This window comes from Harpia harpyja, chromosome Z (assembly GCF_026419915.1).
Source record: "Harpia harpyja isolate bHarHar1 chromosome Z, bHarHar1 primary haplotype, whole genome shotgun sequence".
NCBI lineage: Eukaryota > Metazoa > Chordata > Aves > Accipitriformes > Accipitridae > Harpia > Harpia harpyja.
This window is the reverse complement of record NC_068969.1, coordinates 3,838,489-4,307,552: the sequence shown is the minus strand read 5'-3', so window position 1 is coordinate 4,307,552 and position 469,064 is coordinate 3,838,489. Positions and strand designations below refer to the sequence as shown.

General features: G+C 37.3%; 1 protein-coding gene across 20 annotated transcripts; it reads left to right on the top strand.

The window, feature by feature from the left end:
• The first annotated feature begins 15,124 nt into the window (after nucleotides 1-15,124).
• ATP2B2 (ATPase plasma membrane Ca2+ transporting 2) lies at nucleotides 15,125-457,995 on the top strand. 20 transcript variants are annotated; one of them, XR_008233449.1, is made up of 27 exons: nucleotides 15,126-15,324; nucleotides 127,748-127,799; nucleotides 165,734-165,838; nucleotides 264,079-264,563; nucleotides 320,083-320,280; nucleotides 346,592-346,849; nucleotides 347,851-347,976; nucleotides 356,333-356,458; nucleotides 358,262-358,294; nucleotides 359,781-359,876; nucleotides 366,164-366,205; nucleotides 367,962-368,126; nucleotides 370,364-370,578; nucleotides 372,144-372,386; nucleotides 397,841-398,082; nucleotides 398,669-398,903; nucleotides 405,536-405,715; nucleotides 406,787-406,874; nucleotides 414,116-414,222; nucleotides 414,977-415,168; nucleotides 425,546-425,759; nucleotides 429,625-429,836; nucleotides 432,964-433,071; nucleotides 436,903-437,085; nucleotides 443,555-443,726; nucleotides 449,939-450,067; nucleotides 454,445-454,543. XR_008233449.1 is itself a non-coding variant. In XM_052776606.1 (27 exons), exons 4-26 carry the CDS (start codon nucleotides 264,365-264,367, stop codon nucleotides 449,944-449,946), a joined length of 3,642 nt encoding a protein of 1,213 aa, XP_052632566.1. In that variant the 5' UTR covers nucleotides 15,127-15,324; nucleotides 127,748-127,799; nucleotides 165,734-165,838; nucleotides 264,079-264,364; the 3' UTR covers nucleotides 449,947-449,994; nucleotides 454,445-454,606. The 20 variants fall into 20 exon arrangements, 19 of the variants coding, with proteins under 19 accessions (XP_052632564.1, XP_052632566.1, XP_052632567.1 ...); XM_052776606.1 differs by having other exon boundaries at nucleotides 15,127-15,324; nucleotides 449,939-449,994; nucleotides 454,445-454,606; XM_052776604.1 differs by lacking the exon at nucleotides 449,939-450,067 and having other exon boundaries at nucleotides 15,125-15,324; nucleotides 454,445-454,704.
• Nucleotides 457,996-469,064: the final 11,069 nt, after the last annotated feature.

The window sequence follows — 469,064 nt, the reverse complement described above, 5'->3', positions numbered from 1 at the left end:
GAATTGGCACGTTTAGTCTACAACAGAGAAGACTGAGGGTGAGATGTGATAAAGTCTTCCAATAAATAAATAGTAATTGCGAAGAGAATAGTAATGAACTAGCTTTCAAGAGGCTTGCAGTTAAATTGGATTGAAATTTAGGCCACATATCAGGAAAAGCCGCCTGATTATAAGAATAATCTGCCCCTAGAATGGGTGGCCTAGGAAGGTGACAGGATTTTCATCAAGGGTGGGTTTAAGAAGGTGTTGTGACAGGATCTCCAAGGAATAGCTTGGATACAGATTGCTCTTCCTGGAGCTGGGTGTAGGCTGGAAAACCTCTCAAAGCCTTTTGTGACCCATTTTTTAAATTTATTTTCTCACCTAAGGAAAAGATGAGTTCTCAAAAATTTCTTGATAAATTTCAGCCTGTCATTTGCTAATCTATGAAAATTACTGTGGAAAGAAGAAAATAAACTGTTTATTAGTTCTAAGGTATGTTTTCTATTCAGATGTCTGTAATAATGTGTCCATCATTCTGATGTCTGAATGCCTCAATGGCACCTTGAATGCTTTTACTGCACTCGATTTGATTTTATATTTAACTATATTCTAATGTCATCTGAAAGACACATGCCAGCACAAATGCTGCTTAGGTGGGTCAGACCTGCATTTGAATATACATAGTAGGTTATTCTGTATGTGGTTTATCAGCTATTGTATGTACAAGCCAGATGCACTAGCAGATTTTGCTGGCAGTATTCGGGTACCTTCAAGAATCTGTCATTCACCTGATGTTAAACAACTAGCATCTAACTTAAAAGATCAGCTCTGATGGAGGAATGACAGTGACTGTATTAAAGGCACAGAAAGGGGATTAAAAAAACCCAACACAGGTTATATTTATCTGTGTGTGTGATGGCTACTTGTCCCAAAGGGCAGTGAAGAGGACAAACTCAAACTGGAACATTTAGCTTATACCGCAGATCACTGGATGATACTATTAGTCTTGTGGACTTGGGAGGAGCTTACTCCTGATCTTAACTCTACAAATGAATTAGCACAGAAAAGTGTCTTGAGTTCCCCTTTACCCTTTTTTTTTTTTTAATAGTCTTTTTTTTTTTTCTTAATGTCTTTTTCAGCTGCTTTGCTCTTCTCTCAGTGGCACAACCTTAGAGTTCAAAAGTAACAAAGCAGATTAACTGGTGAACAGCCACAGGAGTTTCTGTTTTCCCCACCCTAAAATTAAATTAAGGAAAAATTGAGTATCTATTTGAAGAAAAAAGTCAAAAAGCAGCCATGTAACGTCTCTTCCACAGTGATTATGTGAAGAGGTAATCACTGATGATGACGTTATCAGAACATCTATATTTGTGATGTTTCAAGTGTATCGATGATCAACATTGCAGGATTAGTATTCTTTTCTAATCTATGTCTGGTGCTAGACTTTCTGCATTCTATAATACGGAGTTCTGAATCTCAGTTTTACAGAAGGCCTTCAATCTCTTCCACTCTGTGGCTGAGTACAGCCACTGCCCCCTGAACCTGTGCTTTCACTTTTATCGCTTTTGTACATTAGCCAAAAACCACTGGCTTTTTCAGGCTATACATAATCCAAATAGATGTCTTCCTTCCCCCGAGGAAAATAGCAAAGAACCAGTAACGTTCATCATTTAAAACATGGAAAAATCTACAAAAAAGTACTACAAATGTAGACTTAATGGTCTGTGTCCAAATGACATTTTTCTGATGGTATCATCAAATACAAAATGCAAACAAAAAAAGCCTATCATGAATAACGATGGCAATCTTATCAAAACTGAGTTTGAAAAAATTGTCACATATTTAGCACTAAGGATCCCAAAGCATTGTTTCCCTTTTCCATTATTTCTCTGCGATGGTACATTGCACAGTGCAACACTGTTCTTTGACTGTGATCTTGTTTTGGCAACTGGCTGCCCAGTGGTTTTTCACTCCTGCCCTTCTAGTCTCTTATGTATGGACTCAAGGGATTATGAGACCCAAAACTACGTTTCTTAAGCAGGATTTGTCTCATTGCTGAACCTGAAAGGCACGAACATGGTGACTGCCACCAGGGGGTCCAGTCTTAACATCTTCCCCCCCCCCATCACTGACACACTTTGAACTTCTTAAGAATGGTAGTCATGTTACTTTGCTGTTTTCCAGAAAGGCATTTTGCAGCTGACAGTTCAATAATGTCTATTTATATTTTTAAACGTTAAGGGTCTCTTTGAAGACTTGGCTCTTGGTCTGTCCTGAGTTAATTCCTACTTTCAGATTTCTTCTGTGATGTACATGAGTTGCTAAATGAAACTGTGACTTTACTCATTAATTACATCATGTATATATGACATGAACAGTGAAGTCATTGAGGGGAAAAAAAAACAAACCCAAAACCATTATTTCTTTTAAGGCAAAGAAATATGCTGATTATTTTGTAGGTTTGCATTTTTAGAAGCTAATACATTAACTTGAAGCCTGTGAGTCTTGTCCTGCTTTCTACCTAGCTCAGTAGCAAAGTATCGGCTCTGTCTGCGATATTCCTCCCAAAGCTGCCATTCAGAGCCTGAATCCAAATTAATCTTTGTTATATGATGACAAAACAAAAATAGAGAAACTGACCCAGGAGTCACTAGCAGCACGTTAATTCTTAAATAGTTTCCATTATAATAGGAGGGGGGAAGAGAAAAGGAATGAAGTTGGAACAAAATGAAAGGTTTTCATGCAATTGTATATAATGAAGAGAAAAAGAAGACAAGGCGACAGAAACACAGAGTATGCGTAGTCTTTATTGCAAGGTTGTCTTCCTTAAGCAGATGGTTTTAAGGTGTTGAGTTGCAAGAGGCCAAAGTAATTCACATGGGGCAATAATATCAAACAGTTTTTATACACCTTTGTAATAATATGCCTAAAATATTTCCAATTTAAAACTATTTTTTACATGGAATAAGAATAACTTTGAAAAAATATATCATTCCCTTCAAAACAGTTATTAAAATATTTTATAATTGTAGCTAGCAGTTTGTGTTACGGGTCTCAGCATTTTCCTGTATTACACTGGATATTATCAGTAGAATACAGTTACAGTAGGGCTTCTTTTTGGGGGGGTCATGGAGGTTGGTAATATGATAATCTTAATCTTATGGTCATCTTAACAAAAGAAAGCAAATGAATTCCATTTGGGGCTCGAAACAAAATGCAGGGCTGTAAGGTTAACAGAATTTTCTACCTGCTCATGTCTCTTATTACAATACTCCAGGACTGGTTCAGAAATTTTTCCAGCCTTGTTGAATATATCCCCTAACCTGGAAAGACTTTCTTAGAGCAGTACCTTATCTCTGTTCACATAAACATGTTAGTGTCACTTATGAAATGCATGTTTAGCACATATGTCAGCAATGAAAGGCTATCTATGACACTGGTGGTTTCAGAAAGGAATTGCTCCCCAGTGCCAGAATTTAGGGTGCAATGAAATCACAGTGTGAAAATGGTGGTACCAGTTAGTGTCAGTAATAGCTGAAGTAGTAATCTGAGCACAATTTTATTGCATTAAGTATAGTTGTTCTTATTTAATTTTGATTTCAGCATCATAAAACTTGCAACCAAGACTCAGACTTCCCCGCTGACCATTAAAGGTATGATCTGTAACGATGAAACTAGAGGGAGACTGAATGTAAGAGATCATTTCAAACTAGAACGCAGCCATTTTCTGCTTCTAAAATAAAGATCCTAGCTCCCGTCTTTCAAAAATAAAGCTATACCAATGTTCTCTGAAGACCACCTTGTTTTAACAACCATTGCATTTAACTCAAGGGATGTTACATAGAAGAGCTTCTTGCAGGATGCACTGTCGGAGCACTGGTGAGTGATCACAACACCTCAGTATCATGCTGAGGAAGAAGAGGCAGTTTCTGAAGCAGACAAATCTTCATCTGTTGGTGGTTTTCCAAAGATTTAAAAGTGGCACTTTGGGTTTTTTTAAGCTTAGTAGAAAGCCCATGTACATCTGGCAGAACTGCTGTCTGCTTTCAGTAAGATGCTCCACTTAATCAGCAGACTGTTGAATTTTGTGTTAAATCCAGCTTTCAGATAGACTTAATGTCATGATTAAATGGCTAATACTAAAACCATAGAAAAGCTGCAATGTGTTATATTAATTCAGAGGTGGCAAAAATAGAGAACATGAAACAAAGGGATGTATTTGGGAGAATAAATTTTTATAGGTGTTGGTCAGACACACATAACTTTACCAGGAGTTTGTACTTTGGAAATCAGGAGTTCCATAATAATGCAATACAGTGCAATAATGAGTACAAACAAAAAGGGTGTACAGGTGGAGATACAGATTTAATCAAGGAAAGTGAATATTTACACCAAAATAAAAATATTTTTGAGTTTAATTAGTGAAGCTCTTAGGGATTTAAGATCAATAGCAAGTTAGTAAGTATTTGAGATGAGATCTGTGGCTGTTGGTATGTGTGCACTTCTCTGAGTGTCATTTATGGTTTTCTGTTGGATAGTCTATTTTTCCTAATATAACAATGATATTAAAAATCACTTCCCACTGCTCATCTATATTTACAGTTTTGAGAGACAACAGTGTAATATCCTTCATCCTCCCATTCTTTGGATAAAGCTTGTTAATGAAGAAAACCTAGACCTGATACGCCTCTAACAGCTGAGGCTGAAACTTAGTCCAGGAGTTCTCAGCAGAGCAGAGTTGAATTAATGAAGTAAGTTTTACGTCCTGAGTACAATATATAAATTGCTGACCTCGAAACTTCTTAGAAATATCGAACTAAAGATGATTTTTTTCAATTCCTTAAACTATTGTCTCTATTTCACAAATGGATAAACAGAATCAACTCTTTCCATTGTCGTCTTTGTAGGGATGGTGAATTGGTACAGTGTGGTACATAAGATCTTGAACTGCTATGTTCTCTGCTGCTACGCAAGAACAGGAAATAAAGCACAGAATAAAACATAATCTATTTTTGTGTTGCTTATGTATTGCTGGAAGTATGGGAATTTGTTCTACCCTTAGTATTTCTCTTCATTTTCATGTAATTTGCTTTCCCCTGTGGCTAATAAGAGGATCAAGGCCTAACATTAAAATGAGATGTAACAAATGGAAAGGTGGGAGTGAGCTGGAGGATGAAAGTGTCATCATGGGCTTATCTGGGGCTCTCAAGCTTGTATGCAAACCCTGAAACTGAAAGGGGTGGAAGGGCTGGGTTTTTCTTTCCCCTTCTTCACCTCTTTCTGTCTCCTCCCTCCCATTTGCTCAACTGTAAAATGCTGCAATGTTTCACAATCACTTTGACAAAAATTGCTACATGGAAACATTTGCGTGGTCTTTGTTCATTCCTATGCAAAACATGATTTATTGAAGGTTGTAGCTTGACGAGGTAGCATCTGAATATATGAGCACCACTTTTCCACAAGAAAGGAGGGTTTACTCGTCTTTACCCACTTAAAAGTTGAATCATTTCCTATAAATACACTGAACATAATGAGGATTTAGGCATGAAACAGTCTGTACTAGCATTTTTAAGAACCAGTTTTGTATTTTTTTTTTGTACACTTGAAATACATGCCAGGCTAATCTTAGAATGCCTTTTAAAGCTTAGCAAGGTCAAATAAGTGCTTTGTGCAATCACACACGTAAGTTGTATTTAACTTTTCATTAACTTTTCAGTGTGCTAAAAAATATGCATAATTCATTTCCCTGCTGTTTTTATGTAACCATATGATAAATGAATAGGAGAGGGGGAAAAAAGATGAGATATTGGTGAAGCTTTGTCATGTATGCCTACCACTGAGAAACCACTATGACTGCCAACTCAAAGGGCATGCCACTGTATAGCCTCATTTTTATTCATATCTCAGTAAGTTATATAATTAAAAGAATATTAATCTGTACTAAGTATGTCTACTCGAACAACCCCTTATAATTGTAGAACTTTGCAATAATTACTGCTTTAGTATAGACTTTCTGATTAATATATGCCATCACAGTTCACTAAAAGTAAGAAATGTATGTACATAGTCTGTGAGAAGTTTTAAGGAATGGACGAAGATTTGCTGATATCTTTTTGCTGTGCTATGAAAGACAGTTGCTTTTCCTTTATGGGTTTACTCTTGTATAATAAAACAATTTTTTTTTTTTTAAATATTGTATCTTCATACCTAGGTTTGCTTTCTTTGGTCTTACATAACTGAACATACACTTAAGACTGTCCTCTGTGCTTATATGCAGATTACAAGACGATCCTAATATCTGGGCAGATACTACTTTGCACTGTATTCAGTGCCTCATCTAAACCTTTAACATTTGCCTTAGTGCAGAAATTCCTGGATTTTCCTTACTGAAGCTCTCATAACGTTGAATCAAATGTGTATTTTCAATTTTGCCAACTGTTGTAGACTAAATGCAGAAACAGCTAATAAACATTTGTTTAACCAAGAAATAAACTAGAGACAGTAGAAAACTTAGAGGGAACAGTAATAACTTAATTTACAAGACCTAGCCCTGCCTGCCTCCTTCCACTGTTAACAGAACAGTCCACCTTTGGTACCTCCGTTCTGTGCAAATACCTTGTTCCTTTCTTCATCAGCAGAGAAAGTAAGGAAACAGTTTGGAGTAACCAGAGGTACTGGGGAGAAAGTCTTGATGGTCATCCCAACCTGTTCGTTCCTGGAGAAAAGTCATTGAATTGCAAACAGGACATTTCTGAAAGACTCAGGGACTTTTTAGTCTTACTACTTTAGTCTTTAGACTAGCCAGTCATTCCAGAACTGTTTTAGCAAGCCATCATGGAAGGACTGGCAGACCATCACCCACGATCTTTTCCAATGTTATTCTAGCTTTTGTTTTCTGACATACCCCAGTTCATTCCTGCTGCTGAGGTCCATGCTTTCTAGGCATAATTAGGACAGCTAGCTGGGTGTAGTAACCTTTTTAGTTGCCATGCTCAGGAAATGTGGTACATTAGATTTTTTTCTTCTGCTATTCAGTCAGAAAATTGTTTATTTTGGTGAGATACATAAATTGTAATGTAATATATAAAAGTAATATTTGCCTCATTAGGTAGTGTTTGTAAATGAGGGTAGACTATGCATCAGCCCAGAAGCAATAGCAGACTAGTAGCAAAATACCATTTGCACAGGCATTGCAGAGAAACCTAAACCATGCAAATTCCATCTTAAGAGAATAATAATTCTGCCCATGACTTGTTTGTGTTAGGATATCACATACATATAAGAAAAAGTTTAAACCACCTCTAAGAGGTAATCAAATTTTAAAACTTCAGGGGGTGGGTGTCTGGGTGGGATGTTTTTGTGCAACATATCTGTATTCTGTGTCAAACGCTATCCCCAAAGTAGTTTTGATCCAATTATCACCAGAAAATGCTAGAGATAAGGTAGTATTTCCAGGATCAGTAAAACTGGAGAAACTCAGGTTGCTCCAGAAAAGCATTTTAAAATAAGATTCATCCCTATATTGATCTATGATTAATTAAAAGTTGTGTAGAAAGTTAGATTGAGAGATACTGTGGTTTGGATGCTCTTTGTCAGTAAATTGTCATTGCTGATAAAGATCAGGTTTAAAACTTTAAATGACAATTTTCATAGCGATAGGAAAAAGAAAGAAGTTTCAACAAATCTGTTTGATGAGGATGGTGGAGGAGAGGCTAATTTCATTCATCTGTATGGGATATAGAGTAGTTGAGGCTGGAAGGCACTTCCAGCTTCCCTGCTCAAAGCATGTTCAACTACAGCAGGTTACCCAGGACTGTGTCCAGTTGGGTTCTGAGTATCTCTGAGGATGGAGAGTCCACAACCTCTCTGGGCAATTTCTGTCACTGTTTGACTACCCTCACAGTAAAAAAAGGTAGGGTTTTGGTTTGGGGTTTTTATGCCATTCAGATGGAATTTCCTGGGATTCAGTTTGCGCCCATTGCCTCTTGTCCTGTCACTGGGCACCACTGAGAAGACCCTGGGTCCATCGTCTGTATTCCCTGCCACTGGGCATTTAACCACATGAATAAAATCCCCCTGAGCCTTCTCTTCTCCAGGCTGAACAGTCCCAGCCCTCTCAGCATCTCCTCATATGATAGATGTTCCGGCCCCCTAAACCTCTCCCTGGCCCTTTACTGAACTCATTCCAGTAAGTCCATGCCTGGACTTAACAGTCCCTGTTCTGGGAGCCCACCAGCACTGGACTGTGCACTCTAGATGTGTCTCACCACTGCTGAGCGGGGGAGATGGACCATGTCCCTTGACCTGCTGGCAATGCTCTGCCTAATGCAGCCCAGGAGGCTGTTTGTCTTTTTTGCCATTAATACAGAGCCTTTTTAGATTTTTTTCCTCTCTTATCTGGGGCAATCAGATGACACTATAAATTTATGCTGATGCAAATAAAATCAGAATTTATTGTCCAAGAAAAAACTACAAGTAGTTTTAAACTGGGAGTAATTTTTTACCTAAAAGTTCCAGATCAATATAAATCAGTATGTTGCTGAAATGCTACAAGAAAACAAAAAGCTGAATGAAAAATAAGAAAAAAGGCTTGTACTTTTTCAATCCATAATGTATTCCATGTCCACGTTTTTTCCTTCCTGCTCTTTACACTCATCACTAGAATACATGTCCAAGATCATTAGACAAATATATGGATTTAATTATAAAACAATATAAGAGATTAATCCTATTAAAGTGCTTAATTTAGGTGCGTAGTCACCTTAAATTCCTTTCCAGATAATGGAAAGATGCAAATGGTGATACTGAAGAGGTCTTAGGAGACCTGGAATGCCATCTGGATGCACTTACTTCTCTTTTCGTTGTTTTATATATGTGTGTATACATATATATGTATGTATGTATGTGAGTACACACACACTGGAGTCTAAGAAGAATGCTCCAAACTTCAGCATCGTGGTTCAGTACACTGAATATAAGCCTATGTAATCATGGTGATATATTAAATGTACAGGTAAGAGCCTAGTAAGAACTCCCTCTTCTAAGAATTAAAGCCTGTAGGTGAGATCAGACATGAATCTTAGGGCCATACATGCTAAGAATATGAACTGTCTCGCTGCTGCCATTTCCATATGCAGTTAACCACATAAACTACTGAGACAGCACATCGTATCAGGCATGCTGGTAATTGTGGGATTAATTTGCAAGTACTTTGCTTGGAGGTACCTGAGCCTATCCATGTCTGACAGGAATGCTTATGTTCATCTCACCTCAGAGCTCATTTGTAGTAATTGCTAAGAGATTCAAAGTGACTATTTATAGAGTGCATTGGAGAAATAAGTACTATATTCATTAGCAGAAGTTTTGGCCAGAAGCTGAAAAAGTGAAAAAGCAGACTTCAACGTTGATAAATTGCAGAGCGGTCTAACAGCATTGTTAGCTTCCTTTTGCAGTGACAGGGGTCTCCTGAGCGGATCCAAGGGCTTCCTGATTGTTTTTCCTGGCATCTATGACTTAAAGCAATCACTTGCTTAAAATGCACATTGGCAGATTTACCTTGCCCTTGTGCTGTTTTTTATTAAGAGTTTAAGTATGAAAGGTAAGCGGGCTTCCCAACAAAATAGCATAAATGTAATTTACAACCTTCAATCCAAAGAAGATATTTTAAAATGTTATTATTCTCAAAGCAAATGAATTATTCTTAGCCAAACAGCAGCAAACTAAATCTGGTATTTATAAGATGACCACTGGGACCATGTCTAGATTCTGTATGCCTTGCTAAATCCACTTTATTTGCAACATGAATTTTGTGTTATTGAGAAATATTTTCTTTTAGGAATTTCGTGTAGTATTTTTTCCAGCAATTTCTACTGAAACCATTGATGACAACTAGTATTTAAATCAATTATTCTGTTTCCCCTTGGGAAACTGCTGTAGAAAGCAAGGACTGACTTTTAAATTTATAGGAATGTCGAGAAAAGTTTGCCAATACTGAGTTTGTTTTCCAGTACTGACCTTTAGATGCCGCTTTGTTTTCACTGCTTTTTTGGATTTTACTCTTGCTTCTGAAATGACCCACATCCCATGTCCAAGGACTTAATTATCTTCCACATTCAAAATCTCTGTTACTAGCACTAAGGATTATGCAAACTGGTGCCTATTTCACTCTATCAGTATTTTTTCTCGGAAAACAAAGTCAAACAAGCAGTTGAAAAATGAGAAGAAAAGAACCATATTTGAGGAGATTATTTGTGATTATGACTACTGTCCTCAAAATACAGCTAAAAGTTGTCTGTTTTTCTGAACTGTAAAATAACTGTGCTGCAATTTAACATTCAGTAGTTTACCGTCTTTTGTTCCTCACATCTACAGTGTTTTCAGGGTTTTCAATTCAGCACTGCATCCACTTGAGCATTTTCCTTTGTGTACTTTCCTGCGAATAAATAAATATAACAAAATATGTAAGTGGTTCTTAAAGTGATGCCATTCTTACTAAAACTTTTAATTTTGCCAACTGATTTCTCACAGTAATCTGTGGAATGGGTGTTATATAGGATTTTGGATTTTCTTTAAAGCAGACCTGCTGCATAATTTAAGAGGATTGTCTCAATGTGTTGCAAAAAGGTCTGAATATTGCAAAAAGCTCTTTCTCACAATTTACTCAATGCATATAAAGGAATTTTGTGACTGCTAATGAGTTCAGGGGTAAAAAAAGTTATTCTGGCCCCACTTATATATCTGTATTCAGTAGATTATGACAAAGCAGGTAAGATTATGCATCTGATAAGCTAACTTGTGGTCCTTTCAGAAAATATACAATCATAATATTACGTTGGCTCCATTTGCCATATTCTTCTGATTCGTTTCTGTTGTGGTGGGTTTTGTAACCTCTTTTTGTAGGCTTCTTGTTGTTTGGTAGGTTTTTTGCTTGTTTTTTGGAATAAAGGTGTTATGGACACCTCCGTCAAAGTTCTAAATGGCGGAGAAAATGGCTTTTTATGTTGTTTCTGACTAAGTGTTTTTGGGTGCAAGATCATCAACTTTATGCCAGGTTTAACAAATTACTTCCAGTTTGAGAATTCTTTTTGCCAGGGAAGCACCAGATTTATTTTATAGGGAAATCAATTAGTAACTTTTAGTAAATCTTATTTCTAGCCAGGGTCACTAGTGCCAACAGGGTCAGCATAAGAACTTTGTTCAGGCCCTGTGTCTGGCCTATACCATTGCTTCTAACATCAGATGGATGTTGAAGTCTGTCTACTTTTCGCACAGCTGAAGCTAGGCCCTATCAAGGTCATTTCATGTAAGTGCAAATATAATGTGCGCTTTGCACTTGACTGTTTTTGCTTTGATGCTGAATTAGAACTGTGAAATGATGGTTGCAGAATATCCCAATATATCTAATAATCCTCTGGTCAACTTTTTTTTTTTTTTAAAAGAACAAAGCAGAGAGCAGATTTTTGTTATCTTCTCCTAGTCTTCTCCTGTAGTGCATACGACATTCAAATGTTAAATGCAAAAAGCACCTTCCTCGTGCTGACTGCTATAAAACTTCATGGCAATGTCATAGAATGTGTTACTGTCGCAGCCTTTGTCATTACTTTTGCTTTTAAAAACAATAGAGATTTAGGACTGGTTGGCTTTTCACTGGGAGACTGTTATGTGAGGGTGTGAGATTACTGCAGGAGATCACACTGGCGATTCACAGGGATATGCTTTCTACTGTAATCAGATGCTGGACTTATGCCATAGTTTGGTGGCATATGATACCATGGGAATTTTTTCTTAATAGCAACTAAGGCTAGGTCTGAACATTCTGGTAATTAAATGTCCGAATTCGTTATAAAAGAGTAGGACTTCACGGCTGTGAGTCAAATATGGGTACTCCAAATATCCTTCCTGGTCCTCATATTTCACAAAGCTCTGTACTGTTGTATAACAACTCTTCGTACAATGTTTCTGCCTGCTTCGTAAAGAATGATGACAGGTTTTACAGTTGCACTTTGCTCTGTTAATCTACGTACTACTACATTTTTGGCAGATCCAGTATTCTTCACTTTCATTTTTAGTGTTGCCATTTGGCACCAACAACACTTCAAAGGTAAACTCTGTAAGTGCATAAGGATTCCTTGGGATGGAAGAGGTTATGTATATATGATATGAAAACATTGTAGTTATATGCTTTAATACATACATCTTTTTTTAGAAGTTTCTTAAAGGATACTGAAATATGAACAGCTATTTCATCCTAACAAAAAACAGCCAAACTATAAGTTGTTGAATTGGCTTCCATTGTCACCTCCTTTTTGAAATTTCCTTGAAATTCCTCCTCCATTTTGTTAGTGTGGAAATTAAGCTCTAGGTTGTGAAAATTACGTGAAGCTGAAACCTGAGAACAACTATCTGACAAGTATAATTCACTATTAGATTATTCAAAATTAAGGCAAGCATACTGCCAAAGTGTTTGGTGATTACATGATCTCTGCTCTTTCACATTCTTTTGACAAGTAGATTACCTGCACTATGCATATATTCCCCCATTAACCAGGAAAACGAGGAAGAATTTAAAGGAATATCTAAACCTCACCTTAGGTGAGAGAATGTGCAGTGGATTTAGGGAAAAACGTAATGCAAATGGTCCTAATCTCCAAAACATATTGAGAAGTGTTTAAAGTAGATTAATCGACGCTGTTATTGTTAATGTCACATTTTATCTTGTAGCATTATTAAAACCTGTACATAAAAGGTTGAGTTCCTGGAAATAATGTAGTAAAAGAAAGATCTCCAAAGGCAAAAAGAGATGCTGAGACCTCTGTCATGTATGCTCTATAAAAATACGAGGCTAGCTTCTGAAGCTGACAAATTTAAGCAATTCTACATGACTGTTTGCATGGGAAAAGATTTTCATAGGCAGAAGATATTAAAATGAAGAAAGCTGCCCTGTCATTCATTGTTTATCACAATTGATGAACAGCCATGCACTTCTGCTATTTCACTGTGATTTAAAAAAATCAGTCATAGGGGCTAAATATCTTAAGATGGAGAGGAAGCAAGGAGAGTAATAATTTGTTTGTACTGCTCTGGTGTTATCAGTCCAGTTGCAGCAGCTGACCAGCTGTGGATGTTATGATGTGAGGAATCATATGCTTGGAACTGTCCTTCTGTGTAATATTTAAATCCTGAGCTCTGCTCTGTGATCTTCAGGGTTTAACAGGTGTGGTTGTGTGTGGAATTTAGTATTTTTGTGAAAACAGTCTGTAGGATGTAATGTTTTTATTCAGCGCAGAATTATCAGCCAAATGTATTTGCATGCAGCTAGTAAGAATGCACATCTAATGCTTTTCAAATGGTACTCCAATCATCTGCTTTAAATGATTAATAAGCACAAGCTGAAAATAGCACCACATTTACCTAATGTTTGCATGATTATTGTTGTAAACATTTCATTCGGGCTTTCTCTGCCATCTTTCTAAGCATTGTCAAAACAGAAATGTTGCTATTCTTGATTAGTATTTCTCAGTTTGTTTGATCTTCATCATGACCCAGAGAGACATAGCAGGGGAAAGCACCAGAAATGTTGATTCTCAGTTGACAGTAAGCATGTGGTTTAAGATCAAATGAGAAAATGAATCTGGATACTTGCAGAATAGTTACAGGTTTCTAACTTTTTCCAGAGCTAGTAACTGAACTTGGTGAGAACTACAAGTCTGTATTTTGCTAACGAGCTTGTCTGGAGGCACTACAAAAATACGGTCATAGCCCCTCCTGGTTTCAAGTAAGTTAGAAATAGTTTTAAAAGATGTGGAGGGATTTGTACTTTTGTTATGTTGGCTGTCCTACTTTTTCGTTAAGTCCTTGCTGAGATAAGGTTAAGACTGGAATTTAAATGGTGTTAAGGAAGAAGCCAAGATAGTAATCAGAATATAATTAACAGTGTATCATCTCTCAAACAAGAAGGGCTGGCCAGCGCTGCCCTTCACCAGTAAAAAGTGGTGGAAGATTTCCAGTTTTCCAAGTAAAACGCTAGTGTTGTTCGCTGTAGCAGTCTACAGGTGTTGTGTACGAATCCTTTACACCAAACAAAAATCCATCCCATCTACCAAGTTTTTTTTTCTGCTCTTCAAAATTTGCTCTATTTTAGTTCAGCTTTGGAGACATTCAGTAACTGGTTTTAACTGTCATGGTGAAAAGATTATATGGCACAGCAGAACTGCTATAAAATCTAATGTAAGCCCATGTATAAAACCAGGAAGATTTGGTTACCCAACATTAACTACTCTGGCAACGTTTCAAAGATGCCATCCTCTTTTTGGCAATGTTGCGAGGAAAAGGAGTATCTTCGAAACTACGTTGTGGGGTTTTTTTGGGGGGTGGGTGGGTGTTGACTTAATTTTCTAATACTGGAGTGTTAGTTCCTCAGTCTGTGTAATGTACATCATCTGTCCATCGTACTTCCTTCATGAAGTGAAAATATACATACATTTTTCCACAGGTCCTGTGTCCCAGGGCGGGACTCTCCATCTCTCAGAATCAGGGTCAGGCCTTCCCCTTGCGGTTTTTGGAGAATTCTGACTGAGAACTGAGAGTATTAAGGAAAATAAAAAAGAAAAAAAAAAAAAAAGAAGAGGCGGCGGTGGTGAACCTTTGCTATTGACAGACGGCATTGAATCCCCTCTCGCTGAGGCGAGGTCAGAGCCGCCCTCACCTGCACGGCGTCTCCGCGCTGTTCCCGCCAGCGCCCCGACATCTTGCGAGCGCCAGAGGCAAATTTTAACCTCATAACTCGAGCAGACTCAAACCGGGGGGGGGGGGGGTGTCCCCACGCCGCCTCAGGACGCCCCTTCTCCGGCCCTCTAACCCCTGCCGCGGCGCGGCCCGGCCCTCCCCCGCGGGGCCCTCGGCCCTGAGGGGTGCCCCGGGCGGGAAGCCAGGGCCGAGGTGCGGAGGGGCCCCCCCCCCGCCTCCGCGCCGCTGCGCGCTCCTGGAGCCCCGGCGGAGCTGGGCGCGGCGCCGGCCTCTCCCCGCTGAGGGGAGCCCCAGCCCTGCCGGGGGAGGCTCGGCTCGGCTCCGCTGGGGCCGGGACCTCGGGCGGGGAGGGGAGAGGCGCTGCCCGCCTCCCCCCCCCCCCGCCCCCCGCAACCACCAGGGCTTCCCCGCTACGCCGCGGCCCCGCTAAGTCTGAGGGAGCGCCGCCGCCGCCCACCGCAGCGCAGCGGCCCGGCGCAGGAGGGAGGCGCCGTGCGCGGCCCGACTCCCCGGGCGCCGCCGCTGAGGGGACAGCGGCCCGCCTCCGCGCTCCCGGCGGCTCCGCTCCGCTCCGCTCGGCTCCGCACGCCGGCTCAGGTAGGAGCGGGAGCCCGGCGCGGCCCGGCTCCGCCGGCGCGGAGGGGGGAAGGAGCCGGGGGGGGGGGGTGCGTGGGGAGCGGCGACCCCCGGGTCTGCCCCGCGCTGAGGTGACCTTGAGGCGCGGGGGGCGGCAGGGGAGTGCTGCCCCTGGGGCGGCGGCGGTGGCGGGAGCCCTCCGGGGTCAAGCCCGCTCCGGAGGGGTGCCGGGGGCAGCGGGGATGCGGCCGAAGGGATGTTTTCTGGGCGGTGGATGGAGACGGCTCCGCCGGAGAGGGCTCGCTCTGCGGGACGGGAGGGCTGTGGGGCAGCCGGCTGCGCTGCCGCGGGGGAAAAGCGCCTCGGTCTCGGTCCGCTTCGAGCGCGGCGGTTTCTCTAGTGACGGGAATAGGGGCGGGCAGAGGTGACCGCGCTCTCCCGTGCCCTCCTCGGGAAGCCCGAAGGCTGGGAGCTGGCTGGCGGCAGCGAAGCCCCGCGCTGGCCCGCCCGAGGCGCAGCGGGTCCCCGGGCGAGCACCACCACCACCACCGCCGCCGCCGCCGCCGCGCCCGGCGGGAGCCTGAGCAACCCCGGGGTCGGGCTCCGGGCGCCAAGTTTCAGAAGGGGACGCTCTTAGAAATGTTTATTTGGGAGAGTTAGAAGGGGGTTTATGCCCCTCGGTCCTGCGCCCTCGGCTGCGTTGTGTGAGACGGTGAGCTGATGGAAGGAGAAGCCCCTCGGGAGCGCCGTGGCCGCGGGCGGGGGAACTCGCCCAGCTCCTGCGCCTTCAACCGAGCTCTGGTACGGCGGGGCTGGGTCTTTTTTCGTTCTTTTTTTTTCTTTTTATTTTTGTTCCCCCCCCCCCCCCCCCGACTGGGGGATTTAAGTATCTTTTACAAGCTGTAGTTTTCAAAGCCTCGCAGTACTCCAGTGAAGTGCTAAGAGCACCTCAGAGCCCGAGAAAAACTGCGGCGGGAGGTAACTTTCCCTAGGTCACCCAGTCAACCACCCGCCGACGTGCCCCTGGATGCCGGCTGAGGTGTCTGCTGGAGTCCTCGTCGCCGCCACCTTTGCACGGATGTCGTCAAGATGTGCTTTCCTATCGTCACTGAACATAATGGATTCTTTTTCTGAAATTTTGACTTCGAGACTGTACTAGAAACGTGAAAGAAAGAACACTGCCTTCCGTTATGTATCTTTGAAAAGCCTGTTGTATTGTAGGTGGAGGAAACCTTTCTTAATTAAACTGTCAAAAAGTTTACTTCTTTCTGTGTATCTCTTGCTGATCATTTTTGCTTGTATTTTTTTTGTTCTTATTGTTGTGCTGCTTTATCACATTGCACCATCACAACCTAGTCCTGTGCTAGTACTTTCTTTACTTTCTTTTTATTTAAAGCATACTTTGTAGTAAAGGGATATTTGAGAAGCATGGATTCCAAGATAAGGTCCTGGGAAGATAGGCAATCTGAAAGCAATGGCGTGGAGTAGGACTTCACTGCTGCTGAAATAAACTAAAATGTAAGTTTATAAACAGTGTGAAAGTTGACGCTGCTGTAACTCGACTCCCAAACAGTAAAAAGAAATTTTTTAAGGAATACTGATATATTGCTGGTAGGTACTGCAAGCCCTTAGTTACATAAGCAGTTCTTTGAAACTGAGTGGGACTGCATGCATATGGTCTTGTTTGCAAGTAGCACTTCGTTTCTGCTCCTGTCCACTCATCTACACGTGACTAATTTTCACATGGTGATTCAAATAGAATTCAGCATTTTTATGACTTTTATGTGAAGAAGCGGTTGCTTGTCTATGTCTTTGTATCTTGCTAATAAACTAGTTCAGTATTCTTTTTAATGACTTCATGATCTAATGTTGATCTCCATTTTCAAAGTGAACATTGCTCTAAGTTCTTCCTAAAGCAGAAGAATATGTATTAAATGTTCAGTTTAGTGTCAATGTTAACATTTTCATTTTAACATTTAATGGAATGAATGCAGGTTATTATGTTAACTTTAATTTGTATTTGATATCATTACCAGTATTGTCCTTCGCTGACGTGCTATAAATCCAGGACCACAACCTCTTGATTATCTAGGCTATTGAATGTGATACTAATCCAAATTTCTGGCACACGTCTCTATCCAAATCATATCTTTTAGCCATTCAATTGCCTATTTCCTGATTATGCTAAATAATCAGGAATATGTAAACTTTTAATGTAAACTTACTTATAAGTAAAATAAATAAGTAAACTTTTTTTTTTTTAACGAGTTCCATGGGGAGATAATGCGTATACTCATATGGTTTCCTGTAATGCTGTCACTTCAATAGGATTAATTTTGGAGGATTGCAAAGGGGAGAGCGAATGGACCATTATAATAGCCAGTGGATTTGGTTTGGTTTTCCTCAAATCGGTACTTGGTGTCATTTGAGATGCCTCAGGGTACCCCTCCTGGCCTTTCGCACTGCTTCAGAGGGCTGTGAGTCTCCACTATGTCCCATGTCACGTATCAGACACAATAGGGCACCTCGGATAGCATTAGCTACCTCTTTGTAGATAGCTGAGTCAAACCTGGTACATTTGTCTGGTTCCTTATCCTTTGTTAGCTAAGAATAAAGCCCTGCAGATCACTTGCCACAGTAGCTTTAGTGATGTGACTAGAAAGTAGGACTAGTTGTCTGAATATACATAATCCTTTAGGTGTTAGTTTAGAGTTAATCTACATCAACAAAACCTGCATATTCTGGTTATTTGTCCAAAACTTGTAGTAGGCAGTTTAAAGTATAGCAAGTGAGGTAAAAAGAAAATTCTGATACTCAAAATACCCTAAAATTTGCATTGTTACTTCAGAATAGGTGCAGGATGATGAATATGGCTGGGGAAAAATAATCTGTTTTGACCATGAGGAGAGAACAGAGTAATTATACAAGATTTAAGTGATTTACTGACAGTCTGATGGGAGATGATAGTGGAGGAGATAACTGGGAACGGGATGAATGTTTACATTTAAACAACATTGTGTGGCTGCTGAAATCTTTTAAAATAAACATTTGAACAAAGTTCAAACTTCTGATGAAGCTTACCATTGGAATGCGTGTGTCAGATGTACTTAAGAATTCTGTTTAAAAACAAAGCTTTACATGTAAAGTATACTGTGCAGTAAATGTTTGCAATTTGCAAAGTTCAAAGTGGAGCTTAAGTTGTCCTTAGAAAGAAAAAGTATGTAAAAACTAAGTAAGTAAAGGTGAGTATAAATGCAGACTATTTATGTTAAGAATAGAACTGGCAAATGCAGAAGGATGAAATATTTTTAATTATCTGAAAAGGAAAAAATCTAAAATCTTTAAGAAAGGAAAAGTGAGCATGGACAAATAATATTTACATGTAATAGGATAATAGACATAACAGTAATGCATGCCATAGTGGCTGAGATACATGTTGGTCTCAGTATACTCATGCTACAAAGTTATCAGTTAAATCAGAAAGGCTTATTTTTTGCCAAAGCCTACTCTGAAAAAAGTTTCATCTTCCATAAATGGAGTTATTTAGTAGCAAAATATTTCAGACTTACATTTTATAGGTGTGACCAACTCTTTCACATTTATTTGATCTAATATAGCATATCCTATGTGATGTGTTAAGTGGCATTTTCCTGGGTGACCCCATACGCGTCAGCATGGGCTGGTATCTAAAGGTCATTATGTGAAAGGCCTTGTTTTCACGTATTCTGAACCTTACGTTCAGAATTCTTAAATATTTTGTAACATATAAATAAAATAGCTGGTGTGCTGCAGGGACTCCCTCCATACACTGGAATGTAAACCAAAAAGGCTTAAATGTTTCTTGGAGGCAGAAGTTGCTGCATATGTAACATGTACAATAGGAAGTGTATTTTGAAGGGTTCATTGCATACCTTTAAGTGTGTGGAAAAAGACATCATTTCTGAAGAGCCTGAGTTTCTTCAGTTTGAATGCTCAGGTCAATGACCTCATAGCCTCGATAGGAATTATCTTGTGGAAGCTTATTTAGCTGCTTTCAGCTGTTTCTCTCCTCTGATCTAAAGGCCTCACATTGCTGGCAGATTTTAGTCTTCCCATCACTCCTATTTCAAGGCCATACGTCCCAAGAACTGCTCAGCTTCCAGAAATTGCCATAGTTGGAGTGCCAAATACCTGTGAAGGCAACATTGTGGTGCAATTTCTGAACATCTGTGAAAGAGCAGCAACGGTGATATTATGTACTAGGTAGTACAGTTGTCATATTACAAGAATCTTTGTTGGCACAATGAATTTATTAATTGTGTAGTGGAACCCCTTTAAAAAGTAGTGACACTGGGTTTTTCAGAACCAAAACTGCTTTCTTTCATTGGTGCTTCTTGTGAAGGAGGTACTTGTCCTGCCTGCATGTAGCAGTCTGATTATGTATGCATTGTATGTATATATGGAAATCATCACATGGGTTTGCAAATTCATCAAGGAAGAATTGATTTTAATTGTTGAAGGGACAGGATTTGGAGCTACAAGACTGAATCATGTTTCCCTCTCACACCTACCAAGCTTCACAGCCGTTTGACCTTGAATGTGCATTTCAAGTTTTGAAAAACTTTGTGCGGTATGAAGCCCAGAAGCTGTCTCTGTTCAGCATTTATATTTCTAAGATTAATAAGTCATTAATTCCATACTGTTTGGGGAATTATCTTTAGCCTAATTTATTTATTAACATGCCTAAAATAACTTATATTGAACTTCATGAAAAGTACGTCTAATATAAAATCATCCAGCAGGGATGAAGATTGCTTAAAAATATTGCAGCTGCTCATGTCCACTCCATATTACATGCATCTCTTTTTAAAATGCCTTAGGATTCAGCAGTTTTCTGATGAAGAAGAGCTTTTTCTTGGTGGTTAACAGTGAGTCTAACACCTAACGTATTCCTTTTGATACCTCATTATAAGCAGGAGATACTTTCCAAACCTCTGGATAGCTTTACTGTGCAAAAGTCACAGTGTCACCTTGAATATATTTGGTGATCATATATATTCTATCCTGCTTATTGAATAGCGGTTCTTCATCAGTGGAAGTTATTCCCACTAATGGGAAATCTTCCATCATGGAAAGTGTGATTGCATTCAGCAGAACATACAAAATAGGCCCATATATTAGACTATCTGGCATTTCAGTTTTTGTGATGCAAGTATTTTCTTGGTATTTTAAACCTTTTTTGTAACATTGTTATTATTTAAACAGGCTAATAATGTTTAATAGGATTGAAATAATAGGAATTTTTTTTCAGGGAATGTTAGCTGTAACCAAAACTGGAAACTCCCAAATAGGTTGTTGGGTCCCTAGAAAGTATTCTAATAGGTGTCTCGAAATGTTTTTAAGCAGCCGTATTAAATGAGGAGATTTTTGATAATCAAGAGCAGAAAAACATTCTTTGCTAACATCAGATTTCTTTGCAATTCTGTTGATAGCAATTGCTGAAGCTTAAGGTAGATTCAGTTTATTAAAAAAAAATAAGATTTTGATTCTTTGTCACCTCAGGAGATTTATCTGTGCATTTTTAGGTGCTGGCCTACAATCACAGTAAAAGCAAAATTGTAGTTTTGAAAATAAACTTACATAAGAAAAACTAATTGGTGGCAATATTAGGTGCATATACAAATGCTTTGCTGCATTGAACTTGTAGTCTTAAGTTCAAGTGCAGTTTTAATGCATTGATTTGTTCTACAAAATCTACATGTTCACCAGCATTTTTCTAATGTGTGAAGTATTTTACTAGCTTTAAATCAGTTTTTGTGGACTAAAAGTAGAAGACTGGCATAAGTTTTGGCCTATAAATAGTAGAAAGTAATTACACAAAGACAAAATGTCAAAACTTTATCTGGAAAAGATCTATTACATGTTATTGGGTTTTTCTTAATTACGGTAAGTACCAAGTGTCCAAAAGCCCTGACAAAAACTAGGCCCATTTTTGGTTAAACATGCAAATGACACAAGAATCATTCTGGGAGAGTTAGAATGATTCTTCTTGAAAGGTTAAATACTCTGAAAAATTAATGTTATACACTGTAGCCCTGCTGATTCTGTGTCAACTGCTAAAGAATTTGAGAGCAGTAGAAACAAGAAAATGCCATTGTGGTCTGTGAGGGTTGGTGTTAATAGGTTTGTTTCCTCCAGAAGATACAGTATTATGTTGCTTTTTGTCTGACCCAACAGTGTTCCTGTCATATTTTTTGTTGGCACTGCTAACATTTATTGCTCCCTAGCTAAATAAGATGGCAAGACAGAGTTGCATTTACTGTGAATTTTCTTGCGATTTTTTTTTTTTCCTTCCTTTTTTTATCTCAGGTTTTGCAAGTTTCTGGACAGTAGAGAAAAATGGAAAGGTTACTTTATGTGCAGCACTCATGTTATACATCCTGGCATGACATATGCCTTTTTTTAAAATACCATTGTACTTTTTGTTACTTATAGTCTACAATGGCTTCCAGATCCCTTCCAGTAGAACTCAGCTTATCTCTATTTTGTATTTTTACTTGATTTCTAGATTTGCACTTGCTCTGCTTACAGTTTACTTTTCAACAAGTTCTTCAGTATATCAAGTTTTATTTTGAATTTTGATCTTGTTGGCTTGTGGACTGAAAGTGGTATGAACCCTACCTGCTTACTTCTCAAACATTTGTCTCTCTCTAATGAAATTTGTTAATGTATACAGTCAGCTGTGATATATATTCTTGCAGTGTGCTACGTGAAATTGCATTCCATTGACAGCGAATTTTAGTAATCACTTTTAATTTGTGTGGCAGTTTGTTTTTTAAGAAACTGTGCACCCACTAAGCTGCAATTTCATATCAATCCCCTGCTAAGCTGTGATTTCATATTAGTCCTACTGTCCCATGAAAATATCATGTTGGACAGTTACTGAAAGCCTTACTGTAGCCAGTATAAATTGCCTGTTACTGGGTTTTCCTTCTTTAGTAGGCCGGTTACCATATGAAAAAGGAAATCTCATTGGTTTGACGATTTGATTATTTTCAGGCACTTAATAATGATGATTTAACTTGTTTCAGCATCTTCCTTGGTATAAAAGGGAGGTGGATTGGTTTGCAGTTTCTAGACTCTGACTTGCTTCTCCTTTTGAAGTTGCATACTATTTTTGCCTTTCCACAGTCCTTTGGGAACTTTACCCTTCCTTCGTGCATTATTGAATATAATAGCTAATGTTTGGGGATGGCTTTAGGTAATTCCTTAAGTACTCTGCAGTGAACTTCATCATTCTCTATCAAACTGAGTATGAGCTTCTTTCGATATTTTTTAGCCTATTCTTTTTTCTTCAGGCCTGTAGTCCTGTCTTCTTGGTAAAAATCACTTCAGAAATTTTTTTGCTTTTCATTATCCTTTTAGATGGAGACATTAAAAGAGTATGAAGAGGGTACTGAGTACTTCATCTTTCTCTTAACCATATGTTATTTTCTGTCCTTTCCCATTAAATTCTAGAAGCTCTGCTTATCTCTATCTCCCACTTTCTTCTGCTGTATTTGTAGATCGTTTTCCTATTGCCTTTTAATGTCCCTTATTAGTTGTTGATCCTTTTGTGGGTTGGCTCATCTGGATCATACCTGAGATGTTTGTGCCATTCTTTTCTACTTGTTCTTTGTTAAATGCTCTTGTTTCACCTTTTGTACAATCTCTTCTGATAGTCAAAGCCTTTAAAGACTCTGGGTGTAACAGTAATAGTCTCTTACAATGCTTCCTACATTCCCTCTGCACTGAGATAATCTGTTGCGCTATTTTATACAGGCTTTGTTGATAACTATCAGTTTTCCTGAACTCCTTGATCATCTCTTCAAGTGATGTTACAAACCATTTGGCTGAGTTTGCTGAAGTTGCTGCCCTGGATTCCACTTCTTTTTTTGTGCTGCTTTCACATCTTTCTTTCAATATGCTAGTGAATTCTCTTGACTTGTGATAATGCTTACTTGAAATGTATTGCTGCCCTTAAAATCTCAGCCAGTGCTTTCCTATTAAATCAGAATAAAATACAACTGCCGTGTTAGTAACCTCTTCCATGTTCATACCTTTATCTTGTTAGCACAGCTCCACCTTAATAATATACCATGTTTCCTCCTCAAGGGAGCATCGTGAAAAGATTAAAAAAATGCACGTATGTGATGGCTAGGGCATGGCATGGGGGAACTAAGACTCTGTGTGTTTTTACTTGCTTTGTTAGGGGACATTTTCTGCCTTCATGCAAGTTGCTTGCCTTTGCTGGGCTGTTGTTTCAGATTAATAATTAAACTGCTATGGTATGCACCTAACCTGCATGTTTCAAGGGTTAATTCATCACTACTTGTAAAGCTACTAAGAATTTTGGATAGAAAATGCTGTTGTAAGTGCAAAGCACTGTTTATATCAGCAAGATATTTCTAATGTTATTTGAAAAGAGTATTAAAGTCACTTGCTTAAAGAGAAGTGAAGTGTGGTAGGTTCTACATATACACAAACAACCAAGTCTCTTCTCTATGTGAAAACATCAGTTTTTTTGGTGTTCTTCTTGCAGGCACCATTCTGAGAACCAGTGCCTTTCAAGTAGAAGAACCTGCCTAGAACAGAATACCCTTTCAGTTAAAATTTCATCCTGCGCTAGGGAGGGAATATCACATTTGTAAACTTGGCACTAAGTGTTGTGTTCTTGTCAGGAGACCACTTCCAAGTAACATTTATGGCCTGATTGTCAAATAAGTTATAGATAACGCAATAGAAATATTTAATGTATTAAGGGCAGGATTTTTAAAAAGGCGAGGAATGGCAGCCAAATGGAATTTTAAGTCCTGTTGGCTTGTCAATGGGATTTGTGCATCTATAAGTTGGATGTTTTTGAAAATTGCACTCTAGATTGGTGACTAACAGAGATCTTCCCATCATAATGGCTTACCAGTTACAATTAATAATTCAACTGAAGATTATTGGAGTCTGATTCAGTACCTCCTGAAAATGATGAGAAGTTTCTCTCATTGATTTTAGTGGCTTTGGGTTACGTTGTTAGAGTGCTCTGATGAAATAATGTGCTTTTGGGGGATAATTTTCCCCCTTCCAATGCATCTAGGTAGCCACAGTTGAAAGTCATGAGTTACAGGAGAAATGGATGATGGATTCTTCTTTGATGCTGTTTATGTACCAGTATTTACAAGGATGAATAAGACCCCATTCCCCTGAGCGCAGGAAGAATCAGGCAAAGTGAGTTTCTCTTTGCCAGCTTTCCATAGCAAAAGCTCAGTGGTGGATTTCCTTGGGAAGGGAAGTGGGAGGTGGGCTATGGAGTAGCTATTACTGCTGTGCAGCATGGGCTCTGCATCAAACGAAACAGCAGCAGTGCCCAGCCTTCCCTCCCAGCTTCCCTCCATCAGTGCACAGGGATGTCCGATGCCGCAGCCTTTGCTGTTACGCACCACTGAGGAGCTGGCTGTTTTCATCATTCCTTCTCTTTCTTTGTCTTTTACTGCCTGCCTCTCCTCTTTCATTTTAGCTCTCTCTTTCCATCCTCAAAAAATATCTAGATGAATCCTTTCCCCTTAAATCATTTGAATTCCTAAGCAGTCTTATATTTGATATTGATTTGGATGGAAACATGCCTTTTACAGCTGTTTGAACAGAGCGATGTCAATTAAACCTACCAGTTTTATCCAACCAGATTTTCAAGCATCCCAGAAGCACAGCACTGTCTTTGGATAATCTGTGTATAAATATAAAAAATAGAAGCCCCATGTATATGTTTGTGAGGGACATAAAATCTGTAAAAGAACAGCAGTGCATCACTGGTATTGTTAATAAAACAGATATAATATTTAGAGATTTTTAGGGAGATGTGGAATTTTTGTTATCATATCGATATCTGTGAAAAGAGATTGGTTAATCAAAACAAAGATTTGTGAAAATATGTTTATTATCACTGAAAGATGAGCTGATAGGTCCAGATCCCTCTGCAATGGAGAGAGATATTTTTCTAAATGAAAATACAGAGGTACTGCTGTTGAACTGGGAGTCATTTGGAAGTATTTTTGTCTTCTCACGACACCATGCAGTCCTGTTAGCAGTCTGCCTCTCTGCAGCAGCAATGGGTGTAAAGCACTGATGTCTTTTCAAGTTGAATAAAATTCTGCTTCAGATATCACCCTGCTTGAATTTCTTCCTCTGTGGAACAGAGTATTGCATACTGAAGGACACTTGCAGAAGTTGAAATGAACACTTAAGGGTGCATATGTTAGTGTTTAGTTCCTATGTGAATGCTTTTTTCAGTGCGGGGGGGGGGGAGGCTTTTTCAACCCATTATTATATATGACTTCTGGCTTCATAACTTTCCTATGATTCAGCCTAATTTTTTTTTTTGCATATTTCTGTGTAAATATGGTGAAAGAAATATGAGATTGGAGGAGCTTATGATATCCATTCTGGTTTTAAACCTATGACTTCTGGAAGAAAATTGTAGCCCTAAAAGCTTTGCTGTGTGAGGGGAAGGTATACAGAAGGAAAAGCCATAGGATGACTCTAAGTGTTGAACAATAAAACCGGAACAAAAAGCTTTCTATAAATAGTAGCATGGTCCCAGTTCAGTGAAGTACTTAAGCATATGCCTAAATCCCTCCTTGTTCAACAAAGCACTTACATGTGCATTTGAATTCTGCTGAAATAAAGCATTAAACATCAGGCCTAAGTGCTTTGTTGAATTAGGGGCTGTATCTACACAGACAGACCTGGAGAGAAGGATGGTTTTCTTCACAGGAAAATGGTATGCTGTAAGCCTTTGTGGCATAATATTTTCAATAAAGTTTCTGACATTGTGCACTGACCAATTAACTTAGAGAACTATTGGACATTAAAGTATTAGAGAGTAATTGTGTTCCGATATTCCAAAAATTGTGTTCTTTTGGTGTTTGCAAATTGGTCAGACTTAATGATAACTGCTGCCTTTGTAACAGTAGGACCTGCATTATCTACTAAAGTGAATTTCCAATTTCTCAGTAAAACTAGTACAACGAGGATTTTCCTCATGACCTTAGTGAAGCAGTCTGTACTCAGGAATTCAAAGCTGGGCTTCTCGATCCAGGTACCCCAGTTAGCACTCTGTCCAGTAGTTTTCAAATACATGTAAAGACCATTTTGGTTCTCAATTTTTGAGTTACCTACATAAGACCTCTTACAAAGGCTTATTTTCTCAGAAAATATTTAGAACTTATTTTCTTAAAATGAAATCTGGTTAACCATTTCAATTTTTCAAAGCATTAGTCACTTTTGAAACTATTCTACAGGTATCCTATTTATTGACAGCTATTTTTAGTCATCTTGTCTCTGAAAAGGCTCCACATAATGTTACCAGTTGTTGTGACGGCTGGCTGGATTGATCAGAAGGCGATACTTAAAAAGTGTCTCTCGATCAGGCTAAAATAATGAAAGTACAATGCATCCTGCTTTTTTATAACATGGACATATACAACTAACCAGACAGGTTTTTTCATTTGTAGGAGTGTGGAGGTTATAAAACTTACATTTCCATTGGGATGGAAACTTCAATGTGTCACTCCCTTGTCAGGGATTCTGAGGTACAGACTTGGCTTTTGAGAAACCTGCCCCAAGTTCCTGCTCTGATTGACAGCACAACTTTCACATCTCAGATCACTCAAAATTAATCAGACCCAGGATTCCCCAAATGCATTTCAGTATATTAGTTATGAGAGTCACCTTCACAGCTAGGATACTTTTTTTTATTTTTCTTTCCAATGGAAATCTAGGTGAAGTAGGTAGGTAAGTAGTGAGTAGTTGGACTTTTGATAAAGCGAAGTTTTGACCAAACAATGTTCTGATGTTTTAATGAAACAGAATTACCATTGTGATTTGGCGGACATATATATGTGGCAAGTGGATATATATGTGGCAAGTGAAAGACCACTTTCAAAAATAAGTCTTTGAAGTACTGGGACTCTTTAAAAAGAAGTCTGTACAGCCCAAGTCATACCTAGTGCTAATTGCCTATCAGTCACAGTGCTAGAACACACTGCCTTTGCTTTGTTTATTTCACTGTTTTTCTGTTGAGCAAATCTGTGTACCTATTTCGTGTGTGTGCATTATGTCCCTATCAGGAAAAGCACACTGTAAGAATGGTTAATTCAAGTGTTACACCTTTGAGCTGATTAAAGAAATTCTAATCTGGATCTTTACATAGGAAGTTATAAAGGAGTTTCATAATTTAAACCAGCTCAAGTCTATAAAGTCATAATAAGCTCATGTAAATCTCCCCAGTGTAATAAAGTTGAAATATTTCAATTGTATAATTAAAAACACGCCTCTGTAAATATTTGAGTGAAAGTCCCTTGTTGCTTTACATTATATTTGATTAGAGCAGATATAGCTTTGAAGAAGTACCATTTTGATCTGATTCAAAGGCCAACTGTTACGAGTCATGGTTAATGTCATAATGTTCTCTTACTTCGTGTGCTGCATTTGGCACTTTAAGATATACAAAATGAGCTTTATCTTTTTGAACTTCATACTGTGTGGATGGCAGTTTCTGTAGCAAGGATCAAAATATCTATTAGAAACAGGATCAAAATAGGAAAATCAGTCTATAGAATGACATAAAAATTCTGTTGAAATTAATGAAATTATACTGTGTGATGTAATTAAGCAGGTTGGTAGATAAGAAACTAATGAGCTGGTCTTCGTCAAATATGCAGACTGAGTAACTTCCAATAGGATATTGCTGTGGAAATGACAGATTAAATTGGAAGTAAACTGATGAAGTGTTTGATGATCTAATGTTGAAATGTACAAGTAATGAAGCAAACCAGTTTTGCAAAATATAAGTCTCAGTCAAGCTTCCTCTTCAAAACACTGAAAATAAGTTCAGTGTTTTGAATGAAACGTTCAAGAGCTGTTTTGTTAAGGTAGCGTGGCAAAAAAATTCTTTGATTATTTAGTCCAGTGATGGTGCCAGAGGCATTTAAATCTTGCCTGCAGGAGAAGGAAAAATATTTTTTAAGCTATATATCAAGTACCACTACTAATTTTAATTACCAAAATGTTACAATTTTTGATCAAGAAAAAAAATCCAAGAAACTGAATCACATTCTATTCCTATTAGAAAAAAATAATTTTTTCTAAGATAGGATTTTGGTATGCGTTAGATGATATTGTGAGTAAAGTTTAACAAAATTATAATGATCATTAAATATTTTTGTTAACTAAATAAAGGAAAATGTAGTGGGGAAACATGAACAGTCATTATTTCCTCTACAATCCCTTCTGCGCATTTCTCTGCAGAGAGCTTTCAACAGATTTTAACCTAAGCGGGGCTTCATCAGCTGGATACATTCTCCTCTCTCCCTTCCTCCACCTCCTTGGGAAATTGAAATCAAATTGCATTGTGCAGCAGATTAGTAGGGAGTTGAGTAATCAACTTGCAGAGGCAGTGATGACCTGGAAGCTTGGTTTTAAGTTCTCCCCGCCTCCAATCCAGTACTGTGGCTTTTTCCTAGATGCTTCCTTTCTGTTTGAGATAACTGACAAGTGAATATGGAAGTGCATATAGAAGTGTATGCATAGGAATATGAGAGTAAGATTGATAAGGGAGGAAAAAATGTATCTGCCAACTCAGAGCAATTTATATTCTCATTTCAAGTTCTTCCTGAAGGTGGAAGGCAGGTTTTCCTCAGCTACGTTCATGTATCAGCTACTGTGTGTCTATGACAGTCTCATGGGACTGATGGCGTCTTTTCATATTCACTTTTCTCATTCTTACACAGCAGGATCGTAGAGGTTCAAAGATACCGTAACAGTGGTCAAAATATCTTTGTTCTGAGAAACTCAGAATATTTTAAAGTTGTGGGGTTTTTTCCTCTTTTTTTTCAGTCTGTTATCCAAGATGCTTTTAGCACCACGAGGGTTGGTAGGAATTGAAGTTCTTCGCAAATTAGTCCGGCTGTGGTAATCTTTGCTGTATTCATAGAAATAACAAAATATTATTTGTTGTTTATGTGAATAGCTGTTTGAGATCATTATAAGGTAAAGGCTTATTTTTAAATACAACATACATTAAAAATATATTTCAGAAGATACTTATTAATACACATAATAATATCTCAGCTTTCTGAAGGACAAATAACTTTTCACGTAGGTAGAACTAGGAATTACAAGGAACTTCTGTGAAGTGCTTCCTATCTATAAATATTTGTGAAACCCTGTCCAACTGTAAATAGTAAGGAAGGCTGCAGGCTGAAGATTTGATCTTAGAAGACACCAGTTTCAGTGAGGATGGTGCTAGAACTCTGTAGCAAGTGGGGCACCAAAAGGGTATGCTTTTTACAGATGAGTATTTGGCTGTGATGATACAGACAGATTATTAAATTAATTAATTAATTTTCTGTTTCTGGCACAAGTTTTTCTGTGCATCATCTCCATGATATTTGATCATTTCCTTACAAGTTGTCATTCCTGGAGTCAGATAATACTGCAAAATGAGCTTTTGTTTTGTTTTTGAGTCTCCTTTTAAAAAAAGTAAAATCCTTCATAATTGTATGGAAAAAAAAAAAACGCCAAATGTTACTTTAAAAAGAAACAAACCCCCAATTTTTCTTTTGCCTACTTCCTCATTTTTGGAAGGAGTAACCTGATTGATTAGGATTTTTTCAGTTTCTTGATAATAATGTCTACAAGATTATTCTGGGGCTGCTTTGGAAGCCAGTTCTCTGCTAGAGTAGCCAGCATTAATACAGCTGCATGAAATTCCTAGTGAGTAACATTGCCCTTTTAATGTTCAATTGAGAGTGCAAAATAGCATTTAAACTCACTGGGGCAGGAAGTGCGTATAAAGTGGAGTATCCAGTTGCCAGCAAGTTTACAGACACAGAATCGTTTAATGAACTTGAGAAAAGTGGCTGAATATGAAGAAAGTACATATTAAGTTTAAGTCTTGATATGCTCTGTGGTGTCCTTTTACTAGAACAGATTACAGAAATCAAGTAGTAGTATTCAGCATTTTTCTGGGTTTTTTGATTGTTTTTGGGGGTTGGTTTTTTTTTGTTTTGGTTTTTTTTTGTTTGTTTTGAAAGAGATCTTTCCTCTAGGAATTAAATCCACGTTCTGTTAGATAAGCTCAAACTTAATATCAAAGCACCATGAATAAGGTATTCTTATCAGCTATGTTATACTGAATTCCAGTGTAGTTATGGTGAGTAGAAACTGGGGTTAGAATAAACCCTCCAAACAATAATTCTAATTGTAGACTTAAAAAGATTCACCTTTGCTGGTAGGCTAATTTTAAAAAATACTTGATATACATGAAAGACTTTTTAAGGAACAGCAAGGTTATAAAATTAGGTAGTCCCAGATTAGGGTATTCTATAATCTCTATTCTCTGGGCAGCGAAGGGAATGCCGTCTGAACTAGTTAGTTATGACAATGTGGCTGACTTTCGTGTAATGCTACAAATATGAGATGTATCTCTACAGACAGCAGAGTTTAGTGTATGGTATGTGTTTTCACTGTGAAAAGTTTCAGGTCTAATGACTGTGTGAAGTGGATGAAGGCATAGGAAATGAATTATATTCCCAAGGCTCTTTCAAAAGAGAATGCAGGGAGATCCTTGACTGATTATGAACTTGGACTCTCAAGTGCAAAAGAGTGTGTTTAGTGACTGCATTTCTCAGAATCCAGCTTTATTTCCCCTGTCGTGCAATATTGGAAACTGGAAGAAAATTAGCATTTAGAAAGTTAGGATTGAATAGACCACAGGAGCTGACAGTATTGTTACCTAAGGCAACCGGGCCAGGGCAAGCAAAGGAAATGCCTTGACCGAGAGAAAGTTTGTGGTATGAGTGAAAAAGTTGGTTTTTTTAATCTCAACTTGGACAGAAGTTAGCCCAATTACTCCAAGCATTGGATAAAAACAAAAATAAGGCCATGGATGTTGAAAACTTCTGAAAATATTTGTATTGAATCGTTAATGTAAGTTCTGAGGAGAATAAGAGGAAGAGGCAGCTGATGAGGCAAAACCTTCACTGGCCGTCATGCCTCAAACTCCCCACTCCCCCCGCCCCCGAAGCAGAGGAGGGTGGTAGTGGTTTTTCTACAGGTTTTGTGTGTTGGTTTGTTCCCCTGTGGAACTCAAGGTGGGCATCTGCATAAGAGTCCTCTGTGGGGAAAATGGCAAACAGACCTGAAATCTGTGTATTGCACCCACTATCCTGTCTGCATGTCTAGACTTACTTCAGGTATGGTTTTCCATTTCTGTAGTGTTCTGTAGACTGTAGGCAGAATGCAGATAAAGGCAAATTCATAACTGCATTTGAATCGAGTGGGCATGCTCACACTCAGAATATTTCCTTGCTGCTTATTGGCTTTTGCATTTCTGATAATTCAGTGGTTTATTTCAGTAGAAATGTTTTGCTAATCTGATAGTTTATGAACTTTCTCGCATAGCCATCAATGGACCAACAGAAGGTGAATATGCAGCATAAATTAAAAATCTACTGCCATGCTACTACATTAGAGTAATTAAAAGTAATATGAATAAATGTTATCTTCTACAGATAATTAGTGCATAAAATATACAATAGGCAAAATACTCACCTGAAAATAAGCACTGTTATCAAGGGCAGTAATACTGCTAAGCAGAGACATTAGTAGTGTGTGTCAAAACCACATTTTAATTTCAAATGTCCTTTAGGAAACATCAGTTTGTTATTCTTTTACCTTCCCTACTGATGATGTGACCTTCTGCAGTTCCTATACAGAAGCAGAGAATAAAACAGTTATTCAAGAATAGTAGGGTAGAAACATAGCAATTAAGGCTGAATATGTTTCTAAGCTATTGAATATAAAAACTAAAAATTGTCCATACACCTTCATTCTAATGGTAATCTAATCTCTAAGTCCATTCAGATGGACAGCCTGTTTCTCCTTCCTTAACAACTCTTATAACAAATAAACAGTCCTTTCAATTTCTGCTTTTCAGTGTGCATTAAGTACCTTTAATTTTCAGTTAAATTCCTCTTTATTTAGCTGTTTTGAAAGATGAGCTATAAACATTTATAAAATGTAATTATAGAGACATTTCATTGCTGCATAAATAAATGCTTTTGAACATAGACACAAGAATTCTCCATGGAGTCACTTGGTTGTGTGCGTTAACTATAAAATGAATTTTCTGCTGAGTAAGTGTAACTGGCTCTGAAGTGCAACCAGTATAAACTTAGCATAGCTTTAGAGATTGTTACAAATCTGTGAATGACTTTTATCAAAGATTGTAACCTTAGTTTTGTTTAGTACTGCTCTAGATACATTGTTAACCCCATGTGGATGATTCAAAATGTTTCACAGTATCATGGTAAAATTTAGAAATGTCAAGTTTTAAAGTAAATGGTGTGAATGAGAAGAATAATTACTTGTATGAGCAGAGAAGATAAACCTTTATAAATGTATTCAAACAAGTCAAAAGCCTTATGAATTGCAGTTGCCAGGTCAGGGCTGTGCTTTTTGAAGAGTTACCATGTATTAATTACTAACATTTCATACATGAAAGATTTAGGAAAGCTTAAAACCTGATGCATTCTGTTTCTCTCTTAGCTGATTTTTCTGTACTGTTTGATCTGTTTTTCTGTTCTCTTTGATTTGGCAAAGATAAGTGTGTGTGCATACAAACACAACATCATTTAATTACAACTCAGAGTAAATGGTGAATGTGTGCATGTACATAAACACACACATGCACATGCTGTCCTCAGTATCATTTAATTACCACCCAGTGCAAACAATCTTTCTGTTTTCTGTATCCTGGGGCACAAAAGGAATGTTTTCTTCTTTCTGTTTGTTTTAGGGGCAGTAGACGAAGTATTTCTCTGAAAGATGTAATTTCTTATCTGACTACTGAATAGAACACAGAAACATAGTAGAAATTACTGTGAAAATTAGAAATACATGACACTTTCTTGACATGTAAATGTTTTGTATTGTATGAGATTGGGTGTCATCTTTGCATCTTGCTAATATGCTTAACATTTACATATACAGCATGATAATTAAAAACTTGATCTAGCCTAGATGCTATAGAAATACAGTGCATATTTATTCTTTGCACGTGGATACATACATTCATATATGTGTATGTAGATTTCTGTTTTTCTTATTTGTTTTGGCTTTTTGTATTTTACAAAGGTATTAACAGTAAGAATAAATATCATCTAGCTCTTGTGAGTTGAAATTAGCAGAGTGCCTTGGCTGCATAAAATAATGTTTAAAGTTTTTGAAAACTTATTATTCCCTAATGGCTTTCTTTTGTTTTCAGTATGCTTATACTGACTGCCTTTAAGAATTAATATAAATTAAGCTGGTATAAAGTGGTACAAAGACTGAATTTCACACTATTTCATAAAAGAAGTTTATAGCAGGCCTGTTTCCCAATTCCTAAGGTGTTACTTTTATAAATGGTTTAAGTTATTTATCTCAATTAATACTTATCTTAAGCTTATTTGGACAATATATCTTTACAACTGGTTGTAGGAAATGAGGCTTGAACATATTTGATAAAATATTCTATCAGAAAAGTTATAATTGACCTCAGAATTGAATATTTGTCTATCTTTGATATCATCTCCCCAGGAAGGAAAAAAACACAAGCTAACAGCTTACTAACAAGGCACCATTATTTTATTTGTATCTATCTGTTTATCAATTCACAATCAGGCTGCTGATTCAGCTTCAGCTGAATGTTGTTTGGACAATTCAAGTAGGTAAAGAGACTTTGGTCAGTTTACCAGTAAATAGATGTTTAAAGTTGAGAACTAAAAATAAGATTAGAAAGTGATCACTAATTGGCATCCTGTTGGTTTGCTCAGCAAGAGACTACTGAGACAGAAATAATATTTATGCAGTGCCTGGGTACCACTGTAATAAAAATGAATAATGACTGAGCTGCTTTCTCATCCTTGGAAGTGGTCCTTCCACTTCTGGGTTGGAGGCATGTTTGTTTAACAACTGCCCTCTGGGATATACCTCTTCTGTAAGTAAGTAATAGACTTCAAGCTGCATAACCTTTTATCCTTGCTAAAATATTAATTATTTTCAACATTCCAAACTATGCACAAAGGAATCAAAGTACAAATGCTAATTGTTGAGGAGGGGAGGAGACCATAAGCGAAGACCTCAGAAGTCACTATACAAAGCAAACAATGCAATTTTGGTTATTTTTCTGTCTCTTTCTTAACTTGCCAATGTGACTCCCATTTATAAGAAGGGTCGGAGGGAGGATCCGGGGAACTACAGGCCTGTCAGCCTGACCTCGGTACCGGGAAAGATTATGGAACGGTTTGTTTTGAAAGCACTCACATGGCATTGGAATGGGCTGCCCAGGGAAGTGGTTGATTCACCATCCCTGGAGGTATTCAAAAAGCGAGTGGACAGGGTACTCCAGGGCATGGTTTAGCGGGCATGGTTAATAGTTGGACTCGATGATCTTGAAGGTCTTTTCCAACCGAAATGATTCTATGATTCTATGATTCTATTTCCTTGGCCCATGCTTTTTCCATATGCCTAGGTAAGAGCTTAGAGGCAGTTTCCTGTTGATGGCATCAAAGACAGGGAATCAATTGCCCAGATTTTCCTAGAGGAAACTGCTGAGTCTTACTCTTTGCCCTTTCAGTACTACCAGCATTTAGGAACAGCAGTACTTAAAAATGAAAGTCCTTTGCCTTATTTGTCCCTGCTGAAGTTTTGTTTTCAGTTTAGAGAAAGTGAACACACCTGAGTCCTGAAAGATACCTCTTAGCTATGCCTGCCAGTGTAGGTACCAACTAATGGCGGTGTTATGTTAATCATATAAGCAGCTATACTGTAAGAATCTTAACTGATGATTTTACCCAGCTATGAGGAGGACACTTGCATTCCACATTGGACTAAAATCATTGTGAATTATTGCTGACCTAAAGTTGGTAAATTTTGTTTGCTTTCATATTCTCAGTGGCTGAACCAAATATTTTGGAAGAAACAAAACCAGAATTGAACTGAAGCAGCAATTATAGAATTGTTGGCAAAACAATCTATAAGGCTTTGCTTTTCAGCCTAAAATATTTGCTGGCTCAATTAAAACTAAATGTTTTCCAGATTTTCTTAAAATCAGGTGAATTCTGAAATGAAAAGGTAACATTATAAAAATATTTTAACATGAAACATTAAATTGTTCAGAAAGAAATCTTTCACTTTGATCTCAAAATGAGATGTTTTATATTCTGAAACTTCTGCTCTCACATTTTTCCCAGCTTAGCCTCTTGGTCAAATATAACTTCAAATAATAATTAGTTTTAGTTATGACCTCTTTCTCCTGCTCCTGCACTCCCCAGCTATCCCCAAGACACACTTAATTTTTCCTGCAGCTTGCTGGCTCTATTATTACCGATCCCATTGACTTCTGCAAAATGTTCCTCTGCTAACTGGATGTCGTTTGGAGGAATGACATGCTCTTTACTGAGGTTTTCATTTGACTGCAGTTTGACTGACTTCTCAAGAAAACGCAGTCCATTTACTTCAAAAATGACTGCATGATAAGTGATACGGACAACCCCTTCCGTAAGTACTGAAAGTAGGAAAATCTAAGATGTCTATATTCGTTTGTTCATATTCTAATTCTCAAAATGGATTAAAATCTAAAGCATGTATTATTTTTAGGCTCATCAAGAAATGCACACATACATAATTCAGAATAGAGTAGAACCATGCTCTATGCCAGTGGCTTTCATCTAAAATAAATGCATCTATTTCTTCATCCAGGGCATTTCCCACCATCTGATTATTACAGTAGCTCTGTGTGCTATTATATGATGTGTGTAGCAAAAGCAACATATATGCTTTTATCTGATAAGTACTCTAAAAGATTTTTTTGTTTGTTTTGCTATAGTTGTTAGAAATTCTGCCGTTGCAGACTCGGATTGAAATTGTTTAACTTTGGAAGAAATACTTAATGAAGAGTTGCTGAAATTAAATTTCAGGCAGGGAGATATCAGTGTAGAGGATGAGAAAAGGTGCAATATAAAGCTGTTAGTCATACCTCATGTACAGCATTGACTATGTTGCTCAGTGGCATTTCCTGTAATTTGCTCTGAAGACTTCTATATATCTGTTAATCATCATTCCTGGTTTTAAATACAAAGCCTCTCTCCTTTGATCTCCTAGCTCTCCCACAGCCCTGCCTAATGTAGCTGTTAGGCAGGCTTTTCACAGGCCAAATATTATTTGTCAAAAAATCCAGAGAAAATGTCTGCCCACAAATTTCTTATTTGCATATTCATCTGGGCATATTCCTGGCTCAGACTTGGCTTTTCTTTCTTTTCCTTCCATTAAAATCTTCTGCTGAGCAATGAGCTCATCGCAGCACTTTTCCTCTCTCCATTTCTTCTGGAGAAGAATTGCCTGTGTAAATCACTGAAATGGCATTGCTGATTGCCACAGTCTTGTAATGTAGCTGAACTCTAGCAATGATTCATCTTTGGATCTGCTCAAGGTCTCCAAATATGAAAGCAAGGAGAAATAGTTTGAATTATACAGAGAAAGTTTTGCTGTGAATTCTCAACACTACTTGAAGGCCACTGACTAACTATTGTAGATGATCAATATTGTCTATCATGTTTTTTTTCATCCAGCTATCCAATTAACTTTGTCTCCCAGTGATGCATGGGAAAAATAAGACCAGAGTTTTGCTGGTACATTCAGACCCTGCAGGTATGTTTTACCAATATCCAGAATAAAAATGATTTTTTTTTTTTTCCCAGATTTGAACTCTCACAAGAACAGCAAGGGATAAATGACTTTTACCTAGAAAATCAAATTAGAATTTTCTCCAGTAAATGTTTTCCAAACACCTCTAAGCCTAACAGAGAGGAGGAATGAACACCATTTCTCTCTATCAGATAATCCACAAAATGTTATGGTAAAATGTCTGTATGATTACCTCTATGTTGGAAAGCAATAACAAACTAAGAGAATGGGGCAACTGCATTGCCATGAGGGCAGTGTAGCAAGAACTGTGTAATTTTCACAAACCTTATAGTGAAAACAGTAGCTATCAGAAAAAATTACTGACACAACTGTGTGGTGGGTAGTGTCTGCTGAAACGACAGTCATGTTAGCTCTAGTAAATGCTTCTAGTTTTATATACTTCTAGATTTATAAGCATTTTAAATAATCCTCTAATGTGCCACATGTTTGGAAGTAAGTCATCTCCAAAACAGAACACCTACGAGACAGATTTAAAGACCTAAAATTCTCATAAGAGCTATAACCAATGTCCTTTACTTATTCTCCAAAAGTTTTTAAAAAATGTAAATGTATTCTCCCATATTCCTCTGCTTGCTAACTGAAAAGAATCCAAACTTCCACTGCCAATAAAGGAGGGGGGGGAATTGGATCTGAGGCAAACAAAAATGTTTTGGTGAAATAGGATTAGTTCTTAAATCTCAAAAAAGCTTGTGGAGTCATGCAAAACAGAAAAGAGAGGTTTAGCCTGCATAGAAACAGAATCACATGAGTGCAATATCATTCAGACTTTCACTCATGTGACGTTTGGTTGTTGTTGGAGACAAATCTTTGAGAAAAGAAGTACAGTAGTTTTTATAGATAAGGAGCTCAGTTTCCTTAGCTTTTTGTGGTACATGAAATACAATTATTGCAAGGGGGATGAAGTGGGAATATGGCAAATACTCTTCTAATTTGGCTGCATGTGTGTTTTCTTTAAACAGTGAGTTGTTTTTTTTTTTATTTACGGTAATGTGTTTTGATTTGTGGGCTGTAACACCAGGTGCAGCATGTGTTGCTGCTGGAGTTTCACAAGTAGTTATAAGAGAATGACAAGGCATGGGGAAAATTGTTAAGACCTGCCATAGTGAAGATGCAGTTAAAAAAGTCAGATCCTGGGGATAATGGCTAGAGAGAATGAGATTTGTTTGTTTGTATATAGGAACTGCACGGTCCCTTCCTTCATTTTCTTGCAGACCTCTTTGAATAATTGTGCACATCCACAGTGTGTGTTGAAGGTTAGAGTCTTCATGGCCATCAGCACCTGCAGAGTGCTTTGTGTTTATTATGCTCTGCACAAGAAGGCGTGAAGGATATAGTATACTTCCTGGGGCTCAGTTCCTCTCAATTGCTTCGTTCTCTGAATGAGTGCTGTTTGCATTTGGATTGCAGGAATGTTTTGCGTTAGCAGGTTGCTTGTTAGTTTTCTTAGTGTTTCTAAAAACCTGGGCCTTGCCTGGAATAAAGTTTACTGCTTCAGCTCATTCAAAGGAGGCATAAAAAATTAACATTCTGTTTCCTGGGGTAATGCTGCATCTCCAGACTCCTCAACACAAGACAGAGATTGTCAGTTGTGTTGGAACTGGACTAGAAAATGCATTCAAAGTCTGAGGGAGTTCGAGTGGCAAATCGCCCACAAAAAGACTCCTTTAGAAAGAAAATTCTCCTGGTGCTGCATACGCTGCCTCTTTGCTGAGGCTTGTGGCAGTTCTTGAAGGCACTGACATTATGTACAGGGACAAAAATCAGATAAAATATGGGGTCAGTGTTACAGGTGTCACAACAAGCATTTCGTTCCCTTAGCTTTTCTTTGCGTTTGAACTTTTTCCAGCATAACCTGGCCATCTAGACTGCATGTGTAGGATTTGTGTGCTGTGACTCATTCACCTCTTCAGCACCATTCTGAAAAGATCCCTTTACATTAATTGATCGCAGTACTTGGAGATCTTTCAGATGTGGTAGTTCTAAGTATGTTCTGCAGTGCACACTCATCTCTTCCTTCGTCTCTTCTTTGGTCTCTTGTCTCTGTAATTTAGAGAGAGCTGAGATATGGCTGGTGTATTTTGCTCTTTTTATGATTCTAGGAGTGACTAAAGAGCATTCTGGTCAAAACATGTCTCGGATTGGGTTCATAAGACACAGGAAAAATGTGGGACCTGAAAAAATGAAGTAAGGAGCATTTGAAACTCATTTCAAATTCCCACATCAACATCACCATTGAGAAAAGGTTGTTTATAAGTTGCTGTGCGTGTTTTTTGTAATTAAAATTTGGTTTCTTGGTATTAGTATATAGGAAACCATCATTGTCGGCAACCCTTCTTCAATCCAGGAAAAAAGTAAACCTCCCTAAATCACGCTGTCCCATAAGCCAAATTATGTATTAACCCCGAGATGAAAAATGGTAATACTTACCAGCGTCGAATGCTTCCTAGGTACTCTTCCATAAGAGTCTGTCATCCTTCTGGCAAGTGGGGAGGTGAGTCATAATGATTCTTTTCCTTTGCCTAATAGGTTGTACTTGGCTTTTCAGTACACTTCCAATTTGACAAAAGTCCACATTACAAAACATACTCCCTGTGTACCTTCTCCTGCACCCAGATAAAATTTTCACTTGCACTGCCAAGGATTCAACATGGATACTTTTTATCCACACTCATTAATGTGAAGGAGATAGTATTCTGATGGGAACGTGATTTATTTTTTTCCTAGTGCATTGTACTGTGTTCTGCTAAACTATGCGAAACTCCTATGCACAGCTTCTTGTAGTTTTCTAGTTATTCTTAATAATCTCTGTTGCCTTGCCTTTGTCTTTGATGCTAAGGTAACACCTGGCCCATAGTGGATGGAACGTAATGTCTTCTGAAACATACTCTCAGCAGGTTTTCTCCAGAGGCAGTGAAAGTTAATGGTCTTCTCTTCTGAAACCCAAAGTAGCTTCTGGGTGATTTTGAACGCAGTCCAGGGAATGGACTTATCATTACCTGATAGCTTGTATTTCACTGATAAAAATTTTGTCAAATCTACTTTTTAGGAGAGAGATTTTTGTTTCTCTTTTTCAGTAGAAACAAAATCCAAATACAAAATAGATTGAATACAAAGTGAATTGAGGCAGTGTGGTTGAAGGGGAAAAAACTGTTTTCTCTGGTTAATAATTCTTACAGAAAAGTAAGTCAGCTTAAAGGAAATCAGTGTTGCGTTGTTAAATGAATGTTTTATTTAAATGAAGTAATGCCACCAGCTATAAATCACTTGGTGACTCTGCCTTGAACGTTTTTCTCTCTGGGTAGACATGACTGACTTCTGAAGGCAGGAAAGGTTTATTTGCATTGATCCCATAGTACTGACTTCAGGCTAAGTGCCATCAGCTTTGAGTTTAAAAACATTTATTTAGATGGATTTCACATGACTGATGTGAAACTTCTTTATACCTTACAAATATTGAAGCTTTTCCTACTCTTCCTAGAAAGAACAAATGGGACTGTAATCTTCTTTATAAGAGTGGCAGCCAGAAGTTCCAGTCAAAATGTCCTTTTTTTTTTTCTTCCTTTTTTTTTTGTAGTGAAGAAGTAGCCTCTTATTTCAAGCATGAGTTACCAAATCTTGCCAACTCTGGAGACCAGCTCTGTCTCAGACATCTTCCCTCCAACACAGCCTGTGGGGTGGCGTACAGGGCAGTGGTACCAGTATTTTCAGCTCCTCTTGGGCCACGCATGTATGCTGAAGGAGAAAGCGCTCTAGGACATGTCTGTCCCTTTCCCTGGTCTTTTTCCTTCCCTCTCTGCCTCCCCTGCCTGCACCAGCAGCCGCAGGTGGATGCTGAACTTCACAGAGACACAGGTGGAGGTGTTTGGCTGTGCAACAGAGTTCAAGCCTGAACAGTCACTTCCTCACTGCTCTGGAGGGAGGGCATGAATCAAAATACATTTAATCTGGCTCTCAGACTGACAGCAGGACCATGCTGTGCACTCAACTGATGCTATTATTTGAAAATGGAGAATGCTAAAAAAAAAAAAAAGGAATAGTAATTAAGACATTGTAAATTAACAGGTTTTCTACTCAGCAAATTAAAAATGAAGCATGGCGTGCAGTATGAGCAGAGTGGAAGAAAGCTGCAGGCAGAGATGCAACAATGAAGTTGCATGTACATCTCTGAAATTGCTGCCATAGTGACCTGGAACCAGGGGGTGCTCTGTGGTACAGCCTTTCAGAGAGGAAACAGGATATGGTTAGAGAGCAACAAACATTTTCAGCCCCACACAGATGTCAGCCAGGGCTCTGAGAGCCTGGAGGAGCCAGATGCTAAAGCAGAGAGTATCCGTACCTGTTGAAGATTTGCCTATAGTTCCCCAGAATAGTAGTTCTAGTCATTTTAGCCTAGTGAGGAGAAACTAACCTGGTGAGCTGTTGAGGCTTATCAGATGAATAATTGGTCAGAACACAGAAAAATAACTTTTTAAAAAACAGCACAAAAACATTGACATAGCATTTGTTAGGATGTGTATTTAATGGCTAGAGCTCATTTCACTAATACAAGCAGTTGTTACTAGTTGTTTGTAGCTGGCTTCTGAGGCAAGGAAGTGTCATGAAAAATCAAGAGAGTCCAAAATTATTCAAATCAAAATGGTAAAAGAAGATTTTATTTCACTGAATGATCTAGACCAGGAAATGAGGCTTGTTGTTTTTTGCTCATTAGTGATGTAAATCAATAACAGCTGACTTGAATTGGGTCAGAATTTCACCCCACCCAGACTGCTTTTCCCTTTCCCATTTGTTCCCTTGTTTCTCCAGTTTCCAGTGGTTCGCAGCAAGTGCTGGCATTAAAAAGGTACTGACACCCAGGAAGGACATAACCTGATCTGTTGTAAACCCCAGTGTTGTGGCTGCAGGAGCCTGTGTGCTGAGCTTAGCAGAGTATCATTTACCATGAAAAGAAACTAGACTTTGTAGGCAATAGTGGACATTTTAAAAGAACTTGCAAAAGCCATTTGAATATTCTGATTCCAAGCTGTAAAGAGGATGAAGGAGGGATGTGCAGAAGGTGCCATCTTCTATTTCCCAAGGGAACGGTAAGACCACCAGTGAGGCAGTAGGCCCAGTGGAAGTGTTACAAATCTTGAGACTTATCTTCTTTCGTTCTTGTTTTGGTCTAGTCTCTGCTGTTCATGTCTAGCTCTCCCCTCTTCTCTCTGCTTCCAGAATGTTTTATGGGACTTTCATTGTCTTTCTCTGGCAGTTTATGTTGTAATTTCAAACTGTTCACACAGTATATTCAATTTTTCCAGACAGTGGATTTCAGCTAAGGAGATTAGTTGCTCTTATAGAATGCTAGTGGACAACATTAATACTTGGGAATTATTGCGTAAAATAAGGTTTAGGGTCCTGGGGTCGAGGGTGGTAAGCTGTAAATTTTTTTTTTTTTCTCAAGTGTTTAATTTTCTCTTTTGCTCCAGATTGATGATTTCAATTGATTTGAGGCAAAGGTATTTCTACTGGGCATACATAATGCAGAAGCTTCGGCTCGCTTTAAAAAAAAAAAACCAACTTTTTTTTATTTTGGGTGGTTATGGATTTCTCAAAAACCTTTAATCTAGGACCCTTGAAGGTATTCTCTGGCACTTTTATTTATGTAAAAATTATGATTTAAATGGATACTGTAGGTGACAGAAGTGACATGTTATTTTACAGTGTCTTTCAGTGCATTGTTGTAAACCAGTTTAACCAAATATTTGCTTGAAAACTGTAAAATAGCACATTATATTTTACTTTTGGTGTAAACAGGTATAATTTCATTCAAGTTAATAGCATGTCATTCTTCCTAAAATTAGCCCACATTTCATGATGATAACTCAAAATTGCCTGTTGGCGTCATTTCTGGAAAGCAGGATTAATACTTCAGGACTCTTGTTCCTGAAGAAGCAAGAACATAGACAGAAATACAAATAAAAGCCTTTGTCCCCTCTCTCCTCCTTCCCTCTCCTCTTACATACTTTTTTTCCACTTATCTCACTGCAGCATGTAGGACATGGGATTTCAGCGTATGCTTGCACTGTGTGCAAGCTGCCTTACAGTCCTTTGAGAAAAGTTGATCTCACTGGGGGGGAATATTACTGTACTAGAAAAGGCTGGTTTTGAATTGCTTTTATACTGAAAAGTGATCTTAATGAATATATTATTTTAATGCCTCAGCTTACTGTACAATACTCTTAAAAACTTTGTCAAAAGCACACAATTTTCTGACTGAACATCTGTGTGCTAGTTACAGCAGCCTTTTCTGGGACATACTGGTATTTCTAGCTGCAAAAGCTGATGGTTCTAAAATGTCTTGGCAAGTCTTGAAATCTATTTCATGGAACTGTGACTAGACATGTGCATGGGCAAAGCTTCCCTTTAGAGGGGTTACATCACCTCCTGCTTTTTGTTTTGCTGATTATATGCTTTAAATGAACTTTTCTATCCACGCTGGTGGACTTCAATGTGTGTGTGAAACCTGATAGTAATAGCTTTATGGTAACTGCAATGGCTGAAGGTTAGAGAAGCAAGATTTGTTGGGAGAGGGAATAAATTTTATCAAAGCAGTTGATATCACTGTAACTTGTAAATTTTAAAGTGTTGTGCGTGAGTGGGAAGGCAGAACTAAATAGAGCATACGGTTGGCCTTAAAAAAAAAAAAAGGCAGAACAAAATTTAACTCTCAGAGGAGTGTAGTCTGTGAAACGCTTCTTGCTTAGAATATTTTTTCTTATAGGAGTGGGATAGAGGAAGAAAGAAGATTCAAAACTCATTTGCGTAGCTTTGAAATCTCCTTCAGTACTTCTTGTTCTTTTTAACTTTTAGCTATAATCTATCTTTTTAAGTTTCTGTTTTGGACAAAAAAATTCTAGTTATGTTGCAGTTCTGCTTCTCCTAGAATTCAAGACAAAAAATTAGAAAGTGGCAGCTAAACGTTAAAGTGGCTGTTAAAAAGGATCAAAGTATCTTTTATATGAGCTTCCAGTCCTTTGCTACTAGACTTATACACATGACTAGTCAGATTTTTTGTTGACATTTGTGAATTTTGCTGGCTAGTGATGAAGTACCAATTTTGCAGACTTAATGTGTAATTAGAGACTTTTTTCCCCAGTGTTCTTGCCAACATGGGAAATTCTAATGCTAATGCTGCTATGTATCAAGACACTGAATTTGCTAGTTTTTCAGTATATCTTTAGGGCGCTCATAGAAGGTATAGGGTGAGCAGGAAAGAGTGAACAAGCGTGTTTACATATATACTAAGCACTTCCTAGGATATAAATGGTATTTAGCTCTTCCTGTGAATAGTTAATGTGCTATTATTGTTATATTTGCACACTAGTACTTTTATCAACCATCACTGCCTGTCTCTCGGTGGACATAAACCAAAATGTATTTGAAGAGCTAAAACATTGTCTTGATCTCTAACCCTTCAGCACCACTGATTGTTTATACAGTAACCAAACCAGCTGTAAATTGAGTTCATTGCCAATGTGGGAGGTTGATTTCCATGCTGTTGTTAGTACAAAATACTCATCGGTGGTAGTTATGCCCAGAGAGTGAGATAACAGCAGAATAAGTTGATATTATGGCATATATCAAAGAAGTTTTTTACGCTCACATGCACAGAACTATGTCACCAAACTTGTTGATTGACACATACCCTGGACATTCATCTTCTAACTAGAGATGCTATGTGTTCAGCTGTCACTCTTCCTCGTGTCTAGGAATTGGCATTGTTGCTTGTAATGCTGCCGCTTGCTCTCTGGTGGGAGTACTGGGCTAGCTCTGCTCTTTTGCTGTTAGCCTCTCCTGCCTGAGCTAGCACCCAAAAATACGTCGATGCATGTCCAGGCAGATGTAAGGTTATTCAGCTCGTCCTGAAGCAGGATGGAAAGCAGTGTGGCACCAAGAGCGAGATGAGATTATTAGATCTGTACTGAACTATGGAGTTGTGCAGGTTTAATTTATGTTGTAGCACAGGCAGTATAAACACTCATTCAATTATGAATTGTTATTTAGAGATGCTCAAAGTTGTTTGAAAAATTCTTTCTTTACAACAACAGCAAAAAAAAAAACCCCTAAGTGAGAGACTGGTGCCACCCAACCAAGTGCTTACATTGGCTCCGCCACTTAATAGCACCATGCTATCACACTCTTGACTATGTATGGTTGTTGAGTGTGTGCTTTTCATCCCTTTAACCTATCGATAGAAAATATGGGCTTCAGGTGCTTAACAGGTTTGTCCCCGCGCTTAGTAGCTAGATTTTTCTGAGTTGTTAAGCTCTTCTTTTCTTCAGCCAAGTATCCTCTTTTTATATGTATGTATGTCTATGTGTGAGTACATATATATATGTATATATCCATATCTCACTCCCCCTTCTCCGCTTAATGGCATTTTCTCAAGTGCATGCTATGGAAAGCCCTTAGGTTGTGACAGGGCACTCGTGAGGGGAGGGGGTGAACACTTCCCTCATCCTTTGCCTTATCTTTAGTTCTGAATTATCTTCTGTTGAAGATTGTATTCAAGCTTCAAATATTGAGTTGACATCTAGTTAAGATAGAAAGAGTATGGTTTTTGAGCTATTATTGTTAAAAAGGGTTTTAAAGATCCAGGACAAAAGACTGGATGTTAAACCTCCCTCTCTGCAGAGAATTCATTCAGTAGCTGATAATGCGATCCGCTCAGGATAAACGAAGATAAGATGTCCAGGCTCTGTCAGCAGCCTCCGATACTGTTGACTGGGGAGATTTTTTTTTTCTTTTTTTTTAAATGCTGCCTGCGCTCGCAGCGCTTATCAGATGCGGCTCCGCTCAGGTTTGCAGCAGAGGCAGCCTTACTGCTCACATCTGGATGGCTGCGTTTGACTCGACAGCGTTCGATTTATTGAACGCGGACCAAATGCCCAATGCGGTCGGTCCTGAAGCGCCGCTGGGTTTGGTGGAATCTCAGGGGGAAGGGGGAACCCAGGTGTGCTCAGCCCCAGCGGCTGGCCCGTTGGTTGCTGCTCACGGTCCGACGGGAGAGCTCCAAATGGCGGCGGTCGGTCTCGGTGAGGGGCTCTCCCCGTTGCCTCCTGTGGGCGCGCTAGGACCCCCACGAGGGTTCGCGGCCGGAGCCCTGACCCCCGCCTGAAGGCGGCGGCGGGGACGCTCCTTGTGGGTGACGCGAGGCCGACACCGGGCACGACTCGCCCGCGGGATGCCGTCCGCCGCCTTCTCGGTGCCGCGCAGGCAGCGGCCGGCCGGCCGCGGTGTCGCTACCGCAGCTCTTGATGCTTCGGTAACGTTCGCGGGGCGCTCCCGGCGGGGGGGGGGGGGGGGGGGGGGGCGGCCGTGCGGGGGTGCCCGCCGGGGGCGGCGGCTGCCTCTCCCCGCCGCGGTCGCCTGGGGGCGCCTGAACGCCGTCAGCGGCGGCGGGGCAGGAGCGGCGGGGGGCCCGGGGCGGCCCGGGGAAGGGGGCCCGGGGGGGGGGGGCCCGGCCTCCCGTGGGGCGGGGGGGGGGGGGGGGAGAGGGAGCTCCCGCCGCCTCCGGCAGCCCGCCCTGGACACCGCGGCGGGGCGGGCGCGTCTCCCTCCCCGCCTCCCCGTGGTGTGGGGACGTTACAGAGCCACCGAAAGGATCAATAAACCCGCCAAGGCGGGACCGCGGCTTTAAGGGCTTTAGCGTACGTACGTGGACGCGTAATATCCACGATGGGGGTTTTGGCCGCTGCAGCGCGCTTGCGGGTGCTTTCGCGTAGGACGGCTGCGTGTTGAGTGCGGCGGGTTTTGTTTAAGACCCTTTGCAGACCGGGGTGCCCTCCTCGACACCAGCGGAATCCTGAGCGAGGTGGCCGGGATGGGTTTGCTGCTGATCCAACGGTGCTAGCACAGGTTTGGGTGGCTGGAGAAAGGAAAGCTTTCGAAGGAAGCAAGAATCAAAGTAGAAATTTCAAGGTCCCTCCTGCCCTGTTTATAAATCTCTTTGGCACCATCTTAATAGTGTTTTGTGTTGGTAATCTCCAGGTTCCCAGATACGCTGTTTTCACGGTGTGTAGTAAAGCACTTAGTGCTGAGCAAAGAGCTTATTCTTTTTTTAGAATGCAAAACCCAGAATGCTGTACCCATTTAAAAACAAAATTTGCACTGCTCCGTGTTGCCATTTATTTAACACCCTATGGAAGGAAGAAACTTGACCTTTCTGATTGTTATGTGGTCTCCTTGAAGCGATTCAAGTAACTGAGTAAACACAAGGTTTCTCTTCTGTAATCTGTTTTCTAGCAGAAAACTGCAAGTGAAAGCAGCTGATTATATTAAATCCAATTACAACTTAATAGCTTTATGGAATCTTCTTTGCATTTCTTAAAATATTACGCATTCAGGACATGTACTGAGAGGAGGTGATGGCAGCGCAACACTTGTACCCTTTGAGTTATTATTCCTGTCGTCAAGCTTAAAGCCAGTATTTTAAACATATTTTTGTTTCTGGATGTTGCTGATAAGAATACATCACTGTATTATTGATTCTTAACTAAAATGGGGGAAAAATAACCACAACTAATGTTTTAATTTTTTAAATCTAAAATAACTATTATTCTTAAGAAGACTGTAGTGCTGAAACTAATCATCCTGCTGAGATAAAGTAGCGAAAGTTTCTTATGGGGAGGGAGATTAGAATATATTAACACTCAGCTTGGTCTGTTTCCGTAACCGCTGCTGCTGTACTGCCTAGAAACATCAGGCTCACTGCTACACATAATTTTTGCCATCCACTGCTGGTGACCTGATTGTATATTGATGAGCATAAACATTTTTTATAATCTAGGCATCTTCCTGTTATAGCCAGCATTATAATTTCTGTAATGGGTTTACTCTGTGTAAACAAACAGGTGGGTGGCCAGAGAAAGGTGGAAATTTAAAAAAAAAAATTTTTTTTTTTTTTTAAAGTCGTAGACAGAGCTAAAGAAACAGCATTTAGCTTTTGGACAGATACCGTGGTCCAAAATTTGAAAAGTTCATCTGAGGTTTTTGTGAGCTCTGTTCAGAACACTTTTTAGAGGAGGCTATTCAGAATCTCTCTGGCTCTGGGAAGCATCTAAAACTGGGCATCCAAAGCACATACACGTATCCTGGTGTGTTTCAGAATTAGAATATGACTGTTCTTTCCAGTTTAGCTGCGATACATCTGCTTGGCACACTTAAATTGCTCCCTCACTCCTTCATTATGTGACAATAGTTTTGTTGATGTTTATATACATATGTTAATATTTTCCTCAATATTGTCAGCCCCATACGCATATTGATGAAATGAAATTTCATACCATTTAGCATTTTTAATGTAGCATAAATATAGCTGTTTGTTTAAGTTTAGGCACGCTCTTCTTTCGCTTGCATCAGTACAGCTTCTGGTTTCACTGAAGGCTCTATCAGTAAAAATGAGATGGGAAGCTGCCCCCGAAAATGTGAGTTACATAACAGGTAGAAATCCTCTTTGGCTATAAAATATTTATTCAGTATTATGTAAGAGAATGGAAAAGCTTGGAGGTGGAGAAAGAAAAAGAAGAAAAAAAAAATCTAATATAAGATTTGAGTGGGAAACTGAAGCAGATAAAATCTGAGAAAGTAAGTCTGGTGATGGTGGAAACAGTCTATTTAAGGTTTCCTTCATGACTTCATCATTAATTCCCAAAGTTTTCAGGCTGAGGAGAGAAAACAAGTGTACAGGTTCTGAGCTTTCCGATGCACGGCTCTCACGTATTCTCAGACTTCAGGTACAGTAAGAAATGTCTTTTATTTCTACCATAAAGCTTTTGTCACATCATGTGAAGATCTAGTGACATTTTTTTCCAGGGAATCGTGACTGAGAGCTCCCTGCCCTCCGTGTCACCATCTACCTGCCTGGCCTTGAGACTGTCAGAGGCATGTAGTGATGTTTGAATACCTGAAGAAGAGTGCCTTCTCCCATGCCAATTAACAATTCCAAAAAAGCACGATGTGTGCTGTAAAGTAGGCATCTTTAAATTTGGGGTTACAAAGTGAAAGTTTTTCAGCCTGTGACTGAAGTCACACTGCTGTCAGCTTTCTGTGACTGGGCCAAGGCTTTCCTGATGGATGTAATGTTTTCTGGATGTCTCAGAGGAGGAAGTAACTCTTAAGTTTGCTTTCTCACAACGTGAAAGACTTTGTACATAGGTCTCTCTCTCAGTGAACGTATCTAATGTATCTAGGTTTCTCTGTGTTGTGTAAATAGCTGAAGAATATTGGCTTCAGTATTTGCAAAGCAGACGTTGCAAGTTTTGTGGGGTTTTTTTGTTGGTTTTTTTTTTTTTTTTTTTTTAAATGAGAGATTCATGCTATTTTTCTCCAATTTTGAAGCTCTGATGGTTTTATGGACTCTTTAATTTAAATCTACAGCGTAGGGGGAAGAAAAGCCTGTAGTGGTTTTATTATTATTTTTCCTTAATAGTTGCATTTACTTCTGTGAGAATTACAGTGGAAAGCATGGGTAATATACGTACTACCTGTTAGCTTTGTAAATGATTGCTTTCAAATATTTGGCCGGGAAGGTAGGGATGAACTCAACTGGATGGTATTCCTTTGTTTGAATTAATATATGAGCAAAGGATTCTCACCGGGGAAAAGCTATGATTCTCTTATCTTGCTGTCAAAGCACATGATGATGAAAATGAAATGAACTTGTTACAAGCGAAGTTTGGTGAGAACTCATCCGCGTGCAGAATAATTCCTGTAAGCATGACATCTTCATTTAAAGTGTTTCTGACACGGCACAGAGAATTTGTCATGCAAATGAGATCCTCATTAGGAAGTAATATTTTTAGACTACTTTAAGCAAAAGGAAGCGTGTTCTTCTAAAGCCTTTCTATACACATATAGAACAATTTTATAAAAAGGAAGATCAGGCTGGACATGGTTGTATTAATGCGAGACGAATGTTTTCCCAGATCACCTCATTAGGAAATCTAAATTTGGAGTTCCTACATGATCCACCTTTCACAAAATGTTATTCTTTAAAGGCCTAGGTTTTAATGTCTAAAACTTAACCTACCTATGCAAGATAACAAGGGGCTGTTGCTTTGCTGCAGTGCACCACTGGATGTCCTTCCTAATAATTTTGTCAAAGAAGAAATGTGGGTGTTTTACCTGCTTTTGAGTGGGGTGAAATACAGGAACTCAGTTACAGTATGACACTTATATAGGTGGGACGACAGCAATATTTCTTGGAGGGAGAAGTGACAACACTGACACTGTGTAATATTTAAGCCTCTGGTCTTAAAAGCATGTGATGAAGTTACGCATCTGTGCAGCTGAAATGGGTATGCGTGTCTTGCTAGGTAAGACTGGGAATGTATGTTGCTGAAGAGGCCTGGGTGGAAAAAATGCCTGCTTCTGAGCCGTGGCGAATGAGGGCAGTTTTCCGCAGCCCTGATTTTGCGGTCTTGCAGTGCAATGTGACAGCTCTGTACAAGGCAACTCCAGCCTCCTACCCCTCTGCTGTATTCACATGGGAGGGTGTGGAGCTCCACACAGCCCAAACACCCTGTCTTGGTTCTCCGAAGAGGGGCTGTTGGGCTGGTGGGAATTGGCCACAGATTCTTAGCTGGGTTTATGCTTGCCTAAAAGGTTGGCTAGGTTGAAGGGGGCTTTGCATTCATCTTAATTATTTCTGTTTGTCTTGTTTTGCAGGTACTTCTGTAGGTAATTTCTAGTCAATTCTGGAAGTTGAGGAAGTTTTCTATGTGTCAGCAGGAGGAGTTTTGACTTTGCTGATGACAGAAAATACACGCAGTCCCCTGTGGCGTGAGAGGCAGAAGAGCAGGAGGTGATAAGAGGTTGCTCAGTGAACTATCCTACTCTACGGCAAGAACTAGAGAAGTCCTTTGCTTTGTATAGTGCTTGGGCAGTGCTAAGGACAGAAATGATCAAGGTAGATAGGAAAGGTGGTGACGGAAATTAGGAATTCAGGTCACTGGATAGTAGGAGTGACGAAGAGCGAATTGATTGGTACTCGCATTGCAACATTTGCTACTCTGCCTCCCTTGCCAATAAGACCAAATAGGTATTGTTGAGGAGAAGCAGTTTGTGTGAAATTCTAAAGCTGTGAAGAGGAGCAACTGATTAACATTAATGTTTAGGGTTGGTGTCAGTCTCCTGTGAAACGGATAGTTTCGGGAACTGAGATGATCTCTGGTATCTGTCAGCCTGCCTATTGAAGCAACGAACTGTGTGAGCCCTTCTGCTCTGTGTGCTTAGAAAATGTATAGTTGATTAATGTGGGTATTTCTCCTGAAGTGATCAGAACTTTTGTCACCTTAGGTGGGCTTAGGTTCTATTGTTCAGATACTCGCGGAGTTACCAGGAAGGCTTTTGAGGCAAAACTTGGAAAGTACTGTTCCTGGCCAGAATGACAGGTGAACATGTATTGTACCAATTCCACTGTTTATCCATAACCATGTTGAGATGCAGTAAATTTTTTTTCTTTTAATATAGATTCTGAAATTATTGAAGATTCACAAGTCCTTGGTTTTTATTGCAGTCATCTAAAAAAGCCAGCTGTGAAACTTCTAGCATAAATAATGTAATAGTTTCTTAATAATTCTATATTCAGTATTGTAAGGTTTTAGGTTTGCTATAATGTATATTAAAAAGATAAGGTCTGGTTTTGAGTGCGTGCTTTTACTAAGCAAAGCAACGCTTCTTACAGCTGCTTAGATGGCAAGGAAACAAATGCAGTTACTGTTCAAGAGCGTGACATCTGCTTTGAAATATCCTGTGGAATCCGTGGTCCTTTTATAAATTGCACTCCTTCCATTCATCTCAGGAGACTGCTAACGTTAAAGGCTGAATATTGCACTTCGGTGGACCTCTGCATGCAGGAAGAGAAACATCGAGTGGAATGGAGAATCTGGTGACCCAGAGAAATAGGCAATAGAAATGGGTGGAGAATGACATGAAGTAGGCTTTGTGCTGTACGCAGAATAGTTTTCACCTGTTTTTTGTTTTGTTCAGGGAAATGGAACTTACCCACATGCTTTAAGTAACCACATTTTTTCAAGGAAATACCAGATTCCATCATTAAATCCCTCCTTCAACTAAAAAAATACTCCAAACAAAACCCAACCAAATAAAACTAAAACAAAGCCAACCCTCCCCCAACCCCAAATACACCCCCCCCGCCCCCCCCCCCCCCCCCCCCCCAATAAAAAACCCAGTGCCACACCCCTGGATCTGGCTAACTCCAGGCAAAGTGAAGTAATAGTGATTGTAGTTGGTGGCAAATAGAAATGGAAATTTTATCATCATGCTAACTCCTTTCCAGTGGAGGAAAATACTGGATAGCACTTCTTATAGGTCCAATTTATCATTGTTGAATTAAGTATACGTATAATGTATTTGAGAATCTACAGGTAAATACTATATACGTGAACTGAGTAGCAATGTACATTCAGTCAAATGAAGGCATTAACACAAAGCTGTATTCTTGACGAAGGTAGGAAAATGGGAGGTGGGAACAGACATGGGATATAAAGGGTAGAGAGAAACCTTAGGAATGAAGGAAATAAGGTATGCAGGCAGGTATTTGTGTATGTCTATGAGAAAAAATACATCTCAGTGTGGTGCTATAAGACCATGTGCTACCTGAGTGCTGCTGTAGATTCTCATAATGGTTAATGAACGTATTTTACTAAAAAAGTTATTTCGCTGTGGCTAAGCTTGTGTCTTTGAGAATGTGATGGAAGAGATACAGAACAGTTGGGACCATTGGTGCTGCATTCCAGGCTACGTTCCAGCTGGCAGGCACCTGACACCAACATTTTACCTACCTGCAGTGTTGACAAAGATAATTGCAGCATTTCTGAAGAGAAAAAAACAGTCCTGTGGTAGTCAGCACAAAGGGGATTCCTTCCCGAGGCACCTCAGTGCCGGTGGGCACCTGTTCTGTGTGACAGTGAGCTTGTCTTGTATATCTTGGTGTTGTCACCTAGGGTCTATTCAGTTCCTGCAGGGACCAGCAAGAACGGAGTGGATTATTGAATATGCTGCAGAGAATATAACGATTCTGCTTTACAGAATTATATAGGTATCCTTATTCCTCTTGCTTGTGGTCTAGGACATGAGGGCCTGCTAGAACATGTGCTGATGTTGCCACTGTTATTTTAAATTAATATCTTATGTTCAAGGCTGTGGTCACAGTCTGCCAGATTGTGCAAGGGTTAGCAGAAAGCTGCCTCCAGAAATGGTAAGTTTGTAGCTTGGATGCCTTGGAGAATATGCCACTATGTGGATTTACTGTTAAGATTCAGCTTCTGTGATTGATTTTCCTGAAAGGATAAAACCAAAAGCATACCTTTATCAAAGGAAAATTAAGAATGAAAATGATTCTTCAGTAAGGTGCTGTTTCTGTGAGGATACTCAAATGTTCTGAGACATATATGACTCAAGTCTGGTAGTATTTCTGTGAAGATTGTCTGAAGTCACGAACTATGGCTGTCCTGATAGAAGTGTATTAATAACAAAGATCTTATCGTTCCAGTTATGATACCATAGGGGACAGAACTGCTTCACTTACACAAGTGTAGCAGCAGGGTGAATGACTGGGCATGGAAGAATATAAACTGATCTGAGACAGAATAATTTCTTCAAGGTCAATGACTGTCTTGGGGTTCAGGCTTAGTTCAACACTGCTTTGTTTGTGGTGATGTACTTTGTTGATGCAGTACTCAGAATAAACAGGTTTTTAAACTGTGAAGCAGAAGTGACAGAAGATGAATTTTGTTACGGAAGCACCTAACAGCAATAAGTACACAAGGCAGGCATCCTCTTGCCATCAACATTTTTTTTAGGGATAAGAAGTGCTGCTGGATACAACCAATTCAATAGCATGTGCAGCAGACTTCTACATATAGGATATTTAATAAAAGGTTAGTGATTGCTTTTTATTAATCCATTTAATAAAGTTATTTTATTGATTCCTCCCCCAATCTAATTATTCAAATAATATCTTAATCATGCCATAATTAACCATGATCACAAACTCTAGTCTGTAAACACTACAGATGCATGTACTCTTAGTAAACACCAAGTTACCACAAAAATTTGTCCTGGGTACACTAGCATTTCAAATTGCCTTTGTACTTGCTGCTTAATGAGTGACAAAGTTTTGAACAAGGACACTCAGGTGTATTTGATGAGAATTTAAACTTTCCCATAGCTGTTCGTTCTTTGAATTCTATTACCAAAACTAATCTGGGAAGCTGTATTTTTTTATATATCAGGACAGATTTCCCATGACCCTGACTATAAATAAAACAAGATTATTATTTCTGCAGGCTGATTCTTTTAATACTCTGAGTAGTTTTCGTGGATGCTTTCTTAAAATTAAAACAAACAAACAAAAAAGATTAATTCAGCCAGGTTTTTTTCTCTGTTTTCACCCATTCGTTGTCTTTCTGTTAAATAAATCTTAGCCCTCCAACTGAGGTTGCGCTGACACAGCATAACATTTTGGTTTTGATTGTTTGCTCTTTGGAAAAATTGAGGGTAAATAAGGGGAAGGTTGAGAACTTACAAAGTCATAAACGAAGATGTATGCAACTACTTTGCATTTTGCATTCAAAGTACAAGGTTGGATACATGCTATATGTAAGTTCTCAATTCCTATTTCTGAGAAAGAGGAAAAAGCTGAACTGTGGTCCATGTATTAATGGCTGGACACTCTGCTAAGTTGGCCACAGTTAAATTTGGACAAGGTTAAATGCAGGTAAAATACAGTCTTGGGGAGATATGCTTTATATCATTTATCTTTGATGTATTTTCAGTGAAAAGGTTAGATTCTTATTTCCAGCAAGATGCTGGAAAAAGAAAGAACTTCCTGGACTTGCTCAGAAATGATTTGTATTTATGATCTGTTAGTCTGTAGATATAAACCTACAAGATAGACCTGTATGAGATGTCTCTGTCCCTGCAGGCCTTCGGGACAAGCAAAAAGATCTTGTTCTCTGAACGTACTGATTCCTTAACAGAAAAAGGTAACACAGTGTGATTAGAGTATTGCGTAGACTCATAAGTAATACAAATTCTTTAAAGAAAAAGTAAAACTGGAGAATACTAACAGCAATATTATTTATGGATGCTGTGATCCCGTTGACCAAAGGACTTGGCTATGTTTTTTTTCATCTTCAAAGGTAAATAAGGCAGCCAAGTGAGGGGATTTGATGACAATTTGCAAAATCTGGTGACCTTGCTTGAAAGCTTTGAGCTGAAGACATTAAAGGCAAAAGTTTTAGACCCTCTAAGTAAGATTCATTGTTATGGATCAAGATAGACAAGACCTGAAGCATGTTGGAAGAGAAAGTAAGTGGCATATGCATTTGGAAAAAGAGTTCCAAACCAGTACAGAATTATCTAAAGTAGTTTGAGAGTGGGGTTCATGCTGTCTAAACAGTTGTTATTTCTGTAAGCAAAGCAAAACATAGCTGTAACATGAGGTAAAGCTGAGACCTATGTGTTGGTGTGAATTGGGATGTGGGACTGGAAGATATTACTTTTGCATGCAAGGCCAACCTCTTTGGTTGCAGGTAACCGTATAACACTTTTCTGGCCGTAGAAATGTTTACATAATGTCTGTTCCGTACCTTGCAGTGTACAAACACTTTTTGGGACCTGGTCTGAACCTTGAGATCTATAGCAGAAAACCAAAAAGCTATAGCTGCTGTGGTTTACTGGAAGAAAGCGGGAAGGACTGAAGGCTTTGTTCATGTCCTTGGTGCCTTCCAAGCTAGGATGTGTAATTACAATTCCACTCCGTTAACGATGGAGATTGTGCACGCTGCTATGGAATAGGGCAGATGAAATGACCACGTAGTCCTTGACCGTCTGCCCTGGTGTGATGGGTTGGCCCCAGCTAGGAGCAAAGCACTTGCATAGCTTCTCACTCGCTCTTTCCCCACAGTGGGACGGGGCACAAAACAGGATGAACAGGAGTCAGAAATCTTGTGGATCAAAATAAAGACAGGGAGATCACTCATCAATTACGGTTGTGGGCAAAATGAACTGAACTCAGGGAATCTGTCTTAATTTTAATTGTTTGATTACTGATTGGGAAACACAGATGACAAGCACTGAAACACTTAAAGAAAACCCCTTTCCTCCCCTTTGCCTGGCTCACCTTCACCACAGACACCTCTCCCTTCCCTCGTTGTTGCTGCGGGTTACACCTCCTCCCTTGGGTGAGGTGAGGGGTGGCACAAGAGGCTGGGGTCAGGGCGCGGCAGTTTCTTTCTCCTGCTCCTTGTTCCTCACTCGTCCACTGCTCCTTCCTCCGTAATCATTTCCTCAGCTCTGGTGACCGTCCAGGCGTGTCACCAGCTCCTCCATGGCGTCATCGTTCCTTTCTCTGGCATTTACCGCCTTTTAGGCGTGTTCTCCCAGAGGCGCCACAAGCTCCTCTGATTGGTTGAGGGGCACCACAGACTCCCCCTATTGGCTCAGCTTTGGCCGGGGGCGGGTCTGCTGTGGAACCTGCTGGAACCTGCTGTGACTGGCGCAGGGCAGCCCCAGCCCCCTCCCACAGAGGCAGCCTCGCAGTCCTCTTGCTACCAAAATGTGGGAGTTTACACCCAGTACACCTGGAAAAAGAAAACTTCCTGACTGCAGACTCATTGCTGGGTTATCCCTGTGAGCAGGGCTGCTAAGCATGGATGACGTGCGAAGCCAGGGCACTCTTTTTGGGGCACTGCTAGGGTGTCCTTTGGCAAGTAAGCAAATGGCGTCTTGGATTGATTGCAGCTTCTGGTGATACCTTTTGCTCGGCACCAATGATATAATTCATTCAGTCTGAAGGCTAAGTGTATATTCTAGCAAGGTCAGTAAGTCATAGCTATTACTTGAGGAAGGCACCTTATTTGCGTTGTATTGCTCTGCTGGAGAAATTAATTTTGAAACTGCTGGCAGTTCCCGTTGCAAATACTTCTTTGCAGAGGTTGGGTGTATGGAAGGAATAGAATTAATGTAACTAGGTCCTTGGTTCCTTCTTGGCAACATCTGCAACAAGATGCTGCAGGAGGATGAGGAAGCAACTATATGGTTGGGATCTGCTTATTTACAGCAGTAAACCCTGGGGATGGGAAGCCAGCCAGCCTAGAGCAAACGAGAACAGTGCTGGTGCTTGTTTTGCCTTTAGCAATTAACACAAGAACCAGCAAAGCAGCTTCCTTTCTCTCCTCCTTGCTATCATGTTGATGCCCAAGTAGCTGCGAAGGGGAAGAGCTAAAGGATTCCCTCCTCTCCTTCAGCTCCCTGCAGTGTGGCAAGTGGGATACAACCGGAGCAGCCAGAGCTGCTGGCTGTCTTTCTTGCGATGTGCAGAGATGCCAGCAGGGCAAGGAGAGCTGCTGGAGACACTGTGGCTTACCTTAGCCTGTTCCTGGAGCTGCCAAAAGTACCACAAGTAGCTGTGAGGCAGGTGTTGCACAGCCTGTGGAGCAATGTTCGCATTTCAAAATTTGGTAAGAAAAGTTTCGGTGTAAGAACCACAAGTTTTCTACAGACTACAGTTTGGACATCCTTGTCACGCACTAATGAGCTGTTTGGGGGTTGTTACGTTTGCTAGGAAAGCATTTTTCTTGTTGGTTTCCTAGTCTGTAATCTGCCTAGTTTGTGTTTGATTGCACTAATTGCTTTCAACTTGCATAATGTGTCAGTCATTCTGTGGCAGGTGCATAGTCACTCAGATCTAGGAGGTAAGAACATGTGGGAAAGTGACACTCCTCTGTTTGCCTTTGCCATGTCTTTTTAGCTCTTCTTGTTAAAATTAGAGGGAGGAAATTATTTTGAAATTAGTTTCTCTTCATAGGTTTTGTGTTGCTAGGTGGTTGCCAGAAATATTTTCAACTCCACATTTGAAGGAATAATTGTAACTATTTGCTTTATTAAACTGATTTCTCCCAGTAGTATTTCAAAGCTTTTATTTGCTACTTATTTAAGGTACTATAAATATTCCTATGTTTTCCATTTGGACTTAAAGCTAGAACTGCTCTGCTAATGAAAACTGTGGGATAAAAACCTCACTGTTTTGGATGCATTTGGTTATAAAGACCATGGCAATTATACTTTATCTCCAGTGCCTTAATCCATAGAAAGTGCCGTTTCCTTTATGACACTAAAATTCTGAGGCTTGGAGGGGAAGTCCAGTGTGAAGGGAGAGGTATCAGTGGCACAAAGCCATTTTCTTCTCTTCTACTTTCCTGAGAACCTTGAAGCTTGTGTAGAAAGACCTCACCAGAGGGAAGGGATGTTCTCCATTGTCCCACAGATACTAAAAGAGATGGTTCTCCTCAGACCCAGTGGGTGTGTTAATGTGGTGAATCCAGCTTTGCACCTCTGCCTTGTATCGGAGCTCTACCTACTGAGAACAGCAGATTCATTAGTGATGGCTGGCAGTGTTTCTGACACTGTGAATCCAAACACAATACTGCAGTAGGAATTGTAAGAGAGATTAAAGTTTTTCTCTTGTAAAAGAAAGTAAGGCCTATAAAAAAAGAAGCGGGGGGTGGGGGGGAAAAGCAAACTTTGGAGTAGTCAGGGGATTTAAAACAGAGCAAAATGAAAAGTTTGATTTGTTACCTGGGAACAGAGACAGTATGATTACTCTATGTAGATAAAGCACAAAAGGAAAGAATTTAGAAAGTTCTATTTATTTAAATTTCTGTAGTTTGACTAGATATCTTACTCAAGTGGGTGCCAGAAGATTTTCTGTGTTTGAACGTAGATATTTGTATTTCAAGGTCAGAAAGTTTGAGGTGCTACAGCCTTATAGGTTCTAAAGGAAAATAACTTGCAGCAAAACTGTACATGACCTCAGATGTAAACACAAAATAAAATAATCCCCAGGATCATAGAATCGTAGAATGGTTTGGATTGAAAGGAACCTTCAAGATCATCTAGTTCCAACCCCCTTGCCATAGGCAGGGACAGCTTCCACTAGGCCAGGCTGCTCAAAGTCCCATCCAACCTGGCCTTCAACACTTCCCGGGACTGGGCATCCACAACCTCTCTGGGCAACCTGTTCCAGTGCCTCACCACCCTCACAGTGAAGAACTTCTTCCTTACATCTAATCTAAATCCACTCTCTTTCAGTTCAAAGCCACTACCCTTTGTCCTATCACTACATGCCCTTGTAAAAAGTCCCTCTCCAGCTTTCCTGTAGGCCCCGTTTAGGTACTGGCAGGCTGCTATAAGGTCTCCCTGGAGCCTTCTCTTCTCCAGGCTGAACAACCCCAAGTCTCTCAGCCTGTCTTCCTAGGAGAGGTGCTCCAGCTGTCTGATCATCTTCATGGCCCTCCTCTGGGCTCACCCCAACAGGTCCATCTCATCCTTCTTATGTTGGGGGCCCCCAGAGCTGAATACAGTACTCTGGGTGGGGTCTCACAAGAGCGGAGCAGAGGGGAGAATTGCCTCCCTCGACCTGCTGGTCATGCTTCTTTTAATGCAGTCCAGGGTATGGTTGACTTTCTGGGCTGCAAGCGCACATTGCTGGGTCACGTTGAGCTTCTTGTCAACCAGCACCCCCAAGTCCTTCCCTTCAGGGCTGCTCTCAATCCATTCTCCTCCCACCCTGTACTTGTGCTTGGGATTGCCCTGACCAATGTGCAGGACCTTGCACTTGGCCTCATTGAACTTCACGCGGTTTGCACATGCCTACCTCTCAAGCCTGTCATCTGGATGGCATCCCTTCCCTCCAGCATGTCAGCCACACCACACAGCTTGGTGTCATTGGCAAACTTGCTGAGGTTGCACTCAATCCCACTGTCCGTGTTGCTGACAAAGAGGTTAAACAGCGCCGGTGCCAATACTGACCCCTGAGGAGCGCCACTCGTCACTGTTCTCCACTCGGACATTGAGCCACTGACTGCAACTCTTTGAGTGTGACCATCCAGCCAATTCCCTACCCAGCGAGCGCTCCATCTGTCAAATCCATGTATCTCCAATTTAGACACAAGGATGTCAGGTGGGACAGTGTCAAATGCTTTGCACAAGTCCAGGTAGATTATATCAGTTGCTCTTCCCTTATCCACCAACACTGTAACCCCATCGTAGAAGGCCACCAGATTTGTTAGGCATGATTTGCCTTTAGTGATGCCATGTTGGCTGTCACCAGTCACCTCCTTATTTTCCATGTGCTGTAGCATAGTTTCCAGGAGAATCTGCTCCATGATCTTGTTGGCACAGCAGTGAGATTGACTGGCCTGTAGTTCGCTGGGTCTTCCTTTTTTCTCTTTTTAAAAATGGGGGTTATGTTTCCCCTTTTCCAGTCAGTGGGAACTTCTCCGGACTGCCACGACTTCTCAAATATGATGGATAGTGGCTTAGCAACTTCATCTACCAGTTCAATCAGGACCTGCAGATGCAGGTCTAAATTAAGTCCATAGACTTAATGTAGAATGCATAAGATTTCCCAAGGAGTATTTTACTGTTTTGCTGAAATGATAGAGCATATTGTTTGTCTTTTAATTTTTAAGAGGATTTAGAGATTTATTTTTGTAACAATTATTCTGCTTTGTTATTCTGAGATTTCGTTGAGTTCCAGTTTTACGACTGTCAATATGTTTTTTAATTTGTTAAAGGGTCACAGGTACATGATGGACATCTCACTAGGTTTGTTTTTGATTCACCTGGTTATTTTAAAATAGTATTTTCTGTGATACTCATTTGCAACAAAGATAATAAGTAACTAGTTAATGGGAATAAAATGTTTTGTGTTTCAGTAATGTTACCTCTTTTCTATCATGTTGATGGCTTTGTTTTCTGTTCATTAAGTTAGCTTTTCTCCAAAAAAACCCAAAGTGTAATTATAAAACACATTTTCCTCATGAAAATACACAGCTTGTTAAATATTAGTATATAGGATCTTATGCAAACTCTGTAAACAATGTTGTGTAGCAAATTTTTTTTTTCTTTTCCGAAGAGATTTTTCCATTAGTAAAAATTTGAAGTATTTTCTCACTTTATTTTTCTGCTTGCCATGTTCATTTTCATCTATTACAAATATGTTCATTTGGAAAAAATAGTAATTATTAAAACATTTTAGCAGAAGCTGATTTTGGCAGTTAACTTGCTTTTTTTAGAGATCTGTTTTCTAATGTAGTTTGTTTGCCTTAGGCTAGAGAATTAATTTTGTCATGATGGGGTGAGGAGTCATTTGCTTAGGCTGTCGTTCTGTTGAAAGAGGTTATGAAGCAATGGAAGACAGTCAATTTAGAGCGAGAGGAAAATAAAAAATTGTGCTGTATCTCGGAGCTTCTTCCTTGTAAAGCTCTGTAATGTATGGTATCTATAACAGGGTATTAAAAACTGGGAGTTTGAGATGAGTCCCTGGCTTTAATGGAAGAACCACCATGCTTTGGTGAAGGGAGTGGAGAGACTCATGGTCTCTTGTCATTATTCAATACTGTTGACACGTGGCCACATGATTGGGGATAATAAAATGTCTTTCTCTGAAAGGCAGAGGTTTTTATAGGTAAAATATGCAGTGACATGCATGATGCTTTCTTCTTCATCTTATGTTTCTGTTCAAGTGCTTGTGTCTTACCATTGTGTTCTGCTTTGCACCATGAAGTCCTTTATTTCATTTTTAGTGCTGAGAGTGACTGATTAAAAAAAATTTCTTTCAGTGAAGCCTGTCCTCATGGACAAATAGTACTTCTGATCTTCTGCAATAGGAACTAACACCAATACTCTGTGCATGCAGTAGTACTTTTGCTACGTTATAGTAGATGTGATTTTTGGTTTTGTTGTAAATCTGTATTTGTGACTTACAATATCAGTTTGCAGTTCTTTTGTAATGCTCACTTTTCATTAAGGCTCTTGATTTTATCCACCATTTTCTGAATGAGCCTTTTTCCAAATAATTTCCTTATGCTTTTTTCTTTTTCCATTTAATCTCAGTGTTTAAAAATAGAGAATTTTCAGACATCATTAAAGCCTCTGTCTCCATGAAATTTTAACAGATGTGATACTTGAGAGTCTCTGTAGTGGGCAGTGATCATTTATCAGGCAATACTTTTTAAGACCTGCATTATTATTCAGTAATTAAAAATTCACAGGAGTGAAAAGATACCTTTGTAAATATTTTATTCTCTCTCTTGCTTTTTTTTGGGGGGGGGGGGGGGAGTAGGGTGGGGGGGGGGGGTGGTGTTTGGTTTTTTTTTTTTTCCCCCTACAAGAATTTTTAAGACAGTACTACATTTTATGTAAGACTGCTAGCAACTATGGGATAGTTTTCTGTGGACAATACTTGTGGCAAGGTAGGCAGTTGGAGACAAGAGTATTTAAGGAAATGGCTTAGCATACCAGATTGTTTCACAGAGCACACATGGTCATTCTTTTGAGAATGAGGAAAGAAAGGAATACTTGTAGTAATGTGCATATTTTTCTCGTGGTATTTTGTTGAGATACTGGGAAAGCTTTAGCACTGAGTGGAGTTAGGAACTGCTGGAAGAAAATGCATAACATTAACATAAAATATAATTGATCAACATATTGCCAACTCTTTTTTGAGATGTAAATGGATGAAGTCCTGTGCATTGTTTGCCTAATTTCCACTTCTTCATTACTTCTATTTCTACCACAGAATATTGAACATTCCTGGGTTTTGGACATTTGAATAAAAATCTTCATCTTTTCCTTACGTTCCACTGCTAAGTTTTTCATATTTTGTGTGTATTGTTAAAAAGCTATTTTAACGTAGATTCTTTGGGGTATCTAAAGCTAGTGTATGTACTTTTGTGTTCAGTAAGTATTTAGCCATAGTGTCGTCAATGGAAAGAAAATGCCAAAGTCAGCTGTGGTTTGAACACCTAGCATACCAAATCATAAGACAGTAAATTTCCAGCTGGTTTACACTTAGTGTGTTGTGTCACTGGAGAAGTTGGATCATCTTTCTTGTTTAGAGTTTTGCTAGTGCTAGCTTTTAGCATCATCATTGTGTTCCTTGTTCCTTCATTGATTCTGATAGTGGGTTAAGTCTGTTGAGGACAGTACCAAATTCTGAACTGAATTCTCCTCTACTTGCGCTTGTGAGATAAAAAAATTTTAAACAAGTATTATTTTTTAATATATATCACTGGGAAATACTACTAAATAAAAACCTCTTACCCATGCAACTGAATATAATACCATATGCAACTGAATGTAACACCATATGCAAATGTAAGACTTGCCCTATATGTATGTATCTATATTGAAATAAACTTGCTTTTAAATTGGCAGAGAACATCTATCTACAGAACTCCAAGTGATGTTTCCCCTTGCTTTGAAAAGATTATGTCAATTCTCTTGTTTCATCCATGAAAGTTGGCTGTATCTTGATGACTAATTTCAGGGGAAGATTAAAGCTGGCTGGACCAAATATTGGGGGTCTGAAAAAAAGGTTTGTTTGTTTTTTTTTTTCCTCTTAGTTTGTGCTGTTTAATAAGCTCTTTCCTTCTGCTTACAGCCTTCTAGTTCAGTTTTGCCTTCTGCTGTTGTCTTTCTACTATTCAAGAGTCTTCAGATTTCTTCCCAGGTGATGATTTCTAAGTTACAGCTATGATAGTTTTTGACTGACTCACAGTAATCACTCTTGTAGTACATAACTCTAAATTTTTTACTTTCTGACCTCATGTCTTAGATTTTGACAAAGTCATCTGCTTTTACTATTTCATGTAGAAAAAAATTTTCTTCAAAATCTCCTGTAGAAAGCAACATGTGTGTAGAAACTTTCTAAAAGTATACATGAAGTATAGCAAGTATGGCAAGACAATGACTTAAAAGCTTTCTTCATAAGGCTCATTTGTAAAAACACTGAGAATAGAAAAGACTTCTTATGAATGGAAAAGACTGAAGAGGAGTGGACGTTAATGTTATACCAATGGATACGCCATCTCATCCCGTCTGAAAATCTACTTATTCTTTTTATAAAGCATAGTATAGGTTAAAAAATGAATGTGGGTGAATAATGCTCTACCAGATGTGAATAACAAATGGCATATTCAACAGTGTATTAGAGTCAGAAGTAGTAAGACAGGGCAGAGTTTATAGTAATGGAATTATATACAAAAATTCTAGTAAAATTTTAAGGATGATCTTCTAGGTTATTTCTCTCCTATTCCCCTAGAAAAAAATAATCTCTTGCAGCAGTGGAGCAGCATATGAAAGAATTGATTTGGTATCTTCTCAAAGAAGAGAGCTGCTTGTATTGACAGGGTATATATTTAAGCTGAATGGTTTATTTAAGCCATTTTCTTCCTGGAAATGTCAAGTTTTAGTAGTAGTACATTTTAACTGAAACTTAAGGTAATTGTGCTATATGGATGCTTATTTCTCTGTTTCTAAATGTGCATGGATAAACACTTCAAGGAGACTTGGAGAAAGACATCTTTGATTAATGCATGCTTTAGCTAGGATCCTGTGTTTTAGTGAATGTTGCGTTTCTAGTTGTCTCTCTGGCCTGCGTGAACTGTGAAAATTGTAGATGAACCTGAGGAAAATTGTTACGTTAGGGATCCTGTTTTTATTTTGGAAAGTAGCATTCTAGTTTGGAGAGCAGCTGTGAGAGAAGCACTGTAAATGACAGGTTTGTGAAACTTTGTCTTCCCTATGTTCCGCTTATGCTCTGGTTTCATTATTTCACCATATACTTAGTGGTTAAAGTGGCATGTACATGTTAGCTGTCCATTTCTGAAAATGAATGTTAAAACAGTAAATGTTTTTTAAAATGTACTTGCTTTGTCCGCCTAAAGATTCCAGGTGGCAAGAGATTTTCTGAATCTCCTTCTTGATGTTCAAAGCAGCTTTCCTTTTCCCAAGTGTTTGTTTTTCCCTTACAGTTTAGGTCTGTGGAGATTGGATCTTTGATACTGAATTTTCTCCTCAGATGGAATAGCAAGGCACTATTTCAAGGGTACTGAGGGGAATGTGTGATACTCATAGAGCTATTATTGAGTAAGGAGGAAAATTTATTTTGGAAAGCTGATGGGGCAAACTGGTAGAAGTTAAGTTAGCACACGCCATATAGAGAAAAGCTCATCAATTGAGAGAGAATAGCTGGTCAATCAAGAGAGAAAATTGAGAAAGTACCTTTAAAAAAAATTAAGAAAATAAATTTATTTGTTTAGATGTAATATCTGTGTTGTCAAATACTAAATGTTTTTTTTCCAGGAGCTCTTGCATCCTTGAGCTAACGAGTGGCAGAAGAATGCAAAATAAAATTGAAATGTTTATAATACTCTTGTGAATTTTGGCCTGGTATTTCTTTCCTTGTTAATCCCTCAAAGACTTCTAATAAAAGAATTTAATGGTACCAGTACTGTATGGTTTTTAAATTGAGAGGATTTTTTTACTGCTTTTGTTGGACCTACCTCAGCCAGAACAGCTAATGCTAGCTGTTTTATGGGATTGTTTTTTGAAACTGTATATGCTGATAGTATAAATATTCAGGAGGCAATGTAATTTTATACATATAGGCAAATTATTCAGATGTATGAACTTGAAGACTTTTCTTGAGTTGATTTCTTCTTGGTAAAATAATTCTGGTTACTGCTGTGGGATGTGGATATGCTCTATAGTAAGGACTTCCTATTAGACCTTTGCATTGGTGAATGTAGAAAGCACTGACAATGGATTCGTGTCTGTATGAAAGATATACTGAATTGTCCTCATTGTGCTTCTGTTCCTCTGAACCTATTCATGTTTCAAATAATAAAAAAGGCATTGTGAGAGCCAAACACTTTCATGCCAACATAACAATATTTGAAGAAGATAATCAAAGCTGTTTGTTCTGCTTTACTGCTTTCACTTTGTCTGCAATTCAGGTCTTCATTATGAAGCAAGATGGTGTCTGAAACATTGTGTGCAATAGAGGTAAAAAAAAATATGCCAGAATAGATCTGGGACTGAAGCACCAACAGAATTGATTTTGACTAGCTGGAATATTCTTGGATGTGCAGTGTATTCTCTCTGTGTTCATGGACTGTTGCATGGCATTGCTAGTCTCCTACAGGCTATGGCTGTCATCTTTAGAAAAGAAACATACCGAAACCTTGATGTGTGAATATGTCTTTGTATATATAAAAATATATATATAAATTTTGTTTTACTTGGACATACACTTCATAGAAAAACAGATTTTTCTTTCTTATTGTAGTACTTTCATGTAAAATAATGATAATTCTGATTTGTCTGTAGACCCAGAATAGTTACTTAAACAGTACAATAATAATGATGGGGGAAACCTTCTGCAGAGCAGAACCGGAAAGATTGTTTATATGGCAAAAAGAGTAGAAGTGACAGTGAAGTACTAAGAGACAGCCTTTGCTAACAATATAAATGTTTCTGGCATGTTCTTGGGGTTTGGGGTTTTTTTGTTGTTGGTCCTTCAGCCTTTTGTTTAGCCCTTAGAATAGTGGGTCATATGATAATTAAATATATTAACAAAAAATGGCCAGAGCATTTGCATGAACAAGAAAGCAAATAAAGCATGCTTATAGGACACCCTTCTCTATCCTAACTTGAAATTTGTCTTTAATTCTGATGGGCTATGGAAAGATACATGTAGAGAGGTGGATTGTTTTGTTTTGGGGTCTTTTTGGCAGGCTTAAGATGCTAATTTTTCCATGAAATTTAATGCAGTATGAGAGCTTTCATAATAAGAAGTACTTGTAGCCACTGACACTTTGAATACAATTGTATTGAAATTGATTTGGCTTTTTACGCTTGAGTTGAAAGAGGGCCTCTTGCTAGCTGTACATAAGTAGGGATTATTTTGTGGTGAGGTAAAAAAAAAATACAAACCAATAAAAAACCCCAGACCAAACAACCTAATACCCAACTGTAACCTGACTTTGGAGCACATAGCTTTGCAATTCCTGAAGCTCTGTTTGGAAGGTATAATTTTGATAATAATAATAGTATCAAATTACTGATTGATTTTTTTTTTTTTTTTTAAAGTCAACTGCTTAATTATTCTTGGAAATTAGAAATATTTTTTTTTTAGTGCTGACTTTTTACGTGAGTGCCCTGCATGATTCAATGTGTTAACTATAGCCTGAAAAAGCAGCTAAAGGCATGCTTAGCATTAGCTTGTCTCATATAATTAAATGCTTTGTTGGATTATAGCCAAACTGTTCACCATGGTGTAGAACTGACCTTTTGCATGGCACAAATATAGGAGTATTTTGTATATTTTTATGCTAACAGTCTTCTAATGCTCATGTCTTTTGGGGATTTTGTGGAAAATTATATTACGTCTCTGGAAAGCTAGACAAACAATTTATGATGTCTTAGTAAATGCCAGTTAATATTTGTGCTGTTAACACCTGTTACTTTCATTTTAATTTCTAATAGCCAACTATCTTGGAAAGGAAAGGTATCAATAATTGTAGCTGAAATTTGACTCTTAAATTTCACATTGGATGAGGTTGATGTTCACATGTAAATAAATGGCTAAAGGCCATAAAATAGTCCGGCTTTATAGACTAAGAGTATTGGACACTTATACAAGAAAAAAAACCCTAGTCTCTTGCAGGAACATTTTAAAACTTCTTATCATAATTACTTTGGTCCAAACTGTAATAGTGCTTTAGTGAAATAAAAGGGGAGACTAGGGATAAGGAGGGATTTCTTTATTTGCTGCAAATGCTCCCTAAAATAGTAAAAATCGTTGTAGTATCAAGGTGAGGCATTAGGCAGCGTAAAAGCATTGGAGACTCAAAGAGGGGTTTTGATGGTACTGGAGCATCTGCTGGACATTAATCAAAGGCCATATACAGTTATTCCAGAACACGGTAACAAATTCTAATATAGTAGTTTCTTTTCAATATTTAACAATTAATTGTTTCAGATTTCACAAAACTAAATGGCAGTTTAAATATAATGTGTAAGGCATGCTACATAATGTCTATGGAAAAGCCTGAGCTGGCAGGTGAAAAAGGGAAAATAAATAAAAATTAAAGGGGGTGGTAATGATTTTGTTACTGTGAAAATGACTGTGCATTTTGCCACTAATTTTCCTGAATTCAGCACTTAAGTTCTTTAAATACAGTATCAAATACTTCAATTTTTGTGTTTTCATTACAATCATAATGTAGCAAAAAACTTTAATTTGATGTAGAATTTTTATCTGGGGAGAGTTGCATATCAATTGTTTAGTGTCTTGAGAGAGTTTAGCTTTTTCATAGCATGTATATTAAAAACTTACTACAAAAAGCCAAAAGGGCATGCTGTGAAGTGCCTGCAGCCCTCCGCTTCTCCTGCTTGGGGGAGTGCTTGCCACAGCAACTGAACTCCAGCGTTTTTTGTGTCCTGTTGTGTTCTTGTTTTTTGTGTGTGTGTGTGTGTGTGTATAGTTCCTGGGACATTACGATGGATATGGAAAAGTAGAATGGACTCTAAAATCTGTAACTTGTAGTTAGTTGGCGTTTTAGTTCTTAGTGAATTCAGTAACTGGGATTTTAACATAGTTGTTTGAATGGAATATTTACTCAGTTTTTTAGGAGATGAATGATTATTTGAATGACTTTATTTAGACTGCTTTCAGCTGAGAAGGTATAATGTTGCTCAATATGTAACTCGCGGTATATCCTTTTTTCAGATTTTAAGATTACAGTTAATACATCTTCATTTTTATTCTGTGATCAGTATTTGATTAGTGTTCTCGAAATAACAGGTTTGCTAACTAGTAGATCAGTTGCAGTGATAGGCACTTGATAAGTCCTTTGGTTTTAGAGTGCAGATGTGTTGACCTTTGAGCCTTTTACAGTATGTAGCAGTGCAGATGCCTCGAGTGTTTAATTTGTATATTGAGTCCAGCCAATTTTTTTAACCTTGACTCTGTGTAATATTGGAGCGCACTGCAGCTGTACCACAGCAGTTGTGTTGCAGTGGTGTAAATCATGCACTGAAGCCTGGATTGTGAGAGAACTATTTTTAGGAAAGGGAAGGAAGGACCAGAGATGTGAGATAAAACCATGTGTGTTTGTGTATCATGAGGATGAAGTGGGGAATAAAAATTGCATGCAATATTGCATACTGCTTGATCTAATCACACTGCAAACAGGAGGAACTATATGAGGACGGTTTGAAATTCCTTTCCAGAACTCATTCTTATATAGGTCAGAAAGAAATTTTCTCCCTAGCCCCAAATTAACCAATTTATTAGTGTCAAGATCTAGACTTAAAATTATATTTTACTTAGGATTTTTCCCTGATTCTAATTACTTCTAAAAAGAAAGAAAAAGTAGATGTAATTTGGAATTTAATTTGCTGAAACATTCACTGGAAGAACACTAAGATTTGAACATGTAGTTATGACGTACTGCAAGAATAAATGTTAGACAAAACTTTGATTTTTAGTTGTGCGATGCTAAATTATTTATCCGCTACTGAAAGATATTAGAAACAATAGGTTTAATGAAACTATCAACTACATCTTAAGAAAATGAAGAAGTTTTCTCACATGCTTCTGAAATAAGGCTGAGAAACAAAATGTATAGTCCAAAAGTTTAGTATACAATAGGAGGTCAGAGATGATAAGGTAAATTAAAAGGATTACTTTTGTATGTTTGGAATGAGCAATAATGTATTGCTGTTCACTTCTTTTCTGCTTGCTCTCTGTTTGTTTTCTTCCAGAATTTAACCTGTAATATGGATTAAGTACTGAAGAACACTCCCTCCCCCCATTATGTTTTCTTTCAAAATTTTTGTACTTTCAGCCATTGCTGGTTCTCAAAATTGTGTAAACTGAGGACTTGACCTTTCCTAAGTAAACACTTGTTTACATCAGTTAGATCATGTGTCTGTTTTCTTTTCCATGTTAGTCTCTAACTCGCCATATTTCTGACAAACCAGTAGGACTAGATTTTTCTTAAGAGCTTTTTGTTGTTTGTGCTAATTCGAAATAATGAGTTTATCAACACCATGTGATTGACAACGGTAATACAGATAATTTTTTGGTGATAGATGAAATGCTGTCACACTCTTGTCTTCCGCTGTCATCCTCCCCCCACCCCCTTTAAAGGAAAACTATGTGGTGATTTGGAAAAGAGATCAACACTGTTTAACTTCCTGTGAAAATCTAGGCTACTTGTATTGGTGTTTATTAAGCTAATTGCTACTCTGCTGATTGGGTTCCAGGCCACCTGTATGGTGACTTTAATAAACTGAATTATGTCCTCCTCCAAGGAAGGAAGTCTCTAGTCTGCCAGAGAAACTGATTCCTTTCAAGGTGTTTTAATTTTTCTTAAAATGGTTTTGGGAAACCTGTGAGTTCCTGTGTGTTCTCAAAGGTTCTTAATTCACATGCTATTTTGAGCAATGCCATGTGATTTTGTTTTTTTTTATACATTATTAGATAATACCTTCTTCTATCTTCATCTCTTTCTGTCAGAGAATCAGACGTGAAGTGTGAGTTTAGAGCATTTATAAATAGTCAGTGTTAGTTTGTTCCAGAAAATGTTATTAATTTCATGTGGAAACTATTTATTTGTAGAACTATTGAGAATTAGGTTTCTTAAATGACCACTCATAGAGGTGCTTGTATAGACTTTGGGGCTATAGAAGATGTGGAAAGGTTAGAGGTTTTAATCACACTACTAGCTGTCTGCAGTAATGAATTAACTTACATCTACTGTACATTGAAAACGAGGTTTATGTTTCAAGAACTACTCAACTGTGGAGTAGATAATGAAGTGAGCAGTTGTAAAATAACTAACTACAAACCCCCCTTTCATTCTGATAAACCTGTAGTTCATGTGTTTTCAGGCCAATGATTATACACTTATTGTACACTATATAATATGTGAACAAAAAAAATGTCCTTGGTTTAAACAGCTGCACTTGCCAGAAAGGAACAAGTAGTCCATTTACTGCTTCTGGATGGATTCTGAGGTTTTGCTTATTGTAATAACAATAGGGGACCCTCCCCTCCCTGCCACCTTCATACTAGTTCATAAAAGAAAGAATATTATCATTGGCAACCTTACCAGCATTTCAAATACCTAGAGTTGAGTTAGTTTGAGCGGTAGGAGCTGATAAGCAGCTCTGGAGGTATGCCAGCAAAAGATCTTCCCCCCTCCCCTTCTCCCTTCTTTTTTTTTTTTTTTTTTTCCTCCCCCATCTGCTCCACAGTGCTATCTGTGCTAGATAAAGGCCTTCCCCAACAGATCAATTTTCTTCATCCCTGGAGAGAAGCAGCCAAATCCATTAATTATTCCCATTTCCTTTGCCAGGGAAGCAAGTGCAGTAGTCAGAAAAGCAATCTATTTTAAAATTTACTTTTAATAAATTCATCCATCATATTATTTTAAGAGGTTATTTACTTAATGTTCCATTTATTTCTGACTGACCTCTTAAATGTTAGCTTCTTTTAAAACATTCATCAAAATATACCTAGTGTTATTAAAGTGGATTTCATTCTTTCCTTACCATGCACTTAGAACCATTTTTGTGCTCATAGACCTGTGTTTGACATTACAGAACATTGGCATTAGTAGGTAAGTCTTTTTACAGGAAAGTCAGGCAATCTTTTTTTTTTTTTTTTTTTTTTCTGAAACAGGAATTATTCATCAAGGTGAAGCATTACATAGAGAGAAATGTGGTTGGTTACTTTGTTTTAGTGTTTTAAATATGGCAAAAATAAAACTAAGATCCATTTTCTTTAAGGCTTTATAGACATCTTACGATATTTTCCTTAGAAAAACCTGTTCATTTACTACTACATTTTGGTATAGTCAGTTTTCCTGATGTGCCTTTGCACTTGGTGGTTGAAAATATAAAATGCACTACGTTATAACTTGCCATGGCTAAATGGCTGAAATGTTCACCAGTGAAGCAAGGTTTATGTTTATTTCTGTCGAGAGGGGAAAAATGTGGCTAGAGTTGTTGTAATATGGTAATGTTGACCTTTTACTGACCGTTGTATCAAACTTCTTTTCATGATCAAAATCAAAGCAAGCTTTGCAGCAACAGAATCTGCTACTTATGCTGAGAACCTTTAGCCTGCTGCCAGCACTGCAGTCTGGGTTGAGGAGGTTGCAGAGCTATGCAGTTTATATATCTATCCATCTATTTATAATATATATTTATATACATGAGTGTCATTCTTTCAGTAGGAAAAAATAACTTTCTGATATAATTTTTTTCCTCTAACAGATAGGTTTGACTTATTCTGTCCTAATTAAGCTTATCTTTTGGTGGACCATGTTAAGCCAAGATTGTGCTCTGAGACTTGACAGATGGCTGTGTGCAAAATGGCTGTATACTGTAATAAGAAAGTAGAGGCAGAGGAATTAATCCCTTGTATTTCATTTTGTTTTACTTATTTAATTTAATAGTGCATTTAATATTTAGTTCTAAATAAGACTGAAACATAAAATCAGTTTGGGCAACAAAAATTGCCTAGTGAGATTCTCTGCTTCTTGTTAAATTTTAAGAGTTTGTCAGCTCATCCCCCTGCAACATAATACATTTCTCTCCCTTCTACAAAAGATATTTTAGAGATCTCTGAGAGTAGCAGGTGGTTGCCCTCCACAAAATACAGTGAAAGCTGAATGTTAAATCCAGAATGGCAGTATGGAGCGCCCAGAAACAAGGTTAGTGACTAGTAATAACGCTGCCACTTTCCATCTTATCTGTGAGGATGAGTGTTCTGACCCATCCCTAGAGCTTGCGACAAAGCTACCAAGAAGTTAGGGCTTGAGCAGAAGTAGATGTAGAACATTACCTTGGCTGTAGATGGTGTCCTGCAGCACTTTTGATTGACTTCTAATCATTGAGTTTTAGGGAGATGATGATGTTCCTAAAATACATGAGAAACTGGACTATGTCAACACTGGAACAGCTGCCAAGGTGTGGAAGTGTTTTTCTCCTAACTAGAGGTTGCATAGATTTTATAATTTGCATTAATTCTGCATCCTTCTTTTAGAAAGTTGCCATTATATAGCAGTTTCCACGCTTTGCTGTGCAAACTACAGTCAGAAATTATTCAAGGCCATGCTTATTCCTGTTGCAGAGAAAGCTGTACTGGAATTAAGATCTTCAACTTCACAATGTTCAAGTTTGCTGAGGTGTTATTATGTAGTATTATGGCTTCATACCATTCTGGTAAATTTTTGTGGAAGTAGATGCCAAGAGAGGCATCCATGTAATGTGTATGTTCTTCTTCTGATGCTTACTAAAGAGTGGTTTACAATATCATATAGAGATTATGTAGTCCAACAGAACTGAGCAGGAACTTGAACGTAGTGCTGTGTGGTATTCAGTGAGTATTTTCTGAAGGTTGAATACAACTAAAGATTGTTTTTCTTGCTACTGTCTTTCTTGAGGGAATATTTTGAACATGTTTCTGCTTCTTTTGTTTAAATGGATGGTACATACTGTACTGCCTTCTGTGTTCAGCAAAACAGGTGACAAGGAATGGCTCAGTTCATCCTGCCTACACAGCCATTCGTTTTAATTAAAATTCAGCCGACACTCTCTGCTGTCTGTATGATTTGTATAAATGACTGACTTTAATTTGACCTCCTGGAGTGTGAAGGGATTTCAGACTTCAGTTAAATGTTGTAAGTTGCAGCCTTTCCTGGAGTGTATGGGGAGTGGGAACTGATGAACCATTTCTATTGGAGAAGCACCTGTTTGAGATCAAACATAGAGCTGGGTGTGACAGGTCTCAGCTTCTTCTCCGTTAAGTGTAAAATGAAAATAATGGTAGATTTATAATAGTTATAAGGAGCTTTCTGGCATGAAGACACCCATTTATTATACCTATTATAATCATAAGCCAGAACTTTGATATAATTTTAGCTAAATAGTCTCCTACTTAGATCCTCTGGATGTGTTCTCTGGAGACTTGAAGCATGTAATTTCTTAACACTTTTTCAGCTACTGCTTCCGGTGTGCAGCCCTCACGAAGACATTTTACTGACTGATCCCATGTAGATTGTGGTGACCTTGATGATAGGAGAAAAGGGCAGAAGTGCAATTCCAGCTCTGCAAAGGCCGAGGGAGGGACTTCAGTTTAACTGAGACATTGCAGAGACTGAGTGAGTGACAGGAGGGGAATGCCTAAGCAATTGTCAAAGTTAGGATAAGTAGGATAACTTTGTTTATTAAGGACTTTACAGATGTAATTCAGTGAGCCAGGTCAGCTGAGTATTTTCAAGTGAAGGGGCAGAGGTCAGAAGGAGTTCTAGCTCCAGACTGTGAAGCCTATGGCTTAAAAATGGACATGCTCGGGAAGACATGGAAGTGGAGAGAAGACTGTCGCTGATGGTTGTTGAAAGGAGAAGGACGCTAAGATAAAAACATCATTCCCTTCTGGTAAAATACTGAATAGCTCATAATGCTCATAAAATGAGAGTTAAAGGATGCATCCCTATGCAAAAAGGCAGTGTCCCCTGTTTGTTAATGATTTCGTTTGCATGTTGAGATGGTCCTGCCTTTGTCAGAGGGAAGACTAAAATTACAAGCTGATTTCCATTTTAAAGGGAGAGATAGAGGGCATAGAAACGAAGTGAAACTCTTGGGAGCTTACTGAAGGCAAAGAATTGAAAAGTTGATTCCATAAAGTGTAAGAAGTTGTGACCTTAGTCACCTAGAAACCAACCTGGTAGAAAAATACCAAATCCGGAAGGAATTTTTTTACCAGAAGAGGTACTTTTAAAAAAACATAACAAATGCCTTTTGGTTTTTTACTAGCTATAAAAGGTGTAATTTTTTTTTTTAAAATTTACCTCTTTTTTTTGACTATGTATTTCCTATCCAAGTTTGATGATGAAGGGAAAAAAGGGAGAAGTTTTCCAGGTGGCTGTCTTTAGAAATAAGCAAGTAGACCTGAGTGTCTCTAATCACAGAACAATAGGACCCATGGATTGCTGTCAACATGTAGCATGCATTATAATAAAGGTGAAAAGTACAGGAAAGAGGCATGTGCTGCAGTTCGATTCCCTATATAGAGTCAGCTTAACAGAGTTAAATTCAGCAGTGAAACATGTTGAAGTTTATCTAGGTGAAATTTTGAGAAATCTTTCTCATACTGAAAGGAAACACATAAAATTGTTGGGTACCAATGTAAAGATGTGTGAATACCATAGAAACAAAAGAGTTCTAGGACACCACATACATGTTTGGGCACTTCAATACTAAGAAAACCAATCTGTAGGAAAAGAACATGGGTCCAAATATGCCCAACTGTGTAATGTAACGATTCATAAAAGCTTGATGTGGTCAGAGGTGAAAGTAGGGTAGGCCTTGTTAAGATGACAGCAGTGAACCATAGACTAAATGGATGTAATGGCAGCTAGGAGAGAACACAGCATGTAATGTTGCCTAACAGGAATGGTTATTTAGGCAGATGAGGTCTCCTAAATTAATTGGCAGATATATCCTTGAATTAGCTCTTTAAAATGAGAAAGATCGAAACGTACAAGATCTGAAAATTTTCTCCCCCCCACCTTTTCTGGCACTTGCTTACAAGAAATTTGCTGTGAGACATGCTAAATCTGAGCCAATGCGAGAAAACAGATTATATAGGTGAAATGTGTGGTGCTAGAGAACAGAGAACTTCTGGGACTGCCTCAGCAAAATAATGAGCCGTGATTAGTGAAATTCATCAGGTGACATCAGTCTTCTGCCATCTTTGAATTCTCTCTAACATTATCAACAAATCTGTAAACATATGTATGAGCATAAATTGTGAGAGTGATAAGGGTTGCCTTGAGATAGCTCTGTAACCTGTTGACCACAAGAAGTTAAACTCACTGTGCTTGATCTGACTTCTAGTTCCTGATGGTCTGTGATGACATCGTATATACAGTTGCTTTGGAGAGAACTGCAGTTATGAAAGGAGGTTCCGGGTTTCTCAGTATGTGAAACAGTGGCTGCTTGTTATCATCAAGGAAACGGGGAAAGCTTTTGAGAGCAACTGGTTTAAACAGATTGCACTTGTTTGCCCATGTGTACTACTGCCATGTGCTGGAAAGAAGTTTAATTGTGTAGTAAACGCTGCTTTTTCAGTTAGATATGTTTGGTTTATACTTTTGTGTTCAAATAATTTACTTAAAGCTTACCAGACACTTAGAAAAACTGTTTGATAAATAGTTACTCTTACTGCTTTCTGGACTATACAAAGTATGGGAACATGTACCCCTGTTAAGTGTTAAATACAGCACCTGTGCCATCACTACTAATTTCTAAGTGGCCAAAAGACAGAGTATGTTGACAAACATGAAGTCACCTAAGGTTTTTAATTTGTTTAAATGTTACAAAATGTTCTTACCTGACTTCCTATTAGACTGTGAATAATGGTGAATTGAAAAGGAACCCGTGGCTGTTGTACAACAGTGCCTGTGGTACAGTTGGCAATATTTATTTTTAGTATTCACTGTGGTAGATTTACATGGAGACTATTTTGTTGAAATATTGTAAGGAGGTATTTGGAATCTGAAAGCATTTTTCAAATATAGTTTCAGTCTCTAATTTCAAAGCAGTCAGAAATAGATGTAGCATATTTTTCTACATCCCTCTAATATTTATTCTTTGGTTTAATCAGGTAGAACTTTTCATATCCTAGGGATATCCAATGTGATGGATTGCTTTGTTTTGACTTTCTTAGCTGTAACTCCTCTCTGAGAGTGCTTCAGATTCAATGAGATGTAAATAATGTTTAGAACAGTATAGAGGAATGTCACTTTTGTGAACATTTTGTTTTTCCTCTGGGTTTGTCCTTTGCACCTGGAATCTGATTGACCACCTCCAGTCTGCAGAATTTGCCTTGTTGAGGGTTCGACCTAATTGCATTAATAATTCTATGTTAATTTAGAGTATCTAGAACAAATAGCTGCAAAACACACTGTCAGGTAAACTTATTTTCACCAATCTTTTTTTTTTTTTAAAGGATGTAAAATAGTATTTTTTAAAATGATTTTTCTGTCTGTTTTTCTCCCACATTCTTACATAGCGAGATATTTTAAAGACCTGGCAAATTTCCCAGACATTTTATTTAAAAATCAAGAAAAGAGGTTTAAATTCCTTTCTATAGAATGTTTAACTTCTGTGCTATAATTCAGATGGGTTTTCTTTGGATACGGAGAATGCTGAAACCTCCTATTCATCAATATGAAAGAAAGTTTTCCCCTTTTACAGATAAAAATGTATTTTGTGTACTGGCTTTACTTAGATATGAACTATTGATTGGAGGTTATAATTTGATGTTTGTATCTGTGATAGGCATTTAGATGCAGTGGTGATGAACGCTAAATAATAAGCACACACATAGATGCTCATGTGAAGGGTTTCGACACTGTTCTGTTACATTTCCTTTCCATTGTTTTTTGAAATAATTTTTTTTCTGTAGAGCATCAGTGAAGGCTGACTTGCCATTACTGTGTATTAGTTGGAAAAAGTTAGGTGTTACTGGAATACTATGGGAAGTATTACCTGACATCTTGGATTTGACAGAATGAGCAATGACAGGGTTACAGATGTTGGTGGTGATTTTTCTTCTGTGAACAATACAGAATGATGCATCTGACTAGAGAGATGCTGACAAGCACATAATTTGTATATCTTTTTTTATATTTCCAGTTACACTGAAGAAAAAAAGTCTTTTCACCCAGAGTTAGCTGTAGGGATTAATTTGTTTGTGCTTAGTTCAGTAGTACTAAAAAACTCATCTTGTGATGTGAAAGATTCCCACCATTTTAGTCCTCTAAATTGAGATGGTGCTGAAAATAATACATATGGAATTCCTTTACTGCGGTTCATTAAAGTAACCTATTTTGGGAGGTTTTTTTCCCTGGGTTCATGAAAAATCTTCTATCATTTAACTAACTTCAATGCTTGGCACTGTGTCTTGCTAAGATTTCTTTAGTACTGTCTTCTCTTTTTGTCCATTAACAAATTCTCTTAAAATGTGAGAAAACTGCCTGTAATCTTCCTTACCCTTTCCAAATATATGTTCTAATACTTATACCATTTGGGATTTTATAACTGAAGCTGAACCACTGGTGTCATCGTTAATGAATGTTACAGACAGTCTTACCCAAACAAACAAGAGATAATAGGAACTTTTGTACTTTGAGATTCACTTGTTCAACATTTATTTTCAAGTAATGAATTCACGTAAAGTCACCATGTGCACCTTTGAGGAAGTAAATGCAAAATCCTTAATTTGGATAGGATTATCCAAAAACTGTCTACTGAAAAGATAACTAACTTGGAGGTTAATTGCAATTATGACTCTCTTTTAAAAAATGAAATACATTTCAGCTGTCAAGCATTGTAATAAAACAATCACAGTAAGGATTATGGGTAACAGGTTCACTTAAATATGTGCTCTGTTGCTGTCTTGACCAGCTGTAGCGATTTAATCTGTTGGGTTAAATCAGAAGCTGCCAGATGCAGTTACAGATTTACCAGCACTGGTGGAAAACTGGGTTAAAGTGCAATAATTTCTATAGGTTTGTCCAACAAGTTACATTTATGTGCATGATATCATGCCATGGGCCTATCCATACTTATAAACTTTTTTGTATGTTTTTGTAAAGCATCAAGTTACCTGCAGATGCACAATAGAGGCATAGTTTCTATTAAGTTTAACAGACTGTGAGGGTTCCTACCCTCTCGTGTATGGAGTGTCTATAAATTTATTTGTTTATTTTACATGAGATTGTGAGCCTTTGTTATTTTAAGGCATCACTATCTCTGTCTACTCTGTTACACACTTTGATAGTATTACTCTTCTCACTTTTATTCTAAGATCTTTTTCTTCCTGGACAAAGACTGTAGAGGCCAGCAAAAGATGCTCACCAGGAAGAAGAAGCTATAAGAATATTTTCATATGCGTGTTATTACTACAGCTACTAAAAGTTTAATATCCAGAGCTAGCATAAAATTAAAGAAGTTATGATTAAATAGGCTACTATGCATTTTTTATCATCTCTTATTGCTTGGTATGGCTTCCACAAAGTTCATTCTGTATATTAACGCAGTCAGTCATTTGTACGACAAGTCTTATCAAAAAGCAGAAAGACTTGTCTAGATAGTCTTTTGACTCTTTTTTTGTTTTATAAAGCTGATAAATTATGCATTTAAAACTAGATTATTTTTGGAAGTTAGAACTTTGCTTGTCTTTCATATGTTTTAGGAAACCAGTGCTTGATCCCTAAACATTTTCCTACTTAAATTTCATAACAAGTTTTGTGTTTTTCTTTAATGTTATGTACTGATTTCCTAAGATGATTTAGACATTACTATAACTACTGTAGTTGATTAAGCTATTTGTCATCTCAAACTTACTTTTAAAAATGCAGGGATTGTGTCTACCCTCCTGGATACCACAGCGCTCGAAAGAGATTGGTCCTTTTTGTGGTATGCACAAAGCATCACTCAGTCCTTCCCCAGTTGGAACTGATTTAGTTGTAGGCTTATCCCTTCACTGAGTCTAAACATGCTGGCTCCAAAACCTGTGTGAAGGAATGTGTTTGTATGCTTTTTTTCTTCTGGATGTAGAAAGGGGAAAACTTTCTTGTCTTTTCTTGATACTGTCTTGTCAGATTCACCTTTCCCCTCTTGCTTTTACTGGAATCCATTTCCCTTCACCAGCTCAAGTCACATCTAGTGCATGCTGAGACATTCAGGCTGTGGTTTTTGACGAAAATTTTTGGAATTAGATGGTGTTTGAACTGAAATATTTCAGGGTGAAAGGCCAGCAATATTTTATCAGGAAAGTGATGAATGTAGAGGTTTTTTCCAGACTTCTGACAAAGATTACAGTTACAGGGTTTAAATTGTGACAACCTTTTTTTGCCTACATTAATTTTAATTGTACTTTTCCTTCCTTCATTATCAATGAAATTGAAGGGCTTTGCTGCATTTAGTTTAGATACTTATTTCTGTTTCACAGCTTGTAATTTTAAAGTGTCAAATATTTACTTCTGTCATGTTTGACTGTAGTGCCAGGCTTTGTGTGTAATTTGTATTTGTGTATAATTTACACCTGATTCTTTGATGCTGTCAGAATGTATATAATCTTGATCTGTTGCTTTCCCCTCACTCTTGCTTTACCCTTTAGACTGCAGATCATTTGCTGTCATTCACTTTGCTTCACTGGGATGTGAAGAAACGTGCGGAATTAATACTGAAGACTATGGGCTGTTTGTGCTCTATGTATGCAGTACCTTAAACAAGAAAATTGCAATGTAGCCTGAACTAGTCCAGTTCATGAGAAGAAAATGTTTACGTTGTAAAAAAAGAAGAATTTTTAGCTTTATAGTCATCAGGTTTTTAAGACTTTACCTGTTAACAATTGCCATTTTTTATCTCTGATTTTTGCAATGTTATGGTGAAGTGAGAGGTGGCCTGTGAAGTCAGTTTTCACCTTGCATTGACTACAGGAGTAAGTTTAAACATCTGAACTATTAATGCAACTTGGACTGCATAACTTGGTTTCTCCTAGACATCTGTCTGTATTTTTGGAGGCGGATTTGGGAAAGTTTCGAGTGCTTATATATGTCAAAATTAGGTTTTGAGCCTTCCATTTTTCTCCACCTGTAGGTTCAAATCTCTCACTGACACTCAGCTTTCATTTACTTATTAAATGAGTAAAAGTGTAAATATTTGGATGCCTATCCTTGGGCATCAAATTGTGCAGGCACCAAAGGGGTAGCCCATTTCTCTGAAGTTTTCTGCATCAGATTTGATCTGTTCATTTGGATATAATGGTGAAAATTGTAGCTTGCAATGACTGTGTATTCATAAGTATTTGAGCAACAATAAAATATAGATGGAGGTTTTAAAGGAACTTATGACGAGTCCTAAAAAAACTTGATGATTCAGTATTCTGGTTTTCTTTGGAGACAGTTATATATCTGCAAGTTTCTTTTTGTTGTGAATTTTGAATGACTTCCAATCATCATCAGAAGGTTTATTAATGCTTTTTTGGGGGGTGGGGATGCCTTCTGTGCTTATTTCAGTACAATGACAGTACATGACAGTACTCTTAAATTTTGAAAGTGTTCTGAGTATGTTGGGGTTATATTCAAGTTAATTTAAGCGTGCTAGAGTGTGTTTCCACATCCCGAGTCCACCTGGCATGGTTGTATGCGAACTGCTTATAGGGAACAGTCCAGGATCTCTCACTAAATCTCCGCCCCTCCTTGCTCCCCACCTCTCTCTTGTGTGTGACTTTTTTTTTTAATGTCCAGATTAGATTTGGTAACCATATAATTTATGGTTATGTATATGTATAAATATTTTCATGAATTAGATACCAAGAACTCTTGATTTGCTCCATACCAGCTTCTTTACCAGTATGCTGCATTTTAAACTCCATATTCCAGAATATGAAGCTTAAGCAAACTGATTTTTCTCTGTAACAGACTCCTGCCAGGTATTGGCTTGAAACCAGCTCCTGTGTGCACCCAGAAGGAACCAGAAAAGGCATATCTTCCTAGAGGTTTTTTTTAGTAGCTGCCATGATGATATAGAACATGAATTAATCCACAGGTTTTTTAAATATATATTCTAAAGAAATACTACATCTTTTTAAACCTTTTTACATCAGGAGGAATTTAGTTTAATTCTCATTATTTATATTATAAACTCATTGTTGATAATAAATAACAACTTTCCTTCTCCATAGAAATCCAACTGCATAGACTGAAATGCTCTAACAGATTCATAATGCTTTTGAGAAGAGATTTTCTTTTCTTACTAAACGCTGAATGATGCTTTGATTCCAAATTTGCAGTTGTCCTCTTCAAGTCTGAAGCTGGCCAACACTTTTTACTGTGCAAGGAATGCATTATTACTGCACAAAAGTTTGAATGCATTCCAGTAAATTCAACTTTTAAACAAAACACTAGCAAGGTATGATTTTTATTTATTTATTTTTAAATCGCACATTGTGAGAAGCTCTGCATTTGTGGTGATGTGTTATATTCACTGTATGTAAACTGAAAATAGTTAATGTGTAGCTAATTTTCATTCCTTATGAAAGAAGCCAGCAAAAAATAGCTAGGTGGATATTCAAAACCTCTAAAGACAGTTAAGGTCCAAAACTTGACATAAATCATAAATACTATTTCTTTTAATAAATTTTCAAAAATTGAGGGGACCCTGGTATTTTAACTGTCACACAGCATGAAAAATCCACTTAGACACTGGAACTGTGTTCCAGTCCTTTGGAACCAAATTAATGTCTAAGTAGAGATTGCTGTCTGAGATAGGTGGTGGTTTGTATGTAATTGCACCACCATTGATAGAAATGTTTGCCTTAAGATTAACTGGTAATTTAAAAACAATGGTTTTAACTCTCTGTTTTTTGTGAATACAGATGGAATTCCAGCTTCATTCATAGCAACAGTTATGCTGGTTGTTTTTTTTTCCTGAGAATGAGACTACAGTCTTTCTTACATTGGGGAGGATCTGAGAGAGTTAAGAAATCTATCATAATTTAAAAATATTCCATAGTATGTAGTAAACGATTTGTAATGATGTACAAGTGATAGAGGGCTCTAGGCTGTAAATTCAGAAGTCAGATGCATGTGTGCAAAATGTGGGCAGGAAACAGATAGCTCTGATTTTTGTCTCTGATAAAAGATTGTTTGAAGTGCCAAACATTGCTTAAATAGCTATAGCTATATCCCATTGCTGGGAAAGTTTAGATGGTGGATCTATAGCATCTTGACAGATCCACTTATAGATGCTTTTATAAATTAATTAACTGTGTTGCAGTGGTGCTCTTTCCTGAAATTTCTTTCTATTGGGCAGTTTATCTCAGCAAAGAATAAGGTCTGTGGTGTTAAAAGGTCTGTAAATACCATCTGTGCTATTTTAAGTTTGGGGTTTTGTTTGGTTTTAATAGAGAATAGTGATATGAGCAGGTGAAGAGAGACTATGAATTGTTCTGACCCATCACTCTAAATAATTACCAACCTTCCTGAACTTTGACAGTACTAACTTTATTAATTCGAATACTTAGATCCTTGTATTTTCAGCTTGTAGGTCAGGAAAAATCTCTGTTGCTGTTGGCCATTGATAGCTTGTGTTAATCATGAAATTTCTGTCTTGGTTTTATAAATTCAAGATACTTCTAGAAAAAACAAAGTAAATGTGTGTTTTTCACCTAGGTTGCTGGGGACCTTTTGCTGTAGAGCCTAATGGGGAATTACTGCAGTATAGTATCTTCAACAAAAGAAATTGTGTGTGTGTGTGTGTGCTTGCCGAAAGAAGAAACTGAAATTTCATACAATCGATGTAATGTAAATAGCTGTAGACTTCTTAATGTTTGCCAAAAGGCAAAGCTAACATATTAGAGACACTTAATTGACAGTGTGTTGTTCTGAGTTAAATAGTGATTTGCTTCAAAATAAGGTTCAAGAGTTTTGGTTCTCTACAAGCTGTTAATTGACTTCAGAAAACTTTTCTCCAGTTAAAATGGATGGAGATGGTAATTGGGACTTTTCTCCATGACCACTATCTGGTCAAACCAGAATGATTGCTATCTTTAGGCCTATAAAGAAGGAGGTGTCTCTTTCTCCTAGTGAGTGAGAGAAAAGAACAGATGATTTGGAGAAGGCTGTAGCATGTAATATCTTTTTTTTTTTTCCTTAGCCTATCCGGAAGAGATTATCTGTGATCAGATGCTTTATGTAATTTCAAAATAGTAGTGCATGCCTGAAGATGAGAATGTGCTAGAAAATATTTAGGTAATTTAGATGAATTCAACTTGGTTAGGCTCAATGAAAATACTTTCTTTGCTATTTAAGGAATTCTTTGAAGTAATGTATGATTTACTGCCATTTGACATAGCAAATTTGTTAGAAGGAAAAATTCCAAGAGAATTGGATGATGTGTGTGGGTGGGAAGCAATATTGCTTTTCTTTGTAGGAGGGTAAAGAGTGCCTAACTGGATATTTGGAAAGATGTCAGAATGGATTTTTAAAAAATGAGCTTGACAGTACATAGAGGACAGATTTTGTTAAATAGTTGACAGGTTTTACTGAGAACCCACCTACTTTATGGCTTTGAAAGGCTAGCTGGAATACCAGAAGAGGGGAAACACACAAACGTGGCTTCAGTAGGGTATTTGACATGGTCTAATATGACATTGTCATAAGAAAAATCTGATGTAGGTGAAATGACTGCAAAACAATTAAGCCTTTTCAGGGGAACAGCCAGTTTAGAAGACTATTCAGAGTTATCAGTTATTCACTATCTAATTGGAATGGATCACTCAAGAATATGTTCTGGGCCTGATTCTTCTGTGTAATTTTTTTATTAACAGGTTGATGCTAGAATAGAAAAACACATAAAACTTTTAGTGTTTCCAGGATAGATGGGGATGCAAGCATTTTGCAGGACAGTACTGCAATTACAATTGATGTTTACAAATAGGTGAAATTAATCAAAAACATTGAAGAACAAATCAAAAAGGGAAAGCATGCATTACTAATAAATATTAAAATCAAAAGTACAAACCTAAAATAAGAGATCATTTCATTAGTAGGCAGAGAGAGAATTAAGGTTAGGGTAGGGTGTAGAATTATAGTGGACTACAAACATGACAGCATGATGTTCTATGAATTTTTTAATCTGGGATTTGGAGTTGCCCTTTGTAATATAAACCAGCTCTGCGTTCACCCTCAGAGCTCATGAAGGCCCACTTAGCTAGCCTCTAATTTTTGGTACTGCCCTTTAAAAAAGTGGAAGGGATAGCAAAGGACAAATTGTGGAGAGGACAGTGGATAAGGGAAGAATAAAATGTTTGTGGAAGGTGGTCTGGGGGGGGGAAAAGCCCTGAAGGAATTGGAAGAGAAAACTATTAGCTGGCAACATGATTCTTTAAATACAATATTTCTGAAAAGAGGATGGTAATCAGTTTTTCTGTGTGATCCAAGAAGCATAGAACAAAAAGTCATCATCAGATAAGTTTGCGACAAAGATTTAAATGGGGTAGTGGTGGGGGGAGAGTTGAACTACACTCGAAGAGTTGAAGCACTGGAGTGGGCGGTCTGTGGAGGCTGTGTGAAGGCTTGTAAATGGGACTGGAGGCACATCGTCAGGCACACTTTTTAGGTCTGCTATATTCTGCCCAAGCTGTGGGAAAGGACTCTGAAGTTCCTTCCAGCCTGTTGTCTTTTTCAGGTAAGCAAACCTCACTTCACACTTGTGTGTGGCCCCTTCAGCTCACATGGTCTTAGTGGAGGCATTTAAGTGAAATGGAAGGTAATATTCCCTGATGAAGAGCATCCATCTGTTTCCCCCGTGTGAAAAGACTGGTCTCACCAAATATGGTTATCATGTTCCTTCTTGTAATGTCTTTGCATGGGCATAATAGGAAAATCTTAAGCATACTCTGAATTTTACCCATTGGTATCTAGAATGTTCCTTGCAGCTTTGTGAAGTGCTATTGCATCCAATAATTACTTTCATTGTTTTATTTTCAAAACTCAAAATGAGCTAACATAATGAGACAGCATATGCACGTGGAGTTTTTTTGAGTAAGTTCATAATGCTGAGTCTCTGCTGTTGTTGTCCCTTTGTTGTGTGCATTGAAAGGTCAGAAGATTGAGTGCTGATATAATCTTAGATTTAAATGGATTGTTTCCAGATATTAGAATGACCAAAGGTGGCTCTGCCACTTTCCTCAGATCTTCAGAGCTTGGGGTTTAAGCACTAAACAACACTCAGACCCCTTCTGTCATCTAAAAGCTTAACAACTTCATATAACTTTTAACCTATAAGCCTCAACTGCATATTTTTGAAGTCTAATTGTTTGAAGCTGTCAAAAAATGAAGAATTTATGATATCTGTTGGAGGAAGTAGAAGAGTTTAATTATGTACCACTTAGAATCAAGAAGCATTACACAGCATCAAAGCAAACTGCAATGCATTTTTGGTTATGAAAATTAGTCTAAGTAATAAAAAAGGTTATACTTTTTCAAAGAAAAGCAAGCTGTGGAATTATTTTTAATGTAAGTCTTTTAAAATGAGGTCTGTTAACAGCATATAACAACTTCAAAATCTTTGTTGGACTCACCACATTTCCTCTGATGCTCTCCCTCACACAAACTAGCAAAGCAAGTTTTTTTTTCTGCCGCTTGTTTCAGAAAGCTGCACAGTTCTGCTTGTAATCTGAGCATTTTCTATTTAATATATTCAGGAATGTTTAAATAAATATGCCATTCTTTCCATTAGCCTATGCTCATGTATTTGTATGATCTGAGTTTAAGCAGCTGCTTAAATCACTGCTTGCTGCAATATACTAATAATGTCAAACAATAATTGATTAGACAGCCTAACAACCCAAAGTAAATTATTTATTTCAAGTTACCCTTATGTTTACTACGTTCACATTTAAAATCTCTCACATGACTTTTACCTGGCCTTTTGCCTTTGCATGTTGTGCTTTAGGACAAAGTGAAAAATCTGTTTTCAGAGATCTTGTTAAATTAAGCATAATTCTACTTAGTCTAAAGCAAAGGAACTTATGAAGAAAAAATAGCAAAGGAAGAAAGAGGTAGCAAATGTGTCACCAATACTTTGAGTTATTCTTAAGGATTTTGGTTTGGAGTTGTTGACAAGAGCAATGATTGGTAAAATGTTAACAAATAGCAAATTCTTATTTTGTGCTCAGCAAATTATATTAAAGACACATTTACAAATTTGAAGAAAATACAGTAACTCTTTGGAAATATTCCCTTAATGTTAACAGGATTGACAGGTATTTCATCTGAGATTTATTATAATTCTATCAATATCTTTGCATTCCTCACAACTTCTAAGACGTAGCAGCAATGTGAGAACAGCCTACTGGCCTTTTGCTTCTGATGCTTTTGTTATACCTGAAATAGTTCACAAAAGATTCTTATGGCAAATCTTGGCAGACAATGATTTCTCAGGTTGTTTGCTTGACGTTAACCCATGAAGAAAATTCAAGAGTGAGAAGACAAATGCTTGAAACATGGAAGATTGAATTTCAACTATATTTAAATTTTTTAGATGGTTCAATGCTAAGAGTTCAACCTACATAAATAAAATGTGCTACTTTTCTTTTTCAGTAACTAAAAATGTAAAAAAAAAAATAATATTACATTTCTGTTTGTGGATTCCTCTTGTCCTTTGGAATTCTCTGAAGCAGTAATCCTGAAATACTTTATATTTATAGGTCTTTTTTTCTCTAATTGGAATTTCAGTGCTTTCCAAAGGAGGGAGCTAAGAGAGACCTTCGATGTTTGGCTAGGGTGGAAGGTAACAGTTTAAAAAAGCCCCAGTGAACAAAACAAAACCAACCAAACAAAAAACCACCCCCCCCCAAAAAAAACCCAAACCCCACAAACCAACAAAACCAACCCAACAAAAACCCCAAACCAAAGAAAGAAATCAGTGTTCTAGTTTTGCTGTGGACGCAAATGGGAATTGCAGACAATCTCAGAGCTATTTTAAATGTATATAATGTCAACCTGTGTTGGATTCAGAACAGAAAAGAAACAGGCAAAGGCAACAATTATTAACTCAGGAAGCAGGGTTGTAGAATGCAGCTGGGTGCTGTCTCCATCTCTAGCCTCTCCTTTCTGGTAGACTTCTTCAGTGAAGCATATGTTGCAGCTTCATGGGATTGTGCACTCAACAAAATACTATGAAGTGCTGTAAAATCATATGTACATCATCGCATATTTTTAGTAGACTTTGTTTTGTATGTTTGGGTGCTTTTCTTCAGTCTTAGCAGTGGTAGCTTAAAATGTATGGTGAGTTCAATGAATAAATACCTTCCATATATTTGATGTACATCACTCCTGTTAGGCAAAAATATTTTCATGTGTCCATATAACTTTGGAGTCTGACAGAGTATATCTTCCTTAGTAATAATAAAGGTTGCATATGGGATCTTTCAGGCTATATTAGGTGTTGTGATACGTTCACCATATAGGTTAACACCTGTTTCTGTTAGTGTCACATTCTTCCTAAAAAGATTGTCAGAAATAAATTGCCAAGAATCTTGAGGGAGGAGGGAAATAAAAAAAATTAATAAACAGTGCTAGGTCATGTATCTAGTAAGTGAATTTATAGCTGTTTTTAAGTTATTATCTATAATTATAATTTTATATAAATAAAAAAAAGTGGTCTTTGTCATCTACATTCTTCTGAGGGAAGAAGGAAGCTTTTATAAGGTACTTTTGATACAAGTCAGACTTGGGCACTGTGTCTTTGCTTTACATAATCTTTCATTCCTTTCTGTGAAAGGAATGCTCAACTAAAGGGGGTTTGAATTTTATGGTTCCTTTGGTTTTCACCTCACTGGAATGTCACTTAGAGAATGGTAAAAATTATCTATTCTGTCAAAATCTTTCTCAAGTGTGTGTGGGTTGTATTTACTCCTGGTTAAAAATGTTACTATTTCTTAACTATAATATTTATTGGGAACAGTATGTATTGAAAAAAAATACATAGGGCTGGATGTCTATGGTCAGCATTATTCAAAATTAATGTTCCGTAGTGTTCACTGTCCTGCAACATTTGCCATTTTAACTTGCCTAATTGGTCTACAAATCACATAATCTTAAAAACTCCCTGTTTCAATGAAAACAAATAGCAGAAACAGCTATTCTTGGTATTCCTCCTCAAAATTTTCTGATCTTTTTAGGAATAATGAAAAACTTTTGCTTTTCTCCCTAGTAGTTATCTGAAAGCAATTGCAGTTGTTATCTTAGTGCTGTATTGAGTTTTCTTTCATTCAGCAGAGGCCTATCTTACATGTGACTTCCCAGATAGAATAGGAAGCTAAGAAAAGTTTTTTGGAAATGGTTTCATAAAATACACAGATGAATGGCTATTGGGGGTGGGGGCACCTTATATTTTGATTTATTTTTAAACTTCTCCTTTCTGAGAAGGTGCCAGATTGTGTGCAAGAAATCTCTTTCCGAATTGGGAAAAAGCAAAATATTTCCTTTGTTAATAATTTCTGTTAGAAGGTTAAAGGAAGTCTGATTTGATTATTGAGGCTTTTGGTGCTAGGGAACTTTACAGTTGAGGAATGCCTTTGTGAACTTTTTCTTCAACAAGTGGGAGGCCATACCCAAATACAGTTCCCGTACCGAAAAGCCAATGATTTCTTCTTACTTGGACAGAAGAACAGACTGTGTGCCAACATGCCCAGTAGTCTTAGCCAGGGAGACTTTTGGATAGGCAATTCTGTCCAGTCTGGATATAGTTACTGGGAGGTGAATTTTCCAGTGAGAGAAAGATGCTGTCTTTTTTTTATGTGATGTTTCGTAAGTCTGTGGAGATGCAGGAGTGCAATGAAATGCTGAAGCTTTTACTTTCTTTTCTGAAGTTTTGGTTAGTGGTATATGTGTTTGTGAGTGCATGTGTATATATGGTCTAAACATTTTGTATGTGCACGTGCGCATGCACTTTTTTCTTTTACTCATAGTGAAATCTTTATGGCTGTTCTTAAACTCTCTTTATCTGGAGTGGCTCCTCTTTTCCACAGCACGATTCCTAAAATCACTTTTGCAAAGAAGCCAATATTGGCCTCAAAAAATTGCTCATACTTCCACTATTCAAGTGACTGAGACTTACAAATATTTTTTTGAACCAGAGACCAAAAAATGTTAAAATAAAGGTGGCTTCTTATCTGTGGATAAAATTTTACCTACAAATAAAATGAAGAGTTGAAAGTAAATTTCCTAATAGGGCTATTCTAATTATTGGGGTTTTAGTGACTTTGCAATATATTTTTGTTATAATAAGTAAAAATTCATCTCAACTTTCAGGTTATACACTTTGTGTTTAAGAGAAAGTGTACCCCATGTTACATTCGAAATAAAGATTTTGCAGTTACCTGAATTTAAAAAAATAGCTTAGTCTGAGGTACAGTTGATATTTCCTCAAGACTTGCATAATTTTTTTTCATTGTTTCATTGTAATTTCCTACTTGGACATTTTTTGTTTTCCTTACTAGAACAGAAAAGACAAAAATCTAGTCATCTAATTTGTTGGATTATGGGTGTTTCTGTGAAAATGTATTTTTACTTTACAACTATGCTTTGACGAATCTGTTGGCTCACATCTAAAATTTTTAATTGGCATTACTGGTAGGAATGGGCCTGCTGATCACTTGCAGGTAACTAATGTGGGCTTGTGTCTCATAGAGACAGTATTTGATTGTGGTGGTTTTCCATAAAGTGTACATTTTGAGAATAAGACTGAACACTGAACTTGCACAGTGTTCATTTAGAAGTTGGTAATAAGACATTGTTAATTTTCTTCTGTTTAAATTATTGTATGAGCAACAGATGAAGTAGAAAGCATGGTTGCTGCTTCTGCATTATCTGTTTTCCCCACTCTTCTGGTATGTTTTGCATGTTAACGCAGTTCCTCATCTCAGTGCTTCAGGACTCAGAGTGGTTTGAACCAGGGTGGAGGGAGAGGTAATCATAGTCTGGCCCAACTAAAATAATTCTGTAATTCTACAGGGCATTTATATGAAGTAAGAAAAAACTGGACTGACTGGAATTTTGAAGTACCCTATTCAGAAGTCATTACTGAAATATTTTCTCTTCTAGTGAATGTGTGAAAGAAAATGGGAGGGGGAAAGCATTTTTGGGGAGGGGGAGGGGTTTATGGATAAAATGTGAAATTGCATTGGCTTGCTTTGACAGACTGAGAGATTGGGTCGAGTCTGGAAACTGGAATGTGCCCTTGTGCTTCTTTTTACTTTTTCTGGTCTCTAGACATTTTCAGCTATGACGTGTAGTATTGTACCTATGTATGGGACATAGCAGAATTATTTTACTATTTGCGCTGAGTTTAAAACCAAAAGAAACGCACTCTTCTAGCTTGGACAGTAGTAGGAAAGAAATTTCACGTCTGCTGTATAGCATTAAATACTGTCCTTTGATATAGTACTAATAGTGATGGTTTTTTTCTGAACATAGATTTACAGGTATAGGATAGAAGTATTGCATCATGAGGTGTTCTTTTCCTGTTTTAGCTGCTGCTCTGCAAGTAGGATGGGAAATGCTGAAGGACCTTCATTGCTGTATATGTTTTCATTGCTTACTACTTGCATGTTTTTATTCTCTTTAGAGCAGAAGTATCTTCATTATAAGCAATGTTTTGAAGCACCAGTAAGGATTATGGTCTCATCTTCTCAAATGCTATTTTCATGCATGATGCCATTTAAGTGTATTATGTTGAGTATTGCTTAAAATAATTCTTGATTAAATATACTTTCTATTCTGCATTTGCTATAGAATTCCTCAAATCTAGCCAGCAGGACTTGACAATGTAAGGAAGAGTTCCTGCTACTTTTGATTTGTTGTCACACCCCTCCCCCCCCGCCTTATTTTCTTGCAAAAACATGATTGCATAAATATAATAAGGCTATTCGTTCAGTGATGATGGTGGGAATATTAATCTGAAATTATTGCTTATGTTTTGAGTAATTCTTAAAGTCACTTTTGTTTTAAATTGATTTGTTACTTATCATTATGACTTTATATTTTAGCCAAGTTCAACCCCCAGTGTCCATTGAAGAGGGATTTTTTTGGAGGAATTGTACTTACTGCATTTAGTTCTGTCAGCATTTCCACTGGAGGGTAATGCTTGCTGCACTGACTTAGTGAGACAGTTGTAGCCATATTGAGAAACAGCAACTGAAGGGTTTCTACAAGGTGAAACTTTTGCTTTATTTCATTAACACAGGGGATGTGTATCTGAAATCACACATCATTCAAAGAGGTAAGGATGTATAAAAGTCAAAGAGAGGAGGAATTAGTTTTCATTTTATTCTAGTAATAGCTAATGTTAATTAATGCAATTGGAATATTTTGCAGAGAGAATTCAAGTTTCATATTTAAAAAAAGATGATTAACAACATCCTGGAAAAGAGAGTGTAGGGTGGAAAGGAGTAATTATGGGGAAAAGAACTTGGTGTCCTCGGAAGGAAGAAAATAAATATTAATAGTAAATACTAATTCTATCTATTCTGTGATAGAATAGAGAACTTGTTATCCCAAATGAGAAGTAGAATTGCAGCAGAAATCATTCCCCACAGATAGGGTTTTTGTGTGTGTGCTTATGCTTTTTCTCAGCCACAGCTAAGATAACAGGCATATTTTCTCTGATAGTTACTGATTTTCAACATAGTGGGAAAGTTATGAGGAAGGGGGAGTGAGTAGAAAGTTTGCTTTCTTGGTTTTTGAGAATGTTGTTTCAAGACTTTCAATCACAAATGGATTCTTTCTCCATACGATACAACATTCCTCCGAAATTTTACAGAGAATATAGGTTAATTAGAGCAAGATAACTTAGTGAAGTGTGTGCCCTCAGGAAGAAAAGGGGAAGTGGTACTTGCATACGTTGTGAAAAACATATGCAACTAAATTTAGCTCATGCTAGCAGATTCTACTTATTTTGAAGATTGTTTGTGGGATACTTCCAACCTTGTATGAAAAAGGGCATGGGAAGATTTTTTTTATTTCTATTTGGGCCCTCATATCTCCTTTCTCCTTTCTCCCTCCCCCAAGGAAAAAAAGCCTCTGAACAGAAGACAAATTATTTCTCTGCCTACACTTGTATCTTAGTAGTCTGATTTTAGCACCATGTTGTCATGCTGCAAGATTAATTGGCATATGCTTGTTTTTGGTTTTAGCCTTCTCCAGTTTTATACAGTAGCTAATGCTTCTCCCATAAATCTTAGATTTAACTGTGAAAGCTTAGCTGGTTATCCAAAACAATTTCTTTCCTGTTCTTTTGAAATGCAGCAACATTAGAAACTGCTGTTTATTGTGTGCAATATATATTTTGTGTATTGGATACTAATACTGCTGCATAAAAAAAAAAGGACTGGATGGCTTAATATTTATCTGCTAGCACTTTAGAGTCTTTCTTAACCCTTTTTAGTGGGTATGCTGAGCTGCAAGTGCTCTGATTGTAGTTCACAGAAACACAGTGTCAAATTGAACTCTTCAGCTATTATTTTCAGAAATGATTTTTCCCCCCCCCTCTATTACTGGGGAAGTTGAACACTAATGTAGGATGCATCGTAAACCTTGCTTTGATTTAGTTGGAAAAGTATTGATTGCTTTCCCTTTCGAGAAGAAAAAACCCACTGATGTTATAATTACATGTCACATCTGTAGCTGAAAAGCAAAAATACTTGTACCCTAATGCTCTTCTAGATTTCAAAGTATATAATTTATTCTCATAAAAGATACTTTCTCTCCCTGCAGATTTTGCTGTGCATGTGCTGCCTTTCTATCTCAAGCTAAACAAATACTAGTTAGTTGAAATAGATTTTAAGGATTCTAATTGTTTATAATCTTCTTATGGAGTCAGTGACCATAATATATTCAAATTCAGGGATTGTACTTTGGATTTCCAAGCAGTAAAATAAGGTTGTTTACTCACTGTTTTGAAGCTTTTCATGATACTCAGAGAATTACTTTTTAACACTGCACTTCATAAAGCTGTTGGTATTTCTTGCTTGACAGCATGTACCCTTAGGTGTTGAATGCAAAGATTTTTGGCACATAGATAGTAAAAGGATTTATAAACCACTTTTTTTAAGAAGGTCACTAATGAATGCTGAGTTGCCATTTTTAGAGGTGACTATCCCAGCTGCTTTTAAAGCTTGTCCTTTGTCTTTGGTGTACCTTATTTTACAACAGAACCACTGAAGGTTGAGTCAAGTTTGTTCAGAGCTGTATCCCCTGGAAACGTATTGGCAAGCATGATTCAGCGCTGCTTGTCTTAATCCTGTACATTCCTGACCATGGCAAGGCTACACATTCAGTAAGCTTTATTCCATGCTGTACTTTCAGCATTTAAAGTTTGTGAAGCCAAAGGCATTAAAAAGACAATATGAGAAATGAGCTTTTTTCTTTTTCTGTTTTGTAGATATAAACTTTAAAAGTCTCAAAAAGAGACTATTACATAATATGAAACTATAGTTTCTGAAGTATATTAAGAATCAATCTGAAATGTGAAAAATATATGAAGTGACACAACTATTTTCAGCACCATTGGATTCTAGAAGTATTTGGGGCAGTTCATGCCAACAGCACACATACATAAAACTGGTGTGCAGATAAGCTTGTTTTAACTTGTTCCAATGACTGCTTTATTTAGGCAAAGGACCTCTTTAAGACCAACCTTTCCTCGTCAGGGCAAGCTTCTAGGACAAATGAAAAAGCTTCCGAAATAATGGTAAGTTATTCAGTGGATCTGTAGAGATGAAGAGGACACGTACGTTTTAAAACCCATACAAAGAGTAAAGGCTTCAGGCAGTCCTGCTGGTAGGAGGCACTCAAGTAATTATAATGACTGCTGTCAATGTAAAATGGGTAGAATATGTTTCATAAGGGTCTAATTATTGCTTTTAAAATGAGCAATGTGGCTGGACTCTGTCTTACTAGAAGACCTAGATTTCATTTAAGTTAGGCCTGTCTCACACTGGGACATGATTATGTCACCAGCTAAAACCTTGCTTTTTTTTTCAGGAAGGTGGACAATGTATTTCAGTAATTTAGATATAATTTCCTGCAGTAGAGCTCTGCAGAAAACGAATTCCAACCCTTAGGGAATTCTCCAACACAGAGCTGGATGCTTTTGGGAGATACTTGAGTGTAAGTGAGTGTTATCACTTTGTTGTACTTTATGGTGCTTACACTAGTATTTATGATGGTACTACCATAATATTATGACATGTTGTCTTAATAGCTCTGAGAAGTAAGGGAATCGCTCCTGTCTACAAAGAGAAAATGAGTCATGCAATAACTTGAGAAATTGCTTGTGATCTATGGTAGATCTTGTGGAGCAGCATAGATAGTCATTACTTAGTGTCTGAGGGTTGTGGGCCAGGACTACCGCAGCACTGAGGATATATACAACAACATAAGCAACACTTTATATGACTATGAATGCAGCTCTCCTGTTTCTTATGTGTCTTAACCCATAAGCTAGTTTTCTTTTCCATCAAATAAAAAATAATCAGATCAATAAAATGATTATTTTATTGTTTAAAATTCTGAGTTGGTGAAAGGAAATATTCTGAACAGTAGTCTTTTCCTGAGACAGAATCTGTGCTTTTACAATTGGGATGAAGTGAGCAGAGAAAGAATGTCTGTTCCTAACTCATCTAATAAGTTATTTAAGGTGGTTGGTTGTGTGGGGGTTTTTTTGTTGTTGGTTTGTGGGGTTTTTTTGTTTTTAAATTACCAAAGTTTTATTAAATGACTAAAGTAAAAATAGTTCTATTGTTACTCCTTTCATGGAAAAACATTCTAATTGTTTGAGTACCACCACCCTTCTTCATTTCTTCCTTATGGCAGTACTGGGCACTGGTAGGCTTTGAGAAAGCAGGGCCAGGGAGGAAGAAAGCAGGGAGCCCAATTTTCTGGGGAATAAGCACTTACAATAGAATCTGTGTAAAAAGCCAGTTCATAACATTACTAAGTGTTCCCCCCTAGATCTTGCAGTCCATCCCATCACATCTTCACTGTTTGCAGCTGTTGCTCGAATGCCAAAACATTCTCTAAAGGATGTTTTGTTGCAAGAAATATGGGTTTCTGCGCATGAACAATTGATTTCTCAGAGTTTCAGTAAGTATACTATTCCGAGAGAAATTTCCATTTTTATAACTGTTTTCCATGGTATTTCAAGCCACCTTAGTTTTGGAAGAAGGAAAAGTTGAGAGGTCTTTTAAGGATAGGAATCCCTTTGTTGCAAAATTGCTGTGATGGTGCATCAGGGAGGAGCTTCTGGTTTGTGAATAGAATCTAAACCAGGTTTTGCAGCAGGTTACTGATCTCCTTAGCACAATCCATTGCACTTGCTATGGTCTTTAAGTCTTGGCCATTTCAAAAGAACTGCATTTCTATCAAAATGCACTACGTTGTTTTAAGGGAGGAATCAAATACTATTTTCAGTATCCCTAGTCAGATTTGGAACCTAGAGGTTCTAGACATTGCATTAATGCATTTCAAATTATTACTGTTATATGTCAGTTTGTTCTCTATTGTCCCACCATCATAATTGTATGTAAATTAGAGGGAAATTAGGCTGAGTAACTGCAAATCTCTGTAAAATCCAGTTTTCTATATAGGAAGATTTTCCTGAAAGGAAGCATTACTAGAACCTTTAAATTAATGTAATACACTAACAAATTACCTTATAGAATTTCAGGGATGGCATACATCAGTTTTCTTCTTTCTTAGCACAAATAACTGAATGCAATTGTATTTCTGTTTTTTATTGTTGTCTTATTGGAATGTCAATATTATGTATAAGATAAAAGTATAGAGGCTAGTCTAACTCATGCTTTAATAAATTATATTTCCTTGAAGTGGGAGATCCATTTAATCTCTACAGATAGAGTAAGCATCTTTGTTTTGAATTGCATTACAGTTTTGTGTATCAACAGTAGCTTCCAGTTAAGGTTAGCAATTGCACTGATACTAACTTCATGCTAGCCAGAATCAAGCCTAATCTTTCAAAATCCTTGTCGCACCAAACTGTTATGTGTCACAATGGTTTATATCCCACTTGACATCCCCTGGCTAATGGAAAAGCTGTTAGAAATTAAAGTAAATAGTTTGGGATAGGGTGGGTTATGTTTTTCTTCAAATAATTATTCACTTTCTTTCCCTATGATCCTGGTTGGGTGATACATTAGAGGAGGCCGAGGAGAAGCGGTGAGAACATGTTTATTCTCTGTTTGGAAGTCATTCCATGAAGCGTGATTTATATAAAATGCACAATAAGGAAACACCCTGCTACCCTGATCTTAGAAAATAAATGGTCTTTGGAGAGTGAATCAGTAGCTGAGCTATTTCCATGGCTGCAAGTCTGTTAAGTGATTGGTCACCAGTGGCAGCTTGACAGCAATACCTGCATTGATTGCTCTTGCAAAAATGTTATCAGTAGTATTAATGAAGGTAATTATTTTGTTTCTGAAAGTACTTAATTACTTGCAGCAGCAAGGGGTAATTATTGGAAGTAATTTCTTTGCAGTAACACTTTCTCCAGCAGGATCTGGGGTGGGGAAACCTGAGCTTGTAATTTTTGTTTTAGAAATAATGTATTTTGACATGGCTCTGTTCTGTGGGTGTTGTGCATTATCAAAGCAAGAGAATCAGTGCTTCTGTGCTGAGATGTCAGTAGGTCAGTGATAGTACATTTCTCTTAATCTTTTAATCATGAGGTAGCTAAAAAAGAGAATCTGATGTTTTTATGACTCAGAATACTGAATAGTGTCACCTTGTCAAAAGCATTAACTTGCAATACTGTCAGTCCTTTTAAAACTTTTTATGTATTAACGTAACTTTTTCTGTTCTGGGCTCGAGCACCCATTAACTTGTTGTAGCTGTGAGGGTTCAGCATATCTGGCAGTTTCAGGTTGGATACAGAAAATGCACAGCACATGATCAGCGAGCATGGGTGAAAAATTTTCTTGGCTCTGGGTGATGTAAGAATTCTGCAATAGCTTCAGAGAAAGAATCCAGCTGGCCAGAATTGCATAACAAATTCTTTCTTTTTATGGTTTTTAATTTGGTGGCAGGAACGGTGGAGACTTGTGACAAAACGATTTTTGGCTGAAAAATTTAAATTCATTGTAACCCAAAGTGTTTGTGTAAATGTATCCCTTTGAAATTCTAATGAAACAGACCATTGGAAACAGCTTGTTTCCTGCTAGCTCAGCTTTGGCTTGGCAGTTGTAGACAGAGCTTCTATGATGATTGCTGTGATCCGCAGACCCAGGAGGCCTGTGGTCCTTAGTTTTCAGATTTTAGAGCAGGGCCAGGGCTCCTTGTTTCACAATAGGACCTCACAAAGTCTGGGCTCTTGGCTTCTCTGGTTTTGCCCTGGCATGCTCAGTGCTTGCAGAAAGCCAGGTGTGTCCAGAAGTGCTGCGAATGACTGCTGACTCTTAGAAATCAAGCCTTGATTGTCCTATTTTTCATAAGTTATTTTGATTTCTTCTCCTGTGGGAAGTTTTACAGTATCTATCTTCTGTTTTTCAGAATTTCTTGCTAAATAAAATTCTCTATTCCTACTTTTACAAATGCCGTCACAAATGAGGCAGGAAGCCCACAGGTGCTACACATCACTCTAGTTCTCAGAGCTGACCTAGCTGAGTTTTAAGTAGAGCAAAAAATTAAAATAACATATTATTCACTCACATGCATGGATTTGTTTTGGGTGGAAGGATTGGTGGAGAAAGAGTAAGGCTACCTGTGCAGGCCACTCAGGTGAGTGACATGAAATGCACATGTGTTAAACAGGGCAGTGTCAGCAGGTAGGTGACTACTGTTCTTGGCAGTCAATCACAATGACGCTACCTTAATATTTGCAGATTGCATGACTTAAGTTTATCAAAGTAGCATTAATCCCAGTTATTCTAAATTAATTACTTTGCAAGTCATTTAACTTAATGAATAGGTTCTAAAGCCATAGTTTAGTATAATCTTATGGACTAGAGTTATGTGCCCAGCAAATGAGATTTTACCATATATAAATTTGGTTCAGAGAAAGGAAAACCGTTAGTTTTTGTGAAAAGATACTCTTTTGACCTAGAGTGACAGGTTTCTGTAATTTTTTGTATGTATAAGCTGTCCAAACACTCACCTGCTCAGGACATCCAGCACCTTCTGCTATTTTAACTTTATTTTGCATCAGGCTCAATGTAGCGGAGTAAGCTTCACTGCTCTGAATGTTTTATGTTGTCACTGCAAAAGTCCCAGCTGGAAAGTGCTTATTTAATGGTTTTCATTTGGCCTATTTTAATAGAGGCAGACAAGGGTGAGAGTGACCTGCTTTGACTGAAGCAAGCAGCCGACAAAAATGATAGGTTTTATGAAAAGTTTTATGGTTATATAAACATTTTTAAGTTTCTAGATTTTCACTACTTTAGATATTAAGAGTTTGGGGGTTTTTTTAGCATGTGAAGTGATATTTTTACCTAGTGTGTAGCTTCATTTACATGAAAATATTGTATAGTCTTGTTTCATTCAGGTTTTTACACATGGAAACAGGCATACAGATGCACAAATGCAGAACAGCGCAGGAAGAAAATACATGCCTGACTGTAGAATTTGTAGAATTCAGGTAGTGAAACTTTATCTCAAATGCAATTATTGTTGATTTGAGTAGAAGCTGCAAAGCATCCCTAGATATGTAGAGGTAAAGAGAGTTTAATAAAGGCTTTAATTGCTTTTTAAAATTATGCAGTGTTGTCAGTATGTTACTTTACTTCATTGTTACTTGTTCCAGAGGTTATAATTCTGTTTGTGATTGTGTTTTCTTTCAATGTTTTACTAGAATTTTTTTCTTTATTTTGGCAAATTAGAGTTTACCAGTTTCTCCAAAGTGATCATAGAAATGCTTGAATATTAGACCTAGTTAAGCATTTTGAAAAAGAGCAAAGAGTCTGATGAAAGTAATGTGAGTGTCTTGAATGTACTTCACTGATGCTTAGTTTGGAAATACCTTTCCTGGTGAATCAGTCTTTTTGTTGCTTTTGTTTGGGTTGGGGGTTTTGTTGTTTAAAAGCCTTGCTGACTTCAGTTAAGTCAGTTTGAGAAGAGTTTTAAAAATTAATTAATCTATTTTGTAAAGAAAGGAATATGTTTTTTCTTTAAATGACTATGGATCTATTTTGTACATCTAGCAATTCCACATGAGTTTTCATTTCCACCTGTAAAATTGAAAGTGTTACACATCTGTACGACAGATGTAACATAGAGGTTTTAACCCAGGAAAAAAAAATAAAATCTGAGATTAAAAATCTATGAAGAGAGGTCATAAAACAAGTAGTTTCTCTAGGAACTTTTGGTATATAGTCTCTTAGAACTGCTTTTACCTCTAGAGCATACAGTGTCTCTATACTTAGCAGGTAGATCTGCAATTTCACAGATATGTGTAGCTTCCAAATGTTTTATAAGAAAAGCAATAATTATATAATAAGTGGAAACATTAAGGGCTTTTTCCACATCAGTGGAACAGTTATGCTTATTTAGAAAAATGGCTTTTTGTTGAGCTAGCTTTTTAGACTTTAATAAGATTTCAAGGTATATCTGATTGCTAAAGTCAACCTCAACCCTTATGCCCTATTATTTTAAGTATATCTCAAGGAACCTTGAGATGAAGCAAAAGTGTTGAATGCTATTGGCTTTTTAAAAATAGTATAATAAAGCCTTCCCTTTTCTTTAGAACTGCTTAACTTTTCTGCTTTACTATTTGCATAGCATATTGACTTAAAATAACCCCCAAACCAACAAAGCAAACCCACTGCTTTTTATGGCAAAATAACCTTCAGCAGAAGTCCAAACAGGAATTTGTTATTATTGCTGAGGAGGGTGGGTGCAGCTCTGTTCTGAAGGAGGTTTCTGTCAGACCCTTAAGGATGAAAGCAAAAAAAATCAATTTTGTTTCCACAGTACTTTTGTACTGTCCTATACCACTTTTTCTGTGGCATTACTGAACATTTACAGCCATGGAATAGGAACAGACATCATAGTATTTCTAATATAGAAGCACAGAATCTTCTACCCTTTGACAGTTTCTGTGTCTAAAACACTGGGGACGTGTTTTTGTGGACACATGACATTTTTGTGTTTTCAGTCTCTGTATTTCTTTGCTTGTCAGTGGCTACAGACACTTCATAACTTGGGCTTGAACTTCTTAACTCAGTCTGGTGATGTTTTAGATGTTTAACTTTTGCAATAGTATTTATTACAAATGCACACAGATTGCCAAAAGCATCAGAATCAGAAATTCTCTGAAGGATCTAGCAGTATTTTCCACTGTCATTTAACTGAAGGGGCGTACAGCCCTTGTAATTTTCTCCTTGTGAAGATGCCCCAGAAAAATACATAATTTCCATTATGCAGGACCAAGGAATTTCAAATTGCACTGTAGATTTTTTTTTTTAAAGGCAAAAATCTGTAGAGCTTACTACACAGATTACACAGCTTGTTAATTATTGAACCCATTTATTTTTTTCTAAGTTAGTTTATTGAAAGGGGGTAACTTTTTCTTACTTACTGTCTTCCTCTGTTTTGCAGAAAGAAATCTGTTTCTATATATTAAAAGCTTAAAAAAAGATTGTAGTGCTATTATACTGTTTGTGCAACAGACTATGGTTATCTTTTACTTGGTGCTGGATTACCATGCAGTTACATTGCTACGATTACTGTACTCGGCCCCCTGTACTGGGCACTGGTGAGGCCGCACCTCGAGTCCTGTGTTCAGTTTTGGGCCCCTCACTACAGGAAAGACATTGAGGTGCTGGAGCGTGTCCAGAGAAGGGCAACCAAGCTGGTGAGGGGCCTGGAGCACATGTCTTCTGAGGAGCGGCTGAGGGAGCTGGGGCTGTTTAGTCTGGAGAAGAGGAGGCTGAGGGGAGACCTTATCGCTCTCTACAACTACCTGAAAGGGGGTTGTGGTAAGGTGGGTGCTGGTCTCTTCTATCAAGTAACTTGTGATAGGACAAGAGGAAACTGCCTCAAGTTGCACCAGGGGAGGTTTAGACTGGGCATTAGGAAAAATTTCTTTACTGAAAGGGTTGCCAAAGCATTGGAACAGGCTGCCCAGGGAAGTGGTTGAATCACCATCCCTGAAGGTATTCAAAAGATGTGTAGATGTGGTGCTTTAGGGACACGGGTTCGCGGTGGACTTGGCAGTGTTAGGTTAACGGTTGGATTCGATGATCTTAAGGGTCTTTTCCAACCTAAACAATTCTATGATTCCGTGATTACCCTGGTATTGTCTGGTGTTGCTTCCTTGTACGTATAAATGACACAAGCAAGTAAAGGAGAATTCAGTTATGCACAATGCTGAAGCTTTTACATGTTAATATTTTATATGGTTTGTAAGTAAAAGACCTTAATTTACATTTACTGCCTGTACAGTATAAGCTATATTAGGTATGTTGCTTTTTTGGGAGTGGGATCTTTTAAGTAAATTTGTCTTTCTATATAACAAGAATTCCTGGAATGTGAGGTCCTGCGCTTTGTCACAAAATTTCATAATTGTTTTTCACCCTTTTCTATCCAATTTAGTATGGGGCAGGTTTCCATTAAAGAAGGCAGGTGTTCAGTTTGCGTAGTCCACGTGACAGATACGTATTTTGTAATTTACTGCTAAAGTGTGAATTAGAACCAATCTGCAGGTTACTTTTCCCTGGGAACCGGGCTCAGACTGTTAGATTTGCTTCATGTAATCTGTCAAATATCCTAGTGGGCAATCATATAATTTATTTAGCATGCGTTTTAACTAGCTACCTAGATATGAAAAGCTTTATATGCCATCATCCTCTTGAGCCATGTGGCTCTTTTTGAAGGATTATCTTTAGTAAGCCTACCCAGATGAATTCTAGCCAGGTAAGTTGATATGTACTGTCAGCTAGATCTAAACAATGGAAATTATTAAAATCACACTAACAGGATAAAGTATCATTAGCAATGTCTCTTCCCTTTTGGTGTCAGGTCAATTCTATGCTAACAGCAAATGAAAGACTGATTTAAAAAAAAAAACAAAACTGAGTTGTTATTTCAGCACTGCTAGAGGTTTGCTTGGCTTTCTGTGTGTTAGTGAAGTCAGCCTGCCTTCTAGCAGATAGGCATTAGAGCAGTTTTGGTTAGTGATGCCTCTGTGCTTTGGGGAGATACAGAAAATAGGTAATGGAAAAAGGTAAAAATAAAAATATTTGATTTTAGTAAGTCTGCACTACTACTATTAGAATAGAATGAAAGTAGTTTGAATGCAAATTGTTCCCTTACAAACTAGCTATCTGTCTCGGACTGGAATCTTACAGGAGGAAAGCCTAGCTGATCTGTAAGCAAATCTGAACCAAAGAGTGAAATCCACAAAAATACTCTCCTCTGACAGTGTTTCTTCACTCCCGCTGTTATATCAATGCACTATTTCCTCAAAATACTTCAATTTTTGTTTAGCTTAGAACTAAGTTTAATATTTTCCCTCAAACAGTAGGGGTTAGTTGTTCTGTGCTAGTAATCCCCATAGCATTTCCATTTAATTTTCCTAGCAGTTGTGTAACATGGCAGCCAAGGTATTCTTGTGACATTTATAATCAACAGGAATTCAGATATGCTTTAGGGCACTGGGTTTTCCCCCACCTCGAGTAAAGTGAGGTATTTTTTCTTCAGTACATTTTCCATGGTTTTTGGAAGAGAAGAAACATCAGTGTTTCAGAAACAGCACTATACTGGGTTTCTCAGTGGGAGGCACTGTTTGAAAAAAATGAAATAGGTTACAGCAATGACAGTTATCTTCTTATTCATGGATGAGAAGCCGTTCTTCCACCGATCACTCCTATCTATGTAGAAAATCATGTAAGGCCTTTGTAATGTTCAGCATAGCATATCTTCATCCAACAAGTGAGGTATTTCTTCCTGCTGTCAAATTATTTTGGCTTGAGTGTAGCTGATCGAACTTCACTGGGACTACAGCTGCGTGACAGTTGCTGTAGTTAGATGTATCTTGCTCACAGAAAGGAAGCTTCTGTAAAACTTGGAAAGGATTCTGGCAGTAATAGTACCATACAGTTCAGGAAGGATGGTGCTGGAGTAACAGAAAGGTAATTTTCAAAAATTTCATTTTGGCCTTTATCACCAGGAAGAGTGTGAAGGAAAAAATTTTCTTTCCACCCACCAAGTGTTGCATTATGTTAGCATGGAGTTTGTCAGCACAGCAATAAAATGTTCACGTAATCCTACTGGAACTATTGTTGTTGTCATGTCAAGAAATACCAATAACATGACACTTGCCACATAGCCTTATGAAGACATTACAGGATGGTAGTAATGAAGTCATCCAAAGCAGATGTTTCTGGTTTTTTTTTTTTCTGCATTTTTGTTTTAGTTAACCTGTTCATTAAAGTTGGAGATAAATAATAGTAGTCATCCCATTGGTATTTTAAAAATAAACTTTTAAACTGGGGGTTTTTTGGTGTTCCCATTACAATTTTTTATTGGCAGTATGGTGGATTATAGTATGAATTCATGTGTTCTAGAAGGCACAGTTTCTAATTAGAGTCACTAAAAGTTGTGGGGTTTTTTGTTTGTGGGTTTTTTTTAAATTTGCTTTAGCTGATAGTAACTCTTTCAGGGCCATTAATGGGTTTAAGGCAAAGCCCCGGATTATTTCCTCAACCACATATTTCATGAGATCAGTCATCATGTCTCTGTTCTCTCATCATAGATTTTGTTCTGCCCAGGTCTGGTTAAAGACTGGATAATACCAGTCATTGGATAATAAAGCTACTTCTACTGCCTTTAGCTAAATTCTCAACAGTATAGGTGTTTATGATTTGAATCTCCTATTTCTCTTCCTTTTGAGTGTGCAACTTTTCAATCCTTTCCTTTCCCCCTTCTGCTGCCCCCTTTCTTCTTTTCTCTTCTTCTTAGTAGGATTTTGCCAGAGCCTTGTCAGAGCTCCAGAAGATTGAGCTTGCTGGGACTGAGGTTACAGGTCAAATGTATGAATCAGACACTTAAAAGCAGGCATGATATGCTCCAGGGTGATGCCTAGGCTATCCCAGGAAGGGGTGACAAGTCTGAGAGAGGTATTTTGCAAGTGGAAGATCATTAGCTGTTGTTCTCTAGCCATTGGACTGTTTTCTTGCTGGCTGTCTTCTACCCTGTAGTGCAGGTTTGTCTTTTTTTCTCACCAGGAACACCAGCAGGGATACGGTCTTATCTCAGGAAATCGTTTCAGACATCATTTCATCTAACCCCAACTTCCTCTCTGTGCCCCAAGATGGTGCTATGATGACTATTAACTGGAGGAAGGTGGAAAGGGGAAAAACTCTCCAGAACAGATCTTGCACAACTAGGGAGAAAAAGAATCTGATAGATGTGTTCTTAATTCCCAATGTTTCATATGCTTTAATATTTGTTTCTTCCTTTGTATGCCTTTTAAAGAAGAAGAGAGCTAAGTTAGTGGTGGTTGCTAAAACTAGAGGAAAAACAAGCAGTAGCTTGATGAAAAACTCCCAAACCACAGTTAACTATTGATTATGACAGAAGCAATTTAAGTGAAGATTTAATCTGTTGTTTGGAGTGAATACGTATTGTTGTCACCAACAAAGAACCCAAAAGAGTAAACAGCTAAAAAGAAGGAATGCAAACACTGAATAGATTCCAATATTTTAAATCCACCTGTCTATAGCACAGCTACTCATGCAAGTATTGATCAATAATGTACAGATTTCAGCTTGTTTTATCTCAGGTTTGATGCCAAACCAGCAAAGAACTATCTGGAAAAATGTTGTTCTTGCTCCTCTTCTCTTTTTTTCTCTTCTCACTTCATTGAAAATTTTGACCAAAATGAAGATGTTACTTACCCAACAGGCTGTACCTGCAGCATGTTGCTCTACAGCAACAACATGTCTCGGGTAGAAGGCTGGAAGCAGTTTTGGAAACAAATGACACTAATACCCCCCCCAAATTAATCCTACAGTGAAATAAACTAAACTTTGGTACTTCGACAATAATTCTAATGAAGTTAGAATTTTGGGTCATTTCCATAAGTTAATTATATTTAAAAGCATATACTTATTTAATTTGCATAATTAATACTTCTATGAAATTCTTTTTTTTGAGCTCAGGACTGTTGAATGTTAATGGAGTTGCATTTACAGTGTGCTAAGTGAGATTAGAACTGGGTCCTGCATGTTTGCTTTGATACGTTGTGGAGCAAAATTCTCTAGCAAAAGCCTTTGACTTCCATGTGTGTTAGTGTTGAAACCTTGCAGTAGAAAAGCTCTTTTTGTATGCTAGCAAAAGCTTTATCTCTAGAGCTTGTACTTTTGGCATGTTTGTGAAGTCAGACAATAGGAGCTAGGCGCTACATATCACTAAGCGTTCTGGAAGAAAGTTTAATTGATACTGTATTAAAATCTTAGCTGCTAAAACCCTTCAAGAAATGATGCTGGTCTAAAACATTTCCTGACTTATCTAAAGGCTTTGAGAAGTGCTCAAAGTTCCCTTGTCTATTGTAAGACCTAAGGTGTGAAACTGGCTGTTAGCTTTTTGTCATTTTATAGCGTACTCCTAATGAGGCAGGGAACTGTTTTATATTTTTGTAAGATGATGTCTTGTGATTTAAAAAAAATAATAATTTTTTTAAAAATAGAAATATATTTTTTCTTCATTAGATGTCAAAAAGTGTCTCCCACCAAGGACATTTTTGGTATAATCTCTTAAGTAATTCATGTGTCCTTCTGCTAGTGCATTAAATAACACAGCCAACCAATTACAATGCCAGCAGAATTTTAAAATTATGTTAAACAGCTATCTTAGCATTAGACCAAAATGTTCACCCCTTTTTGCTCTGGAATATTTTATAAAATAAATAATAAAAATTATAAGTACTAAATATATGTCACTGGTGGGCAAAGCAGTAAGTTTTACTTTGCCTATAAAATGTTGCTTCGTGATCTGCTAGTGTCCTTCAGTGATCTCTTTGGTAAAAAAGTTACTTAGTGAGACATGAAAGAGTGTAAAATGGATGAAACTAGAAGAAACAGTTATGCCTTCTATTTGTAAAATATAGGTACATCAGATATACCCTCCATCAGGTGGATGGCATGTAAACATCATTGCAACAGTTCTCTGCATTGCCTTTTTATGTATTAGCCTTGCTTCAATAAGAAGAATATAATTTATCTTCCAGAGTGGCACTATGCAAAGCTGTGGTGGCTATAATAGGAGGGGCCAAAAGCAATAATGATGCCATGCTCCTTTTATATGGTAAATTAATCTCAGGAACATTCCCTCAGATGTGGGAGATTTTACAAATCCCTAGTAAAAAGAAGTACCTCCTAACAGGAAGGTCGTAAGATCTGAGAAGGAACTCCAGACACACGCTTGTGTGTTTTCTTGGTGGATCCTGTTTCTAGATGTATCCTGATTCATGCCAACAGGGAGTCTGTGTCCCTAAAACAGGACTGCCTATTGCTCTGGGGGCCAGAGACCTATAAATGAAAGAAGACATTGCTCAGGTTGTATGCTTAGCACAGGGGGGCTTTAGTTCCTTTTTGGATCCAGCCTCCAGCTCTTTCTTTCTATAGTTTTAGTGGCTTTCTCTTGGATGGATAAAGATGTTGAGGGTTAGAAGGAGAAGGGTTAACTTTCTGAGGAAGTATTACAGACACATGCCCTAATTGTAGGTGCTATTATGAGAGTAAGGCTGAACTGTGATGAATTAGGTAATTCCCTCTCACACAAGAAGAGGAATGAATTCTTAATAGCTGAGAATTGGAAGGCAACCTTATTTAACAGGCAGAGGGAAAACGGTCTCCTGAGAAGGCCCTGTCATAGACCCCCCTGGCTTGTCAAACTGTGTTTTCTGGAGATGGGAAGCAGGTTTGAGTCTGATTAAGAAGCCTTTTATGAACTTAACTGTATCTGAGAAAGTTGAACCATGGCAGTTCATCTTACTTATGACTCTAGTTCTCTGACCTTTACTTACTTTTAAAGACAAATCATTATTGATCCATCAGAATGCTTCTTAGAAATTATTTTATGTGCTTCTAATAAAGAACTTCTCACAGGTAGATATTTTGCATTGATTTATAAACAGTTTTAGAGAATGTGAACCTGCACACATCTAACCTACTCAATTAGCAATGGAGAAGACTGTTGAAAGTGTGCTTGCAGGTGCTGGATGTAGGGAGAAATACTTACTGCCATGTTTCTCCTCAGGAAAGTGGTCTGCAAAGAAAAGTTACCACCTTTGTAAGTGTTTTGATATATATTAGTATTGGAACAGGCTATCATCTTTGCCCTGGGAGGTAATACAGATGTGGTACAAAAGCTGGAGGGGAAAGGACAGAAAAAGCTTTTAAAAGCTGATTGTGAGCCTTGTTTTTGTATTATGGAGTGACAAGCAAGCCTTTTCTTTGTCATCATTTTTAAGGGAGAAATGAATCTAGGGAGAATGGCAAGTAAGGGTAAGAGTTGGGAAAAATCTTTTGCCTCTATGGGCTTTTGCAGTTCTCTTTTGCTTTACGGCACTCTGTCCTAGCCCTTCAAAAATTTGTGTTTATTTTTATCCCTATCTGGGACTCCCTATGCAAAGCTATGCAAAGTAAAGCTGGTGTCTTCTGCCTAACGGGGCCTTGCTCTTGTATTCCTTCTTTTGAAAACTCTATACGCTCTGTAGGAAATGCATCTTCTTTGTCTTGTGCATGGTTTGTACGTTTTTAGGTGCTGACACAGTATAATTAAAATTGAAGAAAGTAGGGAAGGCATTTAGAAACAGTAATTACTGGTATGTCAGTAACAAAATTAGTGGGAAGTGAGTATGAAAAGAGAAATCGTCCTTCTGTGAACAGCTTTAGTAGATCTGTCCCTGCCTATGGGCTTAAAATGTTATATTTGAGTTGCAGGACCACAGATGTACCTGTAGCTGCCACTAATGATAAAAATTCTCTTACTCTCAGTGAGGCAATTAGCTGTCCTTTCCTTTTGCATATTAAATACTTATTAATTAATTGATTACACATTGATGTGCTGGTGCTTATCGTACAAGTCCATAGTGTGGTGGTTGCATCGCAAGAGGTGCGGGCCATGAAAGCATCTGTGGAAGGTTTGCTTCTAGGCTACCAGAGAAATAGCCCTTTAGCTCTGGTGAATATCTATGAGCCTCACTTGCTTTTTAGTCTTAAGCCTGCAGGGCTGTTTGTTTGAACATTTTGGCAGAACTTGATTTTCCAGGATCAAAGAAATGTGAGCCAGAGCTTAGCTCTGCTCTAGATGCTGGTCCTGCAGGGTTGCAAAGGAAAACAAATAATACTCAGTTAGCTTTCAGGGTCTATAAACCTGTTTGTAGTAGACTAATTTCAAAACCAGTTTATAGTCAAGTAATATAGGAGAAAAAGTGAAGGGAGGTGTGTTTTTGGGTAATTTTGTTGGGTTTTTTTGTTTTGGTTTTGTGGTTTAGTTTGGTTTGGTTTGTTTTTTAATGGAAGATGTGTATTGTCTGCTTGGTTTTCTTTCTTACATTTTTTTTGTTTATGTTGAGCTGGTTTGATCTCTGCCAAGTGTGCTAAGATAAGCATCTGAAGCTAGTTAGTGTGCTCAATAGTTTACCAAAGCTAGTACATAATAAATACCTTGAAACAAGTATTTGCTTTTAATAGAGATGAGCGTGAGTTGCAGAAGGATCTCATAATGCCAGCTGCATATGGAGCACATATTTTGGTTTGATCTAATGCAAAGACTAGAATCTGCTGTAAACTTTTTGGGTCCTGGTCCAGGCTTTGATCCCATTCTTCTAAGGTCAGGGTAATTTACCTACTTTTTCCCTTGCCCCAGTCCTTGGCCCTGATCATTCAGTTCTTAATGGTATCCCTTTGGACAATCAAATCTTCATAACGTAAAAATTACTCTTCTGATTTCAAAAAAACTTTGAGACTACAGTCCTATCATTGAAGGTTGTTAGGAGCAGTCCCACACAAGTGCAGTTCAGACTTTTAAAGAGGTCTCACTCGTTGAGTCATTCGCTGCGTCATGAAGAGTTTACTTAAGATAGATACAGAATTGCTGCTTTATGAGCTCTCATCCCTGCCTGAGACTAGCTTCTTTTTTTCTATCATACCATAGAATAATGTAAGATTACTTTTGACCTACTGATTCAAATTTTGTCTTGCAGCTATTAACTTTCTTCCTTGTTATTTTACACATCTATTTATTTCTTAATAAGGTTTTGCCTAGGGATGTGCTTTTCTTTTCAGTGTTTTGGTGGTTTTACTATTTTGAAGGCATGTAAATGTTGAAAATTGTTTCTTGTGATGATGGCAAACCTAAGTGGATAGTAGCAATGATCATATCCATAATCAGTGTTTTCTTTTCTGAGAATAGTAATAAAAAATTGTTTTACTATTTTCACACTGAGCTTCTACCTCCAGTAGAAGGGAGATGATACTGGAGGCAGTCTGATGTGTGGGTTGTTTCTTTGGTGCCAGTAGACTGGTGTGTTTTGAAGGAGCCCAGCTTTCCAACTAGCATTAGGGGCTAATGTTTAAATGTATGTTTAGGTTTGAAAAAGCTTTATAAAGACAGAAGATAAAATGTTCTACAAAAACTGTGTGCTTTGAGTTTTGAAGTCTACACAGGCCCTGACTGCCACAAGTCTCACACTGCGGAGTGAGACAAATGCGTGTATCTTGGGAGCAGCTCACCAAATAGGTTAGCAGCACTCTGAAAAACAAGTGTCGCTATGTACAAATAAATTCCAATTCAAATTCTGAATGTGTGAAATTGATTCGAAGTGAACACTGAAAATGTTTCAAAACCTGAGAAATATCTGATTGGCGTAATAAAATCTTGGGAGCTGTAGTTCATCTTGCCTGTTTCTGCTGTTGGAACCTGAGTTGACAGAACTTTTTTTGCACTGAATGATCCAAAGGGAAATAATTGGGTTCTGACCCTGCAATGAGTTTTGCATGGGCTCATTACCACTTAGACAGGTGGGATATATTAGAGTTGCCATTTCTTGTTTCATTGTAGTAATAAATGGCAGCTTTTTTAATAGTATATGTTCATGAAACACTATAATTTTTATTATGCTTCGGTGAGATTTGCAAGCTGCCATTGAAATGAACAAAACCACACAAATGATTGTAAAGCTGAAAGAAGATTTTAACAATATTCACTTTGGATTATTTAAGATAGTGTTCAATTTTGCTATTTTCCTTTCAACTGTTCAGCTACATTTCCCATAAGCTTACACTGCTACTTTTTCTTCTTGGTGCGTGCAAACCACATAGGCTTTGCCTGTGTTTCTCTGTGTGTGAGGGCAGGGAGTACCTAAGCATTAGGGAACTAATAGGGTGTTTTTTTTGGTTTTATTGCTGTTGCTTTGTTTTGCTTTTTTTAAAAGCTGGCTATCCAGTGATAAGTGTAAATGTTAGTATTCCATTAGGAATTCTACCCTCAGACATGGCTCTGAGATTTCCAGTGGTCTCTTCTTCCCTTAGCCTTCTCCTCCACTACCTAGTAAATTTCTCTTACAGAGTTATTGCATTTAGTGGCAAGGTTGTAAATATGCTGATTATCTGGCAACTCCTGTTGATGACAATGGGACCTGAAAATTTGATTGCTTCATTGTGGTGCTGGCTGAGAACTTCTGAGTATCTGGCTCGCAGGGATTGCAAGGCACCCAGGAGAACTTGCATCTGATCTGGACCTCCCCACTGGCACATCATCTCTTCTTTGTTCTGTGGTTTTGATTTAAACCTCTTTTCTGTGAAGTAAAGGCGTGGCAGGAACAATAACTTGAGTGAAACAATTCAGAAAGCTGAAGGGTATTGATCTGTGTCCTATAGAATAGTAAGTTACTGGCTTTGAGAACAGTTTGCTGCTCTGTCAATCACTTGCTCTGTCTTCACATACAGTGTTAAAGTTCTGATGCCTTAACATGATAAATGCCGGTATTTCTGTTCATTTCTTATCCCAAACCTATATGTCTAGGAAAGTCAGACTATTCATTTCTATACTCTCTGCTAGTGGAACAGTTCCTGTCATAAATTCCAGGTGTTGAGGAAAATGCTTCACACAGATGTGATGTACTGCTATTTGACTGAAAGACTTTCACATTCTGTTCACCTGTCATATCTCATATGTTAAGCTGGGGGTAAAAACCTGTTTTGTTTGGGTTTGCTATCTTATGTTTACATTGATGTAAAAATGCAACATATAGTAATGAAAGATAAAATGCACCTTCAGATACTACAGAAAAGCTCTCTGAGAAGGAAACCTTTATTATTAAATTGCACAAATTAGATACATGAAGCATAATGGAGCAATTTTCATTTAAAAAAAGGGAAGGAATCCTTTTTTTCACTTACAAGGGAAAATGTCAGTTTCATACAGAGTATTCCTTTGCAACAGGATCCTGATTATAGGATATTACAACAAAATATGTATTTTCCATTTGGCATTCATGGGTATGGGTCACTTTGAAAATCCCTGAAAGCTTTTTATTTTGTTAGTTTATGGGGAATAAAAGCAAGTAAATGAAAAGATGAAGACCAACGCTACTGTAAAGCTTGTTACTGAGTTGAGATGATCAGTCTGAGACAGTTGAAAATGGACTTAATTAAAAAAACAAAACAACCCCCTTCTCCCTTGCTTCTCCAAAAATTTGCCTTTTTGTGCTGACTGAAGTGGACAGCTGGAGTCTCAAGTAGTGAGAGTAGTAAGTGAAAGTAAAGAGTGTAATAAGAGAAAATGTCCAATATTTGGTTAAATATACAAGTACGTAAAATGGGAGTAGAGAAATTTTAAGTAAAATTAATGCATCCTTGCTTTGAAATGTGGAATATTTTGTTACATATGTGTCGTGGTTTAACCCCAGCCAGCAACTAAAGACCACGCAGCCGCTCACTCACTCCCCCCCCCCCCCCCCCCAGTGGGATGGGGGAGAAAATCGGGAAAAGAAGCAAAACCCGTGGGTTGAGATAAGAACGGTTTAATAGAACAGAAAAGAAGAAACTAATAATGATAATGATAACACTAATAAAATGACAACAGTAATAATGAAAGGATCGGAATGTACAAATGATGCGCAGTGCAATTGCTCACCACCCGCCGACCGACACCCAGCCAGTCCCCTGAGCAGCGATTCCCCGCCCCCACTTCCCCGTTCCCATACTGGATGGGACGTCCCATGGTATGGAATACACCGTTGGCCAGTTTGGGTCAGGTGCCCTGGCTGTGTCCTGTGCCAACTTCTTGTGCCCCTCCAGCTTTCTCGCTGGCTGGGCATGAGAAGCTGAAAAATCCTTGACTTTAGTCTAAACACTACTGAGCAACAACTGAAAACATCAGTGTGTTATCAACATTCTTTGCATACTGAACTCAAAACATAGCACTGTACCAGCTACTAGGAAGACAGTTAACTCTATCCCAGCTGAAACCAGGACAATATGGCTCTGGTGGGAAATTTTGTACGCTCTCTTGCCCTGTGGAAATAAGACTCTTGAAAAAATATGCCTTTTTATGTCAGAATACCTGGGTCCTTGTTAACCGTTTGACTTCATAAACTCCTCTTGGAGATTTATCTCGATACAAAAGCCATCTGTCCTCAGTAGGAAACTAACCGAACTGTCTTAAATTAATGTTTTGAGTACGATGGTTGAATGGACCATGATTAGCTTGGTCCCCTATGGATGGAAAGTTTTATGGCTTTTTATATGCTGGAAATAAATCCAGCCTTTTTCATAACTACATATTTTAGTGTGGCACTGGTAGCACTATAAATGTATCAAATAGTAAATATAAGGTGCTATTCATAAGAGAAATATTCAGGGGACTGTATTTCTTTGAGTCTTTGGCACTTAACACAATATAGGGGGTACTGTTTGGAGGTAAGCTTTTACTGTTGAGAGAAAATGTAATTTTAAACGTCTGCTAAGATTGAAAATATTATAAATTTTGTTGCTTTTTGCCATGGCAATTTGTAGTTATGGCTTTCTTTTAAACAACTTGAGCAGTTTTCGCTTTTCTGGTTTTGTTTGGGTTTTTTTTGTTTTTGGTTTGGTTTTTTTTTGTTGTTGTTTTTTTAAAGTTATACCTCAAAACCAAACACAGTTAAATCAAGCTATTTATTTTAACTTATTCTTTCCTTTTTGTTTGAAAATGCTTTTTATTTTCTAAGGCAAGCTTTTGCCTAAGCTCAACTGTTGAAGTCAAAGTCTATTCCATTCCTAAGAAGAGTGGACAGCAATGGGAGGGAAGTGGAAAAAATAAAAACCAGAACAGGCAAAAGCTTTTTCTGTGGTGCCTGCAGCTCAGCTGCTAAAGGGCAAAGCACATGGCACACGACCTAACTGCTGAGCCTTGATTTCTGCCCCTCCGACACCTCTCTTTTGGCTGAGGACAAATCATGTTCTTGAATGTTGTCTTTGTCTGGCCGGTCTGTGCAAGCAAAATTCACCAGCAGCATGCTGCTCTTGGGCAGGTCTTATTCTGTGAAACTGGTCATAGCTAAGTGTCGTGAATAGAGATGTTTCCCAGTTACTATACATAAATTATAATGGAGTTATAGAAAAGTAAGTGACTTTTGGTGGAAGTAAAGAAAGGCTTTGCATTGCTTTTCAGCTGTAGTTTTTAGTGGTGTTAGAGCTATTTGCTGCTTGAAAAAGCAGCTATTCAGATTTTTTTTTTTTTTTGTAACCCTATTAGAAGCTGGAGAAATGGCTTTTGTGGTACTGTTGTAGATGTCTGAAGAGTCTTCTTCAGTTCAAGCAGTAAATAAAGCCAGATTGCAAAACAAAACATTGCTTATGTTGCACATTGTATGTACTGGAAGTACCTGTGAGTAGAGACTTTTTCATGGCTCATTAAGCGAAGAAATGGTGACAGCAGTAGGTAAAGGCTTTGAATTGTTATCTGGAGGGATCCATATGGGGAAACCTGGAATAATAATGATGCCAGTAGCTATAAGTGATAGGTAATACCTAGTAATACCAACATAAGCAGTGTTTGTACGTGTTCTAGTCTGTTTTGTGCACAGCTATTGGTTACATGGGTTTTTTTACTTGCTGAAAGCCCGATACATTTCTACCTTTGCAAACAGTTACTGAAAAGTAGTGCTAATGCTTTGCCAACTTTTATTTGTTGGCTCACTCTTCCTTGTTGCAAGGAAGGTAATCATGATTTATATTGCTTTCCAGCTTCATTAGTTTGCCATGTGGGTGCTCATTGTGTAAAGTTAAATATTTGGCATCAATTGGAATTTACATAATCTTGATGCATTGTCATCATATAATCATCACTGATGTGGTAAACTTTTCTGAGCATTCTGTGCAAGACTTTGTAAGATTCTCATGCACTTGGCTTGGACATATTGAAGCCACTGGGGATCTAGATGCTGATGAACTCAAATGAGGGTCAAAAATCTCACAAAAATTTAATATATCACTTACAATTAACTACATCACATCTCACACAATTTAATACATCCGCAATTGTTCTGTGAATTACACATTTTACAAAAGAGTTGTTTAAGACCTCCAAAACACTTTAAGAATAGTATTTTTGCATGTATTTCCACTTAATATGTCTAATCTCTGGTAGAACTGAAATCGTGTTACATTTCCTTTAGTTGATGGCAGTGCTTTTATTCCCTTGGATCTCCATTGCATTTTCTCTTGTCAAAAGGCACGCTTTATCAGAAAAGGAAGATAAATATAGTACAGTGTTATAACCTTTAAAACAGTCTTATTTTATGTCTGTATTTCCTCAAGTATTTGTTCACATGCTTAGAAATGATCTCGAACAATCAATTATTCTAACTATGTACTCTAAACCAGTGTTGTTTCCCCTGTGCAGAAACACAGTCAGTAAAAACAAAAATGTCTAATCCATAATAAGGAATCTTTTTTTTAAACCTAGAAAATTTACAGAGGTTAGCAAAACCCCTTGTCACAGAAAATTTCGGCTGAAATGTATTCTAATAGTGGTGAAAATACTGGTGACTAATGGGTATCTTCAGGTAGGTAATTATCATGAAACTAAGCTAGCGTGATCATCCTTTATGCTACTACCCTGAGGAATAAACTTGATTTTGCCTCTGTTTGGCTGTCCTTTTGCAATATAGTAACTCCTATCAGGCTGCATTTTCTATTTGCACGTGCTCCTCGATCCTGCCCATAAAACGTGCTACTGCTGAGGGGAAGCAGTACAGTTGGCCTAGTTTTGGCCTCTTGGGACATGTGGGGGACGCACCTCCTGAAACCATAATGTGTTCTGAGGGCAGGGTAGACAGGAGATGGAATGGGAAACTTCATAAAAGGCACAGTAGCCTGCTCTGCTCCCGGATCCTATAGATAAGTGGGCTGGCAGCAACACCGTTGGTTGCAAAGTGCTTTCTGTGGCAGATGATGAGTCCCCAGAGGGAGATCCTGCCAGCGCCGTGTTGCTGTAGGAAGAGGTGCGACGTCACGTCGAGGCTTGGCCAGGAGAAGCCGGTTTATCAAGGCAGAATTTTTCTGGATCTGTGTGTGGGTGGCTTCCTGCTGGAGCCTGAAGAGCTGTCACCATTGCCTTTTTGTGACAATAGTGTGGGGGAAAGCTGTACAGGAGAAGCCTTGAAGAGCCGAGAAATGTTTTAAAATACTTACTACTTTTCCTTCATGCTTCGCTGAAAGACCAGTGTTTTGCCTTTAATAGAAGAGAGATTATAATCACTTGGTTTTTAAAAAGAGTATTCGGTGTTGTGCTCTAATGAATTCTTTTATGAAGAGCTTGCAGGGAATAGTCCTAGGCACATTAAAGTACTGGTAATGAAACAATATTCCTCCAGTGCAGGGAATAGTCCTAGGCACCTTAAAATACTGGTAGCAAAACAATATTCTTCCAAACAGCTCTTGTAAGCATTCTTTCAAAAGTCCAGCCACAGACGGTAAAAGGAATAGTTTAGGCATAGAGTTAACTGTCAATCACAAGAAAAATTTTCACTGGCATCTCATCGTTACCTTTTAATTGATAAAATGGCCTGTTGTCTGCTCTGTAATCAAAAGAATTCATCTTGAACCACTTCTATATGTGCCATGAAAATTATTTCTGTATTTTAGTTAATCAAAGAAAATTTAATTGATTGCTGCTTTTGAGTCATAGGCATTAATAAACAGGCAAAGCATAACATGTCTTGCATAAAAAGCCAACAGTTTAATTTACAGAGAAATCTGTGTCAGATGCTTCTTGCCATACGTAATGTGTTTAGTACAAGGACGTACAAAACTTTTGTAAATTGTTGTTACAGTCCCATCATTATTCATGTACTCTGAAACTACCTTGTTTATTATTGTGGCTGTAAAGAAACTATAAAAGTTGCAAGATCCGAGGAAGGATTCAGAAATATCTAATCTGCAAATTTTTGTATCTTTGTACAATAGCAGATACCACCTTATCAGGATTATAATCCTGTTCCTTGTAAGAATTGTTGCTTTAAATTAGACCAGAAATAATCTGAGAATAATTCTACCTATTCTACTTTGGAACTTTATTAGGCAGTTTTCAGTCTGCCTGACCAAAATTTTTTGTTGGTGACATCAAGGCAGAAAAAAGAAAGGAAGGAAAGGAAAAAGAAAAGGAAAGACAATGACATATAAGCATTATACAAGACATGATTCATCAGGTTTATTTCCTTTTATCTGCACTGTTTTTCTGATCTGTATCAAGAATACTCTGGAACTCTTTCTTGAGAAATTGAGAAAACAACAAGACTAAACAACAAATGTTAAGGGAGGTGGTTAAATTCTAACAACTCCAGGAACTCTGATTGAGACTGTTGTTAAAGACAGTCAGTTACAGACAGCCTTTTTCAGGCTTTACCTGTAATATTTGTTTACTTTCCTGATAGTCTGCTTATAAGCAGATATATCTGCTTATAAACTGCATGCCAGACTTCTTGTTAATAATTGACTGAACGTACTGCAGAAGCAATGCTTGTTCCCTTTGAAAAGGGGAAATTCTTTTTTCTCCTTGAACTATAGGGGTAAAAATCAGGCAACACACAGTTGAAAGCTATATTGGAGCTGCATTTGTGTATGACAGTTACTATACTTCTAACATGGAATAGAACAGTAATACTCCTTTGGCCAGCAGAATACATTATCTACAGATCACTGTGATGAAATTGAGATATATCTGTGTGTTTCATTTCTCCATCCTTTCATTTCTGAAAGAGTTCTAATATATCAGCAATCTTCAATGTTCAGTGTTTCATGATGCCACTGGACAGCAATTTAGTTGGTGCAAATCCTCTGGTAGCCTGTATTTCTTTTTACTTTTTTTTTTTTTTTAAAACTTCTGTAAGAGTGGTATGTGGTGTGGGACTACAGTGGCAAGATAGATACCTTGCAATAGTTCAAGTTGTAACACGTGTAGTTAATTACAATTTGCAATGAATAATTATGTGTACGGTTACTATAAGTGATGGAAAAACCAGCTACAACAACTACATTGAACTTAGTTTAAGAAAATGCTGGAAGGCATCTTTGCATAAATAATCTTGCTTGGAAATGTTGTCACCATACTTTTCTGGTGCTTTGGAAGACCTTAACAGAGAAAATAAATTAATTTGCAGGTAAAACTTTGTCAGAAAAAGAGTTCAACAGTTCTGTGAACAGGGAGGTGTAAATCCTTTCTCAAATCCAGAATGTTTGGATGCAACTTATGGATGCTCAGATTACTTTCTAGGAACTCTTTTAATCACTCCTTCAGTGATCCTAAACTTTTGGTCCAGGCATGCATCTTAATTTGATGAATTAACCTACTGTGAAAATCTCCCGTTACGTCTACAATGCAAGTGGGATGCTGAGGTAGCTGAGCTACCTCCAGAACCAGCAATAATACAGTTTTGTTATAGAGTATAAATTACTCTGAAACAGCACTATACAAGCATGCCTGTGCTTTTACTGGGACTCAAGCTCAGATCTCCCCATAGCGCTGCGCTGTGCCCAGCAGACTGGCACTTGCACCCTATCCCTCAATGTGTATGAATCAAATAAAAAGAAGGTGTGTTAAAGCATTGTGTGAAATGGTGGGAATGCTTCTAGTTTTCTAAATTCACAGTAAGATGCTTATGGTTAGGATCTGCCTGCCTGGCAAACTGTTGTAATTTCAGTGTTTTACAGCTCTTTCCTGTGAGAAGATCTTTAGCTAAGCTGCAGGTTATCCCTTGGCAGGCCTTGACTATGGATATGACCTTTATGCAGCAGGATTCACACTCCACTAGCCAGCAAAACTGAATGAGAACAGAATTATAGCCCTTTTTCTTTTGAGGGTTGACTTAAAGTGTATGCACAGTTTTCTCTAGTGGTTGAGAGAGATTCTCTCAAATGGAATGAAGTTATTTTCCCATGCACATCAGCTGAGAATCCTCCCAGTGATATTCAGGTAAAAAAGAAGCAGAAGGAAGCACAAAAAAGAAAATTCTTGTTATCCTTTAATATTTGAAAAAGTAGCAGTGGGATAAAAATTCACTAGCAGCATAGCCCATCCTATGATGCAGTCAGAATCACAGATGTCCTTGCGAACATCTGATATAACAGCAAGCAGAGCAGTAGATTAAACCTATTTCCTTTGCATTACTTAAAAGGTTAACAGGCTTTCTAGACAGTTTGGTGGGTTTAATATTAAGGTTGATTCATCTTTCTTAAATGAAGGCTTGCAGTACTATGAGCTTTTGCGATACCTCCAAGTTCAGCATTTAAGCATACACTGAACCACTGTGTTAAACTTACTGCAGTCCTTTATACTAAAAGCAGGTTGCAGAAATTAGTCCTTTCTGTATACGTGGAGCAGGCTGGCAGCATTCCTTTGTTGCAGTCATAAATGTATTTACAATAAATGCAGCTAGCTTAAATTCTAAATGCATATTTTTTTCCTTGGGAGGGGACAAGGGAGTGATGTATTGCTAAGCAAATCTTTGAAGCTCTCGAAGAAACATACTTTAATCAGCATCATTTGGGGAGGGTAGCTTCTTTCCCCCTTGTACGAATGAATTCTCTCTTAAATGTGGATTTTAATGAAAAACCTTGAAAAATGCCTTTGACTAGGTTATTATGAAAATACGTCATAATTCTCCCCCCCCTGCTTTGGTCAGTCATTTATATCCTGCACAGACTAGAATAGCACTGTGGGGGGAGCACTTAAATAGGAAGAAGATATTTGTCATCTGTCATACTCTGAAATTAAACTTTTGATATTGGGTTATTGCCTTAGAAATAACTTCAAAAAAATTTACATGCAGAGAAAAGTACATCGTGGGGGAAGCTGTTGAACTAGTTATTACATAACTGTGTTAAATCCTCTGTCACTGAACAGTCTTTAAAAATATTTCTTCATGAATAAATTAAAAACATACATCATACAATAAAAATTTCATTGATTCCTTGACCACTTACATGGATTTTTTTTCTTTTAACACAATCACAGAGGGGATGCTGAGGTTCCCAGAGCTGCTGCAGAGATTTCTAATGAGAGACTGATAGCCAGTTTTGTCAGATGCTTTGAAAATTCTTGTTGTACATTTACATATATTAATGAAATAGAAAGGAGAGAAAGGGGCCACGTCTAAGGAGAACCGTCTATTATACAGTTAGGGAAGTAAAGCTCAAAAGTACCAGGGGCAAGCTGTACAAAAAGGAAGTTGGGAGGAATATATACTATTTAATAATGGCTATGGCGGAAGGAGTATTTGGACTTTGGCACGATACTTCCATTTTGTGGAAAGACGTTGAAAAATTATAAATGAGATGAAATGAAGGAGTGGCTTATCCCCAGGGCTGGGACAATAGAACCATTCCTGGCTGGTGAGTTTAAGACTACTGAGGGAGAATGATGGACTCCTCTTTCCCACAACCGGTTTTGTTTCAAAATGCTTGCTAAAAGAAAATATCTGTTTTGTGGCTGTGTTCATTAAACCTGTCATTTGTTGAGATAAGTGAGCAACTTGTATTTTTTTTTTTTTTGCTAAATCAGGTTGTTTGCTTTGTGGTTTTGCTTATCCCCCACTGACAGCTTCTGCTGTCGTGCAGAAGGCTTGGAGGCATTGCCGTTACGTAACACAGTGCTCGGCAAACGTATTTTCTTGTACTCCGTGTGGATTTTTTTATTTTTTGTCTGCTGCAAGTACGTCTGTTTTATTTGTAGCCATTGTAGCCTATGGTCATATCATTTCTTCCCCCCAAATGTTTACAGATTTTTTTTTTTTTTTTTTTTTTTCTCCTTTTGGCACATCGTTGATAGCAAGTTTGATTTGGCACAACGAGACATGTGGTGTGAATGCGTCGGTGCTGTCACAGCGTAAGGAGGCCTTGCAGCAGAGGTAGATGGCAGTAGCTAGCAACATGCGGCTCTTCCATCTGATTCCCTTTTTGCGTGCAGTTAGCCATGCGGGAGCTGGCTACAGTGCTGTTTGCTGGCTGAACGCCAGCTCGACACACGGGCAGCACTGTAAGTAGCCAAGCAGCCTTACGTGCCGAAGAAATGTGTGATTTGTAGCTGGGAATGCCTGAAAAGCAGCGTTTTGTTAGTCCTCGGCTTGTGCTTTCAGAAATAAGAAAATATGGGTTTTTTTCTTCTAATAAAAAAAGCTATTTTTCAAACACGAATTACATTTTTTGAGACTGTAGAAGAGATGAATCTCATTCCTTTTTGAACTAGTTTTTATAGGGTGTTTATCATACAGCCTTAAACTGTCTAGAAATGTTACCGGGTCACTAAACAGATCTCTGAGAGAAAACAATCTAGTATCTATGTTGAATACAGCTGTAAAGCTCTATAATATCATATAGTTGCTATTATCCGAGGATTCTTCTAGCCCAGATAATCTTCTAGAATCAGAGCGACAAATTATTAAAGGAATTGGTAATAACTCCCATTTATGAAGTGCTGGTAAATACAAACAGTGAGAGTGTTTGCACATAAGCTGGGTCATAGTTGTTTTATTTCCTTTGAAATTGTTCAAGTTCTGCTACAAATCCACACCCATTCGTTAGTAATAAAATGGAATATTTAGAAAATATGTATCATATGTCTGTGGTAAAGATGGTACTATGCCTTTTGAGCTACTAAATGTTCTTATAACCAAAACCATTTCAGAAGAACAAAAGTTCAACCTCTTGGCATATGAATAACGTTGAGGCAAATGAAGGTTGGACATCACCTTGAGTCTTTTGAAATACATGGCTTTGATTCCAGCACTTAAAATCTTGAATACCAGTTTTATTATTTATTTTAAAACTGAATACTTCTGGGGTACAAAGAAGCATACTGCTTAAGACCCTTACGTGATTTTTTTTTCCTGTTTTAGATCTACAATAGATGGCCTTTGAATAAAATAGATAATACAGATTAATATCTTAAACCACTAACCATACCACGTACAATATAGGTCAACAACTAAATGCACAACTGTACCTGATGAAACTTAAACATCAAATTCATCTGGATCCATTGTATGTTCCAGGTTAAGTTGTCCATTCATATTTATTGCCTTAAATTAAGATATGGTCGTTGTATGAAATACTTGGTATATAAATATATTGTGGATTGAAGTCAGTATTTGTTTCTTAGGTGTTGAATGCCTTTTTTATCATCCTAACTCTGCATCTTTAAAATAAAGGCAAGGAAAAGAAATAAAGAAAAAAAGCCCAAAACCAAACCAAAACCACAACCCAGCCCCAAACCCTTTTTTCTCCTTTGCTCCACCAGAGTAACATTTCCATTGACAAAACATCCACAAAGAAGTACTCAATGTATCGTGAAGTCTCAGCCAAGACTCTTTGGTGACACTGAGGCATAGTCGCTTCCAGAAGTGTTTTTGACATTGTACAGTAACACTTTTATATTCAGCTCTTCTGTCTTCTCATTCCTAACAGCTTAGGTCACCAATGAAATAAAGCATCTGTGAGGGCATCCGTGATCTCAGATCTTGAAGTAAAATGAATGGGATTATTTTAATTAAAGCATCTATAACTTTCATGACCAGGAAGAGAAGCAGTGTTGTCTGTTTGGTGCCTGCAACTCTTTTCTAGCTTCAAGAGCGACTCAAGGCACCTGGAATTTCACCTTCATTTGAATGTCAGTCACTTTGATAAAGGAAGCACCAGGTTTGCACATTTGAAAAGATACGACTGCTATGGGGCAATGTTCCCAGCTCACATTTCTAGCTAGGTCTTGTCTGAGAGACAGAAGAACCTCTCTAGAAGAACGCCCTTGACTCATATAATAGAACAAGGAAACCCGTCACTTGCTGCTTTTTCAGTTCGTCATTTGATGAGAGATGACAGTAGATGTACCACAGCCACTGAGAGGCTTTACTGCCTGTCTTTTTGACATATTGAGCTAACACATAGGCTGTCAGTTTTGTTTTGTAATGCTATAATTACTTATACTGATATCCTGGGGAATTATGAGAAGGGTGAGATGCATTTCACATTGTAAGCTAAACTTGGAATACTACTACATTTATGGAAGGTGGAAGCAATTGAAGGTGCAGTGGAGGTCTCTACCACTATTGCAGTGGGGTTGTGGTGGAAGACAAAGCGCCTCACAATAACCATTTAATTAAAAAATGAAGTAATTTCTGCTCTTTCCGCGGGAATGTATTTTCCAAGTATCACTGTAGTTTGTCTTTCCTGTTGTCTTTCTTTCCTGTTGTCTTCCCTGACTTGCAAATGTTGCGATTTCATTTCTTTACCAGCTTGAATTGCAGATGACCAGTTCATTACGGATTTTTTGCTAATGCTACAGCCCTTCTACTGTATATACTATATGCTAGAGTGTCCACTTTAGAAAAATGGCATGTTGCTTTACCTGGTGTAGAGTTTCATTCATGCATTGTTCAAACATTGGTAAACTTTGACCTGGGATGCAAGAGCCAAATGGAGTGGGGTTTTGAGGTCTCTTCCACTGCACAAGATGAAAACACTGGCCAGCAAGATGCCTTTCCTCCCAGAGGCAGTCCAGAGCTGACTGTTGTATTTATCCCTGCTTCACCCATAGCTGTACCTTCTTTTATATTAACAAAAGCATTATGCTTGATTCAGAATCTACATCCATGATAACTTTAACATTCAATTTATTTTGTTTATCTTAAGAGATGTTACTGTATAGCAGCAGCATTATAGGACATTTAGAGATAAAGTAGAAAGAAATTCAGTGATGCTGCAGTGAACATATCTGTCTGGAATTTGTTGTAAATTGAAAAATACAAAGCCACTTCGATCTGTCTAAGCTACAGTATAAATTTTGGGTTTGTTCAGTATCATGCCAAATACCTCTGTCATCTTTCTAATTTTGTTACAGTTTCTGTCTTTACAAAGATCATTCTCTATATTTATATACATATGTAATGATGGGCAACATTTTTCGGCCTGATCCTCATGGATTTGTGCATCAAAATAAGAATCTTTCATTATATAGACTTTGCAAACTACATTTAAGCTATCTTTTGTGAACTATGTGTACATGCTTTGTCCATTGGCTGTAAAGGAGTAAATCAAATAAAGGAAATAATGGAAAATCTTAACTATCAGATGTCAAGGGTGCACATATTGAGTAGTGGAAAATACTGCAAATGGAAAAGCTCTTTTTGGGTGTTGGAATAATTGTATGTTGCTTGAAGCACACAACTAGAACAGTTTAAACAGTTATTAAAGAATGTTGCCAGATCTTATCACTGCAGTCACGCATATAGATTGGTGATCCTCATGCAGCACTACAAAATGTGTGAATGAGGTACACTTGCTAAAAATAAACCTATTGAGTGCTATTCCTAAATTGCCATAGAATACTGGATAAATGATACAATTTTAGCACTGCAAAATCATCGCCAAGACTGTTAAAAAAATATGTTTAACTGCAACATTACAAGTGAGTTTAAGAGATGATAAAATAGTTGCAGGCCTTCTTTGTTTGCCTGAGCATTCATCAATGGTTAAAAAACAAAACCAACAAGACACAACCAAACAAAACCCCCCATATAAGCAGTACAGTAAGATGAAAATACTGCTTTGAGATGAGGTTAGGACTGGGTGTGGTACAGTGGATGAACAAGCATGCATAGCACATGCGCTGAGTCTTACAAGAAGGCACCATGCAATATGTTACAGGTTTCACTTGGCGTCAGTGAGTCTGCAACCGATATATCTCTGCGTATCTACAACCACTCTTTAATCATCCTCAGATTAGTTCATTGAACTTGGAGCCATTGTAGTTCTGCTCTTGCATCATTTGCAAGAAGTATTGATGCATTCTGTTTGTGTGGAAACACCTGGTAGGGGTACAGTTCTTGGAGTAGGCTGGAGTAGATTGTAACTGCTATGATTTACATTGTAAAGCCACTTAAGCAACCCAAAATATAGAGAGAAGTATTTGTGTGTTTTGGGTTTTTTTAAATAAAATATTAAAAAATTAGTTCTCAAGACATTTGGCAACAGATGAGCATCCCAGAGCTGATTGAAAGAGGGACAAAAGAACCTTTTCTTTCCCTCCCCTCCCCTTTTAGAAGAATCCTTTAATACTTAATCAAATTTCTCTTGTGCCCTTGTTCCCCAAACAGAATCGATTTTCTTTCTCATAATAAACTGGTTTGTTGATGAAGAGTCTGCTGTTGCCACCTCTGTGACTCTTCCAAATTTTTAGGATATTGAAGAAATGGGAACTCACATCAGTTTCTTTATAGTTCAGTCTTCAGTTTGACTTGGGAAGATGAAACCTTTCCCTCATCAACAACAGTTTTAAAAATCAATAAAGTACTTTTCTCTCTAGCAAATTTTTCGATTATCAATTTCTGTATGGTTATTCATATATTCAGCCAACTGTAGCAAATGAATGATTGCAGGCATACTGAATTTCTGCTCCAGCAAGTGTTTAAACTATTTAGGGAAACAAATGAAGCACAAAGGTTTTTATTTAACAATAAATTTTGTGTGAATCTATTTTTTTTCATGAGTGACTGGCTTTCTCAGATCAAACTCCTTTACAGGGAATTTTACAGCAATATACAGTATCTTTAACAACTGTAATTTTCTAAAACTCTGGGAATGCCAGGTGAAAGCATAAAGAAATATTGATCTGATGGAGCCGTAAGTAATCCCTGATCAAAGCAACAATGCACTTTAAAGCTAGCATTGATTACTCTGGGACTTACGGTTTTATAATCCTGGTCTATGGTTTTATCTTTCCCACTCTGAAAACGTTGAGTCTTTATACAGTCAGAGAAATAATATGGAGAACACTGATTAGACGCTTATTTGAATTTATCACCCTAGTATTTGAGCACTTTTATTTTATCTTATGAATTTATACTCAAAACCAGCCTCATGGAAGTAGAAGTACTTTACTGATTTGGCAAATGGAGGCAGGAGGATTAATGACATACCTGTACTGTTAGACAGAAAGACACTTTTTGCAACCTAAGCCTCAAATAGTAAGCATTGGGAACTGTGGTGTAGACAAAACAGAGCTAAGTATTGCCATCACGATGACTCTACCTGTGCTGCTTTGAGTCCTGAGCTGGGAGTCCCCCTTCTTACTCATTTAATTTACTTTGCATCAGTATAATCTCTGCTGTTAAAGTTGTTTTGACTTGCTGTACTTTAAAGCTATTGCATTCAGATATTTTCCCCTAATATGTCATCCTGTTTGCAGTTAGTTTGATTCGTGGAGTTACCTGCAAATTGCCTGGAATGGTATCTGATGCACAGATTGCATTGCTAGTTTATGGAGAAGATGGACTGCTTTTGCTTAGGTCCGGTATTGTGCACGCAATTCACAATGATAGAGCTCTAGTTTTCAGCCATTTTCCTGTATTTCCATGATGGGAAATCTGCAGAATAAAAGTGGAAAATGGTGTTGGTAGCCTGGGTGGTGGAGCAAGGTGTTTGACTTGGAACTACTGCAAGTAATTCTGTTGGCATAGGATGAAAGAAAGATATCTTGATCACTTGTAGTAATTGGATCCCATGGCACTTCTGTCAAGTGGGTTAGCCTTTTTCTTGGCCAGATTTCAATTTCGTTTATGATGTGTCACCTACCTAACTTAGCCTTGACTCTGGAATAAGTTGTATCATCCTTTTAATTTCTGACCTGAACAGGTGTGCAGCGTTCACAGTGAAACTCATAGATTCAAAGAATTGCTTTTTGGCTGTTAACAGCATAACTCACATTCAGTTGGTGTGTCATGTTATGTTCCAGTAGTGCTTTGAAGACTTGAAAGAGAAATTGATATGGAATATATCTATTCTGAAACCCTTAGAAAGCTGTCATTGCTATGTAACTGTATAAATCTCACAGCTTAGTGCAACAATTATGTGACTAGTGGTAAGATGGTATGTTTAACAAGACTGTATGCTTATCAAGTTGTGTCTTGGCAAAAACAATACACCATATTATGTCTCTGCTTACTTAAAATCATCTCCAGAAGGTTTTTAAATAGGTTCTTTGTTGAAAATTTAGTAATCCTCTAGTTAGATTTGTGAACCAAAGAGATACCTAGATGTTTGTCTTGATGTAATTCTTGGAAGAGATGCTTGTTTTCATCTCCTCCAAAAGTAAGTGAGTAAAACTTTCATATACCCTGATTCATGCTTATAATTATTTACTAGACCTTTTTCCCTTCAAAATATTTGATTCTAGGAAAAGTTAAGGTTATCAGTTCTATTTAAGACTTACAGACCTCAGTGCTACTACAGAATAATTATAAATTGCAACAAGTGTGATAGCTTTTACATTTATTATTATTTTGATTTTTTTTTTTAAGTAGACGATTTTTAATGCTTCAGTTACATTGGAAGGTGTGTTAGGTTTTTTTTTTAAAGACTCACTTTTAAGTTTGCAATTAGGGAGTAATACAGAAGAGATGAGGTTAATTTTATTAATTCTGCAATAAAACCATTTGGAGCTAAATGAAACCAAATGCTTTTACATAGTTGGACTGCTTTATGCTCTGATTTTACATTCATTGTATCTAGTCACAATTTATATTCCCAAAGTTGAAACTATTTATTCTTTATTTTTATTAGGGCTTGCATGCTGTGGCACAAAGATTGCATCACGCTGTGTGCTATGTTCATGGTAAGCATTATTTCATCTTGTTAAGTTACACACATTATCATTCTGGGGGATATTATGTTATTTTGTCAGTCTGTCGTTTGAATTGATCATAAACACACTGATATAACTTTAGTCTTTATCTTTTGTACTGAATTAGTGACAAATCTCCAGTTTTGTAAAACTCCAGTGCAAAATTATTTTTAAAAAACTGTGAAGAATCTGATAATGGTCTCAAAGTTTCAGTGGTTATGTTAGAAATTGTAGACAGTGCAGGACAGGGACATTTTTGTAGTTTAAGTAATGCAGTGGCATCCTAGTTCATGACTGGTCCCCAAATAACAAGAAGATGCAAACAGTAACACAAAAGGCCCAGCTTGGGGTCTAGCGAATCCCATTTTGTCCAGGCTCCATGTCTTCAGGCTCTTTATCTATGCTAAGTAATTCTCCATGGCTGCCAACTCTTTGGCACTTCTTAAAATAACTCAGTTAAAAATATTTCATAAACTCATTTTGTATAGGCAAAATAAGCCCCTGTGCTCCTCCAAAGCAGCACACATTTTTCTGTTCCCCTTCTCCTCCAAATATTAGCAAATTACCACTTTTATTATGGATATGACATGAAAATAAACCAGCTTTTGGAATTAAGCCTCACATTTATCAAATGGTTTCCAACCATGTTCTGTTCTTTTTTGAGCTGTTAAGTAGAAAACACCTTCTGTATTTCTGGGTTTACTGATACATACTTTTAATTATTTTTCCTCTCGCTTTTTACTGGAGGTAGCTTGAATCCTCATATGGTTCCACCCCTCTTTTATTTTTTTTATTATTTTTTTTTCTCCTACCTTGTAAGTTCTCCCTTACCTGCCAAAGGATGTCTGTGCTACTCATTGACCTCTGCCTCTGAGACCAGAAGTTAATAAACTGCTTTCCCTAGCTGATGGGATTAGAGATGTCAGAGGAGTGGCCAAGGCTTTAAGGGACACAGTCTTTTAATCTTCTTCCCTAGTTCACTTAAGTTCAGTCAGCCATTGAAAATCTGCCTTATTAAGCTGTCATGGTAATCAATAGACATGTTCAGTTAAGCTGCTTCTTAGTATTTCTGAGAGTCCGGTCACATTCATAAATGTACTGCTGCTTCCTGAATAAAAATGTTTAATCCTAGCATATTCAGCGGCTTCTTAATAAGCACACTTACCCATGGGAATAGTTTGGCTTGCAGGGTCTTAAACAGCCAACGGTAAAGGTTTATGTGCATCTTTGCAGATCGTGACCAAGGACAAGCCCTTGCTCAATTGCATATTACATTTAATTACTCATCACTCCGCACTAAGACTTAATGCAAGAACAAAAGCTTAACATCTGTCAGGTCTTTTAATGCCAGAGTGTCTATATTTCCAGTTTTTGTTTTGTTTTATACGCTTTTTCCTCATTCTAGCAACCTTTCCATGTAATGAATGAGCTTTTTCCATAGTCTCCTGTGCAACATAGTGATATATGGAGCAGTTCTTCTATTTTGCTGGTGCTTGCTGGAGGTTTGGAAAGGCTGTGAGGATCTTAGCACTGACTCTGCCAATTTAATTAATCTGGAAGCCCCAGACAGTTAATGGCTCTATTAATAATTTCACTTTCTTATATTTTCAGTTTTAAAATATTGGACAAATATTTTGTGGTCTGAGGTATGATAAAAGTGTCTTTCATTTTAGAGTCCATCTAGTAGTAATGTACTGCAAGCTTTGTAGATGTTCTCTAAAGCAGGGGTTCATAATTTTTTGTTACATAATTACTGCATAAGGCCCAGAGCTTGGCATTGCTTAGCAAAAATATATTTTACAACAAATACAAGAAACCATTGTAATCTCAAGGGCTTATAGTTAAATTTTACTAATGCAAATCATTTTTGAGTTAAGCAAGTCTGACAGTATTATTGTCAGTCTAATTTTTTTTAAACACATTTTATCAAGGCTAGCAGAAAACCCCAGATAAACTGAACTATAACTTTTCTGACTTTGATGGAAAAATTTATTTTACGTTGTCCAATCTTTCTTTAATGGTTTTGAGAGGGAGAAAACGATGATTAAAACAAAGTATTGAAAATTCTGCACAGAAAATACTTTATGAAAATGACTTACAAGTCAAGTCAAAATATCCGCATTGTCAGATAAAATTGTTCGGTGCTTCCTTTTGTTTCTAATTTATATTCATAAGAAAAAGTTAGGATAAAATAGCAATCAGATCAATTAAAGCTATCAGCACAACTAGTTTTAAAAAAGAAAATCAGTTTACAGTTCATACTTTCAAAATTGCCGCAGTGCAACTTTTGTATTTGTACTATGTTTGCAAACAATTCTGTCCTGTATGAAGAACTGGTGCAAATATAAATGGATTGCTTATCAGTTGTGAATCAAGGGTGAGTCATACATCTAGACTCGTAAATACACAGTTAATCTTTTATTATCTAAAATATGTCCACTATAGGTGATGCTGAACTTCTTTTTTTAATAGTTTTATCAGTTTATATGCTTCTAATGTGGTATAAAAATACTGAGCTTTCTCTGTAAAGTCCCCAGTTTATTTTCAGATCCCCATGGTACTCTAAATTGAACCTGGCATTATTATTCACCTTCTGATGTATGGCTTATCTGATTAATATGGTTTGGGGTTTGCAATTACTTTGAATCATTTGTCATCTTTTGTCTGCTGTAATGTAATTTTTATTAGAATTCTCTTGAAGAATGCAGTCTATATTACTGAATAGAGTGGGAATGAAACATTGGAGAGCGCAGGGAGTGGTTCCTATATTTACTGAATATGACCCTTAAGGTATGTCTGCCTTGTATCCCAGAAACACTTCTTGTGGCAAGATGATTTTTTTTAACTGACCTTTTAAAAATTGCTATGTATAAATAAGAGTCGTATAGCTTCTGCAGAGATGGGGCTTTTGATTGCAGGTGCTCATAATTAGGTTAATTTACAAAGTAGATCAAGCCAATGAAGGAGGCATGGCAAACTGACTGAGAGCTTATCAAATTAGCTAAGTAGAGCAATTAATCAGGCAGACCTTAACTGTTTGGTTTCTTTTTTAAATTATCATCTTGAACAGTGTGCGGTGTTTTTCAGCTTCCGTTAAAGAAGGCATTTAATGCGAAGCTGCATTTGGTGAGACAGTTGCCTTGTTGTCTCCTTGTGACGTGTGTCTTGCAGAGTGTCAGCAATGGTAATGAGCAGTACCACAAACGTTGTACTACTTTCAGAAATCCACTGACATCCCCAATGCACAGAGCAGTGTCCTGTAAATTAAAAAAAAACAAACCAGCAAAACTGTACAGCATTGTCTTTGAAAATAGCTGGGATCTGCCCTAAATTTCTGTAGCCAGATAATGCAGTCCTGCCTAATGGCATATTTGCTCACTTCTGTTAGCACCAGTGTAGTTACACCAGTAGTTCTAAATGGCATAAATTCTTATCAAAGATAGTACTATACACTCAGTAATATGTATAGTATTGGTATAAGCCAGGAAAAAAAAGTAATTTTTGGTTTTCATTATTCAAAAGTTTTTCCACACTGAACTCTAACAATTGACTGATTTAACTCCCACATAATTTTTAAATTATTATTATGGACTGAGAATAGTATCTTTTCAGTGTACTATCCTCTCCAGTACAGATGTTGTACAGGGTGGACATGATATTTCATCTAAACAATAAGTTGTCAGTGAAAGTGTTCAATAGGCAGCTCTTCAGAAACTTCTGGTTGCAATGTGGTAACAATTAGCCATTCAGGTGTCCTTAAAATGATGCTTTTAACAAGTTCTTTTCATTTCTAAGTAAGTTCATTCAATTTTGGGAGTGTTACGCATATTGATACAAATTTCCTTCTTTCTTAATCCATTTGCAAATGATCTTGTATTTTTAGATGGGCTTTTTCTGCCTTTCACTGCAGAAAAAAGGAAGGTTTCGTAAGATTGTACAAAGCATACTTTTTCCTTTTGTCATTTCACAATAAACCGCACTGGTAGTTGTCAGGTTTGTCCCTGACAAATTGGACCAAGGCCCTATAACAGTGACATTGAATACGGAGAAGTCATCTCTCTCCAGACACGACCTTCACAGTTACCTTTTCCTTCTCTTCAAGAAGTCAAATAATTTCCTTTCCCACATTCACACTGAATCTTAAAGCATGTCAGAAAATGAGGAAGGATGGGAGTTAACACTTCTTACTCCAAAGCTGGGAAAAAAGATGACAGCCAAATTTGGCAATGTGTGTCTACTTTCAAAATTTAGAGAAGTGCTATGATACATTGATCTTTAAAGTGAATTTCATTCTTCTTTTTCTCCTATATAGCAGCTTTCTCCCCATGAGATAAAAGCTAATTACAAAGTTGGGGGTTTTTTAATATGAATCCCCTGCCCTTGTGTACTCACTCAGGTCCACTCCTTGAAGTATTCTAGTCTGCTTTGACTGTACCCTAGCACAATGCCAGAGGACTGTTAGTTGCACTAGGTAAAGTATTTTCTTGGCTGTTAATACCCAAAACACAGGGGTGAATAGGTTAATACAGAAGCACAGCTGACAGATTCAAATGCGAGAATTATGAATCCTTCCTTCAGCATCAGCACTGATGAGAATGAGACCTTCCTTAGGATACTTCTGAATACTAAACTGCCTCTTCTGTAGAGCTTAAATATAGATTTCATGTAAATTTTGAACTGATAATCATTCCTTGCGCCATCAGCTCAATTCTAATATTATAGTTGATTTGCACACTATGGGCCTTCCTTTAAAAAATACACAGTGAACGCCCTGGAACATGAACTCGGGGCATTTATATTTGATAATTTTATCACAACTTAAAATAGTATCCTTCTCCCTGCTGTAAAACTGGTTTCTCCTCTTCATAAGTCCCCAGCCATTTTATATCTTAAATATCCAGAAATGAAAATCTTAACCAAGGTTATCAGCTTGGGTCAAGTTTTTGAAATCCCTCTTTAAAATTTGGAGTGATATTTTTGTGACATTAACACTGAGTACTTAAAAATCCAAAATGTCCTGTGTTTAAGAGTTCTGTGAAAACTATAGAATCCTTGAACAGCTGAAGATAAAGAGGAGGTATTTACGTAATTATTTCAGGATTTTTGTAGATTGATCGTCATGTTTGCCTTCAGAAGATAAAGAATAGCTCTAAAAGATGATGCCTGAGACGTGTAAGCTGCATTTTCTTTTATATCTCTGGAAAGGTAGTCTCTCATTTATTTGATGAATTTCTGTCACTTGCCTTGATTTTTGAATCACTGAAAATAAGATACAACTTCAATTTCAACTGATACGGAAAACTGCTAAAAGAAACCTGTAAATAGGAGTAATTAACAGCCCCCCCCCCCCCCAATGTTTCTTTTTTGTGCTTGTTTAAATACAGAATTGTTAGGTCTAAAAGCACTGTGAAAATATTTTAGACATGTATGTGCTTTCAGGATGCTTGAATCTGATCAGTTATCCAAACGCTTCTTTTCCTTGGGAAGGCTGGAGGGCTGTACTAAACATGACCTAAATTACTTTGGTAGTAACATGAATCCTAGAACTTTTTCGTGTTTTCATTTGGTCTCTCTGAACAAGTGTAAGATACCTGGATGTGACTGACAAATGAATCAGTACAGAGGAAGGAATGATGGATGACTTGTAAAGCTAAACATTGCCTCTGAATAGCTTGTACCTGTACAAAACCCTGAAGTATAGATCTTGAGGAGGATATTTTGCTTTGTATAGGTTTGAATTAGTTGATTCTTTTATCACTCTGTCAAATATAAGCTGAATGTGTGTACTATATTTCAGTGGTAAAATACAGTGTTTGTAGCAAAATGTGTATTTCTTGTGGTGTTGGTGTCAAGGTCTAAAACCACTGGCATGACATTATCTAAGTTCATAAACTGTAAGTATTACTGCTGATTAATTGGAAGTACTGGTTCCGGATTCACAGTCTTGGGGGTTTTCAGTTTATCGCACCGCTTTTTGAAAAATAAGTGGCATTTCTAAAGTATGATGATACAGCAGCTTCCACGTCTCTGTAAGTCTATACACACTGGGAATCCAGACAGCACAGTTGAAGTATGTGGTGGAAGATGTCACTGAAATTAAGATGTGAGAAATTAAGATGCAAGATCAAAAATATCTGTCTAATAATGTGTTCATGATCATTTTACTGCTGGTAATGTCAGTGTGTACTTAGAAGTAGTTCAAGACAGTACCAAAACTCTGAGTTTTGCCGGACCAGGAGCAGATCAGAGTCGGTATTAGCTTCCAGCCAGCTTTTGGGAGGGGAGGTAAGAAGTGCCCTGTGTTGGATGAAGCTGAGTTGTGTTGATGCGGGCTCAGCTGCACTGGCTGGTACAGCTTGCAGGTGGCAGCGTGGCTCTGTCAGCTCTTCTCTGTGCGAGTGCCTCAACTGTGACTTCTTCCCGCTTCTGTGCCTCCAGTGAAAATACCAATATCGTGCAGGTATCGTAGGCTGTCTCCTAGCTGTGAACTGACCTGTGTGCAGAAGACTTATTTGGAGAACAGGTAGCACTCTTCCACATGGTTAAGATTTCTCCAAGTCTTTCCCCATGGATGTCTAAAGTAGCTCACTGACTGCTATTCCGTAGGGCACTGTAGCTTTCTTTTTGATGCAGAATAAGCCTGGTCATGAATGTGAAACTACTTGCCTTTTAAATTTTTTTCCCAGTGATGTAATAAAATGTTAAAAATATCACCTTGAAAAAACACTTGAGAGCCATAATGATCATATTTATGCCATTCTTTTCATTTCATTGACTCTCTGTCTATATTCTGCGGGTGGCAATGCTTTTCTACCATTATAAGTGGTAAAGCTGGAAAAGAGGTGATACATTAATGGCAGTCAGGAGTTATCCTTCTCAGTCTCATTTCTTACAGGGCATGTACCATTATTTGCAATTTTGTTTAATACTTATAATATTAAGTTTAAGATAACTACTTATTATCCTGTGGTTGAGTATTCCTAAACTTGCTTTCACGATAGCTTATGTGTCACATAAAAGATGTATTTTGTCCAGGACCCTTAATCAAGGTCATTGTTATTTTTGGTTTAGTAGTTGGGTTTTTTTTCTTCCTCCATGATGTGTATTATTTTTCTTTGAGAACCTTTATGTCATGGATGAAAAGCTGTATTCAGTAAAAAGAAAGCAGAATAAAATACCTTTTTTAATGGTCTGAGGTTTATGGCATGAATACCTCTTTTTTTTTTTTTAAACTTACTGTTTTCTATCAAGTAAGAATATTTTTACATTTGCTTAAACACTGCATCAATATTTCCAGCAAAATACTTCTTTTCCTCAAATTTCCTTTTTAATAAAATACAGCCTCTTTGAACTCCACAGACCTCACCATCTGTTACTCAATTTTCACTCCATAAAATTTTGCTGACATCTGTTTAATCAAAAATATTTTTATAGTCATGGAGAAATTTAGTTCAAACTTGGTATTATACTGTTCCTATATGCCAAATAGAAAATAGGAAAATAATGAACAGGAACTTATGGGAGAGGAGAGGAAAACATTAAAATCAAGTCTGTTACCACTTAGGGCACTACTTGAATCTGGAAGCGCTAGTCCTGTCTTGCAGGCTGTGGAGCTCTATGTTTCCACAGCTTGCTGCTGTGCAGAGGCTTCCTGGGACAACTTTCCCCAACTTTGCCAAAGCTGGCTGTTCCCCCATGGCTGGAGTTCTGGAGCAGCTGCTAGGCTTGGGTTTGAAAAGCCAGAACCAACTTCATCAGTTTTTAAAAGCCTGTCTTCATTCATTGCCCTGCTGTCACCATCTTTGTACTTTCTTCCTTTATTCACTTTATCCGGGTGAGGTAACTCACCCCCGCAAGCTTATTTACGCTGTTGAAACTCTCCTCTCCAGCACAGTCAGGACCCCTGTAAGACATTACTGAAGTAATAAAGGTAGGGGAGATAGATGGTCTTATGTGATTCATCTCCCTTTGGTTTTCCCATGCCCTCTAGGGTGATACGCTCTCCGGTTTCATTGTTTTTCTGTCAAATGCACGTCGTGTTGAAGTTTGTGGGTGCTATAATAGTCACTATAATAGATGTAGTGATAATTATCAGTAAGACCTTATTTTTAGTCTGTTTTTTTAATAGGAAATGAGGCATATGCAATTTCTGTCTATCTGTCAATCTGTTTATTTGGTTATCTGTCAAGCTTAATTAGGAAATTTTCACCAGTATTGTGGTTTGACAGACCCTTCCCATCTCCCATATGGCATAAAAAATTTACATAATTTTAAAGCAACAATTTACAACATTTGATAACCAAATAACTATATTTTTTTTTCATTGTACCTCTTGGTTATCATAAACTTTTATCAGTTAAATTGGTCTGTAAAGGCATGATATTTTTTACCACATATTCTTGATTTTAGAGAAGTATCAAAGTGTTGTGGCTTTTCTGTTGTTTATTTTCTCTGTTGCTATTGGGGTTGGTGTATAGGTGAAATTTCTCTTCCAGAATGATTTAGCTGTTTACTGCAGATTTATATTGTTTTGTATGCAAACTGAATTGATATTTACAACTGAGTAATAAATTTAGAATATTGCTTTCTAATTGAATCTTCAGCAGAATATGCTGATTATCTTGAATTTAATGATGATGAGCAATGCTTTTTAAATTTTTCATACAGATCCCATTATCTGCACATTTAGTATTTACGTATGTATTATTAAACTGAAATTGTTATATCATGCTTTAAAATAATATTTTGTTCTCTTTCCTGAAGGAGAAAGTCAAGCTTTTTTTTTTTTTTTTTTTTGCTAAATGATTGGGTAGACAAAATCAATTGAAATGAAACATGAGTATAATTTTGTAATGCTTAGAGCCCTTCCCTAATTCTTCATCCTCAAAGACGCTATTTATCTACCTTTAAGTTTTCTTTATTCAGAGAGATTAACTAAGGTATGCTTGAAAGAAAAATATCTGGAAGCATTCTTTGGTTTGTTTAAAATATTTAGTTTATTTGGAAGGAATACTTTTCATCTGGTCTTTCAAAATCCTTGAAAGCAATGTAAAAGAAAAGCTGAAATGACTATGTTTATTTCTTTGGGGTTTTATAATGGTACATTACAAGGGGGGAGTTTTGTTTTCTGGACGTTTTGCAGATTGTTTATGGTAATGATCATGCTGTATAAGTTTAAACTCAAATTATAACCAGAAAAGTTTTGGCTAGATGTTGAAAACTGAATATGCTGTTTGTTTTGTGGCAGACAAAATGAGGTTGCCATCATATTTGCTTATAATGAGATCAGTAAACTAAAGAACAACAGCATGTCTTTTAGCATGAACAGTGTGTACTGCTTCTTCAAAAAATATGAACTGAAAAAATTGCAATTGATTTCTTTTACTTGCATTGATGTGAAGGTTTGGTGCAATTGAAAATGCTAACACTGCAGTGAAACAATGCTTTTTAACCTCTGTGTGTCAGAAGGAAAATCTGAGCGTTATATCACCTGTCAGTCCCATCCAGGCAGGGCTATATGTCACAGAGAAAAATTCTTGTAATTTTTTCTTGCTTAACTCTATCTTTTGCTGACATTTAGAACAAAACAAATTAAACTGAAACATGACAGGAAAATCTACTGGGCATGAGGCATAAACTCAGTCTTCCATTTGCTGAAGAACCAAAAGAATAACATTTCACAATGTTTTACTCTTTTCCCAGCATAGGCAATAGGGAGGATCCTGAAACATTTCTCCAGCGACAACGTGGTTCAGTGCAGGAGTAAGTTTCCCAAGGTGTAGCTGATCACTGCTTGGCAGATTGCTGCTGCTGCCAGAATCACAGAGGGAGAGCTAGGAGTGTGCTGCATTGCAGGTGGAGGTGCACTGATGAGGAATTCTGTTCTACTCCAATTCTGTTCTGTTCCAACTCCAATTTCACCTTAATTCTTCCCTTAATGTATTCTCCTCCAGTTCTTGTTCTACCCTAATTCTAGTTCTTGTTCTACCCTAATTCTAGTTCTTATTCTATTGTGTTTAAGATCACAAGAGATCTTGGAGATAGATGGCTAGTAACCTTACACCTGATGCAGTAGAAAATTGAATAAGAATCATAATGAAAAAGCAGCAGGTTTCTGTGGGGTTTTTTTGGTTGTGGGGTTTTTTTGGTTGTAGGGGTTTTTTTGTTGTTTTTTTCTTTGTTTTTTTTAGTTTGACAATAGAAGAAGCTGTCCTGTAGAAAGACAGTCAAGTACTGCAGCAATCCATAGCTAGGAGAAGTCAAATAAGGACAATGAGCTCCTGTTAACTGTACCTTCTCTGTTTAGTGACATGCAGCGGAATGAGGAGTTTGTTCAGTATTGTTCCATGTTGAAACTCTTAAAGACTGTTTTAGGACAAGGTTCCTGGTGTAGAGGATCTTTTGATGTGGCTTGAGATAGTAATTCATGGAACATTACCAACTCTTGCTGTAGAGATGAAACATTTCCAAAAATCAAGCCATTGCCAGCTGAAAAGAATAAGCAGATATGGACAAACCAGAATGTTTCAATAATAAATACTTTGATTTATTTTAGAATAGTTTCAGGGAGATGGTAAACAAGCAGAAAGAACACCATAATCCAGTAATCTTGACTGTAAAAACTTTTAGTTTAGGAAGATAAAATCCTATTTCCTTAAGAATACAGGCCATCAGAATGAAAGGTTATGTTATATCATGAATTAAAACCTAATTAGAAATCAACTGGGGGGGATTAAATGGCCTATTATCAATGCTGCAAAAGTGCCTCTAAGATGCCCAGGGGATCAAGATTTCAATGATGCCTTGTTTGTGAATTGCTGAAGTTAAGAAAAAACTTCAAGTTTCATTGGGAGTATCTTCCTGGCACTACAGAATTTTCCTTGAATCAGTACATTTTGAAGGTTTTAGTTTTCAGATATGCAAACCAGACACATTAATAATTGTTTTCCTAATTTAACTCATTATTCCTGCTTGTAATCTTGGCCAATTTTTAAATATCCCCTCTGCGTTTTGTATTCATGTAACCCATTTGTTTATTAAAGTGTATTTTCCCCTACATTTTCTTAATTAACAGCCTGTTTTTAGACTTAGTGAGTTTTGGGTAAAACAACGTGTAATGGTCTGCTTCGCATGGTGATCCATTCAATGAAGGAATATATTCGGTGCCATACAGTGATGCAAAGAAGTAAATTGCTGTGAGAAAAGTAGTTTACTGTGTGCTACTGTATCACTACAGTATTTTTTTTTTAATTATTATTACTGCTTTGCCATGGCATAAATTATCTCATTCTGGTCTTTGGTAGTAATTTGGTTTGAATTTCATTAGGTAGAGGTAAATGCTGTCTCACTGACAGATTCCACGTTGCTGAAATAGTGAAACTTTTGACTGCATGCTGCACAGATCTTTCTTCAATACATCTATGCCCAAAGGCGGCTGTTTGTGGCCTTCTTCAGCAGGCTCTTTGAACTGGTTTCTTTGAAGAAACCAATGGTAATATGCCATCAAAATTGTTAACTAACAGAAATCTACTTTCTTCCCTCACCCAAAGTTTACAAAAAAAAAAAAGGCATCTCAGCTTCCACACTCCATGGCTTTGTCAAATCCTAGAAGTATCTTCAAATAGGAAAAGGAGCTGTGTGTATGGCTGTTTCCTGGTCTGTCTCCTGATTTCCAGAATGAGCTCCTTGATAGGAGCTTTCCAAAAAGTTTCCAAGCTTTTAGCCTGTAGCCGTATGTGACATTTTGTGCATTGGTTGTTTTTTAAGGCTATTTTTCTAATCAAACTCACTTTCACAACCCAATTCTTTTTACTACAATTGTTTTCCTGATTTCCACCACTCCTCCAGGGCACTGCTATAGTCTCTCTTCGTAAGCAGGTGAGGGGGAAAAAAACCCAAACCCCACATTAAAACCGAAAGTAACCTCTTTACTCTTGTGACCACTCCTACGCAGTTTAGCTGTGAACACTGGTGGTTGAGGGATTCACAGTTAAGTTTACACCCACCTGCAGTTGATGTTTCTGCATTCCGCTCCCCCCCGCGCCGATTCTCTGTTTATTGTTAGACATATATGCTCAAGTGTTAGTGGGGTGAGCTACATAGGGTGGCTGAACCATATGTTAATGCAATCTCCTTGTGAAATAAATCAAGCATAACTCTCTCTTGTGATAGACTGTAACTTTTGAGTATTAAAGAATTTGGAGAATAAAATGTCTTATCTGCATGAAGAAAAAGTCTTAGAAGTAGAATTTAGCAATGACTACTTTTCAGTTAGCAAATTTCGCCTGAAAATGGCACACTGACTCTATATTGCATTTGCTTTATTGGTCTGTTGGTATTTGAAGAACCACATGAGAAAGTAGGTAGTAAAAATGTGGAGAGAGGATAAGGAAGATAAATGAAGAGAACAAATTAAGGAAATTACCTTTTTTGGCCTTATGTTGATCTATTTATAAAATACAGATGTTTCCAGAGTGTTCTGCATTTTTTGTTTAATTCTCCACGCCAACTTTGGCCACGTCTTTTTGTCAGATTTGACACAAATCAACGAATAGTTTTAAATGCAAAAATTATTTTCAGAGGAGTTAACTTTCATTGAAAAATATTTCCAATTTTTATGTTTCTTGGCTGATATGAAAACTTTGTTAAAAGTGAAGTTTAAAATATATGCGAAAATATTAAGTGTCCTTTTTCTTTATAAAGTTAATAAAAGGTAAAATTAATGGAAGGTATTCACTTTACACTTAGGTATGGAAGAGAATGGGAACAGTTTTATTTTTTTCTATAAGTAGTAACTTCATGGGATTATAATGTCATATTTCTTGATAATACATAAGTGCTTTTACTCCTACATGTACTTTCACAAAATGTAAATTTAGTGAGTCACATTCAAAGTACAAAGGCACTGGGAGTTTGAAAGATTATTTTGCTTTATGCAGCAGAAACCATTATTTGGTATCAAGTCCCAAAACTTTTAAAACATCAAAGTTACAAAAGTATTGCAATAATTATAGTAAATACTGTGAATAAGCTACTCAGTTGATATCTAAATTTAGTTTATGCAGAGAATTAATAGACACTTTTGTTTTACATTTGTAGAATAACTTTAATTAGAAGCAATTAAATAAAATTACATTACTCCAAAGTAAATTGCTGCTTTCCAAATTTTTTTTTTAATCTACATATATTCCATTTGTATGCGAAAGCCTACTGTAATTAAAGTTTGACTTCTTTATATTCTATAGGAAGAGCTAGAAATCAGTTCAAGGAACCCTTCCATGGAGATGGGTTTTACCAGATTGCAGATTTCTCAGACTTCTCTTACTTGCAGCATTTTTTCTCCAAAGCATTTGGTACTGCCACTGTTCAAGGCAGGGTGCAGAACTAAATGGACCACTGATTAAGCTCTGTTTCTAAATCTATAATAATGTGTATGCTGTTGGTATTGTCTTGATGTTTTATGTATCTAATATTTCAGTTCAAGGAAATATCTGGCCAAAAAATGCCCCTATAAATGTATGTACAGGAAAGGTTTCTGCTGAAATTTTTAAAGCATAGTTGTAACAGTGACTATGTTAATGTCCCACATTAAATTTCTTCCTTTTACACTAACATGATAGCAGCGTTGTTTTGGCATAAACTACTTGGTGGAAAAGATGGTCTAAGGACAAAGTAGTCCTTCTAAAGCTTCTTTCTTTAAGTGCCTTATGACTTAGCCATAGATCCTTCACAAAACCTCAGTATTTTGTTCTGGAACAACATCCATGCATATGAACAGTGAACATAAAATACAATGTGGGATACTTGGAATTCAGTTTTATGGTCTGAATGTTTTGAAAAAAATGAATTGGTTATCCAAAAGGCAGTGAACAGAAGGAGTTAGCTTTCTGCTGCCAGTAGTAATTATAGATAGAAAAGATCCTTGCCAGTCAAAAATGGAAGTAAGCTGGTCCAAGTGTATTGGCCACCACTCTTAGGAGTGTAAGAAAATGTTGTGTTTTGTCGCTTCCATCTTGAATTGCATTTCCACCTCCCTGAATGGGGATTGACAAATGAGCATGTATATAGCAGGCTTTGATATGAGCAACAGCATTTAATGGATGTTTCTGCTCTTTTTTTTTTTTTTTAAGTATTTAAATTATTTAAAGAACAAGAATAGGTTTTCACATGGAGAAGTTTGATTCTTCTAATGGAATTGTCACTGCTATCTTGTCTTCTCACTTCTTAGGCAACAGACAAAATCAAGTATATGTTCTTCTGAAAATACTCTATGCAGGTGCCTGTGTGTACCAGTAGTATTATTAAGGTCCAAGTGCTGGTGGCTCTAATATGGAAAATGCATATTGCAAGTATAATTACAAATATCATTAAACTGGCTTTAAAATGATATTTTAAAAATAATGAGTATGATTTTCTTCTTTTTGTTTCATTTTTTCTTTTTTCTTTTCTTCTTTGTGATTCTTGAATATCCAAAGCCAAGAAAGAAAAGAAGAAAAAAAATTTGCAGCTTTTTTTGTTCAGTAGAGTAAGGAACTTTTAATTTTCTTGAAATGAAGCTGAGACTTTTTGTTTGTTCCCCTTTGCATTCTCATAGCAGGTTATAGTACCTTTGTCCTCTTGGATCCTATCCGTATGATGTTTGTAAAATTAGGATCAGTAAATTCTCAACTGTCAAGTACTGTTTAGTTTATAACAGCTTTGAAAGTGTGGACCTGAGTCCACTTTATATTTAAGATAGGATAACCTGCTTCACCTAGAAGGAAAGTGTATATAATGATGGTAGATTAACGCATATCTGGGTCTTGACTTAAAGTTTTCTTGTCCTTGTATGCCTTCATGAATTTGCCTTAGCCACTTTATGCTGGATGTAACACGTATATTTACACTCATCCCCACCTGCTTTGCAATGTAATTTACTATTAAGTACAAGTTGACTTGAATTTAGAATATTTGAGTGGAAAAAAATTGCATAAATGATGCTTAGCAATGCTTTTACTAAATATTATGATTTCTGTGCCTCAAGTCTAATATGCTGATTTTGCATCTTTTATTAAATGCTGTGTGAGTTTTTGTGCTTTGACTAGATCATCACGAAAGTACAAATGCAAAATAGTGATGGAAGAAATGATGGTTTGGAATTAAATTTTTATTCACTGTATTTTATATTGTGTTACAGAGTAGCTTTGATCCTAAGAATATGTATCTGATAGAGCATGTAACATATGAACATAAATGTATAACATTCAGTTTAAGCACATTAGTCTAACAAGATATTGCTTAAGGTAAAACCTGCTCTCCATTTTAAATAAATCGTGACTACTTCTACTCAGGCTATCTAGACCCTGGAAATTATCTCCTTCATTTATGTGCTGCAACTGATCTAAAGGAATTTTGAATTGTGAAAGCTGCTGATGTCTTCTGGTATAATCATCATCTGGCTATAAATAAAGAAATTTACTGACTGGCTGAAAACATGACATTTAATTAGTTAGTGTTATATTTAGGCTACGACAGGTTAAACAGCTATTGCATTATAGTTTGGTTTTGAAGTTGATAATTAAAATAAGTAAAATCCAGGTATGTTAGTTGGCAGTAAATCTATTAAAGTGACTTTAAGTGAGTAGACAGACATATATTTAAGTGCTATGAACAATGCAGATATTTATCCAAGGTAGTGATGGCTAGGAATGGGCAAAAAATGGCTGTTTACATCATGTCCTAATTAACATCACTTTTTCCATGACAAGCCATTACTCAAGAAGATACAAGCGTGGATGATATTGCTACAGAAATACCAGTGTGGAAGCTTGCTGTGATTTTTTTTTAGTATGTCATTGCCAGGTGAAATACTTATCCACCTTCCTGTCAGAAAAGCAAATTTCAAAGGCTAGGGAAAGCAGCCAAATCTGATGGATATTTTTATGGTTTATACTATGATCTCCCTAACTGGACATAAAAGGTCAAGAATGGAAAGAGTGTTGTTACTGTACTACAGTATTGATTATTCTCATTTATTTAAGAGAAGGAAGTTGTTATGAATTTGTATCTGCCTCCTGCTCTGATGATGAAGGATCACTACATTAAAGATGAAAAAGCTTCTTAGAAGAACTATAAACATCGCTTCCTAATACCCTCTTTTACTCTATTTTTCTCACTCTTGGGAAGGGCTTGTGCCAAGCTGCATAAGAGAAAAGTAGCTCCATATATCTAACTTCTGTATAAAGTACATGAAAAGGAAATTTTATTACTGTGAATATAAATTGAAATGTCTTTCTAATGTGATTGTGGATGTCCTTTGTGTCATGTATTTCATGTACCTGGGTGCATTTTGATATTGTAGTGAAATTTACTATATTTCAGACTATTACAAAATTTAATGCTTATTTTAGTCACTTGACAGCAATATTTTTTCATCTACTAGTAGCTGAAAAGTCTATTGCATGGGATATTATTTATTTCCTTTTTAAAATTATTTTTCTGCTCTTTGTTAATAGAACATTTTCCATGGAAACTTAGACTTCCTTTCACATCTTCAAGGATTAGGACCAAAAAATACAATTCTAAATTGCTGACTGATTCTTCTTATTTTTATTCTTGTCAAATTAAATTTGTGTTATGTATGAAATATGAAGTAAAATTGAAAATTTCTAGATATGTTTTATTCCATATTACTTTCTGTTGCATTTGGTACATATTACATAATAGGAAATTAAGCAGACTTTCTGTGTTCACTTTCAAAGTGTAAAGATTAGCTGCTGAGAAAATGATGGTTCAACATCTATGCAAATGAAAATTTCAGCAGCTTTTATGTACTGTAATTTAATGCCAACCTAATTACCTCTATTTTGATAACATTTAAAATAAGCACTGTAACATAGGGGATAGCAGACTAGTTAATAAGAGTTGTTTTCCTTATTTAAATTTTCCTTTCATATTTTTTGATACAATTTCCTCAAGCTTTATGTGAAGTCACCTTATGTTGGTGTATACTGTGCTGGTAACTCAGGTCAACTTTAACTTCCAACTCCCACCTTGAGTTCTTAATGGTATTCGGTTTTCATTTAATCATAAATGAAACAAAATCTGCATATCAAGCATCCTTTTTGGATCAAATGAAAATACTTCAGGCTTTTCTCGTTTCTTGGTATGAAATAATTATGTAAATTTAATCATGTTGCTGCTAGAACTTAATCATTGGTAGCTATCGCAGTACTGCAACCCAAACAGCTCAAAGTTATCATGAATTGAGGGCGTTTTTGAAAGAGGAGAAATACATACACATGACCATTCTTCTGTTTTAACAATTGAGCATGGAATACCTTCAGTTCTAGGACTTGTTTTTAATGGCCAACAATGAGCGAATCTACTTAAAAATTCCCTTTAAGTAAAAAGGGAAGTCATAAGTCTTTGCTGTGAAGTTGTTTAGCTTTTGTAGTGAAGGTCAGAAGTGTTTAGCCTTCCTCCCAACTGAACGGAGTGTAGAGTTTATGACTGTGCTGTTACTGACACTTACCAGCCCCTACCATCTTGCTGGACTGACCTGGGCACAGAAGGTTACAGAAACAGAGAGGTGAAGCAGTTTTTGTGTTTGCAGAAGTTTCTCCTGATAATTCAGCTAAGGACTCCACCAGTTCTCCCCATTAATAGTCTCTTTTGTAATCAGCTTATTGTGTGCCAAGTGAACTTGACTGTATTTGGAAACATTTCTGGGAAAACTCCAGCCACTCACAAAATCATTGTAATCAACTTGTGTGATAGTTGCAATTAGAAATCAGAGATTTTTGAAGGAATTGTAGGAAATCTGTGATGAGAGGACAGTCTTCACTTTGAAGAGTGCTCATTCTGAGTCTCATCTTTTATCATTTTGAGACCAGTCCACATTTTTTTACTGTTTTCATCACTCTGCCACATGTAGCAGTTTCTGAATGAGGATCCTCTGAACTAAAGGTTCCCTTAATCTCTTTCATAGTCAAGGTTACCCTTGGAAGTTCTCTTTGTATAACTTTCTTGTAGACTTCAGCCAGGAAATGAGCGTTCAAGGAAAATTAATTTCAGAAGGATGGAGGACAAATCTCTAAATAACCACATACTTTACACATCTAGGCATATATAGGGCTATTTAAAAAAATTAGGGATATTTAGAAATAAACTGGTTTATATTTTCTTTATGATGATACTGCAGATCAGTTCATAAGGACGGTACCAAATTTAACTCTCAACAAAATAGATGGTCACAAAACCACATTATAGACTAGTCTTTGCTTAATTTTATATCTGTAATTATTGGCAATTTAATCTGTTACACTGTTTGTAGATAAATGTATCTTGATTTTTTCAGTCAGTGCTTGTCTCAATTGATGGTCTAATGCAAATGGTGCTTGATGCCCATGTCAGAGGTCTCGCTGTAGTGCAGTTTCTTTTATGTTCACATTACAGGGCAAAAAAGAAATCAAATATCCTCCTATGATCACTTGTCACTTCAGGAGGCAGCTCATCTTCTATTTTCCATATTTCATCCAGATCCATGTAGATTTCTCAAGTCTATAACGATTGAAGTTATCTTCCTGAAAGGAAGAAGATGCACTTAATTATTTGGCAATATTCTGACTTCTATAATATACAAACAGTTATGGTGTACTTCTGGTTTTTATTTTGCATAACTCTGGGTATATGTGAGTGTGTATATTTGCATTCTATTTTTCTGTTGACCACCTAGTATTTGTCCAGAAATAATATATAGAAACATTAATATTTTCATTAAACCTTTATCTTTGATTATTTCAGGTTTTTATATACACATGTGTGTATATACGTCCTGAGAATTCTTAGCCTAAAGAACTTGATTATCTTCACACTTCTGTTTAAGAATCAGTCTTTCAATTCTATGCTTACTCTGTGAAAGGCAAACCTCCTTAGAAATGTTCTCACCCTGATTCCCATCCTACCCACCCTGTTGATGATGACGACCTCTTTTCTTTTAGAGCAAGAGAAATGGAGGGTTTTTACTTGAAGCTATATGCATACTATTATTTTTTAATCTCTGCATTTTCTCAGCTGGCACCTGAAATTTGAACTAAAGGGAAATAAATTATTCCATCCTGTTCCATCCCTTGCGATACAACTCCAATGTAATCTCTTTTGCACGAGTTAGAAGTGTGGATGTCCATAACGTTATCATCAGGTCTCAAGCTTTATTAATGTTAGATTCTTGATGAAGAAGCAGAGTCTAATATTTATATTAAAAAATGCCTATGATATTTCTCTGTATTGCAATCTTTCCAGTCTGGTTGTAACTGGGAAGGTGATAACCACATGAAGAATCCAAGAATATGTGTCTATTAAGGCTAAGGACCACAAGGCATTTTTTTACTAAACAAACAAAAAAAAGGTGAATTATTTCATTTGTAGATGCCACGTATCTGCTATAGGATCAGTGGAACTGCTCAGTCTAGAGAATCTAAAAATCAGTATTGTGCAAATACCATTACTTCTTCCTGAGGTGCTAATAGTTTGGGCAGGACTTGCAGTGTTAACCACTGTATGGACGTTAGCACTGAGGGAGCAAACCAGCCCATTCCTACTTACTTAATTTATTCAATAAATCACTGACAGTAAAACCAAAGAATCACTCCCAAATTTCTTGGTTTCCATTTCAATCTGAATTTAAAGTTGGCTGTAGATAAAGTGGTGTGAATGCTTTCAATGTTTTAGTGACGGTATTTCCAAAATCTTTATACATTTATTCGTAACCACATAAAAAAAGGCACACATGCATACACAAACACATGCAAATATAAATGTAGTGTGCTTTGTCATCTAGAAAATGATGACAAATGGTGCTAAAAAAAATTTTAGCATGTTGTCCTTTCTGGCACTAGGTAAACTTGTTGAATTTGTTCAGGTTTGGGTTTGTTTCTTTGTTTGTTCCCCCTCCACTTAATGCTTTTCAATAATAATGAAAAAATATACTTGATATTGCAAGTATCACAGTTTAAAGATGTTTAGTTAAACTTGGTTTGTTGGGGGGGGTGGGGAGGGGTGGTGGTGTTGGGTTTTTGTTGGTTTTAGTACCACTGCTGATAAATATTCTCATGTGCCAGTAGCACTCATGGTTTGTTTTGTGGTAGAAAGAAAAAAAGAAAAGTTACATGACTTAAGGCTAGTGATATTTTTACTGTATCATCACAACTTCAGGAAAACTATGGCTCTCAATGGCAAAATATAAACTGCTATCTGCATCAGAGAGCCTACTTTAGTATGCATCACAGGGCTACATTTGCTTTGCTGCTGCATAATTATATACTATTTTGCCATCGGTGCCTCTCTGAGTTAGTGAAATCCTGACGACTTGGTGAAGAAACTAATCCAGATAGGAATTTAGGATTAAGGATTAGTCTAAATGTTTTGGGTCTTACAGAAGAAAAATATTTTTCAATTTTTAGAGTACGAGGAAGCTTTTCGGATGATAGAACTCTTTATGTTAGACTTCTGAAGAACCTTATTTCTTACTACTACTTTTCTGTGAGAACTGTTAGGCAATTAGGAAAATGAGCAAGTAGGAGCAAGTATAGCAGAAGAGCACAGGACAGAAGAGGCTGGTAGAGCTTAGCTCAGGCATTTAGAACATGGGCAGCACCAGGAAAAGTCTTTGATCCTTTGTCTTCAGCACTTCCCCCCCCACTTTCTGAGGAGAAGGACAGTTGCTGATTCTTTTTTTTTTTTTTTTTTTTAAAGAATCTCCTGCTGAGATTTTTTTTTGCCTCCCCTTGGTGCTAGGCATAAACTATCCTTCTTTCTATCTTCAGCTTCCCATCTGTTAGCAGAAAGTGATGAGTCTGAAGAAAACTGCTTTGAAAAGTAGGGTAGCTTCCCTCACGATGAGGTACTGTGAAGGCTTGACAAGTTCATTGTGACCATTTGCCTTCTTTGTCCTCATTGTTAATAATCAGAAAATGGCGTGTTTTTAACTTGTGCAAAATATTTGTCTAGCTAGAAAGAATAAATTATTTTAATTCCCTTTTCTGGGCTTACAATAAATTTAGTTTGTTGAGATTTCTGTTGCATATGCATGATTTCTTGCTGAGTTTCCAAAGAGAAAAGAATCTCATAAAGAGAAATGTTGAGAGGTGACTCATTCCCAAAACCTAGATTCCTTTCCCAACTTAGTCTGTGCTTATGAGTGGGGGTAGGAGAGGGGAAAATGCAAAGGGAGAAGATGAAATGATTGAGGAGGAGCTGCAAGGATTTGGCAGTTGTTACCCTCAGAAACAAATCAGATCAAATCTGTTGGTGTGTCTTTGCATTCATCCTCTCTTTCCCCACACTTCAATAATTCTTGAATCCTTGGGCCAGTTTTAGTCTATTTGGCAGGCAGGTAGAGACAGAAAGACATTGAGTTCCTGCCAGCAGTGAAAACAGATGACCGGGTTGAGGGAAAAAAAGCCCTAAGAAAAAGGCTGATGATCCTTGTTGAATACCAAAAAGCTGCTTGGGAATAAGATCTTATGAAATGTCACTAATTTGTGAAGAAAGCTCCATTTTAATCTTGTGTATTATTAGACAGCAGAGAAGCAAGCAAGGCTTCATTAGCTCAGCGAGTCACAGAGGTTTTTTCTTGATTTCTTCTTGCTCTTAGTTGTAGAACCATTCTACCTTCATAATTTGTATTTTCTTAGGAATAGTTTCTTCTCAATTGCTTGTCATTACTGGCATTCTTCTCTGGCTGAACTATTACCTTATTTTTACTTAATTTATTTGAACTATTGTTGCTGTTGCAGTAGTATGGAGTACTTTGTATCCTAAGGAGCAAGAGCCGTGAAAGGTCTATAGCTTCCCTAACCATTATATGATAATCTTGACAATATTGGAAATCAGAATTGTACTTATTTTTGCACTGGAAGTTTGGATCTTGTCTTGCAATCTCATATATCTTTTCTTATTCCAGATTTCCTGTTTTCTTGTACATGGTTTCTAGAGTACACACTGGCCTTTAATTGCAAAAGCCACCAATTTTGTTTTCTTTAATAATCCTAGCATTACTTTTGTCTATCGGGGAGCAATGTTTCCTACTTCTGTAGTGTCCACTTAATGCTTTTCAATAATAATGAAAAAAATGTGAAGCCTTGTTATTTTTCATTCCTTTAACACAGATATTTAATAATTCTCTTAACAAACCTGATTTGATTTCTTTGTGTAGTTAAAATTGTTTAACACCATTACATGGCTTAATGAAAAAAAGCTTAGGCTTTTATTTATGGATTAATTATTTTTTATTTACTTTAAGAAACAGAAAGCTATGTTTTTGTATTCATATTCCTGATGCACTGGCAATAGCTGTGTATTGTCCATGGTTCAAATCATTCTTATATAGTTGGTGTGTGCTTTTCTTTTTCTTGGTTTACACCATTATTTTACTAGTGACAGAATGCTATTGCCTGCATTTCTCTTATATCCATTAAACAAACCCCTAATTTTCTACATGTTGGTATCTTTTGACATCCCATACATTTTCCAAATTGCACGATGTAATGGATTTTGTAAGTTAGCTATTGTATTCAGATGTGTCATATGTCTATTGCTTGACAAGCTGATGTTTGTCTTTCATGTTGTTACGTCTTCACTTTCTTAAACTGTCCTGATACTTTGTTTTCCCTATTCCAGTTTATTTTTTTGTCATGGTGTTTCATTAAACATGTAAAGGGTTGCCAAAAATATTTCTGAGTTTTTCTGTTCAGCCTTTTTAGTGGATATACTCCTTTTTGGAATCTGATCTTGCTTGAATTTTAATTCTATTTAGCAGTTCATTTGTAACAACTGCTAAGGTATTGTGGTAATTTCAAAGAAGATTTAGACATTTTGTAAGTACCTCTCTTGATTAACTTCCATGTATGCTTAAGCATTTGTAAAATATATCAGGGTTTAGGGGTTTTGTGCAGTAGTGGAGACCCTGCAATGTGACAAGGAGAGTAATGTAGTTCAGCGGAGATGTTAAACCTCTTTGCTGATACCTGGTGGTTAGAATGAGAAATCCAGGAATTCTTTGAAATTGTAATCAGTGCTTATTTGGGCCTGAATACCTTCAGGTAGCCAGCAATTAGGTTCCTAAGTCCTACTGAAAGCCAGTGGTGTTTAAATTCCTAAGTGAAAAGGTGACTATGATTCACTTGAGTGCTTTTAAAAGTATGTCCTTAGCCTCTGATTCAATTTCACCTCTACAGCAACCCTTTCCTTGTTATCTTTTTAGGTAATTTAAAACACTGATGTACTTGGTCTTTCAGTTCTATGAACGTTGATACCACCATCAGTCTACTAACCAGAAGACCTTCTTAGCAGTATATCAGCCATTTTGACAGGAGCTACTCAAGGCTTTACCCTTTCTTTAATGGATGTCCATGCCACTGTGTGTTTGGGTTACAGCAAGTAAGGTAAAAGGAGTGGGCCATTTCTGAGACTCCTGGCATCATTTAAATTCATGCCTTAAAATACAATCCCTGGGAAAATCCTCGAGTCATGCTAAAATTGAATTGAGTACTCTGGAAACGCATACCTGTTTCTGATTGTCAGCTTAGCCATGGGTTTCTTTGTAATTGCATATTGTTCGCACATTCCTTTCAGGTGATGACTCTATATACAAAACCTACTTTAGATCAATTCTGCACTTGTTTTACATTTTCTTACTTTGTGTTTTCTTTCTTATATTCAGCCCAGTGCAATAGACTACAAATTATTTGTTTTTAGCAGGCATCAGGACATAAGAAACAATCCAATTTCAAGTCTTTAAGATATATAGAATCATAGAATCGTTTAGGTTGGAAAAGACCTTTTAAGATCATCAAGTCCAACAGTCAAATATATTTTGAAACACTGTTTAAAATAGTCCTCTTCTGAAAGTGATATATTCACCTAACATACAGGCTTAGGGTCATGTGAGGTTCTTATTGTCCTTTATTAGGTCTTTCATAATTTAGTTGCAACTTCATCACCAGTGTCCCAAAGCCAACTCACAGCAACCCTGTGTTCCACTTACATAAATTTTATTTTTATATTTAATGAAACTAGACTTCCTGCCCAGAGATAAATCTTTGATGCACTCTGACCTGCCTGCATTTCTATTGTCTGTGTCTGTATAATCATTGTCTAATAGTAGTAAATAAAAAAGAAAATCATTGTTGAGAATATCTGCTCAGTGAGCAGGGAAATCACTTTTGACAGCTAGAATATGCATTGAACCTTAAGGCAAACAAACAAAAAAAATTATGAATATATATAGAAGGGCTTTTCCTTTCTTCCCAGTACTGTCAGGGAGGTTGATGGGGGAAAGTACAGATGAAGAATACAATTAGATGGCAAGACGCTTTATGTTGCCTAAAGCACATGTAAGATTTACTCATAAAAAAATAGGCAATTTAATTATGTTTATAGAAAGCCAGGCATGGGAGAGATAATTAATCCATACAGTGGCCAAAAGGAATTTCTGTGAGTGGTAATTGTTTTCCTAAATGATCATAGGGAGCTACTATTTTGTTTTGTAACTTTCTCTTACTTACAAGGTTCTGATTTAGGAGGCCTGCAGGCTAAAAATCCCATTTTCAGGGATTTTTTTTTCCTTTGTTCCTTTCCTTTGTTCCTTTCCTTTTTCCTGCCCCCTTCTGCTTACCTAACTGCGGCTCCTGTCCTAGCCAGGTAGTCTGGCCAAAATAGCTCCTGCCATCTGGAACAGTCACTATGAACCTCTCGGTGACTTCCTCTCATTTGAAATGTCAGCTTGAATCTTTTCTCCTTTGCTTACTGCTCCTTAATTTTCTTTTCATTTTGTTATTCATTATTCAACAAGGTGACTGTGGTGTTTGATTGTGCTGATGTACAGTGTGCATGAAAAATGCTATGCAGAAGAGAGCTCTATGTTCTTCCTCTGTCTTCCCATTATCCTAATCCACATCAGGGTCTGGTTGCTACTGATATGTCGTCTCTCCTATGAGAATTATTTAGCATGATGTATTGCAATTATATTTAGATTCAATGTGAGTGCAGAGCTGTCTAAATTTTCTTTTAAATATGGAAAGAAAATAAAATTTAGAGAAGTCATTATTTTTCAATTAAGATCAGTTTTTTCGTATCATTCCCAACACGTTTGCATTTTCAGATGTTTGATGAATTGCTGAATTTCCTGATAAGCAAACTAAATATTTCTTTTTTCCCATAAAGGTTATTCCTGTCATTGTGCAGTTAGATGGGAATGTCAATTTTGTTCTGCTTTTAAATAAGCTACACTTATATTTGTAGGGTGCTTTGAAATCATGCTCTAGGACATTGATGATGAAAAATTAGGAGCATATTAAGAAATAATTCTTGTATTAAATTAGCTCAACAATGATTTTAAGACACTCTTCTGAATAGTAACATTAATGTTTTAAGATGTTACTCTAGTGAGTATTAGGGTTAGGACAGAAGCTGACTCATGGTTATAGATGGTCAGAATTGACAATGCAAGGCTATTAGCAATGCATTTGGCTATGCAGAATACAAGCAGTGAAGTCTGTAAGCTTTTCCACACAGATCTGCCAACAAAACTTAGTCCTTGGTTGTTTGTGGACAGCAGTGACGTAGAGTACTGGAATGCTTAATTGCTTTAATTGACTGAACAGCAAAGTGTTTTTACTAGACCTGTTTTCTTGAAGCATTTGTGTAATCTTTAAGTTAGAAATTAATAATACATAATATGTGCTTTAGAAATTCTAATTTTGTTGAAAACTGGGGAGGAGCATGTGATTGTCTAATTTTCCTTTTAGATATTTGTCCTATCTTTCTGAGTTACCTACACTTTGGTGGTGTTGACACAATACATACAATGCCTTGAACTACAGCTATAGCTGTCTATCATTTCCAAAGAAGGATTTTTAGAGCGTAATGCATATCTATCATTTACAAAGAGCTATTTCTATTGCTAGCTTTCACTCTTACGTGAAATCAATCTTTTCTGGGTCAAAACTCTGATATCAGTATGGAATTAGGGGCAATAAAAAATGATGGGTGGAGGTTGCTAGTGAACAGAAAATTTGTTTCCAGGGCCGCTTTTGGTGTTGAGATGTTCTTGCTCAGGAAGGGAGTTTCCCAGAGATGGCTTCATTTCAGTTTTGCCTGGTATCCAAATGCCTGCTTTGTGTCTGTGTGCCTTCACCAGAGAAGACTTTATTTGTGGCCTTCCTATGTTTTCTTCCCGGGTATAGATCTTTTCCAGGGAAATGTAGGTCTGACAACTCACAGTCAAAACTTACTCTGTAAAGAAATGGGGTTGCTTGAAGAATTAGGAGCGAGACCTTGAACTGATTTTGGAATTGCCTGTGAGAGACTTGATATACACCTGCTGTGTCACAGCGATGTAAACCTTGAAGAAAGCAGGTAGTCACAGTTTGTACCATCTTGAGCCAGTGTATCATCTTCACGCTGTACTTCAGCTATTCTGAAATGATAAACAAAGTAATCGCAGTGCCCAGAAAGCTGGCCAAGTAGCTGCAATTTCCCAGGAAGCTGGAAGTGAAAAGGGGACGGGGAAATTGCAAACTGTTTGTGACTGGTGTCGCTGCAGCAAGTGGATGTTTCGTGTGCCAGCTGAAATAAACTTCATCTGATAGTTAGGTTTGGGTATCTTCCTGTCTACTCCCCGCAAATACAGATACTGGTGTGCACAGCACTTGTCTGTGTCTTGCATTAGGGAGTTGAGAAACCTCAAATTGATGCTTTTACTGGCTTAGTGTGGGGGGCCAGTAGCTGGGTGGAGCTGGGTTATGGGTTTCCAGGCTTTGTAAAGTGCTTGCCGACATCACAATCTTTCACACTATCGTTGCAAAAACAGTAAGGGCTGTGAGATATGCTTTGCCTAATTCTGCACTGAGTGGGTGCATTTGGGGTATCAGAGCTATGAGCCACAGTGGTCACCAAACAGAACTTTTTGTTTTATGGGCAGTGTTTGGACGTTTCTTTTTTTAATCTTTTCTTCCTGGAACAAGGTCAAGAGGGTTATTTTTTCATTTGCTGCAGTATTAGATTTCTTTGCCCCATTTATAGAAAACCCTTGAGGAGTTAAGCAGATAAGGAAATCCTTCAGGATATGGAAGCTGCTTTTTTAATTTTAGGTGCTAATTTTAAAGGAAGAGACATTTGGGCAAGTATTATTACTTGTATAGTGACTCTTTCCAGTACTAGAAATCTGGAACAGTCTTTGTGTTTCAGAGGCAAACAAAATTTGCCTTTTTTTCCTGTGAGCCAGGTTGAATTAATTGGAAAGAAATAAACCTGTTATTTCTGACTGATTCATTTTGGCTTAGGAAGGCTATTTTGAAGATTGATAATTCTGAGTGAGAAATAGGACGGCATTTTGCATGAAATATCTAAATTATTATTGGTGATTGCAATATCCAAGTCAAGGCGATGAACTTTGTGTAAGGCCATCATTTAGCAATCTGCAGCAGCTTACTGAGTAGTTTTAGTTTTATTGGTGTCTTTGGGTAGCAGTCTGAGGGAAAAAAAGATTGCAAAGTTGCCTCTTGCAGAGCAGATGGTAATGGCTGTAAAGAAGCAGGAGACTAAGAAAGCTGTCTTGGTCAGAATGAACCTTTGCAGAGTACCTTTTAAAAAACTTACGTATCACATTTATTCACAGACTGCTTCCTCTGTGGTGTCCAGAATGTGCCGCTTTAAATGTTCACGGTAACATAAAGTCTGTAGAAGGCACCGCAACTGTGACTACTCTATTGACTAACTTTGTGAGAATGAGTGAGTGGCTGACTTGGCCGTTTGGGAGCGTACTCCTCAGGGCTGCTGCAATGCTGTGAAAGTGCCATGGTTTTCCGGTGAAACAGTATGAAATGCTTCCTGCAATCCACAGAACAAATCAAGTCAAGGGGGACTCCCTCCTGCAAGTGTCCTTTTCAATTAACTTCACTGAAATTGGAGGAAGACTAGCAGTTTTGAACTTGGTGCCTGTTCGTTCTTATACATATATATATATACAGGGAGAGCATATCATCTTTCTTTGGCTGCTCTGGTGCTATCGAGGGGTAGATAAGAAGCAGAAACTGTTGCATTTGTTATTTTCAAATCAGAAAGCAAAGAGTGAACATTTAATGTTACAAATAAGTATAAATACTGAAAAGAATATTTTGGGGGTTTTCTTACTATTGTAGGACTGTGATTAGCAACACACCTTTATCTTGGAACACTGCGGTAGTGATGATGCTGCAGAAAAGTGCTGCCTCTCCCCAACATAGTGTTACATATTTTAATGGGTCGTGGTATTTTTTGAAATGATTATATATATATAGCTTCAGACTAACTTGACCCATTTGTTTCCCAGTGTAACAAGCTGTTACATTAGTTTCAGATTTTTGCTTTTCATCTCTGAAAATAAGGAAAAATACTTTTGCAATCATATTTACCTGTGGTAGAAGACACTGCTGAAAGTACTTGTCTGTCTTCTACCATGCAACACTTGCTGTGAGGGTTCATGCATCTGCTTTTCCTCCTCAAGTGTTTTTTCTCTCTCTCTTTTCTTTAAATATGCAGGATCCTTACTTGACAAAGAGTAGTGTCACTCTAACCTGAAGAGCGTAGGTGTGCCATTGTGCTTTCTCTGATTCCCAGCTGCAAGAACATACTTGAGCCATTGTCTTATTTTCCCACCTGCTCTTTCCGTGATTGCCATAAATTCCAGACTTGCAATGGTACAAGGTAGGGTTAGCAACCCAGGGCAGGTCATTAAACAGCAGCATATGCATAGTTTCGATGTTTACCTGTCTATGCAAGGAAGTGCCTTTTAAGTCCTGTGGGCTTCTAAGATGTCTTCCCCCAAGTGACTACAGCTTTGAAGTGCCATACTCGGGGTAGCTGAGGATTCAGCAGTCATAAGCTGCTGCCACTCTCAGAGGCAAGGTCTTGTATGGTATTCCTGGTTTTGTTCCTCCATGGGAAGTAGCTCCCAGCTTTCGCTAGATCAGGAGGTTAGAGACTTGTTACAGGCTTCTATTTGGCAATGAGAAGTGTGTTTTGATATCATTTCTCTCTCTATCTGTCCTTGGGGTGCAGTGCGTAATGTTAACCTCGCATAGTTTGGGTCATTTGTTTGTGTATGTATTTCCTATTAATGTTCTTGCATATAGAAACTCTGCAGTATTTATGGCATTATCACATACAGTTCCACCTCAGTCACACCAGCATGAAGGCTAATCCAGGTTCCAAAAGCAAGTAAATGCCAAGAAAAAAATTGCCATTTACAACAGAATTCTCTATTCAAAATGTTTATTTCATCCAAGCATGAAGTTAGGTTAAAAATTGCTTAAAAATACTGTTGCAGCTGGCTACTCAAGTAGTGCTTTGGTAATATTGACAGCAACATAGCTGATCAAACAATGCCTTTTGGACATGTGGACAGAGTCAATTCTCTTTCTAGTAACTGGTATAGTGCTGTGGTTTGGGTTCAGTAGGAGAAGAATGTTGATAACACACCGATGTTTTCAGTTGTTGCTGAGTTGCATTTAGACCAAGTCAAGGATTTTTCAGCTTCTCATGCCCAGCCAGCAAGAAGGCTGGAGGGGCACAAGAAGTTGGGAGGGGACACAGCCAGGGCAGCTGACCCAAACTGGCCAAAGGGGTATTCCATACCATGTGATGTCATGCCCAGTATATAAACTGGGGGGAGTTGGTCTGGGGTGCGGATCGCTGCTCAGGAATTAACTGGGCATTGGTCAGCGAGTGGTGAGCAGTTGCATTGTGCATCACTTGTTTCATATATTCCAATTATTATTATTATTATTATTGCCATTTTATTATTGTTATTATTATTATTTTCTTCCTTTCTGTCCTATTAAACTGTTCTTATCTCAACCCATGAGTTTTTTTTCTGATTCTCTCCCCCATCCCACTGGGTGGGGGGGAAGTGAGTGAGTGGCTGTGTGGTGCTTAGTTGCTGGCTGGGGTTAAACCACGACAGGGGTGTAACTTATTTTACTGTCATAATGCAGATACTTCTGACAAGAAGGTACTGGCGAATAGCAATCCTGCCCAGTGACCAATACTACTAAGTGATTAACAGTTTATGCACCTGTAAACTGGTGAAGTTCTGATTCTTACCTCTAATAGCAGTTGGAATTTTTGGTGTGTGTGTTTTTGTTTTTCTTTTTTAAATCCTGTGTTAAGTTTGTCATGCAAGTGCAGGTGGTTACATTTGTACGTAATGGACTAGGAAAAAGGCCAAGGTACTCCCTTGTAAATGCATGTCATACATTAAGTGAAGGCCAACAAGTGACCCTTCTATTCAACACAGAAGATTTAGTAACCTTGTACAATGCAGCAAATTATGAATTTGTCTTATACATCTTTGTATGAGGTGGAGGCTGGATCCCAGTCTCCCTGCTTTTTCCTTGGGCTTTTGGCATTTGTTAGGAGCTCAGAAACAAGGATTTGCTTTTTTTATCTTTACTTTTTTTTCCCTTAAATATATTAAGGAAGTTTTGCTCCAGGATTGTACTTCCGTTATTTCCATATATATTTGAATTTTGTTCCTTCCAGCTTAAATTTTTACAGTGCCTAAATCAAAATGGCCCCACTATAAACTTACAGTCAGTCTGGTAATATAACAACATAATAGTATTATATAAACATGTTTCTTGCAAGAAAATCCATTTTGAGTTAAACCATATGCATATGTTAATGGGAAATACTTGCTACACTTCTGCTTTTCTGCCATTTTTTTGTATTTGTTTCAATACTTATTAATAGCATCCTTCTGAAACCTCTCTGATGAGAGAATATACAGCAGATTTTTTTAATGCCATAACTGGAGTACAATTTTAAATGTCTTGGATGTGATTCCAAACAGAGCTGAGCGAGAGTGAAATAATATGTAGTCCCTGATTGAGTATATAGCTGTAATTACACTTAGGGACTTTGCTGATGTTATATAAACCACTAGAGCAAAACTCCATCAATAGATAAATTATCATTCTCTATTCCTATAAATCAATCCATAGGGATTCTTCCCTGTGGAGCTTCTTCTGAGGAACTTGATATATACCAATCTTTTTTTGAGTTCACATCTTGTTCATGGGAGAGCTTGCAATACTCATTTGGACTGCTTCCCACCTTTTTCCTACAGTAAAACAGTTGCATTAGAAGGGCAGTACTTTTGGGGGGGCTAAAATTGTGCATTCTGACAGGTTTGAAGTAATCTCCATGACCTTCCAACATGACACTGCATTTTTTTTACCCTGTAAATCATCTCTCCATAGCAGATCTGCTTAGTGAGCAATGCTTGCTGGTGCTTGGTGTCTCACACTTCAATCTTCTTGGAAATTTAGTGTGGTTAATTGTTTAGGTGTCAGCATTGGCTGTCCACTTGATTTAAAAAAATACTGCTTCACCATCAAGGGATTTCCATCTATTTAACAGGCAATGGTGATTGCTGTGTAAGGGTACGCATGTGAGTGTTTTCTGCTATGTGTTGTTGTGTCCTAAGGTTTTGCATGTGAAAATGTAGGGGATGTTGTCCCCGGTAAGGTCAACTATCTACAGTCATCCCAAAACCTCGCTTCTGTATGGAAATTATTAGCTCAGAGATTATCCATTTGAGCAATAATGTTAGGATTGTTTTTCATCTGTGCATTGTGTCAGGGGTACCTGTGTTGAAATTCATCTGACACTTTAATGTCCAGTTACGCAGCCTTAAAAGGTCTTTTCACACTTCTTCAGGGTTAGCCCTCATCATTTTAGCATGAATAACTTTGTATCTTGCTTTGGCTTTGCCATGTTGCTGCCCGCTCCCTTTTCTGGCTAATCTGCGAATACGCAGAGCCTCCAGGTCACGGCACAGCTCCCTGAAGAGCTCTGCTGATGACCTGCTGTGGGTCGGAGAACTGAGCACTTACTCCCGCTCTGGTTCCCATCTTTTATCCAGATTTTTCCTAAAAGCAAAGGCCTTGTGTATTATCTTGTACTGGCTTAATTTTCATATAACTCTCTTCACGGAAGGTGTTTTCGAAAGCCTATGGATATCTATTGGATTTTAATACATCCAAATATATAGATCCAACTGATTTCCTCATGCACGTGCATGCAGCAGATTTGTGAAGTGTAACTTCCCTTTACAAAAAACCCAAAGACTGACTTTCCTCCTTAATAAAAGGTGTTTATCTATGTGTTTATTTCTAGATTTAATAACTTCTTCTCATTTTCATGCTAAAGGTGTCAAGATTACTAGTCTGTATTACTTGGATATCCACTATAATCTTAAGAAAATGAAAATGAACCACACCACCACCACCCCCGCTCTGCTGCTCCAGTCTGTCTGCACTGGAAGAATCTTTCCTTTTGCCTATTAATTGGCAGTTGCTGCTTGTGTATAGCAGATTGTTTTAGACCAAGTTTGCTAGTTGCATGTTACACACAAATCTATTTTTATAAAACCATTACTGAAGCCCAAAATGTGGCTGCAAGCTTTAAAATATCTTTAGTTTTGGTGGGTTTTAATCTTTTGGATTTTATGCTCTTGATACCTAACAGATTTCCGCCCCACCCCCACCCCCAATCTTCCTCCTCTATTTCTTTTTCATCCTGCTTTTACATGCTTTCTCTCCTTTCTATTTTATTTTTTAACCAAGTTTCTGCCCAGATCGAGAGGTTTATATGTTCTTAACTGTCAGGTTTTATTGTAAAGGATTTTAACAGCAAGGTCAGTCCTTGGGAAGTTCTGTTATTCATAATGAAGGATAGGTGGCACTCTTGTTATTTTTGTTTGGTTTCCTGAAATAAATCAGGTGTATGTACTCTCTCAGTAAGATTTCTTTTTACAGAGTAAGTGCTTTAGAGAGTGTTCTTGAACATTGAAGAGGATTTTAAGTTGTTTTTTTTTAAATATGAACACATACTTAAATTGTCTGAGTCTGGGTCTGGTTCACAGAACTCTCTAGGAAGAGGAAATATGTTATTTTTATGAAGACCTCAAGAATAAGTGCTCAGCTATATGGCATTGGCTCATTTTACATATATAATTTTTGGGTTTATATATTTCTTACTATTTCATTAGGCAAAGAAGAAAGCCAACAAATCCTTTAATGTAATTTTAACTCCAGTTATTAATACCTTTATACTTAGTACTTTCTTGTTAGTTTTGTATTCAAAGTATAGATTTAGGTTGGCATGGTAATCATAGCACTGTTGAATGAAAGGAAATGGCATGTTAGCAAGTGCTAAACCATCAACAGAGCCTTTATTTCTTAATCCAGGGTAGTAAATACTTGTTGCCCTAATTCTATAAATTGATTGTAGAATTGTATAGGGTTCTGTATAGGTTTTTGAGAGTTTTTAAAAATCCTGAAATACAGAAAAATATATGCCAGTAGAGGTATGGCATGTTAGATGTTTTCTGTAACTTTAAAGGAAAACTCGTTTCAACTCTACTGAATTTTTTTCCTTCTCTTACTCAGTGCACAGCTAGGACATGATTATGTGGAGGTATTTTAACCTTGATGCTTGATTACATCAAATGAAATCAATTTCCTTATTACTACTGGCTGACAGTTTCATACGGCTGAGGCAAAGTGATATGGTGACCTCAGTCCAATTTCTCTTGATCCATTTGTCAATCAATTGATTCTGTTATTGCTCTTCCCAGAAGAGTGCCCCATGGTTGAAAGGAAAGGGGATAAGTAGAGTTGGAATGAGCAGAGATGAGAAGAGTTTCCATTCTGCCTCTGTCCAAGAGTATGAACCTCTTCCACATGAGTATCTAAATACCTCAATATTTTGTGACGTATTCTTGCCATGTAAACCTCTCTGTGATGGGGTCATGGCTTGTCCAATGCCACAGACTCTTCAGGGAATTTCTCAGTTGAAACCTTCTAAGTAGAGCCTTTCCTAAGTACTGAATGTCCTGTAAGGCTACTTTTGTCATGCAGTTCAAATAAAAAATTAAATAGGTAATGTAGAAGGAAACGTGAATAATAAAGGAGAAGCTCATTATAGACAAAAAATATATATTTGAGTGATTTTCATCAAACATCTAGTAATAGGTGTTACTACCTAATCATAGCATAATGTGCATTGTGTTCTTTTATATATTTCTTCAATGCTTTACTTTTAGTTAACCACAGTTTCAGACTATGCTTTGCTAGTATGGTATGAACTTAGTTGAAAGAAAATCCCTTCTTGAAAGAGTTTCCAATCTAATTTAGATTTTAGATATCTTCACTTTAAAATATTTAGTTAGTATATGTTCTCTGGGGAAAGAGTGCTTGATTTTAATTTTGATGGTGATTGAATTCTGAAATTAAAAATTGATTGAACAAGCTATTTTGTTTTAATGGGTGAAGAAACATTTTATAACTTGGCAGTTTATTTTACAGGTTATACTTTTGGTGCCTTTCCATGTAATACAGGCCCATGTATTACTCATCCCTCCCTTTTTCTCCTGCAAAGTGTTTGGGGTTTGGTTTTTATATATATATATATATATATATATATATAGTTTGTTTGTTTGTTTGTTTCCAATACCCTGAAGTGTTTGAATTGAAGAGTCTTTAAAAATCTGTTTTGGGGCAGGAAGTTTTCTTGATGATTTGGATAACGTTTACTTTTACTTTCTAATGCCAAATCAGATTTCAAACTATTAGATGCCATTAAGGCAAAAAATTTTATGTGTTTTGTACAATAATACAAGTCCCAAATGGTGGTAGTTACTGACGTTAACACTTTTTGCCCAACTGTGGGAGTACTAGCATGTTTGAGAGATTCCAATTTTGGTTCTTATTTATGCTTGACATTTAATGTGCTTGACATTCTGATTATTTTACACCTACCTAATTTCTTCTAGCTCAAGGGATAACGACAATATTTTAAACAGTTGTGAAGTGTAGCTGTATGTTATTAAGCAGGTGCCTTACTACAAATGGAAGGAAAAAGTCTCTATTTCTAGAATCATTGTTTTTGTGTTGTGTATCTCAGGGTCAGCTAGAGTTGTTCATCAGCTTGTTAAGCTGTGCAACTTGGTTATCTGTTTCATTGCCAGGAAGATGAAGCCTTACTAATATTTTATGTGCTTTTATTTACCTATATATGTATCTCTGTGTATATAGATGTATATAAAATACATAATGCTGGACTGTGTGCTTACATTGTGTCTTTTGTGATCTAGAGGTGAGGTGCTATAGTGAGAGAATTCTGAGCAGTTACTGAGGGCTTACATTTTTCCTAAAGTTTGAATTAAAATGACACTGTAAAAGAACATATTCTGTATAAAATTTAGTCCGTTAAACCGAGCTCATATGTCCATAGCACACATTTACTGCTGGTATGGTATATCTTAGAAGCAGCTGTCCTGTGTCTTGCTTTATAGATAATTGGGGTATAACATGAGAAATTAAAATATATTGGAAAAAAATTACCTGATTGATTGTAAGTATACTTTATTGAAAGTCTTTCCTGTCCCTTTGCAAAATAATTTTATTAGCCATCTTTGTTTAGTTGTATTCCCATGTAAATACCTGGTTCCCTGCAGTCTTCCAAGGTTTTAGGCTCTTTCAAAAAGGGTAAAACAGGTATCAGAGAAAGAGGAAGCAGAAGGAAAATGGTAGGAAGACCAAGGTGGTGGTCACAATTTCTGTTTGTTTCATCTACTAGAAATTTTGTGTTGCATTTAACTGTTGTAATTGTGTGTGAATTGACTACATGAAGAGTGATGAAGAAATGTTAAAATACTTTATTTCACAGACCCATGTGGTGACATTTTAAGTACTTACCCAAGTCCTCACAAAACAGTCGTCATGTCCCAGCAAGGGGTCCTTGAAAAAGCACTGACTGAATGCGTTATAACAATGATTTTTTTTTTTTCTAATATATATATCTATCTATCTTTATTTTGCAATCTTGCCACCTGGTGGTATACTCTGGCAGTAAAAGTTTGGTTAGAAACCTGTTCCAAGAGTCATATTTACTTTTGTAGGCAAGATCTTAAGAGCAGAATTTAAGACTGGATTATAAGTAGGTTCTTGGCTTTTAGTGTACAAGTTCAGCGTGTTATTCCTTCATTGTGTCAGCGTCCCATGTTAGGTGCAGTTTAAGGTTGTATGTGTCTTTGCATTAAATATATATGTTTTCCTCCCCACTCCGATTTCTACAGACATGAGAGAAGTGAAAGTCTAGAAATATTTTGTGGTCCTGGAACACTGAGTAATGGCACATTAATCTTCAAAATAAATTTGAGATATAGTTTAAAAAGGAATGGTGTCCATGTCCTGAAATTCCCAGATAAAATTATGCAAACTGAATTTACCTAAATTATGGTAAGAACATTTAAGGGATGTCGATATCCATAAAACAAGTACTACAAATCCAAGCAATATGGAACTTAAATGTATTTGGATAGTTTAAATTTTCATTTGGGCATAAGGTGGAGACTGAATTCAATGATGTGCCAGACCTGGCATCTTTAAAATCCTAGTGGCTGGACCATCGGGGGAGCTCGCTCCTTTATGTTGATCCAAGATGAAGCAGATGTGGTCTTACTGGTGTCAGTGTGGGGAAACCCTCATTTATAATAAAAGATGTTTTCACATAGTGTTCAAAGGGCATTAAACAATCCCGTTTTTGCAAGCTGAATCCAAACCTGATTTACTGAGGGGTAGGATGAACTGATCATTAACTGGAACTTTTAAGTCAGAAGTGGATGTTTTCTCTACCAAGATCGCCTCCGGCTGTACCATATGCTGTTGTTTGACAAAAGAGTAACTGAGTAAAATTCTGTGACTTAGGTCAAAAATGTCATCATACTGGAGCACAGTGGTTCCCTTTTAATATAAAAATGTGAAATTTTATTTCTTTTTGTCTGTCTTTATGGTATAGTGTTGATGTGTTTGCACGTGGAACACTTGCATCCAGCAGGACCTCTCTTGCTTACAGAACTGCTGCCTGTTATATCAGTATGCCTTCTTGAGTATCTCTGACTTCTTTCATAATAATGTCATTTATTCATGATGACATCATTATGTTGACCTTAAGACCTCTCAGTTATTCACTTGCAGGTTCTAATGTCACGCAAGGAAAACCAAGGGAATCTCTCTCCCCTCTGCCACCCTCCCTCTCTGGCTGTCTTTCCCTCTCACACACAGACACGCACAACCCCCCCACCAGCTGTACATTGCCCCCCCAGCTCTAGCAGCCTGCAGACAGCCTGTCATCCTCTGCAGCGGCTCTCCCGTACGATCCCATACAGCACAAACAAAACATTGTTCTGCGTTTTCTCTCCTCCTGCCCTCTCTGATAGGAGGCAGAGCGGCAGATACCAAAGCCAACACGATGAGCACTGTCCATTTTGTTTGCTGTCTGCCTTCTCGTTCTCATCTGTGTCTTGGCCTCAGCCTTCCCCTTCCCACTTTCAGCCCTTCGCCCTCCCCCTCCTGGTTAACATTCTGTATTTGTCCTGTTAGTACTGAATATTAATAATGTTGAGTAGCTGTTCTGGAGCAGCTTGAAGTGCTGAAGGTTTAGACTTACCTTCTTCAGGGTGCTAGCTATTTTTAAAGACGATGGGATTTGCAACCAGTTGAAAGTCTCCAAAGGACTGTGTGCATTAAAAATACCATTTATTTACATATATGAGGGGCCAGAGGGCTAGAGCGCTGATAAATGGACAAGCGTGAGAGACTGTTGAGACTGAGACTCATAATTCCAAGCTATTAATATAGATCTTTGGCCACAGAGTTAGAACTTTTAAATCACATTATTGTACTGCGAAATGCCTCTAACTATTTATGACACTGGGTGTTTGCTCTTGGATCTGTTTCTCCTGTGGGGTATCCTTTAGATCAATCCTTGTTTGTTCTATTAATTTGCTTAATTCTCTGGGGTTTGTCAAATCTAATTATCTCTTTTCTTTCTTCCAGTTTTGAAATCAAGATTGATTAACCAACACAAAAAGACCCAGCTGGTTATGTGACTTGGAACCCTGTTTATGAAGCACTCATTTGTTTTTACAAGACGACAGCACTGTATGTTGTTTTTTCTTTTTCTCCCCAAAATTAAAAATCAGTTGTTGTAACTTAATAGAAATCCTAGAAAATATAAAATTCCTGAGGAATTCAACTCTTATTGATAAACAAGATCTTGATTTTTGGCTTAGTGACACCAGCCAAGGAAATAGAAGTGCTCTGTTCGCTTTAGCATACTACTAATCAGAGGTTTCTTCCACATAACAATGCTACTTGTGGTTTCACGTCACTTAAGGAGAGCTTCCCTTAGTTTGAAAGATCAATCTGCTTTCTCTTTACATTGTGTTGTATTAAGTGTGGGATTAGTGAGTGTGACAAATGTGTGTTTTAGACTGCATTGATAACGGATTATGTAAGGGCCAGTGCTGAAACCCAGGGCAGAGACTGTAAAGTAAATGCAGGAGGAGATTGCAGTGCCACTTAATGATACCTATACAAACAGGTAGCTCTAGCAGAACTCTAGATTCTCTCCCACCCCCCGGGACTGCAAGATTTTGGACTAAATAATGCTTCCTCTGTACTTGATTTAGACAGGATTTTTCCACAATTATACATTTTTTCTTTGTGAGATATACCCTCAATTTTAATTGCAAAATAAAATTGCACAGATAAAGTATCAGCCTTATAGTCTGTAACCCAAGTGTGGGAATGCATAAATGAAAGTTCCAACAGTAACATTAAGTGGCTTAACTTTTTTTTTAATATCATAAGCTATGTTGTATAAGCTAAAACCTAATAAAATTAAACTATTAGGTACAGGTGAAGTGCTGATATGTACATCATCATGCTATATGTTGTATGAATCTTTTCCTTTTCCAGTTCTGTGAAAATGTTCTGCCTTAACAGTGATGAGACTTTTTCATTTCTGTAATTAGGTGGTGGGGTTTTTTCAATTGTTAAATATTGGAGGCAATAAATTTAAATTATGTTCCACTTAGACTAGCAGGAATCCAAGCAACGCTATCAGGTACAGGGCAGCACCAGATTATTTCAAGCATTTCTTTAGTCATAATTGCACTAGAAGTCAGGCAGCTTGGGTTGGCTGAACTTTGTAACCATGTTAAAATGAAGTTGCTCTACTTGCTCTGAATGTATGAAGATTCCGTTATCTTTTTAAGTGAAAGGAAAAAGCTGATATTTATTCTGGATTTTCTGTTGAAAAGTAAGTGGTTCTAGTGACTTGTAAGTGGTGATACAATAAATGTACAATCTGTATTTTCATATATTACATCTCTTGTTACTGAAGGGAAAATTAGGTATAATATTCAAACTGTTATAGAAAAAGGGGAAATAGAACTCACTACCTACTAAATTAAGTGTTGGGCTTTCAAAGTAGTAGAACCAATAAAGAAAAATTAATAAGTATTTACTCTTAAATAGAGTTTTGTACAGCAAAGTATAAGATTACTTTTGATTTTTATGATTACAAGAAGATGTCTGAGCAAATTTGCTTTATGACAGCAATAAATATATTCCCAGTATGGTAATAAGATCTGTTAGCATGTTACTAGGAAAGAAAAAGGATCACACTTGCTCTTTTTTTAACAAGTAAACATAGGAAACAGAAACTTTACAAGAGTACCCTATCATATTGGGTGTCTTTTTCTGTTCACTTCCTCTCCTATGACACGTGCAGAAGAAAGAAGACAAAACTTGATGTGAAAAACACAAAAAAATTAATAACAACTGCACAGATAAAACAGCTTTGCAAGTTTTCTATGAGTAATTAAGGAAGCTTTCCATAGCATATAGCTCTAAGTTCTGTATAGCTGCTGTGAAGAAGACTGTATGAACTTGTTTTAGATTATTCATTTGCTTTTATACTGTATGTTAAGAAGCTGAAAGTAACTGTTGTATTATGAAATTTATAAAAAGTATTATATTATACAAAATGGCACTTGCACAACTTTAATGTATTCAAAATATCATGTAATGTAATGTGGATAGAAATTATTCAAGGATTTGCTCTCTTTTGTCACTAATAATTTCCAGATGAATTTCCACTAGGGTGATAAGTGTTCCTGTAGTTCTCACCTACACGTAAATGTTTGATAGGCTCTTTTAACTAAAACTAATCTAACTTATATTAAAATGTTCTACTTAGTTCCTATATTTTTTCAATATAGAGCAGAATGAAAACATGGTCATAATGACCATGTGGGCAACTGTAACATCAGGTTACTGCAGTGTGTTAAGCATTACTTCTTACTGGTATCAGTTTTTGACTGCAGTAGTTTGGCACTGTTGCTTTAATGAAGGTTTTAATAGGTGCTATAAGCTGTGCAGACCAAATATTGCTCTTGTCTTTCAAAATACTAGAGATTCAAGCTTCATTTTTTTCAAAAACTCTTAAAACAAGTAGTCTATAATCTATTTGTCAGACATTGAAATGTCTGTAAGAGACTGAAAAGCTGACAGACTTACTAGAGAGGGAACTTTCTTAGTCATTCAGCTATTAAAAAAAAAAAAAAGCCTCCCCAAGGTTTTTGTACTTCTTTTGCAAAGAAATACGAAGAGTTTTAAATACCATCATTTTCTCTATTTCTTAATATAATACACAATAATTTTAATTTCTGTTGTGGAAGGCAAGCTGCCAGGCACAATCACATAATTTAGTATGCTTGTAAAAATAAAAAAATGCAAAACCTCTAAACAAACCTTCCTAAAGAACGCTCTGCCTTTAGCCTCTCACATACTGTTCTAGAAAGGTATAATGGACTAAGAGTCTAACTATAAGGTATATCTAACTATCCCTGGATTTCATTGTTGTTTAACTTGCCTTCGAACCAAAACCGAGATTGCATTTACATAAGATGTTGCTTGTTTCCACCGATGAACACAAGGCATCTGTTCTGGTTAGGTCTTAACACAAGCTTTAGATAACTGTCGTGGTTTAACCCCAGCCAGCAGCTAAGCACCACGCAGCTGCTCGCTCACTTTCTCTCCCCCGTCCCACTGGGTGGGGGGGATTGGGAAGAAAAAGTAAAACTTGTGGGTTGAGATAAGAACAGTTTAATAGGACAGAAAGGAAGAAAATAATAATTATTATAATAATAAAAATTGGAATATACGAAACAAGTGATGCACAATGCAATTGCTCACCACTCGCTGACCGATGCCCAGTTAATTCCCGAGCAGCCATCAGCACGCCCAGACCAACTCCCCCCAGTTTATATACTGGGCATGACATCACATGGTATGGAATACCCCTTTGGCCAGTTTGGGTCAGCTGCCCTGGCTGTGTCCCCTCCCAGCTTCTAGTGCCCCTCCAGCCTTCTTGCTGGCTGGGCACGAGAAGCTGAAAAATCCTTGACTTGGTCTAAACGCTACTGAGCAACAACTGAAAACATCGGTGTGTTATCAACATTTTTCTCATACTGAATCCAAAACACAGCACTGTACCAGCTACTAGAAAGAAAATTAACTCTATCCCAGCCGAAACCAGGTCAATACATTGAACAGGGGGTAACACTACTTTGACTGTGGGATTTTGTCTGGTGAGGCCAGGAGCACGTAAGGATTATTTCTTCACAAAGGTAACTGCAACTATTGTCCTCTCCTAAAGATATTCCCATATTAAATCCTTCAGAGTTTTGTTTTATCATTCTTGTGGTTTATCTAAGTTATTAAGGAAGATACTTTGGGCTGCTATGTTATTTCTGTACTACTCAAAAATTAAGTATCAGTTGTAACTGAGAATGAAGAAGCTGAAGAAATGGCTTCATCTTCAGCACCAGATGCAGCCACTGTCTTGCCTGTAAATGCAGGGCACTAGTGAAGCCACTGAAACTTTTGGCTTTTCAGATAGTTACGATGACCTTTGGCAAACTATGCTCTTGTAACTTCTTCCATCTACATTGGAGGAAAATAGCTGTAACAGCAAAGCGTGGGATTACTAGTCTCACTTCATGACAACTCTCAGCACAGCTATGCTGCGCACGAATTATACATCAGGTCATCCCAAACGATTGCCTATATGTCAACAAAATTTGGTTTATAGGTTTGATGTCAGACACAGTCCCATCTATCTATTTCTCTGTTACTTTTCCTGGGTTTGTCCCCTATGTTTTGAAGGGGAAGAAGAGTAGGTTCCATTTTCTTTCACTTGTTAGATGTGAATAAGTTATTCATTCAGAAGAGTTGTGCAGAAATAGAGTACGTCTGTATCTACAATTACCTGTACAGTAATCTTTTTTTGCACAACTGAATTAAAAATATAGGTATCTGTGAATATGTCTGAACTCTTTGAAAATCAAACTTCCTTTAATTAAATAATCTTTTTTACTATCTGATGTTACTGAAATTTTCTAATCATACAATTGCTACTTAATTTCAATTTTATGTTATTTTAAGAGGTCAGTAATGGTAATATTACAACATAACTATATTCAGTGAGAGGGTAATGGTAGACAATATCTAGCTCTTGCATAGGACTTCTCATCAGTAAACCTTGAAGTGCATTAGAAAAAGTATGCATTGTTATCTCTATTTGATAGGTGATGGAAACCATGGCCCTGAGAAGTTATCTAGCATGTCTGTGCAAACCTGTTTCCATGTATTCTGTTGACTAAACATCACGGTATAATGACTCTCCTGGGCAACATATTAAAATACAATATGGAAACAAAAAAAGCCAAAAAAGTTTATGGTATTTTAATGGAATAAAATTAAGGAATTTTTTTTTTTTAACAGAAAAAACTGAATGTATGCCTGCTGAATTCTATGTGTTGTGTGTGCTGTCCAAGTCATTCATTAGATTCAAATGTATTAAACAGGAAGTTAATATATAAATTATTGACTGTTACCCTGTGGTTTAAATATTTCTCATCTGTCTTGGTGTGAACTAGCTGCTGAAGAATCACAAACCCCATCAGTTCAAGTAGCTGATTTTCCTTTCTATACAGTATGTATGCCATTTTTATCTTTTGATAAAGAGTACAGTGGGTGTTTGTGCTCCAGATGGTTTTAAGAAATGGAGTAAGGTTAGGAAGAGTGAATAATCAGGTGAGACTTCAGTAAATGCTCAAGTGACTGGAGAAAAGGGGACTAATTACTCAGTAGCTGTCATTACTGACTTTGAATATAAATGACAGCCTGGCCCTAATCTAATGATTTGACTTCTGTATAGCTGTGTGAGCTAGGCAGCGTAGTTCCTGGCATGTCAGGGAAATTAAGTTTCCATGGAATTTTTTATAGATTAGGACACAAATGAAAGATTTTAATTTTTTTTTAAATCATATTTTAATACCGTATTACTGATGTAATTATTTTTTTCTTCCTTATTACTTTTCATATACTTTTCTGATTTAAAATTATTTTGGAAATATTGAATATTATTAAAAAAGGTAAAAACTGTATAGCAATAATTGAAATTATTTTTTTAATATTTATTTTATAATTGTTTTGTAAATAATATATTGTAGTTTTACGTGTTGGGGATAATTTTAATTTTGTCTTTCCTCCTTATATACTGGATTTGCTTCGCTATCACTAAAGTAGCTGCTTTGAGGTTTGGCATTTGACCAAAATCAAATGGTTAGTTGTACGTTCTGAGAGGCCTTTGTATAGTGCATTGCTCAGTAATGTCACTGAGAAAAAACATTTGTTCAGAAATTTGTTCACTGGCTATCTCTGTATGGCATAACAGGAGCTTCTTACAGGTGCTGTTTAGCACATTTTCCTTCTCTGAGTAAAGATAACATGCTCCGGAGAGCAGCTGCAAATGACAAATTTCTGTTCGCTTTGAAACAATCCTTGATAATACCCAGAAATTGCTTGCAATCAATTAACAGATGCCCTCCATGAATGTGAAATTCACGTCTGCTATTTGTTGCTTTAGGTACAGATTTTGTAGGTACGCTACTGGATTTTTACTGGCTTGTCTCTCTTCCTAGACTTCTCAGAGCCCAGATTAATGCTTTTCTGCTGGTTTCTCCTAATACAAAGCATACAAATGTGTATTTTCTTAATGTGACACCACAGAGTGCTGAGTACAATTCAAATGCTAATACGTAGAAACTAAATCTCACAAAGGAGATGTGTTAACATTTGTCTTTATTCACTGTATTTCAAAGGCTATGTGCCAAATCTTGCTTGACACTTATAGCATACTACATTATACAAATTTATCCCTTAAAGGGAAAGAGAAGCATTTCCTTTTTGCATAGTTTAAGTCTTTTGATCCCATGGAAAAGTGAAGGTTTCCTTTCATGACCCCACCTGAGCCTTCTTTGCTGATTCCTCCACTTTCTCCCCGATTCCTGTGTTAAATTTCCCTATTTCAGGGAGAAACTGTGAACTGAATATATCCAACAGAGCCTGGATTGTTTTTTTTTTTTCCCAGCTGATTTTGTTTTACTGCTTTCCTGGGTGCTGGAAAATCTCCTCAGTTACTTTGGTGCTCTTCTCCCCTCTTTTTCAATTTCCCCTGCAAGTGTAGCTCCTTGCTGAGATCAGGCTTAGCTCTTTTTAGACAAAATACTAGTTCCCTTTTTTCCTTATTATTATGAGAATGTATATTTTGCTCATGGACCTTGTTTAGTTGCTTTAAATTTTAAGTGTTTTGCCTGCTGTTACCTGTGGCTGTTAGAGTTCCATTGACTTCACTGAATTGTGTACTCTTACATCAACAAAGTAGGTAAATTCTCTGTTTGCTTTCAGTTGATGATCCAATCATCTTCTATTGCAATCCTATCCATTTTTCCCCTAGAGAGTTCATCTAAGCCAGTAATATTAATGCCTTTCTTGAATGGGTATTTGGTACTTTCCAGCTGTTGCAGAGTTGTGTCATCTTCCTACATCTCTCCCCAAGCTGGAGAGTCTTTCAGAAAAGCAAATGAAACTGGAGAAGAGTTTGTGACTGATCCAAGATGAGACCTCTCTTGCTACTTTCCCCCAGTCATCTTGGCCACACTGTGCCTCGGGCTGGGCCCTGACTTCGGGCTCCTCACGTCTTTGTTCCTTACTTGTCTCTGTAGTATTCTGAGACACAGGGTTTGAATTTTTTGGATTCTCAATCATTGACACTGTCTGTTTGGATGGACTGAGTGACTTATTCTTAGGGCTCATTTCAGATTTCTCAGTAATCTCTCTCTGCAGATGTCGGTGCTTCAGCACTGAGTGAAGTGATGCTTTGTTTTTTATGTATGCAAGCAACACATGGTCTGCAGCCAGCTACTTAAACTCACAAAATATTTAAGAATGTGTTTAAATGCAAGGTCTTACAGAAAATGCAAATTTATTACTTACTACTTTTCATTTGATTCTCATGATAGATTTCTGGAGAGTGCTCTGAGGCTTTTTTTCTTTGGTGCTATCACTACTTTGCCTTCATGCTCATGCTGATTTTCTTTCTTTGCCTGAGCCCCATAACACTTGTTATCAGTAGCTACAATTTCCTGCCACCTGTGGTGGAATATATTTCTTCATTATGAGCTTTTTGCTGCTTCCTCAAGTTTTGTTTTTGATTAGCTGCTATGGAATTTTTACTTATCATTTGCTTGTCCTGCAAAACTTAATCATCTGATAGATACGAAAATTGCCGCTTCTAGTTTATATTGGCCCAAATCACTTGGTGCCTGTTCCTGGTACCAGTACTGAAGTGGTACTAAATTTAGCACAAGGGAGTGTGGTGGAAGACTGGATTTTTTAGGGTTTGTTTTGTTTTGGGTTTGCGGTGGGTTTTTTTCCCCTTCCCTTCCCTGAAAGAGCACTGAAAATGCCAAGGCTCGGTTCAGAGTGACTTACCTGAATTGGGTTAGAATATAGAATAGATCACAAGTTTTTATTCTGAATCTGGTGAACATTTTCTTAATGTCATTTGCAGCAACTTTAAATCTCTACTTTAGAAGCTATTATATTTTTAAGGACCTCTTTAAAAATGAGAATGTAAGCAGAGGTTTACCGCTCCCTATTAAATCTTCATGGAACTGACGTACTGTGAATCCTCCTGCTCAGATTAGAACAGAAGAGAACTATAAATTACACCAACTATCGGCTTTATAAATGCAAATATGTATCTTGCTGTTGTCCATTAAATGGACTTTTCCATACTCAATTTGAAAAAAACCCCAACTTTTAATCACAGGAACAGCTGTCCAACACCTCATCTGTAGTGGGTAGTTTCTTCTCTCCATCAACATCATCTGGAACAAGGATAAAAACCGTGGAAATGTTAGAGTGTGATAAAAAGAAGCATGCGTGTATATGAAAGCAAATGTAAATTGCACTGGATTTCCAGCATCAAAAAAGGGACTTGGCAACTGCAGATGTATAGCTTAAAAACTGTAGGAGGAAAGAGAAGAAATGGTTTTGTTTCTCTGTGCTGAATTCTGTTGGAGCAGCTGGTGTGAGCTATGTACCAGAGATGAAGTGGTATCGTAGGTAAAACTGCTGCTGTCTGGCACGCAGTAATTCATCTGATGTTTGCCAGTGAGGCTGCTGGAAAAAGGACTGCTGAGGAATAATGCCTAATAAAAAAAAAGAGCAAAGAATAATTTTCTATATTCTTTATTGATACTTTTGTCTTTACTCTTCCTAACCAAACCTAGCCCCTGGGATATAAATGACAATTTGAACGGAGGTGCGTCCATATTAGTCTTTATAAACTGCTTGTATTAGGCAGCAGAAACCTATTTATGAAACAGTCCATGGCACTACTGGAAAAAGTTGTAAGGATGACCTCGATGGGTCCTCCCTGCCCCCACTTCTCCCAGTTACTTTTGTTCTGAGATGCTGGCCCTACTCTCATGAGCTGGGGCTCATTTTCGGTTTTTTGGTGGTTGGTTTGGGGTTTTTTTGGTGGTGTGTCCCCGCCCCCACCCCCGAGCTCACCACTGAGCAATTCTTCCTCTTTCCACCATCCCACAGTTCCCCAGAGAAATGGCACACAGTCTTTCTGGAGTAGCACGATTCACCACTGTAAACGTCTCTGTCAGTCTTGCTTGAGAAACTTCACAGAAATGGAAATGAAATCTGTGCCCAAAGGGCATAGACATAACTTACAACAACTAAACTCTTTTATTTTTCTTCCCTTTTCTTTTAAGAGTGCATACATTTCTACTTTCTCATTTATGGATGAGATGAAATGAAAATAAAGCGCATACATTGCAAGGTGGTGAGATTAAGGGTGGTGCTGAATCTTAGTTTTCTCATAAGCTTTTTTTTTTTCAAATCCCATGAAGTAGCTTTCCTGAAAATTAGGAAAGGCAAATGGTTATATATAGTTTCTGACAAGGGCTAGGAGCAGATCCTTTCTTTATGGAAAGAGTTTTAGCAAGAAGGTAACTTCTCTTTTCTGTAACCAGTTCACGAGAGACTGAGTGAGTCCGAAGTCGCATCTGAACCAGAGTTTATAATGATCAGAAATGGATCATTTGTAGTCATCAGAGAACCACTGAATTTTGAAGAGAGATTTGATAGAGCTTGGTTGGTGGACTTTGCAGGTTAGTGGGATTGCCTTTTATGAAGAGATAAGACTAGCTCATGGTTGTTGAAAAATCTGGTAATTGGGCAGTCAAGGAGATCACTGCAGAACAAAGGCATGTATAGCTCCAGATTAACAGCTCATGCAAGACCGTAACAGTCAGGGGTCGTTTGATGTGATTGTGAAAGAAAGAAAAGAAAATAAAAGAAGGAAAAAAATCCACCTGATGTAATCAAAGTAAAGAGCCAGCACAATTGTTTTAGCATTTTAGGACAGAATTAAAGGTTAGCAAATTGGCATTTGCAAAGGCTAAAGTAGAGGAGATTGCAGTAGTTAAGACACGAGATTATTAAGGATCAGAGAATTTTCTATCTTGTCTTCATGGATTCTGAATTAATTTTGATACAATATGCACTGCTAAAAAGAAAAGAAAAAGAGAAAGGAGGAGGAAAGGACACCCTGCAAACCTGAAAAAATAATTTTATTGCAATCTGTATGTGAAAGAAAAATGCAGAAACAGAAAATCCCCCCCCAATCATCATAAGCATTTTGAATATTAATGAACTTTAAAACACCGGGCTTTTTTTTGCACATGCATGCATATAAATACACACGGGTGTTCGTGTGCCTGTTCATACATACACTATTACAGTTAATCACCAGCTAAGGTATAGTAAGATTTAAAACTTGGGAAAAGCTTCAGTTGTTTTCTATCTGGAGTCTCCTTTTAATCCTTTGATTTTGCTGTAGAAGTCTTGACCCTTGTGAGTGAGTTTCATTTTTTTTCATAAACTTTGTGTGTAACAAGGCTTTTGTTACTTCTGTAGTCAAATTTTAGTAAACCGTAGATTATTTTCATACTATAAATTAAAAATGCATAATTTAGATTTTTTTTCTTACCTTGCATTCCCACATTGCATTGTGCTTACAAAATGCTCTCTCTTATTATAAGACATTCTCAAAGTTTTTGCAGTGGTGGTTCAATCCTTATCTGTTACAAGAATTTGGAAGCTGGTATGAATGATTCATTTTGAACAGCTATTTTGGTGGTACATGCATCATCTTAGATACGACTTTACATCAAATGAATGGAGAAATGCTAGTTTATATACCTCCTCCACCTGCCTATTTACATGAAAATCCATAAAACTTGAACAGGAGACTGTCATCTGGATTTATTTAGAAAGAACATACTTTAAAAATACAGTAGGGAAAAACAAGGAAGGAGCTTGGGAGTGGTGAATGGTGATCAGCTAACTGTGAAATGGAGGAAATTCTGTGGGCAGTATCAAAACTCACCCTTGGCTTTAAGCCACAGATGTTTGCAGTGCCTGAAGATAAAATGATCCAAACCAGCTAAAATAAAATTAAAACTGCAGCAAGGCAAAAGATAAGATCTGCATATGTTCTCACACATTGAAGCAGAAGCAACTGCTCTCAAAAGTGATTTGGGTTGTTGTTTGGTTTTTATTTTTTTTACTGGTTTGGAAGGATGAAGAAAGGGAGAGGACAGGTCTTTCATTAGTGTTCTTGGAGGAGGGCTGTATGGAGTGAGGTTTTTGGGAAAAAGATAATCAGAGAAGTTAACCTTCCAATGAGAGAAGTTAGGCTTTTTATGAAATGTGATTTTTTAAAAAATGTAAATCTTTTGCATTGATTAACAGTGGTGTTATTTTTATTGCTGTGGGTACTGGCTTGAAGTTGCTGCTAGTCTGTTATGTGGTGTGTAAAATTCAACGTTATGAGGAAGAGAAAATACTATGATAATAACATGACAGCTATTTTTAAAGTACAGACACAAAATCCTAAAACTACAATGCACTTTTCCTCATATATAATCAAAATAAAGTAGTATACTGAAAAAAGTTTACTACAGCTTTGAATGAACAGTGAATGAATTTAATGAAACTTGCGTTACACCGGATTTAGTTCCTCGTTGATTACTGAGAAATAATTCAAATTTCTCAATGCAGGAAGAAGTAATGTATAAAAATACAATTTTAATAATCAGTTTATCTTTTTCACTCAACTGTGAATAATATAGTTTTAAGGGTTTAGTTTAATCGCTCTACAGCCCTATTTTTCTTGTTTCTTTATAGGCTGCAGATATAACTCAAGCCAAGCAAAAGTCCTGCTGAGGCAAATGAGATGGTACGCTTGCACAGTTTGACCAGTCAGTTATGAATATTCACTTTTTTTGTGAGCAGATGGTAGTTCCAAGTCTGTGCAGAAATATTGTCATAAGTATTTTCCTTTAGTACTTCTTATGTTCTGGTTCTTTTCACAGCTCTCCTTCCATTCGGGACATGTTTGTTGTAGGTAATATGTGTCCTGACAAAATGCTTAAAGGTGAGCAAAGAGAAAGCGTGCTCAGAGAAAGGAATAACTTTGTCTTCTTCATACGAGGAAAATGACTGTGACACTTGGTGTGCTCCTGCTTTTTGAATGATGATATATACATGCAGCATAAATGGGTGAAAGAAAGTTTGGATTTAGAGAAAATAAGTTCCCATGTCTTTCCTGCACTTTTTCTTCTTACAATATTGGTATATTTGATTTCTTAATTTAATGTACCACTTAAAAAAATGCCTGATCGATTATCTTAAAAAAATTAAATCCTCTGTTTGCCAGTGGAGCAGTATGTAAAAGGAAACTACAAAGTCATCTTAACCAAATATGAAGTCACGTATCGTGACTTCTTATGGTGCAGGTAGAATTGGAGACGCTCTGATGAATGGTGAGAAAGAGTAGCCTGATTTGCAAAGGTTGGTCTTTCAGTCGGTCTTTAAAATTTAGAGTGGACAAGTATTCAGGTTTGCTGTATGGAAAGTAGGAACTGGTCTCAAGGAGGATCAATTTTGTCCTTATGCATTATAGCACAGCTGCAGTTTGTGGTTATCACCTGCAATAAAATGAGTTGCTCATATGTAAGTAATGTATTGCTGTAAGAGAGAGATTTTTCTTCTAATAATGCCTTCATGAATTGAAGGAAATCTTACCAGTAAGTTTACAATGCCAGTCCCATGAAGTTCTAAGTCAATGTTGTAATTCACAGTATTTATAGAATTTTGTTAAACACCACACCTGTTAATTCCCCATCAAACGGAGGATAGCTAACCAAAGCAACTTAGAATCATAGAATCATTTAGGTTGGAAAAGACCTTCAAGATCATTGAGTCCAACCATCAACCATGCCCACTCAACCATGTCCTGAAGTGCCTTGTCTACGTGCTTTTTGAATACCTCCAGCGATGGTGACTCAACCGCTTCCCTGGGCAGCCTGTTCCAATGTCTGACAACCCTCTCAGTAAAGAAATGTTTCCTAATATTCAACCTAAATCTCCTCTGCCCCAACTTGAGGCCATTTCCTCTCGTCCTATCTCCAGCCACCTGACAGAAGAAGCCAGCACCCACAAACTTAATTTGAAGAAAAAGAACTGTGCCTTGAGATCTCAATGATTCTTTCCATGTCTTAAGTATATTCACAGGGATTATTCTGCTATTTTCTACCTCTAATTGTTTGTTAAATGAACGTATAAGGGTCTGTTGTAAATTAGACTGTAAATCATTTGGTGCAGGAGTTGTGTTGTGTGAATTTTGATAGATGAGACATTATTGACCACAATACCATTTGTAGATTTTGAGTAATTCTGCAATCCAGGATTTAATAGCTCTTTCTAATAGAGCTTTAAAATTTCATTTTTGTGTTTTTTATCTTTTTCTAAAGTAGTGCTTTAACTCTTATTCAGGAATAAAAGGAAATTCTCCTAGAAGAAATTCTTAATGCTTTATGCGAACTCTCTTACGGGGAGAACTCCTATTGCAAGATGACCTATGTCTTTACTGCAACTGATTTGAAAGAGCAAAAGGTCAAAAATCTCCTAATGTGTTTTTGACATCTGTGTGTCAGCACAGCGGATTTCAGAAGGGCTGTTGGGACTCTCTTGAAATTGCATTTCTCTTCTGATTTTAATTTTATACCTGGAAAGGATTAGGGGATATTCATTTCAGCTGATGGCTAAAGGGAGAAACAGAAAATATTTTTAGAATGGAACATGCATATCAGAAAAGATATGCGCTTAGAGGAATGTTATATGAGGAAGTGTTTATATAGTTTCATTGTTTTATGTGAGTGATACAGAAAAAAAATTAGCAAATTTCTTTCTATCCACTATGCTAAATTTCTGTATTTTATTTGCTATTAGTTGGGTAGTGCAATATTATTCATGACCTTGTTCCCTACTGAAAAGATATCTCACATAGCAGAATATAATCTAAACAAAAATATAATCTCCTAGAAAGCAATATTTAGCTGTTGATTTATTTACTCATTCTGTCTTTCCATCACCTATTATTTTTCCAGAGCTGCTCTCTATCACTATCTCTGGTGTTGATAGTGACCTTGCAAGGTGATGGATTAATTTCGGTGTTTAGGAATTTGTACAGGCTGCTACTCGGTCTTGTATTTTACAATATCTGTATACAATACATAGTATTCTTTAATTCAATTTAAAGCAGTTTAACTATGAACAACCCAAACTCAAATGCAGGAGAAGCTTTAAAAGCTCATCCATCTTTTTGCTGTTCTGTGCTTAGAGTGGCTCTTACGTTCCTCCTGTCATCAGAGAATACTTTGCCTCTAATCTCTTCAGTGGCAGGGCAAAGCGGAATTCACAGAAAGATTATGGTGCCTGGCTGCGAGATACACCCCAAATCTGTCAAAAATCTTAGTAGTCACAATGAGTGAGTCACAACACTAGACTACAATGTACAAATGTTAACTTCTTGCTTTAACCTGACAGGAGGACCTGCCCAGTCCAAAGACCCTCATGACAGGGCAGTGAAATTTGGCTCTGTGCAGGCACCTCTGTAACAGAGAGAGTCTGCTGCGTAGAGTTAATTTAGCAGCTACTCTTAGAAAAGCAGCCACATCACCTCCAGTACTCCTGGCTTCTCCTCCCAAAAAATGTGTGTAATAGCTTAACTGCTTCTTAACTGTTTGGATTTTTAAACACCAGTGTGACATTTCTTTGGCTTTTGGGAAACTGTTTCGCTATCACTGATATTAGTGTAGCAATTTTAAAATAGGATTTAAAAAATAGGATTTAGGGAACCTTTTTAACAGTTTTGCAGCCCCGTTGAGAACTATTATAGATTTTGCAATTGACTTTTTTTTTTTTTTTCTGATCCAAGTGGTGCTTATAAATACATGGTATAAAAGGTGCTGAGAGGAACATATTAACAGCTGGGAGCACATAACTTCATTAACAGTTGAGACTATCCCAATATATTTTTTATTTGCTGTTGTTGGAAAAATTAGTAAAAAAGTGTGACAGCTAACTAGAAAAAGAGGCTATAACTTCTGAGAGATATGGAAATTCACTTTTTGGCACCTGTGCAAACCATATAGTTTCCTGAGCAAAAGTGATTTATGTTTGATTTGCACAGCAAACATGCACTACATATAGATGTGCTCCACTGGGACATTACAACTGAGTTTAATAGCTTGAAATTGGAGAAACTCTGCGGTCAGAGAGGAATCATTATTGATGGAATAATTACTTTTTTGTGGAAGGTAATTATTTACCTTGAGCAATGTCATGTTTGTAAGGTCTGGTGGGCTTGACATGGGCTGCTGTTCCATCACAGCTTCGACTGATAAAAAACCCTGGATATTGGCCTTTCTGGTTTCAACTTCTCCTGCAGTTATGGTCCCAGTCCTGCCTTGCACTGGCTCTTGCACTCGCTCATCTTTGAGCTGATCTGAGTCCAACCTGGGCTGCAAGGAAGCCACAGCTCTAGGGTGGAAGAAGCCAATGAACCACATAAAGCTGATGCTAAGGTTGAAGGAGAAACACTTAGATTAGTGGGAGTGCTTGAAGTTGCATTCCTCACTAGCTGCCTATCTGAACTTTAAAAAATGGGATCAGTAGCTGATTTTGTTAAAAGAACTACTTATATAGTAGATGTGCTCCATTCTTTCCAGGGACAGCAAACATAGCATAAGATTGCATGTAATTTTAGCATGTGGTTTTAATACCCTATGAATGTTCTGTGGTTAATGCACTGTCAACTACATTTGCATGAAAAGGTGTGCTGGTTTTGACTGTCATAGAGGGGGGGAGTGAGCAAGTGGCAGTGTGGTACTCTGGTTGCTGGCTGGGGTTAAACCATGACAAAAGGAAAAGCTTCAGTTCTTCGTAATTCCCCTAACCTGTGGGGTTTTGTTTGTTTGTTTGTTTGTTTGTTTTAAGAGAAGTCATTATTGCAGAAAGCAAAATCAAAAGTTCTGTGTCTTTGTGATCTTAAATTTGCAAATCTGAGATTTGCATCAGTTAGCTTCCATTCAAGATTTTCTTATTTCCTGTAGCTGATTGGCTGTCAGCATGCTTTCAGTTGGGCAGTGGTAATGTCCTGTAGTTGAAATTAAGATCCATGAAGGAATATTTGTTGATAAAAGCAGAAAAAGAATCCCATTTCCTTCTCCCTGACAATCACTTCTTTCTTGCATTTAGTCCTGCAGTGAGCTGGCTATGGAAGGAAAAAAGAGCAGAAGCTTTTTTTTCAAATGGAGCTTAGGGAAGACTGAAATAAATTTTCCATAGATAACTGCTTTCTGAAATGTCTTTTCCTGAGGTCAAAACAAGCTCCATTGGTCACACATGGGCAGCAGGGGGAGCCTGCATCTGAGGAGGAGGATGTGGCACTGCTCTCTCTGGCAGTTGTTAGAACTGCTCCATTCTCTGGTACGTTTGCTGGCTAAAAGAGCTACTTAGCTTCAAAATTAAAATACTTGATGGTTTGCATTGTAAAACAGCATTGCAAGGAACCTGTAGAACCTGTATCCAAGCAGAAAAATTAAATGAAGCAGATTCACACAGTTTGTCTGTCATGAGATTGTTCTTGGATAACGGAGCAGTGTGACTCTCACAAAGACATTAATGTGGATGACAAGGCTTATTTGTCACTTACGAATGAGGAACCTGAGTGTATGGAAACTTCACGAGCTTGAGCAAATATACAGCTCTACGTGCAATAGTTGTGCAGAGGTTAACTTTGTGATTCTTACCATGCCTCATCTAATATGATAATTACTTTTGGCACCTTTGTGCCTAGGCCTAATTCATCTTGCAAAGATAAGGTAATAATTTACCACTTAACCTCATTCTTCATGTGCCAAATAACACAATAGTGCAATAAAAACTTAGAGATGCAAGTTGGGAGTAAAGAATGGAGGCCAATATCTTGGGCAAAAGCAATATCTGAACAGTAAAATAGGAAGGATCAGAGGGAAATTCTGCCTTGAAACAAGTCATGCTTTAGCAAAGAGTCTTGCATTAGTATTTTCACTTGGTTTTACTTGGAGATTTGCTGTGGTGAAACGTGTACAATTCTCCAGCAAACATCTGTAGATTTCAAAAGAGGACATGGTTCAGGCAGTACTGCTGTACCATTAGTGGCATTTTATGGTAGGCTGTACAAAGTTGCATGTTCCTAGTTAATTTTTAGTTTTGTACTATTGCTCAGGCACACTTTGTGCAAATATGCCTTGGTCCAGGCTAAAAAAAACCAAATCCAAAACCTGAGACAGTTTTTAGTGTATTGGAAATAGGAATGACACAAGTTAGTCCAAATAAAGAGGGGAATATTTAAGAATTCCCAAGGTGAAAGAGACTGTAATTGCTACTTGGCATCTGAAGAGCAGATCTAAAGTGTAGTCGATAGCTATAGCTGTGTTGATGCTTTCTCCAATAACTCGTATGTGTGTGAGTTATGTTTACAGTTGAATAATTGTTTATATGTAAATAAAGCTATTGCAGCTTTCTTTCCCTCTGTAAGGACAGTTTTAGCTTAATTATGTAGGAGAGACACGTGTGGGGAGCAGGGGAATGTTCATCTTGTGATTAATTTTAAATTTGCTTCCTGTGTATTTGCTACTTGCCACACTTGAGGTTTTTTTCTTTCTGCACAGAAGAATGTGCGTACTTCCTTTCTGTTTTTTTAATTTAATAGCTGACATTTTCAGTCTTTCTGGAGAATTGAAGAAAGGTGAACTGTACCTTCTCTTCTGGTCACCCAAGTGGGCTGATACACCACTGTCATTTCTCACTATGGATGTTTGAACAACTGTAGAATCAGTTTAGAGTTAATCATACTGTGGCTTTCTTATGGTGTGATAGAATAAAAATCATGAATTAGTCGCTTCAGTGGACCTCCGCTCCTCTTACAGCAAAGTTTCACTATACTGTAAATGCTTGGTATTATGTCAGTTCCCTAGAAGTAGTCATTATCACCTACACACTTGGTGTCAAGTGCTGCTTTCTAAAGAGATTAGTACCTTTTCCTCCTCCTCCTCCTCCTCCTCCTCCCCCACACTTGCTCAGCTAAGTAGAAGAAAATCCAAGTTACCGCAACCATACAGGATGGAAGACTGAAAATAATGCCCCTGATTTGGTTGCTGTTTCAAGGAGAGAAATGAGAGACAGGATTTTATTCCCCTTCACTAGCACTTTTATGCTGACCTAATTTCACCTGACGTCAGTAGGTTTAGCATGGTAGGTCAGAGCAGAACAGGGCCTTAAGTCTTTCAAACCCTCTCTGCACACTATGGAGTGGTTAATTAAGGAGACGGGTGTTGCAAGCTAGACGCTGTGGAAGAAAACATAGGTATTTGCTTTCTCTGCAATAGGGAAGGAAAGCAAAACTGCAATCAAAGTAACAATAAAAGCAAATCCAAATCAAAGGGGACCTTGAACCAGAAAACAATTTTTTATTCTTCTTTCTTTGTTACTTCCATAATATAGCTATGCTTATGAGAAGATTTGGCTAATTGGACGCTTTATCAGTTATATGCCAGTCACCTGGCAACAACTACTCATACCTCTTTTATAAGAGCATGAATTTGTTGTCTTACCAGGAAGGACTGACAAAAAAAAAAGAACAGTGCAGAAATTAACTAGGAAAAAAAAAAGGAACAAAAATGCCATTTACTTTTTTCCACAGTTGATATCTCATTCACTTGGACGCTACCTGTGCACCCAATGAAGAAACCCAGAACAAGAAAAAAGAGTGGTATCTCGAAGGAAAAAGTTAATAAGAGCATCCCAAGCAACACACACTTGTATCAGTAATGCCTGCTTTTGTAGAACAGAAAGAATAGCAGCATTCTTTGATTTAAATTCTGTTTACAAAGGTGAGAGAGAGACAGTAGAACAAGCTGTTAGGAAATAGGAAATGCTGCCACATTGGAAAGATGGGTGAGGGAGCAGTTTCTTCCCCATCTCTTAATTTTTAATTTCCAGTCATGCTAGCTAAGCACTCGATCTGGATGTTTCTGCTGAAATCTGCACTGAAACAATTCTAAAAGCTTTTAAATTTTGTTTTGCTTCCTGTTTAGCATTCCTTTGAAAAAAATGACTGAGATTAAAATTCCTTGCTTTTATGTTTTTCTGCCTTTAAGCAGACTTGTGCAGCCAGAAGCATAAGATTTTATGTTTTGATAGTCATCTTAATAAGTAAAAGGCTATGTACCTTAGACTGCAAGATTTAAATTCTGTAGAGAAATACAATGACACCAGCAGTCTGGGCAATGGCGTTTCGGTGTCTTCTACGGAGTTTTCATTTCAGAATGTTTAATAGGTCTGTTCTGCTCATCTTTTCTGGAGGAGTTTTATGTTTTTGGAGCAGAGGTTTCTAAACTGTGGTACTAACGTCACTAGTGGTACACTTCAAAGTAGTGTGCAGAAATGGCAGCTCCCAATTCAGTCTGCACAAATTAAATGCCTTTATGCAGGCTGTTCCTCTGCTCGGTGGATTGGCCTGATTTGCTGCTGTTACATGGGAGCCGCTTTCTCTGCAACCTGATCACTGCGTTCCACGCTATCATCCTGTGCAGGACCTTGTTGGTAAGAAGGCCAACAGTTGTTGGTCATGGGCGGCTCCTCCATGCAGGCAAGCGAGCCCGTGCAATAAGACAGTGGGTAGAGATAAGGGCATTGCACTGGGATTTGGGTTTTGTGGAGCAGGATTGGAAACAGTTCTGGTAGTGCAACGGGTGAGGTCCTACTGCCAGCGTTCGTGCGTGAGTAAAGTAAGTTTGGAACTCCTTCCCTACAGAAAGCAGGGCTGTTAGCGTCACTGATGTTTTTCATATTTAAATAGTGGGCATATAGATAAAACAAACTCTTCAGTTCAGTGCTTGTTATTAGGAGCTCATAGAAGACAGAAACAGAATTGTGAAAAGGTGTTTGTAGAAAAAAAGCCCCTAATACTGGAGGTTTTTTATGGCGTTCTGGAAACACTGATCTTGAAGGTCTGTTCCAACCTAAATGATTCTACAATTCTGTGTGTGGGGATTTGAGGAGATGCTCTAGGTGTTGCTCAATGCATACAGAAACTTTACATTCACTTAACACAAAAATTGTGTGTGTTCTGAAGAGTGTGGGGTTGGTTTTTTGTTTGTTTGTTTTTTTAAGAGACCCTAGTTGAAATCTAACTAAGCAGTTACAATTCAGTTTTATATCTGAAAAGATCTGGAAATGGAATTAAATTAATAGGGGTCATCTTGACACAAGGAGCCAAGAATATGGGATGTGGAAGGTAAGCAAGAAAAGTAGGAGTTGTTTCACGAGGTCGGACAGAAGAGTGAGGCTAGCTGGGGCTGGAGTTCCTTCAGACCTCAGTCATGTATTTACTTTCATGCTTGACAAGTCTATGTTCTGAAAATTGACCAGAATGTATGTAGGTTAAAAATTGGGATAAAGGCCCCTTGAACAGTTTTGAGTTTTTTCTCATCCATGAAAATAAGAGAAAGTGTTCAGTGTTTTTAAGAACTCACTGAAAAAAGTCTGTAGTCCTCCTCAGCTCTGTGTGGTTATGTTCAGTAAAGCATGGAAGATGAGTTTACACCTCTGAATTTTTGCTGCAATGCAATAGAGTGCAATAAAATTCCTCAGTGGTTTGGCTACTTAATATTTAATTTATATTTAGGCAGTATGTTGTAACTGTCTATGAAAGACCTTTAATACTGAAAGATTATCTGAGTATTTAGCAGTCTTCCATTTGTCCTCACCGTACATTTGGAGATGATCTATCATGTATGTATATAGGAAATGGACACTGTGAAACTAAATCACTTGGTCAAGGGTACAGGGAGAATCTGTGATGGATGTTGAAATGAAATCTAGATCTTCTTTGCCCTGAGTTAATACTGTTGCAGCATGGTCATCCTCCTATCTAGAAATCTCTTCTTTTGTCATAGGTTTGTTTATGGCTTTGGCTAAGTTTACTGCAGATACAAACTGTCTGTGATACCCAACTTGGGAAACTTTCACTGAAAAGCTATTAAACGAGCAGCCCCTCTCCCCCCACCCCAAACTAGCAAGCAGTATGAACCCCTACTTCTTTAAGTGCTGTGAAGAATTGAGAGTTGTTATGCAAGTGTGAGTTCGGACATCAAAATAGCCTCAATTAATGTTTTAGTTGGAATCAGAGGAAGGACTTTATTTGAGGTAGTATTTTGAAAAAGTATCTTGGAGGTAGTGTCAGTATGAGGAGTAGAACTGAGCTCAGAGTTGAAGGTGTTGTCCTGGCCATCGGCCTCGGTGGCAGGCAGTTGCTAATGAAGGCGCAAACAGAGAGTCATTGGATAGATAAGGACATGCCGCCTGCATTGCTTTTGGGTATAACTATCAAACCTAGTTTTAAGTATCTATCTGGCTTGAATACTGATAACATAATTGGGACAGCATGCAGTTCAGCACAAACTAATTGCTCCGTTCTTCACTCAAGTATTTTTCAGGATGATATAACTGAACATAAGCTGTGCTAACTTTCATTCTTTTACAGCTAAATATACATCTCTGTAGTCTTGTTGAGCTTGAGCTGATTGTGTGGTGATGAGGAGAGGCAACATTTTATGTAAGGCATGTGTAGGAGATCTGAGAGAGATCTCCACAGGGATCATATTAGAGCTTATAAATAATGTGGAAACGGTTATTTACAGATGAAGTGCAGAGTGAGAGAGGAAGGGAGTAAAGGATCTGAATCTCACTGTTAGGATATTCAGCACTTCTCTGGAGATAATATACTATTTGCTCAGTATAAACCAAAATTGATGCTTGATTTCATTAGGTGCCAAATTTATAAAAGATTGGCTATTGGTTTGAAAATCAAGACTTCTGACTAATCTCACTCATGATGCTTTATCTTCTTAACAACTTTATCATTAAAGTTGTCACTAAATCTTCGTAAAACTGTATTACTTAAACTTGATGCTGGTTTTTGTATGTCCAGTGGCAAATTTTTTAGTTCCTCTTGCTGAATGCTGAGTGGACAAGTACTGTGCAAGTCACCAGTTGTGTTTTAATATAATTACTTGGATTGGTTCTGTAAGGGATAGAAAAACTTAAGTGCAGGCCTCTCTTTCCTTGTACTAGTTACGCGTTTCTTTCATTAAGATTGAAATCACTACCTTACTCTTCTCATGCTGATTCTGCAAACACACATAGCATATTTTACTGATGTAACTCCATTGCACTCACTTTCTCTATTCATATTGCCCAAATAAATAATGTGTTTAAGTTTTCTCATGAAACAGGAGAAAAGAAACCAGGTTTTCTTACAAATGAGGTAATTTTGCTCTTTACAGACTGTGATTTCAGGATGTCTGTCCTTCGTTTGTGGTGACTATTATTTTTACCTTCAAGAAAACATAGGATCCAAAACTTGTATAAATTAAATATCCTGCTGTAGATTCTAACTTTATTGATGTTGTATCTCTGATTTGTATGATTCATGTTTTTTCACTAGATTCCTTAAATACCATATTGAAGGATTTCAGGTGGTTTCCAACACTGTCCTCCATAACCATGGTCATCATTTTATGGCTCTTTTTCTGTAAGAGGTAGGTAGATACACAGCTTCAACTTGCAAATGGGCAGAGCAGAATCATCAGTACTTTCTGTGTAAACAGTAGAAAAAGGCAATAACAGTTTTTGTGCCTTAGTATCTGGCTATTTGGAAATGAAAGATAAATATTGATATTATTGATGGAATGGAGGTGACTTCACAGTAACACTGTGGGTTTGTATGTTTGGAGTGGGGTTTTTTGCCCCCTTTTTTTTTTTTAACACTGTAATTTATTTTAAACTGTTGGAATGTATTGTTATAAAATTTGGAAAATTTCCTTATCCACACAGTTTAAGTCTGGTCTCTAGTTTTATTACTCAGCTCTGTAACACTAACTAGAAATTATATTTGACAAAAGGATTCCACAAGTGTTAAACTTAAATGCAAGCAGGTACTCTTCCTTCCAGTGCATTGAGTTTCTTTCATCAGTTGGTTTACAAATACATCCTTTCACACCCATTCAAATACCATACGTAAAAGAAATTAACTTATTCTGATTCTTAATAATGTGATAGACTTAGTTTATTACTGTGTAATTATATTTAATTTATTTTTAGTTTAGACTGTGAGAAAGTAAATGTTGTAAAATGAAGTTCTGTTTTCAGAAGTGTCAGAATTTTTTTGTAATCTTGTAGGGAGGAAGAAGAGGCATCACAAAGACGCTTTCCCAACTATTTTAGAGGATAGACACAGGAAACAGTTCTTTTTAATTTCCTTAATAACAAATGATCACTCTCATATCCGTACATTTTCTCTGAAAACTATTCTGGATTACATGGAGTGTTTTGCTTTCTGCTAGCATCAGTGGCAAGACTTCAGATGACATTATTGAGAGTACAGCTACAAATCTGATGTGGGATGGGTGTTTCATCCTTTCGCATATGCACAGGACACTTATTTAGCTATAAAATGGTCTTTCTGACAACCAAGGGATAGCATTGCCTCTTAGGACAAATGCCTTTGGACAGCTACAAGATTCTGTACGTTTATTAGTTTAAATAATAGGTGGAACTGTGGTCTTGTGCAGTATCGTGTAAAGTTGCTATGAATTTTTTTCCAGTTAAGCCTGTGAATGCACAGTCTGTTTTCTTCATAGCAAATTAAATTGCTTTTGGGAACTGAAGGTGTTGTTACTCGCTTTAGTGAGTACGCTGAATGGAAGACGGATCAGGTTGCTGGAGAGTGACCTCTTGGGCAGCTCTAAAACAATTTAGAGCTCTTGAAGGCAGGTTCAGTGGAGTCAGCTAAAACACGACAACCAAATACCTTAGCAAATGAATGCAAACACTTGAGGTGGCACCGTGGACTGCTGCCAGCATTGAGTAGATGAAGTGTCATGTGTGATCATTAATTAAGGGGGACCCCAGGATTTTCATAAACCAGGAAAAATCAAAGGCTAACAGCTAGTGTAAAATGTGTCTTTGAGAAATCATTTCCTTTTTTTAAAGAATATTTCAGCTTAGCATTTAGGTGTTTCTTTAGAGAATTAATTATTTGAAAGTCAGTGTTAGTATATATCTCAGCGGTTTTGGGAAGCTCGTATTTGAGCCTTCTCTCCCCATTCACAGCAGTTGTATTTACAAAAATTCCATTATTTTAGAAGTAGAAAACATAGAATTCTGAATTATGTTTCATTATATATTTTATTATTTTATCTCTTACATATATTATGATCTTCTGTTGTTGTTCCTGAGTTAGAAATAATGAAATGGCAAGAGGAAAAAAACCTCAGCAGGATTTAATTTTACAAATAATATGCTGAGGGTTCTCATCACTGCTTTATCTAAACATAATGCTGTAAGCATCTCTGTTGCTTGTGAATAAGATGATGTTTGGAAGCTACAGCAGCTCTCAGGAAACCTAATTTTCCTCTCCACAAATCAAAGTTAGGAGTATTAAATATAATTAATATGGGATATCTGTGTTTAACTGTTTTATGGTAGGTAAGCACAGAACATTTAGATGTCTTTAGTGAACTAAGTTGAGGACACAATGCAGGACTGCAAAATTTATTCTTGTCCTCAAGGTCAACTAACATCTTTGAAGACTGACATCAGTGTTCAAGAAATATATGTCTTAATCCTAACCTTGAATGTAATTGTGTAGTTTCACTGTATACAAGTTTATATATATGAAAATATATTATTTACTTATTATCTTCTTTTCCTTGAACTTTTGAAAATAACTCTATAAGCTGTATACTTTTAGAGACTGGAGTGTCTGACTCGGACAACAGAACGACGAGATGTATAACAAAGGTATGCAGTTTATCTTTGTAGGACGACGCTGTGTAAAAAAAAAAAAAGACTATTTGTATATAGAAATTATTAAGGAATCCTTCCAAATATATGAATTTCTAAGAAGTAATGCTATTTCAAGTAGAATTTGAGTGGCAGCTGCTTATCTGATGGTGCTGGACTCTTTCAAAATTATTAAGCTGAAATGGCAGATAAATGCTTAATAGTCTTAAATTATCAGACCCTTAACAGCCCATGCATAAACCACCTTGTAACAGTTTAAAGAGGAGAGAGAAAAGAATGATGCTTTTCTGTCTTTGACTGGTTTACAAGTGCTTCAGATTTTTTTCCCCTCTAGTTCCTCTTTTTGGAGTGATTGAAATAAACTTTGCCTATTACTAGTAATTTACTTTTTAAAAAAAAAAAATTATTTTTGCCCATTCGTTATATGTTTATGGAGATTCGGATGTTAGCATCATCTTCACATATTCAGCAGGTAAGGGCATACGCCAGAGAACGAGTAGTATGGTAGTTTATGCCAGCCTCAGATAGGCAGAGGCGGTTGGGATTTTATCACTATGATCTGCAGTTTTATTACTGGACATTAAGCCATCCAACAGATTTATTTGGAGCAAAAACCATGCTAAGAGATCATGTCTATGAATCAGCCCTGGAAAAAGGTGATGGTGATGTTAGTTATCCAGATGGACAAGTTCTAGATGAGGCCTTGAATTGTGGCCTCCCAAATTTCCCTGCTGGTCCTAGAACACTTTCCTGTGGTCTCTGTAGCCCTGTGAAGGGCAGTTTGCCTGTGTTTGTGATGTGAGCTTACAAGTGACCCACAGTGAAATATATCATTATAATTCCCCCCCACGCCCCGCAAAATAATGTGCCCTGTTCTTTGTGCTTAAAACTAGTTGTCACTTTCTTCCTCCATTGCAAACTTATTCCTAGTTTGTGAGCATTGTTAGGTCTTTTGAGTGAAGAGCGACAATTCTTCCTCTGAGAAAAGGTAGTTAAAAATCTAGTCAACAAATCATTCAAACTTCATAGCGTGTGCTCATCGGTAGGTTAAACCTGGGTGTGATCCGCCATGATTTACCATAAGTAATAAAAGTGTTTAGGGTTCGTTCTTAGTCTTTCGGTTCTTGTATTGCCTGGCTACTTTACAGCATCCTTGGGGGGCAGAGGAGATACTACCATGTGTTGTTTGCCCTTAAATCCTTTCTTGGCCCATTTCTGACCAAACCCAAGGATATTTTTTTTTTTTTAACTCTTTCTGACGGAATAGAACTTTCCTGTTAGTGAGGAATGTAGTTATCTGCAGCACATGAATGTTTCGGGTGAAAGATTATTATAATAATGCATAGTTTGAAGGATTAGTTCACTTTGGGAAATACTAGAAAATATTTCCATCTAGTTACGTTGCTGGTTTGACAGACATTTAAATCCTCACTCAAGTCCCTATTCAGTTCTGCTTCCTGTTGCTACCTTGTCAATAACATCTTTCACAAAATGTTGAAGAAAACATTTATACAATGCAGTGTAGGTATTTGTCAGGTCAGCAAGATCAAAAAGTGATGTGTCTAGGGCTTGTTCATACATGCATATATTCTGGAGTAAATTAACGTGAGGATGTGTTTATTCTGGAATGCTCCATGTCTTTGAAAGTGAATTAAAGAAAAACAAGAAGAGGCACGCACAAGAGTTGTGTTTGGATGTGGGGTTATGCTAGACTAGATATTGTGGGCTTTTCTTCTCCAATAACATTTTTGTTTACGTGTAAAATTCTTCTGCACTAGACAGTCTCCTTTATTCTAGAATAACTTTTGTGTTTTGGCAAGCCCCTAAACTCTGTTTCTTAAAGTCCTGAAATTCTGGCAAAATTGTCACAATTATTTTGTCATAGTCTTGAATCTGGAATTAAGAAACAGCTAATGGATCTTCATGGCATGGTTTAGTCCGGAAGCCAAGCCTGATGCCCAACTAATCTTCACTTGCAGTGTATTTTTATTTCATATACTGAGTACATCTTTTTACAATAAGATTTGGGTCTGCTATTTAGTTTAATATTTAATAATGTGAAAAAATATTTTTGTATATATTATATGTTATATTTGTAAGTAAATATTCATGATTACAGTATCTGTACTGATAATTCTTTAAGCTTTCATATTGTAAAGCGCAGAAATGAAATCCCTTTGCTAAAGAATTTGAACATTTATTTCAAATCTACATATAAATGCAAATAGAAATTCTGAGTTCTCAGAGTAGTGTATTTATATATAAAAGCCACAAACAGCCGTCGAGGTAATTTCAGATCAGGTTTGACTCTATAGTTTGAACTCCTGGAATGGCTTTTGTGAGAAGTATTCCCAGAAGTTCTAGTGGAACTGAAAGGAACGATGAGTTGAAGTTAACACCTTTTTTTTGTTGTTGTTGTTGTTTTGGCTGAAGTGCAGCCATTCTGTCAAATCCCGTCATGAAAGGGAAGGACAGGACCGGTATAAAACGTTTCGGAGCGTACCAACATGTTCCAGCCAATACCAGTGAAACCCTTCAAAGCGCCGGAGCCAGCCTGCGAGTTACCGCAGAAAGCGAGGTGGTGGCTGCCAGCCCCAGTCGGGGCTGCCCGTGCTGCTTGGGGAGCCCCGGTGATGTCAGCCGACCCAAACTGACCGCTTTTCCCAAGGTAGGAGGTTGTGGTACGGGGAAGGACGTTGGAGGTTAATAGTGATTTATGTGACAGGCAGGCTCCAGTTTCTTCTTTCCGCGCAGAGGAATGATGTTCCAAAAGAGCTGCGCGTCTTTTGACCGGGCGTTGTGGCCCTGCAGCGAGGAGGGGCTGGTGGTGGTGGGGCGTGGGGACAGTCGCCCGACGAGGCGAGGGGTGGCTGTGTGGTCCCCTGGGATGGGGCTCCCGGATGCCCTGGGGTCTGCCCAGGTGTGCACGTCACCGTGCAGGATGATTACTGCCACTCGCAGTACAGGACGCAGAGACCCGCGGCTTAACAAAGCTTAACAGGTCAGATTGCTTTGCCCAATAAGCTATACAGAGACTTTTATCTTATTATATTGGAAAAAAACCCTCGACACAACAGAAGTAATTCCCTCAAGGTGATTAATTTCTAGGAAATATGTATCCTAGTTGCATTATTTGCTGAGCTATCAAAAGTCCTTATTTAATAGTTCGTTAAAATTTTGTTATCCCTTTTTAATTGTTGAGAGTGATTGAACCTTGTCCCACTGTTATTTCCCTTTATGTTAATCATTTGCTTTTACTAGAGTAATATATTAAATAATGCTGATACAGGCTTCAATTCTTAGCCATTTGATATAGTCTTAAAAAAGACTACAATGGTAACTACTGTGTCAGTCTAATGAGATTTACAGTAAGGATATCGAGGTATGTATGAAAAATCCATATACTGAAGAACGAAAGCTTAAAGAATGTCTTAAAAGGAGGATGCATTTTCTTACTAATATTATTAACAGGCCATAGTTGTACTTTAATTCTCTGCTATTATTTATTACTTTCTAATCTGTCTGAAATATGACTGTAACAGTTGAGCAATTTAAATAGAATAAAGCTGGGTTTCTTTTTTCAGGTGCAATCCAAGGCCATAGCATGACCTAGCTATGTAAAGGTGGTACTTAACTTGAGATTCATATCCATATCGTAGTCATATGCAGTTTCACAGTAAAGGATGCTCCTTCAAATGCATCCTGGCTTTGAATAGACATTTCAAATTGAAAATAAGTGATTTCCTCTACGCAGCATTAGCCAGTAAGAAGGAAAAACAACCTCTGTAACACTGTGGCAGTGTTTTGCATCAGTGTTATCAGGAGAAGGTACCAAACCAAAATTCTTATTCTAAAATTCTGGTTTTTTCTGGGAGGATAGTTTTGGTGAGGTAGAGAGCTGAGTCCATGTAACCCATCTCTATATACAAAGTTTCAACCCTATTTCCAAACATCCCTGAAAGATTGTTTGAAATCTGTAATCTGATGCGAACTAATGTGATCCTTTTTAATTGTAGAATCCTATAATTTGCATTTAAATGTCAGTAGCCTACCAGTGCCTCTAAGGGTCTACAATCTCCATTAGGACCAAAAAAGCAGGGATATGAGATGGAAGAGGAAGTCTAACAGTCCCTTCCAGAACACAGAGAAGGGAACTCCTATGGTGGAAAGCCACAAATTACTTCTGACTCCCCTTACTAGTACCGATATATTCTGTTAAGTAAACAGATTAATGCTAGAAGACAAGTTGGCACAAGTCCTGTTTCAAAGACTGGCCCATTTATGGTGTTTAAATGCGTACTAAATGAAAGAGTGATTCCTCAGCATATTGACTGTCTCATTCTTCAGTTCCTAAAAGTTGTGGCACCCTCAGAAGATTATTCTTTAAACCTCTTGTTAGGCCAGTTTATTGGTTAAGATTTGTTCTAAGTGTCAAAAAAAAAATTTCTCTCATCTGCATGTGATATGGAAGATTCTGTCTTTAAACTTAAAAAGAAGGTGGAATGCTTGTATAATACTGTTTTCATATTCTTAGGAACATCTTAGACTGTTGAATCATGAAGAAGCTGATTTCAGCTGTGGCTTTAGGTTTGGCTGGATCAGATGTTGCAGATACTTACTCTGGCAAATACAGATCACTTTGGAGGAGACCGTGAAGATGCTTCTCTGTCATTGGTCTGGTTAGACAGTGGCAGTGAGGCAGGTTTACTTAAACTTTATTGGGAAGCTCAGGCTTATTAATGCTTCTTCCAGTCGGCTCTGCTTTTCTCAGGTTTTGTTCTTCTCGAAAGGGCCTAATGACCTGCTTGGGTGATCCTGAGAGTCTGGTTTTGTTTTCTGAACACTAATACTGTGGCAGGGAGGGTGACAGCAATGCCAGCCCAACCTTGTAGACATCTGCTCTTTTTGGGCATGGCTGTTAGGGAATGGAAGAAGAAAAATTATTGTATTCATAGATATCAGACAGTAGAGACTGAAGAATGGGAGGTAACTGCAGTGTTGGCTGTCTGGCAGGTTTCCTTTCGGATACTGAGGAAGCAGGGATTCTGATCTAGGAAGTGAGCTGATCAGGACTGTGATAATTTATCAGTCAGAACAAGTAGTAATTTGCACAGTAAAATAAATGTGGTAGATATAATAGAACAGGTCAAGGCGACTATGAGCTTACGTGTTTTAAATGCATGCTTCTTCTCTCCTAACCTTCAGTACTTCACCAAGTAGACTCAGGTATGTCAAATACCCTTCCCTCAAAGGCAGGAAAGAGTTAACCAATCAAGCAACTTATAACCACTCTAATTTAAACCAGTGAATATACTTATTTTATAGTTAGGGAAATTGAAGCACAGTGGGATCAAGTGACCTACTAACATCTCACAGTCAAGAAACACCAGGGCAAGTCCTTGAATTTGAGTGTTCTGAGGTCCCTCTCCTCTACTACTTTTATTAGGTCATGTTGCTTCCTAGGATAACAACATGTTTGCGCAGTTTGGAAATGCAAGCTGTTTCTTTGCAGAAATATTACAGCAGAATGTTACAAAACTGGAGAAACAGCAAGTCTGAAAACAGATTTAATTCTTGTTTTTAAAATGTAGCAAATGAGATTTAAAAATACGAAAGGCTGCCAGTCTGCTGTTCTAGTTTAACTATCTGGGTTGTGATTAGAAAAATATTAGAAATCTGCTGCTGATTTCCAGTGCTATTCCTCTGATTGGACAGCCTCACTGAAAAGGAGGTCTTGGTCCCCAAGATCCTGAAAGAGGAATTAAAATTATGTTCCTGCGTTTCCTGTCATTAATTATCTCGTGAAGACCTTGAAATGTGCTTATGATATCTATCACCAGCACATATGGAATTAAATTTTTCTCCAAAGAAATTAGGTAGACTCTTTCTTTTGCCTCTGAATATCTTCTGAATTGTCAGTTGAAGTTTTACCAGAGAAACAGTTTTTCAATTCGTGTTTCAAGCTCAACAGCTAGTCTCATTCCTTTCACATCCCGTAAGCATTGTTGTGTTTTTTAAACTTAGTTCCAAGAAGCATCTTTCTATTTTCCTTTCCATTTTTCTGCTCCTTTTCTGCTCCATTTCCATTCCTTGCCCCCAAGTTAAGGTGTTAAATTGTACTTCTGTCAGAGCTAAGTAATATGCCACTGGATGCTTTAATAGGCATGAAGATGCGCTGACAAATCTTCACTTCAGGAGAGGCACTGTTCACACGTTACGTTGTTTTGCAATGCTTTGCTATTAAATTTTATGATGAAATATCTAGAAAAAGCACCAGCTAATACCGTAGCCGTTTTGAGTTGCACACACTGAAAGCCAAATGAATTGGAAAATTTTACTTTTTTCACAGTTGTGTTTAAAAAAAGTAAAAAAACCCCTCCCTTAAACTCTGAGGTCAGAATATTACTGTTGGTACTATTTACTAGATGGCCCATTTCTGGGGGTGGAATTGCTGCTTTTAGCTTTGGTTGTAAGATAGCAGAGTATCTACCTGCTATGTGTAGCAGGTATTCCCCGCGTTAAGTGGTTTAGTGACTTTGAGGGTAGCGAGCACATCCTAAGCCCTGCAGCTGGAACCTCGTTCTTACTGCAGGAACCAGATGACTTCCTGGCATTGACTTGCAGTAGCACTGGTGTTTAGCAGTTGGAGAAAGGATTTGTAGCATTTCTGAAGAATTTGCACTTGGTAGCTTTAAGTAAGGACAAATATAATGTGACTCTTCATTCATAGCTTCTTGATTGAAAACCATGGCAAGCTCCAGTGGCGTGCATGGTGCCATGACATAGGAGTTCAATTCTTACTCCAGAAAGCGCATCTTCTGGGATTGAGCTCAGCACTAGTGGTTGGCCTCCTGTTGCCCAGGTGGCAGCAGGATGACAGCGTCGTGATGAAGGTAGCACCGACACTAGCAGTAAAATACACGCAGCGCTGTGAACAGGCTCCAAACTGATGAGCCTAGCAAAAAGGTTAATAGCTTGTTCATCTTCTTTTGTGGTATGGTACTACAACAGCCCTACATTAAATGAGCACTGGGGATATTCATGTGAAAAGTTGTTCGGTTGGATTGGGTATATAAATATATGTTCAAACTAGGATTCTTTTTTTCTTTTGAACTTTTTTTTTTTCATTATTTTCCTCCTCTTCTTAGTCCCTTGCCTATTCTGTTAATCTAAAATGAGAGTTAGAGTATTTCCTGATTAAGTATAATGTAGGCATTATGGGTCTCTACCTGAGCTGAAGTTTCTGTAGTACGACACACTATCTTTTGAGAACAGCAGTCCTCAAACTAGCAATAGCCAAATGTATGGAACAAGTTTTTATACTGTGTTTAATTTCTTTAAACTATTCCTCTCTTCATCCAGAAAAGACAGTTTAAAGAAAATCTTCTTTAATGTATTTTGGTACTGTGTCAATCAACCTTTTGTTGCTTTTCAAATTATCTTTAAAATTTGTACCAGAAAAATGAATTTCAGTAGCCGAATAATTGCATAATATCTTAGCATCTTCCTGCTTTTCTGACAGAGCAGTAGAGGTCACCAACATTTATGGGTCTGGGACCTAAGCACAACACATCTTAAATATAACACTTTTTTGTTCTGTTACTGTTTTGTTCAATGCTCAAATTCAGTTTTGAGCCTGCACTCCACACTCCTTAAAGCTGCAGTTTGTACTAAAGACTTGCTAAGAAAACGAGGACATGTCTCTCTGCTTAATATAACACAAAGTCACTGCATAGAGTGTCCTGCCATGCATGCAATTGCCTGTAGCTTTCTAATGATAAAGACAGTTTCACATGAGAAAAATCTGCATTGATCCTAGTCCCGATTTCCATTTTACTTCATTAAAAAAAAAATTGATCAGCATAGATAAAACTCCTGATCAATGATCCTAGCCTTTTTTTTTTTTTTTTTTTTTTTAAATAGCTTCCATTTTGGTGCAGTGCAGTGCAGACTTTTGGTTTAACTGGCTGAATTGATATTCTGAGCAGCAAGTAAGGCAGGATGACAGAGCATCAGCACAGCTACTCCTATTAGTGCTCAGGGAGGTACGCTTACTTGCAATTGCCCACTGTCCAAGACAGAGTGAAGTCACGAACTACTGCTGTCCTAGGATACTACAGAAAAGATTCCAACTTTTATGTATGCTGTTTTATACATACTTCAAGAAAAACATGATATTTTTCTGTGTTTAGTCACTCTCAGGATTGAATGGTTTGAGGTACAGAATCGGAAGTTGCAGTTTGAACACGGTACATGTACTGATTGCAGTTCACTTTGGAAAAAATAAAGTATTACGCAGAAAATGTTATGCTTTTTGAAGGACCGATGTCTCCATCTTATTTTTAGTACTTGGATTTTTTAAAAGAAGTAACACAGAATAGATGGTAAGAAGCTCTAAGTAAAACGCACTGCTTCCTCAAAGTGTAAGGCTGTCGTTACCCTGAGGCAGAGTGCTTTATTTTATATGGTTTCAAAGAAAAGAAAAAGGGGCAGAAAGCTACACTGGCGTGCATATACGGTTTTACAGCGTATGCTAATGTGACCGGCTCAGATTAAAGAGGAGGCTATTTTGCGTGCTTCTCCCGTATGGGCTTTAGATTTCGGGAAGGCACGACAGAAACACAAACACAACAGAACCCTCACAGCCCTGCAATAATTGCGGGTTTTTTTGTATTTTCATTATAACCGACGCTGTTCTTAAACAGAAAGAGAGCAAGACAGGGAGAGCGAGCTGCAGCTTTGCAAAAGGGGGGTTCTGAAGTCATCCGGAGGAGAGGCTTGCTTCGGCGTTTGCTGTCCAACGTGCGATTAGCGAACAAAGCCGGAGGACCCTTTGGTACCCCGAGGCTCCGGCCCCCGCCGCGGCAGCCTGGGCTGCAGGGGGGGGTCTTGCTTCCCCCGGCCCCCTTCGTGCCCCCCCCCCGGCCCCCTGCCTTCTCGAATGATGGCGATGGGACTTGACAGCCCTCGTCCTTGAAGGTTTCTCCCGTTCCTAAGTGGCGTCTTCCTGGTAGTTTGCCATCTTCCGCTTCTGTCGTTATCCCAAGGGAAGTATTAAAATCGCAAACAACACCACGGTGGTTCGGTCCATTTTTTTTTTTTTTTTTTTTTTTCTGTCGGAGGAACGTTTTCCCTCCTCAACGACGCCCGCCGTTGCCTTTCCCTCTTTAGCGATGCCACACGGCGGGCCATAAACGGCCTCTCGCCCTCTGCCAGCCAGATGCCGGGGCAGAGCCCCCGGCTGCCCCCCCCCGGCCCCCCCCGCCGCCGGCCGGGGTGGTACGCTCTGCAGAGGGGCTCCGCTCATGGAGCGCGGCTCAGCCAGCCCGCCCAGCTGCCGGCCGGGGATTACTCCGCTCCGTAATTGAAAGCCGCTTGGATTTGGGATGCTAGCGCGGCCAAGTAAGTAGCGCCGGCCCCAGCGCGGGAACAACCGTAACGATAATAATAATAAAAAAAAGATCTTTCCCTTTTCCCTTCTGAGCTCGTTTATTTGGCGATTTGCTTCTCGCGAAGGGGCTGGGGGGGGGGGGGGGCGGAATGGTGCGGAGACGGGCGCTGGGTGATGCCGAGGGTTTTGGTTCGTGCCCTGGGAAGCTCGGGAAAGGTAATGCTGCCACTTCTGTAGCTTATTCTGTAAGGTCAACCAGCAACCGCACAGCTAAAAGGCACTCTCGCCCCAGAAATCATTCACGGAGACTTGGTAGCCTGAAAATTCGGTGGGATCTTACCGCGTTTTAAACGTATGGGCTCGATTTTGATTAATTCTCTTATTTAGGGATGAGGAGAACACGTGGATGAGATTTTGCTTTTATCATCGCCGATAAGTATCGGATGTGCCTTTTTTCTTTCAGAGGTGAAGTGCAGAAAAAAATGTGAGCAGTACAGTTTGACTTTTTTTTTTTTTTCCCTAACTTGAACTAATGTCCTCTTATGATAGGCAAAGACGTTTCTTGTTAGGAAAATATGTAATCCTCAACTGGGTTTATTTATAGAGCTGCTTATAGTTTTGCAGTGTGTATGTTTGAAAGTAAAGGGCACACAGATTAAAAAACCCCAAAGGTTGCCTTTCCATTAAAATGGATGAGAAAATACTGTTAAAGAAACAGGGACTTTTATGTAATTTCTGGTAGGCATGCATGAGGTTTCCTATGGTAAGGTGGGGAAAGGCTTTCTGTGGTGTATGCTATAATAACTAAAAATTCTGACAGATAGATTTTTTTTTTTTAATTTTTTTTTTTTTTCTTTTTTTAAAAAAGAAGAATCAGCTCCAAATCCCTGAATGCTGCATGGAAAAGCTTTTGGCTGTTCCTGAAACACACAACGCTTTAACAGAAACCATAAGATTACAGGAGTCATTTCCTATTATGTAAAGGGAGATTCTGTGCGTTTGATCCCTGCCTGCGGCGCTGGCAGCTCATCTGCCCAGTGGTCCCGGGCAGCAGACAGCTCTTCCCCAACCTCTGATTTACTGACTTTAACTTGTCCTACACAAGCTGGGGCAGTTGCTTGTGCATTGCACGTCGTTTCCGAGGACTAATGAGAGGATGGCTGTAGGCAGTCCTGGAGCACTTAAGCAGCCAGGAGCAGATGCTTAGCCCCGTACTTCCCCTACCTTCTGGAAGGTAAGTATTGAAGTTGCTCAAAGGGAATGTGCATTCTTTCATGGGAAAACTGTTCATTTTACCGTTCGTATGCATCTGAAGAGCTACATGCTTATAAGGACTTCTGGTCATTTGACCTCCTGAGTACGTTCTGTTAGGGACTTTCTTAAAGGATTGCAGAGATATTACACAAGTTAGGATGCTTCAAAGAGAGCTGGCGCGCTTAATATGGAAACACTGCGCTTTTGTTGCTGGGATTTGTGGTTAATATTAGATATATGCAGTATGAAATTGATAACGAGGGCTTTTTGTTAGTCTTTGCTTAGTAAAAGGAGATTACAGATCTACTTCGTAGTCCACGCTTTTTTTGTGTGTGTTGAGATGCATTCCTGATTAGCATTTAATTTGTGAGAGGTCATCCATATGCATGACTAGCTCTTGTACCTTGCTCTGAAATAACTGTTTGACTCAGGTATCCAGCAGGTCTTTGATCACATACAGCTTTTACTTTGTTTGTGTTCTTCTCATTTTAATCAAAATTGCTACCTGTGAAGAAGCATTTCATATTTTCCCTGTAGTGCTGGTAAAATGAGTGAGTTTGTGAATTAGGCAGTAGAATAAGGCACGTAGATAAGTTGTGTATAGTAATGCAGCATGAATATTTTGTTCCTTTTTTTTTTTTTTTTTTTTTTTTTTTTTGGTGTGCCCTCTTTTCATCCTTTTCGTATATCTTCATTTCTGTGGAGAATTGATTTTGGCCCACATCAGTGGTAAATACAGTTGCATTTTCACAAAAAAGGTCTCTTTTTTTTTCTTTTTTCCCTGTTGCAAATCAAAATTGAATGATATTTCTCATGCTTTTTGCGTATATAAAAAGGTTTCTTGCCTGTATGTTGAAACAGCTTGGAAGAGTTTCATGCTTCTCAGTAGGATTACAGGTTACAGAAGACACGGTAATGATGAACTAGGTATCATACTGTTCTTTTAAGAGCTTCCATGAAGTGACTTGTGTGAGTGCTTTTTTCTTTTAAATTTCATATCATGCATCTAGGAAACAGTTCTGAAGGATTATTTTTCCCCCTTTCATCTTTCCCCAGCATGTAAAATATACAGCTTATCTTTTCCAGTACTGTTGAATTTGGGATGCAAACATCTTTTTAATCATACTAAAAAAAATAATATTCCTGTCTGAATACTGAAAATGTGAGCATACATTCTGCTAATATATACGAATGTTACAAGTGTTTTCACTTTTCAAATTTTCATCCTGCAGTTCATATTGTCAAATGTCAGTCGTGTATGTAGTAATTCCTTGTTACATTTTGAAATAAATGTAGAAGTCGTGACCTTGTAACTATCTCTCACACTCACTGAAACCCCATTATACTGCAGTAGGACTCCAGCAGCTGATAGTTCTGTAAATTGAACGCACCTCCTTTTAATAAATTAAATACTTTCACAGGTCAGACTTGAAAGAATGTTCTGAAGGGAAGAAAGCGGTTTATTTGATTCACCTGGCGGTGGAACCTTATAGAGAATAAGCTTGCCTTTTGCCAGATTTTTCATTATGTTTTCAAGGAGAGACAAAGAAGGATATTACAGTTCACTGGAATTTAGCAAGTATTGCTGTGCCTTTCTGGCTGACTAATTACATTCAAATTATACATGATCTGATCAACTGGAAAAAAAACGATTAAAATTACACATTTCTGAATAATATGTCAGTTGAAAAAGGGGTTAAAAAAAGCTAAGGGTGATTATGATTAAATCATCTGCTCCCAGAGAGGTGGTTTTGTTTAGTTCATATATTAAAATGTGTTGCTAAAGCTTAAGACAGTCTCTCTCATGCTTTCATTAAGGTTCTTTTCTTGTTGAGCCAAGAAGGTAGCAATGAATCCACTCTGAATGCAGGCTCCCTGTCAGTATGGCTCAGTTGCAAATCGAGCAACAGAAATCTGTGTGACCGGGATAGGTTTGCTGCCTCTGCAGCACCTGCAGTCCAGGCGTTGTGCTTGCCATTAGGAAACCTCAGCTTGGATTCAACTTGCCAGGGCTTTATTAAGCACAGCAGGGATGCTCGACACTGTAAGACTGTATAGAATTTATCCTTGTATATCACCTATGTATACCTTGTGTTCAAAGATAATATATCCTTAGCGGAACGGTTGCATAATAGAACGTGGTTTGTACGCTAGATTTTTTTATATGCAAGTATATACAAATAAAGGATATCTAGGCTTACATAGCTTATATAAATATATAGGCTTTAATTTCATACTTAAAGCAATGAAGATGATCAATAATGTTTTATTGTAATTTTTATGGTAAAGTTTGGTGCCCTTTTATACAAAGCATAAACATATGCTGCAATTTCAAGAGCTGTGGGTTTTTTGTTTGAAGTTTTACTGGTTTTACTCATGTCTAGGGGAAAATGCATGCTTTTAATGTTATTTTTCTTGATATGTGAACTTGGTTTGTGTGTTAAAACTGGGGATTTGCAGTTGAAGAAAAAGAATCAATTTATCATAAAAGGCTTGGGAATGAAGCATATTTTAAAATAGCCCAATAATAGGAAAATAGTTTTAAGAGGCTGGCATCACTGTAAAATGCAGGACATGTTCCTTCATAACTCTGCAGATCAGTGAATGATGAAGACTCAGAAGTGAGGTGGGATGCCTGCTTAAATAATCAGACCTTGCGTAGTTCAGACACGGTAACCAAGTTACAAAATACTTCCCTTCTGCCACATCGTATATGAACAAGTTCATCCTGCTGGCAAAGTGTTTTTTCCTTGTTTTTAAAGTAGCCGTTGCACGCTTAGAGAGTATGAGGATTGTGCACCAGGCTGTCAGAGAAATCCTAGAAGCGGTTCATGTGAAAACCTAGAAGAGGACCGACAGTAATAATTGCGCTTTATTTGAAAGAGTTTGTGCATTTTTTTTACCTATTGCCTCCTTTCCACACATGGCGAAGGTGAAATGGGTGGAGAAGGTAGCTGATTTCAGAGTCACAGAATCACAGAGCAGTTGAGGTTGGGAGGCACCTCTGGACATCATCTAGTCCAACCCCTCCTGCCAAAAGTGAAGGCACCTATAGCAGGTTGCTCAGGGCTATGTCCAGTCAGGTTTTGAGGATTTCCAAGGATGGAGACTCCACAACATCTCGGGGTAACTTGTGCCAGCGTTTGACCACCCTTGCAGTTTTCTCATCTTGAAGTAGAATTTTCTATGTTTGTTTGCTCTCGTTGCCTTTTTGCCTTTCACTGGGCACCACTGAGAAGAGCCTGGCTCCATCTTCTTTACTCCCTCCCAGCAGGTATTTATACACATTGATAAGGCCCCCCTTAGCCTTCTCTTCTCCAGGCCGAACAGTCCCAGTCTTCTCAACCTCCCACTTGCATGTCAGGTACTCCAGTCCTTTTATCATCTTTGCGTCCCTTCATTGGGCTCGCTCCAGGAAGCCCCTGTCTCCCTCGTACTGGGAGCCCAGCACCGGCCACAGTACTCCAGATGTCTCACCAGTGCTGAGTGGAGGGGCAGGCTCACGTCCCTCGGCATGCTGGCAATCCTCGGTCTAATGCAGTCCACTTTGCCGCCTTTGCTGTAAGGGCACGTTGCTGGCTCACGGTCAACTTTGGGTCCACCAGGAACCTCGGGGCCTTTTCTGCAGAGCTGCTTTCCAGTCAGTTGGCCTCCAGCCTGTCCCGCCCTGGGTTATTTCTCCCCAGGGGCAGAAGTTTGCTCGTCCCTTTGCTGGACATCCTGAGGTTCCTGTTGGCCCGTTGCTCCAGCCCACCGAGGTCCCTCTGAAAGGCAGCTCGACCATCTGGTGTCACCAACCACACATCCGCGTTTTGTATCACCTGTGCACTTGCAGAGGGTGCGCTCAGTTATATCATCCAGGTCATGAATAAAGATGCTTGGCTATTGCATTGCAAGAAGTCACTTGGAAGGAGAGGATTAGACCTAGAACTGCAGTTTCAAGATTCAGCCCAGAACTGAAGCACTGTGTTACTAAAGAATGCCAAAATGTGGTCAATATCCTGGATAGGTTTACAATCAAGAGTGTGGAAGTTGCAATATTGAAGTCAAATACATTGCCTCAGCATCCTAGATGCACCTGGGTATTTATATAAACTTTTTTGAGGATAAAAAAGGAAAATCAGTGATTTAGGTTTACTAAAAGCTTATTTTATATATTAAAGAATGAAGACTCACAGCTGATGAAGTAATTTCAATTGATAATTTCGTTCACTGCATTTCAATTAAAGTGAGTTAAAAATAAAACCGTATGAAATGAATTAAAAATAAAATGAGTTTTAGTCCCATATGATTCAAATCTTGCTGAAAAATCTATCACACAATATGAGGAAACAGGATAGGGAAGATGCTTATCTGTTAGATGTTGGGCAAAGAGATATTTCAGTACAGTCATCTCCTGCCCAGTTCACTGGCCTTCCTAGCTCCTGACCTCTGGAAATTAGTTAGGCATTTGAAGTAAATGACACTCCTCATATATACGCTTCATCTGAGAAGATTTTTACTTAGAAAAGAGCTGTCTTCAGTATGATAAGTTATCTTCCATGCTCTTACTTGAATTGTGCTCCGTAGTACAATTCAGTACAAACTTTGTACCTCAGTTTAGGACGAGATGTAGCATTTTAATTGTCTTCAAGGATTGCTCCCTCTGTGTACCCCAGCCACAGTCTGACAAGACAGTTCCCGCCTTGCTAGAGACAACGGTCAGCTTACCACAATTTGAAAGAAGTGGTTAAACTGCCCGTTGGGTTGGTTTAACAATTATTTTAGGTGAAAGCTAAGTCTCTCTGCATACTACCGTAGCACCATCAGTTTATAATAGAATGGGAATTTTATACTGGCCTTTAAACATAAGGTCAGATAGAGTCAGTCTTAAGCGTTCTTGAAAAAGCGAAAGTAGAAATACCTCAAAACTTTTTCCGTTAGCCAACAGGCTACTTGAAGCTGATCCAGCATATGAAGAACCACAAGCGTAGGCTCATGCTGACCAGGAGTAAGAGCTTGCTGTCAGGGCGAGCGTCCTCTCTCCAGGAGAGCTGAGTCAGCCAGCTGCCACAGGTGAGGCAGGAAATGAGAATCCCTACTGGATTTGGACACTGGCGTTGATTCATTCAAGATCCAGCAAGCTTAGAGCTCTTACCCTGCTTGATCTCACACACAGGCTGTCCTCGGCATCCCCTGGCGCTTGTCTCCACGCATCTCACAACTCCAGGATCACCCCTGACTTCCAGAGTCTTTTGTCCAGTCTTCATTTTTTTGTTTTGTCCCAGACGCCCTTCTTTTCTCTGAGATCACTTCTTTGGGGAACACTTTTGTTCAGCCTCCTCTTCCTCTTCCTTCTGGAACTTGAGGGCCTTAGTTTTCCAAACCTCAATAGTCTCTGCGCAGAAGCACATGTGATTAGCCTCTTTGGTGGTGCTCTCTCATGTCTCTTCATTAATTGGATGTCCCACTGTTACTTAGTCCCAGTATTACCAAAATTTGCAACCAGTCCGTTCAGGTTGCAGCCAGCAAGAAGCAGGCTTATGCATCAGAGTTGAACAGTTTTAGAGATATTTACACCCTCCCACTCATCCAGTTATCTGCTGCATTCTGCATTTAAGCCATTTTTCACCTACAGCTGTGGCACATTTCTCCACAAATAGAAACGGTGAGGGCTTCCGTTCCTGTTGCCTTGATTACCTCGGGCCATTGGCTTTCAAAAGCAGACATTGCCATCCACAGTCTTTGTTGCAGTGGGTTTCTGTGCGTTAGGGGATCTTGAGGGAAGAGTTACACTTTACAGAAGTATGGTGACTGTTTATTTTGGCTTGTGCAATATATATCGTTTGTCTTGCAGGATGGATGAATATATTGTAATGGTCATGCTCAGCATCTAACTAACCTTGATGCAGACACTGGTGCTGATGAAGCACAATAAAAATACGCTGCTACCGTTACGACTTGTCTTTCAGAATGGTACACTGTGTCACATAGGTAATTAGAAGAAAACAGTGTTCCCAGTAAACTGTTCCAGCCTCCTTGGGAAATGTGTGGTCCCAAATGTCAGGAGGCAGCATTGATTTGTGTCCTTTGTAAGTCAGTTTAGGAAGAAATTCTCGTCCTGGCTGAGGACAACTATGTAATTTTACACTGCATGCTTACTGCATTCCTTTCCTCTGCTTGAATTATAATGAAGATTTTGCATGTTGTTCTAAAAATGTATCAAATGATGTTTGATATTAAGGGACCAGTGAAATGCAATTGCAATGAAATAATGATTTTGTGTTGCTTTTCCCAATGAAATGAGATTGTCATCCTCCCTCCCCCTGGCACTTAAAGGAATACCTATTTATTAATAGTTAAGTTAACCTGGGAAATTCGAAGAAGAATTGTGCGCAGCTTCTTAGGTGCAATGCAAATCATTGCACTACCCAAGGAAAGCATTTGCATTATGGTAGGACTAGTTGCCTCTGTAATGCTGTGGTGGTAAATTGTTATGCAGAGAACTGCAAGATAAAATGGTAGTGCTAAATCAGCACAACTACTGAATAAGATGGCTGAAAATAACATAAAAAGAAAGTATTGGAGCAGGAGGATTACAGAAGTAATGATATGCCTAATTTCCATGCAATATATCCCCCAGCTTTCCCTATAGGCTTGGGGGCAAACTCTTAGTTTTGCAGGTTATCATCTTCGGTTCGTACTAAATGGTTGGTGCCTCTCTCATGCCCATACTGCATTATTTTGCATTGGGCAGGACAGAGCTCCTTGTCACGGACGGGCAAGGCAGAGGGGGCTGCCTTATGTGTCCTCGACTGACCTGAGAGAACATGAAAGGACTGCCCTAATATTTCTATTGCAGCACCAAGAATTCCCCTTCAGGGCATAGGGGTTTTGAGCTGAGGTCTTATTACTAAGCATATGCGGGGAGCTTTTAGTCCTCAGGGCACTCAGTTTAAGTGTATGCGCCACTATTTGCAGAATCTTCTGTTCATTTGATTTTAAATCTTGTGTTGGTTCATCCAAAATAGTATTGGGTATTTCCCTCTGTTCTGCGTAGTGCTTAAATATTAGAGATAGCTATAGAATGTGGAGGGGTGGAATTTATTTACATATTTGGGCTGAAACGGGAAGACAAAAGAGGGGAGTATATTTTTTCCAGGACTATGTGATATAACAATAGGTGACACGTAGATGGAGACCACTGGAGTCTGTCTCAAATGAAGTTCTTTCAATATGCAGGTGGCACCTGGCTCGTACCCAAGCTGGGGGGGAAGCTTGGGTGGGCCAGCTGCTGCCTGTGGCTGGTAACAGACTTGACCTTGGTGAAGGGACAGCGTGTTAACAAATTGTGCTCAGATTGTTAAAAAAGGTACTCGCCGCTGCGGAAATTGAATTGCTGCCTATTTCTTTGGTTAGCTTCTCAAGGATCTTAATATTTCATTTTAAGAAACTATAGTTACTATGCCATTACCTACCTCGTTATGGATCCTGCCCCCCTGCCCACCTCAAGCAATGTTTACCAAATAATAGAAAAAAGAACCAACAACCTGAGGAAGGGACATAAAAAATCTGCAATGCAGAAATAGGATTATATATTTATCTGACTTCTCATGTAGACAGTTGATTAATATAGTACCAACTACAAGGTTTATAGCTTGGTATATCATTAAGGTTCCATGTAACTCTAACGTGAAAAGATAATAAATTAAGTGTCCTCTTCCCTGCCCTTGTCCTCCTTTTTGTAGTTTAGAAATACACTTAGAAGTTTTAATCTGAAAACATGGTTCTGATACCAGAACTGAGGATGGAAAGAAATGAAAGAGAAAATGGAAGACATCTGAAGTGTTTTTTCTTGAACCTTTTGAAGCATTAAAATTGAGTGCCCGAGGTCTTAACATACAAGCTTCATTTACATATATTCTTTTGGATTTAAGAGAGTATCTTTAAAAATATTGCTAGGAAAGTATTTTGGGTGATTTTTTTTTTTCTCACTTGTTAGAGAAAACTAGAATATAATTTCTTAATCAGGTCCAGTTTCCTTCTAAGGAAATCTTGTTCCCCTCCTTTATCTTATCTGGAGCAGATGAAATCTGCAGACACAGGACACATTATTTTTAAAGTTTTTATTATCAGTAAGGTAAGTAGCAGTACTTTTGGAGCTTTCATTGCCAAACCCAGAGAAGGATAATTGTAATATTTAAAATAAAACTGAATGAGAATGCTATGAAAGAACAAATGATAAAGTAACTAGAGATACGCATACATACTATTCCTTTAAAGCAAGGCACTTCATATTGGGAGGCAGTACCGCTGATCTCACTGCTGAGATCCTCTTGCTTGTGATCAATGGGAATCAAAGAAGATTAGGGTCTATGATTCTGTATGAAGCCTCTGTGCTGGATTTATTACGTCAATTTGAAATATAACGCCTAACCCTACTCTCTTTACGCAGAGGCATGACCCAGGGGTTGCGACACTGGTGTAAAAATTGAAGTAGTACGCTCGGTCCTGAAACTGGTAGCACAGAAACCGGACTCTGCAAAAGATTTTCTGGTAACTAGGACCGTTTTTATTCTGAAGCTTGCTTGAGAAGAGTTCTGACCATTGCTGGATTAGGAAAAGGATAAGTCCTTCAACATAGAAAAGAAAATACATATGTGTGTGTGTGTATATATATATATACACACATATATATAAAAGCACCGCAAGTTGAGAGCAGTTGCTATAAAATCCTTTTTGTTGTTTAGTTTACTGTGTAGTTTAATTCCATTCAAAGTTATTCTTTCAGTGGTTCACTTGAAAACAATAACAATTTTGTACTCCCTCCCACACACAAGATCCACTCCCTTCCTCAGTAATTCTTGTTTGACCTTACAACTAGTTCTCTAGAAACTTTCATAACAGCTGCCAGATATTTCTGTTTAGGAGTTAACCTCAGCAGTGCTAGGAACACATTACCATGTTGGTCTGCTTTTTGCACTTGTTCTGTAGTGAACACAGAGCCTCAAAGCTTGAGGTCTTAGTTAATTCAACATTTTATATGGATTTGACTTCCTCTCCCATTGCTCTGCCTTTTACAGCAGCCAAGCCCGACTACAGTAATAAAAAGACAAATATGGGAACCCTTGTGATTGGTTGAGATAAAAATTTCTTGGGAGCTGTGGAATTCATTCCTGCAAAAGACTGGACAGACCATGGAATGAACCTCTTACTCCATTAAGTCACACAACACAAAACATCTATGGTGATGCCCATAAGGGCTTGATGAAACTGTTTTTAATTCAGTTTAGGAAGGAAGAGGGAGTGTATCCTATTCTTTGTTCACCCCACAGATTTAAAAAAACCCAATAGAAGTCTAGAAGTAGGGACTCTCCCCCAAACCTATTACTATATGACTGAAAGATTGTTCAGCTTCCATGGGCAAGGCAGAAGGTGTGATATTCTGTGCTTGCCCATGAGAAATAGTCTCATAAGGAAAAAATATGTAGACCAATGACAGTGGTTTGGAGGTTTTTTGAGCCTCTTAGAGGATGGAAAAATTCTTGATGTAATTAAGATATTTCTCAGGGTCTCTGTTACTGGTGGCAAATTCTTCTGTCTGTCTTGCTGCAAACTGAAGTCTTGACCCTAGAAAGCCTCACAGATGTTTACAATAAGAGTTTATGACTGCAGCTATATGACTCTGTGATGCTGGCATTGGAAGAAGGCTTTTATGGCACAGTTTTCTGGTCCTAGTGTACAGGCATGACAGTAGTTGTGAGGATCTTACCCAAGGAGTACAGTAAATACATCGGCAACTAGTGACAGGGAAATAAACCAACTAAAAAGCGTGTATGTCTGATTTTAGAACCTTTTACATGCATTCTCACAACCTGTACAGAGTAGTACAGCTGCTATCAATCTGTCCTTCATATATCCATACAATCTGCATGTCCCAAAAGCCTTCAGCAATGACTTGCCTCCCTAGAGCCTCATCATCAAAGCCCAGCAAGGTTGATTTTAGCTCTTCATCTCTCTTAAATATATACCCATAGGAGAAATGTAATTTGCTGTGTGTCTTTGCAAGACTTTTTGAGATGAGTTATCGAGAATTGAGGTCATGCCAGTTCAGCCTGGCAGCTGAGTCCCTCTGCTTGGTTTTCTCCATAACCAATGTCTCCCTAGAAATCTTTGACTCAGATTTCTCGCTTGACTGTGTTGCACAGTCTTTCCCCTTTTTTCAGACTGATGGTTGTATCGGCTGTTGTTGCTTGTTGATCTTCAGCATCATCTGCTTTCATTAGCATTTTTCAACAAAGGAATGAATCAGAATAAATCACAACTAATAGAAATATAGGAACAGATTATCATTTTGCAAAGCCGAACTGTCTCAAAGGAGATTAGAGATTTAAATTGAACAAATACAACTTCATAAATAAACTAAATTAAACATCATATAATTTTACTTTTGAAGCCAAGTAATTTTAATCCATGCTCAGCTTCTCAATATAAATATTTCCCAACTCAGTCTTATTCTTTGAAGCATTCTTATTCATATTTAAAAACCAAAAATGTGCCAAATTGAACCACAGTAGTGTACGCTGAATAAATGTAAAAGCTTGGGTATATTACATAATAATCTGGGAGTTGGCAAGAGGAAGCGATTGCTTTTGTGAGTGTCCAAGTAGTAGTGTAAAAATGTTTTTCAGAACCTAATATTTCTCTCTAAAGCTATCTGACTGATGGCATGCCTGAAAAATCCTTTTCGTAAATCACTTATGTATAGTTCAAAAGGAAGCAATAGATGATTAGAAATCTATATATTTCCCCAGGGAAGATTCATGCAGAAACTCCGGTGGTGCAAGTATTACACAGATGGTCTGCATTTTGAACAAATTCTTGTTCATAGATGGAAGAAATGTTTCTACTGCATAACTAATTCTTAGAATTGGAAGCATTTAACACCCCAAATATGTTACCTTGTGATTGGAAATGCACTTTAACAATCATCTTATTAGACAAGAAAGAACCTTTTAAAAAAATATGTGGTAATAAGGTTCAAGAATATCTTGTTAAATGTTTCAAATAGTGTTCACAAAGCTGAAATACAATTTTAGTCCACCCTGTGTTCAGTCTAAAATGCATGATCAAAAGCCGTTCTCCAGTAATAGACTTAAATGCAGTTCTTTCTTCCATGTTCATTAAATTGTTACGTACAGGTTGCAGAACTGACCTGTCCAAAGACTTCTGTGGCTGAAAGTAGTTGACAGTGGTTTTCAAAAATACTTAATTTCCAAGTAAATCAGATTTAAGATTACCAAGAACTTTTTTTTTGTCTAATATCTTGAAGATCAAACAAAACAAGGGTAGTGAAACAAATTTCTGCAGGTTTTTTCTGGTTTTAGTATTAACCCATTTATGTTGTAACAGAGCAATTCCTTTCCAACAGTAGAAAAAAATCTTATACGTAAGATTTCTTTTCGTATTAAAGTCACTAATATTGATAGTTTTAGTAAAATCATCACTTTATTACCACCCTTAGATTTTTGTGGTAATAGCTGAATATAACTTTTCCCAATATTTGAACTGAGGATTCACTGTGTGTAGTAACAATAGAGTAGAGCTTGCTAATTCTCTTCAGTGATTCGGAAGCATCATAGGTTAATGAGTATTGTGGGAAAAACGCACAGTTAAGAAATGCTTGATGCACACTGACGTTTTTAGTTTGGCTAATGAAGATAGCTTTGTTCTGACTGTTGAGGACTAAACTCTGCAGCAGCCCTGATGGCAGAGGCCCCCTGTTAGACATGCAGCCATCAGAGGCCGAGGACTTTTTTGCCGTATATTTAAACTGCTGTGCCAAATGATGTGAGCAAGAGCACCACAAGCACGCTCTGACTCATGCAGGCTGTGTCTACAGTGAAGGTCTTGCTGGCAATAAAGCTGTTCGCAATCTGTTTTTCGCAAGTACTGCTGGAGGGAGGTGCGGGCCCCAGTAGGAGAAGAGGTGCCATGGGCAGGCCAGTGCTAGCGGTCATCTTGAAAGCCCAGCGGTACAGAACGTGAGACCTTGAGTTACCGAATTTCTTCTTCAACTGAAATGCAGAGCAGCCATCAACAGCAAGTGGAAACGAAGGCTGGTTTTGTTTGTTCGGTCTTCCTTCACAAACGAGAGTTCTGGACAGGTCTCCTGGCTGGGAATTTTATCACATGGCAACCAAAAAATATGATCCTGTCAGTTTCTGTATGCATACAGTTTCATCTGAAATCAAAGACCATTGCTAGTTCTCAAATTAAATGTGCAGCCAGTATATTTATTTGTTTGGTATAAAGTAAGATTTGTCACGACGGTGTGAACGTTGCCGCATTAGTACTTCTCTACATTTTCAGGGTGTCCGTAAGTATGTTTGCAGTGATGAAGAGACAATAGGAGGGATAATTTCATTAGTAGAATGCAGCAAGAGAGTAATTCAAGAACTAGATGAAGACATTTTACAAGTGAAATTTTAGAACTATCACTAATGCACAAGTACTTGTCCCTAAATGATACATTGTTGACAGGCATATGCTCTTCAGGGTGGGAACGATGGGAGAGGTCAGGTACAATCGCATATATTTAAAAAACATTAAATGAAAATTATTAGTGTTGTCTGCAAATAGTAGTTACGAGATTTTGACAATTCTTGCAAAGCCTGATGCAAAAAATTTGACATAATAGCTTTGGTATTTTTTGGTAGTACATCTGCCTGCAGAGAAAGAAACATAAAAGCATAATTTAATGCAATTTTTCAAAACAATATATTGACTCTTCTCCTGTGGATTGTAACAGTTCTCTTGCCACTGAACTCCTGGATGCTTTCCCATCTTTATGAATAAACATGTTATTTTGGACATGATTAGATTCTATCCTTCATCTCAACTATCTGTTAATTGCAACAACTGATTTTTACGTGTTCAGATCTTCTAAGCATATTGCTTACAATTTTAAGAGACTGATAACAAAATCTCCTATTTTTAATAGATAAAATACAATATGACCTTTAGCGGTTTAGCCACCATTACACATAACCAGTGTATTAATCTCTTAAAAACTGATACTTCTCAAATAGCATGGGTTTTTGATAGTTTGGTAAGGATTTGATATTTGAATAATCAAGGCATGGAGAGCATACGACTGCCTAGCATTCAGGCTAAAATCTTATTTGGTCTAAAACATTAAATATTCTCTTACGCACAAGATACGAAAATTTTTATTAAAATCTGTACGCATGAATCATTCACAGTAACACAAGGTAATGTATTTGGTCGCAACTCAAACAAAATAACCTCATTCCAGCAAATGTTTCTAATCAAGGGCCAGTAGTCTGGTATGATGCTGCAGAAGCGTTTGCTACTGTTGTGCAAAGAATATTTTTAACTGTGTGTTGTCAGGAGTTAGCGAGGTTACTGTAGTAAATCTAACAAAACAGAGCTTGACAAGCGCAGCAGTTCATGCTGTATACCATTCTCTGTAAAGGAACTGGCAAGCATGGTGTTAAGTGAGATTGCCTGGTGCCCTTTACTGGGATGCATTAGAAACAGCAGAACTGAATTTTAGGTTTAATGTCAGATATTGGTTGTGCTGGTAGAAATGCCTGTAACTTCTGATGTTATGACTAAGAATTGTCATCAGTAGATTTCTCTAGAGAGAAATACTTAATAGCAGTCCTCAAGGGGCTATGTAATTTGCCCTGCTTGCTGTCTAGGGAAAATGTTTCCAAAGCTGTATAAAAGTGGAAGTCCTAAATATAAGCTGAGTCAGTGTGTTTTTCTTAAAGGATCCCATTAACCTTGTGTCCTCCCCAAAACATCCTCTGGTTCTGAGATACATTATATTAGATTTTGAAAAGTAGTATATGCTACATATGGGTAGATATCATTGACATCAGTTGGCAGTATCCTGCATAGTAATTAGGATCATGACCAGTAAAATACTCAGAGGTTAAGGAAAAAAAAATTACCTGAATTAATTAGAATTGCTTATTTTTATATGATTTTTTTATTAGGTCTATTTAAAGCATTCCAGCCTTTTTTTTCCTGTATATACAACTAGGTTATATACTAACTGTTTGTTATGGGATGTTTTTTCAATCACATCTCTTTTACAGAGTTTTAACCTAAATTATTTCTTTCTAGTGGAGCTACACTCGATGAGGCAGCCCACATATATATGCATCGCATGCATAACGGCTAAAATAGCCAAAATAATTCTGAGTGAAAAATTTGCAGGTTGTCCATAAAAAATCTATATTGAAGAAACTGGATGAAGAGAGGGAGAAATAACTCGGTCTGTATTTTAGGCATATCTCTAGACTAAAGAGAAATAACTTTTTTGGTTGACACAGCTCTATTTCATTTTACTCAGTTGTAATGTCTTTCTCAGTTAATAGATGGAATAGACTTTTGTTGCAGAATTCTCATAACAATTATTTTATTAAAGTCTGTAAAGTGACTAGTTTTTGAATGAGTGGTGCTTGCATATTTGAATATTGTTACAAACCCCACTATGCTGTTTTTGAGAAGCATAATTTCAGTGTGTGACACATGCAGTCTATATAGCAAATAAATATTGCCTCTAAATACATATCAAGAAATATGAAAAGGCAGGCTCATACGGGGCCAAGAACACAGCAAAGACCATGGAGTACAGGATGTGAAGACAGGATAAAACAGAGAACCACCAGACTTCAGAGTATTAAGAGAGGGAACGGCAGGTGAAGTGATTGCTACCTGTTGAAATAAATAGAGCTTACATCTTGAGAGGCATTTGGAATTATTAGAAGTTTTTGTTTTATTGTACACTTTGTTTCAGGTACTGAAGGACTCCTTAGTCTCCCTTTTCTTTTTAAAGCAGTTGTTTGAAACTTTTTTGTAAAATAGAACTGTGATAAATAATTTAGACGTGTGCTTATAGGTATGACTTCTTTGCATCTGAAGATGTTCCAAAGCCCTACATACCATTTGAAATCAATCCAAGCCTTTTCTGTATCTGCTCTTGGCTTTTTCCTTTTTCTGAATATTTTGAGATACGGAGAATTTTCCTCCAGTAAATACTCCCCTAGTAAATAGAAAAATTTCTAGTTATTTTTAAAACATACATAAGTTGGCTATCAGATACCGCTTTTACAGTTATTACTTTTTAATAATATTTTCTGGAGAAAACAGTGTAACTACCACATGCATTTCTGCAATGGAAGAAAAACTGTGGAAAGCAAAACAAGCAAATTGTAATGGACTATTAGTCAGATCATTCTCCAGATGGGACATTTGATTTCATGCAAATTCAGGACTGTAGTCTATATAAAGTATGCGGTTATAATACATCTATTGTGTTGTTCATTTTTTAAATGTGCAAACAACATTAATATAATCTAAAAGCTTTATGTGGTTTTTTTAATACTTTGAAATAGCGTTACTTTTCTTCCTTCTTTTCATTTGAATGTTTAGCAGTGATGCCTGTCTGGACAGGTATATGCTTTCAGAAGACCATTCTCATTTGTCTTTATCACTTGGTCCATGAAACAGAGAAGCCATTTGCGATTTATGATTATCTCTTTTGGTCCCTCTTGGTTTCATGCTAAGAATATAGTCTGTTAGAGAGGTAGCAGATGAATCTTTTTTCTTTTCTGTGACCTTAAATTTATTTATGTTCTGTGGAAAAACCCTGGGCTGCTTCAGTTAAATCAGACAAATCTTATCATGAGTTCAAGCGATGTGGTAATGTATATTCTTCCAATGTTGCATTTAATCTCATGGGTTTTGGGGGGGGGGGGGGGGGGGTGTTGGTTTTTTTTTTGTTTTTTTTTTTTTTAAATTGTCTCTCCTTCTTATGTTTGTGCAGATTTAACTAGAAATTGAATTTAAAAATATGGAATAATTGTCAGAATTGAAGTTAAAGGTACTTGTTTTGTATGGCCAGTAGATGACGGAGGAAAGGGAAAACCTAGAGTATGTGTTGGAGACATAATTGGGTATTCTAGAAAGCTAATTTTTAAAAATTTTTTTTTTTAGAAGTACATATTTATGTAAGCAGGCTACTTTTGAAAATGACCTGAAGAAGCATGTACAAATACAGACTGTAGCTTATGACAGTTTGAGCACAAGGCATCAGATCATTTATAAGTTAACATCAAATTTGGTAATACCTTATGTATCTTGGTATGTGTTGCTGAAGCCATACTTCCTCTTTTTTGGAAGGTCACAGAATCATGATTCCTCTTTGACTTTAGTCGTTCCAGTATAATAGGTTTTAACTCAGCTGTCGGACATGATGAGGATTAAAGCTTAGTATTTGAAAATAAACATCTTGGGCCAGCTAACCTTAAAACCGTTGAGCTCTCTGTCTGCCAGGAGATGTGCTGTTCTAAACCCTGCCATACCATGGGTGAGTACGGTGGGTTAGACCCTGCGAAAGTCATGCTAGATTTCATCAACAACTCTACGGGCGTTTTTTCTCTCTTGACCACTCAGTTTTGCACTCTTAACATTCCCAGAACATTTTTTGTCTGTGTGTGTGTACACACCGTGTGTATATATATTTTTATATATGTATAAAAGTTGTTGGTTTTTTTTTCCTTAAGGAATACTTACTGAATTACCTGACCAGTTTTGAATTGTGAATGGTTTAGTGGAAGTTAAACATTAACTAGATAAAACACAATGAATTATTAAGTAAAAACTTTGTTAGCAACAATGGCAAAGTGGTATAAGTCTGTCAGGTCCCATTGTTGTGCCCTTTTTTTGAGAGAAAGGAGTGAAGTTATAAACAGCAGCATTTCTCCTATACTGGCTTCAGTGCTGTCATCTGAACATATTTTAAGGACTATGAAGGAGTCGTGTTGTGTTCTAAATCTGCAGTTGTTCTTAAATGTATATTTGTATGCAAGTCTGTATTTGTCCTGGAGTGTTTTTCAAGGTAGCCATGGAACTACTCTGTCTGCAAAGGTTGAGATTTTTTTTTTTTTTCATGCAAACCTTTTGACAGGTTTTCTAGTGAAGAACATATGCATGAAAATATAATAGTAAATAGTCATGCAGTTTTTTGTAGCAGTTTAAAAGACTGAAAAAAATGGCTTTGAGAGAAGACATTCATTTTCTTAAGGATACTTTAAAAGGTATTGGCAGTTTCTTCTCTCATTTCAGTTTTTGTCCTCCCGTTCTGACAGCTGCTGCTCAGCATTTTTCTTCTTCTGCTTAGTCTTGATAAGCAGTGGTGGTTTTTTTTTTTTTTTTTTTTTATTGCTGTTGGGCTTGAGCTGTAAACAGTTGGTACTTATGAATATCATTAAGGCTGGTGGGGGAAGAAGCAGGTAATGCAGTGTATTTTGTTGGAGCTCTGATCTTATTGTAGATTTTTCACAAGACTCATGTCAGCTATATCCTCAGTGAAGGGGTAAAAGGCTAATTAGGCAAATACATCATTCATTAGGGGTGGGTAAACCGGTCTGGAAAATTTAAACAAGATAACAAAGAGTGCTCTAAACTGAAGTTAAGCCAAAGTCTTCTACATTGAAACCAAATCTAAAGGAGCTGTTCTGCTTACATTAACTTCCTGAAGCTCCATCCAGATTTTACCTATTGATAATCATATTGTCATCTTTCAACTCATGTGAGAAGCAGTAACAACATTTTAACAGTAGTTCTGTTTCTTTTGTATCTTTTATCTGTGCTTTATTCCCAGTGCGTTAGGTGGTAGCTGACATGACAGAACCTTTGCTTCATATAAAAATGTGGCTAAACAAATTGTTTTATAAGCAAAGCAATTTCTGAAATCAGGCTACCTACAAATCTTCTGCTGTGTCCCTAAATTCTTATTCCACGATGTCCCCATTCCATTGCAGATGACGTTGCGTGCTTCCCCTGTACTCTTTTGCATTTGATCTCTGTCTCTAAGCCACCCTCATGATACCCATATCTCACTGTGGTACGTGCCCAATTTCCTTTCCCTTCTCCTCTCCCTATGCAAGACCACCACCACCTTTCCCTTCTCACCCCTCTTGACTGCTGACAGGATCAATGGTTACCTCTGCTGTTGAAGATGTGTAAGTACTGACCATGTGGTAAGCTAAGAACTGCTAAGTTACAACTTTTCCATCAGTATCTGTGCTGATGAGGTTTCTTCCTCCTCATCAGACCCAGAGAGATATTCAAATATTCAGGAAAGCTGTAGGACCTAAGTACTTGTGAATTATCTCTCCTCCATCAAATTGGTTGTAACAGGCAAGTGAATTAAAAGTTTTTCAGGGGAGATGGGGATAGGCAGCATTCCGAAAGCCTCATTTCCTGGGGAGAGCACACTAAAATTCAAGGACAAGTATTTTGATAAAATTATGGAGAAGGAAACTGGCTTTGTGAGCATAACCTCTAATTTTTCCAGTGTATTAATAATAAAAACTGCAAGAAAACCAAGCATCTTCTACAATAAAATCTCAGGACTGTATTTCAGAAGATCTACTTGTATTAATACAAACATCCTATACTTCATTGTAGTGTGTTAAATACAGACATGTGTAATGCTTTCAGATACATATTCATACCATGTATGTTATAATTCACCTGTTAAAAATGGGAAATATCCCAAAGTACGGTAGTTACACTAAGCCAAAAATAATTTAATTTAATTGCACAGTTACTTCTGTTGTTATAGTATCAGTGAATAAAGTAATTATTTATGAAACATTTTTGCAGCAGATGACCAAAATGTTTTATTGCTCAATACCGTTCATTGGATTAGGAAAATGGATTACAACTGTGAGTAATGAGTTCTTAAAGCCCCCGAATGATGTGATTTCTGTAAATGTCTGCTTGATGTCATTAACCTTAAGCATTCTGAGAAATAACTGACTCTGCAAGATTTGCCTTTACCTAATATTTTGTGCTGAATTTACTCTGTGTGTTTATTAGTATACATGTGAGATCTAACCGGAATTCGCTTAAATGAATATGCTTGGTTTTGAAAAAGATGTAGGAACTAAAGAATTTCTATACTTGAGCAGATTACAAATCTGCTTAGACCTGTGTTTACACGGTCCTATTCATCAAGTGAAGAGTGATCTTGTAAAATAATAGCATGAGAAATGAAAAGATTGTGTGTTTGAATGAGAGCATTACTTAATATAATCCTTATCTTATGTTTTCTTGCCAACACCACCACTTTTTAAGATTTTTGCCTGTAGTGATCTCTTACTCAGTGGAAGTTTAGCTCTGAAATCAGGGTGCAGCTGCCGTTATGAAGCCTTTGAATTAAGTCTCAGTGCTAGTCACTGGAGCGCTGTATTCTTTTCCAATGAACCTGTGGAGACTTCACCGCAGAACTAGTCCAGGAAAATTTACTTATTTCAATTTTATTTGTCTAAAATAGCAAATATGCCAGCAATAAATGATGAGTGAGATGTAGCACTGCCCCCACCTCCCACGCCCTAGAAGGTTGGAAACTTTCTTCTCAGATCTGAAATGATAAATTATAACTTCAGTATTGGTCCAACTGGAAAACCAATCATGTAGGCGTAAGTTCTCTGGCTGGGTGTCTGTTTTAAGGCACATGGTGAAAAATATGTCATCCGGCAATGGGAAAGCAAAGCCTTAAGTATGGGGTCGGTAATTAAGTTTGTTAACAATGACAGTTCTGGGAAATTGTTTTAGGGGATAAATGATCTGCAGTACCATCAAGCAGGGTATATAATTGTAACTCTCTTACACATCTTTCTAGTTTGGTGTATCTTCCCTTCAGAATGCTTTTGCTGAATAGATGAACTGAAAATAAGCCTTCAGGGGCTGGCTTGTAACTGTGTGTTGGCTTCAGCGGGCTAACTCACAAAACTGGTGTTGGGAAAGCTTGCTATGTGTATCCTGCTTTTAGACCAGCCTGCTACTGCTGTGTTGATTTGTTGGTGGTTTTGGTTCCAGTGTCTCACAGAGTAAGGTCAGACATGGGCAGCTTGGCTTGGAATGAAGACTCGTATTTTCTGTGTGCTTAATATCTCCCTTGACTCTGTAAATGGAAGGCTGCAACTTTAACTGCCAGAGAGCAGAAAAAGGAAACATCAGTGTGCTAGCATCTTCCTCTTCTCTGAAACCCACTGTCTGTATCAACTACATTACACCCACAGATACAACGATTATGTAGAAAAAATAAACAGTATGAATGACAATGTGAGGAAGACAAAATCCTGTGTCATCTAGGCTACTGCAGTTTTCAGAAAATTTCTTCTGGACTTCTGTGAAGCAGGTCATCAGGTAATTCAAAGCAAAAATAGGCATTTGACAGCAACGTAAGAGGTGCAGATGATGGACGGGCCTCCCCCTCCCCTAGACATATAGGGAGTAAAGGGGTTGCTGTTGAGATGAGTGCTGCAGAGACAGAAGCCTCCTGTCTACCTTGTTGTCTCATCCCTTCGTTCCTGCCACTTACAGCAGCTGTGTGGCAGCCATCAAAATTATTATACTTTTGCTTCAGGGTCTACCAAACATTTCTCTTGAGAAACCTTGTCCTAAGAAAAAAACCCATCCCCATTTGCAGACTTCTCTTTCTGACTCATGAAGTTTGCTTTTGGCCTAGATTAATTTCTAGTCTTTGTTGTCCTGCTAGTCAGATATTCTTCTTTGTGCAGCTGAATGGGAAAGAACGGGAAGGAGTCTTTAAGTAACTTCCTGGATTTGCATGAGAAACCTAAATGAAAGGAAATATGCTCTTTCTGATGTTTTATGCAACAGCTGAACTAAAATCAGCATAGGGTGAGAAATGGATGTCCTACTTCTGGTTATCGATGTCCTCAGTAACGTTGTTCTATTCGTGCCCTTTTTTCATGGTTCCATTTTGCGGTGTGTGTTTGAAAGGTTTCAACTCCTGACAAGACAATGTATTATTTTCTTCCAAATTTCAGCCTCGATTACCTGGTGGTAATGGAATTAATAACAACAGAGTTCTACAATTTTTTAGGATCTTTTATCTAATGATTTATTACACAGACTGAAAATATACAGTGAACTCCATGCAGATTTTATGTAAAGAAAGGGACTGAACTGAACAGGTAAGATTTTATTGGGATGTTGTCAGACTGGGTTTAAATTCTGTACTTTTCTGATTGACAAATAGAAGTCAACGTAGCAGGAAGAAAGATAGTGAAGAGAAGTAAAACGGTGACCTGTCTTCTCACGAAAAGCTATTGAATTGCTGCGGTTTACGGTACAATATTTTTAAAGTATTCAGAAATAGAACTGTTTGCCAGATCAGTATGATTGATTTGGAATTACTGACCTTTCCCTCATAAAGACTATCTGTTGTCTATGCAAGCTTATTGGTGGAATATTTTTGCAAAGACCGGCATAATTTATGAGGGTTTATAGAGGTTTCGGTCTTTAGAACTTTTTTCTCCTGAGTGATTTCTGTTCTCTTCTTAAATGGTTTCTAAAGATACCTCAAGTGAGGGATTCCTGACAGAGAACTAGCAGCTAGTATAACTTTTTACTGCGGTTACTTTTGTGCACCTATGGATGTATAATGACACATTTGAGTAGGTGGTTTAACACTTGTCGTTTGTTTCTTTCGGGTTCTAAATGTAATAGTGTTGTTTTAGCCATGACTTCACACTTTGATTTTTCCAAAATTAGTTTATAATTTTGTTTGTTTGTTTGGCTTTTTTGTTTTTCGAGCAGTATGAAAATCTCATCACAGAGTTCATGTAGGAGATAGAATCATAGAATGCTTTGGGTTGGAAGGGACCTTTAAACATCATCTAGTCCAACCCCCCAGCCATGGGCAGGGACATCTTTCAGTAGATCATGTTGCTCAAAGCCCCATCCAACCTGACTTTGAACACTTCCAGTGATGGGGCATCCACAGCTTCTCTGTGCAACTTGTTCCAGTGTCTCACCACCCTCACTGTAAAAACTTTCTTCCTTGTGTCCGATCTAAACCTACCGTCTTTCAATTTAAAACCGCTGCCCCTTGTCTTGTCACTACAGGCCTTGGTAAAAAAATCTGTCTCCATCTTTCTTATAAGAACCCTTTATATATTGAAAGACCACAATAAAGTCTTCCTGGAACCAGAGTGTGCTACTTATTTGAAGTGCAGAAGCATTATTCACAGGAAAAAAAACAAACCACTTTTAATTTAAAAAGTGGATACAGTCTACATTACAGTGCAGGGGAGTGCAGGCATCGTGATGGTTTTTCATACTGTACCGATCAGTATGTCCCATAGAGACACTGTAAATTACCAAAATATCGTGTGAAGGAGAAGTGTATTAATCTATTTGATTATTCTTTCAGTAAATCTACCTCTTTGAACACTGGCCGCAATTCCTCGAAGTTATAGTGTCTATGGTTACGATTTCCTTGGAACAATAAACAACGGTGACTGAATGGCTTTTCCAGCCAGAAACAATATATATTATTGTGCATTCGTTTTCTTGCTAGTAAGGCTGTTTCAAAGAAAGATTGAAACTCAATACTTATGTTAAAGTTGCAAAAATAGAAATAAAAGGTATGTTTTATGTTTCTTCCTATGAGAACTATGGTCTCAATGGCAAACACATGGAATATGTGTCCCCTACATATAGGAGCTGAAGTATCAGTTTCTTAATTGAAAATATAAATAAAGCTCAAATGGGATGTGGGTTGTGAATTGCAGAAGACCAGTTTGAGGTTTGTGTGCACTCAGGCATGGTAAGTCTTGCTGTTCCAGCCTTGTTACATAAAGAATGTCTAAGCTGTTGTGGAAGCTTAGTACAATCTAAACTGGATGAACAGGATGTAGTAAACAGATTACAGCGATGTTTATTGGTAATTCATTCTGATGTGGGGTGTAAAGGAACCATTAAGTGGTGTATAAATAGGGTAAAATGAATAGGTGCTGCGCAGGGTTGAACAGTTTTCAAGTTAACTGAGCAATAACTCCAGAGATTTCTCTAAGGAGAAAAAAAAAAAAAGTCAGCTTTGCTTAAGTAAGATTGAGATAAATATGCTTTCAGTTTGGAAGGTATGTTTTCAGCAGGAAGGATTAAGTGGACTTGGCAGTTCCTTTGAGCTTGACATTGATATTGTAATGAGCTTTAAATAGTTGATTCCCAACACCTCCTGCTCCCTTTGCCCTTGAGGTCAGCCCCAGGGTCAAACTGAATACCAGGAGGCTGGCTTCTCAGACCCTGAGGGACATGTCCCCAGGTAACACTCAGTCTTGAAAATCTGTCGGTTCATCATGACTCACTTGAAGTGCTACTAGCTGAAGAGAAAGCACAGATTACACCATTACCATCTGTTAGAAGCCTCCTGCTCCCTCATGGCTGAGGCTTTGGTGTGTGGAGATGTGGATCCGGTTAGCAGGAAAGATGACATAGCAGAAGAGGATGGTGAGAAGATCTGCTTCTGCTTGGCGTGAAAAGCAGGTGACCAGACCACACAGTCCTTGTGCCATTTCAGTGACCTCCCATTTAATCACTTTTATGTAACAGTATTATTTCTTAACAGCAAGTGCAACTTTCTCCTTATATATTTGCACCATTTCTTTCCAGAGCACCCAAAATAATTTTAATTTCTGCGGTAGGAGTGTGGTGGGTTGCATTCTTTTTGTTCAGGAAAAGCCAAGTGACCGCTTGAGGAATATAGAAGCAGAACTGGACTGGTACCTACAATATCTGAAAATAGATCAAAAAAAAATCATCATGCTTGTCATACTTCAAGGACGTACAAGACCTTGACACGTCTGCAGTGAGATCATTGTGTCTGACATGTTTGCAGATTTTTGTCAAGAAGGTGGGCAGAATCAACCAGAAAAGAGAAATACAATGAAAATATTTAAAACCAAATAAAGTAAATGCAAAATCATTCAAGTTAATGTAGAGAACAAACCTAAATGAAAATAGCTATTCTCAAAAAACTTTGAGCTAAGCACGAACCAGGCATATTTATTCTGAAACAAATCCAAACCATTGCTATTATTTAGGAATAGTAATTCTGGAATAGTAAATTCAGATCATCTCCAATGTGGTGAGAAGAGGTAGCTCTGAAGGCCTGTACTCCCAAGTTAAGGATCGGCAGTAACAGGTAGATATAACGTATGGGGAAGTGCAAGAGTACTACACGGAAATACCACTTCCTGGGATGCCTATTTGTCAAATAAATAATTGTGACCTTATTTCTCATCAGTTGTCAGGGAATACATTGGTTTTGAAGTCTGAATGAATATGTTATTTCTAATAGCTAAGTGACCATATGGTTAGAATGCTGTAACCCATTCATGATACAGATGAGAGATGGGATCATAAAGTCCATAGGAACATTTTTACTACTGTGAGTAGCTTTGGAGTAGCTGGCTTTCAAAATTTCAACATTTTAAATGGGCCACTAGTAATACTTTTGCAACTATTTCATTGTTTAAGGAGAATCTTGTTCCAGGTCTGCAAAAAACCCCAAACAAGCAAACCTCCATTCCCCTCAATATGGGAATCAAAGTGATCTGGAATACTGAATCTACTCCTTTATCCTAAGAGGACAACTTTCCCGGTTGACTGAGGCACTTGGAGGATTTGCACCGCTTCTGTGACTGATTAGAACTAGAAATAGAACAATTTCAAGCTTTGCGTCAATCATCTGTTTTGCAGCGATTTCATCCATATGTAGCAGCTTCCGTTATTTTGTAGTTTTCCTTACATTGAGCCCCGCAGCATTTAACGAGCCGTGCTTGCCAGAGCACCCTGCCCCTGTAAGCGCTGAAGCACGTGCAGCTGCGCACTGTGCCTCTCCTTCTGCTCCAGGAGGTGTGAAGCCAAGTGTCCCGAGGGAGGCAGGGGGAACACCTTGGAGCTTTCATTCCTGTCTGGTGGGATGTTCTACCATCATTTTCTGCGAGTAAGAAGAGGAGCCTGCCCTCCTCTGCTTGTTTTCCGTCTTCTATTGTGAGCAGGTCAGGGTGGGCTCAGAAGGGGCTCTGAAGTTATGGTGGGACATCCTGAGTTTTACTGTAATTTTGAACTTCTAATATTTGCTGAGACCAGTATAAAAGAAGTCAGTTTTAAAACTGGAACAAAGGAACTTTAAGTCAGTCTCTTTGGCACAACTCTCTGCAGGCTGTTCTTGCCAACGATTCCAGAGGACATCTTTGCTGGTTTTAAATTTACAATAGAAACAATTTGTGAAGTTCAAGATTTTATGTAATTTACACAGAGGAGAATGGAGTTTATAAGGCTGACTGTAAAAGCAGTGTTCCTTACAGTTCCTAATACAGTATAACGAAAAATAACAAATGGTAGTAAATAGTTATTTGAAACCTACAACCAAAATTTCTGTGCTTCGTGTGCGTATGACAGAAGAGGTAGAAATGGTGTGACTTTGATATTTAATCTTCGTTTTTGATAGTTTGTCACACTAATTTTTTTTCAAGGATTACTTTTATTTTCCTGAGAAACACAGGTATGATATAACATGATACCCAAAGAGCACCCAATGTTTTTTTCATGGTCAAAGCCATGATTTTTTCATACCAAGGTGCGAAATGACAGTTTCACCTTTGCTGTCTGTTTTCTTCCTGGTAGTATAGAATAAGAAGGGCTAAATATGACAAAATTTGGAGTCTGTTTTTTTAAACAGTGTAGGCACAAGATCAGTGTTGGAAAAAAAATCCAGTGTTAAATTGGCATGTATCAGGGATGAGTGATCTAATTGCAGTTCTGCATTTCAGTTTTAACATCTATGCTTATTGTGTTGAATATGTTCTGAGTTTGCTGAGGGTGCAACAGAGAACAGTTTTGTTTTGTTTTTCTTCTAAATTGCAGACAAATTACTGGACCAGAGCCTAAGTAAGAAATTCTGAATCCTATGACAAGAACCAAAAGTTTGTCCCATGACCATTGTAACTACTTTTCAAGTCCTGTGTTAGGATTTTTTTGTGTGTGTGTGTTGTTTTAATAGCGATTATTTTTACCCAAACCCAATAGTTTGCAAAATAACAGTTTTTTTGTCATGGAGTAAAAATAGCAGATTTTTTCAGCACATTTTTAATCTTTTTTTCTCTGTACTAACATGTTCTTTCAATGAAGAAAAATCCACCTCACTGCATCTTAGAATTGTGAGGAGGGTTCCTTCAGGCCATTTTAAGAGAATTTATGTCAGTTTGCCTCTGTGGAAGTGATACAGGCCTGTATGAATTGTCTTGAACTGCTTCTCATGTTGAGCTTGCAATTCAAAGACGGGAATATCTTTAGACATAGATTTTCCTGTTCAACACTGTGTTTTCTTATTTTTGTCCTTTTTGTGCACAAGATTAAATATAAAAAACATTAATACGGTTCACTGATGTTTGCAAAAGCTTTCCCTATCAGTCACACCCTCATAATTTATAGTTAAATTTAAAGATATTTACAAATGTTTTATACTTAAGTGTTCTTGGTAATGGTAAAGTTTCTACTTTTCAGTATTACTTTCCATTGTACACGTTATAAGCTAAAGGTATCACTTGAATTTTGTGATGTCTTAAGCTGTTGTACCAGTCATTTTCACAAATGAATAAAAATAGAAAATGCTGTAAAAAAAGTGAAGTGAATTTTTGAGAATTGCTAGCTTGTACTTTTGTAATGTTTGTAAGTATTAAAATTTTTCTCTTTCTACTGGAGACAGATTTTTTTGAGATTTTAAAAATTAATTTAAAATAACATTGGTCAGCATTTTCTTTTCTGTTTCTAAGTTTTACTAAGATGCTCATGCAACTAATACAAATATGGATTAAATTTAGTCGGGGGAATAAATAGGAGCAAAACAAACTATATTATTATTATTATTAACATACTGAATTTTTAGTCATTAATATGGAATGGTTGGATTCATGTTAATCTCAAATGTCAGCATGAAATTATTATCTTGAGCATTTCTGAATTCCACCTGGTGACGTGAAAATTAACTCAGTTGTTCAGAGTGCACTTACCGAAACCTTACTACCCACACTGTTTGTTCTGAAACTCAAACCGAGTAGCAATCACTAGCAGAAGAGATTGGTGGGATTTTTACAGATGCACAACGGTTTCTTATCTTCATACATGTACATTTTCCTAGAGTCAGTCTGAAATTGAAGAATGACTTTTCTTTGTACTCTTTCATACTTAGAAGAGGCAATGTTTTAATTCCATGTTAAGTATATATAGTTTAGGTTCTTCTGGACCAATAATATTTAAATTTTCAGGCTGCTGAGTGGCTTCCGCCTTCCGCTGAAGCAAATGATTTGATGTAATGTAAGATACTGGTGAGGAATGAAGAATAAATCTCTCCTTCTACTAATTTGCATTAATGTGTCACTGGGGCAGAATATTTTCCCCTGACCCATTATCTGTTTCTTAGGTCACTCCTTGTAAACAAGAAATGGTTTGAAAAGTGGTTCTGGAGAAAGCATTCTGGGATTTTGGCATTAGTGGCATAGTGCTACCGTGATAAAGTAGTGCTTTATGAAACATTCATAAAATTACGAAGTAATGCTTATATTGGTATATACTTTTCTAACCTGAGAGATTTTGTCATTTGGATAAGGGCAAATAATCTGTTTCTTCATTTTCCTGCTTCATCTTCTGAAAAATCTTTGGGTATGTGTGTGTTTTAGTAGTCTGAAAGGAGAGTTCTGAAGGTTACATTTAGCTCCAGAAAAATGCTTTGCACTGATGGTGGTTACGCAAGCTCTTCTAGCTGCTCTTATCCTTCTGGGATGGCTTCTACATGAATTCAGATAAGCAGTTTGTGAAAATGGTGTAGTTGGGATCTATCTGGCCCTTGGTGCTCTGAGAAAAAAAGAGAAAAATTTCTGTTTTGATGACTTCCATTTAATGATTTCAGTGATGTGCCTGAATTTCAAGGAAATACAATAATTTATTAAACAGCAATCATTCTGAATCTGTAAATATAAAGGACCATAGTAGGGACACTGGGAGCCTTGTTTATATCTGATCTGGCAACTAAAGTACAAAATGTCCCAGTACTTCCTTGCAAAGACTGGTGAGAGCTTAAGCAGTGTGTTTGAAGAAGCAGTTGCACTGCACTTGCTAAAGGGTAAGCAGCCATTAGGCTCCCTGATCAATTAAATATAAATATTTTAAATAGATCAGTTGCACCGCTCGAATAACTGCAAAACATACTTCTCTGGACATCACGTATGTTGAGATGTGTAATTACCAGTACTATAACCAGTTGTAAATTCTCTTTTGCTAAATGATTTATTAAAAAGTTTGGCTTAGTTTTTTATTCTGTGTGCTTTGTTTTTTTTTTTTTTCTCTCATTAAAAAGGTCAGGATTTCTTTCTTATAATGCAACTGGCACTTCATACCAAAACCAAAGAGGATGTCAAAAAATGCAGACTGACTTTTCTGTGTTCGTTTAGCTGAACAGACTACATAATTGTTGAGTGAGTAGCTACTGTTTAAGTTTCTTAGGAGATATTTGTTTGCAAGGTGGCATTATAGGGCTTATCAGCTTTGGAAGCTGCATGTCTTCTACGGCTGCTAAAAGCCGTGAGAGGAATCTGAAAGCTTTCAACAGCTTCCACTGCTCCAGCTATTCTTGTAAATCTAGGCTGGATGAGCTGTGCATTACATGCGGGTCTTCTGACTTCTCAGGTGCTAGCACAGGAGAATTCCTATCAGGTGTCTTACGTATCTTTGATTTTTACGTGTTCAACCCAGATGAGCCCTGCTTGTGTTCGGCTTATGAAAATAGAGTCTCACTTTGAATTTTCTGATATATGAGTATATTATGTATATATGTATGTATACATGTGGCGCTGATTCTGTAGTTGGGATCGGAGTATAACAGTTTTAAAACGTAAATTACGGGAACTTCCTACTTAACTCCTTCTAGAGGAGGTTTGTTATCTGGGATTAGTAGTCCTTAAATGAGAAGAGGATATTTTTAAAGCTGTGTTGTGTTTTGGTCAAATATTTGGGACAGTCTTATTATAGTTTGTATATTTTCTTCATCATAATTATGGAAAAAAACATGGTGGGGGTTGAATTCAGACTGTGAGAACAGTCTGAGCACAAAGTACACAAATGCAGTATTGGTTTAGCAGATCTAATATAGCATGTAATTAAATGATCATTTTACTGAGGTTGAAAGGGGTTTTGCAACTTAGGCGTCCACTGTTCTACCTCTTTAAAAAACAGATGAATTACTTAAAAAGACTGTCTGGCTCTTCTGAAAAAAATGTTTTACAGAGCCTTGAAAGGTAGAAAACATTTACTTTTGAAACTTTCTTCTCAAGCAGAAAATCTGTTCCTATATTACGGAAAGGTTTGCCATGACAGATGCATTTGGATGAATTCAGACTAATAAAGTTACTTGAGAAAATGTTTGATTTGATACTAACCAAACTGCATTATGGACATTGGACAATCTTACAGATAAAAGAAATGGGTGTAGATTATAGAGACTATGAAATAGATTCAGTTTGTTCCCATTTTATTCCTTTGTATTACTCTGCCTTGAAAATTGCTAACAGCAAGTGATTAATAAAATATAACGAAGATATCATTAGGTCAAATTGATACATTGCTAGAAACTGTTTTGTCTTGCTTATGCACCTAAGTTTATGACAAAAAAAATTTCTCCCCAAGCCCTATTCTCATGTAACATCTATTGGTTCAGTTCCTAATCATCACAGGGAGCAGGGGAGAATATTGCTCCCTGCCTTTCTGCATGTTTTCAAACTACTGCAAAGAAGTTGCTGGTGCTGAAGATGTGGCCATTTAGTGAATACCTCCTCATACCACTGACTTTGGGGGCATCGTCCGTGATGCGAAATATATTCAACCTGCATAAAGATGTAGGGTTTTTAACATTTGTGTTTGTACGTTAATTTGTGTTATAATGATAGTCAACACTGTATTATAGGTTTTTGCAATTGTCTTTAAAGTCTGGAGACACAATGGCTGTCTTGCACTTACCAGTTACCTTTGGGGCAGTAAGTTGACACCTTCATAAAATATTACTGCTCAGTTGCTATCTATACATCTAAAAAATGTGCTGCAGTGGTATGTCTTAGGTACTGCTGCAATAGCACAAAAAATCTGTGGAGTTGAGTTTGTTTTTACCTTTCTGTAGATGAGGTCAAATTTCCTTTCCATGTGCAGGTTCTGTAGCACATTGTTTCGGGGAGATGTCTAGATGTCTGTGAAATACTGAGGTACAACAGACGCTCGTTTATTAGATGCAGAGCTAGGAGGTGATTTTTCATAAGGTCACTAGCTTCTGTGGTGCCTACCTAGTAGCTTTTTTCATAATTCATAGTTCTTGCACCCTTTACAACTCTGCTTGCAGAGAATTGGTGTAAGCAAAATTATTCAGAAGATGAGAAATGGAAGATATGATATAAAGGTCACCTCTGAAGCTGTAAAGCATACGATCGTATTGATTTCATCAAACCCACTTTTTTATTTCAGGCTGTTGGTAGAGAGTTTTTGTTTTAAAATCCTGGTTTCTGTTAAATGTTCTTTTAAATGAACTGTTTTGTTCTTAAATTTGAAACCACATAGCTAAATTTATGGAAATACCGGTAAAGGTGGCCTCCATTTTCTATTACCCTTTGCCGAATTCATTGCTTCCTAGTTTTGTGATTCATTTAGTTCTTATTTCTCCCGCGTATTTTTTTGAATGAGATTGTACATTTGAAAATGTTGCTGAAAATGGCCTTCTGATTTCCTATAAAGAAAAATCCTGTTCCAAAGTTGAAAGTATTTTATGGCTTGAGAAACTAGTGGTGTTCGTGCCCTTTCCCCAAGAAACAGGACCCCCCCGTTGGCCTTCCATCATCTCCATTCTTCTTTATTCGTTCCTTGAAATGATACTCTCTCCTTTAACCTTGTATATATGCCTTGATACAATGATTTGTCATATTGTATAGACTTACTGTATCTTTGCTTATGTAGACCTCTTAAAATAATCTGGTGCTATTGTTACAGGTTTCCTACAAACTACTTGGACAAGAAACAATATTCTATCTGTTACGAAAGTTATCTAGGCCAGTAACTTAAATTTATGTACAGGAAAATGTGTATATATCTGGCTAACAAAGATGATTTTTATAATCTAATGTGAAGATAACATTCAGTTACTCTAAGCTTCATGCAAATTTTAGAGCAGTGGCAAAAGTGACTTTCCTAAAGTAATACCTTGGAATGGTCTTGAATGTCCAGTTCCTACCCTGTGAGCGAAACTTCTGTCATTTTGTTTCTATAATTTTTAAGCACCTGCCAGTGTAGATTTTTGGCTTTTTGAGTTGATCACAGTAGTAATAAATAAATAAATATTCCCCACCCCAGTTGACATTTTTTTCTCTATCAGGGTAGATAAAACAATTTCAGAGTTATTCAGGATGGAAAGTATCATTAAGGTAAGGTAAATAAGTTACTTTTTTTTTAAGTAACTCTTAAATTTAGACTCCTCTGCTCAGGTTCAGAATGGCTACTAGCGAACGCTTCTGTTCTTGAAAATGGGAATTACATGAAAAACTATTTATTTGTATAAACGTTATAGTGCCAACAGTGTTTGCTTTGAAGTGACAGTTACCTTTTGCCAGTGTGGGAGCAACTACTGATATGCTCTTCCCCCCGCCAACTCCAATGACTTATTGTTCATATGTATGGACACAGTTGCATTTTTGGCTGACTGTGCTTCGTGCACTATGTACTTTTGCAGGTCACAGTGCCATTTGGGCTTTGAATAATTGCGTAATGTATTTATTGGTTACTTTTTGTCTGCTCTAAATAAGCTCCATAGTATGCTGTACAATATGTGCAAACCCTTGATAAATCAAAGAGTTACTTTTCAGCAAAACCAGTTAGAAATGAACTATAAGTTTTGCTGCGTGGAGTGAGTGGAGCTTCTTATGGATGCATGGAAATGCGTTGCTGAGCAGACGGCTTTGATTAACAGAATATGCTGTAATTTTAGAAATTGGGTTGGAGTGTAAGTAGCTATGAGACAGAATTGTAAGTATATTTCAGGATACACCTGTATTTTTAATGCTTAGTCAAATCACTGTAGAATACTTGCAGGACACCAGTAAAAAAATGTGCTTAATATGTATTTTAATTTTGCCATTTAAAAGGCAGACTTGCTATAACATTCTCGACTTGTAAGAATATGAAACCCAGCAATTTATCACAGGTTCAGTGCTTTCTTGCTCAAGTTCTTGTTTGGACATGAAATATGAATAAAAGTCCATGATTTTTAAATAGGTACTTAGGCTGAGTCCTAGCAAATAGATATTTAACATATTTATCACTTTGAGTTAAGAAATGAGTCATCTTACTAACAGCAATTTCTTCTCAGTACTTAAGAAAAATATTTTATGGATGTTGCACATACTGCTTTCTTTTTAAGATATAATTTGTTTTATTTTGGATCATTTGCATGCCTCAAATGTACATTTTTAACAGGTTGTATAGTGCCATATTTTGTTTCTGTAATATTTTTAAGTGTTTGAATTACCTAGATTTTAACAATTTATTTTAGTAGTTGGGTGAAGCTATCTCTAGTGTTTTTTTGGAGTCTCTTTTTACACTCATAAACCCAAGAATCTGGGACTGTTTGTTCTTCACCTCAACTGTCTGTTATGGAGGGTCTGTCCATGTGAAATACTACTTTAAATTCTGATTGGTCAAGAACCCATTAACTCATAGAATTTGATCTTCTAAGGTAAAATTCCAACAATCCTAATTTTTAAATACAACAGTATAATTCTTCTAGACTGTATCATGAATATTTATTAGGCCTAGAGGAGAAAATGTTATGTTTTACAGATACAAAGATCTGTAATGGAAAGGAATCAGCAGTTAGTTTCATCACTTTTTCATAGTGTGACAGTGATAAACATAATTAGCACCATTAAAATATAGTAACTTTTACTGAGTTAATTGGAGGATAATTTTAAAAAGCGGCACTAAAAGTTTGCTTTCTTTTGGATATTTTATAAGTCTTTTTTTGTAATCATAATTCTGTCTTTTATTAACGGGATAGAATGTTTATCTGTGAGAAATTAATGGGGTTTGAAAGCTTAGAGTTTAATGTTAGAACAGTATGATGTGATTGTTCTGTAGAACTGAACCTCTTCTGGGCGTATGCAGATGCACTAGTCAATTTGTTGTTCAGGTGCATTCTAACGTGAGGAGAAACAAGGAGTAAATGATGGATGTTTAGAACAGACATATAACCAATATGAACTTTGTGTGTGTGTGTATAAATATCCATCTATATATTGTCTCTCCCATAAAAAATATTGTGGGTGGTTTGGTTTTTGTTTTTGGGTTTTTTTTGTTTTTTAATGTGGATTACTACTACTTGGCTCACTTATTTTTGTGTGGATGTCTTTTAAAATTGAAGCTATTAAGAACATTCCTTCCCTTTTCTCCTTTCCTTTATTTCCTCCAAGCTTTAAGTTGAGAATAATAGTTCCATATATTTGTACTCATCATGGAAAAAACCTGTTACAGTTCCATTTAGTCAGGTTTGACCAAAATAGGGAGCTAGGCTTACACATGGTGTCGAAACCTCTGAAGAGAATCTGAGAAATAGGAACAATGACTTAGTTGCCTCCCCTCTTTTGTAATGTTTTAGTGGTTGAGGGATTCAGAGTGAGGGAGGCTGGGATTCGGTTTCACCTTCTGCTTGATCACGTTTAATCCACTACCTCTTATTTCCTAGAATATTTCCATAACAGATAACTCGTGTGGTATTCTGGGTTTGGTGTGAAGACTTTCTTTGCTACTAGTCTTCCATTTCATATAAAATACTTAAATAAATAAGTGCAAATTGGCGGCAGTGGTTGGAACTCTAATAGCTTCCTGCCTTTTCAGTAGCATTTCCTAATAGTGGTTTTTGAAAGTCATTATTTCTGGTTTAAGTGCTTCTAACTTCAGTGGATCTTGTTTCGCTTAATTTTGCACATGCTTATGTTTGTTTTCTGAGTAAAGAGCTGTCTTCTCCCTGGCTCAATAGCCTGAGGTGTGCACAAAGCCCAGGCTTTATTTTCTTGAGTAGGCATGGTGCATTAAAAAATTAGGAACACAGGAACTGACAGGGCAAATGAATCCTGCGGTCCCCTTTCTTTGTTGTCTTCTACTGCAAACTGGTGAATTCTGCAAGAGACAGTTTAAATGATCTGGAATGGACAACTGTAGAAAAGTAATTCTATTTTTCAAGATTTGTTAATAAAAAAAAGCGACTACCTACTCCTGTTCCCTCCTCCGTGTTTTGTGTTGCCCTGTGCTGTGTATTTTGCTTTCAGGAGTGCGGTGCTTCTCTTGCCTTTCTTCCTCAAGACGGTGTGCAGTCGGCTGGGAAGGGGGAGAGGGAGAGAGAAGGGAGGAGAGAGAGAAATCTATAGGGGGTGGAGAGAAAGTGCTCCCCTTAAAGGAAAGGTGTGTCCTTTCTAACACATGTTCAGACCACTCCGGAGTTAGTCTTAGGTAAGTACTTGTAGTATGGTCATTTGTGCCTTCTTGCTGTCATGGGGAGCTGTGTCTCACTTGCATAATTTATCTCTTGGTTCAGTAATACAATCCCAGTGGTTGGAGAATTCCAGGTAGGGAGACTAATGCTTTTAATGGTAACTTTCTTGCTATGCTTTGCTATCCGTCAGGATGATTTTATGCTGTCGAAACAATGTTTTGTGTTCTGAGGGAGGGTGCTCAAGCGGTGTGTATAACAAGTAGCGACTTGAGTTACTTTTAAGTCATAAGGCGGATATGTGGGCTTGTGAGAGAGAGAATGTCCATTATTAGTTTGCACAGCCAGAAGGCAAATGATGATAATTGCTTTGAAAACGTCCCCTATGTTTTAATTTTAGAAAGCATGATAATAGAAATGATTCATTATAATAGAACCACGTATGTAGAAGAAAAACTAAACTATTACTATTTTTGCAGGATTTATTACCTAGTGATGATGTTGTACCTGAAATGTTAATCAGCTGCTTATATTCTCATTAACAGTTGTCACACAGTGTACTTTTTAGCTCATTACAAATGCAATGTTTTGGGATGAATTTAATAGATAACAGTAAATGTTCAATATTACAAGGAAATATTTGGAAAGAGAAAAAGCAGCTTACTAATGAACTTTATATAATAATGCTTGTACTTTGCATAGATTTCTATATTGAAAATTTACATCTTTTCTATTTAAACATAATCTTTTACAAATGCATTCAGGACCAGATTTTGCCTCGTCAGAATTTCACATGCACTGTTGTTTCATTCTTTTCTTACTTTCAGACCCATATAATGGCTGTGAATTTTATTTGTCTTTAACTTGAGCTTAGACACCAATAAGCACAATGTTCAAATATTTATTTTGGAGGTTACAATATTTGTTTCTGAACAAACTAAACCTGTTAAATGAGTAAAATTAGACTCAATGTTTTAGTAGAACATGGAATGCATCACTATTCCTGCTCCTTATTGGAAGCAGGGGTAATGGAAAATAGATTACAGAATTATTTTTGATAAAATACAGCAACGTTTTGCAAGTTGTCATGTTTTATGTAGTCAAATTTTGCTTATCCTTGAATTTTGAATAGATTCACAGTGCAGTTTTAGCTGAAATCCAAATGGTACTGAATGTCTGGATAGGGTGATATATTTGGATTTGCAAATACTTATATGAAATTTATAACTTCTCTGAAAGGAATTAGCTGAAAAGGGATTCTAAAAGAGAATTTTTTTTTTCTTTTTCTCTTTTTTTTTAAGAATTCAAGTTGCATCTGAAATATTGGCAGACAATCTGCCATTCACCGATTTAGCTAGAAATGTATCTAAAAACAAAGCTTTTTTCATCCCCTCTGAGAGAGACAATCCATACTTTTAAAAATGTTCATATGTGGGCAAGTCTGTAAAACTGAATTCTGCCTGTAAATACCCAAAGTTGGTAAAGCATGGTTATGTAACTAGCATTGCATAATAACGCATTTAATTATATTCTAATAGGAGTTTCTTTTATCACTGTTTCTTTAGGAGAAAAGGTTGCAGAGATGTGACTAATTACCCTCCTTCTTTAAGGTTATCAGATGTCCTAATTTCAAGGAGTGTCCTTGCTAACAGGGACAACCCTGGAATCTTGGAGGCTTTATTGAAAATGGGGCAATGTTCTAATTTCAGAAAAATCCCATGTCAACCAGATACCTGAGCAACTCCAGAGCCTCACGGAGACTCTGAGGGCACTGCATCTGTCTGGGGTAGTACCAGTACTTGCCTCTCATCTTATGAGAAAAAGATGTGAAATACAGGGCTGCTACAGCAGCCGGCTATCCCATTTCTGGGGACGAGCACTAGTACAGATAGAAAAATCTTCCTAGTCTTAGAAGTAAAGGAAATAAATTGTGTTTTCTCTTTAGAAGTGTGTTCAGTTTTTCCTTTCTGTAGCTTCCCTGTAGCTACAAAGCTAATAACTACTCATGAGAATGGGTCAGCCAAATTGGGTTCATTGTCCCTTGCCATTTGAATGGAAAGACCAGGCAGCAGATGATGGAGCACTGGAAGGAATTTCCACAGAGGTTGAAGCTAAATTTAAAGGAGGAACAGCTCCCCATACTCTCTGTTCTCAGGCAGCTGTCAAAAGAAAAAAGTGGTTTAAGAAGCATTCAGATTTGTTTGACTACTTTGTTATCTCTATACTCAAACTCAGAATATTTCATATGTATTTTAAAATAGGGAAGTCCTGGGATTATATAAGAGGTTACCCAAGTACAACATAGAGAAATCTGTGCCTTGTGGAGGAAAGATTGAAACCTGAATTTACTCTGTATTTTAAATATGTGCTAAGTCATCTCTGATTGCATATATATCCAACGGTTTCTTCTATGGAGGAGATCACTGTGATACCTCAGTTCTGCCCATCTAGAATAGGTATGCATGTAAGGTCCTTACTGGATTTCACTGAAGTTTCCTATACTTGAGAAAATCCTGTGTAATTATATATTTTATTTGAATAAAAACTTTCTAGTTTTCCTAGCACAGAGACCTTAATAAATTTGAGGACTTAAACAGGAAGCTGTTAAAATGTTAAACTCCTTCACTCTCCTCAAAATTTTGGGGAGTGATTGCTCCATAGTCTTTATGGCATCCAGGACTTCTGCATATTGGGTTCCACAGTTGCCTAGGTAGGCAACTCTCTTGTAAATGTAAATGGCTTAGTAGGGTATTTAAATACACAGCCATCGCATTCGGCCCTGTAATCTAATGTGTAAACTAAATAGGAAACTGCATGCATTTTTCATGTATGATGGTGTGTCAGGACACACGGGAAAACTTTCCTTTGTTGGGTTTGGGGTTTTAAAATGTATCACAAACGCATACATGCCCTTTGTCTTCCCATTAGAGTGGCAACTGTTTTTTAAAAGAAACAGTTGTAGTTACTGTAGCTTTATTTTGTAACAGTATAAATACTTGGTGTCCATTTAGCAATACCTGAATGAGTTTAAAAGAAAGTAGTTTTTTACTTACAACAGCTGACCCTTACCTGGGTAAGTGACAGTTCTAGTATTTCTTACTTCCCCTTCTGTCATTTTGCAGTATAAAATTTCATGCATCTGCCATCTCAGTTTCGTTTCTTTGTTGGAAAGATTTCGTGTACTCCCACTTCTTGTAATTAGAATAATGATGCAAAATTTTCTCAAGGTTAAGAAAACTGCTGGAGCCACCAAATGGAACATGAGCAAGCTGTAATTGCCTAGTTTCTTAAGCGAAGGTATGAAACTCCCAAAGAATTATGATAGTCTTTTGTGGGGAAGGTATACTGTTAGTATCAAGGGAAATGTCAGTTCTTAACAGTTGCTGCTAATTAAGGGCCGAGGTTTCAGCTGAGGTGAAGGAATGATTTTGCTTAAGTGTTGGAGACCATGTGCACCAGTAAAAGCATCTGTGGAACAATTTGTAAGCTATTTAATGTTGTAAAAATCAACCGAAAAGAGTGTTTGCATTTTCTTTATTAATTAAATAGGGAACATTTCAATGATAATGCATCATGTGGATCAAGTCCTACAGTTCTCATTGCTGCTAATGGGATTTGTAAGTGTTGCAAAATCCATCTGCATCATAACAGAAAATTTGTTTCAGAGTGCCTTAGAAAGCTGTTTAGTCATTATTTCTGAAACTTTGGGTGACTTTAAGTTGCCCAAATCCAAACTTAATTGGATTTGCCTTTAAAAGACTACTGCTCTGAACTCCACTGCCCAATCATTTCATCTGAATATACACAGATATTTGGTTAGCAGGTTGTAAATTTTAAAATGCTGTAAGCGTTCCTGAATCGCCATATAGTCAGACAGCTGCATTCTCGGTAACAAATGCCTTTTTCATTTTTGCTGGTTCTGTCTAGGTGAGCTGTAAATGATGTTCACATTTGGACAAGACAGCCAAACTACTCTGTGCCTGGCAAGTTTTGGCAATATATAGGTATCCGAGAAGCAGAAGTGAGGATGCTTGTTTGTAACATGAGATGGCATGGGAAAGCTGTGCTACAAAGCTGTATCAATAGATTTTCTTTCATCTGAATTCCACGGTGAAGGCCTGTATCAATACTAGTCTTTCCCTATCTTCTCTGTTGGGTCACAGTTATTTGGAAAAGGTTTAAGAGCTTCTGCTCTCTTCAGACACTTCATGACTCCTTCATTCTCCAGTTTTTCTGCTTGTCTGTGTTCCTTGACACACGGTATGACAGCAGTGCCTCCACTCGTGCCACTGACAGTCCCTGTCTTCCCTTTTCTACAAATGACATCTCCAAGGGTGCTACAGAGTTGCATCACTCCTGCTGAGTATGAGATAATGCTGTAAGACATTTAACAGCTAAATTAACATCCTTTTCTGTGCTAAGAGATGCTACCACTTATTATCTGTGCTGTCGACTGCCTCCGTGTTGCTTTTTCTAGATGTGTGCTGATTTTATTTTGGTTAAATATCAGAGAGACTGACTTCATGCACAAGTTCTCTCTTTCTTAATACTGTGGCTCCACCGAAGTACTAATTGATTTGGTCCTTTGTTTGTCCACCACTTTACATGATTCCTACCTACCTCTTAGTGCATATTCAGACCTTTCCCCAGCAGTGCCCCTCTGGATAAATTTCAGGTTTTGGAAAGTTAGTTGAGTTAATAATCTCTGAATGCTGCTCTGATATGCTTTTGTTTGTCTGTATATGCCTTTACCAAAGCCTCATTTTTCAAATTGTATTTATGAAACAAAGGTATAGATGATTAAAACTAATGATCTGATAGTGTCTTACTTTGACCCTAAATGTTCATGTTCAGTTTTAGGTATTGCATACTCTCATATACTGTAAAACTTCCAATATAGCAGAAATCAATATTCCTCTGAATATTTTTGGGATTTATACAACCTGCTAAAGCTAGTAAACAGTTGGGGTTTTTTCTGACAATCAAATTTAATTATATTTAGCAAGGCTGGCTTGATAGCATTGGGAATGAAGGTTTGTAAATGTATCAAACTCCTTCACCGATGGGAGTTACGTCCCTCAATTCCAATATTTTGTGGACTGAAGGAAAACAGTTTTTAAAAGAATCTCTCTTATGTGGCTAATCCTGTATGTAGGAAACATAGTTAATCTTTATTTGCAACGTTTGACCTTGAGGTTCAAATATGTCTCTGAAAATCCACTCTGGGTTTAGTTTTTTGATCAAATGGATGTGCTTCATTATATTTAAAATGGTGGTTGCCCCCCCAGTGCCAATTGTGAAACTTTATCCTTGATTCTGAAAATGAAGTTCTATTCCCAATGACTTTGACAAATTATATCCAAACTCTTCACTTACTCTCAGCAGTATTGTATAAATGATGGCATTGTATAAGCAATGAAAGCGATTTGGTATGGCAGGTAGAACTTAAATGCTATGTCTATGATGCTTGAGCCAAAATCTGGTCACTAAAACTTTTTAATAACTGTCAACTCCACTCTTTTTAACTTCCTCCCTCTGCTTAAAACTTGTGAAATTGCATCTGGAGTGTTGTGACCGGTCTCAGTCTCCCCAGTACAGGGCAGACACTGACAACTGGGGGAAGTCCAGTGAAGGGCCACCAAGGTAGGGAGCACGTGGCATACAAGGAGAGGCTGAGCGAGCTGGGGTGGTTCAGTCTGGAGAAGAGATGGCTTAGGTGGATTTAGTTTTATTGCTTTCTTCAGTTAGCTAGTGGAGGGTTATAAAAGAAGGCAGAGTCAGACTCATCTCTGAGGTACACAGCAAAAGGATATGAGGTAATATATGTAAGTTGCAGTACGGGAATTTCTGGTTAAATATAAAGAACTTTCTCACTAGGAGGATGTTCCAACATGGGAACAGTGGCACAGACGGGGGTGGGAATCTCCATCCTTGGGGATATTCAGAGCTCAGCTGGGCATGACCCTGAGCAGGCTGTTCCACATTTGAAGTTGGCAGTGAGTTGGACTAGATGACCTTCAAAGATCCTTTCCAACCTAAATTATCCTATGGTTTTGTTAAGAAGGTAAAAAAGAGAGAGATACATTTGATTTGAAGTTAATTTTCAAAGTAGAAATGCATGGAAGTCTGAGCCTGCGTTTTCGTGAGTCACGTACAGCTCTTAGTCTGATGGGACCTCTATAAGTGTTGTGGTGTGGAGCCAATGGGTCCTCTGGCAGTCTTGGAACACTGATTTGAAATGGCAGTTCGTGCTGAACAGTTATTATGGGAGGTTATGCTTTCAGTGTGGCTGACTTGCCATCCTTTTTGATGTTTTTATATTTTTACATGACAGATTTGTGATTCTCTGTTGTTCTCTCTGATTGATTCCAGTTAGTGGAATTCATACAGGTAAGAGTGGAAGTTGCAGAAACAGGAGAGGAGGAGTGAATGCGGCACAATCTTGTCCTGTGTAGGGAATGCAAAAAACGTTACAGGTGTAGTCCCCAAGTTCTTCGGTTTTAGAAATTATTATGGAGTTTCTTGCAACAGTGGTAAGTGACCTGCCCCAAATTTCTAGATTAGTTTTCCATTTACTGTGTGAAATTATATAAAATTTAGGGTAATAAAGAAAAAATATTGACTTAATCTTGACTGCTTGAGTCCGTGTACTTCTTGCTATGCAAGAAGTTTGACACTTGTTTCTGCAGTGTTATTACAGAGCTTCTTAATTAATGTTTCTGTTGTTAAAGCACCCTTCCTGGAAGTGTCACCTTCCTTTAGGTGAATTATGGTGCGGTGGGATTAATGAGGGATGCACTGTAAAATAGTAAACAATACATCTGATAATCATCTTGATAACGGCCTATATCTGAGGGGGAACTGTGGAAAAAGAAGAAAATGAGCTATGAAAAAACTTATACTCAATTAACATGAAGGTTAAATGCAGGTTAAATTCCAAAATGCAGGGTGGGCTGATTAAGGTTACAGGGATAAAAACTAGTAGGTAACTGCTACTCCCTCCCTTGTTAAAAGGAAAATTGCTAGGGGAAGTCTCACTATAATTCTGTGGCCTTACAGATGCCTTGGTTCATCCTTCAAAGGCCTTAATGATTAGGATTGACAGACGGAGCAGAGGTAGAGATTAGCCAGCCTAGGTCGGAGTGGGATCAGAGTGCAGGTCGGTTCTGAAGCCAGAGATCTGGCAGTCAAGAGACTTCTGTCCTAGTCTCAGGGTATGGGGAAAAAAAAGGGGGGGGGGGATTAAAATAAATCATTGTTTACAGAGGCAGCTTGCTGGCAGAGTGAGATACGCCTTCAGACAGGAGCTTTCCAAGACTTTTAGCATATAATTGTTAAAGGGGAATTTTAGCTGGAAAAAGCCTGAAATATTTGAACTGCACTAACAGCAGTTGCTGACTTATCCTCCTGTTAAGTATCTGTGATGTGCTATGTTGGGGTTACTCTTTCTCTGACAAGATTTTTTTTAAATGAGTCTTTCAGTAGAACTCCTTTCACTACCATTGTAGTGTTTGCAAATGTACCTTACGTAACGGTCCTTCCTTCTGCAAAAGTTGAAAAGCCTAAAATACTGCTGTTCCTGCTAGATAAGTAATTTGATTTTGAAATTTTGACCCTTATTTGAAGGGCTGTTTTTGTAGCATTCCTTTTCAATATTTTATTCTGATAGCGGGTTTGCAGGTACCTAAGTTGGACTATAGTTCTTATGCCCAATGCATAAGCTAAGACGTTACAGAACACTTGTTTACAAACAGAAATTTTCTTGATGTAAAGTTGCTGGTTAATGCACTGCTAAACAAATGATCTCATGTCTAAAAGTGTCCTGGAATGTTAAGTCTGGGAGAGAATTTTAAACAATTAGAGTCAATTCCCTGTAAGAGGGAGGCATAGCTCTGAGGCCATAATCCAAAATGGAAATCTATGTAATTTAACTAAGAACCTGGGGATAAGACACAGAAGGCTGTGAACATCAGTAATGCTGAGTGAATTATTTAGGATGGCATGGGAAATAAAAAGATTATAGAGGTAAGAAGTAGAACTAGAGTCTGAAATGTGTCTATATCAGCAAGTCATTTGATGCATTAGAAGCAGATCAATAGCTTGAAGCAATCAGCGTTGAGGCCCCTGTATCTATGCAGGTTTTATGTTGAACTAGATTTAGTCTGAGCCTTTGGACTGAAAGTGCTCACTACGTGTGACTGAAAGCTTTCCAAAGACCTGGGATTGTTTCAGATCTCTATGTGTTGAATGCTTTTGGTGTGAACCTGCAGCGGGGCTTCCGCTTTGTTTCCTCCAAAAGAAATTTAGTTCATGAGCACCAAAGCTGTTCTGCAAACTGAACTAACACACTATAAAAAGGGATGGTTGTAGGAGTTGCTTCAAAACTGCAGTGTTGCTCAAAACCAAAATGGGAATGTAGGGCATAGCAATGTCATCTGGCTGTGGAGCCTGTTGTAAAAATATATCATCTTATCCTCTGATGAAGAAGCAGAGGTCCTTCTCTCTGAAAGTAGAATTTATCAAAATGAACTATATTGGCTTAAATCCATTTTCTTTGAAGTTGATGGTAAAGCTTCAACTGATGTAAATGGGAGTAGAATTAGGCCAACACTGATCACTTAAGGGAAATCAAAATCTAGGCTAGAGAAAAGGCAAAGATCAACTCTGCACAGATACAGAAATAGTTTCTGTGTGTTATTCCACTGATGACTCCTGCGTGCTTTAGTATGAGTTGGAGGGCTCATTTCTAGGGCAAATGTCACTTAAATCATTGTACCAAGTTTTAACGCCAAGCTAGTGGTTATCAGCTGGTAAGATGCAGCTGTCGCGCAGTTCTAGCTGCAGCACAGCATTTCTGCCTATGGACATTTTGCTTTCAGATATTGTTAGACCTGTGAAACACAGCATGTAATGGTATGGTATACTTTGATAAGCCCTTTTCCACCACTGAAACTTTACTCTTTGTCTTACTATTCTGCAGACTTTCTTGACAATTTGTGAGTGAGGACAAGTGATTCAAAACGAAATTCTTTCACATTTGTAGTGCTGAGATACTAAATGGCTTAAGTGAAAATGGACTGAAAGACTTCAGAAAATGGATACACCGGCAACATTACTCTACTTTTTACTGTGCCATCTGTGATAACAATGTTCAAATCTCTGCAGGAGGATGCCACCTGTAATCTGCATGGCTTTTTTTTTTTTTTCCCTGTACTGTGAATAGCGATGCTAGTACGAAGAAATCTGTGTTTTGGTAGTCAGTCCTATGGTGCTGCAGACTTTAACTCCTTTTCACTCACTGATTGGTTCTTATTTGCTTTTCTTTTGTTGTGTCTGGACAGAGTCTTTCTAATCTGTTCTGGAATAGCAGAGAGGCATGTATCACTGCAGTAAAAGAAAATAGGCTATTTAAGAGGTTTTCTGTATCTGCGTGCTGGGATTTCATTCTGGTTCATGAAATGTCTTATACAATAGAAGTTTAGCTCTGGTTATAATGTGACTCTGGGAAAAAAATCTGTCAAAAGAAATGACAAACGCACCAGTGTTTCTTACGCAATTAAAATGGCAACTTATCTTTGCGTGATTCATGTTTCTTCCTTTCAAACTGGTGAGCTATTCTGAAAAGGAAAAGCTCGCATCTTTTGGTCCCCTGGCTTCTGTGCATCTCTGATTCGGGTGCATCTTTACACTGATATAACCCTGGGGATGTTTTAATCATAAGAGAATAAGCGCTTTGCAATTCCGGCATGACTTCCTGTCTACTCTGAACTGCATCCTCAATTATATTAATCTGACTGTTGCCTATTTAAGCATCGTACTACATCTTGAATGACAGTGGGGTAAACAGATTCGGAAAATAAGCTGTCGTTCCTGTGTGCTTGCAAGTGGCAGATCAGGTCAACCAGAGAAACAGATAAACAGGAGCATACACACAGATTTTCTTGTGTCATTGCGTTTTGACTGTGATGTAAATGAAGAGCGTGAGTACACAGAGTGCTACAAGAATGTTTTTCAGTCTGTTAAAATGAGGTGTACGTGCTTTTGACAGTCACAGGAAGACACTGGGGAACTGCAGCTTTAAGTTTGGATGATAGATGTACATTTTTACTATCTGTATAATTTCTTGAAGGTCACTTGAGTTGCTGTTACAGAAATGGAAATGGGTCTGTTCTACTCATTGTATTTCCACAGGTGCAGACTTCCAAGTGCTAAAAATAATTTTTTCCAATGGGAATGTAGGTATTTTTTTAAATGGTTATGCTAGAACTTGGTAAGTTTTGTTCCTGCAAAAAGTTACAAAAAGCAAGATAAACATCAGGTTATTAAGGAACACATGTGAGGAAATATTTTCTGTTCGTTTTCAAAGGCGGCAAAACAATAGACACACGAACATATGTCAATAACGCTGTGTTTATTTAAAATGCTCACCTATAAAAACTTTGCATTGATTTACATAGAGAGCACCAGGTTTAAATAGGCTGTAGCAAGAGGTGGTATCTTGTTAATCCACAGCCTGGCTGAGTTGCTCACTGAAATCAGGAGCTGACTTAGATATGCATTTTGTGATAGCACGTGGGTTAGGTGCATGCAAATCAGAGATGTGAGTTATGTTTTGATTAGTTTTGCTTAATTTTCTGAGATAAGCTTATATTTTTATTTTTAGGGGTTGTATTCAAACATGCAAAGATTGTTGTTGTTGAACTGACAATTTCCTTTCATTATTCTGGAGACTGTGGCAGGGACTACTATCCCTGTAAGATTTCTGATTTAAAAAACAGATTCAGAGATTGCTTAAAATTATTAGAAGCATAGCGATTTTAAGTCTCTGATGTGTGAATTATTTCAGATGGGTCCACAAAACATAACTAAGAAAAACAAATCTGTTGTCAGGAGGTGTGAATTTGCTTCTCTTGGAAATATATAGGAGTTGATTAGTATGAAAACCTTGGAAACAACTGGATTACTTTTTTTGTTTACTTGCAGATTTCAGGTATTAGGACAATGCAGAGGGTTTGAGTCACCCAGTGCTCTCAGATTAATCATGGAAATCCCAGTGTTTAAGACTTGATTGTGTTAAATTGGTACACCTTGTACACAACATACTACAGATGATTAATAATATTACTGATTTTAGCTATGTTTAGACATGTTCAACACTAACATGGATCTTGCAGAACCTGTGATGAAATATGAGCAGTTCCTTGTTACCACTTCTACCTGTAGAGGGAGAGATTTAATTTTATTGGTTCACCTGTAGATGTACCTACATCTATAATGACGTAATACATTTCTTTTAGAATCCTTTACTTGTCAAATATTTGTGGACAGATTAAGTGACGTGGCTTTCTAGTAAATCTGTGATGATCATTCATGATGGGTGAATTTAAAAATTTAGTTGTGACATGTAGAATTCAGAGACTTACCAAAACCATTTTGGTTTAGAAGTGGAAATCAAAATATTGTAGTAACCGACTGATTTTTCTGTAGCAGCGTTTATCCCTGAGAGAATTAAGAGCCCAACAAATCAATAAAGCAATGTACTCTGGTACTAGATGTAGCTTAAAAAATGGGAGTAATCAATCTATCTTGGCATTTGGGGGGGTATTTCTTCCCAATGTCTCAAGATACTTCTTTCAAAAATTCCCTTTAGGCATTTATTGATACTCTGATAGGAAATGAACACAAGACTCGATTCAATTTTCAAATAATCACCTTATAGTCAAAAGCCAGAACATTCTGTGTTGGATCACTTTTTGAGAGCTATAATCAACAGAGTACCATTTTTTTTTCAGAAACTTTATTTAGAGAAGAAAGGTGAAGAAAAATTGTGCTAAAAATATGCTAAATTTCCTAAGATCTCAGTATCCCTGGAGTAGTTCTACTTACAAGAACAGTTGTTGGTTTTACTCTCTTAATTTTTCAGATCTGCTTGGAATCTGAAGTTAAAGGTGTCATTTCTGGTGAATGCATAATTAACAGCACTTCAACTAATTTAAACAGAATGTTTCAATCTAAAATTGTTAATGGTGCATGTTGTCTGAGTTATTTTGGTGGAAGTCATTACACACACACACACACAAACACACACACTCCCCCCACCTCCAAACCCAATTTTGGTCTCTTCAAAAGTAGTTGTGAAGTTTGCTAAAGTTTTTAGAATTTGGAGTGTTTCACAAAGCATTAGTGCCTGTAGTATTCTAATGTGGAAAAATCTGTGGGAACATAGGAAGTTTGGGTTCAGTCCCCTATTCATTTTATTTAATTTGAGAATTGAGTAGAAGTCTCTCAGCTGTCTAGAGAATATTCTAATTAGTAGTCTATAAAATTATTTTCACACTTTCTTTTGCGGGACTATTAATTATATGGTGGTTTTCGTTTTTTTCCTACAAAGAGTTTCAACTTGAGAGACTGAAATCACAGCATTACAGTCTGCATGATCAGGTGTAGACCTCAGCTGGCAGATAAAAGTGCGGTTTGATATTTTCACCTCACTGCTGGCCACTTATTAGCATTGCTGGCAGAAAGGTAGTGTGGAAAGCCCCCCTTTGGTAGCATCATAGATTTATGCTAAGCTAAAATTGCTGGGTAATTGCAGATAAATGGTGCAGTTTGGTAAAACTAAGATGCTTATCTAAAAACTAGGTAATATTGAAAAAGGCAGTGCTCTATGGAGCTGTGGGAAGAGGCTTTCGCTGCTCCATCTGTGCTGTGCTGCCACTTTTATGACCGTGCTGTGTGGATATATGGGAAGTTAAACTAACAAAAAAGAATAGAAAAAAAGTAGTTTTGTTACTTTGCCTCCCCAGATAGAGTTATTGTTTATCTTGGAGAATATATACAGGATCAACAGATTATATATTTAAGTTTATTAACAGTGTAGTTATCCAGTACTCAGTATAGCTTTACAATTGAAAAATGTACATAAAGAAATGCAAACTGACCTAATGCCAACACCATACAAAAGTGACAAATTAATTACCAAATTTTTTACACCAAATGTGTGTAAAGAAAAAAACCAAACAAAAATGAAAAGAAAATTCCAGGTCTTAATATCTTAATACAACATCCAGAAATTTGGCTTCTTTTATGTAGTTTGTGAATAAATGGTGGTCATATTCTAAAATGGAAGATTTCACTGAGAATGCTCGCTGTCAGCCTCTTACAAAAATACCTTTTCAACTCAATTGTCTCTGCTTATCTCCATCACCGTGGTTAAGAGATGAGGAGGGAGTTGTTCCCAAAACGGACAAGTAATTTGCTGGAAATAGATTTTAGATCAACACATTTGATTACAAGGAGAAATCAAGCTGAGCTAGTGCACTTTTTGCAACACAGGTCTATGTTCTCTGCAAGAGACACGGTTAAAATCAGCAAACAATCATGCTCTGTAGCAGCTGAGACATCCAGATGGTCTCAGTTTATCCCTCATTAAAACACATTTCAGTGTTCCAATCTTTAGATAAAGATAGGCTTGAATAGCTGTGGCAAGGCCCATATCCTAAAAGAAAGGTCACAAGCATTGAGACAGTTACAGAAAATGCATCTCAAAGCAACCCGGTGCCTTGCTTGTATACCAGCTTGCATAGCAAAACTAGGCAGCTTGCAAACTGGGAAGCTGGGCAGGTCAGAGACACGTGGAAAAGCCCAAGTGCAGGTCCTTCCAACACTGGTTGTGTGCACTAGTCTCTTGCCTGTCTCGCATTGGTGTAAGCGGACGTTGAACTGAAGTTACTGACTTGCTGCTTTTCTGCAGGTATTAGGGCTCTCCGATTTCAATGATAGCCTAAGACTTGATATTACTGATTTAATTTCTTGCAAGTAAAAGCAGCACTGCAAGACGATGAGAAAAATGAGTGCTGCAGCACGTGTACTTCGTATTAATGGTATCCGTACTAGACCCTAGAGTGTGCTTGTGAACGATTTTGTCTGTACCTTCTCCTTCTGCCATTACTTGAAGGAGGCAACAGAAGAAAAGCAGCTGGAACCATCTGATTTACGTGTCAGATGGCCACAAAGTGCCATGATACTCATCTCTAACTTTCCATCTTCCCTCATTTGCTGGGGAGTTAATGAGGACCCCAGTTGTGCTGAAATTTGAGTATCTGCTGAAGGGCTTTGCTGGATAGGAGTCTACGTATCCCGCAGCTAATTATGTCATTAATTAATCTATTACCTATTGATGACTGGCAAGAGAGTTGCTGAGAATGATTCAGAACCTACATGGAAATTCTTAAAGTATTTATTTCCTGTATGTTGATAACTCCTTATTACTGCTCTGTAGCTATGATAAATCCCTGTATAGAGTTATAGTTAGGGTATTCTTAGAGAAAATTCCTATTTCTTACTTGTTCTCTTGATTTTTTTTTTTTTTTTTTTATATTTGCAGATAGCTAATGTAGTTTAAGAAATGTGCAGTGGGAAGATTAATCTCTCTTCCCCCTTGCAGCTCCTAAAGAAAGTTACAGCTTTATAGTTTTGAAAGAGAACATTTTATTTTTAAGTTGCTATTAATAGAACAGAAAATTAAAAGCTCATCATGGTTAGGATGAGATCCCGATTGAACTTGACAAGGAAGAAGATATTTAATAAAAGTACCAGGCGTGATGATGGCTTTAAAATAAATCTGTGTGTTAATAGCTAAATTATGAGGCGATAATCTGATGGTCTATTTAAAAACGTGTTTGTAGGAGAATTTTTAGGATGACCCCATAGATAATGTATGGTTGTTAGTATGTCCTGTCCTACTGCTTATATTTTGGGGCTAATTGTATGATTTTAAGGTTGGGCAGCAACATTCTACATAGCTGTGATCACTTTTTATCCATCAATTGATGTCTGCTGCTGTTTTATCAGCTTATTTTTCTGAGCCACCAGCTAGGATAATGTGCTTGAGGGAAAATTATACCCTACATCAGTGGTTTTGTTTCAGCATGTTGTACATTATTGGTAATTTGAATGCACCCAGATAAAAATAGAAAGGTTAAGTAGTTTTCCAAATGTTGCTGCTGTGAAGCAGAAAAAGAGTAGTGTCTGTACCATACACGTTTTTGAGGGAAGAGTGATTTTTTTTTTTCTATTTCAAAACCCCTTGCTCAAATTAATGCTTTCCTTAAAGCTGAAAGTAAAGAACAGTTTGCTTTTGCAGCTTCTCTCCCCAAACTCTTTTTATTCTTTCTGATTAATTTTTAGGATTAATGAGCCTGGTGTGTGTCAGCTTTTGTATACATATGCATGTCCAGACAGTGCCTTCCCATGGGACAGGTGTTGTGTTTTTTTGCCAATTAGAAGGAGTTGCAATCAAGTGGTGATGATTTCCCTCTGCAACCAACTCCTCAGTCTGTCAACTCTAATGCAGTGCGTTTAGTTGGCTCCTTCGTTTTTCTTCCAGTGGTGTGATATGTTTCTGATCTTCCTCGGATGTTTTCAGTAGAAAGGAGCAATGCCATTTTTGTGGCTGAGATGTTTATACACTGTGTGTCTATGATTTCTGTAAAACTGTAGTTTGTAATTTCTTTTCCAAAATAACTTCTTGATTGTCTGCATGGGAGAATAATCGGTGCAGGGAGCGTCTAGCAAAAATTTGGTATTTTGACGGAGTTGACTGATATACTTTTAATCCTTTGTGAATGCCCTATTTAAAATCACTGCAGAACATCAGTGTATGTCTTTCAGCTAATGCCCACTGAGATTTAAAACCTCCTTTTTGGCTGCTCTCTTTCTTAAGAGTGACCTTGGCTGACAGTTTCTATTGTACAACTGAGTCCTGCGGGGATTTTTTTTTTTTTCTCTCTCATCCTTTCACATGGATTTATGTGGTGCTGACTTATCTCTCCAGTAGCTCTGCTTCTATTTCATTGCGGTTAAGAGGTTTGTAGTTATAAATCACTGTGGAGAACATATGTTTATTTTGATTTTCTTATAGATTAAAAATTTCATGATAGATGTTAGATTCTATCTTATATGAATGCTTTCCTTTCTTCTCCCCTGATTAAAGAGAAGAATAATCACATGTTGGTTTTGTGGCAGGTGATAGAAATAAGCCAGCTAACAACCTGCCCTGAAAGCCAGCAGAGATGGAGGGGCTCTTGGCCTTGCTTTCAGGTGGGGGCGGGTTAGATGACTGTTTGCTCTCTTCCAGCTTTGTTGTCTGTACTCTTGAAAACCTGGAAAGACGCTCCAGCCAAATTATAGTTTCAATTGCAATGTATTGTTCTAACTTTATATTACCTGCAAAATCTGTGCATGCTTATGGCCGAGGATGTTTGCATTTGGAGCTGGAATTCAAAGCTGTCAAGGTTTGGATCTATGTTTAGTAGCAAAGAGAGGTAATTTCAGCTTTTTAAAGTGAAATTTTGTAAAGCTGGGTATTTTGGTGTGACTACAAAAAATATTTATGTGGATTTTTTTAACACAATACAAATATGTTTTTGAAGAAAGGTGGCTTTTGTCTTCTACCATATAACTTGATTTCCATAAGATGTAGGAAAGCTAAAGGATTATTTTTCTTAACTCTGGTGCTTGCGTAATGATGTGCTGAGTGTTCAGTGGCATAAAGGAGATTTAAACAGATGCAAAGTTTTATAGGAACTTAATTCTAATATGTGTACTTTAATGTCATTCCCCCCCGCCCTTTCAAATTAAAATTACTGGTAGCTTCATTTTTCAGTAATTTATAACCTCTTAAAGTTTGATTTTAAATTAGTTATACTTTCACATGCTGCTTTAGAATTCTGAGGCATATGTAAGTATGTTTAGGCATGCTATGCAATGTACAGGCATGCAGCAGGATAGGCTTTTTTTTTATATACATTTAGTTAACTGATCTCAAGAGGTAGGTAAGGCAGTTATATGGTTTGACAATTCCTCATGAAATTTAGAGGTATGAACAAAACAGAAGAAGAATGCAATAGGATTGTCAGCAGCGTAATAGGAATTGTCTTGTATTTTCTTAGCAATACTGTAAAAAAATAGAGCGGAACCGTATATCTGCGGGAAATGATCAGGTAAGTCAAAGAGAGGTGAAAAACTCTCATTAGAAATCAAGAGGGTAAAGAACAGGCCATGTCCTGTGTGGAACAGTCATTTTCTCCTTTGGAGAGGAGCACTGCTTCAGTTTGGGGTACTTGACTCCTAGAAGTTGAACGGTGATGGAACGGCATGCAAACCGGGCACCTAATGTAACGGAGATAGTACGGAGATTGGTCCAGGTACGCGTAGGGAAGCTGTGGAGTGAGAAATACAGGATACTGCTATTTGCAAGCGGGTGTGAGGAGCAGACACAAAGAAAGCATGGATTGTTTCCTTGTAGGTGACTGGTGTAACTCGACAAGAAGCAGGATGAATTTAAGAACAATCTGAGCTTGAGAGAAAGCTTTTACAAGTTGTGCAGTTTTTGCAGATCTGTATTGTACTGATGGGTAGAAGTGGTGTCGTGTTTGAGTGATGTATAGTTGGAGCAGACCACTTGGTCTGTCTGCAACTGGCACCTCCTGGATTTATGTGTCCTGTTCAATGAGATGTGTTGTCTAAGAATAGCTATTTGCTTAAAAATCCTGCCTAACAAAATTAAAATATTCAGGACGGCTAATATCCTTGTACTGTGCTTAACCATTTTGTGGTTCTATCCAGGCAAAGTGGAACTGGTCTCTTGCCTCGAAATACGCGGGCAACAACAACAACAAAATCTGTCTTTGGTCCTTATAGCACCAAACGCAGCTGTTAGTTATAATTTGGTCTCTTTGCTCTCATTTTAGAGAGCTGCATCCCATCTCAAGAACAAAATAGCCTGATCTTATGTAAAAATTATCTTTTGGCTTTTTTTTTTTTTTTTTTAAAGAAAAAGACACAAAAGTTCTTTTTACTGTTAACAAAACCAAAAAATACCTTTGTTCAGAAAAATAGATTATAGCCTGCAGTTTTCTTTTACAGCCATTATGGGAATAGTGCATATGAAAAATGTGTGTGTTCCAATTCCACTTGTATATATTTCTATTTACTCATTAAATAACAATATAGTGTATTTTTAACAACCAGATGATTTTCTTTCGGATTTTATGTTCTTCCTGTTTCATTATTCTGCTTATAGTTCTTTTGCATGGAAGCTGGATTTTCTGAATCTCATTAACAACCAATGGTGCTGCACTAAAAGCTTCAGTATTAGTTTCATGGCTTTATATCTTTACTTAATAGTATAATAAGATGCTTCTAATCGTGAAACCAAGGTGGCAGAAGATAGGACTGCAAATGCAGACTGCGTTATAAGTTTGTTTGGGGTGGTTTTTTTGTTTGTTTTTTCTTCTCCCCTCCCCCCTCCTTTTTTTTTTTCCTGGGCCAGCTGCTTCTTGTGGAGATCTGTATCATGCTCCAGCATTTCATCTGCTGAACAGTCACATGCCAACTGCTGACTGACATTAACGATGTCTGACTTCAGCTGCCACTGTGTTTTCTTGTTCTCTGCACTGGCTGGCCCCACTGCTAGCAAAGGATTTTTTTTTCTTGAGTAACCCCTGAAACATGTAAGAAGGGAGTACCTCCCCCTACAAACGTGGATTTCTCTGCTATCGGTTTTGAAGCCGCTCTTAGGTAAAAGACATTATTTTATGTATGAGGCTGAAATAGAGCATTTTTGGCTCAATAGAGCAATCTGATTCCATTTTGGTATGGCCATGCTGTGGCTCTCCTGTCTTCTGGCTAAAGGTCTGTTAATATGCTCTGATTTTCTTCACTTTGAGTGACATGGCCAACACTAGTCAACTAATCCTTTTCACTGCTAATGTTTGGTTGATTTGTGTGATAGATGCTGATAGAAGAACAGAGAAAACAGCATAGCAAGTCCAGGTTTTTTTTGGTTTTTCTTTTCCCTGAATGGTTTCCCTTGGGTTGTTATGTAGAATCTTGAACTTCTTTCTTAGGGATGTGAGTGTCAACGCTGATCATACTATAGTAGTTTGGAATTAGATGTTAAAACAGGAAAGGTCTTTTCTATGAAAAATGTTTCGATTTAATCTTGTCTGTAAATTGTATGTTTTGCAAAGTATTTCCAGTCGGTTCTAGAAGAAACTGTGATACTTCCTAAGTAATCCTCCTTACCAGGAATATTGCTATTTAAACAGGTGTTTTTAGTAAAATAGTCAGCCACTGGGACTTCCACACACTGGATGTAATTTCTATCTTCTTTTCTTTTTAAGAAGCACTAACTTTTTACCAGGTACAAAAACCATTGACCTGTATAGCATGTTTGCTGACATAGGTTCAATTTTTATTCTGGTTTCATCATTGCAATTTGAGCTGATGTAAAGAAATGCCAGTTGACCAAGCAAGATTTGGTTTGGGCCCTTTAACCTCCAGAGTTCAGAACACAACAAAATGTATTTTGCTGCAGCTGACTGATTATGGATTTCCTAAGTTTTTATTCTCTCTGTTATCCTATAGATCCATACTTATGAAAAACATGATACCTGTCAACTTTTTAGTAAAAGCAATCCATCAAAATTATATTTCACATTAATGAGTGCTCTTCCATTGTGCTTCCTTGGAAGTATAGATGTGCTCTTCTTGCTTCCATCTAAAGCAGGAAAAGGCCTCTATTTATCTTCAGCTTATTTAAAAAATAATAAAATTCTGGCCTCCTTTAAGTTTTTGAGACTACTGTTATGACAAAATTCTAACGAGTACTAGAAATATTTCTGCTACCATTTAAGAACTCTCAAAACAATTAGTGGGTTGATGCAGCCCCCAAGATAGGTGTCGGGAAGACAGACGTGCATTGGCAGAGGAACAACGCATGCACTTTCAGAGTTTGGTTTTCCAAAATTTACAGGCCAAAGAAGCGTTGTGGGTAAAAATTGTAGCTTATTGATTAAAAGGCTGATAGATGGTTCAGACATATATAAGATTTGCTTCATTACTTTCAATTTTTAAGATAAAAAGTTTCTGTAAAGCATTGTTCAAAAATCTGAGAAAGGAAGGTAAAATGAGGTTAAGATATACGTGTACTTATCAGGAGAAATGGTGGTTTCTACCATAGTATTAAAACTCCGAGTTCATCTTAAGGTGCGAAGATTAGAGAGGCCAGTTAATATTTCTATAATAAAACAATTAGTAATAGACTAAAAAAAAAAAAAAATTAGGAACGAAATTCAGTGTCCCTTCTGAACTGAAACTGAATAAAAGTCGAAAAATTTTTGGTGGTGTGGGGTAGAGTAGGACTGCCAGCTATATTTAATCAATCTCCATCAAGCTGAAGATCCTATTTGTTGTAAGGAGCTAGATAGCCTATTTCTTTTAAGATGTTCTGGAGAGTTTGCTGATTAAAATGAGATATAATCAGATACCAGGCACATAGACTGTAAAAGCACAGACTTCTCAAAATCCCTTGAAATCGCATGCTTCAAGCTGATATCTTCTTGATGGTTAAGGTCACGTGGTAATTAAAATTCTAGATTTAATAAATCTGGTGATACGTAAAATGCATGAACAAAGGACAAATCTAGAAAGCCCCATCTTTTTATTGTTTATGTTTCAATAATTTGCTTTTAATGAAGCAAAGTAAAGAAAATATCCGAATTGGAGTCTGGTGAGTTTGGGCAGTTTTTTGTATAGGGTTTTTTGTCCTTGTACCCTGGGTTGATACTCTAATGGACTATAGCATAACATAATTTTTTTGCTGCTAAAAAAAAGGCAAGTACTTCAGCCCAATTGAAGAAATATTAAAAAATTTGTCCTGGAGATGATGGTGATGAGCTTGTACCTGATCAGTAGGTCTCTCTACTACATCATTGGATGATGCATCTTTTGTGTTTTCTGCTAAAGAAAGGCTGGGTTTTTTTCCCCTCTCTCTCCCACCTCCCCCCAAGCTCTGTAACTGATGCAATAATCATCATCATAAACTGATGCTGAATCCTGGGTCTCTGCTGGGATATGTTCCTTAGCTGATCAGCTATTGCTTTGAGAGCATTTAACTTAGATTTTTGTTCACATCTACTTTATTTAACGATATTTGAATATCTGTAGCCTGAATACCCTTAGCTTTCTTCCAGCTGTGTTTTCAATCAAATTGATAACATAGTTTGGAAGTTGGCCTTCCTTGGAATAACTGTGCTGTGTTAGTCTCTGTATAAAATCAGTGCAGTTGTACATGAAAACATGAATTTTCTAAAGGTTACATAGGTGTAGAATGGGTCTTTGTTTAGTGCCAAAAGTACAACCCTGAAGAGTAGGAATATGTGTTGTGTAGGAAGGTAATGAATAAAAGAAATCCATTAACTGCTTTGCAACGTGGAATTAGAGTCTTGGGAGAATAAATAGCTAATGAAAAATAACCTTTCATTTTATCACTGAAAGCAAACCAAAACAAATTTCATGTTAGTACTAGCAAGAAATGAGAGCGGGTTCTTAAAACTTGTGGCTAGGACAGACTTTACTAGAAAAATCTCTCTGCGTGGGAGATGACTTTTGAGTAAGCATCTCTAATGCAGTGTAGGGCTCTATACCAGTTGGAGCACGTAGTGCTGGTTAGCCCTCTGGTCACACACAGCAGGGCCTGAAGTCAGCACGCGTTAATGGTGTTGCGTAGCAAAGCCAGGAATATTTCATAACTCAGACAAGTGCTCAGCGATGAGCAATAATAAACATGATTTGGTTTCCTATTGCAGGCTGTCTACTAACAGCATTCATAAAGAGTGAAATTCTGGCGTCAGAGGAGGCAGGATTTCATCTGCAGGACCTGATCCAATCCCCCAGAAGTCACTGATACAGTCGTTTCATTGACTTTAATGGGACTGAATTGATTCCTTTAATAGTATTTTTGTTCCTGTCAGTAGTTCATTTGGCTTTGCTGTAACCATTTACATGAGTAATGGTGGAAAACAGACTTTGTATCAAATTGTAGACTGAATAACTGTACACTGTAACAGGGCACTGGAGGTAGTTTTATTTCTCAATTGTTATTTTAAGTTTCCCTCAGTATACTGGTACAGCATGGAAAAAAATTTTCAGTGAATTTGTGAAAGAGTTTGATTCTGTTTGGTAGAAGTCCTAAGTAAATAAGCTCATTGTATAACTGAAATTAATGATATTTTGTGTCCCTTTAATACAAATCTATTTTGTGATAGTGCCTTTTTTGCCTTCAACTAATCAACAGTATCTTACAGGAGGCATGGAATCATTTTTATTTATCCTATCTGATAACAAAACTGGTCCAAGAAGTCCAAGCTGACTGGAGGCGTGGATTCATACTGAAAGGACTGAAACAATAGTTACTTCAGGGATTGTAATAGCTAGTTGCCTTTGATTTTTTTTTTTTTTTCAAAAAAAACCCTTTTTCATTTTGTAATATTTTTAAAATTATACCTTAACTTTATTCTCTCTATGTCATCATATTATCAGGGGGAATATATTTCTGTCTAAGAACAACTGAATGAAGCATCATAGAAGAAATTCTAATTTTTTGTAACTGGAATGTACAAATGTATCATTCCTGTGTGCTCATCATGAATTATGTATGAGTTAACGTAATGCAACTTGAAATTCATTAAGAAATGTAGTGATGAAGTCAGGAATATTTTCAGACAACACTTAGCTACAAAGTTCAGTTTCTCTTTCTTTATCTACTCTCAGCTTCCTGGTATTAAACAAAAATTTCACACTTGTGAAGGTGACAACCTGCTAATATTCAAATGGTGTTTTTCCTTTGTTCCTTCTGTATCTTGTGCATTCCTGATAATTAAACTTCAAAGTCAGTATTTGTTTTAAGAGAGTGTGAGTTTGAGCATCTTTGGGTGCGTTTGATTAGCTTCGTTGGCTGCTTGGATAGACAATCCCTTTATCATTCTGGTCCATGAAGATTATATTCGCAAATGGATGGACATTTTGTCTTTGACATGAAAAGAATAAGAAACTGTAAAAGGCAGTACAGCTGGGGCACACTTGATTTATTTTGCACATCTGGAGACGTCTACAGAGCAGGTTATGGTTTTCCTTCTCAACTGGTTTCACCTTGCAAAGGTCTGCCATGAGTTTTTCATCCCCTGCAATATGTTGTCAACCTGTTCCTACCCACACCTCACATCAGACTTTGAGGAACTGTAGTCTCAAAAAACCACTGTTGGATGATTTTGCTCAGACTCAAGGGAGAAGTCCCTTAAATCTGCTTCCAATCCTGTTTTATCAAGGAATGGTGTCTCCAATGCAATGAATACAGATAAATCTGATTACATACATACTACTCACTAAAATGTGACACTTCCAGCACTTTTCCCCCCCTTATTTTGGGGGTTCTCTATAGGTCCCAAGGGACCAGCTAGCATTATATCTACAGCCAAATAATAATCCAAGTGGCACAGGAATGCTACGTATAGAAGGGTGAGAAGTGCTAATTCCCTTGGTTTAATTCCGGGCGAACCAGATCTGTATGCCTTCTTCCCAGTTGCATGATGAGTGAATAGTACTTGGGCTTTGCTGATCTCTCTGCCCTGGCTGTGCCTCTGCCAACCTGCTAAGAAGTGATTACCTTTTCATCCTTCCTCCTGTAATGTAAGCAATTCCTTCATCATCAGATTTTGAGGTCAGAGTTAGCATAATCTTAGATAACAGTTTAGAGAGTCAGATTATTAATATATCCTGAATTTTTGGAGTCGTCATGAATCCGTTATTTGTCCAGACCTTTAATGACTGTGAAATGTAAGTCTTGTGATTCTGGTTTGATGATATCTGGTTTGTTACCTTGCTACTAATTTTTCTGCCAACAGAAGTCCAAATGAAATCAGATGTCAGAATACGTGGTGATGATATCTACTTAGAAATCATTCTAACACACTGTGAAAATATTTACAAGCTTCCAAGATGAGACTTTTCCTGATTAGGGAAATCAAAGAATAGTTTTCCCAGCAGGTTTGCAGTTAGCTCATCCAAATTTCTTCTGTTTTAATTGGCATGCATTTCCTTTAAGCAGCTAGAAGATGAAAAATATTTGACTTGGGCTCTACAGGAATGGAAGCCTGTTCCCCGAGACACAGCCACTCTGGGGGGGGGAAAAAAAACAAACGACAAATAATTTGAGTTTGTAGTGCTTTTGTACAACAAAAATCCATGACATCTTTGACAAACAAAATCCCAGACCAAGGTGAAGACTTATATTCTGACTTGTTAATGAGAAAAATAAGGATACTATTTTACTCAGGTTTTCTAGTGTGTGCAGTCTTTTGCCACCTGAAGTGAATCTAGGTGGGCTGCTATTTTGTCTTTTTGTCCACAACATAGTTTTGTTTTCAAACTGCACTTTAGAAAATTTTTTTACCAAAATTTCTTATTTCTAAAGCTCATTTCAGAAGCATTGGTAAGAATAAATAAAAGGAAATAACCTTTATTAAAAGCTACTGCTGTTGTCTGGAGGAACAATGTAACACTGTGTGTGAACTTAGTTTTTCAGTTAGTGGAGTTTTTTATTTCTCTTTTGTTGAACATGTCTATGGAGGACTGGTTTCCCTATAAATTGTCATAGGGAACGGTGAGACCAATATGCATAACGGAGGAGGAAATGATCGTGTGCTAGAATGATGTCAAAAGCTGTGCTCTCAGGATTTGGGGATGGTGGCTCTTTGTGGCCTGGGAGGCATTTGGCTATAAATTAAAACCATTGAAGCACACCGTAGCTGATGGTCTTCGGCTTGAAAGAGATTGAGCAGACCTTGTGTTAAAGAGGTTGAGAAATTTTGGCCTGGAGGCCGTGAGGGGACTCAGTGCTCCTCTGAAAAGAAGGGGAGAAGTCCTTGAGCTCCCTGGCTATTTCCCACCCTCAGTGCAATGCACCTTCTACTGCTGAAACTTGTGGTTGACTCAGTCTTGTTCCCTTTGACTGCTGGAAATGTTATTCCCCAGGGAGCTTAGACCGTAGCAGTGGGATTCAAATGTCATTGGATATCTTTTGTGAACTAGTTGTGCAGACTTGCCCTACAACCAGTGGAAGCAGGCACCCCGAGCATGAAATTCAGTTCACCTAATTTAGACGTGCATATTAGAAAAAGTCTCAGTTTAGAAGTGCCTGTTTCTCTTCAGAGAGTGTCTGGATCTGCAGCTCCTGTGAGGCAAAAGAACAGCTGTATGGTAGATCAAGGTAGATCTGAATTGGATCGATGAGGGTTTTTCAGTGATATTGTTCCTGAATAATGTCACTCCTTCATTTTGAAAATGTACAGGTATCACCTGCTTTTTTTAAAATCAGAATCCCTTGGTAGTTTACCTATACTATATCCGCATCTTGAAAATACCAATGTTTTGAGTGTGTTTTGTAAAATAATCTCCCCCCTCAAAAAACAGAAAACAACTCCCCCTCACCCAAACCTAGTGCAATACTTGGATTTCTTGTAGAGGAGACTTTAAATTTCCAGTAATTTGATCTATTTTGGAGATGCAAAGCTTGTAGCCCCACTGATGGGGGAATATTGCCGTATGCCAGTCTCAAGTTTTCTATTTCTCAGCTTTTGTTAAAGGAATATTAACTGCTCAGGAAGGGTGAGATGGTCGTGTGTCAGTCATGCTAACCTGGTATGCACCCTGGCAAGGTTCCTGGACTTTTCATAAAAGAGATTCAAGGATCGAATGAAGCCTGCATATCTTGTTCCGTGGGATTAGAGAGATGCATTATTGGTGAATAACGTTAGTCATGCTTTGTGCCTTCTATTTTTTACCATCTGCCTTTCAAAAACGTGAGATGGTGTTTCCCTGGTGTCATAACATTAGGTGAATCATGAGGAGCACAAACTCTGACTGATTTGTTTTTAAAGCACTGAAGGAAGTGTAAACTTCATATTTGTTGTTTATTGATTAATATTTAATTGGAAGTGAAATTAAAAATTAAGCAGGTAAATGACTCAAACATGCTAAAAAGCAACAACACTGTCTTGCTGTGGCTGACAAATGACAACGAATTTCTAAGAATAGAAGCAAATATATTAATGTGTAGCGATGGCACAGTGAGTCAAGAGATGCTTTGAGAGTGGTGGACGCATCCCACAGAAAAATCATGTAGGAAACATCTTTGACACTGAGTTTAGTACACTTTGCTTCACTAATGAAATCGGTAGATGGTTCTCCTCAGAAAATACTAGTAATTGTCTTTGCGCTGTGGTGTTATGGAACAGTTTAAGAACAATTTTATTTTATTAGAGGAATGTTTAAAAAGCTCACAGGACCAGAAAAGCCCTGTAAATTCTGTGTTAGATGAATGGCATATTTTTTTTTGTTGGTTTTTGTTTTGGATATCATGGCTGTTTTAAACAGCGTTCAGGATCTTGAAGTGTACTTATCTTAGGAATAGATTATTTTTTGCCCACTGGAAGTAAATAGCAGTCTGTCATTTTAGCTATTCATTATTATTATTGATGCCTCATTTTTTCACAACATTTTTCTGGGTATTCTTTTTTCATGATCAAATCTGAGTTTGCTTTTTGATGTGACTGTCAGCAGCAACTTACCATAGATGAAACCAGGAAGAGTCTGAAATGCTGATTTTAGGAAAGGAGGGGCATATAATCAGTGGAGGTTGTGATTCCATGCCTCTTGGGATGAAGTCTGTTTTACTGGACATCTGTGACATTTCTATCCTGCAATTTTTTCAAAATAATGCTACAGGCTGATGTTATTTCTCTTCAGAATACTAATCCATCCTGTTTAAAAACAGATAAAGCAGTAGTGAGTAAGGTCTTTTCTGCATGCAATACGTAGGGAATTATCTAGAAATGAACTGATACTGTGAACACTGTCCAGCATGCAAGCATGGAAAGTTGAGTGTTGTTGACAGAGCAGAATATCTCCTCCTTGGCTATTGCTTGGCAAATAAAGGCCCTTTTTAATTACTACTTCCAGTTTCTCTTTATTGCTCACTGTAAGCAGCATTTTTGTGCTGAAATTCTGCTCTTCTCATGAGCTTGAAAAGCAATATGTGAATATGTGAAACCAAGGTTGGTAGAAGTTCTTAGCACTAGAATATGTGTCAATAAATAGGATGGGTAGAAGAAGCACATAGCAGTTGGCTGCTATTTTAATTGCATTCTGTAATATTGTAGTGAAACTTTGGTAGTTCCTTTTTTTTTTTTTTTTTTTTTTTTTTTTTCCCCTCCACAGAAATAGAAGGAATGTTGACTTTTTTTATCTGTAAATGAGAGGGCTGGTAGAGGTTCAGTTTGTCTAATTGATCAAGGTATATTAGACAGCTCCAAAGCAGGTAATGTCACTGTGGGCAGAGCAAAGAATGCATACAGTGGGCCTGATCTTTCCTGCATGCAGAGCAATAGCAATGCAGTATAGATCAGTGGAAATACCAAGCCTACATGTTATGTTAACTATATGTGGATGGGAGATTGTTGCACAAATATAAAATTGGGACTTAAAGAGGATCCCAAAGTGTTTCAAGCCCTTTATGTGTGGACTTGTTTCCACTGTGTATGACTGTACGTAGAAAGTTTGGAATATGCACTTTGACTATGGCAGGTTTGTCAGTCATTACGCCGATGGTGTGCTCTTTTAAAGATCTTTTTTATTATGAGAAAACTATTCTGAGACCTATAGATTAGACAGTGTGCTCGCACTAACCCGCTTGAGGCCAAAAAGAAACCTTTAATCTCTGTTAAAACTCTCTGTGCCAAATATAATTGCTGGTTTCAGCAGTATTTAAACCAACTTCATTAGAATATGGGAAGGGGAAACAGGTTTTAAAGGCTGGTTTTAGCAAGTAATCAACTGTCTCCCAGATGGTCCAAATGTGACTTGTTCAACACTGCACAGGGAGGGGGGGGAGATAAAAAAAGAAAAAAGCCAACCCCACCCTGCGTGCATCTGTACTTGTGTGCGTTGGCTCCGTGCTCGCACGTTTGTAGCTGTCAAGGTGAAGCTGTGGGTGAGGGGGCTCACGGGCAGCGCTGAAGGAAAGCAACCCAACAGCTGCCTTGTATGAGACATAGCTCTGGCTGTTCAAACCAAGACACTGAAGCGTTTTCTCTCTTTTCTGGGGTATGCTTCCTTCCACAGAAGGCAGGGCTGCAAGATGTAGTGTATTTAAATGTATTCTGAATTTGTAACGGTGGCTCTAGTTTTTCCACCAGTTTTACTGTCCTTGCGTTGAAAAACAGTTTTGCTTTAACCCATTGTGAAAACTAGTAGCGTTTAACTAATTTTTGTTACCTTGTAGCCTTTATGAGAGGGTCTTTGTTCTTGTCAGATGAAAGATTGATGTGGCTGTATGAACCAGAGCATATACTGGAGGTGCATCTAGCATGCTGGACTAATCGCTTACTTATTAATATTCATGAGCCATCTCATTTAGCAGGTGCTCTTGGGACTTGATTAAAGTAAGCAACACTGCTGTTGGTGCTTTAGCTGTAGAGAGCTTTATCTAAGACAGAGCTAGTGTTATCCTTGTTGTCGATGCTAGCTCTGACTACCTGCAGCATTTTACAGGACACCTCTACGGTTTTTCTGCCTAGCTTTTCTTAAATGACAAGTCAAACTGCAATGATAGAATAAATTTGAAATCACCTTCGTAAAGCGTTATTGCTCACTCTTGTAATGAGTCCTTTCTGTTCGTTCCCAAAGGTCCAGAGGAAGAAATGACCATGTAGATTCTACGGCTTGGGTGCAGCATAATGGGAAATGGTGAATGGAGCACAGCTGGTCTGCAGCCTTGAAAGCAGCCGTTCTGCGGACCACTAGTCAGTCAGGGACACCTTGCACACCAGAGGCATCCTCCACATCGCTCACCAGACACACACTGGATTCTTTTTAATTTCTTAGTTTGGAATTCAAGATTCCTTTCCTGCAATTTTTAAACAGTTTTAAGATTGTATCAACTATAACGAGTGGAGCAATATAATCAGCAACAATGGGTGACATGACAAATAGCGATTTTTATTCCAAGAACCAAAGAAATGAGGCCAACCATGCAGGAGAGTTTGGGTGCACACTGCAAGAACTGCGCTCCCTCATGGAACTTCGAGGAACAGAAGCAGTAGTAAAAATTAAAGAGACATATGGGGAAACAGAGGGGCTCTGCAGACATCTGAAGACATCACCAACAGAAGGTAAGCATATTTCGCTTCAGTTCAATCAGGGGACTTTGCATGAGTGCTCTCCAGATAGTGAAAGAAAGAGGTTTTGTTTCAAACCTGAACACAATTCTCATGGCGCTGCCATTATTCCCAACAATAATAAAACAGAAGAGGAGTCTTCAGAGAAAGAAGATAAAACCAGTCTAGCTATAGCTGCAGCTAGCATGAGAATAAAAGAAGTGCTGTTTATTCAAACAGCTAAATGCATTAATTCTTCCTTAAAAGGCAGACAAAAAAATCAGCACCTGTATTATGGCATTATAAAGAGGCTTTAACATGTATATTGGGGCAAAGAAGGTGCAGACTAGTTACTTCAGAAGAATTTCTATGTGTTTGGACCTCTTGAGAACATGAAATGACCTTTTGAGATACACATTATGTTACTTTGTAGATCAATATGTAATATATACATATTTTGTGGTTACTAATCTTGACTTACTGTATTACCATACATAGCTTTGCTTAAGTTATTAATATATGACTGTGTCAATGTTTTTATTAGTTGGATTTCTTTTGTATGTATAATTAAACTCCTTACTTTCCTATGTTTAATAATACGCATCATCACTTTTCAATACCTATTCTTCTAAGTGTTTTTGGAGTTCTCTACTTGATCATCAGACAGTAGTCTGGTTTTCAACACTCATCCCAAATATCTCCCCATAGAATGTTGACAATAGTGGGATGTTTCCCTCTCCTCATGCAATTTTCCTTTTCACCAATTCTTTCTCTTTTAGCTCAAGTAAAATTCTCTTTAATTCTAAGAATTCTGTTTTCATCACCGTATTTTCATCTCCAAGGAATATTAACACTTTTGGAAATTATAAAGTCTTTGAGTCTATAGTTTTTATCTTGTCTTGTAAAGCAGCCAAGATGTTCATTTTAAGTTATTTTCTTTTTCAAGAAGATAGAAGTCTTGGCTTTATTTCATCCTCTCCTTTTTTAAATTAATCATTTAGTTACCTCTTCTGTTTAAATGCTTGAAAGTCTTGAATTATTGGTGTAATCATAAACGTGTCAATTGTAGCATCACATAGTGTGACATTATAAATTACACTAGTTGAAGAGTCCCAAAGGAGCAGCTATCAATGCCTAGTCTTCAAGTAAATTCTTCATGGTTCTACACTTGATCATATACAGTCTTCGTATTGTTTAAGCATTATAAACTATAGAACTGTGAACGGTACCCTTTCAGCAAAGGACTATTAAGCTAATTCTGTATTAAAATGAGCAGCCAACTCCGATAGTGCTTCAGCATTCATGTGCACTCTTGTATTCTAGAGTAACTAGTGGCAAATGGAACATTTTATAGCAGATCTGTCCTATTTTCTAGTCTTGCCCAAAGATCTGATCCTTCAGACAGGACCTCTTTTCCTACCCGGAGATTGCTCCCAGTAGGAGCGCTGAGGTAGGAAAATGAGACCCTGCCACTCGTGTGGGATTTCCAGATGTCCGTCAGTCTTTCAGAGGGTGGCCTAATAGCTGGTGCACATGAGAGAATCAACTCTGCAGAGAATATGGAGCGATTCTGACAGATCCCTGACACATCTGGGGAATTCCAGACAGAAGTGCAGGATCTTTATATTTACATGACAGAATAAACATTGATTTATAAATATCCCACTAGGGATTCAGCGGTTTATAGACTGTCAAAGCTGAAGTCTCAGTCTGTGTGAGCCAAGATCACTTCAGTGACTTTAGTAAAGTTTTGCCAACTCATTCTGGCAGTTACCTGGTCAATGTGAACTTCAAAGGAAATGTTAATTGCATTATCTGTTCAATTTGTGACATCAGGGAAACTTAATTCCTCATATCGGAACAGAGTGTATGGATCCAACTAGTGTGGCATGCTGACTCCAGCAGTAATCTATATCTGATACTTCAGATAAGGTAACTTTCCTCTAGGCCTTACGTGCACTTCATCACTTGTGCATTAGGGAAAAACATTTCCAGCTTCAAATGGCAATCAGCATAGCCTTGGAATCACGAAGACTCTGCTGGGTTTTAATTTTAAATTAGGTCACATAATAGGTATTCCCAGTCACACTAAGTTTTCATCTTATTTTTAATTGTTTTACTTGGAAAAATCCTTTTAGGATGGAATCTCTCTGAAATATGTCATGTCAAACTCAGAAATTTTCATTTGAGAGAAAGTATCTGTAAGAATTCAATAGAAGAACTTTAAAGGCATATCTCAGATATAAGAATATGTTTAGATACAAGTCCCTAGCCATTACTTTTCTTGTATCCAAGCGCAGAGAAGAAACTTAAAATACAGTGAAGAGGATATTCTTGAAGATATGACTATTCTTAGAGGAATGAAACATCATAGTTTCTTATATGGAAATGGAATTTTAACATCAAGTAGACAAGATTTACGAATAAATTATTGACATACATAGTGGAGGCTCCCATAGAGTTTTATCTTTTGGTATATGCAGCAAACTGTGGACTCCCCATGAAATATCTTTATGAAATCCCATAATTTGCCACCATGCCTGAAAAGCACTTTTCCAACCAGCATCTTTTTTGGTGAAGCACAGTTAACTGAACTCCCACTATTTTTTGTCGTTTGGAGTGCTGCACATTTTACACCATTTTATGAGGAATAACAGAATAAGCGTTACTGAAGGGCACTACAACTTTCAATAAACCAAATAAACTCTTGCTGAGCAAGAGTCCTGGGTGAATATGAATGAAACAGCAAAAAGGACTTGACTGTAGAATTTGGTTCTTCCTAGGCTCGTAGCTCTTTCAGAACTTGTTTTCAGAAAGTCTCTCATTTTGTGGGGTATGGCTTAAGTAGTTATTGGAACAGAGATAAAAAATGTATCCTGGAAGCAGGCACTTTATAATTTGGTAAAATGTGGTGTAACCTGAATTTACTGTCTTCCTCACTATTTAGAAAATAAGAAGTAGCAGTTAGCTTAGAGTTTACTCAGCAATTCATTTCCCATGTTAATATTTGATGTACCACCTATGGACTGGTAGAATCAATCACTTTTAGTATAAGTGCCTTTTTGAAGCTCTGTTTTAAAGGCCTTGAAATTCTCAAGGTACGATGCTTCATGCATAACTCAAATGTTATTTATGCTGTTGTGAAGATACACTTACTAGTGCTTTCTGAACTCATGTATTAATTCAGTGTGGAGCTTTAAAATTCTGCTGAATGTTGAGTAGAATACTATTTGCATGCTGAATGAATTCATGATATTATTATGGATTACAAGGCTTCAGTGTCTTCTTTAAATTTTCTTTGATTGCTTTTCTAGCTATAGATGCAGTGTGGATCCCAGCTCTCAGTTATGCCTGAGGGATTTCCTGCATTAAAGTGATTATATTATAATGAAAAGCTACCATTTAAGCGTTCATAAAAAGAACCCCCCCAAAATCTGTGGAAATACTTTATATGAAAAAATACAAATAAGTGTCTCCTTGAATTTTCTTTAAAAATATTTTTATTCAGATTAGTTTCACTTTCATTATTCTAGTAATACAGAAAATAAGCAGGATCTAGCTTGCTGTCGTTTTGCAAAACAACACTGAATCCCCCATTGGGCAGAGCTGTGATGACAGTTGTATAATTTTCCATGCAATCCGAGTCTCTGAGGCTCACTCGAGCATTAGTGATACCTTATGAAGGACAGCTGGTAAAATGTGATGAGTTAGTTGGATGAATACCAAATGAGATTGGAATCCACTCTTCCCAGTGCTTAACTGTATTTTACCCATAATTTTATGTAGTATGCACCGATTTACAGTAAGTTTTTCATCTACATTCCCTTCGTGTTACAAAAACATTCATTCCTTGTAAGAATATGTTAGTGAATTAACTTCCATGATTTCTTGCTTAAAATACTTGGATGCAGTCATTTCCAGTGTGCCTGAAAAGTGAAGCTGTGTATAGTGATGCTTCTTTCATTTTTATATAAAGAAAAAAACTTGTCCCGTGGTGATGTCTGTGTGATCAGGCCTGAAGCATCAGCTCCAAAAGATGTTACACGTTGGTGATAACGTTACAGCACTATAGGAGAAGTTTTTTCTGTTGGTGTTTAGCGGACGCCCAATAGGCTAAATTTCTAGAAACAGTCTGGTGGAGTGTGAGAACATTTCAGATGTGATCTTGTTATGTGAGCCGGTGGAACCTACTTTTAATATGGAAAATGCAAGGTTTGGGTTTTTTTAGCTGTAGCTCTCTTAGGATACTGTAAAAAGGCTTCATGGCAAGGGAAAGTATCAATTAGCAGTTAAATGATAATCTTTCTAGTGTAGAACTTGACTTTTTAATCATCATAACTGCCCTTAGTTAGGTTAGATACAAGATATGAGTGACTCTCTTTCCAAATGCAAGTTTGTTATATGGGAGATATGGACTGAGTATCAATTAAGCCAACTGTGTAGGTGTATTTATTTTTCATTATTCCAATCTAAAAAGCCTTTTACAATTTTAACTGCAAGGTAAAAGACGAAGAAATACGGAATACAACAAAATTAAGCGGTTGCTTTTAGTACTCGCTAGTTTTGGTTCCTCAAGCTTGCTTCTATAAAAATACACCTTTAATAAGTTATTATTCTGTTTTGAAGCTAAACTTGCTAGTACATACTGAATTTCAGTTAGGTGCACCACTGTGTTGTTATACGTTAACTTAGCTACAGATATGTAAAGAATTTAGAAACAAATTGAGAAAGGAATGAAAGATGATTGACTGAGACAAATCTAAGTTTAAAACAGAAATATAAAATAATGGATTGCCAGAGATTGAAATCTATAAAACCACACTGTCAAAAATGGATTATGAAAGTAAGGAAATTGGTAACAGCATCATTTTAGCTGTTGTTAAAAGAATACACTTAATCGTGCATAAACCATCAAACACTATGTGTAAGTTCAAGATTTTCTTAACTTATTTTAAATGCAAGGTTAGGATGAATACTATTCTACTCATGAAATGATTTTTGTACGAGCTATGCTGCCAGCTCTCCTAAAGTAGATTTTAAGAATTTGGTTGTGAGGCTCAGCTGAAGTACTTTGGAAATCTTCAAAGCAGCATCCTAAAAGCACTGTAAGAGAAGACCCGCTCATCCTCTCTCCAGAGCGCTATGCCGTCTAATTCCTCGTCCTTATTTCTGGTGTCAAAACATGACTTGTAGTTCAGGCCAATTTGCCAACACACCCAGGCCAGAAGCCAAACTCCGAGCACACATCTAGTCCTTATTTGTACATGTTCTCTCCACATGGAAGGCTTGGTTTAAACAATGAAAACAGCCTTCCCCATGAAAGAAGCCTTCAGTATTGGCACGGCGAAGGCCTCTAAGGGTTGCATTTTGCAACGCTTTTTTCCTACCTTGCATGGGAAAAAACCCACTCACAAACTTTAAACTCCTATTTCACCTAGTTATTCATGCAGCGTGAAGCATGGTTGAACTGGTAAGAAGTTGTGATAACTTGACATATTTCCGTAGTCACTTCAATAAACACTTGCTGCCTTTGCTGGCCTCTTCAGGTGCCCACAACCCCCCCGAATGCCCCTGCCCGCTCCCCGGCAAGCTGTGCTTAGCAAAGTTACTGGCTGTTTCAGTCAGAGGCTGCTTAGCTAGGAAGGCAGGCGGGTTCTGACCCTACTTCATTTTGAAGTTACTGTGGCAGTTGCCGAACCCCTGACAGGTACGACGGATGGATTTGTGCCGCCTTTACCTTTGGGGGCATGCCTAGGAGAGCCAGAACGGTGCCTGCCCCCCCAGGACGGGTGGGAAGCAGGGGAAGGGACGCGCAGCGTGTGCGCGTGGGGGCCTCCCCTTCGGCACCTTCCCTGCCTGCACCCGGGGGCTCCTCTGGCTCCTGCTCGCTCGCTGCGGAGAAAAGCGCCGAAGCGATTATTATTTGTCTGGCTCTTTGCTGCTCTGTTCTGTGGGGAAATGCTGGGTCCGACCCAAGTTTGCATTAAACACCATTGTCATAGTAGGTCTTTCAAGATTGCGAACAGATGGAAAAAATCTAGGCAAGACGGTTGTGCGTTAATAACTCATGTGAGGCAAGGAGATTTGCTTTGGCATACAGTACTGTCTCAAAGTCCTATATAACATGCCTGTTAAAGCTGTAATACTTGGCGTTAGCGCAGTTGACGTTGGCTCTTACGTTTCAGTTTTTCGCCGGGTGTATCAGCACAGTGCCATGCAGATGTGCTGGTCTAGGGATCTCTGCACCGCACTCCTGGGACCCGTGCAAACTCAGGGTTTGGATGAAACAGTTCTGTACATTTGCCATTCCTGCTGTATGCAGTATGTTATATATCCATAAAATAGTATCTACACGTTTAATGATTTGGGGGTAGCGCACGGAGCTTTCTTGGCAACTGCAGTTATTTTCCTTATCTAATATTTCCATTGTTTGTGTAATGGAACAGCAAACATTCTCCCAAAGGTTACCCAAACATAAGCATCTCAAATGAATGGCTTAGATTTTTCTAGGTGATAAGTACAATTTCATTGCTCATTTTGTTTCTGGATTTTGGCACATCGTGCTACTTGCTGATTTACTTTGGCTTTGTTCATTTACTTGTAGAAAGCTAGAGAAATATTGCATGATGCATTTTCCCCATGAAGCTTTTAAAATAAACATAAGCTAGATCACCTGTTCCTTTGAGAATCCTAAATGGTTTGCAAAAAGCTTCTCTGTGTGTAACTGGCATTGCTTTCTTCCGTCGCTAACCTTACTTTAAAGCAAGTGAATGTCTTCTGCCTGTTGTATTAGGTAGCATCAGAGATTTTCTGAAGCCAGTGCTGATTTATTTATGTGATTACCCAGGAGGTCATCTTCCTTTCAGTGATGATCTTACTTCAGCAGGTGCAACACTTTTAGAAAGGAGGCTATTTTCATGCAAACCGAATACCCCTTCCCTTTAAGACTGTACATTAAATACATGCGGGCAATATTACTGACTACAAACATACATTCTGCTGTTGCACCTCAGATTTAGATGAACAGAATAATAAATGGGTGTGAGATTTTGCACCTGTTCTGCACAGGTCTGATGTTTGTTCATTGTAATTAGCTCAATTACAACTACAATGTGTTCTAAGTCAAAAGAAAGTCTGGCCCAGCAACTTTAAGTAATTCTTTCCCTCTCTGTAAAGAGGTTATTGTAGGTCAACATTTGCCATAATGTATTGTGCCACAGATTTCTCCTTGATCTAAATACAATGATGCAATACAGTATGTCATTCCCTTTTTGCAAAATAATAAGTGATGGAAAGTGTTGCCATTATATGGTGCAGTTGATAAATGTGTAATCCCATTCGTAGAAATAGTGGTTTGAGTTTGTTGGCATAACCAGCTCGTTTATTGTGTGAAAAAAGATGAGGCCAGATCTTTAACGTAATAGCAACAGTGTACATAACGATGGGGGAAGTAATTTTTACATTTCATAAACTCTGGCAGTTACGTCAGTTGTTGAAATCGCAAAGTAGGATTACGTTAGTGGTGCTCCCTCAGCAAAAGGCAATTAGTCCTTTGCTTGGAGGATCAAAAAGGTATTCTCTTGTGTGCGCTTTCTTGCACGTGTATCAAAGTGGTGGCTTCTGTGCTGGGAAAGGAAAAGCAGTAATGGGAAAGAAAGGCCGGAAGGGAGGAGAGAAGCGTGGAGCTGCTGCTGAGCTATGCAGCAGCCTTTCCTTTACAAAGCATGCCTATTTTCTGCGGAGCCTATGTAAGACTAACAGTACTGCAGAGAAAAAAAAAAATCGTGTAATGATTACCTCGCTTCTATTGTATTGCAGGGTTAGAAATCCATAAATGTATATAGTGTGTCAGCCTTGAGTGAGAGCTGATTTATCTTAATTTTGTTCTTGTTTGGAGAAAGCTGCAGGAAGAAAGCAAGGTCCATTATACCAAATGAATAATCCAATCGATGTAGCCAGTTTGCCCTTGATGAAATTAAGCTTTGTCTTTGCAGTATATCAGAGAGAGTGAAAGGGGTTTCTGCCTTATTTTGTCAGTGTCCTGTGAAAGCAAACCTTTGACATGCACTGGTTTTATCCTTTTGTGATTGGCCCTGCTAGAGGGAACATAAGAGCACAGCTCTTAATCAGTTGTCTCAGCTGATGCTTACAGGGGTGCAAAAAGTAATCCCTTTACAATGCCACCTTAAAATTTAAAGATAAACCAATTACCTGCACCTGTATTAGGCATTCCCAAACTTTTTGCCAAGTGTCGCTGCTAGCAGCGATGCTGCTTCCAGCTGAGCCGTGGCAATTGGAAAACTTTGCTACTAAAGTCTTTGCAAGGATCATCTGTGGATTGGAGAGATGATGACAATCCTGTTCCTCGCGATAATTGAAATTTTGAAATGTTTTTTTATTCAGCATTGCATTTATATTTTTTCACGAAAGAGGATTATGTTATGTTTTGAAAGAGTAAAAGGTTTTTGGATAAAATGGGGCAATGGCTTTCAATATGCAAGTGTAAGTTTAGTAGTCTTGCAAGTGGAATTAGCATGACTGAATGATTAGACATTTTTCTTTTGATGATAGCTAATATGAACAGGCTTGGGATAAGCACAGTGTCAGATGCAGTAATGATTTCCGGCCTCCTGTCCTCTTTTGCAATTGCTACTTACCCTTCAAATCTAGACTGATCAAATTTACTCTTTCCGTCTGTTTTCCAAGAAGTCAAATATTGATGATGTTTGACATGCCTGTTGTTTATAAAGGTGAGGTGAGCAGAAAATAAAGCCAAAGATGTATTTTAGGCAGTCAACTCAATGTGCTTCCAAGACAAACATAACTGCATTTCCTCAATACTGATTTCCTGTAATGTGATGCATTCGTAGTTTCTGACTTGCCTTCTAAGTATCTCTAGAAATTATTTCTACCCTATCTCCAGTAATTTTTTTTCCATATCTATCTAGGTGTTCTAGAAAATATGCTTGCAGTTGCACATCCCAAAAGGTGTAAGGACAAAGAAGGCTTCCCCACACATCTTGAAAAAATGATGACTGCTTCTGACATAAAGAACCTATTTTCACTGATAATAGGTGACATAGTCTGGCATAGCTTGCTGCATGGTATAGTAACTTTCTTTTGAACTTTTAAAGAAAAAAAATTCCTTTCTGAATGCTCATTAGGAATCTCATTCCTTGTCCTTGCCTCGGAGCTGGTAAAACAATGGATTTTAATGTCCTGTCCTTATTGCCAGTCCAGAACTTGGCAATGCAACCATGGATTATATTAAATGCGGAGTATTTCTGTTGTATAATAGAAATAGCTGGGTGTATGTAGCTGCTATTTCTGTAACAATAGCATTTACTAGCCCTTGTTTCCTCTTTGCTTTCAAATGAAATTCTTTAGGGACTGCAGATACTCTTTTCCTGTGTGGATTGTGAGCTGAGTCAGTTCTGTTAAAAGACTTGAAAACCTGAGCTTGGACGGGCTGTGCTACTCCTTTGATTATTCCTTTTGCATTTTGTGTCAATCTCTCCTCCCCACCACTTCCCACAGAGGAACCGTCTTTTTCAGTATGAGGGCAGTTTAGGTATAGTCCTCTAAGTTACAAAAAGACTGAAAAAATAAGTAGTAGGAAGGAAAATCGACCAAATTTATAGAGTAGTTCAAAAGCTGTTATGATTCTTTTTTCTGATCAGCATTGGAGATGAGGGAAAATAGGGAATAGCCCACTTCTTTACAGGTGTGCTTGAAAAGGAGAGCTTGCCCTTGAAGTAGTTACAAAAGAATGAGAGGAGAATTTTCTTAATGCATTCAATAAGTATCCTATTAATTGCAGCAGAATTTCACTTTGACTTCATAAATGAGGGCACAGCGCCGCAGATGCTATAGGCTGAGTACTGAGTTGAGGATCATGTCAGCATTAATGCAGGAAGAGAAATACATGGTAATGCTCTAAAATTACAGTACAACTATTAAGTTATAATCTTAGCACTTAGCATAAGCATTATTCTAGGCACCGCAGTTAATTCTTTGCTTAAACAATCCAACAAATCTACTTGTACTTTCTTCACAATTTTTCTAGCAGTTTCAAGTCATTACCTTAGTTTGGAAGTTTGAGTGGCACATTGGAGCACCATGAGCTTCCTTGTGCTTGCCTCACTTCAGCTATGTGTTGGCCCCCACCCATTCCCTGGCACAGGGTCTGAATTTTAAAGGAATGATGATTGCTTTCTGAGCCACTGGTTGGTTTGTTTTGTTTGTTTGTGTTTGGGTTGGTTTTTTTTAATTACACCCTGAAGTGTTTTTGCACTCATTAAAAAAAAACCTGAAGTAGTAGAGAATTGTTGCATTACCTCATCGTTCTACTTTGCCAGTAGGGTCATGACTGTTGCATGGTTTTGCGTGGATAGCAGAGGTCATCCAGCTTGACATTCGTAGTCTTGTGGTACTGCAGCCAAAATATATGCCTTTTCTTGAACTGTAGTCTCGCAGTTGACTTTTAGCCCATGGAAAACTTGAAGTACATAAAGATGTCTGTCTTGGTGAAAATCACTCCTGTTGGTGAGTGATAATTGATTAAAAGGGTAAAACAACAGTGAGAGGCTGGCCAAATCAGAACCTATCACTATGCAAATTGTCTAGTTTTTGCTTAAAGAAAAAAACTCAAAAAACTTTAAAAGCACCCATGTTTCCTACAAAAGAATAGTGTAAATTTGTAAAAGTATTCAAGAGTTAAGGTGTGCCTACCTGCTGACTTTGTACACATCTCGTGATGACAGTGAGGTCCCTGGGCCTTGGGCTTTTCCTTTGTTCTATTGTTTTCTCAAGTCACTGAGTTTGTGCAGTTGCGTTCAGCAGGTGCAAGGGCAGTCTGACAGAGCTGACCTTGGCTCTTGGTTCATTAATGTACGTCGAGTAGACGTGAAACAAACTGCAGAACAGGGTGCTTAGTTAAGCGTTCAGAACAATTGCTTTCAGGCTTAAGAAATAATACGCTGAAGGAAACCATGAAAGTAAATTATTGGTGATTACCAGTATTATGCGCGCATCAAACAGGAGCAATACGGTGCTACGTGAGGCTGTTACGCAAGTGCTGTAGCTGGCCCTAGGAAGTTAAATTTGCTTATTTCTGGTGCTGGCCTTGTCCGTCACTGATACTTCAAAACTATAGGTGCTGAAGGACTCTACAAATAAAGTTTAAAAATTTACAACATAGCTAAGGAAAAAGGCATAAATGTCATTGGTTTTGTTCCCAAGGAAGTCGCTGTGATTGTATTACCCCTCCTGCTACTTTGCCTGCTTATAAACATGAAAGCTAATCTGCTCCAACCCACAAAGTAAAAACCATAACCTGAAACTACAGAAGTGAACTGTCGTCCAAACCTGTCATGCACACTGGATTGTAAGATGGATATGAATAGTATGTTGTATTACCAGAGAAATGAAAACAGTTTTAGCTGAGTAAATGTATTGGCTGTGCAAAGATCAGCTGTTTTCTTCAATGAGTTGCTCGTGATAGTTTGTTTTTGTTTAATGCTATAGCGTAGCTGAAGTAATTTGCTTAAATATGAAATATCAGATGGCAGAAGTCATTAAGCTCAAATTGTCTTATTGGCTGTTTTAAAGTGACCTCTTAGAGGACAAAGAATACACCCAGTTCGTTAACATGCATGTGCACGACTGCTCCAAAATACTGTATAAAAGCTGAGAGTAAGCCTGTATTAACATTTGTATTGAATGTTAAATAAATGTCTTGGAACAAATAGAGATTTTTTGCCTTCAGCCCTGAAGAGTGTGTATGGTAAAAGATCTGGAGAGTTTGAAATGATCTAAAAATAACTTATAACAATAACTGTTTCAGCATTACCGACATATAAAGACTTTTAAGGTGAAATCAGTGTTGGTTTTTTGGTTTTTTTTCCCCCAAACCTAGATGTTATTTTTAATTCCTGATGTTAATCCTGTTTAACAAGGATATCAGTGTGGCGTGTTTTGCCATGAGATGCTGGCAGTGCTTTCTGCTGCCCCACTTTTCCAAAGGTATTGATGCTGACGTTAACATCGCTGCAGCAGCAGCTTAAAATTATAGAGAAAAATATATTGGTTCTTGCTATGCAGCGGCAATCAATACCATTTCCTGGATGTAAAAATCTTTGCGCCTCTCCTGTTCTGCTCTTCTGTCCTATAAATCTTCCCGTGCTCAGCAGCTGCTACAAGGGACACCTCACCTTGCTCTGTGGACGTGAAACGTCCCTGCAGGGGCGATGCCAGCCGTGCTCTTACAAGTCACTTCCAGCCACTGTTTACCGTGCGAGGGTGACTGCTGGCATCCCTCCCTGGAGAATCAACCCAGCGCTTTTGCAAGCTTGTCATTTTTTTCTATCTAGTCGTGTTCATGCAGTGACAGCAAACTGAATTTTAAATGAGGTATTTAAAATTAATGCCCTGAATCTGGGACCCAGTTTGGAATCCCCTAGAATTCTTGTTCAATTGGGTCACTATTTCATCACAATTTAGTGAGACCCTCCTCTCTTGCTTTTATTTTGAGCTGTTTAACTTGCATTGTTGCTTAAAAGTCCTGAATTTTATTTGGCAGACTTCTTCAGTCTTCCTAGATGTCTTAAAAGACTCAAGTGCATGAGGTTGCCATGATATCTTTAAGAAGAAATTTTTGCCAGCTTCTTTTGAATTTGGGAGGCGGATGGAGGGGAATAGACTTAAGCCTGTTTTTATTTCGAAACATTTTGAAAAAGTTCATTCTATTGTTAAAAATTGATAGCATGTCTTATCTGCCTGGGACTATCCATGAAAGTTTTGGTAGCCTTGTTGGATTAGCAAGTGACTGGTGGTGGCTGACTAGAATAAAATTATGCTTCTTGCTGATGCTGCAATGTGAGCAAAATCCCTAGCATATGTGTAGTTATACGGGCAAAGTGACCGTTGACTGGTACATCCTGTCTGCTGGGGGAACAGGTTTAAGCTCCGTTTGCTGGAGTTGCTGTGTCTCATATCAGAAAAATCCCTCTCCAAAAGGAGGATTCCCAATGTGGCAGTATAACATTATTTAATTCATTAGTTAGGGGTTTTTTTCCCCATTTGTTAGGTATATATTTTAAAATTATCTCACTGCTTTTACCGTAGTAGAAATCAGATTAAAAAAAAAAAAAATCTCAAAAATTAATTCTTGTATGTGCAGGAGCTTTTGGAAAAGTTACTTCGTTTTACTCCAGAAAGAGGGTCGGATCTTTGTGAGAAGGAACCTGCAAGCCTTCTGGGGACAGAAGAGGGCATGGAGAGCAGAGCCTGAGGAAGCCAGTCACAGAGCCTCGCTTCTGAGCTCTCAACTGTTAGGAGAATGCAATGCATGTTAGGAGAGATGGGTCTTCAGTGTAACATACCTGCCATGAGAAAACAGCATTCTAGCAGATTATAAGTAGCAAACATAATAAATTTGCTTATATATATGTAATCTCTAGAAGGTGTTTATTTGTATTATAAATGATCTATGTTTTCTTGCGGTATTGAATAATTGCATATGTTGGTGTGAGTGGTCAATGATGATAGAAATGTTGCCCTGATAAATTTAAGCAATTTAGTTATCCAAACGTGATTGTTTCAAGATGAAGCAAAACATTAAACTTCATGTACAAAAACTAAAACTGATTGGAAATGGATTTTCTGAACACCCCCCCCCCCCCAATGTCTTCAAGCTTGCAGGCAAAGTAGTATATCCATTCATTTGCTACATGAAAGTAGCAGCATTTATTCCGGGAAATCTCTAGTGAGATATGGAGAACAGGAAGGAGCTATAAACCATTTTTGCATTCTTTAGTATGTAAGATTTTTATGGCTGTGCAAATATATGGCCTGCTATGAATATCTGTATTTTCCATATTTAAAATTCAGTATACTGTTCCTACTTGAGGACTTTTCCGTATTTGAATTTATACTTATAGACAATCTGAAACAATTAACACCAAAGTTGTTTTCTGCATGTTTTCATACCAAACCATTCTTTGTTCAAATCTCTTCGCTTTCTTACATCGTCCTTTGACTAGATCCGTTTTTTCCTGATCCATATTTCCTTTATTGCTCATTTGCTTTTTGCTCTATATCTGGTATTTTTTTTCTTTTTCTGTTCTACTGCTTCCTGGAGGTCTTTCTCAAAGATCTCTACTTTTGAATTGGTTGTGAAATCATCCTTGTGGCCTCAGGCAGTTCCTCTTTTATTAACAGAGATACCTCTTCAAGCCAAAGTCTTTTGAGAAGACTGTGTACTTTCTGGTATTGATCAGGTCGTGTTGGGCATTTGTCCTCTTTGAACTTGGGCCTCTTGGCAGAACTATGTCTTATCTGCTTGGTCCTATTTGTCCTCTTTGAACTTGGGCCTTTTGACAGAACTGTATCTTCTTTATCTACTTAGGTTGCTCTACAGAATGGTGGTGATCAATTTAATATTGCTTGTACAACTGGTTGATTATGACTGCATTGAGTTTTAAATCTTGGCAGCAGATTTAATGTTGACTGTTACAGGCCAATACTTCAGCATGACTCTGAATAAGTATACTTGAGATATTAAATACAGTTGATGCAACTGAGCTAGGTTTATCAAATGAATGACTAGATGGTCTTCTGTAAATGTATGCACAAGTTCCCAGTTGAAACTATTTTAAGACCAGCATTTATCTTCAAACTTGGCTTGTGGCTTTTTAAAAAAAACAAACCTAAATTATACAGTGATTTTCATACCATTTAATATTATATCAGTTTTCATTTCTCAATCTTTGAAAAAACAAAGTTGTTCTTTGCTGGAAAGGCTTTTGAGAAAAATATTTTTGCAAAAAATGAATTTTGAAAACTTCTGCCACTTCTTACTGTGTAACATAATTCAATGTAAAACTTACAGGCTGAAGTTCAATATTTTAAATGATGGGAAGGACTGGCTACTTATGTTCATATTTTCAGACATACAATTTTCAGAATTGTTTTTTGTTAAGTTCTGTCTCCTGACTTAACCCTTATTTTATTCAAGTCAGTGATGAAATTTCTACTTTCTCCTTTAAGCAAGGTAATTTAAAATTTGAGTTTGGGGCATATCACAAGAAATTTAAATACTTTCTTCTAGCAAAGATATTAATTTAACATTTAGTGTTTATGATAAAGTCTTTTTAGCTGATAAAGTTTGTTGAAATGAATAGATTTTGGTGCTGTGACTCCTTAATCTACTCTAAGAATCTAGATACTCTAAGAAATCAATATGTAATTATTAAAAAAAACAAAAATCAGTTGTGAAAAGACTTTAATATCATGGTTGGTTTTGATAGGAAAAGGTTGAAGGTGATAAGGTAGAATGATATGAGCAGATACTCTTCTACTTAAAATATCTTTGTTTAAAGTCAACTGTTTCCTACTTAAGGCTTCATTATACTTATTGAAAAGTGCTCAAGATAATTTTGGTTTTGATCACTAGGAGGAACTCTGGAATAGCAATTTATAGAATCTTCATTGATAGTATTGAGTTCTATGTGTAAAGCAAAGTAAGCCAGATAGTGTTTCTACTAGTCAACAGAGACATACTCATAGGAGTTCTTTACAAATCAAAGTTTATAGTGAGAACTTTGTTTCTGCCTGAACATCAATGGTCTTACTTTCCCATTCAGTGTCCAACATCATAAAAGACTAATTGTATGTAACCCTCAAAAATTTATAAACATAGAATGAAAGGAAAAAATAATAGCTTTAAAATAGCCAAATGTGTTTAAAAATACCACAGTCTGTAGTACATTGGAAGTGTTATAAAGACTGGGAAACCAGAGAAGAAAGTGTTAGGAAGTGAAAGTACAGTAGCACCCTCTGGTATGTTGGTTATCTAAGGATTCAAACACATTTTGGTTCAGTATGAACTGCACGAGCATTTATAGCATGTGTTGGCAAGCGTAGAGACTAGATAATAGTCTAGCAAAGAAGTGTTAGGCTCAGTACAAAGTAACCTCGCTGAAAAGCCAAACACTGGTTTATTCAGTAGTCCAACAACTCATTAAAGGGAGTTGGCAAGCAAAGCTAATTAATAAGCACGTCCATGTCTTTTCAGAGGTGAGCACCTGACATTCTATTTAATATTGAGTCAGTATGTGTAAGTAAGGTGAGCTGGCAGGCAAAATTAATTAATACATTCATTCAGTTTATCAAAGGCTACAGTCTTATTATACAGCTCATGCTGAATTAGGAGATATTTAACAGGAAATGGAATGGCAACTTTTACACTGCACCAGTTTTTTTTCTCTTTGACTGTTATTTTACAGTGGGTAAAAGCAGCCCAGTTCATGCAAAAGTTGTCCATTATTAGCATGATCTTCTCTGCAGTAGGTTTAATTAATATAGGAAAAATTGTTTGGGTTTTGTGGGTTTTTTTGTTGTTGGTTTTTTGGCTTAACTCTTAGGGCAATATTGCATTCCCAGATACAGTCTATTAAGCATATGGAGCTAACTGTGGATTTGTAACTACTATCCACATTATGATAGCAGGGTCCTTAGTAGTCTGTAGACTTCCTGGAACAAAACATGATCCAGTAATAAATGTTCTTCTTAATAGGCAATAGTATTGCCCAATATTTATTCAGGTTCACTCTTTTGTACGACAGGGCTAGGTCCAAGGTGCCAGGTGGCTCACTAGGGAGGAGACAGAGTTTGCTTTTCCAAAAGGGATTATCTGTCAAATAAGAGGATGAAATAGTCCTAGACCTTTACGTACAACTGTGTTTATCACCAGAAGACATGATATTGCTTTAAGTTATGTAGAGTTCGTTCACTTGGATCTACTTTTCAGCTGGGAATCTGTTGCAATTTACTGCTTGAGTCTGCTGTTCACACTCATCCTTCTGGGCAGTGTACTCAGAGTTTCACTCTAATCCTTTTGGGAGGAGGGAAAATATAGAAGTTTCGGTCTACAGAAACACTGAACAATTCGACCTTTCTTTAAACCTGAATCAGCAACTGATAAATGCCACCTTGACATCACCAGAAGAGCTGACAACTTTATTTCAGTTATTCTAATAAAAGAATCCTGAATGACCAACTTGCCAAAATAAAACACTGAGAGTGCTAGGCTAGCAGACTTAGAGGAAAATTTTTAGCTATGGGTTAATTGTATCAAAAAGTACGTCTTGACAAGGGTGAAATGGATCTTCCTCAGTGTCACATTAACTTAGTTTTGTGCGCTCTACACAGTGCAATTTAATACGGTATCAACCATCCTTGAAAACTGTGTCTTGCTTGCAGTTTGACTTCTGACGTCCCAGGATAAATATGTATTTTTTTTCTTCAATTCTGGTGTGTATGTTTAGAGGCCCATGTTTAGATTGAGTGAAAATTTAATCTTTCACTCAGAATATCCTCTATAAACACTGATAATTCTGGTAATTTTGTGTATATCATGTTGTTGTAGCATCTGGCTCTGAAAAGTAACATTTTAAAGTGAGTATGATCACAGTTACTCCTCTCTTTCCCTCCATCTTTTGGCAAAAAAACCCAGAATCTTCATAGGCAGCAATAATACTCTTGGAAAATAAACTTATTGAAATGCTTAAGAATCTTAGGAGGTTCTGGGAACCAAAATTGAAAAGATATTTTATTAAAGCATATGTTAAAAAAGAAAGGGGGGGTGGTGTAACCAGTAGAAAACAGACCATGTTACCATTTCTAACTAACTAAAAAGCTGGAAGTTATTTTATGTCAAAGCTTGCACAAGGAGGAGGAAGACAGAATCTATGAAGGAAAGACTGGATTCCCGAACTATTTTCTTCAACACAAAACATGAACCACAGCTCTTCTAAAGGACACGGGATATTTAGAAGACTGTTGTTAACAAAAGTAACCACATCTGGGAAACACCATGTTTGAAGGAATTGTCTACAAAAGTATAAGTATGCAAAGAAAGACAGGGGTGGATTTAATTTGAAATCTTACCGTGTTCAGTGCTAGTAAGGGATTTGGTTTTGAACACTGCAGCGATACGTCTGCCTAAATGGAGACGGCTATGTACATTTCAAATAGTGGAAATATTGGCCTGATTTTATAAGGTAGCACTTGCTCGTAATTTAAGTACTTGTTCTTCATAAGCTTGAGCTTCTTTGCACAGAAAGCAAAACATTTTACTGTGGCTGCTGTATTTTTTTACTCTGATACAACGCAGGTTTCTTGAACAAGGTTCTGAATGAGCTTTTCCCTCATGGAAATATTGGTGATGTTCCTGCAATTCAAAAAAGGCTGAAGAGAATTAGAACAAGCGTTGGACATTTTATAACAGACAACAAAACAAAACCTGCAACAGCTGTAGAATGTGAGAGAGTTAAACTAACATCTGGAAACCTCCTAGCAAGAACTGTGAGATGACTTGTGGGCAAAGATGATATTCGGTTAACCATGAAGTGTTTGGACAAAAAAGGGGAGCTATGGTGAATTGAGTCAGTGAAGTTATCACCACTCTTATCAGCCAAGCCTTAGAAGAGAAGACTAAAATGAAACGGGCAGCGTGCATTGGAGCATAATACAGACATCCCTGATCTAGCTCTGAGTGTGCTGCTAGTATGTGTTAGAACCAGAGGTGATTCTGGTTCAGGTCATAAAAAATTGTAGTGCTGTGCTATGGCTGAGTGAACAGACCCTTGCCTCTCACATGGTATACACCAGCGAACAAGAAAAGCCCTCTTGGGCGGCAGGTCGGAGACTAGTGTGAGGGTTATGGTTTATGCAGTATACCAGCAAGGCAAGGAGTAGGTGTTTGAGAGCACGTCACCCTTGGTCTGTTTGTTGCACTAGCATATCTATTTCATACATTACCATGTAAGAGCAGTGGGTGACATTTGCATAGTGATGTGAAATATGACTTGTTTCAAATAGAAATAATCCAGTGTTTAATCTGTAATTTTTCCACTGCTGTAGGATCTGGGTCTTTAATATATGTAAACCAGCAACAGCCACTAGATCAAAACATTGATTTCCATGGTAACAAAGAGTTCCGAATGTGACCCGCAAATTAGATCACATGAGTGATGTGATGGGCTGAGTGGGCATTCAAACTTTTGAACCATGGTTTTCCATATCTGAATTTCAAAGCTCTGGCTAATGTAGAGCATAATGGCATTAATTCTGAAATACAATGTTTTGAGAAAGATCAAGTAAAGGTAGTGTTTGAATACTTGATGAATGAGAGCTGTCCTGCATTACTGAATAACTTAATGATGGCTGTCTGAGACTGCTTTATTTCCATGTGCACTTTTATCGACCTGTAAAATGGAAGTTAGACTCATCTGCAAAATCCATAGCACTCCACATGCAAGTAATCTGCTTTGAATTTCAGAGCAACATGTATCTTTGAAATAATCCGAGTCCTCAAGCTGGAATGAATACAAGTTGGGGTAGCCTGTGGCCTAGCTGGGTAGGAGCAAACATAGATCTAGGTATGGATATTTCTTCTTGTCATAGACAGAAAAGGGGACTGTCTGCCATTTAGAGATCCCATTTTCATCGCATGGGATCAATACAGGCAGGGCAGTTATATTGCTAAGATCTGCAAAAATCCACTTCAAGTACAGGCCTTCGGAAATACTTTTTTAAAGTCACACCAGCTGTCTCGTACTAGTCTAATGCATTGTATCTGAAAAGATTTCAAAGGAAAAATGATCAAATTATATATCTGCATGACCGTATGGCATTGATTTCCAAGATGTTGTCATTTTTACTTTGTGCTTTTGTAGGGAATAAGAAAAGTGCTGGAAAACTTTAAAGTTTCCAGCTTTCATAGATGCTAATTGTTACAGTGGACAAACTCAGCAATGTGGTGATTAGGGATTACTCTCCAGAGACTTTCCTGGAAGAAGAATCTTATATTTTGACTATTTTGTTCAGACCATATTGGAAATGATGTTTTTCATCTGTTGTTTTGAAACTAAAAGCAGTTTTACTTCTTTATTCCAAGTAACTGATTAGTTGCTGTGCATTCTAAATTATGGATTTACGAAGGGAACTCCGCTGAGTATCAGAAACTGTGTATTTAAATGTACTGCTTTTCTAGCTATCAGCTGCCTCTGGGCAAAATTGCACACGTGTGGTGCCCTCCACTTCTGTGCATTGTCTTGCATGTATGAAGATGGTGGGAAGTTGTTGTGGTTTTCACTGTACATGTTCAGTCAGATGAAATTCTGAATGGTGAATTATAGATAAGTGCACCTGAGAGGGCCGAGGTGACTGTTCCCAGAATTTTGTGATGAAAAGGATGCCTGAAGAAAATTGTGCCTTTAATAATTTAGAAGTCAGGGTTTGGCATGAGGTGTCCTTGACATGCATACCATCAATGTTATTGCTTTATGTCAGAGCATGTCTATGACAATTTCAACTTGAATACACTTGAGGAAGCTGCAGTACTCTTCTGGAAGAAGACAAAAATTGGTTTTGTGTAGTCTTTTCAGAATATCCACCTATTGCAGCTTATTGCTTATTGAAACTGGAGAGAGATTATATACAGTGTGTGATACAACAGGGATTGCTCTTGAATCAGGTATTTCAGTGTTGAACAGTAAAATATTTTTAGTGCCACTCAAGATTGTCCATAGGTATTTTGTTTGAGCTATTAAAATATCTGTGTTGCTATTTTGTTAGTCACATAGTGTCTAGTTATATTTCTCTAATAATATTTGATTTGGGGAGATCAGCATTTGAAGTAATGTATACACAAACGTATATATTGTGTTCATGGCTTAAACTGAGATGTTGGGTTGTATTGAAGGGACAGTAGAATCATAGAATCATAGAATCCTTTAGGTTGGAAAAGACCTTCAAGATCATTGACTCCAACCATCAACCATGCCCACTAAACCATGTCCTGAAGTACCGCATCCACTCGCTTTTTGAATACCTCCAGGGATGGTGGCTCAACCACTTCCCTGGGCAGCCCATTCCAATGTTTGACAACCCTCTCAGTAAAAAAATTTTTCCTAATATCCAACCTAAATCTCCCTTGCCTCAACTTGAGGCCATTTCCTCTTGTCCTATCTCCAGCCACCTGACAGGAGAGACCAACACCCACCTCACTACAACCTCCTTTCAGGTAGTTGTAGAGAGTAGAAATGTCATGTTTTCCATTAAACTAATAAATCCATTTATCTGTTAGGTATATGAAACATAGATGTTGCTTTCTCTCACACAAACATTTAAGTTGTTAAGTAATAAGAGAAGAATCATAAGTTTACATTTTACTACAAAACATGGAGGTATTTTTAAGAAACCCTCTTAGCAGTATTGGAAATGAGTAGGGAATATAACCCTTGCGTATTATTATTATAAGCCATGGTACCTGCAGGAAAGGTGAAATCTTTTACATCCCATATTCAGTGTCATCATAGTTACCAGCAACTTAACACAGATTATTACTGCCAGAATCAAACGAAAGTACTGTTCCTGTTCTTGCCATAGATTTTGCTCCAGAAGTATTAATTCTACACACGTGTAGAACATAATTCTGATGAATCCTGTAATGATATTCTGCTTTGCTTTGTGATATATTCCCCAAATCCTAGTTATTTATAGGTAAGAGGCAAAGCAATATGTCCACGATGTGGGACAAAGGTGAATATGGTTAAAGATTCTAGTGCACTACATGGATGCTTGTGTTTTCTATGCTTCATAATAAAAAAGATTATTTCTTTAATTCATTTCCAAGAGCAAGTTACACTTAGTATTATTCCAGTAAAAAAGCCCTCTACCCTTAGCTTCAAATTGTGTGCAAAATTCCTGATGAAAGCTTTTTATGTGGAAAAACAATTGATCTTTGTGTATTAGAATTCTTATTATGTTTGATGACAACAATGTTCTCTTTATTAATTTCCTTGTTGTACCTTTTGATTTATAGCCCTCCATAAATTCTCGTTTTAAAGTAACCTATGATCTGCCTCTGATGTGGTACTTTAAATGTTCCGTTGCTGATGCTAAAATGTGGGCTAAAATAATAGAAAATTTCAGTTGTAATCCTGAATCATAGGAAACAGAAATTTTGGGAGATCAGTACTGAATGTGCAGCACAACATTTACTGAGGGGATTCTTTTTGCAGGATTTTAATATTCTAGGACAGTATAACTTTTGTTTCAGCACTTTTGTTCAAGTGTTTGCATTGAAGGACAGTCCTCAGAACAAGAATTGAGAGTTTAAGGCCAAGATCCATACAGTGTAGATTCTGCTTTTCATAGTGTAGGTTATTTAGGGCAATACGAGGCATTTGCACTTAATCTAGCACAAGACCTATGACTCCATCGCAGTCTACAAAACTCCTCAAAGAAGCAGAAGTACTTGGACAGTTAACCTTTGAGTCTGTTGCCATGCCATGCTGCTATAAATACCTGAACTAGTTAAAGAAGGGCAGCTCAGGTGTACTGTGCTGGAGCACTCCTGTCACTGCAGTAAATATTGATGCACTCTAAAGCATTTGACAGGTGGAAGAAAGGCACTAACCAAGTATCTTCATGAAGGACGCAGGAAATTATCTGTTGCTACTATTGTCTTCATCCAAAATAGCTTTTTATTGATGCTTAAATGTATCAGAAGAGTTTAGTTTGGGCTCCTAAATGAACAAAACAAATGCAGAGTCCCAAAAAGGAAACAGAAGTCTAGGTGAGCATAGAAAATTCCTGCCCAAGACTCTGAAAACAGCTGTAGGGAGAGGCTCTTGCACATGTTGAGGAAGAGGGCTGAGCATCTAATGGGGAAGCACTCCATCATAGTGCTGGTTCGTGGATACTTAGGAAAAATGGGGTAGAGTCGGGCCTCTGTTGCTTAGGGGTATTAAACGTTGCAAAATGGGGAAGGAGGTATTTTTTTCTTACAAAGTTCTCTTAATTGTTCCACAGGAAAGAGCAGCTATCTCCGAAGCTGGTCAGTGTTTTAAAACTTGGCTTCTTCAGCTGACTATTCACAGCATTCAAGGCATTTTCTGCAATAGCTACAGGGGAATAGAAGAGAACAATTTTATTTCACTGTGCCTAAACCTTAGCAACAGAGGAGGAAAAATTAGAAATTGCTTAAAGCAGAGACTGACGTTCTTATAAATCTAATAAAGGGTGGGAGTGTGTGTGTGATGTTTATATTTCTTTCCTTTTAGCAACAGCTGTTATTGTATGGTAACACTATGGTACTCTGTAAATACTGTGTCAATACATTTGATTCAACATATGCAAAGCTCTTCTGGACATTTCTGCATATGGCTTTGCTAAACAGCATTCCTCAACTCCTCCCTCTCCCTCCTCTGTGCGCTCCGTTAGGATTTTTGGGGCAGAGTACACAACCTATTTTGCAGGTCTTTTGTGCCACCATTTAGCTCCGCAGAGGCAACACCCCAAACATTGATACAGTTGTAATTAAAATACCCCAACACCATATATAGTGAGTAGACTTACAAAAGCCCAGATAGCGAGAAATAAGATCCGACTTGCAAAATTAAAACTGTTGGCTGCATCACTTGTCCTGTGTGCATTTTACCTTCCCCCTAAAGTGACTAGCCAACTACCTAGAGAAGCAAGCTGAATGTCATCTTGACTATTTACCAATTTTCTTCTAACCTGGAATAAGAGGACGACAAGGGAAAAACCTGTGCCTCAGGACAAAACTTGCCTGTTGTCATGAGTTAACAGTTAACTGGTGAAAGAACATTGGAATATGTAGAAATAATGCTATATTTAGAATTTATTCTGTGCAGTGGCAAGGTCAAAGCCTCGTTCCCTGTTCTGGATGCAGAATGCAGAAGTACCAGGGTGTTCTACAATAGGTCACAGCTGAACATATTCAGGAGGCTTGATAGCACAGTTCCCCTGATTGCCAGGTAAGGAAGATAGGCCTTGTAAATTGAGCTGGTTTTCTGAATAGGAAAGAGATGCTGTGTGTAGAAGTTAGTAGTTATTTCCAAGGACTCTAGGGAAAACATTTGCATAGTTATTCTAACAGAGGCTTCAGAGATCCTGCTTTAAAACAAACACCCCCACCCCCCCCCAAAAAAAACCCAACCCAACCCAACCATGAAAACCAAACCCAAAAAGGTGCTGCTCATGAACAGTTTAAGAAGGATGCTTGTGCCTGAAAATGGGGCTGATCACAGGCATGCTTTGCTCCTATTTCTAACTCTTCATGGTGCATGTGCATTTTACCTTAGAATTTGATTATTCCAGAGCGTGAAGCAAGGCAGTGTGTTAGGGGATTATCAGAATAACTGGCAACTGTTGAAAAAACTTTGAAGTTTTTAAGTGTATTTATCTATTATGGATAGACTTTTCTGAAAAATAGTGCAGCATATCATGTGTCATATGGAAATTGCTCTTAAAAGTATGGGTTGTTGCCTACAACTTTGTTTCAAGCATGGTGCTTTTATTCTGCTTTTCAGAATAGCAGCTTCACAATTTGAAGTGCAATTAAAAATTCATGGCAGAGTGAAATGTGTTCAGTCAAATTTGCATTTGGACATTCTTTAGCATTTATCTTATTTATGTTAATGAATAATCAATGTGAAACAGAATGCTCTTACTCTTAACTGATTCAAAATCTTCTGTCATGGAATAAAATGCTGATCGTCTACACCACAGAGCAGTTATGGGGCAGGTTTTATGGTATAACCTATAGGTATTTGAAAGGATTGCTGTGCAAGTAAGCTTTATGAATCCTTTTCATAGTTACAAAGATTTTTATGGAACTTCTATGCATTTCATAATGATAAAAAGAAGTGTATAACCCTTCTACCCTGTCTTTTGACACTTTGCTGTATTTCTTTAACATTTGCATCCTAATGTATACTGCAACATACTTCTTGATTCACTTGTTCATTTGGCAATCTCAAATGAAGCCGAAGGATTTTGAAATTAAATTCATCTTAATATCATTCTTCAGAGTTAAAATGTTAAAAGTGAAGTAGTGAATAAATGAATTTCTTAAATAAAATTCCATCTTCATAACAGGTTGATGAACACAGACATAACACTATGAGCTAGGAACTCGTGTTGACACAGTATTTCCTAAAATGTAATGCTGCTAATATGAATATTCTTATATTTATCAGAACTAATATTTGTGCGTTTGTGATAAATAACTTGCTAGTTGGTTAGATGAGAGAACTATTAAGGCAACAAGTTAAAAAAAGGAAACAACCTACTTACCAGGTATCATTCCAACAGTTGCTTTAATGAAATAATGCTTTTAAAAGTTGTCGGGAGCCATGCCAGTCCTGGGGAATGGCACTGTTTCGCCTAAACCAAGAACCTCAAAGTGAAAAGACAGATCCATTTTCTCAAGACTTGTCTTTTAATGGAAGGAATGAAAAGTCAGCTGCTTCAGGCAGAGACAGGCTGAGAATGTCTTTTCCAGGGACCCACACACATAGATATTGTTAGGTTATTGAAAAGCGTCTGATGATATAATCGTCAAGTTTAAAGACAAAGAATTTTTGCATAATTCTTAGTATGCTTTGACTTCTGATTTGGTAAAATAAACTAAAGTTTTTGCAACAGTGTTGAGTCAGTAGCCCAAGTACCTGTGTAGTTTTGAAAATATCAATATTGTCTGATAGTTATTTGTAACGCTGAATTTATAAAATTGGGTTTCATCTCATGTTGCCCTAACAGGATAAGCTTTATGTTGAACGTCTTTTCTCCTGAGATTTCATAAGTTTTATACTCTGAAGGTTACGAAGTTATTGGTAGAAGTGAATTCAAAAACTCCTTTATGAGCAGTTGACTTACAGATAAAACATAGTCAGAGAGCACAGTTCTGGCATGTACATTAGTAAAAGGCAGAAAGACACTTTTTTATTTTTGGTGAGGACTTGTTGCAGAGTAATGGTTACTATAAGTATCCGGTAGGAAAAGCAAAATTTAATTTAAATTGTTTTACTTGATAGTATAATGGGCTCATGCTCTTACAGATTACTGCTCGTGAATCTCTTTGAACAGCAAAGCATATAAATACAATTGACTGTTCTTCAGCACAATTTACATTTACAGCTTTAGATCACGGGGTTGGATAGATAGAAATGTCTCCATTGTAGGGGGGAGCTGGTAGAGCTCTCAGTATCGCCCCAAGGGTCTGGGGGGTTCTGGTGTGTCCTTCACCTCACCGCACCCATTTCGATGTTTGCTTCTTGCTCCAAGGCTCTGGGGTCAGTTCAAATACTAACAAGTATCTTTATGCCGAAGGTGGCACGGCATTCACGGTACAGAACCATGACATTTTTTCAAAATGATGAGGTGGTTATTACGAATGTTTCTCGGGTCTCTAAAATTGTATTGGGCACAACACGACGCTCTGCAGTGTCTTGGAGGTTTAGCATGTGCAAGATCACAGCCTGTATGCGGTTTGCATTAGGCATGCCATGTGAGACCTTCAGAAATTTTTTGAGCGTTTACTTACTTTAAAGTACGTACACTAAGTATGCTTAAATCTCAGCATATGCTCAAACAGTTTAATTTGGAATTGGATTATCCATATATAGAGCTAAACTGGGTGTTAAGTAAAAAGAAAGCTGCGTGTTAACTAGCTCTGTTCTGGAAAAGAATTAATTAGAGCCTGAGAAATGTTTCATCTGTTGTTGTTTTGTTAAAGCCTTGCATGCTCTGCGATACCAGCAGGGACACAAAATCAAGACTCTATTCATCCTCTTTTGTTACATGGTGACGTTGCTTAGTGTACAGGGAGTTTTGCTATTATGCTGTGACTACAACAGACAAAGACTCCAAAGCTCTCCTGTCAGGCTGTTTGAAGTGTATATACCTTTAAAGCTAGGAATGGGAGTATTTAAGAAAAAAAAAAAAAATCTACATTTATTGTTTGAGATCTGAAACAATGAGAATGAGGCTGTATATTCAAATTTTTAAAAGTTGGTGGAAGGGATTCAGAATTTTGTGAGGTCCCAGTAATCTTTTGTCACCATTCTGTTTTGGGTGTCATCCATTAGGATTATTCTCCTTGCATCTTCTACAAAGTTATACACAAAATATGATGTCCCAAAACATCATTAAGAAAAATAAAATTTTTAATAATTTTATAAATAGCTTATTCTTTGGTAATATGCAATTTGTCAGAAATTTGACATTGCATTGAAAGTTACTGATTTAATTTTGTCAGCTTGACTTAATTTTCTGTTCTATATTTGCAATTGGTGTTAAAGGTTACACCTTAGAAGACACTCTGGATTCCTGAAATCACATTAGTGATGAGTTATTTAATCAACAGCGCTATTTAAAGGTGTTTGAAAATAATGTTGTGCCACTACGGTTGTGAGAGAGTTGGTATGAGGTGTTAAAGACACCATGCAATAGAATAGATATTAAAAAAAGCTGCAAGTCTAAAAAGGGCAGTGGGATGCTAAAAATGTAGGATGATGGAAATCAAAGAAAGTCACTAGGTGGTTGCTGCCTTTCCTTGAGGCAGCTACATCTACTAATGCTCTTAACTGTGGCTGTATAAAATACCGTGTCTGTGCCACAGACCTTCTGATGCCCATACTCAGACTTCTCCAGCCAGCCAGGTTCTACATACGTAGTTAGCTGCTGCTTTGCTTACTGCTGGGCATGTCCACTTGTTCTGTACTTTCACATTTTAGACCTACCCAGGAAGAAATGCACCATTGAAAGATTCTTCCTAAAAACCAGATATGACTATGAAGAACCTTCAGTGTGTTCTTGTTTTTTTTTTTTTTTATCTGCTCTTTTGAGCATATGAAAGTTTTTGTACTGTACAAATTGCCCTGACTGTTGTATGCACAGAAACGGAGGACATCCTAGTCAGCAAAAGAAAAATTGAGAAGTTTCTTGCTGGTAGCTCAGTTCTCAATTATCCTTCCTCGTAGTCTACACCCATATGAGAATAGAAACTTCATTTTTCACTAGCACCGTTTTGTGCATGTGGAACAGAGGAATAGATAGGAAATTCTGATAAAGTTTATAAAGCTGCCTGGCCAACTGATACTCACCGAGAGGTGGTTGTGAAGAACCCTTAATGGCTTCTTTGCAAGGTTAAGTAAAGAAACAGCCTTCTAATCCACGTTCTTAGAGGTACATTCACAACTTTCAGAAGCAATCAAAACCCTGGCCTAGATGCTTTAAAGATCATTTGATAACTTATTATGGATTCCACTTCCATGTGGTGCTTCGTATATTTGTTGTTTGTCTGTCTCATGACCTTATTTGTGGGATAAAGGTGGCAGTGAACATGGAAATTATCGTAAATACTGTGTATATTTGAATGGGAAGAGCAAATGAATGGCACTAGATAGCAATGTTTATTGTGTCAAGTCTTTGGGATGTCATTTATATGTAACTACTTCTAATTAGTGCCATTCAAACCAACTAAAATGACTCCAAAGCAGATGCCAGTTGTTGCAAGGGATGTGCCTGGATACTTGTCATTTTGTACAGTCAACTGGCACTTAGAGCACTGACAACACTTTAATATTAGAGATGGAGGAAAGGTTTCAGTACTGCTGCTCACAGTAATTTTTAATAGGGAACATTTCTCTTAATAAACTGTAATTAGGAAACTGCTGCTTCTCAGATGAGAGTTACCATTCCCTTGGTTCTCGGTTACTCCTGATGAACAGTAATGGCTTACAGTTCCTCCTTCCATGTCCCCTCTAGAAAATGAGCACCATGCTTCATCCTCATTGTGAGCAGTGTTAGAGAGCGAGATAACAGCGGATATCGGTCTAAGAAGGAAGGACTCTCATACTTGAAATTTGGGGATTTGCTTTTTCTTTGAGAATACATGCTGAAAAGTGACATGTATTAATGACTACCTCAGCCTAAATTCTGGTGATATCCACGTTAAACAGAATCATTCAGCAATAATTTTTCTTTTGATTTGAATGCAATTTATAAACATAATCAAAGAGCAATATAGCTTTATGTAAATTGACATCCAAACAGCAAGGCTTCACTTTGTAATGATACTCCCCCCACCCTTTAAAATTGCCTTTTATTTAATTAAGACTCTCCAGGAGGCTGACACTTTTCTATACCTGAAACAGCAGCTGTACCGCAGTGATGAACCTCAGAAAAATCTAAACATCTCTGTGACTGCTGTGAATCTTGGCAGAACAGTAGAAAATATCTTCTTGGTATTGCTAAGAAAACAGCCTTCTAGCTTTTATAGCAATTTTCTCAGTGATCACCATAATACTCTGCAGTAGGGGTTTTGATTTTAAAACTAGTAATTTTGGATGTTTCCCTAATGTAATTTAACTTTCTCTTTTTCACAGAGGTATTTAAAGCCACATTCGGGCTACATTTGCCAAGATAGTGACAAGAATAAGTCTAAATAAGATTTAAACTTTACGTACGTGCTGCTGCTAAGCGGACACTAGCTAGTATGGGGACAGACTAGGTGTAGATGCCAGGCCGTGATCTCAAAGACCAATGGGATTAACCTCCCTGCCTCATCTCTCCTTTTTCTTGCTTATTACGTAGGTTGCAGTGATGGCAATTTCCATGTATCCTGATGTCCCGGAGTCAGGCTGATTTCTGATTAATTTTTCTATGCTGCTGCCTTCTTATACTCACATTGAAGGAAGGACTCTTGAAAAACAAGTTGACGTGCTAGCATTAGTAGCACTGAGAAGTACAGATTTATTAAGAATGACTTCCATAAGAAGAAGGGGTGGAGAAACTGAGATATTAACACTTCAGAAAATGTTTGAGTCTAATATGAGGCCTTTGCTTTGTGTCAAGGGAGTTTCCTTGGTTTCAAGAAGCTATGCCAGTTCTCACAAATTCTGTTTCTGAATAGTTGCACCCTGATTCAAAGCCTGTTTCAGTTTGCCTTCAGGCGCTTTTCTAGTCTCTCTTGGCGATGCTGAAAATAGATCTCTGTTTAAGATGCTTACGTGAATCAGAGGTTGGTGGAAAGTAGAAGGCAATAAATTAAAAAAGGACAAAGTCTTACCTTTAGTACACAGTGTTGAGTAGTTATGTGACATATTCCTGAATTCTAGACACATGGCTTAGGAAAGCTCAAAAAAAGATTCAGTGGCAAAGTGGTCTTGAAGAGAGGTTAACGCTAATGAGCACCAAGTCTACTGTTACAGAGTTCCCCACGATACCGAAAATGCTTTCCTGACGTGCATAATAGGAGTGCTGTCCTATTAGCACAGTGAAGGACTCTGTGGTTACTTCAGGTGAACGTTTAAAGCTGAAGGAGTTTGGAGACATTGTGTCCTGAACTGGTGGGACTTTTAATGCTCACATAAAGACACTTAGCTTTGTGCTAGTTTGGGTTCTTAGTATGTCTGTTTCTTAATAAATGGTAGCAATTACTGCTTTGAGTTCTGCTCCCCCATACAAAATAATTTAAAAATTAATATATATGACATTCTGTAACCACTGTGCATAACACAGTTATTATAGAATTTGGATGAATAATTATTTTTTAAATAGGAAAAATTGTGGAATCCATGCAGTAGATGAAAACTTCTCTGAGGTGCTCTTTCAAAAATAACTCTCGGGTTAAATGTAGACAAAGAAGATGTTTTGTGGTAGTCATGTTAGATTTAGACATGAGGATTGTGCCTCCTGCTCATACATGGACTTTGAACACCATAGGGAAGCTTCAGGTAGCTTCAGGAATAAGTTATTTATGTAGCTTAGCAGTACTCCTTGCATCCTCTATGCTGAAGTCAGTCCTCACTTCGAAGGGGTCACATGTAACAATCCAACTATTAGGTGGTAAACAAAAAATTCTGTGCATTTTTAAGCATGTGAGTAGTCATTTATAAAACTAGAGTGCAATATGATTTTCCCAAGAGGCAATAAATCCTCACACTTCAGATGATAGACCTATTTCTACTTAATGAGGAAAAATTCACTCCTAGCTTAACTCCACTGAAGTTAATTTCTCTGACAATAAATTTGGCCCAATATGTCAATACAAACTTAACTCACTTGTGTTCATAGAGATTAACACAACAGCATCTTATGTATGCCCAGAATAATTAGTTTACTGTCTCTTGAGGTTTCTTTAATTAATTTAGAATGTTTTCCATTTAGAAGATACTTACTGCAGAAACAGGTCTGGTGCAGATAAGAGAAACTATAACTACTCCTTCAGTCTTGTGATTGACTTGTTGGAAAGAAAGTACTCGGAGCAGGGCAAGTCATGTCATTTTGTTAAACCTGTGCTCTCTGAGCCTTTTTTATAGAATTCCAGCAACCTGGAATGGTTTGGTGCCTTAAAATAATAATTCAAATACATATTTTTTACATTTTAATAGTACTGTGCTTCCTCTGATCAGCTAAGAACCATTGCAATACTTTTTGAAATTTGTTACAGCTTCAGAGAAGATAACTTATTTATAGCAAAGTCTTTCAGATCTGCAGTCAGATGCTGAATTTTTAAAGGGAGGGTATGTGTCAGAAGCTAAATAATTAAGATCCATGCCTTCTCAGCATTTTATTTCCAATATTAAATATTACATAAGAGATTTTTCCCCATGGAAATCAAGCCTTTAAAGTGGTGCAGACTCGGCCGGAAAATCACTGTATTGTACAGTTAAATTGATACATCTTGAGTCCTACAAATAATTCAAAAAAGTTCTTAAAATATTTCAGCATTCTACGTACTAGTTCAAATTGTCCCTGTTTAGAAATGTTGTGACGATATGTTGTGAATTTGACGTAAACTCGCCCTTTCTGAACCCCTGAACAGTGATCGTTCTAGAGCTCCAGGTCAATTTTAAGCAAAGTTTGGTATTTGGACTAACCCAGGGAGAGCCCAGGCGGGGGCTTGCCATAGTTAGCTCACAGAAAACCTGGGGAACGTGGATCTATGCGCTGCCAACATGAGGAAACACATAACTTGCCAGATGAAATGCAGCCATTAAATTCCTTCTGTTGTAAGCCACTGTCCTCCACTGGAAGGAATTAAAACTGCACAAATTCTTCTCAAGACCTGTGATGCAAACTGTGAGTCCTTTGCTTGGAGAGCTTGCGGGCAGAGCAGTGTTCTCTATCTTTACATCTGGCATAATTTTCTTAATGTGGTCATCATGTTTAAAAACCACCTGAAGCTTTGAATGCTTACAAGTAGTTTCCTCAAATTTTGCTGGAATTTAGATGCATGAAACCTGTATGCCATGGTGCCTCAGGAAACAGCTGTGCCACAGTTGTCATCTTTAGAAAAACCTGTACAATTAAAGAAACCAGCACAAATTTCCACACAGCTCAGGTTCCAGTCCTGTCTTTGTTTACCAGATCTGCAGCCCGGGTGTAATGGTATACGACGGCAGAGGCATCGCAAGCTTATGAATATACTGGAAGTGAACACCGCCGTTATCTTCTGTCTCCCATCATCAGAACTGCAGAGTTTGTTACCTGCTTGCCACTTTCTCTTCAGTAAAAGGCTTGGTAATCTCTGGTTTCCGTAAGAAATCATGACATAACTCTTTGGTAGGTTGGTATAGAGGCTGGAGCCGATAACGTTCTCCCCTGACGGTGACTGCTTTAACTGCCCTAGGCTGTGAATAGTCTCAGGCTGCCATCGCAGTAGGGTGGAAAACCAAGGCATCAGATTCAGCTGATGAGTTACTTGCACTTAAAATTGTCCCTGTCCTTTTGCATCTTTCCAAAGGGATGTGGGGTGTTTGAATGGAGTTGGTGTCCGGCTCCCAGCTAGAGCCACCTTCCTGCCTCCACCTCCCAGCTCAAGCTGTGGTTCTTCCCCCTTAGGCAGGTATTAAGCTCCCCAGTGGTCCTCTTAGACTTCCACACATTTTGCCATTCTTCACATTTCCTATCGGCAAGACCTCTAACCTGGAAATTCAGTACCACATTCAGTATGTAAATAGTTATTTTAAGTTGAGCAAATGCTGACCTGTCAGTGCCATATATGATATACATATTCCTGATGGTTTGGGGTTTTCTCCCCAATTTATGTTTGTAGGAATACAAATGGATGTGTGGAGAAAGATCACATTCACGTCATTTGAAAACTTCTTTCTGGAACTGGGAGAGTTTTGGTTTTGAAAGCTGCATATATGTGCATATGTATGCACCGTGTGATTATTTGCCAGGATTTCCTTCACATGGCAGTTTTGAGAGCAACAAAGTGTTGTTGACAAGCTATTTCTCATTATTTGCGAGTTATTTATCGCTAATTATAACCAATGCGGATGAAATGATTGGTTGACAAGTGTATCAAGATTGATGCCAAGCAAATCCCAGAGAGCTTACTGCAATTATCTAGAGTACGGGCACACTGTTATTCTTGACTCTGGCCGATCCTACACTATCACAGCCTTTTTAAACTGTCCATCATTTCCTTCTCTTGGGGATCAACTATATATCCAGAGGAACTGCCCGGTGTATGAGACAGATCTCTGTAGTAGGAGGAATCTGTTTTTCACTGAGTTTTCAGCACACTTAGGATTATGAAACATAAAAAGGAACTTGCAGGAACCAAGACAGTATTTTAATAACAGCCTCTGCCTGTTCTGCAGAGGCTGGAGCAGCTTTGGAGAGTATTTCTGTCACTCTGGGAAGCAGGTGTATTTGGATGGTGTAACTTACCTGCTTGCATATTCAAGGATCGTTTTCCACCCTTCCGTCAGCTGTTTGGGGTTGCACGAAGGGGATGAATGTACAGGAATATCCTTAATAACGATAAAAGCCTTTAAAGCGCAAGTACTGCAGGGTGTTCTGGAAATGAGGAGACGTTAGACACCTCAGGGGATGCTAGTTCAACACCAGCTCCTGCAGGGCCCCTGCGTTATTGTCGCTGCCCTCCTGGCTGCTCCCCTCGCCGGAAAGCTGATCAGCACAGAAAGCACGAGCCAGCCCACGTGTGGCCCTGCAGAGCAGCAAACGTGCCTCTAACCCGCAACAGATCCCTCGTTGGCTCTACAAGGGTTTTGCTCCGATTTGTCGGATGCCGCACAAACGTAGCCGTGCGGCAGACCTGCCTCTGCTTAAACGTAACTCCTTCTTCACCTGCGTGTCCCTGGCATCCTCAGAGCACTTTCTGTCTTTGCTTCTGCTGAACGCTGCTACCTCTTCACACCCATTTCCTCCGTGATCATAGAGTTCATCCTTAGGTTTGTAAATCAGGGTCTATAAGTGAGTTTCTTATATCTTGTATTTGTAATGGAAATGTTGAACTCGAATCGGATGATAAAGCACCATTTATAAATAACACCTGTACAAGGACTTATGAAGTCAAGCCTGTTATAGGGTATTTCTGTTCCCTATAAATAATGGGGTTTATGTCTTCATTTCTATTTCCTTTATTTTTCCTTGTGGCCTTCACCACACCTATCTTCTACAAGGAAACCAACTGATTATATGCAGGAATATTTGATCTTTGCTGCTTTGCTACATCTTGTATTTCTAGGAGATTTTGTGGGAGTAACACCTGGTGTAACATATTCCTAGAAATTTGACCCCCAGTTTCAAGACTTCTCTGAGGTTTATCAGTGTTTGGGTTGCAGAATTTGGCCTTTCTTCCTTCAAGGTTTGATACCCACATTTAGTGCTGTGAAGCCAAATAAAAGCCAATATCAATCTGAGTTTTGACAAAAATATTCCAAATCCTTTCCATTGGCTGGAATGGTAAATGAGTCAAGGAGAAGTATTAGGTGGTTCTCATTGTCATTTTCAGTTTGTTGTGCACTGAAGGCAACTTGTCCACTGATTTAATTGAAAGGAGTAGGATGAGTTGGGTCAGAATTGTTTTATCTACTCAAAGATTGCAGTGGTTTTGTGTTGGTTGTCCGTATGCTAGAGAGCTGCAGAACTCTGCATCCTCATTTTTAGGATCTACAAGATTTACTGTTATGTTCAGCTTGTAAAATCTTAGGAAATGAGATTTTTTTTCCTGAGCCTACAACTTTTAAAACCCTGTGCAAGAGAAGTTGCAACATCTTACAAAAATCTTCCCAAACATTGGGACCAAAACTGAATGGTAAGAAATACTTGAAGTGAACTTTACACTACAAATCTTTAAAGTTAAAAGTGTTTCTTAGGGTTTTTGCTATAAACCATTTGCTTAATTTAATTTTTGAGCCAATTTTTGTAAGCAGCACAATTAGACAGAATAGATGGATAATTTCCTTTTTGCCTTGCATATATATATATATTTATATGAAACTGTCTAATTACCTTTATTGAAAAAGGAAATAATGTTCATGCTTTAGAAATTAGCTTAGTTATGCAGGACAGTTTGGTAACTTGTAAGTGCATCTTGTGTTTTCCAAAGTTGCCTTTATTGGGATCTATGAGGGTATAATTGAAATAGCATTGAAAAATCCTTGAGGCATTGTACCTCAAGGCAGGTCTGTTGCTCTATGATTTGTTCCTACTGCTTATGATACCTGGACTCTCAAAATAATTGTAATTGTGTAGATGATTTAACTTATTCATTTTCGTAAGAACTCAGAATCTGATCTATCAGCAGTTTGCGCTATTTTTTAACTATTTTTCACGATGGTTTGGATATGTATGGAGTCCACAAAGGCTCATAGGACTTCGCTGCATGGTTTGACATCTATAGGAAGCCTTTGGATGAGATGACCTGGGCTGATGTGCTTGGTTGGTTTGTACTCAGCTCAGCCCTTCTTTTATGTCAAACAGATGTCCGAAGACTTACAGGCGGTGCGAACTGGGGGCAACACTTCTCCTGTACTATCATCATTGAGGTATCTATGGTCCATTCTTAGGTCCACGTGCACTCCGGAGGGAGAGCAAGGAGACAGTGTATCTTGGCGTAAGCTGTAGTTTTGGCAAAATTTGCATTCAAACTCCTCTGAAAGGTTATCTGGGAGGAGAGACACTACAGGCCAGATCATATTGAAGTTTTAGTTCAACTGATTTGCTTAAAATTAAGCATAAAAAAGTCAGCATATAACAGTTAGCTAAAAGGGAAGATAAATATCACAAGACATAAAACATTTGAAAATATCTATGGGGGAAAGAAAAGAAAAGAACAATTGGGGAACACATTAATAAGAGGAGCCTGTTTGCTTTCTTACGGTTTAGATCAGACTGTGAGTTTTTTGTGTGAAAGTATTTAATTAAATCATCCCTGTGGTATCTTCTGGCTTTTTTTTATATCGCAAACTGCCAAGAATGCCTGGGATTCATACGTTTTGTTAGTTTGCTGATAATAATAAAAATTTGGAATGCCAGGTCACTTGTAGCATTTAAACAAAAAGAAATACTGCAACTTGCTTTTGAAACAGTTTGCTTCCTGGCTTGCAGGTTTTTATCTGTTGTGTAAGCGAGTGCGAGCTGTGAGCAAGAGCAATCAATCTGCTAAACAGCAGAATCATTAGAAACCTGTATTAGAACTGAAATAAGAATTACCCTGAGATATAAATTAATGCAAAGCCCCTACCACATTTAAAATACTTCCACAATTACTTAAATACCTGTCTATATGTATGTTAATTTGTCAGCTTCAGATCCAAAAGTCAGTGGTTATTTGTTTTCTGACAGTCTTTAAAGATAATGCTTTTGTACTTATCATTCCTAGAGGTCTCAAATTTTTTCCAGATCAGAAGATTTATGGCATGAAGAGGTCCAAAATAAAAGACCTTTAATGTGATCTTTCAACTGCATGTAATTTTAGAAATAACTGGAAGGTAGATTACGTTTAATTTTCTGAAAGTTTCAAAAGCAGTTATATCCCTTCTATCCAACAAACCCTCAAAAACAGAAGTGCCAAACTGAATCCAACATGTCCATGAAAATAATATCTTTACTCATCCTTAATTTTGTGTTGCATGTTAGAAATGAGAGCTTTAAAAATCATGCTGACATGTCCTTCTCATACTTGTCCATTAATTCTAAATAAACTCCATTAGATTTCTGCATTAAATCAGTTTGCTGACAATGAGCCATAGCAGCTGTGTGCTTGGAAAAAAATTATTTCTACCAGCATAAGCCCTATAGGGCAGTTCCATTCTTGGGAGATGTTTTTCCACCAGTCTGTTCCTTTATTTTAAAGATATCATATCTTTTTGTGCAAGTATGATTTCACAAAGGAAAAAAAAAGTTAAGCGCATTTAGACGGGTTTTACCATACGCACACACAACTTTTGAGCCTAAACCAGAGCTCTGTATCTCAGCTTTGTGTTTCATGTTTCTAGTCAGTGTTCACATTTATAGTTTGCACCTTCCCTTGCATCATCACTGTGGTATCCCTGACATGTTTTCTACATTTGTGTATATTCTTTCTGTCTCTGTATACATAAGGGGATAATTATGCGAAAGATATATGTGAGTTAAGCAAGAATAAACACCTTTGATCTATGTTATGGCATTTATTGTACAAACATTATGTAATCCACATAGATTAGTTTCTTCTTTTTTTTACAGAAATAAAACTTCCTGAGATTTGTGAAAATCCAAACATTTGAGATATATAGGCATGTAAGGGTCGAGAAGTATTCTGCTGCTAATAGCTTGAGCATTATGTTATGCAAACATTAGAACTGTAAAAGCAAAAAGTGTGTGGCTGCATTTGCTGTGAGGATAAACAATCCTTGCTATGAGGATAAACAGAATGTTTTGAGCATCACTGGGTTTTGTACAGACCATTAACATGTACACCTGTGGTTGCCACTGTAGTGCTACAAATTAATACTTTTAATTTCAGTAATTTTCTTAGCACTGATACTATGTGAGATAAGTGCTTGTAAACATACACTGAAGACTTTTATGTTGATGCTTTAAGTATTGTTTAGCAGTTTAGATGCTTTAAGCCACGACTATTGCCACCCTCTCTAGTTCCCAGCTATTTGTTGCCACTGGTTTTCAGTGTCAGCACAGCTGTCTCTGTAACTGTGCTAGGAAATAGAGCTGGAAAAATGCCTGGCTGGCTCAGGAGCTGACCTCAGTGTGGGCAGGGGAAAAGAGGTGTTTTACACTTGGCTTTTGTACCACTATTGCATGTGAATTTCAGGGAAAATTAATGAACTCAGGTATTCATAATGACTTGTATATAGCATGGGATATGGCAAATTGAGACGTAAATTGCTTTATTTTTCAGTATGTTTGTATTTTGCTGGTCTTCAATCATAATTCAAATCCCCACCGTGCCAGATAGGGGACTAATGTCTAATCATAATTTGTAAACACTGAGTGGACAGAGGAAAGGGAGAGAGTATAAGGAGCTTAGATGATATCACACAGATCACAGATTATTAACATTTATTGGGAAACAAACAGCCTAATGACTGTGCATGGTTTTCAGGTAAATAAATATGTTCCAGAAAGCATCCTGTGTTATCAGTTCCGGAATGACAGCTTTCAGACATCTTGCTTAATCTTGTCTGAAGGCAAATTCCAGACAGAATTTTGCTGTTGAAACAGATCCTCATGGTCTACTCTAGCACAAGAACGCTTGGTCCTCTATTTTATCCACTAGCAAAATTATACCCCAAAGTTTCCAGAACTACAATACAGTATTAAAGGAGTTTCTTTCTGAAGAACAAATAGCCAGTCAGTTACATACCAGTGATGTGGTATGTGAAGAGCAAAGTAGCCTGCAAACAGCTTAATTACCTGCCTGTTTGCAATTTGTTATTTTCTCCTAATACTCATATAATTCAAATACTTCCTGCTGTGCACTTTTCCCCCTTTAAGTGGTTGCTTGTGAGGCAAAAGCTTGGCTGTACTATTTTTTTCCCACACATAAATGAAATTGTGAATTGAGAAAGTGCTTTTGAAGCCAGGAAAATGGAATTGTAGATACCACTTTTCTTTGTTTTTAAACAGCAAGAACACTGATCTGATTGCTTGGTGTTCCTTTCTCGTGCCCCAGGAATCTCCCTGTCGTCCCTCTCACATGGAGACATCCCTCCATGATTAACTCTCTGTCACTCAGCTCAGTTTTCTGACAGCAAAATGAGTGCTGTAGTGGAGTGAGTCATGGCTGCAGAAAGCCATTTCAAGGACAAGCCAAGGGTGTTGAAGGCAGCAGCTTGATAAAGCCAGGATTCAGGACCAGTTCAACTGTTTTCAGCCTCAAGGAATTCGACTTTAAGAAGCGGAGGCCTCGATAGTGAAGCCACTCTCTTAAAATCAACAAAAGCAGAATCTATAGATGCAGTTTCCTATTGAAATTGTGTATTTCGGTCCTATGATGTTGCACAAAGCTGCATTACATAAAGCACAGCAGATGCAGTCTGGATTCAGGGGCAGGGGGAAAGCATGTAACAAGAACAAATGTGGAGTGCCATAGCAGAGGAAAACATCTTAAAGATATATTATAAGGAAAAAGAATTTCCAAGTGGGGAGCTGACGTGGAGCCTTAATAACTGCCTCAGCCTGGCAATGACTTTCTTTAACGTTTAAGAAGACTAAGTAAGATTTACAACTTGGCGATTGCATCTGGTTTCTGTGACGTGTTGGTCCTAGCGGGTGCAGAGTGCTGCTCCGTCGGGGAAGAAGGGTGTCCCTGCCCACGCGTGTGCGGGGACGGCGGCACCTCAGCGGCAGGAGACGTGGCAGGAGTCAGCCCTGGGCAGCATGCTTCGACTCTGAACCGTCTGCTTAGCCCTGCAGCAAAACTGCCGCTTACCTCAGAAGCGGGATCAAGCTCTAAATTAAGTGTTTCTAAAGTAAAGTAGTCCTGGAGAAATCTGCGTCTTCGCTGCAGTTGGAAATATGTGATGACAGCATGTATCCAGCTCAGTTTCTTTGATGGTTAACCACTAAGCCGGGACGCCACAGGTGCCAGCACCGGTTACCTGCCTGCGCAGGCATGTACAGAATCCTGCTGGGGCTTATATGGCTGTTGCTGAAGCCCGAGGTCCTGTGGCTTTACCGTCATTTGTTACACGATTTGGGTTAGAAGAGTTTGGTGCTGTTGATGTGAGCTATGTCTATGGTGCCTAATGCTGTGACTAGGCAGAGCAAAGTCCTTTCTAGCATGGGAACTGGTGAATCCAACAATGGATACATTTCTAAGGCATCATTTTTTGAGAAAGTTGGTCTGTGTTGGTTCTGGTTAGATGTTGATTGTATTAGTAGCTGTATTTGGTTAGTAATAGAACATTGTTATTAAACAATTTTGTATTCGTAAGAGAAAAGCATATTAGGTGGACTGGATTGAGGATTTTGCATCAGTTAATGATATCACCTGTCTTCTTCAACCAGTGGCAGAGGAAACGTCTCACATTTTACAGATCTAGTGTTTTTATACGGGTGAGCACGAAAGGATGCGTAAGCTCTGTGAAGCATTCTTATGCGTATGTTTTCATCAGTGGAGATGACGGTCTTCGTGTGTATCATCCTGACTGCATGTAAACAAGACTGCAGTAGATACTTATCTATAGATGAAGAGCCTGTGTTTTTATAGCATTAGAACTATAACAAATGAACGAACTGGATGAATTAAAGACCGCTTTCAAGATCCAGAACCTTTCATCTCGAGTCACAGTGATCAAATTCAGCATGACTCAGGATTATCATTTCATGGCAAATCAGTCCAGTCCAGAAGTAGGGGGAAAGGTGAGGGGATCAAACATAATTGTCACCCTTGTTGAATGAATTGCTCAGATATCAAGATCTGAATGAAATTGTAATACCTTCTCACTTTTACCAGACAGGTCTAATAGGTCAGACTTTGGTAGGTCAGTGTAAAAGGAGCTTGAATTACCCATCCTGGGCTGTATCAGTCCTCTGAGGGTTGGCAGGCAGTGAACTTCATATGCACTAAGCTTAATTGCAAATAAAGGCTGCGACACAAACAAAGCTCAGGAATTTAAAAGATTAATGCTGTTAGAGTCTTTTTATGTTCTGCAAGCCTGTTTCCATAATAACAGGAATTGTTCATTTTTCCAGTAAGTTCTAAAATCTTGAGGGCACATAAATGGCAAGTGGTACTGGTACTTGGTATTAATAGTGTCACGTAATTCCTTTTGAAGTTTTTTGTTGGCTGCTCTTTTTCATGATCATTAAGCAAATAGAGTGTTTTTCTTAAGATTTTCAAAGTCTTGCAACATGAGCAATATTTTGTTTTCTTAAAAGGGCTTTTCTTTAATGTCATTCATAAGCCTGCAAAGTACGTAGTGTTCTATGGCCATCTTTGAAGACATCAATTCTGACAGTACATGGATATTGCTACATGCTGATCTCCCAAAATGTTGCTTACTTTGTGCGCATGCTTCTCTCTTAAAAAAGCAAGCAACCAACCAACCAACCAACCCACCCCCGCCATCAAACAGGTGTATATTGTTAAATAACAGTTGTGACCTCAGAGGATGGACAATTTCCCTAAAGTGAAGAAGAAGTTTAAAGGAGAGAGTGAGAACTATGCTGAGCAGTAGAAACTCGGAGGGAAGAAGGAAGAGCTATCTGATATTTATCAGTGGCATTGGTTTCTTTGGGATAAAATGAAGGGGAAAATAAGGAATGAGGAAAAGGATACAGAGGGAAGAGGGAGGATCAATTAAGATGATCTTCAGGAAGAGCAGTAGACATAGGAGGCACAGAGGGAGACAGGAAAAATTATAAATAAGTTTAACAGAAGGCACAGCAGAATTAGGGCAACACACACACACAGACACACAAACAAAGTCTGCCTTTTAGCATCCTGAATATTTCAGCATGACCATTCAGTTCATCTCTGCTTATCATTTACATAACCTATAGAAAACAGATGCATACCCAAGATGTCTGCCTGAAAGGAATAACTTCATCCTTAGCCCTGTTATTTCAAGGTGTTTGCTCTTCCTATATTAATCAAAATTATTTCATAATACAATAGTATGTTATCAGTGCTATTGAAACTGATAACATTCTCCAAATATTGCTAAAGCGTAGATTGAAAGTGCGTCTGATTTTCTTGTCTTTGTCTCTTGTTTAGTGTTAATGTGTGTCATGCTTAAGGGATGTATTAATGAACCTTTTTTTTATCCTGCAATGACAATCCTCTAGGCCCAGTCTCTTCATTAATGAGTAATGATGGAACAGAGTAGGCAGTTGGGTCATTTTATCCTTTAAGTGCGATGAACAGTCTTGAAGAGAATGCTGCATTGCAGCTGTAAGCAAAATGGTTGTACAGATGACAAAATACTTTTGAATCATAGTCTGCATTTCTGGATCATTCTGGGTTTTAGGAAGATTGCCAGTTTCTGAAAACGTTTTTTCTTAGGAAAGGAATCTTTTTTTGCTATTTAGGAAAGACTTATTCCAATGCCTTCTATGCTACAAACTTGGAAACCTGAGCTTCAATGAAAGTATAAAGTCACTTACCATGCTGTGTTCAACAGCCATTGAAAGTGACTTGGGAAGACTTCTGTTTCATAATATTTGTATAGCAGTTGGCTAGCAGTAATTTGCATAAGATTTTGGACACTGACCTTACTGTGAATTTGGACTGATTTTCCCCAAAACGTTCTGTGTGAGGCAGGAACTATACAAGAAAAATAAGCTGACCAGTTAAGGAACTATGCAAAGAAAAACCTACTCTCCTACCAAAAGAGAAGCATATGAAAATCAAAATAAGATTTCCAATTAAAGTTACTAATGGGACAAACCTCTAGGTTAAGTCAGGTAAATGTTTTAAATACTCCTTTTCTTGGGGTGAACGTAACTGGAATAGCTTCATTTTTCCATCTCTTTCAGTGTAAAGAATGTAATTAAGTCCCTAAGTAGTGGTTATCTAAATCTATGCCTCTGTGTTACGTGATGAAAGTCTTTGAGCGCCTAGAATTCTGCTCTATTTTCGTATAGTAAGAACATTGGGTTTAGTTGCTTTTCTTTAATCTTTTTGCTTCTTTTCTGCTTCTTGGTCTTTTTGTTCCTCTTTACTTGCAAGAATTTGTTTCTAATTTGACACAGTAAATTACTGTGTTCTCTTGTCGCATGATGTGTGGCTTCAACTCCAAACACCCGTATTGCCATAGCTGTGGGATGAGGAGGTACGTATCTAGCAGCAGCTTTGAGAAGCTGAGGTGAAAGTGGTCTAAATCAAACCAGTCTAAGGGATTTACCTATTCTCAGCCTGTGGATTTATTCTGGAACATCTATTCCTGATTAACCATTATGGATTAACTCTTTGTATGGATGTTCTTATTTTGGATTAAGAGTGCCTCTTCCCAGTTAAGCTGGATTAAGCAAAGCAATGAATTAATCGGCTGGAAGTAAAATGAAATGGCTAGCACAATATAAACATAGGTAAATGCTGTGCAAGGAAAATGGTTAAAGCCATAAATTGATTAAATTACTTCCAATTTGAGATCTTATTTCAAATAAAAACTTCAGCTTCCACATGTATAATGAAGGTTAATTAATAACTGAAGGGGTTATTTTGGGGGCATTAAGAAAATGTGATTTTTGTTTACTCACTGAAGCTGCCCAAGGATGGTTGTTAATATGAATTTGGTGCTTCTATTATGATACAATATAATGTTTTGATTTCTGCTAATGTGTCTAACACAAATTCATAACTATTTGTAAGGTGAGCACGCTTCTGCCAGAGCTTTGATGCAGAACTGCCTTATTACATTCTCTTGAATGTGCACTTGCCAAAAGACACACAAAGTTTTCAACTTCTCAAACCACAGAAGGCAGAATTAAAAAGGTGGAAGAAGTCATTCTTAACATGAAGAACACATAGATATTATGACCAAATAAGTGAAGAGATATGAGTGCAAATCCTTTCCCACTTTTGTCACCTTGAATAGAGGTCCTTTATAGTTGAGTAATTTTCAGTGGCTTTTTGGATTGCTGGCACTCCATCTTTTGTATCCCCCCAAATGTTTCCTGCTTTTGTCATCAGTGAGAACTGGGTTTTGGACTGGAAGTCTTCTCCTTTCGGGAGTCTCCCAGGGTGTGCTCTTCCTTCATGCTTGCTGTTTCTGTCTCTTGTTTGCCTCTGCTACCTGGCATTCCCACAGGTTCGAGCTGGCCGAGATCAGTAGCTTTAGTTATTTGGATGCCCCTACCCGACTGAAAGGATTTCCACGTCACCCCAGTAATAAAATGCAAGGTGAGATGCAGGTCAGGGTCTCAGTTTTCTACAGAATATACAATGGAAGTTATGTATTCAATAGAGAGTGAAAAACAGGCTAGTGAGATACACTATTCATTTGTGGAGAAAACTTTACGAGCAAACCTTGATTGAGTCTTACACGTTCTAGAATATTTCTATTAAGATTGGATTTTTGAAGTGGGACCAGTTTGGTGTGCCTAAAAATATATGGTGTCCTTGACTGCTTCTGACATATTCTTACTACTGCTGATGGCTAGGAACACCTTCCCTGAGGTACTTACTTTATAATTTGATTTAGTATTTGATTTGCACTGGAAAAGAATCTGGAGAACTTCAGTAGTGGTTATTGCATTCAGATTAGGTTAGTTATGTTGAGGGCTAATCAAGGTGATTGACAATATATGCTTCATATAAGAGAGAATCTATTCTTTTGGGCTTTTTAGTGTGCTAAATTAAGAGGTGGCTGGGGGTGTTGTGTTTCTAATGGAGTTTGGCTGCATGTGGGTTTAAGAATAAAATAATGCTGTATCCCACAGTGCATCTTGGGATTGCTTTGGTCACAGTTTATATTTTCTAATAATTCAAAAATAAAACAGGAGTCAAGAAAATGTTGTCACTTTTCACAGTATTAAAAAAGGCATCTCTTGGTATTATCCTATTTTTATTATCCTTACATAAGGCTGAGAACTCTTTGGAGGAATAACTTTACATCTGTTACAATAGTGCCATCATCCCAACTAAAACACTGCTACTGATGGCAAGTCCCCTGCTCTGCTGCTCTTTTACACCAGCTTTTGTGGGCTGAATTAACTAATTACCAGAAGACTGGAAAGTCTTGAGACTTTCTTTGCCATCTTTTCTCCACTTATCTAGAAAATGGGGCAATAGGGAGCTTGACTTGCTAAATTATCAGTGCCTGGTGACTCTAAAGTTTGACTGTGTATCTGTGTTCAGTTATGAGATATTCACTGTAATAGTATTCATGCTGGCACCTTTGGATGAAATTTTACAGCTTCTTTCACTTTTTTTGTTCCTCCAAGTCTGTGAGGCACTTAAGTCTACAGGAAAGGCAGCTGATGATCTAAAGGATGGGTCCCACTTTATGGAGAGGATGGAGCAAATGGGTGATGATGAGTGCAACAGTGTTACGCAGGTAACAGTGAGCAGAACACTCTGTGTGCTATGTTAGAGGTTTCAAATTATTTTAATGCTCCTGAGCAGAGGGATGTAATCCATTGGATGCTCAAAAAGCATCTTATTATCTTACTATCTCCTCACAGGCTGGGCTTTGTGGTTTTGAGTGATGTCATTGTCGCTTGCAGGAGTGATTGTGGCATTTAATGTTGCTTGCAGATGGCATAATGATCATAGCACTTTGTTTTCTTCAGTGTTCTCACTTTTTTTTTAGATACCTTGAATACTCTCCTGAATACACAGCAGCACAAGATACATTATTGCAAATGCTCTGCCTCTTGCAAAGGCAGAGCTCGAAGTGAGTGCTGTTGCTGTGTAGCTGACAAGCTGACATTACTCATAGGAAAAGCAGATGACACTGACAAAGATAGCAATGAAATTAAGAAAAGTTGCCAAGTAGCAGCACTTGGAGGTAACACCTCAGAAAAATGCAATTCATTGCTATCTGGTTTATTTGTTGTTTTTTCTTAAGCGAGGGTGGGAAAGAATCATGCTATGGAAGCAGGCTCGGCAAAGTGGGTTTTGGTATTTTGACTCCCTTACAGACATCATAAAAACGCGTCTCTTTCTTCTGAACATAAAATTTCTTCTTCTGTTATTTATTTTAATGTAAAAGATTAAAACAGCTATATGAGGAATTAGCTACCTTAACCTACAAATTCCTGGCCTCATCTAGAAAAAAACCTCTTTTCCATGCTGTTGTTATGAGAGCATATGTTGTTATGCTATGTTACTTTTAACATTTCCCATAGGCTTCATCAAATAAATACGAGCTATAGACCCTTGGAACCACTTATAGTAAAGAAACTACGGTGATTGCAGTGACAAATAATAATAGTAAAGTTCCTTCATAAAAAAAGAGAGATGCATGGGACTTTCAGGGTACTGCAGAAGAGCCTCATGCTGTACTGACTTAGAAGTCTGTCTAATGCGTCTTCAGCTGCATAATGTCTTCCTTTCTCAGGCCATGCTTTCCTGGTTGCACATCTTTTATTCTTTGGGCATTTTCTTTCTCAGATTACTAGGACTGTCATCCTGAGTGGACAAGCTCTACGGAACTGAACAGAAAATCATGAGGATTCTTTAGGGAGTCTAGGCCGCATCTGTCTGAAAGTACATTATAGTGTGGAGAAGCCAGCTGAGGCTCTCCTTAGTATATATTCAGCTGTATTGAATTCCAGTCAGACGGCCTCAGTTTCTGGGACATTTCATTGACACGTATGTCCTTTGAACATAACATTTGACTTGCAAAACTTCAAGTGACGCGAAGTTGTCCTGTGATAAGAAATGGGAAAGGTCGAAGTTGAAGGCTTTTTATTGCCCATGAACAGTAGACAGTCTAGCAGCTGTTTTTGTAATTGTGGATTGCTTTGTTGCGGTGCTAGTCAACAGCGGGAGATCACCGGTCAGACTCACAGTAAGCATAGGCCTGGGCACAGGCGGACACGTGGCTCCATCCTTTCTTTCCCTCTCCTCCGCAGGAGAGGATCGCGTGCATAGACCATGTTATTCCCTGCTCTACCACTTGCCCGCGGCTCGCTCTGGTCCTACTGGTGGACTGGTGTTTGGCTGCACTTACTCCAGGGCTTAGAGGAGCTCCCGCACACACACAGCTCCCAGCCGGCAGATGCTTTCATGCGGGCACTTACTTGAGCCATATGAAGAGAGCCTCCCGATGGACCGTGACTGATGGTCGTGTTTCCGTTGGGGGACTCGCATTTCCCCAGGCTGTGCTGTATCCACACAGACAGGCAGAAGCTGCCTCTGTAGCAACCAGAGCGGTTTGCTTGTCAGCAGCGCTACTCAAACTGTGGTTTGGGAACAGAGAGTCACAGGTTGATTTCAGGGTCTTTTTTTCCCTCCCCATCCCCCGTGGTTGCCGTTAGCAATACATATGAAGTGGTGAATTTTTTTGTAGGGTCCAGTGAAAGTGATGGTAAGTGGTTATGGAGGTGTATTAATTAAGGAAGGTTTTCCACTTTGACTTTATTATGTACTCATTTATTCCTTGTTCTTTTTCTTGGCAAAGACCTTGGATCTCCTCCATTAAACTTAGATGGTTGCTCTTCTCTGCTGTTACACAATTCATATGTTAGTGCTTTTTAAGCCCGATCCTACCGAAGAGCCAGCAAGTCTGTCTTAAGCTGTAGTCAGGGATGCTTGATTTGGCTTAAATATTAAGAGCAAGAAAAAGCTTTCACATTATCTGGAACAATCATATTATTACTCAGCATTGTAACAACATGTTTTTGATACTGTTTCCCTCATACTCTCTGTCAGCTTCATTGAAATGACCCAATCTTATACATCTATGTTTCAATAGGAAATCGGAGCTTTGTGGGTAATCCATAAGCCTGTGCAGAGGGTATTCGTACAGTCTACTCTAAACCGTAATGTTACCTTCTGTGGGAGTGAAATCCTAGCTTTGTTTAAAAAACCAAAAAAACCAACAGAAGAAACTGTCTTGAGGCTTTGACTACCTGGAAAGGGGGGATGGGGGAAAAGAAACCATTACATTTCCCCGTTCCCTCTCCGTCTCTTCCAAAATAGCCCCAATACCAGTAAACTGCTGAGGATACGTGATGCTGAACAAACCTGAAGTTCCCGGCATCTGTGGCGTATCCCGCTGGCTTGGGGTTGGTTGGCTTAGCAGCAGTAAAGACCTTCCATAACTTTTAGGTTAACTGTCTCTTAGTGCTAGGTGAAGATCTGCACTCTTACTGCACTGTTGTTTATAGATAATGTAACAAGGAATTTTTAGTGACTTCTTTATTATCTGGTTGGTAATGGGTGGGAGCTGGATGGTGGATATACATACTAGATTGTTAGTATTTATTAGTATTGCTGCCCTAAATCTGTAATGACTTTATTGTACTTGACACTACATCGAGATAGAACAAAAGAAAAACATCTCCAGGAGCCTGTGGTACACAAGATGAGACATATGTAAATGGTGTAACAATTATTGAGTGGAGTAAGAGCTGAAGAAATGATTTCTGGTGGGGTGATTATCTTCCCTCTCAACAGCTGTACGCCCACTGACAGCAGTACATTTGTAGAAAAGAAATCCTAATTCCTCTTTCTTCATACTGGACCCGCATCTCTCGTTGAATGCTTTGTTATCAGCCTTTGCAGAAAGCTTTTTGTTGTCTGTTTGGGCAAGAAAAATATTAGTCATCTGTTATGATGCATATCTTGCCTTTAATATTTGATGTCTCTTGCCTTGATATTGGCTCATGGTTATGCACTGCACATAAGTCTAGTCATTAGATTATTAAGAAATTGTAGCATGTCTTTCAGATGAGTGGCTTTTTTTTGGACTACGTTACAGTCACTATCGGGAACCATTTCTGATTCTGCTGTTACTAGTCAACTTATGTAAATTATTTGTTCCTGGTTAATAGCTTCTTTTCAGAGCACTTTTACTTTAAAAAGAAATTAGAAGAAAGAAGAAATAAAACCAAAATGGCTAGATGGGGAAATGAATGAAACATGTCATGGAGCACTGAGTGCTTTTGGCAGTGATAAATCCTGCATGGTATCTTGCAGCTGAGTGTAAATCAGGAATCCCAGGAGATGTGCATTTACTCCCCTGAACTGCCACCAAACTGTCTGGGGCAAGAACTTCAGCCTTTCGCTGCCTTGTAAAATTGAGATAAAGTTGCTGATGCATTTCTATAGCTAGAAAGAGATTGAGAGATAGAAACTCATTGTAGAAATGCAAGTTGTTATGTATCTGTTCCTAACATTTACATTAGATGCATCAGTCTGTAAGCATGAACGTTAAGCTCTTCAGTTACTTTGTTTTTTAAAAAAGCCATGGATTTAGAGATGTATTTATGTACTTTGTATGACTTAAGAGTGATTGTTCTGTTTGCAACTTTTTGTTTGCAACAGGGAAGGTTTGTATGATGGTTTTTGTAGTTAGCTTGCTGCTTTCCAGAGGCTGAAGGGTGGTCCCTGTGCTGCGGGGAGGGCAGGGTGACTTGGCCAGTTGTTGCTGTTAGATGTAAAGAGGGAGGATGAGGAAATGGAGGGGGAATTAATTAATTTCCTGGTTCTGCCCTCTCTGTGCCCCTCTTTTCTGTGTGTTGGCTGTTTGGATCTAGCTGTAAAGCGTTTGACTCAAGAAGGTTCTAAATCCTGCAAGGGTCTGTGGGCAGAACTGCCAAATGGACTCATAGAAATAGTAGCGCAAGCAGCGTAAAGCTTACAGGACATGTGCTAGATGATTTGTAATTCCAAAGGCTTTGAATTTTTGGACAAGTTTCTTAAAATTTATGTAAACAAATGTAAGCAAGTGATATTACTGAAAACAGGTAATGAGATTCATTACACTTTACCGACAGCTTTGTTGTTCCGAGATTAGAAAGAAATTATTATCCGTTGAGGTTCATTCACTAGTGAAATTCAAATTCAGCTTGCTGAAACTAGTAAATGCTCTCATTAAATAGTCTCCTACTGAAGGACTGCATTCTCTCAGCTGATTTTATTTAATATGACCCAAACAGAATTTCAGTGTATTGCATTCAAAATTTTTTTCAAGCAACATGATAAAACTGGGAGATCGCAGAGGCATCCATTCTAAGTGTGAATATTTTCGCTTTGTGTTTCACATCTCTGGTGTATGTTTTAGTTTGAAAAAAAATCATCTTGTGTCAGTAAAACAGGTAGTTTAATGCAACGTATATTTTTGTGGCATACCTAGTACCAAAGCAGGTGTTTGTTTTACTTAGATACCCTTTAAACAAGTATCATGAAGACTTCATGGCCTAATGAAGACCGATGTTGGATTACACATAGTGTGCTTGATGACATCATTATATATAAGGGACAAAATAGACCTTCCTTAGCATTTGATCAAAACCATAACAGTAAACACAGTTTACTGTGTATGTCTCCTTGCCTTCCCCAATTTCTTAGGTAGGCAGTTTCTTAAAGCAGACCTTGGAAACTAAATCTGTCAGTTACTCGCCATTCATTTGAATTGAAAATTTGACTTTTTCATCTCTTTCAGTCACTAGATAGATACTACTTCTTAGATCAAAGTGGAAGAAGTGGAAGAAAAAAAGGCCTTCTGTCACTCTAGCTTTTTCAAGAGGGAAGAGCGGAATAGTGCACAGAAATTTGCTTCCAAAGCCAGAGTGCACAATCCCGCTAAACATTGAATGAGGTTGTGTGTTTGAATTTTCTATGTTACAACAGCAGTAACTGGGCTAATATTTCTAATTCACATGATGAAGTTCTGAGAACCTATGCAAGAGCTGTAGAACGTGGTGCACCTGGGCAAGTTATACAAAAGTGTTCTGTAGCAGTAGTAATGGCAGGCATTGTTTCATAGTTAAATGTGAAATAAATGGAATTGGTGAAATAAGGCAAGGAAAATGAAATAATTGTCATGGTGAGACTGTGGTGTTTTACTTTTTAGTTTCTGTGAAGACCTAGGTAATGTGGTGCTAGGAATGCTTATCATTTGAGAAGAGAGATTGAGACTAGAGTGATAGGAGCTCATGAGCTAAAATATAGGTTTGTGTTCTTGTAGGAAGAATTCATGCATGTTGTATCTAATCGTCACTAAGAGTTCACTAACCAAAATAGTTGCTTTACCTCTATGCGTTAATTTCAATAGCAGTTCAGTATCGTTGTAAAGCCTTTACTTTCCTTGCTGAACAATTTTTTTGCATTTGAAGTTACACATGCTGTGATTTTTAAATTACATTGTTTACAGTTTTTGCTATTTGAAATTTTTATCTACTTTTCTGGATGTGTCAGAAAATGTACAGAAGGAAGTTAGTAAGTAATGAATGGTTTATTTGCACAATCAGTGCAAATGTAAATTCTCCATTCTTCATCTCATAATTTAAGCAGATGTAAAACATTCTCTTAAAAGTTTTATGGGTTTTTTTAATTGTTGCTTTAGTAGTGATGTGCTTTTGCTATTTTTGCAGCATCAAAATCATTCTCTTTTTGTCATGCTCCATTTGGTTGCAGTGGAGATGACTGTCAGAGAAATACAAGTTTCCAGGAAGCACTAATTGAAATGATGTTTTTATATTCAGCATGCAGTAACTGACAGATGTAGATAAGGAACAGAGAAAATTCATTAAGTGGCATTTCTCCAGTTTTTTAATCTTTTTTCCCCTCCAGAAAAGCAACAATGCTGGATGAAATCAGAAATGCATTTAATGTACTGCACAACATTGTAGAACATTTTTTCTATGCAATCACTTTCATTCTCCCACAGATTTCAAACAAATTTTGGGCAAACTTTTTGGAAACTGAAACCTTAAGAAATTATTCAAGCATGAGTAATGAATTTTTGCAATATTTCCTAAACCTGTGTATACTATTTGTATATAAATTTAACCCAAATCTGCATAATCATTCTAAAACACTTGGGTCAAGAAAAGAAGTATTGCACAGCTTTGACATAGAAAAGCACTTAAAAAAGGTAAAATATTCATACTTGTGTGGACAAATGAACATAAAACCAGCCAGTCTGTGGCTTATTGTCACACAGAATATAAGACGGACGGCTGCTTCTTTTGCCAGTAACATATGAAGTCTGAGGTCATATTGAACTGGTATTTCCATTAATTTTTTTTTTGTCTCCGCTTGTTCTTTTTCACTTCCTTAGTTGTTTCATATCTTCATATAGAAATGATATTTCAAATTACTTTCATTTGCAATGCTCTTTCATTATTGTCACAGGACTCAATACTTAAGGGAGAAGCGAGAAATGAAAAAAAATATTCAGGAACAGTAATTAAGTCAGTATGTGTAATATGAAGAAAAACCTAGCAGCAGGAAAGCCGTCTCCTGGTTAAAAGTACTGGTGAGGACAGATGTCCACTTCCAGATCTTGCTGTGCTAATTGACATTTTTACCATCTGTACTGCCTGTCAGTGCGCACTAGCTGGGAAGCAGCATCCCGCAGACCTGCCAGTGTGACAGAAAGTGTGTGTGACCTCTAATCCTCTTCAAGCGACTAAGTTAGGCTTGCTCAAAACACCTTTAGGACTATTTAAAATAATGTTTCTGAATAAAGCAGATTATTTGGAAAAGATAAGAAGTACCGTCATTATACCTTCTGCTGGCAATAGCATGGAGAATTTATGGAAGCTTTTGCAAAATAAACATCTTACATTGCCTCAGATTCTCAATCACATGTCCCTTAGCTGTATCTCTTTGTACAACTTTGGCTTCTCTATGTATTTTATTGTCCTTTTCTGACCTTATCTCTACAGTAATGCTTAGGACTGTTATGATGTGATTTCATCAATTGGTCTGTAGAATTCTTCATTCTCTCCTTTCCTTTCTCTCTCTCTCTCTCAATATAGGAGTTTGTTAGTTTCTGGCATTCAGTGGGAGAAAAAAAACCCTAAAATTTTGCTGAATGGGTTTTTCTGAGTGATGGCCAGATTTCAGGAGAAGGGAAACCTTTTGGTTTGAATTAAACATTGAATTTCATTTTCCAGTATTTCTAAATGATTTACAAGAAAATAAATTTCATATTTAAAGATGAATATGCTCTTTTTTTTAGGTGAGACTGACTTGGTGAGTAATTTCACCAAGACATAGAATTACAGAAAAGAATAAAATCACACACATGATTTACCCTTGTCTATTTATGGGTCTTAAGGAAGATAATATTTATCATTAAAAATTAAAGAGTACAGTTAAATAAAATTTATGTCTAAATTCCAATGTAGGTTACTTAGACTATAGTCTTGGAGGTAATGGTGACCATAGATACTTTAAGCTCAGTCTAGTCCTCAACCTTATGGTGTCTAAATTTCTATGGTGTCTATATTTCTGTGGTGTCTAAACGAACAATTTTTGTCTTGGAGAAAAAGCAGCTCTTTGAGTCCCAATTTTTCTCTTTTGCTTTGGGGGCTTCTCAGTATGTATGTGTATTTATATGTGTGTTATGATCAGTAACATAGGACAGGATATGTATACTTTTTATGGCCTCCTGACAGTAAAGTATATAGCATAATTTCAAAGTTGTGAAGTCGTCATGTCTAGGTAAATATAATTAGGATTGTTGAAAAATACTGCAGCTATTTCCTGTACTATTTCAGCCATCCCTTTCATGCTGTTGAGTATCCAGTCATCTATCTACATGCTGGAGCTGGCCCACTACTGCGCACATACGTTCTGTATTGGAAAAATGGCATTTTTCAGACATGTCTTCCTTCCACTTTCCAACGTGCTTTTGAGTTTTTTCTGTTTCAGAGTTTTGTATTGCTGCTTGCAGGTGTATTAAATGAACATTTCTGTCCCAGATCCCTTCCACTATCAATGCTGTCCATGTACTTTCCCCTTTATGTATGAAGTCACCGCTATATTTGCGGTAGGTTGTGTTTTGGTGGCCTAGTGCAAATTGTGCATGCCATTTTTAGTGAAAATTCTTCCTTGTACTGAAGGGCTTTGCAGCCCTCTGAAAGCTAATCAAACTGCGTGCGTTTGGCCTCTGCTAAAGGTGTGTCCCGACGCCAGATCCCATCAGTGTTGGGTGACTCCCCTGGGCTCTCACGTGTGTTGTCCTAACTTCTGTGGTCTGCGTTGGCTCACAAAAGGGCAACTCTCCAAATGGCTCATAGCCCGCAATTCCGATTTCATAGGGGAAAGTGTTTACCCTACGTTGGAAGCTGAGTGGGAGCTCATGGAGGAGCAGAGAGGTTTGACACGTTACTGTTTGTATCACGGAGAATAACATAGACACACTTTGTAATAGCTGGAACCTGTCTGTTACAGTGTCTCTAAGCACTAGGTACTGAAAATTAAATTAAGTGAGGTAATAACTACAGCATGCCTTTATCTGGGAGAGAAGGATAGTATTTCTTAGAAGCTGAAGGTGAGATGAAAATTTGATGAGTTAACCAAGAGCCAGAAGCTACACAACAGCTGTAATTATATACCTTAAGTGAAAGGTGAGTCAACATCTTTGCCTGTACTGTGGCAAGATTGATATGTTCAGAGCAGCATCGCTTTCGTCTTGAGGAAATTACGCTTGGGCCTGGTGCTTTCATCCGAGAGGGGACTTACTGGCACATGCTGCTGAGAACAGTTGCACCAGTCCTGAAAGAGCGAGGCATAAAGCTGAGTACCGTTAGCACGTGAGGATCCCGATTTGTTTTGCTTGACATCTTGAAGGTGCTATTAATGGGGCTTTCCATTCCTGAAGTACCCCATCGGTGTTGATATGCTTTGGGGGGAGGTGAGGACCTACCCTAAAGTGCGTGAGGAGAGGAATCCTTGCAGCGTGGGATTAATCGTTTCCTCTTGCTCTCTTGCAGGCACCTTTATATTCCTCCGAGGTCAACTCTCAATTTAAGTATCTTCATTGTGTCATGTTAGGGTGAATAAGCATGAATAACTTTACTGTTGCTGATCACATTCAAAACCTACAGTTTTGTATATGTTCCAACTGATATCGAATATTATTTGGCAGATATAAGTAACCACTTATTGCAGTTCTTTATGCTGCTGAGAGCAGTATATGGGCACAGTTATTCTACTTGAACTCTTGCAAGTCCCCCCCGCCCTTTTTTTTTTCCTGAAAAGGCACTAGATGTGCATACTTTAAGATAAGTAAAAAATAGGGAAAAAAGCACAGAAGTGGGTTGTTCAACGCAACCAACACATTCTTACACTGTATCCTTAAATTTAAATGGTCTTAAGTTGAAGTATCGTGCAAAATACATGCATTTTCATATGGATTTAAGGAAGTATATAATTTCCTTTTTACTTTCTTTGCATTTATAACCTGTCGCTTTGGCTGTCTTTTTTCACTTAACAAAAATTTCATGCAGTTCATTCCAGTGATTGTGTGTCAGTACGTATGCAGCAAGAGAGGTTGCTCTGAAGTAGAACAAGACATGCTTTATTGATTTATAGTTTGAGGTCATCGACCTGAGGTCAGAACAAAGATCTGTATGCTGCTCCTATGATGTTGCCAAAGCTGCCAACAGCTATTCCAATTTAATTCCAAATATAATTTATGTGTGCTTTATGATCTATTTTCAGAAGTCATTGCTTGTATGTATGTATGTATATACATAGGTCTTATTAAAATAAACCTACTAATTCAAAGGCTTTTTCATGATTAAAACTGGCAGGAATTGGTACTAAATTGAGTCCATAACCATTCTGTTCAGAATGTAAGGACAAATCATCTTGCAAAAGCAAAATTTAAGTGGAATATCTGCCTATTTGTTAATATGCCATAGGTGGTACAGCTTGTAGTTGTTCTTGGAGAAATAATCTGTAGGAATGCAGATATAAGTGGGCATTTTCTATTTTACTGCAATTTTAATTTATTTTATTTTATTTTATTTACAGGATTAGCTGGCACTGCTGCAGACCTAGAAAAAAGAAAGCTTATTTTTGGAAAAAATTTTATACCTCCAAAGAAGCCAAAAACATTCTTACAGCTAGTCTGGGAAGCATTGCAGGATGTGACTCTTATAATCTTGGAAATTGCAGCCATCATATCTTTGGGGCTTTCGTTTTATCAGCCACCTGGAGAAGGGAACGAAGGTAAAAACTTTTATAGAAGTCATTCGTATAAGTTTAAGTAAAACCGGTCCTATATCTCAAATTAATTCCAGCCCCACCCTCCAGAAGGTCACTAACAGGAAATTTCCATGTGGGTTGTTCCTATTACCATTACATCTGGTACTGACATTTTTTGTATGCTTGACATTTCGTTATGCAAGTAGCTGAACCTTGTGACATGTGCTAAATGAGTTAAAGAAAAATCACAATATTCTTCTAAAACTGGAGTATTTTTGTTTCTCTTTTCACCTTTGAGCTTGTTAGGTGTTTGTTTACCACATAGATGGTTGTTTACCACATTATAGAGGAGAAATATGTAATTGCTTATATAACAGATATATCCTATCTACACGAACATGGACAAGTCTTCAGCTAGTTTATATCAACTGAAGACTTGAACTTAGTGAAATTCACTCATTTCAGTATTTTTAGTGATACAGCTGAGGCTGGTGTGCCTGGCTGAAAAGGGAGTATTAGAGGCTAAGTCATGTTACTTATAAACTATATACTGCAGAATCCTTCTGTGATAGCTGTAGAAAGTTTTAACACCCTGCCTGCCTCCCCCCCTCCCCCCCCCTTTGGAAAGCACTCTTGAATTCCCATGCTGAAAATATTCATTCCTCTACATAAATGAAAGATTTCCATTTCTGGCAACTGATCCAGATTTTTTTTTTTTTTTCCCCTTGCTCTCTCATAGACTTATAAAGCTGGATAAAACATGCTGTGTGAAATGACGTGAACAGCTTGGCAAATGTATGAAGAATGTCTTCCTCTAAATATAGCCTTGCAATGCTTTTTACATTCGCTTCAGTTTCCTTTGGCTACTTTCCTTGACGACCCTTCCTTCTTCCTTTTCCATTCACAAGCAGAATAAGCACGTAGCTATGCATAGCTCTTGTGTCATATTTATGATTCTGTAATCCTTTATATATAATCAGGATCTTGTGTTGATTTCTCACTGAATTTTGAATATGTGACTTGATTCAGCAGGTGTCTGATTTAGGCATGAAAAGATAAAGGAGTAATTTGTTTTTTTAACTGAAGAAAACATTATTTATTGTTATTACCTCATATAACTGGACATAGTAGAATACCTTGGGGACATTGTAAACCATGAATGATGCTTTACAAAATTAGAATTTAGTTCTGCAAACTTTTTTCTTAGGCATAAATGTGCAGACTACTCTCTTATTTTTTAATTTATTTGGTGGGAAAGGAATTTTGAAAATAGGATTGTTATAGCTTTTAGGAAGAGGGGAGATGTGTCATCAGGCATTTTTTTCTTTAATTTTTTTTTTAAATTCTTATTATTTTGGTACTGCATTTAAAATGTTTCTTTTCCCATGGGAAGGTATGACACATCTGTCATTCTGAGATAGTCTGAAAAGCTCAGCAGCACAGCCTGGGAAAAAGTGTTTGTGTTTTCCCACAGCACAGTATTTTATTCAATGGTCACTGTTTTCCCTATGTTTTTAGAATTGTTCTCCTGGAAGGTTTTGCCATGTTTTACAGAGGGAGAATAAATCAAGTTAGTGAATATCTTTTAGTCCAACTTTTTGAACACATTGTAAAGGTCTTTTACATTTTTTTGAAGTCTGTCTTTGAGCCGTTGTATAAATGTGGGAGATTCTCTTTCATTTTAAAATTCATATATTATAAACTGCTGCCAAGAATACCTATAGTTTATTGGTAGATGTTCTTTTTAAAGAGTCCTGAACATTGAAAAACTGACGTATTGAGCTTGATTTTGCCATTGGTGAAGTAGGGTGTAGTCATACTTGAAATTGATTGATGGTTTTGCATAATCTTCGGTAACCAATTATAAAATAATACTATATGTAGACTAATGTTGAGTAAAATTCAAGTGAACTTTTTATGAAGAAACAAAATATGCTGGTTTGCCTAAATTTAAGCCAATTTATTGAACAATTTAAACTCTTTCTTCAGTTGAACGTGAACCTGGATTCAGACCAAAAGTGGGCCTATCTGAGGAGAGTGTAGTTCTTTGAAAGGGCAGCAACTTGCATGCTGTCTTGTGAAATGTCTGCTTTCCTGTCTAAATCTCATATTCATTACACATTGCTTTAGATTGGTCCATCTGTGCATTGCTGTTGTAACAGAGAATATGGAAAAAAATATCATATAATATGTAATGTCCCCGCAGCAGTCTGCATTATGCCTGACCTCATTTTCTTGAGGTGAGAGGGTAACATTGCCTATGGGATGTAATAGGGAATCCCTACCCAGTGGCTGGGATAAGTGGCAAATTTGCCTTTGGGAAGCATGAAAACTGGTATTTTCCTTTTCCCAGAATGAAAATTTTTCATTGAAATGTCCGTTTATTTGCAAGTTCTATGTTTTTCCTTGAAAAGAATGTATTTTCTTCTGAAAACACAGCCCAATGTGAGGAAGCGGAGCTGGCATTTCTTGCTAACTGTCTACTCTTGAACTTGCCCAACTCCTCCACGGCCTACTTTAAAAGTTTCTCAGACAGTTTCTGGATGAACTTAGCAGGTGTACCGTCCAGCCCCCTGGGTGATGCCCTCGTGGGGAGCTGGTGAGAGGCAGTGCCAGTCCCTGGTGCTCAGATCTCCCCTAGATCTCTTCATGGAAGCGGTGTGGAGGGGCTGCGGTGCCCGCTCACAGCCGCTGAGGCTTGGTCTGTGGGTTGGCTAGCTAATGGTCAGCTTTGCTGGAAAGAATTTCTCTTCCTAGATGATGCATTCTTAACTATTTTTTTTCTTTTTTTTTTATTTCTGTCCCTAAAAGTTGTTGGTATTTGATTTTGCTGGTTGATGACAATGTGAAATATAAAGCTTATGACAGTCAGGTTTGTCTACAGCTCAACAAAAAGTCTCCTTTGTGTAACAGGACACTACTTTTTGCTGCGTGGTTGGTTTATAGTATGTGACAGCCTCCTCTTTTGAGTTCTAATTTTTCTCTTCTGTTTTTCAAAATGAAATGCACTTTCATTTTGAAAATGAGTCAACAAGACTGTTCTCCTTCCCACACTGATTTGCCTGATCATCACTGCTAATTATCTGAACTCATCAACTTACTATCATCCACACGGATCTTTCAGAGTCTAAAAACAATTGTAAACATAAATTCAATACTATCACAATGTAAAAGACTTAAAGAAAAAAAAAGAGAAAAGGCAAAACCTTTATGAGCAGGCAGGTGTGAGACACTGTTGGTAAGTGGGATGGCAAGCGGAGATGATAAAGAACAGCCAATTTCCACGCAGGTCCGTGGCATATGTAGTGAACTGTATTTTTCTTATCACAGTGAAGCTTGTACTGTAAATTGGCCTCACGTTGCACAGATTTGTGCTGATTCTTTGGTCATGGCTAAAAGTGCCTTTGATCATCTTATGCTTTTTCGATGTCTTTGAGATCTGTGACAAGGACAGGATGGTGAACAGAGCATGAGCCTTTCTGTTGGAGGCAGAACTATGTGAAAGTGGATATTTCCACGGAAGTGATTTTGTCAATGGCAGAAGCATTAGCATTAGCCAAATGCTTTTTTTTCCCCTTTGCTCAGAAAGACCTTGGTCTGTCTTCAGGAGCAACTTGAATGAGAAGTCTGGCCAGGGAGTTGTAGCTGAAGCCATAAAAGATGATATGTCTTGGGAAATATTAGAGAAGGGTTTGGACAGGCTGGAGTCTACAATGAGAGCTGGCTATCTGTTATTTTCTATTATAGTCAAATACACAAAGAGACCTGAATAAGAGATGACAGTGGTGTAGTGCAAGTTCATTAGCAGCTACGAAGGGGGTGGAAGAGCATCTGAAAAAGCCAGTGGAAAGCAAGGCTGTGATTTGATTTAGCCTCTTCAGTTTTTATTGGGAGTGGAGCCTTGTGGCTATTACCCAGTCATAAGGAGTGCTTGTGCTGTGCTGACTCGTATCGCACAGTAAACCCAGACATCCAGGCTCCCTGGTGATGCCTCTTCCCTCAGCCACGTACCTTGCAGCGATGGGGAGGGAGTGTAAGAGCGGAGGGAAGAACTGAATTTCCCGCTGGACATTTTGATATTCAGCATTTTTTTGAAAACAGTAACTTTACATGAAAGCTCAAATAAGAAAGGAATAATGCAAGTAAAATTTTACAGAATGTTTAAAACTGGCCAGTTGTTTTCTTTCAACATTTTTGATTGACACAATACTGTCTTGCAATATTTCATTTGCTTATTACTTAGGACTAACCTGAAAAGTTGTGACCATCTAAAAGTGACAGCCTTTCTTTGTAGGAATAAGGGATAATAACATGAAAATAAGAGACTTCAAGACACAGTGTCAGTAAAACACCACCTTGCAGATTTTTTTAATCGAGTGTACGTATACACTGCCTTTATATCTAACATATTTATATCTGCCTTTCACATATCCTAAACTTTTATCTACCAATGACCTTATTAATTAATATAATAAGTTGAACTCATCTTTATTTTTTTAGAGTTGATATAACTCTTTCTTTTTGGACACTTGAAATCTACTATAATTTTTGATGGTGTGACAGAGTTAGCATTTAACTGTTTTCTGCAGTTTAAGTGCAAGATATTTTCCTCCTGAGACTTTTGAAGGAAGAATGCATGATAAAATCCACACATCTAAAAAATACTAGAGTGCATGAATTGCCTCAGGAACTTTGCCTAAGGGTATAGCCTAATGTATGTATGTTAGTGCATCTTGCTGTGTAGGCAGTTACAAGCTCAAAAGTTCATTTTCTATGTGTGTTTCTAGATTGGCTAGTATTTCCCATTTTAAGCTATGAATGTTGATACATACCTTGCCAAATTTTAGTCCTTTGACTGTAGCATAATTGCATTTCCAAACATCTGTAACGCAGTGTCGTGGTTTATCTTGAGAAAAGTAAGTAGATTATTGTCTACTGAGTTGCATTTGGTTTACGCTACTGGAAACAGTTGGTATTTCTGCGGTTTTGAAGTATCAGTAGTGACATTTCTCAACCAATCTGAACTGGAAGAAGTAGTAACCTATTGTTGGCAGGACATGAAGTTTTTGTTCTACTACAATTCTTCATTTAAGATATGGGTGAATCTTGGAAAACACGATTTCATTTTCTGCTGCAGTCACAAAATCTAGTCTACAGGAATTACTAGATAATAGCATACTTTTATTGCTTCTCCAGAAGCCACTTCGGTTTCTGTTTTTTCATATTTCTTAGCAAGAGTGGAAGTTTCAAGAATTTTGTTCTCAAAAGCTATGCTAGAGTTGTTTTTATGATCTGCTTTGCATTCCCTTTCACCATCTGACAGGCCATTAGGAGCAATTGAGAACTTCTGCATAAATTATTGTCAGCCCTGTGGCAATTACTGCTCTCATTACTGATCCACACAGAATCATTCTTCCACTCTTTCAGAAAAGTGCAAAACTGCTGCTGCATTTTAGCAAATGTATTTTGAGAGAAAATCCCCGGTGCAGATGTAGTCTTTACTACAGGGATGATCACATACGGGTGTGACTTAGGCAAGTTAAAAATACCTTGTTTCTCAGAACAAAATCCTTCTGTGTCCTGGGTTAATAGATTACAGGATCTGTTCCCTGAGCAAACAGAATAGTGAGCCTGTGATATGTAAAGAGGATTTAACGAATTTATGGGATCCTGGCTTTTTTTTTGTTGTTGTTACGTAGATTAGAGTTAGACCAGGGCTAAATGTGAAATATTTATCTTTGTCTATCTCTGTATGGTGAAATCATTTTTGTATGCAGTTTGTAAAGAAATCTCAAGTGTCCTGTTTTTAAAGAGAGTATATGAATAGAAAGAGCTGCTTCATGAGATCAAGTACCTGGACTGTGGTCTCAAACCATTACATTGCTTGAGGAAATGAAACATCCTTTGGGAAAGAGAGCTTAGACTCAGTCAGAAACCCACCAAGGGAGTGAGAAATGGCAGTGCTTCTCTCAGTTGCTCCCAGATCTCTGTCTCATTTTGGCTGTAGATCTCCAGGAATCCCCCACCTGGCTTGGTTTGGAATTTTTTTTTTTTTTGACTCTTTCTCCTTAGATCTCTGCTGAAACAGTCAGTTCTTCTTGCAGGAATGACTTAATTGCAATTCTTCTGTCCCTTTCTGAAGCCATCTTCATACAGTCTGCCCTGCAATTCAGAGCAAATCAGCAGCATTGCCCAGGTTGGGTGCATCCCCCATCTATACCCTTGTTGAACTGGTTAAAAATTTTCAGAGTCTTCTGCTGACACCTTCACTAGCAATTTCTGAGCCTTCTTGAATCTTCTCCCTTGTTACTCTTCAGGCCTGATATCACATGTGGTTCTTACTACCCAGTTGCAAAAACCACTAATGTCAACACCTGACAATCATTTACTGTTTACATGAATGTAACAAACCTTTTTACTTTTCTTCCTCGAATTCTATTTCCTTATGTGGATTACAAAGGGGGAACAAAGTAGCCTGAGGTAAGAGGTTTTAACATCCCACAGTTCAATGTGAAGCTGCAGGCATGATGTCTGTTTTCAAGTGTACGGTTCTTTGCAGCTTTGGCGGGGTTGGAAAGGAAAAGTCGTCTTGGTTGAGGTAGCTTCTGTTAAAATTCCCAAGGCAAAACTCTAGATTGAAGACAAAGTGAAATAATTGATTACATTGCTTAATACTGCTCAGCGGAGGTTTGGCTGGGTTAGCCTTCCCCTTACTCATGCAACAAGTTAATGAACAGGAAAAAATACAGAAACAGGGCACGGTCCCCTGAAACTTGGTCTTCCCAAGCTACTTGCATTATGCTGGTGTTGGTGGTAAAGTGCTGCTGCTGCTGCTCAGGGCTGTGGCTGGGGTGCCTGCTGACCTCTCGTGACTTAGTTTCCTTACAAGAGACTGTGTTTCCTGGGGTTCACCACTCAGTTGTTTCCTTATCATTCCTATGATGTGCCACATTGCTTGGTCAACGAGGACTTAAGTTGGAGATTTAAATCAGCAAGGGTATCCGTATAGTTGGAGAGAAGATACAGCTGATCCACAGCTCCCATGAGGATGGTTGCTTATCTTGTTTCTGTGCTAAGCCTCCCTGTTGAGGTAGTACTCACTTGTACTCATGGTACAACTGTTCTGTGCATAACTAGCAAATCTTGTGCTCCTTGTATGTGAATCTGAACAAATACATGTGTACGGATTGAATGGACAGCAGGTCACAGTCAGACGTGGAAATGCAAATGCCAACATGCTCATCAATGCTGGATTCGCCAGATAGCTGTAAAAGTCTTCACTACAGAAGCAAAGGCCCATGTGATGTTTAGATAAAAAAACTCCATAAAAATCAGTCTGAGGGGAAAAAACCCCACCCCAAACAACTCAGCCCCTGCCTTGTCCAGATCTATTGCTTGGGATCTGAAATACTGTGCTGTTCTCATCTTCTCTCAGGTTACTGCCTATGAAGATATGACTCAAAATATGTCTCTTGACATTTCATCACATTGAGCAAGTCTGTAGTGATAAGTCACAGTGGGAAAGATTTGACCAGCCATTAGTGCAGGTATCTGTGGAAGGAAGTGAAAAAAAGTAAAAATTTCATCCACGTATATAAAGAATATATATAAAGATTATATTAAAAAGGAGAGAGAGATATTTAAAAGAATATAAAGCAGCTGGCAACAAACTTCTCTTTCTTAGTTAGGAGTGAAAGTGCTGAATTTAATACCAGCTAGCGTGAATTTCTGTCCAGTTTGTAGTCTGTACTGGTGTACATTTTTAAAAAAAAAGTATTTCTGTTGATTTCGGTCAGTCCAGTCCTCCTCCTTGCAAGTTCCCTACCCCTGATGCAAGTTCTGCTGGAGCAAAACAGTTGCAATAGGCTGTCTGCTGGGTTTCAGCTAGACTCAAGTACAATGTCATGTTATAAAGATACGTTGTCTGTCCCAATTCCCCAGCACTTATTACAGGTATTATGGAACCTCTTGGATTAAAAAAATTCTTGTAGTAACATGTAATTAAGACATTGCTCCTTCAAAACATTTCCAAATTTTGTTATTATGGGCAGTATCGTCTTGTGGTTCCAGTTCTCAGCTTTCCTTAGATCAGTTTGTGGTTTCCTTGCTTCTCACATGACATCTAAGCTACTAAAGGGAATTTTACCCTAATAGCATACAGCAGACATTCAAGCATTCCCCTGTATCCAGGGGAAAATAAGAAATACCACCTTTCTAATATAGCTCTAAGGTCATGTTAACAATTTTGTTAATTGTTCGGTATTTGCATGTATAAACAGCTCAAGTTTTTCATCCAGCTTTTAACCTTTTCCATAAATTGGTTTTGTTTTTTTTTTCTATCTTACCCAAGGGTAATTCCTACCCCCCATTGCCTATATTTGCAAATCAGCCAAAATCATATACCAGTTTACTATTATCTTCAGATTCACATGCAGGGTTTGTCTTCTGCTTTTGTACGCATTTCTCTGCATATAGAGAAATTTTCCCTCCATTGGAGGATGCAACTAGAAATCTCAGCCTGCCGTGCTGAATCAGCAGATCCCAGTCACCATCACAGTCTAGCAAGATGCATGTTAAGGGACAATGGAGAGGGGGAAAAAAACCCCAACCAAACAAAACCGCAAACCAGCCTTGGCACCATCACAAGAAATAATGGTTCACAGCTGTATTGCCTTGTGGACAACTCTTAGAGGTTAATTTCTTCTATTTATTGGTATGCAAGAGACGTGTTTCCTTTCTGTTGGGAAGGAAAGCAGTGCATCACTTTCCAACTTCCCCAGGAGGACGAATGCTGGGGCTTACAGGGAGAGCTGGGCAGTCTCTGTAATTCAGGCAAGGTGGGACAGGAAGGAAAAAGACCCTTTCTGCGTGACATGCATGACAGGACAGCTTGACCTTAGATTTGGTAAAAGTCTTCTCTTTTTCCCAGTTTTTAATCTATGATTTCTTCCCTTCTGTTTCTTTACCAATAGTTGTGATGCAACTACATTAATTTTAGTATTTTCAGGTAGCTGATGTTTGGAGTCTCTCACTCCTTCAGTATCCAATTCTTAACAATTTTCTCCCCACTCTCACAGAAACGTTTTTCTTTACTGGAGTTATTGCCCAGATCATAAACTTCTTATATTCTCTTTCCAAGAAGTGTAATGTCTTAGTAGGTTGATCTGTTTTTCTCTGGGGATTCTAGAAATCTTACATTTTTCTGATGAAATCAGCTTATTCTTAAATTGTATAAACATACAAAATGCCTGCTGGGGAAACCTTGAAATAGATTCTTGTGTACGCAAACACATATTGGCGCAGGAGAAACACACAGGTGTCATTTGGGCAGGAAGCAAACATTGGATATCAAATGAATAGCAGGATTAGCTCTGCAGGAGCGTTGCCATCTCATCTGGTGTTGGAAATGGTGCTCGGCATTATTAAATTCTGCGGTAGAGTACAATCAGTTCCTGCCAAATGTAAACATATTGTTTTTATTGTTTTTATCTTTATTAATATTGATCATTTGTATTGCCTAAACACTAGAAATGAGCACTAGAAAATCGATGCATGGCTCAAGATTTCATGTAAACAAGAAATACTCGTGTGCCCTCTTTGCTTAAATGACCCTGGGGGATAAGCAGTTGTTTTGAAAAAGTTAAATAAAGTAAAAGCACTAATTATTGAGGAACTTCAACCAAATTTAATTAAACTCAATTAAAAGTAACCTCAGATAAATAACCACATGAAAATCTTGAGCCATCCTCTGAGGAATTCAGTTCATTTACTTCCTCGTGAGATGCAATGAGTGTAATTGTATACAAACTAAATATTTTAATGCAGCATTTATCAATTTTTACCTCATCTTTACCCATACAGTCCACATCCAGGATTTCATCGTACATTTTCCTTAGCATTTTAATTCAGTAGGGCGACTCATATGGTTAATGAAGCACAGTAATTTTTTAAGTCCTTTGCCAGACTTTTACATACTGAGAGTCTTGCAGGGCCAATTCAAGATCCTTGGACACAAAGATTTCCACAGGAAAGTGTTGCGTATGTCTCCCTGTCTCTAAAAATCTGCCTCTCTGGGTTTCATTAATATGCACTTAATATATTTGATTAATGAGTGAAAGAATCAGAAATGTCAGAAATGAGTCTGCTGAACAAAGTTAATTCTCTATTCTTTGTGGCAGGTTTAGATCTTAAGCTTTTTTTAAAAAGCGTTTTACATGTGATAACATAGATTGCATTAAAAATCCATACATGGAGGCAGCATAAAAATCTAGTTTGTAAGGCCAACATCAATGTTATTTTACAAACCTCCTAAAATCATAGCAGTACATAGCAATAAACAACTGTAAGTCTTTTGCCAGCCCTCCCAGTCATGAAGCCAACATTAAGATGAAAAACTGATTCCACAACCTATGTGTGTGCACTTTATATTTAAAAAATGTCATCAAGTAATATTTTTGGTACATTGAAAATCCATTATCTCTTTAAGTCCTTTCCATAATGCAAAATGTATTGTAGAAAATGTGAAGCCTTTTTAAAATAAAATGAGTTAAATTTCATTCATTTTAATCCTTCGCAGTGATTTGAATCTTAACTTCCACCCTGCTTTGTGAACTATGTCAGTGAAAAAACAAACCAACCCAGCATCCCTGAACAATTGCTTAAAATATTTTCAGAATTTTGTGCAGATGCTGAAAACAAGAATAATTAGCAGACATCTTCAAAGCGCTTGTATATCTCAAAAGGTCAAGGGAACAGCTGAACTGTCTTGTAATCCTCACTGTCACTGTCAACTAATCACTCGTTGGCACGGCAGGGCAGTCTAGCTGCCGTTTCCGAGTTCTTGATCTGTACTATTTGCAGGCTGTAAGCACTGGTTTTAATTTTGCAGGGCTGTCAACCATTTGTCTAGTAAAACACAATCTTATACCAAACCAGGTACTTCTTCAGAGGGTTTTAGTTCAAACTTAATTTCATTTTAGCCCTTAATTAGAACAGATTTGGAATTCCCCCCCGCCCCCATTTGTATCAGGGTGCTTTCAAATGACTTTGTTTTGACTATAAAAGCCTAAAGTGTGTATATTATTTTGTAAGTCTATATAGAGCGTGTTACATAACGTTCTTCAGGCACTGAGGAATACTAAATCAATGGAAAAACAGGTCGTATATAAGAGGCTATAAGGGCCATGCAGCCTTAAAAGCTGATATGTCCTAAGAGGAATCCTTTATCGTCTTTGCTGCTGAACAAATGACACTGATCCAGCTGTCACTTCACTAGAGGTTTTTATTGTGCTGTCCAAGGAGGAAAATTTGCAAGAGAAGCTGAGACAATAGAAGTGCAGCTATTAGAAAAATAGCATTTTTATATAAAATAGATTAATCTCCAAGTATGGATTAATTTTAGAGTTATCAAAACACAACTTTTGAGGAGTGTTGTTGCACGCACTCAAGTACTTTTATCGTTCTTCATAAAAATTAAGCCATGAGATTCCCAAAGGATTTTTTTAAACCAGTCTAAACCGTCTGTCAGTACAAGGGATGAAGCAGTTGGCATCCTGGAAGACAGGAGAAAAAAATAGGAGAAACGGAAGTGTTTGCCCTGTTAAAAACAGCTTGTTCTGCCAGAACCCCAGCATTTAACCTCCTTCCTCCCAAAACTAGGATGAGGTGAAGCAGCATATGGCTTCTAGTGATATTAGCCCAATCTGTTTTGTTAAATAAATTTAGTTGCTTAAGAAAGTATTTGATTTTTTAATTCCTGCCCTAAATCGTGCTTCAATGCAAGGTCTAAATACCCAGGAGCAGAGAAGAGAACAGGTTGGAGTATCTGACTATTATCACATGTGTCCAAACTGTCATGCATGCAAATTATCATGCTGTCTCCCAATACTTGTATCAGGCTCTTTTCATGAGGAGAAAATTGTGCATTTGTGAGTTGTCATTACCTGGGTACGCTATTTAATTTCAGAAACAATTTTGCTTTTATGTTGTTTTCAAGATTTAAAAGATGGGACAAATTTAGGTTTAGGGCTCTAATACTAGATGAATCGGTGAGAGTCCTGGGTGGTATGGGGTCACGGAGAGCATGATGCAAGGACGGTTTGGTGGCTTGTTTATAGAGCCAGATGGAGCCTGGCTGTCGGCGTTCAGCTGTAGCCGACAAACACGTCAGGACGTGAAGCGAACCTGCAGAGCCTCTCTGGGGTTTTGTAGCCCCGTGCTCAAGATGGACCCTACTGAGGAGAGCGCAAAAGCTCAGACAGCGCCACAGCAGCCTCCTCCGGGGCGTCTCTGCAGGATCGTGCCGGGAAAGTAATAAACCTGGCTGTGCTGGCATATTTCTGCAGCTTCAGGCTGGCTGGTTCTGTGGATTTGGGGAGATTACATCAGTTTGGCTGGCTTTCTGGGTTCGTACAGAGGTGCTGCGCAGCCTGCGCCCGGGGACCGCTGGGGAGCTGGGGCAGGGGGTCGTCCGAGCATCGTCCCCTGCACCCAGCGAGAGTCAGGAGGACTGTGACCGCAACGGAGGGAACGAGCCTCGCTGGCCTTGTTTTCATCCTACGCAGAGCAGCACAGTTGTGTTTGCTTTAAGCTCCCCAGCTCGCTCTGTATCAGGAGCGCAGGGCTGAGACAAGTGCTGGGTATATAAATCCGAGAGCACTCCAGTCTCTGTTCCTCCCTGGCCTGGTTAATCCACAGCCTGGCGACAGCATCCGAAGGCAAACAAGAAGGCAGGATATGAGAAAACCTACTCGAGGGGACCTTGGAGGTCATTTAGTCCGTCCCCATACTCAAAAGCACTGTCAACAATACTTAAGCCATTCTTGACAGAAAGGTATCATACTTATTTTTAAAAGGTTCCAGTGATGGCGGTTCTGTGTCTTTCCTAGATAATTTGTCTCGGTGTCCGTGCAGTGAGACAGTTGTTCCTGGTGTATAACCTAAACGTTTCAAGAATTTAAACACATCACCGCCTTGTTATATTTTTACATGCATGTGAAGACCAATTTGTCATACTATATTTCCAGCCATATTTTGTCTGCTTGAAGACAACTTGATTATAAAGACCAATGTATAGCTATTTATGGGAACTTTCCCAGCTTTTTCAGTAGGAATTTGAAATTTGAACAACATGTCAATTATACAGAGGAATACAAGTATTGCACTGAATTTGACAAAGGGATCCAAAATATTATCTTAAAATTATTTACCTGGTGTTTAAAAAAAAACAAAAGAAAATTCCCGCAAACCAACAAAACCCCCAAAGCTCTGAAAACATCTTTATTGTCAAAAGTTAACATTAATAGCTTATAAAATAAACCAGTGTGAAATATAGGAATACTGAGTGTTTTCTTATTCGATTGTGAATTAAAAAAATCAGTTCTAATTTAGCAGCTTTAAAATCTCAAATAGTTTTAAAATTTGCAAAATCTGTTTATTATGTGACATTTATTAATTGAAAGTATTTTTGGATCAGGTTATAGGATTGGTTTACAGTTTCAAAGGAGGGTGCTGCTTGCCACCTAGTCTGCATGAGTTCAAACAAACTATGTGAAAACCCAAAGTCTGCATGTGCTTATGGTTCATGTCTGTTGGTGGGTTTGAATTAGAATGAAAAAATATTATCTGCAAAAAATGTTTAAGCACAGATGACTGAAACAAAACAGGTATACCTTTTTGAACACAAAAACTGTGATGACAAGGCAGATGTATTGCTGCCTTTTTTTTTTTTTTTTTTTTTTTTTGAGAAACCTGTAACAGTAAAACAGGACTTTGAGACAAAATATCTAAAACTCAGCATGAAGTATGTGCACACATATGTGTAATCAAGTATTGAACTGGGACCTGGGGAAATTGGGACCTATCAGAAAAGTAACAATTTAAACAACTGATTCCAATTTATTTCTGTTACTGCATAAGGAGTTCTGCCTTTTCTCTGTAGGATATGCTGCTCATCTTGTTTCAGTTAAGTATGCATAAACTTTAAGAATCTTAAAAACTAGATGAGTTGAAACCAAAATTAATATGCAGAATATATGGCATGTGTGTTCTAAATGGAGGTTACCCTAATTACACGCAGCTTTAGCTCGCTTTGGGTGTATCGACACTAACATTTTAGTTTGGATCCAGAGTATGCTTCAGAAATTACATCTCCTGTTTGTCCCCAGTTAATATGCTTTGCTTCACATTGCAGGGTGCTTTTGGGGAGTGCACAAACTGGATGTGCATTCAGATGGGATTTCATCCCATCCTTTGGGATGAAACTAAACTGAAAAATACGGTTCAGAAATGTGTTTCCTTAGCACATAAATTTGCACTGTAAAACTACTTTTATAGGGCCACATTATTTGCTAGCGTTGATAGAAAATTTTAATGCCTTCTGGTGCAAGACATTATGATATAATGTTTAATCTTTTACTGACATGATTTTTCACCTCTTAAAGCTTTATAGCACAAAGTAATGAAGATGAGAAATTTAATGAAAGTCATAAACACTGCAGTTTATGAGCTGGTTTTGTGGCTGAGGTCTATAAATCTTTCATATCTTTTTCAACCTGATTTTCTTGTTCTCATGAATATGACTGATGAGTGAGGGAGTAACAGCGTCAAAAGAGGCTGAGGTGTTTCAAGAACTGGCTCTAGAGCACATCGCCACAGCCTAAGCTCAAAAGAGCATTGGTTTAATTTTCTGGTTTTGCAGTTTCCTAGCTGTGTCAGTTTGCTTAAGCTACTCAGTTGCAAATTTTCTTAATCAGTGGCTTTCAAGCTGTGGTCTGTGGACCTCTGAGAATCCATGAATTACTTTGAAGGGGCCTATTAAAATCAGTAACCTATTCTTCGTAACCTCTCTCTGCAGGGCTTGTAGATTGGAAGAAGTTGACAATTACTCTTTAAATGGTCTAGATGTGTGAAATGTATCAGTTGGCAATCATAACTTCATCCTGTGCTCGGGTTTGATTTTTTAGAAGCTCCGTTGAAATGTCTGTCAAGATTTCCAGACAAATCCAACTTTTTTTCAATATTGTCTTGCAAATTTTTGGTAGCATTTCTGTTAAATACAGTCTTTCTCTAAAATCATCTTGGTTGAAACATTTTGTTTTAAAGCACAAAAAAAAAAAGGAAAAGAATAAAGGGATATTTTTGGAAGCAAGTACATTTTGTTTATATTAGAACACAGTCAAAGAGCGATGGAACAGTACAAGCACCCATTACTCGGGCGGATGTCACCCTAAAAACCTTCTTCAATGATTTGCTCTTCTGATCATTCTCCTTCAGACAAAAAGAGAATTGGCTTTGTTTGTAAGGATTTAGTAGATGAAGCATAAGTAAGAAAGACAGCTCTCAATCTGATTACATATTTGTGAAATATTTGTTGCTCTGTGTTAATGTTAAATATTTTTCTTAGATCTACTGAAAGTCAGGTGGCTTGATGATAGCCAGTTTGCTGTTAAGCATTTATTTATTTTCATGGGCTTCTGTGTTTCCTGGTGCTTTCAGTGATCTGCATTGGGAGTGGTAGCTGAGGAAGGGTTCAAATCTTCCTCTCCATCCACCTGTATTTAGGAAGTGCTGGAAATCATCAGGGATTGCTATGGGAGAAATGGGAACATTCTTCCTGGTTTTAGAAACTCACTTAAGTAACTGCAGCTTTAGCTTTCCAGTGTGTTTCTACTGAGTGCCTGGATAGTTGGAGCTCCAAACATGCCATATTTTCTTGAGATGGTACTTTTTTTTTTCTTCAGCCCTGTGTTCAGGAGCTAAATGTGCCATTTGTGTTTAATAAAGCTCTTCCAAGACAACTTTACCCCAGTAGCTGCAGTGTTCCCTATGCAGGGTTTTTAAATAGCAAGGTTAGAATTTTAAATCAAACTTAATTAAACTTATCCAAGTGAATAAATGTCAACATATGGACAGCCACTTCACTGCTAATATCAAGCTATCAGAAATTCTAATTTTTTCTTATCAGTTTTATTCATAAAGTTTTGTTTACATTGGCACAATAGCCTGTTCCAAGTACGGTCTTACAATACATGATCATGAAAAAAGGCATTCCTTTCCCTCCTTATTTTACTCTGAATCAGCCAGTGCCATTTATATTAGTGTTCCAGTTAAGTGATTCAAAACTCATGCAGTTCTCTGGGATCATAGTCTCCTACGTTGTTAATTCAATTTAGTACATATATCTTTCAAACTGAGTTTCTGTTTTACATTCAGTTTTGTCATAGTTCTGGCATTTAAATAATGTCATCCAAAGGGAATCCCCTATTTGTGCTATGTGTTCTTCACTGCTGTAAATTGGTTTGCGCTGTTGTTGATGCAGTCAACATCTGCATCTTAAACACTTTTCTGATATGGTCAAATCAGTTGAGTTATCCTTAGAAACCCTAACTGGAGGTATTGAGGCTGGCCACTAAACAAAATTTCACAGCAAAGTATTGATACATATTTCTATTCTGCATTGGAACTGAACCAAGGTCTTTCAGCTTTTTTCCGTGAAAAACCCTGGGAAAAGAGCCTAAACTGAATGACTGAGCAAGAGTGTTTACGGTTAAGGCCATATACACTTGGTCTGCATTCTTGGAACAGTGACTTAAATTTGGAGAATTTTGTAACTCCATTTTTATACGTCCTGGATGAATACAAAGAAGCCTTCAACCGTAACCAGAAATGTCATTGTGGACATTGATATTTGCACTGAAATGAGAAATTACATCAGAAACAATTGGTTTTGACAAATGTAAGTATTTTTTATATTTGATTGAGATTTTCTCAATATCTCTATAGAAACAGTTAAATAATAATAAGCAGCTTATATTTATTTATGGAATAGTTATAGATTACGCTAACAGATACACAAGCTGTTTCTGGTCTGTATCTTTACTAGAGAAGGTCATTGTTAGATTATTCAGCACAGCCTTCCTGATGTAGACAAAGCTCTTGCTCTATGGAATATGTTATCCTGTATTGGGAGCCTTAGTTTTTGACTGACAGTCTTTACTTCTCTCAATTAACCCGAAATAATTAATTATTTACAGAAGGTAAGAGAAGGCTGATTATTTCATTTCATTAGTTTGTCTTTTTTGAAAAAGTTTTTACTATCTCATACATTTAGTAACGCCTGTGAAGCTGTTTATGATTGTTTATTATTATGGGGGTAAGTGTTTTCGATGATGTGTGAAAACACTTGTTTTGTAAATTCTTACTGGGTTGCACAGCAAACGTATTTACTTAAAAGATAATTAAGTGAACGTAATTGCTCTTTTGTAAGTGTTTTGATGAAAATATATTGCATTGATTGTTTTATAATATGCTACCCTGGTTTTTACCATATGCTAAAATGCTTACAAATGGCCTACTTCTAGATTATACAAGGTTGCATTAAAATTTTATTTAGTAGATATTGTCTTTCCTGAAGCTTCCCTATTACAAACTTCTTGATTCTTAACTTCCTACTTTTCTGGCTGGGTATGCAGTCTGTCTATCTGTCTTTCTGACTCTCTCTCTTACCCCTATTTCCTTTGAACCCATCGCCTTTTGAATGAGATAGAACAAGTGAGGTTCTGCTCACCCAACAGTGGTTTGGGTTTTTTTGTGTCAATTGATATTTTTATTGCAATGTGGAAATCTGGAAATACCATACATGTGGTGTCTCTGTAAGAAGCAACAAGAAAGAAAATGTAGGTTTATACACAGATTCTCAGAGTCCGCAAGAAAAGGCTGATATAGGTATCACTCTCTGCCCAAGAACAGATAACTCCAAAGGAAGTATGGAAATAATACTATGTGCATCATGGACTCAGAAAAAAGCAGACGTATCACTTCTAAAATACAGTTGGAATGAAGTGGAACATCAGGTTTTGGGAGCCAAGCATTTGTCCAAAGAATGGTTTCACTCTGGTTTTGCTCAGCTGTATCAAAACTGTCAGTTCTATACTGTTCACCAGCACAAAATGTGCTTAGGGAGCAAATTCATTGCTGGGTGTCAGTGATATAGATGAATGACATAAGTTTAAGCCTTGAGCTGGCTTCAGTAACAACACATTAAGAACTTGTAAAGTGCAAAATGTGCACATTGTGTCATATGGGACCTGCAAATTAAATAATTGTTTCATAATGTAAAGTGACTTACATCTGGTTTCTACAAATCTGTGTTGGACTGCAAAAAATTAAGTCCCATAGATACCTTCCCTTCATCAGAGATGTGTAGATCATCGACAAAACTGGGTTGCTTTTAGATATTGCTCATTAGATAGATTCTCAGATTGCCAAGCATGACTTAACTCTCAACTGGGGACATGAGGTAATGAGATTTAGAACTTTGGGATGAAATATAAAAACTTCTCACATATTTTCCAGGAAGAGATTCTCCAGAAGTATTAATTCTGTAAGAAAAACTCAGCTAGGACATGACCTTGCAAGCATTGTTGAGTAACTGCACTTAAACTCTCACGAATAAACACAGAGAACAACTTTCAAGGTCTGGTTCTTACATTTGAAAACTGTGTTTTACCTTTGGAATATGTGGCTGTATTTACCAGACATTTTTAGCTCTGAGCAATATACAGGAAAACTATAGCAATCGGATGTCAAGGTTTTCCCTTGCAATCCCTAAGAACAGGACTTGTGATTAAAATTCCCATATCGGCCTTTCTCTACTTTCTCTATGGCAACAAAAAGAAACAAAACTGAATATGAACGTTGTAGAAGTAGTTGTATGGTCCTGTCCCCTTCCATAGCCTTCGGTGGAGTTAGGACCCCAACCTTTTGACTGATCTTTACAAAATGCATTTCCTTGGAGGTGCCAGTCAGAAGAATCTTGCTCAACATACTGCATCTCTTGAAGTTGAGTGAGTATTTTAATTAACATTGCTCACAAATATTTGTGATCAGGCTGAGGAATGCGTGAATATATATGCTTCCAGGGCTTACAGATTTGTTTCCTTGCATGAATATGTCAAAAATGTGTAAATATTTAATATTGAACTCTAAAGTCGACCGTTATATCACTAACCTGCAGGGACAGTATCTTTTTTTTTTTCTTCTTCCCTCCCCGCCTCCCTGCCGGAGTCCTTATATAACTCACTGATGTATCACGAAGCAAGGAATTCTCATATTGTTTTCAAATAAGTATCCAAAAATCACTTTTAGTGAACATACAAGCACCCTAAACCTGAAATGTGTGTAGAATAAATATCTCATGCTAGCAAATTCCTTCCGTGTGGCTCGTCACAGAAACCAATGTGTTTCTGGAGCACACAGTCTGACTTACTACAAGTAACTAGAAAATGTTTTTCACAGTTGAATAAGTCCTTGGAGAATATAAAAGAAAGACAGAAAACTTGGTTTTTGAAGTTCTGGTAATTTCTGCACCTCTGCTGTTAGCTATGGCTCTGCGGTGACACTTTGAGCTTTGCCGGGCTGTGGCCTCACCTTGTGCTGTGCCCTTACTGAAGTCATTTGACATCTGATGATGCATCATCACACAGAGGATTTGGGGAAGGAATATTGGTACTTCAGTAACTGGCAGTCACTCTTTGGACTAATTTTGTAGCAAATGGTATGCTGCAACACGGAATTTGTAAAAATAAATATTACAGTATCTGTTACAGCGTAAAAAGTCTTGTTAAGGAGGGGAGTTTATGATATTTATTGCATAATTTTTGGTTATTGTTCCTTTTCCTACCCAACTGAATAAGTTTGATAAAATAAGTAACATCACTTACGGTGTCAGTAACAAGAGCCTAGCTCTACTAATGAAAAAGCTGTAACTTAGAGCTGCTCAATTTGCTTTAATAACATCAGCGCTGTAGTTGCAGCTAAGGAAAAATGTCTTTACAGAAAGCAATTAAATAAAAAGTTTTTATCATGGGAACTGTTGTCTTTCTGATGACAAAACCAGTTTGACTGACTAAAAAAATTACCTCTGGGGGTGTTAGGAGATTTTCCTGGGGAATTTAAATGCCACAAGGTATTCTCAGCTTAAAAATAGAAATGTGTAGGTTGAAATGAGCAGCTGAGAGGTATGTGCTGTAGGTTGGGACTTAGGAATACAGATGTTCACAGATTTTTAAAAATATCCTTTTTCTGATTTAAAAATTACCATGCTGCAGCTTAAGACTGTATGGTTTGTAATTATTATCGTTATTCTATTCAAAGTGACTTTAAGAATCTCCTCATAACTATTTGAAATCTTAAACAGATATTCTTTTTAGCTGCACAGTGCTCATATGCTTCTTTCTGTATTTGCCCAGATTTGGTTGATATTATGAGAAATGCACATTGAAATGGTGTCCCTGACCTTAAAAGCATTCCAGTTTCCAACAGGACATGAGCCTGGTGATCTGTCAGATGATGCTGTCTGGCTATTTGCGGCCTTTTCCTTTTTTTTTTTTCCTTTCCCCCTTTCTGGCTTTTACCAAATTGAGATGATTAATAACATCAACCAAATTATTCTCTCCTGCCAGTTACAGTGAAGTTTCTTGCTTAATGTCTTTCCAAAATGCTTTAACCTGCTCTTGTGTATCTTCCTCTCTCACCTTCCCCTTTTGGCACGAGTGTATTGAAGTCTCTTCTATCATACAGTTCCCTTCCCTTTTAATATCCTAGGCCTTGCTTGCTTATATTTTCTTTCTAAAACCTTATATAGAATTAAAATACCGCTAATGCAGAGTAGGCTTCTCAGGCTTATTTTGAAATTACTGGCAATTAAGTAAGTGCATCAAAGGGTCCAGCACAGGCTGAGTGCCTGGGTGTTTGCTCAGCTTTGCAGGTTCTTGGGCAGGTTTTGTTGCCCACAGCTCTTGCTCCCAGGTTGCTCGCAATCTCTGATGAGACAGAAACCCAGGTTGCTGCGACTTCAGATGGACTGACTACGTGTGTTGGTTTGAATTACTTTCCCATTCTTTTTTTCCTGAATCCTCTTTACCTTTGGGTTCTCTCTATCTCCCTTCATCTCCCTTCAACAGAAAACTTTGTCGACAGTCTTTGCTGACCTATTTCTGGTCAGATTTCAAGCCTTTAAAATTCTGTTCTCTTTCCACAAGTTTTTGGTAATGTACTTTTGAGGTATTTTATGGAGGACACAATCATATTAGTCCCCTTTTGTATTTCTCAGTGTTCTTTGAGGCCGCACTGTCAATGTCCTCCCACTCCTCTGTGGGGGGTTCGGCTCACCTGTAAGTCCCTGCACCTGCACTCCTTTGGAATAAGCTAATCCATTTTATAACTTCATCTGCTTTTTCTATGCCAAAGGAGTTACAGCCCTTTACATTCTTGACTTGCATTCAAATCTTTATAATCTCAGTTTCAAACTGAGTATGCATTTTCTGTCTCATGAGGATGAGGCTTTGAGGAATGACATACACATGGCATATGTTCATAGTATATGGTAGAAAATAGCTTCATATTGAAAACTTGTTTACTTTTTAAAAATTGAATTTTCTGACAGATAGGACCTATGTTAAATATAATTTTAAATAAGTACTTCACAATTCACTGTCTTGGAATAAAACCTTACCACAAATCACATATGGATATTAAAAATTCTTTTGTGATGCTTTCAGTCTGTGCCTTCCAGTAAAATCTCAGGCATATTTTTTGGTAACATTGGGAACAAAGTACTATCTTGTGAAAGCATAGCAGCAATCTTGGACCTTAACACAATCTTTTAAAGCTTATATGAGCATTCTTAATAAACATTAGATGCTTTAAACTATATTTTGCTACTTAGGCATGTTATTATTACATCATTTGTGTGTCTTATTTATATTCCTTATTTTCCCCTTATCTGTAAGGTCAATACTGTGTCACTCTGCGTGCTACAATAAGGGCGACAGATAGTATTAGGTGTATTGTTAAGAAGTATGAGATTTTTTTCCCCAATGAATATATACAGTTTCTTCCTGTAAATTAACATAAGGATTTCTAGAATTTCTAGAAAATCCTGTGTGATATAATGGCAGAAGAAAAAGAAAAAAAAATTGTTTTTCCTCAAGTATATAAGAAAGAATTCTATAAACTTATACCAATGGAGATGCAAGTTTTCTTTTTTTTTTTCTTTTTTTTTTTCCTATTAAAAGTGACTACTTCCAAAATAGTTTTGAAGCAAGAACACAACATAGTTCAAGAAAATGTCTCCTGACAGATAGGTCATGTCTTGAAGGGCAGGTTGCATTTTTAAATCCTGCTTCTCTGTAAACCTCTGTTTAAACAAAAAAATCTATTCTGAAATCTTACTGTTGTAAGAACCAGATAGTTATGTACTCCCTCAAAGTTGCCAGAGTTTATTCCTATAATGAGAATGATGTGCACATTTTGCATTAATTTATCTAGCACTTTTATCCTATTTCATTTCTGTGGAACTGTAAAAAGCAAAGACAAAATTCTGGGAAATTCTGATGATCAGCTTGGTTAATCATTTAAAGAGCCTGGGTTTAGTTATATTAGGCTAGATCCACAGAGAGTGCAATTTCATTTCTGAAGTGTTGTTATAAGTATCTACCTGCAAATCTTAGACATTCAAAAGACTTGCTCAGCTGCTGCTTGAACCTGGAGATATCTAGTCCTTTATGTTCAAACTCCTTACATAGCAGAAATTTTGCTTCCTCCTAACCTGAAACATACTGATAATGAAGCACTGTTTTTTTCTGATAGCTTAGGACCACCATTCATCTGACACGTGGGATTAAATGAGGGAATCAGCTAGAGGAGGCAGGAACACACGTGTTCATGGTGCTTAGGAGAGGACATGGCTGGCCCGCCTGCAGGCTGGGGATCTGCAGGGCAGGAAGATTCCCATTTGTGTAGTATCAACCTTTTTGTGGTCTTTAAGATTGTGGCCCTGAGTTCTGATCCTTTGAGAGAGAGGAAAAAAAAAAAAAGAAGAATTTGTGCCACCCATATCCTAGTTGACTATTTTAATTTTGAATCATATTGAATAGAAACAGTGGGAGCTGTCTGCTTCATGCCACCTGTCCACCTCTCTGGGTAGATTTACCTCTTAGTCTGCCAGATAACCTGGACCAATGGATTACCGTAAGAAGCAACACTTGTAGTTTTACAGAAGCCAGATTGAAACTTGACTAATAAGGATTCTAAAATCCATAAAGCAATTCATCATTTCTTCCATCCATCTAAAAGACTAACTTCTGGTTTTCACCATGTCTATCAGTTAATTTCTCTACTCCTGGCTGTCACCCCAAGAATTCCTTCCTCCCCTCCAAATACCTTTCCTCCATCTGAATTTAGCATTGTCTGATTGAGTGAACAGGAAATAAAGTAAAAGCATTTGAACTTTTGTTGTTGCCATTGGGTTATGGAGAATTTTCTCAGGGTTTTAAAAGTTAAAATCGTGAATTGTTATTCAGTGCGGAGGCTTGTCAAATTTAGGGACACTTCGCAAAAGCTTGATCTAAGTTCAGTCTGTTTTCTCCAGATTTTCTTTCACTCTTACAAACATTTTTTTCAGCTGTAAAATGAAGAGTGAATTATGTTCTTTGCTTGTGCATAATCTATGAGACAGGTAAACACAACTTCTTTCATCTTAATGATAACATCTTGTATTATTTACATGCTATGTTAGATTATTTTTTCTGGTTATATGAACATACTAGGAATGTTATTGTTTATATTAACATGGAAATCAGTTCTGAGAACATATACACAGAAAATTAATTTCATTACTCAAGTTAATGAATATTTTTATTTTTTAACCTGTTTTTCTGAGTGAAGGGGTTTGTTTTATTCCTGAAACGACACAGAAATGTTACTCTCCACGCCATTCAAGGTACAGTGTGTTAGCACCGAGTTCAAGTGCACTGACTAGCTGTTGTTTTGTTTCTCCGACACATCTCAGAGGCAGTGACGAGGCCTATTGGTTCTTTGGAATAATAGCAATGGCTTTCTTAAAACTGGTAGCTTTCTGCTGTAGAGAAGAGGATATTCTACCCATCTAATATTACCATAAAGTTTACACATGTCCAGAGCCATAATGGGATCCCTATAATGGAGGACAAAGCACAGCTTGTCCTTCAAATGGGTGATTTTTGGGGGTATACTGCTACAGCTCAAACTAAAAACTTGTATTTAAGTATTACATAATGTTAATTCTTGATTTTGTAGAAAATATCATGATGTAAATTACCAGTAATCCATATGCAGAAGTCAAAGATTTTCAGTGAAAGCATAAGAAGGCATGCTACAGAATAAAGTAAATAAATATCACCCCAGTGGAAATGCCTAAAACCACCAAAGAGCTGAGCTGCCCTCCTCTACGGGTCAATCTGCATGTTACTGTTGTCAGTTAACCTGGACGATGGCATCACCGTAGGAAACACCACCTGTCTGTACTTTCGTATGAGCTTGGCTAAATTTCAACCATCTAAAAAGGAAATAAAATAAGTCTTTGACTGTGGTTAGGCCAGACCATGTTTCTTTTGTGAGAAATAGGAGAGGAGGTAGGCTGTTAAAAAGAATAGGATATTCATGATACTTAATTCTAAATCATATCTAATGAAAAATGAATAGTGAATTTTTGTCTTATATTTGCCAAAACAGAATTACTTGTACTAGGAAACCACTTAATCCAAACAAAGCAAAAGTAAATCTACTAATTTGGAAAAGTAATCTAAAATCTAACATAGACCAATTAAGACGATTAAGGTTAAACAGAGCAAAGTTCATTAGTCCTTCCCCAAAGTAATGTTCTGCTGAAGGAAGAAACTGAAGATGTGGTTTGTAAGTTGCATTTGCGACTGGTTTTAAGTAGCTTAAGGTACTGAACTTACAAAAGGTTACTTAATTTCTTTCTTGGTTTCTTCAGCAAGGTTCTTGTGCTGCAGGTAAAGGTTCACACAGATCATCAGTCTAAGGGCATCCCTGCTAGGAAAGCCCCTTCTCTGGGGAGTGTGCTTTGCCTTTCGATTAGGTTAAATCTAAATTTAAACTACAGAGAACATTGGTAAGAACTCTGTTTATTTTAATTTTCTTCTGTTCACTTAGTGGACATTCAGTCTCATCTTTCTTCCTTTGACTTTTGGTGATTTTGTTATTGTTCATATACAAGAGTAATTACTCAGCTGGTTAATGAATTTTGATGCTTGTGTTACAGGGAAATCTTTGTAACTTAAAAATAGAAATCAAATTGCTTGTTAATTCCCTCTAGTGACAGGTGACAAATATACCAAAATTAAACTTTAGTCATAGATGGAAGCAAGACACTTGCTAATTTGCTAAACTCCCTGGTACCTGGGTGAGATGGAAAAGTGATGTCAAATGCCTACCTAGTTCTATTCTTCATGAAAAATTAAAAGATTTCTTTTCTCCCTCCCCTCAGTCACTCGGGAGAGGAGGCTCTGTTGTTCAGTGAGTTCTTTTTTTTTTTTCTCTCCTGTCAGTTGGGATATCTCCAAATTGTGTGATTCTAGTATGTGTACTTACACTATTATAAACTATCTTTTTTTAGGCCTTATTTCATCACGAAGGAGAGCTATATTAGTTTTATTTTGTGAATACTAGCTGGGAAATCTATTTAAATTTTAATTGCATATTACTTTGAAATAAAAAATTAGCAGATGTGTATAAAGCAATTCAGAATTACCACTTCAGAATTAATACATAGAATGTATTTTTTTAATACTGTTTTACTTGTGACAAAAATAATATAGTTCTATAAGCATGCCACTATATTACTCTGTAAGGAATAATGATGAATTAATATTAGGCTATTATTTTTACTCAGAGTTCCCTAATACATTTCATTGTCACATCTAAATACTAATATACTTAGTTCATCTCAGTATTTTTTATAAGCAAGTGTTGCTTATAATTGCATTTGGTTGAGAATATTTAGAAATTGTATTGAAAAGTATTTCTTAAATCTGTTTTAATTTAATTGGTTCTCTTTAATTTTAATTTAATGCCACTGCTTTGCATTGATTGATGTTACTCATTGTTTTAGTCCTTCTTGTCACTTTTAGTAAGTCCTCCTTATTTCTGGAAATGCTTGATGACTCAGGTGAAGCTATCAACCCTTCTCTTTGATAACAGAATTAGTGCTGCCTTTTTCTGTTTGTTTAGTTTGGGTTTACCAAGGATAGCTTGTTCAGTTGAAAAATTGAAAGATCTACAATTTCGATTGATTTGTTTTCCTTCTCTTTTCCTCAGACATCTTTATTTCTACTTTTTCTCTATTCTGCCAGTTTCATTTAGCAGACAGTACTTCAAAAAGCAGCTATATTCCTTAACCTTGTTGTCATTTCACAGCAAGTTTTTCTTCTTGTGATAAACATGATAAACCCCATCTTCACTTGACTGAATGATTCTTACATTGTCTTTGCAGGATGCGGTACTGCAACAGGAGGAGCTGAAGATGAAGGTGAGGCTGAAGCTGGCTGGATTGAAGGTGCTGCCATCCTACTCTCTGTTATCTGTGTTGTACTTGTCACTGCCTTCAATGACTGGAGCAAGGAGAAGCAGTTCCGTGGGCTTCAAAGTCGTATTGAGCAGGAACAGAAATTTACTGTTGTCCGAGGTGGACAGGTTATCCAAATCCCAGTGGCAGAGATAGTAGTTGGTGATATTGCACAGGTGAAGTATGGTAAGTTCTGTCAACTATATGTCTACTTTTCTGAGCTTTATTTATTCTCCTTTTCTTTTCTAGGAGAGTAGACTCACTTCACTGGAAGTGATCTAAAAGACAGAGAATTATGTGATGTCATTATTGTCCATGGTAAGGTAACAATTTGGCTGTTAGAGCAAAAGGAGAACTTAAAGATACTTGCTATAAAATTGCACTAGGTAATTAATTTTATTTTTGTAATCCTCACTTCCTTTCACTGACAAGGACAAGAACTGTTCATACAAAGGTAATTCTCTTTCATGGAGGATCACACTATTTGGAATTTTTGGTTTCTGTCCAGTTAGGAATAAGAGGAAGTATTTTTACATGCTCTGTGAAAGGGAATTGTGCCTCTGTGCTTACCTGACTTGGTAGGCTGCTCCAGAGCTATGGATCCTGAAAGTCCCCCAGATCAGATGCTTCTAGCAGGTGGTTGCCTTATAACTATATGCCATAAGGAAAGCCCTAAGCTCCAGTGAATGGGAAGACTTTTGCAGAAACTCTGTGTACTCTGTTTGACGAAGCTGGCAAATTCCAGGAAAATGCCTGTTCTATCAAGCATCAAGTTTCTCCCGGACTTAGCTAAGGGCTTCCTGAGAGGGGAAGGGGAAAGGGCAGCTTGAGTGTTTATTAGCCACTGTTAATTCCTATGAAGTCTGATAGAGAAACGTTCATGTCATGTTAAGAAGAGTACTCCCCCTGCCAAATCTCAGTGATTATGATGTTCATCATGTGTTAAATGTGATGCATTCTGGTTCTGGGATAGCATTAGGCAAAAAAAAATATTTGCAATACAAAGGCCCTTCCTTATAGGTTTGCAATATTATGGCTAATATAGACAGATGTGATAGTAGTTCTTTCACTTTTGCTTTCATTTCAATTGTTGTTAATTGTGATTTTGTAATAAAAATCAGTATGACATTATAAAAACAATCTTACTAAACCACTGTGGTTTTCCATTACCATGTTCTTGCTGAAAGGTGATCTTCTACCTGCCGATGGGATATTTATTCAAGGAAATGATCTTAAAATTGATGAAAGCTCTTTAACTGGAGAGTCAGACCAAGTCCGCAAATCTGTTGACAAAGACCCAATGCTACTGTCAGGTAAATGTACCTGAATTCTTGCTGAGTTATCTTTTATGCACTGCTTTGTTCATGTTTTGTTTTGTTTTCTTTTTCCACACCATCAGGTTTTGGTAACCTAGATACAACTGATCATTTGAACACAGACACTGGCCTTGTCTATTTGTCATTCAAAGGACATGCTATTGTTTTTTGACTGAAAGCAATTGTTTCTGATCGTCATACTTATTTTATAAAGTGAGAGAGTAATGAAACATTTTCAGAGGAAAAGGAAACTATCACTTAGGGAAATAACAATTGTTTCAATTCATTGTATGCTAGTTTTAATTTAACCATTAAATTCAAAGCCTTTTGAAGTCTCTTTAAACACTTTCTTTGTGTGTATACTAGATACAATAGAAAAAGAAACAATGTGCTTAGAAGGAAATGGATATACTAAAATATTGTGGGCTTGACTTCTGTGGTAAATTCAAGTTATATTTAATATTTATATTTTATAATATAACTCCATACAGTAAATCAGTTAAACAGAATATGATTTTTAAAATTCTAATTAAGATAGTTTCTAAATAGGTTGGTTGTCAATAGATTCCAGCTGGGACGTGATCACAAAATAACAGCCTGCTGATCTCATAATCATCCTCAATGTGTTATAACCTGAAACAGTCATTTTCAAATACGTTTGAACTTTTTATTCATGGAAAGGATTCTCTTTGCTGTCTGGTTGTACAGTCAGCCAAGAGTCATCCCAAATAGAATATTTATGTTGCAATGCAGCAGGTAAGTACGCATTCCTGCAGAAATCCTGCCCCCATCCTGCCTCACTGAGCTGGTGTTTCCCAAGCAACAACTGTTGGGAGATGCTTTTGCTCAGAAGAGACAAGTAGCAACAAGTAAGGATGTGAAAATTTTTAATGAATTAACAGTGCAAATCCTTTCCAAACTTAAAATCAGATAATTAGTTCACTGATTATGAGATTATGAATGTTTATTATGTAAATTATGGAATTGCGGTCTGGTAAAAACCCATCAGATTTCAGTCAAAAGGTGGCTACATTAACTTAAGATGAAGAAATTGCTAATGTTATTTGTGGACTTGCCATTGCCACGGACTTCATGTTACAAAAAAACATGTTAATTAATTTTAAATTTAGCAAGTTTCTAGCATCTTTCCGCCTGAAACTGTGTATTGAAAATTATTTTTTTCAAATACCACAACACAAAAAATTCCTATCGCTTCTGAGAATAAAACAGCAAAACAAATGTCTTTTTCTTTTTTAGGAAAAAATTTCCCTTGGTTTCTTTAAAAATATGCTGGTTTTTATTTGTTAAATGTTTTGCTGCAGTGTCTCTGCCAAATGTATACCTTTTGTTGTTCATGTTGTAAACCCCCAAGTTTTTCCAAGTTATGAATGTCTGAAAAATGTGTTCGTGCAAGTTCATTAGAGACTAATAAATATTAGTGGAGTAGCTGCAAACTCCAAAGGCTGCATTTGTGCAGAGAAAATACAATGAAGAGCTCAGCATTTGCAGGCAGCTCACATATAGAAATGCTGAATAGTGGGGACACTTTTGAATTCTTGGTGTCCCTCTGACTCCTTGATGTACCATAATTTAAGGAACTGTTCTGACTTTCATGAGTGATGTATGAAACTAATCACTGTTATTTTTGCTAGATTTACAATAATATGATTTATCCTAGTAGTGCAGATATTTAGGCTTAACTTCATTGTAGTTTAAGAATTCTCTTCGAGATGCTTTCCAGTGTGTAAACAGGGAGGCCTGCAGTGATATTTTGAGGAAGGGTAGCTCACTGCTGCTATTCCTAACAAAATTTTTAATCCAGTGTTGTCCTTGAAATATTTGTCCTTTTTTTTTTCTATTTCTTTTTTCTTAGCTGATAGTTGTACTGTTTTGTAAATATAAATTCATAACTAGCATAAAATTTGCATTTTAAAGAGATAGTTTTGATAATATTTTCTTATAGAAACTTCTATCATGAAATATCAGACTTCTATCAACTAAAATATCCTGTTGTTGAATTCTAGAGGTTTTCTGATTATGAAGTTTCCATTGACTCGTGTACTCTTACATATTCCTAAATTGAATTAGATCTTTTTGAATACCCATAGATTTCAGTGGTGGCTGTGAAAAAACATGAAAGTATTGCCCTGAAGGGCATGGTGGGAAGAGAAAGGGAAAGCAATCAAGTTAGTTTTGCTTTCCCAAACCTCAAATTTCATTGCTATAAGGAGACAAATTTGTCTTTATGGTTTTATTGCAGAATTAAATAAAGTTTATACTCTGTATTTTTCTCTATTACTATGTAATCTCTATTATGATTACAAAGAAGTTGAAGAATTAATGTGATGTTTTAACAAGCACTGTATACACCTTTGTTCCATACTTACAAATTTTTACTCATGCTGTGTTAGAAAATCGCTGAACTCTATTTGCTCAGGAGCAGAGTTGATGGTTTGAGATTCTATCATGCAAAAAACTATCTTCTTCCATACATACAGTGCAAGGTTTAATCCTAATGGTGTGGGAGCTGATGTACCCACTGGTAATTGTTAGTAGTCCAAATCCCCAAAGCTTGGAAACCACCATGTCTTTCAGGGTGGATTTGACCTGGTTTAAAAACTGAGTTCCTGTTGGATTTTAGCCTAGACCTACATTTTTATAAAACTTGTTTAAAGAAAAAAACCAAACAACCCAACAAACCAACCCCCTGCAAAAACATCAAACAGACCTTAAATTTTCCTCTTATCTTTGCACCTGAAGACATCAGTAAGTTATCTCCAGGTAGGCTTTTGGAATTTAGACAAATACAGTCAGGATGTTGCTTGCCACTGTTCTCCCTTAAGCATCTGTTGGAAATGAAAACAGTTTGGGTTTGACAGAGGAATAACTGAAAAAAGGTAACATTTGAATTGCAGCTACAGTTTGTTTTGTGAGTCTAAATTTGGTGAAAGATAAACACCCTGAAACAGGAGGTATTATTTTCACCATTGGCACCTGAAACAACATTTTTAATATTCAATCAGTTTCAATGACATAATTAAACTAAATGAGTTTCTGTGCTTAATGTCCTGTTTAATCATCCAGATACTCATTTACTGTACTTGAGAAGCAATTCTAAGAGTACAAGTGCTGACTAAACCAGATGGTTCATTTCCATCTGTATATAGCACATTTGGTACCACCTAGGAAGGCAGACGTGGAAATACAGACTCTGATATACCTGAAACCAAAAGAAGGAGCTTCTCTTCTATAGTTCCACTGTACTTCTGTCTAAAACATTTTCCTTCTTTTAGTTCTTTAACAGAGGTTTGCATGCATGATGTAGCATAAGCCATTGCATCAAAAGTTACCAGCTTAAATGAGACTGTGGTGACGTTAAATTTCTTTGCAATGCGCATGTGCACGTATCAACCAACAGATGAAGACAGCTTGGATAACCAAACTGACTGCTACTCAACTGTCTTCATTGAACCTGATGTGACCTTGAAGTTTTGTGTAGTTCAAAGTTCGCAGAAGTCCATGATTCCTACATACAGAAGTTTTGAATATGAGTCTGGCCTCAGTATTGCATACAGTGAAGTATTTTGGGGTACCACATATTATAAGAGTTAACACTGTAAAAAATACCTTATGAGGCTTACTGTTTAAAACTTTTTTCCCAGGTATTTAGATTAATTTGATGAAGGTATGAAAGAGTTACATAGAGGAGCTCACCTAGCGTAGTTCTCACTGAACTGAGACTCACAGAACATTACTTTATCCTAACCTAACTTTTACAAATGCATATTTCTATCAATGCGCAACAAGGATTTGAAACAAAGTAAACAGAGCTTATTCAAGAACAAATAAACAAAAGAAATCTCTTGGTCATGGTGCTTTGTTAGGTTTTGGAAATAAAAAGGAAGCCCGATTAAGGAATCGGGTCAGTTACTGCCTGGAGAAAAATAGTTCTGATTCCATCTTAATTCCCTGCCAGAAAATGTTCTAAGCTAGGCTTCTAGCACAGCAGAAATTTTCAAAACCAAGCAGCTGACTTCAAAAGGTCCAAATTATTTGGATATGTTGAAATTACTTAAATTACTTGTAAATGAGTTTTTTCTGGAAAACTCCCCCCCCACCCCCCACCCCAGCCCATACAGGATATTCTGATGGTTGGTTCACTTTATTATTAACTTCAGTTACCTCTTAATAATTGCAGTGACTGAAACAGTTGTTTAGAGGTGCTGATAGAGAATTTTTGTTTACCACAAGTTTGCTGAAAGCAGCAAAACAGTATAAACCCCCCAAACTGGCATGCTCTGGTTTTCTTTTCTTGTTTTTCAGCCCTATTTCCAATCTATTTCACCAGTACTCTTACTAGATTTGGGAGTTTCTGAGCAGTCTCCTGTTTAGTTGCATTTTTGTCTGAAAAGTATGTGTTGTAATAGGTTCCTTATCTGTCTAACCTGTTTATCTCTTTTCTTACTAAACTAGACTTCTTCCTTTTCTGTCTTGGAATATTCACCATTTATCAACTTCAAATTAAATACTCAGCATGTGAAAAAATGTGTTTTACTAATACTGAAAAATTACTCCTGAGAGGGAAAGTAGTCAGCAGAACTGTTCAACATGAAGTTGAAATACATGCTTAGTGTACAGATAAGTGAAAAACATGCATTCATTCCAGAATTTCATTTATAAAACAATAGTTGATTGAAGTCATAGCGCCCATTTCTTTATTCAAGCTAATGTAATTATAATACTGTTTAAATGGTGAAATTGTCAGGGTTAGGTGGAAGGAGGTTCAGCTCTTTGGTTTAGCTTAGATGCTGAAGAATTTTTCCAATATTACTAGTGGAACATAATCTGATGATAAATTAGTACCTGCTCTAAAACATGCTTTTGTATGCACCTTAACAGTTTTGAGTTACGTTTTACAAGACTGATGTTAAGAAAAGGCTCAGAAAGGTTAAGACATTTTTGCCCCTTCCAGGTGTGCAGAGGTAAGCTTGAAATCCTTCAAAACAAAACATAGGAATACTAAAAGCAAGTTCTTAATTAAAATATATTTTAAATGGTGTTACACCTTAAAGGAGGTTCCTCTAAATATCTGAGTTAAGTTTCAGACATTTTCTGTTTTGTCTGAACCAGTACAACCAAGCGTATTTTATTTTTTAAAGGTCTTTTCTGTTCCTTTAGCCTTGAATGTAACTTGTTTTTTGTTGTTTGGGTAGCAGTCCTAATTTTTTGTTTGTGACATTTTTCTCTATCATATGAAAGCAAGCAAAAGACTTTTTAAGGAATCAAATTTTATCTCAGAATGCCATAGGAACAGTTCTCAATGTACTGAGAAAGTCTGATGCTTTTTTTTTTTTTTTTAAATACATCTGACCATTAGTGCATTTTTGTTTCTATTTGGCTTATTTCTGCTGAAATTTTCTTAGTGTTCTGATGAGATATTTATGCTCTGAAATTAGGTTTAGTGTTGACAGATGTTCTCTCTGTTCTGTGTTTCTGTTTTCCTTTTAAGAACATGAGAGATTTTGGTTATTTCGAGAAAGATCTTTGAATTATAAATAGATAGTTGCATTGCTTAGTATGTTCTAGGACAGCAACTGGGTGAGCAGTAATAAGAAAATGGGATTTTTTTTTAAAAATGTGTTGCAAGGGTGTGTGTGTATATATATATAAAATATTGATCTGTTTAAGGACACGTGTCCATATACCTTTCCTCTTTTCAGCTTTTGAGATAACTCAATGAAATGAATATATGTAGATGAGGATGAACCCAATAAATGTTTTTTAACAAGGGAGGGAGAAAGAATCTTTCCATGACCATCCAGGTTTAGTAGATCTGAATGCCCAGTAAGATTCTCCATGGTAAATTAATTATATTCCCCATTTGCTCAATGCAACAGGCTCACAATTCAGTTGGTTAAAAGCCATTTTGCTGGAGTTTGCAGAAAGCTTGTTTGAAGATTTCTTTTCTTTTTTACTATGGCTTCAGGTGTGCCCTGCTGTGGTACATTTCAGAACTACAGGCATCAGTGAACGACTTCACTTTAGTTTTAAAATATTGAGTGGTAGTTAATGATGGTAAATGTTGGGTGGTAGTTCATGATGGTAGTGGGTAAGCGATAGGGGCAAGACAGTTGAGAATAAGCATACGAATATTTTTACCTCATTAGCTGCAGAATTGTTTAGGACAAGTCAGTTAATGACTCTACCTTATTCATGCTATTACAGAGTGAATGAAACCATGATGTTGTCTTAAGTAAGGTGTATGGAGAACGTTACATTTATGGAAAACTTAATAATTGTAAAGCAGTACACTGTACATTTTGAAGTTAGGTGAGGATCTAAGGAACCATAGATTAACACCCAACAACGAAGAGTAGTTTGTCACAAATACTGCAGTGACAAGGCAAAGAGTAAAGTGAATATTATAAGCAGTATAATTTTTATTACCACCACAATGGTCAAACTGTTTAGTTGACTCTTAAAGCAACAAATAGCTTCAGAAGAAGTGTAAGAATTCTTTCCCTCTCCATGCCTCCCCCGCTCCCCCAAAGGAAAATGTGATTACTGGGCTATGTTCTGATTCCATCTGGACTGATTCTTCTGATGTCCCACAGCTGCAAGTCTGGAATAATACAGGTCTTAAAATATAGTTTATTTAAAACTATAGCACCTAGGATTAAAAACAGTTGTTAAATAATAGAATACTTTCTGAGGAGGTTCTAGTTAACCATGTGTCCATCCATAGGTCACTTAAAGGTATAAATCCATGTTTGTCTTTTTTGTATACAATGACTTTTTTCTCAAGGCTAACAGTTTGTGTGTTACAGTCTGTTTTCATAGTTTCCAAACTAATTGCTTCTTCAAATACAGGAAAGAGTATTTAAAAAACCCCAAGCCAAGTAAACTTTCTATCACAGCTTGCTCTGTCAATTCTGTGTTATGAAATGATTGCTTTTCCTCTGTGTTCTCACAGTGACTTACACTTAATGGGCATAACATAATTTCATAATTTTCTACTACTGAAGGATAAAATATAAAGTCTATTTCAATGAAAAACTTTATCTATCAGTAGTTTCTGGTCATTATCTGTTTGTTTTTCATCTGTTTCATAGGAGCACATTGGATCTGCTATATATCTTTTAAAATTTACTACCTGCTGAAGACATCTCTCTTCAAACACTTTAAATATTACTTCAGTAATGAACTTTTTAGATTAAGACTTTGTTACCATACGAAATGACAAATTAGTCATTCGATGCCATCCTTGCCATATTTGTTCCTATGCTTCAATAACAGGGTTTTTTTAATAAGCTTTTAGTAGCTGGCCTTATATACATGTCATAACAATAGGTTGTTCTTCAATTTCAAACTTTTTTTTAGAAATAGCCAGTGTGTAAATGCATAGACTGATCTTTTGCAAATCCTCTCTCATAAAATTTTCCCAAAATGTAAATCAGAATACTTTTGATCGTTTCTAGGAAATTCTATTTGTTTATGTTTCCACAGCTCATAGCAAAAGGTTTCTAAGAGGCTGTGATCTTTGATGCACCTGACATTTGGTTCAATATAGGAATAAGAGCTGTAAATAAACAATTTCTATAGAATAAAGCACAAAATATTTCTCAAAAGGAATTTACTCAATATAATGATAAAATTACCTCGATAAACAAATGATCCTTCTCAGTAAAACTTAATGTACATTTTGATTTGTTTTAGAGTAATAGAAATCTCTCATACTGAATTTGTTTTCAAGTGTACACCAGATTCTTCTTGCTATTTGGGAATCTCCTGATTTAATTAAACATCTCCTTGAAGATTTTTTCCTATATTGATTTTTCAAGTTTGAAGATGTGAAATTGTCTTCCAAAATATTTTTTTTTATGCCTGTAAATCAACCATAACTAAGGCAGATGAGAGAAATTGCACACGTATTTTCACTTTGGTTATGTAATAGTATTCCATGTACAGTCAGTGTCATCTTGACTGGAGTCACAGAGGAATGTTTACAGAACTCTGAAAAAATATTTTCAAAGTTACAATAATTAACTGTGTGAAGCTATCTTCCAAGATAATGTAAACTTGGTTAGTGACAACATTTCTTTTAAAAAGCGAATCTGGTGTGTGCGGTTAATGGGTGTGCAGCCTAAGATTTGCAGTTAAGCATCCGTTCTTGGTTGAGAATAATACAAAACAATAGGGATTATTTTTTGTATGTAATTATATTGGCCTCAATATAGATTTTTAAAGTGTAACAGATCTCTCTTAGTGCTACAGTAGAAGTCTTGCATCAAATATTTAATGGTTGTTCTTTTTATTTTTTTAGCTATATGTAACTTATATTGCATATTTTCAGGTACTCACGTCATGGAAGGCTCTGGACGGATGCTTGTAACTGCTGTGGGTGTGAATTCTCAGACGGGCATCATCTTTACTCTGCTAGGTGCTGGAGGAGAAGAAGAAGAAAAGAAAGATAAGAAAGGTAAATTTCACAACACATAAGGATGCTCCGAAGAAAGCTCTTGGGCTTCGTGTAGCCAGAGCGTTCCTCCATTCTTGACAAATAAATATGACTTTAAAAACTTCCTTTTTTGTATACATTTTTATCATTACATGTCACACAGAAAAACAGCAAAAGCTGTTAACCAATAAATACATTGGATAACAAGATGTTTTTCCAGTGTGAAACTGCAGGCTCTCAGTACATAATTAAATGCAAGGGAATACATGGGCATACTCCCATCTTTACATAAATCCATACTCGCCTAAAATTCGCTAAGGTTTTGCTCTTGTGCATTTACCTCTATGTAATGTTTTTTTTCAGAAAACAACTACTTGGCCATGGAAATAGCGTTTTTCTTTGAGCTTCAAAAGTAAAACAAAGATAAGATGCAGCTTTTTGCTAGCCTAGTTGTTAAATGTCAGTGACTGGCTTTAGAGGCGTTTTAATTTCTTAAGGTGTGAAGGTCAAACTAAGAATAGTAAAAGACAAGAAAGTAGCAGTAAATGTTAGCAGAGAGTTTAATTTTGGTGTCCTGTATCAGTTAATGAAATCAAGAAGTCTGTTTAGATTTTTCACCTTATTATACTGTGACATCATAAGCAATTGCTAACTTATGGGTTGCACACTAAGCAGAAACATGATTTAATGTGTGTCCTTTCCAGTTTTTGTTCATAGTCTTGTAAATTGTTCAAGTCTACTTTCAGAATTTCGTTCCAAGTTTGTTCTAAGAATATGTATCTTTTAGACATAATTAAGGGCCAATTAATGCAGGGTTTTTAGATATTTCCACTCTTTTTAGTGGTTTTTACTGTTAATAAAAAAGAGTAGCATAGCTTTGCTGACCATTTTACTTAGTATCTGTCAGGCAGCGTGATTCCACCTTTTTTTCATTTCCATCCTTTTAAATTGAAGCTGCAGATAGGAAGGCCAAATTCAAATGGTTTTCATGACCTACAATTTCCATTTCTGAACATGTTCAACAAGTGGTTGTGCTTGACTCCGTGTTTCTCTGAGGAAATCCCTTTTTACTTGATGAAAGACTTTATGAAATGTTTACCATTTCAGTTCTACACAGAAATGCACAATACCTGCTAGGCATGGTAAGTTCTAGGAACATTAAAAGGAGAAAGACCAAAACTTCCCAAAGTAAAATTCTTCGTGTCAGACAAGTTTTGAACAACACCTTGCTATCATTAAGAGAAAGACTCCCAGAAACAGACTTTTCAAGATCTGGTAGCATCTGTTTTGGCACTGTCTGAGGGTATCGTGGGTGAGAAAGAGCAACTTCAGGACCTGTTTGCAAGTGAGAGCTGTCTGCCCTGAGGTCCTTCGTGTAACTGGGGTGGCCTTCTCTGGATGTTATTTCGCTCAGGACACTGGTGATTCTCTCATGTTTCAACATGCATAGCCTTGAAAGACAGGGAAAGAGAAAGCACAGATGACGGAGTAATGCACTGCACTGTGGTCGTAACTTACTACCCAGAGACAGAGGTTCTTACAGAAGTGTGTAAGAACTTGCTGTGCAGTCTCTGAATCTAACTGAGTATAGCTACAATACCATGAAAATTCCTTGAAATTTCCTAATGTCGTTACCAGCTTTGTGCTAGTGCAGTGGAGTGCCTCGCAGAGCTGGTAGCAAATTGAGGACCAATCCCAAATACTGTACTCTTGTATATAAACCTGCAATTCTCTGAAATCCTGCCAGTCATAAATGTTTGTTTCAGTCTTATGTGGGTGTGTGCTTTTATCGTTCATTAACATTTTGTAAAAATCATCATACAGGTGTGAAACAGGAGGATGGACATCAGCTTCCAGGTAGAGTAAGAATTGTACCACATCAAATGAAAGGATGAGGCTTTTAGCCAGCAAGCTTTGGTGCAAATCAGGGTTGAACTAATGATTAAAATAATTGTCTTTGAATCAGTCCAGTTAAATTAAAGAATTATTTCAAATCAACGGGATTGTTTGTGGCAAACATTTAAGTGTGCACGCATTGTTGGTGTTGCAAATCTTAATGTTACGCTTGAATAATCAGTTATTCTCCAGAAGTAAATTACAGTATATTAAATGTTGGAATGCATGATTTGCTGTTAGCAGTTCATGCTGTGCTGGTTAGTATGAATATCCAAATGGAATAAAAAATAAGCATGAGTAACCAAAACAGTTTAAGTTATTACCATCACAGTAATCAAATTTGCAATTGAAATTTTCATGAATGTAGTTACACAGGGTGTGTTTTTAAATCCTGTATGCTGTTTATTTTCTTCTCCCAATTTACCATTTGTAAATAAAACGATCATTTTTCTTGAATAACAAACCAGTACAGTGTGAAACAGTCACTACGGGTCAAGTACTGAAGAAGTTCAAGAGCCTCGATCAGGATTCATTATAGGACTTCTGTGTTCTATTCTGAACAATTAACCAACAGAAACAAAACAAAACTTATTTTATCTATTATTTCTAGAGACTAATTTTCTGAGCTCCAGTATAAAAAACCATAATAAAATAATAAAACCTTCTTTGAGTTTTTCGCCTTCCTATTAGGAAAGATTTTGTGACCAATTTCTCTAATATGCCGATAATTGCTGAAAACAGAGAGGATTTTCTTTTCTGATACTTTTTTCATTTCACCACAAAACAGGCAATTACGTAATGTCTATTATTTGGATTTAAAATAACTCATTATTCTCCTCAAGACTATATTTGTCATTTCCACATACAATATTGAAAAGTCTAATGTTTCTACTCAGATCAATGTGCATATTAACTAGGTTATGGCAGGACGTAGATTAAGCCCATGTTAGGCTGGGATGTATCAGTAATAATATGTCATAATATGCAACATTACATAAAATACAAAATATGTAATGTTGTATATGCTATGTAGTATGCTGCATGTTTTGAAACTACCCACGCATTTTGTATATTCATTAACTCAAGGGAAATATTTCAACCATTTTAATATTTGCATAACATTATGTTAAAGGTAAAAAAAGAAAGAAAAAAGGACCAAAGCAATGTACATAGTACTGTGTGCAGTCAGTTCTCACCAACTGTTAACTTTGTTAAATGTCTTTCGTATTTATTTTATTCTTATTCTTATTATTATTCCATGTATGAGTTTTTGCCTTACTTTGTTACACCTTTGTAATGACATTTTGCTTTGGAAAGTTATGTAAATTAATTTTAAACAGATTGATTTTGGAGAAAACAATGCCATAGTATTCCATAAATGTTTTTTGTTTTGTCATGTTCATATTATTATTATTATTTATTGTTTTTTTTATCCATTATTGCTCAGTAGATTCTTCCCATCCCTCCTCCCACCCTCCTTCAGCTACAGATGGTGCAACAGGTGCAAATGCCACTGATAATGCAAATGCCAGCTTAGTCAATGGTACGTCAAGAACACGTAGCTTGTTTTATTTGATAGATTTCTCTCCTGACTATATAAGATTCCCTTTACCTTTTATGAACTGCACAGATGTTGTATGTGCATGTGATTACCCCCTGAGAGATCCTATTCCATAAACTCTATAGTAGCTTATAAGAGATGCCACAAAGATGCTGTGACTTACTTATTTTATTCACACAGAATTTATTCACACAGAATGGGAGAGGAAGAAGTAGGAATTATGAGGTATTTGCCATTAATTAAAACTGCAATTCAAAGGAACCATTAAGTAAGGCTAGTTTCAAAACTTCTGAGTTGCCTTTACATGAAGTTTTGTTGTAAAGCCCGTTACATATTTGTCAGCATAGATCTGAAGGACAGCACCATGATAAATGGATTACATCCTCTTTTCTTCTGATGTGGCACTCTCATAAGTATTCATGTAGTCTTCATGTAGTTCTGAGAAATAGTGCTGGGATCAGGAATCTGGCTCAATTTCAACTAATGGTGCTTTAGGAATAACTTTTGCTGCTTTCAGCATCTTTTTTGGAAGAGACTGACTGAAAAGTTATGTCTGTGGGTATTTGTGTATGCCCTTAGATAGTGATCATCTAATGAGCCTACCTGTATTTACTAAAAATAATAATAAAAAAATAATAAAAATTACTGTAGTCAATTTTGACTGTCTCTTAGTACAGATTCTTGACCCCACTTCTTAGCATGCAGATATTTCAATATCTCTTCTAATAGTCTAATTCCAGTATTAAATGGAATGGGTCAATATTAGTCTAGGCATCAGCTGTATTTTTCTGGTAATCAGATACGTTAGTCTTTATTTGCATAGAAACCTTTCCCTCTTGCACAGCACCAGTAATACTGACAAAAGTAATTCTACTTTTCGTTGTGTTAGTGATAGAAATTCTTTTCCATGCAGGTCAGTAGTTGTTGCATTATGCGTGTGAGACTAAAGTTTCTGACATAGCAATACCAAGTACTAAACAAGTACTAAGACTTACTAGTGTAATATCTTATTTAAAACAATGACACAGGAAATCTTTAAGCCTATTTTTAAATAATTTCATTATAATTTAAAAGAAATGTATAACCAGATTTAAAACTTTACTCCTGCATATTCTAAGTCTGCCAGAAAACTACGATTTACAATCTCTACATCTCACTGCATGACAGGAACTTGTACCATCCTGGTTCCAACGCCCCAATTTCAGATTCCTTAGAGACCAAGAACCAGGAAATTAATGATAAATATTTCATTCCCCATTCTTTATGCTCTATAATTCTACTCTGTTGTGTGTAAAACAAACATACACATACAACAAAGTCTTACCAGATACCCTCCTTCAATCCCACTGGAGACTGCAGTATTACATTTATGCTCAGTCCTGCAAGTTACTAAGTTGAGCATCTGCTTAAATGCTTTGCTGGATGAGAACCACTGCTCAGCAAGATGCAGAAGGGAGTCCTAAGTTGTTCGAACCCAGTCTCTCTGTTAGCAAGTCTTAGCTGCCTGGTAAATATCTGTTGTGTTTGGTCTTAATGCCTGAACTTAATATGGAAATTAAGTTCCAAGGGATACTAAATCAGTGTCTTAAGTAACTACATGATTTTCCATCATCTTCTCTCCCATCATAAACAATAGTTACTGCCCCTTTTATCTTGGAGTTGAGAGATACATACTCAATTCTTTTCAGTGCACAAAGCATAGAAGTCAATTTTTTGTGCAGCTGAGTGTGTTTTTGCTTTTAACCCTTCTGAGGTGAGGTGGTTGAATTAATTCTGCAGATCTCTGATCAACGTGAAGAGGAGATACTTTCCACAATTCAACTTACCTGACATTGTGTTCAGAGGAGAACCGAGACTTGGCAAGTAGAGTTAGAACTGAGTGCTTTGAAATTGTCTGGGAAATTGCCAAAGTCTGGCTTCTGTTTATACTATACATTTTTCTAGTTAGCAGTGATGATGAGTTAGAGAATACTTAAAATGTAGATATTTTTTGGAGGGGAGAAAGGAAGGAAAAAATAAGCTTGAAAGCAAGGAGACCAAGTTCATGTAGATACTTTTTCCATCTGGACGGAATGAACTTTTTCAATAATGTCTGAGAATTCTCCCTGAGATGTGCCTGGAAACAACTTTTTTTACCTAAAGTCTAACACCTCTGTGTAGAAAATACCTTCAAATAAGAAAAAAAATTATATACTTGAGTAAGTACTTAGCTCAGGAAATGCTATTGCTTGTTACATGAAAATCAACACATTACCATTTCAAATAAAATATTGTTATTGTCTTAGTTGTCAATATATAGTTGACACAAAAGAAGTATTTTTTTTTCAGTCAGTGAGCTTACAGTGATAAATTCATACAGGTTTGTGATACAGCCTGTTTGTTATCTGCTGTATCGAAGGAACTATTGTAAATTCTTTGGGGTTCTAGTAGTTAGGATTAAAATACATAATTGTTTGATGGTTTCTTTGTTAAAACTATGGACAGGATGTTCAGTTTTTAAAAGGTTACAAGTTAAGGTTATAAGCAGATGAGAAAATTTTACAGAAAGGTAGTAATTCATGAAAACTTGTCTAATTTTAAAGTATGGTATTTAGAAAAGGTAAATTTTTAAAAGAAAATATGGGAAGCAGCAATCATTGTTTACAGCTTGTTTACCCCAAATTTGATTTCTTTAGAGAAAGGAGTGCTTATCATTGTCCAGTAAAGCACTACCCGATTCCTAAATCAGGATTTCCATGTTGGGTTGTTGGGGTTGTTTTGGCATTTGGTATTCAGAGAATTTGTTACTTAAAATTATATTCTGATATAGCAATACCATACCAGACTCAGAGAAATGTCTGAGCTGAAATACTTCACATTTACTGTTCTGTCAGTTCTGGCATATGTACACTACTGTTCAATTCCTGCAAAGCAATTTGCAGTTTTAATATATTTTCAAGTATTTTCTGAATTGTAAATGAAGTTATTTAGAAGGTGCATAGAAGAATTATCTAAAACTTCCTATTTGATACAGTGGAATCAGATTTATTCTTTTGCAATTAATCTGTGTTTTACTAATGCATTGGCTCTGACATCACACTGCATGAAAGAATTTCTAATGATTCACTTCAGATATGTTTGACGTCACTTTTCTCCCTATATATAGATTTGCAATGTGCGTCTGTTCTAACTAGCTGCAGGATATAACTGACTTGGCATGAAGAGGGCTATAACTCAGTTCTATTGCAAGATAAGACATTTTGGAAAACCAGTAGGGTATTTTATTTTTTTTGCTCCATCACGGCACCTGAGAACATAACTCGATTAGCTTCTTTGGTTTCTTCCAAGCAGTTCCTCCAATGTACAAATAATCTCTAATGCCAGTGACAGGTCTTTGTTATTCTGTCTCATTGACTCTTCATAAAGGGCTGAGGGAAGGTAAAGGGGAGTCTTTTCTTGCAAAGTTGATTTGGAGAAGTAACTGTCTTTTGGAGTAAGAACTTGGGCAGTAATGGTGCCATGGGTACATTCCAAAAGGCAGAAATTTTAGTAAGGCAAAGGCAAAATGCAAAACATTTTATATTCAAATTCAAAACCTTCACAGCAACTGCAGAATACAAGTCATATTAAGAGGCTCTATAGTCTTTTCTAAACCTTCAGATTTTTCATCCTTGCTTAGAAAAGTGTTAAAAATAAACTCAGATGAATTCCTCCAGATTTCAGGGCCCAGACGCTGTCCCTTTTCCTTACTTATTTCCAAAAAGAGAAGAAGAAAAGATTTGCAAAATTTATGTAAAAATATATTATATTTTTTAAGAATTATATAAAAATATTATCAAAATATCAATAGATACTCATCCTTTTAATGTTTCTAAACAATGCATGAAGGTCAGATAGATGGGATAGTATTGCTGGTCCTAGCACTAACTGAAAGGAGAAAGGATCTCTCAGCAGTAGTGATTCTATCTTAATTTAATTTCTTTCTTTGTTCATAATTTGTAGCCAAGTGCAGGCTTAAAATTATTTGGAACAGGAGGAAATAAATCCTTTATAGTATTCTCTTCTTTATCATAATTACCTAAATTACCTATTCTTTGTTATTCTATCTAAATAATTGCAATTTAACTAGCTATGATGACTCCCCCACCATCCCCCAATAACCTAAATGCAGTAGCTGATGAGGTTAAGAACATATTTCTAAATACGTGTGTTTACATTGTTGCTAACAATTGTCCATTTTGTGTACTGGTATTTTTAGGTAGTCAGGGTAGACGAATTGTTAGTGTAATTCGTTACAACAATTATGATACCCCAATTAAATAGCAAATATATATCATAAACTTAAAAACTTAGATTTACATAGAAAAACCAGTGTATTTTGTGTTTGCCAGGGTTTGGGTTTGTGGTTTTTTTTTTTTTAAGTTGAAGAATCTTCAGTCATACTGTTTTAAGTTTTTGAATTGTATTCTGAAAAAGGAACTATAGAGCAGGACATAGAGCAGACTGTCTGCTCTAAATTAATGTTTTCCAGTGCTTAAGGAAGGCTTTATCTTCTAGCCAGAAATCAGAATCTCTAGAGATGGTTTATGTCTTCCACTAACTTTATTAAAAACCATTCTAAGAAAAATAGCCATTAGGCAGATATCAAGTTCAACTATGCACTGTATGCAAATCTTTTTTAAGGAAATTTCACAATGAAAATTAACTTGGTTTTGTTCAGGTTCGTAGATTCATGTCTCATGGCAAAATGTAAGTCTTTGGAAGATAGATAGTGCCTTTTAAAAAGTCATATTATAGCCAAGGTGGGAATGGAGTTAGGAATATAGACAAGCAGTCGATGCTAAATGGCTTACTTCAGCATACTTTAGTAATCCGAGTACTGAGATGATTGTACGTAGTGATACATCCTTTCCTTTACTGTAATTCTGTACTTTTGAATTTCTCAGTGCCTGTAGCCTGTTAGTATGGGGCGAAATGTTATAGTGAGAGATTTATGACTGATTTGGCCATTTTTGCTCTTTTTGAGAGGGAAGGATTTAGTGATCTCCCAATTACTGAAAACATAAACATGCAAGAAATGCATCTTAGCCTTTCAATTTTGCTACTATTTATTCACAGCGTAGAGTGAAAAAATTAATACATACATTGAAGCATAATTTCTTCTGCTTTATTGTGCATGTCAGTACCAGCTGTATTGCAGGAAGCTGAAAGAGCAAGACTTAACTGCTGTCATATTTGTTTTATAAACTCTGATGATACATTTCTTACTAGAATGTGTCAAAAATCCAGTAAAGGTGTGTTAACTATTAATTTTCCTTAACATTATTTTTTTATTGTGCATTATACATAACTACAAAAAGAGAATGTCATCCATTTAATATAATATCTATAAAACTCAAATAGTCTCTTCCGTAAGATAAATTCATATATCACTGTGAGAGTTTCATAAGGGATCCCATCAAGAAATTTTGAATACATTTGAAATTGTTTAGTGGTTATTCTGAATACCAAAGTTTTGTATGCTCTAGTTTGTATTTTGCCATTTTCATTTCACACACACTTTCAAATGATGTATTTTCAATTTAAAAAAAAAACAAATAAGGACTTTGATATGGCAAGACTATATGTAGCTAAAATATTAAATTGGAAATTACAGATGCACTTGGCAAATCTTTCTTTAGGATAAGTTTGAGTATAGGATGGTCACCTGGCACTTGTATTTACAGGAGTAACTTGCTAAATAATACAACCAAGTGAGGAAGATGTCATTTTAAGTCATATCTGATTTACATTTTTATTTATTTATATTTATTAACACTATTATTTCTGTTTTGTCTTAATTTACTAAAAATAACGAATTTAATTCTGGAATACATTAAAAAAAGTCCTACTCTGTACTGGTGTGTGCCAAAATTATACCTGTGGATTTTTTAAGTCACAGCTCTCTGAAATTTCAGTTCAGGAATATTATTCAAATTCTACTCTCCACTGGATTCTTTTTATTAGTTTCACCCTCTTAATTTATGCAATTTGCTCAAAAATATGTGCTGATATTTAGTATTTTATGTGTTACAACATTGAACTTGACTGCAGTTCCTTGAATATGTCCAGCTAAGTTGTCCATGCTTCTAAGTAAACATACAGTAACAATGGCTACTGATCATAAATAATTATTTGTAACATGCTCATTACTTTCATCTGCCCTTTTTATTTAAATTCCCATTTTCATGTTCTGTCTTGGGTGAAGATTGTTTACTGTCTGTTGTCTGTTGAAATTTTTCATCATATAGGCAAAATGCAGGATGGGAATATGGAGAACAGCCAGAACAAAGGTAATCTTCTTTCATATTAAGGAGGTTGTGGATTTTATTTTTGGCATGTAGTTAAATTCTTTTAAAAAATAAAAGGAAAATTTGTGATTTGTGCCTGTGTGTGAAAATGGCCCTATTGTTCAAACAGAATGTTAAAAACCCCCGAACAGCCAAACCCAGCAAAAAAACCTACCAAAGAGATTGTAACTTTACAGAATTTTGATATATCAGATATTTAGGACAGGAGAAGATCGGTATTTCTAATAAGCCATTTATAGATGATACTTTCATGTCACAAAACTTATTTGAATTCGTTTTTCTTGTGCAAGTTATGTATGCTGTGTATTGTTAGTGAATTTCCAACCCTATTTTTGATATGTCTCGTCATCTTTGGTGTTTAATGGCATTGTAAGGACATGTTTTCTTTTGCAGGGAGAAGGTAAAGCAATAACAAAAGGAAACTTTAAAGCCAAGAGGTTATTTAGCAATGTAAAAGTGTATTATAAGGATAAACGACAGGAAGAGTAAGAATCTTAGGAGTTTCTTATTTAATGTACAATCTTAGGAAGAAATTGAAATAATTATTTTGCTTTCTCTGAAGCAAGTGTCGTGGTTCCCTTTTTATTACGAGAGACACAGCTATCTTGATTTCTTTAGGTTATGCCAAATAAGTAAATTAAACTATAACTTTCTCTTCTCAGATAATACTAAAGATTGCAAAGGTGATGGATCAGAAACTGAGTAGATAAACTTAGTGGTTAATGGTACAAAGCTATTAAATAAAACGATATTAAATGAATAAGTTTTAAGGTTAGATAGGTGAATTAGATTTCCAGGTCAAATAAGCATGGTTTTGTACAATCTTTTCATGAATGTCAAAGCAAAGCTGTTTCATCTCATTCTATTTAATTTACTTATGTCTGTGGTCAATACAAAACAGACACATACACATATATAAACTGGAATGTCGTTGCTTTTAAAAGACACGTCTTTCTCTTTGATACTAAAATAAAGTTTCCTTATATTAGCAGTAGCATTCTTTCAAGAAAGGATGGTTTAGCCTTTAAATTATGTGTGCTTTTGATGGGAGAATGATGATAGTATCACCATCGGACCTGATGGTTAAGTTACTTGAACACTGAAATGCTAAGGAAACTTTTAAAGTCTGGTATTATCTGGAATAGTGGTTTGCAAAGTGTGGTCCGCTGGCCCATGCAGTCAAGAGAAGTGGCGCATGGATCATCTGTGGAACCACATTACCTAAAAATGTTTTCGTTAAAAATATGATTATAAAGGTGCATTGTAATCTATGAGACATACCAAAATTTAGAGAAATACAGACTGTCTATTTGCCAAAGCATTTGGGAACTGCTATTCTAGGAAGTCCTGCAGTACTGATGTACTGTTACTTGCCAAGTAATTTGCAAGACATTAAGTGATATATATGTGTATAACACAATGTCATTGGTGGATTAAAAATAAATAAATAAATAAGTAAAAATCAATGGTTTTCGCGGTACTTGAATGGTGCGGTACATACCCCCACATGGATGGAGTGCACATGGGTATGCTTGTTCATTTGTGCCCCTGCAGAACCCCACTGGGTCTCATAGGGGTGTCTGTCTGCCACGGAAGTGTAATTCTGCACAGTTACAATTACCTGTGTTGCAATCAGCCCCTGCAATGGGAGTTGCTGATTGAATTCAGTAAGTCTCAACACTAAGGTAAAAAGAGTGAAGAACCCTTTTGGAGTAACAGTTTTGTTCTGCATTATTAGCCAAGCAGCAGGATGGGGCTGCTGCCATGGAGATGCAGCCACTGAAGAGTGCAGAAGGGGGAGAGGGAGATGACAAAGACAAGAAGAAATCCAACATGCACAAGAAAGAAAAATCTGTTCTTCAGGGAAAGCTGACCAAGCTGGCAGTCCAGATAGGCAAAGCAGGTATGACTGGGGAACTGACCGCATAGCAGTGCGTTACACTAGCCACAAACGGTTTTAAAACAAGTTATTCTTAAAAGGGATAGGCCTTTTGTACTGCAATATTTAGAAATAGGTCATCATAGTACTGTTCTAAGGATAGTATGTGGTATTGAATGTCTTTTATTCTTCTAAAACTTACCTTTGACTGTCAAGAAACTGGAAGCTTTGGGCAACTTGGATTGTAATGAGTATTTGAATCAAAATGAAATGTAGCTTTTCTCATAGTCAATATTCCCAAGTGCAGTAATTACATATTTAATTTCCTCTCCCCTTAGAACTTCTGAGTACACAATTTCAGAACCTCTAATATAATCTCAAAATATCACTCACACACTATTTCCCTCTTATGGATTCTGAAATCATTCTGTTCTCTCTTAATATCTGTGTTCCTGCCTTCTACCCAAATATGACACATCTGTTGACTCTTGTTTCCAGTACCATCTGGAAGTAGCACTTCTACAACATGTAGGTAGAAAGTGAAAATCTTTCATAATGACATAATATTCATGGTATTAAAGAAACCTTGATCTCTATCCAGACCTTGGCTGAGGCCCCGCAACAGACTTCTTACTTTGCCTCGGTTCAATCTCCTTTATCCTTCTTTACCAGTTTGATTTTTTTCTCCTGCTATTCCTTCTCATTCCTTTTTAAGTTCATTGCACTTAGTTGATCACATAACCCCATGATGCCACTTTTATCTCTTTGCCTGAACAGTGCATGACTTGGAATCTATGGTTATCATGTCTTTAATATCCGACTTCATGCTTTGCCCAGTTTCATATTCCTCAAGCTTCTCTGCTTTGTTGCTAGTTGTACAACAGTACACGTTGATATAAAAACACTTCATTTCTCATCATCATTAATTTCTTAGATTAAGTACCTTTCTACATTGCCTTCTGATTATTACTCTCTCTGGTATTTCGGCAGGCATGTGAATATCACTTTTAAAGTAATTGTATAGAGATTTCTAACCATAATGTGGCAAGTAATATGAATTAAATTAATTAATCATTGCCTCATTGGGTTTTTCTTTGTCATTGGGCAATCTATGGGGATGTCTTGCGTTGTCATGAGTATTTGCCTGTACGATATTTTAATGGATTTTCCTTTATCCTCTGGCATTTAGCAATCTCCCCGACTCATCTGTTTCCTGTCAACCTTAGCATCCTTCAGCTTACCAATTTTTTTTTTTAACTTCAGTCAAGACATGAAATTCACAGCATTCTCCTTCTACTGTATGATCTCGTTAGAGAGAAATTAATTTATTCTGAAATGCAGGCTTAACTGCTTCATAGAGACCTGCCAAAAAGCAGTAATCATAGTGAGGCAAAATAAATGTTCTGATGGAGTTTTTATTTGTATACTCAAATCCAGGAACAAAATTGTGGAGGAGGAGTGCTATCTTAGCAACGTCTGTGTCATTGGGAGAGCATATTAAGTCCCCGGGATCTTTTGTGAATTCTGTGAAGTATTTATTAATGTCTCTTTTGCTATACTGTCAGTGTTGTACCTCTTTTGAGCCTCTTCTCATAAAAATATGCACTGTTTGCATATGTCCTTTTGAAAAGGGAAGCCCTGGAAACACTAGTATTTATCACATTTTCAAGAAAGACAGTAAAAAACTGTTCCGTGGACAATTCTGCAGTATTGCCTCATTGCATTCAGCCACACACATCAGCAGGGCTTTTCTAAAGCAACATAAACTACAGGAGATTCCTTTTCTCAAGCCTCTTAACATAAGCTTATTTAAAAGAAAGATGAGTGTTTGAATATGGATAGACTAGTAATTTGGAAAAGGTGGAGGTCAAAAGGACAGATAAATGTGGTACCAGGCAAAGTAACGTACTAAATTGAAAAAAACTTAGCTTGAGCAATAGCGGAACTCCTGTTGAACTAGATTGACTAAGAAGTTTTAAAAGCAGCAGTAAGATGGTGCTTAAAAATTAATGCAGTATGATTCAGCTGTTCTGTAGAATTCAGTGTTTCCTTATTCACTGGAATGTATGGCTGTTGTAAATGTATTATCGTAAAGTTTTTTCTACATTGTAAAATTTATCATTATCATCATTATTGGTACTGGTGAAAGATGTCATGTTGAATAAGAAAATAATTTCATATGAAATTCAAATGTAGATTTCTAATTGCACATGTTTTTAACTGTGTTTTGTTTTATAGTAATTGATTATTTCTATTTTCAGGTTTGGTGATGTCTGCCATCACTGTAATAATTTTGGTACTCTATTTTGCCATTGACACATTTGTGGTCAACAAGAAGCAGTGGTTGCCTGAGTGCACTCCTGTCTATGTTCAGTATTTTGTTAAATTCTTCATTATTGGTGTTACTGTACTTGTGGTTGCTGTTCCTGAGGGACTTCCACTTGCTGTCACTATTTCTCTGGCCTATTCTGTAAAGGTAAGAAACATTAACAATAATTACGGGAGAAAAATGCCGTTCAGTTGAGTTTACTAGTGAGTTAGTCTTCAGGTTTTATCAGGTGTGATGACAATTGGCCTGTAAATTAACGTGCTCAAAATATTAATGAGTGTGAAATTTCTTTAAAGTGAAACTTTGCTTTATATTGAGAGTTTTTCTGACAAAAATGCAAATACATATGGATGCTAATGCGTATCTTTAAAACTATGCAGTGCAAGAATATCAAACAGTGGAAATACCTGCTTAGTTTGCAAGGTTACCAGGAATTTATTGAGCAGAATTTACTATGAGAACAGTCCAGTGCAGAATTTACTATGAGAACAGTCCAGTCTTTTGATACAGAATAACCTTGTCTTCAAATTTTCTTGTGGAATAGTACAAAGTTTTGTCAAGGATTTGAAGTCTTCAGGAACACTTTTCAAAGAAATTAGAGTTTCACTGGAGCTTTCATGTACTTTTCTTAAATGCAGTTGCAGTTCTTTGTAGCCAATGTAAATGATTCTGTTAGGAAATTAGAGAGGATTAAAATCCTGGACTTGTGGATTACTCCATTATCTATCTAGGAGTTATCTCAGATTGTTTTAGCAATTTAGTCAGATGGGCCTTATTTAAACATTCTGGGAATCTTAGATGAAGATTTTGTAAAGTTTATTTCCATTTAGTATGTAAACAATTTAACATATGAACATTAAGAAGCAACAGCTTGATTTGTATGTAGAAAAACATCACTATTATTAGGAAAAAAGAGCACATCTCAAGCATGGGATTTTGCTAATAAAGACTTTAGCTGCTTTTTAAATATTTTCATGTTCTTATGTCCTTCATCTAACACATGCAGCATGTACATGTGTATCTATATTTGCAGTATCAAACTGCAATACAGCTTTGTGTACAATTGGTGATATTGTGCCCTATGAATATAAGATATTATCTGACGATATGGGTCAGGTGACTGGGCACAGCATTTTTTTTAATATTGAAAACACAGAAGGAAGGATAACATGTATTTCCAGGACGACTGTGCATCTTGTGAAAAATATGCACTGTGTAGTGGAGTAGTCTATAATGGTGGTTTTTTGTGGGTGTGGGTTGTTTGTTTTTGTTTGGTGGAGGGGTTTTTTTATTTGTTAGTTTCTTTCCCAAAATGTATAGTTCCTCTGTGTGCTGCAAGATAACATCCTGGCATTGGAAATAGTATTTAAAAAAAAGTCTAATATTTGCTATAATGATACTGTTTTAAAAATCCTGTTATCTTCAGTTTGTTTAGCTAATCTTTGCTGTTCTAGCTATTCCTTAAAATGTATATATTCTGCAAAAAATGATGGAACTATGTCCATTTATCAAAGGTGAAATTATTTCAGGGATAGTTACTGCTCGGTTGTCTGTAACTGGGCCTTGGGTTATTGGCCCCAGTCAAATTTCTAGTTTACTAAGCATTACGTTCTCATGAACAAGACCAAATACATGCTTTTTTGCTTTTTATAACTGATGTTAAAAATCTGTCAAAGCAAACCTTGAAGGTTTTTTATTTTGCCTTTTCTCAGAAAATGATGAAGGATAACAATCTGGTCCGCCACTTAGATGCTTGTGAAACTATGGGTAATGCTACAGCCATCTGCTCCGACAAAACAGGGACGCTAACTACCAACCGGATGACGGTTGTCCAAGCCTATGTTGGTGATGTCCACTACAAAGAGGTCCCTGACCCAGATTCTGTACCCGCCAAAACCCTTGATTTGCTGGTTAATGCAATTGCTATCAACAGTGCTTATACTACAAAAATTCTGGTAAGGAGGCTTTTTCTGTCAATAAAATGAAACATAGCAGAAGAGTTGTAATTTTTTTAAGCAATGGTAATTCCTTATCATCCTGTTGTTGATTATGAAGCATTAAATTCTGTTGAGGTCCTCAAAATGAGAACAGGTGCAGTAAAACCCGTATATTTTATGTTTTTCTTTTAAGGGTAGGGATGTACTTATAAGTACAAGACCATGCTACGTTTAAAAAACTCCTGTTATTTTGGGATGGCCCGGTTTTGGTGCAGGTAAATTTGCTAACACAACTAGTTTTCACGGGGACTTCATATGTGTAAAATTATTTTTGCATGTCTAAGAACTTTCGATTCATTCTCAAATAGGACAAATTGGATTGGTTAAATCAGTGAGCTTAATGATCTTGATTCATTCTGGTTTCAAGTGAATTACAACCAGAAGTATTTTATTGAGTCTGTAAAGGAGGGCAAAATGGAAATATCCCGTTTACTTGTGGCATTAGATTCTTCTGTACAGAGCTAATTAAGAGGCTGAAAACTTTTGCATTTCCAATAGATTTGTTCTTTGAAAGGTCAAGCTTAATCTTAACATTGCAGAACAAATACATTCTTTTTAGTTTCCAAATTTATATATTGTCCTTTTTAGAGCTCTATGCTGAGCTGTATAATATAGTCTTGCATGCATTTCACGTTTGTTTTAAAAGTAGTCTTTTAAAATACAATCACAGAAAACAATTGGTGAAATACTGCTCAGTGCTGGAGCATATATTTCCTTTAATTCTTGCTACGTAAATATCTGGATATTAGTAACAATCAGCACTTGGAAGAAGAATGTTTAGAGAAATCTGACGCAGATATGCAAAGCGTGTTTGTAGCAAAGGTGGTTTTGAAATTAATTTTCCCAAGGCTTGTTTAGCCAGAGTTAGTGTCTGAAGTCGAGCCACAGCTCAGGCATGTTTCAGACAGTCATCTGTGCTGTGATGCACTCACTCTTCCGCGCTCACTGAAAGCCTGCTGGAAAGGGAAATGTGGGAAGAACCAGCCCCGAGGCAGCTTGAGCCGCTTCCTATGTCAAGAGTGGACAGGGAATCCTACAAACTCTCTATCAGCTTGAGACAAGGGGAGTCAAAAGAATCTCAGTAGACATAATAAGGGGGGATGAAGGATGATGTTTGGCGCTTACATTGTTGAAATTAGCTGAGGCAAAGACAGTCTTTGATAAGAAGAGCTGGTCCCAAGGACCAGCCAATGAGGTAGAGACAGTTCCTGATAAGAAGCAGGAGCAGGCCCCAAGAGCCAGCTAAGACTGGTCTTGCGGCTTGGGTGAATACCAAGAAATCACTGAGCCTGCGCAAGAAAAAAGGTTACTAGCGGTGACGAAGAGGAGTCATCTCTCTTCATCTCTGCGACCACCAGACGACCACCATAAAGAGGCACTGCGCAAGCGCAGTTGAGAGGAGACTATGGAAATGACCTCTCGGAGCTAATTTTAATATGAAGCGGGGATAGGTCATGCATATGTATAGGCGTATTGTGAATATGTAACACTTGACTCTATAAACTTGAGACAAACTGCCGAGTTGGGCACGCACGACTTTGGTGGGACTACCCCCCGTGCTGCCCAGCGCTGAATGAACATACCTACTTTACAATCTCACTGACTGTGGAGTCTGTTTTCCGCACGTCAAGCTCAGAAAGGTGCTGTTAGTTGCCACCTGCCAGCTGAAATCAGCCAGCCATGTGAGTGCCCCACTTCTGTTGCACCGTAGAGACAAATAGCTCTAGTCAACTGAGGTTGGAGCTAGCCCTTTGGACTTTGAATTGAGATACTCTGGAAAAGCAGAACTCACTCAGCTGTGCACCAATTTCAGCTGTGAGCATCCAACTAGTGGCACCAGTTCCCAACCGAATCCTGGATCTTATCCTATGCTTTTCCTGTGGCCTGTCCAAGTCGAAATCAATCAGGTTAGCTGAAATGAAAGATGGGCCTTCCATTCTCAGGTGGTTCGGTGTAAATGCTGTGTGATAGCTCAGTGTGGATATTTTCTGGCGGTGGCTTTTTTGAATCTAATTTGCATATTTGTAAATTAGCAAGAATATTTTACTATTGCTGGGTAAATCACGCTTTCACAAATCAGTATAACGATTGATTGTTGGGATGAGGAACATGCATCTTAGTTATTTTAATATTGTTACAGCCTAAGGAAGGTTAGTTACTTCCTTCTGTAGAAAGAGAAATAGAATCAAACTCAGCCTCAACATGCAGGCTGGGATTAAGACAAGGTAATAGAGACAAATTGGGATGAAGGATAATAGGTAGCTATATAAATTTGTGTTTGTATAAATGCTACCGTGGTAATGCTAGTCACCAGCATCAGTCCTACGGAGTCTGACTTTGGGAGGGCTTTGGGAGAATGTTACCAATGCTGGCAGAATTTTCCTCATTCCTAAGAAACAAGGCAGAGGGCAGGCAGACTGGGTGGTAGTTAAGTCAGGTGTGACTGGCAGAGCAAAACTCAATGTCAGCTGTGCTTCATTTGTTTTATATTTTGCTGTTCATTTTGAATGCCTGAGATCAAACACAGTAACAAAGTGTTTCTGTTCCACTTCCATACCAATTTGCCCCCTCTCTGAATCTCAGAATAGATTAAGGTTTCTGGGTAAGGAACGGGAAGGCATCAGACTTTCCGGAGCGATGCATCTGTAACATTAAGTTTAATGTTCTGTCTTTCTCTTGTGGTAATAGTTTCATTTGACTGAAAAATTTCTGGTCAATAGTAGATCTAAAGTTTCACTTTGGTCTCAATATATATTTGAATTTTTTTTTTTTTTTTTTTTTTACTCTGGCTTGATTCCATTGCTTCTTTTTGAAATTAGTTATGTGTGCCTATTAAAAAGAGTCAATACTTCACCATTGCAGTTCTTTTTTAGCTTAGCACAGAGACTGATTCTCTGTAAAATTGATAAATGGGTGAAATCCTCTGGAAATCACCCTTGTGCTGGATGCGTATCAGATAACTACTTGAACTTATCTGTGTAAAATTAATGGTGTTTCTATTATAACAGTATCATAAGATCAAGCCTTGTGGTATGGACCCCATGAGAATTACAACTCCAATATCAGAGGAGTTCATTTTATTCATTGTTTATAACAAGCTTAAGCTAAAGTTTAAGATACAAGGTATTGTTCCATAGCCCTCATTCATTTTAAATCATAAATAAATACAGTAAAAAATACGTAAGGGAGTTGTTTCCAGGATGAAGTATACAGAATTATTTTTCTAGCTGCTAATACTGAATGCATACTTGTGCACTCAGAGCATATTTAATCAAATTGTGAATATCAGCTCAAACCCAAAGGGCTTATAAGTTTTATGTCACTAAGATTGAATTTTACATACTCTATTTTTAGTTATCTAGTTATGCGTATGCTGTAAATTGCGCTTTGTATGAACTTCTGTTCAGAGTAATCACATATGGGACCATAAAATTAGTCAAGATGCTCTGCTGAATGAGAAATATTCCCTCTTGCATTGTCTTTTGATTAAGGGGCAATTGAACCATTGATAAAAATATAAAAAGAAAATAATACCACTGCTTGGGATAAAAGATTTGAATTTCTCTAGGAAATTAAACACAAATTATTCCAACTGAACAATAGCATCATTAAATATAGTTCTTTTTAATGCTTTCCAAGGATTAAGTAACTGGGTGAGCTGATTTTGTGTTCCATTAGCTTCAGAGTAGCTTTAATGCTGCTTTTATGCCGCTTATGTGAAGCTGTTCTCCAGAAAACCTTTGTTTTCCAGTATTCATGTTTTGGATAGCTTTCCCACATGGAAATAAAAATTAGAGTTCATGTATTTTTGCATGTGAGCTGTGATGAGGATTATAAGGCATCTCTTACTCTGAAAACAAAATTTGCATTTTGGGAATACTTTCATTGCACTTGGAGCAGAAGTATATTGATCTTGAATATTATGGAGCAATAGTGAAATAGAGACTCCAAATACCAAAACTAGTGATTTGAACTCTTCTATTGAGCTCTTGCTAGCATAAATTCAGTTTTAATTGGAAAAGTATTTCTTCTTCTAATTTCCTGAAAAATGTTAGAGGGCATAGATGACATGCTTGCTGGATGGGTATAATGTGTTCCTGTTAAGAAGAGATCACAATTAGTATTTGAGTGATTTTCAGCACCAGTGGAAAAGACCCAGCGGAACCCGTTATTGTTAGGATCTAACACAGGCATTTCATTTGGTACTTGATAGGTGCCTAGGGAGCAAAAAAGCTACTTATGTCTGTCTTAGGTGAGTATCTGGATCTGCATCAGGAGGACTGTTTTCAGTTCTGACAATCTGGAGTATCATTTACTGCATTTGCATAGTATGTGGCACAATGTAGCGGCATCCTTTAACCAAGGATCTCGAAGGAAAAAAGGCAGAGATGTCACAGAAAAGTGCAAAACGTTCACTCCCTTCCACAGCTTCTGCCAACTTAGGAAATTAAGTAAACGTATGTTAGTCTGTATGTTAGTAAATGATAGTCAAGTAATGAATGTTACCTTGTAAAACTTTTGGAACAAAAAGTCTTCTATTGGATAAAACCAAAAGGGGGCAAATGAAGCAAAAAAAAAAAAAAAAAAGAAAAAGAAAAAAGAATGTAGACAAGTTTATTGTAGCCAGAATAGAGAAATCAATGTTTCCTGTTTATCATATGGCAGAAGAACACCTGCATATGACACTATAACATCTGTCTAAGGAAACAGTGAAGTTACCAAGGTTGCTGCCAGCACCCAAATTCCAACCACATTCCTGCCACAGCTGTAGATGAGGGTCGTCACTGTACGCTCCGACAGACCTCTCCTCGCAAGGCTGCAGGGATAGCTCTGAGGGCCCCAAATAACCCCAGCAGGGAGGAACAGGAATTCCCCACAATCTTCCCTGAGAGGAGTTTTTTCTGGGGGAGAGCGATGGTTACCCTCCGTGGGAGAAATGATGCTGAGGACACAGGCTGGCTGCGGGGGTGTGTGGTGGCACGTAGCAGTAGGATGGAGCTGCAACATGGGCACAGCCATTACGATTTACTAGGAGAGAAAGGAAGGTGTTAATTCACTTTCTTGCTTTGTGTAATTGCTTTTTCCTGAATATATAATAAAGGACCTTATTAAAATAAGTGGAACAAAATTTCTAACTTCTTTATACTGAAAGCAGTTTGAGAGATTTTGGGACAGAATTTTATTGTTAAGAATAAATAGCTCTTTTTACTGACTGTCTGGTGTGGAATACTGGAATGAATGCCCTTCATACTTTCTTGGAGAAAAGGGGTGGAGGGAGGCTGGCAGAGCAGGTAGGTAACCCATACTATATGAAAACCATAAGAAGAAATTACACTCTACAGAAGTGAAATGGTAGAAGTAATGGAAAATAAGATTTTAGCACAACAGCTGCTTCACAAGAATAGATGAAAATCTACTGTGGATATTGAGAACATGGATGTAGTAGCCAGGTGAAGGGTTCTTTTTATTTGTGAAGAATTTATTTGCATCTGAAAGAAGTACTGCTATCTGGGTTGTTGGGAGACATAATGTTCCTGTCAGAAATGGCCTTTAAAAAGGTATGCAAAGTACAAAATACACTTCTCTCTTGCAGATTTTTCTTTTTAAAAAATCAAATTTAAAGACTGGATTTCATTTATCAAATGCTTGAATTAATCTTGTCTATTTTTTATTTTTTTAATTGGATGAAAAAAATTTTCTGAAGAATAATACATTTATGCACACATATATTATTTAGCCAACAGAAATTTACTGTGACTTCCTTTTACCTTTAATAATTTCATCACTTTCAATATAGTAAGTATATTCTTGAAAACAACTTTAAAATTGTTTTGGGGAGCGTGGACATTTGGAAGTTTCCTACTGAATTGTTTAGAAACTTGAGAAGTAGTAGGTTGGTTTATGGATTTTTCCATACATTTTACCACCTTAATGTATAAAGTTATCAGTGATGGAAAGGAGGATTCAAATGTCGTACCTTTTGAAGAGTAGTTGCTTGCAGCTCTCTAATTCTTGTCTGACAGAGCATAGACCTTTTCTTTTATCTGTCTATATACACATGTTTATGTGTCTGTGTATTTATATGAAGTCTTGTTTTCAAAAGGGAATGGAAGAACGAGCCCCTAACTGTTTAGGAAAATTATTTATTTCGTTTTTACACAAAGCTTAAAACCCAATAGATCAGGTTATGCCATACCTATCAACAGAAGATCATCAGAATTTATATTTCCTGAGGCAACAGCAAAAGAGCCTGTACTTTATGGTAGCTGTCTGCCAAGGGCAGTCACGCTAAATGAAACTGCAATCGGATGTCACTAGAATTCTCTCCTTTATTCACAGGAGAACCGTGAGAAAATAGCTTTATCCTCCAAACTACATTTTAGTTATTTTGGTATTTGAAATTGGAAAGATATTTTTACTCTCAGGTGTGGTTTTCTTAAAACCTATTCTCAAGCTCTTTGTTTCTTGTGTTAAAATACAGATAAAATTACCATTTGTTTTTACTGTACATGAAGGTTCAGGTCACGTCTTATTATACCCAGATAAGTTCACCCATTGCTGCTAACAATGTTCTAAGTTGAAATAGATACTTTAAAAAAAAACCCAAGAAACCCCAACAAAAACACATACACAAAAAACGGGGACAGAAATGGGGACAGAAGTGGTAAAAAAAATTAAGGATAGATTGAGGAAACCTTTCGTTTATGATAACATTAAATGACAACCCAAGTAAATGGCCTGGCCTAAATTCTGTTTTATTCCTTCTGTAGTTCCCTACCATTAACATTAAGCTGCAAATATAACTGGCAGCTCCAGTTGTTGACTTGAAGTCTGTGAAAAAGATCAGTCATTTATCAGACAGACAGTCAAGTTGTCAGTCAAGGTTGACCTGCCTATAAGAAAGCAGGTCAGCTTTGGGGAAGAAGAGACAGTGGAAGGAGGAATGAGAACTCCAGAAAACAGAATGTCGGAATGAGGGCACATCGAGGGGAAAAAAGGTAAAACTGGAATGTAAGGAGGAAAGACGATTATAACTTGGCAGCAGCAGAGTTTGCACATATTCGTCACAATGTGTCCCCCCTTTACGGCTGTGCGGCTTTCCCTGTTTTACTGCACCACTTTTTCTCCACATAGAGTTGCAAGCTTTGTCCGCGGGGAGGTTTGCGCTAGTGATTTTGGTACAGAAGGGGTTGAGTGAATTGTGGTGACAATCTGAGCGGAGACCATCCTTCGTAATTTTTTTTTTTACCTCTGCTTTCTTTCCTCAGGCAGTGCTCAGAAATAAATTCTACCTTTAGATAATGTGTCAAAATTTCAGTAATTTGTGTTTTAAGGTTGAGAAGGATGGGGAGGAGGAGGAGTGCTATTTGACAGGCATTTTATGTAAGGATGGATCTGTGGAAGGTTTTATCCTTACATAACAATACTGGAAATCCATAAACAGTGAGAAGCATATCTGGGATGAATTTTTGCAACTTAGCCCATGTAATGACACTGGACTGGCCTGTGGTCGGTGTCATCTGGCTTTGGACGAGGGAGGCGAGAGGAAGGAGCAACAGGCTCGAATCACCTTTCTGCACTGTCACTGCGGAATGCATGTGGAGGGCAAACCCCTCTACTTCTAGTGTACTTAAAGCCACCCAGAAAATGTCGCAGAAAAATGTACTGAGAGGAGAATCCTCAGCTGACAGATTGATGAACTGGTGTAGGAATTCAAACGTACTAATTTTTTTTCACTGTCTGAAAAAGAACAAGTGCGTTTGTATGAACTCATGAAGCTCTGCTCCAGGTTTTCCAGTTTGTGTTTTGCAATCTTAGGGGTACAGTAAGTTACTAAATATACAATACAAGGAGAAACACGGAGGAAAATCTGCTTTGCAGAAAATCAATGCTTGATTTTCAAGGTGGAATCTTCCAGCTCAGTAGGGTTGGATTTAGGTCAGTAAGGCTGTCTTGTGAGTCAAGTAACTTGAGTACTTTAAGTCTTCTGTTGGCTGCTTTCAGCACATTGGTTTGGTAATGGAAATTTGTGAAAATTGTATATGCTCTTGTTTTTGAAGTGCTCAGGTGATGGTAATAAAATATTGTCTGAAGCATTTCTGAATCTCCAGGTAAATGGTGCATTTGAGCCATTTAAAATTAAAAAATTATTTGTTTTGATGGAAATTGGATTGAACTGATTCCTAAAAATCTGTATATTTTGTAAGAGTTTTTACTTCATAGGCAAAATTATTACCATTATAGGTAAATTTGTATCTTTATATCATTTTTCATATTTTGTTCCCAGTGTTACATAACTGTATAATGTAGGTATACATTATAGATGGGACCAGACAATGCAGGCCAAAGTATCTTTCTATATATAAGCAAGACAACAATCATCACAAAAAAAATCCCCAACAATATTTTCTTTAAAACTTTCTCATGAAATCCTTGGCATTTTCTCCAAATAAGCTAGGCATAAAAAAACAACCTATAGTGTGCATATTATTTACTGTGTAAATAATAATTATTAGAGATAATAGATCACGTAGTTAATTGTCTCTGCTTCTAGGAATGGTAATTAGCAGAGAGTAATGATCTTCACAGATCACTTGCCATTGAAGTTTTATATAATCAGAGGTACAAATATAGCTTTTCTCACTAAATTAGCTACTGAGTTAATAATCGAAATAACTGTGTTTAGAAAAGACTACTTCAACGTGTAAAGCATCGGACATGTCATCCCAGTCATGCGCTTTCTGCCGTCGGGGTCCAGGGACTTTGTCTTACTAGCAAAAAGCTTTTTTTTAAATAAAGTCTCCTTTTTTCAGCATTGTAAGTGAGGAGTAGAATGGAATCAGCTGCCCAGAAAGCTTCTCAGCAGTTGGCTGTGGGATGGATTTACCTAAGCAAAGAGGGATTAGGGAGCAGAGATCAGAGCAGGGCCATCCTGTAAATCTGCTATTGACATTGTTAAACTCTCTGGAAGGTTGCATATTTTCATTAGTGACCAGGTTGTCAGAGGCAAGGCAGGTTCCCCCACAATATGGCAGAAATATTACAGCAGAGAAGGTGAGATAAATGTGCTCAGAGCGAGCTAGTTCTTTCACTGAAGTTCTCATTATACAATAAACTGTAATTGTAAATGAACTTGGCAACAGGAGGACTGTAGCTCCTGACAACTCTTTTCCTTAGTTCCTACTCTCCTTTTCTGTCAAAGAAAGAGGTGGCCGTCCTGTCTCGGCAACAAATGAATGTAGGAAGAGAAGATGGATAAATAAAATAATCCTGCACTGTAGAATGTAGCATGACAAATTATTGCCATGCTAGCTAAGAGTTTATGATCGAGTGAAATTGTATTTCTTTATTTTCTTTCTTCATGTGACGAAAACAAGGGAATAAAAACCTCCTTCATACTGGCCTTCTTTGCCTTCACAGTTTGGTAATTGCAGATTCCATTTATTCCTGTTGGAATAAAAAATCACTGCAAGATTATAAACAGGACTGACAGTCACTTGTAAGCTTTTTGATACTATAATATAATTTACCACATTAGCTTTTTTTTTCCCACTTGCATGTATGAAAATGAGTAAATTAGATTTTTAACTTGCTATGATGCAACAAATGTTTTTCCTATTACCTTGCATAGCATTTTCTTTTATGTTACTTATCTTACTTTCGTGCTTTTATTTTCCACTCATCTTGCACTGGCATAAGATGATTCACTTGTAGGGATAACTGCCAGCTGTTTCCAAATACACTTGTTGATGAATGCAGGCTTTAAAAGTCAGCATTTCCTGCAAGGTATTCCGAAGTGTTTTCATCTAGATATATAAATATTGCTTATTGTTGTCTAATCATTTTTAGGACCAATTTTTTTTTTAATAAAATATGTTGGCACAATGAATGTTTTTAATATGTATTTATTTTCATGCCTGTGATACCCTACTGTTATCACACTTTGAAGCTGATTGATATGCTGGTTAGAATTTAATGTTAACACTTTGTAGGGGATAATATTAGGGAGCATGTTTTCCTGATGGGAGCTTTTGTTTTTACATGAGTGGGTGTAAACCATTTACTTCGGGCACATCTGTTTTAACGTAGGTTTTCTTTGTGTTCTCTATCATCAGGAACAGGAGGATAATAATTTCAAATGCGCTAATTTAATACCAATTTTATAGAAAATGGTAGTGGTTTTTATAATCAAACAAAGATACACAGGCTTATTAGAAAAAAATGCAGTGGGTGAATCACCTCATAATGAAATATGACATTAATTTTCTTTCAGATATATGTTACATAAATATATAATATATATTATATATTATATAGTTTTTAGTAAGTTTTCTTTTTACTCTCAGAACTCCAATGTGGTTTATTCCTCTGGGGAAAAAACCCAAAAACCAACAACCCAAAAAAACCTCAACTGGTACAATGCCTGAAATTTAACAGATCAGCAATAAAGTATATGACAGAAAACATCTTGCTGATTTCAGAACAATAAATGCACAGGACTTACTTTACAGACTTGAAAAAGACTTTAAATTGACTTGGCATTACTATTCTTTGTGAAGGAAATTGCACTTAATAAGATTTATTATATTTCTGTTAATGTAAGCAAAATATTTTTTTTTTCTTTTTTAGCTGAGTCACAGCTAGTCCTAGAAAGTTGGTATTAAATATACAGTAAGCAAAAACCTGTGCTTCGAATTCTAGTTCCTGCTTTCTTCTGCAGGTAGCCCCCACTACTAATCTTTCTTTCAAGTTTCCAGTTTTCTCTTCTTACATGTGAAGCTCTTGGCTCCTCTGGATTCCAATCAATCATATTACTGTGTTATTTACAAGTGAGTCTGGAAGGTGTCCAAAAATGACGGCCTTTCTGCTTTTAGACATGGTGCCAGATAAGACAGAAAAATCTCTAGAATGGACGGGGTTCTGAAGAACTGTAACCACAGATCCTGAGCAAACCGCAAGGGCCACTGACTTCTCAAAGGCATGTGACTTTGATGAATCTGACTTCTCAGGGGCATATGACTTTGATGGACAGAAGGCATCTGTTAGACAAAATCCTTTTCCCAGCTGGAGTCTAGCAGAGGAAACAGAAAGTTTTCAAAGGAAAGGTTGCTAGAGTATTTTAACGTAGTCAAAACTATACTGTTCCTTAGCATCACTGAAGAAATGACAGACCTGTTTTGGCAGACACCTTGCATGGAAAAATTAAGCTTCTAGAGGGAAGTTTTAAAAATTTAGAACAACTTTAATAAGTACTACTACAAACGTGTCTCACACATGCAAGTGCAAACACACGCAGCAAAAGAATGTGGCTGGCTACTGACAGGTCCTTGAGGAGAAGCCGGGACATCTCACGCATCTGAAATTATGAATGAGTGTTGGGCAGGAGATGTAGCTCATTGTGCATAACACTGAATGAAAGTATTGAGCATGTTAAAAAGTTCCACTGCGTATTTCTTATGCTATTGTTATTTTTCTGTGGTTTCGACTTATTCAAGTGAGCAGAGAATTACGTTACCTTACACTTCCCTTCACCCCAAAGAAGGGTTGACAGGGCTCAATGCTGGTTTGCTAGGGGCTATACGCTTGGAAAAGGTGAGACAAGTTTTTCTGGGAGAATTTTCCTATAAAGAAGGACAGGATGTTCAACTTCTCCATCGTTCCTGTCCTGTTTCCTTCGGAATGAATAATCAGATAAAAATTGGCTGCAGTCTCACAGTCTGCTATTCTGCCCAGCAAAGGCATCATTCTTAGCATCCTGACAAGGAGAGGGACTGGCCAGAGGACTGAATTTATAATGCAACCAAACATTACCCCACCAATCATGCAAAAAAATTCCTCTGAGAAAATATTAGATAAGCATTGCTGTAGCATATTATATACACTTGAGCGCATGCATTTGCCTCCCAAAAAACCAACCCCTAACTAATCAAAACCAATTTAAAAATAATTTCAGCTGATATATGCTATATAGATTTAGAGAGGAGTACATTTTATATGGTAAGTGAAATAGCTGCTGTTAGTGTTTTTAGACTAATTCAGAAATGGATGCCTGAAGAACCCTTTTCCTTACTCTGGAAATGAGTATTATTAACAGAGAAGATCTATTATTATTAATTATTATTAATCAGTAGCTTAAGTCAACTGAAAGAACTTCCTTTTACGTTTCATGTGGCTAGATTGGCTTTGCACTTGCTAAATTTAGCTCCTTAAACTGTACAAATTGTTTGTAATTGTGCTGCAACCAGAAAGGCAGTGACTATTAAGACTGATTTTTGCTTTGGTTTGGTCTTTCTAGAAATTTAGTTTTCCTATCTGGGATATATTTAGTAGCAAAACAGAAAATCCAAAGTATTGGTAAGTTTTGTGCAAATGAAGACTGTAGATCAGTTACCCGTAAATACTATTTCTTTTGTTAAAATTCAGGCTTTTGATATGCATATGAAAAGGGCATGCATTTTCTGTTATTTAATGTGATGATTTCATTCTTGCACAATATGAACATTATCACAGTATATATTTTTCAGATAGTGGCACTGAGGTTTTTTTGGTGGGGTTTTCTGTGTTGTGTGGTATTTTTTTTCCCAATTCGTTAGCCTAAAAAGATTATTTAATGTCTACAGTGCACTACAAGCTTTCTAGCTCTACTTAGTAAAAAGCATAGAGAAGGTAATGCAAATTAAAATGAGAGTTGGTATACTTAGATAACATGGAACAGATGGTGTCTGTTTCACAACTTTGCGGCTGAAATTCATGTACAGTGGCTAGTAGAAAGCATGCATGAGATGCTCTTCAGACTACTAGTGGAGGTGTGTGGTGGGTTGACCCTGGCTGGACACTAGGTGCCCCCCAAAGTCGCTCTATCACTCCCCCTCCTCAGCTGGACAGGGGAGAGAAAATATAACAAAGGGCTTGTGGGTCGAGATAAGGACAGGAGGGATCACTCACCAATTACCATCAAGGGGAAAACAGACTCAACTTGGGGAAAATTAACTCAATTTATTACAAATCAACCAGAGTAGGATAATGAGAAATAAAACCAAATCTCAGAACACCTTCCCACCACCCCTCCCTTCTTCCCGGGCACAACTTCACTCCCGGATTCTTTACTTACTCCCCCCCGAGCGGCGCAGGGGGACGGGGAATGGGGGTTATGGTCAGTTCATCACACGTTATTTTCTGCCGCTTCATCCTCCTCAGGGGCAGGACTCCTCACACTCTTCCCCTGCTCCAGCGTGGGGTCCCTCCCACGGGAGACAGTCCTCCATGAACTTCTCCAACGTGGGTCCTTCCCACGGGCTGCAGTTCTTCATGAACCGCTCCAGCCTGGGTCCCTTCCACGGGGTGCAGTCCTTCAGGCACAGACTGCTCCAGCGTGGGTCCCCCACGGGGTCACAAGTCCTGTCGGAAAACCTGCTCCGTGGGCTCCTCTCTCCACAGATCCGCAGGTCCTGCCAGGAGCCTGCTCCAGCGCGGGCTTCCCGCGGGGTCACAGCCTCCTTTGGGAACCCACCTGCTCCGGCATGGGGTCCTCCCCGGGCTGCAGGTGGAGATCTGCTCCACCGTGGACCTCCCTGGGCTGCAGGGGGACAGCCTGCCTCACCGTGGTCTTCATCACCACGGGCTGCAGGGGAATCTCTGCTCCGGCACCTGGAGCATCTCCTCCCCCTCCTTCTGCACTGACCTGGGGCTCTGCAGGGTTGTTTCTCTCACATGTTCTCACTCCTCTCTCTGGCTGCAGTTTCTGTGTGTCCCAGCAACTTTTTTTCCTTCTTAAATATGTTATCACAGCGGCGTTACCACTATCGCTGATTGGCTCGGCCGTGGCTGGTGGCGGGTCCGTCTTAGAGCCGGCTGGTATGGGCTCTGTCGGACACAGGGGAAGCTTCCAGCAGCTTCTCACAGAAGCCACCCCTGTAACCTCCCCCCAGCTACCAAAACCTTGCCATGCAAACCCAATACAAGGTATTTTTAAAAAATGTGATTAATTTTGATTAAGAGAGTTAACTAGTTAATTAAAAGTGAGGAAGATTATGTAACTGCAATTTTGATGATGACATGTTCAGAAACAGTGAATAAGGTTTTCATAGGCAACCTTGGTGAGAGAAACTCTTGAGACGCTAGGGAGAAAACTGTTGATAGATTACTAAAGCATGTATCCGAGTGCCTCAAAGGACATTTTTCAATTGTACAGTTGCTAGTTAAATCATTGCTATAACTAAAGAAAATGTATCTCTATTTCCTCAAAACTGAAAGATGAGGTTTCAGCCCCCAAACAGATGCATTGATGCTTTTAATGTTGGCAAAAAAACACATAAATCCCTGGAAATACACTTTTTAAACTGCAGATGTTGCCTTGAAACTGTATTTTCACTACCTGATCGGCTCAACATTATGGTTTGTCTCCTGTCTCTGTTTTCTCTGTCTGCAACACTCATGAAGCCAGTCTAATATCAGCAAGCAGTAAAGCCTCAGTTTAATAGAACTAAAACAAGGTAGCAGATGTTTGGGTTGTCATTATGGAGGTACCAATTACAATTCTGCAATTAAGTGCAATTTCTCTTTTGCACTTAAAGAAAAATGTTCAGCTCGTTTATCCTTCATGAAAATATAGCAAACGTTTGCCAAATATATGGATCAAATTATCAGAAATTTATAAAATTTATTAATCTGTACTTAATCAGTTTTGTTTAGGAATGGCACATCTGTCACTGGTCTGTGTTCTAACAATATTGGTAATAGGGGAGAAACATGCTCTTGCTTCTTTCTTTATAGCTAGCTTGAACTGAAACCTTGTACTTAGACTATATTTAAAGTAAATTGGTTGTTAATTGAAGTTAGTTAATAACAATTGCTGTGTCTAATTATCTTGATTATATAGGTTACTTGTCAACAGATCTTGTTGCACTTAAACAAAGCTGAAATGGCACTAGTATAAATCTAACTGCCAGTTCCCTGTGAATGTGACTGTATAAAAGGACAAGAGTGGCGATTTTTAGTGTCCAAAATGGAAATGGAATACATAATTTTCAAAATGTGAGATCCAGATTGTCGTTAAATGACATGTTTTAAGGGAACAGATGAATGGTTTTGATCAATAACAATAGGAAAGTCCCTACATACAGATGAATAACATCTTATAGTATAATAAATATACCAAGACTCTTCTGGGGAAAATGTGGAGAAAAATCTGTGTCTGTAAAATTCACTTTACATCATCTGGAAACACCAAGGCTTCGAGTATCCTAATCATAATGATGATTAATCAATAGTGTCATAACAAGGCAGAGTTCATTCTTTGTGCAGTGATATGGTGTATTAATGTACCCCTGTTTAAATTCAGTCATGAATTGTTGTCATTTGGAATTGAGAGATTTTTTAAAACTATTTTTATTTTTTAAATTAAAAGACATCCAACCTTCTATTTTAATTATTTTGATCTTGAAGTGTAGACTATTTATTACAAAAGGAAAAAGTTCAAATTAGAGAACCAAAATGGTTTAGGAGAAGGAAAGAAGTAACTCATGTGGCACATCTTTTCATTACAGAGTTGCTAATGAACCGTAATGTATAAATACAACATACATGTCAGTGTTTGGTTCCTTAGAATAAGTATTCAGTTACATGTGCAGGACTTTACGAAAACTCATTATTAATTTTAAAAAGTTATAATTTAACATTTTCATAATTTGAAATCAGAAATCCTTGCTCTGGGCCCAATTAAATTAATTACATAGATAAATGTAGTTAAATTTAGCTTTGTAAACTACCTCAAATATTGCTTCTACTATAGCTATCCCACTTTTTCTCTGGTTGTGAAGCTGAAGGAAATAGCAATTTTTGTTCTAATTATTTCTAACAAGTTCTTTGTATCTAGGAGTAATATTCTCATACGAATAGTGCAAATTGCTCATGTGTCAACATTTTTCATGTCTGAAAATTTATGCACAGACAATATAAATGTTTTTTCTGTATTTTTAACTTGCATCCTCTGTTCTTGAGAGTGAATTGAAAAACTGATGAAGTATGGACTAGAAAAGTGGACGGGGAGGTAGGCTGAAACCTGGCTGAACTGCTGGTCTCAGGGGGTTGTGATAAAAATGTCCAGCTGGAAGATGATCACTAATGGTGTATCCCAATGATCAATAAGTTGGGGCCAATACTGTTTCACGTCATTAATGATCTGGATGATGGGCCCGAGTGCCCGACATGCAAGTTGGAGGTTGCAAAAATGGGGGCTGTTCAGCCTGGAGAAGAGAAGGCTCAGGGGAACGTTATCAATGTGTATAAATACCTGATGGAAGGGAGTAAAGAAGATGGAGCCAGGCTCTTCTCAGTGGTGCCCAGTGAAAGGCAAAAAGGCAACGAGAGCAAATTGAAACACAGGAAATTCCAGTTAAACATAAAATATGTTTTACTATGAGGGTGGGCAAACATTGGCACAGGTTGCCTAGAGAGGTTGTGGAGTCTTTTTCCTTGGAGGTACGCACAACCCAGCTGGACACAGCCCTGAGCGACCTGCTCTAGTTGAACCTTCTTCAGTAGGGGCACTGGCCTTAGATCGTCTCCCAAAAGAGGGAGGCTGGTGCCTGCCAGCCTCAACTACTCTAATTCTGTGAAAAAATGTCTACAGGATTGACATATCCATCTTTAGTGAGAAGAAACGATTTTCATGTTTGCGGAAGTATTTTTTTGCCTTATCCTTTTTTTATTCAAATGAATCAAAGGTGAATTTGTCCTACAAACTAGAAGGGTAATTTAATTATTTGCTGTCAAAATTAAGGGCAAAGTATTAGCTCTCTGAATGTAAAAGTAGGTAACAGTCAATGAGAGAGGGAACAGAGACTGTCACACCAGCCTTTCAGTCTGTTCTTCATGCATGATTTCGTTCTTTCATAATCACTCTTGGGGGAATTTATGGATAGTATCATTTTTTCCTTGTTCCTGCTATGTGAGCTGAAACAAGCATGAGTCCATATTCACTGAGCCACATCGCTGCTGCCCTCGTAACTCTGCCACGTTGATAGGAAATGTCACACTGATACATTACATAATTACAGCTGGCCCCTTTTTATATGATTATTGCCTTGCTATTATTTGAGGCAACAAGAAATGTTGAAATACACTGTTTTTGTATAATGTTATATCTGACTAAACTTGTATCCATCTCAAGCGCTAGCAATGAGAATTACATGGTACCACAGCATTGCATTAATTAAATAGATTGTCGCATCATTTTCAGGCCTGTCTTCAGATAATAGAAAAACATATTAAATAATTATCCTCCTAAAAATTAAATAATGATCCTGCATCAGAGCTAATCTGATGCAGGAAGCCTGAATTTGAATATCCTGCAACTGCTGTGGTAGATCTAATTGCGCCAGTTGTACCTACATAATTCCATCGTTCTGGCTACTGTGCAAATATATTGTTTCTTACACCCGATACAGTAATGAGTCAAAAATTCCTGTTACCAGTTTCCTAGGAAGTTTGAGCAGATCTGATAGTTAAATGGTTGTTAAATAACAAGATAGGGGTCTGTGCTGGGGAGCAGTGCCAAATGACAGTGCTGTCACTTGTCTGAAGAACCTGCTTCGTGCAGCACATGTCTGATCAGTGACAGAGAAGTCGTTTAGACTGCTTCTTTATTGCTATTCGTTTCTTGTGGAGACAGCATAACTGAGCTCAGCAGGATGTCCTGGTCAATCTCTAACCATGAGACATATGAAGGTTATCTTATGGCTTTAACAATTTGAACTGCCAGTGAGTTGGGGTCCTGACTTAGGCTTGACATGCAATATAAATGTACTTTGAGACTACAATTTTCCTATAGCATAGAGGTCTAAATGATGTGAGACTGCTGCCTGCATTCAACATGTAGTAATTAAGGGGCTGTGCAGAAGCTGGGTCGGCGAGAAGGCAGCCTCACTAGTCAGTAGTATCAAGTAACAACTTACAAACATATAACTTTACTATTAAAAAATGTGTTTGTTTACATTTCTTATTTTAGTCTTCAGATTTTAAATCTCTTGTGAGTGCTGAAATATGTTTCAAGTGCTTTCATTTTAGGTTGTCTAGATCTGGAATGCTTATCGGGCTGGCTAACAAATCAGTGCCTGTCAGTCAGGATTTCAAATAAATTGCCTTGATTTTGATAGGCTTTTGATGGTGGCTGCTGGCGCCTAGAGTAAATAGTGAGAACTTGAGGTGACTTATTTAGTGCACATTCTCCCAAGAAATGGAGCTGCTGTGGATATTAGGGGTTTGTGGATAATGGGAAGCAAAAGGAATTAGCTGTTGTATCCCCTTTTCCAGTCTTTTCAGAATAGAAATATGGGACACACATCAATACAGGGCAGCACTGGTGAAATTTCAGATATTTATTTATTTATGTGATCCATTTATTATTTCCCTCTCTACATTCTCCTTTGTTTTAGTCCTGTTTTATGCTACGGAATACTGATGATGTGCTTTATTACCAATACACATCTGTGTAAACCCATTTTTTTCCTCTTAATCCTGTTCCTCCCACTGATTTTGAATTCAAACACTCCATGTCCTCCGGTCTGTGATAGAGATGTGTGTCTAAAACACATAGGAGTGCTTAAAGAAAAAGGGAGAGACTTGGTAATAAAGAGGGAATTTACTAAAAACAATTTCCCTTCTCCCATCACCTTCTGTTTGGCTCTCCCTGTCTGATTCTTTTTCCTCCAAAACATGCTGTTGATAATCCCCGGGCCCAAAATATATGCCACCATTAGAGGTGAATGTCTTCTTTTTTCCCACAAGTCTGCTCTCTGTCAGAAACTCTTCACAATCAATTTTCTTGTTTAAGCCTATAACTTTTTTATTTTAAATTAGCTGTATTAGCATGCCACAAAACATATTAAACGCTACCCTACAATATATTTCTGGCTTCTGTGCAGCACTGTGTAACACCATTATGTATGGTGTGAAACACAAATCCTATTATATTTAGAAAATATGGCTAGTACCAGAGCATGTGCAGAATCTATTAAAGGGTTCCCAAACATTTTTTGTTGTCTGGTTTAGAGCCAAATTCCAAATATGCGTAAAATAGGGCTTTGAAATGATGAATGTGTAATCATTGGACACAAAAAATGATGCATTATGATGCAAACTGATCAAAGTCAGGAATTTAGAAGCTCACCATCCTTAAGGGATGTGGACCTGTAGTTCTTTGGAACTGAAAATGCTTTGCTTGAGCTTGAAATAAAGTGAAGGAAGAGATCTGTATCAGTTTAGTGTATGAAAATTTTCAATCCTCTGAAGGTAAAAGGGAGATAAATTTTACTTTCTGATGAACAGGCATGATATAAATGAATGGGAACACCTATGTTAGTCTACTCAGTGGTGTACATAATAAAAAAAAAACAAAACAAAACCTTTAACTTTTAAATGTTGGGCTTTAAATCCAGTGAGTGAGATCAGAACAGTATGTAAGGTTAACGCAGTCTGTTTCTTCTGATGCCGAAATGATTATGCAACCAGCTCCAAGTTGTTAACTGTTCTTTTTCAATCCCTTATGCTGACCCCAATTCAAACTGACTTTTGACTTTAATTTAACTGAATTTCAACAGCATTGTACCTTGCAGTGATGATTCTGAGTTGTAAAACAGCATGTATATTATCAGAAAGCATGTTGCTTTCTGTGCTCTGTATAAAACAGAGGCAACTTATTAATCATTAACATGAAAAAACTACTTAAAATTCCAAACAGTCTGAGGACAAACTGTGATCTTCCTCATCAGTCAAGTCAATAATATTATTCTAGATGGGTAGCAAATATCAGAATCTGCACAAGATAGAAAGACTAATTTTTATTCCTAAATAAAGACCTTCTGAAAGTAAATTCGTAACATTTTAACAGTATAGAGCTGATGCCAGGTATTTGTAGTAAAATTTATCTTTAGGATGCTTTTTTGTTTTTCTTTGCTTTAATCTACAAAAAGATTTTTCAAGAATTCTAATAAAATGTTTGGAGTTTGGTTAATTAGTATTATCCTAGTCATGTGTGTAATTAATATGCCAGTTGTGGTCTGCCTGGCAAGCCAGCAGTATGCTATGCGCTGACATAGTGTTGAAAGTATAATGTGGGCAGAAGTTCAATAAAACCAAAGGAAAGTTCCACAGTACTGTTTGGGAAAAGTCAGACAGGATTATTAAGTAAGCTTTCTAAACAATAAGTGAAAGTTTAAAAAAAATTTCTGTAAGAGAATCTTAGCATATCAAACCCAGCCTATTTCCAGACAAGCTTTAACAAAGTTTCTATTGCATCCTTATGCAGGGATGTGCATTCCTATGTAGTTACACAGAGGTGATACAGCTAGAAAACAATAAATACTCTTAGAACAAATAGTAAAGCACAGAAGAGAAGATAAATTCATTTCTGTTGTTTGGCATCCAGAATCCAGATTATAGGTGGGGTGAAGGATCTGTGGAAATGGTCATACTATGAAAGACAGAAAAAACAGTGCTGCTGTTGAACTTCTGTAGTTAACAGGATCCCAGAGAAATCATAAATGAAAACTAGGACAGCTGATGTCTAGTATTACTGCTTTCTTTTTGTGAACACATCTTTTGAAACTGTTTCCCATTTTGTAATTGAAAACTTTATTTAGTCAAGCAAAGTTTTAGATTCTTAATCCTTGGCTAGAAAGAACTGATGCCTTTCATTTTTAAGTTTTTTGCTAAGATAAACAGTAATTTCTAAATCTGTCTTTGTTTAGCTTGAAGTCAGTTGAATAAACCTGTAACTACAAAAAGCTGACACGTGATTATAAATTTAGTGTGTTTTAATCTTGCTTTAGATGTCTTCCATTAAACCATTGATTCAAATTATGTAACGAGGGAATATCTCTGAATTCCATAGTACTCTAGTTTTTTAGTACTTCTCCTTTTTACAGTATTAGGAATTAAAAAAAAAGTATATCACATGGTTTGGACAGCATTCATCCTTCTTGGTTATTTTAATTTTTACATATATAATGCTTAAATCTACAGAGAAAATTCCTGCACATACTGGTCCATTTTCTCTTTTTTGAGTAAATAAAGTATAAAGTGGAAATTTTTTGCAATTTAATTTAAAAAATGTATTTTCCTCTGTTTGCCTGTTGTGAATGGAGTTGAAACGGAACATTTGATATGGATATAATATTCTAGCAAAGTTCATTTTTTATCTTAATAAAATTTGTGTGTTTACAATCATCATTATTGTAAAGGAGTAGGCCAATGGGTAGAACACAGGAGAATAACATAAAACAAATGAAGGCTTCACGTAATATATGAAATCCTAACATTTTAATTTGGAAAGACTACTTGGATCTTCTTGCCAGGTCCTCTCTTTTCACATCAAAAGGGGCAATGAGAAAAATGAAGTTTAGTAAGTGTTATGGTAAAAATGGAAGCATTATAATTTCCTAATCTAATTTTAAAAGTTGAAGCACATCTTTAAGTTATGCCCGCAGTTTTATATCTCTTCCTTCTTAACCTGTCTTATTAGTCAATTCTTTTCCAGTGAAATAATTCTGAAAATTCCTTTTGTAATCCAAGTTCAGTATTAGGTCAATACTAGCTTTTGGGGTGGTATTTTTAAGCCTTAATAAAACAGCTCTACTTTGACCTAGAAACCTATTCTGATTTGATAGTTGTAACAACTATTTTTTTAACATCTGTCTGCAGTTTGGTTTACATGCAAGTATTTACTTACAATTCAAATATTATTATTACATAAATAATACAAAGACTTGCAAGAAACATTTGAAAACATTTTACCAGGATCAGTGGAAGTTGTTATTGGAGGAAGATACTGTATCAGTCTCTTCCTAGTAGAAGATTGTACGGTATGTAGCTGTCTCGTGACTAGCAAATGGTCTTTCACTGAGCTCTTGAGAAACAGTGCATTCAAAAAGACTGAGTTCCTATTTGCAAATCACAGTTCAAAGGCTTTCTCTCATATGTTGTCAAAGGGTTTTCATTCTCTGAGGAGTCAATGAAGTTGTTCCTAGTTAATTATTCAAAAGTAACCCCTTTGGGCTGTCCTTTTGTTTTCCAGGTGCCATAAACTGCAGATTTCAGCAAGAAATAAATATAGATACAGCACAGTAGGAAGTTTTATAAGCCAGCAGCTTCTGCAAAGGATTGTCAAGAACAATCTGCAAGGAGACTGGTTTTGGCATATAAATTTTGAGCTGAAACAGTACAGGAAAGGAAGTGCTACTTGCCAGCTCTCACCACCATATGCTTTATTATAATGTAATGTACAAAGAATATGGAGATAGCAGCTGCTCTAGAGGGAGGTGGCCACTTGTTAGATTTTGAAACCTTTCTGAAATGTCTGTTCATTTTCTTTTCACTGGTATTTTTTCCCCTTGCTTACGTATTTGCATTCAAAAGATGTTCACTAGAAGAAATCTATTTTTAGACCACAGTAAGAAGAGGAGGATGTGATCTACTTTTTGTTGAAATAAAAATAATTTTAGAAGGACTCTAATATTTAGTTTTATATATTGTGAAGTGTGGGCAGATTTTTGTTTTCTCAATATCCATTCACATCACAGCGTGATGAAATCATGTATAAATTAACTATTGTCTGGGATTGTATGTCTTTGATGGAAAGAAATTTATGTCTTTCTCATTGGTTTCCAGTGTGTGTTTGCTAATGGCTTGATCACATTCACATTTAAGTCAATGTCAAGATTTGCTGACTTCAGTGGCAGAGAGAAACAAAGCATAAGTGAGGATTTAGGTCTAAAATGGAAAGAGTTTGCTATGATATGCACAGACAAATCAGTCTTTCCTAGCATCACTACCCAGGCAGTGAAGTTGATTACTCTGTTGCTTTGAGAAACCTGAAGTTCTTAGCATGTTTCAGGAACTGTGTGCCTGCAATGTCATGAAAATGAACCTTATTTATTAAAAAACCCCTGTATTTTAAAGGGTATTTTTGACTCCTAACTGATGATTTTCATATCCACTGAATGTAACAATCCTTTCAGATACGCATAAGTACAAGCACTTGGGTTTTAAATTAGGGATTCTGAAGTGAATTTGAGAATCCAGAAGGAAGTTACACCACAGTATAATGGGATTACAACAGGGCAAGTTGTTATAGCATACAATAAAATTAATATAGCATATTAGCATTTTTGCTGAGTGTCAGTGTTTTACATTGACTCTAGAGTAGTGCTAAAATGTCATAGCAACACAAATGTGACCCATATAACTCAGTAAAAATGATGGTTCATATAGAAGAAAGGTGTTACAATTCTGTTTGGAAGGATAAATCTCTTTGAGACAGAGATTTTTAGATTATTATGTATTGCTCACCATAGAAGCATCTCTCTGAAAAAGAAATTACATTAATCTATCTGTCAGCAGGTATATATTTTCCTGGTGATAGAAAGATGATTCTTATGGAAAAATCCATGTTTGTTTGCTTACTTCAGTTCTAGACCAGAATATTATTATCTGTCTGTGTCCTGGTTTCAGCTGGGATAGAGTTAACTGTCTTCCTAGTAGCTGGTACAGTGCTATGTTTTGAGTTCAGTATGCGAAGAATGTTGATAACACTGATGTCTTCAGTTGTTGCTCAGTAGTGTTTAGGCTAAAGTCAAGGATTTTTCAGCTTCTCATGCCCAGCCAGCGAGAAAGCTGGAGGGGCACAAGAAGTTGGCACAGGACACAGCCAGGGCACCTGACCCAAACTGGCCAACGGTGTATTCCATACCATGGGACATCCCATCCAGTATGGGAACGGGGAAGGGGGGGCAGGGACTCGCCGCTCGAGGGACTGGCTGGGTGTCAGTCGGCAGGTGGTGAGCAATTGCACTGCGCATCATTTGTACATTCCGATCCTTTCATTATTACTGTTGTCATTTTATTAGTGTCATCATTATCATTATTAGTTTCTTCTTTTTTGTTCTATTAAACCGTTCTTATCTCAACCCACGGGTTTTGCTTCTTTTCCCGATTTTCTCCCCCATCCCACTGGGTGGGGGGGAGTGAGTGAGCGGCTGCGTGGTGTTTAGTTGCTGGCTGGGGTTAAACCACGACAATCTGACCTTCATTTTTTAAACCAGCTGCAATTTTGGTGATTATCTGGAATACTTACTTATTTACTAATGTTTACTTAAAGGTCCCCTTTTCCCTTTTTGTGGCCATACTTGTTGCAAGAATTCAAATCTAAGTAGGATTACTGATTTGCAACTTTAATCATTCCCTACGTTACTTCTCATCCCACTGAGGGGCAATGTAGGGGATTCCATCTACTTAGGAATCCCACTTCCAAAGTAGACTGGATTTTAAAGTCTATAGTGCAGTTAAACATGGATTCTGAACATAGTCCTGCAGTCCTAATTCTGCAAAATGTGAGGCAAAAGTTTAAGTCACATTGAAAATGATGACTTACAGTCTTGTCTTGAGTCAAATCAAAATCTGTTTTCAATGCAAATAAAAGTTTTGAAAGGACTTCTTTCTGTTCCCATAAGTATATTTCAGCCCTAGCTTAAGCAACACTTTTCTAATTCTATTGAGTACAAGAAAATTTAAGTTATCAACAGTCTATAGTTCACACATTGGTCACTTGAAGTCAGTCTGGAGTCTTGACAACACAGGAACTTTTTGTTTGGGGTGTATTACACCTCCAAGAAAGTTTGTAAATGAAATGTATGTTTGTTCATATTTTGAATGGGGGAAGGTAAAGCCTTCCTTGGCCCTAGAAGGACTGAGAATTGTCAGGAGTTGCAAAATGTTTAGCCTACTCCATTTTTTCTAACATATAAAGCATTTATTGTCTGAAGCAGCAGACTAAAGTATGGTAATTCTAGAAACAGGTACTTTTAGATGTAGAACTATTATTTTATAGATTGTTGGAAATACCATTTTCACTGAGATTTGCTGTTATGATTAGATGCAGATTTAGTTTCACGTAAAAAATGCCTGGTAGAAAAAAAAGGACAGAATCTTTCTTTAAGTCACCATTATAACCATGCAAATCTGCAAAACAATATAATTCTAAGCAAGTGAGAAAAGGAAATACTCCATTTGTGACAAATTAGAATTCTTTTTGAGCCTAAAGAAAGTTACTTCATTTTTAATGATGATTGCCTAACCATCACAAGCTATTCAACTGCCAATGGCTAATTTAAAAGAAAAGAAATGCAAGAGTCCAAATGTAGATATTTGTCTAGAGAAATTTTCCTCATTGTGAGAATTGCTGCTTCAAGTCTGTTAAAGCCCTATGGATTTTTTGCTAGCTTTTAAAAATCAGAAGACATACGATTGCACAGTTAGAGTTTCAGATCTTAAACTGTATGCTGTTATTAATTGTTCAGAAGGCATTGTGTACTGCTTATCATTAAAGAAATTAATATCTAATTTTTTCTCCTATTCAGCCACCAGAAAAAGAGGGTGGCCTGCCTCGCCAGGTAGGCAATAAGACGGAGTGTGGCCTCTTGGGATTTGTCCTGGATTTGAAGCAGGATTATGAGCCTGTTCGGAACCTCATTCCCGAGGAGAAACTCTATAAAGTTTACACATTCAACTCTGTCAGAAAGTCAATGAGTACTGTCATTAAAATGCCAGATGGTAGTTTCCGAATGTACAGCAAAGGAGCTTCTGAAATTGTTCTGAAGAAGTAAGTTCGATGGATTAGTTGCTGTGTTTTTCCAAAATGCAAAACATTCTGACACTAAGACGTACGTGGGAATTTTGGTGTTTGGAATTTGCTACTTATAGTAGAAATACTTAGTATACAGTAGACACACTTTAGTAGTATAAGCTGTTATTGTTCTTTTCTAATTTTTTTTTTTAAGTGCTCACTCTTGCAAAACTCTTTGGCTTATTTTTCTTATCACTAGCTAGCCAAAGAATTGGGTCTGCATTTGATAGTTTACGAACGGATTCTTTACATTCAACCCATTTGGAAAATAAGGATTTTTCAATTTCATTGTAAGTTGTCAGCTCATTAACGACATGGGTACTGAGGAAATAATGGAGGAAGGGCTCTTGGTGTCTCTGTAATAAGTTACAAACAAATTCTCTGATATTTCAGTAGTAAATCTTCTTGTTTAATCTAGAAATTTGCAGTAGAAATTTAAAACATGCCATCAAAAAAGCAAAGTGTTGAATGAAATGAGCTGATACAGGGAAATACTTTTCAGCAGTCATGCAAATACACAATCAAATCTTTTTTTTCTTTTTCATTTTCTTAAATAAAAAAGGTGTTCCAGGATCCTTAATGCAGCTGGTGAACCTCGTATCTTCAGACCACGTGACCGAGATGAAATGGTGAAGAAAGTAATTGAACCTATGGCCTGTGACGGACTGAGAACTATCTGTGTTGCTTTCCGAGACTTTAATAGCAGCCCAGAGCCTGACTGGGACAATGAAAATGACATATTATCTGACCTGACTTGCATTTGTGTTGTTGGCATTGAAGACCCAGTAAGGCCAGAGGTATATCAAATTCTTATGTTATAAGGCATTTCTCAGAGAACTGAACATAAATTGAACTACTGATTTCTTGCAGTTTTTATCTTTTTTTTTCTCTTAATTAGCTCTGTCAAAGAAGATGGACATGAGCTTTAGAAATAGACTTTACTTGATAAAAAGTCAAATAATTAACTTGATAAAGATCAACTATTAATCAACTGATATTTAAACAAAGCAAAATAGGGCTTTTGGAACTACAGGATTGAGATGACTTAACCTTCTCTCAATGAGTAGTATACAGGAGGACTGATCAGCAGTTTTATTATGCTTGCAGATATTAAAGAATTTTTCTTTAGGTAATATGGTGATATGCAACTCTGAAAGTAGATAGAAGACGTGCAGTGATTGTAATTGCCATGATTATAACTGCAATATGCTCGCTTTCCACAGAAATTGCATACAGTCTTGGAGTTTCGTGTTTTACTGTAACAGTTGCCACTTTACTAATTGTCTTAAGATTGTAACTGGTGGCTACTCAGGAAAACTGTTTTTAATGCTGTGTTTGGACAAGGAAAACTTTGCTATGGAAAGGCTGCAGATTTCATGGATACTATACATAAATGGCTTGTAAAAATATGACTAAAATTTCAACTCAACTGAACTGAGAAAATCAGTATTGGGTTCACCCACTGGAAGCAGGTGCCTGCTACTACACTTGTAACTTGTATTACTACAGTAATACAAAGGGCGGATTAAGAGGCAGAAACTTTGTTTCTGTCCTATGTATATGGTGCTCGATAATTAATCTTGACAGTGGAGAATTAATTCCATTTTACAGTTTAGAAACAGTGACAGAAGGCAAGTCCCAAAGCTGGAAGCGCTGAGCGTAAAATGCAGGCATTTTGGATATTTTTGGTGCTTTTCTCGCTGATTCAGCCTTGAGTGCGTGGCCATGGCTGCTGGGTAGGCACAGCTGCAGCCGCGTGGTGCGGTGTGATGTGAGAGCACCTGCCCCAGCGCCTCCTGCAAATGGGGGGAGCGATTCATGCTCTCCTGTTTTGCTCCAAGAAATGCACTCTTTGATTCTGCTGTTATTTCAGTAGATGATTAATGGCTGTGGTTTGCTTTGGATTAAGGTCATTGAAAGATAACTCCAATTCCTCTTATACAAAAAAAGTGGGTTCTTATGGTGCAAAAAGTAAGTAGTTTGGTACCAATCTTTTTCTTTTTTAGTTTTCTGTCTCATTTGGCATTTTTACTGGATCTTTTGTTTAATCACGTCTAAATACTTGTATTTGATCCACTGAGAATTGGTGGCAATGCTAGACAGGTTAGGAAATTAGGTTTTTTACTAAAACATTAAAAGTATAAATTAATCTGATTTATTTCCCCAAGTCCTTTATAGAGTAGGCTTTTACATACTTCTGACTTCTGTAACTTTGGAAACTAGCATGACATAATTACAACTACAGGTACAAACTGCATAACTATGCTTTGCATGGTAATGGACTTTCTTGGGGTTTTTTCAATATCAAGAAGGTTATAATATAAAGTAAATCTTGCTTAGATGAAAACTGTATGATAAACTCCTTATCTCCACAATCATTAGATAACCAGCATTCACTTTATCTGTCATCGGATGGTCTCTTGCTAATCCATCTGTCCCTGCACCTGACATTGCAAGTCTTTAAAAATATTTCAAAACATTCTTAAAGTGTTCTGTCTGCAGTGATCCCTTAATGCTCTAGCTCACATATATATATAAACTCAGAAAGTTTTTAACTGTCAGTGACTACTGGAACTGTGAATCAGTCCTCTTTCCCTCCAGAATTGATTCATGATCCATGTTGTTAGAAGATAGCTTTAAGTCAGGTTATGTGTGGTATGACACAATGAGGGAATAGGTAGCAGTGGGATTTGCAGTTATTATTGAAAACAGCTGCAAACTATCCTTTCATGTGATTATTATGGGTGTGTTTTATAAGAAAACTGCTCCCATCTCATAGGGAATAATTTCTTAGGAGCTTGAGGTAAAAATGAATAGTGTTGCTAAAAATAAAGAGGTCAAGTCTGACTTCTATGTAAAGGATCAAAGAAGATGAAGGCAGGAAAACATTTTATTTCTAGATAATTATTTGAATAATGAATTTCTTGTGGTTTAACACCAGAATATGCAATAACACTTCTTACTTCATTGCAAGACACACAATAAAATGTCTATCATTTCAGAATTTCACCAAATGTTGGACAAATCTCCAGTTCTCTTTGGGACTTTGTTTGGGTTTTGGTTTTTTTTTTTCCCTCCTTGTCCCTTTTGGCTGTTTTAGAGTGGTAATAACATCGTGAGAACATTTAAAACAATGTTTAAATTATTACTACTCCACACATTGGTAAAAAGTAGTAGCAGTAGCAGTACCTTAGGGGAAAAAAAAAAAAAAAAAAAAAAAGAGAACCAAAAAACCCCAAGCCAGAAGAAAAACATAAATTTCAGAAAAACTGTCTAGGTATGAAATATCTGACTTAGTTGGAATATCGTAATATACATATGTTACAATGGTGACATCACCATGGTAGATGCAAATAGGAAGATGTTAGGCTGTTATAAGGGACCTTACTATTTTGCCAGAATTAAGCCCACTTATTATATAGAGTCACCACTGGAGTTTATGAATTTTCAAAGTGCTTTCTGTAGGGAAGAAAGAGCATAAAAAAATTAGAAATCTTGCTACAACTGCTGTTTCATTAATATTCTCAGTATTCATGGATATCAGAATTTATTCTGACAGAAATGATGGAGTAGGTCATTCCAATGAAACAATCCAATGTCACCATCCTGGCAGCCCTTAGTTTCCCTTAAATTACATTCCCATTTTTCCTGGGGAAGGTTCAGTTTTTCCTTTCCCCTAAGATAATTGTTGGAGTTAACACATACAAAATGGTAGCCTTGTTTCCACAGAGCTCCTGTGGCACATTGCTCATATGCATCCTTGGAGTGTTTAAGTAAGTGAATACCTGCAGTGTCAGTGGTGTCACGCTAGCGTGGTTTCAGAAATAAGAGTGCTGCATCTTTTCTGATGGTATTGCTGGGGGCTTTCTTGCACTTGCATTTCCTTCTGTACATTAAAAGAACCTATTGGATGAATTATTCAACAATGATATCCAGCAACTGACCAGCTTTATCTGGAGTGTAACCACTGGACACCCATGACTTTTGCGTAATTCCTAGGTTAATTCTGACACCAGCTTAGTCATTATCAGCGGCTGTTTTTATCAAGTACTGAACTACCTGCTTGATATTTATCTTCTGTGTGTGTGTGTGTGGTTTTTTTTCTGTGATAAATAAACGAGAAGAGAACAAATAGAATTATGTGTTGTTCCTATAGAGATTTCTCTGTCAATTCTGACAGTCTTTCTGGGTTGATTTTAATGAGTCTGTACTGGCTTATACTGATTTGCCATGTACGCCTACAATCTGTTATATCTGGGAGATGAAGATAAATCACTTCCAAATGTCACCTATTTATTTGTCACCTGATTCTGATAGATATTCCTGCATTGGATAATTTATGCATGCATTAGAAGGTTTTCTCTGCAGAAAGAAAATAAACCAGAAAATTATAAAATATGTACTTAAGCTCTGCAAAACTGATGGAAAATATCTGCTTCCACTGCCCACTCAGTCTGCCAACACTCTTTCTTCCTTACAGCAATAAAAAAATATGAACAATATTTTAACTGTAATTACTGTACACAGTATTAAATCAGATACCACCCACCAGCTGTCCAAAAAATGAGAGAAGAGGAAAATAGAATTATTTCTCTAGTTATATGTGAGTTTGAGATGTATTTGAAACTAGGTTGTCCTCCCATGACCTGATTTAATAGGAGTGGCACTTTATGTGAATAGACTGTTTTTTCTGTTTGCGCTGTAATTTATATTTCTCCTTCATGGTTCATACACTGTGCTGGTTTTACAGATAGTCACCTAAATCTGTCATATCCTATGCATGAGGGTCACCACAGTTAAAGTGGATACTAAGGGCATTCCAAAGTGGCAAATGGGATATAGTCAGGATTATTAATGTGGAAACGGGGTAAATCAGGAGTCATTTGCTTAAGTAATAGATTTAATCTGATTGTATGTCCCCCATAGAAGTCTATTTCATAACCTTAAAAGGCTTCAGGTCCAAATAATGGTTCCAGGATACAAATTCTGGGAAGAATATTCTCAGTTAGTAGAGATGAGGAAATGGGAAGATAAACCTCTGTCCCTTAATTTTTCTCTTGGTTCTGTAATCTGCATTGGCAGAGAGTCATTCTGCAAACAGCACATTCAGTGGATGGAGTCTGAGGGTGGAGTGATTTTCTTCGTAGTCATGGGAGAAGTACTAGTCTGATCCTCAATTAGGTGTTAGTTTAGTGTGGCATTTTGGAAAATAGAAGCTTCACGACTGCCTTTAACAAAGATGCAGAAACACGGTGTGAAATTATATTCACTGATGAGAATAATCATTATCTACAATATGGTTTAAGGGTGTATAATTTCAGCCTGATGTGCAGTCCAAGATGTATAGCCTTTCTGGCCCCATGAAATCATTAGAATCCCAGCATTTGCCACACTGGATCAGAGCAGTGGTTGTCCTGTAAAAGGCAATGTCCTGCCCTCAGCAGTGTCACATACTTGTGGCTGTAGAGGAAATTAAAATATCTAGAAACGCACAAAATAGTGTAATGTTGTAGATGGTGGCTGCTTTTCTTAATACTTTTGGTACTAATGGATGAGATTAATCCGCTCTAATTGGCATTGAGTTCTACAATACACTTATATCTATGATAGAGGTTATGATCAGCAAGCTGCGCTGAACTGGCAGTAGAATATAGAGAGGCCTTGCTATTGTAGCCAGAAATACCCATTTTGCTACCCTTTCTTAAATAGTTGTTTGGTTTGGTTTGGGGTTTTTTTAATTTTTTTTTTAGAATTATTTGAAAATTAAAATTCTTTTCATATCATATCCTTTACTTACTAGTTTCTGTAGGAAATCAACAGCTCTATATACATTATTGCTGACATAATTCATCACAGTCAGACAATCCTGTTACTTTACGTAAGTATGTCATCTGAAGAAGCTCAGCTGATAATGTAGCAGCAATTTGCAGCCAGTGGTCAAGTATATGTATTTGGGGAATTTATTCAGATATGGTTTATGTATGCATTATATAGATTGAGAGTGTTGGTAACACTGCAGAGCAAGCATCTAGGGCCAGGTCTTTGGAGCTATTTTAACTTGCGAGGTAACCTTCAAATTGCCTGGAGGTTTACTTAGGATCACTGCCTAATATTCAGATGCTTATCTAAGCCATGCTCATCTTCTGGGAATCTTTTTCCTCTCAGACTGTCAGTTGTCTACTTCAAGTACCTCTCTGCTCTCCCCCACATAAGAACCAGTGCAATCTGTAATTGCTTTATATCTGTCCTTTGCTGTCTTCTGCAGTAAGGCAGTTCAGTTTCTTGTAGCTCTGTGAAGGGTTTCTGTCTTCATGAGGAATCCTGGAATGCCCTTAGTCTCTTCTAGGTAAAAAAGAAATTTAGAGAAGTGGTGGTGGGCTGAAGGTATCTATCTAGGCTGTTCTTGAAGTGTTAAACTCACTTCTTATTCTTCCATGTCAAATAATAGTGTTATCTTTTTCATGAAGAAATAATGCTTTCATAATAATGCAAAAGTGTGATGAGACTGCATTCATTGGTTAGAGTAATATTCATTAATAAATTATCATTGATTATGATATAGTTTAAGGGAATAGAAATTTTTCCCCATCTGAAATTGAGCAATAGATATGTAGCCTTTCTATAGGCACTGACTTCATATACCCAAGTAGCTGTATTAAAAGAGCTTTATTTAATTAGTAGGAATCAGTTTCCTACCTCTTGCACATTTTAATTACAAAAGTCTTTTTTTTTTTTTTTTTTTTAAATAAGCTGTATATGATGCCAAGTCAGTATATAACCTCTATGTTAATCTCATGGACCCTGTTACACACTGAATTCTCTCTCAGTGGTATATATACTGTGCAGCAGGAAAAGTTAGTCTCATGCAAAAAGGAGCATAACTAAAATCATACTTCATTTTTACAGTTTTGAAATATGTGAATTATTAATGAAATTTTAAACTCATATATTTAGGAATTCCACCTGTTGATATACATGAATTAGTGTTACAGTGCTAAATTACAGTAACTTTTTAGATAATCTTATTGAAAGGACAGTTTGGATCAGAAGTTAAATAATTTTCTGTGCAAAATACGTGTATTCTTATTTTATATTTACATGTATGTTGGGTATGTTAGGTTCAGCATGCTGTACCTTGATGCTAAAAGTCAAAAAAGGTGCAGAGCACTCCTTTTTATTATAAAGTCAGGGGAAGCTTTAGGCAACTGATCTAAAAAATGGTTTGTGTGCTTCTTGATACAAGATTTGTCTTGCCTGTGGTCTAACCTCAATTCCATAATAGCCAGGTAGCTATAATATGCCATAACATGTATGATTTCTCTTTTTGCTTCATGAATTTCTTAGCCTCAAAATATTCTGACTGTAAACACCTGACTTACATTTTATCTCTTATCTAGGAATTTTTTTTCCTGTTATATTGCTTTTGTAGGTCCCAGAAGCCATAAGAAAGTGCCAGCGAGCTGGAATTACAGTCCGCATGGTCACTGGAGACAACATCAACACAGCACGTGCCATTGCCATAAAATGTGGAATCATTCATCCAGGAGAAGACTTTCTTTGCCTTGAAGGGAAAGAGTTTAACAGAAGGATCCGAAATGAGAAGGGAGAGGTAATTCATATACTAAATCCATACATATTATGAATATGTTATTAAAAAATAGTGATAACACTGAAATGTTGTTTCTCCTGCACTGATGTGTACCTCATATCAGTAAAGACTACTTGGAGATATTGCTACTTCTTTCTACTGCTAGCCTATGCAAAATACCAGTGAAAATGCAGTCTATAGATGATGCAGAGCCACTATCAGTTTAGTGCTAGCCTAATTCAGTAGTTTTTAGAACCATAGTACTACTCTACAGGAAATCAAAACCAAGCACATTAAAAGCAAGTTTGTTAGCAAAGAGGAGAAGGAACACAATAGCAGTTTGCAGGTCTGTCTCATAAAAATGCAATCTGTACTGAGAACCAGCTCCTCTCATTATTTTATACCCCTTTATCTAATGTACTGCTATATCCACTCACTCTAATGATTTGCATAACTTATCTATTCTTCAGAAGATTTTTAACTCCTCATAAAAGATGGAGCTAACACACAGGCTACTGAAGTCAGCTTTAAAAAAGTAAACTCTATGCTGTGTCTTTGAGTCCATCATTAATGAATGGACACAGTCGTTTACTCCCTTTGATTGATGGAATCCTGGGAAGGTTAGTACATGCAACGGATTTGTCCTTGTTGCTATTGGTATGCAGAGAAAATTCTGCCATTATTGGTGCCAAAATGAAGAACTTGGATTCAAATGTACACTAGAACAACACACTTTTACTTGTAAATGTTTGATCAGCTTTGAGAAACTCCACTATCCTATATCTAGAGTCATGATTCTGAGTGGAATTATCCATAAAGATTATAAGAAAGCCTGATTAGATACTGTGGCAAAATTTACCTACATTAGCCAACAGCTGAGCTTTGGTACTAGAAAACCGCCTTTTTTGACCTTGCCTTCATTTGCAGCATTGATGGCTGTTGCAATTTTTCTGTGCTTTTGGAGAAAAGTTGCAGATCTGAGTAGTGAAGTGAATCATCTGACACAGGGATGCGAATATATTTTGCATTTTGCTAATCACAGATTAACAGCTTTACTGTTTTGGGTTTTTTTGTGTTCTGCCCGGCCCCCAGATTGAGCAAGAGCGGATTGACAAAATCTGGCCAAAGCTTCGAGTGCTTGCTCGCTCATCTCCCACGGACAAACACACTTTGGTAAAAGGTGCGTGCAGACTACCTTCACGCGCGTGTGTTATTCATGTCAAAAGTTATTGAATTATGTTCAGCACATTGTCTGTGTTGTAAAAATTTTACTGTTACAAATATATGAGTTGTTATCTTTACTTGCATATCAATACATAATGCAAGGAAGTTTTCTCAGTAACCCAGTCTCTTGCGTTTGCATTTTACCTGAGCCTTCAAATGGAAAATAATAGGAAACTGGTTGGCAGGAGTAACAGAAATACCAATAAGATGTCTGGCAAGTAGATGTAGGCAACGTCATATTTGCCTTGTGATTTTTCATTGGACTAGAACGAGGCTCTAGCTGGGAAGGGAAAATGCGTGTTTGCTGGTCAGAAAGAAAATATTGTCGAGAAATAGGTTGTTCTTCATATAAACAAGAGGGGGCGTAGATTTTTCAGTCTTTACCTATACCTTTTTATGAAGAAAACAAGAACAAGTTCACTTAGAGTAAATCAAGTCACTCAAGTGCACCTGTTCTCCCACAATTATTTTTAAAGAGTATTCCAAAATAAACTTTGCATGTTGCAATAGCAGTTATTGGAGATCATGTAACTAGGAGCTGCCGTCTGTAGCATTACATGAATGGAGATGTATTTTAAGCCATTCCGTTTTCCTATAGGCTCACTAATTGTATGATTTGCATTGGCTTCCTTTAGATTTCTGGCTGTATTTTTAGAGTCTGTTTTTGTCCTATAAAAACCTCACCATACAAATTATATTCTCTTACCGTACTGTCTGCAGATGGAATGCTCTATAGAAGAGGGATTTGTTTGCGGTTTTCTTTATAAAGCCTTTTTCATATCTGTAACTCGCAGGTCCTGATGACCTGAAATCTTGTTCTGTTGACTTTGAAGCTCACACTTAAAAGACAGCTGATGAAATCAGAAGATTTCTGATCAGGAGTAGCATCATTTCTGGCCATGATAAGATGGGGGGCCGGCGCAAGCAGAAGCCCCGCTGGCAGATGGCTGTGTTTGCTGGCTTCCTGATGAAGAAAGAACTGGATTATTTTGCTAAGGCCCTAGAAAGTCCGGATTGACTCTTAGCAATTCTTGGAGGAGCTAAAGTTCAGGATACGATCCAGATGATCAGTTACATGTTTTCAGCTGGTTGAGTACTTAAATAATAATTCACATTTAGGTAGGAAATCCTTTTGGAATGGCAAGGTTTTATTGATATGACTCCATACACGACTGATTACAAAGGCTTTTGAGTGGTATGTACATTTTTGAAATGCCTAAATGACTTTAGAGCAAAAGTTCCATTGTGAATTTGAAGACTGGATCAGTTGGGTCCTTTGGGATTAGGACCAGTGTATGTGAAGAGCTCTGGAAGCATGGATCGTTCAGGAGAACTAAGATACCTTGTAAGCTCTGGCACAATGCATGAGATGGGGCAGCTGGAGACATAGTGCTGTTACACACCCTCTCCAGCCATTGTTTAGACCAGCGGTATCCGAAGTGGGGTGCACACGCGTCAGGGACAATCCACTGGGATGCAGGAAGAAAATATTTTTTGCCATTATTTAATAGGAGAATATTTAAAAAACACTGTTTATTTCATCTCCATCTTATCCTTTTCTAATGTATGCTTTATAATGCACATAATATAGTAGTACATATGTATAACTTATAAATAATATACATATTTTGTGTGTGTGTGTGCTCAAAAAGATTTTACTGATAGGTGTTCATGATTGAAAAGGTTTGGAGACCGCTGGTTTGCACAATATAATTATTAACTCCATAGGTCAGTATTAAACCAGCACAAAGTTACCTAAGTCTCCTCACTTCCCTAGTGTGTCTAAAATACTGTCTTATAGCTCTTAGAGGACATGACTTGTACAGCCTAATAGTTTATTTGTTTCAGAAACACACACCAATTTGTGTTTCATTAAGTGGATTAAATAAGTCCCTTGGGAGTACTCATTTGAATCATTCAGGATTTTCCCTTAAGAGAAAAATGAAACCTTTGCCAGAGAAAATGAAATCAATACAGAGCTGAAAAAAAATAAGCAGCAAATTAGTGATGTTTTATAGTATATGCACTTTGACAATCCAAAAGATATTTACTACTTCTGAATGCCTTATGCAACTAATACAATTAATGTTTTAAAGATGTCACAAGGTCAAATGATAGAGCAATTAAGTATCTAACGAGGTTCAAGAGCAAGTCTGTGGAAAATCATGATGGAATTTTTTGGTTGGTAATACTCGAAGGGCCATTAAAAGTTACAAGAAACTATTTAAATGTTCACTAGTTTTGGGCCTCTTGTTAAAATGTTATGTTTTTCTCAGACACTTGAGGGATCAAGAGGGTTTTCTCCTCTTTGATGTATTCTATCTGCTCTAGGGTAAAAACACACATCACAAAATAAACTTTTTTTATATTTAATTTTTAATGACATACAGCTGCTGGAGGGAATATTTTTTCTCCTTAACAGAGCACAATCCCACCCAGCAAAAGGATCATTTTTATTTTGCATTTTTGTTTTTACTACTGCTAAGGGACTAGAGAAAGGCATAGTTCAGCATTTCAGGCAGGGCAGATAGTTTCTCTCAAATTTTTATGGCTTTGAAGTAGAGGTAGATTGAAAAAAAGATGTCAAAATGGTTTATCATCACAAACTGTTTCAGTGAAACAAAAATGTTAGATATCTCAATCCAACTGAAATACAATTTCTTATGGATTTTATGACATCCATTGGTATCATTTCATACTTTTTACCTTAGTTCAAAATATAACAAGTAAAAATGCATATCATTTATACTGATGTGTCCTTATAATACTATTGCTGAAATACTTCAATATTGTCATATTGTTTTTTAAAATACTATGGGAAGCAACTGTTTAGTACTGATGGGAAATATCTTCTTATTAGAAGGTATAGAGAAGATCAAATAAATATTCAGTTTACTAGTTAAAGAAGCTGTGCTTTCCAATACATTTAAATTAGGCCGGAATTATTTTTCTGTGATATTAAAAACAACTATTCTATTCACATGTAAGGCTGATTTATTAACAAGCAGAAAGGGAACTTTAAAGAAGAAAATATTTTTAGTAATTGCCCTTAATTACTAAAATATTTCAAATATTATTGCATGGGACAGTATTATATTCGTGACTTTGTTAATGTGGGCATGCCATGAGACTAGGTAGAATAATACAAATATAGAAAACTGTATTAATTGAAATTCTGATATTAAATATCAGCATGTTGCAAATTGCAAGTGGTTTTGATTTCCATTTGAGAGAAATTTTTAATATTTATTTTTATTCAAATTCATATGAAGAAATACTCAGAAAGTTGACCTGCTCCACAATGTAAAAAGTCAGCTTCAACCAACCCTTCCCTGAAGCGAAGAACATAAAAATAGTTTAAAGGAAGCAGGAGGTATACTGCATTTGAATCTAGAGTTTTGGATTCTGTAAATACCATTTAGGTCTCTGCAGCCTGTGTTCAGTGTAACTTTGTGAGAGGCACTGATGCCTTCAAGGTTCCCCTTTAGTGTTTCAGTCTTAAAATATAAAGCACATTGGTGGTGCACACTTAGTACAGAAATCCATGCGTTTTAGCCATGTTCTTTTCTGCCATTCTAATATCATGAACTTTGTGGAGCACTATTCACTTAACAATTACCAATGCTGTCTCTAATGTTATATATAACACTTTTACGTTAACCTTTAAAGCTCTATTCCTGCATGTACTTAAGCATGTAACTGAAGTGAATTTAAATTTTCTCTTTCAGACAGACTTTCTAAATTCTTGTTAAATTAACAGGGAGCTTCAAAAAGTTTGGAAGTATTAAAAACTAATCTGAACAGAACATGCCTACGAAAATATATTACTGCATCTGTCTATGTTTAGCTTGTCAAAGAAATATAAATATGTGTAAGCATATGGGATGATCAGCTTTACTGCATCGGTAACACCTGAATTTGAGTGCATCTTTGCAATGCTCTACTGTAGCTAAGTTTTTCCTGTCTGCCTATTTTGAGCGAATCAGTTGAGACAGAAAGAAATATCTAAACCAGGAATGTTTTTCACCCAGAACCAAGGGTTTCTTACTGATGCGACTCTAAGGGTGATAATGCAACTAAGAATTGTTTAAATGAAGCAGCATTTGTTCTGCAATAAAGGGAGAACCTGAGGCTATACTTGATGTTTTTGATCTGAGCCATGGGTACAGATAGCTCCTTGTAAAAGAAATGGAAGACACATTGTTGGTTAATATTCTTTATATTATTATCCTGAGTGGATTTGATTTAATGCTTCCTTAATATTAGATGGGAGGAAGGTGGGAGATACAAGGTGTATTTCACTTTCAGCTGTGTATGCAGTGCTGGTACCTTTTATAGCAAGCTTGTGCATATAGTGCCCCTCTTGATAGCTATACAGAGTTGTTTTAAATGTGATCTTTTCCCTCATCAGAAACAAGCTGCTTGCTCAGAAAAACTTACACCTTATGCAATCTACATGACTCCTCCCCAAATTCTTGCAGCATCAGCAGAATCTGTGTGGGGGACACACTGTAATGTTATCTCTAGGTGTATTCCTATGTCTGTTGAATAAAATTCTTTTTGACAGAGGAAGGTCATGGCCAAACAGCTTAAGATGAAGGAGCAGACCAATGAAACAGCAAAGGCTGTTTTGGGAGGAAGCTTTGCTGAGTTTTAGGAATTTTAAAATTTTTAAGTTTTTATTAAAATACTGTATGTAAGCACTCAACTGGAGTAAAGCAGTTTATTTTGAAGAAATTTCTGGCTGTTAGGCATGACTAATTAATACTGAAGCTTTGTTTTAGCTGTTTTGAATGAGTGGAAAGGCCGGTAAATGTTAAAGAAATGGGCATTCTCTTAATTGGCAGTCTGTCAGGTCATGCCTTTATTTACATTTTTCACTGATCACTGAAGCAGTTGTTCTCCACAGCTCAAGACTTCTGAGGAGGAACCCTTTCTAAGCATCCCTTTTCTGTTTGGTGTCCTTACACTGTAAAATCTATACAGATGTACTACTCGGTACTGAAGAAAATTCTCGAGGTGAAACCTTACCACAACTATTAACAGAAAAAGAAAGAAAAAAAGAAAAGTAAAAGTAAATGTGGTTAGGAAGGAGGAAAGTGCTGCAAAGAAGAAAATTCAGAAACGTGAGGAATGGGGGAGGAGGAACAGATTAAAAAGAGCATGCAGAAGTCAGGGAGCATAAGTATAGCTATGATAAGTCCTCTGAATCCCAAATAATCACTACTGCTCCATTTTAGAAATTTGTCTGACATACAAATGAAAGTTCTGCAAAGATCTTCTCTCTTCCTATGAATAGCACTGAAGTCCATCCACATACTGTTGTGCCGTGCATTGATGTATTTCTGATGACACTAGCAGTGGTCACTGCGATGAAGGTGTGTGGCTGAGATGCTGGTGGTAACCAAGACCATTTTATCTCTATTTTTCCGTGACTGCTGCTTCTGTGCTCTAGAGGGTGTTGGGCTTATCCTGGCTGCATAGTTTGCTTTTAGGGATAAAAATGACTACTAAACCTTCCGAATGACTACTCAACCTTGTAAATTACTTAGCTGCATCCAGCAATTGGCTGATGCAGGGCAGTTAGTAGTATAGTCATTGACATTAGAGCACTATTTATACCTATTAGGAGGTCATTTGTTAGAGCCTCTTCAACTTGATTTGGGTTGTGCTCCCATTTGGAACCCACTTGTGATAGGATGCTACCTACCTGGTTGAAGCAGTTAATATCATGATGTGTCAAAGATTTTAATGACTTTTTTCAGAAGCTTAAACTATTAATTTAACATCAAAGGTTGTGATAATAGTAAGAGAAGACCAAGATAAATGCTTTTAACAGTAATGGCAGCTGATGGTCCTGTTTATTTTGTAACACCAAAGGCAAATCACCCCAACAAATTGAAAGCTCTAATTATAAGATCTTATCAGAATAATGTGCCATTTATCTGAGCTCATACTGCCAACGGAAAGTGAATAGGTTTTTTTCTGATTTTCATAAGACTGAAAAATACAGGACACTAACTGCATCCATACTGCATTGCAATCTTCTGCGTGCCTGATAAGCCTGAACCTTGCCAAGAGGCAACTATTGCTCAGTAATCGGCAATTTCCTATTTCTGGTTAGTTATCTGATATGTGAGTTATTTTTTTCCAGAGTAGAATGAAAGCTTTTCACACTGGGTAGGTTTTGATGATTGTTTTTAGAGGTTATGATTTTGTGCAAAATGTGTTAGCGAAAGGAATTTTGTCATTTTTCCCACTAAGTCATTAATATGGAGAGGTGTTCTTGTATCGTACACAACAATCCTGTATTCTGGACTCATATTCAAATGGACTCTGACATGGAAATAAAAACATGAGTGGTGAATGATCCCCATCCTATTAAAAACCAGGGCAGCTTCTGTAACCTCAGAAAAATTCTTGATTCTTTTCCTTACTTTCTCCATCTGCATAAGTGGAAAATACTTCCCTGCAGGCTAGTTGCGTGAAACTTGATTCACCAAGTGAAAAGTCCTTTCTTTTCTCAAAAGATCTCAAAATGAAAGTAGAAATTATTTTATTATGTCTATTTATTAAAATGTTTGGCTCCAGAATTTAAAGAATTATTTTATATCTTCTCAATCATTGTTTGGCAGAACTGAACATGTCTGTTAAAATGCTAATTTGGCTCCAGCTAAATATAATTCATCAATGGCATTTGTTATCTTTAGGTTAAACTGATTGCCAGAAGGCATAGCAGTAAAGCAGATATTACAGTTCAGTCCCAGTTTAGGACAGCTTTAAGCATGAACTTAAGTCTTCAGCAAATCCTTTCCATTGATGTTTAATCAGAGAGCTGGGCTGAAATGGGTTTACTGGGACACATAATTTTAAATAGTAGAAATCTTCCAAAAGAACATAATGAGCTGATCTCATTCCCTTTGAAGTCTATGCAAGTTTTGTTGATGTTTTGATGATGCAGGATCAGAACTTTCGATGTAAATTCTAGTAGTGATGCTTAGTAGTGTATATTAGTGATGATACTGCTTTCTTTTTTCATTATTTTCCTTAAAAATCACCTCTATTAATCTCTGTAAGACTTGTGTGGTATTATGTAGTCTACATTACACAGACCCTACTATTTTTCAGAGGGAAGTTTTATCTTGCTAATTATTTTATATATATGTATGTATACACACACATATACATTTTTTGCAGGTATTATTGACAGCACACAGGTGGAACAGAGGCAGGTGGTAGCTGTGACTGGTGATGGAACCAACGATGGACCAGCACTTAAAAAAGCTGATGTTGGCTTTGCAATGGTATAATCTTGAGCATATTTATTGATGTTTGTGTCATTATAAATTTGCTGTAAGAGGTTTTTCATTCATTAAATGTTGAGAAAGTTACTTAGTTATTACTTCTCAGTGAAGCAATATATTGGAGGGGATGAGTTATGTTGTTTTAGAATCCTTTAATTTACTATGTTAGATTCACTGGTATTGCTAGCTTTGATACTTCTTCAATATTTTGTATAAGGTAATTATTGGCTATGTGCAGAATCTGGTGCCAATACAGAAGAACGAACTCTGTGTTCTTCACAACAGCAGAGTACTATTTTGCTTTGGTAAAATCCATCACTAATTGTAAAGATGTCTTCCCAACCTACTCTGACTCTGAAGACATTAATATACTAGACTATATATTAAGATATGTAATACCAATTTTTGTTAGCAATTCTGTTCATGTTTTTTAATAAAATGTCATCAATGATAGAAATAACTCAGAAGATCAGTAGTCATTAAGCTGTTAATTTAAAACACTCAAAACTATCATCACATGAATGCCACTGCTCTCTATCAATTCCCTTTTCTGCACCCTTTTTCACTTTCAAAAATAGGCCAAACTAGATAACTTCCTAGCAAATATAAAATGCAGAATATACTCAGCAGTCACTGTTACTATGTGCTGGGAAGTCTCTGTATAACTGTGGGCTTTGAATGAGTATGAAGATTTGTATTCTAACTGTCACTGTACTTTTTAGTAGGTAATTTTATTCACAATTAATTTTTCCAGGGTATTGCTGGAACAGATGTTGCGAAGGAAGCCTCGGATATCATCCTAACAGATGACAATTTCAGTAGCATTGTGAAGGCTGTAATGTGGGGACGTAATGTCTATGATAGTATCTCCAAGTTCCTGCAGTTCCAGCTCACTGTTAACATTGTGGCTGTGATTGTGGCTTTCACTGGTGCATGTATTACCCAGGTAAGGTTAACTTCAGGCATTGCTTAAAGTGTGGGGCCAAATCCTACCAAGCTATGTTTTCTTTTAAGTAATGGTGGCTTACATTTGATTCTTGCTTTGTACAACAGAAAGTATGCTTTCTGAAATTCTTCCGAGCATTAAGAGTGTATTTAGGATCAAGCTGCTAAATGTTAAATAGCTGTTGACATAAGGAAGTGTATTAATCCATCTTCTCCTGAAAGTAAATTGCTTTTAGGAGCTGCTAATTTTTGTGCTGCCTCTCTACAGCTCCCTGGTTTTGATTACATATTATTGTCATGACTGAGCCTGTGATGGTAGGACAGAAAATGTCAGGGATTGGGAGAAGGAAGAGGTTATGTGACTTTGCCTTTTCTTCTCAGAATATTTCCCTATTAAATATGTATTTCTTGATGGATTATGGAACGGTATTATTATTTTCAAGAGAGCAGTACTGGCACACAGAAGTAATCCCAGCAGGGGAGCTTTTTGACTGGTAAAATTATTTTGTTGCTTTCAGGCAATTCCTTTTAATTTCAGATGCAAATGACAAACCAATTAAATGACACATACAGTTGGACTTTGATCTCTTTTTCTTCCTCTATGTTAATCCCTCACTGCAATCCTGGTGTACATGCAACATGTCTAGGTCTTTCACAAAAATCATATGTGAAAGCAAACCACATTTTTTCCCTTCAAATTACTACTTTTTGATTAATAAAATTAAGTCGTCTTTTCCCTAGAAAGAAAACAGGATGTATTTAGCACAGTATGAGGTTTTTGTCCTTCATTAGAAAATAGCAAAACATGCAGTTTTTAGAGTTGTCACCCTCTAAAATAATGTATATTTCCGATGCTGCAGACAGGTGCTGTTACAAAATGCCTCCTTTGATTGAGACACACTATGGGAAAGCTGATGCTTCCCTGTCTTGTGCATCATTCAGGTGCACATACCTGTTTCAGCAGGTAAATTTCACCTCATGCACACCTGGGCAAAACAATGAATAAGTCATTAGCTCTGCTCCAGGGTAAACTTACATTGTAATCATGGAATTGATACTTGAAAGCAGAAACCCAGGTACCTTTACAAAACCATGAGGTCAAACTTCTAAGCCTTGACTGACATTTAGAGGCCTTTTTTGTGCTGCATATGAGCGGTCTGCAAGCTCCCAGCTTCTGCCAGCACCATGCAACAGCTGGGTAGATACAACTGTCATCATTTAGCTCCTCTGAGCTAAGCAAGCAATAGGCTAGTGCTAGGGCTGGGATTCTCAGAGAAATCAGAAATGGCTGTTTTTGAAGCAAGTGGAAGTGATCTGAACAAATGAAATAACTGTTTTATTCTGTGCAAAGGAAACACTGAAACCTCAATTCACTTGTTTTCTGAGAAGTAAAAATTGCAAGCTGCTAAGTGCTAGATCCCTACCCTACTGCCCCCAGGTCTTGATGATGCCTTGTTGTCATGACTGAGCCTGTGCTATGGGACAAAATTACTGATATTGAGGCAGAAGTTGGATAACTTTTCCTTTTTCCTTGGGAATTATTTTCAGTCATAGTGAGAAAATGTTTAGCTGTGAAGTGATTGTTGCTGGTAACAGAAGGTGTATGAATAAGGACTAAAAGTCTAGAAGGTCAGTCCTCCTGGATTTTTATCAGTGGTAAAAAACCATACAGAAAAAAGTGCTAACAGCAATGTGGTAAGAATACCGTAACTGGAACTGAGGCAGGTGCTTCCTTTTAAGACCCTGTTTTATAAACATTCAATCACTGCCTACTAACATTTACTTAAGGTGAATTTTTTTTGTTAGTGTCCAGCATTTTTTCAATTACATTGTGAAAGCATCACAAATATATTCTATTTGTTAACTAAGGAATTTCTGTTATTCTTGAAGAGGTTAAACATTACTGAATCAGTGTAAAGACTATTTTAAATCAAGTCTAAGTGCATGTGTAGTGCGTAATCAGTGCAAGCATATTCCCCTTTCTAATTCCGGGGCTTTCTTCATCCTTTGAATCATTCCATTGGCTTCTAGAAAGATTTGGATCAGGCCCAATGCATTTATATTGCCCCAGTGGTCTGTAAGGCCATCGCTGAGCCTGACAAGTCTATTGTCACCGTTTACAGATTTTAATGTACACTTCCTAGAGTTCCTATATTTCTGTCCAAATAGATTCTTATGCAATTCCTTAATTTGGCAGTAAAAATGCAAATCCAAAGGAGATGTCTGAAAGGAGCTAAAATTGAAATTGTAGCAAAAAGGCAGCAGTTATTTCCATTCTAGTTCTGTTTACACTCAACAGCCTGACTGCTGATAATCTCAAGTAGCTCTCAGTTCTGTCTCATTGAAGAAGGATCTTGCCTTACGAATGAACGTTATTACAGAATCATAGAATCATTTAGGTTGGAAAAGACCTTCAAGATCATCAAGTCCAACCGTCAACCATGCCCACTAAACCATGTTCTGGAGTGCCTTGTCTACGGGCTTTTTGAATACCTCCAGGGATGGTGACTCAACCACTTCCCTCGGCAGCCTGTTCCAATGTCTGACAACCCTCTCAGTAAAGAAATTTTTCCTAATATCTAACCTAAATCTCCCTTGCCGCAACTTGAAGCCCTTTCCTCTCGTCCTATCTCCAGCCACCTGACAGAAGAGACCAGCACCCACCTCACCAACACCTCCTTTCAGGTAGTTGTAGAGAGCGATAAGGTCTCCCCTCAGCCTCCTTTTCTCCAGACTAAACCACCCCAGTTCCCTCAGTTGCTCCTCATAAAACTTTTGCTCCAGGCCCCTCACCAACTTGGTTGCCCTTCTCTGAACACGCTCCAGCACCTCAATGTCTTTCCTGTAGTGAGGGGCCCAAAACTGAACACAGGACTCGAGGTGCGGCCTCACCAGTGCCCAGTACAGGGGAACAACCACCTCCCTGCTCCTGCTGGCCACACTATTTCTGATACAGGCCAGGATGCCGTTGGCCTTCTTGGCCACCTGGGCACACTGCTGGCTCATATTCAGCTGGCTGTCAACCAGCACCCCCAGGTCTTTCTCTGCCGGGCAGCTTTCCAGCCACTCTTCCCCAAGCCTGCAGGGTTGCATGGGGCTGTTGTGACCCAAGTGCAGGACCCAGCACTAAGCCTTGTTGAACCTCATACAATTGGCCTCGGCCCATCGATCCAGCCTGTCCAGATCTCTTTGTAGAGCCTTCCTACCCTCAAGCAGATCAACACTCCTGCCCAACTTGGTGTCGTCCGCAAACTTACTGAGGGTGCACTCGATCCCCTCATCCAGATCATTGATAAAGATATTAAACAGAACTGGCCCCAATACTGAGCCCTGGGGAACACCACTTGTGACCTGCTGCCAACTGGATTTCACCCCATTCGCCACAACCCTTTGGGCTCGTCCATCCAGCCAGTTTTTTACCCAGAGAAGAGTACACTTGTCTAAGCCATGAGCCGCCAGCTTCTCAAGGAGTATGCCATGAGAGACAGTGTCAAAGGCCTTGCTGAAGTCAAGGAAGATAACATCCACAGCCTTTCCCTCATCCACTAGGCGGGTCACCTGGTCATAGAAGGAGATCAGGTTGGTCAAGCAGGACCTGCCTTTCGTAAACCCATGCTGACTGGGCCTGATCCCCTGCTTGTCCTGCACATGCCATGTAAGCGCACTCAAGACAAACCGTTCCATAATCTTCCCCGGTACCCCGGTCAGGCTGACAGGCCTGTAGTTCCCCGGATCCTCCCTCCGACCCTTCTTATAAATGGGCGTCATATTGGCAAGCCTCCAGCCGTCTGGGACCTCCCCTGTTGACCAGGATTGCTGATAAGTGATGGAGAGTGGCTTGGCGAGCACCTCTGCCAGCTCCCTTAGTACTCTTGGATGGATCCTGTCAGGTCCCATAGATTTGTGAGTGTCCAGACAGCGTATTAGGTCACTAACTATTTCCTCCTGGATTAAGGGGGATATATTCTGCTCTTTGTCCTTGCCTTCCAGCTCAGGGGGCTGAGTACCCTGAGGATAACTGGTCTCCCTATTAAAGACTGAGGCAAAGGCGGCATTAAGTACCTCAGCCTTTTCCTCATCTTTGGTGGCAATGTTCCCTTCTGTATCCGTTAAAGAATAGATATTCTCCTTGGCTCTCTTTTTATTGTTAACATGTTTGTAAAAACATTTTTTGTTGTCTCTTATAACAGTGGCCAGATTGAGTTCTAGCTGAGCTTTTGCCTTTCTAATTTCCTCTCTGCATGACCTAACAAGATCCATGTATTCCTCCTGAGTTGTCTGCCCTTTCTTCCAGAGATGATAAACTCTCCTTTTTCCCTTGAGTCCTACCAAAAGCTCCCTGTTCAGCCAGGCCGGTCGTCTTCCTCGGCGGTTTGTCTTGTGGCATGTGGGAATAGCCTGGTCCTGAGCCATTAAGATTTCCTTCTTAAAGAATGTCCATCCCTCCTGGACCCCTTTGCCCTTCAGGACTGTCTCCCATTATGTTAGGCTTTGACTTAAAGACTCTAGCCAGTGAAAGGGCATTATGTTTGTTTGGCTCATAAACTTTACTAAAAATTACACCTGAGAACATACTGTACTCTCTGTTTGGTGTGAAAATAGCTCTATGAAAATAGCACAAAATGCATGAATATACCAAAAAATCTTGCGTACAACAGGCTAGGTGCACACACATAGATCTAAGTCTGCAAAACTGTACACAGGTCTTAAGTCACTATTTTGACTGAAACATTTAAGTTCTTAACAAACAAAGGAAGCTAAAATCTATAGTTTCCAAAAGGTAACACAGCTTTCTGTGACCTTCAAAATGAATATAAAGAAGGTCCACATTGGACTGAATTTTACTTTGCTTTTAGGTAGTCAGTTTGGCTTTCTTTGACACACAGAATATAATTTTAGTCCACAATTAATAATCAGGTTAATGAATATTACACAGGCTATCTTTTTGGTGATATTTCATCAAATCTAGAATGAGAAAAATTCCGTGTAGGTAGTAACATTTCTTCCATGCTTCTTAATGTTGCGTCTCAAAAAGTCTGTTCTGCAATTTAGAACCAGCATACTGGGATACTTTGAGTATGACACTTCTTTTATACTTACCTACTCTTTTTGGTGTTTCTACTGTTTGTGCTTAAAGGAAGTACAAAGATAATAAAAACTTTGTTTTGACTAATTTTTTTTTAACACTTGGCTTGTGCTTTGCAACTAAATAGACTTAATTTTATTCAGTCTTGATCCTGCGATTGCATCGGTGTATGTGTAAATATGTGTATGTGGTTGTATCACTGCAGGACTCCAAGTGAAACCACAGCAACTTTATATTAATGAAAGGGTCCAACTGTGTGAGTACTGTTATGAGTGAAACTAGACCTCCAAGGAGCACCCAGAGAATGCATCGCCAAGTAGGAGCTGATTTGTTTGGTCCAGAGCACCTTAGGAGTGCCATGGAGAGAGGCTTAAGAAAAGTATTAGGTAGAACTTGTGACCGTTAGTGGTCATTTTAAGAATCTGCTGCTTTTTTTCTCAAATACATAAATAAAATCAGTGTCCTTGCCAGTTCCACTTCAGGGAACTACTGTTTAGCTCAATTCTGTTAATTTTAAGCAAATATTATTTTATTATTTGTCTACCCAATGCCTGCTTCAGCAAGATGCTGCTGTTAGGATATCTACCATATCAACTATTTCTATTTTGTCCTGGTTTGCTGTTTCAATAGATGTTCAACTACACGTACAAAGTGTATGTGACCCTACATGCTACTCCAATGTTAGATCAGGATTATAAAGAGTAGCAGCGGGCTATTAAAGAAGTTATTATGCAGACTAAACGGGACTAATGCAAATGGTCATTTGCTATTCTCTGTCATGGGTCCCAGTACTAAGTCATGTTAAGGTGACAGAAATCATATTCTAAGCAGTATAAGAATTACAGAGACAGTGTCACCTGTTGGCAAGCTTAGTGCAGCTGCTGCCAAACCTAAGCTGCCCCTCACAGGGATCCAACTTACAGTGGGCCCTGTTTCAGTTTACAGCAGCTCAATGTATAAGCCAAGAGTTCTGATTTCAACTAATAATGAACTTTTGTGTTGTGATTCTGCAGTTATGTAAAGCACTCTGAGATCTAGGTGATACAAGAACATGAAGCTTAAAGAAGTCTCTGATTAAAAGCTGAATCAGGATCCCTCAATCTGCGGCTGCATAGGTGCTCTTAATTTTGTCTTCAGTGTGTACATAACACCCACCAATGAGTTCGCAACTATTATTTCTGCTAGTCCCATGTCAGTGCAGTTTGTGTGGCACAATGCAGCTGAGCTGCGTTAATTCATCTTATCTTTCAATTAATCTAATTCATCTACCTCTTGCTTCTTTCTCTCTGTGTTGCCCAATGCATACTTTTAAAATGATTAGGGTGTGGTTATTTCAACCAGTTTGCGTATAATTGTCCTTACTGTTTAGCAACCATTACCTCAGGTTAAACCAATAATTTCTTTTTCCGGTGGATTTGTGAGATATAAACACTAATATTCTGACTTCGTTCTCTGAATAACATTTTTGCAGAGCCCTTGATTGACTCAGTGAGGGTTCTTCTTTGGAAGAACTGCCTACAATTATTGTGAATTTTGTACTTCAAATGAGTTATTGCTCCACATCGCTAGGTATCATACAGAGTTCTATACGTGCCTTACAAAGTCAGAAGGCTCATCCTGTTTCCTGTCCCCAACATATACACAGTACCCAGAAAATATTAGGTCATTATGTTTGGAGCTGTTAAAAATAATCTGGGTATGTACAAAATAAAGATTTTAAATTGCAGTTCAGTCAAATAGAAAGTTTTTTACTGGAACTATAAAGAAGGCAGGTTTATCTCTGTGCCAAATTTTGTCTGTGTCTCCAATTGTTGAGGCAATGTAACTGTTCAAAAAGGTTGCATTTAAAGAAAGAGAAGAACAAAGACTGTGTTTTAACATTTTACATTCAAATTATTATTCTTGTACTTTGAGAAAGACTTAATGTTTTAGCAGACATTAGGAACTGAAAACAGTGACTCTATAGGACATTATGTTTGGAAAATTAAATGTTAATTAAAAAGCACTGTAGCAATGAACTACTGCATGAATCACTTATTGTTTTTACAGATCTTGTTCAAAAAATGAGGATGATCTATACTTACACGTATAAGTCAGTAATTTACATGGTTATAATGTTTTACTGCAGAACTGTATTTGGCAAATCCTAAAATAATAGCATTGGCAAATTTGAAAAAGCTATAATATAAAATCAAAGTGTGTGCTGTTTAGCTTTGTTCTGGGAAGGCTTAGAGGCATGGAAGTAGAACGGAGGATGCCACTTCCATACAACTAGTGGACAGTGTGATCTACTAGCAGAAGCGAGGGCTGATATTTTTTTGCATTGATATATATAAAGTTGACCTACCAGAAATGCTCATTTTTATGAATCCATGCATGTGTTCTGTGACAAGTGGGAGTAAAGAGGTAAGGGTGAAAATACCTTTTTATTTCCATACAGCTTGTCATCTAAATCAAAAGTAACAAGCTCTAAAATTTGTGAGGCTCTGCATGTCACAAAAGATTTGTAGTTTATTTTCAGCCTTTGGCGATTTGTACTTTTAAGTGTTTCCAAGATGAAGTGTAACATCACTTGATTTAAGGGACATTTTCCTTTTACCTCTAGGCCAATGCTAACCTATTCCAAGGTCAAGTGGAAAGGAATTTGACAAATAAGTGGTGATTTTGGGTGGTTTGCAGTTTGAAGAGCTCTCATCCCCAAAGTTTTCAGGAAGTGAATTAAGAATTATTAGCTGGTCAGTTAGTGGCTAAAATGCAGTGAAAAGAACATTGAATTTGCATCCCACTTGCATAAGTGACTAAAATCTGTAACAGAAGACTAAGCTCCTTAGCTGATAGGTATTTTCCTCAGTTTCCACCAACTAATCAGAAATCAGATAGAGTTGCAGTGGAAATTTCATTCCATTGCCTGCCCAGACTAATGTGTATTTAATGTTTTGGCTTCAGCTTAGAATGAGCTTTCACACTTGACTGAACAGTGTAGCACTGCCAATAATAGATAATTATTAGGGGCACCATAGCCACCCAAGGTGATTGGCAGTGTGAAATGGTGAGAACATGTTGTTGCCAAAACTGATGACTGCCAATTACAGTTGTGTGATTTAGAGACTGAAATAATCTGACTTTTTGTTGTGCTAGGAATATGTCAGGCTCTGAATATTTGACTCTATTAAGCGTAACAGACAAATTCAGTTTTATTGACATAGAAGCACATGAAGCGGAAATTCAGCTATTGTAACATCTCAAAGCAGAGCATGTTTCTCAAGAAAACTTATTAACTAGAGAGGTAAAAATATGACAAGGAGAATTCTTCAGTAGAAAACATGTTTTCCTTTTTCTCTATATACTGTGTCCAACTCTAGGGTCTCTGAGCCCTAGTGACAAACTGCTTTTAGTGCAAGTACTCTCCTTGTTTGACCATTAGTATTAATAAAAATAACTGAGGTCTCAATTTGGAACGAAGTTTGTCCTGATTGCTTTTAGTTTTTTAGCCACCTCTAAAGACAAAGACATTTCCTGTTTCTGCAGCTGCATATCAAATGAATGAGCTGAACTCTCCAGATAAGCCCAGTTAATGCAACCCGTAACCAAGAGGTCAAGAATCTATTAATGCTAATCTTCCTCACGTCCCTGGTATAGCCAACCTGTAAGACTTAGAAACAGTAGGTTGCTTTTCTCCATCTCTTTGAATAAGCCAAAAATGACTATTCTTTTGTAAATAAAATGTATCAAAATTTGTGTAAATGTAGGAGTGTTAAAAATATGTTTTCAGGAGGAAATATTTTATCTCAAGGGAGGGTTGGAATATAAACCAGATCCACAAGAGACCAAATCACTTACCCCTGTTCTTCATATGTCCTTGGGATACTGAATGGATATTGGCCCTCATTATTTGATAATATTTCATTAAAAATGAACATTTAACCCTTTGAAGAAAAGGGCAGAGTTCATAAGGGGTTTTTATTTGCTTTGATTTGGCTTGTATGCTGTTCCATAAATTTCTTTGCTTCACTGCTGCAGCACCGTGGCAATGTAATGCTTAAAAACAGAGCTCTGATCTTCCAACTTTCACACTGTAGATTAACTCTCTTCCATTATAAAATTTGTCATACTGATACCTTATTACCTTACTACTTTTGAGATATTTTCCTAATAAAAATGTCTGTTTGAAACAGGAAGCAGACCTTACTAATGCTGTCCTCTTTGTATTCAGTCTAAAGGTATAGGAGAATGTTAGATACAAAAAAAGAACGTACTTCATTTTTCCTGATATGGCTGCTTGAAGCAATTGCATCCATCTATCATTACAGCTGCCCCAATGAATTACAAATCAAAACTTTATGACAGTCACCTAGAGTTCTCCTGAGATCTGTGTTAGTTTGCTTTATTTATTTACTTTTGGTTGGTTGGTTGTTTTGTTGGGGTTTTGGCGTTTTTTTTTTTTTATTTATTTTAAACATGGTCTAAAGTCCTCTGTAGTATGACCATAGACTCTTTCTTGAATTAAGTGAGGAAAGAGCTCCTTCTAGCGGTGGGCGATCTGCTTCAGAAAATAAATACTCATCCTGACAAGTAGTAATGTTGTGGGGTTTTGTTTTTTTTTTCTTCCCAGTTCAATAGTTTCAAATATGCTATCCTGTTACCCAGTAAAATAATAAAGATTTTCTCACTTTTGCACATTTGAAATGGTTTAATGAGTTTCAGAATATTTTTTAAATTCAAGTATCAGGCATTTTTTTCATCACTATTGTTTTTAAAAGGTCTTATTTAAGTAAGATGTTTTAAAATGTCTCAGTAATTGTTTCATAAATTTTTAATAATATCAAGCTGCTTCTGAAAGAAAAGATAAGTAGGTTATAGTAAAAGGAAGCATTACTTTTTAAATTGTTTCAGTATAATTTATCTTCCAGAAAAGAAACTCCCTCTTGTATTGTCCAGTTACCTAAATTCAGCTGAAAATTTAAGCACGATGCATGAAGTAATAGAGGGTATTGTAAAATGTATTATAAAGTGATAATGTTATGCTTTTTGAGAATTGTGTGACTGTAAATATTCCTGATTTAAATGACTGGAGAGAAATAATGTATGTGTGCTCAGATCACTGTGCTTCCTGTGATTCTGGTCTTGCATAAGAAATATAAGAAAGGTCACAGTAGGTCAGACCAAAGGTCCATGTATTTCAGTATCCTGTCTTCAGCACTACTTGCAGTCACACAGGATGAAACGAAGTCATAGTAAATGACAGCAATTATTTTTCTAGGAAATATGTAACTTTCCGGTTTGTCTCCACAGGACTCTCCTCTAAAAGCTGTACAGATGTTGTGGGTCAATCTAATTATGGACACCTTTGCCTCACTTGCTTTGGCCACCGAACCTCCAACAGAGGCTCTATTGCTAAGAAAGCCATATGGCAGGAACAAACCTCTTATATCCCGTACCATGATGAAGAACATTCTGGGCCACGCTGTTTATCAGCTTACTCTCATATTTACACTTCTTTTTGTCGGTAAGAAAGTTTGTTAGGCTTGTTGCTTACTTTAGAAGCATCTAGGTCTTGTAGCCTGACATGTCAAAATGCTTTAAATGTAGCCACTTAATGCACATATATTAAGTCTGTCATAGTTAAACAGCTAGCAGGACCGAGCTGTTTAATGGGATCAGAAACAGTAGGGGAAACAGAACAGATGCAATAGAAGGATTTAGTCACCTTTCACATGTTGTTTACGTTGGGAAGGACCACAGTGAGCTTTTTTGCCTTCTAACAAAATGTGGGTTTGGGCTTTGGCAAAAGTTTATGTTAAAACATAGCATAGAAGGTTACATTTTAATCGGAGTATCTAGCCTGCTGCTTCTATACTGAAATTTCATTTTGAGACTTGTCTTTAGTAGTCATGTAACAACAAATTTAAAAAGACACAACAAAAATCAAGATCCGTTTTACCAATATCTGGAGAAGCTCTAACTGGGAGCAAAATGTTTGTCATAGTCAAGAAATAATGCTGATCTTAAGTAGTATAGATAAGCAAATATTAAGTGATACAAATAACACTCCGTTTTGACATTTAATATCTAGAATGGATATTAAAAGGGGAAAATCCAATTTATTAGATTACTGGACTCTTCTTCAGGCCTTGCTAGCAATGGATGCTTTTTATAGGTTGTATTTTGGAGAGGGGAGGGAAGGAGGAGAAATGTTTCTTGCTGCAGGGAATAGTAGGGGCTAATAATAGATTCTGTTGCTCCACAACAATAAGTGAACTTGCTCAAAGGAATTTTATTGATTGGGTATTGTGTTCTTGTCACTATGTCATCATTGATAAATTACATGTGTTGTCTTTCAGATTTTTTTCTTTATATACAGACTTCCATATAAGCTGTAAATGTAAATTTATGCTTCTTAGGAATTTTTTGAGCTCCATTGTGAGTCTTGCTCCACCTTACCAACAACTGGCTTATTTTATTAACAAACAATTGCTTATTTGCAATGCACAAAGGACGTGATGGTCTGTTTACAGTGGAGCTATTTAAATAAAAATAATTGCCAGGTTTTAAAGAGAGATGGTCTAATATTGTTAGGCTTGCAGTGCATTTTAATAATGTCTAGTGAGTCTAAGGGAATGGTAATTTCAGATTCTTTGAAATGGGTGTAGAAGGACTTGGTAATTCATGTGATATGAGTCTTGGAACGAGAACTTCTGTGAACTTTATGGGGAGTTTTAATGGCTTTTTGATGAGTTCTATGGTTTAAAATACTTTATACTGAGCCCAAATGAAAAGAAAACCAGGCTTTTTCACCCTATTCTAATTACTTCTGTGTGTCTCTAGAGAACCCATGCATACTTTGAAGGACGCAGCCCAACCAATTTTCTGATAAGCCTAGGAGATACAGTCTTTTCCTTTTTAAACTCCACGAGGCTCAGCTTTGCAGTGAGATTATGTTCTAAACTCAGTCTTTCGATACATTCCAAATGAATGAGAATTATTTATATTTTGATCAACTAATACTTCATTTTTTTGTAGTAGGTTTCTGTAGAGACTAGTACATCAAGTTCTTCTATTTTTTCTATGATGTGGCAATAAATACATTGTGTTTGAACATACAGTAATGCCTTTGACACATCAGGCACATCAGAAATCACCATCTAGTTCTGTCAAACTATAGTATAAAAAAAAAAATCTTAATCTCAGCAATTAGGCATAATAAACACTAAAGCTGATGTACTATAATGCCTTTTGGAAGACGTTTGGAAATAAAAACTAGGTATGGGTTTAACCACTGCCATTCCACAATAGTGGCATGTTCTGGTTTGCCAATTAAGTGATGCGATGCAATAAGAGACTTAAGAAGAGGTACTCTCACTGAGGAAAGTATTATTCATATATTTGTGTTTGTGAGTGTATGAATGAAAGCAAATTGATGTAATGTGTGTATATAGGTATGTGTGTGTGTATCTATAAAAGAAAAAATGACGGTATCTGCTTGCTTTCATTAATTTTTTCCTTTATTGTTTATATATAGTAAGGGGAATGTTTTCCAATACTTATCTCTTTGGATATGTATAATCTTCTAAAAAATCTCTGCTTTCTCACAGTCAAAGTTTTGTGGCCTCATATTGTGTTACTGATATATTTGTGATATCATAATCTACTTTCTGTCAAAAAACTATAAGCCAAATTCTTTCTTTGGAAACATGTTCATTATAACCAGTGACTTGAACATGAACTGCTCAAATATCCCAAGGCAAAAAAAGCGCTCACTGTTAACTTAGCTGACGGAATTAACGACCTCAGGAGAAAACCTGAGGAAACCTTTCTTCTTCTTTCTTCAGAAATTCTGAATATAATGCTAGTGGGATAGCAGAAAAATGTTGAAGTTTGTTTTGTTAATAAAAGCAAATTAACTGGTTATGAAAATGACTAGTATTGTGATAATCTTCTTTAGTCTTATTTCATTCATTATTTACGCTTTCATGTGAATGCCCCATCCTTACTTTTAAGACAATGCCTCTTTCAGTAACTGTATGTTACCTGTAAACTTTGCGTACAAGAAAATGGATGAAAAATCGGACATGAGCTGGCAGCCCATGCACTTGCAGCCCAGAAAGCCAATCGTATCCTGGGCTGCATAAAAAGAATTGTGGCCAGCAGGTTGAGGGAGGTGATTCTCCCCCTCTACTCCACTCTTGTGACCCTGGAGTACCACATCCAGTTCTGGTGTCCCCAGTACAAGACAGACACGGACCTGTTAGAGCAGGTCCAGAGGAAAAGCCACAAAACTGATCAGAGAGCTCGAACAGCTCTCCTGTGAGGAAAGGCTAAGACAGTTGGGGTTGTTCAGCCTGGGGAAGAGAAGCCTCTGGAGAGGCCTTATTGCAGCCTTTCAATGTATAAAGAGGGCTTATAAGAGAGACAGGGAGAGACTTTTTACCAAGGCCTGCAGTGACAGGACAAGGGGCAACAGTTTTAGACTGAAAGAGGCTAGGTTTGATTGGCCATAAGAAAGAAATTTTTTTACAATGAGAGTGGTGAGACACAGGAACAGGTTGCCCAAAGAAACTGGGGATGCTCCATCATTGGAAGTGTTCAAGGTCAGGTTAGATGGGACTTTGGGCAACATGGTCTACTGAAAGATGTCCTTGCCTGTGGCAGGGGGATTGGACTAGACGATCTTTAAAGGTCCCTTCCAACCCAAACCATTCTATGATTCTATCAGAAAAGAGGTTCCTTAGGTGCAGGTATCTTTTCAAAACTTATCTCATTTTTACAGTTACTCATTATGGGTTGTATCTTGCTTTTTTTATTGGTCAGATCTGAAAGTGATAGTAAAATTATCAACATAAAGAGCAATGCCTGATGGTGTGCTCTCAAAGCAAACTAGCAGAATGATCAAACCCAAGTCTATTTAAAACCAGGAAAGTCTGTGTTCTTTATAATTAACATCCTTGAATGCTTGTCAAGAGTTATGCCATACTGGATTAGCAAATCGGTAAAAACTGCTGAAGAGTAGTTGCTTCTAATTATTGTAGAAAATCGCGAACATACTGTCAATGGTCTCAAGTGCTCGATACGTCAGAAAGAATCGACTTAGAATAATTACCACTTGGTTAGAGGAAAAGTACTACTGAAAACTATTTGTGTAGGTATACTAAGTTATTAGATAAAAGTCATCATTTGAGAAGCTTCTTGCTCAGGAAGTTTAGATGTCTTTTGCTCACTGGTGTTATAAATTCTGCCTGTATTACAGTAAGTGCAGAAAGAAAGCTGGTAAAACTGAGCACAGGAGGCAACTAGCTAAAGCAAACAAGGGAAATGTAAAATTAAGTTTGATTAATTTATTCTAGTGGAAACCTTTATTTTTGTCTTATACCCAGGTGAGAAAATGTTTAAGATTGACAGTGGGAGGAATGCACCACTTCACTCTCCTCCTTCAGAGCATTACACCATTATCTTCAACACCTTTGTCATGATGCAGCTTTTCAATGAAATCAACGCACGGAAAATCCATGGTGAAAGAAATGTCTTTGATGGCATCTTCAGAAATCCTATTTTTTGCACTATTGTACTGGGTACATTTGCTATTCAGGTAATGATTTGGGCAAGAATTAGTAACTATTCATCAGAAATTTACCTTACTTTTTTTCTATGTGTGTTTGGGTTTTTTTTAATGTAAATGTTGTAGGAAGCACACTTAATAGTAAACTACCTGGTTTCACATATTTTCTCAATCAATACAATTGTCAGTAATGGAAAATGTTATGTAGCCATACTAATACAGCATAAATTTTGATCATTATAACTAGGTTAAATCTTAAATTATTTTGAAGATGTACAATCATAACTGCCATCATGATTTGTTGATATTGTAACTGATTCTTTTAGAAGAAATTATTAAATAGCATACCAAACAATAGCAACAAAGCTTTTTACATTAATTTACTACTCCATGAATAGACAAATTAGCCTTCAAATACCTAACACTGCTCTGTTCTTCTGAGGTTAAATGCCACTGCCAAATGTTACTTGATGTTCTTAGTAATACTACTTCTTGGTAGTAATTCTTCATGTCCATCTCATTTGTGAGTTTGCTGTCCCAGTCATATATGAACATAATTACAGAATTACACACTTTTCCCAAACAGTTGTAGTTTTTCTGCTGTATGAACTCTAATTCCTTCTTCTGCTCCTGTATGCATCCATTTGCTGTCATCTATCCTGTACTTGATACTGCTTGACATTACCTTTTTGAAGTCTACCGCAGCCCTCACAATTCTTAGAGTTGAGCTATTTCTATCTTGACATTATTGCTCAATTCTGGAATGGCATCCTGGAAGCTATTGGTATTGGGACCTTTCTCATGGAAGGAGTAAGGAGGAGGATAGATCTATCTGAATCTGGGCTATAGTGGTTTGAAACAGGAAAGGGGAAATTCTCAAACTGAGTATGGGAGAAAGGGCACCAGTGATTGGTAGTAGAACTTGATAGTGATGGTCTTTTAACAGCTAGTTCAAAACCATGAACTACCATGAACTAAAATGCCTTTAGGAGAGGCCTGACAAATTTACAATCATCTCTAATTTTTTTTTTTTTTTAAAATCATGGATAGTGTTTGAGGATGTTTTCTTAGTTCTAGGCATTACTGTACTCAGTTGTCTGGCTGAAGGAAAAGTGTCATCTAGCTGCTAGCCACATTCCTGAATCAGCTGCTGATTTTACTCCCTCTTCCCTGCTTTCCTAGTAGCTGAAATACTTAAGTGCACAGTTCAAAGCACTAGGTTTGCACTCTGACAGTAAATCGAAAAGGACATTGTAGCATAAGAGTACTTAGGCTGTGACTCTTACTTGCTTTTAAGTGTCCTTTTAAAATCAGATATTTTTTCTTGGGACAACAGAAGGTTAATCTTTCTATTAATTTTCCACTTTGTTTATTACATTGTGGAAATACAGCTTTGCATAATGTTGCTTGCTGAAGCAATGTCAGAAAAGTAGTTATTATTTTGGCTGTGTGTTTTAATAGCTGGATGTGTGAGCCAAGCATTTCATGCTAAAAAGATTGTCTCCAGGAGCTTGGATTATGTAGATGGATAATGGGAGATTACAGAAGTGTTTTTATTTCATATTTAAAGGTTTCTTAGTTCCATATGTATCTACTGCACTTTCTGTGAAGTACAGACTAATTGGCTTTGATATTTCATCTTTGAGTGCAATAGTTCCATTAACTGTTAGATAGTTTAGTTTAGTCCTCCTCCTAAACCCCTCCAAGAAGAAAAAAAGCCAGCAGCAGTGGCAAAATTTTCCAAGTGAAAAATATGGCGACTATTACAATGCATCCTCAGTAAGGATCAGAAAGTGTTTCTGTGAAAGCTGCAACAGCTTGAGAAATAAAAGGGTAGTTACCACTGCTGCCCTCAGACAAGCAATAGCTTGCTTTTATTTTTTTTAATTCCTTTCTCTGCTTTCAGAATAAATAAATAATTTTCACTGTGAAGGAAGATGGATTAAAATATGCCATACCTACTATAAAGTATTTAGAAATTTCTCAATATGGAGTTGTAATTTCTTTCTTAGAATTTTAGCATCATATTCACAATTTTTGTTTTGTCTCCTCCTTTTTCCTTACTCTCTCCAATTATTTTCCCGCTTCCTATCCACTGCCTTCCATTCTCTGTCCCCTTCCTTCTTTCTATATATTTGGACTTCACATGGAATGAGTTTGTGTTCATAGTTTGTGTTTATTCACTCACACAAGAAAGCAACCACTTTATGTATTAGTGTTATTTTGTATCTTAGACTGGACAAATTCCTTTGAATTTCTGGTTTGCAGCCTTTGACAGTTTAAATCTCTGGCTTGTGCTTTCAGGTTCCTGGTTTTGCAGCAGCACTACTGCAAAATATCAATAATAACTGATTTTCAGTTAGCAAAACCTTCTCAGTCTAACCAGGCTTTGAAACTTGTTCAGATTCAGTGTGTGTTGGTTATCCTGCTGCAAGGTGTGTGGTTTTCCCACCCTCTTTCTCCAACAGGACTAGATTTTGGTATACTATCAGTCTATCCATGATAACACATCTATAAGTGTACAATAAATGTTAATTAGAGGGAAAAATCTCTCATGCAATGGACATTCTAAAATAAACTATGTCAGAGTCAACATATCCCCAGCTGACAATATTCAGAAGCTGGGAGAACACACGGGGACAGTCCTGTTTTCTTTCTTCCTGGGCATTCATATATGACTGTTGTTAGCTATGAGGCTAAGGAAGCCTTAGTCTGAACTGGTATGGCTTTTTCTGATCTTTAATTCAGTGTGCATAAATTTGCGTGGTTTGATTTTTTTAGTGACTGGGATTCTGCAGCTTTTGCTGGATGGGTTCCAAAAATGTCCTTCTGGTAACTCAATTTAGTGCCACCTAAGAGTGTCAAATGACATATTTGGAATATAAGATAGTATTTTGATTTTAGGTACTCTTTAGATTCAGTCCACTAAACAATAGATTGATAATAATATGTTCGACTATTCTACTGGTAAAATATGTTGGAATCAAACCAGCAGAGCTGTAATATGTAGAAAGACAAAGTAAAATCTCAATTGAAATATGACTGAAAGTTGCTGGGGTTTTTTTGCTGGCATTTGGGGTTTTGGGGGGTGAAGTGTTTTGTTTTGTTTTTTCCCCAGAAAATATTTACCCCCTTTCTTTTCTGCTTTTCTTTGTAGATAGTAATTGTCCAGTTTGGAGGAAAACCATTTAGCTGTTCTCCCCTGCAGCTTGACCAGTGGATGTGGTGTGTATTTATTGGATTAGGAGAACTTGTATGGGGTCAGGTAAGCATTCAGGAATATGCAGATTTCTTTCTTTTGTTTTTATAAACCAATCAAAGGTCTGATATTGTTCCTAATCCTACTGTACTGTTGTTGCTTTGATCTCTCACAATGTTTTATTTAGCACACACTGAAATACAGGGTGCTCTCTAAGTAATTCAAGAATAGATATAGTAGTAAGGATAATTTAGCCCACTGTTCCTTTTGATTTTTGTTAATTTTCATATCTTTTCTCTTCCTAAGCAGGGTGTGCTATCACCAAGGTCTTCTTCAGTTAGGCTTTTTCATGAAAGACATTTGATTCATAACCTAGTCCTCTAGTCACAAAAGAAGTATAGTAAGGGCAAATGCACTGTAACCTTTCCTGCAATAGAGTACCCAATGTATCCTGTCTATGTTCAGCCATGGCAAATTTTTGAAAGTGAAAAGAAGTTCCAGTTCTATGTCAACCCACTCATTCCCTTGCTGAAACTGCCATTCTGTCAATCCATAGTAGCCTTGTTACTGGCATAGGACTAAGTGCATTTAATATACACCAGCAGTGATCCTCCATCGACCTAATTCTGTGTGCAAAGGATGGAAGAGGGAATGAAAGAAAAAGGATTTTTTCCTATAATAGTTGCAGAAAAGTGCAGTTTAATTCATATGTCATTTTAAAATTCTGCTACAACCTGTGTCATCGTTAGCTAATATAAAATTATATATAGATGTAAAAACAAGTGTCAATGAGATGTTATGTGATTATCTGTCTAGAAATAATAATACAGATACAATCAGTATTGTTAAAATACTACAATATTCTTTTATGTACAAACACATATTGCAAATGTTATTTTTTTACATTTTTGAATGCATTATTACTGTATTTAAGTTGATGCCACCTGACACAGTAAAAAAATATGTGAAAAATATGAAGTTACGTTTTGCCTCTCAGATGTAGAGATACATATAGATCAATTAGTTTGCCACTTTGAAGAAACAGGCAAGAAATTGCCAACTGCAATTGAATACTGGAATGGTTCTGAAGGAATTGTAATGAATAGATGCTAGGTTTCAAAACTGATTATTTGTTCTTTTATGGAAAAAAATAACTTTTTGGACAGTTGGGCCTCAGATTTTTTTGAAGAAATAAGCTCAGTCTCATGACAGCTTTTAATGCATATATTGCTGAAAACCACCACTATTAGATTGTTCTACTGTAATTATTACCTGAGGATGGGATTTGATTTATGACCTTGCAGGAGGAAGACCTAGAATCAGTTTGGTAATTCTTGGAAAGAAAAGATTTGTTTTCAACTGATTGGAAAATACCAACTTTGAGAGGGGAGAAGAAAAGCAGAGAAAGGGAGAAAAATCCTAGCTGTTTTATTAGATCATTCAGCTGTGAAGACTTTCCCACAGCCTTTGATCAATGTGCTACTTGGCTTCTAAATTTTGTTATGTGTGGTTATTACATATCCATTGAAAACTAAGAATAATATCAGCATCTCTTTTCTATTTGAAGATGGACATAGTTGCCAAGCCTAAATGCGAGACCCTAGCTGTTAAATTAAAACTGGTATTGGAATACCTCAACAATTTAATCACTGAAAAGACTACAATTTTACATAAAGCAAATGGGGGGGGGGGGGGGGGGGAGAATCTTTCTTTTGTGGCCAGTATTTAGTGACCGAAAAAGAAAAATACAAGCTAAAAAACTGCATTATTTACATGATTTACTGGCTCTGGCAAGTCCTCTCTTCATGGAGCTCTACAGTAAGAGAGACTTCATTTCCTTTAGAAGAGGTTCTTCTCTTCCTTCTCAGCCTTTTCTCTCTTGCTATGACTAATTCTAGTTCAGCACAAAACAAATTTGTTATCCCTTTATCAGTCTCCTGAACCTGCTGTTCTTGTGAACCACTAAAACCAATCAAGATTTCCAAGTTTAGATGTTAAAGTTGGCACTTTTAGAAGTGATTTAAGGTGTAATTTCTAGGAAGCCAATCTGAGATGCTTTGAGGGACAGTTTTCTGAAAGGTGGCCCTCATCACTTCCGAAAACCAAGTCTTTCTAAAATATTTCTTGTTACATTCCCAGAATTATTGATCACTTTTTAAAACTGTGATAATTTTCCTGGGAATAATATTTAGTTCCTTACTCTACATCCAGTCTATTGAGTCTGCTGTTACCTGAGCTGGGCAGGTATCTGCAGATATGGAAGACAAATGAACAAACAAAAAGACATGTAAGACCCTAAGAAAAGAACTAGAGCAGAATCTATCAGCCTGGCTGAGAGAGGTCGTGAAGGAGAGGTATGTTCTATTGCACAGAATCAGTACCAAATACAGTTGTTTCTATGTGTACTGTCTTGCAAGTACTTTATCACCATCAGTTTCATCAGATACCAAACAGTCTCAAGTAGCTTCTTTTGGTAAAGTGTTGGCATTATAGTGTTGTGAAAGCTGGGAAGCTGAAGGAATTTCAGTAAGTATTTAAATGACTAGCACTTACTTTTTCTTTTTCTGTCCTGTTCTGTCTTTGCTCGTGTCACACCATTTCATTAATTTTCCACGTTTACATCTTGTTTTTCAAAACCCAAAATGCATTTTAAAAAGGTTCAGTAGTAGTGTACAAACTGGGTTTATTTTGACATTTCTTTATCTGTCTTTAAAAATAATATAAGTGGAGTTGTGGATCATGAAGTTCAAGGAGACCCTCGGCAAACTCAAGAGTTTATTTTCATTCTGAAAATATTTGGTGCCTCTTCATGTGTCTTCACTATATACATTCCAGTTTTCCAAAACTGTAAGATACATCCTCACCAACTTTCCTGCAACTGTCCAATTCTTTCTCTATCTTTCACACATTTGGGCTTCAGAGATGTGATTGCTCACTGCTGAAACAAAGACAAACAAAAAAAATTGCAGCACTTTTTTGCTAAATGGGTCTAATAGTTAACTTTGCAGGAGGATTTTTTTTTTAAGCATTCAATATGTTCCAGGTAATCCTGTTTAAATAGCCATCTGCTCATATTTCAAGCTGACAAAAGAAATCAGAACAAAGAGAAAATGACTGCCCAAGAGGGTAACACTGAATTTTATTTAAAACAATTGTGTTATAACATTGTCTAACTATAGTATTTGTGAATTTTTTAAGATTATTAGCCATGTCCTGTATTAATTACTTCCAAGGACCACTTTGGTGGTCAAACAGAATAAGAAGAGGGGCTAAGTTAATCAGAGTTTATTAGTAATGAGAACACAGAGTAAGAGATAACCCTATAAGAAGTCCAACAGTGAGACAGTCAAAACCACACCTTTCAGAGACCTCACTTTTGATAAACGCTGAGAAAAGCATTTCAACTTGCTGAAACAAAGGGAATCTGAATACCTGAACCAATGTAGTGTGAGATTTATAAGCATGAGGTGCAACTAATTTTAGCTAACATTAACATACATTAGATTATTATCAGTCATTAGCAATATCCAAACTAATTGCAGAAATATCAGTCTTGATAAGTTTTCTTTAAATAATTACAATTGAATACTTACATCAACTTTTAGTTTTTTGAGAAAGGATAACATTTTTCCCAGCCTTAAACTTGCTCCATAGCTGTGTTTTGCTAATGTGGTTTAATGATTCAAGTAATGCTAATTGTTTACACAGTAAACTAAGTATTTTTGGACTAAAATGGAGTTGTATAAGTGTAAAGTACTATTATGAATATGCTTATCTTAGCTTTCCTGAAAGATTATACATCTCATTAAAATATCAGCGTTCTTTTGTAATTAGCAGATTATTATACTACTGTTATTGAATGAGGCTTATGTTTTCAGTACTTTTTTATAATTTTAGGTCATTGCAACCATCCCAACAAGTAGGCTAAAGTTTTTAAAGGAGGCAGGGAGGCTCACTGAGAAGGAGGAGGTCCCTGAAGAAGAACTCAATGAAGATGTTGAAGAAATTGATCATGCAGAGAGAGAACTTCGACGTGGACAAATTCTCTGGTTCAGAGGGCTCAACAGAATCCAAACCCAGGTATGCTAAAAGTAAATGCCCACATCGTCTAGAAAAAAAATGCTTCATCTTTGATCAAGGCAAGATAATGTTATAAAGAAAGCTACAGAGTGTTTGTGCGTGTGAACGAAGGTACTTGTTAATTGCTTTACTGTTTTCAAAGGAGGAACACATGAAAAAGTAAAATAGGTGAATTGAACAAAGGTGTGTTTGTACAGCAGAAGAGATAAAGTGAAAAGGTTATAAAATTATAATATGCAAAAATAGGAATACTTTTTTTAAGAACTGTGAATGGACATTCTATTTCAGTGATGACAGCTCATAAAATAGTGCTGCTTAGAAAATGCTACTGGGCCAATGGCTAGCAAAATGTTATGAAGGCTTTCTAAAACATACTGTTTTATTTTGTCAAAAATACATTGTTGCTGCCACTTCTGCAATAACAGAATAATTTAAATTGTTGAGTCTAAAGTAAAAAGTACCATTTGATTAAAAAAAAAAACTTTTCTGTTCTGGCACTACCATATATGTATTATGATTAAAAGGAATTTATTTTCTTTCCTATTAGGTGATGAAAAATGAGGTTCTGGATTTATTTTTAGTAGTAAGGGCCTAAGCATATATTAAATATTGAAATGTATGTATTGGCTAGTATGGATGATTTCTTAGACATATCTATCTTTTTATTTAAAAAAACCCCAACTTTTGCTATTTTTGGCATTTTTTTATGTACTAAATATTTGCACTGCATCATGGTGCTAATATAGTACAGATTAGGATATCTAGTAAAATTTGTCCTGTACTGCTAAAAAAATTATTTGAACTATTTCACCTTTTTCATTGCAGTGAAGTAGCATGTTTTATAGCGCTCTAGTGCTCTCTACTTGATCTTTCTAAGATCAAGTGTTTGTGCGAGCTTGCAGAAGAGAGCAGCTCTTTCAGAGATATGTACTCGCCATATCAGATGTGAATGTTTTACATTATGCTTACAAGAAAAAGAGGTGAATAATTAAGAAAAATATATTCTCCTTTAAAGAATCTTTCAAAAAACATTTTTATCTCAGAAGATTTTGATTTTTGTCTTTAAGATAAACAGTACTTTCTCCTTTTCCTATCTACAAATTGATACATTTTTTTCCTGGAGAAAGAGAGGCAGCCATGCATTTTAGAAAAAAATGAGGGAACTCAGTTAACTTAAACTAGGACAGTTAGGTCTCTTTAGTGCATCTGCAGAGCAAAAAATAAAGAAAGTGGAAACTGCCATGAGAGAGATTAAGGGTTTGGGTAAATTCCCAAGGTTCTGTGGTAAGTAATTAAATACGGATCTTCAGCTTTGAGGTTGTGTGTCTTGACTCTATTGAGTCAGGAGCATTCGTCATTAGAGAAAATTCAAATCGTCACAGTAAAAAGGTGACAAACAGGTGCCCAGGTAATGGTGATCTTTATGAAAAGATGACCTCTAAATGTGCATTCTTTTCTTCCTGATGGCTATAGGAGGACTGTTGTCTGTTGGCATTTCTGTCAGGATGTCTTTCTGGTTGTGGTGAGTGCAAACAGCTACAAGCACAAAAAAGCAAATTACATCCTTTCAGTTCTTTTTCTAGTCTGAGAGGTAGCTTTTAGTTCTTTGTCCACTTAATTCACAGATAAATTATTATTCTTTCATACTATTTAAAACAAAATGAACTTTAATTATTTTTCTTTGCTAACATCCATCTTCTTAGTTTCCTTTCTGCTCTTAGTTGTAGAAATATCTTCAGTAGGATGTATTGTTTCTCTCCTGCCAAGAGGCCTCTGTGATTGTTTTTCTCATTTTGTTTATTCAGTGACTTTGATTTTTACATCCATTTCACATCTGTGGAATGATAATGAAAAAAGGAAATGGGCCAACAGATTCAAAAAAGTTCCAACGTGTCCACTGGAGAGTGATGAACTTATATGCAGGTCAAATTAGATCCATTGTTGGATGGACCTTGAGTTGAGCACATTTGGATGCTCTGTGTGTTATGGCCCATCCAAATGAATTCATACACTTGTACTACATTTCTCAGGAAGCCAGCTAAAGAAGAGTTGATGGAAGAAGATGAGGATGTCTGTAGCATCCTTGGGGAGCTGGAGGATTTGCAAGAATCCTCTGATGTCTAATGCACTTCTGGAGATGCGGAAGAAGAAGGTAGAGCATCCCCTCACTTTATATATATAAGAGGATGACAGTAAGATTAGGAATAAACTCTAGACTCTCTCACGACTAGATTGATCATTCAAATCCTAACAAGACCGGTTTGCACCAACATACGCTTGTGCTGTCTACTAGATTATCTTTATTTTTGCTTATTTTCTCTTCAGTCATTATTGGATGGATAGCCACAGCACTCAACAAAAGCCTTCACTCCTAAAACAGTTATAAAGAATCTATGATAGGGTTTTTTCTTTTCCAGATAACTGACAGATTTCCTTTGTAATGCTCCAGTAAAAACTCATCCAAACTGACAAAAACTTTGCAGTACTAAAGACATTTTTTTCTTTTTCGTGCCCTCTCAAAACAGAGGGTTCAAACCTAGACACCAGAGAAAGGATTGCCATTGTTGATTCTTCATACTGAAATGTCAGGCATATTTCTGTGAAGACATGCATGAATTTACTTTAAAGAAAGGTGTATGAAAAATGCACATAACTAAGTCAAAGAGACTGGCTATCTACTTCTGATTCTCTTTTTTTTTTTTTTTTTTTTTGTCTGCTTCTGTTCATTTAGATATTTTGTTGTCTTATAAATATACTATAGGGCTTCTCTGGATGGATGCATGTTCTCCTCCTCTGAATGGAAGAGTATTTCCTTACTGGATAGCAGTCTCAGATCACTGACATATGAAGTTTCACAAATGGCTCGTTCTAGTTATGCAAGTTTCAGAAAGATATAAAAGTGGTCTCAAATTGCATAAAAGACAGCACTTTTCAACCTCTGCTGGTTTTCAGCAAATTTTTCCAAGTCTTTGTTGCAGTTCTCACAAATTCTTTGTTCTGAAGGAAGAGACAAGACTGATCATACCATCTTGGCAGATCTAATAGCCTTTGGAAAGTTCAGCAAGTTCACCTTCAGGCAAAACTGTGTAATCTGAGTAACAACCAAAAATCATTGCATCATTTTAAATTGTATACTGAAAAGTTTCTCTAGTTACCTCGCCTTTGAGTATGGAAAAATTGTGAAGTGTGGAGATTTGAAAACTTTTCAAGCTACATGTCAGATTTTTGCAACACTGGGCCTGATTCTTTCCTCCTCTGCTTCATTCTTGCTGTAATTCACTTTGCTTTATCTGCTTAAGGTGGGAAATAACTGTCTAGAAATGTTTTGAGAATAAAAGCAAAACCTGAAAAATATACAGGTGCCATGTTAACTGCTACTGAAAAAAGATTATTACTCTTTAGATACTAAAAAAATACATAGAGGTGCTGTACTGCATTTTCTTTCCATTCCTTTCTGCATTAAAACTTTTCTCTTGAACCAATGCAAATCCTATAGCAATGAAAAGTCACTCCTGGCAAGTGGTTTTGAACTTACATAAAAAGCTAGCACCTCATTTTATGGCTTTCCATATAGCTTTTAATAAAGAAAACATTGCAGTAGCCCAGTGTAAGTGGAATGGAAACTGGTTTATTTCATGTGGATTTTTTTTTTTTTTTTAAATAATATCCTGTTTGGAGATTAGGTGAATGAGACCTGGGTCCTGTTAACATTAATGACGATAGAAATGCTTGCTGAAAATCTGTTCTGTGTTAAACTTCAGAAAAATGTTTGTTCTGCCAGGACTATTCTGCTAGTATAAGACCGTTTTGTTTGTTGGGGTTTTTTTGTTTGGTTGGGTTTTTTAAACTGCTAATCACATAGTTTTATTAGCTGTGTGTACATAAAAAATATGGATCTTCTAGAGTATAGAACATACAGAAAAATGAGGGCGAGGTGAAAAATTCCAACCTTACAAATAAGCTTCAAATGTAGGACAGTATTTTTTTTTCTCTACCTGAAGGCCTATAATCAAAACGTGATTGCATCCTATATTTTGTTGGAAATTTTTCTAACTTTTCATGATGTATGACTTATCATTTACTTTCTCCTTTTTAGCAACTTGAATTGTTCTAAATAAATGCATTCTTTTGTAATTAAAAAAGTAGGTCTTAATTTAAAATGCATTACTTATTTATTTCTATTAGCTCTTTCTTCTTTGTTGTTTTCTGGTTTTGGAAGATAAACTTTTGGGCCAAGTTCTTCTCTTCTTTCTTGGCTTCAGACAGAGCACAGCCCTGTATGTTCAGCTTTTAAGATTCTGAAAAGGTTGTCATCCTCCTCCTATGACTTAAATCCATGAAGATCTGTAGTTACTTTCTTCAGGAGAACGAGTCAATTACACACCTGTAATTCTTGTTCTCTGGAGAAACTATTAAATACAGATCTTCCCCTATCTTTTCACTCTTCTGCTAAGGTCTTTCCTTTCAGTTTATTACGAAGACATTTGTACATCTAGAAATGCCCTTTGGCTTAGGATTTGTCATCTGTGTCTTCCACAGTGATACACACTTCATGCTCTCAGTAAGAGTCTTTAAAATCTTTTTTGAATGGTCTCTTTTGAAGAGTGCTCTGTCACCTGTGTTCGGGTGATCATGAAAACCCAAGATCTGTATTTAATTCTACTTTTGTACAGTGAACATTTCAGGTGAGTATATAATATGCCTTCATATATAACCAATGGTTTGAGCCATATGTTTTTTTCTAGATGCCAATGTGAACCTTAGCTAATGATACACTTTACCCCTATTCTATTTGCTAACTCACCTGATACTGCATTTTTTTACTGTGATATTTGTATTGGACTTGTAATTCAAAATAAGTCTGCTGCAGAGAACACTGAGAGCAAAGCTGTGAAATGTTGTGATGACTGCTAAATACTGTATGTCTATTAGTGTGCACATTCAAATGGGTGTTGTAAACAGGACTCTCAAATAGTGGGTCAGTGAACAAATCAGCTGTTTCATGTTTGTATAGTAAAAGTTCAGTGTGACAATTTTACAGCAGTAACCTTTGCTCCCTTTTACAGCTGGCTGTGATATGATTATTCCCATAAAAACATGCAGGAAAATAAACAATGATGTCCAAAGTTAAGATTATGGGAGGGGATACAGCCATACTATTAAAGATGAAGCCATATAGAATTTGTTTATTCCTAAGACTGATCACAGCAGAAAATGTTAGCCAATTTATTACAGTGCTTTCAACTTGGAAAATTTAGGAGGGCTTGCACCAAGATTTGTGCTGTTTTAATTGATAAATATACCACTTTACCTTCTCCTAGCTACTTTCTAGGCTGTGTATCTTCAGAAATCTGGGTTGCAAGATACAAATCTGGTAACAGTGGGTTACTTCAAATAAGTAGTTGGTTGAATTCTTCTAATTGATACTACTACTGCTGCTTTGTCATATTGTGGTTGTACTAATGTAACAAAGAGGACATATTGGTGTGTAGGGATTTGTAGAATATATTTACTCCTTGATATTATCTACTGCCAATCCCTGGCTTTACATTTGTACACAGACCCTGCTTTTTATTGGGTTATACTGGTGACAGGGAATGCCTTGAAATACTCAGCTCTTTTTTTAACTCATCTTCTGCGGTGATGAATAAAGCACCCGGGAAGGTATTCAGGATGGGTATATCAGTGTGTACCATAGACATATGAAAATAACAAGTAGAAAATTTTAATGTTATCGCTGCAATAGTCAATCCAGTTCCACGTAATTTTCTGTGTGATTTTAAGTGCTCTGTATGAAGATAAAATATTAATCTTTTAAAATCTGTAGTTATAAAAGACCAATATTAATTCATTATGCTTAATTTATACAAACTTTCATTATAGAAAAAGTCAGATAAAATATTGGAACACATTTGATTTTGTCAAGCTAGTATAGTGACAACCCTGGTTTTGTAGACAAAATGGAGTCGTATTTTGAATATTGTAAAGGTTTTTTTGGTTTGCTTAGGTGTCGTCCCTGTCATCCCTCCTCCCTCCCTTCCCCCCAAATTCCAATTAAGTGACTTAATTTTTCTTCCCTTTGGAAGAACACCCAGAGAGCAATTAAAAAGTAATTTTATTCTCAGTAGGAAAAAAGTGGAGATTAGTTATATCAAGTATTCCAGTTTTATTTACTTTATTTATGTATAAATAAAATAGTTTAAATTTTAAAGATTGTTATTTCAAATCTTCTAGTTGTTTAAACTGATGCAGCTCCACTGCCTCCTATGGAGCTGTTTCATTTTATCCAGGCAGAAAATTTGGATCATTTGATGTCCAAAAACATTAAAAGGAACACTTAAAAGTATTTCTTTCAATTGAAGTAAAACTGTGTACACGGTTGATTTATTGTTTTTCATTATTATTCCTGTCAGTTATGCAACTGTATCCATACTTTAAGCAACTTGTCTCATTCTTTCCTCCATTACAGATCGAAGTAGTCAATACTTTCAAGAGTGGCACTTCCTTTCAGGGGGCTCTAAGGAGACAGTCCTCCGTCACAAGCCAGACCCAGGATGTAACCAATATTTCTAGCCCTAGTCACGTATCGTTATCCAATGCTCTTTCCTCTCCTACCAGCACATCTGCTGCTGCGGCTGGGCGTGAGTGTGTATTCTTAATGCATCAGACCTACAGAGATGCCAACTTACGTAGCAGTCATTTCAGACTAAGCTACTTTGCCCTTTCCCATCTTGCCCTGTTATTAGTTTACACATACCCCGAAACACATAACATGGTTACTTTGTGTACAGTAGATACTCTCCATGATTCCTTGCAAGTTTTGTTAACTTACTGTTAGGACAGGAATTTCTAGTAATTTTTTTATCCAGTGTATGGAGATTCTGAGTTTATTTGGGGCTTCTGTGTCATATTTTCGCAATCTCATTGGATATATTTTCTACTGCTTGCAAAATAAGTACTTGAAGGAATTCTACAAATATCTTATATGAAGCAATACAGCTTGTCAGAAAAAGGATCATTCCATCTGGAAGACTGTGTCTAATATAGGTTGCTCATGTCCAAGAAAGATGTGCTCTAATTAGCACAGGTACAAGAAGGAACAAGGAAATAGAGAATCTAGTTTATGATGCAAGGCTAAGGGATTAAAGTTTACATGAATGGTGAAAGAATAGATTTGTTATCTCTAAATTCACTGGGAGGTAAGCATTAAGGAAGGAGGGAGCTAGACAAGTTAAAGGACAGTGTTGAAACAACAAAATAAATGTGGTAACAGATTTCTTTGTTAGAAGAAGCAGGTTTCTAAACACTGAAATCCTGACACAGCTTTCTTCTAGATGCAAACAAGCATCCAGTGAAGATGTAGTGAAGTGAATAAAAAATTTGAAGTGGATAATAAGAAAGGGCTGCTTCACTAACAGTAAAATTCCAGTTGCTCAGCAAGACTCTTACAGGTCTAACTTTGTTTTTATTTTTTTATTTTTATTTATTCAGGACTGTAAGTAGCTATTTTGTTTTACAGTATAGCCAGCATTAAAAGTATATTTAAATTTATAGAACTCAGTTTACAAGCTTGTCACTTTACAAAATAATGCAGTATATTCCTTATGCAAGTTTTAGTGAAAAGTTGGCCAAACAGACAAGAAGCCAGTCTTGTCTGTCTAGCCAACAGAGAGAGGAAAGGCAAACAGAGACAAGGCAGGCCAGAGAAGGAAATAAGATTCCAGAACTCCTGCAGAAAAAAGAATCTTGACCTTTCCATTCAGTTTGAGTGCAACCCCCCTCAGTATTTGACCATCAAGCATTTAGACATGCATTAGAAGTTTTGTTGGAATTAAAAGGCAAAGGAGAAACTTTGCTTTTGCTAGGAACCCAAACAGCCATTAAAGTTCCAACTTTGGCAGTTGCTCCTTGGAGAAAATTTGTATCTTTTCTTGGGAAGTTTGGCCTGCTAACTTTTACTCCAACAGCACCAACCGTTTCAGGGCAGAAGCACAATCAAGAGAAGCGAAGTCACTGAGCTACAGGCCACTGCTGTGCCACAGGCGCTGTAACCTGCTTCTGAGAACTCAGAGCCAAAGTTCCCTCATTTCCACACTTGCAAGGCACAAAACACCACACACAAACCAGCCTTTAATCCAGGGAGCGATTTTCCATAATAGCATTTCTACATTTGAGCAGAAAACAGAGCAACTCATTCTGCTGTGGTAAATGTTTCAATAACATCCTGTAGCTAGCAGTCTGAAAGGGTAGATCCAATAAAATCAAAATAGTCAATTTATCTTCCCTATCTTCTCCATTGCAGCAAAGCAACTAAGAATTGGACAGTCTTGCATCTTGACAAAGGCCTTACTAGGTTATGGGCTGAAGTTAATTAATAGAAGAAAGCACAATCTGATACAGTCTTTGATGTCTATTTCTATTTGGAAAAATAAAACGGGTCTACAGAGCTCATCAGTTATACCTACGTTTATTCAGTAAAATAAAAATATATGATTGATTTGTTAAGCTACCAGAGATAGGTATCTCCATTGCAGAGGACAATTAGAGATTGGGCCTTTTAAAGTGGTTATTCTGGCCTGTTAGTATTTTATGACTGCAATATAATGTCTGTTTAGTATCAAACTAGTGTGTCCTTCAAATTAGAACCCTTAGGGAAAGTTTTGATTTATTAATACAACGACACAAACCTAATGAATGCCAGTGAAAAAGCAAAGAAAAAACATTTGTTTTTTATTTTTAAATTGGGTATTTACAGTTGGTTGTTCATCTTCCAGAACCAGGGGAACCTTTCCTAATCCAAATTCCATAGAAATGAGGTGTGTTTTAGTGAATTGGGATTTTCTGAGAAAATTTCAGTTGCAAAATGCACACCTAGGTCTACTTTTCAGCTCCTTGCTTAAAATGTATATGGTGGGACAGGACTGACTTCTTTTCTCCTAGCTCCCAGAATGAATTAAAACATAAATCATTATCTTCTTCGTATGGGGTGGAAGGAAATAATGGGATAATTGTACCTCTGATTTTGAAGCCTTTCTCTCTCTTCAGGAATCCTTAAAATATTGCATATGTAGATATATTATGGGGAGTATCAAGGGAAAACCTTAAGGGTATAGCAAAGACAAAAGGGTCTAATACTTGAAAAGGCCCAATATGAGACACTGTCAGGCAGGTTTATTTTCAGAGAAATGGTGCTCAACATGTTGCAACAATCGGGATATTTCACGTGTATTTTGGGTGCCCAAAATGCAGAGGTTCTGATATCAATACTTAATGAAAAATACAAGAATCACATGATGCTCTATCAATAAGAACATGTAAGTCTAATTCAACAGAGTATTTAGGCAGTTCTTTACTAATTGTATAGCTTTTTAATACTTAGTTCATTGTTACACCTCACCAATCTGTGAGGTCTATTCTGCAGATTTATAACAACATTTTGGAATTTTTAAAAAGTAGGGTTTTGTTCTAGTATTTTTGGGCAGATTAATGTTTGATTCAAAGGTTAGTGAATGCTTAAAAAGAAATCTGCCTGCCAAATGCAGCCACATCTGCAGTAGTTTGTGAAACAGATTAGCAAGTTATTACTTGAAATTTTCAGCTATTCATAAATATGGCACATTCAAATCTTTCATAGGATTGTGGAATACCTTAATTAAAAGCAATTTATACAAAGGAGTATTTGCTACAGTACTAAAGTTTTCCTAGTTATACTGATACTTTTTAGCTGTCATGGTGTTTTTGCCAGTAACAAATAACAAATTTCTAGATGTCAGCATTAATTGATAACAATGAGGTCCATATTTTGAGTCTCTTATCTCTTGAAAAATGTTGCAGCTTTAAATAAACATAGTGAAAATTTCTGCAAATTGAAACCTGTCATTTTATATATTCTGATAAAAGTAGAAAAATCTATTTAAATGCAACCTAAATATGCACATGTATTTAATATGCACACATTTAAGCTACAGAAAATGAAAACATGGGAAAAATAAGGCTCTGTATGTAGTATGGTCTTGGCCAAGTTCTCAGGTTTTGTCATGTTGTGCATGGACACGCATATACACACACAATCTTCTATCATTGGAAAGCTGTTACACTACAGGGTTAAAAGTAGTTTTAGATACCAGGCTATCCCATACCAGCTTTGGTGGATATATATTTAAATGCGTTTGTTTCTACATTTTATTTTGGGAAAGAAAAATCAGATCCAGTGGGGCAATGGAGCATCTTTTTTACTTTTGAAGCTCAGAATTAGTAACACAAAATGTTAGCTTATGCTTAAAATTAAGTATATGCTTAAAGCCTTTGCTACTACATTGCTTAATTACATAGAGGATGAGTAGATCTAACTGTACACAAAGTAAACAAATTATTCTTTATCCTAATCTGTTTATATCTGGTTCTCAGATGTTGTTTATGTTATCAGTATGTAACGCCTTCAAAAGAACATGATTTCAAATTTTCTAAGACACACATTTAATATTCCTTTTTACTTGCTCTTCCTCCTTCCTCTCATTCTCATATATAGTTAATACTGTTCCTAAGTGGAAGCAGCCAGAAACTGTAGGTCCCTTACAAAACCCCCTCCTTTCTTTCATAAAAGGTTATAATTTAAAATATTGTTAGGTGTAGGAAACACTGGGGTAACAACAAACAAACAAAACCAAACCCCACCAGAAGGCAACCTCGCAGATCATGAATCTGCTGTAGTTTCTGTATTTGCAAGTTCCTTTTTCTTCGTTCTGTTGAGGTCTGTCATTTTTGTCTGAGATTTTTAGAAATGAATATTTTCTGGAATCACTTCGAACTTTTTGTTGTATTAACTCTAGCAACAGTGGCCTCAAACAAGCCACTTGTAAGGATGACACAGGAAAAAATACACAGTGGTGAATCCAAATTTTATAGCAGCCAATTGAAATCTTACCAAACAATGACAAAATATTCTCAAAAGTATTTGTCTAACATACAGATCTCTGAAGGTTTTTGTTTGGGTTCTTTTTTTGGTTGGTTTTTAAAAAGTGTTTTCAAGCAAAAGAAGACCATAGCACCCTTAAGGCTGTATTTTTGTTCTGGTTCACTTTTTGGATGGGACTACAATCTTCAAAAGTGGGGCTAATTTACATGGAAATACAACTTTTTTCATTCTCCCTTTAATTAAAAAATAATTGAAATTTATCAGACTTGCCAAGAAACTGTCATTTATAGGTAGGAGCTTTACACACGTAACATTTGCCTTGGGGTGGCACAAGGGCATAAACATCTGCAAATCGTGTCAAACTAACATAAGGCATTCAGCAAGTTTAATTCTAGTGCATATTACAGTCCATTTACTAATAGGTAATTTTAAAGAGAGAGCTTAATTTAGGTATTTGTAATGTTGTGTATGAAAATCAGATTCTTTTGTATCAAGAAAAATTATTTACTGTTATAGCAGCTTTTGCTTTTCCATATTTCTTATATACTTAGTTTCCTATAAATGTAATCATCATTCAGCTGGACAGACTTTAAAACTAAAACTTAAGATAAAATCTTAAGTTTGGATCAAATTTTCTCATGAAGAAAAATGGGAACAAATTTCTCAAGGAAAAAAATATAAAAATCTTCTATTTTAATAAATGTTAAGGCAAAGATTACTGCCCAATGTTGATCTATGTTCAGATCACAGACCAAGTCAAGCGGGCATACCAGCCCTAGTGAAAATGTCGGTTGCTTTCTGTGGCAACATGGTATATAACTATCACATGAGGAAATGGAACAAGCAAAACTTAAAGTCCACATCCATTTAAAATTATGTTTATGAAAGTTGCACCATTTGGGAACATCATTAAACTAGAGACAGAGATACCATATGAAAGCTTAGAAGTTCCCACTGGTTATAACCAAGATTTCACAATCCTGCTGGGACATGCAAGATCAAAATCAACTTCTATATCTTCCCTGTAGGGAAACTAACTAGGTATACAGTCTAAATATAAAACCAAGTCCTCAGCTGGAGATATGGCATGGCAAGAAGGTTTAGACTCCTAATGCAGAAATATGCTCTTTCAAACGGTTGTATAATATATTTAAACTTTGCCAAATCTGATACAAAAATGTCAGACTCCATAATTTTGCAACAATCCTATAATGAAGGAGATATGCTATGGAAAGTGGAAGCCCTACATATGGTTCTGATCTCATACTCTAAAATTCAGTGGAATAATAGCCATGCGAACCTTTTGTGAAATGAGAATCAGGCTTAAGGATTTCATAGAATATGTAGGTATTCTATTTTCCTCTTGCTATGTGTGGTTTGACTTTTCAGCAGCACTTACTGGATTTACTGCATATTTATGTAGAAAGAGAGTAGCACAGATAATGTTATGCATCTGTTTCACTCATTAAAGCAGAAATCTAGAAATTATAGTTTTTCTAAAATTTATTGGTTTTTTCATTTTATCTTTGAATTTGCCCAACTTCTGCATCATACAATCCAGAACATACCAGCCGCAGCATTTACAGGTGACTCCAATACATGCAATATCTTCTCCTGTGGATGCCCAATCTGATTTTACTCACCTAAAACTGGGAGGATTCAAAAATAAACAAAACCAAATATACTGAAGATATGCCTTCTATTTCAAAGCTTTACATATGCAATAGTACTTGACCCAACTCATTTACCTTTGTATAGCTATAGTCTTGATATAGAATAGTATCAGTTACACGTAAGAGTTGGCATCTCTTTGCAAAATTGACCTCTTGTTTACAATTTTATACTAATCACCTTACTGATCTTTCAGTATTGAATTTATTTGCTTTTGCAGTGCCCTACTCTCTACTGTCTGAATATTAAATGTGTTTGTTTTCCCAGAGGGCTAGAGAACATTGGACAAAAGGGTTCAGCAGGAGAGAGTGAAATAAAAAGAGGTTGTGAGTCTTTAACCTTGAGCCTGAAATGAATGTGAACCAAACTCAAGATACTTGGCTTATATGAAGCCAGGTAAACATTCGAGTATAAGCCCACACACTACCAACCATAATACATCTCTTGATGCTTAACAGGCCTTGTGTATTTTGCCTAGATTGTTTTACTTAGGAGTGAGATTCTGAACTTCATCTTTTTCTTCTGATGGGAAAAATTTGTAGTATCTAAAATTCTATTTCTTTTATTTTTCTTGCCTTATGCAGTATAATAAACCTAACTTCAAGGTGGGATGAAACTGAAGAGTTTTTTCTATTACAGCTACAGAGAAGAAAGAAGTGGAAACTTATAGCAATGTCAAAAATGTCCTGAAGTGTTGTCCCCACAGTCTTTTGTTTAAAAGCAGTTCATTTTTTTCTGTTGTCTCCATTACTGTGAGAAAAGGGAGCTGTATCAAACTGTTTGTCTTCCCTTGGCATCGTCAGTGTCATAAAGTATCATTACATGAACTTTACATAGTTCATAATAAAGCAACACTTTCTAGGTTCTATCCATCATGGGTATGTCCCTGCTTTTACATGCTGTACAACCATAACAACATTATATGAAGTTCACCTGCTTTATTTTATCTTCAAAAAAGTAATGTGGGCTTTGTTTCAGCAGAGCCCCTAAATATTTTTACACCAGGTATTACTTCAAATCTTGAACTTAAGCATGTATTAAAAGAATTTGTTGCTGTTGGGCCATGTAACTCTGGGTAAATAGTATTTTTTCAGTTCTTAGCTTAAATATGGTAGTATTATTATATAGAAATTAAAATGCCACCTTTGTATCCAACAAACCCTCTACCCTTGTTTCCACCAACATAATGAAAGAAGCAAGTTTTGTTCCTGTCAGCAATAATTTGATACATTGGGGGATAGACTATGAGCAAGATTTTGAATTGTAATGCAGAAATTCTGTCACTGAATGAGGTGTGACACTAAAAAAAAAAAAAAAAAGTTTTCTTCTAGATGCCAAGCTAAATATGCAAAATTTAAAGTTGGGGAGGGAGTCTCTCCTTAAGTGAAAAATTAATGGAAAACATATATACATCTCTGAAACTGTAGAGAAATTTTAAGGAGGTATTTTTCTACAGGTACTTAGAAAAGAAAACTTATTAGAAAGCTAACTTTATATCTATTCTCAACTTTAGGGATTTGCCCAAGTTTGGCCCTTAAATTACCATTGAAGTCAAAAGATTAACTACTTTAGGTATCAGCAGATCCAAACTAGTTCTAAGCTAATATTTCCAGTAAAAATCACTATGAACAAGTAGAAGCTATTCTAGTAACATCTAAATGTTCCTGCAAGACTTGAACAGTCCATGCCAAAACTTTGCCACAGATCTTCGCACAAAGTGATATAACTGCTGGCTGATTGTAAATTCTGCAATTATATCTTCAGATTGTTGTGTAAACACATTTAAGCAAAAGATGTTAGTGTAGTGTTTTCTTTCAATGGATCATTAGTTCAAGCAGTCACTGCAGAGTACCAAATTCAGGTCATGGCAGGCAGGTTTTTCGTAACTGGCTTTCAAATACAACCTAAATCTATATCTTTCCCTCAGCTGTGTAAGATGTTAGTCAGCTAGCTAGACTGACTAAAAGCTTGGTATTAAATGCAAATTAGATGACAAATTTTGGTATTAAATGCAATATAGATGCTTTCCCTAGTACGGAAATTGGAGTCTCATAAATTGAAGTCAGTTCCTCCCTTGCTAACCCATAGAGGCTTAAACATAGTTTGTGCAACTTGAAGAGCTTTACTTTCGTTGGATTCTACTGGATCTGTTCAAGCATAATATCAAATTGCAAACCTTTCTATTTAAGTAAAAATTTACTTTATCTTTATTAAAAAGAATCCAGCTGGCAAACAGAACCTAAATCTATACAATAAGAAGTGGCTGCATTCAGGAAAATGAAATTCTTTTGTTAATTGATAAGATATACTGAACAGCTGCAACTGAATGAGATGACTGTTATTTTTATTTAGATAGCAGAAATAATAGGTAGCTTTGCAGAAAATGTCACCATATCAGCCCATACTATAAAGTAAGCATGTTACAAAAAGTTTTCTGATTTAAAATAGGACAATATAGTAACATGTTTTTAAGATTGCCTTGACAAAACATACGATTTTTTTCATTGTTTAGACTGATTACTTTGCACTTTAAAATACAAGACAGAAAGGCATAGTTAATGAGGGAATTAGTGTGTCACCTCTTCTCCATGAGTTCTAATCCTATCTTTAGTAATGCAAATGAATCTCTTATCCCGATCTGTTTGTTCACTATACAGAACCATCACATAGCACAGCACAACTCAAAGAGATTCAGCTTTCCTAAAACCCTGGTTTATAATTCCAGGTGCTCTGTCAAAGAGGTGTTAGGTACGCTATATGATTTTAGCATGTAAAATTTATTCTTATCTTCCTCTTGTCTTGCACCTCTGCCAACCTCCTAAAATCTTCTAGTATCCCAAGATCTGGACAAGCTGTTCTGTACCACTCCAATCCTCTATTTTGAGCATAAGCAGTCACATGAACTACTTTTTGTACTGTGCCCTGCTGTTACCAAATGTATGTATAAGAGAAGGGAGAGTATTTGGACTGACCAAAGGCCATGTATCTGAAGATGGCATGACTTAACTTCCGCTATTAGGATTTTTGAAAGATGATGAATATCCAAATTTAGAGAACATAAACAAGAACAAAGGTCAAAGAGGTCAAAATACAAGTCAGCCTCTTTCTCGAATGTGCTGAAATTCTGTACAACTTGGACAACTCCAACCACAGGATCAGCTAGATCCCATAGCTGTAACACTGTGACCCCATGTCATTACTAAAATGCAGTTTGCCAATTGAAAGAGGAATTAGAGCTTTACAAATTAGCGGTATATTAGGCCAACCAATAATGTGCAGCATATTTACATGTAAAAAGATACACATGCCAACCACCAAACCATTTCAAATGTGTGTGAAGAAGCTTTCACAATGCCTGCTTGCACCTTTTCTGCCTCTGCCTGTGTTTTGGTCTCCTCTCTAAGAAATGCTAAAAATTCGCTCATGGACTACATGGAAGTAGAAGGATAGAACTCATACTTAGTCATAAAACATTTGCCAACAGATCACATTTTGCCATTCTGTTTTTTCCTCTCTGCCCCCCCTACCCCCTTCCAAAAAGTTATGTTTTTTTCAGCAGTAAACCAGCACAAACCTTCACTTCTTTTCAGAACTGGTAGGTCACTGGGACATAGCATCTCTCCCTTTGCCCACCCACAGAGGACTTTGTGTCCCCACTCTGCTATGCTCCTCATTCTGTTCCTCTCATTTCCTATTGGGAAAGCAATTTGCACTGTCCCTGACAGTCTGATGGGCTAAGTCTTGTAGTTTATTTTCACCTGTGTTCTTACTGTCAGGTGGTTAATGGCATTAGATTGACCCTGGCATAAGTCAGCTGACCTAGTTTAAAGACTGCATATATGGCATAAATTGTGTCACTTTCAGCATTTAACTTTACAGTTTTACAACTGAGACACAGAAAATGAAAAAGCTTGCTGTTTAACAATGTAATTCAATTCAACCCAACAATCAATACATTATTTTATTACATGTTTTATATATATTAAAAAGTTAAATGGCTAGAACAGTGGGTCTATACTCGAGTGTTTACCTCACATATGCATGAAGGAAAAATAAAAGTTGGTTCAACAATACTATGTTCACATTATCCAGGCTTCCAAGTGTAGTTGTTGTGTGCAAGTTATCTCTGTTCATGTGGTAACTGTGAATTTTTATTTTTTTTTCCCCTGTGGTAGCATGATTATGCTTAGTACTTTGTCTGCTTGGCTTTTTGTGCTCTTGGCTGCATTCATTTAGATTTTGCTTTAAAACATTGATATTACTTATAGTTTTTACACTTGGCTCCTGTGTGTGTCTCTCATGTACCCATCCAACCGTGTCTGTGTTTTGTGCTTTTCTGTTTGTGAAGTGTGATGTGTTATGTGTAATGGTTTTTTAACAATACAAAAGAGACTTTTTTAATTAAAAAAGCCTTCCTACTTACTCACTGCAAAACTATCAACATGCATGGTTTTACATTTGCATTACAATTAACATGGCTTGTCTTTTACTAGGGATGTACCACACGAGTGGACGTTCGCTTTCTTTAACCAGTACTTCCCATCAGTTCTTTGATGGCTTTAAACTTGATTTATTTTAATATTGCAGTTGATACAGATATTCAAAATGCACATAACTGAGCCACTCGTTTATGCATATAACATCCAGAGACTATGGACTTCAGCTGCCTGCACTGCCCTAACCATATGCTACATTTTTCACAAAGTATTCTCTAACACCGTGTTGCCTTTTGAAGGTGCTACCTCTGACACTTCTTTCCTTTTCTCCCCCCAGATCCGCGTCGTGAAGGCATTCCGTAGCTCTCTCTATGAAGGTTTAGAAAAACCAGAATCTAGAACCTCTATTCACAACTTTATGACTCATCCTGAATTTAGGATAGAAGATTCCCAGCCCCACATCCCACTCATTGATGACACAGACCTAGAAGAAGACCCTGCTCTCAAGAAAAACTCGAGTCCACCGTCTTCGCTGAACAAGAACAACAGTGCTATCGACAGTGGAATAAATCTTACAACTGACACAAGTAAATCAGCTACCTCTTCTAGTCCAGGAAGCCCAATACATAGCCTGGAGACATCACTTTAGCTGAAAAGGTCACTGCAAAAAAAATTAAAATAAAATAAAATAAAAAAACCCACAGCAACCGAAATATATATATTAAAAACATTGCTGGCTGAAAAGCTGTTTGAACTCTTATTCACTCTGAGACAAGTGAATGAATTGTTGATCACAATGGTTTTGGGGAAAGAATGAATGGCTGATTTACATACCCCCCCTTGTTCTCTTTCAGAAAAACAACAAAAAAAATCCTCCTGCATGAATGTACTGTACACTTCTGGCCCTTCTTTCTCTCTTTTTGTTTCTTTTTATTTCCTTTTTTTTTTCCTCCTTAAGCAGGAACTGCAGAGGACTTCTTTCTGAGGCTATTTATCCAATTCACTGGTCTGTGAGTTTTTTGAAATGCTTGTGTGGCATGGACTCAATTGTATAGATTAATTTAAATAACTTTTTTGAAGTTGCAAAGCTTAACTTGCACAGTAGATTTGCACCAGTTGGACAGAGGAACTTAAACATTTATGAGACTATATATAGAGATATATACATATAAGTATATACATAATTAATTATATATATGTATATATCTATCTATATATATATATAGTTATATATATATAAAGTTTCTTTGTTGGCATGTTGCCTTGTTTCTGCTCAAATTGCTCTGACTATTTTAACTTATTTATGTCCTAAAAAAGAATGTAATTTGTTTACAAACCTGTAGATAATATCCTTAACTATTTGTAGGGTTAAGAAAGCACTTCCTGCCGAAGTAGTATAAAAATGGCTCAGCTCAGCTCATTGAAAACGTCTGTAATACTGCACCCTGGATATTTTATTACAACCGTGTTCTGATTTCTGCCTGATTTTTTTTTTTTTTGTTAAATAATGTAGATACTGCTAGTAAATAACAAAAGAAGCCAAAATATAACACATTGGATGTAGCATTGTGATCCTATATACAGGGAGGTAAACCAGGCTTCCTTTGTTGCAAATAAAAATCAAAATGATCAGGTTCTCTCTTTTTTTGTTCTCCCTCTGATAATCTGCTTGAATTTGTTTTGGTGCAACATACAATAATGGAGGCTATTTCATTCTTTAAACATATGGCAATGGCTTCCAAAAATATTTTTAAAGAGATACTGTATGAAACTGAGTTGAGTTATAAATATAATTTAAAATAAGTTATATTTGGTTTGTCTATATGGAGATAAAACTAATGTTAAAATATTGTGATATATTGTGTTAATCCTTTTCAGTTAGTAATTTAAGCATTTATTTCCTTATTACTTGCAAAGTACGGGCTGTTGGCATTTTGGATGAAAATCACTGTAGGTTGTTGCTTTGATTTTTTTTTAAAGAAAAATATAATTTCTGCACTATTAGGTCTGAATGAAACTTTATTAATTGTATATTGAAATGTGCTTTGTGTGATTTTTTGTTTTTTTTTTTTTTTTTTTAACCAAGCTTGTCTTCCTGTAGTCACAAGGTATACTGTAACACAGTAATACGTTATTTTACCTAGAGCTTTCTACAAAGAAAGCTATTCTGAAAACCTGCAGTATGGAAGGTGAAAAATATTTTTCAAGATGGTAACAGCCCTGATAACTTAAAATTTATGAGCTTATATAATTGCTATGTCAACCACTTGAATGCTAAGCACTTTGTGGATCACAGATTTTTCATAAATAATTTTTGTATTTAATATAAAGTTTGCTTGGAGACTTTTCAGCATATGATCTTTTCCATAATTGTACAGTGCAAAAGACATTTTGAATTACACAATTGATTATGCCAGATGTGTTGAAAAACACTCTCAAACTAGCTTGAGAAATTGATCTGTTAAGGTATTACTGGTTGTCTTAAAGTTGGCTCATAAAGTGGTGCATCTCTGCAGTCACAAGAACTAAACCAAGCCAGAACTCTCCAAAACAAGATTAGACTCATGGCCAAACTGCAGACTGAACTGACTAAAATGTTTTCAGGGTGCATCAAGACTATTCAGCCAGGTAAAGCTCTAATCAGCTTGAATTGCCAGCTTCCGGACTTTTGTGTAGAAGCTTGAATGTTTTTGGCTCAAACTCTTAGTTTGCTATCTGATCCAAACTTTTCACTGAACAACAGAACAGGTCTTTGAAGGCATATACAACTCTCTTTTCAACAGATAGTGTGACCCGTTTCTTAACAGTAAAAAGCTAGCATGAAAACATAATTATTTTAGCTAAGTCCTAGCAATGAAGTGATTGAAACTCAGTCAGGATTGTTCTTCGCTTTGTAAATATGGTGATCAACCTTTGTATAACATGTATTGGGTTTCTATGGCCTATTTGGGATATCATATTCAGAAGAAAAAAAAGTGTTATCTATTTACAGGGAAGCCTCTAGATTTGGACTTGAACATCTACAGAAGCTGTTAATACTGGAACAATTTATTTTCAGCATCTTAACACTGACTGTTTGCCTTTTTATTTTCAAACTCTCTTCATATTTTTTCTTGGTTTCATTTTTTTAAAATTTTCCTGTAGGAGTACCCCTCCCTAAGGTACCATTTGCAGACTTGAAAACTGTTAAGAAAATGAACACTGCATTCTGTGTGTATATAGTAAAACATATATAAACTGAGATGCATAGAAAACTTGGGCTTTTGTGAGCAGAGACTGTGCTTTATGTATATGATAAATGATAGACTTTTTTTTTTTTTTTTAAAGCAGAATAGCTATGACCTTTCAACTACAAGTTGTGCATCACAATTCCTTTCTTTTATTGCTTGACCTCTCTGTGATGGGAACAATGGATCAAAACCCAAAATGATCAGTTTGTTAAAATTCCCTGCAATATATAAATGCTCGCTCTCTACGTACTGTACTTAGCAGCATGAGATTTGTGGACAACAATACAGTGGTACATTGGCAATCCATCCCACTAGGGGTTATTAATATATGTTCATTCATCTGTTTTTATGAATTTTTTTATCTAGACAATAATTGTAAATAAAGAACTTACTCTGTCTGTTCATTTAATACTATGCAAAAGGTTATGCTTTCTATTGTTATTCTTATTCCTACAGTGTGATGCTGGAATGTTTGTGGTTTCAAAAAAAAAAAAAAAAAAGACAAAAGTAAGTAAAATATGTGATGTAAATTATTTTATAGTTTGAAACAAAATGATAAAGTTTTACTCTTGCTGCTTTCTGTCTAGTAGATCTCTCTTGGCAGGAGCACAAGTGGAAAATTTAAAGAAATAAATTCACAAAGCAGCATGAACAATAATGGTCTGAACGTAACAGCTTTCTTTATTTTCACCTGAAGTCATTAGATCTAGCTTTGGATTCCCACCGGGATATTTAATGTAAAGGTGTATGTAAATCTTCTGGATTGGCAGTAAGAAGCCAGCTTATACCAGTTAGTGGTTACACTTTCATTACACCCAGGTGATGAGTCAGCCCAGAGTGCTTTTAATTCCTGTCTGACTATGGGTCAGTGTAATGCCTAAAAAAATGACTCGGTCCATGCTGTGGTGGTGCATGGTGGTGGCAATGGCTGATGTGAATGCTGCAGTGAAGTCAGCTGAAATTATTAAGTACAGTATAAGTAAAAGGGATGAAGCCCCTGTGAGTTTAATCTTGGTCCTAAGACTAACAGACATCGAAGTCTGTTTTCCTATGACTTTGGCCCATATGACATATCCCTCCATTTATATATATTTTTTTCATTTCTTTACCCCTCTGTCACGATCAGAAAAATTATCTTTGAAACTTTCTAGAACTGGGGAGTTCAGTCCAGAACTCGTGTCCTGCCACTTAAGACCTTAAAAACTGTGCATATGAAATGCCAGGGAAAAATGAGGGAATTCTCATTCTGGTGCTCAGACCCTCAGCCCAGAAGCTCCTTCCTTTCTTTTCAGCTTAGACTAATGCAGTTGTGCCATAAACTGCAATACAGCCTGTGATCATACAGTATTATTGATCTAGCAACAGCAACGTTTAGAAGTTAGCCAGACAGACATACTGGGTTGTACTTCTCACACAAGGTGTGAGGTGAGCAACTGTCATATAATCTCATTTTTTAAAGGTAAAATGCTTCAAATTACAGATTTACCTGTCTTCTCACCTAGATTTCAAGTTTTACCCACAAATTCTGTGTGTCAAGAAATATTTGATAGCAGCCAAAACTACAGTGAAATAGTACGATACTGGGAGAAAAGTTACCAATAAATAAAAATATATTCAACATAGTAAATTCAACAAAAACCCTACAGAAAACAGTTGTTAGCAGATTTCTTGGATTAATTGAGCTTTACAACTACTTTGGAATTAAACTGTTTTCTGCTTTGATTTTGTGAGCTCAGTCTAGGTAACAATCTGAAAATATTTTTCTTTTAATTCTCTGTCACTCATTTACCTCCTTCCTACACACATAACTTTATTTACAGCCTTAGTCCAAGTGCTTCTGGCAGGACTCTTCATCTCTGCAAAAAAAAGTATGCATGTGTTGAGGTGTTAGTAAGAAAGAGAACTGGGCTTGTTCAGTGCATTTTAAGTACTGTGTATATGTTAAAATTTGTCAGCTTCAGTGACCTATTTTATGAGTTGCACCTTTCAAGGGCATTTGTGAAATACTTCCTTAGCACTGCATGGATGTGCGTTGTACCTGTAAATTTAGAAGAGTAACAGGGATGAAGTTCCCTGCTACACTAACTTCCTATTCTTTGCATCAAATTGAAGATTCAGAAAGGCATATAGTATTTGAAGTTATTAGTCCATCACATCAAACTAAGACTGATATCCTGATTCAAAATAAGAATGCCAGGTTTTATTCTTGCTATTCTTCTTTTATCCATACTAAATATACTGCTGAGAAGACAACGGAGGGTAGTCATGCATGCCTAGATAGAAAAAATCAAATGCTGATCACGTATGCTGATGCTGCACTAAATGCCACTATATGTATTTGTCATGACATGCTGTACTGATACAGAATGGGGGAAATGGTTCATAAATAGCAGATGAAGGAGAGGCAAAAAGAGAAGAGCAGGGAGAAAGAGGAAGAAAATGCAGGTGCATATATAGTTCACTTATACTGAAATGAAATAAAATCCTAATTGCTTATTATTGGCTTGATCTAGGCATTGAGTTCTAATACAAGAGATACTCAAATACTATTCTCTGTCTACCAGCCTTTTCTAACTAAAGTCCAAATTCATGAATAAGCTGAGGTTTCCAAAGGGAGATCAAGACCTCTAGCTGGAAAACACTGATTTACAAAACTCTTGCTCAGGTGTTACTCCAAACCTGACATCTGTCTGACCAGAAGGTTGACCAGAAGTAGATGATCTCCAGTATCCCCTTCCAACTTAATTTTTTCTATTATTCTATGATATGAAAATAAATGACACGATTTGTGGTATTGGTTTACTTCAGTGTACTAGTGAACTACTCAGGCTGTGAGAGGACCGGGGTTCGACGCTTCAAACTTCCTGTTGGTATTACAGTATTATTATAGTTGCTTTTGAAGACCCACCAAAAGGTAAGTAATAGACAGTTCCTACTGATGTTTGTATTCCTTCAGCAGTGTGAGACATTATCATAATAAAACATAATAAAAAGTATGTGATAAAATTTGTTCATGGACCAGATCAGGACTAGGGTCCACATATAAATTGCCCTGGATTATAAACTACAAATTGATATTTCTAATTTTATCAGTACATGCTCAGTTTTGTTCACCAACACGTTGATATGAGAGGTACTGAATAAGACAAAGTGTCTGATTTTGAATTTCTTTTTACAAACAGGTATTAACGGGCATGATCTAACTTGGTGGAAACTGAAGAGAAGTTACTAAATAACTTATTAAATAAGGTAGACTGTTGAAAAATACAAATCAAAGGAAATATTTACAACAATGTTTTCTCCCACATGTTCAAATAAACTTTGATTATCTGTGTATCTGGGAGACCATGTTTGCCTGGTACCAAATGAAGTGTTAAACTCCAAGTAAGGGAATGTACTTCACTTTGTCTGTGATGGATTTGTTAACTTTCCAAGCAAATTATAAAGCACTTCCCCTTGTCTGTGTGCATTTCAGAATCATTAGGAGTTGAGCTGGTATAAGCAGTGTTGGTGCATAGCCAATGAAATGACTTCAGTTTTTACAAGATAGTCTACGATTATGAAAATCAGAAAAACAAGTTATCTAGCTTTCTTGAAAAAACTTTGTAGAACATTTATGTCATCTGTTTAAGATGACCCTATATGTATTTGTAAAGCCTCCTAGTGCTTTCGTCAGCAGGTTATTTCAAATTATTTCAGATTCAAGTTTCGTGAGAGGCATTTTAAATGATTTTCTAAAAAGATTAAAGAAAATAAGATCAACATTATTAGATGACAAATCACATGAATAAGTTACCAATACTTTCTCATCAAAGCATGTCAACTAGGAAAGCTTTCTTATGCTTACTTTGCATATGTATAATTAATTATAATTGTTAATTTGACCCATGTTTGGAATTCTTTTATAAAAGACAAAGATTACAGGAGTTATAGAACATGGCTACCTGTCATTGTGTACATAAATAGTGTTTTACATTTGGGAAGTAACTGAATCAAATAGTATGCTTTCTGTTGCAAACGAACATGCTAAATGCATAACACTATTACATAGCTACCTGTGATAAACTTGCTATTCCACTAAAAGGCATTGTACACTCTCTTATGTGCCAGTACTAGTGTTTATGTAGTTACATGGTCTCAAACAGACTGCTTATCTACTTTTTTTTTATTGTTGCTGGATAATTTCAGTTGCTTTCCATGACTCGTCTCAGCATATGATTTGGTGGGGGCTAGTGCTGGAGCAGAGAAGCAGCAGCAACAACTGATCAGAGAATCAAGCCACAATTATTTCAGATTAAAATACTGTTCTACCAAGCCTACAACAAAGGGAATTGAACAGATGCCTCTAGAACTCCCCATCCCCCAAACACAGAGCATTCAGTGCTTTTGACTGTCTGTCTGTCTTACAGCTAAGGTACCAAGCCTATCATAGAGAATTACGGTTTCAGAAGCAAAAATGCAGAGTCATTAGCATCTGCTCAGTGGCTGCTGCAGAGCAAGATGATTTTCTGCCAGACATAAGCTTGCATCCGACAAAATACAATCATGCTTCACGTTAGCTGACATTCTTGCTGGAAGTACAAGCAAGGCTGCAGAGACTGACCTCTTTACAGAGCTGTAGGATGTACAACAGTGGCCGTATCCAGGGAAGCCATTTCTGATTATATATGTACCTTTTTGCTGGAGTTTAATCTACCATCAAGAATTTAAATCACTTCTAGTTGGTTTTATTATCCTATTTTCTCCACTCATGAGGGATTTGGTTATTTTCAGTATTTTTCTATTACATTTTTTGTGCTATCACCTGTAAGCCTGAGGTGATAAAAAATGGTCTTAGTGATATATGCCTTTTTACCTATTTCCTTGTATTAAGGTCAATAGCCTCCTATATCCCATGACTCCTGGATATAAATTGTATTTTCACTGTATGAGAAAATACAGAGGAAAACCACATTGGTTGAGTATACTGTAGGAATGATTGAATTGCCTTTCTTTTCATTTTCATGTTTAAGGATAGAAGCACTACCTAATAATGACAAAGCATTTTGTCTCCTCAGTGTTCCTGCGCATCTGATGCTGCCAGTACATTTCGTTCTTGAAAATTTCCAGGCTGATCTATGATATGCCACTGGCAGAGCATCCTTATGCTAATAGTGAGCAGGGTGGAAATCTGCCATCCCTCCAAACACCAGACACTAAAAGTACTAGCTGATACAACTCTTATACAACTTTGAATTACATCACATCAGAAGAATACTTTGCTGCCTAATTGTAGTCAATAAAATGTTTGCTTAAGATTTACATTCTTTATCAATGGAGAACCCCTGCAGTCTTGCCATACTTAAGTGTTCATTTGTATTCTTGAATCCTGAAATGGGATGAAACTGTAGTTACAATTTGAGATTCGTTTGTTCAGTAGTTCACATAATGCACAGGCTACATTGTACAAATCATGTCTTTATAAAAAAATTCAAAAGAAACTTTCTTCAGGTTCCCCAGCAATCTGAGATTTGGTAGGGCAGTTTCGTGGGGAACTCAGACAGGTAGTTAAGCCTCATACTGAATGATGTCTCCTTATAAATTAGTTCCACAAAAACATCATTAAAAAAATGTTATCAAAGTAGAAAAAAATTGAACCTGGTTTTAGAACATAGCAACTAATCATCGAATTACCCTGGGCTCAGAAAACACCTACTTTTGATGTTAAGACTTCGCAGGCATTATCACAAAGGAGAGGAGAAGAAATCTTACTTTTACCATGGTAGCAGCTTTAAAAAATACTGTGTTTGTTCCTGAGGCTGCAACTAAATGATGTCAGAATGGCAGAAAAGCCACTATAGCTCTCTCCATTTGTTCTCATTGCTACAGCCCTGTGAAAATGAGCTTTGAAGATGTTACGAGGAACACTTTAAGAAAATTTCTATTAAGATAATTTCAGTAAATAGTTACAAAATTCCTAAAATAATATGCAAGTTTGCTTAAAAAAAAACCAACTGTGCTTTATTTGAAAATTAATTTTCTTTAAAAGATAGGTCTCCTTCCCTTTTTTATTTCTGAGAAGTCTTTTCTAATAACATCTTCACAGAGCTTATAATTTCAAAGACTACTTGCAAGCAGTCATACTGAACTAAGAATGAAACTACTGCACTTGTCCTTTAAGCCTGCAAAATTGAAAAGCAAATTTTTCCACTGGTTTAAACAACGGTCTTCTCAAAAAGTCCTGTGTTATTTCAAAGCCACTAAAGCTCAAACACTAATCAAGATAATTTCAACACAGAAAAAAGGTTCTTTTTTTTAAAAGAAGAATATAGCTAACACCTATTAGAAACTTTTTCAAGACTTAAGTGCCTGAAGCTCAATTACAGGCTAAGCCAAAAGGTACAAGTGTTTGAAATCTTGTAATGAGAGGGACTGTTGGCATTTGCAAACCAACAAAAACAATAGGTGCAAAAAGGAAATCTTTGGAAGTCCTATTCTGCAGAAGTACTAGGTATCCAGAAAGTGTAATTTTGTTAACAACAGTCGTATGTATCTATCAATTATTAAAATCAGACGACTGAGCTATATTATTTCTACTACTATCATAGATTTATCTAATTTGCAGATATAATGAGCATGAACACCACCAAAAATTGGTCAGCTTGAATAGATGTAGTAGTTACAGGTGTGTGAGCTACTTGAGATGAAGCATTGATGTAATAGCAAACAAGCACATTAACAGAGGAGAATACTTCATGGGGGAAGCAGGGGAGAAAAAAATTCTGCTGTGTGATGGTGTTATGGGACAACCTGCAGCTTGAACAGCTCTGCGCTGGTTTGCTGACAAGTAAAGTTAATGAGTTGAGAATGTGGTAAAGGACAGTGTACACCATTTTATTTCTTGGAAAGGCTCAGTGGAGTAATTCACTTCTGTTCAAATATTATGTCCTTCAAGATTCTTTTGACCTGTAGTGTGTTACTAAGCAAGTTTGGAAGAGATGAATGTAGTGTTCCTGGTGAAGTTAGTAAGTGTTGTCTGTTGCATCAATAGACAGCCCCCTGCCCCCCTCCCCCCCCCCGCTTTGGTTTATAGCCTATCATGTTCTTGCTCTTTTTGTTTGTCTCTGATTTTGCTGCTTGTCATTAGAGAGTTTCAGAAACTTCCTCGTAAGATTTGGGCTTTTAGGGGTCAGAATAGTGCAGCAAAGCTCCTCTGAGGAAATAATGTTTTTATTCTCTCATCCCAAAATCACGATTACCTTTGATGGCAATGAGAGGCATTTACAACCTTAGTCTGGACCCACAAAAATTATTTCACTTCTTTGGAATATGATTTCATTTGTTGTGATTGCTTCTCACTTCTTTTCTAATCTGTTATGTTTTGAAATCACACTTGGAGCCCTGTAATTGAAGTAATTTCTATAAATAATGAAAAATTACAGTGTTCCGTGTTTTAATACATTATTCTCTAGCTTTCAATATCTCACAGTTACTATTACTCTTCATTTCACATTTCAACTAATAGACCACAGATATCTTTTACCTATTTCAGTAGCCGTCTCTTCTCTGCTGTGAGTTCACCCAAGCATAAGCTTTCTCATTAGTACTATCACTGGCTATCGGTGCTTTTTGTAGGTTGCTTGATAGACAGAAGGCTAATTAAGGGTGCAGGAGAACTATGGACTTGTACTTTGAGATGTTTGCTGCTTAGGATATCTTTACTGATGTGGAAGCACAGAGTATCTCAGTGTGAGAAGCCATGTTCTGTGATTAAAAACAATCCTTGATTATAAGCAAGGCATAAATGAATGTTGTGATGTATTGCTTTCTAAATAGGAAGGCAGAATTAAGATAGGAATTACCTACACTGAAAATCAATCAGATTTTAAAGATCCTTCTGATACATCTTAAAATTCATTGAAAAACTAAACTCCATCAGACTCTCTTACTGCTTGTTCTTGTGCTTAATCTTAATCTGCCTATCTCAGTAAATGATAATGCAAGCAGTAGTGTGTTTAGTATTGATGTTAAGTATTTTGAAATCTGTATTGTTTTAGCCTTAAGGGAGATTTTTTCTTTTCCTGAACCTCCTCTTACATAATGGATCTCCATTTCCCTTTGCAGTGATTATTTTTAATTTAAATCTATCAAGTCATATTGTATTTCTTGGAGTAACTTCTGTGTTAGGTTTTTTAAGCTATTCTTCAGATTATAACACTGAAATTAAGAAAGCACGCAACTGACTTTTATGTGCTTCTTGTGGCATTGAAGGCTGAGGTAACACTGCAGCAATGCAGTGAATTGTTGCCACAAGATTAATATGTTTTGGTTTCAGACATAGGGAAATGCCAGGAACAGGTTTTTGCATAAAAAATAGCTAATTTCCAGTCAGAGTACACAGATGTGCTTTTTGATATGGAAAGCTGAAAAAATAAATAGCAGCATTACATTTCCAAAAACTATGGTAATGTGTTCTTGTCCCTACAATCACTGACAAACCCTCAGAGGTTTGTGATTGAAAAAACTGATACTGTACATGTACCATGTCACACAAAGGCTTGTAAACCTGTCAGATTTGTACAATATCCATTAACCTTCATAACACATCTATACAGAGAAACAGTTGCCACAGAGAGATGACAAAAGGGACACTGCACAGAATATAAATTAGACCACGATCTTTTAGAAACTTCTCTCAAGATCTGGATTGCATTAGTTTCTAATGTTATAGAAAGGCTGTGCTTTGTGTTTGAGAGTCACAGGTGAAAAGCATTATGCTACATTGGAAGAACAATGGCTGAATGATGTAATTTTAAAAATCGTAAACTGCTTTTGTTTTAAGTATTGTACAGTATAACACAGCCAGAATGCTCCAGGATCTAGGGACTATGGTAATGCATGTGATAATAATTGTAATGATTACCCATACTCAGTTTTCATGATGTATATGCAATCCTCTGATCTGGCACCAATGGGGGTAGAGGGCATTCTCCACGATGTTAATGGTCCATGCTATAAGAAATACTTTCTTTCAAATTGAGTTGAAAATACAGCTGATACAACCCAGATTTGAAGAACGTGTTATGAATAACACTAGACGGCAAGAGTGTATAATCAGTAGGACACAAATTCTCCACAGGTCCTACAGCCCACATTGCACAACACTACTGCATAGTGTCACCAAAGTGCAAATATTTCTGTGTATTCCTCTGCAGGTTTAATGAATACCCTACACATAACAGTTACTTCCACCACATCGACACTTTTGTATGAAGAATGACTAACTTACAAATTATCTAACCTTTACCTTCAAAATGAATTTTTATTTCTATAGAATAGAAATTGTGTTCATTCACCCATAGTGGATTCCCTCAGCATAGATTAAAATACAGCTATAAAAGGCACACAACATAAGAACTGAATCTCATTAACATCATTTTGTGCAGTCCATCACTACGAAAACAGCAAATTATCACTTGAAGCAGTCTCTCTTCAAGCTTCAGTAATTCCCAGAAAACTGCTGAGCTTTGAAGCACTCCCTTATATGTTAAGTTATTCTGATCAAAAGGAAGAACTGTGTCTAAGAATTGCTTTTGCTTTCTGATAAATTTTTCTTTTTTTCTTTTCCCTGTTCTTTTGTTGTTGTTTTGTTTTGGGTATTTTTTTTTTTTTAAATTGCTCTGGGTGGTATTTTGGTTTTGGCAGCTGGATTATCAAAATAAACCAACCAAAAAATAGATCATTAGATTGTGCACCTGTTCAGGAGTTTTGGGGGGTTGGTTGGTTTGTATAAAAACAAACAAACAAACAAAACATGCTCAACAGCAATGTAGACGGTGACAAAAATTTTGGGGGATTTTTTTTCTTTTCGGGGATTCTTCTTTTCCATTTGGCTTAAACATGGCTGCAGGAAAGGTTGATAATAGTCTAATGACTGAGTAATATATTTTTAAATCTTTAGGAATAGTACTTAAAACTTTTCTACACAAAAATTAATTAAATTATCCATCTTGAGGATAACAAAGATGAACAAACAAACAAGTTCATCAAACCATTCTTATTTTTACATTGAGTTGAAAGACTAGTCTTTTTCATATCCAGCAGTTCCTGTATGTGAGTCACAATCTTTTGCAGGAGCACTTGATGTGCTGGGAGCATAGATAAGCATAATACACATCACAAACACTACTCCAGAGGAGTGAATTCTGTTACTCCCCCAGTGAATCCACAGGACAAATGACAGAACATTCTGAGGCATGACAAGGAGAATGGACTAAGAAGTTTGGGAAGCTGTAAGTTGTTGAGGCAAAGGATCTTTGTCAAGGTGGAGAATTCTTTATTGGCTTGCAGAGTGTACAGGACTTGAGATTGTAAATTGGGTTCCTATAGCCAGAACTTTGTGCCCCAGGTACAAGAATGCAATGTTTCCACATATCATATAAATGTAGCTATAAGCTTAGAGTAGGAGCTCTTCTGATCTCCTTCAAAGTAGGGGAATAGCATACCCTCCAGCAGTTCTAAATTAATTTCTCATCATTAAAACAGACTAGCTCTCTTCTGGTCATCTTTTCATTGTATTTTCTTATCATGTTTTTAAATGCAGACCTTCAAATCTACCCATTAGTTATGCAGATCATCAAAGCTTCATTTAACAGCCACACTTCTGATTTCACACCTTAAAAAAAGCAATCATCAGGTCACTCTGTGGAATAGTTTGCTGAAACCATTGTGACAAGGAAACAGAGGGACAATACAGCTTTCTTCTAGTGGAAAACTCAATAGGATACTTATTTGTCTCATCAGCGATATAGTCCATGGGAAAATTTAGGATAATGAATTGTTAGGCTTCTAGCATACAGTGTAAAGTTGAAGCTCTCAAAAAGCAGTGGAACATGCATCCAGAAAAGGGCCTGAATTAGCCATATTTAGTTCTAGGACTTGAAATGTCATTGAGAAGCCTACCACCATTGCAGGTGGTGAGTACATGGATTGGCTATTGATGGTTGAGATGAAAACTTCTAGGAGAGGTTCTCAGACAGATAATAATAAGGACTTGAAAGACAAATTGACAACTAATCAGTTTACTCGGCCTGTGACTTACAAATCATGATCAGCAGAGAGCTTCAAGGTCAATAATGTTCCAAGAGTTTGTCAAAATCCTGTCAGAACTTGAATCTGTCCTTACAATAGCAAAAATGTCTGTTTGTGTGGGAAGACAGAAACTGAACACTATATGCTCTGTAAAGTACATTTCCTTGACCACAGAAATGGATTAAATGATAATTCTAGCTGGATGACTGACTAGTAAGCAGGATCACCTAAATTTCTAGAACAATAATGGAGAACATAATGGAGTGCTACTACTGAAGGGAACTGGGCAGAAAGCAACCTTCCTATTGTAAGATAGCACTTGGCTGTTCTTTTATTGTCTTAGTGAAAGCCCATCCACCAGACATTTAGGAGGCTAAGCTTTAGGGGATAAACTTGGGAGGTCTCCCTTTCCTTATGTCTTGGATCAATGAAATACATAGAAAAGTTTTGGCCCGGCTAAGAAAATATGAGACCAGACCTACTTCAAAAAAGTTAGGCATTGCTTCTACCTGTCCCCTTCCCCCAGCTCCCATTAGAAATAGCTAGGTCATCTTAGATGTGATTGTAATATGATGATGACTTACAACTTCTTTTAAGATCTAATTTTTGGGGGTCAGTGTTAAAATTCAAGTGAGAGTTACAGACAACCAAAATAGT

What these genes read in the sequence shown, in the direction of transcription:
- ATP2B2 (XM_052776612.1), top strand. Translation starts at nt 264,365, where the DNA reads ATGGGTGACATGACAAATAGCGATTTTTATTCCAAGAACCAAAGAAAT. An exon ending in ACCTGGAGAAGGGAACGAAG is followed by an intron (nt 320,281 to 346,591) that starts GTAAAAACTTTT and finishes TTGTCTTTGCAG; the next exon opens with GATGCGGTACTGCAACAGGA. An exon ending in GAGAACTTGTATGGGGTCAG is followed by an intron (nt 433,072 to 436,902) that starts GTAAGCATTCAG and finishes TTATAATTTTAG; the next exon opens with GTCATTGCAACCATCCCAAC.